Source organism: Dryobates pubescens, chromosome 1 (genome assembly GCF_014839835.1).
Source record: "Dryobates pubescens isolate bDryPub1 chromosome 1, bDryPub1.pri, whole genome shotgun sequence".
NCBI lineage: Eukaryota > Metazoa > Chordata > Aves > Piciformes > Picidae > Dryobates > Dryobates pubescens.
The window spans coordinates 46,086,933-46,617,684 of NC_071612.1; the positions used below are offsets into that span (position 1 = coordinate 46,086,933).

The 530,752-nt window shown below is 44.4% G+C and overlaps 15 protein-coding genes across 20 annotated transcripts; 9 read left to right on the forward strand and 6 right to left on the reverse strand.

Moving 5' to 3' along the window:
* Positions 1-5,730: 5,730 nt before the first annotated feature.
* GPRIN3 (GPRIN family member 3) lies at positions 5,731-33,581 on the forward strand. Of its 2 annotated transcripts, none has more exons than XM_054164925.1 (2): positions 5,731-6,008; positions 29,571-33,581. In XM_054164925.1, the coding sequence occupies exon 2, from the start codon at positions 29,676-29,678 to the stop codon at positions 32,043-32,045; it is 2,370 nt and encodes a 789-aa protein (XP_054020900.1). In that variant the 5' UTR covers positions 5,731-6,008; positions 29,571-29,675; the 3' UTR covers positions 32,046-33,581. The 2 variants fall into 2 exon arrangements, with proteins under 2 accessions (XP_054020900.1, XP_054020899.1); XM_054164924.1 differs by lacking the exon at positions 5,731-6,008 and adding an exon at positions 6,362-6,466.
* Positions 33,582-72,256: 38,675 nt separating this feature from the next.
* FAM13A (family with sequence similarity 13 member A) lies at positions 72,257-193,844 on the forward strand. The gene is made up of 23 exons (XM_054164930.1): positions 72,257-72,530; positions 75,285-75,474; positions 78,612-78,821; positions 88,157-88,337; positions 96,399-96,558; positions 121,470-121,642; positions 147,936-147,977; positions 155,480-155,524; positions 157,061-157,240; positions 160,033-160,219; positions 163,239-163,315; positions 164,023-164,065; positions 169,165-169,315; positions 176,767-176,980; positions 177,362-177,500; positions 178,495-178,576; positions 178,716-178,936; positions 180,313-180,396; positions 184,917-185,012; positions 186,530-186,613; positions 190,446-190,642; positions 191,310-191,411; positions 192,350-193,844. The coding sequence occupies exons 1-23, from the start codon at positions 72,504-72,506 to the stop codon at positions 192,474-192,476; spliced, it is 3,012 nt and encodes a 1,003-aa protein (XP_054020905.1). The 5' UTR covers positions 72,257-72,503; the 3' UTR covers positions 192,477-193,844.
* Positions 193,845-199,599: 5,755 nt separating this feature from the next.
* LOC104298056 (probable E3 ubiquitin-protein ligase HERC3) lies at positions 199,600-251,034 on the reverse strand. Its single transcript, XM_054164943.1, has 25 exons — positions 250,970-251,034; positions 245,730-245,987; positions 230,119-230,278; positions 228,655-228,731; positions 227,833-228,054; positions 226,409-226,500; positions 225,330-225,460; positions 224,551-224,711; positions 223,957-224,033; positions 223,570-223,694; positions 222,971-223,030; positions 220,039-220,150; positions 219,131-219,320; positions 217,038-217,201; positions 216,344-216,457; positions 215,067-215,090; positions 214,889-214,978; positions 212,461-212,631; positions 211,742-211,885; positions 210,284-210,450; positions 209,082-209,148; positions 207,002-207,084; positions 203,427-203,610; positions 202,622-202,724; positions 199,600-200,629 (listed from the first exon to the last, which is right to left on the reverse strand). Exons 2-25 carry the CDS (start codon positions 245,953-245,955, stop codon positions 200,421-200,423), a joined length of 3,153 nt encoding a protein of 1,050 aa, XP_054020918.1. The 5' UTR covers positions 245,956-245,987; positions 250,970-251,034; the 3' UTR covers positions 199,600-200,420.
* Positions 251,035-255,115: 4,081 nt separating this feature from the next.
* Positions 255,116-275,946, reverse strand: LOC104298581 (probable E3 ubiquitin-protein ligase HERC3). The gene is made up of 22 exons (XM_054175042.1): positions 275,825-275,946; positions 274,178-274,324; positions 272,458-272,534; positions 271,683-271,904; positions 270,838-270,929; positions 270,131-270,261; positions 269,048-269,193; positions 268,675-268,751; positions 268,277-268,362; positions 267,032-267,091; positions 266,369-266,471; positions 266,021-266,204; positions 265,599-265,777; positions 264,377-264,475; positions 262,627-262,857; positions 260,032-260,172; positions 259,773-259,939; positions 258,712-258,778; positions 258,447-258,526; positions 257,281-257,464; positions 256,442-256,541; positions 255,116-256,304 (listed from the first exon to the last, which is right to left on the reverse strand). The coding sequence occupies exons 1-22, from the start codon at positions 275,944-275,946 to the stop codon at positions 256,090-256,092; spliced, it is 2,910 nt and encodes a 969-aa protein (XP_054031017.1). The 3' UTR covers positions 255,116-256,089.
* Positions 260,320-260,802, forward strand: PYURF (PIGY upstream open reading frame). The gene is made up of 2 exons (XM_054165064.1): positions 260,320-260,486; positions 260,661-260,802. Exons 1-2 carry the CDS (start codon positions 260,335-260,337, stop codon positions 260,800-260,802), a joined length of 294 nt encoding a protein of 97 aa, XP_054021039.1. The 5' UTR covers positions 260,320-260,334.
* Positions 260,837-261,426, forward strand: PIGY (phosphatidylinositol glycan anchor biosynthesis class Y). Its single transcript, XM_009898105.2, has one exon. The coding sequence runs from the start codon at positions 260,837-260,839 to the stop codon at positions 261,065-261,067; it is 231 nt and encodes a 76-aa protein (XP_009896407.1). The 3' UTR covers positions 261,068-261,426.
* A 3,539-nt stretch (positions 275,947-279,485) lies between the features above and the next one.
* IGFBP7 (insulin like growth factor binding protein 7) lies at positions 279,486-418,690 on the forward strand. 2 transcript variants are annotated; one of them, XM_054165017.1, is made up of 6 exons: positions 279,486-280,027; positions 291,998-292,107; positions 293,657-293,773; positions 294,533-294,659; positions 295,909-295,933; positions 418,680-418,690. In XM_054165017.1, the coding sequence occupies exons 1-5, from the start codon at positions 279,544-279,546 to the stop codon at positions 295,926-295,928; spliced, it is 858 nt and encodes a 285-aa protein (XP_054020992.1). In that variant the 5' UTR covers positions 279,486-279,543; the 3' UTR covers positions 295,929-295,933; positions 418,680-418,690. The 2 variants fall into 2 exon arrangements, with proteins under 2 accessions (XP_054020992.1, XP_054020984.1); XM_054165009.1 differs by lacking the exon at positions 418,680-418,690 and having other exon boundaries at positions 295,909-296,154.
* On the reverse strand, positions 296,234-314,690 carry POLR2B (RNA polymerase II subunit B). Its single transcript, XM_054164955.1, has 25 exons — positions 314,597-314,690; positions 314,240-314,312; positions 312,347-312,497; positions 310,398-310,510; positions 309,906-310,125; positions 308,874-309,032; positions 307,683-307,847; positions 306,957-307,153; positions 306,165-306,284; positions 305,764-305,950; positions 304,525-304,668; positions 304,114-304,253; positions 303,883-303,994; positions 303,292-303,446; positions 302,884-303,082; positions 302,608-302,776; positions 302,071-302,167; positions 300,566-300,660; positions 300,042-300,292; positions 299,866-299,955; positions 299,482-299,589; positions 298,943-299,056; positions 298,689-298,849; positions 297,203-297,398; positions 296,234-296,345 (listed from the first exon to the last, which is right to left on the reverse strand). The coding sequence occupies exons 1-25, from the start codon at positions 314,613-314,615 to the stop codon at positions 296,256-296,258; spliced, it is 3,525 nt and encodes a 1,174-aa protein (XP_054020930.1). The 5' UTR covers positions 314,616-314,690; the 3' UTR covers positions 296,234-296,255.
* On the forward strand, positions 314,822-320,852 carry NOA1 (nitric oxide associated 1). The gene is made up of 7 exons (XM_009898693.2): positions 314,822-315,746; positions 316,433-316,597; positions 317,479-317,675; positions 318,515-318,646; positions 319,016-319,132; positions 319,944-320,061; positions 320,609-320,852. Exons 1-7 carry the CDS (start codon positions 314,822-314,824, stop codon positions 320,812-320,814), a joined length of 1,860 nt encoding a protein of 619 aa, XP_009896995.2. The 3' UTR covers positions 320,815-320,852.
* Positions 330,439-343,686, reverse strand: REST (RE1 silencing transcription factor). Its single transcript, XM_054164966.1, has 4 exons — positions 343,601-343,686; positions 341,420-342,330; positions 335,894-335,977; positions 330,439-332,876 (listed from the first exon to the last, which is right to left on the reverse strand). The coding sequence occupies exons 2-4, from the start codon at positions 342,318-342,320 to the stop codon at positions 331,192-331,194; spliced, it is 2,670 nt and encodes an 889-aa protein (XP_054020941.1). The 5' UTR covers positions 342,321-342,330; positions 343,601-343,686; the 3' UTR covers positions 330,439-331,191.
* SARAF (store-operated calcium entry associated regulatory factor) lies at positions 357,041-366,429 on the reverse strand. 2 transcript variants are annotated; one of them, XM_054165003.1, is made up of 6 exons: positions 366,295-366,429; positions 365,684-365,859; positions 364,244-364,634; positions 359,789-359,894; positions 358,159-358,277; positions 357,041-357,654 (listed from the first exon to the last, which is right to left on the reverse strand). In XM_054165003.1, exons 1-6 carry the CDS (start codon positions 366,374-366,376, stop codon positions 357,629-357,631), a joined length of 900 nt encoding a protein of 299 aa, XP_054020978.1. In that variant the 5' UTR covers positions 366,377-366,429; the 3' UTR covers positions 357,041-357,628. The 2 variants fall into 2 exon arrangements, with proteins under 2 accessions (XP_054020978.1, XP_009897005.1); XM_009898703.2 differs by having other exon boundaries at positions 359,789-359,897; positions 366,295-366,427.
* On the forward strand, positions 366,602-370,601 carry LEPROTL1 (leptin receptor overlapping transcript like 1). Its single transcript, XM_009898137.2, has 4 exons — positions 366,602-366,750; positions 367,202-367,277; positions 368,481-368,667; positions 369,692-370,601. The coding sequence occupies exons 1-4, from the start codon at positions 366,735-366,737 to the stop codon at positions 369,806-369,808; spliced, it is 396 nt and encodes a 131-aa protein (XP_009896439.1). The 5' UTR covers positions 366,602-366,734; the 3' UTR covers positions 369,809-370,601.
* On the forward strand, positions 373,115-387,292 carry SRP72 (signal recognition particle 72). The gene is made up of 19 exons (XM_054164976.1): positions 373,115-373,247; positions 374,601-374,721; positions 376,451-376,574; positions 377,067-377,210; positions 377,933-378,044; positions 379,288-379,319; positions 379,893-380,017; positions 380,105-380,162; positions 380,332-380,463; positions 380,824-380,952; positions 381,435-381,507; positions 382,063-382,127; positions 383,078-383,173; positions 383,567-383,670; positions 384,286-384,363; positions 384,967-385,104; positions 385,341-385,378; positions 385,680-385,839; positions 386,857-387,292. The coding sequence occupies exons 1-19, from the start codon at positions 373,139-373,141 to the stop codon at positions 387,029-387,031; spliced, it is 2,013 nt and encodes a 670-aa protein (XP_054020951.1). The 5' UTR covers positions 373,115-373,138; the 3' UTR covers positions 387,032-387,292.
* ARL9 (ADP ribosylation factor like GTPase 9) lies at positions 388,490-394,233 on the forward strand. Of its 3 annotated transcripts, none has more exons than XM_054165028.1 (4): positions 388,490-388,720; positions 389,196-389,364; positions 392,123-392,298; positions 393,413-394,233. In XM_054165028.1, exons 1-4 carry the CDS (start codon positions 388,565-388,567, stop codon positions 393,590-393,592), a joined length of 681 nt encoding a protein of 226 aa, XP_054021003.1. In that variant the 5' UTR covers positions 388,490-388,564; the 3' UTR covers positions 393,593-394,233. The 3 variants fall into 3 exon arrangements, with proteins under 3 accessions (XP_054021003.1, XP_054021011.1, XP_054021017.1); XM_054165036.1 differs by lacking the exon at positions 388,490-388,720 and adding an exon at positions 390,430-390,504 and having other exon boundaries at positions 389,265-389,364; XM_054165042.1 differs by lacking the exons at positions 388,490-388,720; positions 389,196-389,364 and adding an exon at positions 391,470-391,538.
* HOPX (HOP homeobox) lies at positions 404,840-408,425 on the reverse strand. The gene is made up of 3 exons (XM_009898148.2): positions 408,381-408,425; positions 407,950-408,125; positions 404,840-405,516 (listed from the first exon to the last, which is right to left on the reverse strand). The coding sequence occupies exons 2-3, from the start codon at positions 408,091-408,093 to the stop codon at positions 405,439-405,441; spliced, it is 222 nt and encodes a 73-aa protein (XP_009896450.1). The 5' UTR covers positions 408,094-408,125; positions 408,381-408,425; the 3' UTR covers positions 404,840-405,438.
* Positions 418,691-530,752: the final 112,062 nt, after the last annotated feature.

The following is a 530,752-nucleotide window of genomic DNA, read 5'->3' on the forward strand; positions in this document are numbered from 1 at the left end:
TAACCTTTGTAGTGGTCTGGGGAATGATTCTTTGGTAGCATGAAGAGAAGTTCCCATCTCATGCAAAAAAATGTGAAAGCATGGAAGCTGCCCTGCCAAAGGATGTTTCCCTCTGGAATAACACTTCACACACCAAGGAAGCAGGCAAAATTAGATTCTCAAGTAGAACAAACAGCTTCTTAAACTTGGTGCAAAGGTACAAGCTGTAGAGTGGTCGCACGTCACAGAAACGTATTAGGAGAGTATTTCATTTACATTTACCTTCAGCACTCACAACCACTCCCTAAAAGAAACCCTGAGGGATTCTTGTTTTCCCCCCTGTAGTTCTAAGGCTGTCAAAAGGCTTTGGATATATACATTTGGTATAATTTAGGTACAGACAGGGCTCTGAATCCAGAGCCCCCGTGTGTTTGATAGTCCATTAGCCTAATTTACTGCTCACAGTAGGCAGTGGTTGTCGGAGCAGAGAGCTTTTCCAGTCGTATGATTTGACATCATTACAATTGAACATGCACCAGAATACCATGTGGTGAGTACGTAATAAATCAACTCATTATGCCTATAATCATTATGACTCTGTGTTGTTCCAGATCTCGGTTTTGTTGACATAAAAGGAGGTAAACAGTATAAATTACTGACTCATCGAAAGGTTTGTTTCCACTTGCCGAGAAGGGGGAAGGTTATTTTTTTGCGTGGCCTGTTTCACGTGCAGAATCACAATAATGAATATATAGAATGGGTGTTAAATGGGAACAGCAGAATGTGAAATGAATCGTGCTCAAATGTCCTGCTTAGACACTAAGGGTGGAAAAGTGTCACAACACATTGACCAAAGGTTGCCATCATACCAAAGAAATCTCAGACTGCTAGAGGTTGGAGAGGACTTCTGGAGGTTATCTGGATTGATTTCCCTACTCAAGCATGGACACCTAGAGCAGGCTGTCTGGGACCATATCCAGGTAGATTTTGAATACCTGCAAGGCTCTCTGGGGCACTGTGCCTGTGCACAGTCACCCTCACATCATAGCTGCCTTCCAGACAGTTAGCCCCAACGTGTACTGGTGCCTGGGGTTACTAGTCCCTAGCCACAGGGCTTTGCTTAATGATTTAGGTTCCCGTTTGCCTATTTCTCCAGCCTGTTGAGGTCCCTCTAAATAGTAGCACAATGAGCTGGTGTATTGGCCACTCCTACCAGCTCCAGCTCAGATTTGCTGAGGGTACACTCTGCCCCATCATCCAGATCATAAATGAGAATGTTTATTAACCCAGTCTTCAACCCTGTGGTATACCACCAGTTACTGGCCTACAATCAGATTTCCTGCCACTGATCACCAGCTTCTGGATGTCGGTGTTCAGCCACTATTCAGTCCACCTCACTGTTCATCCGGTCCATACTTCATCAGCTTCTCTATGAAGCTCTCAGGCAAGTCACTGTTGAAAGCCTTCCTGAAGTCTAGGTAAACAATAATTACTGCTCTCCTCATCCACCAATCCAGTCATTTCACCATAGATGTTTACCAAGCTGGTCAAGCACAGTTTCCCTTTGATGAAGCCATGTTGGCTACTTCTGATGACTTTCTGATCCTTCATGTGCCCAGAGATGGAAGGTGCTCCATCACCTTCCAAGGACTGAGGAGAGGCTGACTGGCCTGGCTCCTTCTTCCTGCCCTTCTTGGAGACAGGAGTGACATTTGTTTTCCTCCAGTTTTCAGGTACTTTTAGTTTCCATGAACATTTGGAAATTGAGAGTAGCCTTGCAATAATGTCAGCCACCTTCCCTAGCAGTTCTGGGTGCATTCCATTTAGGGAGTGTATGTCCAATATTCTCCAATCTGATCCTTGTCCACCAGTACTATGTCCTCCTTGCTCCAGTCCTCTCCTGGTCTCTGGGACCCAGGATTTGTGAGGAACAATCTTGCTAGTGAAGAGTGAGATGAAGGCATTCTTATAGCCTTTTCCATGTCCTGTGCAACCAGGTTCCCCATCTCATTCAGCAATGAGCCTACATTTTCCCTGGTTTTCTTTTTGTTACCTACATACCCTTACAAGCCCTTCTTGTTGTCTTTGACATCCCTAGCCAGATTCAGTTCCAGTTGGGCTTTAGCTATCTTAATTGGTTGCCCTGACAATATGACTATATTCCTGACAGGTTACCCTTCCTTGCTTCCTCCTTCTGTACACTTCCTTTTTGTCCAAGCTTGGTCAGGAGCTCCTTTTTCATCCACACAGGCTTCCTGGCATTTTGCCTGACTTCCTCCTCATTGAGATGGCTGATTTTAGAGCTTAGAGGAAGTGATACTTGAATCTTAACCAGCTTTCATGGGCCTCTCTTCCACCCAATGCCTTTTGCCATGGAACTCCACCAACTAGGTTTCTGATAATGCCAAATTCTGCTCTCCTGATGTCCAGGGCTGATGCTTGTTACCATCCTACTCCCTCCCACCATCTCATTGTCACTGCAGGTAGGGCTGCCTTTAACCTTTACATCCCCAGTAAGCCCCTACTTGTTGGTGAGTAAGAGGTCTTGTGAGTACCTCTCCTCAGTGCCTCCGCTGTCACTTGGGTGAAGATGATGCACTCCAAGAACCTTCAGAAATGTGTTAGCCCTGCTGTGCTGTCAATCCTGTATATATTGGGGTGGTTGAAGTTCTCCATGAGGACCTTCATAGCACAGTCATAAGCAAAACACTGTCAAGAGGTGCATGGTAAGGGCCACAGACATTTTCACAACCCTGGAGAAATTCACATCCTTACATATTTTCAACTGAAACTTGACATAGCTGCCTGAGGTACAACAACTAGCATATGGAGTCATAGTGATTTAGAACTGCTGTGAAACAGATACCCCAAATACTGAGTTCTCTCACAATGGCATACAATTTGTTCCATGCAGTTTTCATTGTATCTTCCCCCCCCCCCCCCCAAATGAAACATTCTTAAAGTAACTATGACCAACAAAACCTATTCTTTCTGGTCATAAACTGTGTTAACAGTCCCAGTCTAATGATCCAGGAATGTCATTACTGTGGCTGAAGAGTGCATCCATTTGTGAGATGCCCAGTACAGCTCATTAGGTATGTGAGTGGTAAAGGGAGAGCGAGAGGCTGTGTAACATATGGAATGAATATTTGCTCTGCTCTGTTGGCTCTACAGAAAGTGCATGATCACAACTCACAAGCATCACCTCACCTCATGTATCGTTTTCTTCCTCGATAGATCTGTCTCTAAAGGTACAGCTGCTGGCTGCAGCTATCATATCAGCTATCACTCAGCTCAGCTCCCAGGCCCAAATGAACATGTCCATCCATTCATTCACTTGGGATTTTGTATTAATGAGAAGCAAAAGTCTAAGTGTCTTCACAAAACTTTAAATGTTAAACGACTGTATTCACAAGTGTGATCTTCATTGCTCTCTCCAACCCAACCTTCAGCTGGAGTATTGCCTGCAAAAAGTTTTGCTTTGATTTACTTTTGGAAGTATTTGTAACTCCTTTTTCTAAAGCCATGAAAGATGCTACCTTTAATAAAAAGTCTTCTACAGAATTGCATTTGGCATCAGCATCATCAAAACTGAAAACATCTGGAGAAATATGGTAGAAGCAGTCTATTATTTCTTCAGCTACAGTAAAGAACTTTCTTTTAGCCAGATGGTGATAGAGCTTGAAGATGAGATTTTAAAATGTTCTACAAGAGTCTTCAAAGGCCCTGCAGAAGTGTGGCTGCCATTTCTGGTGACTAACTGTAATTCTGGCAGCTCCTTCAAAATCCAGGCTCCTGTTGCCCAAAGCTCTGCCCTAATACATATCAAAAGAAAATCCCTTCTACAGTTAAATTTATGCTTTCACTCTGGTCAGTCTTAGCAAGTTTAATTCTTTATTATTCTTTATATTATTGAGACCTGTGCACATACTTAATTTTAAGCATGATCCATTGACTTTAGTCATGGAGCTAAACATGTTTAAAGCTAAGCAGCCATCTACATGCTCCCCTAAGCATGAATGCTGAGGCAGGTTATTTCCTCCAGGGCAGGGAAGGCTGTTGTGGAAGGGAACAGTGTTAATGTTTTTCAGTGACTTGGATATGGGGAGAAGAAACGAAACGCAGAAACGAAAAGATGACAGTGAGTGTTAAAGCTACATTGAAGAAGTCTGACTATCACAACTAGGTAACTACTTAACTGAGTGCCAAACCTGTGACTTTTGTATCTCAGACTAAAGGGGTTTACTCACAGAGAGAGTCTTTCTTTAAAATCCTGGTAAAGAATTTTCTGTTTAGGAAAATTTAGGAAAACTAAACTAATCATAACTGTCCCTTGCTGAACAGACCCTGGTGAAGCAGGTCTGCTGAAGTCCTTACAGCAGCAAAGTCTATAACTGCCTACAGCTAACTCTTCATAAATGAAAAGTACAATTGCTGACAAAAGGAAATTGCCTCATCCAGCCTTCCTTCTTCAACGAAATAGGGGAAGTTTTACTGTGGTAATGTTACTGGCAGCAGGATTAATTCTAGGAAGACTGGCAGTGTTTCTTTAAAAATACATAATTTAGCAGAATAAAAGGAGCTGAACTCTCTTTGCCAACCTGACCTTGTATTCCTGACTCATGCTGTATGGAGTCCAGTCCTCATCCTGCCCTCCAGAGCACCACATAAAGTTGCAAGAGAATGAAGTAGAGAAGAGCTACCAGGAATCCCTGGCTGCACTAGTGCTGTAAATCTTTTCCTTTCCCTGATAGTTTGATGTTCTCTTCACTCTCCCTGCCCCTCCAGTGAGGTTCTCTTGTGCTTGGTATGTTCAGGATCTTTAGAGTACTTCCAGTTTGGTTTTGGCACATGTGAAAAAGTGGATATTGTCAGTATTTAAAATAGGTATTATTTTTCCTGTGGCTAAATAACTGCCATAAAGCCATATTCAGGAACGGTTATTATATATGTGTTGATCTTGGTGGCCATTGCTGGAGAAGAAAGTATATATGCAACAGTAGAAAATGTAAGACTTTTTCACGACCACTTAAACCTTGAGTCAAAGAGATTTCGGATCAATAACTGAGCCTGACAGTATTTTTTAGAGGAGTGAACAAAATATGGGTCTATTCATATGGATCAAGAGAAAATGATTCATTAATACTTATGATGATTAGAGAGTTTGGTGTTTTGTTGGGATTGGTTGGTTGGTTTTTAGGTCCTTTCTTCCATATTGCAACAGAGTCCTCCTCACAGCTTCTCCTATAGCTTTGGAAATTCTGCTCCTATTTACCCCTGGCAGGATGTAGAAGAGTTAAAATCTCAGTTGAAAACCTGTGCTTAACTTGTGCACTGCAGAACCATTTCCTGTGATTGCAGCAGAGAGAGAGATAAAATTCCCCAGTGGTGGGAATAAACCGAAATTAGATTAAAGATTTCCAGACAATTAGGAGTCCTGACCCAAAAAGTCTTTTGCTACTATTATTTTTGCTTGGATCTGGGTTTTCTTTGCTTACATCTGGGCTTTTTTTTTTTTCCGCCTTTTTTTTTTTTTTCCAGGCAAAAAGGGCAGCGCTTCATACAGGAAGCCAAATTTGCCTATCGAAAACAACAATCCAAACTGAAGGCACTACAAGAGCTGATCCGCATTTGCGTACACTGCAATTCCCCGAGCAAATCTGTACGAGCCTGCAGCCAAACGGCTCATCAGGTGCCTCGAGAGCTGTTTGCAGGCAGCTTCCTCAGCTGGCACAAGCGGAACTAGCAAAGGTGGTCGGAATCTGCAGCTGGGATGTGCTGTTCTGGGTCTTCTGCTGTGCAGAAGCTTAGTGTGTAGTTGTTTTAAGAGCAGGAAAGAACCGGCTGGTGGAGGAGGCAACGCAGAGCAAACCGCGACTCACTGTCCGGGCTCTGGCACAGCTGCTGAGGGGCCCTTGCTCAGCCCCGTGCGGCTGATGGAGGGCAGGAGCCTCCCGTTCCCGGGCTATAAAACCCGGGCGCGGCCCGAGGTGTGGCTGGCGTGAGCGGGGGAAGCTCCCTGGACCCAGGTAGGTGCTCGCACCCTGCATTTGGGAGGGCTGGCGGCGGGGTGGGGGCTGAGCGCCGAAGGTGGGTGCGTCGCGCCCTCCCGGCCGGCAGCTGCCCCGTTCTGCCCACGGCCGCCGGGGGGAGCTCGGCCCCCGGCCCCACGCCGCAGCCCCTGCGCTCCCCGCCTCCCGCGCCAGCCGCCGCCGCAGCTGTGAGTGGCCGTTCGGCTCGGCTTCGCGGGCGGTGGCTGGCCGGGGCCTGTCTGCCGGAGCCTCCAGCTGCCGCTGTCTTTTCGTAGTCGGGAGGAATCGCTGCCCTCCGCTGCGGCAGTGGGGGGCCTCCTTTCTCCCTCCCTCCTCCCGCCGCTGCACACCCCGAGGAAGGACTTGTTTTCCTGCCTGGATGATGAATTTCTCCGCAAGGTCATCCCTGCCCACGGCAGCGGCGTGCCCGCGGCTCCCCGGGCGCTGCCGCGGAGGTAAGGGGCGGGGTGAGCGGAGGGGGTAATAGTGACCACCTCCACACCCTGACCCCAGGAAGCCGGAGGGGAGCGAGGTCGGTGCGTGGACGGGCACCCGGGACACAGCGGGGTGGTGAGGCGGGGGACTGCCTAGTTCTGGCGGCCTTTCCCGGTGCGGGAGTGCCGGGCGGGCAGCGCTGTGCCAAGGAAGCGTGCTCAGGGGAGCCGTTCCCTCTTCCGCGGCAGGTGGGGACTGAGGCCGCTCGCCAAGCGGGCACCTGGACGTGGGGGACGGCCGGGTCAGGCCAACCCCGAGGGGGGCTTCCAACCTTCTGCTGTGTTTTACCGGCTCTTGGAAGCAGCTTTGTCTTCCGGAGAGCGTGGAAAACTTAAACACAAAAAAAAAAAAATCCCAAACGAACAAAAGAAAATAAGGTGTCCCACCACCACGCCGCACCGGGGGGCTGCAGCGGGCCGGGACGGGGGGATGCGCGGCGCAGTCGCCACGGCAGCGGTGCGGTCGCCACGGCAACGTGCCGGCGGCCGCGGTGTCGCAGCGCGAAGGTGCCCCGGCGGCCGCCGCCGCGGGGGGCAGCCCTGGTCCCCGCCTGCCCCCATCCCGACAGGGGGTTCATGGCGAAGGGGCTTCCGACAAGGGCCCCTCCGCCCCGGGGACGAAGTCGGGCGAGAATAGACGTGCGAATGTTCCCATGTATTCCGGGACGGGTGTCTCCCGACACCTGAGGCTCTGGGGGGTGCTGGGCTAGGAGTCGGACAGTGGTCCTTGCGGGCTGCGGGCTAGGGCGTTGCAGTCAGGTCACGGCTCGCCTGCTGACGGTCACCCAGTGACGGTCACTGTGTCTGCCTGGCGCCGGCAGCTCACTACCGGCACGCTGAGCAGCCCTGCGCGGGGCTGTGCGGCCGGCCTCGGATTACTGGCGGGGCTTGGCTGTAGCCTGCTGAATGAAGGCAGTGACAGAACTACGTGTGAGCTTGTTCAAAACCTGCGAGGTCCACAGATCAGCATATATTTTGTGTTCTATACACGAAGTATGGCTTCGTTCATGCTTTTCTCCTTCACCCTTCTTGTTCTCTTAAGAGAAGGTAGCAGTGCTGTTGGTAGATTTATTAGAGTCATAGGACATTATTATTATGCTCCCATAGTCCAACACTTTCCATGGTATAAAGTATATACTATTCCTTAATGAGTCTGAGGTCTGGCCCACCGTCCTCTCCAAACAATCTTGATTGCAGAGTGATTTCCAGCTGTGTGGAATTGACTAAATTCCTAGATAACTGTCTCTGATTGTTAATCTCATTGTTAAATGATTGCCTTTTTTTTCTCTCCCTCTTCACTTTGAACTTTTCTGACTTTGTCTTCTGGCTACTGGATCTTGTAATGTCTTTGTCAGGTTAGATAGCTTTCTAGTTTCAGATCATCTCTCTCTGCTCAGGTATTTAAGGGCATTAATTAGATAGTCACTTAGCATTGTCTCTGATGACATAAAGAGATTGGCTCCTTTGATCTCTTCCTGGAAGGCAGGAGCTGCCCAGGAGGAGCGGCTTGGCCACTGTTCTCCAAAGCTCCCACCGCTGTCTTCACTGGCTAGTCTTGCAGCATGGTAGATTCCAGGAAGGCTCTTGTTAATGTCACGTCTCGATAGTAACCTCCTGCTCAGTATTCCCCTGTCTGTTCACCCAATGGGATGAACTTTTCTTTCCCACGACTGCACAGTGGGAACTTCTGTTCTGTTGGTTACATGCAGTGATCTCTGCGTTCCTTTGCGAGCTAGGGTTTTCTCAGAAGCTGTCTGTCCTGTAAAGGGCATTTAAATTAAATGTTCCTATGTGCATAACTTTAGATCTGCTTATATTAAATGGATTTTCCCTTCCTTCACTTCCAGGGAGCCTGCAGCTCAGGAATGATGATAGAGTGTTTCTTCTAGAATTCAGCTGTGTTTTATTCCAGAGAACTCCATGCTAAAACTGTTTTCTTGACAGCATTTGATAGTTATTTGATATTTATTGTGAGGGAAGTTACAAACTGCAAGCTGGAAATGCCTATTACATTGAATTTGTTTAGAAACTGCTTTCCTTCAGCTGTGCTTCCCAAGTGTTGGTGAAAGAAAGATTTGCTTTCCCATCTTGCAGAACTGTAAACCCCAGTGCTGGGTATGATGTCTAGGCTGGAATTGTATTGTCACTATGTTGCAGATCTTCAAATTGAATTTGTGAGTTTTACTTACTCTGAAGCGTGCTTAAGCCCGGAATTAACAGCTCTCTTTAGAAAGCACAGCGTCTGGGAGAATGGGCCAGAGGTGGGTGGTTTTGACAGGATATTGGTAAGTTTCCCAGTAGCATGTAGCAACTCGAAGGGGCAGAAAGGATGAGATTGAATAGTCTGAAGGCACCTGCTGTGGGAGAAGGAACAAAATAACAATAATGAATTTCTTTGAAGTGGGTTTTCTTGATATTGTTTGTTTTGGTGGCGTTTTTTGTTTGTTTGTTTTTGAGAAGGGGTGGTGTCGAGTGTTAAGTGTGCTTTGAAGGAGGGTTATGCAAGAAAGGTCCAAAAATTAAAGACCTTACATATAATGCAGACCATTCCATAAAGTAAGGTGATTATCCCTGTGAGTAAGGTTTGCATGTGTCAATGAAGATAGGTTTCAGCCTTTAGAGCGACCCGAATGTCTTCAAAGTGTTACAAAAAAGTATGATCTGATTGTGTAATGACTTGCCAGGACTATGAGCTTTCTTGAAATTTCACAGGGATTGTCTGTTTTTCTTTTCAAGTCCCTGACGATGTCTGTACAAAAGATTGCAGTATGTATAGACAGTGATGTGTGCTAAGTATAAAGAGTGACGGACCTGTCAAAGGACTGTAAACCATTACTGAACTCAGGTATCACATCTGATTGAATACAGTAACCCTGTGGGCTCTAGAATTGTGGTGAATTTTTAGTGTATTTCTCCCTCATCCCAGTGGTGATATTTTACTACCTGGGAAGTATTTTCTCCCATACATTCCAACTCAGCTTCTCTCCCCCAGATTTGTCTCTGAGTTTTTTCAGCATAGGCTTTCACTTCTCAAGGTTACACCTTCCCTTCAACTCCTTTTGCAGTCAGAAGAGCATGCATATGTTTCCCTAGGGTGACTGGTCCTAAAACTTACACATTCTTCAGTCACAATGCCTGTCCACAATCAGCTCAGCATGAAGAGCAGTGGCTGTTAATTATTCCTACAAGGCCAAAGATAATGTTTTTATGAGTCTCAAACATAGTGCTAGCTGAAGATTGTCCAGCCAAAGCTAAGAATGTGATTATATTAAGAGCAACATCCTGCCTCTGATTTCTTGGTGAACTTGTCACTGATGTAGAAGTAAAAGCAGACTGCTGGTAGTCTTACAGCTACAGAAAGCAAAATGTTGTGACTTGTCACTGTACGTCTAGCAGCCTGTCACTTCTTAATTTATAACTTTCACATTAAAGGTAGGTGCAGGTTGACTCTCTTGTATTTCCAGGACTGCTCTCAAATCCAGATTAAGGGCTGATACTATGTAACAGAATGTAACAACCTCATAGCTGATAAACCTTTTATACCTGCTTTACTGGATTATGAACTGGTTCAATTTGTGCAAAATTCCTTGAAATTCTGTTGTTACTGGAAATGCTTTGATGTTGTTGTGGAAGATTAGAAATGGAGCAAGCAACCCAGGATTGTCTCTGTATTAATCTTGGATAAAATTGGGTGCCCTACTTGTAAGCCTGGATGCTATATGACGAGATGTGTAAACTGATCCCATACTTGGTTTTATGCCTTGGATCATCGCCGCCTTTGTAAACATCACTTCCATGAGAGTCAGAACAAAACAAAGATTGATAGTTTTTACAGGGGTGAAAACAACTTGGGATGTGTTCTGAATGAAATTAAATTACCTCCTAGTAAGGAAGAGCTTTGAGGGCCTATCTGAGCATGATTACTTTTGCAAATAGCAAAAAAGAGGGCTACCTGTATGTCTTATTATATATACATAGACTTTGAACTCAGTAACAATTCTATAGAAACAAAGACTTGTACTGATTAAATATTTAATCACAGGTGATCAATTACTGAGCAAAGTTGAGTGATACATTTCTTGGAGTCCATAGCTAAGATTTCATCTTTGTAATTTGGAAGCAGATCCAAAAGGGCAGAACTGTCAGCATGCTGCTGAGTAACCAGGGAGAAAATATAAAGCCAACACTTGCAACTCCATATGGAGTATGTGGGGAGAGAGGCAAAAGGAAAGATGGAGACCAAGACGCTGAGGAAGTAATGACTGGGAATCAATAGTAATTTTATTATTTTTTTCCCCCACCAATTTGTTCTCTGTCAGCAATGGACATTGTCCTGGTTTGAGGCCAGGAAGATCCTTTGTTGCCCCTGAAAGGGGGAAAAGAATGACACTCGCACAAATGGATTGCAGAAGTGATGGAAAGTTTAAATGGAAAGCAGTAAATGTTTTACAGAAGCTACAAGCACAGTGAGAAAAGAATCCCAAAGCATAGAGTCCCCTATAGCACACCCAAAAACCTCCCAACACTTCCCTTCTCACCACCTGAGGGTATACCCAAAACCCCCAGGGCTCTTTCTTTCCTCCCTACTGCTAGGCTAGTCTCAGCTGACCAGGTCTGAGACTGCCCGAACCCCTTCTCCTCCTGGCATTAGGTCTAGCCAGGTCTAAGAGGCCCTTAGATAAGTCCCTCACTGTTACCTGATAGGGAGCATCTCTCTCACGGGAGCAGAGAGGGAAGAAAGAGGAAGAGATGGGTTTATAGGGTGGATGAATTGCAGATGGATTTATAGGGTGCAGAATATTATGGGTATGAAATACGCAGCTTCCTGTGTCCACCCACTGGGCTGGACACTCGGGACACCGGAGGTGTAGCTTGTGTGGCAGGAACAGGAGGCACCCAGCCTAAACTGCCACAGACCTGTACCTGGGGAAGATAAGTGGGGGAAGAATGGCAACAATTGCAAATTTTACAATGAATTGCTATAAGATCTTTTATCAGGGTGCTCTAGGCATGTCCACAGAGCACAGGCTGAATTCCTTTTTCCCTCCATCTCTAACTCCATGATCCTGTGCTATAAAACTTATTGCCAGGTATGGAAACTATTACCACATCTGATGCCAAACAGACATCCAGAGATCCTTTTATTGTTTTGAATGATCCAGGAACTAGAGTCTGTGTCTATCTGTGGTTGTAATTATTAGCAACACAAATAGCTGTTACTGTTCACTTTCCTGTATTTATTATACATTAGTAAAACATGATGATAGCAATTGTTTGCTCGCTTTCTTTTCTGCTTTCCTCCCTTTGGAAGTAGTTCTCTTAGAAGGGCAAGGAGCTAATGGAGAAGAACGCAGACACCACAGTGCTTTGTTAAACTATTAGTATCTCTACGTATTCTTAGTACCTGTATCTAACTGAGTGGAGATCAGCTCTGAGCTGAGGCTTGAAGCTTATATCACCTGTCAAGGAACAGCTTGGAAAATGACTTGTTAAATTGCATCGCTGCCATCTAGCTTTGGAGATTAAAATATTCTGCTGAGGGAGTAGAGATGGGGGGTTTTTGGAATAGAATCATAAGAATGTATTCTGAGCTGAGATATTTCTAATCTACCTCATCAGCCCTCTCAGTCACTGCTAAGGAAAAAATTTCAACTATCATAAAATAGGTGTGAAGCACATTCCTAGACAGGAGTCTTCACTGCAGTCTGGTGAACTTAGGACTCAGGAAGCAGCAGCAGTAAGTTTAAAATCATTCATATCATCTATGGGTTTGATTGTAGTTACATAGTAATAATGCACACACTCTCGTTTGTGTGCCTGTACATTAATGCACACATAAATAGGGGGGAAGAGTAGCATTTTTTCAAGGGCTGGTGGTCTGGCAAGGGCTAATAAAGGTACTTCAGTTATAATAAAGGTAGTTATGATAAAGGTAGTTCAGTTATAGCTACAGCTCTGTATCTGTTCAACTGAAGCATAGATTAGGACTGAAGTAACTGGAAGGTTTGTTTGAAAAGAGCCTGCAATCAGAAGTAATGTATTATTGTCTGAAAAAAACAACATACCAGTCATAGGTAGGAAGTAGTGACCAAGAATTCAGCTTTGAAAAGCCAGGTCTTATTATTTGCCCCTTTTTTTTCTGACTATTTGTTTTTTCTGTTAAATGGAGTAGGTGTTTTTACAAATGCTGAAATAATCAGTGTTTGCTTCAATTCTGTCTGCAACTTCCATGTCTTAAGATTCTGCTGAAGCTGTCAGTGATGGTAATTAACATTGTCAACTCTTCAGAGTCATCATGCAGTTATCACCAGTTGGTATTTTGTCCTGAAGAACAGGTTGGCTTTCTATATGCATATGTGGTTTTCTGTTCCTTTTGAAGAAAGTTGAACAAATATTGATTGCTGTGTTTGGGACTGTAGATTGCATTCCGGTGGTGAAATTCTTTCCCAGTGACTCTAAAGTGCAAACAAAGTTCAGTTTTTAAAAGGGAAGTTAAAAAAAAAAAAAGAGGGGGAGGGGCAAAATTAATTACAGAATTGTTTCACTTGGAAAAGACCTCTGAGATCATGAAGTCCCACTGTTGAGCTAACACCACTATGGCCATTAAACTGTATCTTGGAGTGCCATGTCTACATGTGTTGTGAACACCTCCAGGGACAGTGACTCTACCCCTTCTCTGGGCAGCCTGTTCTAGTACCTGGCCACTCTCAGTAAATAAATTTTTCCTAATACACAATCTTAGCCTCCTCTGGTGCAATTTGAGGCCATTTTCTCTCATTCTGTCACTTGATACTAAGGAGAAGAGGCTGACCCCAACCTTACTATAACGCCTATGAGGTAGTTGTGGGGAGCAGAGGTCTTCTCCAGACTAAACAATCCCAGTTCCCTCAGCTGTTCCAGACTTCAGGGCCCTTCAGCTTTATTGCCCTTCTCTGGATGTCCTCCAGCAATTCAAATGTCATTTTGTAGTGAAGAGCCCAAAACTGAACACAGTATTCAAGTACAGGGGCACAATCAATTCCCTGCTCCTGATAAACACACTATTCCTGATGCAGGCTAGGATGCTGTTTACCTTGGCCACCTGGGCACACTGCTGGTTCATGCTCAGCCAGCTGTCAACCAGCTCCCCCAAGTCCTTCACTACTAGGCAGCTTTCCAGCCACTCTTCCCCAAGCCTATAGCCTTGCATGGGGTTTTTGTGACCCAGTTGCAGGACCTGGCATTGGACTTTTTAAGCCTCATACTACTGACCTCAGCCCATTGATCCAGCCTGTCCAGATCCCTTTGTAGAGTCTTCCTACCTTCAGGCAGATCACACTTCTACCCAATTTGATGTCATCTGCAAACTTACTGAGGATGCACTGAATCTCCAGATCATTGCTACAGATATTAAATGAGACTGGCCCCAAAACTGAGCCCTGGGGAACACCACTTGTGACTGGCTGCCAGCTGGATTTAATTCCATTCAACACCACTCTGGGCTTGCCTGTCCACCCAGTTTTTTTACCCAGCAAAGTACCCACCCATCCAAGCCATGTGCAGCCAGTTTCTCCTGGAGGATACTGTGGGAGGCAGTGTCAAAGACTTTACTAAATTCCAGGTAAACAATATCTACAGCCTTTCTCTTATCCACTAAGCAGCTCACCTGGTCATGGAAGGGCATCAGAAAGGTGCTGCACAGTAACTTTTAGTACTTTTCATATGGAAAGACAGGAAATTCAATCAGAGGACATGAGTACTGTACTACATTATGAGTAATCTTAAAAGGCTACTATAAAAAGCAAATGATGACAGTGATGACAGTGATGTTAGTGAAGATTCAAGTCAGAAATTCTCCACTGGTTCCAAGACCCCTTTTTATCACAGTATCACCAAGGTTGGAAGAGACCCCAAGGATCATCAAGTCCAACCTGTCCCAACAGACCCCACAACTAGACCATGGCACCAAGTGCCACGTCCAATCTCCCCTTGAACACCTCCAGGGACGGTGACTCCACCACCTCCCTGGGCAGCCCATTCCAATGACGAACGACTCGCTCAGTGAAGAACTTTTTCCGCACCTCGAGTCTAAACCTCCCCTGGCACAGCTTGAGACTGTGTCCCCTTATTCTGGTGCTGGTTGACACGCAGCCAGCACCAGTGGTGCTGGTTTACACGCAAGACTAGACCTGCTGCCCCACGGAAAACCCACTAGAAATCTGAGAAAATCAGTCAAGGTGTTATCATGGAAACAGAAATTTCCAGTGCAAGATAACAAAGGATCCAATGTAACTTTAAATTTGCACAAATAGGAGCCAATTCATTAACATTTGTGTGCAAAACAAAAACAGTTATGTGGCTGGACATAAGTTTCAAATGGATGGATTTTTCCTGTCCTGGTGAGACAGAAAAGGAAAAAAATAGTGGTCTGGTTGCTAATCTGATTTTAGGTGGTTTGGGGAAGAGAATAGCATTCCTGTTGGCAGAGGGTAGAGATGGTGTATGGTGTCACTGGTGCCAGGAAAACTTTGTCTGTCAGCTCAGCTTAGGGGTGAGCAGAGCCCTAAACAAAAGACAGACTGGCTGAAAGTGATCGTCTATGCTTGGGCTGTCCTTTTGCTGTAGGAAGAAACTGTAAAATATTTTTAAATCCAGGAGCTGGTGCTTTATCTCTGCTGTGTTGCCAGTGGGATCTTACTCCAAAAAGTAACATGTCACCCAACTGCTCACAGACAGTCCCTTCTCCCCTTCCATAGGCCCCCAGAACTCTGACCATGGAATATTTCCAAAGACAAGTTTGAACAGTAGAATAAATCTGGAAAGACAGAGTAATGGACTAGGTAGAAAATCCAGCAAAGCAGATGTGGACAGAGCATTGCTGCATTTTAGCAAGTCCCCATTTTCTTAGACTACTGGAGCTACCAGTCAGAGCAGCTCTTAGGATGTCCTTTGGGCACTGAGGTATGAACTAGATATCATCAGATCGCAACTTCAAAAAGCAGAGAGGTATGAAAGTCCTACAAATCTTCCTAGCTCAGCTCTTCAAGAAGCAGCCTGGCTGCTGAAGAGTTAGCTAGCCCTTAGGCTAGAAAATGTTGAAGCCTTTAGTATTTAAGGATGTAAAGGGTCACAATCATTAATGTCACTCTGCCTCCTTCAGAGCATCAGTTTCATTAAACACTTTGCACAGTTGAGAGCCTTAACTTTAGAAATGAGTCATTAGGAAAATGATAAAATATAATAAGCATTGCTGGGGGGGTGTAGGAAGGAGTAGAATTAATGTGATAAAATATTTGTTAGAAAGATGATACTGGAGAAGAGCTGTATGGAAAAAAGATGACAGAATTATTCCACCCTGAAAGACTGGTATTTCACAACACCCCATGGCATCTCCATATTTATCAAAAGAAAATGTTAATCTTGCCCTTGAGGTTAATAATTAGGCAGTATCTGTTAAAAGCTGGTAAACAGGCTCTGAAGGTCTCTGTAAGTTTGAGAATGTAGATTTCTCCTTGAGCTAAGCCTTTCAAAATCCCCTGTTTGAGCTTCCATCCAGTCTTTAGGAACAGGTGTCCTAATTACAAATGCAGCTGTGGTAACATTTGCCAATCCTTAGTTGCAGCACTAAAACTATGACTGAGGAATGAAAGCTGTCGTTTGTTTCCTGAGAATTCAAGCCAGCCCCATCAGGAGATGCAGAGGAAAGTTTTAACAAGTTGATACTGCAAAAGGATTAACTTCAGTAATGTTGTTGCTTCTGCTTTTGGCACTTAGGAATTAATCTAGTCTTTATTGGTTGTTGAAGTCTTGATTAGCTTGGTGCCTGGGAAATGGAAGGAACAAGCAGTTTCCTCCAGCATATAGCAGGCACAGAAACAGAGAGATGGTCTTCCCTTTAGTGAGGAGAGGGGTCTTTACTACCTGGCTGGGGTCAGTGTTCACCTCAACTTAAAGGGAACAATTCAAACTTACAGAGAAAAAGTAAAACCTCAAGTCACAGAATTACTTCACACCATCCACAGTGCAATGAAAGTAGATAGTATCCTATCATAAGGCCTGGGAGCCTTCCCTCACACGTACTCTTGTATTAAATGGTCTGCTTTTAGAGTTGCTTCCAGCTGGGCCATGCTTGGCCATTATTGTAGAAACATGCAGTTGATATTGGGAAATAATGGAACAGTATTTATCCAGTCCAAAAGGTGCTCTTAATGTGAAGGGCCTCAGGGGCACATTGCTTGGAAAATGGTTGGGGGTTTTTTTGTAATGGCATGACCTATTTTAGAGTTAACAGTTTTCCATGCTGGAGGAAGCAGGAAGGTGGCAGGAGCCTTCACAAAGAGATGGACAATAAGCATGCTCATACTTGCTCCTGAACAAGAAGATGAGTGGGCTAAATAATAAGATTGCACATGGGTGGTTTTCAGCTAGGGATTCCTGCATGCAGGCTATTTGTATGTGTCTGCTATATCCAAATCAACATGCCTGCAGGAATGTGAGCAGACGTTCCTATCAGCAGCCAACCCAAACATGCAGATGACAGAGAGAGAGCCCACACAATGTCTAAGCTGCTCCTCAAAAAGCCTTAGGAGAGAAAAATAAAGCAAAAGGAGAACACAGCTAATAATAGTTTTGTTAAGTATCTACCAAGAAAGCAAGCTTCAATTACATTACACATTCCAATACTATGATCCCACGTAGTGAGCTGTGTAACAAGTGCTATTTGCGGTTACTCATCAGTTCCATCTGGACGAATGCTCAAAGTCAGCCCATGTGTTATTGCTTCTCCAGTAGCAGAACCTGCCTTCTGGTGACTAATAAATCCCACCTACTCAGCCTCAGTTTGCCTCATATTTTCTCTGTTGACTGTCTTTCTTGTTTTTCAATGTTATTTATAACCTAACTTCAGCAATTAAGTTAGTCTTTAACCACGACATGAGTGCAGCTTAGCTGGCAATCAAAGCCACACTTGTTACTGTGAAATCACATCAGAGTCAGTAGCTAGCATCCTCCTCAGAAAAAAAGCTTTAATTAGATGGGTGAAATTTGACCCGGCAGTTAAAGGCTGTAATTCCTTTGATACAACCCCCATTAATGGAGCTCTTTATATGAGTTATGAATTTGGCCTTTTACTAGAGGTATCTAATGAGGTACTCGATACGACATTATGCCAAACACCATAGCTGCCATTCTGACGTGAAGCCAAACAACATCATGCTTTCAGTCATCCTGTCTTAAGCAGCTGATTCAGAATTAATTTAGAGTCATAGAATAATTTCAGTTGGAAAAGACCTATAAAGATCATAGGGTCCAAATATTATCTAACCCTGCCATGTCTGGTGCTAAGCCATGTCCCTTAGCACCACATTTATGTGTCTTTTAAGTACTTCTAGGGGTAAGGATTCAACCACCTCCCTGGGGAGCCTAATCCAGTGTTTGATAACCTGTTCAGTGAAGAATTTTCCTCTAACATCTAATCTAAACCTCCCCGGTGTAACTGAGGCCATTTCCTGTTATCCTAATTTAGGGCAGAGGAGCTAGAGATGAATGGACAGAATATTTAGCAATGGTATACCACCACTGGTATTCTTCCATCTCCTCTTCCCCCTCTTCAAGCCTGACTTTGTGTGTTGCATGTGGGATTTTATCCATTGCAATGACCAGAATAAATCTCCTGTAGTCACCTAGTCTTGATTTGAAATTCATCACTGCTGTTGGTTGAAATGGTTAATCAGTCATACACACCTAGTGACTCATTCTGCCTTTCTTGTGAGAGGGCTTCCTGTTTGACTGAAAAGAGGCTTGCCCCTTCTGCACATAGGCATTTTTTTGGTAAGTCTATTTGCGTTCCCTTTTTTGCTTCTTATGTCTCTTTACATAGAAAAAACTTTCTGCATGGTCACAGAGCAGCTTTCAGAATAGTGTTTGCTATTAGTCACCCATTGAAAGAAAGAGACCCAAGCAATTACTGGGGGGGGGGGGGGGGGGGGAAGAGAGTAAAAAAAAAAAAATCAGGAAATTGGAAAAGGTACCCAGGGCAGGCTTAGAAAGATAAAGCAATGCCTATGACGTTCAAGTTGAGCATGCAACGTGAGGCAGCAAAATCTGTAAATGTGGTCACAAGCATATAAGCAATGTTAAAACTGTCTTTGAAAGTGATTCTGTATCATGGTGCAAAGCATAATTTAAAAACATCCAGTTCTTGTGAACAGTTTCCTGGCCTTGAGCTGTATAAAGCTGTGAAATGGTCTGGCAAGGAGTGCACATTAAGAGACAGATGAGGGATCAGTGCTGGAAGAGCATTCAAGCCTAGGTCCGTGAGGCAGAAGGCCTGTATCACATGGACCAACCAACCAACTAACTTTCTCCTGCATATGTTGTTTTTAAAAAACAAACAAACAACAAAACAGTTCTTCCCTTCACCTTTCACCTCCTCCTGCCTTTTTACCCAGCCAGAGTTTTAGAGACAGGTCAACCTCCTAAGTGGAATAAAGTTGTTGAGTCCACGTGAATAAAGGCTGGTGTTCCTGGAATCAGTGTTCAGCCTTATTCTCCAATTTTGTGGCAAAAAATGAGAACTGAGGTAAGCTAACCTTGAAATTCAACAGCTGAGCAACTTGAGCTAGTTGCTGCCCAGAGAGATGACTGGGGGGTAACGAATTTCCAGGGGTTGCAGCATTTCCATTAAAATAAGGGGCAAAGCCCTACTCATCAGGGGCAAAAGAACACATTTTCCAACCTCCTGGGAAAGGAAAAGGGTGAGAGTTCTCAAGTGGTGATGGGGATTTCCCAGTCCATCTGCAGTGCTAACCAAATACGTCTTTGTCAAACTAAATCTTTTGGCAGTCTGTATTTGCAAAAATGTTTTTCTTCTGTTGACTTAGAGTATAGCAAACCAAACAGTTTTCCTGTGGCTAGCCATGCCTGTGGTTTAGAATTGTTAAGAAGCAGATGAGGGAGCAAAGTGGACAGAGCTGAATTAGGGAGGATCAAGCTGTAGTAATGACCTGGACTGTGCTGACCAGCAGCTGGATGGAGGGAAAGATGCAGACTCCTCACCTTAGTGACAGCCAAATTTCTTGAAGTGAAGCCTTGAGTTCTTGATAATATGGTCTTACAAAGAATACCTGATAAATTCTTCTTTTCCCAGCTCTATAGCCTAGGCTTAATTGATCTTCTGACTCAGTCTGCTTCTCTGTCCACATACTTCTTCCATTCATTCTTGGTCCACTCTGAGTCCCCTTACTCAAGCGTGCAGGCTGCAGGTCTACAGGAAGGGTTGATCAGAATAAATTGTCAGTTCTCTCTGTTGTCAGATGTTCAGACTCCATCCAGTCTCATGTCATGCTTGAGCTTTATCAAGAGCATAAACAGATACTTTTCCAAAAGTGCCTACCTCCTTGTATGAACACTTAGAGATCTGAAATCCTTGCAAGTACTTGTCTTGGGTGGATGGCCTTCCTAGGTCAGTAACATCCTTTGCTTGTTCCGCTTTAAGGTGATGCTTTTTGGGGTTTCATGTTTTGCTTTGGGTTTTTTATTCACAAATGCCAGCAGCAGCAAGTTATATACACTTGCTTATTTTCCTAGCTTGCCTTAACAGAGGTCCAGTCTGCTTCACCCCTTTATTATAGATTCAGGGTTTGCATTATGGCAGTAATGCAGCAAGGGCAGGCAGCACTTTGAATATTTTTTTGGTAGTATTTCAGAGGTGGATCTGTAAAGCCAAATTCCTATGCACAGGATTGCAGAGACTTGTTAGCAGTAGATGATGAGATGTAGGAGAATGATGTTCTGTAGTTAAATCACGGGTGTTAGACACCGACTGTTGCATAGTTTTCACCGTGATCTTCAGCTGTGTTAGCTTGTAAATAGGAGGCAGAAAAAGTACCTGTTCCTATCTTTGCTCTCTAGCTTGCCTGCTTAACCTGTGAATGTTTGGTATCTTTGTGGTCACCTGTGGCACCCAGGGAAATGGCAGAATATGCTCAAGCCTTCTGGCATGTCTTGGATAAGAACAGGAGCAAAATTAATTGTATTTAGAAAAATATTGCGTAGTCCACTGACTTTACTGTTACTTCTGGCTGCTCAGCACTTCTGAGAGTCAGACTTCTTTGATTTCAGTGTTTAAGCATTCAGATTGGGTTAGACAGCCATCTTTATGTTGGCATGTATCAAATTGTGTGTGTGTGTGTGTGTGTGTATGCCTGTCTGTCTGCAGTCTCATATGTATGCATAGTTTGTGGTAATAAAAATGTATGGATACAATGGGATGTCAATGAAAATAAACTGGTAGGAAACCTACCATGCATGCACAGCTGTCAGAAGCTTGGTTGAAGTATCTAGTGCTTGTCTTCAAGGAGATCCTGTGTGGAAATAACACATTTTGTCTGAATTTTCATACTGGCTCAAAGGTTGCCATGTGTTTTCTCTCTCCTTTGTGCATGAAGTCTCTATGTTCAATGGGAGTCCAGTAATTAAGCACTAAGCTGTGGATGATCCTTTTTCACGCCCTGCCAGCTTCCACTCCAGCTGACTTACAAACAAGGACAAAGCTGTCTCACAGCCCTGCTCACTCACAGCTGTGCTCTAGCAAGGGACAGCCTGACCTCAGCTCACTTCTAAGATATGCTGGTGAAATATGCTGTCAGGTTGAGCAAGGGCAGCTAAAACTGCTCTGAAGAGGAGTAAAAAGGAACACAGCTGAGGAGCTGGGTGGGGGTTGTTTGTTTGTTTGTTTGGGTTTGTTGTTTTGGTTTGGGTTTTTTGTCTGACTGCTTAGGGGCGTGTTTTGCTCTTATACCACGAAGCAGCTGCATGTAGCTTGAGAAGCTTCTAGCTTCACCACATGTGAAGGTCAGCTGAAGGGATAACTGCCACAATGAGTGCCAGTCACACTACCTGTGGAGCAGTCTGGTTTGGGCTTGGCCAGGGGGTCAAGGCAACCAGCTTCAGTAAACCTGTGACTTTGGTAAACCCAGATGTGATATCTTGTTTGAGTAGACACTTTAATGACTGATAATTATACACATTAACCAATTTGGCAATCATTGTGAGGCAGAGTGATTTAAGTCAATGTCTTTTACCAGTGCCTCCATGACAAGCGTTCATTGCTTCAGTCCCCTGGTAAATGGAAATATGCTTGGCTTAAATGCAGAAGAAATGAGGAGATGTGGTATGCCCAGCTTTAGATTCAATAACCTCAAACTCTAGCCTTGGAAGACCACAGCCCTTGATAGGAGTAGGCATGTCTCAGCAGCTGGTATAAGCCATCATGGCCTTGCAGAGGTCCAGGGTATGGAGATACAGCGGTGCCATATTGCAGCAGGCAAAGCTTTGGCTTATGATTACTCCAGTAATCAACCGGGTTTAATGCTAGCATTGCTGTCTCTTAATACATGTACTTTTTATTAAGTATTTCTAGTTCCAGTTTGGTTCTGACACAGATGAGGCTCCCCAAGCCTCAGATACTGCATAAGGATTTGTCTTATGAGCATTGTGATTATTAAGAATTCAGAAGCAGAGAATGTAATTCTCTGTGAAAATCCATATTTAAAACGTAGTGTAAAAAGCTGCAGGTTTGGGTACCTTAGTCCTCCTTGTTGGGGCTGGAAGCACATTGAATTTAAGCCTAAAAATACATGTTTTGAATAAACCATTGTTAGGAGACAATTCTAATAGAAGGTTCGTGCAGTTGTTAGCATGAGAGATTTTTACGCCCCTGGGCTGCCTGCAAAGAGCAGCTCGGAAAAGCTGTTACCATCAGACACCCGTGGGACAGACTGCAGATGAGAGGTTGTTCCTAAAACAAGCACAGCTTTTGGTGCTTTTCTTTGCTGCAGGAAGGTGGAGGTGTTGAGAGTGACAGGGACTGTGTTGGCTTCCTCACCTAGGGAAAGCACTGCGCTTTGTTCAAGCGGCTCCATGTGGTGGATGGAGAAGACCTAAGAGCCTCTCTTTGTCATGAAGAGCTCTCTGACTATGTGGTGGATTTCAGGATTCAAAGTTAGTGAGGTAAGGTTTGGGGGCTGTTTTTTACCAATGCTGAGTTGGTATCAACCCCAGTACCTCTTTTTCTCAAGCCAAGAGCCAGAACAGTAAGGTTTTCTGAATTTTACCTGATCAGGTCTGCCACAGTGGCAGTTGCTGACATCTGGGAGATTTCTCAGATGTCTTTTTCAACACCTTCTGTCAGGTCTGGGTAGAGAGTGAAAAGATATGGTGTGGTTTATAGGTGTAGTATTTTACCAATATTCCTATCTAGCGTTTGGTTTCGTTAGGGTCAAGTGGCTGGAAGCTCTCACAAGGCTGCAGTGTGGTGTACACAGTTAGACTCCTTCTTCATTTCTGAGTATGGAGAACAATGGTGTTGCTGGCTAGCTGCAGTAAGTGACAAGTGTCAATTTTTTCTGGCTTTGTAAGGTGTCATTTAGGATGTGTCATCCTGCCCCTGCTTGGTTAGGACATCCTGCTTTTCCTGTGTCCCACATGCTGTGCTTCATGCATGAAAAAAAGTAGTAATAAGCAAGGCACTGGTCTCTAGTTTGATCCATTTCCACCAGGGTCAGCATTCAACAAAATATAATGTGTAGCTTCAAGTAAAGACAAAGAAGAGTCTGAGACAGAGATGACGGCTTTTCATGTGACAGTCCCACTGAAATAATTTCGTAAGCTTGCATGACTGAGGTGAGCAGGTTAGAGTCCTTAGCTGGATGTACAGGTTTGAGTCATTGCCCTCAAAAGAGCATTTACCAGCGTTGTAAAGATACCACAGAAATTGCTCTGATTTTATCTCTGAACACCGAAGGCTTCCAGCCTGCAACCATTTGGTTTCCTGCAGAGCCTCAATACATCAGATAAAAAGTGGCCCAGCACATGGTGCTTCCTCTCGCATTTTATTGAGAGGGTTTTTGCAGGAGGCAGTTTACTAAGGAGATTATTTTGTTCTTTTTACTGCTCTTCTTGTCAATGACAGACAACAGCAGAGTGGAGCAAGAATGTGAAGAAACAGGAAGCAACTGCTGAGATGGTGGCAGGAAGAAGGCTTAGATATTTTTGACTTGTTGTTTGGGTTTCAGGTTTTTTTAAACCCAAAAAGCTGTGGTGAAAGCTGTTTCAGCTGCCAGCTTCTTTGTTCACATTAGTTGTATTTCTGATAGCCAGGAGGCAAGAGCAGACATGGTGAGATCATCACCATGCCTTTCTTAGGTTAATCACATGCTATGGCAAATTTCTCTAACAGTAATGACTGGCTGGGCTTTGCATCCTTCTTCTCTAATTACACATCATTTGGGGTAGTCCTTTTCTGCTAGGAAAATGACAGTGGATATGTACTTTGCCAGGTGCCTTTTAACTATAGATCTATTGCCTCTTCTAATACTGAGATTGTATCTATTATATCAGAAAAATATCATATAGGAGAACTTGATTTTTCACATGGTGTGTGAGAATTAAACATTATAGTTGGATTTTACCTTGTGCAGAAGGCTTTTCTTCTCCTATCAACTCTTCCAAGATAAAAGTTCCTTACTTGCAAGGTTGGTTATAAAAAAGGTGGTGCTGCAAGGCTCTTCTCTGGGCACTGATGATATGGTTACCAGCAGCAAATCAGGCCTAATTATCTAGGGTGCCACCACCACCACTACTACTACTGATGAGCATTTGTATTCAGTGCACTGAGGAAATCTTAAGGGGAAGGTCATCAGGAAATTCAGGAAATTTGCTTTTGAGGATCTGAAAGGATGTTAGTAGATAACATCCTTTGGCTCATAGAGCCAAAGGCTCATAACACACCTACTCAGCAGTAGTTATGCTTTTCTTACCACACAAAATGTGATTTTTGGTCTTTGTCCAGCTCCTAACAGGTGGATGTCCACATAAGCCTCACCATCCTAGCTGCTGCTAGTTGACTGGGGGTCTTAGAGAAAGACTTGCATGGGCACTTCTCAGAGTCAAAGCCTGTATCTGGCAGAGAGATGCAAGATGGGAGGAATCAACAACTAGAAAAATGCACATTTTTTTGAGGTTGTACAAAATACTGCTAGCTACATCTTCAATAGCTGTCAGACTTGTTGGTAAAAATGGTAGTGCATCTTGCCCTTGTCCTTTTTTTTTTTTTTCTCCACCCAGTTTTCCTTGGGAGAAAGCAAATTTTTCACAAACAGTCTGGCAAACACCCTTTGACACTATCAAGAGGAAGTCATAGCTTTTGCAGAGGAGAGCAACTTCATGAACTAGAAAAAATTCCCACTGGGTGCAGAATGGGAGGCATGTATGTTTAAAATAGAGAGAAATGTCCATCACATTCTATATATATATGCAGTGCTCTGATACAAAGTAGAGGTTGCTGTTGTCTTTTCCTCAGCTCAAGAAACAAGAAGGGAGGCTGAATTCCCAATTCCGCAGATGTTTGTCTGTGTCCTTAACCCACGCAGCTGAATGATTTTTGTGATGCTCTGAGAGATGAAATGATGAGATTAGACCTGTTAAGAGCAAATGTTCAGTTCTTCCATTTGTAGGGAAAAGGGTGAAGAGGAGACTTAAAGAATGGAAAGCTGATGAGAATCCAGGATTGGGGAAGGTTTTTGATTGGGGAGCTGCTTTTTTGGGGGTTTATTTGTTTTTAAGTGGAGGGTAGATGGAGATGCTGGCAGTCTTATTTGTGCTTTTACATATTTTCATATTCCTGAAGAAGGAATGGGAGGCACAATCTAATGCTGGAATTGCCTGGAAATTTCTTGGTTTATTAAACATGCAGCCTTTCTGGTTTTGTTGCCGTTCTCATAAGCAGCAAGATGAGAATCTGTAGTGTTGTTTTATTGGGGGATGGGTATTACTGAAATAAACAGGAGTTGCTTGACATGGTCAGCATTGAATTGCCTGGAAACTTTTTGAGATTTTGAGGTTTATTTTTGTTTTGTTTTTAAAGCACATCAAGAACTACTCAGTGACAAGATCCATGAAAGTCTGTTGGCCATGCAAGGACACTTTCAGACCGTATAATCCAAGCATAGACTTTGTCAAAGTTGGAAACTTTGTTGGAAAGGTCCAGAAAAAAGAATCTGTGTTGAGATGGGATTGACACAGTCAGGCAGACTGGTTTGATCTGAAAGAATAGATGGTCATATATGATATGACAGAATATATGGTGGGGTCAGTGTCCCTGGAGGCATTTAAGAAAAGACTGGATGGTCTAGTTGATTAATTAGGGTTGGGTGATTGGTTGGACTTGATGATCTTGGAGGTGTCTTCCAACCTGATTGATTCTGTGATTCTGTAATAAAGAGAAGGAGAACTATGTTGATGTAGAAAATCTGTTCTTATTACTAAGAGTTGGTTTTGACCTTGGTGAAGATACTTATCATTTCCTAATAAAAGAAAAAAAAAAGGATGATTGCTTCAGGTTAGGCATAGAACACTTCAAAAATTAATTTGTAATCTTGATTTGTTTTGACATGGTTTTTTTTGTCTGCTACTGAGTTACATATTTCTGTTTGTTTCAGGCATTTCCCTATAGTCAGTGTTGTTTCTTGATTGAAACCTCACAGTTGAATAGCGTTGCCCATGGGTCCCAGTGTTCTTCACTCCTGTATAACAGCACTCCAATAACAAAAATGAGACAGTCTTACATAAGATTCTGAGAATAAAAATGCTTTTCCAATTCTGTAATTAGTTGGGTTTGCTTGCTTTTCTCTTGTGGAAGACTTACATTTCATTCTGGTCTTTATTAATTCTTAATCCAGCAGCTCAACATCTTTCCTAAACTGAGGGGCCCAGAACTGGACACAGTACTCAAGGTGTGGCCTAACCAGTGCTGAGTACAGGGCAGAAGGACTTCCCTGCTCCTGCTGGCCACACTGTTCCTGATACAGGCCAGGATGCCATTGGCCTTCTTAGCCACCTGGGCACACTGCTGGCTCATGTTCAGCTTACTATCAACCAGTACCCCCAGGTCTCTTTCTGCCTGGCTGCTCTCCAGCCACTCTGACCCCAGCCTGCAGCTCTGCATGGGGTTGTTGTGGCCAATGTGCAGAACCCAGCACTTAGATGTGTTAAATCTCATGCCGTTGGACTCTGCCCATCTGTCCAGAGGAGGGCAACAAAGCTGGTGAGGGGTTTGGAGCACAAGCCCTATGAGGAAAGGCTGAGGGAGCTGGGGTTGCTTAGCCTGGAGAAGAGGAGGCTCAGGGGAGACCCTATTGCCGTCTACAACTACCTGAAGGGAGGTTGTAGCCAGGTGGGGGTTGGTCTCTTCTCCCAGGCAACCAGCACCAGAACAAGAGGGCACAGTCTCAAGCTGTGCCAGGGCAGGTTTAGGCTGGAGGTTAGGAGGAAGTTCTTCATAGAGAGAGTGATTGTCCATTGGAATGGGCTGCCCAGGGAGGTGGTGAAGTCACCATCACTGGGAGTGTTTAAAAAGAGACTGGATGAGGCACTTAGTGCCATGGTTTAGTTGATTAGATGGTGTTGGGTGATAGGTTGTACATGATGATCTCAAAGGTCTTTTCCAACCTGGTTAATTCTGTTCTTTCAGAGTCATCACAGGCAGTAGAATGACCCAGCCCCCCAGCCTGTATTCAAAGCAAAATGGCTGGGTTATGGTCTGTTGTCCCACACCAGAGAATAGGTGCAGTTTGGGGAACTCCATTTCCTCTGTCAGTATTATATGACAAGGGCGCAGTAGCAGAATCACTTTTAATTAGCACATGTGGCAGTCATTTAAAATGTATGTTTCTAGTAATCTGGTGAAGAGCCACAAAACAGATGGGGAGAATTCATGTGGGTGTTTAGATCAGAGATAATTCACTTAACTGCAAAATTAGGAATTGTTCCCCTGTGGGTGGGTATGAGTTAAAGGCAGTGCAGGTTGCCTTTCCCATCATGAAGAGAAACAGATTTGCTCTGCTGTTGTTACTTCTTCTGAAGCTGTTTACTGGGGAGTACTTCTCTTCCTAAAACCAGGGATTGGGTTTGTTCCATTATGTTTTAATTGTTCTTAGATAAACTCTGGATTAAAAAAGAAAAAAAAAAAGGAAACAAAAGTGCCCTGCCCAGTTGTATGTACTGGTTTGGATCAATACTTGGAAAAGGAAAGAGGTGAGTAGCACAGTTTAGCCAAACAGATGTCCAAAGCCATCTGCTCCTCTCCTCACGGTCATTAAACCTTTATACTACAACAGCGTGAGTTTGTTACAGCTCTTCTTTCCTTCAGGACCATGTTGGCTGGCTTTAAAGTGAGCACAAAACAAAGTGAAGACATCTTGTAGGTGGACACTAACTTCCACCTATTTTTAGCCTGGTTTGTATAAGCTCAGTGCTCAAATCTTAGTCATCTTTAGCCTTGCTGGAAAGCCATTTTGGAGTGATGCAGAGCTGCTGTCACAGATTGCAGATGAGAAACTAGGGATCTTTGAAGGGGCAGGATCACAGTTTTCCAGGGCTTACTTAACCCAGCAGACTGTGTACATCTGTGGTTTGGGCAGAGCCCCAAGAGACAGTATAAAAATTATTTGTGTTTAAAAGACATATACCTTAATTAATAAGTAATTAGACAACATTTTCCTTTGCTTAGAAAAACAGACTTACTGCATTTGTTTTAATTTTCCTTTCACTGAGCATTCTCCTGATGCTCTTTCAAGGTACCCTAAGGTGCTGAAATTTAAAATTAAGTTTACAGAAACTAGTGAAGCTATACTGCTGCCATTCAGACAGAGAGAGGAGCGTAGGGATGTTTTCTGGAAAGGACCTTTGCTGATTTTGTTGATGGGTAGGAAGGGTCTGGAACAGCTAAGTGATTGCACAGCTCTTTCCAGCAGCATCTCCCAAGTAACATAGCAAAGAAAACCCTTCTGTGTGCCTGCAGAGACATGGGCACTCAGAGGTACAGTAATTTTCCCCAAGTCTCCCAAGTCTTGCACCTGTGTTTTGCTGCCAGCATTAATCTGGGAAAAACCTTTTAAACCAGCATAGGCTGAGGTGGGATTTTATCACTGGCCATCGCCACTGTGCTGACACTGACAGGGATCTAGCCCTTGAGTTCTGGCAGGGTCCAAGTTGGACAGTGCTAAGTCCTTTTGAAAACTCAGCCAACAAGCATATTTGAAGATCATCTCCTGTTTGAAGTGATGGTTTCTCTGCAGTTCTGGCTGGATTGCAACCTGAATAACTCTGCTCTGGTTGTTTAAAATCCCTTCTTGGTGTTCTGCTGGGTATGGCATGGGCCCCTCCTGTTCTGCAGTGCCACGACATTCCTCTTCTAGTTTCATACCACCTGTGTGTAAATGGATTTCTAGATCATTTGTGTGTAAATGGATTTCTAGATCATTTGTGCCCCTATTTATTCATTGAGCTGGCTTTCTCATAGTTACTTCAAAGGATCTGATTGTGAAAGCAGCATGTACCAGCCCCAGTGCAGGATGGTGCAGTAGCTTCTTCTGGTGATTATTTGTACCACCCAGCAAGTTGTCATCCCTCCGTATTACTTCTACAAGTGAGGTTTGGGTTCGTCCATATTAGTCTGAATTGATCTGTTGTCCCTGTGAGCACATCTTTGTTGGTAGTGGAGTTAGAGAAGGGCTTTCTGTGAGAAGGGGGAACCGGTGCTCAGCAAAGGTGTGAGATCTTCTCAAGTCACACTGCACGCATCAAGTCTGCTCTTCATGTAGGCGCAGCAGGTAGGACAGCACCTGTCCTTCCACGGGTGTCTTGCTGGAGGATTCTATCACAGTGAGTTTATTTTGTGACCTCAAACTTCCACATGGAGTCTGCTCCCCTTCCATTCACCCCTGCTTTCACTTCATAATTCTCAGGGGTTTGACTGCCCCTTGGCATGTCATTACATTTTCATTAATGTACCAACAGCAGGGCAGCTGTTGTTGCTTTGTCTCTAGTATTGCCTTTTCTGTCTGGACCTTGGAATTGGGAGATGCTTGAAATCTCTGTCTTTTATGTGACTTCTGGGCTAAATCAGGTGCTCCACTTTCCCTTTTGCCTGCAAGTACTTATCTCCAAGCTGTAAAGTCAATCTGTTCTGGGAACTTTTTCCTCTTAAATCTGTCTCCTGCTAACACTATGTTTCTTTCATTAACAGATTAGCTTTGCAGGAAACCTGTCACCAACAGCTTGTCACATTGTACCTACCACCGAGAAAGCTCCAAGGAGAAGCTGAGGGCAAACAACATCTTGAAGAAAGTCCATGGGGACTGTACCTGATCCTCTGAGATCTGCCAAGCTTTCCCTGGTCACAGCTTCTGAGAAGGAGGACTGCCTGGGAGACTTGCAGTCTGCTAAGCACCAGCCCAAACTACCCAGTGAAGAGAGGGCCAGCAATGGCTTCCCATTTATCCCACCTGACTCTGCTGGAGTTTGCTTGTTTGACCTGAAACATACAGCGGCTGCCAGTGTGCCAAGGTGTGTCTACAAGGACAATGCTAGCCACCAGGAAGCCTTTCCTCCTGGGCTCAGCAGCAAAGCTTCTGAGGAGTGTTCTGCAGCTGTAGATTCTGCTGATTCCTCCTGCCCAGCAGGCAGCGAAGGACTAGCAGCACCAGCCCTAACCACAGTAGGAGCTCCCTTGGGGGGGCAGGGGCCAGAGATGATGCCAGCCCCACAGAGCTCCCAGCAGTTTGTGCAAGGCAGCCAGGCAAAAACAGGCTCCCTGACACAAATGGATGACTCTGCCTTGAAACCTCAGGGGACTGATGATCAGCCGGCACTTGAGGTGTTAAATTATTCTTCCCTGGGCCACCCTATCAGGGGTAATGAGTCCTGTTGTACTTCTCAGGCAAACCTTCTGCAAAGAGGGGAAAAAGACAGGGGAACAGCAACTGGTTCTGCTGTGTGTCAGACTGCCTCGCCAGCAAGGCACACCAAAGCTGACCTGGGAAGAGACCCACAAACCACTCTGGAGGCAATAAGTGGGGCTGCAGATACTGCACAGATGCATCTCACAGATAAAACTGAAGTGGTGCAGGGCAGCAAGGCACCAGTCCAATCTAGCCATGGGAGTCCACATCCCATAGACAACACAGTCACTGAGCCAGGAAGTCCAGGCCCCACTCAGCTCTCCAAATACAGAGAAATGGGTACAATGACAGTTCAGCCAGAGAGCAACTTTTTAACTGAGGAAGCAGTAAGCAGGACTTGGCGAGATGCTGAGGTTCAGGCTGTGGCTACCGTGGAGAGCAAATCGGCCTCCACCAGTCCCAGCATCCTTGCAGCCTTCTTAAAAGGGAATCCACCTCCAGAAGAGAAGGAAGAACTGCACATAATTTACCATGGAGGAACAGGGCTGAGCCAATCTGCAATTACTGACAGTTTATCCTCAAAACAAAAGTCCCCATGTTCTCCTGGTATCGTGTCAGAATCAGCTGTTGTGGTGGCTGTGACTGCTCCAGCCCAAACTCAGCCTGTGCAACTGCCTGGTTTCCTATCTGATGTGGTGCCTCCAGCATCAGCAGTTAATGCAAAACTTGTTCCCTCCTCCTCCTCTGCAGCCCTTATCTCCCAAGGGACATCAGTGTGTGATGCTGAAATAGTTGGTACAGCCTGTGGTGGCAAGGATGCTGCTCAGCTGCCAATGGATGCTCAAGTCCCCCCAAAGCCCATCCCTGAGAAGCTTGCAGTTGGCTCCAATAATCAAACTCCAGCACAAACTGAGTCTGGCACTGGTGAACCAAGCACCACTTCTGCTGCCACTGTCCCAGGAACGAAGAACAACTTGCGAGATCTTGTCCATGACACGGGAAGCAGCTGCTTACCTTTACGCAATAGCACAGACAGTGAGGTCAAGCAGAAGGAGGTCCTGGGCAGTTCTGATCAAAAGCCTGCACAAAGTAAGGGTACAAGTCAAGGGGAGACCATTCCTAACACATCTGTGGTGAAACCAAAGGAAGAAAATTCTGTGGTGCTTGATGCTAAAGGAGGGATGAGTGCTAGCTACCCTGTCACTGTCTGCATAGAGGCATGCTCGGAGGATGCAGGTGAAAAGGAGAGCAGAGGCCAGGGAGACACTGGCCAGGCTCAGATGGCCAGAGGCCAGAGCCTGCAGGCAGGACTAATGCCTGAGTTGAGGTTGAGTTCTGCACGTCTCACCCCTCCCTTGGAGGCATCAGCAGCTCCCCAGCAGCAAGGCCTCCAGGCCAAGGAGTCCAGACGTGAGCTCCAGACAGCAGTTCTTCCTACTTCAGCTCAGGCTTTGCCAAACGTGGGGGAAAACAAAAAGGTCCCCACCCCAGCCATGGAGGCAAAAGTGCAGATGAAGCAGTCCAAACACGTCAGGGATGTTATTTGGGACGAGCAGGGCATGACATGGGAGGTTTATGGTGCTTCCCTTGATCCAGAATCCCTGGGAATTGCCATCCAGAACCACTTACAGAGACAAATACGGGAACATGAGAAACTGATTCGGGCCCAGAACAGTCAGTCCCGGAAATCCATTTCCTCAGACACGTCCTCAAACAAAAAACTGAAAGGCAGGCAGCACAACATGTTCCAGGCCATGCTGCAGAACCTCAGGCGGCCAAATTGCTGCGTCCGACCCGCTCCCTCTTCTGTGTTAGACTGACATGGTTTGCAGGGGTGTGTAGATGTCTGTGCTGGTAGAGAGAATCCCTCCCCTCAAGTCTTGAGTCCTGCTGTTCAGTTGTGTTATTGGGGTTGTGATGCAGCAACAGTGGAAAATTATTCCCCTTTGTTTTCCGAGTAGCCACACGCTCCATTGCGCAGTTATTATTGCCACAGCTGGTGTATTTCCACATGCTGACCCCATCCCCACTACTGTCCAGATGAAAAGCTAGGTACTTAGCAAAAGCACAAATTGAAATTACCACCTTGCTGCAAGGGAGAGCAGCACCTTCTGACAAATCAAGAAGCAGAGAAATTGTCAGAATTATTATGGGAAATCATTTGTGTGCATCACAAGGTCTTGCACAAAGGGGCAGGCTAGAGGAAGAGGGGTGAGGTGAAACTAAGATTCTACAGCTATAAAGACCTAACACAAGACAAGTGACCTAGTGTGTAAATTGCCCAACAGAGAGACAAGTCTGTGTAAAGAATACAGGCAGTGATAACTGAGCAGTCCAACTTCTGCTGATCCTTTGGGGAGCTGTTGTCACGCAAGCCCCAGAGATCCAGGTCTTCTCCCACTGAAATGGAGAATCAGAGAAAGCGTGAGGATGAAGGCTGAAGGATGCTCTCTCTGGGAGAAGTTAAGTCATTGGCTAGAAGGGAGGGTGAGAAAGGGATGCATTCTGTGGGCTTTTTCTCCCCTGCATCAGCCACACTTAAGGTATAAGCAGGCAATGAACGAAGGGCAGGTGAGGCACGTGAGAGCACATTGGTAGATGTAACTGCAGCCAGCAGGATGGTGCCCTCACCCGTGGTGTGGCATTCCAGCCAAGTCTTTCAAAAGCAGCGAGCTGTCTAGCTCCTCCTCAGCCAGGGTGGGCAGCCCATGCTCCCAGCCTCCCACAGCACTGAGCACCTCTCCTCTATATCACTCTTTAAAGTGATGTGAATCATTTTTCTCTCTCCAGAGATGCACAGCAATGTGTTCCCGTAGGAGCAGACTATCCTGTGCACCTGGGTCCGTGAGCCCAGATGACTGCTGTCTTACACTGATGTTTCCCTTCAAAGTCCTTAGCCAGCTCTACTTTTTTGCAGTATTTTGGTGCTTTTCCTGCTGCCTTTCAGAAACGACTACCATTTATTTAGCCTGTGTGTATTTTGTTCCACTTAATGCTCTCTATATAACAAACCATTCAGTTGTTAACTTGAAACATTTATTTTACCGAAGCACTGAAATCTTGAGACAATCTTTGCTGTATTTCTAATGTTAGAAAAGTTGTAGAAACTGCTAATAAAGGGTAGCTTAGTGACTGTTTCTCCAGAAGTGTGATATACAATAATGTCTTAAATGTATGTTGGTCACATTTCTCATCTTAATAATATTTTTCAACCTGGGAGATGAGTTTCCCACTGTCTGTTTACTAGAGCTCATGATGGGAGGCTGAAGAACTGCAGCTTGTAGAAAATTCAGTTTTCAGTCCTGTGGAGCACTGAGGATTTGGGTGTTGTCATCCTGCAGAGTACTAGAGTTACGTATGGGTTATTTTTATTCCATTAAAGATTTTTCATGAATCATGATGCTAGTTCAGTTCTGCCTCTAGTAGCACACCTGGCTTATTCTGTAGTTCTTGTTATTGCAACTTAAGTCTGTGAATCTGACAGATTTGCACAGTGTAAATGAGGTGGGTTTTTTTCCTCTTTATTCTTTTTTCCTGTGAAGCAGACCAGAGGCAGTCCCCTTTTATTTAGGAGGCCAGGCTTTTTGACTACATCAGCTGTCAAGCCTTCAGTGCAGGTTTTGAGGGGCATTTGTTCCCCAGCAGAGAGGTAAAATGCTGTAAGATACAATGTTTTAACCCAGTTCAATGAAAGGTGTTGCCCCTAGGCCTAGTACTGAACTCCTAGTTTTCCTCTGGTGTATATTTGGGAGCTCTATGGCACATCCTTGTTCCATTTCTGTACGTTATTTCATGTCCTCTCCTGCTTGATGCTGAATCGCTAATTCTGAAATACTACATGAGTGTCTTCCCACCTCTGCCTACCAGGAGAAAAGTCTCCTTCCTTTTCTCTCTTAGTACTGTTGTTTCCATCCCCCTTCCAGCAGTGTCTGAGATGTGAGTTTCATGTTAAATTTTGTGTGAGATTAATACTGGCAGTATCATTAGGTCAGGTTAGTTGACAAGTTTGTTGTTTCTTCCCATGTTATATCCTTGTCAGCCCTGAAGGGATTTCCCAAGTTGTCCATGGTGTTTGCTATGTCCTGTCCAGGTCCAAGGCTTGTGATGCTCCTTTTGCCTCCCTTCTGCCCCCTCCCTCACTAGCTGCTGCCCAGACTGTCTTGCTGTGAAATGGTGTCCCTTGGCTCAGCTCATGTCCTTCTCTCCACTGTCTCCCTTGCCAGCATTGCCAGCATTGTGTGTCCCCCTTGCTTGCATTGTGAGCCAGCATACTCTGAACTGTCTCTTTAGAAATATGCTCAGTCTGAATATTTAAATGGATTGTTTGGGGTTTTTTTTTTCAGAGGAGAATAAATGGCTATAGTGCATTCATTGATTTCCATGAACTTTATCCTTTAGCTTAAGCTCTCCAAAATATTCCTAGCATATGAGTTGCTTTTTTGAGACCAAACTGAGCTTGGCAATGAATGAGTAGTGTGCTAGGGCAGCACTCAAATTAAGTCTTTGTCATGAGGAATAGGAGGTCTCTCCAAGTTCCCTGCAGCGCCTTCCAGCTATGAGTTTTCACCAGCTGGTCCATCCATACCTCCCTCCCCAAACAACCTTTCTTTCGGGAAAATGTCACCAATACATGTGCACCACAAAATGCCAACAGGCAGGTTACTAAGCAGATGCATCTGAACAACTGCACAGGCATAACTGGAACAACCACAGTGGTCAGCAGAGCACTGTGCTTTTGTGTTCTGGGAGAGCACAAGTGAAAGACAAAATGCAAAGTATCAGTGATGCTGCCTGATGGGCACAGAAGTACTGCAGGTGTGTGTTTGAAGCCAAGCAATAACATGCCAAAAACCAACACACAAAGATGAGTCAATAATCACCAGCACATCTCATGGAAAGTATTTTAGGTTTTTAGTTTGCCTTGCTAGGGCAGACTGTAGGCATCCTGCTAATTTAACACTGGTAATTTGTGCTTTCTTCTGTGTACAATGTCGAGGTAACAATGTGAATCCTTGTAGGGATGATGCATCTTTCACCAGCAGAAAACAAAACCAGTTAGCAACTATTATGCATGTGAGTGGTCTTGCAGCAGCCAAGAAAGACTGTTTGTGTCACATCAGCATTGAAAATCAAAGTGTGCTTGGAGTAGTAGTGTGGCAGAGGGTAGGAGGAGGTGATCTGTGTGCCACCAGCCTGCTCTTTTTCTCTGCCCAATGACTCAGAATCACATTGCATTGGTTGGATTGTTAACTCTGCCTAGTGACTCAGAATCTCATTGCATTGATTGGATGGTTAGCCACCAAGGAAATCCATTTAAGCTAATAAAAAGAGGAGTCAAACTAGAAAGTACTTTGTCATTCCAAGAGTAAATCTGTACGGAGGAAAAAACCAATAGAAGACCTGTATTGCAACCTAGCCAGCTGAAGTGACTCTTAAATTCAGTTTGTTGCAAGATGAGAAAATTTTAGGAACAAGCTAATTGTAAGGAAGCTCTTTCCTGGAGGTTCTGTCTTCTGTGAAGGTTGACCTGGCCAGAAGTGAATGAGAATGGAAGATTTTGTATCAATTCAGAAGCTATGCACCAGGAAAGATGAGAACAAACATGTTGCAATGTTGTCCTGCAAAGCTTGAGCTGAATGAGAATCTCCTTGCAGGCAATTTGCAATATAGTACTGGATTTGATGTGGGGCTGTGACAGCACCCACCACTGTCTGTGTGTACTTGGTTGGTGTCTACCAGCTTTGCACTGTCTTGTGCTTTTGGAAAAAAGAGTGCTTTTGGAAGTGCTTTTGGAAAAAGAGTGGGGAAGGAGCTGAAGGGACAAAGAGGAATAGCATAGCATAGCATAGCATAGCATAGCATAGCATAGCATAGCATAGCATAGCATAGCATAGCATAGAATAGAATAGACCAGGTTGGAGATCGGCATCTTCTCAATTGAGAGGAAGAAAACCTTATTTTGAATATGAAGAAGGAATTCTTGATAAACATAGTAGGGAAGGGACAAAAAGAGAAGTAAAGCAACGTTGATGTAGGTGCTTCACAAGGAATTCCCATTCCTATGTCTGTAAAGGCAATGGTTTGCTTAAGCTTTGTCTATTTGTTCATTCTGAGCTCACACTTCTTCTGTTTGTTGGTGTGCCATTGCTTTCAGGAAAATTAACATTTCTGAAGGCTGTATGTTTTGCTACTGCATACAGATATATCCCATATTAAACAAACCACTAGGCAAGCAACCTGTTTATAACTGCTGCTGCCACCTCAGGGCTTGTAGAACACACCATTTGGAGAAGTATATTCAAGGGATTCAGAAAAGGTTCTAAAGGTTCAGAAAAGGCTCTAAAGATGGCACTAGCTTTTATCTTGAATTTCAATACTATGTTGAAGTGTTAAATTTAGAAGTGGAAATCCAAATTAAAATCAGTGTTGAAGCTCATGGAAAATTCAAGTTGGCTGCCACTCTAGAAACTTGATGGAATCTACCACAGCAGTGTTTCATTACTTAGCTCAGTATATGTAAGGTTTGCACAAAAGGCTCTGTGGTCTAAGGAAGTTAAGGGCTACAGTCTGAAGGATTCTCTCCCCTCTTGCTTTTTGTTTTGTTTGTTTGCTTTGGTTTGGTTTGGTTTAATTTGTTGGTTTTTTTCTTCCCTGTGTAGCATCTCAACTTCTGCTGGTTTGTTTGTGGGTGACTGTGATGTCTGTGTGTTATCTGTTTTCAGTCATTGTGGAAGTATGTGCATAGATCCTTACCCAAATGCTGCACACTACCAAGTGTCTCTGGAGTCACAGGCTGCTGCAGTGGTCCATGGGCCTGGAGGCCAGGTCCTGTACATTGGAAAGGTTGCAGTGTTCTCTTAGGATCCTAAATTATCCCATTTGAGTCAGTGTAGACATTTAATAGAAAGAATGAAGTATTACAACTGAATTGAGCCAAACTGGAATTAGTATCACCTTTTTTCTTTTTTTCCCCTTTATTCTCTTGTTGATCCTCTCAGATTTATTGGATTTTGTGCTTTCCTTAGCAGCTCTTCTTCCCAGAGGTTATAATGTGGACTTTGCATCAAACCTGGCAAGGAAGATTTTGTAACGTGAAATGATTCTTTCATTATTCAGGATCTTTAAAGAAAAGGATGATGTTATTACTGAGCCAGATCATAGAGACAGGAAATATTATTTCCTCTAGGAAATATTTGCTGTAGGTAAACGTGTGTGTGTGTGTGTGTGCAGGTCTCATGCATTACTCATACTCTAAGATGATCTTTGCCCTTGTGATTGAACGCCGGAGGCTTAGCATTTTCTGCAGTTCTGAGACAAGTCTAGATTACTCTGCAATGCAGAAAGAGGGATTTTCTCATTATCTAGTGTCCAAAACAATTTCCACAGATATCTCTGGCCAACCTGTTTCTAGACTGTCAACAGAATTGCGGTGGCTGAGGCATGCAGAAGTGCACACTGGGCTTTGTAGAAATCCACACTGGTGCGTGCATTCTGTTTTCTACACAATGGCTATGGGTGACAGCAAGCATCTGAGTTTAGCAAGCACAGAATCACAACAACCAAGTCCCATGTGAAATACTACTGGTCCTTAAGTTTTTGTTAGCTTACTGTTTAGACTGACACTCTATGGAGTGGAAGTAAATGACAGTTCTGCCAGCAAAGTCTCCATCAGTTGTCTGCTGCAGAATATGAGTCTATTAAATGTTTCTCAGCAGCTGTACTGCAACAGGTGACCCTTCAGATGGAGGGTTCTCTTGACAACACTTCCCTTAGTCCAGTTCATAATATTTTCAAGTATGTCAAATGCAAGTTTAGACAATGCCCTGAGGAACTTCAGTAAAATGGAAGAGAGAGAACCATGCTTTCATGGTACATGAAATTATGTCTGAAGTAAGGTCTCAGTTGAATACTAAAAAGCACTCTAACCACAGTTAAAAGGAAAGAGAGTGAGGTGAGCTTTCCATTCCTGGCTGCTGCAAGCACCACAAAATGATGGTCATCAGTCAGTCAGCAGCAGAAGAAAACCAACTTGGAGGCTTCTAATGACAACTAATGTTATTGTGGCTTTATTTTTTTTTATAGCTACATGACTGAACATAATGTACTGTACAAAGTAAAGCTAGTATTAGGCTTCCAGGTGTACTGTGGCATTTGAGACATACCATCAGAAGTTTGCATGTGAAGAAGTCTTATAGTGATACTAAAGCAATGTTTCCCACTTGATTGAGTCCACTAGGAATTTAATGTTTTGCTGTTTTACATCTCCTGGTTTTCATGCTGACTACAATAAAATGAACACTGTCTTAATTATTCTGGGTCTCTGTGTATAGGCTGACATGGGAAAAGAAAGAACTTTTCAGCATGGCCATTCTGGCTAAATCTGTGAATGTCTGTAAGACAGAGAAGCTACAAAGGGCTTTCTGAATTCAGGCCTGAGACCTGGCACCTTGCGAAGCTCCATGTGGTGGAAGCCACCATACACTGTCCCTGCTGAAGAGGAGACCCGTCTGCTTCCTTCTGTGTAAGTGCCATTGCCTTTTCACAGCTGTTCCTGAGTGCAGGCTTTTCTGCAGCCGCTGCTCTGCCCTTCTGCATGAATTCACTCAGCCTTTCAGCAGCCAGTTGCCACACAGCAACACATTATTCATCCAGTTCAGCAACCCAGGAGTTGAGGTGGAAAGGACAGCGGTGTCACTGCTGTAGCAAATTGTCACTGCCAGCATGTCTGCACACCGTGCACGAAGCTGAGAGCATCAGCATCAGAGTAACCTGAACCATTTTTGTCCCCCAAAAGAAACAAACTTTTATCTCATAGTACAAAAGAACATAAATAATGGATGATGGCAATGAAGTATTTTGATCCAGTAGTGTTACAGGAATAGTATTTCCATGTGCCTGTCTACTACTGGAGGGCGTGGAGGACTCCACCTCAAGTCCTTAAACAGTGTGGCGGCATAACACCTCTGCTACCAGAGGCTTTCTGGCTGCTCACTCCAAGCTGGAGCCCTCTTCCCAAAAATGGTTGTGTCCTTTGCTGTCTCTATACTTGTATCTTCTAGTGTTCAGGCTGCTTCAATTAACTGCCCAGTGCTTTGGGCCAACACACAGGGTATTTTACTAATGAGTTTTGCAGCATTCTTTGTCATATGGTTCAGGTTCCTGTGTGCCGGTGGCTGCCAAAGATTAGTCCCTCCCCAAAGGTGTTTCCCTCCAGTAGCTGGGTTCATTCAGCTCTGTGACTCAGTCGGGAAGCTGTCTTTGTAGGCACTAAATCTGAGATCCCTCTTTCCGGCTTCATCTCTGTAGACTTGTTGCAGTAGGGAAAAAGCCTAGGGATCACCTGCCCCAGGGGGCTGAGCCAGCAGAAAAAGGAACTGTGCAGAAAACATGCTAGCACCCTATCTAACCAATAATCAGCAGTGTACATTTTTCATCTGTTTCAGATTTTATATAACATAGCAGTTTCAGGGAGATAGGAGTTCATGCATTCCAGCTTCTTGTTCATGCATCAGCTGATTTAACTGTGGCTGTGAGCTTTTCAACCAGCAGCACTACACCCCAGGGTATCTGCTGCACTTCTTTCCCCCACTAAAGAAATCACCATGCCTTTAGGTATTCAAATCCCACAGAAACCACTCTGTGGCAGGTGACGGTATTGTGAGTGGAAAACTTGAGAGTTTCTCATCAAATTTCAGATTACTCCTTTGAGAACCAGAAATGGTTAGGTTTAGTAGCCAATGTTTTAACAAGTAGAAGCTTACACCTGCAACTATTTTGATAAATCTGGCCTCATGTGAGAGCAGTGTGGGGTGCTCTTAGCTCCTGTTGAGGTCAGGTCATGGAGAACTGTGGATACTTGGTGTCTCAACAGAGAAAGCCACTGTTAATGAAACACCTTTACCCAACATGATAGTAGGTAACTCACAGAAGGCAGCTCAGAGTAGTGAGGACAGTCTGCACGTCTGGACCAACAGAAGGTTGTAAGTACAGCTTAGGAAATGGTAACATATGGCCCATTGCTGTTCATATTTCACCTGTGTTTGTAGGAGTGAGGGGACTGATACTTTCATCACAGAGCACCCTGCTTCCTAAAGCATCCTTTGCTCTTACAAAAGTCAGATTAAAGGGGATCACAGCAGCTTGGTGTTGCTGTAATGGCTGATGGCCAAAGCAACAAAAACATACACTCATGGCAAGCAGAGTACAAAGATGAAGACCCCGTTTATTCCAGCAAAGCAACACGTATTTGTGTGTATGTTGTGTTAGTGTGGCTGCATGTGATAGGTTAACAAACTTTTCTCAAGATTCTTACTGGTTAGTGATAGTGTTGCTATAGTTGCCTTTTAAACTAGCCCAGGTGGCTCCTCCAGCTCAAACTTGCAGTTTCTCATCCTCAAACAAACTACACATTCAGTCCAGGGACTTCCCAGAGACTCAAGGGCACAATACTCTCATGGGAATACAGTGATGTTTTTGAGGTCAATCTCTTCCTGGCTCATCAAAGGGTATCACAGTATCACAGTATAACTAAGGTTGGAAGAGACCCCAAGGATCATCGGGTCCAACCTGTCTCCACAGACCTCACGACTAGACCTCACGACTAGGGTCTGCAGATTCATTACAGTTTCCCACATTTGGGAGAGAGGGTGCCAGCCTCCAAAGGAATTTGTCTTTGCTGTGCCATGTTAGCAATGAATTAACTTTTTTTTTTCCTTTTAGTGTTTTCTAATAGCTTGTTGTGGACTGCAGCACAAGGAAGGGATTTGGGTCATTCATGCTGAGGCTCTGCCTTAATTCAATAATTCTGTTTATTTATTCTCCTAATTAGAAACCTGCTCATGGCAGTGCTTTTTCTCTAAGTCCACTTATATAACATCAGAAAGACAAGAAAGCTGAGCAGTTAAGGATGTGTTTCTCACAGCCTGCTGAAAAATACCCTGGCAGCTAAAACACAAAGGCTCAGCACCTTCTTTTTTCCTCTGGAAGATGGCTGGTGTATAGGAATGGCTGCTGGGTTCTGCAAAGCCCCCACATCTGCACTGAGGATTGCTGGGCTGTGGAAGGAGGAGAGACAAACAAGGTCTGTCCTGGAACTGGCAGAGGTGAGGCCATCCACAAAGCTGCTCTCCTGTGATTTGGGAACACCTCACGGTTTTTGTCTGTTCCTTTTATAAGGACATTTACTGAGTTATTAATTTGTAAGACTAATTGCTAAGGTTTAGTAAGTCTTAAGCTAAGGGAAAAGCCTCTGGCAAGATCCTGGCTCCATGCATTTGGGTTACTCACCCTTCCGAAATGTCTGCACTCCCAATGGTTTTTGGATGCTTTGAGCACCTCTTTGTAGGCAGAAGCTGGTGGACAAGCTTCCCTGTTTTTTACTGGCTCCAGGAGAGATGGAATGGGGAATAAATAGAGCTGACACTCACTTCAGTCACATCCAGATGTGTCCCCTCACTTTGTGTGACTATATCTTTATGTATGCCAGCTATTTAAAAGAGAATTGCTGGCTAAGAAAGCTGAGAGCTAAACATGCAGTCTAGGGAAGATACTGTAATCAGGTGAGTCCTACAAACTATCTGAGGCAAATGCAAATAAAGTATATGGCCCAATTTTGGTTGATGATGAGAAATATTCTTTGTTACAGGTTCATCTCTTTGCCTATACTGACATGGCTCTGCATGCTTATATATTTATCTTCTGGGACACAGTAGTATTCACCCTAACTTCCCTGCTGCACAACTTTTCTACAGCAGGCTATGCCTCCTATGCATCCTAAGCAGTGCTTTCTCCTCCCACTTGCCCACCTTGGCTGGCTGAATGGTGAAGGACTGTTTGGAAGAGTGAAGTGGTTGGTTGTTCACTCTCATCTGCTCTTCAATTTTTGGATGTTGCCACGAGTGATGCTAGTAACTGTCTTGCATTTATTAATGTGAGTTCCTGTGCTTTGAGGACATATCCTGAGATTATCACACTGAGAGCAAACAACACAGCCTGCTCCCTGGGGCAGAAGTGAGTGAGTGCTTTCTTCCCTATCTGCCACTCATCTTTCACATCTCCCTCATCCATTGCAAAGCCACAGCCAGGTTCTCTGGCCTTGCCTTGTGGCAGCCCAGGTGGAACAGAAAGCAGTCATATTTTCTCCAGTGCATAATTCCCTGAGATATACTTCCCACAGGCACAGAGCTGCAGTGACCATCTCATAATGTCCACTCCTTTGCTTGCAGGGAGAAAATCTGGCCCGTTTCTTCTTGTGCATTTTCTTTCTAGCCTGGCTCATATACAGACTGAAATAGCTCCTGCAAACAAATTGACAGCACTGACAAGAGAGACTACAAAATTGAGGGCAGTCCCTAAACTATCCTAATTGCTGCTGAAACAGAAGCTGGAGCTTTTGTAGAACCTGCTGCTGGGGAAAAAAAGGGAAAGGGGGGGAAAAAAAAAGCTATGTGATATAGCTTATAGCTTGTTTTTTTTATGGCTACACACATGAAGCTTGTGTCCAGCTTCAGAACAGCTGGTCTTTTTTGCCCCCAGTGCAGGTTAAAAAAGAAAGAGAAAAAAATACTTTGAAGCCTCCCTCTACTGCGGCACACTGTGCTCTTCTGTTCATCTAAGCACAACGATGCATTGCACTTTTCCTGGCATCTGCTCTGATCACTCACTTTTCTACCACTGCAAGGCATCCAATACTACCTCCAGAAGAGCTTTCATACTTCTTTAATTTGTTTGGCAAGTTTTGTTTGACTAAACTATTTGGGATCTTTCAGTGCTGTGTCTTATACCCTTGAAAGTTCCTATGCCTAAACAAAGCAAACAATCAAATAAACCCCAAACAATTATATTTCCAGATGTCAGAAAGGCGTACAAAACCCTGTAAGGCCATGGTTTCTCCCAGAGGTTTTATTGTTTCCTTTTCTTTATCTTGCTAAGAGACAGAGGAACTGCAAAAAGTAAATATGAAGTTCCTGGCAGATCGTTTAACTTAATTTTGCTTTGGTTTTAGTGGGAGAAAAATGTGTAGGCTGTTTTTTGATAAATAGGATAGGCAGATGTTGATTGATTTAAGAACCTCCCAGCATGCTAGAGAAACGTGACACAAAGGCTTTTAAATATATTAAAAGGTACTGTCAGCAGACTCTTTAGTATTAAGACCCTAATTGAAGAATGAAAAGGTACTGTCGTATTGTGGATGTTCTGGCAAGTTATATATGATTGCCACCTACCTTAAATGAGATCTCTTTTAAATGGAGCTACATTATTTAGTCCTCTGTCTTGTAACTCTCACCCTAGCTCTGCCTGCCTTGTTTGCCAGAAACCAAGCATTGCCTGCAGATATACACAGCACACATTGATTTTAAGGTCACACTAACACATTGCATGCAAACACCACAACAGTACTTGGGAGCAGCACCAACCATAGTATCACATGGATATTTAACTCTTTCTCACCTGTGCCTTTGGGAGTTGGGGCCTGAAGTAGACCTACCCTGTTTCTGTTTGGGGCAAAGAAAAGGATAAAACCAAACACCATAAACCTGAGGTTTAGCTCTCCAAGCTGCACAGATTACCTTGAAATTGTCTTCAGCATAATCGATGCAGCTCTGTGCCTTAAACCTGCAGGCAGCCCTAAATTATTTCTTGCAGTGCGAATTAACATCTGACTGAAGAATTGATTTTTGGCAATAATTGTACGTGGAATTTGGTCCTCCCTGCTGTTAGCTATGTCATAAGCATAGACAAGCTGGGAAGAGTGAAAGTCCTCTTCTTCTTTGAGCAAAAGACTAAAACTCCTTGCTTTGCTTCTAAGCAAAACACATCAAATGTTTTTCCCTCTTAGCTCTTAACAAGCTGTCAAATCTTGACAGAAACCAAGAGGACGTACGTGATCATTGAAGAACTCTTGCACTTGCAAAGCTTAACTGTCCCCTCTAGAGAGACTGGCTCTCCTTGGGTTTGTACAACTATGCAATGCATGATGTCCAAGTTTACATCCTCCTTGATAAACTCTGGCAAATGTGCTTTTTTTAGCAAAGGAAATACCTTCAGCTTTCTGAGTACCTGCTGCCATGGCTTAGGGCTGGCACACTCACTGTCTAACCTCCCCCTCCTTTTCAGATGACCTTTCAGAAGAATTTTGCAAATGGACCACTGAAACCTAAAGGGCACATCTACCACACATAGCTTAAGTCACGGTCACATAGTGTTTGCATACAGCCCCACAAGAGCAACAGATCTGCAGTAAGGAGGGCAAATGTGTTGACCCAGGGTTTAGTTTTCGCATGGCCCACTCAGGTGAGTAACAGCCCTCCAGCAGTGCTCCTTTTGCTTACTGAACCAGCAAGGGAGTGATTAGTCTCAGGACTCTGTCACTTTGTATAAATTGCCATCAAAATGGCCAACCTGGCAATTGCAGAGGTAATTTTGATTCTTAGACACCATTTTCATTGTAAGCTTTCCTAAAGACGTTATGCAACAGGGAATATTCATCACTGCTGTGTAGGCAGGTTTCATCTGGTGATCTAGACACCCTAGCACTGGTCTTCTAAGCCCTGGCATTAATGTCCAAGAGAAGCAAGCTCTTTAATCTTCTAATTATCTGCCATATTTGGAAAAAGTCTTTCTTCCTGTGTCACTTGAACAAATGCCTTCACCCTCTGTTGCCTCCAGTCTAAGAGAAAGTTTTTCACTAGGATGCATTAATAGCAGGGGAATCAGAAAATCCTGCAGTCACACTGCAGGACATTTTACAGCTTCTGTACTGAGCCCAAGCATCTTATCCCTATTGTCTTCAATATGCAGAGTGTTCAGATACAGTTTGGGTTGTGGTTTATTTGGAGCCATTCGGCTGTTGAACAGCTCATGGCGTGGACAAGGTGCAGCAGATGGAGGCCACAGTGAGGCAACACTGGCTGGCAAGTATTGAATAGTGTCATTGCCAGACTCTAGGAACATGGTCCAGCTAAATCACTCGGGAATGCTTCAAGCAAGATCAGTAAGCTCCAGCTCAGTCATATGAGTGCAGAAGTTAGTTCTCTGGCATGTCTTAGACAGACAATCTCTTCAGGTGACTGGGAGGGTTCCTTATAGTGATGAGACCTGCTCTTGACTGGGGTCTTCCATGTCACAAAGGACATAATGTTGCTAAGAAGCCAAAACAAGCAGGGGACCCCTGCTACTTAAATACACTGAATAATGCTGCAGCCTGGAAGAATTTATAAATCAATGGTCATGTGTTGAACTGCCCAAGCATTGGTACCTTCCAGTCAAGTCTGCAGCAGCATGACTAACAGACCTGTCATGCATCTCAGTGCTGCCTGTTGCACCTATCTCGGATATTGTCATATAGGGACACCTTACAGCATGCCCTCTGAAAAGGAGCAAATAAGGCACAGCATCTGCACTGTCCAAGTGGCCCTCAACCAGTACATAGCTTCAAGGTCATCTCTACAATCTTGTAGTCAGTATTTACAGCCTTACCTGGATCACTAGGAAAGGAAGCTGCCAAGGCTTTTCTTGAGGGAAGGCAAGGTTGTAGGAAGCCCACTGGAGTTAATCTCCTGTTGCCTGTATATTGGCCTTTGGGCCAAACTCTCCTTGTGAAAGATCAACACAGCCTGGCTGCTGGCCAGCAATCAGCTCTGCCTGGCACCTTCACCTTGCCCAAGAAGCTTTAGCCCCCTCCTGACCAGGCCATGTGGGATGTTATGTTAATTCTGTCCTCCTTCTAGGATGACATTCAGGGGTTTTAGAGAATGAATTTCCTTTTGGCTTAATCCCATCTCTACTTCATGTTTTCAGTAAGACTCTTCTCTGGAAGTTTTTCACTCTTTCTGTTCCCTGACCCTAAGTGTTGGTCATATTAAAGGAATTCCTGAACTGTGGGAACTCAAGCTTGACCTAGGCACCACAGCAGAGCACCATTGCTCAGTGGGATAATCCTTACCAGGAAACAAGATGAAGAGCTTTAATATCCTTCTGAAAGTCCTAAGGAATCTGTGTCTACCTATTCCCCAGCACCCTATCCAGCCTTTTGTTTCAGCCAGCCGCTGGACCGCAATCCCCAGCACTCTAGGCATTGCAGTCGACTCTGATGACTGCCCTGGAATGTAATGAGACTGCAGCATATCAAGAATAATACACCTCAGCTGCACTGCCTTGGTTTTATATCTAAGGACAGGGCCTCTGGTTTGTGTAGCTTCCTCTAAAGAGACATTTTGGGTCAGACTGATGTTAGATTTGAAAATCATTTTTAAAACCCCACATCCCACAGCTGTTAAACATACATGGAAAAATCACCTTTCTTCTTGGTCTAATTGATGGGCTGTCCACAAATGCATCTGCAGCTTCTTGTATTGGTGTTTAGTTTATTAAAGATTTGTCTGAATCAAACCCCAAGGGCCAGATTATCAGCTGGAGTTAATGAACATAGCACAATCGATTGCAACAAAGCTATCAAGTCACTTTATAGCAGCTGATGAATTGACTTTGATTCTGAACAACTCCATACACAAGAGCACCTAGGACCTGAATTTGACTTGCACAGCCACTGTCCTGTAGAAAGTGAGACTGAGCTTTGAAGGTTTGGGGGGAGGTTAGGTGCACTGCATTGTTACATTTTGGGATTGGATTTAACTGAGTCCTTGCCAGAAATTCAGGGTTCAGAGTTGACATAACCCTATTTATTGACTATTTTTTTAACTTCTGAGCCCTCACTCATTTTGTTTCACTGTTCTGTTTTGTCTCAGCCTTCAAGAACTGGGACTGCAGACCCAGTGGGGTAGAGAAACCAGCCCTGCCTCAAGCTCTACAGCGCCTGATGCGAAGGGGCTCTGCCTCCTCTATGCCCTTGTTGCTATTGTTACTGCTGTTCATGGAGTTACCGAGTATTTGTGAGAAGCTGGATGCTATTAGTGCTACCGGTATGGGCATTTGGTCTCTTCACCAAAGTGCCCTTGATTTAATTACTTATTCACTTGTCACTTCGGAGTGATTAGGGAGGAGGAAGTGAGAGGGGGAGAAGGGAGGAGATTTGGGTTGGTGCTGCTTGTTTGTTGTAGCCGTTTCCACATCTGGATGCAACCACAGCCAGCAGAGACAGAGCCTGGTCCCTGAGTTCCCTGTGATCCCTGAAGCCTCCTGGGAGTTTCCTTCCTTTCCAGATGCAGGGCCTAAAAATATTGCTGAGGCCATGCCACACAGATCTGTTGCTTCCTCTCTGTATTGGGAAAGGCTTCAGCCTTACCTGTAAGCCTGACTGCAGCTTTGTGCCTGTTTAACACGTGCCCTTCTTTACCCAGCCCCTGGTCCCTGCAGGAAGCAACAGAAGCGACCATACACTGGGTTGCTAAAAACACTAAACAGAAGGTTTGAGGTGTTGCTGATCACCATCAAATAACCCTTTAATCTTGATTCCATGGATGTCTGTTGGGTTAATTTTTCAGCTGGCAGTGCACAGCTGTGGATAAGCATATTGTATCTCCAGCAGTGCTGCAAAGGCAGCTCCTTCTGTTCACCAGATGTCATCAAGGGCTTTATGAACACTGCTGTAGTGAAAATCAGTGGTAAAGGGCATTTGGTATGCCAGATTTTATGGGTCTGTTCAAGCAGAAATTGGGGGGGGGGGGCGGGGGGGGGGGGGTGTAAGGGGAGAGCAGTGCAAAGAGCAGCTGCAAATTCAAGCTTCTCTCTGCAGATATGTCTGCAAGATAATGATGATCAGTAATAGCTAATAACAGCCTGTGGCAGCTGGCCTGACAAGAAAAAGCCCAGTTGTGGAGGTGGAGCTGGCATAGTCTGAATTGTCACTTGAAACAGGGGAGTGGGGGAAATACTAGGTTTACACCAGTGTGTCTTTTGTCTCTGTGGAAGCAGTGCAATCAGGAGGTGCTAAAGCTCAAATCTTTTCACCTGAGTACGTTTTACACCCAACTTAAGTGATAGGGAATCACAGGGTCTAATAGCAACCTTATGTGGATGAGAGCTCAAGGTCTGGGTGCTTAAGCAGTCAGAGGAGCTGTGCATGTGGAAGCAAGAGGTAGTAAAGAACTCAACATCAGGTGAAGTCACCCTCATTCCAAAGGCAAGTGTTTCTTCAGCAATTCTTTTGGTATCTCCTACCTTCTATCTCCAATGCACTGATTTCTAAAGCTCTCTGTTTTATTGAGAGTCTTCAGCTTGTTTTGGAGGAAGTGGCTATGGTCTGTGATGGCATGTGGGGGAGTGTTTTGTGAGTGAATTGTATCACCACTCTGCAGCAAACATAACTTGATCTTCAATGTCCTTTTTTGCCTCTATAAGGAGGAAAAAGTGCACTGCTGCCTTAGCTCTAGGCAGTGTCTTCAATAATCCTTAAATCTACTGGCTAACTGCCTCTTCTGCTACTCAAGGGAATGTAGAAATAATTTGATGAGTGACCATATGTTGGCTTATGGCATTAATAACATATCTTTAACACCTCAGATGTATCCTGATTCAGGAAAAAAAATATGAGAACAGCAGGGTATTCAGTGAGCCTTGACAGGTCATTGTTATACACTATTTTTTTCTCTCTCTCTCTCTTTTTTCGTCTTTTAATGGACAAGCTGAGACTGCCTGTTTAGTGTTATTACTGATGGGCTTAAAGCATAAGCTATGAAGGTCTTCTCTGCACCCTTCCCTGCAGCGAATTAATGAAATTATCCCAGGGATTTAACACCTAGCCAGACACTCATTTGCTGAAGCTTTGTAAGGAATAAGTGTCTTGCAGTGAAACTGTACTATTAAAGTAGTCACTTTAGGAAGGGCTAAAGCAACTGCAAGCATATCATTTTCACTAGGCAGTATTTCAGTGTGTTAAAACCAAAGGCTGAGACAGCTGCATTTAGATTAATTTATAATAGTGTTCTTTTTGATAGGTGGAGCCTGGAAAGGTCAGAGATGGTTACAAGAAGGATGATCCAAAATTGTTGCTCAGTATTTATATTTATCCACTCAGATCAGTGAAAATTCCTGGCCTTTTTGGAGTCAATGGCAGGAATTCCACTGATATTGGAAGATTTTTTGTTTTTTAACCCTTGGGGAGTATGTTGCCTTTCCCTCTAAATTCCAACAGAAAAAGAAGTCAGAAACCAGTTCATGCCAGCTTATATCCCAGCTGAAAACCTTGTGAGTGGCTTCCTACAAGGACAGTTTTCAGGTGCCTGTCCCACTGTGTAAGTAAGATGAGCTGGTGGGCAGTGACAGATCTGGGTAACCTGTTCCATTAGCAACAGGCTAGCCTGCAAGAAGCTCGAGTTCAGAACAACACTGGGGATCCAGAGCAATCACTGCAATCCTTGAGGAGCCCTTGGATAACTCTGCATCCAACATGGAGCTCAGAGCGGTATCACAACACTGACCAATACCTAAGGAGTTAGTCTGGTGGCTAATTCATGTTATGATGCGTGTCATCCACACATCTCTTGCTGCTGGGACAGTAGGGACATTGTTGATTCAGGAAGGGTATCCGCTGTTCATTCCATCCTTTTTCACTTCAATGCCCAGGACAGCACCTGGCAAGTCCCCAGGGAATTTTTCCTCTTAGTGTTCATTTCTTTTAAAATGTCAATAGACCATTAGGTTTATAGCTGCAACTTTTCATCCATTGTTTATACCAAAGTGAATGCATGTCACCATGTAAAAACTGCATGGCTAAGGTAACTAGGACAATATTTATGTATTAGCCCTAACTTCAGCTTTGCCTCCCACACCTTCCCAGACAGACATACCTGTGTACATCATTTCAGAGGGAAAAGAATCCCTTGGGTCATACAGGCCTCCTTCCAGTTTGGATAAAGCTTCTACAGAGCAGTGGAAGAAGCTGTGTCTAGAGGATATAAATAGACAGCCTTTCTGAATGAAAACAAGTCTGTCATTTTTAAAACAACGGTGAGAAACAGACCAGGGATGTGTGTGACAGATGCCCTGCAATCGATACCATGTATCAGCACTGCCTGTCCACTGTTGTAACTGGGGTGTCTCTGAAACTAGGCAAAACACTTTAACAGAGGGACCCAGAGCAAAATTTAAAATCTCTAGAGATTTGAATCAGATGTGTTTTCATTACAAACAGAGCTCAGACCTTATCTCACAATCACCAGATCTGACCCTTCACTCCTTTCTGACAGCTTAGGCTGGTTTTCTGTTGTTTCCCTAAATTTTCCCGTAAGTTTCCAAGTCTGATCCATGCAGGGTTTTTAGGAATGCTTAGCTCTACTGCCAAGGCATGCAGGACTTGGAAATCCTGCTAATTCCACTTGAACTAGACCATATATGCTAGCAATAGTATCTCTTACATCAACCAAGTATACAACAGCTCCTAGATCTCTTACTGGAAGAAGCACAATTTGGCTACAGAATGCAAATGCTACTAAACAAGTGAGCCCAGAAAAATGATCAGCAGTTTGTGTTTAAAAACTCTTCTTTCTAGACAGAGGCAAAGGAGTTACAGAAACAAGATGTCAAGAACTGCTAAAATTGTGTACCAGTGTATCTTTGTGGTGCTTCAGTTTTATGCCCACCCCAGAAACATCAGTTTTAATATTCCAGTGACAGTTGGAGGCAGCCTTTTCACTTCATTAAATACTGTAACTTTTTGCCTGCATATTCTAAGCACTTCTGTGCTGAGCCTTTTCCTACTGACCCTGCCACAGAGACACTGACTGCAATGGGCTGGGAGTGTAAACAAGTTTCATTTATGGTTTGCAGACATTTGGCATTTAACATTTTTAAGTGGTTAATGCAAAAGTTCTCCAAGGTTAAAGAGGCTTTGCTTCCTTCTCAAGTGTTAACTGTTGGGATTTTTTAAGTTACACCAGTACCTGAGGGCAGCTGTGGGACACCAGTGTCATCCAAAACTTAACATGGCTCTGGAAGAAGCAAAAATTACTGTGGTTTAATGTTTGGTGCATATGCTCTGGATGGCAAATTTTGTGATGAATCAGCACTGGTAAGAAGGAATAGAATAGAATAGAATAGACCAGGCTGGAAGAGACCTTCAAGGTCATCGCATCCAACCTATCATCCAACACCATCTAATCAACTAAACCATGGCACAAAACACTCCATCAAGTCTCCTCCTAAACACCTCCAGTGATGGCAACTCCACCACCTCCCTGGGCAGCCCATTCCAATGGGCAATCACTCTTTCTATGAAGAATTTCTTCCTAACATCCACAGTATCACAGTATCACAGTAACTAAGGTTGGAAGAGACCCCAAGGATCATCAAGTCCAACCTGTTCCAACAGACCTCACAACTAGATCATAGCACCAAGTGCCACGTCCAATTTCCCCCTGAACACCTCCAGGGACGGCGACTCCACCACCTCCCTGGGCAGCCCATTCCAATGACGAACGACTCGCTCAGTGAAGAACTTTTTCCTCACCTCGAGTCTAAACCTCCCCTGACATAACTTGAGACTGTGTCCTCTTGTTCTGGTGCTGGTTGCCTGGGAGAAGAGACCAACCCCCACCTGTCTACAACCCCCCTTCAGGTAGTTGTAGACATCAATAAGGTCTCCTCTGAGCCTCCTCTTCTCCAGGCTAAGCAACCCCAGCTCCCTCAGCCTCTCCTCACAGGGCTTGTGCTCCAAACCCTTCCCCAACTTTGTTGCCCTTCTCTGGACACCTTCCAGCAAGTCAACATCCTTCCTAAACTGAGGGGCCCAGAGCTGGACACAGGACTCAAGGTGTGGCCTGACCAGGGCAGAGTACAGGCCACAATGACCTCCCTGCTCCTGCTGGCCACACTGTTCCTGATACAGGCCAGGATGCCATTGGCCTTCTTGGCCACCTGGGCACACTGCAGGCTCATGTTCAGCCTACTGTGCAGAGATCAACTTCATAGTTCAGTGAAAAGTGTTGTCTAATGGGTATAAATGTAATAATCTTCACTGTTCCTATATTCTTTTCCATTTAGTTACTTCGTGTCAGTGCTGTCTACCCCACACATTTAACATACCATCAGAAAATTATTGCCTCTTCATGAGGACACATATAAACTATTTATCTCTGTCTTCTAATTTTTATACCTCTAGGATTTTTGCCCATAGATAAGCGATCTAGAAATTTGTAAATAGGAGGTGATTAAAATACTGTGTGTAACAGCAAATTAACTTTCAACCCTTCAAATACTGTCAAATAATGGTCCATGTTCTGTAAAGGGGTGATGTGCGTACTATGTAATGTTTCTCTAAGTCCTCTTTCATTCAGTGTTGCAATCTTTGGCCCTATTCTTCTTTCTACAGAAACTACCCCCTGAAAATGAAACTGAAAAACCCTAAACCAAATTAACAAGGCGGGGGTGGGGGCGGGAAATCCCAGTGTGGTTATTTTCATAATGCACAGGACTTGTCCTGGTTTCCTATCCTGAGCCTCAGTGGTGCTACATTCATTTAGTGCCTGGCAGGTTAGTCTGTTCAGACCGCTAACTTGTGGCACAGAGATTGAAAATAGGTTTTGTCTTTCTGGACAGACTCCACAAATGTCTGCTACATCAAACCCAGGTTCAGCTGTGAGGAAGTTCCTGATCTGTGTTGTCAGCAGTCAGGCTACAATGCATTTGGTTAATAAGCATGTTTGTGTGCTAATTGCAAGCATGATTTGAGTGAGGCTCAGCCCAGCTCTTCCTTTTGCTCTGGTTTGTTTCTATCACTGAGAATGTAAAAGAAGGGGGAAGTAAAGATGGGGGTGGGAGGGTGGGGAGAGACATAAAATGTCCCTAATTTTCACCTCTCTCTTGAACTAAGTGTTCCACAGTGTTCACAACTATAAATATCTTCTAAATTGAAGTATGGCTTAAAACTACATCTCAGATTTTGGCCTCTTAATTTTCTTAGGCCCTGAAGTTTACTGACTCACATCTCAACAGTGGTTGAGATTCCAGACAAGGAATCCATGCTGCTCGTAAAGATGTGCTTATTGTAGGTCATCTACAGGGTGTATGAGAGTTGCTGTTTGCAACACCTAGATTCTGTGGTTATAGTATAGCAAATCCATGACCAACTCTGCAGTATCTGTTAGCAACGTTTCTTATTCTCCCTTTGCCTGCAAAAGATCTTTTGGGTTCTTAGAGCAGTAAATGTTGATTCAAGTCACTTGTTGCTAATACAGGGTTTGCCTGCAGACTCGTTTGATGCTTCTGCTATTGGGAAGGTCTGCTGCAAGCTTCAGCACTTGTGACAATAGCATTTGTGTGCGCTTAGTGTAACTATAGATCATGGAATCATTAGATCCATAGAATCATAGGGTCCAATTGTAAACCTAACATTGCCAAGTCTATCACTGAACCATGAAGATGTTAGAAACTATGACTTGTCAGGCTGAGAAGATTTTGAGGATAGTCATCTGCCAAACACTGATATTCATTTCTTTCCCATATAAAGTTTCCTTGCTTTCTCTCTTGCAATTCTGGGTGGCTTCTTGAGTTTAACACTTGCCTGCATAGTGAGGGAGGCAAGCAAATCTAGGTCTGTAAAAAGTTGGTTGCTATTCAGACCTGGAAAAATTTGTCATTGATTCATCAAGAGTGACAACATTTCTGAGAGTGTTTCAGGCTTCCCAGCATCTTGGTGCTAATATGACTCAGCCTTTGTTAGAGGAACAGGAGTTCAACTGGCATTTCCTGCAAATTTAAAATGCATTTGCTGCTGACGAAAGAAGAAACTACAGAGCAACCTTTAGTGTAATTGGCAACAGAAAGGACTTTTACATAAGAGAAGGTGTGCTTTTAAAGTGCTCCTATAACCTTGCAGGTAGAAGGTAAAAGAAGAAAGGCAGCTGGCTGCAACTCTCCTGTTAGGCTGTAACTTTCCTTTTGACATATTAAACCTGTCTGTATCCAAAGTGAAAATAAATGTTGTCCATTCAGAGTGTATTGCAAACAGCAGCACTGGCAGATATGGAGAAAATATAGTAAAGGCATAGCTAAAAGCTTAGCTCTGCAAAACCTGCCACTTGTGGGATAATTGGCTGTTAGGGCCCTCAGCTTGGGTATATGGCAATTTCCATTATTTCATGGCTGAACTGAACAAGGTAGCTGTATTGTTATACTTTAAAAGCTATATTTTACTCACCAGGAAAAGTAATATGAAAAAGCTTAATGTAAATCTGAATTCAGCATGGGAGCTGCGGTGGCTGTTGGAACAACTGTTAAGTATAAATGGTACTAAACAGTCCTGGTCAAAACAATGATTTATCACAAGGCAAATGTTCAAAGTCAGTTTGCATTCCAAAGATTTATGTTTAGGATCTGTCTTTTACCCCACCAAAGCCAAAAAAAACCAACACAAAATAGGAATGACAGAGTTGTTTCTCCTTTTTTTATGTGATTAAGAATGAACTTCAGAAATATTAGAGGCTGATGAAACTAGACAGGTATTTCTTGCTGCCCCTCACTTTTACAAATTGCTCAGTCAATCACAATCAGATACTTTTCCCAGTTTTGTTAAAGCCTCCTGTTCATACTCAGTGAGGATTTTTTTCTTTCCTTTATACACAGTTCACACAATCATACACTGTTTGGAGCTGGAAGGTTACACTGAAGATCATTTAGTCCAACTGCACAGCCAGCTAGAGGAGGTTTCTCAGGGCCATGTCTGGTCAGGTTTTGAGTATCACCAATGATGGAGACCTGTGCCAGTGTTTGATTACCCTCACAGGAAGGGGGAGGAAACAGTTTGATTTTATGTTTAAGTTATATTTACTGTACTTTCATTTGTGCCTGTTGCCTCTTGTCCTGTCACTGGTTAGCACAGAGAACAACTGGGCTCCATTTTCTCTATCCCTTCCCATTAAATATTTTCCCACATTGATGAGAACTTCCTGAAGCTGTTTATCTGTCTAGATAACTATTTAGAGGTCACCATCATTGGAGGTGTTTAGGAGAAGACTTGATAGGGTGCTTGGTTGCGTGGTTTAGTTGATTAGGTGGGTTGGATAATAGGTTGGACGTGATGACACTACTGACACCATTGTGTTTTTTGAATGTCTTCTTTGGCATCACTTGCTGAGTAGCATGTCTTGCTGCTTCCTTGTGATTGCCCCACCAGTGTCCTATGCATCTTCTTACACTTAGATTGTAAACTTTTATGTTGTTTGGGATCTATTTTCACAGCACTTAACAAAATATGCTACATTTAAATTAGGTTACACATGAAAAAGCTGGTTGCATCCCAGCTCTGTGACCCTTTATCTTTCCTTCCCCAAATAATCCTCTGTGCAGTGACAAACAAACAAAAGCACTAACAAAACAGCAGAGCAGGATGTCATGGAAGGCTGCAAGAGCCAGAATTTAGGCAATAAATGTGAAGGACCCCTTTGCTTTCCCATGCTTAAGAGGGAGTTTAAGCCTATCCCTGTTGCCCGTGATTCGTAACTTCTCGTGCTTGTGCAGTGTATGATAAAAACTGTGAGCAGAGCAGTAAGCAATGTGTGTGCAGCAACAAAACTGAGACCACTGTGAAACAAGAGACAATAACAAAATCACCCACATGGAACAGTTCTTCATGTGGGCTGTGGTGCAGCCCTTGGAGGTATGAGAACTGTGACAGAAGGAGAGGACACAGTCTTAAGCTGTGCCAGGGGAGGTTTAGGCTGCATGTGAGAAAGAAATTCTTCACAGAAAGAGAGATTGGCCATTGGGATGTGCTGCCCAGGGAGGTGGTGGAGTCACCATCCCTGGAGGTGTTTCGGAAGAGCCTGGATGAGGCACTTGGTGCCATGGTTGAGTTGCTTAGATGGTGTTGGGTGATAGGTTGGACTCGATGATCTCTGAGGTCTTTTCCAACCTGGTTGATTATGTATTCTGTAAGGTTAAGCCCTACCCTAATTAGAAGCAGTTCAGGAGAAGAATGTAGTCAATATAAAAATAATGAAAGATCTTGCAGGTCTTTTCCAACCTGATCTGGTCTACTCTGTTCTATCTGTGAGGCTGTAGAATCCCATCTCTCTGTGTTTCTCCTTGTATGACTGATGGTCCAGTCCCTTAATCATCTTGTGACCCATTCTCTGGACTCATTGTAGTAAATCCTTATCTTCCTTGTACGTGAAGCCCAGGGCTGAACTTAGCACTCCATTTGTCTCTCTCCAGTGCTGGAGAAAGGATCAGTTCCTTTGACCTGATGGCAATGCTGGTGGCCTTCCTTGTCTCAAGGGTACACTGCTGGCTTATGGTCAACTTGATGTCCACCAGGACCCTCAGCTACTACTCTCTAAAGCTGGTTTACAACCACATGGCCCCCAGCAGGTACTGGTGTATGGTATTGTTCCTCCCTAGGTGCAGGATCTTGTTGAACTGCATGAGGTTCCTGTCAGCCCATTTTCCAGCCTGTTGAGGTCCTCTGGATGGCAGCACAACCCTATGGCATCTCAGTCACTCTTCTCAATTTTGTGTCATTTGCAAACTGTCTGATGGTAGACTCTGCCCCATCATACAGATCCTTGATGAAGATGTTGAACAGTATTGACCTGGGATGCACCACAAGTGACTAGCCTTCAGCTGGGCTTCATGCCACAATTACAACTCTCTGAATCTGGCAGTTCAGAAAGTTTTCAACTGGCTGACTGTTTATCTAACCTGTACTTCATCATCTTGTCCAAGGATATTATGAGAAACAGAACTGAAAGCCTGCTGAAGCCTACTCAACAAATAAACAACACCCACTACTTTCCCCTTATCTACCAAGTGAGTCACCACATCATTATCAGGTTGGTAGGCATGCTTGTCTCTTTATACATGACTGCTCCTTAATCTTGTCATTCATGTGTTCAGAAATGGTTCCAAGTATATTTCCTCCATCACCTTCCCATGGATTGAAGTAAGGGAGACCAACTTGTATCCCCTCAGATAATATTTCTTGCCCTTCTTGAAGACAACAATGACATTTTCTTTTCTCCTATCCTCAGAAACCTCCTTGGAGGACCACAACCTTTCAATGATTAGCAGGAGTGGCCCCACAATGCTACCTGTTGCCTCCCTTAGCCATTATGGGTGTATTGCACCAGACCCATCAACTTAATTTATGCTTAAGTGTTCCCTGACCTGATCCTCTTCCACCAAGTATAAGTATTCCTTGCTCCAGAGATTCCCACTGGTGTCAGGGGCCTGGGATTGATTAAAGGTGGTCTTCCTGCTAAAGAATGGGACAAAGAAGACTTTGGCCTTTTCTGTGTCCTTTGCACTGGGTCTCCTACCCTTTGTTCCCAAGTGATTTCCCTCCTTCAGTTTTATTTTTAAGAGAACATGTTGAGTAGCCCTATGAATGTCACTCAGGCAATCTGCATTGTCTGTACAGCTGTTGGGCAGCAGTACAACAAAGCACATGAATTATCCCTTTGCTGTCAATAGCATTACTCATGTGCCCAAAGTTAAGCACATATTTAAAAGCTTTGGGAAACGAGCCTTTAATTTCCATCAATGTGAAATGCTCGAAACACATTCTGCTACTATTTAAATTGTCTGAAACATCTACAGAGTACAAAATTGTACATGTTTAAAGATCAATTTAAAGAATTGCTGCTAGCAAAGGAAAATTACAGAAAATAAGAGAACAGCTAAGAGTGGTGATTTTAAGGAGGACTAGGAGCTGGACCAGACTGATGTTCTTACGCCTGCTACACCTTTTGCGAAGCTGAATGTTTATTTGGATGCACTTGGAAAAGGGTTGTGTAAAGCTTGAAACATTAATCTTAAAACACAGACAACTTAAGATATGCAGAAGAAATTAAACTCATCTCAACTCTGAGCACCTCTTCCCCTCAGATAAAATAGTTGCCTTTCCTACACTCCCTGACATTTGCAGCTACAAAAGTTTGAGTCTTGGTTTTATGGGCCCTCAGATGTTTTCTTCCAGCCCTGTAACACAGAGCACACCGAGTATCTTTCTGAGTGTGCCTGCCCAGCATTCTCAGGGATATTTATCTGACTGTATTTTGGCTCATTCCCTCTTTACCCTCTCTGCTAAGATGCAGGGATCTTGATTGTAAAGACAACTTTGTACAGAGTAGAAAAAGGAGTCTAGCTGGTTGCTGCAAACATGACTTATCAGGAAGTCAGAAATGAATGGTTTGGCTTTGTGATACTGATGATGTCATTTAATTTCTTGAGGTGGAGAAATGTTGACTTTGTTTCCGGCAAGAGCTGTGTCTGCGCTGTCTCTGCCCCTCTGGGATCCACAGCTTTTGCCTAATCTGCTGCTTTGAGAGTAGTACCAGTCAATTATTGTAATAGGACCAAGATCACAAGCCCCTGTTGTGAAAAGCAGTAGAGTGGCTACTATGTGCCTGCAGAGTAATCAGTGCTAGCTTTTGAAATTAGATTCTAGAGATGACAGCTTGACCTCAAATGGTTGAGGATTCTTTTATAAAACAGAGAGAGTAGTACAACTGAGATTAGCCCTGCCAGATTCTGACCTAGCTGTTTGCATTCTTCTTCCTGAAATTTGAACTCTTGGTGAGATTTGATACAGCAGGGCTCTTTCCTACTTAGCATTGGTCTGCTACCTTCTCCCCTCTTCTCTCTGCAGCAGATCTGTAGAGACACATAGAAAAGTGGCTGCACTGAGATCGAACATGAGCTGACACAAAACTCAGGATTTCAATTTGTCCAAGTGTCCTGAGGTTCCTCAAGATGAAAAATATGAGGAAAATAGAAGCATCCAGGTTCAGTTTTACTTAACATATACATTAATAGGGCTATCAATAGCACCATCTGCTGCCCGTGGGGTAGCAAGACACAAGTTCTGCATTGTAATAGAAGAGAGAAATAATTCAGTAAGAGGGCATCTAAAGAGACTACTCTCCCTACCTCCTGACTTTAAGCATATCCAGGGACCAGCATCATCACCACTGCCAACCCATGGTGTTTGCCTCACTGCAAGGCCATCACAACATTATTTCCTTTCTCCCTTCCCCAAGACACAAGATGTGAATGTTCCCAAACCTTTGTTTGAAGACTGACTAAAACAGGTAAGGGAATATGGATGAATAAACAAAGGTATGGCTGACCCAAATGAAAATCATGAGCTGATACAAGCCATTGTGGATTTTATTAATTAATGCAATGTACACATTTATGTAGGAGCCTATAACACAGCACACAGCCTGAACAGCTGCCTGAGCATCAGAGGATGATGCAGTCCCCATCCTTTGTATAGGTCAGATTAATGGTAATCTGCATTCAGTACAATCCTTAATTTCTTTCCTCCTTGCTGGATCCCATAAGACCTTGGACCTCTTGGCTCTACAGTGGCATAATCCTTTATCTAGTTTGTGAAGGGAGGGCTTTAGCCCAAGTTGAGTGTTACAATGGTTTCTGGATACTCCAACCTCATCCCTGGGATTTGTTTATGGAAAGCAACCACCTTTACTATTCACTCCGGATTTAACCTCTTGTCAACAGAAACAACGTCTCGTTCTTTTGCTGTTGTTGTTGTTCCAGAACAGGCTGTCTCACTTAGAATTTTTTTTTTTTAAATTCTTTTATTATTATTATTATTTAAAAAAGATGAATTCAATTTCTCCTACTCCACCAGTTGCTCACAAAGCCACTGCTCTGGGGGAACTGAAAGTAAAACAAATAAATGAGCAAACGAAAAAACATGGGCAAGGAAACAGAAAAATCAGAGGTGAAATGGCCAGCATTGACATGGGAAGGAGGAATAACAGGGGGGAAAATAGTTATTGCTAGTACTGCAGAGCCAAGGACACCTGGGATATGGACATGAATTTTCAGGGAGAGTCTGTGGTGTCTGCAAAGGGGCAAGCCTACATGCCTGTCAACCCCACAGAAGGTACAAAAAAATCTCTCTTTCCCCTTAATTGGCCAGTTGTAGGACCTAATGTCTCTGGAGTACCTAATCATTTCAGTCTCTGACAGAAACCAGTCTGAGTTCAGCAGTGACTGTGGTTAGGGTTAAGGTCCAGGATGGGACAAACTGAGAGATTATTCCCTTGCACTCCTCTGACTGAATCTTCTGCAGCAGTCTAATAGCCCAACATAAGGCTCAGGGTCAGACATTCAGCAACAAAAATGAGAACATTCCTCAGAGTAAATTACTATAGGATTCTCTGGGGAAGAAAATATTGTGTGAACATGTCATTCAGAGCTGTAATTCATTCAGGGATTCATAGAATACCAGATTGGAAGGGACCTCAAGGATCAGCTACTCCAACCTTTCAGGGTAAGAATATAGTTTGAATTAGATGGCCCAGCACCCTGTCAAGATGGCCCTTGGAACTGTTTAATGCAGGGGAATACAGCAACTCCCTGGGAATTTGTTCCAATGTTTAATAGTTCAGATGGTGAAATAAGTTTTCTGGCATCCAGTCCAAATCTCCCCAGTAGCAACTTGTCCCCATTAACCCTTGTCTTTACCATGGAACACTTTGTAAAAAGGGAGTCTCCCTTCTCATGATAGCTCCCCTTCATGTACTTGTACCTGTTATGAGGTATCTCTAAGCCTTCTCTTCTCAAGGCTGAACAAGCCCAGTTCTCTCATCATTCCTTCATATGGCAGGTCTTCCAGTCCTCTGATCATTATTGTGGCCCTTCTCTGCTCCCTTTCCATCCTGTCCACATCCTTCTTGCATAGTGGGGACCAAACCTGTACACAGTGTTCAAGGTGCAGCCTGACCAGCACTGAGCAGAGTTGGCTTTCTTTGCACTGCAGCAAACCGTTCACTCATGTTGAGCCTTTTGCCTGCCAAGACCCCCAGGTCCCTCTCCACAGTGCTGCTCTCAAGCCAAGTGGCCCCCAACCTGAGCTGCATTCCTGGGTTATGTGTTCCAAACTGCAAAACCCTACACTTGGCCTCATTAAACTTCACACAGCTGCTTCTTGCCCACTCAACCAGCCTGTCAAAATCTTCCTGGAGAGTGGCTTTCCCTGATGGGGTGTTAACTTCCCCACTTATTTTTGTATCATCAGCAGATTTAATCAGGGTGCTCTTCATTCCAATATCTAAATCATTAATGAAGATATTAAACAGCATTGGGCCCAATATTGATCCCTGGGGGGACCCCACTAGTGACAGGTTGCCAGTCTGAAAAAGAGCTATTTATTACCACCCTCTGGGTATGGCCTGTCAGCCAATTCCATACCCACCACACAGCCCCCTTGTCTAGGTCACAGCATGTGAGTTTCTCAAGGAGGAGGCTATGAGACCTTTGGGGTCAAGTTAAAGCTATATAGACAGGCCTCTTCAGTTCTGAGTGTTTGGTTATGCAGATTAAATGGTGGCATTTTGCTGCAGAATTTAGGGGTGTTGTATAAATTTATGCTATGAGAAAGTCCATAAGTGGCAGCAGTTTCAGGATCTGCTCAAGAGAAAAGTAAAAATAAGAAGTTAATCTGAGCACAGCACCCCAGACAGTTGAAGAACACAGTCCTCTCTGGATTTAAACATTAGCTAGCTTCATAGCTAATATCAAGCAGGAACTAAAAAATTCAAGTGCTCACAAGACACTCAGCACCATGTCTAAATATTAGTTATGAAGGTGACTTAAAAACTGAGATGCTTCTATTGGCTTATTTGTACTAATGGTCTGATGGGGCAGCAGTATTGCTGCAAACAAGTACCTTAGTAGTCCTTGGGAAGGATCCTACTTGTAGTAGTCAATTAATTGGCTTACTTATAATCTGATGTTGCTAAAACATGCATAAGTGCATGTGGAGTATTTCAGCACTGCTAATAATCACTGGAGCACTTGGGCATTCACTGCAGGCAACAGGAGGCAATTTTACCATTGAGTAGCTCCAGAGCTTGGAAAGACTTCACCTCCCCTGTTTCCCCATGCTGCACTTCACTTTCCTCCCCATCAGCATACACAGTGTATTTTTCATTTCATTGCCTTTCTCCAGCTCCCCTGCTGCTGTCTTGCCAAGCTATTAATCACAAATGCATCTAATTGGAATTCTTCTGGGGCCTGTTAGCCTTCATGCCATTAATTTTGTTGCCTATGACTCAGACTGGCTTGAAAAAAGAATTTTTATATTATTCCAGCCCCTGCTATGGCCTTGAGCTGGCAGCTAGAACCCTGACATCCTTTTCAGGAGAGGGTTTGCTTTCAGTGCCCCAATGGGTGCATGTTTCTGTCCATTGTCAACCACTGTAAAAAGCAATTGATAGCAAAGATTAGCCTGGTCACCACAAGGCAAACTCCAGGCCCCTTCTTTGTACTTCTGGACAGGTGAAAATATCTTCAGCTCATTGGCAATGGCCTGTACACTTTCTCTGAGACTCCCTGTGAGGGGAGATCTCTTTTGTCACCCTGCTCTGAATAATGAGAAATTAAGAAGTTTCTTAGGAAGGGAGAGAACAGGGAGCAGGTTGGGCAAACCCATGGGTTTCAATAGATGAGGACATGTGCCTTGATCTGCTGTGTTCTGTAATCCAGCATGAAAACAATTATTAGCAAGTGCTCACAGCAAACAACGAGCCACAGAGATCCATGAAAATGATCTTGTTTCTGCTTTATCCTCTTCTAAATTTTGTTTTAAGGGGACTCATGAAGACAGATCCCAAGGAGCTGAGAGCATAGTGAGGTCCTGGAGTGAGCAGTGCGCATCAGTGCTGCATCCTGTGATGATCACCATGTACCTCTGTATGCTGCATTCACTATTTAGTGTTGATTTATCATAGTGACAGAGCTGTTGTGTTGTATGCATCTGTAAGGTGTTTGAATTCATACTTTTGGGAGCTGAATTCTTTGGAGAGTCTAAACTCCACCACAATTCCACCACTCCTTTTGAATTTTCTTCTAATACCACCAGCAGTGGGTACCCCTTGCTAACTCAGAGTGCTGAGTCAAAAGATCAGAAAGGTATTTGTGTACCTGTCTCACTGTGGTCATTGCTTTGGGTATTCACAGGGTGTACTCTTTCCCTGCTGTACTGTTAAATGGGAATTGTGTTCCTTTCCTGTCGTGGTGAATACAAGTATTCAATGAAAGCATGTCCAGCAGGTCTGGGGAGGTTCTTCTCCCCTCTGCTCTGCCCTGTGAGACCATACCTGGAATACTGTGTCCAGTTTTGGGCTCCCCAATTTAAGTAAGACAGGAATCTGCTGGAGAGAATCCAGTGAAGAGCTATGGGGATGATTAAGGCATTTGAACATCTTTCCTATGAGAGAACGGAGACTGTTCAGTCTGGAGAAGACTGAGAGATCTTTTTAATGTTATAAATATCTGAGGGGTGGGTGTCAAGAGGAAGGGGCTAGGCTCTTTTCAGTGGCACTTAGTAACAGGACAAGGAAGTTCCACCTCAACATGGGGAGAAACTTCTTTACTGTGACAGAGCACTGGAATAGGCTGCCCAGAGAGGCTGTGGAGTCTCCTTCATTGGAGACTTTCCAAGCCAACTTGGACATATTTCTGTGTGGCCTGCTCTAGGTGACCCTGCTTTGGCAGTGGGGTTGGTCCCAATGATCTCTGGAGGTCCCTTACAGCCCTTAACATTCTGTGATTATGAAGTGCAGTACCTGAGGTGACAGTTGTTTCATCTACATTCTAGCTACACTGCTTCCACTGACCTTGTCTGGTGCCTATATGACCCTCCATACACCTGTGGACTGTGAAACATGAACAGAATTATCTGGAGGGAGACTTTACAGTCTCCACTGAGAGCAGGCATAGCAAGTGGCAGCAATCCCCACTGCTTTGAGTTCTCTCTTACAGCAAGAGTGTTTCAACTCCAAATCATTAGGCACTCTGTGGGAGAAATACAGCAGAAATGACCTTGCAGCCTCTTTGAGCCAGCACAGACACTAAATCAGTTGGCAGCCACAGCGGGAAAAGAAGGCTGGGGGGGGGGGGGAACAAAAAAGACAGTAAATTGGAGCAGTCAATCACATCTGTGTCAGATCTGTGCATCTCCTTTTTTGCTCAGCCGGGCTCTGACAAGTGAGCACTCACTGGAGAAGAGCTGCTGTCTCCCCTGCTTTCCACAGAAGCTCCCAGACAGGGAAATTCCTCTCGCTTTCTGCAGCAGGAATCACACTGTGTGTGCATGTGCACGCAGGGGGGGTTGGTTGGTTTGTTTGGGGGTGGGTGTTGTTGTATTTTTTGACTAGCTGACATTGCAAAGAAACTGTCTTGCAACTCAAGATCCTGGATCATTCTTGGAAGAAACCATGAGCTGTGGGCAGTATGAAATCATGACATGAATCTGAAATCTGTGGCTGAGCACCCCCTGCACATCTTGCTGATAATCAAGCTTTTAAAAAGCTGAGTGAAAGTGCTCAGCTAAATTCTGTGCTAACTCAGGCCTGGCAAACTACATTTCCCAAGATACTTGTAGGTGGCAAAAATGTGCAAGAGCTGTAGGAGGACTTCTCCAGGAAGAACAATTGTTATTCTAGATGCATAAGACAAATAGAGCCCTGTGTGACTCAGAGATGAGTGAGCAGGCAAGTAGGAGAAAAGAGTTCTGCTGAAGTTTTGTGATGGAATAATTGAAAAACAGTCTCTTCAATCCCTTTTTGTTTTGGATTGGTTTGGGTTTTTTGCTCTTGGAACAGAATTACTGTTCAAACAATCATATGCTTTTTACCGTAGACTGTATCCTGTGTTCCTGAAACACCTTCTGTTTCATTCAACACAATCCTTGGCTGATTTATTGAAAAGAATGATTTGGTTTTATTTATTATTTTACCCTTTCATTCAGCATTACTCCATTAAGAATTTGTGCATTGTGAAGTCATGTTTGGTCTTTCTGTGGTCAGGAACTCGCTGCTCCAGCCTGGTGGCTGTCCAAGTGCATTGGGGTCAGTTGCTGCTGTCTCCTCTCACAGACAGACCATGGAAAGGCAAACTGGCAGAAGCTGGATGGACTCTGCTTCCCTCACCTGGTCATCCTTTATTTGTCTGTCTCGCCAAGGATCTTTGGCACTCGAGAAAGAAGGAGATGAGGCCATTGCCCAAGGAGTTTACAGTCCAAGCAGATGTTAGGGCTTGGGCTCCTTGAAAATGTCCAGACTCAGTGGAAAACAGCTTCTTGACTAAATGAGCATGTTTGTGGAACATGTCTGCTTTCCCCTCTTTTGCTGAAAAAGGGAAAGTCCCAAAGTAAAAAAAAAATCTATGTGGCAACTCAGTTCCCATAAAACACGGTGACCTAGGGTGCCATGTGATGTGTCTTTCCCTATCAAGCCTCCCCTTGGACCATGGACAGGAAAAAAAGTTGCAGGATCCCCAGGGATGCTTCCTGCTGCAAAAGCACCCTCATCACAGACTAGTTAGGTTTCTTACCTTCATTGCTCAATCCAAAGGGCTACTCTAGAATGATACTAGGCTTTGAGTATTTTTATTATTTCCACCCTAAAATTATTCACCAATTGCATATGCCAGTTTGACTTTTTGCTAATGTTCCATACCGGGGTTCATCTCTGCTTTGTTGTGACAGTAGGCAGCCATTTGTTTTCACTCTTCATTTTGCAGCATCAAACTGAACTGTAATCCAGCTGGTACTTTTCTGGACTTCTCTTCATTTAAATTAATATTTCATGAAGCAGAACTGAATACATTACTGCAAATGAGCTTATGCCCATGCCTTAAGCAGCAGAATTGGCATTTCTTTGATTCAGCTGGAAACACTTCACAGATCCAGGGTGCACTATCATACCACGGGTCTTGGAGTTTCAGCTAAAACAAAGGATAGGAGCAGAGGAGTCAGCTGGCCAGAATGTCAATGAGATGTGGAGATGAGATGGAGGGAATTTCAGAGCTGAAATAATTGATTTTTCACCCAAAATGGTGTGTACCCACATTTTACATGAAAAATATACTTTTAAAAAATCAAATGCTTGTTCTGAACAGCTCTGCTTGGCTTCACACCTCACCTTGGCACTAATTTTCAGGGCATTGAACAAAACCAGTAAAGAAGTTTGTAAAAGGTGGACAAAACAAAATTTGCAGAGTTTGCCTCTGGTGAGACTCATTTTGCTTGTCTGTAGGATGCATGATTTCCAACCAGAACAGATAATCAAGGGGTTTGTTATGAATATCTCTTGAAGGCCATTTGAGGGGGCTTCAGCTAGGATGCTGACTTCTACATTAAATCAACTTGTCAAGAGCCATTCATTGTTAAAGTGCCTGGTTTACACACTTGGTAGAAGTCTGATAGAAACAGAATTTAAAACTACTCACAGGGCAATGACAAGATCTTTTTTCTAATCCCTATCAGAACAGCTGCATAGCCACACTAAGTCCTCAGAGCTTTACCATGAAGGTTGACTTTTGCTTCCTTGTGGGCAATGACAAACTCCTTATAGACCAGAGATTCCTAAAACAAGATCAGATTTAATGCAAGTGTTATATGGTTGCATCACAAAGCCTAGGAGATTGGCTATCACATGGTAGTGAGGCAGCTCCCACACTCACCTTGTTCCATGGGTATCCTATATATCTTTAAGCATGCTGCAGTTCTGCCAGCTGCTGCCTGGATCCACCTGTCTTTAAAACCCAAGAGCAGGTTTAGGACCACGTATTTCACTACAGGGTAGCAATGCCATTGTCCTAAGGTTGACTAGCAACCTCAGTTCAGGGCTGAGGTGGGGAGAGAACATTGCTTATCTGTGAAGCTTGTCATTATGCTCACAGGGCTTCCAGTGAAGTCCTATTATTCTGATGTAGGTTTGGTGGGGGTTGGGTCACTCTGGCCTTCCCAAGCCTCTCTATTTCAATTATTTCCACTACTTTTGAGTTCTTTATAAAATGTCCCAGCAGCTAATGTTGGGTAAAACACACAAGTTTGGGACACAACACACTACATTTCTACCTCCAAAATAATACTGGATGCTTTTGAGATATAATGAAAATGTTAACTAATCACCAGTGACAGCTCTTACCAGAAACTGGCTTAGAAGACAAGCAGTGTGCATGCAAACTCCGTAACAACTTTGTCTGTACAGCCTGAGCATGCAAAACCCAGCCAAGAAGGCTTTGCTATGCCAACATAGGACTAGTCTCTAAAGGAAGTGCCTTCTGGGAAATGGATCTATTCCCTGTTCTGATCTTCACTGCAGCCCATGCTTCTTACCTCCTGTTTTACTTACAGCCCTAAACCAAAACTTAACAGCAGTCTGTAAAAGTCATGGACTTAAGCTCATGTTTGCCCTGCTAAGGTAGGCTTGAGAAGAGGATGGTGATCCTAAAGCACTGACAGCAGATTTCCTACACAGAGCTGGACTGGAGATCCTTTCCACACTAACCAAAAGAAAGCAGTTACTGAGCCAAGAAGATGTGCCCTATGCATCCCAGCCGGTGGGTTGGTTGTGAAACCCTGGTTACCCCAAGCCAAATAGTGTCTTTTTTTGTCTTGCAACTGTTCTCTTTTGCCACAAGATGGCGATGCAAGCACAGGTTTAGGCTTCTTCCACGCAGGAACGAAACTCCATGATCCTTGCCATTCCTGGACCCTGTTTGGTTGCTATTTTTTTGGAGCATGCACACTGACAAGATACATTAATTCACAAATAATAGTTGTCTGCTTTGATGTTATTGCAGGACGCTTGGGTCAGAAACAGTTCTGTTTCTTACATTTGTTGAAACTAAAACACCTTTGTGATCTAGTTAGCCATAAACCATTTGAACTCCTTGCAACTCCACATCACATTTTAAATAACTGCAGCAATAGTAAGAGGCAAACCTCTCTAAAAATACCAACATGAATCTATGTCACTAAGTAGAGATTAGTGAGCTAATAATTAGTCAGGTAATAGCTGGCTATTGATTTAGTCAGCTAAATCAATTCTAAACTTACATAAGCTGCTTTATTTTCTGTGTTCAACCTCAAGAGTCATCAAATACCCACAAATGTTCTGTCTCAAGTGGCTAAGGGAAGAAATCTAGGCTGAAGTGTGGCTGGAGCAGGCCCTTGCCCTGCAGATCTTTTGGTGTTTCTCCATTTAGAAAACACAATGAAGTGAAAACGAGCTAGTCCCCTTCACTTTCTGTTTTTCATACAGAAGTACAAGGTAGCCACATATTTGTTCACAAAAGCAAACACACACACCCATCCCCACCCCCTAGCCCATTTCCATTAGTTTTAGATATTTAAGATGCTTAATCTGTTTAGAAGAAAAATATCTTTGGAAAATTCATTCTTTTTTTTACTCTGAAACCCAGTGTATTTTGGTCTAGTGTTACTGAAGAGCAGGCACCATCCTTAACAAGCAAAGCTACACAGAAAGCTGATCAAATTTGAGCCAGCAGGCAGCATTTTGCTTGGCTGCTTGGAGCAGCGAATTTGTTTGTATTTATTTGTATCCTCCAGCACTTGGACACAGGGGAGCCCTGACTGCTGGCAGGCTGAGCCTAAGAGCTGGTGCCATCACCAGCCTCTGCACATCTTTCTTTGTAACACAGGCCTGGGCTGTGTAACTGCAGAGTAAAATCCTCAGAAGTCTGGCTGTGGGGCAGCTTGTGTGGTATTTAGGTAGATATTGTGTAACATGATTTGTGCTTTTAGCCTCCCACATGTATTTAAAAGCTACAGTGATTTTTAGTATAACTTCATGCAGGCATAGCCATTTGCCTGGACAAAGGTGAATTGCTGTGATACAGTTTTGTTTTGGGGCATTGTGGTGACATTTCTGTGTTGTGCTACAAGCCAGGAGCTGAGATGGCAGCAGCAGCAGCAGCAGCAGCAGCACTCCTTCTCCTAGTACTCTACTGCTGTTTTGAAAATAGAGCTTTCCTTGGATCGTACCCTAAATTATAACAGCTCTGCAGTAGTACTGTTCATAAATAAGATCTAAGTAGATCACCAAATCCTTGGCTATCAAACAGCTTTGCACAGACACATTTCACCTTGTAACTAGGTAAGTTTGAAGAAGTCTGGTATTATCTTAAACAATTTTGTAATTAGCATGTCTGCCTCCATCTCATAGATTCAGTAGGCTGCTAACCCTGTTGCTTAACTGTACATTAATTTTGCACTCTGCTATTTGGTAACTATTTGTTTTTTTCTGTGTTCCTTATGCTTATGGTTGTATTTTACCAAGCCAAATCAGTTCAGTAGTATTTCAATACTTCACATAGATGGCTTGATCAAAATGAATCATATGCTTTTTATAGCTTGTTTTGTTTCAAGGAAGGGTGTCTTACTTTGCTTTTTGGATGAGAAGTTCTTAGTTACACAATAGCGGAAAAAACTGTCAGCCAGACATGTTGGTTTGGCAGTTTTCAGCTGCTCTTTCATGCTTCTTGATTTCTCTCCTCTCACTTGCAGCTGCCAGGTCTTACACCATGCAGGTCACTGGAGTATGCTGATGTTTAGTTGGACTAGCCTTCTCATGAGTGTTCTGGAAGGTCACAGCAAGTGTCCTGCAGCCAGCTACTTGGACTAGCTGAGAGAACAGAGTAATGTTCAAGGATGTCAGAGCTGGCAGTAGACATTTGTTTCACAGTAGCCTGCTTTTATGCAGGCTGTTGTGAAATTAGTGCTGAAATCTGATCTCACAGTGGAAATGATGAATAATAGTCAGGTTAAAGCAACATATTGCATAGCAGAGATAATGGGATTATTCACCAAGTGGCATGAGGAATTTCCTTTGAACTTCTAACACAACCCTCAGCTGTTTTTCCCTCTGGGGATGTTGTTTCAGTAACCAAGGTTAAATACCTTATTTGTAAACAAGTACATTTTCTTTCCTTTCTTGATTCATCACATGGTTTTATTAGCCTGTCCTGTGCAGCATTTTTGCATTAGCTTTTTGCTGTTATGTGGAATTAGAGAGTAGATGATGGAGGTGGGATCTCAGGCAGAGAGTATGTTATTGATCTCCATTAGAAGACAGGCATGTTAAAAAATGATGGAGCACTTCTTGCATACAGATGGTAACAGTGTAGCTGAGAACTATAGGAAACATATACTGTGTGACCAAAGACAGACATGGGATGTGTTAAACACTTAAGGAAACCCTTGGGTTTCACAGACTTTTCCTCAGTCTTTCACAGTGTGCTTCCTCAGATTTGAGCTCTCGGGTGTCTAGATGTTTTTATGACAAGCTGCATAAATACTCATCCTGTGGTCATAGCTGTTGTTGGGTTTGGGGAGTTCTTTGATTCTCCATGATAGGTGTGGCCACTTCTAATTTATTTTTTTCTTCCCCCTAAGGATTTCTCTGAATTGCTTACAGGAAAATAGTGAAGGTTTCTTGAGTAGGAGGAATACCACAGCACATCTTGGCTGATTTCTGTGGTGCCAGAAATACTACTGGTGCTCCCCATCTGTTACACCTTTCCTTTGAACTGTCATCCTGAAGGGTGGTGGTTCAGTGAAGGGACAGGAGGAAGATCAGGATATACAGAAACAAGTCTCTGTGGGAGGGATGGAAGGTGTAGGAAGGAGTCCACTTACTTCTGGGCTAGAGTGACAGGAAATTTCAGGAAAATCTTACTATGCCTACACAGGATGAAGGCATTGAGGAAGTTTCAGACTGGTTTCCATTCTTCTGCCACATGGGAGAAAAAAAAAATGCAAGGCTTCAGCTCTTTCAAGACACTAAGCAAGTACAGAAGTGTCTTTATCAACTCAGAGAGAAGTTACCAGCATGTCACAGCCCCAAGTGCTTCAGTGACTTAACAGAAGTGTGATTTTCCTGGCTCTGCTAAACAGCTATGGTGGAAAAATACTCTAGCCAGAGAACTGGGTCTGGGACTGCTGCTGTTAGTGCTTGCCTCCTGGTATTGCTTTTTAAAGAATAAGAATGTATCTGCTGCCTCTCAACACAGATTTATAAAAGTCATAATGCCGTGGTTGCTGTTCAGAGTGGGTTCATGTTTGAACTCTTCGCATCCAAATTCTCCAGGGAGCAATAGTTTCTCATTGTTCACCCTCCAGATTCTAATTTGAAGTATGCATTGGCTTTTACTGTGAAGCTGCAATTAAGACTAGGAAGAAAAGAGCTGTGTGTAATTTATGTGAAGAGCATGTTAGAGGCTTACAGTAGAGTGGGATAATGGAGGAGGAGTATGTTACATTAGCTCACATTAGCTCGCTTTGAGAGTCCCGTAGTGGACTTAAAAGGAAACACATCAGTCTAAATTTGTGTTGTAAACTCACAAACTGGGAAAGCTAAGCCTGGCTTAGAGAGAAAAACTGAGTATAAGAGATTCTAATTGCAGTACTTTTTATTCACAATTTATTTTTTACAACCTCAGATTTCCAGGTAGTACTTTCCCTCTGATGGAGAGCTCAATCATGAAATGCTCATTTTTTCTGTACTTGGACACCCATTCTTTTGTCCCTGTACCAAAGGCAAGTATTTCTGAGAGGCACCTTCCAAAGATTTTTGCTCCCACCCCTATGCTAAGGCCCTGCTATTCAGTGCTTGCATCTGAGCAGATACAGAAATGAGCATCTGTGCACGCCCTTCCACAAAAGAGGATCAAATATTTGAAACACCGCACGAGTCCACAGTTCTCTTCTGAAACATGCTTTAATTTTCAGGCCAAACGCTGCTTCCAGCCTGCGGTGGCCAGCAGCAGGGCACTGGGGGACAAATTCCTCCTTCCCCTGCCATGACGTGACTGCTGGCAGTCAATAGGTGTGTGCGGGGGTGCCCTCCTCCCTCCCCATTTCGAGTTAACCTTTCTCTTATTTCAACAACATATCCTCAGATGGAAAATCACGGGGGGCTTGTTTACACCGCCTCACATTTTATACATCCACGCCAAATACTGCACTGGGTTGCGCGCTTGGCCCTGGCAAGCCTGCTTATGCCATGAGGAGGCTTCCTTGGCACAGGGGCTCGTTTTGCCTCCACGCCACGCTGGCCGACTCTCTGCTACCCTTTAGGCGGGCGAAGACAAGAGATGCTGGCGGCTTTCAGCACAGCACGGCGATGCTGCCCGGCTGAACGCGGGTTCCGCGGGGTCACCTCCAGCGGCAGCCCGGTTCTGGCCGAGCCCAGGCGCTCACACAAGCGCGGTGTCTCCTCTTCCCGCTCGGCACCGCGCGGCTGGCTGACATGCGGTCGCGGTGCTGCCGGGGTCGGGGTCTCCCGGGGCAGCCACGGGGCGTGCCCCTTCGTCCGCCATGACCTGTGGTGCCTCCCAGAGAAAGGGCAGCACCCCCCGCCCCGAGCCGTCCCGGCGGCTCCCGCGGGAGGGGCAGGGGGCAGGCCCCGTTTCCCCTACAGGCGGCGGAGGCGGGCCGGCAGGGTGGGAGGCACCCTGGAGTCAGGCCTCCCGCCTTGAAGGGGCCGCCGGGCCCAGTGAAAGCGGGCGGGCTGCGGGAGCCGGCTCAGCTGCCGGTCGGCATGGGGGCCGGGGCGCTGGCCATACGCGTGAGTAGGCGCTGGGCGGCCGGGCCGGGGTCGGCGTTGCCGAGCGAGCGGCTGCGGAGCGTGGCCAGGCCTAGGGGAGTGGGGAGCGACTGGCTGCTGCCTCTCTCCCGCTCTCCCCCGAGATCCCTAGTGGGGCGGGGCAGGGCGAGAGATGGGCCTGGGCCGGGTGCCTTCTCTTCGTTCCCAGTTTTCTCCATGTACGCCCTCGGCAGCTACCGCTCGTCTGGGGAATCTGAAGATTAATAAAGTAGATTCCGGGCTTTCCTTTTTCTCTTTCTTTTTGCTTTCCTCAAGCAATTGTGCTGCATCGTTCCCTGTGTAATGTTGTTGGACGAGCTGGGAAAAGTGTGTCTCTGTGGCATATAAATAGCATTTCTCAACTCCAGCCATGCCTAGCTGGCACTTTGAGTCAGTATCGTGCAGAGATGATTAAATTGCTTTTTCCAGTCATGGTTTCTCTGTGTAACAGCAGATCTTCCACCTATAAGATCATACAACATTGAACTCTTTGTTTCAGAGCTGTTTTGAGAGGATGGTTTAATTTTGGTCTTGGTTAGATGTGTATTTGGATAACTGTGCGTAATTTTTTGTTGCTAGTTAGTGCATCCTCTCCAGATCCCGAAACAAGCTCAAGAATGTCCTCTGCTGTTTCTATGGACATGGGAAATTTCTCTTGTTTCTGCAAGTAGATCCAGCTCCATGACGCAGGTTTTTGAGTGCTTGAAATGGGAGCAGGCTGGAAACCTGTAGCTGAGCAAGACTGTAAGGCTGACTAGAGGCCCTTGTTGGAGAAGCTCTGTGACCATAGGAGCTGCTCAGAAACTGCTCATGATTTTTGCTAGCTTTTGAACTTAACCCAAGCTACGCGATTTTTGCCCCGGCCTGTGTCTGCCTGGAGTGAAAAGTCATATATTAATTTAATCCTGAGTGGGAACACCTTGTTTGACAAGAGATGTGATGTTTTAATGTCAGATTCTCATTCAAACACTGATGCACTGTTTATCATAATATTAGGTCGTAATAATGCTGGTTTTATTTATATATTACAGTTTTGCTTCATAAGGAGTAAAAATGTTTTGGTTTATAAAAAAATGTATGTATATATGTAAGAACCTCTAATTAGCAACATCTTTTCTAAAGATCAGATAAGTGTTACGTAGTACCTGGGACTGTAGAACACACATGTGCTCCAAATAGCTGTGTTTAATGGGGAAAAACATAAAGTGAGTAAAATGAACTGCTAGATCATTTTGTGTCTGAAGGAAGGGCAGTCAGTAGCAGCATCGGTGCAGATGTATGGGTTCTTCACGGATTGCAATATGAATTCTGTTTCACACATAAAGAGATTTCAAGGGTTTCCTTAAAATAGAAGATGTATGCCTCACTGAAATCTTAGTGCAGTCAAGAAGCAAGACCTAGGCAAGACTCTGAACACTACTTCGTGTTACTGTCAAATATTGTTGATGTTTAATTGTTTCTACTACTTGTTCATTAATACAACACAGTAGGAATAAGTTAATTTTAAAGCATCACACCCATGGTGGACTTCTTAAAAAAAAAACAGATTTAACTCATGGCAGCAGTGGTTCCTACTTACTGCAGCATGATGTCAGAAATGTTGGGAAATTCATCAACAGCAAAACACACGTTTGTTTGTTTGTTTTGAATGAAATTTGCTGAGTTGTACTGTGCCTGTCCCTATTAGCAAAATAATGCTTAGGTATGTATGGGTTAGCCATTGGAATGGGCTGCCCAGGGAGGTGGTGGAGTCACCATCCCAGGAGGTGTTCAAGAGGGGATTGGACGTGGCACTTGGTGCCATGGTTTAGTCATGAGTTCTGTGGTGACAGGTTGGACTTGATGATCTTTGAGGTCTCTTCCAACCTTGGTGATTCTGTGATTCTGTGAAATTGCAGCTGTGGTAGGTAATGCTGCTGCTCTGTCTTGAGCTGTCTTTTCAAACATGCAACACTGCACTTATTTACATTTATGCCTATTACTGATCTTATAAATACATTATGTTATCGCCTTGGGTTTTATTAGCTATGTTCTCGTGTTTTCTCTGGCACTGCAACTCAAAACTTTTGAGAATGTTGTGCTTCCAAAAGAAGCTATGGAATGTATTGTGAAGTGGTTTGTTTTCCCACCCCTTTTATTATGTGTGATTAGTTTACACAGTCACTCTCTAACCTTAAAACCTCAGTAATCAAAATTCAGGCTTAGCAGATACTAAACATAACAAAATCCTTCATAAGGATCTATCTCATCTGACAGTGGCCAACATTAATTCCTAGGGAATTAAGAAGGGTGCAGTGAACCTTCCCGAGAGTATTCTCCCACATGACAGGCATCCTGGAGACAATCTGCACTAATGGTGGTGTATTGGGATTTTTTGTGGCCATGTTTGTCTAGTTGCTTTTGTAACCCATGTGAACTGAGGGTTAAAAAAGCAGTCCCCTGTGATTCCCAGTTAGTTATTTCTCTAGTAACAAACTTTCGTACAAAGGTGTGTGTTTCTGCCTTAACTACACAATACTTAGATTCTTTTACTGTTAGTTACTCTTCTATTTTTTTTTTAATGCTCATTTAAACTTTCCTACTTCAGAGACTTTCTTGTAGATGAAAAGAAAATAAGACCAAAACTTTATTGTGGAGCGCAGAAGCTGGTTTTGATGGACGTGTTTATGTTGTGACTATGCAACTTTCATCGGCAAATGTGATTAATGCACTCTTGGTTTCTTCTGCTCTTTTAAGCAAAGCAAATCAGCTGTGAGATTGAAGGAGGACATGAAAAAAATAGCTGCATTTCCACTGAGCAAGCAGAAGGACACAACCTGTCCAAAGGTGTTTGGTGTGAGTCTTCTGGAGCTCCAGCAGCAGGGACTGAGCAAGAACGGCATCCCAATAGTTGTATGGAATATAGTTGAGTACCTCACTCAGCATGGTAAGCCTAATGTGGAGTCACTTGTGCTTAGCAGGACTCTTTGTGTTACTCTCTTTTGTGGTGCAGGGGCTAAACAAGGTTGTAATGCTAACCACAGGCAAAGAATATTGCTGTGGGTGGTTTGCTGCTTTTTTTTCCCCCCTACCTTGAAGCTGAACTTTTTTAATAGGTAAACTACAGAACATTCTCATAAACAAGTCATTCAGTTCATAACTGGAATGTATTGCACTTGTGAAAGTTTGTGCCATTTACTAGTTGCAAAATGTTTGTCTTTAGCACTCCCTGACAGTGAGAAGATGTGAGTACCTATACAGGGATATTCACAGAAGTACAGAACGTTAGGGGTTGGAAGGGACCTCCAGAGATCCTTGGGTCCGTTCCCCTTGCCAAAGCAGGATCACCTAGGGCAGGTTACACATGAAGGCATCCAGATGGGTTTCGAAAGTCTCCAGAGGAGGAGACTACATAGCCTCTCTGGGCAGGCTATTTCATTGCTCCATGACCCATGACCCTCTCTCTTGAATTGGGGATCTGAAAACTGGATACAGTATTCCAGGTGTGAGACATTACTGACAGGTTTTCAGATAGATTCCAGTTACTATTAATTGCCACAAAGAAGTAGGTGTCCAGTTCTTATCACAGAATCACCAAGGTTGGAAGAGACCTCAAAGATCATCAAGTCCAACCTGTCACCACAGACCTCATGACTAAACCATGGCACGTGTATCTTCTCTTTGCTTTTATTTAATGAGACTTTGGTTCCCATTGTTGAAATATCTTTTTATCCTGTTGTTGAAATGCCTTTGCAGAAATCTAGAGCACCATTTGTGCACAGATGTATTCTGTGGCAGTTGTTCAGCAATGAAAAATATTTTATGGAGGTAATTTCATCTTGTAAGAAGCTGCATCAGGTTCTACCCTAAGGTTTTTCTTCTAGCTACTTGGTAATGATAATCCAATTCAAAGCCTTAGCTTCCATGTCTGTATCTTGATCAACCCTCAGAAGCTGACAGATGCAAACATGGCTTGGGAGTTAGCTTGGATTAAGGTACAGTGCAGATTTAAAATGTGATCACAGCAGTATCTGCCTTGGTCTACTTTAGCTTGCCTTTAAGTGGTCTTCTAGAACAGTGAAAGAGCAAGAATGGAAAAAGTGTTTGCGTCATTTAGGGTTTAATCAAAACCAGAAACTGACAAACACTCCTGCCTGCAAATTGTGGGCTGTGCTCTGTATTCCATAAAAAGATCTAAATCCCACACAACTGTGTCCCAAACATGAACTAAACAAGCCAAGTTCTGCAGCATGATTAACTATGCCTCTGAATACCGAGATGATTATCATCCAGTCCCAATAAAGATATAACGCATTCTCTCACTCAGAAGTGCAAGCAAAATCCCAAAGATGCCATCTTACATGGGAAGTTCTTCAAATGTGTGTCTTGTGCTTGCTTAAGGTTTGTTTTGTGAGTTAATGGTGATGTTAACTGTGAAGACATTTTAAACAGAGTCCCAGGTAGGAATTTGAACTGTTAGGAGGCAAAGTGCATAATGGTTACTGTTTGTTCTGTATTGTCTTAGAACTCCCATTTTGCAAAGATGCTGTAATGGACGTTGTAAGGCTTTTTATAGCCAGACCATTTCAGTCTCTCTTCTAGCTCTGGGGGAACTGGTTAGCCATTTGAAAAAGCTGAGCTGACAGGCAGCTACGTATTTGAACTAGAACTGCATTAAGATGCCTATTTTAAAAATTATGGGTGAAGCCAAGTTTTCCTATGCTGAGTTCAGTAGTATCTAATTACTGTTAGCACCATGTTTTAGCCTTCCTTTATTTCTGTGAATGACACTGGAAGAAGAAAGAAAATTTTGTCTGCATGGGGACTGTCTCCTTTGCTCACTAAGATGCGGTGTTTTCTGCTGCCCCCAAGATGGCAGTACAGCATGCCACATAAGAAAGTGTTTTGTTATGAATACAGGAACATGGGATTTCTGAGCAGGATCTTATATAAGTCAAGTAAAATGCTCGAGTGCTTGCCTTTCTCTCAAATAACTCTGCTGTACCAGTATTAGTTTCTTGGACTGGAAGCATTCTATCAGACTGCTGTTTCGTAGTGTCTACTCTGAACTAATGAAAACCATGTGTGTTTTTGTTCTTTCACTGCCAGGCTTCTGAAGAAAAATAAGCAGGTCTGGAGACACAGTATTAGAAAAGACAGAATTTTTGTGGTGAAAGTATTCTAGGGAAAAATTGAATGAGTTCATTTTTAGGCACTTTACTGAAGGTTTTGAATCTCAGCATGTGCCTCTACAACTATCTGAAGGGAGGTTGTAGACGGGTGGAGGCTGGTCTGTTCTCCCAGGCAACCAGCACCAGAACAAGAGGACACAGTCTCAAGCTGCACCAGGGGAGGTTTAGACTGGATGTTAGGAAGAAATTCTTCATAGCGAGAGTGATTGCCCATTGCAATGGGCTGCCTGGGGAGGTGGTGGAGTCACCATCACTGGAGGTGTTTAGGAGGAGACTTGATGGGGTGCTTGGTTGCATGGTTTAGTTGATTAGGTGGTGTTGGATGTGATGATCTTGAAGGTCTCTTCCAACCTGGTCTTTTCTATTCTATTCTATTCTAGGTGTCTGACATAGTGTGATTCAACTGTCTTCCTCCATGGAAGCGTCCTTCTTTCTTCATTGCCTTCACTGGGTGGGAGATGAAGTGATTGGTAGCTTTTCTTCTTCATTGTGAATATTTTGGGCTTTGTGGTGTCCAAAATACACGTTTACTCACTAAGATTTATCATAAGGTTGCAGTGCTCTTTATGGAGTTGCTGCTACAATCAGCATACGTTCAGATGGTTTTGTTTCATGATGGTCACAGGAAAGAAGCTGTTGCTCTGAAACATGAAGCTAGAAGTAGTGATGTGTGTCAATTTGGTGAAGTCTCACTGAAGATGGCATGCTGCTTGCTAAACCAAAGCAACAGGTCTGTTTTGTAGAATATGGACTCTTTTCTTTTTAATCTGTGTTGTATTAATAGCCCTTCTTTGTAGTACTACAAGTGTGTTGATCATACTGGAATGTCTGTTTCATCATGTGACTATGATTCTTAGTTCAGATCGATCTATAATGCGATGTATAACTACAGGTATGACACAGGAAGGCCTCTTCAGGGTAAACGGCAGCATGAAAATGGTGGAACAGTTGCGTCTGCAGTACGAGCGTGGAGAAGAGGTGGAGCTTGGTAAAGATGGGGACGTGTACTCAGCAGCCAGTCTTTTGAAACTATTTTTGAGAGAGTTGCCAGATGGGATTATCACCTCTGCCTTACATCCCAGGTTCATTCAGCTTTACCAGGGTAAGTAAGAGGTAATGCACTTTCTTTCTGGATAACTAATTATGCTATGAGCATAACTGATAGTCTCTGGTTATCTTATTTACCTACTTCGTTCTTCATTTCCTTTGACTGCTCCCTAAGTGCTCACAGATGTGCAATTCTGTTGTTAAGAGACAGACAATTGTTTCTTATGTGTTTGGTAAAGTTTAGACTGTCTGTGACTTTTCAAACTAATTATATCTTGCTGAAGATAAACTGAAATGGTCAGCTAGTTTCTGTGATCAAATTTGTAGACAATAGATGCAGTCTCTTTAGGACATTTAGGATACCTTTGCTTCTGTTTGGCTAGGGTGACTTCTGGCAATTTCATTCAAAAGGACTCTAAAATGTTATAACAAGTTCATCTGCAAATTAAACTGAATATCCATTGGGCCCAAAGCATAACTTGTCTAAGTTTCTGCTTCTGACTAAGTACTGTGATTGCCCATCAAAAAAGTAACAGTAGACTTTTATTCCACCTCATATCACACAACCTCACTATTTTTTCCCTTTTATTTGGAAAATGGATCAACCATAAGAAAGAAAATAATTTTTGGTTTGGAATGTTGAAACTTGCATGACTGTCAATTTCTTAATGTCATTCATCTGTATCAGACAGGCTGTGATGTTGTTACATGGAATGAGTGGTTGGCTTTGTTCCTTGACTGTGTGGGTCATTGGCAGTGGTTTTCTCCTCCTGCAAGTGCATGTTGCATCTTCTTGCTGTTATTCTAAGTAGCTGCAAAGTGAGTGAATAAATGTTACTATAGATGTGCTTTTTGCAGTAAAGCAGGCAAATGTGACGCATGATGCAGAGGAGGAACGCACACTCTGACATGCATCCCTGGTGGAAGGTGGTACAAAGTTCTCAAACTCTTATCCTGAGGTCTCCCTTCTGCTTTTCTTGCATACAATGGAGATGAAGTTTAGCCATTGCCTGGACAAGGGAGAATATAACCTGTTTGGGGCCATCCAAACTGTTGAGCTCTGGAGAAGAGCTCTGTGCCTTCCCTTGAGTGCAAGCCTTTCAGCTGTAATCAGATTGTGTGTGGATTGTATAAAACACCTTCCTCATTTAGTAAAGGTGTTTGAGGCCTAAGGATAGGGTTTAGGAAGCATTGTGTAAAAAGGTGGCTTTGTTGCAAAGTGTCCCATTTTTTGGATGATCACTGTGCTTTTAGATGTCAACAGAACTGACTTGGGAGCTGTATTTAATTGTGTTCTTTCTCATAAAGCATTGTTTCAGTGGAGATTTGAAGTTGCACCTTTGCTGTTGTACATGCGTGTTCCTCCAAAGGTCAGTACTGGAGTATTGCACCAGGAGCTGCTGATGTGAACAGTGCTGTTTGTGGAACGTTGAATTTGTTCCCGCTTCCTACAGGAAATGCAAAATTCCCCCCAAACACTTTCTGTGGAAACAAGATGGTTTTTCTTACTTAGCAGATTTACTTAACGAGCTTTCATGTCTTAAAAGTTACTGGTATAACTCATGAGGCCAGTTCTGCAAAAATCATCTGACTGTGGCATGCCTTCATAGCTAAATTTGCCTGTATTGCAAAATAAGCTCCAGATATAATCTCATTATAATTTTGATTAGGGGGAAAAAAAATACTATTTGAAAAATGCCAGATTGGCTGTTATGACAAGAGGAAGGCTTTTGTGAAGTTTCAAGAAAACTGAGGGCTCTTTTTTCATGCCGTAGAAAGTACAGCATAAACGAGTTGCTACAAAGGGCATTGGTGGCTTTCATGGGGTTTGGATTAGCCTAGGTGGTAGAGGGACCTTTGGTAACAGTTAAATGATCAACCAGCTATGCATGCTTGGAGGCGTTATCTGCTCACTTATCAAAGCATTGTGGTGGTTTAAGCCTTAACTGGGAGTTAAGAGCTCAGATGGGGGCAAGGCTGAGAATCTCTCCCCCACTCCTCCCTTCTCCCTTCCAACAGAGAGGGGGAAAAAAAGGAAAGAGCAAATCCACCAAGCAATAATTTGGAGTTGGAGTTGGCTTGGAAGTAGAGAGGTAAAGAGTTTTCTTTAAACAATACATATATAACAATAACAGATAAGGTTCACAAGGGCATGGAACAAGGATGGATGGGAGGGGGACAAAGAAGAATAATACAAAACCAGTCTCTTTCTGAAGAGGCACAGAGGCAGCAGGGAGAAGGATCAGGCCCGACCACGTGGCAGAGGAGCAGGAAAGCAGCCACAGTAGCTCTCATCCAGGAGAAGCAGGAGCCAAAAGCAGAGCTAATAGCTGCAATGCCCTGCTTTTTATACCCTAGCTGGGCAGGGAGTAGGGAGTGGAACAGACTCAGCGTCCCAGGGGGAAAACGCCCTGCAGGGAGGGCAAAGCACTCGCAAGCCCTCCCCACTTTGTTTTCAGAATGGGTGTTAACCCATGACAAGTATGTACATGGGTGTTCATGGGTTTTCCTTGCAAAATGAGGTACCAAGAGAGTGTGTGCATGGCTGTTCTTTTTGTAAACTATGAAGAAAGCAGGTCAAGCTGTTTCTGATCCAACAGGTAATGAAAAAAAATTTTGAATCTGGAGCCACTTTGCTGCACGTTCACAGTGAAGGCAATTGCAAGCTTTATTGCACCCTCATATTCCCTCCTGTTGAAGCTTTGCATAGGAAATGTTTTTTGGGGAATATGTTAGAGTCCCTTTGAAATATTTTCAGGGGGTTGTATCAGCATTTTTAAAACCAGCTGAGATCTTGGCCTGAGAATAATGTGCAATTACTTTACTTCCTATAAAAATTGTTAAGGAATTGTTAAGGATTCTTCTAGTTAAAAATATAGCTTGACTGAAAATGACAAATTTTACCTGTAGCTGTAATCCTTTTTAATTCTGAGTGTAGCTGTCATTACCAAATCAAAGAGTAAATCATCTGCCCTTTTATGAAAAAGAGAGAATGTCACCCGTTGGTGGTTCAGGACACTGCACAGCTGTTTGGCTGTCTGCAGCCCATGCCATGTGCGGTGAAACTGAGCTCTGTGTGCTGCCCCAGAGTCCTGATGCATTGCTATGTAACACCAAGACTGCAGTTCCAAAAAACACCATGTAGCATATCCTAAGGGACGTTAGGTGTGCCCTAACATCCTCTCTCTGCCCTTGGAGAAGGGGCAGTGGTGGTGGGAGCTGAGAAGGGCCTCCCTATATAAAAGATGTTGATCAGAAATGTGTGTAGCAAGTGCAGGCCAGGAACATAGTGATCTTTGTCTTGGCTTGTCTCCTCAGAGACCCTGACAAATATGAAAGCTGCTCCTTGCAGGGTGTCCTAGGGTAAAAAATATTCATCATGATTTTTGCTGTGACTGAGTGCTCACTGCAGAGCAGAGCTGTGCCTGCCCATGCGAAAGAGGCTGTGCTTACAGAGCAGTGGTTTCCTTCAGAAACCTCAGCTGGAAGAAATCAGCAGCTCCCATATATAAATCCCTGCTTGAGCTTGTTTATTCCTTTTGGTTTTTCATTCCTTATCTTTTAATCATAATCACTGAGTCTTAAGACATTTGTACACACTGGGAACTGTATGCACAGCTCTTATACCCTTTCACAGGTCACTTGCTTTCATCAGGACGTGTTGCTATTGTACTTTTCCTTTTTGGCATACAGAAAGCTTTTCTTTATGTCAGTTTCTTTTTTCTTTGTTGCACTCCTCCTCCAGTGACTATACAGAGCGATGTGGGCCCCTGTCTTCCTTTGGTACTCAGTCTAATAAAGTTCAGTGCCATTTGATCACTGGCTTCTTGGCATTGCTCTGTCATAGAGAAATTTTATTTTGCAGTGAGCAGCAGCTAGATATGAGTTCTGTTGTGCATACCTTTTGCTCACAACCTGCCATGGCTGACAAGGTTCTGCCTGGTGTCTGTGAGCAGCCCTCCTAGTTTCAGGGAGAAGGATGGGAGGTGATGGAAGGGAAGAAACAGTTCCTTTCTGCATCAGCAGGTCAGTTGAGAGAACACTTAGTAGCCAGCAGTTGTTTGAGTTACATAAGCAAGCAGAACCAAAAATTTATGCTTTAGAGGTCAAAAATGTGGATTTTAGAGGTCAAATTTCAACCTGAACAGTGACTGTGGAAAATGACTAGATAAGAACTGACTCGTTAATAACAACTGCAGCAATGTACAAATCGGATTCACTAAGATGTCTGTCATTCTTCGGGCTCTTAAAACATCATTTTAACCTTTTCATTTGCCTTTTATTGTCATTTTGGTTCTGTCTGGACTGGTGCCAAACTAGAGAAATAACTTCTGTTTCCTACATGCAGAAGATGTTTGTTATGCAGTAAAAACACTTGGAACTGGATTTCTTATGTGGGTGATGACACTCAGTGGAACTGCAAAAGAAATGAGAGTGCTGTGCTCCCAATATATAATATATTATCCCAATATATCCCAATATATTGGGATAAAGCATAAATGCAGCTCTGAAAAAGTGTCATAATGATGCAGAGTGAGGGGTGTTAAGTTGGATTGTGATGACAGCCTTCTTTTGATGAGGACTCCCAGCATTTCTGCTACTGATGGCAACAAGGTGTGATTTATTACTTTTTTTTCCCCCCTCTGAGGCAGGATCGTGTCTAAAGCAGATTGCTTCTTGGAAGAGAGAAACTGGAGTCCCACTTCCTGTAGATTGTGGAGGTGGAAAGAAATGCTTTGATTCCTCCCAGCAGCTCAGTGGATGTAGTGGTACTGCACTGTACAACCTGCTGCCTGTATGCCAAAGATTAATTTCCTAGGGCATGTTGATAGCTACAGACAGATGCAAGCTTTTCTCTCTGCTCTTCAAGCTGGTAGAATGCAAGGTAGCTGAAAGCTAAGCAGACATGGTAGCATGACACTGAGCCTTAGACTCTCTTCCTTGCCTCACAACAGAGATAATTAAGGGTATGGCACTGTGCTGTTGTGGTCTCTTGTACTTTCAGCTTGGAGTTGTTTGGGGTCAGACTATTTGAGACATGAGCAAAGCAGCTGCACGTGTGTCTGCAGGCATCCATACCTTCAGTGATGTTCAGACAGCATGCATTGCAGCAGGAGAAGCAGCATGAAAAAAGATGGATTGGGGAATTTCAGATTATGCCTGTAGCATATCACAGAAACTCAGTATGTTCAGAAATTTGATGAACCATTGGAAAATATGTCCCTCTTGTTGTGATCTGTGGGTGTATACTGAAATTAAATAAGACTGAAACCGCCCTTGCAAATATGTCTGTGCCTCCTACACTGTTGAGGCTCCTGTTTCTAGTTAATGAACGTTTTTAGAGTGGCTGCCTATCCTTTTTCAGTTGTCTCCTTGATTTGTCCCTCAGTAGTGAGTCCCTAGCTCAGGTCTGAGGTGCCACACTTGCCCTTACTGGCTTCCTTGGTCTTCTGCCTGTGTCACACTGTGCTCTGTGTTCAGCAAACATACAGACATGGCACTTTGTGACATGGTTTAATAGGCATGGTGGTGTTAGGACTTGATGATCTAGGAATTGACCTCTGTGATCCTGTGATTCTATGGCTGCTGAGCCTAGATGTGACCTGAGGCTGCTGGTTTTGTTCCATTCCTCAGCCTGTAAATCATCATCCCATCCCTGGTTTCAAACCCTTCCTGGCTGCTCATCTAGCTAGGCTTCTCTTGCAGGCTTTTGCTGAGGTGTTGTCTGCTTCACAGAGCTTCTGGTAGGCTCCCAAAATGAAAAACCCAATGCCTGTGACTGCCTTAGGAGCATTCTTCCCTCAACCTTCATTTTTCCTCCTTCTCTCATGGTTTAGTGCAAGGCCTAAACTCCCCCACTCCTCCCACTCCCTGTCCCATCTCCTCTCTCCTTACCAGGAGATAAGAAGGGCGGGGGGGGAAAGCAGAAGGAGAGTTTTCACTTGATTTACCCAGAATATTTTATTCCTCTGCTACAAAGAGATTACACCAGTATGTGTAGAGAACAGATGGAAAAGGGAAAAGAATACTTGTCCCAATCCTGTGACAGGCAAAAACTCAGCTGCCCACTCCAGGACTGGAAAAGCCAGAGAGAGGTCCTCCTCTCCAGGGCTGTGATGACACACAGCCTGAAATGCTGTAGTCATAAATTCATGATGCTGATAGTGGGGAATATTATGTGGTTGAAACCACTACACTAGTATTGGGCAAGATTTTCTAAAGACCTTCATGTGCTGTGATTGAAAATTACATATTTTCATATATGACTGAATTACCTATGAAAATCTGACACTCTTCAGTTTCCATCATTGACAAGCTTGTTTGTCTTGTCTAAGGATGCTGCAGAGACTGAAGCACATGCTGACCTTCGTGCCACTCTCTGTAATCTGGCTGGATAAGTAAAACTGCACTTGGTAGTATTGACTTCCACCTTGCACTTCACAAGATTAAGCATGTACATAAACTTAATGCTTTGGTATATTTGATGTTTGTCTCCATGGCAGCACAAACAGTTCTGGTGCTCTAGTGTTTCTCTGATGGTCAGTACCAGCTGAGCAAGCCTTAGTGACTGCCTTGGAAGCAAATTGAAAAATTGTCTGGCAGGTGGAAAAAAGGGGGAGGAATGCTCCAGGCAATTGATTGTCATGACTCAAGCCTATTTCTGCTCTGTAATAAGTTGAAAGGCTGGGGTTTTCTTGAAGTAATGTAGTTATGAATAGCAGAGGTAAAAAAATGTACAAAGTGCATGGAATACTGTCTATGCATGTCACTTCTGAAATTTACCACAAATTGCAATTGTAACTTGTAAAATTAAGCAGAATTCCATTAAATAAGTGTCAGCAATGGGAGAATTAACAAATTAGTTTTGGTTTTTTGATTATACTGGGAGGAAGGCTTGAATTCTTTCCCTTGTTTTTTCACTGGAAAAGGAGGAGAGAGGAAGGCCATTATTTTCTTTCTCCTGTTTCACAAGGACAAGTAATTTTATGACTGAGTAAATGGGATTTGCTGCCTCATGTTGTTCAGTGTCTCTGTATCCTTCAGTTGGGATAATTTCTCAAGATCTTATGATCTGATACCTGTCTCTGTTGTTGAATGTACAGTAATTAACAAAGGTTTGGCTGTGCCCAGCGATAAGCATCTCTGATGTTGATCCACACCATGTAATATATCATGGTTAATGAACAGGGACATCTTCCCCACCAACTACAGCTGATGCCATGAGGCCAATAGCTTTGCTTGTTGTCAGAGTGCAAACCTATGTTCAGAATGTTCCTTGGCAGTTATTAGCATCTTTCTAGTTTGGAAGGGTTGGAAAACCCTTCAGTTGAAAAAGTACCTGTCAATCTAAAGCCCCAGGGGAGGCTCAGAGAGGCAGTTAGTTCTCAAGGGCATTCTCTAATTGGATTGTGGGGTGCTGGTGGCAGAAGAGGTGATTTTTTTTTTCTTAGAGGTGACTTTGGCTTTCCTTATCATAACTGCAAGCAATTTATGTTAGAAAACACTATGTACTAGTTGTTTTGTTATCTCAAGTCTGTTAGGAGGCAAATGTTAATGTTCTCACAACGCAGAAATTAGTTGTGTTTTGGTTTTTCTTAAGCTTCATGAAAACATAATTAGCAATCAAGTCAGAGACTGTCTGTTCCACTTTGATCAGTGCAAATACAAATCCAATTAAATTTCCTATTGTTATTCCATTTAATACAGCCTTCAAAAGCATCCTGAAATTTGCTGCAGAAATAAAAACTTACAGTTACCAAGCTAACTCATAGTAGTGAGGTCATGATTGGTTGTATTCTGCATAGCTCTAAAAAGTTTTGCAATAAATGCACAAATGAGTTGTTTTTTTTCTCATCTTCTTCGTGCATGTTTGATATTTGGCTTTTCTTCAGGAGCTTATTTCTTAGGTGTAGAGTAAAAGGATGTTATTAATCAGTTGCTTGAAATGTTTGGTCTTGCAATTTGGCTGGCATTTTAAAGTTTGACCTCTTGCTGGAAAAGAATTCATATTATGTCTGTGGTACCTAACAGATGCATAAAAAAATAATTCTATGTAAATATAAAACTTAAAATGTCTTCTCTCACCGTGTGCTGTATTATACCTGTCATGTAAGGCAGGAAACCTAAGCTTGGAAGCAGATGAAATACCACAAGTTCATCTGTATGAAGTGGCAAATACATACATACGAATCCTATTTGTTTCCCAAAGTATGTGTGGGGATGTCTGTTTATAAAACAGAAATCATATTGCAACTTAATGGTTGAGTTCTCAGGTATCATTTTAAGATAGTTTTATATAGGCTGCTAATTTACACAGCTAACCACTTTTCAAAGCACTCAACCCCTGGAATACTGGGCAATATGGCCCTGGAATGTTTCTGGGAAATGAAAAGTAAAAACAGAGATTAAACGTCTGAAGCTTTTGTACATGACTTACACTGTGTTTAGAGTTTTTGCTTTGTTTCTCATTTGTTCTTCACAATAGTGTTGGGAAATGTAAAATGTTCTTTTCTCTGCAGCACAAGTCAAGAGATGTTTTCCTGCCAGTCTTCTCCTCTGTGTGCTGTTACCAGGGTGTACAGCATAGTCAGGAACTAGTTGCTGAACTGTTTCAGATACAGCCTATTTTATTATATCTTCTTGACTAAAAATGAATCATGAAGATTGAGCAAGGTTTGTTGTGACTGAATGCTGAGTGAATCTCCTTTCTAGGGTTCATAATATCCTCTGAATGAAAAAATACCTTGTTACCTTGAGCATGAGGAGGATGTCTGTATTCCCATGGTAAGCCATCAGCTACACTCTGACAAGGCAGTCTGTTACAGAGAACACAGAGGGTTAGCATTTAGTGTGAGTTCACTTTGGCTTTCTGGAGTAAAGACATCCCTCTAACCAGTAGAGCTGTTTTTAAAACTGTAAGTGCACCTCTAGGGGAAAATTAATTACCCAACAGCAGTCATGCAGCATTACCACCATCAATCTCTAAGGCTGATAAATAAATAAAAAAGCACTATAAATGCACAGCTGCCCTCATGCTAATGGTTACTGCTTATGATTAGATCAGTGAGGAAAACCTTTAGAGCCTGATGTCTTGTGCCTGAAAATGCCATTGCAGAAACCCCCAAGAACTCTGCACATGCCAGAGTTTCAGTGAAATTTCATTTTGATGGGGAATAGATACTAACATTTCCAAGTGTTAAGGCATCCTGTTTTGGCATAAGGGAAGTAAATACTGAGTTGGTTTTGAATTTTGGCTTTTAACATCTAAACCCAAGATTTTTGTTGGTACAATTACGTTTTTATTTTAAGTACTCCCTTACCCATGTAAATAAATTAGCAGCAATGTAGAAAACCATATATATATGTTCTTTCTTCTCTCGTTTTTCCTAGACACTAGAAACGACATGCAGAAGGAAAGTAACTTGAAAGAACTCCTTCAAGAACTGCCTGATGCTCATTACTGTCTGCTGAAGTATCTGTGCCAGTTCCTGATAAAGGTTGCTGAACATCATGTGGAGAACAGGATGAACCTTTGCAATCTTGCCACTGTATTTGGACCAAACTGCTTTCAGTGAGTTGGGGTTTTCGCTTTTCCCCATGTGTTGGCAGAAGGTGTAATGGAGCAGATGGCCAGAAATACAGCTCAGAACACTCATTTGTCATGGTGATTAAATGGAAAAAATGATTGAAGCTTTGTGATAAATTTTAGTGCCAAAGTTGTTGTTTGAGCTCAGTGGGGTTTGAGTTGTTCTTCCACCTCTTGCTTTTTTGCTAAATGGTCAGTTTTCTGTTGACAGCAGAGCAGGAGTGTAACAATAAAAGGCCTTCAGACTGTCTAAGTGCAAGGAGGCTTGTGTTCTTACAGCTTTCTTCCTTTGCCATCAGACAATATGGATAGTTCTCTGCAGAGGGCTTTGAGAAAGGCTGTCTGGGGGAAAAGGACTCCTCTGCCGCTCCTAGTGCGGTATAATTTCTAGAGATGGATGCTCTCTCCACAGATTTGTCCTTGTGATCTGGTATCTGTTGTCAAGACGCTGATGATTTTGGGCTCTTTATCCTTCTGGTATATTCTGAAACTGGTCTGGATGTTGCGAGGTTCCACTGGTCTCTTAAGACTTCTTTCTGAACTCACTAGTTCCTTGGTGCTTGTGGTGAAGACGACATGTTGTACATGCTAGTGGAGCTTGCAGCAGTAGCAGGAATAGTTATTTTCAGGTGCAAGAACACACATGAATGAGAATGGTTCTGCTGAGTCACTCCTGTGCATGAAGAGCATCTTAACCCCAGACTTGTCTGCGGAACACTTGCTGGCTGGCATTCAGGAGCAAAGACATGAAAGACACATAGGGAGTTTAGTTCAGTCATCAGATGCACGATACCAGTGAAAAAGAGCCATGTGAGTTCCTTGTAGCAAATGTCAGAGAGTTTTACTCCAGAGCACAATTTTACTAAAATCAGTACTACTGAGTTGCCTAAAGCAACTTAGATTAGATTAGTTGCCTGATTACTTGCTTCCTCTGTAGCCAATGGAAGGAAGTGGACTTCTTGAAGAGAGAAAACAGCAATTATGTTCCTTTTAATGTATTTGTTGTAGTGTGATGGTTTAACTCACCGACATCAACAAAAAGCTCAGCTGAGCCCAGCCGGAGAAGCGAATGAAGCTCTATTCTACAAGCAATAATGGAGTGCAATGAATATATACAAAATACACAGTATTTACAACATTATACAAGAATTTACAGGAAAGAAACAACAGAAAAGTCCTCCATCTTGGGTTCCCCCCAACCTCTCTCTCCCTCCCCTTTCCCTCTAGTTAATTACAAGGAATATAATTTCTGTTTTCTCTGTCACAGTATTAAGACACTTCCACATACCTGGTCTAGATGCTGTGTGCTGCCTTTTTAAAAGAGCATGTAATTTCCCATTGTTTAGGGAGAGAACATACAGAGATGAGACATTTAATTGCTGCCTCATCTTAAGATGTTGCTTATAGATGATGAACGTGTCAAAATTTAAACATGTGTTGTGTTAGTACAAAAAAGATAAAGCATATTTTGAAAACAATTGTCTTCCCTTCCTAAAGAAAGAAGAGTCAAAAGACAGCAGTATGTGCACAAATGCATGAATACAAGAGTTAGTGAAGGCACAATGCTGCAAAATTATGACAGGGGAGAGCAAAACAATTTTTTAGAGATTTCATTTGTATGGGCAGTTTGGGAATTTCTGTCTAAATGTATTAATGGAGTTAAGAACAAAGAAAATCAATGAGAAGAGTCTGAGTCTAATGGTTAAATCTCTATGACTCAAACTCCCAAGTGACTATTAGAATAATTTTTAGTTTACTCACCACTTCATTCAGGAAAGTTGAAAAATGAGCTCTGCATACTTCTTGGTTTAGAATGCAGAGAGTTGTAGTTTGGAATTACAATTGTCATTCCTAAGATTAAACCAAAGCATACTTCTGAAAAGCTGATCTCTGCTCTTAAAGTGGCCTAGGAAGAGCATAACAGTTTTTGTAAGGTACAGGGCCTATGTGTAAGCAAGATGGAAATGCATCGTTCCATTGCAGAAGACTGAGAAAGCAGAGTTCACTGGAGGTGAAAATATAGGGGCTCTTGTATATGAATGCAGTCAGCCCTGCAGTTGTGGTATGCATTGAAATAAATGCTCAGGTAGCAAAAGAGGCAGTGAAAGCAAGGTTGGCCACTTAACAAATTACTAGTGTGGTGTGTTTCTTGAATGCCCAAAATATGTGAGCATTATGGATGTAGATTTTTATTGAAGTTTCACTGTCTGGTGATTCAGCTATGTGTTTCACCAGGCACTAAGATTGTGAGCAACAGTTCAAATATGCTTTTCTCCTTTGTTAATGCATGCAGTCTCAAATTGCTGCAGCTGTGATCATCTGTATCAACAAAGATTCAGAGCTGTGGCGCAGCCTGAAGCCTGCTTGGCAAGAGCTGTCTTACTGCTGGCTACAAGCAGCCCCTAGGGACACTGGCTGCAGAAATGAACTATCCGTAGGTGGTTGAAGGAAATGCTCTTTGCTTTGAATTGTTTGTTCAAAGCTGTGTTTCTCTGGGACGAGGAATGAAGGCTTAGCAGCCAGCTTGTCAGCAATTACGCTGCTAAAGCAGGAAGATCTGAGATTTTTCTGGCAGAAATTTGTATGCATGTCCAAAATCAACGTTGGAAACTGTGTAGTTAATGCACAGAGTCAAAGAACATAAAGCCCCTCTGCTGATAGTGAAGGATTACTTTATAGAAGGAATTTTCAGTGAAATTTCAGCTATTTAAACATATTATCTCTTACTCCATAAACCAAGCCATTTAACAGTTGAATAAAACTCACTGTTGGGCCGCTTTCCAGGCATTTAACTTCATTATAGTTCTCTTAATCTCATTCTGGTTTCCTGTGTCATGTACTCTGTAATTTATCTCATCTCCTAAACTCTCAGCTGTTATTATTTTTGTCTCATCCACTTTATTACTTTTATCTCATCCCTGCTTCCTTACCTGCACTTTAATAAACTGAATTGGTGCTTTTTTAATGAAAGATTATTTTATGCTTTCTCTATCTCTAACAGATAGAAGAAAGGAGAAAATGGCTATTTACATTCCTTGTAAATAAATGTAAGGTATAGGAAAATATAAAGGGCAAGGTCCAACAGCTCAAAAAAAGGGAAAATAAAATAGTTTGTGATTTAGTGCACTGTTTTCTTCCAACTTGGATTGTCCAGATTTATTGTGATGGAAGTCAAAGGTCAAGAATAGAGAGAAATACAGCCCTTGAGGAACAATGAACATGAACATACAGGGACATAAATAGTTTTATTTTCTGTCAGTGGGCTAATCTGTGTGGAGTATTAACACTTCCAGCATAGTCCATTGACTTGAATTTCAGCTCCTATAGAGCCATAGGCTTAGGTATGGCGTGCTGTGTGTCCCTGCTTGACTCTCACAGCTTGTGCTGGAAGAGCAAGGAGAGGACCAGCTCAGTTTTCATTCCCTCTGTCTGCTCTCTTGGAGCTGAGTATCAGAGTAGCTGCTATACTCATCCTGTCCTTGGTTGGAATGGTAGGAGATGTGAGGTCTACCAGTTACAGAGTAAGCAGAGGATCTGTTTGCACCCTTTTTTTTTGCAGCTTTCTCTCAAAGAATGATCTGGCCTCCACCTTTCAAACACTCACTTCAATCCGTTCCATTCCAACTGAGATTAAGCCTGTTGTGAGAGACTGCTCCACCCCACCCCTAAAGTGGCTGGAAAATGCAGGTATTCAGTTAAACTGCTAGGATTAGATGCAGTTATTTCTGTGTCACAGAAGTTACCTGAAGGGTTGTACAGGAAAGTATTAGGTGTAGAGAAAAGGTAGATTGTCATTATGAATGGAGAAAATGTAGGTCATCTGCAGGGTAGCTGAAGGAATTTCAGGGATTCAAAAAGATTTCCAATGTGTTGCTGAATCTATACAAAGTAAAATCTGATCTGACGTTCTGCATGAATGTCTTATATGGCTTTCTAGCAGCCTGGGAGCCTACACAGATTGAGTATATAAAGCTGGAGTGAGAGCAAAGGGAATGATGTAGAACTCCTCAGTCAGTAGTACTGACCTTTGAAACATTATACAAATGGACTTTGTTTTCAGGCAGTGCAGACCCAATCCTGCATCAGTCTTGAAAACAAATGTCCACCTAGGATTGGGCTCAAGGTGAGTATTGTGGGAGCATGCAACATAACCTTTCTTACAGAGTTCATGTAGATTTAAAATACTGCATTTGCCAGCAGGGTAAAGGAGCTGTTTATCATTAGAATTCAGTATGCTATGCCCTATGATGCAAATTTAAAGCATGAATATAATCTAGGAAGACTATAATTGTCTTCATTTATAATAATATTAAATACTCTTGAATGCTTGTCTGCTCTTTGGGAAGTTGATGAGGGTAATTGCTAGCCTCTTCTGTGATAGATTTTTATGTGTTCTTTTTCTGTGTCTTTTCTGTTATGTCCTCAGTTTTGTCATTTGGATTCCATCAAATGGCCTAATATGTAAAATAAATAGAGAATTGCTAAAGATACATTGCTGTCTCCATAAATGGAGGGCTGTGCTTAGCCAAATTCCATCTTAAGTCTTTCATTCTCCTAGTGAATATTCACCCTTACAGTTTCAGTTGAGAAACGTGCTTAATCTAAATCTACTGCCTTTCATTTTAAAACTGTTAGCTCTTCTGCTATCACTGAAGCATTTATAGCCATGGATGTACAAACTACTTCAGTAGCAGCACCAGAAACAGCAGCAGAACATCAGCTTCACCACCAGAAACATAATTTTCTAGGAGTGACACTAGAGTATTTGCTTCTGTCCATGTCTGTACTCCTGTGCTATGTATCTGTTCATGATTTTGCAGGCTACTTTGAGAACTGTGGGAGTTTTCCAGCTCAAATCTCTAAGATAGACCTAAACCCATCAACATTCTTTTCTTCTGGAAATGACCACAAAAATTACAGGTTTATGGCTTCTAGAAAATATGTTTCTGGCAGTGAAGCTGATGTTCTGCTACTGTTTCTGGTGCTGTTACTGAAGTAGTTTGTACATCCATGGCTATAAGGGGATCAAGTCCCACCATTGAGAATTTTGTAACTGGAGTAAGATGTGCATCTAACTCTAAAAGGAACACAATTATAATGTCTAATTAACATGCACATTAGATGTAAAGAAACCATGGCTATGAACACAGCTTCACTGTAATGTTTTAACAAGGTCTTCACAAAGGAATATGCAGAGTTTCCAAGGAGTGTGAATCTTAGAAGTGAGGGAATACTTCCTCCTAGGACTGGGATTTTCTAGTGAGTTGAAGTGAAATGTGTAGATATCACGACTTTCAGACTAAGAAAAGCTGAAGTGGGATAATCTTTATTTGCACACTTTTTCAGGAAAGTCTAGTCAGGCTGTCAGATCACGTACTGTAGCAACAGATGGGGTTTAACTTGTATAAGTATGGAAGGAGGTGCGTGATCATAATCTAAATGTCTTACATATGCTGAGCTGAAGCTCTCTTGCAAGGAAAAGGTCACCATGGATAGATCAAAAACTCAGTAGTCCTTACTGTGATAGAGTTCCAATACTAGCAATTAAAGGGAAAAACGGAAAACTTGTAAAATTTACCTGTTTAAATGGCAGAAAGATGGCAGCAGATAAAGTAAGTTACTCTGCTGTCGAAATAGAACAATTCGTGCTAATCTGCGTAGTTACATTCAGAGAGCAGTTATTAGAAGACAAAACCTATGAGCTTTATCCTTGTGTACTGCCTATGCTTTGTGGAAATCTTATAGTCTGGACTGTTATTCAACCTGGGGGTGGGGCTTGTGGTTTGTGTTAGTTGGTGCCAGGAGGTATTGACTGAAGTTCCCAGAAGATGTGTTTTAGGTTCTGCTCTAAAACTCATAGAATCTATCTTGAGTCTTTGTTTTGACTCAAACTTGCCGTAGTACGTTTCCAGTCCATGTCCTAGGAATGAGGCTCATAGGGGTGCCAGGCTTATTTAAGTGGTACCCTCTTTTGGAGAAACAAATCAGGAAGGTAGCAGTCAGGACTTCCACAAACTACCAAGCAAGATCTGTCCCATGCTAATTCTGGGGCACGTCACTTAGTGTGGGAAGAGGAGTTTCTTAAATCAAAATGTTACATGGGCCTATTGCGTACATACAGTTATTGTCTTTTAGTGAATATGTGACATTCTTTAAAGTGAATTGACAACATAAATTGTCCCATTTTTTTCTTTATTTGATTTGAGGCTAGGTTCCACACTAATGAAATCAATTAGCTGAGGCTGACTCATTTTACAGTTGGCAATTTTATACTGTCTAATGTCTTCATAAGTGATCTGAATGAGGGGATCAAGTGTAGCATGATGAAGTACCCTGTACTTCCCCCTGAAACTGAGTGGGGAAGTAGACACTTTGTAAGGGGAAGCCACCCTGCAGGAAGACCTGGATAGACTGGAAGAGTGGGGTAACAAGACCCTTATGAAGTTCAAGTTCAGCTTTGACTCTAGCAGTAAGCATTCTCTTCTGGAGCTTGCAAAGATGCATTCTATTGCACTGGAATCCTCTCCCTATTGAGAAGGATCAATAGCATGCAACCTCTACAAGAAGGCAGGTTTTGATGGCAAATATCTAGGAATATGTGCTTGCAGAGTTGTCTTCTTGAAACGCACATCTGACCCAAATAAACTACAGTTACAGTTTTACAGTAGATAGTTGTTTGTAAAATTTAGTTTGCTGTTTATAGTAAACAGTGGTTTACATTTAGGTTACATCCCTGTGAAATAGCTCAGTTTATTGAACTTTTGGGGTTTGGTTTGTTTTTCCTCTGGTACAACCAGTAGTTGTCCTCAGCCACAAAACAGCTGAAACTTTTTGTTTGTGGTTTTTTCTCCCCTGATTCTTTGCTTTAACTCTTTCCTTTGTTTTGTGTAGCACCTGATCTGCAATCTCTTTAGTAAGGTCTTTTAGAAAATTCACATCAGTGCAGCCGCTATGTGGATTATTGAGAGAGGAGTGTGTGTACTGGAAATATTGTACAGTGGGAAACGCTGGATAATTGAAGAAGTAATTTAAATGCCAAAGAAGATTCTTCAGAGATCTCACTTTTGCATTACAACAGGATTTAAGTCCGTTTGGGGCACTAAAGTCCAATAAAGCGTGCAGAAAGCCTGCATTCCAGCAGACGATCATTAGATTCGTCAATGAGTTGTGTGCTCTGTTGTGAATAATACACATTTTTTACCACATGAAAGATTTGTGTGAAACACATAAGGAGGCAAAAAAGCATAGATTGAAACGTAACACTTCTTCCAAGCTGGTATCTTGCCTTTTTGTCTGTATGTGTCTGTTTAAAGTGTGAGGCAAGCAACTCCTGGCTCCATAGGAGTCTGTTTCAAAAGAGCAAGCTGCTGCTTCTGCAGTGAAATAGTTGATTATTCTTCTAGAAAGTGGAGGTTAGGAGCCTCTTTTTACGTGAATCTTTTAGGCTGTTCAGCAGAAGACAGTCTTCATGTCCATGTTTTAAAAGCCCTGTGAGCTCTAAGGCTATTTTCAAAAGAAATGACAGCTCAAAAAATAGATTAAGAAATCTGCTGTACTGCATGGGGTCAATCTGAAGCTGTGAAAATCTTGCTTCTAGTGCCCGTCATGTGGATTTTCTTAATTTTTTGACTCATTCTTCTTTTATACCTTTGAGGTTCTCGGAAACCGTTTTTGCAGTAACCTGGCCCTTTCCATTAATAGTTCAGAGCATTTAAATGTCTCCTGCTGACTGTGTTGCAGCAGTGAATCCAACTCTTAGCAAAGTTGGTGGTATCTCATTTGGTGGTTGTCACAATTTGATCTCTACATAGACTCTGTGAAGTAGATAGTTTGACCATCAGATATGGTATTTAATACCAGTAAGAAAAGAGGCATACGAACTGTGCTATTTGTTATCACCATGGACACAATCTTCCTTTGAAAGACAAAATCTCCTGTGCCTGCTATCCAGCTTGTATCCACAACTGAAATGTTAAAAGTTCTGTGCAGGAACTTTTGTGTGTTGAGTATCTGTAACATCATGCTTTGTGTTCTGTCCAATTTTAGTGTGCCCTCTGGATTTGAAGGTATAAAAGAACAGGAGATCTGCAACAAGATAATGACCAAAATGTTGGAAAATTACAATACCTTGTTTGAATTTGAAGGTTTGAAGAAGGATGAAGAAAAGCCTGTATGTGAAGAGCTAGCAAGAATTATTTTAGTAAAAGTGAGTATCTGTAATATTTCATTTTCTTTGTAGCCAATCAATAATGTAGACTTATTGCAGGCTTCAATTCAGAAATCTAGGTAAGTGTAGTAATGTTTTGTGCTACTGATTTGTCTGCAGTTTACAAATCAGTTCTGTATGCTGCATTGCAAAATTATGTCTGCATTTTCTTATCTCTTTTTCTTGACTTCAGAGTCTTAATTTGATAGTGAAACCTGAACTGGAAAAACAGGAACTTAGCTTTAGTGTCTAAAGGTGTACTGCAAGAGTATTAGTTCTCCTTGCAGTCTTCAATGATGCTTGAGAATGCTTAGGTGCCTGTTGTTTCCTATTATCCACTCATAAGTATCTTTTTGAAATTGACATCAGCCCATAATCATTCCATGGCTCATGCCATTTCATGCCAATATGGAGATGTACATCCTCTTATGTGCTTGGTCGTGTTTACCATCTTGCGTGACTCCTGATGCTTCATGGTCTGGATATCTGAAAACTTTCCCACACTTTGGTCATCAAATCAGTGGATTTTTAAAAGCAGGCAGCACTGCTCTGTTACAATGATAACAAGAATATGTGGATCATTCAGATGAAGTCATGAAAGCATCAAGCTTCTCTTTGAGCAGTGTATTGGAAGGGAAAAGCAGTTCAAGTGGAACAAGTTACATCTTGCCTAGCATGTTGGTCCTAGCTAGGGAAAATCACAATGCTACAGACTTCCAGAAGGTGTAAGGACCTCTCAGTCCGGTACAGATTGTGGCAGCTTAAAGGAAATCTGTTTTAAGGAAGCCAAAATTTAATACATTTTAGAGATGAGAAAAAGATATGATTCTGTAGGGCTGTTGGTATTTGAATTACCATTCCTGCTGCATGTATGCACAGAGGAGGGACAGGAGCACTGCCTTCTCAGTTGTACTTATTCTTTCAAAGATTGCTCAGTCTTTGGGAAAGACAAGTTGTACCAGGTAAAAGGATTTCTTAGCTTGCTGCCTCAGTGGGTCATAATTCAGAATGTAAGGGAGCTAAAAATCTCTGCAAGTTGCATTCCGGTCCCTGCTTTGTTGCCAGGACTGTAAAACCTCTGCTCAGGCATACTTAGCAACGGTGGGGAGTTTTTCTTTGAAAACCTCTGTGTTAAAAAGAAGTGGAATTTTCACAAAACAGAAAATGCATCTTAGAATAGTTTCACTGGGAAATTGAACTGTCAGGTTCCTGATGCCTTGTCTGGAAGGACTTCATGAGTTGCTCGCTCCACCTTGTAGAGTAAGATCCATATAATGTTCCAGGCAAGTGGCCAGCAGGTGGAAGTATAACATGTTCTTTCTTCAGAAATATATATTTCTGAATTCTTTTCCCATAAAAGAGCTACAGGGTTTAATGTTTGGGTTTTGCTTTTCTGTTTCATTCCAAAATAAATTGGAGTTTGTTGGGGTTTACAGGTCTTGTTTGGAGCCAACTATTATTACAATCCTTTAGACATTTTATGCAAGCTTCAGTTTGATTTCCTAACCCAGTAAAAGTCTGGTAGAATCTCAACCTGTTGATCAATGGGTTTTACCAGTTTGGGGAGAAATGGGTTGAGTGTTCCTAGTTTAACTATTTACTCTATATTCAGATTTTTGGACTCTTAAATAACTATTATTTTGGTTGGGCAGCATTACTTGGGAACAAGGAATTCTCTGACAGTGTATTGGCACTGCTGTGTATTTATCACATTGTAAGTGTCAGGGTATGATAGTGAAATGTTGTTTATTTTGCTTTGGAACAGAATTCATAGTGTATAGGGATATTGTCCAGATTGATTTTTGTGGCATTAAACTCAGTGATAATTCATGCAATGAAATATTTGTGCAGGCAAACTACTGTGAGACTCACTCTTGCAAAATTTCTGGAATTACCCTTTTCACTGGTTTCAGATGAAACATCTTGAGTAGTATGATGTTTTTTGGCTCAGTGTTGTCTTCAAATAAAACATACAACCTAGTCATGCAGGGTTGCAAGACTTTTTTATTCTCCCTTTAATATTTTTTTTTATCTTCACTTTTTCCCCTCTAATGCCTTTTTGATGGAGCACTTCTAGCTTTAAGAACCAGTCAGCTCAGAGCACATAAATATTTGCTCTGGAACACAAGCACTGGCATGATGAGGATATAATGATCTTCCTGGCTTGTTTACGTATTTGGGACAGGAATGCAAAATGCTCTCCCCTTTCTACCCCCCAGTGCAGAAAGAATATGTAGCTGTGTTAATTTGATGGAGAAGGGAAAGCAAATCACCTTATAAAATAAAATTACAATATTAAACTAAAAATTAAAGTTACAAAGTCAATAAAAATCACAAGTGTGCAATTTCAACGTTGCAAATGTCGTGCAGGTGAGTTCTGATGACCTCTCAAATGGCAGATTTCACTCCCTGAAAAGAAATTGGTCCCTGCTGGTTTCTGCAAAAAATATTAGTTTAAAAACAACCCTTTTAATTTAGATGCACTTAACTTCTTGCATTTTTGTTCTGTTTGTTTCCAGTCTTCTCTCATTGGGAAGAATTAGTTGGCAAGGTCATTCTTTGTACTTAAAATGGTGGCAAAAATGCAGGCACTGTGTTCTGCAAGCCTGCTGTTAGATTTCTAAAGAGGCAAGCAGTCCAACACGTGTAGCTGCATCTGTTAGTGCTTGGTGTGTGCAAAGTGTGTAGTGCACAAACCAACCAGGCAAGCCCCTACAAGCACTTTTTATGTCAGGGAGAGTGCTCCAGCAGCACTATTATGAAGTGGTATGCTTGTTTGCTGCTTCCAGTCGAGCACTCAGATCATCATTCAGTCCCTGGCAGGATTTGAGCCCTTCATCCCTGAGAAGAGGCAAGATGTTCAAAAAGTTCTCCATCCCTGTTTGGCTCTGCTCCCCTCGCAGAAATCTGCATCTCCACTGAAGGCCACAGTGTTTCAGATTATTTCCCCAGATGAGTAAAACAAGGTTTTCACTAATAAATATTTATTTCCTTTTCTCAGCTGCTTGCACTTAAATACCTTAGCATGAGAATCTAATTCCTTGACAAGATCCAAAAGAGGCTGCCTGTTTTATTATGCTGCCGAAAACTCTCCAACTCCATGTTTGAGTGGCTTCCCTTTGAATAAGTCACCCTTCCCTGCCACCTCAGTGTTCTGGTCCTGTAGTTTTACCTTCACAGACATGAAAACAGTCCCTCATTTATGTTAGGAAAAAAGACACCCACTTCTAATCCACATTGCCCTGCCCTGCCTAAGCCTAAAGAGTGTAGATAGTTTCCTTCATCCTCCCTTCATGTCTGGGACTATTTTAGCATCATGGTAGTGGTCAGCTTTCAATACTGGATTAAGTCTTTCCCATCAGGAGGCAGTGGGAACTGATCTCCTTTGAAAATCCTTTCTGTGGATGTCAACAAGTGTTTCCATTTCATTCAGTAACCCCTTTTTTGCGTAGGTCACAAGAGTTTTCTCTTGTCTGGGCTAGAGAGCCCCCGACAGCAGGAGTGGGTTCAATGGGAGATGAGAAGATGGGTGGAAAGTGCATGAGGAGAAGGAGCACCTGTGGAAATCTGTCTCCAGTTTTCTGTTTAGTATTTCTTCAGCTAGAATTCACTGCACAGTTGTCCACTGGTGAGCAGATGGGCATGTTTATAGTAAGGTTATATAGTGATGATTCAGCCTGAATGACATTTTAAGATGCAAGCTGACAGGAAATGAGCGATACAAGATTTGTAGGGGAAAGTTGATAAGCCCTTAAACCCTTCACCTATAGCAGATTCAGCCTGAAATAAGGAGGATGGTTTTGTTTAAGCTGTGATTCAGAGATGCAAGCAAAAAACCAGATGATCCCCAAACAAAACCTTGAATAATTTTGAAATGGCTTTTCAGGAACTTTGCTTTTACTCTCTCACAATCTTTTCTTTAAAGAAATGCCAGCAGTATTATCATTGCCCCACAGTAATACCATGTAGCCAAAATGTAGAGAGTAAGAACCATGTGTGTCCCAGCCTGTATTTGTAGTTGTTTTACTTAAAATGTTTTTTTCATTCATTGTCTGTTGTTTCATTTAGGTTTGGTGTGGGTTATTGTTTTCCTCTGGAGGGGTGACACTGTAATTTAGCACTTGGGAGCAGTGCACTCAGTCAGTGAAACATCTTCTGAAAGGGAAGTATCAAAGTCAGCAGCAAGAAACAAGATATAGTGAAATAAGTATGTGAGCCCCTGCTCTAGCCAGCTGGTTCTCAGCAGCCTTGCTGTTCTCATGGGGGAAAAAAAAAGAGTTGGAAGATGAGAATTTTTCTGCTAAGACAAATCTCTGACTTTCTCCTGTTGAGATTCCCCAATGTTTATTCTGTCTCTCATTGATTAGTCATTCAGTTAATCAGGTTACACAAAATAAGCAGCATTATGCACTCTGTTTAAATTGCCAGTGCTGTCTTTGTGACAAGGACATGTTGCAGGCAGAACAGATTCAAAATGAAGAAGTGAAAAACATTTTTCAGCCCATGGGGGTTTAATTCTCAATGACTTCCGCCATTACTTAATCTGTAGTACTTTCAAGGTGGGAGCACTGCTGCATGACTTGGCGCTGAATGAATTCTTTTTCCTGTTAAAAGACTAGTGAAATGTTCATTAACTTCAGTATAGTCCTATGAGTTTTTGAAAAGCCCTCTTTTGAGTACTCTCAAGATTACAGTTTGGCCAGTAGAAGCTGGTGAGCATGCAGCATCACTGCTGTGCAGTGCCCCAAGACTTAAGTGTCTTGGGCTCAGGACAGTCTTGAGAGCAGCAGGAGTATGTGATGCAAGGGACACAAGGGGCCAGACGCTCTGTATGTGTCTGAATATGTACGTTCCTGAAAATCTGATCTATCCAGCAGATCCCAGCAGCACTTAACCTTAATTGCCAGCAGTCAGCATCTCAGTTTCACTGTTAAGAAGCAGTTGTGTTCTCTGTATGCTGGAAATCTTACACTAATAACTAGAACAATACAGCAACACTCCCTAATTTACTGCAACATCAGATACTCCTTTTAAAAATAACAGTGCTGAATTCCATGTGTGAGAAACATTTCTTCCCCCTTGTGTTTTGATTTTTAGCTCAGAAATGCCATTTGGCTCTTCCGAGGCTGATTTTAAGCAACTGTAACATGAGATGCAGGTCTGGAGAGGCTGGGTTTGGAGAGGCTGGGTTTCTCCCATAGCTAGGTCATGTTTTTCTTTTAGATCATACCTTTCCTGTTTATGAATAACATTACAGTAAATAGATAAATCAGACTCCAGTTTTCAAAACTGCAAGGCAGAATAAAATGTTCCCCTGGAACTGATCTGAGCTCTGTTGTTCTTGAACACACACACACACATGCTGGGTACACCCAGCAAGAAGGCAGTGTGGTTGTGTCACTTTGTAAATGTTTGGGTTGGTTTTTTAATCTCAAATTCTGCTGCAGGCTCCTCATGTGTATCTCCGCTGTGAGAAGCTGAGTTGAGGTCATTAACCTGTGGCATGACACCTTAACCCTGCCAGCTAACATGTGACAGGCACATACGAATTGTGGGGATGGGCAAGGAAGAAGAATGTTTTCACTCAGTGAAGTCTTTGTAACCTTTTACAAGTTCTGGAACTCTATTTGATCCCAGCATTGCCAGTTTAACTTTTTGCAGCGTTCAGTAAGCAGTGCACCTGGACAGATGGGGACACATTTTTCTTTTCCTCAACCACCACGACATTCCACAGATGTAGTTGCGAGCACTGAGGTGTATCACGGGGTTATTGCTGTTTGTCATTTCCTTTCCTGTATTGCAGCCCTCTCTAAAAATAATGGATTTCCACGTCTCTCTCTCGCTTTACTGTCACAATTCATGACCTTTGTACATGTTCCATGGAAATAATTGCCGTAGGTTGAGGTTGTACTGAAGCGAAACAGAGTAACCTTTAGCTATTTATTAAGAGATATGGTCTCAGGTAAAAGGTTATGTATATAAATAGTCTTGGGAGAACAAAAGGAAATAGAAGGGGAACTGAATAGGGTATTAGTTTCATATTGAAAACCAGTGATGTGTGTTTTGCCAGACCATGAGATTTTGCTTTTTATTACTTTTGTCTGAAACAGCTTTGCTGAATTTTGGTTATTAAAGTATAGTGTAAATAAGAGCAAGGTAGAACAACAGATAGATACCAAGTCAGCTTTGCTTTTCTTCCTAGGTGCCAATAGCAACCAAGGTAAAATTCCCATATATAAAAATTGACTGTCCCAGTCTTTGTCCTGTGGTTTGTTTAGATAAGAGAATGTTTAACAGCTCTGCTAAAGTTGTTCCCCTTCTAACAAGGATGCTGTTGTCACTTTCTGAGTACAAAATGGTAAGAGAATCCATTGCAATGATGGGAAAATGCATTGCAAAGATGTGTTTTGGTTTGGATTGTTTGGGGTTTTGGGCTTTTTTGGTTGGTTGAGGTTTTTCTACTGTTCATGTCAAATAATTATCTTTATGTTTCCTGAAGGAAGTGTCACTGAATGATGACTCTGAATTGACATATGAATAAAAATTAGTTCATGAAAACACCTGCAATGGCATGAATTGGAAAATGCCTTTGAAAGTCCCCTAGCCATAAACCACACAATTTTAGTCTTAAAAATGCAGATAATTTGACACTTTCAGTGTCTTACAGATCCATAAACTATTTTCATGATGACAGAGCAGGAGGGTTTCCATGTGGTCTTCATCTGATGAATAGCAGAAAGGGCAGCTCTCTTAATTCCTATGGCCTTATTATTTCTGTTTTGGCAGCTTCGACAGCACTGCTGTGTGTCACATCTGCACTGCTGTGCTTCAGGGAACTTTGTGCAGGGAACATCAATGTTTTGGTTAATATTTACCACTCCATCAAATGAAGGGGGAATCAGGAACTCTGAAATCCAGTTTCTTGTGTGCTGATGCATGGACAATACTGTTAGGCACCTTCATTGCAGCCTAGGGAAAAATCACAGATGTGACCCCACTGACACCTACCTGGAGCAAAGGCTGCATTGCCCATTTACATGGGGTGCTGCTGAGAGAAACAGAATATTCCTTCCTTTGTGGTATACAGCTGCTGACCCAGTAAAGAGTCAGCTGTTGCAGGTTGTACCACTGCAATCAGGTAATGCATCATTTCTTCAATCATTCACAGCATTGAATTCGCTGAATAATCCTCTTAATGGTTGTTCATCCTGCATAAGAGTGGCTGTACTGCCTCAGACTTTGTCTCCATCTAGCTTTGTGCCCTGCCTTCCACATAGGCCATAAGCAGATGTCCAGGGAGGAATGGGAACAGGGCGGCAAGGTGTTTCCTTCTGTTATTCTACCAATTCATGATTATTCTCAGAGGCTTTCCTGGTCATGATTGTGTTTGTGTGTTTAGTCATTGTCTTGTGTGCCCTTTGAGCACATGTAAGCTTTTGCTTCCAACATGTCACTTGGAAAAGAGAGCCACAACTTTCTTCCTCTTCCATGAAGATATGACCTCTTTGTTTGTAAAGATGGCTTTTATTAGTGTTATTTGAAGGTCACTTTTTTTTTCCCCTTGACTTTTTTTTTTTTTAATAAAGAAGATAGTGAACATGACTCTTTGTATCTCTGTCAGATTCTCTTTACAAGCTACCATGGCTAATGAAAAATTAGTACTGACATTTGCAGCCTTAATCACTGCCCTGACACATTGTTTTTACTTTCAAGGTCCCTGCAAAGAGTCAGTAAGCCAACAGTCATGTACCTTAGCTGCACCTTCCTTATAGCAGAAGGTAATCTGACTCCATGTTTCTGTAAAACAAACCCTAATCTGTGCTTTAGTTAAGAAAAAGTTTCACATTGAAAAAGTTAAAATTTGTTTTAATTAAGATCATCTTCTAGGTACTAATAGCTGGCAAAGTAGATCTGATGGTTTCTAGCAGCACTTAAAACTTGAAAGTCCCACAGGCTGGTTTCCTCTGATACGCAGTTTGTGAGGCCAACAAGAGATTAAGTACTGAACTAAGTAGGAAACAGAGGGTGAGCACAGCAGTAATAGCGAGGTTGTAAACAAAGATGTCTTAGAATACCAAATTATCAACAAATAAGTTTGTCCTTATCATTAAAATAGAGCACAGTGTATAACTGTGGTTTCCCCTAACTTTTTTTTCCTATTTCCTTCCAGAGACAGTTGTAATCAGGTGCATTTAGACTCTTGTGTTACAGTGTGGTATTGTGCTGAAAAAAACAAGGGATTGTAAATTCACTGGGCAGCTCAAGATCTTTGAGCCTGCAGTCGACTGGTGCTGAAATGTAGCAACTTTTATGCCCATTCAACATTTGTTGAAACGGATAAAAATATTCTGTTCAGTTTGAACTTTGCATCCCAGCCATATAACAGTGCGGGATGCAAGCAGGCTGTATGAACCTCTCTTACTTAGTAATGGCAATGGATGAAGGAACCTGTACAGTTTGTTTGAAGAAAAGGTACAATTTCCATCTAAAGCTGAACTACTGTAGGAAGTATTTTCTCATTCCACTGAAATGTACCAAAAGTCTCCCAAAGTTCTCATCTGGAGTCGGTAGTGCAAATTACTCAGGGTGTGGGAGATGAGGTCTTTTTGTGCCAGGCACTTTGTCGGTCTTTTCTGCTGATGTTAGTCATCTCCCTAAAATTAATTCAAGTACATGATTGAAAATAAATATGTAACTGAACACTCTCACCTTTCCAGCAGTAATCCCTGTTGGTCTGTCTGTCCAAAGAGACAAACATAAGTGCAGGAAGAGTAAATGAACAAGAGACGTTGCTAAGTATCTTATATCCTCCCCGTAATTTAGTCTCTCCTTTAAGGATGCCCTTGACCTATTGTGTTTCTTCATTCATGTGGGAGGAAACTAGGAGCTGGACTGCCTAACCACCTGTCTTCATTAGCGTCAGCACTTCTTGACATGAAAGGATTATTCTCTTGAAGATTAAGTAGGTTAAAGAGTATTCTAGGTATGTTCTAATCTTTCCTAATCGTTGAGGTCTCCATAGTTAATTGGTTTAACACTTTTGTTGAGGTGGAGTCTCATACGTTGTAACATCTGCATTTCGTATGAGATGCAAGACGCAGAGAATCAGGCAGAGAGAGAAAAGTTATCAGCGGAGTAGCCTTCCAAAGGAAGAGGACCTTTTCCTTGGGCCTGTATAATTCATCCAATCTAGACGTAAGAACACTTGGCTGGCATTTGAATGAAGTGAGTTATTTTCTGCTTTGGGGGCTGTGGACAAGTCTGTAGTAGTTTTTGATAATTCTTAGTGTTTGCAGAGAATCCTCTAGATCTGCTACATTCACAGAGGGAGATGGCTAGAAGCTTTGCTTTATGCTGACATGCTTCTAACTGGACCATTTACCACTAAATATTGCCTATCAAAATTAGGAAATTAAATTAATAGTCTCTGGCTTTCCCCTTGATCTCCTCAAGTCCTGCTTAGAAATCATTAAATAAACTTAACTCAAAACCTGAGTTTTGTCAATATCCTGTGCAGATGCTGACAATTTACTCTTGCCCAGGTTCTCTTGATGGTAGAAAACTGCCCTTAGTGACAGTAGTAGGGCTTGATGGTGGGACTGCGATGCATGATGATCAGATACTCTAAACCTTTGGACAAGGTTTGGAGAGGCTCTGCTGCATCAGAGTTGATATATCAGAGGTGGCAGTTTTTCCAGGTGCCATTGTCCTTTGGGGTGTGCTGGCAGCTATTAACAGTAAGCAGAACTTGGGTAATGTTTCAGATGTAAACAGGTTAAGCTGATCCTTGAGCACACACAGCTGAGCAAAACAAAGCTTGAGTTTGTTTTGTATCCAGTGTGCTGCACTGGAATGTGTTTTTTTTCTTCATATGAGAATGGAAAGCATGCAATTGCTGATAAGCCTTACTTCTCACCACATAATGGTTTAGAGGAGTGATGCTCAGGTAGCACTTGTACATAGGGTGCATACTAGTCATTTTATGGCTCCAAGTTGATTTATTCCAGCTCTGTGGTAGCCATGTCATTGTTTTTAAAAGAAATCAGTCTTCAAAGCACAACAGATTTTGTCCCACAGTTTCACAAATTTCACAAGCAACACTGAATATGAATGAATAGAAATCTCAAGTAATTCTCAAGCTTCCGTAATTTGGAGTGATACAGAAATGCATATAGGTAACTACATAATAATTAATTTATTTTTTTCCCTCTACAACTACCTGAAAGGTGGTTGTAGCCAGGAAGGGGTTGGTCTCTTCTCCCAGGCAACCAGCACCAGAACAAGGGGACACAGTCTCAAGCTGTGCCAGGGGAGGTTTAGACTCAAAGTGAGGAGAAAGTTCTTCACTGAGTGAGTTGTTCATCATTGGAATGGGCTGCCCAGGGAGATGGTGGAGTCACCGTCCCTGGAGGTGTTCAATAGGAGATTGGATGTGGCACTTGGTGCCATGGTCTAGTCATGAGGTCTGTGGAGACAGGTTGGACTTGATGATCCTTGGGGTCTCTTCCAACCTTAGTTATACTGTGATACTGTGATCTTTCTTAGCAGAAGCACAGACCGATATCTGCTCTTTAAGTCTTTGCAAAGGTGACTTGACTAAGTTTTGACATTTTTAATACTCCATGTAGAATGCAGGTACCTGATTTGAAAACTCACATTTGAAAATGATGACATTTTTATTTTTTAATCCAAATCCCCTGGCATTCTGAGATTGCTAGGGTCACATCTGTGAAGAAGTACAGTCACAAGCTCTGTTAGCTACAGCTAAGTCTGCTGGCAGAGTTAGGAACCAGTGTAATTGTAGTCAAAAATATCTTAAATTACTTCATTTTTTTAAGTTGCAAATTCACAAGATGTTTAAAGAAAATAAAAATCCAAGCTATGCTTAGTGATTGAAGTGTGCACATAGTCTTTCTGCTTTCTGGATTTTAAAGAGCAAGACCAAAAGAATACTATTAGTCCTTCAGGAGCTAATACGTAAGAATAAAACGTTGACAACAGTGGATTCTCAGTTTGAGCTGTGTTTGAGGTTCTGGTCTTGCATTGCTTGCTTGTAAGTTTCCCAAGTAGCTTAGGAACCTATGGCAGCGTGAAAATGTATCTGTTAGACCTGCTTGGTACCTTCTAGTAGTTTTGTCTTTCGACTTACATCTTTTCTTTTCATGGTGGTGAATTCTTCCCCTTGTCTTAATTAACATGAAGATATGCTTTAAAGTAAGAGAAAACAGCCAGTTTGTAGGAAGAATACTATGATCTTGTGCTAGTGGTGCCTTGCAAAATCCAGCAGGGACTGGAGGACAATAGAAGGGACAGTACTGCCCAGCACAAATAAGATCACTTGTCCCAGCCTACACTGAGCTTGTGGAGGTTAATATTTAAGAGCTAGAGCTGCTTGCTGTTTTTTTTTTTAGTGTATCTCTTGTTCCCTTGGAAGTACTATGTTGTGTAAACTGAATGCATTCTTATACTGAAACACACCAATCTACAAATGCTGTTAGAGAATCTGTGACAGAGCAGTTAACAGTGTTCTGTTGAAGGGTTTTCTACTTTTAGTTCACATACTGCTGTTCTTATTTTTCATCTCAATTCAGCATGATGAAAGCAATTACTGTGGTGCATGATTCCTGCAGTCACTGCCTGTTGCATGTTAATTTTAACAGTACTCAGTCAGTGGCAAGCCTGGTCCTATGCTAACTGTAGGAATGTTACTTTCTAACTTTTGCTAGTAAGCAGCAGAAGAATCTGATCTAACACACCTACGTGACTCACTTGAGTCATTTGTCTGCAATGACTTGTACTTAAAATTAGAGGTAGGCTCATAGTGAAGATACAATGCCATGAAAATGGGAGGTGGAAAAAACCTATGAGATCACCTTGAAGATCCTGTTATAGTACAGAATGTATTCCTTGATTCTTTTTCTGGGTCAGAGGTGAATGCTCCAAGAAACAGGAAGTTAATAACCTTCTTTTGCCAAATTATTACATAGTCTAGTGCAATTTCTAGTGGAGTCTCAACATGTCTGTATTACCCAGTGTTGATTCAAAGGGCCATAAACAAACATACTAGTTTTGCTCAGGTACGCCTCGTGGCAGTTATTGGGACACTTGACAGTGCTGTTCCCCCCTCTCTTCAAAATCTCTAAGACCTGAAGCTGGTGGTTTGTTTGTTGTTGGTTGTTTGTTTTTAAATAGAGTTCATAAACAGCATTTTTTATTGCTGAGAAGAAAAAGTGACTGAAGGGATCTCTGGAGGTCCCTTCCAAACTCTAACATTCTGTGATGCTGTTGTAGTGCTGTGGGGAGCTGGAGTGAACCTTTGCAGTTGACATTTCAGTTCTTCAAGTTCCATTGTTAATGAGTGGGCTATACAGTATTGCAGAGCAGGAGAAATACAGAAATAAAACTAATTTATTTTCCTTGAAGGGCCTGTCTGCACTTTATGGGATGTAGTACAGTTCAGGGCAGTGCCAACAATGTCTTTTAGGCAGCAAATTCTTTCACTACTGTGTAATTCCTTGCCATACTGTGAATGAGAGAAGTACCGTACATGGAGAAAGACAGGTTTCTTAGCAGTGTGTTTGAGACTTTCCAACCTACTTACATGGACTTCAGTGGAGCAGCTCTGAGTTTTGGCAGAGCTTCACGCTTTTGTAATGCAGAAATCCTTTGGCTAACACTTACTTGTTTACACCTTAGAGAGTTAACCCACGGGAAGGATGGAGGAAAGTGATGAGTGCAGTACTGATTTCCCTCTGTTCCCTAGCTTCTGATGGTCTCATTAACATTTGCCCTTTAACAGCATGGCTGATATTTACAGAGCATTTACTTTACAATTCCTTCACTGGAGGCAGCATATTTATTGTAAGCATATATTGAAATATCAAATGATACCCATTGTAACTGCAGTAACTTACCATTATTTTTGTTGCTCTCCCTCTTGTTCTGAACAGGTAGCTGGACACAGACATGAGCACAAAATCTGCTCTGTGGGAAAATGAAAACAGAAATTGTCACCATAGTCAGCTTTCTAAGTTCATTACTACATCTCTCCTCTGATTGTGATCACCTGGCCATATTTGTGCTTCATACTCATGATGTATTTCCTGTTCAAGCTAGGGGTGTCTAAAGAAACCAAGTGAATGAAAGGCAGGAGGTATTCCCAGAGGACTAGTGTCTCTCTAGTCAGACAAGAACTCTAAGATTTAGATAAAAATACTTATGCTATGCTTGCTGTCTGTGGGGATTTTGTGATTCCATGTAGAATATCAACTGAGGCTTAATTTTTGTCTTTGACACACAGACAGTGTACCAAACTGTTAGCAGATAGAAATCTCTAGGAGAGAGTGCAAGACAGGATTCTTTCATAAGAAGTTGATTATTACTTCAAGGAGGAGGAGGTATTGTGGTTATTGCATATTTTTTCCTTTATGTTACTTTTAAACTAGGCAATATATCTCCCTGGTGTGAAAACAGGCATGCATGCTGGTTTCGCTTTTGAGCTACTGGGAGCTTTTTTAGCACATTAGGAAGTGCTCAACATGCCCTTCTCTGAGATTCCTCATTGATGAGTGCAGTTGCCAAATCAGAGACTTAAATATTTCATTTCAATTTAGATTAGAATAGAATTAATCAGGTTGTAAAAGACCTTTGAGATCATCGAGTCCAACCTATCATCCAGCACTATCTAATCAACTAAACCATGGCACCAAGTGCCCCATCCAGTCTCTTCTTAAACATCACCAGTGATGGTGACTCCACCACCTCCCCGGGCAGCACATTCCAATGGCCAATCACTCTTTCTATGAAGAGCTTCTTCCTAACATCCAGCCTAAATTTGCAGTCAACTGTTTGTGTGCTCAGCTAGAGGCCGCTATTCTCTGCTGCACCTGCAGACCCCTGACTTGCATTCTCAACATCAATCCCACTCCTTCCTCTTTGCTTGGAGAGAGTTCTCTCCAGCCCTGTTCAGAACATTGTCCATGCTAGCTTTCCTTCTGCAAAGAGATGCCATGCAGTAGTTGGTGATTGCTGGGAACTTGTTGTATCTCCTGGCTTGATGCCCACAGATGTTTTTTGGCCTTCATTCCAGGCATGCCACACACTTGCAGCATTTTGACAAAGCTGCTTGTAGAGCTGCACAAGGTAGGAAGCTGAAGAGATTCTCTTAGACAAATACACTTGGCCTTCTGCAGAGAAAGGGCCTTAAGGTGGTGGTTGTTCACTCCAGCAACCTGCTGTTGTGTACCATGGAGAGTCCCAGGTTTGAAGATAATCCTGCTTCAATTTTAATTATTTTGGACAAAATAATTTTAGGTTCAAATTACATCTTTCTGGAGTGTACAGTTTTTATGTTTGGCCTTCAGGGAGAATTTAGAATTTGTTCACTGAGTCTGCCCCAGCAGAAGTGTCTCCAGCATTATTTGTTCACTGTTCATCCAGACCTTACTTGAGTACTGGAGTGTCAGTCATTGTTGATAAAGTGCTTAATCAATGACACTAATGTTTGAAATTGCCAGTTGTACAAGGAAAACAGGCAAATTTTGCTTTCCTGAAATACCTGTGCTCTGAGTGTTGTCTCAGGTAATAAATGGCCACTTTGGAATCAAAGTGTTTTATATTAAGTGTATTTTTCCATCATATCATTCAGCAGCATGTTTACAGTAAAGCCATTTTCAGTGAGTTGCATGATTTATCTTGGAGCGTTACAGCTAATGGGGTGAAAATATTGAGTCAGTATTGAAGTCTTCTAAGGAGCTTCTTGTCATCATGTCTGGTCTTCTTAGTCATATGGACAGTTCAAGCTACTGCCTAAGTAACTAAGTATGGGAACATGCAGCATGTGTAAATACTGGGAAGTGAAGACATGGTGAACACGTGCATGGGACTTCTCCCTTCTGTGTTTTCTGGCTAGGGCAGACTGGGTAGAGAGCAACTGGGAATTTGGTCTGGGAAGAAGACAAATTTAACCAAATGTTTTCCAGCTAATGTAGCTGGAGGCTGATATAACAGCCTAGGTACCTTTGACAGTCCTGTTCATTGGTGCCTTAAATTTAGTGCAAGGATTTGAATTATGTAGCCCAAGTGTGCAGATTTTGGGAAGCCCCACTTATGTAGGCTTGTTTAAAGATGAGAGTAGCTGGAACTGGTTCCTCTGTGCATCTCCTTTTAATCTTGCTAGTGCCAAGGACAGTGTGTAGCAAGCTCAAATACGTTTGTGGAGACATCAAGCTGAAGAGGTCCAGTAAAGTACAGGTGCAGCCTCCTGGAGTGGTTTCATGTGGCCTTAGACCAGAATCAGCTATATTGTATGGATTTCTTTTCCTTCAGACTTTTCTGTCAGGAGCATTTCTAAACGTTCAAGAAATGTGTTTTGGTAGAGAAGTAACTGGAAATGAATCTATATTCAGAATAGTGTCTGTTAACTTTATTAAGTAAAACAAGTGTCTGCTGCTCTTCATTTAGATTAGCTCTGTGGATCTGGTGCAGTTAGAGACAGTGAGTAATTTGGATATCTGCAACACCCTTAGCAATTAACTTTTTATAACATTCATTTAAAACTTCACTGAAGGCAGGCAAAATTCAGTACAGCAGTTACAAACAAGAGAATGGTCCTGAGTCTGACACAATTAATCCCTGTACAATTTGAAGGCCTAACTTTGAGAAAGTTTACTGAAGCAAAATAATGGAATTCACAGCCAGTGACAAGGGGACTAACTGAAGCTAGAAATGTGGTATCTGCATACTGTACCTGAGTTCCATAGGTTTTCTGAGAGCATTTGCTAGCTGCCTACCTCTGGAATCATGCAGTCTTAGCAAAGTTTTTACATGTGTGTTTACATTCAAGCATTTAGGTAGGTCTGCCATTTTGAGTGGCTTCTGTCAAACATGGAGGCTGTGATGAGTGTGGTTTAAAGGGAGATAATACTTGGCTCTTTGAATCTAAAGGGTCTTGCTCTCATTAAGACACAGGAATTTGCATGAAACATCAGAACTTGGTTGAACTTTAAGCTTCATGGACTTGGGGATTGCATCAAATGTACAACTTTTGATATCTGAGTAGGGCGGAGTACACAGGAGGTGTTTTAATTGATCCAGTGCCTAAAAATATAAGTAGAGTAAGAGAAATCCAAATTTGGCTGTGGCAGCTGCAGAGATTGTAAGGATGACTGCATTCATCGTGACTTTATGAATTCAGCGTGGTGGTTCATCAAGAAAGCATTTGAGACTTGGTTCTGAGTATGGAACAGAGCTGGTAACTGAGTTCTGCAAGTATGTGTTTATTGCTTATGTTACATGTTCTGTCTCTCTGCTATATCTGGTAAGAATTATAGAGCTATCGATTATTGTTTGCCAGTATCAGTATTTTAGGATGGTTAGGTGTTTCTTTGAGAAGAACTTGTCAGCAGTATGCCTATATGGGTTTAAAATCAGTATTGTAGGTGGTAGGTGAAGTGGCAAATCAAAATGGTTTTTAGTTACTTTTATACATTTTATTACTTTCTGAACTGCACCTATGCTTCATCAAACATTTGGGCGCAGCAGTCTTACTAAAGACAGCTGTTCTTTTGCTTTAAGGTCATATAGGCTTAAGGACTTAGAATCATAGAATAGTATGAGTTCAAATGGACCTTTAAAGGTCATCTAGTTCAACCCTCCTGCCATGGGTAGGGTCATCTTCAACTACATCAGATTGCTCAGAGCCCCAGACAACCCAACCTTGAATGTTTCCAGGGATAGGGCATCCACTACCTTTCTGGGCAACCTTGGACAGTGTTTCACCACCCTCATCATAAAAAAAATTCTTGTATCTAGTCTGAAGTTATGTTTTGCCCTATCACAACAGGCCATACTAAAAAAAGTCTCTTCTCAACTTTATTAGTGGCCTACTTTGAGTATTGAAAGGCTGCAATACAGTCTCCTCAAAGCCTTCTCTTCTCCAGGCTAAACAACCCCAATTCTCTCAGTCTTTCTTCATAGCAGAAGTGTTCCAGCCCTTTGATAATTTTCTGTGGCCCTCTTATGGACTCGGTCCAACAGGTTCATGTCTTTCCTACGCTGAGGACTGCAGAGCTGGACACATTACTCCAGGTGAGCTCTCACCTAGAGAGGAGCAGAGTGGCAGGATCACCTCCATTAACTTGCTGGCCATGCTTCTTTTGATGCAGCCCAGGATGTGATTGGCCTTCTGGTCTGCAAGCGTACATTACTCATGTCCAACTTTTCATCTACCAGTACCCTCGTGCCCTTCTCCGCAGAACTCAATCCCTTCATCTCCCAGCCTCTATTGATACTGGGGATTGCACTGACCTTGCATTTGGCCTTGTTGAACCTCATCAAGTTCACATTGCCCACTTCCTGAGCTTATCCAGAGAGGTATCAGTGGCCAAACACAAAGCCCAAATAACTTTGCCAGGTGGTTTGTTCCCTGGTTATTTAATTGGACAGAACTGTTTGAACCAGGTCGGTTAGCTGTCAGGTGAGAGGTGCATCTGGCTAATGGTCACCCTTTCTCAGTTGCTCATGAAGCAGAGGTGACACTGATGAATGGATAGATTGATATGTAAGGTGTGTGCTGATAGCTAGCCAAACAGACTAGAGTGAGAAACAAAACAACATTCTAATTTTCTCTGCATTGTGCGGCCGTACCCAGGTTTTTGCAAAGCAATACACCTTTGTCTGTCCTGCAGAATATTTGTATTGATATACACAACTTGCAAGCTGAAAGAGCTCTGGCTGACAAAATATGAAACCTTTCAACAGGTGGTTTGAACCTCTTTATTTTGATAGACAAAAAATAGATAGACCTCTTTTGATAGACCTCTTTATTTTGATTCTAGGAATATAATTTTTTTCTTGTTATTATTCAGGATTTTTTTTTTTTGAGTGAGGCTTCTTTCTTGTCTAGAAGAGTGCTATGTTCATGCAGTGTTAAGTAACAATAATGTGCTGTATATGTTTTAAATACCCAGCTGTATTTTTGATGGTAACATTATGGAAACTTCTTCATCATCTTTCTAGTTATCATGTGTGGATATAAACTCATAGCTAGCTTCTTCAAAAAGGTCTACATTTAGACTTGATAAGTACTTACTCACATATGTATGAAATGCCCTAATTATTTACATGTTCATGCATAGCTTGGGATATTGGAAGCTTTTCTTTTTCTTCCTTGAGAAAATGCGTGAGGTAGTCAGAAAAGCAGGATGACTTGTGCTGAGGATCTGTATCTATACTCTTATGTTGATGCATTGTGACTGTTTGAGGTCTCTACCCACCACATGCATACACACACATTGTTCTCCAGACTCACCTTGATGTGGAGCATTTTCTGCAAGATAGAAGGATTAGAATCACCATACAACTTCAGATCTTTGGAATATATGGCATATTTATCTTTGGTCTTTGAACTCAGGAACTTCTGACATCTCACAGGAAATGAAACATCTCGATGGTGCACCTAGTCAGTTACGAAGAATCTTGGCAGTGATATGTGTGGGATGACGCCACCTTGACTGGTCAGATTGTGCCTATAGGGGAAAGGTTTTCTTGCATTTTCTTCAGCTCCCATGATGATTTATGTTTATGCTGCTCATAAAACCTCTCTGGTCTCTAAAATTGCAGATGCAGTTCCTTGCATCTGAACTTTCTGAGACAGCAAATTTGAAAGCCAAATGTGTGTGTGGTGTAATTGTCTGTTCTTTGGTGCTTATTGGAATGGTCCCATTGATTGTCAGTAGCATCTGGTTCTCTTTTATTTGTATTTAGCTGAGAATGAAGGAGTATTTTAAATCAGAGTAGCAGACGTTAGCATAGCCAAATGCTTTCAGCAGCCACAGCCTATAACTATTACATAACAACCCACAACATACCTGATTCAGGCTTACTGATCTTGGTCAAATGGAATCTGAGGTTAAGCTTTCACCAGATGAAAACTATTTCAGGAGACAAATATCAAATAATTTGGTCTTCAACCAAAACATCCCTGTTCTTGGGAATCCATGTATTTCTTGATGTTGTCTTCTAAAGTGAAGCTTTTTATGTACTTACAAAGATTCATACATTTCTCTTTGTCAGAACTGTATCAGTTAGACTTCTCCTGGGACAAAATACTCCTTTAACACATGCATTGGCACATTAGTCATCTCTGTATGCTCTGTATGTTCATATGTTCAGTTCATTTGCTGGAGAGATGAGAATGTCAAAGGGGAAAGTGCAAAAATCACACAGTGATTAAGGTTGAAGGGACCTTTTAGGGTCATCTTGTCCAACCCCTCTGCTCAGGCAGGATCACCTAGAGCCAGTTGCACAGGACTATGTCCAGATGACTTTTTACTCTCTCCGTGGATGGAGATGCCAAAACCTTCTTGGGCATCCTGTGGCAATGCTTGGTTGGTCTCACAGTGAAAAAGTGTTTCTTCATGTTTCAGATAGAACCTTCTGTGTTTCAGTTTGTGTTCATTGCCTTCAGTCCTCTCTCTGGGTACCACTGAAAAGAGCCTGACTCAATCTTCTTTACACCCTCCCTTCAGGTACTTGTACACTTCGATAAGAATGCATCTGAGCCTTCCCTTCTCCAGGCTGAACTGTCCCAGCTCTCTTAGCCTTTCCTGAGAGGAGAAATGCACAAGCCCCTGTATCATCTTCATTGCCCTTCATTAGACTCTACCCAGGATGTATAGATGCTGGGGAGCCCAGAAGTGGTCCCAGTACTACAGATGTATCTTCATCAGTGGCCACATCACTCTTCCTAATGCAGCATGGGACACTGTTGGCCTTCAGCAAGGACAAATGTACTGACTTGGGGTCAATTTGTTTTCCACTGGGACTCTCAAGTCCTCTGCCAAGCTGCTTTCCAGCTGGGTAGTCCCCAGGATGTACTCATTGTTCCTCCCAAGGTACAGCAGTTTGCACTTCCCCTGTTGAACTGCATGAGGCTCTTGTCAGCCACCTTCTACAGCCTGTTGAGGTCCCTCTGAATGGCAGCACAAGCTCTGGCACCTCAGTCACTCCTCCCGGTTTTGTGTCGTTTGAAAGCTTGCTGATCAGCCCCATCATCCAGATCATTAAGGCTAGTAAGTTGCCTCCAAGTAGACTTGATAAGAGCGATCAAACAGAGAAGCAATGAAGTCAGGCTAATCTTTGCTTGGTGATGTGAAAACTGATGGGGAAAAAACAAACAAACAAAAACACACAAAAAATTCCCAGCCCACCCAACTAAAAGCAGCATAAAACCCAGTGAGAAGGACTGTGAGCTAGAACACAACGCATGTTACTGTGTCCAGACGTCTCCTTGAGAGAAGAAAAACAGCCAGTGTACAAGATGGAAGCTGAATAAATAGGCAGTGGGTTTCTCTTCTGTTTGTTAATGTTTTTAAGAACATCATGAGCTGAAAACTACTGCCTTGTGGTTAAAGGTAGTCCTTACCTGGGGAATAGGGGGATTCTTCCACTCATGACTTTTAAAAACTTCACACGAGTCTTTCTGTTGTTGGGTGGTTGCCTGCTCCGGAAGCAGAATGCAAATTAAGTGTCCCACAGAAGTACCTACAAACCTCCTACTATACTTGTTACAGTGTTATAAGATGCAGCCTGTAGAAAGGTGTTGCAACATGCAACAGGTTTCCTAGGGGCTTTTTTTGTTTGCTTATTTGTTTCTTTTTAAACTAGTGCATGAACTTCCTACAGATTCATTGTGTGCCTTTGTCATAGCCCTCCTGGGGGTTTCACTGGCTATCCTCCACATCCTCCCTAAGGATGGGGTTGCACATCAGGCTGATGGCAAAAAGGGAGAGAATTAGAATACCCTCTGCAAAGTGTTTGTCTCCAGTATTCTTAATAGTGAATAACCTATAGCACTGCTGTTGCAGGGTATCTTCCTCACTTTGTGAGGTCTTGACCTCTCAAACTTCACTGCATGAAACATAAGGATTTATATGAATAAAGATTCTGCCAAAATTTTTTCTCACAAGAGCTCTGCCACCCAAAAAGAACTTAAGCTGTCCCTTTCCATAGGTAACCTGATACATTGTGTTTGGCAAATGCTGCATGTTTCTGAGCACTTCTTGTTGGGTAAGGGGCAGATTCTACAGATGCAGTATCTGGTAGCAAAATTATTTAGCTTTATTTATTTTGTTCTTAAAATCAGGACACACAAGTATGGTAGGGCTGGAAAGCCTGGCCTCCTACTGTTCCTGCTCTGATTGCTGGTGTGTGTGGTATATCAGAAGCTGCCTATTTTGCTTAAACCCAGAGGTGCTTCTGTAAAGTGATCATAGAACAGTGTAGGAACTGTTTCAGTGTAGAGGTTTGTGCCTCTGTAGAGTCACTATTTCTGGTTACTCTGATAGAGAGTTTTTCTGGTGTGCATGGCATCAGCTCTAGCAGGTAATGGTGACGTAGCTGACAGTTGTCCCCGTGCAGATACTGAAGGCAATAGTCTCCTCTCTCTGCAGAAAAGCTCAATGAGCAGCTGCAAGTTGTCAGTGGGGAAGAAAGATTTAACAGCCATTCCAGCAGAGTGGTACCACCAGATCCCAGGCCCTGCTGCTTTCTGTTGCGATTCTTTCCTGTAATGCTGATGATGTGTACCTCCTTGCCTTGCCTCCTTCCTGCAGACACAGTCTTCCCCTTTTCCTCCCAGGCAGCCTTTCTTCTCCCAGGCAGCCAGTACTAGAACAAGAGGACACAGTCTCAGGCTGCACCAGGGGAGGTTTAGGTTGGCTGTTAGGAAGAAGTTCTATACAGAGAGAGTGATTGCCCATTGAAGGTGTTCAGGAGGAGACTTGATGGGGTGCTTGGTGCCATGGGTTAGTTGTTTAGGTGGTGTTGGATTGGTTGAGGGGTTGGACGCGATGATCTTGAAGGTCTCTTCCAACCTGGTGTATTCTATGTATTTAAATCACAGCACTATTGCCATTTTGTAGCATGCTGTGTGCCCAGGTCCTGTGGTGTCAGTGGGCTGGAGAGTGTTGCTGGAAGCCAACAGTAGTCCAAAGGTGAGCTCTTGACTCTAGGCAAAATGCATGTTGACACCAGTGAAGGCAGGATCTCACCGAGAGCATCTGGGCCAGAGGCTGCAGTGGGGAAGCTCTCTCAATACATCTCTCTGATTTCTCTTTGTCTCTGACACATTCTGTTTTTCAGTTTATTCTCTTCAGAGCTCAGTAAGAAGCAACCTTCTGTCCCATGAAACCTTTCAACACAGAGAAAGCATTAGTGAACAAATGCAAGCTAAACAAAGTGTTACAAAACAGAGATTAACCCAAGAATTTTACAAACAATCCTAGGGTAGGCCAGGTAGGAAAAGAGTTCTGACTTACTGTCTAGATTTGTAGCAACTATACCAGGCAGCAGAATTAATAAACAGATGAATAATGAGAGTCATTAGGTGGCACCAGCATTACCTCTTTAGACAGCAAGTTGTCTAGCCAGTGAGCATGTGCATAGGTATAGTCAAGGTAATACACTTGAATTTTCTAAAGGCCTTGATAGGATTATCAAAGGGTTTTAAAAAAGCAGGTGTCTTGTGATTGGGAGGAAAGACTTTTTATGGATTAGTGACTAGAAAGCAATAAAAATATGTGGTTGTCTTATCAGATGTTTCCTGTGAAGTTCCTCAGTGATCTTTGATATAATCTGTGCTATTCAACCACTTCAATCATGACCCAGAAAGGCTGAATATGCTGCTAATAGAAAACCATTAAACCTTGACAGGCTGGAGAGGTGGGCCTATGCCAACCTCATGAAATTCAACAAGGCAAAGTGCAAGGTCCTGTACCTGTGTCAGGGCTATCCCAAGAACAAATACAAGTTTCATGACAAGTGGATTGAGAGCACCCTGGCAGAGAAGGACTTGAGGGTTCTGGTTGTTGAGGCATTTGGCATGAGTCAGAAATTTGTGCTAGCAGCTCAGCTGTGTTCTGGACTGCATCAAAAGATGCATGGCTGGCATGTCAAGGGAGGTGATTCTGCTGTCCTATTCTGCCCTTCTGAGACTTAACCTGTGAGTGTCCAGTTGTGTCCAGCTTTGAAGCCCCAACACAAGAAGGACATGAATCTCTTGGAGAAGTCCCAGGGGAGGGTGAGAAGGATGATCAGAGGGCTGGAGAGCACCTCTCCTACAAGGACGGTCTGAGGAAGTTGGGGTTGTTGGAGAAAAGAAGGCTCCAGGGAGACCTTATAGCAGCCTTCCAGTACTTGAAGGTGGCCTACAGGAGAGCTGGAGAGAGACTGTTTATAAGGGTTTGTGCTGGTAAGACAAGAGCCAATGGTGGTAAGTAGAGCAGGGTAGATTTAGATTAGACATTAGGAAGAAGTTCTTTACTATAAGTGTAGCAAGACACTGGAATGGTTTGCCCAGAGGAGTTGTGGATGACTTATCCCCGGAAGTGTTTAAGACAGGTTGGATGAGGCTTTGAGCAACCTTGTCTAATGGGAGGTGGATCTGCCCATGGCAGGGGGGCTGGAACTAGATGATCTTTAAGGTCTGTTCCAACTGAAGCCATTCTGTGATTCTATGAAATGTGGGGAAAAGTCAAAGTGGCTTACAGAAAGCTTCTAATTTACTCTGTATTGGATGAAAAATTGATTAGTTGAATTTCTGTCACTTTATGCTAACTAATGTCCACAAAACCCCACAAATTTAAAAAATGTGTGTAGTGATGAGCTCCAAATTAGCTATTTTTTTTCAGAAAAGAGATCTTGATATTGCAGAAGTGTCACAAAACTGTCAGCCCAGTAAGCAACCAAGAAAGCAACAAAAAAGGTGGATTTTGATAAGAAGCCACCACTAAACCTGTCTGTAAATGTAATGCTGCTTACACTTCCAGCTACATTTCAAAAATGACTTAGTAAAAGGTGTAGAAAAAATCAGGGGGGAAAAAGGGATCAAACACAGCAGCAGAATGACTTCTTTAAAATGAGAGATTATGCACTCAGATGCTTCTGTCTGATTAGAAACTACAAATATAAAGTCTACAAATATAAAGTCTAGAGTGTGTGTGGGGAAGGTGGGGAAAGGATAATTATTTTCTAATTCTTGTAATTCAAAGGCAAGGGAAAGATTATCTGTCACCATATCTAAATGAAAGTACCTTTTTTTTCCTTTTTTGGTTTAGTCAATGTGTAACAACAATGTTGTGAAACTCCAAGCCATTGGATCTTGCAAAGGCTAAAGATAGAACTGAACGCAGGAGAAAACAAAACATAATCACAAAGGTTAGGTTCAATGTTTGCAGTTAAACACAGTGAACTTGGTGCAACCTCCAAGTCAAAAAAAAAAAAAAGTCCTAAACAACAGGCTGCCAAAAGCTGGAGCAGTGAATGTGAGGGGCCGACCTCCACACTTGCTCTCCTTCCCCCTCAGCGTCCTTTATCTGCCACTGGTGATGGACACCTATCTGATGCAGCACTGTCTCTTATGAGTGCTTTTGCTGAAAGGTCTGGGCAAGAGCTCTGGCATTCTTGTACGTGGGTTCCATGGTATTTGGAAACTTGGTTTTGGATTTAGGGTGCCCAGCTTCCAACTCTGTGTCCTGGGTACCTTGGCAACCAATGCCAATCCAACATGGCCTGAGAAATTTCCTTCTGGGGCACCTGTTGACATCAGTTGCTATTAAAAAGGAGGGGAGGGAGGTTGAGAAGAGGTGTAAAACTTTCTGTTTATTTTGCTTACCTTTTAAAAAATCTCCCTCTTGCTTCTGTTCTTCCAATAGGCACATCTTTGTTTTTCTTTAAATAGTCTTTATCAAGCAGAACGTTTTCTTTTTTATCATTATTTTGCACCTTGTCACATTCTTTGCTGTTTGTACACTGGTATGGAATGCCTTTCCATTGCAGATTACCTCAAAGTGCTGCTCTGCTCTTTCTTCCTTTCATGTTTCATTTTTCTCTCTCTCTTTGTCATTCTGTAGATGACAAAGTCCACCGTGGAAGGATCTGGCCAAACGTGCTTAGTGCCACAACCACGCCTGTCAGATGGAATACCGCAGGTCAGCCTCCGGTTAACAGATGGCAGTTCATGTTGGAAGGAGATGGATTTAGCAGATGAAATCTCCTTCATTAACAGTGATACCTTTTTCTCCAGGTCAGTGCTCCTTTTTTTGTCTTTGGTTGTTTTCTACCTGTACCTTTAGCTCTGAGCACGTTGATCACATTTTTCCTCATCAGTGCTTAAACAGTCAAGTTTGCTGGAGTATAAGGCAAATGAATGTGTGTATCCCCGTTTGAAGCCACACATAGCATCAGATTCCTTACAGAGGCAGCTGTGTGCCTTTCCAATACAAAGTTTCAAGCATTTGAAGGTGGTCTGCTTGGTGAAGGAGTTCAGATGGACAGGACTCCTTTGAGATCAGGCACTTGAAATCACACTGAGCATAAAATGCAACTGAAATAGGTAGTGTCTCTCCTGAGTAATGAGATCTATCCAGTTTGTCTTAACAAATGGCTGACAAAAGTGAAGGACCTTTTGAGAGGCTTTATCCTGGCAGGAGCAATGGTAGTGGTAGTGTTCAGACAAGGCAGTATAGAAAAGTATCTATTGAGTACCTGTGAGAGTATCTATCTGAATTTGTTTGCAAGATTCTATCTGAATGAGTATGTTGAGTTTTGAATGCTGACACTTTGTCACTGAGGTGAACAGGTAATGAGTAATGTGGTTTCCTATGAAGTCCTATCCTGAGCTTTGGACTGAACCAGTATTTTTTCACTGTTTTTAGGCTACTGAATTGAGTCTGTCATTCCTGTTCCTCTTCTGTCTAGTGCAGCACATGAAGGCTTCAGGTTACTGTGGGAAATTGCTGTGTGCTACTGAAATACAGGTTGGCCTAATGTGGGAAATAGCGCTAGTTACATGTCATGAAACACGACACCGCAGCGTCCCTGCATACCAGCGCAGAACACAAAGCGGAGGCAGTGCTGCCAGACACGTAACTGAGTGACTTCACTGTGTAAGCAGGAGACTGCTGCTATTCTCAGCACCAGCACAGACAGACAGCACTCAGCTTAGGAGACAAGTCAGCAAATTATGCACTGACACCACATTTTGGTTCATAATGGTAGTGGAAATTACGGACAAAATCTGAGACCAGATTTTGAATGGCAGAGGTGGTGGTGAAGAATAGATGTCAAATCTGTTTGTAGCCCTTGCAGACACACGTGCTTCTTAACTTCTGGCTGTGTCAGCTGTGTAGTTTACTGTCCCCAAGCCTGTCCCTAAAACTGCAGCCAGAAGACATCAGGTCCATTTTCACATCTTCATTAATCCAGCTCCTTTTGACTGAGGTAAGTTAGGAAACAATTACCAATTGGCAAAACTGAGAAGGCAGCACACTTCTACCAGCTAGATGGAGCTAAGCATGTGGGGCTGAGTCAGAAGTTAATGGCCTCTTGCATAGGTGTCCTGGAGCATGGCAGAAAATGTGCCTCCTCCCATACTCCACTACATGTTGCAAGGTATAAAGGGAAATTAAGTGTTTGAGAGTTGAAACAAAGGACTGCTGAGTGTCATGTCTGGGATGGTATGAGTGACTGACGTACTTCATGAGGTGTCCCAAAATTTTTTTTCTGTTAGGACAGAATTCCCCAAAAGATATAATTATTTGCTGTAGGAGTTCATACTTTCCTGTCCCTGTGTTAATTCCCTAGAAGAGTGCTGTTGGAAGTATGGGACAGTTGGGCCAGTACTGACACAGGACATTAATCACCAAATGAGATGTGTTTGTAATTAGGCAGAAGCCTAATGTCCATGCTCAGGCCTTGAGAAAATAGATGTCTACATCTCCATTTTTATTTGAGAAATTAGTAAATTATAGAAATAAATTTTCATGTAATCCTATTTGTCCAAGAATTACCTAGTTTTCTGTTCTGTATCACACTTCTGTACATATTTACCTAACTGGGTTGAGTATCTGCACTGCTGTTCACTTCTGGTACCTTTCTGTGAGTGACCTGCTGTTGCTGAAGGAGCAAGTAATACTCATTGTATTCTCCCTAGCTTCAGGATGGCAGTTTGTCGTGCAGGATAAGATGGAAAGGAGGTCATAGGCCAACCCTAAGAGAAAGAGAGGAGAGAGGTCTCTAGCAGAGAACATACTTTGGGAACAACTGTCTGTGCAACAGTCAGAAACCCTGATTCCCTAAAATTAAGGTAGTGCTCTGATAATATCAGGAGTGGTCTTACACATGCTTTTGGCAGGCTTGTGTCATGCCTGTGTAGTGCAAGATCACAGTGAGGTGCTTACTCCCTAGTATGATCTCCATGCAAGGCTACACTAGGAGTTTTCACCTTTTTCAGGACAAAGATTCTGGCATCACATCTAGGTTATAAAGTGCTTTGCAAACATGCTGCTGTTCTTGTTGGGGGGGGGTGTGTCACAAAGTACAAAGAGTTCTTAAAGAAATGTTATCATTAATTGTACATAATTATCAGATACGTTATGACTGTGTCTTGGCTATCGTATGATCTTTGTTAGAAAAGAATAAAGGTTGTTCTTGGCAGTGATAATACTTTGCTGTTTCATGAAAACACTTGTGGTTTGTTCCCTTTCCATGCTCAGACACCGTGATATGGATGCATTAGAAGAGAAAGAAGGGCTGCACAGAATGTTAGATGCAAAATTCCACCTTTAGCAGGCTCACAGGTTTAAAAGTGAAGAAGTAACCACACGCACTAAGCCTGTAAGCCTCCCACCCCAGTAAGGACTGTAGTCTTTAATACATTTTCAAGCACTTTCATTCGACCCTGGAGCAGAGGTCTTTAGGAGGAAAATGGGAGAGTTCTGGTTGATTAGTCATTTTGGTACCATTTAAAATACCTCTCAGTATGTGTCTTCATACAGTTGACCTTAAAATGAAGATCTACATATTAAGTTGAATGGCTTACTGGGGTTTTTTAATATAGGAAGATGTGTTATGCCTCTTTACAGGTATGAAAAACTTCACTGCAGGAATTTTTTGAAGGTGCTGCGATTTCAAATATGTGAAGTATCAGTTGCAATGAAAATATTACAGAGCACAAAATAGGTATCACCTTCTGTTCATAACTGTTATCTTAAGAAAATGGTATTTGTGAAGTTGATACGTTCTTTTCTTCTGACTAAGAGAGGTGGATTAACTGTATGTACCCATAATCCTCACTAGCACATCATGTATATGTGCTCTTTAAAATTGCCTCATTATTATAGCTGTGTGCCCAGGGCAAATTGCTAATCATGCAGTAAGAGAAAACATGCCTATAATACAGTGTCCCATTAAACCCCAAAATGCTGAAGGAAGGAAGAGTGAACGAAAGGGATAGGTGTGGTGGGTTGAAAAGACTGGCCCTCTGAAAGAAGGATCAAAGACTGCAGGCAATATGCAGCCTGTTGCATATTTTTATGATACTGCCTCATTTTTGCATGAGCTTCTGTGCAGAGCTCCAGAGCAGGGCAGCCTAACTTCCAGACTCTGGGAGCCACACACATGCTTTATCTTCACCTGGTTGAGAGCCACAAAATCCACACCGCAGACCACAGGAGCTGGGGGAAGCAGCAGCTTTGGGACTAGGGTGTAGGTGGGAGGGAACAGGGTTCCTTGGGGTCTACCCAGTGGCTAGGGTGGACTTCAGCTCTGTGAAGCTAACAGTCTCTTTCTTTCTACTGTCTAGAATAAAAAAGTCTGCACAGGGCTCTGCTTTGGGAGGGGTATGCAAAACCACAGTAGGAAATGGAGTGATTTTATATGTAGCTAGAGGTGCTAAAATTTGGGTGCTTCAAATAACAGATTCAAATAGATTTCACATCAGGGATAGGATATATTAAGGCAAGGGGGAAAATGCTACCCACAGCCAGAATGTGAGACAAGGGATTGTTGATGGTGAACAGAAATGTCTTACATGATGCTGGCTCGGAAGTGCATGCTGCCTGCAGGCTTTTGTTATCATTCTGGATCTTTTGCCTGGGAAAGGGCACTGAAATAGGCATTGCTGATAGATATGACTGTTCTAGCACTTGCTGGAACTGCATCTCTTTGCAGTCCTGGTACTGTTTCAAAAGAGGCTCCCTCAATGGGAGGGCACTCTGCTGCTTTTGGTGTTTGTAGGCTCTGTGTTCCCTATGTGGAAATATCAATCAAAGGGGTGTGACAGGTGCTGGGGAATGGGTGTCTGTATGACAGCTAAACTGTGTGAAAATATATTGTGTAGTGCCTGAGAGTCAAAGCTTAGAGCAACTACAGCAGTCTTCTCCAGTACTTTCTAGCCATGCCTTTGTGTGCCAAAGATCATAAATTCCTGTTTGTGGCTGCTCTCACAGCTGCAGTGAGATTTGCCTGCACAGATACCCCATGCTGGCTTTGTAACGTGTGTGTTCTCAAAAAGATTTGTTAGATTTGTTTATTTCAACTTTTTGTTCACAAAGATCCTTATGTCTGGCCTGTGTTCTGCAAATAAAGGAATCACATGTTGTAGTAACCTCCCTGAAATACAGGGTGATTTAATGTACCCTGCTGCACCCTGTTCTAAATGACACTGCATGTTCTTGCTGTTAATTGTTGAGTTATGAAAACACATGTATTTGTACACTGAGAAGTTTGTGCTTACTATAAACACTTTCTCTGTTTCTTGGCTTTCCTTTTAGCCACTGTGGTTTAAAACTGGGGCAAGCCAAAACTTACCATTATTCTCTGGCATGAGATAAGAACTCAGGTGACTATTGTTGCCAGAAAAAAATTGAATAGGGGGGCTTCTGTTGTTTGCTTAGGTGACTATTTTTGTTTAGGTTTGGGTCTTTGTTGTTTGTGAAGTCTGTCATACTAGTACATTCAGTCCCTAGCCAAAGTAGTAATTTGCCTTATCACTCAGGAGCCTTGCTGTCAGGTTTACATAAGGGATTGCAGGCAGGCAGCCGACAGGGCTGCCCTCTGACAGCATTGGATTCTTCGAGAAAACTAGTCAGAAAAGGAGCAAAGGTCTGGAATGAGGTGGACTGGGAGGTGATGAGGGTAGCTGCCTTCTGCGTTGTTCGGCAGCACCCTAAGGTGGGTCCTCCTCTGAGCCCTCATAGAGGACTTTCTATGTAAGGTGGTGTTGCTCTTTGTCACCTTCTGTCTTTAGTTTGTGTTGAGTTAGTTTTTTCCGAGCTGACTCATTTAACTTTGAGAGTACATTTGCCTCCACCCTCCTAGGCAATCAATTCCCTTCTTCTTGCATTGTGAGATGCTGGCAATAGGAACTGCCTTACATAATGAGTTGTTAAGAAAAGCATTCCAATTTTCCAAAAACACAGCCACAAAGACATATGATTTATGTGTGTCTCCAAGGTAAGTGACTGTGAGTAGCAAGTCAGGGTGTGGTCTCAGCTCTTCCAGGTTCTTCTCCCTTGTCTGTAGCCAAGATGTAATGACAGTCACAGAAACGTGTAATTATGTGGATTTTTTTCCATGCAAGTTACCTGGGTGGATTTCAGTTTGCTTTTCAAAGTGTTTGCCCTCTTTCTTCCACCCTGCACAGGTTACTCCTTTAGATTATGTTTTGTCTATTACTCTAGTCTAACCTTCCTATTTACCTCTAGTCATCTTATCTTTGCCACTCTATACAAAATTTACCTGATGACAAATTATGGCTTTTGGGATGGAGAACATTTTGAATCTGACGCCTTAAGCTGTGCCTCAGAAGTGGAGGTTTGTCCTGGTAGCAGCAAGTATTGTAAATGAAACAAGGATCTGACAAGTGTTAGATGTAGAAAGCAGCACTTTAATGCCATAACATGCACATGGAAAGAAAAGTTCTTTCAGTCCATGAGCCAAGTATGTTAGCTTTTCCTGTTTCCTGAGACAGCATTCAGCAGCCTTAGAAACCAGGAAGGGACTGCAGTAATTGAGTAACTGCAATTGAGTAACAAAACTGAAAAAAAAAAGGATTCCCTTTCTATAATTCAGGCATTGCCCTCTCATCTAAAACAATTTAGTCTGGAGAAGAGGAGGCTCAGGGGTGACCTCATTGCCCTCTACAACTACCTGAAAGGTGGTTGTAGCCAGGAAGGGGTTGGTCTCTTCTCCCAGGCCACCAGCACCAGAACAAGGGGACACAGTCTCAAGCTGTGCCAGGGGAAGTTTAGGCTTGAGGTGAGGAGAAAGTTCTTCACCGAGAGAGTCATTAGTCATTGGAATGGGCTGCCCAGGGAGGTGGTGGAATCGCCATCCCTCGAGGTCTTCAAGAGGAGATTGGACGTGGTGCTTGGTGCCATGGTCTAGTCATGGGGTTTGTGGTGTCAGGTTGGACTTGATGATCCTCATGGTCTCTTCCAACCTTGGCGATACTGTGATACTGTAATTCTTTATTTTGCTGGTTTGGTTTGGGGTTTTTTGTATCTGCTTTTGCTACGAGGAGAAGTTCTTTTCGATTCATGAGGCTGGTGGCTTTCTGATTCCAATAGTGTCAGATAATATTTTTTGCTGTAGAAAATAAGGTGCAAACATCTGTGATAATTTTAAAGTGTGCCTTGTTTCCGGTAGCTTTGCAGAGCAAGCAGTTCCCTACCACTTGAAGCTGTGAGGTACTCCTTCCTGTGCAGCTTCCCAGAGGGGACCCAGGCAGTCTGCAGGAAAATCAGCGGGCACAGGTCACTGAGTTCTCAGCCAGGCTTGTTTGCTGCTGCAATTTCCCGGTTCAGCTGGAAGAACTGTGCATTTGGACGTTGTGTTCAGCACGTTGCAGTGTAGGCTGATGGAGTTTAGCTGTGACTTCCCATGACTTGTGCGTTTTTTAATCAAAGTGGTCAGCTGGCTGTCTAATAAGAAAAGGCTGGGGGTAGCAGTACAGGGCTGTCACTCCCTGCTCTTGTCACTTTACTTGCATCTCTTTGTCACTGAGGTTTTTCAGTGTTGTAAAAAATCCTCCCTTGTTGTGGTCAGTGGTCATGAGAGATTTCCTCTCATTTCATCTGTTGTAAGGAAAGAGGTTCCAAGCTGACTGTTGTGTAGAAATCGCACTTTCTCGCATTGGCTCAGTGCTTTCCTCCTGGTCTAAGAGGGTTTCAGTTAGGAAGTGTGAAGATAGATCAATTTCTGTACAAAGCTTTCCTTTTCTTTCTCCACCTGCTGCAAGAATTATATTTGCACTAGAGGTGGCTGCAAAGAGAGGCTGCTAGATAATTGCAAAGAAATTACTAAAGGCCACTTGGATGTTAATGACTTCCAGTCATTAAGGCTTTGACAGGACTCCTGGAAACAAGATATTCTGCCACCAGTTCCTCAAGGCCTTTCATAGTTTCCAAGCTCTCTGCATTCAGAAAGTTTGAGTCAGGCAGGGAGGGATTAATATCTAATAAAACAACATTTTTATTGTCTTGCATTATGGTTAGGAACCACCTAACCACCACAAAATGACTATTCCCTTGGGAGCACTGCTAACAGTGCACCATGTTTTGTAAAATCAGTAGATGTTTTCTTCTACCCCAAAAATACACAGTGTCAAACTGCAAGAAAATCAAGTGATCACCATTCTGAGAAGGCTACTGGTCATCAGAGAAAATAAGTTTTCCTCTGAACTCTCACAACTTTTTCTGGATTTATGCTTCTTGAGTAGAAAAAAATGGGATTTTTCCCAGGAGTGTGGGGGGGAGTTGCAAAGTTGCAAGCTTAGACCTTTCTTTTGTTGTTCTAAGTGCTCCTGAAAATTAAATGTAGGCTTATGCTGGGCTTTTGTGTCTGTTGTGCTACTGCTAACATTGCTCAGACTGGCCTGCAGCAGGATGGGAGCATGTTCACATAGCCTGGACACATAGAGAGTGTTTAGACTCAAAGCTGATTTTGCAAATGAAGGGCACAGCAGTGAACTGCACTGATTGAGCTCAGCGTTGTTGTATCTGGCTGTGCAGAAAAAATAATCTGTATTTCTTGATGTATGCACAGCTTAGTGCAGGAAGAAGCCCTGTGACTTGCCAGAGCGTGCTCTGGTCAAGTACAGGTAGGTTTTAGTGGATCTGGTCAGAGTTGTCCTTTAGCCAGGATCTACCTTGGTTCCGTGACAGATGCATCTTTCAGCTCTATGCAGAGAGATGGAGTTACCATCTCTTAGCTCACTCCTGTCTGCGTGCCTCCCAGCTGGAGCCCGTCTCTCACACCAAGTCATCTATTCCCACCACTTCTCCTGGAAGCCAGGCGAGCCTCTGGGACACTTGTGGAGAGGGAAGTCTCATTTCAGTCATATCATTAGCTGAAGAAGAGGAGCTATTTCTAGAGGGTTTTTCTGGAGGGTAACTCTGCCAGACTGCCTCCCTTGCCAGCACAGATGGCAGTTTATCTTTCAGTGGAGTAGAAAAGCTGCATTCACCCAACATGAATGTTGTGGTCTGCCCCTCTGCTTTGCTCACTCCCTTCTGATACAGTTGTTATTTTTGTAAGGCTAAGGGTGAACTGCAGGCATTTCACTTGGAGATGCTTTAGAAAGGAAACATGGTGGATTCAGAGACACAGAGTTCAAAGGGTAGTAATTTTGTAGAGGATTGGAAGGGTGGTTTTGGAAGGTGGGAAAGTGCAGAGCCAGTGACATTTTTGGTAGAGAAATGCAAATAGTGCAGGGAGTACCAAAGGCTTATTTAAAAATGTTTGGAATCTTTTTGCTGACAAATGAATGTTTTTTTCTTCAGTGTTTTCTATGGCAAACATTTAATTGGTCAGAAAGAGATGAATTTTTAAAGGGTCTTTGTGCAGGCTGTTTTATAAAAATAACAGTTTAAAGGAGTGGGAGAAATGTCATTGGACATTAGTATTTAGGAATGTCACTAGATTAGCAGAGCTTTGGAAAAAGCCTACTTTGAAAATAACTCGTATATGACTGGACTCCTGCTTGTTTGCTTGCGCTCCCATGCTCTGGCACTTGAACTAACTAGTGCAAATGAAGAGCCTACTGACCTGTTGCACAGCATGCTTCACTCTGTTCCCACAGCAGATTAGCTGGCACAGCCATTCATTACTTGATGCTTTCCCAGAAAACCCTTTAGGAACCTACTCCCAGTCCTCCCCCTTCTCCAGGACAGAGGCCAAGAAATCATTTCTGGGCTATCCCATGGGGCAAGAGTCCTTTGGAACAAGTTAAAGCAGCTGACAAGCGGGTGTGGCAGTGCTTGCGAAGGACACTGCTGCTTAGTGAAGAGCCTCCACAGCAGCTATTCCAGGTCTCTTGGTAGCTTGAGGTGTCCCTCTCAATGGGAAATGTGCATGCATGCTTATCTGTTGGCTGAGATCAAGAACTCTGAGAAGCTTTCAGCTTGGTGTTTACTTTGTTCCTGTCCGAGCAAGTTTAAGGAACAATTCTGGAATATGTTTCCTCCGTAACAGATTTTAACTAGCTTTGTTTAAAAGGTAATTTGGCCTCCAAGCTGCGGGAGAGAACAGAAGAGCTATGGTGCAAACACCCAGCATATTCCCCACAGATATGCCAGCAATACTTGCATTTCTGTGCCGGCACTCTTGGGAGTACTAAGTCAAACATTCGTATTTCCTGCATGAATAGGCAATTCTCTTTGAAAAACACTAAATGTGTGGGGTTTAGTTCTTCATGGGTTGCCTCTGAACACTCTTCAATTTTTCACAAGTTGCTTGAGAATGGGAATTCCTGAACTTCTCAGAGTCATCTGTAGCAACCACCCCAGTAGGAAATACAGACATAGTATGCCTTTCCCACACAATATCTATGCGGATGCCTCCAAGGATGATCTTAATTTCTTTAGCCACACAGCCTCTCAGGGCTCACGTATAAGTGCAGATCTGGCATGACATTGTATCCCCCAGTAACATCCAGGATCTTGGATATAGGTCCCGTATTAGACTCTTCTATGGCTGTACTAAGATTTCTAATGGTGGCTTGCACACACCATGCAAAAAGAACCGCCAGTATTATTTTACATTTCCTTTCAGATCTTTGATAAGGTGTTACTTGACACAGGGCTGAGTGCCAGTCTTGGAAAGCTACTGTTAATGCTTACCCCATTTCTGAAGATTGCCCTTTTAATAGCTCTACATTTTTGAAGTATTAGTTACTCTTTTGGACAGGGCCTATTGAATGGAATATCTGCTTTGTTTGGACACGAAGGGCTACAGTTTCCAAATATGTTTTCTGTTTACATATGGCTTGCTTATTTCACGTGTGCACACAAATCTGCTGGCCTGCAGGAGGTTTTCTGGGGTATTAATCATTTGTAATTGCAGATGTTTGTATGCATGGATACTCTAAAGAAAAAACTGCCTTTATGTGTACATAAATAATGGCATTTAAATTTTTTTATTGGTGGTATTTTGAAAAGCACATTCTCTAATTTTCACTCTGATGGTATCTTTGCTTTGCATTTCATGTTTCTGCCAGGGGGAAGTTATTGTGTAACTTTGTAAACACTGTGGGAATACACTGATGGTATTGAGCGGAACTCCAGCATCTTAAAAACCCTTAGATATTATCAGATATATTTTTCTCTCTCTCTCTTTTTAAAATTATTATCTAATTTGTGTATGGCTGTGGAGTGAAGCAAGGGATAACCGCTGTTCGGGAGGCAGACTCAGACACATCCTCTTAAAATCCATTATCTAGATCACTTGTATCTCATGTCCTCTGGTGCTGTTCACAGGTCCTCTTGTTGCTTTATATGCTGAGAAAATTATTCTGTGTGCAGCTAAGTATGAAAACAAAAGAAAGGGAAGAATGCACTTCTGAATGATGATTGACAGGAGACTTCCATTCCAAGCATGTATTCATTCTTTAAACAGTGGTGGTGTTGGAGGAAAGTGATTATTCATATTTAGTTCCAGCTAATGTCTTCTTTCTTTTGTTGAATTTCAGTAAGAAATTTGCAAATCTAGTTTGAACCCAGGTCGTGCCTTGGCATAGCTGCTGAAGTGTGGTGGTGTGTGGTGGTATTTTAGGGGGCTTTATAATTTTTATTATGTGTTCTCTGTTTTCCTGAAGTATTCATAATACACTAAGGAGTGTACAGGCAGTGGAGAGGATGCTGTGCTGGTCTTGAAAGAAGGGAGTTTCCCCCCATCTTCTGTATGTATGTGTGATGGTACCATAGCCACTGTGGTAGAATGTTGCTGCTGACAGATGAGTTTGGCCTTTCTGAGCAGTAGGAATGCAAGAATTGTATGAAATTTGCAGAAGAGGTTTTGTTTTTCATGTCTAACATCAGAGAACAAATTCAACAAGTACAAACAAATCCAAACCAAAATATTGTACAGTCCCAGGATTTACATGTGAATCATGCAAGTTAAAAAGGGTATTGGAGAGGAGAGTAGGAAGAGGGTAGGAATTCCCACCTCTGTTGTGTAGCAAAATGGTTTCAATGTGAGAAGGAAGTAGAATTATTTGGAGATAAGACCACATTTTTCTGGCAGCTTTGTTCTGCCTGCTTTAAGTTACAAGTGCATTACTTGTGGTCTGTACCCATGAACAGGAGAGTTGAAGAATGAGAGAGTTGTGTACTTGTTTAGCAGAGGGAGAGATTTGAAGGGCCCATTGAGATGATGCTAACTGAATTGAGGTGCACTGTAGGGTGATCTCCCACTGTTTGAGTAGCAGGTACTGCTGCTCGTACTGATGGCTGGCTACTGTCCCCCAAAGTACTTGTTAAATTTCACATTCTCTGACATTTCTCCATGTTATTGCAGTATCTGCTGCTGCTCCAGAAATATTTAAAACCTTGGTCAACCAGCAGTGCTAGCTGAAGTCCACCAGCTGCATTTTCTTCATCTTTGATCTCCTTTAATGGATGTCTAAGTTGCCTGCCAGTGGGTGCACAGGGAAATATGAGCTGGGGTACCTCTTCTTAGTCATGGTGGTTTTGGCAATGCTAAAGAGGTAGACAGGGAAGAAGACAAGAAAACCGATACCCCATTTAGGGGAGTCCAACAAAAAAAGAGAGCAGAAACAGAAGGTGGATCTGAAGGTACATGACAGCACAGGGAGTCCTAGGCAACATTAATGTTCTCTCAAGGTATGTGGTTGATTTCATAATGATGCCATGCAATACCCCTCTTCACTGATGCAAAGTCATAATTCTTGGTGGTTATTACAGCATCACTTTTTGCTAGTGAATTCTTTGTTGAGGATCTTAGTACTTTTAAGCTCATTAATATGGACAAGTCCCTTGGAAGTTATAACAAAATAGCTAAAGTATAAATTCAGAGTACAGCAGCTATTTGAGTCCATTTCTGTTTATTCAGCAAACTACTCTGGAGAACTCTGACTCCTTCCCTGTGTAGATGGCTCCTTAGTTAAATGTGGAAAACTTGGGTTTTTTATTTGCATCCCAATGGTAACACTCAGTTTATAGAAGTGGAATAGACTATGAATAATTGTGTGTATATAAAAGAAGACTGGCCAAGAAAAGCCAATTTGATTTAGGTTGCATTGTGAAACAGTACAAGGTACTTTTGCTTTATACTGGAGTAGTTTTATGTATCAGAGGAAAACCTTTTATGTTTTAAGTTGCTTAAAAGTACATATGGCATATTTGACTTAACAGGAAGTCATCAAGATATTCATTTAATTGGCACAGATAAGAGCAGCCCAAGTCTGTGATGGCAGAGTGCTTTATCAGCATTGCTAGCTTTCCTAAAAAGGGGCCCTGCGCTGTGCCTGGCATGACTGGTGCAGCAGAACTGGCCTGTGCTGAGATGACGGGCAGAAGCACCACTAATGTGCTTCTTCCAGTCAGCCTGCTGATAGGAGCCAATGTTAAACAGTCCAGTGTACTGAAGCAGAGCCTCTTCTCCATTGACCTCTGCATCTCTACTCCATGCAACACCTTTCTGAGGCTGCAGCTGCCCTGCTGCTCTTGGTTTTGATGGAATATGTGCCTGCCTTCTACTGAAAAGATCTGTTAGGCATCCCCATGAAATGTCTGATAGTCTTCTGCTGACCTGTGAGTGTCATCAGCTTCTCCAGAAAGCTGATGTGGCTCTTGCGTAATTCACATGACCTACATCTGTATGAAGTCTTAAACGCACATGTGCTAAGCTCTTGCTGCAGCTTTCTCCCAAACTAGTGCCAGTCCTGACTGGGTTCAAAGGTGACAGTGCTTTTAACATTGACTTAAATTTTTGAAGATTGGCGTGTCTGGCTGCACCAGAGTTAGCCATTAGGCTTTTACCACCCAAAATGTTGAAAGGATCCAGTCTCTTACGCTCCTCTATCAGTTTCAGATTGTCCTGTTTCTCATCGCGTGGAGTGTGCAGTGTAATAAGATTGTTCACAGGTGGAGCAGCAGCAGCAGTGTTTCTCTCCGGTTGAGGGAAGTTAGAGGTAATTCCTTAGATGTTCTGGGAAGAAGTAGTGCAAAGGTGAAAAATAAAACTTTGTGTATGCGCCTTCAGCAGCCATCAAATGTTTCAGTGCAAGATCATCTTGGGGATTTTGTACTGTTAATTTTCCAAAAGCAAAGGTGGCAAATCCATGGTGTGGGGCTCTTGTTGCTGCTTTTCCCATATTTGTGGTTTCAGAGCACTATTTGACCAGCAGCCACAGATGTAAATGTGTTTGAGGGTGGCCCACTGGGAACATCAGTAAAAATGTTTGGTTTCTGCAACCCTTACCTCTTCATTTCAGATGTTAAGGGAAGAGTACTCCTATGCTCCTGTTTGCTGTGTGTTAGGGTCAGTTGGCACAAGCCCTGAACCCTAGTACTGCAACACAAAGGAATGAGAAGTCCAGGGGTCCAGTTGTGTGAGCCCCCACAGACACCTGCATATGGTGCGGGCGTGTGTGTGCAGGCAGGGATTTGCAGAGGGGGATTAGCCAGGTGAGGGTATGGTAGAGCTTTGGGGGGGTTGTGGGTGATTACATTGCACCCTGGGTGACACTTGGGAAGAAGTGGGCTGGGTTGCAGTTACTAGAACGGATAGGAAAGACCTCGTGGTGTCTTTGTGTTAAAGGATACTCTGTAATAGTTAGCCCACAGCTTGTGGGATTTCTTGCAGGTCCGGGACCTCGTACACTTCTTTCGGTTAACCGATGTTTGCCGAGGCAGGGCCGCGGCAGGGTTGGCTGCTCTCGCAGCCTGCCTGCAGCGAGAGCGGGACGGGGCCCTGGCCTGCGGGGCGGGGCGGGTCGCCGTCAGCCGCCAACGCGGGGCCGGCGGACCTCGGGCCCCTCCCCGGGGGTGGGCCGCGCCGCCGGCTCTTAGTGGCAAGGTGCTGCTCGCTACGGGCGCGGCGAGACGAGACGAGAGGTTGGGCGGGTGGCGGTCCCATGGCCAGCATGGCTTGCGAAGTCATGCCCCTGCAGAGGTACGTGGCCAACCGCGGCAGCCCCCTGTCCAGGCGGGCGGGGAGCGGGGCTTGTGTCGCACTGCCCCGCTCGGGGCACGGGGGAAGCTGGGACTCCGGCCCCGCTGGGAAGGGCAGAGCCAGGACGGTGTAACAGGTTGATTTGTTAACGGGAGAGATCTAGAGAGGGGGCGCTCCATGTAGCGCCCCGAAATCCACGCAGCCCCCTCCTTGCGGGAGCCTGTCGCGGGCAGGGAGCAGCTCAGAGGTTTGTAGGGTTCTAGGTGCTCGGCGGCCATACCCTTCCGGCGAGTGGTCGTGGGCTGACGGTTTTCTGCGCCCGAGCAAACCTGAGTCCGCCGCCTCAGCTCATCAGGGGCTGTATTGCGGTAAGGGAGCCCCGCGCAGCCCAGCTGGGTTTGCCCCACCGAGGGACCTCTGCGTACGCACTCGGCGTGGTTCGCCTTGGCAGCAGCATGGGCGAGAGGCTTGGTTTTCGGAGGAAAAGGCCTGTTTTGTTTGCAGGGTAGCGAGACAAACCTCCCCTTCAGCACCAGCTGTGAGCACGTACCTGTGCTCCTGCCACAGCACGGCAGGGATAGCTGCAGTCAGGCGTTTGAAATGGCGGGGTGCACACCCACTACGGGGGCCAGAGCAACTGAACACAACCCCTTGACCACGTCCTTCATTTTAATTTTGGGGATTTTATTGCTGTTTCGGTTCTCAAAATTAAGCAGTCCGTACCTCCTCTAGGCATAATCGAACAGGCTGAATATCAATCTTTATGTAATCTCCAAAGCAGTAAATCAGTGATTCAGTGTGTCATTTCAGCACTGGGCTGCCGCTGTTTCAGCAGAAGCTGCGGAATTGCTGCTTGCTTGGGCATGATAGTGTAGTAACAAAAATTGCTGCCCAAACTGTCGTTCTCTTGATGAAGCAGAGGGTCCTCTGTGCAGATAAATATGGACGAACTCTTTTGCAGTAATGCAGTTGCAGAGTTCCATGTTGATGACTGCAGAGAAACAGATATGTGGCTTGAACGTCTTAAAGAAATATTCATACTGCAGCATTCCTGTTTGAAGGACCAGTCTCATGTTGTATTTTTATCCTTTTTGTGTTCTGGAAGATCTGTCATAGCAGTGGTCAGAACAAGTGGTTGTTACTGTGCTCTTGGCTGTTGACCCCAGGGGAAGATAGGTTTCGAAGTGTAGCTTTAATTAGAGTGTCTGGGTTTTTTGTTGTCAAGGATTTGCTCTCAATCAGTTAGAAATGCACTCTGTGCCTCAGAAATGAAGATTTTTCTTCAAACTTCTATTAAGTCTTGAGCATGATAAAGAGTTGTTTGAGCTTTGCAGTTAAAATGAGATAAAAACTATTCACTAAGTTACGGTTTCTTTTCCTTGGTCTACTTTTGCCATGTGTACACTGTACTTGCAGCACCTCATTTTCTTTGGTCCTAAGCGCAGACAAGCAGAGACTCCCAGATCTTTTTGCTAGAATCATAGAATTGTTTGGTTTGGAAGAGACCTTTAAGATCATCGAGTCAAAGCATTGTCTAATTATACCAAGTCTGGTGCTAAACCATGTTCCATAGCACCACATCTATGCATGTTATAAACATCTCCAGGGATGGTGATTTGACCACTTCTCTGAGAAGCCTATTCCAGTGTTTGATAATTCTTCCAGTGAAGAAGTTCCAGGCAGTTCTAGAGAGCAATAAGGTCTTCTCTCAGCCTCCCTTTCTCCAGACTAAACATCTCCAGTTCCCTCAGGCACGCCTTGTAAGATTTATTCTCCAGGCCTTCACCGACTTTGTTGCCCTTCTCTGGACCCATTCCAGCATCTCAATGTCTTTCTTGTGGTCAGGGGCCCAAAACTGAACATAGTACAGCTTCACCGGTGCTGAATACAGGGGGACACTCACCTCTCTAGTTCTGCTGGCCACACTATATCTGATGCAGGCCAGAATGCTGTTGTCCTTCTTGGCCACCTGAGCACATTGCTGGCTCATATTCAGCCAGCTGTTGACCAGCACCCCCAGGTCCTTTTCCACCAGGCAATCTTCCAGCCACTCTGCCCCAAGCCTGTAGCCTTGCATGGTGGTGTGACAGAAGTGCAGGGCCTGACACTTGGCTGTGTTAAACCTCATACAGTCAGCCTCAGCCTGTCGATTCAGCTTGTCCAGGTCACTCTGTAAAGCCTTCCTACCCTCAAGCAGATCAAGACTCCCGCCCAGCTTAATGTTATCTGCAAACTTACTGAAGGTGGACTCGATTCCCTCATCCAGATCATTGATAAAGATGTTAAGTAGAAGTGGCTCTGATACTGAGCCAAAGGGAACACCACTTGTGCCTGGCTGCCAACTGGATTTAACTCCATTTGCCAGTACTCTTTGGGCCTGGGTCTCCTGACAACATTTTACCCAGCACAGCAGGGTAAAACAGTGCCATTTCCCAGGTTGCATCTTTATTTTTCTATTCTTCTTTATGGAATATTCTCTCCATTTGTTGCAGAGGAAAGTCTTGCAGGCTTCAATACCTGGTAGTGGTTAGTAGCAACATTGGTAGCAGTATACTCATGGTCCCTGTCCACTTGGCTGGCTGATGCAGCTGTTCCAACTGAGGGTATGAACAACTTGCACTGGATGATTGCTGTTACAGGGTCTGAAGCCTACTAGTGGCAACCTCCACATGCCGTGGCTCTGGTAACTTCACAAGCTGAAAGCATCCATCTTCCTGTATCAAGAAAGGGAATGAGCTGCCAGCAGTTACTATGCTTGGTACCCTTTGTGGCTGGGAAAACTCCCTCCTGCCCATCTCCTGCAGCTGTCCTACTCTGTGCTCTCCTTAGGCCATAAGCCTCCTGTGCTGCAGCTGTATGAATGCATCTCTATGTGGCTAGCATGTAAAACTTGGGAAAGGGAGAGTCTGCTTAATAACCTCAGGTGTTTAAATGGCATATATCACTAGAATGCAAAGTATTGTATCTACCAAAGTATCTGTAAGCTGTGAGTCTGTCTTCCCCAAAACCATATAATGTGCCTGCTTAGAGCCATATGTATTTGCCTTTTTTTCTATATATAGATGTCTATGGAATGACACAAGATAGAGTATGTTGGCCTGCTGCAAGGAAGTGACAATGGGGACATCAGGGTTATGTTTCATTGTGTGCGAAGAGATGTAAGGCAAATATATTGAAGCCTCCACTGCAAGTGGTACTGTATTGCCCTAGCACTGCAGAAGGCACCTGTGAGTGTCTCACAGGTTACATTACTGATATTTCCAACAACCTGTCCACCATAAAGGGGACACAGTCTCAAGCTGTGCCAGGGGAGGTTTAGACTCGAGGTGAGGAAAAAGTTCTTCACTGAGCGAGTCATTCGTCATTGGAATGGGCTGCCCAGGGAGGTGGTGGAGTCGCTGTCCCTGGAGGTGTTCAAGGGGAGACTGGACGTGGCACTTGGTGCCATGGTCTAGTTGTGAGGTCTGTTGGAACAGGTTGGACTTGATGATCCTTGGGGTCTCTTCCAACCTTGGTTATACTGTGATACTGTGTGATACTGTGATAATTGTCTCTTTTATTGCCAATAGCCTAAAATGTTTTCTGACTAGCATTGACTTACTTGAACACTCTAGATTCCTAGTTAGAGCATTACTAATGCTGCTATGTATGTTTTAATTAATTTATCCTAGCTCGGTCTATTGCAGATTTAACAAAGGCTGTGCAAACCTGAAACTCATGGTGGCCACTTTTGCCAGTTGCATCTGCTGGCTTCTGAGCAAGATAAGAAAGACAGGTACATGCTCAGGCCTTGTTTGTGATCAGTGGCCTCTTTCACTTTGCTGGAACAAATCAAAGCAGAGTGAAGCCATTCACACATGCATTTAGAAAGTGCATCTGCTAGAAGTAGCGGGTGTGACTGATCTGTTTCTTACCTATGCTACAGCAGTTGTCTGCAGGAGCAGTCTCACAGTCATCATCATCGGGGCTGGGTGATTTACCTTGCTGGTTTGTTTACTTGGGGTCCTTCACAAACACCCAGGATTTTAGTCTGAGAACACTGTTCGTACCCCAGGGAGAACTTCTTTTTTTTTCTCCTGAATGGCTGCTGTGTTCTCTTAGACTGGTGAAAGTTTGTGTGTTAAAGTATCCAAAATAAGTCTGATCCTTTGGACTTTGTTATCACTTGCTATCCAAGGTACTTGGGAGTGCTTGACAAACCCTAGTGAAGCGTGTTCTGGAATACGTGTGTGAAGTATGTTCTCTGAGGGCAGAGAGAACTTGTATCTGATTTTTTGTTGATTTGTTGTGCTTTGCTTTGTTTTCCTGGTGGAAGAATGGAGAGAAATTCAATCCTGTGGTTCTCATTTTCCTTGAGTCATAGTCATAGCCTATTACAAAATGCTGTGTGAATGTTTTGCTTTCCAGACTCACATTTGACCCACAGCTGGGTACCGTGTCTTGTCTAAGATGTGACACGATGAGTGTAGGAGCTTGTAGAAGCTTTTCCTGCGTACCAGTGAGTGTGTGTGGGCTCTGATTAAAAGGGGAAATTGATGTGGAAATTTTCTGCAGTGTTTGCCTCCAGGGTGTCCACCTGGTTAAGCAAGAAATTATGAATATTTACGTAAAAACTCGGGTCACAGATACCTTTGTTTGAAGTGTGCAAGCTTTTAACAAACAATCCTGAAATCGAAATTGCTGGTTACCTGGTAACAGTTATTCACCATTACCATGCAACAGGTATGCCTGTGCATTATGCAACCTCACACTGTTCAAATCTGAGAAGAGGTGAGACTTTGGCTGTACATTCATTCCGCCTCTTTCTGACCCATTTTCTGGTTTTATCCTAGGGAGCACTATTGCCAAACCACAAGCAGAAATAAAAACACTGCCCTGTCTTTCATAATAAGCCCCGACTAGTTTAAGAAGTAAAACAACAAAAGCAAGCTGTTTAACATTGACGTCATTTTATACAAGATAAACATATTTGCAATCCAGGAGGATAGTGAGTAGAAAATAATTATACAAAATTATTCTGCCAGAGGTTCCAGTGGATTCAGATATGTTAATATCAATGGAAAATCAGCCTCTTGCTCACAGTGGCAATTAATCAGCTAGTTCTGCTCATTTCAGCTTGCCAGGTTGCTAGCCTGTACTTCCCTGAAGTTGCTTTGATGTGGGAGGAGGTATGCAAAAGGGCTTCAGTTTTGTTTTGGTTTTTTTTCTGTTGAGGCAATGTGCCTCAGTCTCAGTGCCCCTCACACATAGCTTGTGCAGATATGCCCATGGATAATGCTGTGTGTTCTCAGTGCATACAGCTGCACTGTGCGTGTCTCTTTCTACAGCTCTGTGATGTCACAGGCTTAAGAGGTAATTTAATTGAGAGACTTTTGGGAAAAGCAGAAGAAATGGCTGTGGGGAAGATGGCAAGATTTTAGCCTGGAGAAGAGGAGGCTCAGGGGTGACCTCATTGCCCTCTACAACTACCTGAAAGGTGGTTGTAGCCAGGAAGGGGTTGGTCTCTTCTCCCAGGCAACCAGCACCAGAACAAGGGGACACAGTCTCAAGCTGCGCCAGGGGAGGTTTAGACTCAAGATGAGAAGAAAGTTCTTCACTGAGCGAGTCGTTCGTCATTGGAATGGGCTGCCCAGGGAGGTGGTGGAGTCACCATCCTGGAGGTGTTCAAGAGGAGATTGGACGTGGCACTTGGTGCCATGGTCTAGTCATGAGGTCTGTGGTGCCAGGTTGGACTCGATGATCCTTGGGGTCTCTTCCAACCTTAGTGATACTGTGATCTTTTGGAGAGTAATTGTTTAAACCAATACCAATCCATCCCTGCCCAAGTTATTGGAGATGTTTTGCGGAGTATGTGAGTTCAGAATAAAGAAGCTGGATTGTCTACCTAGTATTTTGACATGTGGCTCATTTGTTGAGTAGCTTATGCAGGTAGTAAAGCATAAGCTTAACTTGATTTCAGTGGTAAGCATGATTAGATATACCTGTTGTGAAGACTGGAGATAAAGACCTGAAATGACATGTTATGATTATGACTATAATAGTTACTCTTCAGGGAAAATAACTCTCAGAGAAATAGCTGTTAAGCATTTGTTTCTTGGGCAAGTGCTATACACTGCATTCCTCCATCCCCTCCCTCTGATTAAGGGTATAGAGCAAGGGTGGCATTGCTCAACAATTGGTGATAAACACTGATTTTTAATGGTGACCATTGTATCACCACAATGTTTTCATTAGATTAAATTTATTGTTTATCTTGGTATTATATGATCTTTTTCTTTTGCATAACACACCTCAGTATTTATTTGAAGAACATTTATTTTGAAGGCTTTATTTGAAGGAACAAGCTTTTATTGTCTGCTGTTTCTCATTTGCAAAAACAGTACCTTTTACCCACTGACATGAAGCAGAGACTGTGAGTAAATCACTCTATTGAGAAAATAAATATTTTAGAGCAGTTCCAATCTTGCATTTGTGGCAAGCTTGAAATAACTGTTATGGGAAAATGACTTGGAGGGAGGAGGGGAGGGGGAAAGAGCTGCTGAAAAATTTGTGAAGACGACATTCAGGAAAAAAAAGCATTACTGTGGCTTCAGAATTGAGGCTTCCTTGAAGTGATTTTTAGCATTGTTGATGTTGGATTTTAGAATAAGTAAATGAACAATATTGTCAAAATCCTCTGCAATTGCAAAAATGGCATGCTTGTAATCCAAGGTGGCACAGTGGTTCTGAATGATAGGGAGATAACTAAGTCCAAACAGTCACCCAAGTTTAGACTTCCTTCTCCTCCTCCCAAAATCTGCATTAACTTTTGATATTAATAATTTGATGCCACTGAATTTTCAATGCCTTTTTGTTTGGTCACATTAAAACTGGAAGCAGCAGTTCCATTGCCTGAGAAAAAGTATTCTCACTAAAAAATAATTGATTTCTTTTGGAGTCCAAAGTATCTGTGGTGGAATAGAAAGTAAGCCATTTCTTTATCTGAACTGTTGAGGTCAAAACAAATAGAGCCTATGGCAAGGCATTAAGAAGGCATGACCTTGGCTGAGCAGCATGACCCTGCCAGTATCTAGGCCTCTCATATCTGGTGCTAAATGTTGACACTTGAGTCAAAGTACATTTTCATAACTGATTTTTTTTTTTTTTTTAATTTAATCAGCTACATGTCCCATTTAACTTTTTGCAAGAGATGTGGAGTAGGAAAGCAGCAGTAGCTTTACAATAGAAGTTTCAGTGCCAGCAAGCCAGGACGGAAGAATTACTGATAATCAAGTGCAAATATAAAAAGAAGGAGGGGGTCTGAGCCACCCTCTGACCTGGAATGAGAGCTCATGCCAGCAAGGGGTCTGGGACAGGGATGTCCTATATGCATACCAACAAATTGGGTGTTTTACAGTTTCAGTTCTGAGACAGGCTCAGTAGCTCCCTTATTCTTTCTGAAGGGCAAGATGAGACATCAGGAGGAGGAAGAAGAAAGCTCAGGATCATCATCCTCATTGTGCATATAAGAATGTCATGGGTGACTTTCCTGTTTAACATTCCTGTTGCAAAAGGGGGAGGCTAAAAAGGTAGCTGTGGTTCTGTAGTGGAAATGTATGGTTTAACACTTAGACTTCATGTAAGCTTTCCTGTTTCCTCCTTTAGAGACAGAACGGATGGATTGTGTAAATGCTGTAAAATGCACGTACCTGAAAATCCCAACAAGTGCTAATCTAACTGGTGGGTGATATTGGCATTCTTTCCAGTCTAACAGACTTTTTTTGTTAGCTCAGAGGAGGTCACAAACATAACAATATTACTTCTTCAGCTGTAAAATGAAGAGAACTTCTCCCCACCCCCATCCTCCCAGTTTGGCAAGAAGGAAGTGATCAGATATATAGGTATCCTTCAGGAGTGTGATAAATTGCTCTCCCAAGTGTTGCATGAAAGAGCAATCAATTTATGCTTAATCTCTTGGTTTAGGGGAGCTACATATATGTCTAAGAAGGAAGAGACTGCTGTATTTTGCAATGCTTGGCCACATAATCAGTGATAACTGAATAAATAGCTGCACTTTTTTCAGTGGCTTCTGGCCATAAGGCATGTGTTGAGCTGGGTGAAAATTTAAAAACACAACCCAAAACACCTGATTTACTACTAAACCTGCTTGTCTAGGGGAAAAAAAAATTCTTTGCTGGGAAAAGTAGTTTAAACTATGTAAGAGATGCACATCGGAATTACTTGTCCCCTGCGTCCTGTGAACGGCTGACTTGGTTTGCAAGGTCAGTGTGCCGGGTATTAAGGTTTCCTTTCTTTCTGGACAAAAGGAATTATGCACTCCAGGTACAGTGAAGTTAAATGTTAATGCTAGAAGTCATTAAGTTATGTTTTTCTTTTGAAAGGATACATAGTAGAGCAGGCTTCTAGCAGTGCTAATAAATCCTTTAGGGCAAGGTATTTTAAAACAGGGATGGTAGTTGTTGTTTAATCAGCATAGAGTGGTAATGACAAAGAATCCTGTGTGGAAGGTTTTGAACCAATTTTTCAGCCTGCTTATTGTGTAATATCAACTAGTGATCATTTATGATTCATGTCTTGTACATTTTTGCTTGCTTACCTGTCTTTCATCTATCCAAACCCATGAGGTTTTAAACCTCTTAGACACAGATTTAATTCTTTCCATTAAACTAATCTGTGTTTGTGTGCAAAATATAGCACTGGAGTTTGTTACCTTGCAACACAAATAATTCATTATTTCATAAAATATTTCAAATCAAGACAGAATCCTTGTGTAGTAAGTGATTGCAGTAGGGTGTGGTAGTTTCAGGTCTAACTTCAGGGATTGTGTATTACGTGGAATATATGGTTTAAATCTGTTTGTACTTTACACAGCTCATGTCTTCCAGCTTGAACAGATGAGTTGACTAAGGTGCAGGAAGTTAGGTAAAGATATTTGGGATATGTTGTTCTTAACGGTTTGGGGTGGAATGGATAATGTGCTTTACTTGAACACAGGAGGTATATTTTAAATTAAAATGTTTTTCTAAAAGTCTAGATGTCATGCTAGTTAGCTTGGAGCTCTTCATCCCAGATGCAGCTACTGATCAGTGCTGCACCTGTAAAAGTATAAAGCACCATTGGATAAGAGAATTTTTGCACAGCTACAATTATTATTAACCATGTGAAATGTTGAAACTGGTATTTTGTTTCTGACTTAGAGCTTCTTTCTCCCACAGTCCCAGCTAATGTTCTCAAAATATTTGTTCCTCCTCAGTTACTTCGTGTGAGTGGATATTTTGTACAGTTACAAAACTTGCTTAAACTCATGGAGCAGCCCTTAGGGTACTTGCTGTGGAAGAAAAAGAAGGAAATTCAAGAGGTTTCAGAGTCCCTGCTGAATGCTACTTTTCCATCTGATCTGTTGAAACGACTAGTGAGAGTATGAATATAAGAAAGTTATTTGAGCCTTTTCGGTGTCATTGTGCTTCTGGGACTTGGAAGTTAGTTACAAACCCTGAGATGAGGAAGGGCTTTTGTGATGGAAAAGAAAGCAAGTTTGGTGTGACATTGACTACTGCTACACAAGGCAGCATTCAGTGTTGTCATTTGAATTTGCATTGATGCACAGAAATCTTGATGGAGCTGTGAACTTTTTGCTACATGAGAAAATATTTTTCATGTTCTGTATCCTCCACTGGGATTTGTTTGCATTGAGATTCTAAGTACAGCCATTAATATAATGAGCTGAACATAGCAAAAATCTTTACCAGCAGCTTTGTGAGTTTGTAGTAGCTTCTTTAAACTTTTTAAAAAAAAAAAAGTCTATTCCATAAATGCTAAATAAAGACATAACTTATTCATGCAAGCTGGGAGATGTGCATGCTGAGGTCTCTTCCAGCCTTGGTGATTCTGTGTGATTCTGTCACAGAAGAGAGCCTGTACCTGGCAGAGGTTCTTAACTGTGTCTTTGTTGCAGGGTGCCTCCTGCAAAGAGTAATGCTGAGCTTCTATGTTTCCCTCCACTTTTTCTAGGTGGTTTCAAAGCCATAGCAGTTTCTAGCAAGGGCCTTTCCAGTGAGGTTTGCCTCAGTTCAGTGTTACCTTGCAGGCAGGCACTGTGCGATACTGCATGTGCTGGCTGGATCTGAGAGGAGGACAGCAGTGTTTATTGCTTTTACATCTGTGACAGAATGTAACTTGCTCAAGCTGCTGAAAATGAGCCTGTGGAAGTGACAGCAAAGTTTACACTAGTAGCTCTGTTCCCAGTCTTCTTGGGGAGCTGCTGAAAACTGCCCAGTTACTGTTGGGTGCTGCAGAAATGATTCAGGTTTTGACTGACCATGCTGGTTTTGGAAGCATCTTTCCTTCTTTCTGGTTAGTGGCAGTTAGTGTTACATTTGAATCCATATTTTGTGCTTCCCATGTGACATGTTGGAAGGTCTTTTCCCTAGATGCCCTTAGTTATCTCTATGAATCTCTGTGTGCTATAGTGGGATGGTCAAAATGATGCAGAGTTAAATCCCTGTGATTTGTTTGTTTGTGTTGCACTGGCTTGATCATCTGTCTGTCAGCCTTCCTGGTCTTTCCAGCTCCTGCGCATCCTGTCTTCTCCCTCGTGCTCCTGCCTCTCTGATGAATTGAGCATGCATATTTGTGGATTTGTTATAACATTGGTTGGGTTTGAAATATGCCAGGGTGAAATCTGCCTCTGGCTATGTACAGTGGGAAAGCATGGTGCTTACCTGGCTGCAGGCCAGTTTCAGCTGTCTTGCTGAGGAAGCTTCCTGCTGGCTCCAGTAGAAGCTGCAAAAGGTACCTGTTTGATCTCCTAGCTACAAAACCCTTGGAGATGTTTCTTTCCCCTTTATTCTGTGATTAGAGAAGCTTTTATAAATTGATAAATAAAATCCTTCAAAATTCAAGATGTTCATGGACTAAGGTTGGCTTTGCTAAAATTGATCTACTTTGTATCCTTGTTGAAGTTGGTTGGGATATCAGGACTGAGCTCACCTTACCTAGAGTATTAATCTGTATTCTTGCATCCTGTGAACAACCTTGAAGGAGCTGGATGCTCTCACAGTGTAGTACTACCCCAGGACCTGTGGCTGAGTACCTGTGGCAAACGGCTGAGTACTGCTGTGGTCCGAGGCTGCTGAAACAGTGGGGGGAGCAGCAGGGAAAAGCTTGGTTTCCAGTGCCTCTGAGATATGTTACTTTCTGCTTTTGTTTAGTTTGTTCAGCTTCCTTTCTTTCCTGCCTTTCTGCCAAGCTCGCTATGCTCTTCAATTACAAGTCCTCTGGGGACAAAGTGACCTTGGTGGCATTTCCTGTGAGCTTGGAGGAAGACCCTGCAAGGCCAGCCATTTATCTGGTTGGAATGACTAAGTGAAATTTGCTTGAGCCCCTTCTTACAGTTGCATGGTTTTATACTCACTTAAAACAGCAGTCCATCACAGCTTTAAGCCTCAGCATCCCAGCAGCTCATTCTTACCCTTCTGCTGGCACAGACGTGATGAGCAAGATCAGAAAACTGGTTGGCCACTATCTGTAGTTACATTTGCACCAGGTCAGTTGACCCCTGAAGCACTATTTTGTCAGGGTAGCTCCACACCAGCTGATGGTAGCCTCTGATCTCAAGTTTAGGGAGATTTCAGTACCATCAAATCAGCTTTATGATGGCGTAATAAACCTGGGGAATTCCTAGCCTCACGCATTTACACATGCCTGTTTCTTTAGTCTCTCAAGATATCATTTGTTTGGGTTTTTTTCTTAAATTTTATTTTAATAGGCACATTGCTTAGTTCTGCAACAGCAGACAGCAAAAGGCTCTGGTGGGTTTGGTGGTAAAATGCTTTATTATTGCTGTGGGAGTAGTTGTACTGCTGCAGAGCCAGAGTGACTTCTGGCTATCTAGCAGATCTGTTGCACCACATTTATGGACAGTGAGAAATGAGTTGGATTCTTAGGATTTAAGGCATGTAACTTAAAACTTTCTTCCATGAGTACAAGAGGAGGACAAAGAGGTCATGTCACTTCTGTGACAGGTACATTATTTGTTATGTCTGCTTTTTAAGAGTGAGTATCTTGAACTGCAAATACAAGAGCACTGCATGCTAACTTTAAAATCTCTGTTTTGGTTTTAGCTCCCAAGAAGATGAGCGACCTATGTCACCCTTCTATGTGAGGTATTTACTCAATTGTTTTAATTTATTTTTCTATGTGGGATTCACTTGTCATTGCAATTAAATGTGAGAAATGATGCCAGAAATGCAAAACAGACTGTAATCAAACTGAAGATTAATGTTAAGTTCATAACTGTTGCTGTACTGGTGGGATGAATGAGTCTTTGGAGATACAAATTGTTGCAGATGTTTTGTATTTAGAGAGCAGGCTCAGGTTTTAGTGCCAGTCTTATAAATTCTTAATTAGAAGATGGACATTTGTTTCCTCTTTTCTTCAGTTCATTATGTAGCTTAGATGCTCATCACAAGTATCTTAGAATCTGTGGGCACAGGAGAGATTTTTGCCACAAGCTTTGAGGAACTGGCAGCGTGTGCTGCACAGAAAGCACTGAGGAACCAGATGGTGAGTTAGCAGCCCATACAGCAGCTGTTTCTCTGCTGCAGTCCAGAAAAGCAGCAGTGTCTGGGTCCCCAGTGTGCCTGCCTGGAGGGAATGGTGCTCACACTGCATTTGAACAAATTGAGTTTCTTGTTTAGCCAACTGGAGGGCAAAGTCACTGCTTGTAAAAGTGGCCTAATTCTGTTGACATCAGTGCAAGTTTGCTCTGCTTGTTTCACTTGCAGGCTCATTTCCAGTGCTTTCATTTATACTTAGCGGAAGAACAGGAGCCAGGGCAACTAATAGCAAAGGGCTGCAGTGTAGGAAGGGCCAGATATTATAATTGGGTTCTTTGATCTCTGCAGAGTTTAAACAAATGCAAAGAAATCCCTGTGGCGTTCTCTGAGAGCAGTGATATTTTGAATTCTTACAGTGATTTATTAAATTTGATGATTCTCTTGCATATATCCTGTTTATCTTTGGAGCTTGTTTGTTTGTTGTCTTGAATTTTTCTAATGTGAACTACAGGTGTGCATTTCATGCATATTCTTAATATGGAGACTTCCATTAAAAGTGTGCAGAAATGTGGGTCAGTCAGTAGAACAGTTACTTGTCACCTAGCCTGGTTGCATGGTCTTCTCTTCTGCAGTGTCTTTGTGCAGATGTTACCTGGCCTATGCTTCAAAAACTTGCAACTGTCTGAGGAGGTTCTGCCTTTTCCTTTGGGAGATTATTTCACAGCTGCATATGTTCCCTGACACATGTTTTCCCCAGTTTAAATCCCCATCTTGTCTTTCTGATGAAAGTAGTACCCCTCTTTCTTCTACTTTCTGGCTCAATGTGACATTTAAATGATTGTAGTCTTTCATTACACTTCCATCTGTCTTACTGCTCAGAACTGTCCTTCTAAGCTCTTCCCTGGATCATGGAAAAATGATCCAGGAAGGAGATTCTCTTCAGCTGACCTTACTGAGATTGCTAAGGAGATGGGGAGACAGGAGAGCACCTGAGGAAACTGATGTGAAAGCAAGGACATTTCTGGGAGAGAGGGTGCAGGTTTGCAAATTTTAAGTAGAGATGTGGGCATATTAGGATGTGGAATGAAAAAATGAGTGTGTCCTTTGGAATGAAGGGATGTTTTCTGTGGGAATATATCTTTCAATTAGGAAGGGAAAAGTCAGGAATAAACATGTTTGGAAAGTAAAGAAAAGGCTAGTAGGAGCAGAGAAGGAGCAGTACACCTTGCTACGTAAGGCTTTATTGCAAGCTTGTGCCTTTTGTAACATTGCTGAGACATGATTCCCTGTAAATAATGCAACAGCTTGTTAGTCTTGCTGCTATTTATCACGCATCAGAAGTGTGTACTCCTGAGGTTGGTTGCCAAGTGCAGTTAATTTGGCAGGAGAGCTGGTGCTGCCTAGGCACTTCATAGTGCTCCAACAACTGAGAACTTGAGTGGGTAGCCAGTTTTTTCCATGCAGCTTTGAATGTTCTAATTGTTGCCCCAGAGCTGCAGATGACATGTAGGAATTGCATTTTGCACCATGGAAAAGGAAGGGGAGACTGTCACATTTAGCTGTCTGATGGTTAAATCTATTTGTATTGCCACCAGTTATAGTTCCATAGTTTGAAATACTGTTCCAGCAATCCTTCAAGTGAATCATGAGAGCAGAGAGCAGTCACTGCTGCATTTTTACAGTAGTTCCATACATGTAATTGTGGAACAAGAGTTTTCTAGCTTCCAGACACTGCATAGTACTTGTCCTTTGCCAAACTGAAGAAGTATCATGTCCCTATATATACCAGTTTCACTAGGATCAAACCAGAGACTTGATTCTAGTGCTGCATCATATCAGCTAGCAATGGAGATGTCTCCCTGGATGCTACTTTTAACCATAAGGCAATGCTCAAGGTGTTAACTTTCAAGTCAGAACTGTCAGAATGCCCCCAATACACTATTTCTTACAACGGCACGGAGTTGGGGTTGTGGATTTGTTAGCATTTTTTTCTAGACATTGGGGAAGTGATGACCAAGTGTAGCATTAATCACCACTGCTGTTCTGTCATTAATGGTACAAGAGTAAGTGGTAAACAAGGTCAAATGTAGCAAAGGTTCATCAGGAGAGGCAACACCAGTACAAGCAATTTTTTTGTTGTTTTTGTAAGGCTTTCTAGAGAGGGGAAGAAAAGGAGCATACCTAATCCAGTTGATGTCAGCAAAATAGGTTCTCTCATGCTGCCAGTGTGGAGAAGGTGAGCATTAGTACTTAGAGCTTAAAGATGGGTAGGGAGGTGAGTCCTTAGAAGGATTGCTAGTAGGAAAAGGAGGAGGATTGCTAGCAGAGCTCCTGTCATTTTTTACTTTTTGTTTTACCTTAACAGCCACTGGCATAATAAAATGGAACCTTGCTCCTGAATTGGGCAGATAGCAAAAATTCAGGAGGAGTGAATGGAATGGAGTGAGGTGTGATAAGATATAGGATGATTGAGATAGATAGATCTATAAAGATAGGCATTAAATACAAGATACAGGATGAATAATAGCATAGGTAATAGTCATACACCTCAGGGATAGTAATGCAAATCTGTGGGGGGAGTTCCTCGCATTGGAAATGCTGGGGAAGAAAAGGACATGGGCATACTTGTTAGTGGGGGATGGAAGGGAAGAATGGAATCAGTATTCAACTTGAAGTAATCATATGACAGTGGATGTATGAAGTAGTCTAGTAGGTCTGATGACTAATTTACTAGTGATCTAGTAGGAGGGAGGTTTCCCTGCCCATGGCAGGGAGATTGGAACTGGATGATCTTTAAGATCCCTTCCAACTCAAACCATTTTATGAGTCTGTGATTTTCAATATATTTAGAGGAAGTATGGATGCCCTTGTAGCAGTCAGTACAGTTTCAATAACTTGTGTTCAAATGGCATTAGGTTTGTAAAGATGATTAAAGAACCAAGCAGACTTACAAGATGGAGAAGAGAGTGAGGAGAGGAACTGGAGTACACATATTTCCTCTGAATTTTAGACAGAGGAGAGATTTTTCACTTTAAGTAACAAAACTGATGCAAAAGAAAATGTGTATAAACAGGCTATGAATAAATTTGGGCAGAAAATTTAGACATATTGCAGCTGGACTCCTCTTTTGTTGAGCATTTCAAGGATGAGGATCAGTTGTGAGATTTGAATTCACTCACCTGCTGGTGACCAGGGTTATCCTCTCCCTCCCTGTACTCCTTAGTAAGACAATTTGTTGACTCAGCTGCGCTTAATACCAGGCAAAGAGATTTCTGCAATGTTAAAAGAGGAAAACCTTGCTCGTTGAACGATTGCTCCAGGAAGTCGTGCCTGAAGGGCATTTGTGTTCCAGCGTCTTTTGTAACAAAACCTTGCAGTAGAGGGACTTGAAATTGTTAAAAAGTGTGGCACTGCTCCTTATATAATTCTGTAGTCAGACTGTGAATGCCAGCTGTGCTGTGTAATTAGTACTGAGAAACAGTGTGCAGTGTCAGGTAATGAAGCAGCATCTGGCAACAGCTCACGTAGATTCAACTTGTGCAATGAATTTTTAGAAGACTGGGAATCTGCAGTGGTGCTTTATGCTGGTGTATGCCTTAGATTTAGTCACATATATGGTTTCAGAGGAATTTCCTCATGAGTGCATTCTGAGATGAACCAGAGTGATATTATGGGGCAGGGGGAAGGCAAAAGCTTTGTAGTGTGGAGCTTCCTTGTTAATGTGCAGAATGTTAGCCTGAAATTAGTATGAGAGCTGACACCACAAGCGGTGCCAGAAGTTGCCCATCAGCATAGGGCAAGGTGTTGGAGAATTTCACCTGGTTTAGTACTTCTTGAAGTACAGATATCCTGCTGGCAGTATTCAGTGCAGCTGACCATTTTCTCCTTTCAACAGTTGTTATTTGAGACAACTCCTATTACATAATAGAATTCCTATATTCTTGGCCCATAGTGTATTGGGTAAGATGTTTTAACTGTTTCCTCAGGTTAATTTTCTGAAGAAACTGAAAAATCTTATTCTAGATTTTGAGCCTGCTCAGAAATTTGCTAGGCTGCCTTTCCACATTGAACCTCATGCTGGATGGGACATGCCATAAGAGCTCCTGAGGCCCATAGAAGTGCTGGGTCCTTTTACAAGTCGTGATTACACTGTGTGATGTACATTAATGTCCTGCATCACATCAGCACTGGTAGAAAATAATCCCCATACTGCTGGATGCCCTGCCCACAGTGTCCATCCATGATGCAGGCCTGAGACCCCCAAGGAGTACTTCCCTTCTGTATAGACCAACCTGCACAGATAGCCCATCCTTATTCACTGCTACAAATCAGGTAGTGGCTAAGAATCCACTTCAGAGTTGTCTCTGTGCCAAGCAGTAGGTGTCAGTGTGCACCCAGCATGCAGAGTGATCCCAGTGCAAGGAAAAAGCAGGAACCCTGAAGAACACAAGCCAATTGCTTTTAGTGAGGTTAGTTTTCTATGTGGTGAGAAGGCAGGGTCAAATATAATGTGCCACATTTAACAGGATAATTTGATCTCAGCTTCTGAAAGTGTGAAGGTGCTGAGAAAGCATTTAAAGTATGTGCTCTGTGTGATGGGACATCCCAGTAATTAAGAGTACATATCTTTATTTTTAAATTCACTGTTTTCATATTTTATGTGCTATGTTCATATTTTATGTATCCTTCTCTTTGGGGATTGTGTTAAATTAAGTAGCTGTCAAAAGAGATCCCACATAAAGCTGTGCTACTGCATGTCACAGCATGAAACAGTTGTGGAGAGTGAACAGTGTTTAGATTATATAAATTCCAGTGAAAAAGGAATTTCCTAGGTCATGGGCTCAAGTAATACATTCAGGAGGACTTCAGAAATTTCCCACCTTAAGTGTCAAAGCCATCTAAACATCCTCTTGTTTTGCTGAAGTGGCAAAATGGTAAGAAGGTTTTGCATTCATTGAGGCTTACTTATTGTTGTGCTTGGCTTAAAAAAACCAAACCGACCAAAACCAAACAGCAACAAAACAAGGGGGGAAAAAACTGTGCTTCCAGAATCAAGGAGATTAATTGTAAATAAATCTCAGCAATGAGTAGCCTTAGTTCCAGGTTGCTCCTATACAGGCCATTAAGCATCGTCAGGAATTAATTTATTGACTTCTTAAATCACAACCCAGTCTGGGAAAATATTATGCCAGTAAGTCAGTTCACACTGGTTGATGTTTTTACTTTGCCTTTTTAATACCTGGATGCTAATACATTTTAATCAATAGTGCCTTGAGTGAAAAGAACAGGAGAGAGGTATTGATTTCCATCTCAGTTATTTGTCTGCTGTCACAAGGTGACATCTATCCAGACCAAACAGTGCAGGTATTATGCGCTCTGATCTTTTAAGCCTAGAGAGTATTAATTAGGAGTGGAAGGGAGAGTAAATACGCTGAAAGATGAAAATATCACTTTCTTACACATGAGATTGAAACAGAATGGGAGAAGAGGCCATGCAGGAAGAGTTTACCTTGCATGCAAAGCAAGATATTATCCAGAGCTGATGCAGCACCTCAGAAAGTGAGCAAAAGAATTCAGTAAACAAGTTTGACAACACTGGGAAGTGCTAGAGGTCAGACTTCTCAAAAGGAAAAGTATGGGGGGTTATAAGAAGCCAATTCAGAAGTTTATGGTGCTTCACATAGCTGAAAGTAAAAGTCCCCAGCACTGGGAGACTTTCCAGTTACTTTCTGTCACCCAAGGAGAACCTTTCATTTCTGTCAAAAGTTGCATGCTCTGCAGCAGCTGTATAATTTAATAAAGATAATCAAGCTTTGGAGATAATTGACCATATGTATTAGTGAAATGAAGCAGACATGAGGAGAAAATAATTAACCAAAGCAGAACATGAGTTCTCATTGTCCAGATGATTTACTGACTAAAGCAGCCCTTCTAAGGCAGCTACCTGCACAGATGGGCATGCCAAGAGGGCTCTTCTGGGCATGGTTCTAGTCACCTGCTCAGTGAAGCATAAATCCAGAGGCAAAGTGACTTTTGCCACCCAGTAAGTTTGAAAAGCCCTGCATAATACACTGTCTGGTTGCTCTTCTGGACTGTGAAATCGTAGAATGGTCTGGCTTGGAAGGGACCTCTGAAGGTCATCAGTGCATGAATTGTATCTTATAACATGGTTTTGTCTACCACACTAGTATCTTCCTTGCTAATCTGTCTCCCATGGGAGGTGAGATCTTAAAAAATAGTTTCAGGCTGGAAAGAGATTAAATAGGTTTATTGGGATATATCAGCTACTTGTACTGCAAATTCCTGTACTGATAAGGTGATGAGTGGAAATGAAACTCCTAGGCTTGTAATGTATTTAGCAAAGATCACAGGAGGGATGAATAGGCAGAAAGCATCACCTTATCTGCAGAGCTGAGCCAGCATGGAGGAAGAGGAGGCAGGGTGGGACTCAGCTTGGCAGAGGAAGGAAAGCTGTGCAAGGTGGCACATCAACTTAAAGGCATTTAAACCGCAAGCACCGACACCTACAGTCTCATCAGCTCTTCCTGAGCCCGAAAACCAACAGAGGGAAAAGGGAATGATAGCATACATTTTTGAAAAAGAAAAAAGGAAAGCTAAGAACATGAATGTCAGAGAGTGGCAGGAGAGCTGTGCAGAGCCTGTATTTTGCTTTTGTCCTCATTGATATTTAAAGATTCTTAAATATTAAGTCCCCTTTCACAGTATGCATTTTCAAGTTGGCCTCAAAAGGGGGGAACTTTTGTGACAGAGCTAAAACAACCTGCAGCAACATAAAGCCCCAAAGAGAGCAAAAAGTTCTGCAAGATGCTGAGATCTAACTTCCTATTAGACCTTGGCCTACTGCAAGGGAATGACAGGGAAACTTATTCTTGAGGACGTTGGCATTGTCAAAATGTGCCGTGTCACCGTGTGAGTGAAAATTCTTTAGTGGGAAAACTTGTGCCATATGCATGCAATTGTTGCTGAGAGGGCTCAGAGCTTTAAATCTGAGTGCTGCAAATAGCAAGGGGGTTTAAGACCTTATCATGATAATTAAATCTAACTTTCTCTTTGTTTTTGTTTTGTTTTGTTTTTTCTCTTTTACACAGTACCCACATGTCACAAGTCAGTAGTAACATTCCTGCTACAGGAGAGTAAGTGTCTCTTTTACGGTTTTGTAGCTGCCTTCTTTGTATAGTGGAGCTTTTTAAAGTATCTCCAGTTTTCCTTCGGTTTCTCTTCAAGGGTTCTTAGACAAGCAAAATAAAGACAGTGTTTCCCAAATCATAACATCTGCAATGATAGATCGCTTCTTCTGAAGAATTTTCAGGCTCTTGGTTCTTTCCTCACAGTGTGCTTACAATGTTTGGGTTAGGCAAGACTTGCACACGTAAAGAAACCATTCACTCTGTGTCATCCTTCTGCTCTTGATTGCTCCTTTTTGTATCCCAGCAGAGGACAGGGCTTGACCTCACTACCATGCCTTGGAGTAGCAGAGCTAATGAGTTGGCTGCCTTACCAGAGCTGGAAATTCCCAGTGAGTGATGGTTTTGCAGAACTGATCCTTCAAATATGTGAAACTCAGCCATACTTACTTAGTTAAACCATGTGGGGCTTTGCAGTTACTAAAATCTTTTGACTTTTCTGGGAACTGCAGTCTCAACAGACTTAGAGCTCTAGCAACTTAGCAATAACTTTTGTAAATTCTATGCAGAAGTAAGCCCAGGTACAGGTTCCCATGCTCACAGCTGCTCAGTTGAAAATTAACCAGCAAATTCTGCAACTAACTTTTTAATTAAGGAAAAAGCACTAGAAGCTATGAATGGACTTTGGACAGGCGTCTTTGAAAAACACATTCTTCAGCACACTACTTAACACATTGCAGGAAACAGGGATGAACATAAATATGTTTCCAAATGGTCTTTTCATTAATAAAAAATACTTGGGTTTTGCCCATTAAAAAATCCTATTGTGAAGGAAGGAAATATTACAAGAAAATATCAGTATTGTAATGAAGATTTGATAGTGTTGAAAGTTCAAGTAGTCTCACATCTTCAACTGACGCAACTGCAGAGGGTCCCTTACTGTGGCTTGTGTGGAAACACTCTTACTGCAAGTGGGCATGATGATGATCTCACACCAGAGTAAGTTATGGCCAACTGTGGATGCATTCGTAGCACAAGAACAGTGTGGAACGAGCGTGAACTAAGAACCAAATCCATGCTTGGTCACCTGGTTAAAGTATATGAGGAGCTTATATTGAGGTACTGTTTGCCTGTTCTCATCCCTCAGTGATCCTTTGCCTTACCAAGCTTGGACTGCACAAGAGACCTGACTGGTGTGAGCATGGCAGGGTATCAAATACAATTTGAATACAATTTGAGGGTGAAAGTTAGGCACCAATGTCTATATATGAAGTAAGGAAAAATGTCTGATTTACTGAAGGTTCAAACATCCCTAAAATTAAAAAAGAGCAAGATGAATTGTGAAGGCTCAGCTCTTCTGAGGGACCTCAACATCAAAGTGATGATTTGGGATTAGCTTTTTGCAGTGTCACAGCCACAGGACATGTCATACTGCCTTGCCATCATAAAACAGAATCCTCAGATACCCTTGCTTTATTTAATGTTGCAGAGAGGGAGCTCCACAGAGTCTTTGAGCTCAATTGACCTTATTTTTCGGCTTGACAGGTATTTAGAGAAGACAATCCGCTCAGCCGTGGAGCAGCATCTCTTTGATGTTCATGGCTCAGGCGGCCAGAGTTCAGAGGACTCTGAATCGGGAACATCTTCAGCCTCTTCTAATGTGTCTGCCAGGCAGAGGAGGCGACATCACAAAGAGCAGGAGGAAGCCCGGAGAAACAGAGACATGTACGAGCCTGACTTCTTTGTTTTGGAAAGTATATTTGATTAAGCGTGCCCTAGCCGTGCCCTTTTATCAAGGCAATGCTTAGCTCTGTTACAAAGTTCACTGCCCCTTGCCCTGAGCTGAAAGTGCAGAGTGGGTTGCAGTACCCGTGCAGCATCCATTGCATCAGCCAGAGCTGGGAAACATGGAGTTTATTATAGGTCATGGAGTGGGACAGTGTGATAAGAATCTGGGTTTTTTATGCAGTACAGTAGAATTTTTACTTAGAGTATTTGGAATGGTTTGATTTCTTGCAGTAGTGGACATTCCCAAGCAGTTGATCTTGTTGCTTGTAACTTTCTTTAGATAAAAACATTGGGTTTAGCTGTTTTTCTGAATTCAGGACATCTTGAAAAATAAGATCAAGTTCCCCTTTTATATGTGGAGGCACAGCTTACGTTTAGGTTTATTAAGATTTGGGAGTTTGTCTGAAAGCAGGAAAATCTTCCTACTGTTCAATCAGCATTTCAAGAAATTCTGTCCACCCTTTTACACAAAGTTTAAATATGATGTAGTGGTGAATTTTGTTAAATGTCCATCAAAGAGTAAAAATAATACCTATTTTTCCTTTCATATTCCTCTACTTGTGGCATACACTGTGCAGTACAAAGGTATCACCACCACAGCTGTAAATGCTTAACCAAGGCATCTTTGAGGAACTGTAGCTACAGACGTTGCAAGGCTATGATCAGTGCTTACACAGCTTTAACACAGCACTAGTTCTCGTAAAGCATGTGTATACTTGACTATAGTATTGGATTGCTGGGATTTCAAGTCAGAATCCAGAATAAATGTGTCTCTGTTTTTTTCTGGGTGCTGCATTCCCCAAGTCCTTTTGGATCTGCACCTTTTTATACAAAGCCACTTTTATACAGGTACATAACTATCAGTACCTTGTGTTACTATCACACCTATGCTGTTTCCCAAAATGTGTCAATGCTACTGTTGTAAAAAAGCCATAGTTACCAAATGAGAAGCCATTCCCGGACTGAATGAAACTATGCTCTGAAAATGGATGGGGAAATTAGCACTTGCAAGTCACCAAATACCTGGCAGAAACTCTGAAGTAGTTTTTCTTGTTCAGTAACCCTGCTGACAGGCTTCTCAGGTAAGTAGGTCAGAGACTGGCTAGTGTACGTGTTGGGAAGCATACAGCACTGCAGGGCTTTTTTTACCAACATTGTGTTACAGAGCTTCCTTTAGACGTGGCTGACACGGTTGCTCAGGTTCAGTCTGCAGGCTGGAACCAAGGATTGAAAGCACATCAGAAATTTTCAGTGCTGGCTGGGGCTCAAATGGTCTTCTTGGTTGTCTTAGGTTAGACTACTGGACCGCCTTTGGGTGAATTATCAAAATCCAAAACCTCTTTCTGTTGTTGTGAGTGACTTCATCTCCTCGCCTCGTGATGGGTCACAAGAGGATTTGTAATGTCACAAGATGGGACTTTAGATAGGAAGGGCATTTATCATCAAAATACATATATGAGCTGCCAGGCTTTGCAGATTACGTGATCTGCAGGCTATGAAGGTGTAATTGATCTTCTTAGGGGTTTTTAAAAGCTTCCACAAAGGTAAATGTGTTATCTTACAAGTTTAATCATAGATTTGTAATACCTCTTTGTATCTCTCTTCTACCAACAAATCCTAGAGATTCGTGGTCTAGAAAATCACCAAAACTTTCTGGGTTTGTTTCTGATCTCAACACTTGGTCATTCTGGCACTGTCCAGATGCTGCAGCATAACTGTGTTGTTGCTTTTTGGTTTTGTTTTTTTTTGTCACATCAGTGCAGTCTAGATAAATTCTCCCACTCTTTGTGAGAGCAGGCTTTGGAATTGCACAGCAATGTGTAAGACAGTTGCACATACAACAGTTAGCAAACATTGTAGTTTCAATGTCAAGTGTAAGCAGCCTGCCTTTAGCCTCCAGCACGGTCAGATGTTGAAGAATGGAGTATATTCTCCGGTTTCCATAATGTAGTGAAGTATTGTGTATGTTCATCTTCATTATTGCACAAATTAGAGGTAAGAATACTAAACAGATTGTGAAGGGAAAACTGCATGCTGAAGATCTAGCAGTCTAACTGCAGGGCAAGATAAGCCATACACCAGGCACCTGGAAAACATATGTGAACCCTGCTAGCCTGGAGTCCCAGCTAGTGCATCACGTGCTGACAGAGCTGAACAGTCCTAACAGCTGTGTTGCCTCTGCAAAGGTGCATTCCCTTTTCTGTTTTGTGTCATTCCCAAACAGGGGTCAAACATCTGGCTAAAGCCGCAGTCCTGCTCTTGCATTTGAGAATTTGAGTAAGAGGGCAAATTATACAGGGTCATGTGCCAAAGGAGATCCTTGGACTGCAGCTGTGAATCACTTTTCTAAATTAAAAGCATGTGTCTCAAAGGAAAATATGTTGCCTATTCTGTATAAAAATACCACAGCCAGCTAGGAGCTAGTCCAGCTTCCATGTGAAGTCACTGGGATTACCAGTGTTTGCCTTAGTGGGAAGTTAATCAAGTCGCAAAGGTTGATCCTCACAGCTTTCTCACCTGAAGTATATACACCTGGCTTTCACTCTTCAGTGGGCTTTAGCATGGCAGAGCATGTGTTACTGCTGCAGTAGGAAGAACCAGAGATACAGGTACTGTATCTGGATGTTTCTGGATCTGCAGCAGTCATTATGATGCATTTCTCTGTTGCCACCATAAATGTAGCAGGTGAGCATTGTAAACACCTTGTTGTGATGTGCCTTTATTTTTAGGGAAGTCGTCAACAAAGAAAACATTCCATCTGGATTTGGCAATCTTGAAGACTGTATTCTAGCTGCTCAAGAAGTAGAAAAAATGCAAGAAAACAGCTCTGGATACCTTAGTGAAAGGAATAAACCAAAACGGCAGAAATCCAGCACCAAGCTCTCAGAGCTTAATGACAACCAGGACAGTCCTGTGGTAAGCTGGCCCGCTGTACTGTACCATGCCTAGTGGGAAAAAGTCTTTTTTATTTCTGTGCACATTTGGTTCCCTTGAGTAGCCGTTTTTTGCCTACAACACAAGCATAAGTGACTGTTTGGAACTGTAGGGAACACTGGAACACACACTGGTAATCTTTGTGATGGAGGAGATTGAATACTGAGAAGTCATATTTCTGTTATGACCCTCTTATTCCATCTAGTAATTTTCTTCTTCCACAACTTTTTGCCTCTTTTTTTTTTTATTTTTTCCTCTGAATACAGTGAAGCATTTTGGAAAGACAAAAAGGAAGTCTTTTTTCCCAGTTTTTCAAAAAATTTTGCATATAGGTTTACTTGTTTAGGGCAAGTTTATTTTTTCATATTCCTGCTAAGCTCTGAAAACAGATCACAAGTGACTTCTTGGTAATGAGATGTCAAAGGTGTGTTATGCTTTTTTTTCCCCTAAAGGCTGTAGTGGTACTGTGGCTTTGGCAGTTTGCAAAACACATTTGGAGTGTGCTGGTCAAAAAGACAATCCATCTAGCTACCTTTTATTTATAAATGGCACTGATACAATGTCCTGAATATCTGGAATGCTGTTCACTTTGTCCAGCATATTCTTGTGTGATCTTCCCAGTAGAAGACAGTTGGCCAGCTTTTACAAGCTGTAGAATAAAACTGATGCACCCTCCTTCCCTCTCAAGCAAACCAGACACCAGATATAGTGTCAGCAATTAAGAAACTGTACTGTGCTTTGGCTCAGGGTCTGCAGACAGTGTCAAAAGTGCTGCGCATCCCAGCACCTGGCACCAGGCATGCATTACACAGCTACTACTAACAGTGAAAACTGTCTGAAAAGACTGTCCTTCCAACCTGTGGAACATTTCCTTCAGCTGCACTTGATTAAATTTTAGAGCCTGCGATGAGGGAGTTCTTTAATGCGGCACTGTGTTGGGATTCGTTTTGTTCCGGTCACAAAATAGGAACAGTTATAGGTTGCGCTTGGTTTTAGTGCTCAGTATCAGTAACCTGCTTATATGATAGACACACTCTCACTTTGGGTCTTTGCTTACAGGAGTGGACTTTAACATAGGCAAAAGTCAAGTATCACAGTACATTAGAGGTTTGAAAGGACCTCAAAAGATCACCAGGTCCAGGCCTCCTGCCAAAGCAGGATCACTTAGAGTAGTCCACACAGGAATGCCTCCAGACCGGTTTTGGATGTGTCCAGAGAAGGACACATTCACACAACCGCTCTGGGCAGCCTGTTCCAGTGCTCCATCAACCTCACTGTAAAGAAGTTTCTCCTCATGGCAAGGTGAAATCTTCTACATTCAAGCTTGAACCTGTTGTTTCTTGTCTTTTATTACTGTGCACCATCCCAAAGAGCTTGGCCCCCTCCACTTCTACTCTTTTCTGCACCTCTTCTCTGTGCCTGTGGAGTGTAAAAGTCATTTAAATGTAAATTAGAATTTGAGTGGGGATTTGGGTAAAGAAAGACTGACAAAAGTGCAGACCTGAAAAATGTATGTGAAGTCTTAAAATGTCCTCAATCTTACCTGTGTCCGTTGCACTTTGCCCTGCCCCTCATTTTTGGGTCTCTTGAGAGACAAATGCTGAAAGAAACATAAAATGGAGTAACCTTGCACAAAACCCACTTTGTCCAAGATGACTGTGTAGTTTTTGCTTGGTTTGCTAGAGCAAGTGTTACAGTGGCTGTGTTAACTGGGACTATCGTTATGAAACAGCTTGCACAGAGCACAGCCTTTCTGAAGGGTAAAGGCTGCTTTTTAAGTTTTCATGAGTGCACTTTTTCATACTTGCACTTCAGAGATTGCCAGCAGGATGTGTGATTGTTTAGCTTTCTTTTGGCTGCATCTTTACACTTCAAATAACCGAAGTTAAGCTACCTGCTTGGAGTATCAAAGGACATACCCTGCACCTTAACATTTACTAATAGACCTTCATCACGTAAACAGGTTTGTGATGTTGCATCTTCTTAGTCACCATTTTCTGAGCCTTCCTGCTTTTCAAAGCCTACAAGAATATGTAGGACAGTGTGTGGAAGCTCTCCTCTTAGCTGTCCAATTGCATCTGACTCAAAAGCATAAGTCAGCAGTGGAAAGTGTCAGTTCCACTTACTCTCCTGAGCAAGCCAACCACGAAGCATTAAAACCTTATAACTGCATTTCAGATACATGATAGCCAGGTACCAGTCTGACTTGATGAATCGTAGTATGCAAGGTTGAAAGACTGCACAGTATGCAAGGCTGCAAGACCTTATGGGGCTGGAGGGAGAGGGTTGTGCCTGCCCCAAGAAGTCTGTGCACGCTGTTCACAGGGCCAAAGCAGAACCCACGTGCCATTTTACTGACTGACTTCCTCCTACTTAAGAGGGACTTGCCTAAAAACCAGGGTAGAGAACGTCCTGGACACATGGCAACGTGGCTTATCTTCACAATTCTTTCTCAAAATCTTAAAGGACACCAGTGCTAATGTTCCTAATTGTAGCCAAGACAAATTTCAGAACAAGTTGTCACAATCGAGTGGATTTCTTGCTCTACATTCACATTAGTGCAACCTTAACATTACCTCTGTGCATGTGGTAGTGTCTTTGCATACTTCTGCCTGCTTAAGAAAAAACTAAGCATGGATTTGGCTGAGAAGGGGAGTATTTTCTTAAGATAAGCATAAGGAGTTTTGCTGGTAAGATGATGATGCTCTCAAGCTCAGCCTGTCTGTCAGTCTGTAAAATGGGAACTGGTGCAGCATTATTCTGTTAGACATTTTGAGGTCGACTAATGAAACAGATAAAGCAGTGAGCAGCTGGGGGGTTTTGCAGGTTGTGGACAATAAAGTGTGGGGGGTTGATTTGTTATAAATGTGCAGCAGGCAGTGGTCTGATTGTTTGGGGTTTTTTATAAGTTCTGATGGATATTGGTGTATCTGATCTGTTTAACGGCCTGCAGCTTGAATCTGTTTCTCTTATGTATCTCACTGCTTTAACCGTATTACAGAGTATGGAAAGCTTTAGCTCATCCAGGCCTATAGACAGAACAGGACCTGATGACATGGAAATTTTATCTGAAGAAAGGTAATTTTGATTTTTTAAATTTTTTTTAAAATATATTGTATGGGGTTTTGTTCCCCTGTTGTTGTAGTACAGCCTAAGAGATTTTGTACTGCAGGCTGTGAGGATGACATTTAGTTGTGCTGCAAAACAGTGCCACCCACCATGATAGCGTCAAAGTAGAACTGTATTGGAGGCCCTCTGTATGTTTCATGGGCTCTGCCCAGCAGCACATGCCATGAGGACTCTTCTCCCTGCCTCTTAGGAATGGCACTGCAGATGTTGATGGTGCAGAATTCAAAAGAAGTCAGCTGTGATGCACCTGAAGCAACACTCTCCACACAGGGGACAGCAGGGCCTGTCTCACCTGCCCTCTGGATTAGGAGTTTTGATTGGGTTTTGATTGGGAGTTTTTACTCTTTTGCAAGAGCTGTGCTCTGCTTGCTTCAGACGACAGTTTCTCACCACAGTTAAGTTTATTGTGAAGGTTGCATTGATTTGAAATAAATTACATGACACTTTTCACAAATAGCTCCTGAGAGAATGCAGAAATACATATTTTAGCAGCCTGAGACACTGCAGCCCAGTGTCCCTTCATTCACTGAATGATTTAGTAAGCGTGAAGCAGTGGCAAGAACCTAAAAAGCTGTACGTGCAGAAGTCTTGCTTGGTTTTGTTACAAGTCTGGTTTTGTGTTTGTAATGTTGGCTTTGTTTTTGTTCTCTTTATAGCAAAGAAAGTGAAAACGACGAGGTTTTCTTCACACACCCTCAGGTTGGTATTTTTTGGGTTTTGTGTTTCGGTTTTGTGGTCTCTAAATGGGCTTTTTAATTAATATAAGCAAGTAGTTAGGCATATAGTTCTGTGAAATTCTGTTTCTCCCAGAGAAATGGAGTTAGCATTTGCTCTTTCTTCCCCTTCCCCCTGCTTTGTATTCACATAATTTAGGGAGCCTCTCCACCAATGAGAAGCTTGGAAGCACCTGCTTCAGTCCCTTTGATCCCTTGCCAAAAAGGGAAGCATCGGTAAAATCAGCTCTTAAAGCAAAGTGACACCAAGTTCCCTTATTAATCATTGCAAACACAGTGTGTTATCTCCCAGAGCAGTAAGATTCTCTTGTCCCTAAAATAATTTGGTCTTTTTATTTATTTATTTATTTTCCCGATGGGGCCTGTTGCCTTTGAACAAAGGTGTCTGTGATCCATTTGTCTTAGAAAACTGGATTGTCTCCTGCTTCTGAGGGTTGGTGGTTGGGATAAGATTTCAGAAGGGAAAATGTGATGTTCATGGCAACACTTTTTTCATCAGCTTTCCATTTCTGCTCAGCAATCATCTGCATTTGCTTTCTGATGTTTGTTATCTAACTGTTCGGCAAAGCAAAGGTCAGGGTTGGGTTAGATGAGCACCTTTGCAGTCGTCAGTTCATTTGGGTTTGCTAGAAACAGCTCCAGACAGCCTAGTATTTAAAATACCTCTCCTTCAGTTTGCCACTCGTTATAGAGGAGCACAGTAAAACGGCTGTGGACAATGTCTGGTTTCTTTGGCCATCTGGAATTAGCTGAGAACTGAGAGAATTTTATGCTAGCTCTTTCTTGGGGTCTTGTTTTGTGGTGGGGTTTTCGTTGGTTTCTTTTGTTGTTTTTTGGGGGAAATTGGGGTTGGGGGTTTTGGGGGTTTGAGGCTTTTTGGTTGGCTTTTTAACTAAAAGCCACTATGCATTTGTTGCCTTTGAACAACTTTTTTTCTGGTAGATATTATTTTCACCTAGCAGGAAAGGTAGAAGAGATTATTTGCTAACAGAAGGGCTCTGCCCAGCTGTGTTGTTGGGACAACGAAACATGTAATCTGTGCAAGCGGTGTTTGGTGCAGCCTTTCATCACTGCTCTGACTGGGTTTAGATGGATCTCCTACTTTGTTCCCAGAGGGTCAGTAATCCCCAGTGATCCTGCCCTTGCTTGTGAGTTGTGTTTTCCTGACTGTGGATTTTGCAGCACCTCGTGCCTCACGTACCCACTTGCACCTGGAGAAGGTGCTGTCACTGCCTTGCCACACAATACTCCCATTAAGCTTTTAAATTCTTCTGGGGAGGTATATTTCAATATGAAATCATAATCTTAAAATCTCCTGTAGGAAGAATCTTAAAATTTAGAAATTTAACTGCAGTAGAAGACACAGCTTTAACCCACAGATTGTATAATACAGGAATTACAAGGTCAAGAAAATGCTACATTCCTGTAGGGTAGTTTTACATTCCTTGTCCCTTATAAGCATTTTACTTTGGGCAGCTTAAAGACATGCCCTTTGTAACAAACAACTCATTCAGGATGAGGAAGGGGCAGGGTGTTACTTACTCTTTTCTCTTTATCACTCTGTTTGCAGTCTTGAAGATACTTGAGTAAGGTTATTTGGAGTTTGCCATAGCTGCCAGTTGTGCAAACTCAGGTCTCCATGAAGCATTGAAAAATACCTTGAAACATGTCCCAGATGAATTCTCAGTGCTTTTGTAGCCTTCATAATCTGCTCTTTGAAGTAGCTAAGCTCCAGGATGTAGACTGTGGTTTGAAAAACACAGGTTTCTGGTACCCAGATTTTGATAAGGGAGGGGTGTTTGGAATTCGTACCAACACAGCAACAAGTGTAGAGGGGGATTGGCGTGACTCAGGAGTAAGGCAGCAGAATGGCTGCATTCTTGTACGAGATTGTATTGCCAAGAGGTGCTTAGGGTTGCTTCCTGCTTGTGCTTGTGATGGATAATCAGGTATAGGGGAAGTAAGCCTTTCAAATAAAATGGATTTGAATCTACATGTAATTGAACAGAGCACAAGTTTCTGATCAGAATTCAGAGTTTTCTCTTGCCATTCATTTCTAGGTGCTTGAGATACTCTTTAGGCTGAATCTCCTTCAGAGCAGGGAGAATGAAAGCAGCTGATGTATCTCTAACTTATTTAGCTCTGAAGTTGCTGTACCTGCAAACTATGGCTGCAGAAGCAGCTTCCAAAAAAGCAGAACTCAAGTGCCTAGTTTGAAGATCGTTGTTGTGGTCATGTGTGTATACCCACAGTGCACTGTGACTGCCAGCTGCTACTGCAATAATCAACTTGCTGCCCCTTTGGTTGTAAGAAGTTGTGGCATGTCCACACCTAAAGCACAAGTGTTCTGCCTTATTTCGTTCTTGTCCTGGAGATTGACAACTGGTTGCATTAGGAAATCAAATAGGAAAATAAGCAATGGGAATAATGAATTAGCTACCACTCTGTGGGTTTGGAGTGTTAATGCAAGGAAGGTTAAGCATCTACTTCCTTGAGTCTCCTGGGTTTCAGATTGCCTAATGATTTATTCATTGTATTAAAGCAAAGAGAGGAGAGTAATTGGCTGTGGGCACAGCACAGGCCTGTTTTTAAATAGATTTAAAATACTTCCAACAACTGAAGTGACTTTAGAAGTAAGAAGACATTGCTATGACCTTTCTAATATATCTATAATGGAAATGTTTACCCATCCTAGGAAGTACTTATATTTGCCAAAGATGTCTTTTAAGAGTCTTAGTAAGCAGGAGATTGTGTGCTTCACAGAAAGATGTTGAACTCTCTAAATAGTATCAGCAGTGGTGACAAGATGGTATTTTCAGGTTCCTCCCTTTGAAATTGCTAAAATCTAGATCAATTCCACTCTTCATGCTTCCTGATGTTACTAAGAGCAACACCTGTTTTGAAACTCAGTGCTTTATTTCCTTCAGCCATAAAATACTATGCTGCCAATTTAAATGCAGTTTATCAATTGGCACAGTTTGTTCTTTAGTGAACGTAGAAGACTGCCTGTTTCTGGCCACAGTCTTTCTGTTTGTAATGTACACTCACTGTTTAGGTCCTGGCACAAAATTTGTTACTGGACCTTAAAGAAATACGTGAGTCCTCCCCACCTGGAAGCAGCTTGAGAAGATATTGAGGGGTGTATTAGCATTTTTCCATGGACAGCTCTCACAATAAACATTTTTGTAATCAGATTTAGTGTCAAGCTGTATGAGTTATTAGTGCTTGGCAAACTGTGCTGTCATGTTTCCTTTTGTTAAAATGTTTCAGAAAGGCAACTTATTGAAATGAAAAGGAAATGAAAACCATATACAAATGCAACGCAGAACATGCCTTACAAACACCGAGGTGTTCATCACCCAGGGTTTTAGAACCATAGAATACCTCAGGTTGGAACTGACCTCAAAAGATCACCTGGTCCAACCTTTCATGGGAAAGGGTGTCTAGATGAGATTATCTATCACCCTGTCCATTTGCAAGGATTGATGGGATTGACGCCAGAAGAAAATGTTTATTTACATGATTTGTCTGCTGGGCAGGTTTTTTCCATCTGTGCATGAGGCTAACTTGTTTTCCTCTGCCCATGGCGGGGGGAGGGGGGAACAACAACAAAAAACCCACAACCAAAACATACACATACAAAAAACCCCATCATTAGCTTTATGCAGATGAAAAAAGTCAACTTAAGTGTGCCTTACTGGTATAGACTAACAATATCGAGTTAGTACATTTTGCCCATGCTTCTGGGTTCACAGGTAAAATACATCCAAGTGTACCAGTTATTTTCTGCATATGCAGAAGTGCTAACTAGATTATCAAAATACCTGGGGGGGGGAATTTGCATGTTGACTACCTTCTAGCCTGTATTTGAGAGAATTATGCTTAAGCCATTCTTACCGAGATCAAATAGTTCATGTAGTAATGTAATGCTGTCTGTTTGGATAGCTGTATGTTTGTCGGTGGATGTACACATAGCACACTACGTGTTTATGTACATGCTTTACGCTTCCTTTTCCCTACTGCCCTCTGTGATGCATTACAGCTAATTTATTTGAGAGTGACAAGAATGCTCATGTCATCAGGCACTGTTACAGGCAGCACACACTGTGTCTGGATTGTGGGAATGGCAGTGATTTCTGCATAAGTGCACACGATGTGTGGTATGTGCAGAGGTGAACAGTGGTGAGACAAACAGCAGTTGCTTCTGAGTAGTGCTAAATGAATCATTTACTTGACAGGATTCTGCCTTCTTTTTTTTTTTTTCCTTCTTCCCCCCCCCCCCCCCCCAAGTCATTGGATGCTTGTGTGGATTTTTTGGCTTTTTCCCAGAGTCCACACTGCTTCCAGCTGAGATGCCAAACCCCACTGCCGTTTGGATTTGCGCAACACTGCTTTAATACCCAGAGCTCCTCCATAAATAGTTCTGCTCTCCCCACGCCCAGCTAGAAAACAACGACAGGAAATCGGGGAATGTGCAGCCAGCACAGCTTAGCTGGCACTAATTGATCTGAGCCAGCACAGCCTGCATGAGAGCATTCATGTACGTAGCCTGCACTGCTTGCTGTCTGCGGCTGCTACCTCAGGAGCTGCGGTGCCTGCGTTTAGAAGACACCATATTGCTGCAGCCTTACAACAGCAGCAGCTTTTTTGTTGTTGCTCCAAGGAGTTACACTCCTGTAGGACGAGTAGGCAGCCATCCCCTCTCTCTCCCCCTTTCTCCCTGCCTTCCTCCCTCCCTCTTCATCCCAGTCGATTACTGGAGGCTTTTTCAACTGTATGCAGTTGTCAGGGCAGGCAGTCTCGGGAACATACAGTGGCTTTCTAAAGGAGGAAAAATCCAAGGAAGGCAGATGGACAGATGTTTTTGCTGGTGTGAGTGAGCAATTAGTACATAGGGGTCACTGAGCAGGGGATTTGGAACTGGAAGCATCAGAGCCTATTTGTTTGGACGTTTTTAGCTAAAGGTGTGAGCTTGCTGCTGTGACTGCAGAGGTGTTTTTTCCCTCTTCTGCCTCCTCAATTTTTTTTTTCTTCTCTCATTTCTGTGGGTGTATGGGAATATAGCTGACTTCAAGTATGAAGATTCAAGAGCATCCAAACATTCCTGAAAACAAGTTGCAAAGAAATCAAGATGCTGATGACCAGGAAAACAGCTTTGTGTCAGAAGTGCCTCGGCTGGATTTGACAGCACTGTGTGATGACAACAACTGGGAAGGTAGGATTGTGTGATGGCTGGTCATAGGAGTGAAATGAGAGAGAGAAACCTGAGTGGGCTGAGTATATCTTTGTGATCATCATGTTCCTTTGCCAAAAACAACAGGAAGTCAATTTTGTCCTGAATATGGAACTGAAAGTCTGGAGAAACTGAAAGTCATATACTAGAATAGGCATTAATTCTCATTGTCACTTAGGGAAAGAGAATTAATTTGATTTATTCTCAAAGTTACTTTCATGTACTATTGAGTCCCTGTGTGTTTCAGGTTAGCTTCTTTCTTAGGTGGCTGCTCACTTGAGTTTAAGATAATGCCCTGCATGTCAAAGAAATTTGGTATTTCATAGTCTAAAAGGAACTTCCTTCTTTCTCCCTTTTCTTCCACTTCAGTTACTGCTTGGAAATAATTATTAGGATCTGAAAAGCACAACTGGGAAAAAAAAACAAAAGACTTTCTCTCTGCTACTCTGTTTTTTGGTGGCTCTCCTCTCCAGAGTGTGCATGCTTGGTTGGTCGTTTGTACTGAGTCACGTAGGAGTGGGAAATCTGGGTGAGCTTTGCAGGTGCTGCAGACTTTGATTTCATTTGAAATTTTGATGAATTGAAGGTGACCAGCATCTAGGATCAAACCCTTCTCCAGTTACTGACTATGTCTCTGTGTACAAACAAGAATTCTTCTGTTAGTTTGTGCCTTAGGAGTGAAAGAAGGAAAATGTATTGTATTTTAACAATTCAAGAGAGGGAAAATGTTACTCTAAAGAAACAATCTCTGAAGAACACTGAGAAGTTGACTTCTCTGCTTCTGCCTCCACAGCATACATGACCTAGTATATTTTGCCTTTCCCTGTAAAAGGAGAGTAGTTATGAAACTTCAGATGTGAGTAAAGAAAACCTGCAGCTGTGGCTGCCTTTGATTCAACCTGACAAGTAGTCACCATGGACAGGAGAGAATTTCTCCACTTGCTTGCTAGGCAGGGATTCCCTGGGTGGCGCCTGGCTGATCAGAATGCCATGGAAGGGCTTCCAGGAGGCTGTGGCCACCTTGTGTTTGCTGAGATGCAAATTAGCACTGCCCTGAGGAGTCTCAGGCCAGGGTGTGCACATCTGTGTTTTCAGAGGCTATGTGTGACCATCACCTGAGCTTCTGAAAACAATGACTGTTTTTTTCTGTCTGGGTTACTAATGGGCGTCATATGAACACAGGAAGAGGAGAATACAGCTTCCTTCTGTCTGCCAATGGCTTTCCCATCATATGAAATAAGTTCTACCGTTTGGTACATCTCCTTCCTCCTAGACATGCTCTTATGTTTGGATTTGAGCTCTCATGCCCTGCAAATACAAAACAGGATTATGAGCGCGTGTGACTCTGCTTGAATAGTGCTTCTCTCTGATTCTTCCTTCCTCCGTTCTGTTCATAAGTGTTTCACAAGAGGGGGTGGACAGTTGCAGAATAATCAGCTGTTGGGGGTGAGAGAGATGTCATCTTTTAGAGTACGTGCCTTCCAGAATCCCCATTTTGTTGGTGCAGATGGAAGAGCAGCAAAATGGTGCCTTCTGTGTCTCATCGAGAAGATACTGAGTCTTTCCTAGCTGTGGATGTGAAAGCAAGCTTACAGCAGCCACAAAGATGTTAATGCCAACACTCAGACTGCTTCTGCACTTAAAGCAGAATCTGTTGCTGAGACTGGCTTTACAAGGCAGGGTTGTACCACCTGTCCATGGATCTAGCAGCCAGGGCATCCTCCTTTCCCCTGCCAGGTGGCCTGTGTCACTCAGACCTTCTGTAGAATGCGTGCTGAAGCTCTGGTTGCATCCCCGGTGAAAAGGGAAAGGACTGTGCATCCCAATGCAGTCAACACTGACTTATTTATTGCTCTGCTCTAGCAAATTTGGTAGGTCCTTCTCTCAGAAAATTACCTGTTCCTCCAGGCTATAGTTGAGCTGGTCCTCTGTGTCATACTTCAGGAGATACAGAGCATCTAGTGACCAGGGCCACTGCCAGGCTTTCCACAAGTGGCTTGCGAGAACAATTACACATTGAGGGGCTGCCTTCAGCTGTAGCTTTCACTGCATCCAGTCAAATGTTAGGACAGAGCCTTGAAGAGTGGCACAAAATTACATGAGACAGTCTTGTCCATTGACTGGATTTTATTTGTCACTCAAATTCTTCATTGCATTGAGACCACAGCTGCCTTAAATGTTCTCATTCAGTAGCACAGAACTGTGGTAACTACGGCCAGGTGAGCAGGCTGGGACCTCTGCTTTTTATGTTGTGCTAGATGTAATTTTTACCAGTTTGAGGGGTTTTTCTGTTTGCTTGGGGTGTTTTTTTTGACATTCATCACATAGCCAAATCTGTGCACAAGAGCAGAGATTTGCTATACTTCTCCAGGCCATGGTCATTTTGCCTAAAACTGAACAAAGAGATGACAGAGAAATTTGTTTCACAATGCATAGGCTCAGACTCTGCCATGTGCCCACCTTCTGCATCAATCTTGTCTGCTGCATATGGAGGCATATGTGTAGTAATTGTCAGGCTTTAGATATAGTATGCTGGGAGTGAGCAGTGCCCCAGCCAAATGCAAATGCTGAACACTTAGCCTAGGTGCACTTCCGTGGTCCAAGAGAAGTATTTAACTAGTGTGTGTTTGGCAGATGCAAATAAAATAGTTTTATTCTCAAACTGGATGTGAAGCAAGCTGTCTCTGTGAACTGGGATGTCTGATTGGTAGGCTTGCCTGCTAAGCCAGTCAGTGGGTGCCAGCTGAGAGGGCTTGTGAGCAAGCATTTCGGAGCTGCTTCCATAGCAAAGGTTTGTAACTGCTGTGGATTACATTTTAGCTGAGTGCCATGAGCGGGGAGAACAGAGTGTTCCCGCATAGCCCAGCACTGTTGTGCCGATTTCTTACCAAATGTTTCTAATTCAAGCCCAGAACTTGCTATCCTGCCCTCCAGGCAGATCTGGAAGTGTGTAGTGCTGCAGAACGGCGGCTGGCCCTCCCGGCAGCCTGCAGCTGAACAGGCAGTTCAGTCAGTCAGTGCCATGCATGTGATCGCTGCCCACGCCGCCCGATTACCAGCAGCGTACTAAAAGGTCTGTAGGTGAGATTTCAAGTGAAGTTTGCAGGAACATGCACTTGCAAAACAGTCTGTGGACAGTATTCTGCAAACTTTAAAGCTTAAAAAAAACCCAAGTAAGCAAACAAAAAAAAACCAACAGAAGTCTAAACCACAATTTAAACACAGGTATTGCAGCACTGAGACCCTGAAATCCATCTACAAATAGCATTGACACTGATTTAATCAATACCTTCAATGGGGGGGGAAAAACCTAACTAACAAAACACAGAGTAATGCAAAAAAAGTCCAAAGAGTATGGCGACAGGGAAGCTGGATTTCAGTTTATTTGTTTCTATACTGTGGACTTACACACATCACTGTATTTGAGTGTAATGCTCCTTAGCATAAGGGATCAATAGATGATGAACTGCACTGCATTTTTATTACTATATGCAGAAAAGAATAATTGCATTGATTAACGATTTTATCTTGTATTTTTGTTGTTGATTATGACATACTAAAATGAAAATACAAAGCTGACTTGCAAGCTGAGAGATGCTGTCATCTCAGTAACTGACAAGGTGTGGTAGCACTTCGTTTGGGCCATTCTTTTTTTGATCTGCATAGGAAGAATACCTCCTCATATTCGGACAAGGTTGTTATTAATAAGTGACATAGGTTGTTAAACTGAGCTCACGAATGTTTTGGGGGTTTAAACTGCTTTATTCACTTCATTATGAGAGGTTTTCCTGGAGCCTTTCCAGTGGGATTTAATACCAGGACCTCAGGTGTTGTAATTAGTTTAGGGTTTTTAATCTCTTCAGACGTGCTGTAGCAGCAGCTAAGGTTTGGCCTCCTTTGTCTGTCAGAGGCGTGTGTGTACAAGCAGTGTTAGGAGCATGTATCATCTGAGTGACTGCAGAGAGGGAAACAGGAGATGCTTGTGGCATTTTGCTGGCTGTATCTTGGGTGGGATGTGTGTGTGGGCACCCCATTGTTGGCCCTGCAGCCCTCGGTAACCCTCTAGTAAATATATAGTATGAATGATGAAAAAACAGTGAATTTAGTCAGTGAGATAGCTTGGAGCTCACCAATCACACACCAATTTGATACAATTGATCTTCCTCCTTGCATTATACAGGTTTATTAACATCTCCATCCCTGTATGTGGCAGGTTGGCAAAGAAGTTTTTATCACCATAGGCGTATGTGTGGCCACAGAGCTCTGCAGAACAACACCTGGCAGATGGCTGACAGCTTTGTTGAAAGATTAGCTGGTTGTGGGATTTTGAGAGGGAGTGCAGCACTTCTGAAGGACTGCAGGCTCAATACCAGCATATTTCACCACTTCTGCCCCAAGGTAGAAAAGGCTACCTGAAAGAAACCTGCTGACCAAGAAACTGCATATTTTTTCACCCTTTCTGTGCACCGTTACAACCACAGCAGTTAAATATTCCCAAGTGTTCTGTGGTTTGTTTTTTTCTTTTTTTCATGAAAGCTTGTCATTATAGAAAATGAGGGGGGGATAGTACATGGGAAGAATGTGGAGATGAGTAGAAAACTGAGTTTCCCCTGAGCAAGAGAGATCTGTTCGAGACAGACGATGAATAAGGGAACTGCTCTGCCAAGTCAGTTTTCAAAGAAAAGGTGAAACTCTTACGTTCTTTACTGAGATTTTACTCTTCAGTTAGCAGAAAGGGGAAAGGGTGACAGCATTAATCCTGATAGCAGATACTTCAAACTTGAACCATTCAGTCCAGGAATTTAGCAGCCTTCAGAAAAGGCTAACACTTGGATAAATGAATAACAAAAGGTGTGTAGGAACTGATTGATTATGCACTGTCAGAAAAAGCAACAGCTTACCATCAGCAGCCTCCTGTGCATTCCTGCAATCCAGCAATTCCACTGCTCCCAACTGAAGTGCCTGGCACCTGGCCCACTATGAGATAGAAGACAGTTGGTCTACACTTTGGTTTACTTTGTGATCTGATGTCGAGAAAAATCCACAATTCTGCATACCAAAATATGTTCCTTTAATTAATTGCTGTATTGCATTGGGGCGGGTGGGGGTGGCCGTAACCATTTCATATTGATTTTTTTTTTTCTTCTAAACAGTTAAGACATCAAGGGAATTAAGTTACCTGTAGAGTAAGGATTAAAACCAGCTGATGTTCTCTGTCAAATCTCAGACTTGTTCCTTTTAAGACTTTTTTCCCTTCTTAATGCTTTGTATTGTGAGTTTCTGTCTGGGGGCAGTATTTTGAAATCAACAAACCAGAAAGTATACATTCTTCTGTCTGTGCCAGCTTGCATAAAGTGTTTTGCTGTCTTTTGAGGTTTGATCAGAGGCTCTTTGAGCTGTTAAAATTCCCTGAGTGTCACATGCTATCTGGTATATAAATCCACCTTGGGACAAACTCACATGCATCATGCAAAATTAATAGTGGCTTTGTTAGCTGGTGTGATAGGAGTTTCCTTTGGTTATTGTTAAGCATGCTGCTGATTTCTCCTAAGTTTATTCCATCTATGTAAATCCCATGGAGGTGCAATTTAACAATTGCCAAGGGAAAATTCTGTTTAGAGATGAGGTTGTATTCCAAAAATTAGAGGTGAGAGATGTCTGGAAGGGTCACATGCATCACTTCGGCTCGTTCCTGCTAGTCAGATGTTATCAGATTTGTTCCTTTTGTGTTACTAGCCATTATTTTGCTGAAAGATATCTTGTGAGTCCCTTCCTGAAATTATGAGATTCCGGGAACTGAGTGACACCAAAGTGCTGCAGTTTGGCTGAAGGATTTGTCCTTTGTTTCACCTTCCTTCTTATCAGATTCCTTGAGCAAAGTATTTCAGGTATTAGGAACTGCCAAGGTTGAACACAGCTTAGAAAATACTCTTGTTCCAGGAATTAACTGAGAAAAGTGCAGGCTGCATAAGCCTTCCAATCCATGGCAAAACAGCCTACGTAGACTTGGGACTTGCTTACTTCATCAAAATGGCCTCTGCAGCCCAGGCTTGTATGTGCTTCGCTTACCACAGCACCTGTGAGAGGATCTTACATAGAGACTTCCAGCCATGCCTCTTGGAGGAAGGCATCACTTTGCATGCAGCACCAGCCTCTAAGCAGAGGTGTGCCATTTATATTCCTGTTCTAAGGAAGAAAGGAAGAGGAGGCTGCGATCATTTGACACTGTGTACAGGCCAAATGCTTCCGAGCCTGTCATTACCGAATTGTGGACGATCTTGCGCTGTCCAAGTTGTCCATGAGGAGGAATAACAAACAGTGGGGAGATTCCGTAAGGAAATCCTCGTGCAATCCATTCTGAACTACGAAAATGTTTGCCAAAATTAAAGACTGCTTTTTATTCAAAACCTGAGAACTTCAAAAGTCCTTTCTCTTCCTGGAAGAACAGACACAGGAAATAACAAGTCCATAGCTCTGCAGCTGTTCTGGGAGCTTTCTATAGGGTTTTTGTTTTGTTACTTGACTCTGGAACTATTTGTTAGATTTTTAAGTTCAAAGCCTGGCTCTTAAACTGTCTAATCCTGTGGTGCTAAGTAGGAGCATGCAAATCAGCTTAGTAAACTATCTGAACACAAAATGTTAGACTCCTTATGGCATCTGGAGGGAGTGATCACAAGATTGAGGCGATTGCTTCACTGTAGGCTCTGCTATGCTAATCAGCATGTGAAGTTGGGTTTCCCCATCTCTCTCCTCCATCTCTCTATGGAATGTTGCTTTTATTTGCAGCTGGTTAGATCGTTCAGAGGACCAAATGTTTTCTTACCTTTCTATCATGCTGTTAAGCAGCAGGATTACATGTGAAAGACAAAAAGGGGGGAAATTCAGACTATATTACCATCATTGTTAATTTACAGGCTAGACACCCCATAGAACAAGTAGTGATGCAAGACAGTTTTTCCTTGCAGACTAGGAGCTATACTTACCTTAGTCTTTAAATTTCCAGTTGCAGGCAGCAGGGTTGTATTGTAGTGCTGGAGGCTGAGGGATGACAATTAATGTGCTATTCATTTACAGTATTTGTACATCCTGAAAAAGTCCTCCTGTAATCCAGCTGCCTCCATTATACCTCCATGTGCCAGTAATTCTCTCTTGGACAGCATAACCTTTTCCTCAAAGGTGCTGGCTGGCAATAGCCTTGTTTGGTGTCAGTCTGGGGTAATTGCTGGCTGAGCTTTCAGGAGATTATTTATGCTTGTGTAGAGTACCCACTGTGGCCAGGCAATGCTTTGCGTGGCTTCACACGCTGAACAGATGTCAGTAATGACAAGGAATCACACTCCAGTACAATCAGGGGTCCTTAGAAGAGTTGCCTGGAGTCTGTCCTACGTTTCAAACAAAAACGATAAAACCAGCCTTTGTCTTACTGTTCCCAGAGCCCATCCCCGCTCTTTCCTCATGGCAGCGAGACGGCTTAGACTCAGATGAGGCTCGCCTTTCCCCGCAGGCCGGTCGCTTAATTCGCCAGCTTCTGGATGAGGACAGCGATCCTATGCCGTCTCCTCGCTTCTATGCCTATGGACAGAGCCAACAGTACTTGGATGACACAGAAGTGCCTCCTTCCCCTCCCAATTCTCATTCCTTCATGAGGTGGGTTGTGATTTGCCTGTGCTGACTCTTGCACCCAGCTGTAAAGTTTGCACAGTTGAATCAAGGAGCATCTCTTTGTGTTGTGTATGCTGGATAGCTGTGCTGTGTTAGGTTTCTCTTCCTGCTGACAGGAAGCTGATGTTTTTAGAAGATTTTTTGGTAACTAATTTCAGGGTTTATGGATTAATATCTAGGCAGTTGCCATTGCTCAAAGAGGCTGTTCACAGCATCTTTTGCTATCTGTCATTATGGAGTAGCAGCATAGCTTGCTTTCTTCTGTGGGATTTGCCTTATTTATGCAATGGTTAACTGGCCTTCTCTGCATGAAGATGTACTGTGGCTGTTTGGATAAGTTCTTCCTGCAATGTCTGCTATTCCTAGGAGGCGAAGCTCATCTTTGGGGTCATACGAAGATGACAGAGAGGACCTTACCCCTGCACAACTTACCCGGAGGATTCAGGGACTGAAGAAAAAGATTCGGAGATTTGAGGACAAATTCGAAGAGGAAAGAAAATACAGAGTGAGTCTCTAGTAGTTAAGTATTTGTAGGGAGAGGTGTGCACTAGCAACAAAGAGAAGGGACCTCAGGGAATTCTGTCAGAGGGCTTGAAAGCTTTTATTAAAAAAATAATAGAAGGGGGGAAAAAACTGTTGCTCAAAAAAAAAGTACATAATGCAAATCATCGGTGCAGGACAAGACACTGTGCCAAAAGCGCACCACTCAGTGTGTGGGAATAGCTATGTTAAACCTCTGCTTGCATATTTATTCAAGTTCAGCTAATGGGAAGCACAGTTGCAAGTTTCATTTGTATGATGGTAATCCCAGGACACCAGTGCATTGCAGAGGAGAGAGCAGCAGCCTTTACTCCTGAGCAGGGAATGACAGTTGAGCACTGCTGAGCAGTAGCAGTGTACTGTACTCTAATTATTCATGACGTGCCCTTCCGATGCACAGAAAGCCTTTTAAGGAACTAAAGCTTGAGTCTTTTTTGTTGATCTAAACCACAAAGGATTGTACTAAAAGGATCTTGCCTGTAGTACAAAAGATTGGAAGAAACGCTCAGAGCTTGCTCTAGGCTAGCAGTTGGGTAATTTAGGTGTCTTTAAGAGTAAGGCAGCCTTTGTTGTGGAGACTTGCATCCTGACACTTCTAGGGAAGTTCATGTTAGCCTTCCTCTCTTTTGGAGGTGCCCTCTTGTTAGGAAACAATAGGCACAAGGATTCCAACGTGCATCTGGCCCTCTGAGCTTCTCCTACAACTTAACATTTGCTACTAAAAGTTTTGTTTTCTGAAAATAAAATCAATCTCATGATGTCCCTAAAAGACAGTATTGTGACTGGCAGGAGCAAATACAGCAAGGTGTGAAATGAGCTGCTCAGAGGTACCAGTCAGAAGCCAGTGCTGTATGTTGGGTCCAAATCCTGCTGACCTCATTTTTGTGACACACGCTCTTTTTAGTGGGTCTTTCCCACTGGTTTCACACGGATTCAGCGTGACTTCTCTTTCCTCTCAGCCTTCCCACAGTGACAAAGCAGCCAACCCTGAAGTGCTCAAATGGACAAATGATTTGGCCAAGTTCCGAAAGCAACTTAAAGGTGAGCAGCCACTACTGGTGCACCACTGGGGGGCACTTGGACTCTGCCTCATTTAAATATGATGCTAGGCAGTGGTTCTGTCACTGTTGTATGCTCAAAAAGGAAAATTATTCATCCTTCCCCAAACATCCCTGTTTAGAGTCAAAACTGAAGCTATCCGAGGAAGACCTTGGCCCTGTTGTGCGTCAGCGCAGCAACACGCTCCCCAAAAGCTTTGGCTCTCAGCTTGAAAAGGACGATGACAAGAAGCAAGACCTGTCAGATAAATCTGCCAAACCTGCTGTGGAAGCAACCCTTGATTCCATCCAGAAGAAGCTTCAGGAAAAACGAACAGAGACAAACCGACCTGAAGATATTAAGGTACCATGCAGGCAGATCAGATTTAGGCCTAAGTAGCTAACGTGGCTACACAGTCACTTGTGAAGGCTCTGTGGTCTGCTACATTCTGTCACAAAGTTTACAACCTTTACTCCTGGCATACTTGTTTTGGTTGCTTTTTCTCTGCCTTTAGTATCTTGGGGGTTTTTTGTTGTTTTTTTTTCCCCTCCCAGAGCTTGGTTTCTACTGAAAGTCATTGAGTGTTCCTTTTCTGATCCTTGTGTATTCCCAGTCATGATTCTGAATGACTGCAATAGTTCCTGCCCTGCGTTTGGCTACTTCTGGGTTTAGGCCCAAAGGCTTTGGCAAATTCTGAGTCTTCCAGGGATTCTGGAGATTGGGTCATCTGTTTAGTTCTCCTTCATTGCAAAGCTTGAATGCTCTTCTCTTGGGACATTTTATCACCACTTTTGAGAGTTTTGCATTGAACTCCGTTAGATGCAGTAATCTCTGAGGGTTATCAGCAGGGAGGTCTTTGTGTCTGATGTTTCTTATTCCTGAGGTTTGGGCAGCCTTGTAAGTGAAGTCCTTGAGTCTGCTGACATGTAAATTGTGCAGTGCTTTGCAAGAGGGGGGCAGACAGCATTATCTTTGTTTACTGGGTCTGCAGAAGATGACTATACACACAGCATGTATTTGGCTGTTTTCTCGAGGTAGCAAGAATCCCCAGCCTGGCTGTTTAAAGAGGGCCTGTGGGAGCGTTTGGTGCTGTGACTGCAGAGAAGGCTTAGTGTTGGGCAAGTTCCGTGGGGAAACTCTGGCAAACCTAAGAAAGTCTTCCTCAACTGCCTGCCCCTTTTTTGTTGGCTTGATCCCCTCTGCATGTCTGCCAGAGCTTTTCATTCCATAACAGGATTGGCAGAAGGAGACCGTCTGACTGCACTTCAGTTCTTGGTAAAATGTGTTTGCGACAGGCAAAGCAAAGATGGCAAACTTTGCAAGAAGTACTGGAGTGTGTCTCAGATTTGGAGCCGGGGGGGGAAAAGAAAGAAAATGTGTTTTATTGTGGAATGTACACTTTGGATCTCAACTGAAAAAGAGCTACCATCATTAAAAGTTGCATAGCTTTGTTTTTTCAAAGCCCACTGATAAGGAGTAAATCTATCTTCTGTTTATAAAATAGCTGTGTATGCAAAGGTTATGTGGCTTTAATATACCTGCATTGTGCATAGGCTGCCACTCACATTAAGCCTTTTTGACAATATAGCCAGGAAAAGAGGACTGGAAGGCAGAGATGAGTCTTCAAAACGCTACTGACAAAATGATACAACTTTGTTTAGGCTACAGATCAGTATTGTTTGAGTCCAGCAATCTGACTTTTTTTCCTCCCTGTTCTCTCTCTGTGCCACTTTTCATAGGACATGACAAGAGACCAGATAGCAGCTGAAAAAGTGGCTCTTCAGAAAGCTTTGCTGTATTATGAAAGCATTCATGGCAGACCGGTATGTACAGGTTTGGGTTTTTTCAAATGTCAGTGTCTTTGTCTAGAGTAAATGATCCTCCTAAAGCTCCTTTGATGTCACAGTTACTAGAACCTCTTGCTGTTCAAACCACATGTGCTCCCTCTAATCCACCTCCCTGATCCTTCACTCCCACTGCCACTTTGGAGTCTGTTCTCAGCAGGGTGACATCTGCACGCAGCACTGGGCTTGGCAGATACCTGCAGGAGTGAGCCCGCAGGCTGAATGTTCGTGGTTTTGGCCTCATGCTCACCAGGGCCCACAGCTCCAGTTTGGGGCCCAGCAAACTCACCAGCTTTGCCAGGGTACAGTCTGCATGGAAATAGTGGGGGGTGGTCCCCCATCCAACTGGTAATTTTGCTGTTTGCTGGTATCAATGGCTAACTGGGAGGGCAGGTGTGTCTGCGTTGCTCCTTTTTAGGGGCACTATAGCATGTTTCCTGTGGCAGTCTGCAGAGGGGCACCTGCACCTGGCTATTTGCACAGTCCTTGTGTGCCAGAGGACGCGTGAAACGAGCTGTCTCCTGAGCATCACAGCATAAATTGGGAGGAGATTCTTCCCAATAAATTGATGGGTTTTCCCATGTGCCAGTGGAAGCAAAGGGCCTGAGGTTTCTCAAACGTTTGATCTTAATTCTCTGTCTTCACGAATTACTTTCCTTCATTAAGTGTTGGGTCCTGTTGATCCCTGCCACGGCAGAAACACGCTGGCTTCCAGGCCACTGAGCTGGCTTTGTATGAATTCCTCCTCTTTCACTGATGACATTATATTCTTTAGCTACCAGCTGTATAGGTAAATTAACTTAATTTCAGTGGTGCTAATCCCTTGAGCAGTGGCTTGGGAGCAGCAAATTACTGCTTAAAAGGAGCACTCGTTTAGTGCAGCTGACAAATCTGTCATTCTGCCACTGCATGGGATTCTTGATCCCTTCCTTCTTTTTGATCCTGAATAATTTTCTCCTTTGTCCTTAAAATAGACCTTTTTTTTGTTTTTTAAACTTTAAGCTCCTTAGTTTAGCTCTTCAGTTTAGGAAGGATGTTGACTTGCTGGAACGTGTCCAGAGAAGGGCAACAAAGTTGGTGGGGGGTTTGGAGCACAAGCCCTATGAGGAGAGGCTGAGGGAGCTGGGATTGCTTAGCCTGGAGAAGAGGAGGCTCAGGGGAGACCTTACTGCTGTCTACAACTACCTGAAGGGAGGTTGTAGCCAGGAGGGGGTTGGTCTCTTCTCCCAGGCAACCAGCACCAGAACAAGAGGACACAGTCTCAAGCTGTGCCAGGGGAGGTTTAGGCTGGAGGTTAGGAAGAAATTCTACAGCAAGAGAGTGATTGTCCATTGGAATGGGCTGCCCAGGGAGGTGGTGGAGTCACCATCACTGGAAATGTTTAGGAGGAGACTGGATGGGGTGCTTGGTGCCATGGTTTAGCTGATTAGATGGTGTTGGATAATAGGTTGGACACGATGATCTTGAAGGTCTCTTCCAATCTGGTTTATTCTATTTCTATTTATTGAGTGCTAATATTGTACAGTCACACATAGCATCAACTGAAAACAGGGCAGTTGTATCATGCAGGATTTTTTGTGTAGAATTGCAAAAGACCAGCACAAGGGAATCCACTTAACCTCCCCTTTGTTCTCCATAAGACTGAGTCTGCTGCTTTTACAATGATGAAAGTCAACAGGTGGCATCTCACTGAAGTGAACTCACTTAAATTGTTTCAAAAGAGAGCAAGCCCAGAGCCTAGCTTGTTAGTGTACCTCCTTCCTCCCCCCATTCTGATGCTTTTTTTATACAACTGCTTTTTAATTCCTTTAGTTTTAAGTAAACAGTTTATACCTAGCAACACTGAACTGCACAGCAAGGAAGACTGCATCTCATCAGCTTTTGCTGTTCCCAGCTCCTGGCACTACAGCAGTGGAAAAGTACTGAGAGCTTGAGGAGAATGGGGATAGTTCAGCCAAGTATTTGTTTTTTTCTTAAAGAAATTTAACTAAACAAGAAAACAATGGAGCTCAGTTTTATTGTGTGGCTGGGTCTTTCTGCACCGGTGATAGATGAATTTGTAAAGGTGGGACTGAAGTGTTTTCTTTAAGAAGAGACTGGATGGGGTGCTTGGTGCCATGGTTTAGTTGATTAGATAGTGTTGGGTGATAGGTTGGACTCGATGATCTTGAAGGTCTTTTCCGAGGTGGTTAATTCTGTTCTCTTCGGTTTAGTTAAGCCACAAGGTCTATTTCTGCAGAAACTCTCATGATGCTCTAACAATGTAAGCAATGGTCTGTTCCTCAGCTGCTGCTCTTTTGTCATGTTGAATGTGCCCCAGAGTTGTGTCAAAGGCTCCACTATTCAAAATGTCTGTTTGAATGTTCTCCCAAAATACACTCCGGTTTTGCTGGTGTTACTTACGTTTACCTAGTGGTTTTGCACACAGCTTTGCCTATGTGCTAAGCATTTTTCTATGAATGTTACTTATTTTTTCCATTCTTTAACAAACTTAAGCCTTGGAATGGACAAAAAATCCTTATGTTCTGTTTTGTTTGTTCCTGTACAAAACAATGCTATTATCAGCTTTGAAATTCTTTAGATTGAAGGTTTGCTTCGCAGTTTCTGTTGCTTAAAAAACCCACTACATGGCTACACTGAGGTTATCTAAGCCAACAGTAGTGATGTGCCTCCTGTTCTACTAAGTGCTAGGTACTAATGATACAGATACAGATAAAGCTAAGAAAGCTACCTACTTCCTCTGGGTAGCTAGATAGGGATAATATTAATTTTATATGTATCTACGTGTAGGCTACCCAGTTGTATGTTTGATTTGGGTGCAAAGAAACCAAAGTTGGAGGCAATTTGCTAGCCAGTGCACTTGAATGCAGACATACCAACACAAAACTCTACACAGAGAGGGCTGAGTGACTCATTTGATGCTGTTCACATCTCTCTAATCCGTTTGATTTGCCTACTCAGCAAACAGCCAGCTTGAGGCTGCTGGGTATTGGAGCCCAGCTGTGCTTCAGAAGTGTGGGACATGCGTGCCCTAGAACTCGGACTGTACATCTGTGGGCCCCTTACCAGGCTTGGGGATGTTTGCATTGAACTCAGGAATAAAAAGATCTTCCTCCTCCTTTTTCCCTAGTCATCATCAGATAGCAGGCTTGGTAATCAGGGATGAAAGCAAAGAATCTTCCTCCTGTCAGTCCCTTTCCTGGCAGTACTTAAAGCTTTTCTGCCCCTTGCAAATCAACACCCTCACCTGCTCTGGAGGGAGGACGTAAAGGCTTTGGATGTAAAGGCTTTACTCCAGTGAGAGTCAGCTGCAGACAAAATAAGACCATTCATTTCAACATTTCCTCCTGTCTCAAGGTGTATTACTGTGCCTCCTATTTCTGTTGTAGAGACTGTACAAAGCTCCCTAGGGGCTGACATTGATTTTTTTTATGTGGAAGCTGTTCACATGCTCTGGTGATTAGCAGCAGTAAAAAAATGTAAAATATCTTGAAGAAATAGGCATGACATCAGAGTCAGTTAAAGCTTCCCCTCTTAAGAGCTGTATAATCTAAAGTTAGACAAAAGATCTACTGGAAGGACAGTCACAGGATATGGGTCTGACAGTGCTGAATACAAACCTGATGGTAAGGTTGGTTCTGCTGAGTATTCTGTGTTTGTTTTCTAATCCTGCTGTAGCAAAACATTGAAAAAATAAAAACTCATAACTAGTACTTAGTTGGACAGACTTCCACTCGCCCATACTAGCTACTGTGTGCTAGGTATTCCCCTTTCCTTTCCTGTCAGTACTACTAAGATTTTTGGCCTGGCTTGAATCCAAAAGAAACCCAGAAATCACAGAATTGTCAGGGTTGGAAGGGACCCCAAGGATCATCTAGTTCCAAATGAACACTTGGGAGCTGGTAACACACTCGAGCTAAGAAGGGAATGCAATATGCAGCTAGGAAGAGTGGAGTTAAGGACAGAGCAATATAAGACAGGCTTGGGGTAGGCATCACAGAATTATTCTGTCTTTTCTATGTCACACAGCCCTGGCACCTTCCTCCTTTCACAGTTCTATGATAACTTCTCCCCAGCAGTGGAGGAGGGGTGGAGCACAGGGTTATGGGGTTAAAAAGATGAAGAACTGCTGCCTTGGAAAGGAGAAACAGCAAAGACAGAAGGTTAGCTTTAGTGAAACCTGCAGTTTAACCTTCCCCGGGAAAGTCTCCTTACACTGCAGTATCCAGTCACTGCAGCTCCTTTCTCTTTCCACGGGTCACAAACACAGCCTCTGACATCCCAGCCACAAAGGTGAGGCCTTGTAACAGTAGACACGATTACAAGCACAGACAGCTGCCTCTGGGTCATTTTGTGCTGTGGACATATGATACCTAGGTTGGTCATTTAAGCCACCTGTCTTGTACACCCACATTACAAGGATGCCCCACGGGCACGTGCGTTACAGAGTGGAGTGTCTGCTGCAGGCTTCATGGATCTCACTGCTCTTTCTTTCTCAGGTTACCAAAAATGAACGGCAGGTGATGAAGCCATTGTATGACAGGTACCGCTTGGTCAAGCAGATCCTCTCCAGAGCCAACACCATCCCCATCATTGTGAGTAGAGCATTCTTTTGGGGGCTGTTTCTTTGGTTTCAAGCTGAGGAAAAAGGAATCGCCACACTTTTGCATACAACACAATAACCAAGGCCAAGTCCCAGCCTCCCGTATCGCTCAAAGACCAAGCAAAGGAGTGAATCGGTGACGCACCGTATACTGAAGTTGGGCAAAGTTGGTCAAGGGACTTCAGTGACCACCAATGAGGCACACCTCACCTTGTGTTATTTCTCCTTTTTCCTTTGGGCTGCCACTGTTACTTCGTCATCTTGTGTTTGGCTATAGCCTCACTTCCGTATTCTTACCAATCCACTCTCAGTTGTAGATCTTCTGTGCTGCTTGGTTACACAGGATTGTATGTCAGGAACACAGACTAGTGTGGGTCTCACAGGAGATGGCAGTCTCCATGGTTGAGAGAAAGGGCTAACAATCTCCTAGCTCTTCATTTTTTGTTGAAGAGATCCCAGGAGTGGTGGATATTCCCTTGGTCGAGGCGATGCTTTGGCAAAGAGGGCAGTGCCACTGGCGAGGAGTTCGGTGCACCCCTCTGTGGAGCAAACACACCATCTCTAATGTCAGACTACTTGTGTCAGACACTTTTTAAATATTATTTGATCTAAAAATACACACAGAATACTTGTAGCCTGTCTACAGAAAGAGAAGTGGTTTATCATGGTTGCTGCTTACTCTGTGCTGTCAGGTGCGATCCTTTTTTGCTGTTCCTAAGCAGCACTCATGTCTTGGTTGCTTTTTGTAGATGGCCAGTGAAGTGAGTGGACTGGCACAGCACTATTCAGTGCAGTAACACTGAGAAGCCAGGGGGCTTTTCTGCTAATAGTGGGAGGTGGTCCTGCATTTAAAACAAAACAAAAAGTAGCTCCTTGACTATGCAAAGTATTCCCTAAAAGCTGTGCTATGAAGATGGTGCTGGCGATCAAGAAGGAAGAGACGTGTAGCTGTGTATGCACAGTTTAACACCAAGCTCTCAAAAGAGAGCCCAGGTCCTGTTTAGACACAAAACTGAAATTGCACAGCAGCTAGCTGAGAAGAGACAAGACTGGCGTTTCCAAGCCCCTCGAGTGAGAACAGTAAGAAGCTCATGCAGAGCCAAGATACATTTGAAAATCCATCTCTCTGTCACTAGCTGCTTCAGTGGGAAATCAGGCTCCTGCAGAGTCTAGCTGGGCTTGCACTGCAGCTCTGGAGAGCAAAACAAATGGGGGGTGTGCATGGGCCTTGGGAAGTAAATTGTTTTCTTGCAGCCCAGCTAGTGTTCTAGTGTCCAAGCTTTTTTCTTAAAGTGTTTGGCAGTGATGTCTCTTGCTTGAACAACATCCTGAGAGAAAACTTCCCAAGGTTCAGGGGGTCTGCCAGGCATGTTTTCCTTCTAGAAATAGATTTCTCCTGATGGTGCAGCCATGAGCTGAGAGTGAATGTGTGGGTGAGAATGAGCTGAGAGCAGGTGGTGAAGGAGAAAGGGGTTCATAATGTAACATACTTGTTAACACCTGTCACAGGGTTCCCCCTCCAGCAAGCGGAGAAGCCCTTTGCTGCAGCCAATTATCGAGGGCGAAACAGCTTCCTTCTTCAAGGAGATAAAGGTGAAGACCTCCAGCTGCTAACTAAGTGCTCAGTTTGCATCAGTTTTCCCCTTACACCAATGAAAGAGAATGATTGTTTGATTATTTTTTTTTCACTGCTGATTTTTTTTGCAGTGTCCTCCTGAAAAATCAGTAGCTGCTTTAAGCCTCACCAGTTCTGATCAAATTCCTCCCTTGTCGTAGATAAGACTACAGTATTTCCTTGGCTTTGCATTCTTTCCCGTCCTTCTCCTTCCCCCTACACTTGCCCATAATCTGTTTGATTTTGCTTTTAAAAAAAAAATCAAATCACAGTTACCTTTGTGTGTTGCTTTTTTCCACGCTTTCCTCCTCTCTTTTTAATGGAGCTAACTTGTTTTGTGGTGATTTCTCTCACTCCAAAGCTCTGTGGCTTGCTCACGGCACTGCAGCAGGAATGAGCTCTCACAAAACTAACACTGCCACGTGGAGCCAGCCTGGGGCACTTAGGGGATCCATGCCTGCTCCTGTTCACATGCTTGTTTTATCCAGGGCTCTTTGTCACCACCTCATGAAGGGTATTTCTAACTAAGTCACATGAGGATGAATGTTAGAATGAAATGGTTCCGCTAGGTAATGCTTGGTCAGATTTGGATGGCAAGCTTGTTGTGTTCCTTTCTTGTGCTGCTGTGGGGTAGTAATTCTTTGGTGGTGAAGACTGCTACCATACTGGGCAGCACCCAGCATGGAGCTGGGCCCTGGCTTGCTTCTGTCACCCTTGCAACGTAACAGGGAAAAAGAGTGCTTTGGCACTCGGTGGTTTCTCTTTTGGTCATTTTCTAGCCAGAGTTTGGTTCATGGTGTAAGTACTGCAGCTCTACACATCCAACACATCCAAGGTGATTTGGCATTAGGCAGTGAAAGTACATTACAGTACATTAATGAACTATTCAAGCCATGTATTCCTTAAAACCAGGTTGCAGACTGAAGATGTTACACTGTCATTTGGAGGCTGGTCTATCATCACTGAGCTCTCAGCATTTCCTAGATAACTGCTGGATCAGATCTGCAATAGTGGTCTGGAGGTGGAGGCTTCTGGCTGGGTTTGTTGGTTTTGGTTTAGTGTCTTTGGTTTCCACCTGTGCTTGCACAGAGTCCAAACCTAGAGTTATCAGATAGGGTGATCTCTCATGACCAGTATGGCTGCTGTGCCCAGGCAGCATCACACCAGCTGGACAGTGTTCTGCAGGGAATGCAAACCCTGAACTGTGAAGGTGGCAGCCTTAAGCTCATTAACACTTAACATGCCTATTAACGCGTTAGTGGGGCTCTGTGAAGCTGAACTTGGAACATGGCAGCTTTGCATTGAACTACACCCAGAACTAAAGAGAGGAAATTGCCAAAAGGCCCCAAACCTTGCCCCCTGTAAGGTCCACTGTCAACATTGTGGTGCCTACCCTGATGGTCCCTGGGACACTGTCAGTTTGGGGGTTTTGTTTTGGGTGGGGTTTTTTGGTGGGGCTTTTTCAAGTGTTTGAGAGAGTTGGATAAAAGCTTGAAAGGTAGTCTGAGGTGAAGCCTTACCAAACAGTATCTTGACTATTGTCTAATTTGAAAAAATCCTTGGGAAGCTTACTTGGTGGGAGTGTTGATGATGGGATACTCTGGAGGTTATATTTTTATAACTGTGGAAAATTCAAATGCCTCATGATTGCCTAAAGGTCCCAGCAGGTGCAAGCCAAATGGATCTCATCAATGAAGGTCATTCTGATTCAAGGTGTAAATGCCAGCACAGTGAGGCTTCTGTACAGTGAAGGCCTGGAATGGAAATGGTCATCTAAGTTATTGCTAAGAATCCTTTTAATTCACACCTTCACAGCAGAAGGCTTTAAGAGGTTTCATGACAGCCAGATGTAGTGGTTTTGGCACTGAGGTCTGAACAAGTGAAACTTCCACGCTTTCTTTTCCTCCCATGGGGCTTCTCTTGGCAGGAGGCTCACTCCTGAGCTCTGGTGCCCTGGAGTGAGGCAAGAAGGATGGGCTCATGGACATCTATGGGGAAGACAGCCTGCATCTGTCCACAGGAGCAGTTTGAGCAGTTTGTCAACACTGCTTATGAAAATTGTCCCTTTCCTTTCACTCCAAAAGGGAATCCAGAAGCAACTTGCTCTTCCAGGAAAGGTCATGGAAGCTCCTCCTTTGGTGCCAGCGATATTCCTCTCCAACAAAACTTAAGTGTTTTTAATGCACAGATTGACTTGGCAAATCCTCCTCCATGCCACAGCAGGATCTGTGTTCTGCTTCAGTCCTAGTTGCCCTTACCAGGCAGGGCAGGACAACATGCTTGGGGACTGGTAAATGACAGTGAGCAGTGGTGCCACCTCCCCAGCCCAGCCTGAAGTTGTTTGCAGGGTTTTATACCTTCTGTTTACATCTGCAGAAATGATCTTAAGTACACAGTTTAATCATAAGCTAAATCTTGCTTTAACTTTGACAAGTTTGCTACAGAATTTTCTGAGATGTGTGCAAACTTCTCTGCAGCTGTTATTATGATTTTTAATATTTTTATTTATTATTATGATTACTACTACTACTCAAAAGCTCTCTCCAGAAAGATGTTTTTCATCTCCAAGCCTTCACGTTGGCTGTAATTCTCGGCCTGTGGTTTTGCATTGCATTTTCATAGCCTAGAGCTTTAACTTAAAAACAAAACCCTGGGCAGATTCTGATTCCATGTAAGTGCATGCATTTTTAAACCATTGACTTTGTAGCACTGCAACCTGGCATTGTCCCACTAAATCCAATTTTTGCTTGAATTACAGGAACACTCTCTTAGAAATAATTGAACAAGGAATTGCATGGGGGGGGGAGGCAAAGACAATCGCTTCTTTCAATTCCAGGGCAAGAATGTATTTTTGCATACACTTGGAGACTTCAGTGATAGTAGCCCTCAAAAGCTTTTAGAAATATTCATGTTCTTAGATGCTCCCTGGCAAGAGTTCCATGGTTATAAAACAAATCTATATACACATATATAAGGGACTTGCTGTCCATGCTGGCATTTATTGCCTTCCTGTAATGCTCGTGCCTCATTCATTATGTACGGTTGCAGGTTGCCTTCTAGAAAGTCTCTGTAAATGAAAATTTTGGTCCCTGGTAATGCAAAGGAGTTTGCAACAGTGTGGCAGGTGGAGCCCTACATTTGCAAGCACTATGAATTAGCAAGGAGGCGGTGCAGCGGACTGGCAGATCTTGTGCCCCTATCCATTTTGCAACAAAGTCTGAACACAACCGATTCATCCGTGTACCTTGGGGAAATGGCACTGGGCAGTGTTTCCACTCGAGCTCTTAGTGTATTCCAACCAAATGGTGCAGAGCTGATGTTGGAAACACATTAGCAACAGGAGTCCTTTTAAAGTTGGTCATTCCCCACCCACATCTGGACCACTGAAAGACTGACCCGAGCTGAGCTCCCTGCAGGAGTATTTGAGGTCTTGAATTCAGCCTATAGAGAGAGCTGTTGCGCTGCATCCATTGAGAGACTATTTCACATGTAAAGCTAAGTGGTTCCTCTGTGTGCCAGGTGTAGGGAGGTGATGCTTTAGACAGTTTGCATAATGACTCTCTTGATTAACATCAGAATGCATAAGAACCCTACGTATTGTTCGGTTGCCCTTCTGAGTTGGTGCTTTGGTCGTAGGATGTCTTACTGGTGGTTTTCTGGTGTCCTGTATTGCTTAGCAATTGAAGCGCTTGCTCTGCCTATCCACTCTTCAAACCTGTCCCCCAGTGCATGTGGTGAAAGGAGATACCTCTTTCTGAGAAGGGAACAATGACCTGTTCCGTTGTGGGGGTGTTCTGTCCCTGTCTGTAGGAGGAAGAGGAGGGATCTGAGGAGGACAGCAATGTGAAGCCAGGTTTCACAATTACAATGAAAACTGATTTCAACGTGTGTAGCTTCTTGGATCAACTTGAAGATGATGCTGACGGCTTTGTTTCCCCAGTGGATGATAAGATGCCACCTAGGAGCAATCAGGATATGGGGCTTTCAAATCTCCATGAAGCATCCATGTATGTTGAATTCACAGGCAACTTCAAAGCTATTTCTGGCTAAGTTAGCTACTTTTTGGACAGGAGAAAAAAAAAGAGCTAGATTATTTGTATTTTTTTTTTCCCATTTGTGAACGGAGTCAGAATTTTGTGTGCTTTACTTTAAAACACAATAGGGTTTGGAAAGAAAGTACCCTGACTTGATACAGACATTAGACTTCTGCACTACATAGTAGCTCCCCCTCACCAGTGGCAAACCTTTATCATGAAAACAAGCCTGTGCTCTACAGGGCTTTTCATGTTTTGGAGAAGTAAAGCCGAACCGGCTGTGCTGGTTCCAAGCACCTAGATCTGATGCAAATACACACGGGCTGTAGCCTGAAGTTGTGACCACTGGATCTTGATCCTGTGAAAGTTGCCAAAATCAGGCCCATCTTCAGGCAGACAGCTTCACAGAAGTTAGTGTTGAATTGTGTAATGCACACTTGACCTCCTTAGTTCAGCAAAACAATCCCACGCTGAAGCTGAAGCCTCTGTGTGGAGAGCTTCTCCTTGCAAGTAACATCAGGCTGCCAGCGCTGCCTGCGGGAGCAGTGCCGTTGCCTGACATAGAGTTGTAGATTTACTGGATGTCTCCTGCTACAGTTGTATCTGTATGTATAATCTTGTTCATATTTAAACCCAACAGCCCTGAACTCTTAGAGCAGCTCCAAGAAGTCAGGGAAGAGAAGAAGCGCATCAGAAAGAAGTTGAGAGACTTTGAAGATAACTTTTTCCGACAAAATGGAAGGTAATGATTTCTCATCTGTCTCTGTCCTTCAGCTGCTTTTGATCTGTTTGGCATCTACAGAGACCTGCAAATATGGAAAGCTACCTGAATTGACTGTTATGTAATTAAGTCCTTTCTGCCTTGCCCACCCCTCACCATCACCCCGCAAGAATCTCAGGGATCACAACTTCTTTGAGGGCATTGTCTTAGGGCAGGCAGTGAGAATCACAACTACAAGTTGTGACAATCCGCCTGCCTCTAGCATAGCTGGCAGGAATGATGGAAGCATTTCTCAGTGACAGAATAACTGGCTTTTTCCTAATGATGTATGTTTAGGCTTCTGTCCTGTTCTTGCTTGTTTGTGAGGTATTGAGACAGTACTTGAAGTACTACTGCTTTAGTGTAGCAGGCTTTTTTGTTTTCAGAAAATGTCTTTCATTAATGAGCTGATAGGATAATTTAAGAGTATATGAAAGCATTCTGTTAGGTCTCCTGCCACCAGCCATCATCTATAGAGCTGCTTGTAAAATCACTGAAAAGTTAGCTTATATGAAACTTCTAAGAGAAATCTCATCAGCTGTCATCTTCATTTTTCACAATGGTGCCTGTCCATGCAAATGATGTGATGCCAAGCCAGGAGAAACTCTATTCTATTGTGCTGTGCTAGCAGGCTGACATTCAGGTGTCTCCTGAAATGGTTTTCAACCATTGTGTATAGGCTGGAAGCTTCAGAGAAGCTGGGTGGGCTACAAGTAAGGTTTTGCATTTGGAGCCATGGGATACTGTGTTCAGCCTCAATATGAGTGGTTTTTTTCCCACATAAAGGATAAAACGTTTGGGATTGTTCCCCGATGGGGAGGAGGAGAGGAGCTTCTTTGTAGGTCTTGCTGAGGGTTGGAGGGCAACTATTGAGATGTCTTGTTACAGAAATCCTCATGATCTGCTTGCACTCCCCCTAGGAATGTGCAGAAGGAGGACCGCACTCCTATGGCTGAAGAATACAATGAATACAAGCAGATTAAGGCCAAGCTGAGGCTGCTGGAGGTCCTGATCAGTAAAAGAGATACTAGCTCCAAGGTCATGTAAAAGAGGAGATTGGTTTTGCCATTAAACAAAGAAGAGTGCAAATGGACAAATGGATGAAGCGGATGCAGTGGGAGCCTGGCTGGGGAGAGCTGAGCTGCTCCCTGGGAACTGAAGGGCCATTCCCACAGCTGGCAGGGCGGGCAAAAAGGTAGCTTTCCATCACTCTCAGCACTTGATGTTGCCCACTCTTTCTCCAGGCCTGATGCCCACAACGGAGTTTGCCAGTATAGGAGACATGATGCTGTGCTTAGTGACTTCACTGAAGGGATCCTTCTGTTTTGATTTGCTTACAGATCCTGTAACATTTAGAATATCCAAGCCAGCCACGCTATTATTCTTTCCCCCGGGATATCATAGCAAGAGGCCAAGTAGAATGAATAGTGATTAAATCATCAAATAGCTTCTCCTTTCATTTAACAGACAAGTGCCCTGGCTGCTCCCGCATGAAGGCACAGGTCAGATGATAGCACCAGGACTGTTCTCTTACAGCCAGAGTGAAGATTTGCTCAGACTTTAGACCTGACTGGAGTCCAGCATCCTCTGTTGCTCTAGATGAATGCTGTAAGAATGTCCTGGTCACCACTCAAGAGGGTTTAAAAGCTTTTTTCCCTCTCAGTTTCCTAACAGTTGCGGTGTTACAGTAACACCTTCCAAGCAGAAGGAGCCAGCAAGAATTTTGCTGCATGGCTTATTTGCTTCCTATCCCAAACAGATGCAAGTAATGTCTTCATTTTAAAGGCCAGTTCAAGGTGGGAAGGAAACCAAACTGAGGCCTAGGCAAAATCCAACACAGCAGCTCTAACTCGGAAACCCTTGAGATTTCGTTAGCTGATCAGCTAAATGCTTGGTGTCAGGTATCTGGAAGACATCTGGAAGATCCCCTCACTAGTCCATGTGTGTCATCATCTGACACAGACCTAAGAGTTCAAGCTGGACAGTCCGTGGGGGCATCATACATACTCACTGGCCTGAATTTTGCTTTTTTGTGTACACCATCAGTCAGACTGTGTGGGCAATGACACTCTGCTGGTGGCGACAGAGGATGGACGTTTCTTCCGGGCATGTATGGTGGTATACCAGCACAGAGGATGCTGCAGGGAACTGAAACCGTGGAGCTCTGCCTGTTGAAGATTTTGAGGATTCAGCATTTTTCAAATTTGTTCGTGACTTTCAGAAAAGCAAGTCCTGGGATGCCTGAATCAGCTGCTCACATCACACAGATGCTGCCCGAAGGAGTGAAAAGCAGCAAACTGAGAAACTCACCGAGGAGCTGAGGGCTTGCAGTTCTGCAGTCCCATCTGGGCTTGCTCTCCCACTCCAGAGGCTTGTGTGCATGAACTCACTCTGCCTTGAGCCAGAGCTCACCCCGGATGTTCCAAAGAGAGCATTTCTGTCATGCCTGCTTTTGTGTTGATCCCCTGTGGAGCTCAGGTGCAGAAACCAAATGCAGTGCCAATCGTCCCAGCCAGGCCTCATGTAAGTCACACCAGAGGAGGCAGAAGGACCCCAGAACAACCTCTCCCCCTTCCTTCTTTCATATGGGCAAGTGTTCTCACAAATTGGTGTATTTGGAAGATTAAGTCTAAGCACCACGACCCACTTGCTGTATGTGTTAATGTAATTCTTGCCAAAAACTGGTGCTGAGGAGTTTTTGGGCTCTTCAGCATCCTCAGATAAGCACTTCAAAAGGCAGCCTTCTCCCAGTGGGTTTGACAATTCCTGTTAGTAGTTTGGATGGGCAAGGCAGTGATGTGCATTAGTTAGTGCAAGCACTTCAGAGGGGAACTGCCAGGCGGGAAACAAATTCAGTCTTCACCAGTTGTGGGGGTTTTTCACGGAATGCTGAAGTGCCTGTTCCACGTCCAAAGAGTCCAGAAGACTCTTGTGCTGACCTGGAGCTTAGCTTTTCAGCCATGCCCAGTTTCCATCAGTTCAGATGTGAGGCTCAGCCTCTGCAAAACTGATGCTTTGAGTGCATTAACTGGGCTGACACATGAGGTCAAAAGCTGCTTGTGAAGATGTTTGTTGGAGCTCTATCTGAACACGGGGCAGCCCAGAAGAACAGAGCTGTGCCTTTGTCCTTCAGCCTGCTCTTGCAGTCTGCTCCTTTGAGAGTCCATAATTGGCTCTGCTTAGTCATTTCAGATAAAGCAGCTGATCCGGACTGCCTGCAGTGTCACTCTGCTAGTGGAAGTGAGGGGTGAGAAAGGATGTTTGGCTAGGAAAAAATCCTTAGCAGTGGCTGTTTTGTATTGTTCAGGCCCAGTTCACCAAAGCAAAAACCCTGCAGGGTGAGCAGGTGTCTCAGGCTGGCCTGCATTTGGGATTTTGCTGAATTGTGATGAAGTGCAGCTTGGGCACTTGGGGCTGGGCATCTTCATGTGGACAAGAGAAGCAGATTCAGCAGTTTCTGCTCTTTCTTCATAGGCATACCTTTTTCCAGTGGGCCAAGGCTTCCCAGGAGTAAGCATGTTTTCTCTGCCTATTTTTAAAAAGCCTGTTTGCACTGTGTACTGATAATTACCTGTTCTGCTGGGGTTTGCCCCTGACAAGTCTTGATAAATGATATGTAGGGAACAGTCTGTTTTATTTTTGAACCAAGGAGACTGTAGCATTTTCTGATGCTTAGTTACTGCTGTTTACATGGCATATTGCTAGAACTTCAGATAGTTTATATGAAATGTAAGTACAATTATGCACTTTAGAGAGTTTCTATTTTTTGACCTTTGACAGCTGAAAGTAACAAAACCTGTTAACAGATTGTACATGAAAAGAACAGTTTAAAAACAGATGTCTGGGTGTGGTATTCTTTTTTTTCTTTCCAAGTGGTCCCCTGTGGCAAAAGAAACCTGATCAGAGCGTGGTCAGCCCCCTGGTGAAGCTAACTGCTGGGAAGGGCTGGGGCAGAGAAGGGAATTTTCAAATTCCAGTCCTGGAAAGACACTGCACAAATGTTCAGTGTTCTGTCCTGGGGTAGCAGATGCTGTGTCTCCCCCCTCCCCAAAGACTGCACAGTAGGGCTCCAAAGCCTGTGCACTAAAATGTTGTGATTAGTGGGAAGTCAAATCATCTGTGGGAGACACAAAGACAAGGAGCCGGAAATGCTTTGCCCTGCCATGCTCCTTAAAGGCACGCCGAGCAATGTGTTGTATTCCATGTTCTCCAGGCAACAGATTGTCTGATGTTGGCATAGAAAAAGGATCAAGACTGTGTGTTTAAAAGGTATGAAGTACTGTACAACAGTGTACTATGTTCTAATGACCTGCAAACAGGTTGTCTTCAATGAAACAGCTTATTTGTATCATCACAAACTGTGCTGTAGGAGGGCAGCGCTGGGCTTTCCATCCACTGTGGTAACAGACATGAATCTGGAACAGCCCCACAATGGTAGAACAACTCTTGCAACCTTACTTTGTCCACAGCCTGTTCATCATCATCATTTAAATCATTGTGGTTTACATAAAAACAGAGGAAAAACTTGTTCTTACAAGCTGCATTTGATTTTAGGTGGTTTACCGCTGAGTGACCAGTCAAAAGCAGGGGAATTAATGAATGTTTGTGGTTGATTGTTATTTATCTTTCAGAATGCTTTATTTTAAGACAGTTGTTATTCCTGGCATGTGCAGATTTTGGAGACAAAGGGCTGCCAGATATCCTCCAGCCTGAGGTGCTTCCTGAGTCCTCTTTGGCTGCAGCAGCTTCTTTCAATAGTTGCAGGCATCTCCAGAGAGCCAGGCTGTAGCCTGCAACTGTCCCCACCACGCCTGGAGTCAAAGCTTGCCCTGTTCATGGGGTAGTGCCAGCTGCTGGTCCAGTGCTGGGGTTGAAGGGGTGGCTGGTCAGCAGTGGCTGCTACCAGTAGTCCTCACCAATGAGTGGCAGATGCACAGCTGCCAGAGGCTGGGCACATGTCATGGGTTTTGCCTGAAGCCCAGCTGGTGCTTGGTGGACAAAGCAGGCAGACCTGTTCATCAGCTTGTACTTCCACTTACTTTGGTTTTAGTATTTGTTCTCCATCCCTCAGAAAAGTAAGTGAGATGAGGATTGAGGGAGGTAGTTTGAGTCCAGGCTCCTTTCTCTTGGCTAACAAGCAGAAGGTACAGGAGAGGATGTTGCTTGCGTGGCTGCAGCTGGATAAGTTAAAGTCCAGTCTAAAGTTTTCAAACTGCAAAATTTGCTGGGAAACCTTTTTCCCAGGAGGAGTGATCAGGCATTGGAATGGGCTGCCCAGGGAGGTGGTGGAGTCACCAACCCTGGAGGTGTTTAAAGGTTTAGGGGTGACCCTTGTAGAGTAGGGTTCTTGGTTGGACTTGGTGAGCCTGAGGGTCTTTTCAAACCACCATGTTTGTGTGAGTCTGAAGTGAGGCATGCATTCACTGACCCTCTCCTCTGGCATAACTTGGTGGCAAGGGTAGCTCACTTCCTGTTTCTGGATGCTGCTATATTCCTGAAGGGCATATTCCGTATCCCAATGGGTGCACTTGCAAAGTGCCTTCTGGTTTGTCAGCAGATGTGGATTCCAGCAATATCCCCTTTGCTGCACTTGCTCCTGGTGCTGACAGCACTTTTTGTAACATCAGCAGAACCTGGGCTGTGGGCCTGGTCCATGCCTCAGGATCTGGGCTGCTTTCATGGTTGGGTCCTAGGAAGTAATGTTCATCTGCCCTTGGTAAACACTCCAATGGTTCATGTGCAGAGCTTGACACACTGTGTGCCACTCTGCCAGGTTAACAGCCATGATGGGTTTTGCTCCCTGCTACCTCAAAACCAAGTGAATTGTGTGTGGAGGTGCATCTGTGTGCTAGTGTACAGCTGCCCACACAGACCTCAGATTCCCCAGCCACCACCACCTTCTCATGCCATGGCTGACAGCTGCTAGTGGAAAAATAATGTGTACATACACCGAGAATCACAGAATGTATGTGGCTGGAAGAGACCTCAAAGATCATCCAGTCCAACCTTCAACCCAGCACTGAAGGGTCAACACTAAACCACGTCCCTAAGCACCAGCTCCGCACACTGCTTGAACACCTCCAGGGACTCTGACTCTACCACTGCCCTGGGCAGACCAAGACCATTCTGGTGTTCAAGAACACACTTTGTGAAGAAGTATTTCCAGCATCCAGCCTGAACCTCCCCTGGTGCAGCTTGTAACCATTCTCCTGTTGCTTGCCACCACAGAGAAGAGGCTGGACCCCTCCTCTCTCCACCCTCCTCTGGGGAAGTTGTAGAGAGCGATGAGGTCTCCCCTCAGCCTCCTCCTCTCCAGACTGAACAGCCCTGGCTGGCATCCATATATTACACTTACAGATGCAAGGTTACAATATACAGGTAAGTGTGCTATACACACACCAGGGGAGTACAGGCAATACCCTACACACACCATTCACAATTGCACAAAGATACATTCTGTACTTGCTGTTACACAGAGTGTAAGGTCTCCAGAGGATTGTACACAAATTTTACAGTGTGTTTAAGCAGAGTATATAGGAGCATGTGCATACACCTATCTGTCTATATGGATTCATCCTTGTATCACAGAATCACAAAATGGCTCAGAGTGGAAGGGAAGAGATCATCTCCTCCAACCTCCCTACCATGGGCAAGGATAGCTCTCAACTAGACTCAGCTGCTCAAGGCCTCAGCCAACCTGGCTTTCAACACCCCCAGGCAGGAAGCAATCTGCAGCTTCCCTGGGCAAAACAGCTTGAGGTTAGTCCAATACAGCGGAAGAGCACCAGGTTCTGCAAAGCTGCCACAGCCTTGCCGCTTCCAGCACTAAGCTGGGACCCATGACCCTCAGGAGGTACAGCCCACAGGGGACCTGGGGACATTGCAAGACCTGTCTACACCTGCACAGCTCTGTGATCAGGCAGGAGAGGCCACAGGCTGGAACAGACTTGGTGCTCTTAAGCACCATTAGGACTGACACTGCTGCACAGCCTTCTGCCTGTGGGGATGAAGGGATAGGGGTAGATAGATTCATGTCTGGTATCCCTGGCCAGCTCTTCCATTGAAGACTTACCAGACTGGGGGGGAGCCAAGACACATAGGTAGACCTCCTGCTCTGTGGAAACAGCAAGTCCCCTGAGGCTGCCTCCTGCCTTGAGTGAGAAAGGAGAAGCAGCATTTGATTGAAGCAAGCAAGAAGGGGATCAGCTGGGATGCTCACCAGGGCCAAGGCAGAGGAAAGCAGGACTCTGCTTCCACATGCTCAGAGGTAGGAGAGCAGTAGGAGAGGCAGAGCTGGCGCCTGGGGCAGCCCTTCCTTTGTGTCAGGAGGCAAAGGCAGCCACGCAGTCTGAATTAAACATCAAATTTATTGCATAATACTGGACTATGTACACACACATTGAAAATAAACATTTGATAGAATTGTAATCTGTTTTCAATGCTGCATTAGAAAGAGGCTGGAGGGCTCCCACTGTAGCCCACAGCTTATCTTAAAAAACCCAGAAGCCTAAAACCTTTTATTACGAGGTGCAAAGTTCAATACTGTATATTGAACGTGGTGCATAAATACTATGTCCTAACAACGAGTCCATGTCAAAACCACCCTAGGCTTAAAATGAGATTTACAGCAAGACCTGAAGGGGGGGCACAGAAATCATTCAAAACTCATTAAATCAGGGGTGGGGGGAGGTGTGGTGGTAGTAAAACTAGGGAAAGAGGATTAAGGCTCTCCAATGCTACAGGACAGAGTTAAGTAATGATTTTGCCTACTTAAGTCCCAGTGTGCACTTCCAGTCTAATTTGCACAGTCTTTTAGGGCCCCCCAGCAAAACAGCTGTCAAGTGAAAGGGCTCCTCTCAGCAAGCAGGGGGAAAAAAGTCACCATAACTGCAAAAATAAACCAGTCCCCAAGCAGGCCTGAGATCCACATCTGAGTGGTAACTCCCTACTTCTTTGATCTGATGGGAGTAGAGTTAATAGGTACCTCACCAACTCTCGCCCTCCACACACACTCACACAGGACACACGACATTCACACACACGTGGTTCCTCTGGAGAAAGGTGGCAGTGGCAAGAACAGCCATCTCACCTTCTACTGGAGGAAGAGCTCTGCCCACATGGCCAGTCAACAGTTTAGATGGGTGGGCTCTGCTGCACCCTGTTTTTTTTAAAAGGCAGAAACACAAAGAAGCCTCAGACTCCGCTGGAGCGGAGTTTGTGTTAAGATTTGTCTTCCCACAAGCCTGAACACCGAGAGAGATGCAATTTGAGAAACCCATTAGGATAGGTAGGAAGACACTGCTTGAAAAATGTTTGTCCTCCCATCCTTTCAAACCTTGTCTGGAATTTTAAGTCCATCTGCATGAGACAGCCTGGTACAAAAAGACAGCATCACCAATACACGGTACTGGGCTGGGATGTCGTTTGCGACCCCTAGGACAATCTGCCAAAGACCAAAGGGGAGAGGAGATCATTCCATTCAAAGCAAGCAAGAACCAGCTTGCATTTTAAAAAGGGAGGGAACACAGGGTGTGGGGGAAATCACAGCTTTTCAAAAAAGGAAAGTCTCCTGTGAGCCTTTCAAAAGGCAGATCCTCAATTTCCACCACAGCCTAAATGCAAGGGACATTGAAATATTTAAACCAGAGTAAAAGTAGAGGTAAGTGTGTGTGCAGGGGTGATAAAAGCAAACTACAAGGAAATGCCAGGAGGGCAGTGACATCAAGTTGAAGGGGAAACAACAAAAGCACCCCTGACCTGACCTTGCTCAGTAGATGAGAATACTGAAAGCAACATCCGCTCCCTGTTGATGCAGTTTCAGCCTGATGCTGCCAGCGTTTCGTGGGGGCTTAAAGCAAAACCAAACCAGATTGAGATGGAGGATATAATTACAATAATAATAAAAGTTCTGAACCGTTCCCTTACAAAAATAAAGCTGAGCCCAACATTTTCTTCGTCCGTACCCAAGTGTTTGTGCCTCTCCCACACCAGTCAGGCTAAGCTGAAGCCCTCGTAGTGGTCAATGGCTTGCACCAGCCGGGCGCTGAGGATCTCCTTGCTGCTGTACTTGGGCAGGTCCAGGAGATTGTAGCAGGTGTGTGCCACAGGCAGGTACTGCTCGCCGCTGGCCGTGGACTGGATGACGATGCGCAGGCTGGACATGCCGTAGATGGGAATGCGGTCGCTGCCCGTCAGGAACACTAGGGAGAAGCAGAGGGGAGGTTGGAAAGGGAGGGCAGGTGACCTCACACTGCAGGCTGCACCTGAAGGCAGATCCCACCTCCATCCACATGGCAGGACTCTGTCTGGAAGGGCCAAAACACTGACTGAACTCCATGCAGGCCATGGCTGTCCTCACAGAGGAGGTGAGCGGTGGAGAGCGGACACTGGGAACTGACCAGCTGGCATTGCAAACAGAAGGACACTGCACTCCCCTGTGAGGCTGCATGGGATTTTGTACTGCAGATATCCTGAGTTACCTGCTAGGCAGATGGGACAGTTTAGACACCCAATAGTGACTTATCTTTAATGTAAGTAAGGTCCTTCTCTCTCCAATGGGATTGCTTAGAATTATTTTCCTTTTTTCACAGATCTTGAACAGAAAAGTAGTAAAAAATGGCTGTAACAAAACAATTTCTCCTCTCTTCTTGCTTCTGCACCCTGGGAGAGATACTAACTTGTTTCTGCTTGGCCTTGGCTGCACTGTTTTGATATTAACTTCTCTGCCTCTGTCTCTTCCCCGCCTTACCCTCCTGTACAAAAGGGAGAAGAAAAAAGGGGAAGCTACTAGCTTTGACCTAGGGAGTCCTTGTACTGTTGATAGTAGGCTGAACATCAGCCAGCAGTGTGCCCAGGTGGCCAAGAAGGCCAATGGCATCCTGACCTGTATCAGGAACAGTGTGGCCAGCAGGAGCAGAGAGGTCATTCTGCCCCTGTACTCAGCACTGGTTAGGCCACACCTTGAGTCCTGTGTCCAGCTCTGGGCCCCTCAGTTTAGGAAGGATGTTGACTTGCTGGAACGTGTCCAGAAAAGGGCAACAAAGCTGGTGAGGGGTTTGGAACACAAGCCCTATGGGGAGAGGCTGAGGGAGCTGGGGTTGCTTAGCCTGGAGAAGAGGAGGCTCAGGGGAGACCTTATGGCTCTCTACAACTACCTGAAGGGAGGTTGTAGCCAGGAGGAGGTTGGTCTCTTGTCCTGGGCAGCCAGCACCAGAACAAGAGGACACAGTCTCAATAGAACAGACCAGGTTGGAAGAGACCTTCAAAATCATCATGTCCAACCTATCATCCAACACCACCCAACCAACTAAACCATGGCACCAAGCACCCCATCAAGTCTCCTCCTGAACACCCCCAGCGATGGCGACTCCACCACCTCCTCGGGCAGCCCATTCCAATGGGCAATCACTCTCTCTGTGTAAAACTTCCTCCTAACCTCCAGCCTAAACCTCCCCTGGTGCAGCCTGAGACTGTGTCCTCTTGTTCTGGTGCTGGTTGCCTGGGAGAAAAGACCAACCTCTGCCTGTCTACAAGCCCCCTTCAGGTAGTTGTAGAGAGCAGTAAGGTCACCCCTGAGCCTCCTCTTCTCCAGGCTAAGCAACCCAGCTCCCTCAAGCTGCACCAGGGGAGGTTTAGGCTGGATGTTAGGAAGAAGTTCTTCATAGAGAGAGTGATTGCCCATTGGAATGGGCTGCCCAGGGAGGTGGTGGAGTCACCATCACTGGAGGGGTTTAGGAGGAGACTAGATGGGGTGCTTGGTGCCGTGGTTTAGTTGATTAGATGGTGTTGGATGATAGGTTGGACTCTATCTCAAAGGTCTCTTCCAACCTGGTTAATTCTATTCCACAGTATTTACAATATTTAAAATATTTCATTTTGTACACATTCATTGCATTCCACTGTAGATTGTAGTCCTGCTTGTACATACAGCTTTCATTTGCTTCCAGCTGAGCTGGTCTGGCAAATCTAATGTTGGGGTGGAAATTTCAACCCACCCCAGCAGATAATCTGTTTTTTCTGTTTCCTCCCTCTGTCCCTTTTGTGTTCAAAAATCTCTGAATGACAACTCAGCCATTCGTGCTGGATCGTTTTCTAGCATTTAGTGCAACATGCCATAACCCTGGAGCTCTCCAGACACTCCCATCTGAGTCCTCACGTTCAGGAGACACTGCACACCACTGTAAGATACTTACAGAGAAATTTCTTCTTCTTTTCCAAGGGGAATGCATGAAAGGTTTCCCAAAACATTCTCACAGTGGGGTGTGTGGCAGTGTAGTCTCCCTTATAGACAGCACTCTGTTAAAAAGCAGAAAGTCACATCACTTCACCTGGCACCAGAACACGAAGGCTCAGCACAACTCAGACCTGATCTCTGATCTGATGTTAGATACCAGAAATGCCCAACAAGTACAGAATGGAGCACAGGACAGGTTGTGGGCAGTTGCATGGCTCAAAGACCCAGCAAAAGGCAGGCATTAGGCTTCCAGTCATCCAGCTAACTGCATGTGCCACGAGGAATCCTGGAGTGCCTGTTCACCAGCTGGACTCATGACCAGGATCGTGTGTTCTGCATTGCAAAGCCACTTTCACTGCTGAGGCAGAGCTCATCTATGCATTTTTAGAAGACTGTGCAACTTCTAAAGGGGTGTCCAGTCTCCCCCTTGAACCCTTGGCTGACTACTTCTTGCCCCTGTGCAGTGAACTGGCCCAGCTTTGTCTCTTCCCTTCAGTCTGAGGACAGGTGAGAAGGAGTTCCGTCTGTTATCCTTCTGGGATGAAACCTTTTTCATCCTGAATTTCCTCACTGAGCTTTATCGGTAGCAAGACAGCCCAGTAAGAATCTTCTCATGTGTACAAGGAGCAAGGTGCACAAGGAGCATTTAAAAGAAAAGATCAAAAAGCCCATCAGTGGCTTATCACAATCTCACATCCACCTCCTGCAAGTGTGCAGTCCTGGCGCTTGCAAAAAAGAACAACAACACAAGAGGGAAGCTTTACCTCCTCCAATTCCTCCCAGTTGTAGTTACTGTTTCCAACTATCATGGCCCTGAGCTCTGTGGGCTGGAAGAGTTCCAGGACTTTCCCACCACACACTTTCAGGAAGCCAGTGGAAAAGGCTGTGTACCACTCATGGATGGAGAAGTTGAAGATGTAATTTACGTAGGCTTCAACAAATTCTTTCCTAGTGCAGTGAGAGAGAGAGCAGGCAAAGGAAAGCAGTTTTAATTATATGCCTGAGCAGCAGCACTGCTAAATTCTCCTCTTTCTGCCTGTAATGTGTTTTGCAGATGTCTCCAACAGCTTCAGCCCACTGGCCTCCTCTCTGTAAGCCAAATCACTAGAACATGGACAGTATTAGGCAGCAAGTACCACCATGCACCTGCTTATTCCCCAGCAGTAGCAGCATGAGAGGTCCCCTAGCAGCCCAGGCTCTATTCTACCAGTAAACCCACCCAGTGGCCTTGCATCCAGTCACCTGTGGGGCTGGGAGGGAGCCAAAGTGCCAACAAACACTTCCCTACAGAACCCATGGCCTGCACAGAGAATGTGTTAAGCAAATACCAGGATTCAGTCATCAGAGGAACATTCCACCACAGCACACCTCCTGCAACCCTATGCTCAGGAAGTCCAGGAAATAACCTTCAGTTCCTCTCAGTCCACAGGTGCCCAGGGTTCACAGATGCATAGAATGGTTTAGATTGGAAAGGAACTTGAAGATCATCTACTTCTAAGCCCCCTACCATGGGCAGGGATACCTCCCACTAGAGCAGGTTGCCCAAGGCCTCATCCAACCTGGCCTTGAACACTTCCAGGGAGAGGGCATCCACAACCTCCCTGGGCAACCTGTTCCAGGGTCTCCCCACCTTCACTGGAAAGAGTTTTGTCCTAATCTCCAGTCCCAATCTGCTCTCCTCAAGTGTCAAGCCCTTGTCCAAAGTCCTTCCCCTGCTTTCTTCTAGGCCCCCTTTGGGTACTGGAAGACTGCTCTAAGCTCTCCCTAGAGACTTCACTTCTCCAGGCCAATGGGGGCCAGGAGGGAAGGGATTTGCCCTGCAGTTTCAGATCAAGTCTTTGCAGAGCAGGATTTCCTCAAAGAGAAAGCCATCGAAAGAAGTCAAGAAACATCCCTTACTACAGAGCAAGAAAACAGTCTTAACAGCACAGAGGCCTCCTCGTCCACCTTCACACTGTGCCTCGTACTCCAAGCACACAAGTCCTGTGTTTAACCAAAGGATGACTCCCCTCAGAATGCCAACACTCTTTTGCTTCAAAGGTTCCCAAGAACACAATGTTCTCTAATCTTTGGCAAAGAAGCTTGTGGCAGACTCTGGTGAGATCCTGTCTTGGGGGTGTTTTAGGTGGCTAAGCATCTTTACTCTACTCTCTGTCCTGTTCTCAAAGCACCACAAAGGGAGTGCAAATGCAGCCCCAGAACTGTATCAGGGGCAATATTTCAAATGATTGCACTGACTTTTTGTTCAGCTGGTTTATTTGGGGTCACTTGGGGCTTTCCTTGTCAGGGCTTTTCCTGGCGTTTTGGTTTGGGTTTTTTGTTTTCCTTTGGTTGGTTGGTTTGGTTTTGGTTTTGCCAGTGTGGCAGACTGGGACATGAAACTACTCTGTGGGTGGAGGTATTTTTGCCTGACATTTAAGAACAGCTCCCAGTTGCACTTTCAGATACCAGATTCCATGGTGTTCCCTGATCTGCTTATTTTCTATCCCTAGCTGAGAACACCACAACCAAAAGAAGCATTTTAGGCTTGTGGCAGAGAAATTCTCAATGTATATGCCATATAAAAGCAGCAAGGGATGAGTGAGAAAGAAAAAGAAGGAAGCAGACTGACAAATATTTGCTGTGTTCTTATAAAAAGCTGGAAAAGAAGGGAGGGGACGTGTGCTATTTTCCAGTGCATTTGTTTTATTGCCATTTTCCTGAGAGTCACCTGAGCATTAAGGAAAATCAAGCCGATTAAGCACTTAACTGTTGCTTAGTACCTCTATGGCTGTTACAGTGATAGTAGCTCTATCAAGAACATTTTGTGTTGTGACACCCAGTATGAACTCCAAAGGAGAAAAGGAAAATGCAGGCATTTCCTACTTGGTGATTGTGAGTCAAAGCAATTCCGTGCTTTCTTCGGTTCCCAGTGACCTTCCTCAAGCAGGAAAGGCATCAAAGATGTACACAGGAAACTATTCAGGCCAGGAGGGCAGCAAATTGGTCCCTGGCCTCTAAACATAAGGGTGGAGGAAGTCATTAGGCACCATAAGGTAGATGAATTGACAGCCATGTCTAGACTTGGATTTAGAGGTTAGCTTGAGTTCAAAACTCTGGTCCAGTTGAAGCAATTGCATTTTGCAATGTGTTAAGCTGGTTGAGCTACACACTAGCCTTTCTGCTTAAGGATATTCTTGTTACCTATCCTGACTTAATAAACATTTGCAGGAGCTAACCTGGGTGCTCCTAGGGTAAAATCCCTGTCCCTCCCCTGAGGCCAGTATGTTACACAGTGTAAAAAAGGTTGTTTTAAATTTGAATGTACTTGCCCAGCCTAGAAACCTAAAAGATAGAATCACTAAGCATTTTCATCTTTACTTCACTGCAGCAAGTGTACATTAAGCTCTCCTCTATTTACCTGAAGCCTATCCTATCCTTGCAGGGTGACAGACACACTGCTCCACCTCCTCGTGGATTTTTCATGGAGGCAGCAGTTTAGCTGTAAAATTCCACCCTTTTAGGCAGTATTAAAGTAAGAAAGAGGGTAATACAGACAAAGCTTTTGTGACAGCAATGGCTTTAGACACAATCAGAACTCTTTTCCTGTTAATTTGATAACTTAAATGACTTCATCTCCAGGCTTGCCAGGAATCCTAGCACAAGCCCATAACCATGCTGCTGACTAGTCACTGGATCACACTGTTTTGCCAGCAAAGAAGAATTTGAACACTGCTTCAAGTAATAAAGGCATTGGTAGAAATCCAATTACAGGATTATGAGAAGAAAATAGTTTAGCTGCCTTCAAAAAAAAGGGGGGATGGGGGTGGAGAGAAGGGTAGCTGTGCTAGTAGTAACTCAGGTGTTCAAACAGAAACAGAATCTGTATACAGCAGGGTCTTACAGCTCTCATGAGGGGTGGTAGTCCACTATTAGGAATACTCAAGGAAAGTGTTTCTGGCTGCATAATTACAATTACAGACCAGTATGTTTGCCAGGCTCAGCTGTCTTAGTCACATAATTTCTCTCCAAACCATCAGAAAGCTTTATCATTCAAAGGCCAAAGCCATGTTGCAATCTTGATTTGCCAGGAAAAAACCCACCAAGGGACTAGATGGATGCCTTTTATAGGGAAGATATCCACCCAGAAGGGTGTGGGACATTTGCCAAGCATTGGTGGAAAGACGATGTAAACTTGCCTTCAGTCCCAAGTGCCACTGGCACCCAGTAACGTCTGCACAACCAGTCCTACCATTTGCAGCAACTTCTAATTCTCTCCCACACTCCAGCTCAAATTTTCTGTGGCATTACACCTGACCATCACAAGCATTAGTCAACCCCCCATACATTCCCCACTTACCTATTGTCCTTCTGTACCAAAATTTTGTCTCCATCTTCAATGAGGTTCTTCTGCTCTGTCACACCATAGCTTTCCCTACAGATCTACACAAAACCAGAGAACTGATTATACCAGAAGTGCTCTTTAGGTCATGCACCCACACCAAGACAGAGTTCTCTTTCACAGATCATGACCAGAACAAGAGCACACAGGCTCAAGCTGTGCCAGAGGAGGTTTAGGCTGGATGTTAGGAAGAAGTTCTTCATAGAGAGAGTGATTGGCCATTGGAATAGGCTGCCCAGGGAGGTGGTGGAGTCACCATCATTGGAGGTGTTTAGGAAGAGACTTGATGGGGTGCTTGGTGCCATGGTTTAGTTGATTAGATGGTGTTGGGTGATGGGTTGGACTCGATCTCAAAGGTCTCTTCCAACCTGGTTAATTCCAGTCTATTCTATTGGCATGGGAAGGGCAAGTCAGGGAAAAAGATATAGGCTCAACATTTTTTCCTCTGCTCCAAATGCCCTGCATGCTTTGTCACCTTCCATCATTCACATTTGCTGTAGGACTACTATTAAATCTAAACACAAACTTAGAAGGAAAAAAAAGAATGAGGTAAATTTCATGTGGAAAAAAACCCCAAGAAATTGGTAACTAAACCCCTGTGTATTTAAGTAGGCCCACACGCTCTGGCAATAAAAAGGATTCTTCTTTTTGTAACATAAGCTCAGTAGGTTAATTCTTCTGCTCTCACTACAAGATGGAATGACCACAGACAGCTTCCTGTGTTGGCCTGAGCTAGGAGAGTGCCAATACAAACATGGATTCCGTACATACAAAACTGGCTACGTGGGAAAAAATGCAAAAGGGTCCATTCTCAGGTTGCCACATGCAAAAGCAGCTCAGATCTTGACATGCAAGATGAATTATTAGTAAATAACTGATATCCCAAACCTTGAAACTAACAAGTTTTAGCAGATTAATCTGCATAATGTATGAAGACAAAGACATTAGTGCAAGACAGGGAAAGTAAGACTGTCCTTTAGCATACAAAAAGCACTTAGAGAAGTATCTTTCATATTACATCAAAGGTATTCTTTTTTCACACAGTCTGCATTGCTATCATTACAGCTTCATTACCTCATCCTGAGCTGCAACTCTGGCCTGCATGAGAAACAGTCAGAGCCAGGTCTGACCCAATCCAGAGTTAACTTTGATCTAACAGACTTTCTCTGCTTCCTCATTTACAAAACAAGAAAATGGACAACACTTTCCTAGCTCAGTAAGGATTTTCTTCACAGTCTGTAGCAGAGTTTCCTCTCTACTAGGCAGACCCAGACAGAGAGTCAAGGACACAGATCAAGATTAAGATGAACCCATCACTCAGACCTGATAGAGCACCAGGAATATAAAGCAAAGACCCTGAAGCACAGAAGCCCTCACACTACCCGAGTTGGAGGAAAACATAGACACAACATCGTTACTCTCCAAGCTCTTTGTGAGTTCTAAACGTTTGCACATGTTGAGGGCCACACTCTATATTCCAATGTACACCAAGGCAAAACTCTCCATTTGGGGGAATCTCCTCTGTATAATAGAAACTATTGCATCTAGGTTATTAGCTAGGGGGAAAAAATGAATTCTTTTACTGTTGTAGTAGCACAGGGAAGCATTCCTCAGCACATCTCCTAGTAATAGCCTCCAGCATTTTGCTTCTAAGACAGTCTGATCAAGTACACTCACTGTAAATTTTTAAGATAAAAAGTATTAATATTGTAACAGCAGCAAGGAAAATTCCAAGTTGTGTTAGGATTTCAAGCATCAAGCTAGCGATGGCAATGTACTCTCTAGCGCGAGAAGCTGGTCACTGGCATTTAAGTCATGTCACGGTGACAAAGCTATATTGAAAACTACTCTGCTTAATCTCCTTACTAACTCAGTTTTCATGGCCACATACAAAAGAACAAAGGAGTTGAAAGCAAATAATTTTAACATCAACATTGAGTACAGGCATAGTTTAGACTAAATCATAATACACATGAATAAGTAGATGGGCTTCAACTCTACTGTAACAATCAGAACTGATGTGTTAGAGTTGTCTTACCGTAAAATTCAAGCAGAATGTCTCTTCTACATCTTCCCCAGGATAATCTAAAAGTTGCTGAAGACTCCTGTGTAACAGGTAGGGAATGAATTGGGGGGGAATCAGAAAGTCAAAAAGCTATACATCTGAAGAGCAAAAGAAATTCAGCAAAAGTAATCTGCATCATACATCTTGGTAATAGGACTGCAACAATCTGAGTCACCTGAATTTCTTTATTACCAATAAAGAAATACACCTGGAAAAGAGATGCTTTGTTAGAAGTAGGATAAATGTCAACTCACACAAATTATCAATGTAAGACATGCCTACCTAGTACACAAATCCCATTTAATGATCCTAGCCTTAGAAGAACACTACATTTTCCTTTTTAAGGGCTGCTAGGTATTTATGCCATCACTACACAAAGGTCTAAGGGAATAGAGTAAGAGGCTTAAAGTGTACATTATACATGTATTCTCATCATGTAGAAAATACTCTTTTCATGTCCCTTAAAACCTTGCTCTTGCCTTCCTGGCATTTTGCCTCATTATTGATAAATGCAGCTGACTTTGCCTGGACAGATCAGACAGCAACTCAGAAGAAAAAAAAACAACAGCAGTCGAGCAGTGCAATCTGAAACTTTCAGTGTCAGGGGGAACCAATAATCTCAGGCAATTAGGCAGAACATATTCAATGCACCATTTAGAAAAAAGTAATTCATTAACTCCATTCAACTTCCTTCTCTCCAGCATAGGAGCAGGCCAGAGTTACACTGGCTCAGAAATGGGACAGTTCACGTCCTATGCACAGCTTCCATCCTGAGCTATATGTCATGAGACACAGTGCTTGCTGATCCAAGCCTGGCTTAAGGGGGAGGCTGAAGCTAGGATCTGGGATGACTACATGCAGCCACACAGTGGAGGGACAGGCCCCACCCCTGTTTTCCAAGGAGTCTGGTAGGTGTCGATATACAGTTTCTGGGGGTTGGGAAGGTGGGTACAGAGGTTAGAGCTTAAGTAGATGGATTTCATAGTCTGTGAGAGAGGAGACATCTTACGTGACATTAGGCCTTGTGTACTTTGCTAGGATAACAGCTCTCCAAATTAATCAGTCACTTAGAATGATCAGGACGTGTTTTATTCATCAGCTTCTACCAGCCTGGCGTTTTTTGTTCTCAGTTGGATGGCCTCCCATCCCAGAAAGGCTGCACATGTTTTTCATACCTTCCTTCCGTAGGGGATAGCTCCTTCAAATCCTCTAGGCAGGGCTTCACATTCAAGAGTTTTTTGTACAGAGCCAATGGAAAGTGAAGGTCTACCACTGTGAAGTTGTATATTGCAAGACCACATATGATGCCAATCAAGTGAAACCAGTTGTGTTCTACAAAACACTGCAAAACCACACAAATCCAGATGAGAGGCAGTCACTGATGCAACGCACCGTCCCCTTTCCCCTGTGCACCAAGAAGAGCAGCTCAGGTTTTTCCAACTGGGACCAAAAAAAATTAAATAGTAAAAATAAAATAAAAATCAGAGAGCTCTCATCAGGTCCCAGTTTGGTTGCAAATTCCTTGCTGGAACGTGGCACAGAAATAAAGACTCAGAAACTTTGGTAACCCATGAGCAGCTGTGGAAACAGAAACTGCTGCTCCCTACCTGCTTCTTGCTTCCTTTCTACATACCTTTGCATTTAGAGATCAATGCTTTGATGTTTGCTGTCTATGTACTGCAAGAAAACGTTAATGATTCTCTCCCTGTCACCCATTTGATGTTCTATTAAAAGCTTATGCATAACCATCATGCCACACACCAACCTGGGTGCTGGCATACTGGCCTTCATTCACTCACATCTATACTCCCACGGTGGTTATGTCAGTTCCCCTGTATTTGTTAAATGCTGTAAATATGGGAATCGTTTTCAGTACTTACACTGTCATTGCTTTTGGTGACACAAGATATTTTTACAGCATTAACATGAGGAGTAACTACTCTGTAACAGCATTTACAAGTGAAAAAAGGTACTATGTCATTTCCTTCCTTGTAAAATGTAGTAAGTAAAACAAGAAAAAACCAACCCCACCAGGGCAGCTGCACCTTAAGGCAAAACTGACACCACCATTACCCATCTTGCTACCTAGGAAGGTGATGAAAGAAAGGACCTCAGTCACCACAGCTGGCACAATTGTCTGACAGGTGCAGAACTTGCACTCCATACTCTTCCAAACCCAACCAACTTTCACCACAAACCACATCTCTTGCCATTTAAGAGCTTCCTTACATAAAACATTAACAAGTTTAGGCCCTGAAGGTGACAGTGAAGCATGACTAAGTGACTTAGCTGTAACAGCAAGGGAAGCACAGTATGCTAATGCCCTGAGGACCTAACGCTCTGTAAACAGCATGTGATTATCACATTCATGAAAAGAATTCTGTTAACTATCCTTAAACCAAGGGGTTTTAGGGCATAAGAATAAAGAGGCAACTTCTTAACAGGCACACCCATCACTGTTCCACTAAAGTTAATGGACCTATGCTAATTTGTGCTGACTGAAAAGAGAGCTGCGTTGTGTCACAGGTGGAAAATGAGAGGATGATCAACTCACACAGTTTGCCTCTAACACTCTTGTCATTCAAATGCAACATATTACTTCCAACTTACACAAACAGGGGGCAAGGTCTTACCGTGTCTGAAAACCACAGCAGGTTTGACTCTGGGTAGTAAGTGAACATGCCATAGATGGGGTTGAGAAGTTCTTTTAACAACAGGAGGAAAAATTCTTTTGTCACTCCTCCAGCATCAACAGCTTCCTCACCATCAAAGATGACCTGTGGAAAAAGAAGGTCAATAACAGGGATGCAGAGCTGAGACAGAGTGAATCAGGCGTCTTTCTAATTGGGAACCACACACAGCAATCTCTCTTAACATGCCCAGAACCCCTGCGACCCATGAGCATGTTTCTGTTTGCAGGGAGGGAAAGGGAGCAGGAGGTGGCAAATCCACTCCTCATGTAAATTGTAAGTAACCACCTGTCCTCCCAACCACCCAACATGACAGCAGCTGAAGAATTTTGTAGCAACCTCTCAAACTACATCCCATTTTAAGAGGTCTGCTCCTGCAGAAAAGCAAAACAGAGACTGCATATTACAGAAATGGTCCCTGCCCTGTCACTTATGCACATCTGGAAGATATTAAACTCCCTGCTTGCCTTCTTGTGAACTGCTCCCTGACAAAACACTCCAGGAGTCAGAGGAGAAAGACCCTCACACTGACTGGATCAAATGTCCCTGTGTGCTACACCTACAGAGAAGCCACTCACTGGTGAAGTGGTAATGTGAACAGCTGAAAGCCTGCAGAAATGTTGGCTGGATGAGAGTGTGCTAAAGGCATGGGGAAAACTTACTTTAAGAGGCTTCTTCAAATCAATGTCTGAATGGATGCTCAGCTCCCTCAAAGCATCACCAACTAAGTTACTCCTTCGAACATGAAGTACCAGGAAGGGGCTTCTGGCCAGCAGAGGCTCCAGGGTGAGAAGCATAAAGACATTCTGCAAATTTGCACCATTTATTGCAACCTGTAAATAAGACAGGGGTGAAAAAAACAGCCACTGCTCAGCTCCTTTCTTCCTATAGAAGAAAACTGATTAAAAACTACATGCCTGATAACTCTTCCTTTAGCTTAGTCTCCCCAGGGCGCCAGGGTTATGTGTTCACCCTGTACAAACATGTGTGCCTGCATGCCTACCTGTCATGTCACACCTCCCATTTGCCACATCAACACTTTTTGAATCTGATGATTGATTCACCAAATGCAAGCAACAGAAAGATCAAGTTTCTAAACATTTTTTAACACAGAACTGGTGGGTGGGGGAGAGGCTTTATTCATGCTCTTACCGAGTCAAGAAACTCATCATGAACACAGTCTGGTAAGTCAGAGTCCACAAGGGAAAGCAGGTTACCACCATGACAAGTAAGGAGTCAGCTGACAACTGCTCCTGGCAAGGCACCAGGGAACCTATCACACACAATTCAAAGTATACACCTACATGGATTTTCTGGAGTCAGTTAGGGCAAGAAGTCCAGTGAAAGCTTTGATCACAAACAGTATATTCATCCTGAACAGCATAGTCATTCTGTCCATAGTAAACAGCAAATTCATCTTTGTAAACAGTTTAAGAGTCAGTTAAACCTGAGGCAGAAACCCACTAGAAAGCAGGCTTCCTCCATTCCAGCACTCACAGCAATACTGGTTTCTCTGGCCTCTAAGTGGTTGTCTTCATAAAGATCCTGTCTCTCAGGGTAACAAAACCCTTACCAGTCTGCTGTCCTGACAGCAGTGCACTGCTCACAAATGGGACAGTTGAAAATACATGCAAGGTGACAAACTGAAAGCAAGAGGATGCAACTCCAGCTTCTGAGGGTCAGCCAAGCCTCCTGTGCCTTGCTGTGGGCTGCGAGTTCAAGTGAACATAGAAAAGCTAAGAGAAGAATATTACATGGAACTAGCACCATGGCCATGAATAACTGTGGTGACTGTTGTCCACCCTGAAGGAAATTGATAACCAAAGATCTCAGAAAAATAATTTCATAGAGGATGGGACTAGTCCCAGACCCCAGCCACACTGGATGAAGGATCAGTATCCAATGCTTTGTCCCTATCAAGGGCCACCTACCTGAGAAATGCCTGGCACTGGGAGGTTTGCACAGGCACAGAGGCCATTTGTCCTTGTCACAGCCTGGCTAGGAGCTGGCTTGGCAGCTACCTACAGAGTAAGGGTGCTGGGTCTGAACACCTGATGTGAACACACTCCTGGAAAGCTTTGGGTCTGCACCCCTCACTGCATTTGGGAAGGTCAGTTGCTGACAGCAGCTGCTGACTGCAAACATGAACAGTGTCAGGAGTTGGTTTTGAGCCCTCACTTCCAACAACTGGTCCTCCTGCACCAGGCAGAAACCTGGAATGAGTGACCACTTACGTGAAAGCTCATTTACTCTTCCAGCCCTACAGCTCTTCTCTCCTTATCCTTGGACTGTCGTAAGCACAGGAGTACTCCTTCCCCATACAGCCTAAATTCCCACCACATGCACATCTGGCAGTTCTGATGTTACCAAACATTTGAAATGAAAGACATCAAGTGCTGCCTCTGCAACATCCAAGGCAAAGAGCTTCTCCACCTACTCTGCTCTTCCATACGTGGAAAGAAAGTGCTGCACACGCTACTGCCCTTCCCTGCAGGCATCAATATCATTCTCCCCCTGTACACCGCACTGGTTAGGCCCCACCTTGAGTACTGTGTCCAGTTCTGGGCCCCTCAATTTAGGAAAGATGTTGACTTGCTGGAACATGTCCAGAGAAGGGCAACAAAGCTGGGGAGCACAAGCCCTGTGAGGAGAGGCTGAGGGAGCTGGGGTTGCTTAGCTGGAGAAGAGAAGGCTCAGGGGAGACCTTATTGCTGTCTACAACTACCTGAAGGGAGGTTATAAACAGGTGGAGGCTGGTCTCTTCTCCCAGGCAACCAGCACCAGAACAAGAGGACACAGTCTCAAGCTGCACCAGGGGAGGTTTAGATTGGATGTTAGGAAGAAGTTCTTCATAGAGAGAGTGATTGGCCATTGGAATGCACTGCCCAGGGAGGTGGTGGAGTCACCATCACTGGAAATGTTTAAGAGGAGACTGGATGGGGTGCTTGGTGCCATGGTTTAGTTGATTAGATGGTGTTGGATGATAGGTTGGACTCGATGATCTCAAAGGTCTCTTCCAACCTGGTTTATTCTATTCTATTCTAAAGGCAGACAAAAGAAGTGGGGCAGGAAAAGAGAGAGGAGGATTACCTGCATTTGTAGTTCTGCATCTGTCTGTAACATTTTAGTCTTAGCCTGAGCATCAAAGATGAAAGGGTAAGAACAGAGTGTCACAGCATCCTGTAAGAAAGGTAGGCAGGTTGGTTCCTATCTACAGCTTCCAAAGCACTTCTTTAAATGAAACTCATGAAAAAAAAAATCATCTTACCTGCATGATAGATGGTCTTACTTTCTGTGAAATAAAAAAAGAAGGAAAAAAGAAAAAGAAGGATGAGAATCTTTTACTCTTGATTTTGTCTCCTGTATCTTTTTTTTTTTGGACAGTCTAGTTCAAAGGTGACCCAAAGAAAGTTTTTCTCCTCTGGGAGCAACAATCTAGGGTCTTTTTTTCTTCTTCAACAAAAAGCATGAGAACTTCCTACTCAAAAAAAAAAAAAGAAAAAAAGCACAAATCCTATTTAAAACTTGACATCAAAAGTCACCAAGAGGACTAAACAGCATAAAAGTCTGTGATAGCCTGCCATAGGTAAAACAAGGAAACTACCCCCAAGACAGGCATCACGCGGAACGGGAGAGACCATAAGACCACAATATGACTATAAAACCACCCCTGCAAATTCCTCCTTTCATTAGCCATATCAAATACAACTGCCACATAAATCTGAGACAGTATTTTGTTGTTTTGTTCACTAAAAATAAGCACAGACCACCACTATTTAAATGATAGAAAGCAGGGGACGGGGGACACAGCACACAATATTTAGGAAGTCCATGAAAACACACACAAAGATTCTTGCTACAATGAGGGTTTACTCTTGCAACATTCCTTGGAGGATGTTTTTTTGGTGTTTTCTTACACTTGGGATTCCTTTCTTTGCCATAATTAAATTAATCTGACTGGTTTCCTACACAGCATATTCCAGCCCTCGGCTTAGTTACTTCCTTTATTACAAATGGGAAAGTGAGGCATAAAAGAGGTGAAGGGTCTTACCCAAGATCACCCAGCAGGTTACTGGAAGAGCCAGGAATAGAACCCACATCTCTTGAGGCTTGGTTCAGTCCCCTAGCCAGAACGCCACACTGCCTCCTCTTACAGAGCAACATTTTAAGATCACTGGCTACATTATTCACAATACCTGCCTAAACAGCAGAAGTAAAGGGTAAAAATTATAATTTTAGAATACAGGATTTGGCTCCTGAGGTCTCTGATGACTGAATTAATCCCCAAGGACCGAAAGAAATTCACATGAGTAATCACAGAGATTGTTGCAAGTATTAATTAAATATTGTGAGCTCCAGCTCTTCTGACAGCCTTGTTTTAAGTCAACTTTGGCACATCACCAAGTGCCCAAAACTGAGTTTTAACATACAGGTGCTCCTATACTGGATACATTACACTCTCATTAAGGATGTTAAGAATACAGATCTACAAACAGAGACACAAACATAGACAGCTATTTCATGACTGTACATAAAACCTCTTACCATTCCAGCCTGATGTAAGAACCACATGAGATAATCCTCCTGAATATCCACCAAGCTGGAGATCTCAGGGATATAAAACTTATCATATTCTACATGTTTAACCTTCTGATTTACCTAGAGAATAAAACAGCTTTTTGAATATGGACATACTCAGCATTTTTCTTACAAGAGGCAGTTACAGCAGCTTGCAACAATAGAGCCCAGACTGTCTTGCAAAAAGATGGGTCTCTTCTGCTAAGAATGAAAATACATCTCTGGGTTATTCAGTTGCCTCTCCTCCTCACCCAGACTACCCAGCACCGCCACAGTGGGAGCAGAAAGCATCAACTCCCCATTCACTGCAAGTGGGTTTGACTAGATGACCTTTAGAAGTCGCTTCCAACCCAAAACATTCTACGATTCTGTGATCAAGGGACAAGTATTTGTGATACCACTGCTCATACAGTCTGGTGGCTCAGCAGCAACATTCTAGTGTTTGAGACAGGTCTGTATCTTCAGGGTACCATGAATTCAGGGGTGGGGGGGCACAAAAACGAAACAAAAGCCACCAAACCACAAACATTTACATCTTCCCCATGTTGTGTGTTGGTGGACAGTGACACAATTCACAAGCCAGGGCCATGACCATTCTGCCCCAGTCAATTAGTCCCTGTCTGAATCTGTGGGCCAACAGGAATCCCAGTTTTTCTCTTACCTTGTGCAGTTTTTCCAGAAGTCTGAGAGCAGCTGTAATGTAGCTACTGAACAAGACTGGGATCAACAGTGTCTTTCTTCCGCTGAGGAGGTAAACCACTGCCCCTTTATAGAGGTCCACTAGCCTGAGGAAATATCTTGGGCACACTTGAGACCACCAGTTATCTGGAAAGCAGAGGAACATCAACAGAAGTCCAGAATTAAAGGACAGAGCAAACCCTACATAAAGGGTTACAGCTGAAAATTGGGAAGCACACCTAAAGATCAAATCAAAACTTCCCTGTTTCTCTAACTGTAGCGACAGGAAAGTGAGCAGAGTCAGATAGGTATCAGAAATTTAAAAGCTCTTCCCTCTACACTCTCATACAACCACCCCAGTCATTACCCAGCCCCACTCCCTGATCAGTGAGAGAGCCTGAATTCAAAGTTTTTCAGTCTTCAAGGTACTGTTTCAAGTATCTTTTGACCAAGACACTGTCACCTTGCAGGCAAACCATTGCCTTTCATGAGTGATTAAGAAAGCAGTTGCCTGGGCACTTCTCTGTAGTACCACATACTTTTCTAGAAGGTGTCAGACCATGTCTCCTGGCACACCTCCACTACAGATCTGAACTCACCCTCTTCAGAGCAGCTCATTTCTTTCTTGCCAAGGACACATAACCCTTTTCTCTCCTCTGAAGGGACCCTGACTATTGGCTTCTTTGCCAACCAACCCCGCCCTGCAAAGCAGAAGCTGAAGCCTGGGATCATAACAAGTATTAGAAACAAACATCAAAGTATCCTCAAGTGGCAGCAGAACAAGAGATTCCAGCAGGCAAAAAGTATGAGAATCCTTTACATTTCTGTATGCTAGCAATCAGTGGACTACTGTGAGTAGAGGAGGGACATTGTTCAGAAGCTTCTTTGAGTAGAGTAAAAGTAAAATGACTAAACTTCACTGGAGGTTTGAATGCATTACAAGCATTGTACACAATAATAAGAGATTTGGTATAAGACAAACTTAAGAAAGAGTAAGATAACAAGAAAAAGAGTATCTCAGCAAACATGAGTAACAATCATTAACCAGTATCTGTTCTGCTCAGCTTAAAATGACCTCGCATGAAATAATATTAGCAGGAATTAGAACACCCAGCAGTGGGAGAAGAGCTGGGGTGTTCAGCTTGGTCTCAGATGAGTCAATCGGTTTTTCTGCACCTAGAACTCTGTATTATATTTTTCTGTTCACCTTGTACAGAAAGGATGTTTGTTCTAATGTAGATAAAACTGACTGAGTTTAAGAGAATAAGGTTATTTAACCTTCTTGATATATAAAAATCTATGTTCACAAAGGCAAGCAAATTTATTTGGACCTGAGTCACTAAATGTAGGCAAACTAGATAAAGTAAATTAGATAAACCTCCCTAAAAAGTGTTCTTTGAAATTATCTTTTTGGTTTTTGTATTGTTGTAATGAACTTCCATATCTCACCTGAATGGCACATTCATCATTACCTCATAGTTTATAGGGGAAGGGGGCAGGATTCCTTGAGTCCTTTTGGTTCACAGCTACTTTTTAGAGGCGACTGCTTCATAACAAGACCCAATATGACAAATAACACCCAATTAACATTGCAGCTGCTGTTAACAGAATAGAACAACTAAAGGTCTAGGGAGGTTCTTCTCTCCCTCTACTCTGCCCTGGTAAGACCACATCTGGAATACTGTGTCAAGTTTTGGGCTCCCCCTCTCAAGAAAGACAGAGACCTGCTGGAGAAAATCCAGTGAAGAGCCACGAGGATGATTAGGGGACTTGAGCACCTCCCCTAAGAAGAGAGACTGAGAGACTGGTGGCTGTTTAGTCTGGAGAAGAGAATACTGAGAGGGGATGTGATCAATGTCTGTCAATACCTGAGGGGTGGGTGTAAGTGGAGGGGGCCAAACTCTTTACGGTGGTGCACAATAAAACAAGGAACAACAGATACAAACTTGAACATAGAAGATTTCACCTCAAAATGAGAAGAAACTTTTTTACAGCGAGGGTGACAGAGCACTGGAACTGAATGCAACACTTTGGGCCCCAGGTGGACAACAGGCATCTGAAATGCTGGCTTCTTACCAAGAACTTTGCTGGGGTTGGTATCTAGGCGCAGGATAGCCATTGCAAGAGGAAGCGTTAAGGTGATGTAATACTTGGAATCCTGAAAGGGTGGGAATTCAGGGAGAATCAGATAGATCCTCATTGCCTCCACATCTGGTGGTGAGCTGGACAGCTGTGGAATCAAAAAACTTTCAAAGCTCTTCAGTATCTAGAAGAAAAGACGACAAAAGAAGATAACTTACCATAGGTGATGGAGCTTCTCCAATGCAAATGATGTGTAAGAACAGAAGAACTGGACCACACTCAGAATGTGCAGACTTAACAGCTTTTTGCTGATGATCTTGTAAAAACACTCCATCAGAGGACTAAAGTCCCAATTTCTCCAAAATGCATGAACTTTTGGATAGATCTTTGCAGGGCTGACTAAAGGTTAATTAACCTCTCCTGTTAAGGTCACACTCTTCTTTTAAAAGTAGAAGTCAGAGTCAAGGTAAAGCTGTAACAATTGTAGCTAAAAAATGGCATGTGGAACATACATGATTTTATCCCAGAGCTCTGCACTCAGGAAAGAAACCTCAGTCAGAGTAAGTTATACAACCATAAAGCACTCAACTGCTGACAGGCAATATATAAGAACATAGTCATCATTTACAAGTATAACGTATGTGGAATTCATTTCAGCAGCCACTTGAAGTATTAAACACCATGAGACAAAACTTTAAAAACAAGCCCTAGACACACATTTTGAGAAGGTAACAATCAGCCCAGGTCAATAGAGATGTATCCATTGATCCATTCATGGGAATGATCTGGCCTGCAGATTTGCAATACAGCCATTCCCAATACAGCTGCTGGTACTTGCATGTTACAGAAGAATAAAGTCTGTATTTCCCCTCTGAATACCCAAAACCCCAGAAGTGCAATACCTGGTCTAGGAGAATGGAGTGCTGAGAGTTCATCAGCTTCTCAAACAGCACTCTGGTGGAGTCCAGATCAATCCCTGGGATCTTTGGACTGGTTTTAAAATGTTCATCGATTCTTTAAAAAAATCCCAGACAGACAGGCATAAGTTTCAGGAAGAGACACCACTACCTGTGCATTGGCATGGCCCAAGGGCAAGCACGGGGGAAATCACCTCTAAGGAATTAACCCGTCTAGAAAGAAAGAAGAAGTTGGAATTTTCTTGCTAAAGACAAGATGGACAGCTCTACCTTTTGAACTCCTCTGGGCTTCACCTAGGGTTGGGATTCTTGCAGAGAAACACTTTGTCAGCCTTTGATTTCCCCAGGATCCCTTTGCAGACTGAAGAACCTGCCTAGACAATATGTGCCTATCATATGTCTTCATACACACTACTTTTATAGCAAAATCCGTTTTCTAAAGCAAAACAATGACCACAAACACAACTCAGCACCGCTGAGAACATCTTCAGGCTTCACACGGTATTCAGCTATAACAAAGATGCACCATCGTTTCTGCTGTGCTTGAAAGGTTGCCATTTATTCAGGCTATCTGTGTAAGAGGGACAGTGAAGACTATTGCTGTATGCAGGCTTGCCTTAGCAGTGTGATAACCCAATCCCCTACTGCCTCAAAACAATGCATGTTGCAGGACAGGGCTTGTGGCCCTTAATGAGTCTATTGTCTCAAACAAGGCGTGACAATACCTGGTCTCTAATAGACAGGGTGGTGGCCTTAATAGCTCTGGGAGCAAACTGCAGTTTGGCCAAATGACTTGAAACTTAAGACATAATTTCCCCGGAGGCACAAATTCCCTCTTTAAAACCACTGCAACAGCGCCGCCGAAAGGCCAATGGCACCCTTCTGTGACACCTCACTCATGCACACCTCTCTTTGTGACTTGGAGAGACCACCTGCAGGGTCCAGGCGTTGCATCTGCTACAGACGACCCTGACGGAATGCACACCAAGAACTCCAACTATGCCCATGAGACCTCGTGGAAATCAAGGGTGGTGATACCTCTTTCTCTTACTTCGTGTCAGTCTCTATTTCTTTCTCTCTCTCTCTCTCTCTCCTTTTCCCCACTTCTTTTTCTTCCGATTTTTCCCTCTGCTCCAGTCCATTACCAGGAGTTTCCACTGGCTCTAATAAACTTAACTCATTGACGTTTGCCATCAGTCACTTTTTCTCACTCCAGGGGAATTTTTTGAATCTTAGCACAACCTCCCACACTGCTGCCCAAGGTTGGCTTGGGATACAGGGTCATGACAAGCAGCCACATCTAGCAACAGCGAATGTCTAAGTCCACATCTGGAGCATGATCAGCACTTGCAGCAAAGGCTCTCGGCACCAATGCCAGCAGTAAAGCTGCACATAAAATCTTGCAGCTAGTAAAAGAAGTCATTGCTACAATTCCACTGACATCAAGGATCTCCCAAATCTGTAACCGCTCATCCAAGACTGTGCTGTATCAGACACTCTGAAGGAAAAGGTAGTTACTAAAGATGGGATGCATTTGTCACTTTGCTGGTGTGACTAACAACATGAGAAGCTAAGCATAGCCTGCTGTAGTAGAATGACTATTTCCCTAACAGAGGCACCGAGCTGGAAATGCATTCTCAGTCATACTGTGGCACACAGTGCTTGAGGCTATAGCCTGCAGAAGTATTATTGGAGTCTGCCCAGTCACAGAGTCATGGAAAAGCTGCTTTTCCATCTAACTCTGTGTACCACAATGCTGCACTGCAAACAGGTCCATGTGGCATTAGAATACTGGAGGAATATACTAGGGTATTTCTATCCAATCCACCCTGACATAAGGCTTCACATATAAAGGTACATGGTTAAATGCAGACCCACTTTACTGTATGGTGGCATCTAATTTTATCATTCCTTTGGTCAAAGATTTTTGTGTAAAATTAACTTTTACTTTTTTTCCTGCAAATTTAACTTTTCACTTCAGGTCCTGCACTAGCCAAGGTATCGCTAAGTGGAAGTCAAACTCCACTCATTTCCACGTTTATAGAAGAAGTGGAACTATTTCCACTGACTCCATTTCGACACCCCAACAAACATTTCAAACCAACATGACAGCTCTCTTGGATGCAGTAGCATGCTGCCTTGTCTCAACACCAAAGAAGAAACCATTGGACAAGCAGAAAAACGCAAGAACAATGAGTAAATTGTCTCCAAGCTGCCCTTGGAAAATATTACTCAAAGATTACTCAGAGTAGCTAAGCTTTTCTTCACCTAATTACAGGTCATTTACTCATCACACTATCAGAAAAAAATTCACCTCCTCTTCATCTTATGCTATTACCTCCCCAACATTTACAGACACAACCAACCCAATCCTTCCCAACCCACAGCCTTTGACTCAGCTACACATATTACAGCTTTGTCACCACTTACTGTTGGTTACACCCATCTGAAACTCCTGCTTTTGTAAGCAGGAAGACAGAACTTTCCACAACTGAGGTCACCTAAAAGGAATGTGCTTCCATGCTTCCTTAAATGTATTTTTCAAGATCAGCTTGTGTTGAAGTGTACCTCCATACACATCACAGCCCATCAGCTAGCTCAGCTGGGTGAGAGACTATTCATATACCTGACATCATTCATTTCCCTTTCTGTCTGATTCCTAGCCCTCTCCATTTCATAAGCACAAAAACCAGTTGTGACAACTCCAAGGAATCTGTGCCACTTACAGTACCCTCACCATGTACTTGCTTAGACCATTTGCTTTCCTTATCCAGCTCTGACCACCCACTTCTTTAGTAGACACTCTCTGCCCCCATCTCCTCCCTGATCAGAAAAATCAAATCCCACTGCAACAGTGAGTGAAGGGATTCCAGGCTGCCTGAAGGGAAAGCCACACTTCTGTAAGATTGCCACTTACTTCTTCTCCAAGAAGCTTCCATTCCAGCAGGCAGCTGAAGACAGTATCTGAACAACATTGCTGTTTGCAGCAGGAAGACAAAAGAAAAGAGACACGGTGGTTATGAACCGATGTCCCAACAAACCTCTTCAAGTCTCATCCTTCTTTCTATGGGAAATAACATCAGGATCACCCCTTCCAAGGCACAGAGGGTAAACAGTTCATTCAGGATCACGTTAATGACCCTCTCTAACAGGACTGCCAGCAGTGCCTCCCACCTATTCTGTCCTACTCATGGCAGGCACACAGGGGAAAGAATTGAATGGCTCTGTTCACAAGTTCTTGCTGTTTCTCATGAACTCTAAGCACAGAGTGATGGACTAAAATCCATTTCCCACCCATCATTTGCAATATTCTGTGGTAGCCTCATATCCCTCTGGTTTTGCTCTGAAGTTCTAACCTGGTGGCCTTGTGACTGGTAACTGTGCTCCCCTTGGAAACGACCGAGAACCACACTTGAAAAAGCTGCTGAATTTCAAGCGAAAGCATGGCACGGAAGCCAAGGAAACGATTTAAAGAACATTTTCAGAAAAAGGCTTGTCCAGTGCCATGATACCTACTTGACAGAATTAGAACTGTTCTTTTCTAAAAGCTTTTGCCTCCAGACATCTATAGTTTCATCATTTATTAAACAGGTGTAACGTGTTTCATTTATGGTCCGGAAATCATCAGCAGGCAAGGAATTCTGTGAGAAGATACAGATTTCAGCAAAGACAAGGCTAACAGAACAATTCCTTCTTATCCACAATCTCTGGGTTTGAAACGTAACTGATAGCTTCATTAGTGTGGTGGTCTCTGAACAGGTTTGGTTAAGAAGCTGTGGCATTACTGGGAAGTCCAAAAGAAAAGGCATGGCAAGCTCTGGAAGCTTATTACCAAAACCAAAAGATGCATTGTGTAGTCTGAGACAGGGGAGGAGACCTGAAAAGCTACTTCATTCATTTTACCTCATACTTGGAGCAAAGCACAAACGTTTGGTCTCCTCCAGAGAAGATATGTTTAACAATGTGATATTTGCAGGCATCTGTTGAAGAAAGACACAGTCGTGTTAGAGGTTGATGAATGCAAGTTCCTACTGCCACATTTGCACTGCCAGTGTCTCAGGTTTTACACTACAAGGAGCACCTGGATCCCTTGAAGTTCAGATTGAAGTCAGTTGGAAGTCAAGCACTGTAGCGCTCCCCTGAGAGAGAGACAAGGCCTGGCAGGAGGGAAAAGTTGTAATTTTAAAATTGTAATGGGAGTTTTAGTGAGAAACCAAAGCCCACAGAAATTAGTATTAGAACAGTTTCATAAAGGCTCAAGATCACCAGACGCTGAGCTCTGCCATGAAAAGAAAAAGGTAGAGGGCACACATCAACAGAGAAAGCAAGAGGTCATCCAGTCACACCTACACTACTTTTAGGACAGGAGGATGGGTTACTTTTGCTATTTCAAGAACTTTTGCAGAGCAATGCCAAGATGTTTTTAGACATCCATTGGTGAAACAAAATGAAATTATTTATGTCCATTTGCACCTCTAAATTGCACAGAGTACATACCAGGCTTCCCTGAGAGTTGCCCATTGTGAGCTGCCCAGTGACCCTTGACAGGAGAGGGGCACTTAACATTGCAAGTATGCCCTGTTCCCAGCTGGCCTCTTGTTCCACAGCCAAATGCATAGATCATTCCTGAAGAAGGCACAAAGGCTAATGTGTGATGTCTGTAACAGAGATGGGTACAAAGTTCGAGCCTTGTTTAACAATTAAATGAGGGGAAAAAAGAAAAGAAAAATAAAAACCAGACTGAATCTTATTCTTGGTTCCCCTAGGCCAGCAGCTGGTGTAAAGCAGCATATCTGCACTAGCATCAATGCTCATCTTTTGCCACCTGATGGCACCAGTTTATGTGATGGAGCCCTGGAGCTCTTTAGGTAGACGTGACAAAGAGCAGCTTGTGCCAGCATAGGGCTGGTATCAGGCTCACAGACAGAATTAGCTTAGTCATTTGCTGCTCCTGTACATGTCGAAAGGCAACAACACAGCACCAGTGTTACTAACCCTCTTCAAGAAAGAGGCTGGAAACTTGCAGCCAAAGATGTCTAAATTTTGGTTGAATTAAGATGGAAAGGTACCTTTTACCAGGTTACAGTGCAGGGAACAACTCCAATTCCAAACAACCTATTTTAGAGTGCCTTAAAATTCTTATGGGAAATGAAATTTAAATTAACTTAATTTTAACATGTAAGATGCAGAAGCAAAACTTCTACCTCCTATTTACAAGGCTGTGTGTCAGCATTAACCTCCACCATAGAAAATTTCTGACTGGACACAGGACTCACCTGCCACAAGCAATCTGGGATACTTCACTGCCCATTAGCTCAAGAACTCTTCGGGGGTTCACTTCGTCATTCATGGAGTCATGTCCCAGTTGCCCACAGGAACCTGCACCGAACGTGAACACCCCTCCACTCTGTTAGCAAATCAAATAGCATATGCTCCATTTAGGGACCCATATCCCAGCAGGACCTGTTTCCAGTTTCAATACAAGCCCAAGCTTTGGCAGAGGTTGCTGGGGATTTCCAAAGATTTCAGAAAAACTTGGGTTCTGATAATGCAACTTCCAAAGAGCTACCTTGCCACCCAACAGAGACTAAAAGAATTATCTTTAGGTATGTCTACATTAGACAAGCTTCCTCCACCCAACCAGGTAAGTCTGAAATCCCAGCAGGTTTAAAAATGGCTGAGTAACACCTGTATCTCCATGGTACTTTACATCCAACTCTGTCAGGTGCTGATCAAAAAGACTGCGACCTTTTCCTTTGAAAAGGAACTTCCACAGAACTAATCTTCTACAGTGGTGTTTTCCCCACAGCAATTCCAAAGACAGCTGTTTCATTAATTTTACAGTGGAAAACACCAAATCACAAAAAAAAAAGGATGCAATACCTAGGAAGTGGCAGGAAGAAGCAAGAACCAAGCAGTGATCTTCCAAATCCAAGCCCCATTCTCAGTCTGCTAAAGTATACTTGAGAACAGCAGGTTTGGAGATGGACATCTCTTGTAAATGCCGCGAGTGACTGATAATGTTTCATTTAAACACCCAGTCATTTTCACTTGCATTTTATTCTGATGCACAATATCACTCTTTCTAATCTTCCAACAAAATGCTATAATCATGCCTTTGAATGTATGCTTGTAAGGTTTTTTTCCTTAAAAGCTAATTTCTTTGAGTGATTCACCTGAGTCTCACTGTTTATCATAATGGATTACTAATATCTTCAAATCTCAGAGTAAGCACTAAGATACATTTTCCACTTACATTCTTTCAATGTGGTTGGATGGAATACCACTACCCAGGAAACTAATGTGACACCATCAGGCAGGACAGCAGCCAGAGTTCTCAGGTTAGCATTTTTACCTTTGTCAGAACTGCTGTGTGATCCTCTCCACAGCTGATGTAAACAACCTTCTGAGATCGCAACAGCTTCACATGACAAGGGGATTCTCGGTCTGCATTGGAGACAAAGGAAATAAAGATGGTGTTTCACAAACACAAACTGAAGTGTCTGTCTACTGGCAGTCTAATTTTCAGATAGGGTCTACAGGCACAATGGAAGCTTTAACAATGTCCCCAAGTACTTTGCTGCTGTTTACCTTCTTCAATTCTTGAAACATTTGTTCCAGCTCAAAGAAAACTGTTGCAGTGTGCAAATGTTGAGAATCCTCTATAAACTCAACATGCACTTGCAGTTTGGGAAGTATGATGAGCACAGCCAAGCTACATCCACCTTCAGCCTCATGCTCCATTCTGCTCTCTTCACTGTTGACTGCAAACATTTGTTTCCAAAATCCTGCTTAGACATTTTCCATACAGTACAATCCTGACATGTGGAAGACACTAGCACGACACACGACAAGCTAAATCCCAAGGTATATTTAAATGCCTGGCCTTCCCTCTGGTGTCATCCTTTAAGATGATGATCCTCCTACTTGCAAAGACTAATCACTGCCAATCACTACACAATGCTCTTCTCCTTCACTCTGCAGCTGTCCCTTCTTTAAGACTCACACCCAAGGATCTGACATCCATGGATTTTGAAATCAGAGCACATTTTTCATTAACTTTGTTCTGTATTTTAGCACTCTGATCTTCATTTTGACAGGAATGACAATTCTTACCTCTAGAGCATAACTGGTTTAGTAACACTGCTGCAGAATACTCATGTTTGTCGACTTTGTCACTCATGTTCACTAAGTAAAACTCACTCTGTCTTACCATGATTCACTTACCATAAATATTGTGTATTTACTATAGTGCCATGTACTGGGGATGAGCAGAGTATGATCCCTGGCCAACACAGCCCCACACCCAGATACCTCTTATATGCTCATTTAAGATTAGCCCCATGTCAAAGCAAGCTTCTCATATATTACATAGGTTTTGGCCAGGATAATTTTCCTCACAGTAGCTAGTGTGGGGCTGCATCTTGGATTTGTGCTGTAAACACTGAGCAAATGCTTACACACACACACATGGCCTTTTCTGCTTCTCACCCCACTTCACAAGTGAGAAGACTGGGGGTGCACTCAAAGGTAAGATAGGATGCAGCTGAGACAGTTGACATCAACTGACCAAAGGTATATTCCATACCATGTGACATCACACTCAGCATACAAAGCTGCATAAAGAGAGACTGCTCCTCTGTGCTCTTCTTGAGTTGCTCAAGGGTTACATAAACACTCAGTAAAAATAGTCAATGCAAAATGAAAACAGTAATTGCAAAATGAGACACTAGGTCAAAAAGTCCACCCTTCTTTCATCTAGGAGCATCATTTCAATACCTCGTTCATCACTTAGGCCCAGTTGTCCTGAGCTGTTCTTCCCCCAGCCAAACACAGCTCCGGAGAGGGAGAGGGCAAAACTGTGGGCTCCACCTGCAGCAACCTGCGCCAAAGGGATCCCATCGAGAGACTTGACACGTTGCGGGCTGGCTTGGGAGGGACATTCTTTTCCCAAGCCCAGCTGACCATAGCTGTTCTGTCCCCATGAGAAGAACTGACCATCTGAAACAAGGACAGAAACAGAGCAGCAAGAAAACGCTAGTCAACAGAAAAGTCAGTTTGTCAAAACGAACAGCAACTGGTGCTAGGCATTTCACTTCCACCCAAGCCTCAGGATGGCAAAAAAATTTAAATAAAAAATCAAGTAGGATGTTCTTCACCAAAACAAAAGCACAGTCTGAAGCCACTGGCAAAATAAACAGGCATGCAACTAAGAGCGAAACACAACAGACTGCCGTAATTTAAACGGCATAACAAAGAACGGCTCACATTGCATACAGAAGAGTAACAGCCAAGGATCATTTCAATACAAAAATTAATTACACACATTTTACTACATCAAGATGGAAAGCTGTTAAGTGCTCCTGTCATCATTCAATAGTAAGACAGTGGGTGGCCTGTGTGCAAGCTTTTTTTCTTGACGGTATTGGCAAAGCTCTTCTTCAATATTCATGGTATCTGATCCATTTTACAGCCTTCCATTTGGCCTGAAAGCAGTTGGGATAGGGATGTCCTTGGTTTGTTATGCAGAAATATGCAATCTTGGACACTGTGCAAGATAACAGCACAAATCTGGGGAATAAATAATTAACGTTACAGTACCTGCTGCCAAAGCCAGGCAATGCCAATTTCCACAGGAAACCTGCAGTATTGTCTGTTGGTTCAGTTTCTTTATCAACCTAAAGACAACATCACCGTTTCAGAATAAGTGTCTGCCAATACACCTAGGTCAAAGTTACAGTTTCCATTCAGGTATTTGTTCTATACATAGCCTGTAGTTTTGAGACTGAGCAAAAGGGTGGTACAGATCCTTAAGTAACAGATGCAAATTTGCGGAGACCTTCAGACCCTTCACTACTGACTCCAATTACATTTCCTGCTATAACACTGAATCCACCCTTCTGGAAATGGTGAAAATGTCTGGTTCTTGGTGTGTTTCTATTGCTTTTTCACATTTTTGCTGATGTCAGGGGCCTAGCAGTCCCTACAAGTTACAGCATCAAAACCTCTTCAGTGTGTTGTACAGAGAATAACATGTGAAAGGCTCAAGTTATTTCACAATAGTGTTCTTCTTCCAATGGCACTATCACATTGACATGTGAGCCTGCATCAGAGCCACCCACAAGTTAAGGAACAGCTTTCCCCAGAGCCCTTCAGATCAAACCTTAATGTTTTGTGACTGAAACTCTTCCTTTAAATACTGTTTCAACAATTAAGCCACTCCAAACAGCTGTCACAAACTTCTGCACTGGCAGTGGCAGACCAAATAAGGGATAGACTACATCTGTTATTAATGTAACATCATAGAACACCAGGAAGTAGAAACAAAGCACCTATCTTTATTATGGTGACAAGCTGAGACCTATCATCTCTGAATTGCCTTGGACAGAGGAGTCTGGGTGCTTGCCAGCAGCAGCATTGACATGTCCTTGCACTTAACCCTGTCAGTGCTCAGACACAGGTTAAGACACATTAAATAAGTAAATGACGAAAACTGAGCACTACCCTGAGTTTCTGAGCAGCATTCACAACTCAGAACTGCAGTAAGCTGGTTTAGTAGCTTTGCTGCTAACAGGCAACACTGCAAAAGAGTTTCAGAGCTCAACTGCCAGTTCATGCAGTCATAGATTTTTCTTCCCATTCTTGAAGGGTACCTCTGACCTCAGAAGACTTCCTAGGGACCAGAATAGAGACAGGTATCACACACAGCATTTCTATTTTTGGGTCTCCCCTTGTGCACCTCCTTGTGCTGTACAAAACACGGTGGCATTTTTCATTGAGGAAGTCAAGAACACACTGATTTTCTTTTCCATGCTCCAAGTATCCATGAGCAGAAAGAATGCCTGCCCTGCCCTAAATCTCCTGAGGACTAGTCTGAGTACCAGAGGTGCTCAGGGAGCACCAGCACAGTATGGAAAAGGAGGCGGAATCAGCCTGATGTCCCAATTACTGCCCTTGTGAGAGAAAACAGTGCTCCCACCAACACCAGGCTGGAAGTCAAGCAACCCTTGCTGCATCACCTCCACAAAGCTGCCGTAAGGAAACTCAAACCCATTAAGAATTTACCTTGGTACCATCACTGCATCTTCTATGGTGGTGAGGCCCAACTGTCCATCACTGCCAGCACCCCAGGAGAAAAGCTGGCCCTGGTCACTGAGCGCCACGCTGTGAGACTCTCCACAGGCCACGTGCACAATGTGCTGCCCAGCCAGGGCTTCAATTTGTTCTGGGGAAAACAGAAAACCACACTGGTCACAGGATTAATCTCATGGTGACATGCAGACACCAGGTCTGGGCAAATCTATATGCAAAGATGTTCAGATGAGTGCCCCGATCCCCAGGTTTTGTTTTAAAATACTTCCCTTCCTACAAGAAGAAAGTGTCCAGTTTTACTGAAAATTGCTGTAGTCGCTCAGCTCTTCTGAAAGCCTGGACTGCAAATCACAGGAGAAAGACAGGTACACAGCCACCAAGCAGAGTGACACACAGCCTCACAGACACAGGGGAAATCAGGTTATTTAGGAACAACCACGCTTTCCAGATTTGAGCTTTGCTCGGTTTTGATGTGGGGATCAGCCAGGACCCAGAAACTGACAGACCCCTTAAAACATATTTGACCTTCCACAGCTCTCATGCCCAATGAGGATGAGCCATTCACAAAACTAATCAAGCCATTTGCCCCTCACTTTATCGCTGGATGTGTGACAGCATACGTATTACAACATCCCTTGTGCAAAACTTGGAACACATTCGAACCTATTAACCTACTACTACCACTGCCAAACGCTCATTAAAAAGTCTCACAAAAGGAAAGCAAAGCAAGAAAATAAGACAATTTTATGGAGGAATAAAAGGGGGGGGGGGGGGGAGGGAAGGGGGGGAAAAAAGATGACAACACACACCAAAGGGAAAAATAACAAATACATAAAACCACTCAATCCTCTGGAAGATAACCACGACCCACAGTTGTCTTGTTATTATCACATCAGGTGAGGAAACTGAAGTAGGTTTTACAACTGTTCTTACCACAACACATTTTTTTCATGCTCATTTGTAAAAACTGTAAAAATAAGTTTTGTTTTGCTAGCAAACTTTGAAAATGCCACCCATCTGATGGGAAAGCTCCCCACAAGCCAGAGATGACAAAATTTTTTTCCTTCCCTGAACAGATACAAAATATTTCAGGTGAACGAAGAAAGATTTCACCTTGTAAGCTACGAGGCAGCTTACTGAAGCCCCACTTGCCTGCAACATGAGAAGGAAGGATAGTTAGATGTCATTCTGTGAAAATGATACCCACAACAAGGGCATCCAGAAATCATTAACATACTTAGCAACAAAAGCTTCATACTGATCAATCTATATGTCTAAAACTAATTTAAGAGGAAGGCATCCCTAGGAAGGCTTGCCTTCCAAGCGTGGGAGTTCAAAAGTCAGAAGAATCCCTAATGGACGTTATGAAAGAGAAAGCTGACAATTGTTTAAGTGTGTATTCTAACAGTAAAATGGTACCCAGACATCTATTTCCTTTCACTTAAAGTAATTAATGGCAATGGAGGGGCAGCTCACAGTAACAAGCCTACTGTCTGGCTATCCTTTAGTCCTGTCATCTAACAATGTCCTCTGCCCTGCAGCTCTTCCCAGCAGGACTGCTTTCACTCAGTCCCACCGCCAGCCCTACTCAAAGACAGCTTTTGAGGGCAAGCACCCCATTCACACATGCAGTTCCACACTTGGCCCCATCAGCATCCAACTGTAGCACTGCTTGGCAGCCTGTGGGCCCTTAACAACCAGCAGCTGTACAGGCTGTTCAAGGTCTATCACAAACAACAGAGAAGGTATCTCAACAGCACAATGGCTATGGTCTCTTCGTCTCAGCCAGCCAGCAAGATGAAAAATACCCATGGCAATGTCCCTGACATACCATCAAGTTTAACCAAGCTCTTGCTGGAGAGGATTCCACCATCAGAAGAAGAGGGATGTCTCCACAGGAAATGTCTTTGATTCACAAACCCATCACTTTGCTGCAAGATTGCTGTCCAGAGTGCACTAAGACTGCCTATCCTCCAGAGCACCTGATCTCTTAAAACTGGTTACAAACTCACCGACCTGTCCTTCCTCCAAAGCTGGTCCCCAAACACTCCAGGGAATAACACAAGTCTGACAAAAGGACAATATAAGTTAGGGCATCCATAACAGAGACTGTCTTGCTACCTGCAAACATGACTGAGCTAAATTCTCCCCTGGGAAAGCAGTATTTGCCACAAAGCGTGTGTGCCTCTCTTGCTACGGAAGGACTACTGTAAGCTGGCCCTGAGCCACCAGAGCACCTTGGGGAGGTGACAGAAGACTCCAGTGACCAAAGATCAGCTACAGCTGGGGAGGAGGGGAAGTATCCTGGGGCACCAGGAGGCTGTGGGCAAGGACTACTAGCAAGGGCTTTACAGACTGGGAAATAGGGAAGACATCCAAAAGGTTTGCAAATTCAGAATGGTTGCCCCATAGACTCCATCTTAAGTTTAGTTTGGCAACACAAACCTGACCTTGCTGTATGTGCCATCCCAGGGGACTAATAAATACCAGCTTATTTTCAAATGCTGCCATGTCACTGAAAGCCTTCAGTAACTGCCCTGCTTACCCAAGAACCAGAACACAGCCCCACCGGCTGACCACAGACTGCAAACACATGCCTGCCTTGGAGCTGAAGATTTCTGCCTGAGGAAATGCATGCATATGGTCCATCTCACCACAGCACATTCATAACACACTGTCAATCGCAGCTTGCCGGCAAAGTCACGAAGAAATGCAAATGACAAACAGTTTAGGTTCTACATGCTCACATACACCTCTTTCCAGAGCTGGAAAAAAGCCACCCTTCCCCTGGAGGCACAGACTGCCCCTGCAGTCCAACAGGGTCCCAGTTCACTGTCAGGCTTGCCAAGACACCGAATGTACTCTCTCTGCTAACACATGGGTAGTATTCTCAAAAACATCTGACAATCTTTTCTTTGTTAACTTCACACACCTTCCTCACATCAAGCTACAAGGTGTTTTAGTGATTGGTATATGCTTATTTTCATTTCCAGAGCACCACAACACCACTATTCCCTCCTTAGAAAAGGTGCATCACTGCACTGAGATGAAGAGTGCAAAGGGTGAAGTCTATTCTTAGTATTATGTCTTTAGTAACTGATGAATACCAAATGGAGCTTGATAGGCACAATTATATACAAAGCTAAGCAGAACAAAACCCTGAAAGCAAGAGGGAAGGGCTGAGGGAGTTAGGCAATAGTGTTTCAATGTGTCATAAAACTTTCAAAAAAGCAAACAAAACAGATTCCAAGAAGTACACCCTGACCTGACCCAATCTTTTCGTTCTGAAGCCACCAACTGTCTCAAAAAAGCACCAATGCTTGGAAGTCATTTGTCAGTTCTCATGGAGTTCAAATTTTCATTTATGTCTACTTTAACTCATGGATCTCAACATAAACAGATATCACAGTATCACAGTATAACTAAGGTTGGAAGAGACCCCAAGGATCATCAAGTCCAACCTGTCCCAACAGACCTCACGACTAGACCATGGCACCAAGTGCCACGTCCAATCTCCCCTTGAACACCTCCAGGGACGGCGACTCCACCACCTCCCTGGGCAGCCCATTCCAATGACGAATGACTCGCTCCGTGAAGAACTTTTTCCTCACCTCGAGTCTAAACCTTCCCTGGCACAGCTTGAGACTGTGTCCCCTAAATATATTAAGGTTTGCCTTCTTTTGGGCTTAATCTTGTTAAATATTCCCATAAAACACACATTAGAGCAAAGAATGAGGTCAAATCAAAATGCCTTCAGGACAGCCCTTCTCTGAATGGTGACAGGTCTGGTTCCCAGGACTGCTCTTGTGTTTTCTTGCCTGTGTGTGGTTCACAGGGACACTCCAGCAGAAGCTCAGGACAGGAACTGTTTCTGTACCTCAGCTTGCTGACCATCAGTGCCTCCAGCTTAAAGATTTGGAAAAGGCAGTAAAGCTGGGCCATGAGTGGAAATCCCTGAAAAGCCCACCTTCAGTCCACAGATTCACTACTTATACAGCAAGGCTTACACTTTGTCCCCACACTGCTGGAAAGCTATACAACAGCTTCAGTAGCTGCAACTGCTGGAAACACAAAGCACCCAGCTGTACTGCACTGATAAGGTGCACAGGCAATGAACAATTAATTAGCTTTCCTACTCCTAGTAAGTTTGTCAGAGTTGGTACACCCTTTCTGTGTACAGCTTCCAGTTGCTCACAATACAGGCTTTTGCTACAGAATCCTACACCCATATTTGTACCAGGATGTACATGAACAGTACCAAATGATCCCTACTGTCTGAAAATGGCGTAGAGAAATGATTGGCCCTGAGGTTACACCTTCAGTGGTAAAATCTCATTTTACTCACTGGTAAGAAGCTGTGGTTTGGAAGAGCCTTAAGCTGTCTCAGTCTGCTTGCACACCTAGCCAAAACAGCTCATTGCCTCCCCAGCTTAACAGTAAGTAACTCACAAGCATTTGCTCATCTTGATTGCTGCTGTCTGCTAGGAAAGTAGTCACAGACTCTTCAAGATAGATGCCTTACCAGCTTGTTTGGATAAGAAAGAGATGGTGGTAGAAACACAGGAAAAGGAAAAACAATTGTTGGCAAGAAATTCCTCTATGTTAAGTGCTAGCAGCTGGAAAATCTGAGAACAGATGTGTCAATTTCTTTGCATTGCCATGCCTGTTAATACAGCCCACATCCACCATGAAGATGCCTGAGTACTGCACAACCAAGATCTAAAAATCTTAAGATGCAACATTTTAATGCACAAAGCAGCTGAATATTTAACCAGACACCAACAGCAACCTAAAACTTCACCATATGGTCTTTCTGTTCCATGTACTGAAAAGCCTTAATTCTTTCCAGAAAGGAGACAAGATCTCTCCTTTTGAAGATGAATTACACCATCACATTAACAAGATCACACTAAAAGCACTTGCAGAAGCCTAATCCAGCAGTCAAAAACTTGCTACTGTCTTCAACTGGTATTATAAGAAAATGAGAAAAACACTATGGCCCAAACTTACCAGTCATCAGCATTTCATTAAAGCACAGTACAAAAAGCAAGGAAAAGACAGCAGATCACTAAGCTCCCTAGCAAGATTTTTTACACATTAAGCAGGAAACTTCAGCTGACTAGGTTGCCCAGCCTCCATCAGCACATCTTGGAGATGTGTCTGCATACAGAACTGCTGGCTGTATTTCCAGGCTGCAATGAGCTTCAAGATTTCAGTCAGTGTTTGACAGAACAGAAAGTGGAAAAGAGATAAATGAAGTGCAGCAACTGAAGTACTTGCAATGCAAAGTGCACTAAGAGAGAAATACACTCAAGATTTCTCCAACCACTTAACAAGGTTCCTCCCTATTTGTCAGTGTAACTTCAACAATGTCTTAGCCATTCAGTATTATACCAGTATTAGCAGGAAGAGTACATTCACCAGCTTTTCCAGGAAACATCAGCCCCAGTGGAAGTGATTCTGCCACTTGGAAGCTTCTTTCCACATAGTTCCATCTCCAATCACCTAGGCATATTGCACTTAGAGCTGCTGCAGACCACATCTGGAGGCTGCGAGTGGAAGAAATCATATTCTATAAACCACTTAAGCAATATGAAGCTATCAAGTGCTCTTGAAAACAAGACCTAACCCTGACAGCTAAAACTGCTCCTGTGGCTTCACACAGATCACCTCTGCAGGCTGTTTTGTCAGAAGCAACACAGAGGAAGGCTCACAGGGAGGAGGTGAGGGCTGAAGAACAGTTTCAGGAACACACCTTCATGATTGCAGACTCTGGCACGGACAAGCTTCTGACACGCACAACACGTAGGCAGCTGGAATCACCCTGCCTGACACAAGCCCCGCAGTTTCACCACTGATACCTTCCTTCTCCTTGCCAAGTCTCTCTGAGAAGGTATTAGAATAGAATAAACCAGGTTGGAAGAGACCTTCAAGATCATCACGTCCAACCCATCATTCAACACCACCTAATCAACTAAACCATGGCACCAAGCACCCTATCAAGTCTCCTCCTAAACACCTCCAATGATGGTGACTCCACCACCTCCCCAGGCAGCCCATTCCAATGGGAAATCACTCTCTCTGTGTAGAATTTCTTCCTAACCTCCAGCCTAAACCTCCCCTAGTGCAGCTTGAGACTGTGTCATACTTTACATGCTTGTTTTGTCTGTGCTCAGCCTGTGTGAGACTACCACACACAAGGATGTGGGAAACACCGTGCTCTGCACCTGTACAGCGCAAGACTGCAAGAGCAAACCCCACAGGGAAATCACAGCCCACTGTACAACACCTACTCTTACTTTCTGCTGCTCCCACTCATGTATGGCAGCCCACCTCATTTTCAAATTTCTCTCAACATGGGGCAAAAGCTTTGAAGCATTGAGCAAGCAAACATTTACATCAACGTGCAATCACCTTTGAATTTCTGCAGGTTACTGTATCCACAGAGGAAGTTCCAAATTGCAAATCTTGAGGTCTTTTATGAACGTTGTCAACTGCTGCTACACATGCAGCAGGAAGTGGAGCAGTACCATAACCAGCCTGAGCAGAGAGACTGAAGCAGCATTGAAGCTGTTAAGGCTCTGGTAATTTGGTTGCAACCAAATTACCAGAGCTTTAATAGCTCCAAGTAACAGAGACAACAGTTCTTCACGAATGACACTTATTGAGATGGCTTCCCTGCCATGTACAATACAACTCATTAATTTATTTAGCATAGCTACTTACAGGCTTAAATCCAAGAAGGGCTGGTTTAGTTATTTAGCACTGCCATCACTTCATAGAGCTGCCTGTGGTCATGTCAAGGCAGAAATCTAAGAGTACGAAATGAGAGGGCACCAATACACCTCACTTTGTATGTACTTTGCCAGCTACTCCCTCTCACAGCTGTGAGAGCAGACATCTACTCTTGAGAAAGTAAAACCCTTCATCACACATAGCCATAGAAAGCCTGTGACTTCCTCAAATCACTGCCTTTTGTCTAGTGGACATAGCTTCTCTGAGCAACTCTGAGGAGCCACAGGCAGACTGGCACAGGCATAGTCAGCAATCTTCAGACCCTGGAAGAAAACAAGGGCAGGCAGCTCTTTCAAAAAGGAAAGGCACTAACACTTGTGAAAGGAACACTGGAAAAATACATGTTCTCTTCAGGTCACTGCAAAGCTGTCAAGGTGGTCACTCAACCAGGCTTGCTGGCCACTGGCAGCACAGAAGACATGAGTGAGCCATGACTGCTGAGGAACAACCAGTGTCCACTATGCACACCCTGGCAAATGCTATGGCTCCAGGGCAGCAACTCTGGCATGGGCAGGATGCGCTACACCTGATTGACAGTCTGAAGATGGACATCAGAAGCAGAAGGAGGAATTAGATGCATGGGTAGAGATACTGGATTTGATGTGCTGGTACCTCAGTGTAAAGCTGTATTCATGCCTAAGAGATTCCAAGAAAAGCCACAGCAATCTTGAGAGCAAGCAGGGACAGTGTATTAGGGAAAAGGAAGAATAAGCCCTTCACTACAGTCCATTATAGATGCATGGATAAGTCCTACGGCAACTACTGATCCAACCTTGTAAATGTGAAAAGGCAGCCAGCTTAGAACTGATAGCTCCACTTAAGCAAATCCACCTTCCAGCACTGCAAGAGATCTGTTTGTTTCTTTCCTGCAGTACTCTCCCAAATACAGCACTGCTCCCTTCCCACCTGCCTCAACACAGCCCCTTCCTGCATACATACTGCCAAATCTCTACTGATTTAAGGCTCAAAGATCCAGGAATATCTACAACCTGTAGATGTGACAGGGGCTCAAAGTGAAGCACCTCCAAGTCCCTGAAAGACAGACACCAATGCTATATGCCATACAAACTGTAAACGAGCCACAAGGGATTAAACTCCACTTTTTGCTGCTGGAAATGTGCTGTTTTGACATCTTTCCACATTATTGGAGCAGTTTTGCAAAACAGAAAGCATTTAGCCTTCACATGGGCATTCAGTATTTTCTTCTAGAAGAAGGGCATGCATTTTCTAGGTGGCTGTGCTTGGCAGAGTCACTTAGGGCAGCCTTAGGCTTTGACGAAGCAGCATGTGATTTTCACAAGCACTCGGTGTGCTCCTCGCTGTTCCCATTTATTTTGTTCCTGCAGTTATCTGCATGACAGAGCCACACATTTCTCAAAAGCCACACCTGCACACTGCAGACTCAGTACAGCACCCCTGCCCTTGCTTTCAATGACATCCCAGTCACCATGCTTCTTTGCAGTAACATTTTCAACCAGTATTTGTGAAGCTGATGGGGGAAGGGAGGTAATTAATGCAGTCCTAGTAAACATTTACATACGTTTATTAATTTTCTCTACTGTAAGATCTGAGGAGCTTTCTAACAGAAGGAAGTAAGAGCATCTGCACATTCCCTTATGGTGAGGTTATATGGACAGGCAGCTGTTTGGAAGGCATGTCAGGTGTTGAGAGAGTGAGCATAGGCACAGCTGTTTTCCGCTAACAGCCTGAAGTGTCAAAAATATTTTATTTCTGAGAAGAGAAAGGAGTTTCACAAAGATCTTTGATATTAATTCTTCTTTCCAATATAACCTAAAGAAGAGTATCAGGCTGTTTAATATTGCCTGAGTCAAACCTAAAATCTTTATCACAGAGAGTGATGCATCTTCTGGAAGATTTGATGACTACAGACAGACCAAGAACAGGCATCTTTGACGAGCCAGAATCAGATGCAGTCTTTCCATACACTAGTCACACACTGAAAAACAAGCCAACACCTTTTCTCTTAGGCTAGGGGTCATTCATCCTGAAGACCCTACACACTTTGGTAAGCCTTCAAGATTAAATCAAACAGAATGCTTTACATTCACCTTTACCAAACTCAGGCTTTGCTACTTCAAAGCACATACCTGCACACAAAGGATATTAAGGCAAGGGAAAAGTCATCCTTACTGAGGAAAAGCACCTGGGCTGCTACATCAGGAGTAAGAATATAATTTTTTGAGTTAGTGAAGAGAGGTTTCTTTATTTCAGATGTCCATTCATAGACCCCCACCTATAAAAAAGTTGCCCAATATCTACATATCATTGTCTGCAGCTGTATCACAACACATCTTCAAGAATGATGAACTTCCAGCTGGCATCAGGAGCAAAACTACTGAAATCTCTCCTAGAAGTGGGGACTCTCAGCCCTACTTAGGCATTCAGCTTACCAAAGTCATTGTTTTTGTCCAGCACAGACAACCATGCTGAGTAAGAGAACATTGGAGCATTCATAAAACTTGCATTTATTACCTCCAGTTTCTTTCCTGCCCTGTCCCTTTACCTCAACACACACACACAGCTGCCCACCCCTTTTATCCCAAGATGATCTTTCAGCATCAGTACAGTTGCAGGAGGTGACAGTCATTAGTGCCACACACCATGCCAACAGCAGGGTTTCACACTTCTTCCAAGCCAGGCATACAGAGAGTCTCTATTTTTATTGCACTTTCAGAAAGCCCCCGAATACTACACAATGCAGGAATAACAAATACGACCACAACAAATGCAACTTCAGCTTGCTAAACTGACCTACAAATCCACAATTAAAGGACAAAAAGATGGTCATCCCTACTGCAGCTCTGTCTTTTGAGACACTAAAACGGTCCCTCAAATCCTCAGTAAAATAGGCTGTACTCATGCCAAGAAAAAACAAACAGTATCTTGCTTCCCTGGCCTCACTCATGTTTTCACCTCTCAAAGTGAAATCAGGAGAGAAACCTGGTAGTTTCAACAACACGTGTTTTGAGAGACAGCACTTTGGAGTTACATTACAGCTATTTCAGGCTCAGACTATAAATTTCTTTACTGACAAGAAACCTGAAACATGATTTCCATTGGTTTGGGGTCTCCTAAAGAACCTCATCTCTCCTCAGTTTTAGATCTCCTAATCCTGAAGCCTCAGAGGATTGGTAGAAGTCAATTCTCAGGATCCAGACTATGCAAGTCTTAAAAACAGTCCACCGTAAATGTACGGCATATTCAGAGCCCTCAGCCAAACACGTCAGTGCAATACACACACAATTAAAACAACTACAGGAAAGCACTTCCTTTGATTTTATTTCTCATCCAATCATATGCACACTGTTACTAAAATGAAGTACTTTTTATATTCAGCCTTCTAAAATTTGAACCCAAAAATCATACCAGTGCCCAAATTCCACTAATTCAGATGAGATGGACACACCATGGCACAAAACCATGATGCTGGATGCTGTTGCAGTCACTAGTCAAGGCATTTCAACCCAATAGCCTGGTCAGCTCCTGAGCAATCAAAGGAAAGAAAGGGATGAGCGCAGGCTCTGTCTGGACCAATGCCTACAAGAAGGGCTGCCATGCCTCTACTCCACCTTTTGCAGCATGTGGCTCTGCTTTCAGGGTGTCAAGAAAGTGTGATGAATGCACAGCAGGACTCTCCCAGATCACAGCACTTGGGAAACGCTGCAACAGCTGTGTGCTGAGCCTCAGCTCCATGCCCAAGGGGAGGACAAACTGTCTCAGATTCTCTGTAAAAAGCCTGCTTAGTGAGGACTCCTGGAGTACTGTGTTGCTTGTTTCACTCCTCATGCAAAAAAAGACAAAAGTAGGGCAACTAACCATTCACCTGCCACTGTTATGCCACCCAGCAGCAGCTTTCAACATTATCTATTAATTGAAGCAGCTATACCTCCTGGTCTGCAACCACACACTTCCACAGCTGCTTCCAAAACAAGCCCTACTACCTCACCTTCTTCTGATCAACCAGGGCCTCTGGGCTGACTTCTTACCCACCAGGAATAGGCTAAAAGAGGAATATCCATACAGACTGTCCTCCCAAGCAGGTCATCTGAATTCTCAGCTGTTAAGGGTTTATGATGAGCGGGCATGCCACAGTGAACACCGAGGTGTCTGGTCACCATAACCCTGTGCTGAAGTTCACCACACATGTATTTATGTTTGAAAAGAAAGGCCACTGAGTGCAGAGAAATCCAGAGGACTGGGATCATGTAGTAGTCTGGTTTGGTGGGGGTTTATTCCTGCTTTTTGAAAGAGATTTAGCATAACAAAGGTGTTCCTAGCTGTGCAGCTATGAGCAGATCAATTCTGCAATGCGTACAGAAGCAATACTACCCTGCACATCTGCACCCATACCAGATGCATGGTTACAAAGAAGAATGTTTCCCTCTGCTGTATGACACCAGAGGGGAAAATCGAGGCAAATGGGACACTACACATTTTTCTGTAACTCTCTACAGACAATAACTACCAAATCCCAAGTTTCCTCACTAGAGTTAAATCAAATCCAAATGACTTGCAGAAGACAAAATCTAGACCAGAAAAATAATTACATATCTCAGACTCAAGCATGGTTTTAGAGACAACTGCCTAACAACCAGCTAGTTATTTCACACTCTTCTATAATTCAGCCCAAACCCTAAAAGGCACCTTTGCCTTAGGTATGGGTCTTTTGTTTCCCAGCATAGCCATGCACATTCAGATAAGCCACACTTAAGCAAGAATCACCACAGAGTCAAAACATTACATCAGAACTGAAGAAAAAAAGAAAAAACAAATCCAAGTGAATTACAGGGCTGAAGAAGTGGAAATTTAGATAGCTACAGAGAATAAATTTGTTTCCTAAAACAACTATAACATAACATACATTCTGTCTATGATGGAAAGCGATAATTTTAACACCAAATGATGCTCAGGAAATTAACATTAAGGCTCGTTTTCCAGAACACACCACAGCTAAGATCACAGAGTTGCTTCTCCTAAGGCATTGTCAGAACCTCTGGGGACTCCAAGTGTCTTAATGCAAGCAAAAATTAGGACAGGTCAGAGAGAAGCTGTACTAACTATAGTCATGGTGAGAGAACACTGAGAAGCCATCTACCCCTCTGCATCCCTGACAAGTGATTGCAGTCTGCAGATTGCAGACTGTGGTTAGGGAGGGGGAACAGGTGAGGAAAAACAACTATTCCAATATTAACAAAGCAGATACCAATCTCTGATAGGGATGGACTCCTCAAGTAGCTTGCTAACCACCATGAATAGAATAGAATAGACCAGACCAGACCAGGTTGGAAGAGACCTTCAAGATCATCACATGCAACCTATCATCCAACAACACCTAATCAACTAAACCATGGCACCAAGCACCCTATCAAGTCTCCTCCTGAGCACCTCTAATGATGGTGACTCCACCACCTCCCCAGGCAGCCCATTGCAATGGCCAATTACGCTCTCTGTGTAGAATTTCTTCCTAATATCCAGTCTGAACTGCCCAGAACTGGACACAGTACTCAAGGTGTGGCCTAACCAGTGCAGTGTACAGGGGCAGAATGACCTCCCTGCTCCTGCTGGCCACACTGTTCCTGATACAGGCCAGGATGCCATTGGCCCTCTTGGCTGCCTGGGCACACTGCAGGCTCATGTTCAGCCTACCATCAAATTCAAAGGAGAAATGAAACAGTAAATAACGTGACAGTGTGGGGGAGACAGCTCTTAATGGAACCCACAGGACTGGCACACTCCAGATCAGCCTAGCCCAGAAGTGGGGAATTGGAGACAATTCTGTTAGCTTTTAGCTGAAAAGAAAATTCATTTAGTTAGGATAAACTTACTAGACATCTTCAAATGCCACATTTACTGACACAATGTAAAATCCAAGGAATGGGCACATCCAGAAAATAATCCTCTGCTGACTCATTCTCTTTCAGTGACACACACTCCCTCAATAATTTACGTTCCCTGGACTGGAGAGGCACAACAATCACTTCACTGGCTTCTTTCCTGTCTTTGTATTACATCCAGAAGCACAGCTGATATGACAGTAAACACAGCTTTTTAATGGTCAAGTTTCTTTCATTTGAAAAGGTGCCCTCTAATACTCCCCTATGAGGAATTGCTGACACAGCTCTGTGCCACTGTGTGACGTTTTTGTGACTAGCGTGAAGGAGAAACAAAATTCAATTCTCCCACTACAGATGTGTAAAGGAGCAGCAGAACATGAGAAAACAGTATTATTTTTGAATACACAGTAAGGGAAGAAAGGGAGGCAAAGTTTTCAAAAGCACTCACTGCAAATACAACAACTTTTCTCACAAAGGTAATCCTCAGTAAAGCTTACAACCTTTGCAAGAACAGGGTTAGACTCATGTTCAGTGCATTGCAAAGTCCCAGGATTATATTCACAAGCAGACACCACCTTGGGCAACAGCCATCTCTGATTAAACAACATGAGCATATATTCTGGAAAAACAAACTGAGGCTTTAGCATGCTGGTAGCGTAAGCCTCACATGCACACAACACAAAGTGAGAGAGAGAAAAAGGCAATTTCCTCTTAGGAGCACTGACCTGGGCAACAGGAAGATTACTGCAGCTCTCTGAAGTCATTTAGCCTTCAAAAGACTCAAGAACCCCTGCACATTTTTGTATCTTGGAAGACACACAGTCAAGAGGTTCTGCAGGCCATGACAAGCATTTCTAAAGTACCAAGAAGCTCTTCAGGAGCTGCATGAGGGGACAATTCGTACTATGTGACAGCCTGCTACAGTAGAAGATGCAGCTCACTTCCAGAGCTGGGCAGCCACTTCTAGCTGCCTCACAGGCTAGGCAGAAGCAATCCACAAAGAGGATCCACAAGAGGCCTCAGCCCACACCACCACCACCAGCCAAAGCAGACCACCACAGAGCAGCATCTGGGGCAGGGCTCCTGCCCAGTTTACTGCTGTTGCTGTAAAGACTGCTCTAACTGTTCACCACAAGGTCAAAAGGGAAGCTATTCCTTGCTTTACAGCACATCCTTCCCATCTGCTCCAGCCAGCAGAAATCCCATTGCAGGCACAGCCAATAGTGCTGTGTCAGTAAAGAATGATGATCACAAGCTTCTCAGAAAGCAGCACTGCAGAACCTTTTCCAGAATAAATGAAACCTGCAGGACAACTGGAAGTTGGTGTCCCACCTTAGTGAAAGTCTCTTCATTTAAGGGGTAGAAGAAGGGCACTTGGGATCAAACCCAAGAACATTTCTATTTCTAAATCTCAGACTGCCCTCCTAGCTAAAGGCAGGATTACCTGGTTGCTAGAGGTCTACACTTCAACATTCAAGATTCATGTGATCCCTCTTTCAGGTCTGATCTTCTACTCACAATGAGGCCTCTGTTTTCATTATTATACTACCCTTCATTTATTTTACAGGTAAACAGCAGGCTAGCCCAAAGATTATTCTCAGACTACATATCTTTACAGCACTCCAAACAGTAATGATTTTCTGGATTCTCTGCCCTATAGTCACGCAGCCAGTCAGGCTGTATGCAGGATAAAGTATCTTTATCAGGTTGGGCAGAATTTTCAATAGGCTTGTCTTCCTTTTACCAAGCATCTCATTTATTCCAGAGCTTAAATTTACAAGTCCTCAGAAGCTGAACAGTGGTTGTGCATAGACAGTACTTAAATAGTCCTGATAACCCTGGCCTCTTCCAGTAACTGTCTGGAAGCCACTTGTAGCAAAAGCAAGAGAGGGCAAATTCAAGGTCAACTGCTCTAATCCAGCACCACAGACATTCACCATCCAACACCTACCACCCCATTTTGAGAAAAAAAGACAAAAGATACACTGACTGAAGAAAGGAGCAGTGGAATCAGTCAGGTTAGATTTACACATACTACACAGGGAACTGTGGCTATTTTGTGCACACCCTTACTGTGCACTAACAAGGTACGCTACAGAAGCCCCAAACCCTGCAGAGGCTAGTCTGCAGTTTGAGGAAAGGTGATGTCTTACTGCTTTAATCACTCACTGAGGGATTTTTGTTATATTATAGGTATAGGTATTGCTGTTTCCATACCACATAGCAAAACCAACAAGATCATGGAGACAATGAATTGGAAGGCGAAGATTCAAAAGACAGTCTGTAAGAAAGGCTTCAGAATTTCTCAAAACAACAATATGCAACTAAACCACTCCCTGGAAAGGAGAAACATTAGTTGTCTGTGGTTCTGGTCATTGGAACACAACGTAGAAACTGCAGTTTTAATCTGGGCCATAATGATCATCTTCTCGATTAAGAAAGCACGACAGGGTAAAGGCACAAGTCAACAAGTGACTTCCATGAGGGGAAAACAAAATCTATTAACCCTCTTGGCCAAAATAAAGTTTGTTCTCTAAAACTACACTCAACAGAGATCCCTTCTTTCTGATGAAAATGACAAAATTCCCAACAATAACTGAATTACAGTAGGCATAAGGACACAGTGCAACTGGAAAGACAAAGGTACTTGTGACTCATGGCACTCTCTTCCCTTTCATAAAAGGGCACCATACTAATAACAAAATCTGCACTCAGCTCTGCTTTGATGTGTTTCCTAGATCTCTCTCCCCACCCATGCTGTTCAGCTTTAGCTTTCTAGAGCCAGCAAATACTATTCAGCATTATTATTGTGCTGTGTGATCTTCACCTTTGCTAGCTTCTGCACCTCCAGAGCAATCAACACAAAGCAGCTTCCATAATCTTCTCAGCCCACTAGCCTTGGGATACTTTAAAGTGAGTAAAAAGCAGACTTACCTGGTTTGCTTCCTTCATAGTCATGCCCCAGCTGGCCTTTGGTGTTCAACCCACAAGTATACACTTCCCCGTCTTCCAACAGGAATACAGAGTGGTTTCCTCCACAAGCCACCTCCTTGACATTTCTGTCATGAATGAATCCATACACCTGTGGTTCAGGAATGATGACCTGGAGGTTGCTACCTATCCCAGGCTGTCCAAAAGATGAGTAACCCCAGCATAGCATTTTCTCTTTTTTCAGCAAGTCATGTATCCCTCCTGGGAAAGAGAAACAGGGGGAGGAATGTGAATAAAGCAAGTACTCACAAGTGATCCGACAGAGATAAACTGCTCAGAGGAGCAGGCAGAACCAACCAAAACCGGCATTTCCTGCATGACTATCAGGCTTGCAGACTGACGGTAAGAGGGATCTCCACCATTACACAAACAAAAGAGTGATCAAGCCAGCTCGGCTCAGGTACTGAGTCAGCACCTCCATACCTCGGCCATCTCCATTTGCAAAGCAGTAGAAGTGTTCTGAAACCCTGCAGATGCAAGCTTTTCAGCAAAAATCACTCTGCTTTGAAAAGAAAAGAAAAAAAAATCCATCAACCAACTCCCCTAACCAACTGTAATGCCTTTTAGGCTAACAGGGCCAAACCTAAACTTTCAGAGTTAATAGTGTTGTATTTGGGCCCATTCCTTAGTGTGAGGGATATATTGCTAAGGTAGTCTCACATCTGACCAATGAAATTCGTTTAGATTTATCTTCCCTTTGTTTTCCCTTTTTTACACCAAAACATTCAGATAGAGAATTCTGCAGCTATCTTTCTTAAAGGCACAGCCTACAACTGTCACGCTTAGTAAAGTGGTCAAACTCATCCTGAACATACCAGCATAGGTATTTGTGGTACAGTGGTCAAAGCAGAACTGTATTATTCCTGATAAATCCAGATTAAGAAGTATTCTCCTCAGCTAAACACATTCTTGCAAACCAAATGTACACACACGTCCCTGCAGTGCAGCAAAAATTTCCACCAAAACGTTCATATGGAGTTGTACACTGATGGTTTGGCCCTGACAGCAGTGGACAGGTAACACTGATGAACCTTGCCAGCAGTCAGGTGTTATCTTTTGTGCTGCACTCAGTGAGAGTCACAGATTTCAGAGTGGGGTAACAGGAGAAACAAAAACATAGCAATACAAAAGGCCCAAGGAATTGCTCAGCTTGCACTTGACAATGACAACAGAATGCCAATGCATAAAAGCTGGGGGCAGGGAAACAGGTTTCATTCCAGAAGCAGCATGTGAATGATTTTAGTAACACTCTCTTGTCACTCCTAATCTCAGGAGGTTTGGGTTATTTGTTAAACATGCCATATTAATAAGACATTGAGAACTCCTCTGCTTGAACCAGAAACCGATTAAAGCTTTTTCTGCAAAGGGATTAAGGAAAGAAAATTAAAGATCCAAGACATCGAGTCTTATGACTCACCATGCCAAGTTTCAAGCTAAGGCAATTTACAGCAGCAGCACTTACTAACCTCACACAGAATAAGAAAGCAAAACGTAACCCTTGAAGCACCTCAAGGAAACAAGATTCCAGATAGGAAAAGTATGCATATGATTTGTTTCCAAAGCCTGGTGCTAATTCAGGCTCTAGGTATTAGCAATAAAGCCTTTCCTAATCTAAGCCCCAAGCAACAGTGTTATCTCTTACCCCACTATCCCTGCCTGTCAGCTGTGGTCCCTTCCACTGAGGCAGGACTGAACTGGATGGGGGAAGGAGAGGGCTGGATTTACCAGTTGTACATCAGTGGTGCAATTTCCTACCACAAACCGTTTACTAGGATCTTTTATTAGGTGCCTTAAAGCATGCTATGAATCCCATTTAACTCTAGCAGCCCTTGCTCTTTTATAGAATAACACAATTCAATCACATCCACACACATGCTTATCACTGGCCAGCTCCAATGGACAGAGGAAAAAGCAGGCTACAAGGCTCTGTCTGGTTAAATCATTTTGTACACTCTGTGCTTGGCTGTCCTCAGCACAAAAAGCCTGATGGAAGATACTCTGTTGACTATATTATTTCTTACACTATGAATAGGAATGCCATGAGATGCAGTAAAACTAAAGTGCATGCATATGCTTTAAATGACACAATTGCTATATTTATAGCAAACTGCATGTTCTGTCTTAAAAAAAAAAAAAAAAAAAGAGAGAGAGGGAAAAGAAAAACAGAAAGAAAAAAAACAGAACAAACAAACCCACCCAGCATTAGCAACACCCTGAAGGTGGCAACACTAAGGCAGGGAGTCATTTCAAAACTGACATCTGAGACAGCAGAAATCAGGGACTGCCATTTCACTCCGCCTGGGGAATTTCCTTCTTACAAGGATATAAGCAGCGTAGCAGCAGCAAACCTGAAGACCCAAAGATCATTCCCTGATAGTATAAGTGGATGTTACCTCTGAGATGAAAAGATCTTCACCACCACACAACCTGAATGACAATGTCATTGTACAGTATGAGCTAAATACTAATTTGGGATACCTTTCTAAAAGTGTTCCTGAACAGTCTGCCCCCCATGGACTAGAGGTACCTTTCCTAGCGCTAATTTCATTTAAAATGCTAAAAATACTTTAATTACTTTCCCTGTGTTCATATTCCATACAAGAAGTTAACGGGCAGTGGAACGCAATGTGGTTGGTGAGAGATGGATTTTCCTCTGAGTAAGACACTATTTAAAACAGAGGAGTTCAAATTCTCAGTAATTCATATGCACACTGGGGTGATATTTCAGAGGAGATCAACCCTCATTCGCGTTAGTGGCCAGATTTTCTGAAGCACCCTCCAGTTTAACAATCCCTAAAAGCAGGCAATGAGGCACGCCAGACCCTTTACAAAATCTGGTCTTAGACTTTTAGGTAGTTGGGTGGGTTTTTTACATCATCCCTTGAATTCCATTCCCATCCTGCAAACATTCTGCGGATAAATCCCTGTGCAACTCTATTCCAAGGTGAGAGAGTACTACTCTGCACTCAGGAGTGAAAACAACATAGCCACTTCCCCTGCCAGCACACAGGCACCGCTAAATATTTTCAAACGGCCTGATAAGCCACATTTTAAATTCACTTATTTTGAAGACATCACACATTTTAAAAACCATGTTTGCTTTATTCTCCTCACAGCAAGTTACTGAAAGTCTTAATACTTCATGTGTTCAAGTGGGAGCTGTGTTCTGAAACACAACAAGGCTTGAAATGACAATTTCATGGTCCATTTCCAATCTGATGAAGGCCATTACTCTTTGAATTAGGGGAGGAAGCAAAAATGCACATTATGCTGCAAACTACCTCTAGAAGCTGCATACCCTCCTCACACTAAATATATAAAAAGTTTCTAGCGTGGGCAGGCACTAACACAAATGTATCTGCACATACAGATACATATATAAAATGAAGATAAGGTTTACTTATCTGAAAGAGTGTCTAATTATTCCTACCACCCAGCTCAATACACTTTCAAAAATAGGAATGTTTATGTGATATTCAGAGAACAAACCCTTAGTGAAGGTGTTTTTCTTTCAATGCATGTTAGGACATGAAAGTTCCCAGTCCCTCTTAAAAATCGAGGGGCAAAACACAACAGCTGCGGTACCCAGCCACATCACCTAGTCCTGTTCTTCACAGATCACAACACAGCCCACATTTTAGCGATAAGAACAGATGCAATGCAGCAAAGCTGGTCATTTGTGGAGATTCCCCATACATAACAACAACAACAAAAATAAAGATGAGGAAGGTATAACATCCTCAAACTCTGACATTCCAGGAATAATTCATCATCAAAACAGTGAAGGGTGTACACAGCGCAGCTAGAGACGGGAAAACCTCATGCTGTGAGGACTATTTTGAGGAAATCTATTGTGGGTAGAAGATCCACACTCTGCTATAATAAGACTCAGCTGGCATACTAAGTATTTATCCTTTGGTGAAAAAGCGGCTCTGGTTTGGTAAAATAACCCTGCATGTAAAGATGATGATGACAAGATGTGTGTCCCCTCTTTTCCCCCCTTTCTTTCTTTTTAATACCTGTCACGACATACAGTCTCTTCACACAAACACATTCTAAAGCCCTAGCTGCAATCACAACTGCACCCTTCCTGGGAAAGTCAGCAAAGTAAATACGGTGCTTGAAACAAGCGACAACCAGGGCTCTCCTAATAAAGAGGTATGCCAGCTGGCAGGGCACAAATAAACAAGGTTTCTTCCTTCCCTGTTATTTGCGAGATTTCACCTAGCAAATGTGCTTCTTTTATTAATATTACCTAATAATGAAAAAATGTACTGCTTTCTGCCGCTAACCCTCCAAGCCCACTTTCTACTTCCTTCTGCCATCGTTTTACTCCAACTAATGTCCAGTGTATACCGGGATATAAAGCAACCGAATGCAAAGTGTTACGAGTGAAGGAGTTAAGGCAGCAAGGGAGCACTTCCATTGTATAACCATAAACGCTAAGCAAAAGGCGCTCGCACAAAATGTCATTTTAAAATAGACAAAATCCTCAAACCGTAACAGACCCACATCACCTCCATTTTGCAATCCCAGTAAGAACACCTCCCAGCCTTCACCCCCAATACAGGCTTCTCGGTTTCCGTGCTTGCTGCTGCATCCCAGCCGCAGACCGCCTCTGCCCGCGATCTCTGCGGTGCCCGGCGGGCTCACCCAACCCCAGGGAACGATGGCAACGGCCTCGGACACCCGCTGCCCCTCCAGCACCGGCACCCCACGGCGGCTCCCCCCTGCTCGCCGTACCAGGTGATGCGGTAGCAGCGCCCACAGGCTCCTGCCGCAGACCCACTGTCGCCCCTGGCTCACCGCACCGGCCCGGGCAGGCTCCGCCCGGGGACGCGCGTCCTGCGCCACGGAAGGCGGCGAGCAGGAGGGGGGCTGCGGGGCTCCGCCATGCCGCCGCGCTACGCCGCGCACCCCCACGCTGCCACCTTTAGCTCTGTCTCCCATACGCACCGCTGCGGTACGGGGACTGGCAGCAGCCCCACCGCGGACCCGACGGGAAGCTGAGTTTTCTCTCCTCGGCACTCGCCTCGCCGGGCCGGCCCAGGCCCGACCCCAGTGCAACGGGCTCAGGTCCACCCCAGGGGAGCTCCGACTGCGCCAACCAGAGCGCCCGCAGCAAGCAGCTACCGCAGACCCGCGCCCCTCCGCCGCCACGACTCCGCTCCGCTGCCACCCACCTGCCGCCGGCCCCGCTGCTGCCGCCACGGCACCGAGGAAGTCCAGCCCCGGGCCGCTGCTGTCACCTCCGGGAGTGACAGCGCTGGACGACCAATGAGGAGCATGGGGCCGGCCTCCCGAGCGCAAACCGACGGCGGGCGCTGCGTGTCGCTCCGCCTTGTGGCTAGTACCGGGCCGGTCGGTAGGTACCTGCGGCGGGTATTGGCGGCTGCTGCGGGCTCCTGCTGCTTCCCCCCGACCCATGGGGCGGGTGCGGATAGGCCCCGAACAGTTCCCGCTGCCGCCAGAGGGCCTGGCGCGATGCAGCGTGACGGGCTGCTTCGCCCTGCCGTCGCCTGCGCGGTCTGCTGCCGTGGCTGGCTCAGGCCGGGCCAGGCCTGGTTGCCGGTGCGGAAGCAGCGAGCGAAAACGAAGGGAGCAGCCGGCAGTACGGGATCTGAGGCCCGCTGGCGCCTGGTCGTGCCCCGGCCTCCTTCACGGAGCGGGAGCGACACTTCTAGGCGTGCTGCGATGCCGTTCCGGCCTCATGCCCCAGGAAGATCCGTTCGGTAAATCCCCTGTCCCTGAAGCCAGAGGGCTGCGTGAGGTCAGAGCTCCCTGCACGTGTCAGCCGCGTGCGCGCGTCCCCGGCGAGGGCGCAGTGTCCCGGGGGAGCTGCGGCTGCTGCCAAGGACCGGGCGCTGGGGGCGGCCATCCTGGGCTGCACGCCACGCCCCGGGCAGCCAGCCTCACAGGCTGAGCAGGTCAAGGGCTGCGCTAAGGACAACAGAAACCAACGGGCGAAGTTAGGCGTTTGCAAATACTCTAGAATTTAAGCTATGCTAAATGAATGTATCAAGGGAAAACTTTGTTTTGTTAATCATGTAATATCACTTATTAATAACAAAAAGCATTTCCTTTACCCTCTCTTCCCCCCCCTTTTCCATTGCCTTTAGGCAAGCTTGTTTGTTTCAGAGCTCGTACATTTTACACAGAGTTTCAACCTCAAGAAAATATTTGTGGTTAAAGTACCTGGAAGAAAGCGGGGAGGGAGGGAAGAGGCCAATAAGCAGGCAATTATGTAACTCCCAAGTACTCCTTTTCAGATTTCAATGCCACCCATTAGAAAAAGACTCCACACCACAAGAGCAATGCACAGGCTGGATCCCGCTCAGTCCATCAAAACGACAGTCAATATTTGAGCAAACCACAAAGAGATCTTTGCAAGAACTCAGGGTGGGGAGAAGAGGTCCCTCAAGCAAGTCTGGTGCCTGCAGTACTCATTTCCCGGACGCTGCATCTCCAGTAGCCTGCAGCATTTGTGCACTTAGCATGCAGTGTGTCACCTATCAGGTAACAACTCACCTGTGTTTGCATAGACCATGCCTGTTTAGCATTAAAAAGAAAAAAAAACCACCTACTCTCTAGTGTAAAATCACACCTGTAATATAATAGCTGTTACTTAACCAGTGTTACAAGTAGCTTCTAGAATTACTGAAAGCATAGAGGAAAAAAATATTTCCTGCTTGTTTTTATTCATCTTCTAAATACCTTTGAAAATTAATCGGCATTACCCTTTGCACTCGGTTTCCTCTCTGACTCAATACTCAAGTGAGGGGAAATAAGATATAAAAACAATTAAAAGAAGTAGATGAGGGAGCAAAGCCTGGGGGTTTGTCCAAGGGAACAGGATTTTCTTGCTTGAGCCATTTTCCAGCTGGCTACATTTCATTTTCATGGAGAACTTTCAAGGCTGCTGCTTCATAAATGGGTAACATTGTAAATGAAGACACCAAAATAAAGCCAGCTGGTGTCTCTGCACTCCAGTGTGCACAGCGCCCTCTGAAGGTTGCTACCACTGCACATTCCCTGGAAAGAGCCCAGGTTTCACAGCACCATGGGTCTTCCTTCCCTGGATGTGGTCAGGCTGGAGTCCACCTCTCCCTGCTGGCTAAGGCCCACCATTTCCTTGATGGGTTAGGTCATTCAGAGATGTCAAAATGTGTAGCTCATCCTGATTTCCAAAGCACCTTCTCTCCCACAGGCAGCTGTCCAGGAAGGCAAGCATGTAGTGAGAACTCCTGAATGTTGTGGTAGAGTAAGTTATTATTCATTAGAGTTATCTCCACAAAAGAAGACAGGGTGGCAGCTTTCACCTGCCCTATGAACCCTCTTCCAGTAGGTGTTTTCTCCCAGAATCCTTCATCAGGTGCCATTGGTAGTGTTCTGCTCCCATGGGCTGTGGCACAAACCTTTCCTGGGGCTGTGCAGTGGTAGTGATGCTTTATGCTTAGCCAGTCCTGCCTGTTGTCAGGACTTCTCACCAATACGGCAGGCTGAAGAGGCGTAGAACACAAGCCGCAGAGCATGCCACCACAGGAGGCTGCTGCTTGGGCCACAAGTCTCTGCTCCAGGCATCTGGGCCAGAAAGCTGTTGAGGGTAGGAAAAAATCCTTTCATGTGGCCAGTGATGTCTCTGTGCTGCTCCAGAAGCAATGAACTCTTCTGTACTTTTTTTTGGCCCTTCCTATGTTAGGGAAGAGCTTTTCACAGGGGCTCAGCTGGGGTTAGCTAGCCAATGCAAGGTCCAGCTGCCTCTCACAGATGCAATATTTCTGTGTGGTGTCCTCTCTGCAGCAAATTTGGCACAAAGCTCACTCCCAACACGTTTCACCAGGCTTTGTTTCTCATGGCTTAGAAGCTGCTGGAGTTTCCTGGTCACCCCAGGCTCACCCTGGTTACATGAGCTGCTCTGCCAGGCTCTTTCACGTCTTCAGAGGTGATGTTCAGATCAGACAAGTGGTCTAAAAAAAAGATTCCTACTGCAGGTTCAACAGACTTTCGCTGCTTGTGTAAATCCTTTAAAACTCCTGGCTGAGCGGGAGGCTCACTCACTCTTCATATTTTATAATGAGCACTGCTTGAGAAAATGTAGACACAGCTTGAAGATCAAGTTCATTTCAGAAGATGACAGAGGAGCACTCAACCCTGTGCACTCCCAAGGTTTTGGCTGTTGTTTTCTTTCATTTTTTAATGAAAGCAGGGCTTATTTGAGGACAAATTAAAAATAGCTTTGAAAGTTACTCTGGGTTTTAAGGTCCCATGTGATGTTGCATCATACATGATGAAAAGGAAATTCTTCCAGGCTCTAAATAAACCTATTATCATTTAATCTCTAAATCAGTTATTTTAAACTCCAAACAGAATATGTATTTTATGTACTTGCACAGCATAGATCACTGTGGATTTACAAGCCCTAACAGAGGCTTAGAAAAGCATAAAAAAGGAAACAAGCAGTCAGGAGCAGGCTGGTGAATCACAGCAGGCTAGGATGTCAAGACAAGAGAGCCGTGATGGTGTGGCAGTATCAACCAGACATGGGATTGGGACACTTAATCTCAACAGGGACAACAGCTATGGGCTTCTGACAGTTCCTTCTTCACAGAAAAACACACCTGCATCAGGGTGGTACCTTTCCCAGAGGAATGCAAGCACCCCTATGGTATCCTGTCTGCCACAGGCAGGTGAGACAGACAGGGGTTAGCTTTGTGCAGGCCATGTGTCCCCCCGCTGCTTTTGGACAGCAGCTGACATCCTCTGAGGCACTAGCTCCCCTCTATTACCACTGCTGTGCCACCTGCTGTCCTCTACTGCCCTGGGGCTTCAAGCGAGTGCTGGAAGTTTTTATTGACTAATTACTATGCTGCAACTTAAAAGAAAGCTTTCCTTTTCTTAATATGTAACAATTCCTTTTTCCTGAGCTGGACATGCATAAATAACACCCCTGTCTTTCCGAGGAAGAATTTACTTTCCTAACTAAAGACACAAAAAGCACTAGGCTAATGCTCCCTTTCAAAGTAAGCTTACATCATTTACTGGCACTTCACAGAGGAAGCCTCGCTGGTGCAACACAAAGTCAAGACAGAACAGGAATTAAAAATTCCTGCCTTCTCACTTGTAATTTTTTACATTCATCTAAAGCAATTCTGCACCAAATGTGAAAGACCTGGACTTGTTTAGCCCATGCAATACTTCTATTTGAAACACAGTTACATCATCCTTTGACTTCTCTTGTGAGTGGCTCCCCACATCAACAAAGACAGAAAACACAGTTACACATAGGCAGCTGCATAATGAGGGAAGAACACAACTACAGGTGTGTGAATTTAATCAATCATTCAATTCAACACAGTAATACATCTCCTTTACATATGTTGGTCCACTGACACATTTAACACACCAAAGAGAAGACTGCTGGAAAATTATTGGGGTTTCTCTCTCTCTTTTACCTACAGCAAAATACACAGAAAAATACACATCCTACCTTTACATTCTGCCTAACACTGTCAATATCCTACCAGTGCTATGCACTGTTTTGACAACCAGCTTCCAGCAGCCCTGCAAGGCTCATGTCCACAGGATTCTGTAGGCAGAGCTGTTCTACAAGCCTAAAATTTTGATTTAATTGGAAAATGTCTCCTTAGAAGATATAAAAGAACCATGACAAATACCACAGTGCTATCACACTAAATTATAAAAAGTCCATTAATGCTTTACAAATACAACTTTTGACAAAGTCTAGAAATGATCAAATCCTCATCTTAAGAACTTCTCTCAGATTAGTCAAAGGTCTTATGAAGATGAGCAGACTGCTCCTTCAATTCAGTTTGCAGGAACACGTCTCCTTAGCGTTAGCTGTGCCCCAAGAGAACCCTTAACTAATATAGATGAAAACTCTAGCCTAGCTTCCTCTTGCAAGCTTAGCATATACTGGCTTTGTGTTTGGTGATGTACAAATTACAAAGGCCCTGCTGCTGAAAGCTCACCAACAAGACTGGCACAGTGCAAACAGGGTATGCATATATGCAAATACACTCCATCACCAGCTTGCTTCTTGGAAGTGTGTTAAATAGGATTCATCTTTCCTAACTTTATAATCTAACAATCAGGTATCTGGTCTAAGCTCATTTTTATAACTAATATAAAGTCTCAGTGAATACACACACCCAAGTGTTTCTGAAGTGCAATGAAAATAAGGCAGGGTAGAAACCAATACATTGGAATTATTAAGAGAACAATATAACAAGTGAAAGAAAGACTTGTTTTCTTATTTTTGCTTTAAAGTTCTCCTGATCAAGAGTCAGGCCAAGCCAAAACTTTCATTATGCTCTATGGCATAGAGCAACTCTTTCTTGAGTATTCTTTTTGTGCTGTATCGGGGGAGGAACAAAATGAGACTGCAGGTATTGGCCTTAATACAGACCTCATCTGGATTTGCTTCTTGAGGATCTTCAATATGAAATGTAAAATTTTCCTGTCCATAGCCAGGGATTCGATCAGATCCTGACAAAAAAGCTGAAGGAAGGAAGAAAAACAAAAAACAAATTAGCAAATTAAAAGAAACAAACCACAAAATAACATTATCAGAGGATGATGTGTGTTGCGAGGGAGGGAAAAGGGCTATGAAATGTTCAGAATGCCTGATACATTACCAAGAAACAACTTCTTTTTTTCTTCTGGGAGTTTGTGAAACACAGTCCAAAAATTCCTGATGGTTTGATCTAACTTTCCATACTGGATGTAGTTCACATTCTGACAAAGAGATAAATCAGGCCAGTTAATACTATTTACTTTTTTATTGAAAGCAACAATATTCTATAAAACAAATTTTATAATCCTGTTCACAGATATTCAAATCCTCTTAACCTTTAGAATCTACTCATTCATTTGTTTTTCAAAGATTCATATGACAATCCTTGAGCTACGACTTGGTTTTTAGTCCCCTTCACTCTTGTACACGATGTAGAACAGAATAGAATAGAACAGAACAGAATAGAATAGACCAGACCAGGTTGGAAGAGACCAACACTATCTAATCAACTAAACCATGGCACCAAGCATCCCATCCAGTCTCTTCCTAAACACCTCCAGTGATTGTGACTCCACCACCTCCCTGGGCAGCACATTCCAATGGGCAATCACTCTTTCTGTGAAGAACTTCTTCCTAAAATCCAGCCTAAACCTCCCCTGGTGCGCTTGAGACTGTGTCCTCTTGTTCTGGTGCTGGTTGCCTGGGAGAAAAGACCAACTCCCACCTGGCTACAACCTCCCTTCAGGTAGTTGTAGAGAGCAATAAGGTCTCCTCTGAGCCTCATCTTTTCCAGGCTAAAAAATGTAGATTAGAAACAGACTCAAAACAACACCACAAAGCAAAATAAGAGAAAGTCCCTTGAGCTTCCATTTTGCTATCCATGACTTGTGCATTCAATAAAAGGTCAGGAGTTTATGCTCAGCAGACATAGCAGAAATACACTGTGGTTGTATCCAATACCTTTTCCAGCAGATGCCAGTCAAATTTTGTGCATCCCTGGAGAACAGTCTGGAGCTCTACAGGGAGAAACATCTTCCACTTTCTGGCTGGGCAGCCTCTTAAAAACCCTTGCATAAAGTCCTCAAATGGCTTCCGTATCGACTCATTGAACACATAATTCATATACAAGTCAACAAATTCTTTCCTGCAAAGATGTTTTGAAATAATTAACCCAACAGATGCATTTTTTAAAAAGATAATTACTGACAACTTTATTCCTTATTCCTTTATTCTGTATGACTTGTGTTAGTCTAGAGTCTTTACTGAGAGCAGGCTTCGGTGGCCATCATTCAGTGAATAAGTTAGGAGGATTACCATACTGGCCAACATGGATTCACTTTGTTAGTACTTCTTGTACTTCATGTCAACACTGCAATGAAATCCTATCAGACACCACATTATTAAGATGGAACCTAGCAGACTGAAATTCAGTCTACATTCAGCAAAACTCCAACTGAATGCCCAAGAATTACCCTGAAATCCAAATAAAAATTTGCATGGCTGCTGATCAGTAGAGATTTTTTAGCGACATTGTACTTGTACAATCAACTTCAATGTAACCTCTATACTTCAAGCCCTTTCATGCATTTTTATGGGTTCTCAGATCATCTGCGTAAGTCAGGCCACAGAATTTTTCTGTGTCCCTTGTGCTGAGGTTAATATTGACACAATACCTTATTGATAGACTGCTCCATCTCTGTTATATACCAGATATATCCCATATAAATAACTAAGCAGGAAATGTTTTGCCCATTAAAAAAAAAAAGCCTCACAGAGGTGTACCTATAGCTGGGTTTCCCACAGAAGTTGTCCGTTTCCCTGAAAATATTGTTCACAGGTATTTTACACATTTATTAGGAATCTCCTTGTTAAGCCCAGGCATCTCTGTATATGCAGATGCCAGGATGTCCATGGATCGATCCCTTTACTCACAGCTTGCACAAACTGCCAATGTCTGGCACATATGCAGCACATACAGCAACAATCGGAAGCAAACAACCTGCTGGACCAAGACTGAGGGCACAATGCTGATGTGCAGTATTTTCTAAGGGTATGTAGTGATGGGTATAGATACAGTATTTCATACACTTGTAACAAGAGAACAGAATAAGAAACAGAAAACTGACCTGTTATGCCTAGTGACAGGAATGTTGGCACCATGTGTTTTAAGTTCAACGGTAACCATGGAATCTCCTTCTTCCATAATCTATGCATATAAATGAAAACACTGGATGTGTGTATCTATATATGACAAGATATATGTGTGCTACATCATTCTTTTTTTCTGCAGGGCCTGACATAACAGTCTTACTAGTTTGAATTTACAGACAAGTTGCATCATTTGCAGCCTTGCCTGAGTATACACGTGTGAATGGCACAATAACGTCTTACCATGAAGTTCATGCTCAGGTTTCCAAAGATCTCATCACATTCTTCATCCAAAATTCCCTGAAGATTCCTTTCAAAAAACAAAGGGGAAAAGAGGGAGAAGAAATGGGACTATTCAATGCACTTGCAAATTCCACCAAAACCTATCCTTTGATATGCAGTATTTAAATGCATATACATAGAGAACACTTAGAGAGAGCCTTCATATATGGCCCTAATCTGACCTACACATTTATGTCCTGCTCCTGCCATGAGCTGAGGGTAAATCCTTCACTTTGAAGGATTGCAGGCAAGTTCATCCCCATACCTTGTGGGGATAACTTTAAACAAAGTTCAGTAGCAAGTGTGCTTGGACCACAGCCTTATTCTTCCAGACATCATCTAGTGAGAAAGTAAGTGTGCACCAGGGGGGATGATCTGGGAAAATTGTTTTGGGATGCATCGCTTCTCAAAGTATTGCAGGCAACCTGTTGTTTCAGTCCACTGAGGACTCATTTGCACCTCAAGGGAGTTACTGGCTTGTGAGAAGGGGTTCTCATCTTCTCAGATGAACTTCAGGGGCCTAGAAGATTTATGTTGATGGCAGCAGCACTTCTCCCTGCCATATCTGCCTGAAATCTCCTTTCACAACATATGTGGCACAACTATAGCATATGGTAATACTGTGTTTATGCATAATAGCATTGTGGAAACTGGTAATTAGTAACATAGCGAAAGAAACAACATTACTAATTGGGTGCTTAGTTTCCATGTCCAAACTACAGCTCAAAGTATTTTCAGCTGTATTCACATCATGGACATAAGATACCATGTGGAGCAAAATCAGACCCCTTCTAAGCTGTGGGGTCTGGCTTTTTACTTTGGTGATGACAGCCGCTGTTTGAGGCCTTGACAAGGCCCACTTCAGGAATGTGTGGCTTCTTTCAGCTCTGCCACGGCAAACGTAGCTGCCACGGGTACCCCACATATGGCCTTGGTAGGTATCTCCATGCACATCCTCAGGCTCCGAGACCCGCCCCAGCCGTATTTTCTCATCAGAAGCTCGGGCCGTGCGTGGTTCATACCGGCCTGCGCCTGGCGACAGCTCTTCCAGGTCCTCCAAGGTGGGCGCCAGGCCCAGCAGCTTTTTGTAGAGAGCGGTGGGGAAGGGGAAGGGAGCCATGCGCCTGTTATACAGGGCCATTCCGCACAGCGTCCCGATCTGGAAAAAGTTCTTCTTTGAACTCGAGGCCTGGTTAAAAACAAACACAGTTTTAAAAGCTATAAGCGCCTTTTTCGGGGAGCAGACTCCCCAGCTCCCCGGCCCCGGGGTCAACCCCTTACCTGGCTGGGGAACCACGCCAGACCAGAGCCGACGCGGCGGAAGGCTCCGGTGTCGGGATGGCAGAGGGTCCTGGCGGCGACGCTGAAGAGCTCCTGGGCCAACCCGCCATGGTCCACTCCTTCCTCGCCCACGAATAACACCTGCGAAACCCGGAACATCCATAACGCCGGGGACACGGACACCGGCACCGCGGCAGAGAGGAGGGGAGCGGAACCACTGTGCGAGCGCGGCGGCGCAGCCCGGGCGGCTGGAAGCGCCCACCGGAAGCGGCGCGGGGCGCGGCGGGCCGTGGGGGAGCGGTCATGCTGCGCGGCGTAGGGGCCGTGTTGCGAAGAGCGGCGAGTGGCGGCGGAGGGCAGACGCCGGGGCAGGGTCCGGAATCAGCGCGGCCGCAGGCGCTGGAACCGTCGCTGCTGGGCTTCCTGGTGTGTCCGCTCTCCAAGCGGCCGCTGAGGTGAGGGCCGGGTGCGGGAGGGAAGGCAGCTCTCGCTGCCCGCCCTGGCTTGCTACTGCCCCGAAGCGAGCGAGGAGGACTAGCAAAGGGCGAACCCTGGGTATTCACTCCTTCTTGGGTTTTGGTTTGTTTGTTTGTCTGTTTTGGGTTTTTGCCCCCGACTTGCCCGGCCAGGTACGAAGAAGCTACCAACGAGCTCGTTAACGACGAGCTAGGCATCGCGTACCCTATCATCGACGGCATTCCGAACATGGTCCCAGAGGCAGCCAGGACGACTAAGAAGAAGCCCCCAGCCGAGGACTCCAAGCAGCCCTGAGTATCTACCAGTCACAGCAGTGACCTGGGAGGAGATGGCTGGAGGAGGCATGCTCCCCTCCCTGCCCACACTGACTGTACTTGTTCCTCTCCTGTCCTTAGCAGGCTTGTTCTACTCAGCCAGTGTTGATGAAACCTTCCCACAGGGCTGCACCAGCACAAACAGCTTATGTTTCTACAGCCTCCTCCTTCCAGTTACGATACCAGTTTATGTATTCTTCCACCTGTGGACCTGGATGGGAATTAAGCTTTTTCGTCACAACTAGTGTGATGCATTCACTAACCTCTGGGCTTGCCTAAAGCAACACAATTTATTTAATCTCATCAGGTGTTGCAGTTGACTTGAGTGTTCCCTTCTGGCACTAGTGACTGTCATTTCCCTGGTAGTATCAGGACCTGTATGAAGTCATCTGCAGCAGCCTGCTCAGGCAGATTAAGAGGAGGAATAACGACAAGTATGTATTCCTTCTAGCATCTCCCTCCAAGAATGCTGTGTGTTTGTAGCGGCACTAATGAAAATCTGTGTGAGGTGATTGTTTTCACGAGGAAGAGCTGTACCCTGTCTGAAGTAACTGATCTTGAATAACAAGTAATGACAAGTCAGCAATATGGAGTTCTCTTTGAACTACAGCCTGTGCTTTTTGTTTTGAACTGATACATCTGTTGAAATGTATTTGTCTCGCTGTCAGAAGAACATCAAATAAATTAGGTTGAAGTGTAATAATAAAGTTTGAGTTAAATGAAGAATTTTACATGTATGGTACCCATGTCTGATTGTCCAGTAGCTGCTTCCTTGCATTCTTCGGTGCTTTTTGGTGGGATACTAATAAAGTAATCAAAGTGATCACACTGCTACTGGGCAAGTAATGCTGTGAAACAGAGTTATATTAAAAGGCTCACTAGCCAAATGCAGCTGTTTGTCAGGGCTCCTTGTACAATCAGTGGAGAGAAGGTTTAGCTCTAGAAGACAATACAGAGCACAAGCCCTATTCTCTCTAAATAAATACCTTTTTTTCAGTTGGTGTAGTAAGGAAGAGGGAATGAAAAGCTTTGACAGCTCCAGCTGGCAAGAAAGCTCAGGCTTACTTGGAAAGAATCAGAACAGGGTAACAGGACAGTGAAGTCAGTATTTACAACAGTACAGGCATGATGCCAGACTTTTGATGGCCCTTGTGTTAGTGACTGATACAACACATGGTCCTTGAGCTGAGGTCTGCTCTGTACAGGTTCTCACATAAGACATCTAATAGCTTTTGCAGGGCAGGGTGATACCTAAAGAAAATACAAAACTTTGGGGTTTGTGTGGGAACCACAGACTAAAGGCACATGGAGACAGCAGCACTACATTGAACTTTCATCTCTTGCTAGCAGTCTCCTTTTCTTTCCCTTCAGACAGCATCTCCACGAGAGGAACAGCTTTCGTGGTTATGTGTCTGGCTGGCCTCAAAGGTTGGCTCCCAGGCACTGGCTTTTTCACATACAGCCAAACTAGCCTAGAGTCTTTAAAAGTCAGTCTAGCAGTAGTAGTAACACTTGGCCAAGTACTAGTTTCCTGAGCAGTCCTATTATGTTACCCTAAAGCAACTACACAGTAAATAGCACTGCCACTTGCATTTAACTTACGCCAACAAAGCTTGATGGCTACCTCACATGAAAGATAGTGCTCTCCAGATTTACTCTGCAGCCCCTGTGGAACTTGTTTTGTAACAATTTGATGAGCAGTTGTTTTGTCGTATGCTCAGTGACTACTGAACCCCTTCAGTAACACTGAGAAACAATGCTGCAACAGTGTAGTCAAAGACAACAATACAGTTTGGTGCCTTACCTTTAATATCTTCTTGAATTGCTGGGTCGATGCATTATTTAAGCAGGTCCAGATGTCTTGCAAAAGGTACTGTCTTCTGACTGGGAAAAGCCAGCATTTCTGCTCTGCAGTCCAGGAAGTACCGACCATTACACAATGGATGGACAAAGCAGTGCATTCTACGTTATGAATGTTGGTCTTGTCTTTCATGTCAAATATGAATGGATATTTGGTCAGCTGCCATTGGGACATCTGAAATGACAAGAAATAAAAAGATTTGCAAAAGCAGAGTTCAGGGGTGCATGTGCAGACCAAAGTGACAGTCTATCCCCTTGTCAAGCTCCTGTATCTCTGAAATATACCTTTGCTGTGCATGTGATGCTGCAAATCCTGATTTAGAATCCTGCCAAACTGTGGCAGAATGAGTGATTTAGGTCACTTAAAGAATCACCACCAAAGGTATTTGGAAGAGTGATTTTAATATGATGTTGTAAACTTGAAACTCAAAGTTTGCTGGCAAGGCTCACTCTTTCCTACTACACAGAAGAAACCTACAAAGGAAAACCAAGTTAGAGTTGAGGTGGAATGATTTGCACAAAGACCAGATATATAAAAAGGGAAACCCTCCTTTTGTGTCACAAGGTTCAGTTGCTTCCCAAACACCTGAAGGAGCTTAGGTGTGGTCATGCCCAATCTCAGACTCAAGCAACATATTGCATCTAATGGAACTAATACAAAGGGTAAGGAAAAACTCTGGCTGAGGGAGCCACCAACAGAGGCACACTTTCTGAATGCAGCTTCTAAACACTTCTGTGAGTAGGAACACACTGACTGAGAGGCATCTGAACTACCTGTGCAGGAAGACACTTTGTGTTACAGTGCCCCAAGAGTAAAATAAAGATAGTGATTTTAATAGCATCTTCGATAATTCACCTACCCAGATTACAGGACACTGTTAGAAATGTTTTATTTATGAACTATAATACCACAAGTAGATATTGATATACAAAGTAATCCAAAGTGTTACATATCCAGTGTGACAAGGCAGCAACTTCAGCTAATGTCCTATTTGGCTTTTGATTTCATAGTGTTTCGCAAACCTCTTCTTCTCTGTTTAATTGATACAAAATTGCTACATTAGCAAACAAAAGCTTATGGAAGAATTGGGCAATTGTCCAGCAAATTCCAGCCAAACTGCAAGAAAACTGCAATTTTTTGCCTAAGGAAGCATCTAGTATCCATGTTTCCATTTCAAGCTGTTTCTTGTGACACTGATTGCATTTTCACTCCTTCATGTCATGAAGAAACAAACCATTTCCCTGACTGTTTTTTGTTACCACGGCTTTAGTTCTAGATGTAAGTAAATCTAAATGCTTCAAAGGGTTTCTACATAAAAGTTCTAAAGAGACTCCACAATATTTCTGTTAAGTAAACATAATAAAATCCAGAGTAACAAGAAGTGTAACAATCATTCTTCATGGTGCTCTTTCACACTGATCACCAGTTCAAAGCAAATAGAGACGCTTAAGATGCTGGAGGACAGCTCTGACTCCCAGAATCAGGGGTCTTCTCAGGAAAGGCACTATTGTAGCTGCTAAAATAGCAGAATGGTAAATGGCTTGCATAATTTGGAACAGCTGGAGGACTAGGGAAAATGCATTGTCTTCAAAATGTACTGGGCTAGAGCCTAGAGTTGAATTCCATATATACAAACTCATTTAAATGAAATAGAAAAGGCCTGGTTTATACTGCTGGTAAGATTTATACTTACATTTTGGGCACTAAAGAGACAATAATATTGTACAAACACTTTCACTTGAGGCACATGGAAGTTGTTTTCTTGTACTCTGAAACCAGTTCTGGAGTTCACCTGCATTGATACAAAATTAAAAGGAGTATCAGCAGATCTCATGAGCTAAGCATCTCTGTGCCAGGACAGGACTAAGTAGTAACCAGGCTTTCTGCAGAAAGAACTCAGATCCTGCACAGAAGTCAAAGGATAGAAGTGCTATGAGTAGCACAGCTCTCAACAGTGTGAAAGCCATGTATAAAATAGCAGAAAAGCAATTTACAATTAATATCCCTTAGCAGGATTCCATCAGGAAAAGTATGCTTCATTTTCAGTCTTTCATGTTGCAGGAGAATCCAAAGTTCTCTATTCAGGTTCATATATGGTGCCTGACAAAGATATGATTTTGAGGGAGGCACCAAACACGTAAATCTCTAAATAGTGTAACATGTAAAGCTCCAAATGATGGTAGAGTAGGCCTGCTGCACTTTTGAGTTTATTTACCAAGATAAATGCAGATTCATAAATAAACTTTAAGGCCCAAATCTGTATTCTCAGCCACAAGGACATTCAATCCTGAACAAAACTTAAGAATTCTCTCTCATTCATACTCATACAAGTGCACGCTGGAGCTCTTGACTTCCCTAAACTTTGAACATCTCAGCAGGAGAAAGCACGTTTGTCAACAAGAATATAGTTATTGCCCTCTTTCTTCCCTTGAAGCTAAAGATGCTCTAATCCTATTGTCCCAGAAGATTTCTCAGGTAACAGGCTCTTATAGCATTGCACAGCATTACTGTGGCAGCCACAATGTGCCAAGAAGGTGGGCTGTTGTTTAAATGCTGTCAGCAGTTACTAGGGTGAGGGATCTCAGCAGCAGCAAGGGGAATGGGCAGGCTTCTGTAATGGCCACTGCATCCACTGCATGTAGTCCTCACACCACTGAAAACAAACCCCCAGTGGCTATAATGTGCCTCAGCTCTTTATTTCTATAGAGTGTCAGCCAGGCGCAACACTAGAGCTGGATTCCTTCAAAGCTGTGCTGGTGTAGAGCCAAAGAGATTCCTAATGGAACATAAAATGACAAAGGCCCCATGTTCCCTTGTAAGAAGGAAACTCAGAAAAATCTACAACTACAAAGGATTTAAATACCCTAACTCATATCAATACATCCTACCCCATCACAATCCAAAGTCTGTATCACCTGGTAAAGGATCTGCAGTGTCTGCAGAATCGCTGTTTCAGGAGGCTCCAGGTCGAAGGGGTTTCTTTGACAACATATGATTTCCTTCAAAAACTGAGACAAGATTTTCTGGGAAACCCTCTGATATAGAATGACCAGCTGCTTGAAAAAGGATGTTTCTAGACTTGACCACAGGCATTCTGTAAAGAAAACAGCTAGTGAAATATTTGTTGCAGGTAACATGCAAATAACTGTAATTTATGAATGAAGCCACATTGTCTCTTTGTCAAATGAATTAGCATCACCCCATCACCTCACCCTCAAAAAACAAAAGCATTTCTTGTGCGCTGAACTCTGGATCAAACTGCATCAGCGATTCCTGCTCTGCAGACAAAAATGACCATGCGCTTAAAGCATTCAGTTCTATTATCATAAAATCCTACCAAGAGTTTGCTGGTCCTTGGGCTGTAGTTTCATGATGGCTTGTGCTAGCAGCCTGAGTGAACGGTAAGAGCTGTCATCCTCTCCCTGCAGAAGGAAAGGCAAGATCAAGTAGACTCTGAAATTTTCAGGTGAGATGGGAGAGGATGACAATGATGGCAGTAACTTCTCAATTTGCTTGAGCACCTGTAGAGTTAAAAAAAACCACAAACAAAACAAGGGTTAAAAACGAAATTACGTTTTGCCAAAATCATCTATGAATTAGGCTGCCCCAAAATTCCCAAGTTTCATTTATGAATCCAGAGCTCCTCAGTATCTGTGCAGCAAGAACCTTTGTATCAGACTCTTACCTCCTGCAACACTTCAGGCATTTTGCTGATCTTCTTATAAAAATCTTGCACTTGTGACATGTCTACACCTGAAACCTCTTTGGAAGTTTTGAAATGTTTGTCTCTATCACAAAGGGAAACAAAAGAACACCAAATTATGTGAGAAGTTGGGGGGGAGGTTTGTTACTAACTGAACAGTGAAGCATCATAACATCAGAAAATTCTTGAAAAGTTCATCTGACTCCAGTGGGTATAATTTCATCTGTTCTATGAAGATACTCCCACTATGGAGTGACTTGATTAATGTCCTGTCCTTTTTGTTTTGTGTAGCTATGCAGGGTTAATGGTAGGCTCCTGTATTTCACCCTAAAACCACTTGCACTTCACTGCTGGGAAGAGTTATTATGGATCCTTCAGGAGCTGTAATATCGCCTAAAGGGATTATCATCATCTGTCAAATGTAACTATGGGATGATCTGCTAGAGTGTGAGCTGCTAAAACAAATTTCAATAGGACTTGGGGGATAAAAAAATCAATTTTAACTTGGGCTTTGAGAAATACAGACTGTATCTTCCAAATTTAGATACAATTAATCTCTTCTTCATGCATGGGCTAAAATAGCACTTTCTTGTCAGTTAACATGCAGCCAATACATTCTATTATGTCTAAGTCGGTGCATACTACCTTTTCTGCAAGAAGCTTCCATTGATGCACGCCTCAGATGAAAAGATTAGTCTAATATTCCTGATAGTAAAAAACAAACCAAAGTCAACATGAGTAGGAACATCAGGATTTTAACTCTGAAGAAAACAAAAACCATGTGTACAAGCGTGTCTGCACTTGACCACACAAAACTTTTCGTGGCACCACCACACCAAGAGCATTGTAGAAGACGACATGGCTGAGGAGTTACTGATCTTTGACAAGCCACCTCTGCTCTCCTGGGCCTTGTGAAAGCACCTCATGCCAGCCTGTACTGCATGCTCTTGGGTGTTAGAATGGAGATGTCTTTTCCTGGTAGGTTGGGACATTAACTGATCTCTTTTGTTGTGGGGAAAAAAAAAAACAAAACAAAACAAACCAACCAACCAAAAAAAAACGAACAACCCACCACTGCAGCATAGGAGGGAAAAGGAACCCCTCTATGGACAGGATCTTTGTGGCACACTGAGGGAAAATTCATCAAGGGATCCATTTACTGCTACACGAAAGCTGTGTTCTCAGTATCTGAAGAGATGTTAGAATTACATTCCTAGTTCTATTCTTATGAAAACAGCTATTGATCAGTTTCCTGTCAGTCCCTTCCTTTTGAGATGGGGAAAGAACACTCTCACCATAACAACAACTGCTTTCCATACAATCCAAACCATACTAGAAGTTGTCAGGGAAATACATAGATCCAAATTAACCAAGATTTTTAAATGCTCAAAATCAGCAGTTGGAGTCAGGCTTGCCCAAAGAAAATAGACTCCCATGTAAGACCTGAAGAAAAAAAGACTACATAATCTGAATTCTCATCCATAAGTGAAAAGCTTCCCACAGTAATACATACTTACTGCTTTTGAAATGGGTAACTAAAGAAGAGATCACTAGTTGTTAAATGCTGACACAAAGCGTTCCAGTCTGGGTTCTGTGAATTGTGATTGTTGCACAAGGCCTGTCTGCGGAGCAAATATTTCACTGATTTAAATAGTGAGCTTTTTATCTACTTAACAACCATTCTGCACAAGAAAACAGGTTTCCAAAGCCAGGCAGTACATCTGCTCTGTTCCTGCAAAAAGGTTATCAAAGGACGGTTGCTGACCAACATCTCTTTTTCCTGTGCAAAACCTAACTAAGAAGTGCTGGTAGAAGACTCTGTTTCAGCTGAGAAGATCATATATTAAGGAAACAAACAAAACAAATAGGCCCAGCAGGATTTTTACTTACGTTTTTATAGTCTCCCTGTGTTGCAAACTAGGATCAGAAAGCCACACGTTCATTTCATCCTGCAGAGTGGCAATTCCATTCAAATTCTAGGTGAAATGCATGAAAATATTGACAAGATTACAGGTCCAGCAGATGAAATTCTGTTTTCAAGGCAATCATTACAAGAAGATTTCAGTGTAGGTATGAAGAAATTAATGGTCACCCAACGTGATCCAGATGCACTAGCCACAGAACAAGTACATAATTGCAATACAAGTTAGTTTCTGGATAAGCACAGAAAGAACTGCAAGAGACATGTATGAACTTGGAGTACTAAAAGCAGGATGGAAAATTCCACTGTTTCCAGCAGTAATGTGAAAAACAGTGAAGTCAGAAGCCATGGTCCAATATGCACACACCTTTCTCTTCTTGTGAAGGACAATAGTTGGGTTTCCTTCAGCAGTAAGTTCAAGCACCTTTTCTGACTTTTTTTCTCCTGTTAAATAATATAAAAAGCGCTCAAATGAATATTTGAAGAGACAACTGGTATCTTCAGAGAGCTCAGTGCACAGATGTGGAATAGTAAACAAGCAAATCCCTCAGATAGGATCAACCTTTAGACAGACAGTAGCTATGTGGCCATTGCCCATAATGATAAATGAAGCGGCTTTGGATGACTAAGCAAGCATGTGACATATTGTTAGCCTCTCCATGTAAATATGAAATCAAGAAAGCAAGCATCTCCTTGGAAGAAACAAATACAGAATGGTACACATCTGCAATGCTCATTACCCTGGCAGCATTTTCCAGTGCTCACTGGTGCATTGACAGGAAGTGGTATCAACTGATTAGTTTTTCTCTTATCTCCCAGATGTCCTTCGTCAGAACCAAAAAAATAGACTTTCTCCAAGGAGGGGACATAGACCAGGGTGTACTGTCTGTGCAGAAAAACAGTCATAATAAGTTAATATCACTGGGCTAATCAGAATACAACGTACAGATACATTTTCAGAGTGGATAGCTGAGGCTTGTCTTTAAGTCCTGATGGTCCAGCTACAGAATCCCTTTAACCAAAGTCTTAGGACCCTTCCTTTAAGGGAGGTCATAGATAGGAAGTCCAGGAAGGCTGTGGATGCCCCATCCCTGGAGGTATTGAAGGCCCGATTTGATGAGGCCTTGAGAACCTGGTCTAGTGGAAGGTGTCCTTGCCCATGGCAGTGGAATTGTAACTAGATGGCCTTTAAGGTCCCCTCCAATCTAAACCATTCTAAGAACGTATAAACATTCAACAATAAAGAAAAAGACAGATGTGAATTTCCTACACTGTCCTGTAATTTACACTCGTTCCACATACAAAATCAGTCTCATGCTTCATAGCTTCACGTTCTTCCATTTTCACAAGTGCAACTTCTGTGCTGCAGAGCCTGATACATAGCCCAGGAAAGTTAACAGGAGACTTTTCTGGTGCAGTTTGAGAAAGGGAAAATGAAACTAGATAATTATCACCACTTTTGGGTTCTTTCTAAGCCCCCACCAGTTTGTCAAAGTGGACAGGAACCCTGCAGCTTTCCCAATTCAGACTTTTAATGGTGTTTGTCCTTCAGAACCCATTACACCTCTCAGTTCTTCAAAAAGAAAAACAACCAACCAACCTACCAAACAAACAAACAAACAAAAAACCCACAAGGGCTTTTAGTATTTTTAGCAGCCCTCTCCCTCTGCGTGGGCTGAGGGTTCTGCTTTCTGTGGCTGTGGCAGGAGAGCAGCTTACACTTGAAGACTGGACAGTATTCTGAGACTGCTGACCTACTAGGACGCAGGGTGTTTCTCCCTAGCACCCTGATCTTAGAAGGCATGTAACTGGTATTTTCCCACCTGCCACAGGCAACCTGCGAAACTCTTGCTCCCCACAGCTCAGCCACCACACGAGGCGTGAGTTCATTCCGGGTGGAGTTGTGACCAAGCTGGCCAGCCCCTCCTGCTCCAAAGGTGCACACCAGCCCCTCCTTGAAGACAAAGAAGGAAACAACAGGATCACGGAAGTATTAACAGTATTCAAACGGCCACCACCAAAAGTGAAAGCCAGCAAGACACACTATGGGACTTGATTCAAAACATCCCTGATTCTAACACAGGTAGAATTCACTGTGTATCAAGCCTAATCATACACTGTAACGTCCAAATCATTTAGCTTCTGAGACAAGCAATTTAACTCCTGAGATAATTCCCTGTTGTTTAAGAATTTTGCTTGTCTGAGTAAACCCTAGTGAACTAGCTATCATTCACTTTTTCTGAAGTCCCTGATATGCTACAAAACCCCAAAATAGCTTCCAAAAGTAGAACTGCAAATCTTTGCTCCAGGTTTCCCATTCACCCATCTCCTTGCAAAAGCTTGCATGCAGGTGATGGGATTGTGAGAAAAGGGCAGTGTCACCAATAGCTCAGTCAGCATTCCTTGGGGATCATCTTCAGGCTTGGACAGAAGCAAGCATTGCCTTCCCAGTTTTCCATGCTGACTCTTAGCAGCATAGCTTTTCTCCCAGGGGGAGGTCTCAGATGTTGACTTTCCATTTCAGACTCACCTTAGAGAGAACTGCAGTATGATCTGCCCCACATGAGAGAAACACAGTCTTCCAGTGCTCTAAGGCTCCAACATATGTTGGGCAGTCCCTGTCTGAAGAGAAAATAATGTTGCTAAGGAGAAGGAGTACCAGAGAGTCTCTCACAAAGAAAGATTTAGAAAATGAAAATAAGGGGACTTAGCACTTTTCTCTCTTATGGAAATTAATGTATTTACTACTTGGTTTAGTATAATGCTATATCACATTATTTTCTCATAATCTTCTCTTTTTCTTAGTACTTTCTTTTCATTTACATTTGATCTGAAACAAAATGCAGTGATTTCACATCTGCCTGCCAAAAGGTACTTGGGTTCAAAATGTCTGATTCTCAAGGGTGTGGACTCATTCAGATCCTGCTGACTTCAGATTCTGTCTGGCTAGGGCAACTCTGCTCTAACCTTCTATGTCTGAAGACAACAGGTGTTTTTAATTCTTCTCTCACCTTTGTTTACAGATAATTAAAGAAGGCAATAATGTACAAAATCAATTTCTTTCATACAAGACTGCCTGGAGAGAGAATGGGAGAGGAAAGAGACCTCTGAGAAGATAAATAGTTTTAAGAGCCCATGATATCCAGCTGGCCACATAAAATAAAGAAGTAAGACCCCTAAATCCCTTGTCCTTGCATGCTTTTCCTGGTCAAGATACTATAGCTCAGAAACAAACAAATTATCCAGGTATACTTTCCTCAAAAGACTTTACTGTCTACTGCTGCTCCAATGGGGTTTGACAGTCCAGAGCTACTCCTATGTCTGCAGTAAGCTCACTGACCACAAAAACATCTTCCTACTGCTGCCCTTTCTTACCGTTTGTGTCTCCAAGTCCCAGCTGTCCAAACTCGTTCTTTCCCCAGGAATATACAGCTCCAGAGAGTGATACAGTGATACTGTGAGATCCTCCAGCAGCAATTTGAGCAAGTGGGATGCCCTGTAGTGTTTTCACCACCTGTGGCTGGGAGCTGAATGGGGTTTGACTCCCCAATCCAAGCTGTCCGTGGGTGTTCTTGCCCCAGGTGAAGATCACACCACCTTCACAGAGCGAACGAAAGAAAACAGCTCAGTCTCACTGCTTCCCTTGAGCCTTTGCACTTTGTCAATGGGACCAACATCGGTGCTGGTTTTAGGGTGCTGCAAGGTGAAACCATCACAAGCAACCAAATCTCCCTCTTTGCTTCAGACCCCTTTTGGTCAGTCTCAGGTTGCCAGTGTGACTCAGCCCAGCAAGAACAAAGGCAGGGTATTTCCATCTCTAAAGCAGTACTTGCAAGAAGTTCTCAACCAGAAAAGTACTTCATCTTAAGAATGGGCAGTTCTGGTGACTGCACCACAGGTGGCCACATCTGCTCTCCACAGCACACCTTTGCAGAGGGGTAGTATTCTGGAACTATAGAGAGACAGAGCTACAGGTGCTGGGAGGAAAGGGCAGTGCTGAGAACCAGCACACTTTGTGTTCCCCACCCATGACTTACTACTGTTTAACAGTGTCACAAGCCACCAGGAGGAGTTCAAACACTCCCTTTTGAAAGCAAGCCTACCATAGTGGGACTGCTTTTGGAGGAGAAATGTGCTTGGAAAAGGCTACCTCTGGACAGTGCCATGGAGTGGTAGTTCCCACATGCTATTTGTACAATATCTTGGTTTTCTAGTTCTTTCACCAGCCTACAAAGATAAGGAAAAAAGTTGAGTCAAAATAGATAGATGCTGTACCATGAGACAAACCAAAGATGATCTGTTTGCCAAGTTCTAGCATATTTAGCAGGAATTGTGATGTAGAAAAACATAGGTCACCTGTAAGTTGATTCACCCTGGTCTCATCATGCTAGCCTGCTGGGCTAGCTCATTTGATTGTGGTTTGCATCACAGCAGGCTGGAAGAGAATCAGGCTCAGCCCGTGGCATAGCTTAACCAGCAGATGTACTTGGGTCTTTCATCTGCAGTTTTTCCAAGCCACCTGTGGTTTGTAAGACATGTGCATTACTCTAATAGGTGGTACCTATCCTTACTAAGTTTGAGAGAAAGCAGTCTCCTGTGCATCCAAAGCAGCTTAGGTCTTGGTATTATCCTCAAAGTCAGTGCATTTCTTGCTGGATTAAAAAAGAAGTCAAAATTTTAGGTACCAGAAACGTATGTGTTCCAGTTCTGCCTCTACAACAGAAACATGCCTTAGTCTTTTGATGTTACCTTTAGGAAAAGCATTTTCTGACTTTTACTGTTAAGAAATAGTAGTTGTTTCACTTAAGCAAGTGTGGTTCAAATAGAATGAATCACTTAAGAGTTATAATGTCTTGTGCTGCAGAATGCTGCTTGCTTAGCTTTACTTAGCCTGAGTAGCTGGATTTGCTGAATCATAGAATCAAAGAATGGCTCACATTGGAAGGGAAGAGATCATCTACTCCAGCCTCTCCACCATGGACAGGGATGCTTCTCAACTAGACTCAGGGTGTTCAAGGCTTCATACAACTTGGCTTTGAACACCCCCAGAGAGAAGGTATCTGCAACCTTCCTGGGCAACCTATTCCAGAGTCTCACCACCCTCATACTGAAGAACTTCTTCCTAAGATCCAGTCTAAACCTACTTTCCCTCAGCTTTAAGCCATTCTCCCTTGTCCTGTCTCTAGACACCCTCATGTAAAGTCCCTCTCCAGCCTTCCTGTAGCATCTCTTCAGGTATTGGAAGGCAGCTCTAAGGGCCCCCTGGAGGCTTCTCTTCTCCAGGCTGATCAACCCCAGCTCCCTCAGCCAATCCTCACAGCAGAGGTGTTCCAGCCTTTGGGTCATCCTTGTGGCCCTCCTCGGGACTCACTCCAACAGCTCTGAACCCTTAGGCTGCAAGCTGTACATTTGCACTAGAGTTTACTGAACTGTACTTACTTAGTCAAAAATAGGGCTTCCAGAATGAGTGCAAATCAAGAGATATGGAGGGCTTCAAGGCTGCAACCATCACCAGTAGCTGCAACTAGTCAAGATAATAGCCTGCAGCTACTGAAGGAATGCAATGAGTCCAAAGGTGTCGGGAGCATCTCAAACCAGAATCACCATTGGACCAAAGGGCACATGAGAGGTGTGTGAAGCCTGCATGAAGGGTGGATGCATAGTCTTTAAGGGTATAAATTCTCAGGCATTTCTTAAGAAAAGGTCCCTCTTGCATGACAACCAGCTCAAGCTAACCCTGCTGCTGTATCATTATATTATTTATTTTTGTGAGATTTTATGCCTGAGACTCTGCTTTGGGAAACCGAGGGTTCAGATTGCACTTCTTTACCAGTTATCATTCATACTTCCACCCCATGAAAGCTTCTTACCTTGTTGTAGACCTGACAGCTGGATCTCTAGTCCAATGTTCAGAAAGCTTCCCATCAGGGAAGAGAACAAGCTTATGTGTTTCACTGTGGTTTGAGCATTGCACCTGATTCCTCTTCAGCTGCGTGTGCCCTGCAGAACAGATACAGCTACACTAAGAAAACAGGCATCTTAACCATCTTGCCCCCTTCCCTAAGATCTCTGTGTGTTAATGCTTTCACCAAGAGCTTCTACTCCTCAGGAAAATGCGTGACAAGTGTGTATGACTTGTTTTCTCAGGAACCTTGGTGTTTCGGTGTCTTACCCACTGCCTGGTTTCACACCAGGTGACTTTCCTGGCTACCACGGAAAGGCATTTCTCCATCTCTTAGGCTGCTGTGCCACCAGCTCCTCAGACAATCAGCAAAATCTCAGCAGAAGCATACTCTGTTACTTTTGCCCAGCTGTGGAGAGTGTCCTGAGGAGATAAAGCACTTCCTGAGGTATCTGACTGCCCCACACAGCTTTGGTGGTGAGATGCCTTAAAGTCAGATGTTTTTACAAGAACTGGAGAAACAATAATTGAAAATGCACACATTGCCTGTTTTCAGTAGAAGGAAGTCCTTTCTTGTCTGCAGCTGAGGGGCTGCAGATGCTTTCCTGACTGTGAGGCACAGATCTGCACATTTACTCACGTGACCCTACTGCACAGCAAAAGTGTCTGAGAGCCAGGATGCCCAAGCATGAAGGGTAGCCATCAGCAAAGCCTTCTCTGATTTAACTAACACCTCTGGACACTCACTGTCCACCCTTCTCACACCTCCCCAGCTTAAGCACAACATGTTATCAGAGAGGAGAATTCTTATCTATTTGCCAGTATAGAATCATATGATGGTTTAGGTTGGAAGGAACCTTGAAGATCATCTAGTTCCACTCCTCACTGCCATGAGCAGGGACACTTCCACTAGACCAGGTTGTTAAAAGTGTGATCCAACTTGGCCTTGAACACTTGAACGTGTCCAGAGAAGGGCAAGGAGGCTGGTGAGAGGCCTTGAGCACAAGCCCTATGAGGAGAGGCTGAGGGAGCTGGGATTGTTTAGCCTGGAGAAGAGGAGGCTCAGGGGTGACCTCATTGCTCTCTACAACTACCTGAAAGGTGGTTGTAGCCAGGAAGGGCTTGGTCTCTTCTCTCTAGCAACCAGCACCAGAACAAGGGGACACAGTCTCAAGCTGTGCCAGGGGAAGTTTAGGCTCGAGGTGAGGAGAAAGTTCTTCACCGAGCGAGTCGTTCGTCATTGGAATGTGCTGCCCAGGGAGGTGGCTGAGTCACTGTCCCTGGAGGTGTTCAAGAGATTGGATGTGGCACTTGGTGCCATGGTCTAGTCATGAGGTCTGTGGAGACAGGTTGGACTCAATGATCTTTGAGGTCTCTTCCAGCCTTGGTGATACTGTGATACTGTGTGATACTTCCAGGGAAGAAGCATCTACAGCTTCTCCAGGAAACCTGTTCCAGTGTCTTACCACCCTCTCAGTAAAGAATTTCTTCCTCGTATCTAACCTAAACCAACCATCTCTCAGTTTAAAACCATTACCCCTTGACCCATCACTGCACTTCTTGATAGTGGCCCTCCCCATTTTTCCTGTAGGCGTCTTAGGTACTGGAAGGCTACTGTAAGGTGTCCCCAAAGCGTTCTCCTTCTAGGCTAAACGACTCCAGTTCTGTCAGCCTGCGCTTATAGAGAAGGTGCCCCAGCTTCGCGGTCCTTCTCCGGACCCATTCCAACGAGTCCATGTCCTGCTTATGCAGGTTCTCCCTCCTTCCAGCCTTTCCGGATGGCAGCACACTGGGACAATTTTAAGCATCTCCTGCAGCGCCTCGCTGTCTCCGAGAGGCAGCGCGGCAACCTGGTACGACTTCGACGGCACCTCCTCCACGGATCTCTGCCCGCCCACGCACGGAGGGTCCCGCAGGGTCTCACCGCCGAGTGAGATGTGCACGGCTCCGGGGGCGGGTCCGCTCTCGAACAGGGGACTCCCATCCCCGGCAGGGCTCTAGCAGCTCCTGCCGCCCTCCCGATTGCTTCACTTCCCCCGGTCAGTACCTTCCGTGCCTCGCTTGCTCTCCTGACCCCGCCGCCGCTGCCGCCGCTGCCGCCGCCGTCCCGCCGCCATTCCCCGCTCGCCGGCCGCTCTACAGCTCGGTAGCAGCTGGGACAACACAAGGGCAGGGCCGGAAAGGCCCCGCCCCGTCGGGGAAACGAAAACCGAAACTTGGCGGGTGCCGCGGCAGCGGGAGTGAGCCCAGGATCCCCGACGTCCGAGAGTCCAACGGTGTCAAACTCTGACCCAGCTGGGTGACGTCAAGCGGCAAGTGAAATGCCCTCTTCGGAAATACATCAACATCCAAGAGCCTTGTGCTTCCATTCTCACACCTCTTTCTCTTCCATCATCTGCTCCACGGACCCTGTCGGCTTCCCCCCAGGAACGGCCACCCACCCTGCCCCTTCTCCCACATTTTCTCACTAGAGGGATGTAATTGCTGTGCAAGTGAAACTGCTCAAGTGAATGCCTAGGTTATAGTGATGCTGTTTAAGTTAAGAGTTAAATATATTACACTGGTCTTCTTTAAGGAGGACCATTGATCGGGGGGGGGGGGGTTATGGTACAAAGCTATTCACTTGGAATAAACAACGCGTGCCTTACTAGGAACCATGTCCTTGAAGAGTAGCCGACAGACTGATGATGCCTAGCCAGTGCTGGAAGTTCACATCAAAGTAAAACAAATTGCTGCAAGAAGACACCAAGGACATCACAGATCATCAAGACATAAAGAAACAAGAACTTCTTGTCAGCCAAAGAAGCTTTTATCAGTAAACTGTGAAGATGTAAACCGGTTGCAACTTATGTTCCCAGAGAGGGAACTTTGCTTGTTAACATGTAAAACTAAAACACACCACCACCACCCCCCTGAGCTGAGAAACCACTTACGGACAAGACCACCCCTCTCAAGAGCATGTGCTCGCAGTTTTGTAGATAGGGTTGCTTTAATTGAATGCAAAGAAGCTGTAACCCAATTAAGTAGTTTGGTGATAAGAAATTGTACATAATGCATGGGTATTTTGGGGAGGGGTGGGCAACCCCTAGCATCCAAACTTGCACAACTTTGTTAATAGATCAGTATCTCAGCTCTGTATGTATACTGGCTGTTGACCGGCGGGTGAAAGAATCCAGGTTTTGGACAACACATGCATGATGATGAAATACGGGATACTGACGGGAAGGATGAAACGGATCAAAACATACAGCAGCATGTTCATCGTATTCCTCCTAGTTTCCACTGATCAGTCAAATTCAACCTGCTTAAGAAAATGTTATGTTCTTGAATACTTAGCATAGATTTTGGTGGGACACTACAGAAGTCCCAAGAAGCACAACACAAATCTCCATTTTATACTGGCATTCACTGAAATGCAGTGGAAATTTTGTTACAGAGGCACTAGGAATATTTAGTGTGACACAGAAAGGCACACAGAGACCCCTGGAGTGAAGAAAAAGTATATGGAGGAGCAGTGGAAGCGAAGGAAAGTGAACTGGAAACATACAGTAATTAACTTCTTTCCAGGGAAGAGCAACCCAGCCTGGCTTTCCCAGCCACTTCCCTAGACATACTATGGGTACCTTATCTTCTACAGTACACAGGAAGGTCTTGGTATAAAGAAATACTGAGCTAGAGCTGTAAGGCCAAAGCATAAACTATGAAGAGACACTAGAGGTCTGTCTGCACCAAAACATGAACCTCCTTGGAAAGAAAACCTGTGCTCCAGGCAGAGGCAAGGGCACTTCCCTGTTTGGCACAGCATGTGGATTCAGTGGAAGGAAATACACTGATGTCCTTCCTTTCAGGGCTACATTTTTCTCTTCTGCTAAGTATATTGCTGACAACCACTTCATGTCAGAAAGGCTTGCTTTGGTAAGCTGCTGCAGGTTCTTTGAACACAAGAGGAATCAAGGCTTGTGACAATCTGACCAAAAGGAATCTGGGGGCCTATGAAGGAGATGGCAACTTGGAGGTAGGATACAAAGATGAAATTGGTTTTCACAGCTAACACAGGTTTTGACAGGTGTGTCAGTCCATACATTGGCCGTTTCACCCCTTTTCATCACTTCTGTAATGACTTACCCTTACAAAAACTCTAACCAAACTAAAAACCTCCATGTATTGAACACTTGGGAGTTTGATGTAGTGCTTGCTAATAAGGGCAGACTTTGTCTCAAGATAACAGAAAGGAGCCACTTCCAGAGTGAGGGAAATGGAGAAATCCAAGGAAATGTATTCAGAGGCCATGATGTCCCAAGAGGAATGTTCCATGGTGGGCCCCAGAGAGTTGAGGAGGCATGTGGTGGTAGTCCATTCTCATAGTGTTGGCATCTGAATGGGCATAAGCAGGTCAATCCTTCCAGAGCAGGTTTGGGGAAGTGGGGAGCTTACAGTCCCTCTGCTGGCCTGACTCATGGCCATGGCTGCTCTATAAGAATGAACATCATCACCTAGGGGCTCAGCTGCTGCTAACCCATGCTGGGCAGTGCTGCATTCCGCAGTTTCACAACATGGGACACACACTACTTACATCCTTCTCCACTCCAGAGTGCCAAAGTCCTTCTCCATCTCACAGCTCCAAAGCAATGCCCACCACACGGGCTTCAGCAGGAGAAGAGCTGAGCAGCATTTGCCCTGGACTACCCTGCACCCTTGCAGAGCACAGCCAGGTGCAAGCGGAGGGAACAAGAGCAAGGGCAGAAAGGAGCACCCTGTGCCACCCCACTGCCCTCTGTCAAGGGTTTTAACAGCACCATTATGCTTTGGGGTGCTGCACTTGCAGGCCATCATCCTGACATACTCAAGCAGCATCACCCAGTTTCTGACCCCACCCTCAGCCCCTCGGGGACCCTTCAGGACCGAGAACGGGGCGGGTACCAGAAGCCAAGATGAAAGAGGTCAGTGGGCAACAGCTTTGGCACAAAGGCCACTCTACAGATCATCTTTTCACTATCGTCTGCACTCCCGCAGGAAACTCACTGTCTCCGGCTCACGAGGCCTCCGCAGACGCTCGCAGCTGATGGCTGTGAGCTGAGCACGGGCAGGAAGCAAGAGGACAGAGCAAGGGGATGCCAAGGCTGAAGGGCAGCCAGGCCAGTACACCGAGCAGGCAAAGCGGGCGATGCGGAGGGTGCCGGCGGCCACGGGAGGGCGGCGACGCCCCGCTGCCGCGGCGGGAGCCGGGGCCGTGGCCAGGGCTGGGCCGGCGTCGCCGGGGAGGGGTTTCCCCCGTCGCGGCTTAAGCGCCTGCCGGGGGCGAGCAGCGCCTTGTCACTTTGCCACCGTGCCGCCATGCAGCCCTCCGCGCTGCTGCTGCTGCGGCTGTTGCTGCCGCTGCTGGCGGCGCTGGCAGTGCCCGCGCCGGCGGCGGCGGCGGTCGGGGGCTGCGGACCCTGCGAGCCGTCGCAGTGCCCGGCGCTGCCGCCTCGGGGCTGCCCGCTGGGCCGAGTGCGGGACGCCTGCGGGTGTTGTTGGCAGTGCGGCCGCGGCGAGGGTGAGGCGTGCGGCGGCAGTGGCGCCACGGGCGGGCGCTGCGCCCCCGGCCTCGAATGCGTGAAGAGTCGCCAGCGCCGCAAGGCCAAGGGTGGCCCAGCCCCTGGACCCCTCTCCGCCGCCGGCCCGCCCGGCGTGTGCCTATGCAAGAGCCGCTACCCAGTGTGCGGTAGCGACGGGCTCACCTACAGCAGCGGCTGCCAGCTCCGCGCCGCCAGCCTGCGCGCCCAGAGCCGCGGCGAGCCCGCAATCAGCCAGCGCAGCAAGGGAGCCTGCGAGCAAGGTGCGGAGCGCCGGCGGGAGGGCGGCGGACGGGGCAGCGGTCGGAGCAGCGCTCACGGTCGGGTGGGGCGGGTCGGCGGCGGGCGCTGCTGCGGAGAGTGAGGTGTCCGGCTGTGCTACCTGACTTCACGGGGGAAAGGCTATTCTCGAGTACGCCTCGTACTGTTTTATCGCATCAGGGCGCGCATTTCTAAAGGCAAAATGACTTCAAAACCACCTTAAATGGACTTGAGAGTCCCAGTTAGATGATGCCGCCTGAACTTGGAGGAAGACTTTAGACCAGCCCCAGAAATACAAGGAAACTGAACCACTGTCTTTTGGCTTCCAGCCGTGCTGGAACAACACGGCCCTGCTTCTCAAGCTTTGCCTGCAGTTTGCAACTTGGGATACTGTGACATGGGACTAAAGGGGAGTGCTGGGCAGAGGGAGATTGCAGACAGAAAAGGAAATGATTAAATGGATGTGAAAGCCACAGAATTTTAGAGCCAAAATCCACAGGCTTGCTTTGGTTGGAAAGGAAAATGATCAGTGACTTCCCTCTGACCTGCAGATAGCAGTTTGCACTTGCAGCATTTACAACGAGGACCTCGTGTCTTCCAAAGCTTTTACTTGGGGATAGTGCCCAAGGAAGAAATTATTTTGTTGTGAAGGCTTTATTAGAAATCCTGGCTTCTGAGAGTGGGTTTCACTGGAAGGAAGGGAGGGGGCCCACGGGACACAGCACACAAGCTATTTACTGAAGGTCTGAAGGACACATTCACTGTGCCAGTGCCGTTTTGGTGGAGGAGTGTTTTCATAAACACAGTATGCATAGGGTCACAACCTCCACCTCCTCCTCCTTTTTCTTCCCATAACTGAGGCCAAGTATGTCTTGCAAAAATGTTTTTGAAACTCCCAAAGAAAGCAGGAAGGTCTGGGTAAGTACTGGGCTAGGCATTTTGGTATTGTCCACTAAATGCCCTTTGTGGCTTTTCACAAACCTTGCGCAAAACATCAGGCTTGTATATTAGCCAGAAACATCATGGTAATGTTAACTCCTGAAGGGAAGGAGCTCCAGCCATCAGGCTAATGTGGGATGAAATGAGAATGGCCTCTGTCCAGGCCTCCATCTAGTATTTAGGAGTCTTTCCTGATGGGGAGGACTCAAGAGCTGGTAACAGTGATTCTGAAAATAGGTGATGCTTCTTACCCCTGCCAGCCCAGAGCAAGTGAGCAGATAGCTGAAAGATGTCTCAGGTCACACTTCAGATGTGTACTTGAGAAGATGGCTGCATTCTTACTTGTCTTGTCCAAGGTCACCTGCAAGTTCATGGCAAAACAAGTATTGATATATCAGAAGTTACTTCCTCAACCCTTGTCTACACAAGCCCTGTGTCTGCCCCAGTCTGAATGCTGGCTTGGCCTGGTGGGGATTCTACAGAGGCAGTTTGATGAGGCCAATGAAAATGTGAGCTGCTAGGCAGGATAGTGGGAGGCCACCAACCTGCTAGCTTCATACAGCTCTTACAAGACTTTCTACATCCTTTGGTCATCATAGTAGCAGCTTTGAAGAGGGTCACAGTGTGGGACAGCTATTTCATGTACAAAATGCATCCCTTCCTTGGAGAAGGTCTTTTTGGGTGTGTAGATGTGCAGCAAGACACCTTTACAAGCTGACACCTCTTACCCAAGAACTTTGCTGGAGCATGTGGTGCTAAGCCACTGGCAAAATGTCCCCTCCTCTGTTGCTCTGGGGACTCACTCTTCTTTTGGCTTCTGCTTCTGGAAGAGCTCTGACCCACTATCTTGGGGAACGGAGCAAGAGGGATATGAGCTACTCAGCAGTGATGTCGCAACTGACTCTTCTGAGATTTCCTTCAGCTGCATGAATCTTCCTTGTGCTGTGGACCTTCTTGTGATATGCATCACTCATAGATGAGGCAGGGACTCAGCCCACACACGAGGTAAACATCTGGAAGCATTCCTATAGCACTCTGGACCTCCTAGTAGTTAGAGCTGTTGGGTGGGGAGGGGAGTTGCAATCTCCACACAGATTTCCAAGCAATTACAAGAGAGGATATCCGTCCCATAAGCCTCGCAGGGTAGAGCCTCTATCAGTATCTTTCCAGATAGGACACAGCACTCTTCTGGGTTTCTAAAAGAACCTAGATTCTGTAGGAATGGAAGTTCTGACTTTTGTCATATCACAAATAGATATGATCTCCTTGAGGAACTGTCTAGGGTGGGATTCTGCACAGAGACTATAGGCAGGATCCTGCCTGCACCAGTCATTTGTGTGACAGCTTTTGCACAGAAAAAAGACCTCAGGGGACTGGGAATATGGGCTTTCTGCTTGTGGTAGATGGGCTCTGAGGTGTCCACATGCACTGCTGTCTTACCAGGATTGCATCCTTTAGGTCCAAGAGCAATTAGTCTTTCAAATCTGATAAAACCATGTTTCCAGCAGTGGGTCCTAACTATGTTGGTGACTTTTAATTTTTTTTTTTTAATTGAGTGGAACTGGAGAGGGAAGGCTTTCTGGTTTTGTACATCCTCTTTGAATGCTGGTGCCCAGGAAAAGGGAAGGTAGAGTGGCAACTGACATTGGTCTTTGCTGTCATGGGCAGGAAGGGCAGCAGCTGGGCATCCATCAGAAGAAGGGCATGCCTCTGGGAACAGCTTATTGGTAGATGCTCCTCACCCACTCTCGCACTACTGCATGCTTGGTGTGGCAGGGCAGGAGACAGGACACAGGCACATGCAAAAGGGCTGACAGTTTGTTTCTCAATCCCTGTCACTGTGCTCATCAAGGCGAGAATGAGGCTTACCACAGTCACCTCTTCTTCTGCCTTGAAATACATGCTTCAGACAGACATCAACCACAAGCAATTAAAGATGGGCTCCTATTCTTTGGTTAACTAGGGCTGCATTTAATAGTCTCTCTATCACGTTGTCTGCCTCTCCACATATACCAAATATTCAAAGGGTCTGGGGAAGGTGTGCTTGCTGGCATAGACAGTCATAGGTAACACTATGTGGGCATGAGTGAAGTCACTTGGAAACAAAGCATTCAGCTGCATAAGGCTTAGCATGCAAAATACTCATTGAGAGACACACCTTTTTCCACCATAGATATATTTCCAAGGAACTAGAGGTTCATTAGAAGTACATTTGACAAAGCTGACCAAATGGATGCCAAGTTGAGCTTTCTGTATTCAGCACAGAGCCTATCCCATGGCTTTGTGTGTAATGCAGTTTTTGCTTGTTAAGAGATACTGCTCAATGACTGGAAAAAAACATGGATGTTTCTTTGCTGTTAAATAGCAAAAGGAAGCAGCCGGTTCTTGGCCCTACATAATTTCCCTTGACCTTGTCCTTGAGTTTCTCATTCTGCTGCTTGTTTCCCAGACCTCTTGGATCTGGTGCCTGTGTTCTTTGTACAAAAATAGTGAAGCCATGCAGAAAAAGATATTTCCGTTGCAGCCAAACTTCCTGCTGGAGCGCAAAAGAAGACATGGTTGAGAAGAGTTTGAGAGGGTGGAAATAACCTTTGCTATACCTGCACCTGGCAGGTGTGGAGATCCAGCCAGTCCTTCCTGGAGTGGGTTGTGCATGGGCAGAACTGTTGGGAACATCTGGAAAGAGGCACTCTGCTTGGTTCCCAACTCCTTGAGGCTGCTTGGCTGCTGTCAGTGTGGTGTCAGCAGGGGGTGGCAAAGCTGCCTGCGTTTGCCCTAGGGGAGCAGGCAGCAATGCCATGGGGCTCCTTTCTAGCTGGGCTTGTGCTGTGCCTATACATCTACACTCACAGCTGGCTCTGGGTTTGCCCTGCTCCCTGCTAGGGAACCACCACTTTCACCCTGTATCTACCCTCATGCCCCAGCAGCCTCTTTGCAGCTCATCTCAGTGCTGAGGCTGTGCAGGAGATAGATGCTATGAAGTTTTCCAGCTGCTTTCCAGCGTTACCTTTAAATGGATGGGCCCTTTGCATTCTGTCTGTGAATATGTGTAGTTATGCTTAGGCCTGTGCCAGCTCTTGCAGGAAAGGGCAGGCCCAGAGACAAAGCAGAAGCCTGACAGGGGGGCAGATACCTGGTCAGGGGTGCCACTTCTGGTGGTCTCCTCAGCTGCCATGACAGCTGCCTTCTGCCACTGCTGTCACCCAGCTGTGCACAGATGTTCAAAAGAGCCTCTTATGGAGCTAGTGGCTTCAGTAATTTAGGCTGAAATTAAATTTGCAATGCATACAAAGGCTGTTTATAGCCAGCTAGGACCTGGGACAGGAGGATGCTGCCATGCAAAGCCAACTGGCATAAAGAATTAGGCTTGTATGGCTCAGCTCAAGCCAGGCAGAACAACTTCAAAGCACCAACCCCCATCAAAAAGCTAGCAGGATTTTTAGCCTGATGAGATCTCTAAGCTGAAAAATACCAGGCACAGGCTTGTCTCACCAGGGCAAGAAGGGACGAATACCTCTGAATCTCTCTTATCTACTAGCAAATATGTGCTTCAGGGCACATGTTGTGGCTGCTGGAAATACTGCTGAAGTTGCTTAGTTGCAGCTCAAAGGCCTTATGGTTTGAAATCCCTGATACTTATTCCATCAGGATTGGGGTCTTCAGGTTGTTTTGCTGTTGTCAGTCAAGGCTTTGTCTAAATTTTATGTTCACCTCTTCCTTGGTGGAAGCCAAGTGCCTGTTCTTGCTTAAATACACTGTACCACAAAGCAGCTCTTGAAAGACTCCAGAGGACAACATCTCACTCTCCTGGCAACTAGTTCTCCATTGTACCTACCTACAAAGACCTCCCAGAGGTAGAAACTCTGGGCCTCTCTGGGTGAAGGGTCGATTTGCTGGCTTGCCGAGCAGCCTGCTTTATTTCTATTTAGCTGAACATGGCTTGAATTTCCATGTCTCCTTGAAAATCTTTTTGCAGCACTGAAAATGTGGAGGGCTTTGCCTTGTGATGATAAGGGCTCAACACCTGGCAGGACTATCCCACTGACTGCAGAGCTTATGAAAAGCATGACCAGGAGAGAGATTCTTTCAAAGCTGACTGCAATCAGCACTATACTTTCCTAACTCTCTCTTTCACCAGCAAAGATATCCCAAACACTGGAGCTGAGTTGTGCCCCCCAGAAGGGTATAATTCTGGCTTTCCAGAAGCCAAGACAGCACCCCTCCTAGACAAACTGTTGCCAAGGTGTCACTTGCCAGCTCTGTTTCTCAGGAAAAGGTGGGTGCAAGGTTTCTTGGCTGTCCACAGGGCTTAAAAAATGGGCTGACAGACATAAGATTGTCACTGCCAGACTGCTGGAGACTAACAACCCCAGTGGCAAGTACAACCCCTGAGCCCTCCTCCCCTCTCCCCAGATTCCTGCCATTTTACTCCAGCAACAATTTTGCTTTGCTTGTGCCTCACCTGCGCTGCAAACAAACAGGTGCCGAGTTCCCACTGGTCAGTTTCAAAACAAGAAACAGAAATTACATCTGCTGGCTCATTCCATGCAAATTCAGCTCTTGAGGCTTTTCCAGAAATATTTTAGTTTAAAGGGTGGTTTGTTTGTTGTGTTTGGTTGGTTGGCTTTGGTTTGGTTTTTGGTTTGGTTTTGTTTTTTATATACACTGCCAGAACAGAGCAGAGATGGGCTTTGAGGGGAAACTTTCTGGGAGATGGCAGACTGCTGTTATCACTCTCATTGCTTCATTGTCTCTCAATCCAGCTGCCTTAAATTCAAAGGCTCCCATCTTTTGTGGGCAAAAGAGAGCATAGTTCCTATCCAATCACATTTTCCAAGAAACTTTTCTGTATTTGTGCTTTTTAGTTGACAACTAACTTAGATTCCTTTAGTTGTTTCCTTCCCTTCTCTGTTGGATTTTAAGGGACTTAAAAGAATATTCACATTTTATGAGTGCTTTCTTATTTGTTTGTGAAAGAAGGATTTAGACAAGTTTTTGCTGATTCATTTGTGGTTGGAAACAAGCTGAATTCCTCAATTCTCCAGGGAAGCTGATTTTGGACTCTCCATCCGCTGGGAGGGAGGGTGTGCAGCAGTGGCCTGCTACCTGCTTTCTCTCACCGTAAAGGAAAGTGTGGCATTTGCAGGTACATTTTGTTCACCTTTTTTGAGCTGTGTCCAGAGAGTCCATGGCAGAGCAGAGCTGTGCAGGTGTGTGGTGGGGTCACACCTGTTGTTTTATACCATGGGTTGCTTATAGGTGGAGCATGGTGTGGGGATGTGGTATTTTTAAGTGTGGTGCTTTTCCAGCACACAGTGCACTGGGATTTTTAGACAGAGTTTCTAGAGCTGAAGCTCTGTGCTGGTATTTTTCAAATTTATCTGTAACTTTGGGGGTTTCCACTGTTGTAGGATGGGTCATAAAATCCTCCTTAAAAAGCATTTAGTTATTTGAAAAGGTTTTGGTTCATTGGAGCTTGAGTTTTTATGGTTGCTGTGCTAAAATCTTATTAGGGAAGCTGTTTAATGTATTACTTGGCAGCTCAGTCTCGAAGAGTCTGCTTGGGCACTGTTCAGACACCTCCACTGCCCAAGAGGATCATATTTTTCACCTGTGTCTTCATTCTCAATCATTATAGCATATCCAAAATCACTAGGAAGGAATGATTATAGATCAGCAAATTCCTCCCCATGTTTGTTTTTTCTGTTGCTGAAAAGGCATGCTGTGTTTAAAAAACTGTGTTTAATCCATTGTGGGGCTGAGGTTGATTGAGGTTCATATTAAACAGGAGATTACCACATAACAAGTCTAATCAGGTCAGACTTTTGAAAGCTTTGCTTGCTTTTCCATGCATAAATGCTGCCATGCCTTGTTTCTGTGCCTCCCACCACAAGCTTTGCACATTCTTTCCAGGCTTTAGCTCCTGGTAGTCTTTGTGCCATAATGAGTTTTCTTAGTGAAACTTAGCCAAGGTCACACAAAGAGGGGGGATGGCAGCTGGGAGGTTTCTTGAGCTGCTTCTCTGGGAGGTCCAAGATAAAAAAAAACCAACCCAAAAACCCCAAAACAACCAAACAACCCAACCAAACCCAAACAAATAAGCATCCAGATATGGCTGGGGAGCAGCAAGCTGTCTGCAGAAAGCTTCTGCCTATTCGACCCTGGGGATGTCATACCTCAGAGTGGTAAAAGAAAAGGGAGGTGAGGAAAAAGGGCAGGACAATGGGAAAAGGCAAGAGAGAGCTTGGTTTGTGGCAGTCCAAAGGCAAGGACAGTGAGGAGAGTTTGCTCTTTTCTTGTTTGGCTGTTTCCAGAGGCATGTGTGGTCATAAACCTGCAGTTGAGCTTCAGAACAGCTCCAGCCACATTTCCCTTTCTATTGGCCCAGCTTTGAAAATCAGATTGTGTTGAGGATGCTGCAGAATGAAGCAGAGCACTGAGCTGGGCACAGGGCATGAAGAGGCACAGCCTCTGCTCTGGTCACAATGCTGGGGCCAGCACAGACCCATTCTGCCTGCTAGGTATGGAAGAAAGGGCTTAGCATCCAGCATCTCCTTTGGTCTGGATGTCTCAGAACTTCCTTTTGTAACTCAGTCTTTTCAAGACCAGGTTAAAGGAGGGGGAGAAATGCCTTCAGAAAGAGGGAAAGAAGGAGGTTTGTAAATCTTCCAGAAAACAGCAGGCAGTCTTGGGAATGAGAAAGGCCAGAAGCTGCTTGTGCTTCCCCTCTGCTGCTTCTTGCAGAGCACTGACCTGGGAGGGAGCAGCTGAGGCCATGCCAGCTAGAATGCTAGGATGCTGCTTACAGAAGATTTTCCCTTCTCCATATAAAGAGATTTTTAAGGGAAATTACTTTCCCAGAAACTTAGGAGACTGGAGTGGGTCTATTTTCAGACTTGCAAGAGCTTGTGAGGGTGAACAATGTCTAGCTTTGGTTTTGATTTGTTGTCTTAGGGGGAATGTTCTCAGTCTGTGTTTCACGCAAGGCTGCTCAGGAGAGCTGGCTGGGAACCAAGCTGACGCCCACGCAAGCTTCAGCATGTGATCCACAGCTTCATGTGCTCCTGGTTGGGACTTCCCGTGCACACCTAAGCATGAGGCCGTGCCCCAGTGCTCAATGTCGAGCTTGGGTTTGGCTCTAGTGACGTACCTGTGGCCCCCTAGATTTTACCAAAGAAGTTGCTCTGCAGGCAGGTGGGCTGGGAGATGTCAGATCTGGAGCTGCCTGATGTAGCTAAGCAGAGAAAAGGTGCCTGGCACAGGATAGGTGTCAGGAACAGATGCCACATGATAGCCTCATCAAAGAAGTCACAGGCTTTGCTGCATGCTGCCGTGGCAGAAAAGAAACTAGATAACAGCTCCTCTCCAGCTGCTGTTTTTGACATGACGTACACTGCCAGCTCCCTGTGATCTGCAGAAAAAACAGTCCCTGTGCTTTAGGCTCCTCTCCTGGGGTGAATGAGCTCACTGGCTCTAGATATAAACCCCTTCCCGGGCCAGGGAGAGCTATTTGTCTTGTGAACAATGGGCAGAGCAGGGAGGAAATGCCTGCAGAGAGCAGCTGATCTCCATCAACAGCCTGTGCTGTCCTCTTGGCCAAGCAGCTCCTGCACCTTCAGGGCAAGTCCAGACACAGAGCATCCAGCACATCCACGGTACCCCAGCTCCTTCCCTGCAGGAGAGTAGAGACTTCTCAGCCACAGTGATGGTGGTGACCATTTTCATCAGCAGGTGCAACCTGCAGCAAGGTCTCTAGGAGTCAGCCAGTAAGATGAGGGCCAGGGGTCTTCATGCTAGCCGAAATCAATTCATCAGCTGTGTACAAAGGACTGCTTTGAGGGACTGTGGGAGAGATCAGGAGAGAACAAAACAGGCAGTAGGCAGGGTGGCTGCCGTGCACCTGGATGTCAACCTGATGCAGCCTGTCGTGATTTGACTTCAAATTTGACTTCCTGGCATTTCTCATTTATTTTCATCATCAGAAGAAGCCCAGCTCTAGAGTTTTGGTTGTCTGGATTTAAGTCAAATATCCCAAGAGACCACACTGACTTTTCCCATGACACTGCTGCATCTCTAGGGATGTGTATTCCCCCTCCCGGCCTCAGGCTGTGCCGGATAGAGGAGGAGGCCTGTGAATGCTCCCAGTTCATTTTGCAGCCAAAGGCAGAGTCTGACATTCCTCCTGGTTAGATCAGAATGTACCTCCCGAGCTCAGCTCAGGGCCGCCTTGCAATGGCCAGGCTCTCACTGTGCCAAGCCAGCTGGAGCTTTGCTGTGAAGCTGTGCAGGCAATTCCCCTTTTCAGGGAAGACAAACAATTTCTCCTTGCCTGGGAGGTGGGTAGAAATTCCCTCTCTTTTACCCTGTCAGCAGAAATAACCTTGTGTGACCTGCTACTGGCAGGGCGAGCAAACATCCACAGGCAGAGAATGTCCTGGCCCTTGACACAAGGGGAAGCTCTGGCAGTCAAGAGACACCTCAGGCAGTGGATTTACCAGTGCGCTGAATGCTGCCAGTTCCCAACTGGGAAAGAATTGATCCAGATCCTGGAAAACTGTAATGGTGCCTTAAAATCCACCTGGCTTTTAATCTAGGAATTGGGATCTCTGCTTTTCTGCAGCAGGAGATGATGGGATATGGTTGTAATTTGAGGGCATCTGTGTTTCTCCTGCCTCATGGAGAAACTCTGTGACCTGTGATAAAGAAGACAGTGTCATGCAGGGGCAAGTGTAGCTCTGCCTCTCAGGGGCAGGCCCCAAGCTCTGCCCTGGGAAGGGCACTTTGCGTGTAGGTTTGCATGGCTGGAGCAGGAGGCAGCGGCAGCAGACTGTGCTGAGTGCACATCTCTTGGAAATCCTTGCAGAGCAGGGGGTGAGCTGAGCTGCCTGGGGACATCCAGAATCCACCAGAGCTGCCAAGCCCCCTATTGTCCCTATTGTTCAAAGGACACCAGAAAAAGAACAGCAGGGCTGTGCAGGAAATGGAACAGCTCTGCTGGGGAAGGGGAGCAGAGTGCATGACCTGAGGTGGCCCCATCATGGGGATGGCAATACCCTGGGCTGGCCACAGCTGCTCAGGGGCTGGGCAGTGCTGTGGGCAGGGAGGCTGAGGTTCATGGATCACCCCACTGTACTATGTTGTGGTTGTACTCGAGGGAACAGCCTCCACAGGGGTGTTGCTGGCAGTGCGGAGTTGGGCATGATCTGGAAGTATGGATCTGCTCTGGGCCACCTAGGAAAAGGATACGTTCAGCACTCTTCCATTTGGGAAAGGGTGCTCTGACTCCAACACACCCCTCTCCTGGCCAGTGCACAGGAATCAATTAATGCAGCACCACAGCTAACAGGGTAAGCCATGTAATGCAACCCCACTTAAATCCTCTTCTCAGCTGAGGGACTCATTTCTGTGCTGCAGATCTGGAGCAACAAGGTTGTGATGCCTGCCAGGACACCAGCCCTGAACCGTTGTCTGGCTTTAAAAACTATCCTGCTTCTTCACAGTGATCTGCTGTTAAAACCAGGATTAAGATATCCCTATAATGGAGAATCTGGATTGCACCCACCCCAGTTTCTTATCAGCTTCCCATCAGCAGGCTGTGTGCAGTCATTCCTAGACAGAGAAGTCTTGGATAAGAAGAGTAAACACTTCCCTGAGATCACATCAGCTGCTCGGGACTGAGGAGCCACCTTGGTATCCCTTGGGGAGCCCAGAGGGATGGCTCATGTCCTCTGGCTGATGATACCAGTGTGGATCTGCCCCAGGTCTCAAGGATGAAAAGAACCACTAGCTTTCTGCTGGAAGATGGTGGTGTAGTGAGATGCACCTGAAACCTGCTTCTGACAGCCTGCAAGAGAGCTGCAGGGCAGAGGTCAGTGCATGTTCAGGACCCCAGGAACATCAAGACCCAAATCTGCCCCTCTTTTATGAGGTAGGAATGAGCCATGCTCTGTGAGCCAGCATACCCAGGGGCTTCAGTCAGGATGGCTCTGGAATCTTGTTTGCATAGTAAATGTCTTCTCCTGGTGGAACCTAATGGGACCTTCAGCTTCCTGTTACTGCCTGCATCTTCAGAGCATTAGGGGAAAAGCTGCTGTGTTCTTCAAGCTATCAATAAGTGGAAATAAACACTATGTGCTCCTTTGGTCTGCACTTCCTATTGTGGGGAATTAATAGCTGCATTCTGCAAAACAACCCAACTAATGGGGGATTGAACAGAAAAGACCATTCTTCCCTTCCTGGGATATGGGTCCTGTCTCCAACATTTCCCAGCCTGAGGGGTAAACATCTCCAGACAGATCTGCAAAATAGCTTCGCTCCCATCTGCCTTTGGAAACAGCTTCTGGTTTAACCAGAGTGGAACTCTCTGGGGAAAAATGGAGTCCTGCATTCACTTGGTCCCTTCCCAGATACCCCCAAGGAGAGACCTGCTGCCCTCCAGCTAGCTGGTTTTGGCTGAGTACTTCACACAGGTAAAACACGAGCAGCGTTACATTGAATTCTGACAGCCAGCTGTCGTGGGCGTTGCTGCAGATTAAAATCGTGCTGGGAAAAAAGGATGCTGCAAGGCTGGCCAAGTTTTCCATGGCATAGGAGCATGAATGGGATCCACCCCGTTTCCTGGGGAGTCCTTTCCTCCATGTGTCAAGTGTCAGCAACACATTTAGTGACAGCATGGTGAGCAGAGACAACAATTAAGTCCTGCTCAGTCCCTGAGATAATAGACCACAAACACAACCTTACCTCTAATCTCAGTCTTCTGAGTAGAAGGATGGATCACCTGAAGTGCTGAACACTTGCGTTTTCATCTGGGGCATGTGCCCATCAGCCTGAACAGCTTAAGGTCAGATGCATGTATAGCCCTGGAGAGGGAAGCACTGTGATGTGGGATCAGTCCAGCTAGCTTTGCTCCAAGCAAGAACACCACCTGCCTCATCCTCAAAACCCATCAGAAGTGATTGGTCCCACTTAAAAAGCCAGGAGGGAGACAGGCTTGCAGTAACTCAGTGCTCAGAAGCATTTCTTTCTCTTTGCAGGACCCTCCATTGTGACCCCTCCTAAGGACATCTGGAATGTGACAGGAGCACAGATCTACCTGAGCTGTGAAGTCATGGGCATCCCAACCCCTGTCCTCATCTGGAACAAGGTAAGGGCCCTTGCAAGGAGCTCTTAGAGCACAGAAAACTTGAGGCAGCCGAGACTGCCTGGTAAGCATCAAGGCCATAGATGATGCCTCCTTAGAAACACATCCTTGATGAGTTCTCCCCTCTGTGCATTTCTGTCCACCCCCAAACATCTGGCTTTGCTTAGTCTAGTCATTGCTTATTCTAAACTCCCTTGATCCTAAGGCAGAAAAGGACTTGTGTTTCTCTTGGTAGTGCCTGGTATTCAGAGCACTCAGGGAATGTCCCTTGACCTGCTGTCACCCTGCTGGCAGCAGTGACTGTGAGGTGGCTGGACATGGCTCACCCATGTCAGGCACAGGAACTACATGAGGCAGTTATCCCCAGTAGCTGTCAGCATGCTGATTTTGGCAGCGTGCTGGTAGCATCTGTCTTAGGGCAGGGGCTAACACTCAGTAGAGAGGATTGAGCCATAGGGCTGAGAGCCACTGCTTGGCCCCTGTACCCTCTTCATGTGCTGCACATCTGGGGACACTTAGGAGGAGTATTAAAATTAAGCTGAAACAATACTGGCTTGACAATACTGCAGAGAACAAAACTAGATAGGCCCAATGTGCTTTGTTCAGAGACAGCAAACTTTCTTCTTAGGAGTCCCAGAGCAGAGTGCTGGGTGAGCAGGCAATGTAGGCGAGTTGACCCAGGCACCACTTTGTGGCTGTTTACAAGCAGACATCATGTTTACTCTGACTGTCCCTGCTGCCCTGCTTTGCTTTTCCTTATGGCTGAGAGTGCTTGACCTGCAAAGGCTGAGCACCACTTATCCCACGCTGTGCTCTGGGCTGGAATACACAGCCCTGGGGAGTGACTGCACTGCTGCTCCCTCGTGGATGCTGGGCCCACCAGGACAGACTCCCTGGTTTGCAGCAGTAGAAATCTGCAGGGCTGTTGCTGAAATCTGGGGCAGAGGATGGGTCATATAAGGAGAATCCACTCCAGGAGCAATATGCGTAGCAATACCAGGGAATTGACTGTCTGCTAAAAAGCCCTATTGTCAGGAAAGTTGTAGGGGAGCCTCTCCAAATGAGGACAACAGCCAGCTCTTGCTGCCCCCCCAAGTCTCAAACCAGAAGGCAGCTCTGCTCCAGCCTGTGGAACTGGATTGATGTATGGCTAGGAGCAGATGCAGGTAGCCATCTGCTCCTTGTTCAGTACAAACATCATTTGATGGGCCAACCACACTACTGGGAACATGCACGTGAGTTCTGTGAGACCATTGGTGCAGGGCACACTTGCCTAGCACCATACACAGCGGAAAGTTGTGCTGCTTTTTATCCATTCCTGCTGAGGCAAGGGAGAAGTGGCCTCAGTGCAGATGCTGAGGTGTTGGGATAGTAGGGCTGCAGTAGACAGAGCATAAGGTGAAACACTGACATCACAAAAAACCCCACAGCTACTGCACAAAACCCATTTGTGTAAAACCATTGTTGATCTTGTCTTTGTGTAGGTATAGTCCTGGCAGATCCAGCATAAGTAAGACCCAAAATTCTTCTATCTTTCTGCCCTTCTATTTAGATAATTCGGGGACAGTATGGTGTCCAGAGGATGGAGCTTCTGCCTGGGGACCGGGAAAACTTGGCTATCCAGACACGAGGGGGCCCTGAGAAACACGAAGTGACTGGCTGGGTGCTCGTAAGTACTTCGTGTGCAGCAGAAGCAGGTGCTGTATGATCAGGGAAGGCAAGACTTAAATAAAAGTTGTCCTTTCTCTATGTCTGTACTTCCTGTTGCCATTAGGAGGAAGGAGACGCTTTCCTGTTTAGGAAAGAATCCGCACAGAGACAGGGTATCCTTAAGACCCACCCACAACTAAGGAGCCCTTGTAGATCTGACAAAAGTACCTTTCCATAGCACCTGCCTGAGAACAGCTCAGAGCAGAAGCCAGAAGCTGTGAGCCAGAAGCTGGCAGCAGTGGAGCACAGCTTAAGGTGTTAGTTCCCACACCACTTGCAGAAGCAGAGGTAGAAAAAATGGGGAGGGAAAGGTTTGAGCTGATGATTTTTCTGAACTGATTACAAAAAGGCTTTCTCCTCCTGCCTCTTTGTCCTTTCCAAGCATGCAAGACTGACACATCTCCAAACTAAGCAAACAGTAAAATAAAAGGAGAGAGTGCATTAGAGCACACAGAGTCTGGCCTAGCAGAGAAGAAAAGCTAGACTGACCCATGGAAGCGTGTGCTTGTCCCAAACCTTAGGGGAGAGAGCCACCACAATCTGAATCAGACTGCTCAGAACAGACAGAGGAAAATCAGTGTGCTTTCCTAAGGTTTAAGTGGCACTCTGTTCATCTGAATACCTCTCAAGCAATTAACAAGTGATGTAAGATACCTTAAAGCAGATTCACTCTACCTATGCATAGGGTACTTACTGGGGGATGTGTTTCTTCCTCTAGATATCTCCTCTGAGTAAAGAGGATGCTGGAGAGTATGAGTGCCATGCATCAAATGCCAAAGGAGAGGCAACAGCTTCTGCAAAAATCCATGTTGTGGAAACTCTGCATGAAATAGCCCTGACCAAAGGTAGGTAGTGTGGCTGAACACTCAGCAGCAGCTCTTTCAGTTCTGTGAGACAGAAGAATCACCTCTCTTTAATGCTCTCTGGGGAAGAAAAAAAGCACAGAAGAAATACCAGTTTAACATGCAGCTTTTACTGGGTTTGGCAAAACAAGCTGGAGAAGTGAGCCCATATGCATCTCATGCAATTCAAGTGCAGGCTGGGGGATGCAGTCCCTGCAAATGGCAAGAGTGCCAACAGCAGGTCTTTGGGCAGTACCTAAAGCCAGCCCTCAACAACTTTTCAAACCCAGGTCCCTTGCCAGGCTACATGCAAACCTGATGGCAAACCAACCACCTCCATTCCAGCTGCATGGAGGATGGCTTAGTATCAAGGTCACATGTGCTTTTCAGTAAATCCAGAGAGCTGGAACAGTAACTGTAACCATGTCAGAGGTAGAAGCACTGGGAACAAAGCATCTACTCAGAGAATACTGTGTTGCTCAAATCTACTTTTGGACATAATCCTGTTTTAAGCCCAGAAGCTTTATCTGAATGGACTAATCTTGATTTTCTGTATCCTTATATTTCTGAATAGCTGAAAGACTTCCTTTTAGGAGAATATTAACAGCACCTGACACTGAAATAAGAGCATAAAATGAATCCCAGTATCACTTACACATAGGAGCCTTGCTAAAGGTTTTAGCCACTCTTTAATCCCTTTTCAAACATCTTATTTATGATGAGAATGAAACTGAATTTTACCAAGTTGTGCCAGGAGCAGCACACTTATGCTCCAGAAAAAGATGTTCCCTCCTCCTCTCACAGTAAGTGCTGCAAGGCTGTAGAACCACATGTATTGCCTCATGTTATTGCTTATACACGTCACACCTCACAGCTGTTTCTTTTCAGCTGTAGGAAAGCTCTCCAGCAAGCATGCTGTAGCTCAGCAACAGCCCAGCAGTCCACAATTACTTAAAGGAAATCGATAATAGAACAAACTGTCAGAACTAACAAGCTTCTCCATAGCTACACACCTCTCAGTCAGGAACTCTGCCTCTGTGTCAAAGTGATCTCAGCAAAGAAAAATGCCATCTATTACCATCCTCTTACTGCTGTAGCCCTGCAGTAGGGAAGGAAGAAAGAAGGAGGGGTCAGGACTGAGCTGCCAGGCCTTGTCCTCAACCACGCCATCAGAAAACTCACTGTGCTACTGCCCAAATTACAGTACCCCTCAGAACAGTATAAAGCATAATGTGTTTTTGTTTCTCCACAGATGATGGTGCAGAGCTGTGATGTGATGTGAGGATTTTCACTTAAGCACAGTTTAAAATTAATACTTTGGAAAGCAGCAACCTCTGCCTTTTTCTAGCTCACTAATCATTGCCTCTTAACTCCCTTATACTTTGATTACCGATTTGCTTGCACACTTCTTTCACAGATACACAAATAAAGAGACTCACAAGTTTGACTACAAATTTTAGTTTTTATTTACAAGAAATAAACATACTTTTGAACAGCACATAGCAGATGAGAAACTATCTTAAATGCAGCGTTCACAAAATGAAACAAAACTCAAGCACTTCAGTCTCACCATGTGTTTTTTAAGAGGCCTTCTACAGGCTAAACACTCATCATACGAGGTGCAATGCTCATAGACATCAGTTCTTGGAAGAGGAGTTTGCAGGCGTAGGGCATTCGAACCAAAGAGATCTGGAAAGAGGTTTCAAAAGGCTGTGATAAGCACTCCTAAAGCATCAACTTCCACCACCCTCTGCACAAATAACTTCTCAAGTTTTTGGCTCAAGAAGTGAAGTTATGCATGAAGGCGTTTAACAAGAATTGCTCACAGACTGTAACAAAGCACAGAGGGAAGCTTGAGACTCGCAGAGGCTACACAGCAGCTACCCAGAACAAGTTTTTAATGTTAAAACCTGCAGCCAAGGGATGTGATCTTTAATAAGTGCCATTTAACAATGGAGCATGTGCACAGCAAAGCGTGCTTGACGTGCAGTAAACGCAGTTAATATTTCCAGTGCACTTCACAATGCCATTGTTGGAGTTTCAGCAGTCAGTCCCTAACACAATACAAGCCTGTTTAAAGCAACTATTTTTATCTCTGCCATCACTCTCCCTTGACATCATTCTGTAACCAAACACTCTAGGGAGCCCTTTTCTACTAAAAAAGTGCAACACAAAAGACCTCCCATGGGTACCCACTTCCGCAAGCAGGAATATCTTCATGGGGATGGTCACAAGGGCGACGGCTCCAAATTCCTGCAATTCTGACTTATAAAAATAAGCTCTCGAGGGTTTAAAGTCTCTGAAAACCCAGCACTGCAAAATACCTGAACAGCATTTCCTGCCAAGCGACAAGCCAACACTATAAAATTAATAAGGAAACATCCAAATGAACTAGGATACTATAAACACTTAAAACAGTTATGAAACTAAAATAGCAATTGTGCTGGTGCTTCTCTAAATATTTACTTCCCTATCCTCCTGTTCACCCAAGTGGCATTTCCTCTTACCCACAAAGAGAAGCACTGGCTGGTGAAAACCACACGTACCTGGGTTTTGTTACGGCATCCCCGGCACTCGTAGGTGTGAGTCCTTGTGTTTGCTATCGCCATGATTCCACAGAGGTTACAGACGTGGACTTGGTAGGGGTCTGAAGCTTCAAACAATCTTTCTCTCAGGAACTGGGCTGCCCCATGAGCAATCTGGCAATCTCGTTCCATCTCTCCAAAACGAAGGCCACCGTCACTGAAAAGAGGGAAGGAAAAACACCTCAGCTTTTGAGTGCATTGGCAAAACACATCTCTTGTTGGCAGAACAAGTAACCTATCAGAAACACAACATCCTTGTCACAAGGCAGGAGAAAGGCTGTGTGTGCATTGTTTATCCTTGAACACCTCAGAATAAAACTGTTGGGGACAATGCAAACACAGCAATTTGCTACTGTTGCTGAGCATTGTTAAAGCAGCATCAGCTAACAGCCACAGCACAACTGTATAGCAAAATGAGCAAAATGAGGTAAACAAATTATCCTCTACTTATCTGTGGTGGATTTAATCTTGGCTGGCTGCCAGATGCCCACCAAGCAGTTCTCTCACTTTTCCATGTTGATAGGACAGGGGAAAAAATAAGTTGGAAAAGCACTTAGGCTGAGATAAAACCAGTGAGATCACTTTACCAATTACCATCACAGGCAAAACAGACTCAGAATGGGAAAAACTAGTTTAATTTATTGCCCATTAAAAATGGAGTAGGATGGTGAAAAACATCTTCTCCCCTACCTTCCACCCAGGCTTAACTTCACTCGATTCACAACTTCTTCCTCTCAGTGGCCACAGGGAGAATGGGGGTAGCAGTCAATGCATAACATTTCCTCTCTGTCATTCTTTGCTCCTCACTTTTTCCCTACTCCAGTGTGGGGTCCCTCCCATGGGATATTCCTTCACCAACTGTGCCTGCATGGGCCCTTCTCATGGGCCACAACTCCTGACAGAAGCCTGCTCCAGTGTGGGTTTTACCCACCTGCAGCCTGTGTATCTCCTTTGCCCTGGTCTTCCCTGGGCTGCAGGAAGACAACATGCTTCACCATGGTTTTCACCATAGGCTGCAGGGGACCTCTGCTGCAGTGCCTGGAGCACCTCCTCCTTCTCTGACCTGGGTGTCTGCTGGGCTGCTCCTTTTGCAGTTTCTCAATCCTCTCTCACAGCTGTTGTGCAGTGTTTTTTTAATCTTTCTTAAATATGTTACCACAGAGGCACCACCAGTGTCATTGTTGTGCTCAGCTCTGGCCAGTGGTACGTCTCCTGGAGCCAGAACAGAGCAAGCCCATGCCCTTTTCTCAGAGTGGCTACCCAACCAGCCTCCTGCTACCAAAACCTTGACACTTGCACCAAAAGCATGATCTTAATTCAAACACAGGAAAATGAGTGGCTAACTGGAGAGCTAACTCAGTCCTAGCTGCATGTGGCAGCCAATTTCTAGGGCTAAAATCTTCAAAGAAAGAGAAAAGACTGTACAGAAACTAATCAACATCCTTACCGAGATCTACCTTCCATGGGCTGTCTGTTAAGGATCTGGATTGGCCCTCTTGCACGAGAATGGATTTTGTCATCTACCATGTGCTTCAACCGCTGATAATATGTAGGACCAATGAAGATCTGTGATGTGATTTTTCGACCAGTGAAGCCATTGTAGAGGACCTGAAGTAGTCAATGCAATCACTGAATCATAAGGCTTACTATCCATCAAATGTATATGAAAAACATCAGAGTGAATTGATACTTTGATTGTACCTCATTTCCTCTTAGATGATAGCCATAATCTGATAGAAGGTTGGAAATCTTCTGCACATTGACAGCATCATTAAAAGGTGTAGCATCACCGATTTCTCCCTTGTTTGCAGACACCTGCAGAGAACAGATTTGCCAAAGTCTGTCAGATTTCTGAAGGACTGGGCAGACAACACTAAACTGTTTCAATTTTAACTCCTAATGCCAGAACTTGAGATTCCATGCCCAAGATAGCACCATCTCTTTCTTTATTTATCACCTACATGATGTTTAGCAAGATTTTAGGAAACACACAGTATTGACAGTTTTGCTGCTCCTTTTTCTAGGGCACTGGAAACTTCTGAAATAAAAGCAACAGAGCACACTGTAGTCTGACAAAAGTCACAGGAAACCTGCTTTTACTATTAAGTAACTGGAGAACAATCCTGATTTTTCAGATTAATGCCTATCATGGAGTAGTATCTTTACAAAGAAAGAAAGAAAACCCAAACAAGCCATTTTCATTCATATTGCTCAGACATGCAGCACAAGATTGTTCTTACCTTCCCCTGAAGACACTCGATCAAGTGACCAATGGTCATGCGGGAAGGGATGGCATGAGGGTTGATAATTATATCAGGTGTGATGCCTTCACAGGTGAAGGGCATATCCTAGAACAAAGAGACAGTCAGTCAGTACTTCCCAGAATATCAGCTTTAAGAAAAAGTGTTGTATGGATTCAATTTAAATCTCTGAAAGCACTTCAAAGGCACTGAAGTACCACGTAAGAAGCAGCTGTGTCCCTTTCTAATAATATTTTAGCTAAACTTAAGTCAATCTATTGTACCTGAGTAGGCATTCCACAGACAACTCACTTAAGGCAGTTGCAATGCTACAAAGATCAGAGATAAAATGTTAAGAAGGAAAAAGAATAAATAAAAAACTACCTCTTGCCTGTACTGGATACCACAGGTTCCTTTCTGACCATGTCTGCTGGCAAATTTATCTCCAATTTGTGGGATTCTTACAGAGCGTACCTGCAAGCCACAGTAAAGCATTTACTTGGTAACTTAAATACAGAACAAAAGTAGTAACAGCAGAAAGCACAGACATCAGTGCTCACCCTGATCTTGCAGAACTTGTATCCTTCCTGGTTAAGGGTTACCATGACCTGATCTACAATACCAGTCTCACTAGTTCGCAGGAAAGTGCTGCAGTCTCTCTTTGTGAAACGTCTGTTCGTGCTCTCCAGTTCGTCTTCGTTTTCTGGCAGCGTTACTGTTTTGCCAATGATGACATCATCTCCAGACACACGTACTCCAGGTGCTATCAAACCATCATCATCAAGTTTGTCATAGATTGCATGTCTCATACCTTGGGGAAAATAAAAGAAAGGAGAAAAGTAGACTCCAATTTTTGAACATATTGACTTTGGAAGTTCATCAAGTATGCTTGCAACTTCAGACTGCTGCTAAAACGTTTAAAGATAAATTTATGCAAACATCTCACGTGATGTATTTTGCTATTAATACAGACACTGCTGCTGTATGGCCCAAAACAAAGACTGAATCAGTTCAGCAACATTAACAACCTTGTCCACAAACATTTCATTCAATAACTCAGTCTGCATACACTCCTCTGTCTCACCTTGGCAAGTTTCACGTGTAGGCTTTTCAAAAACTTCCTCTTGGTCATATCCTTTTTTGGACTCTTGCTCTTTGTAGGAGCGATAGAACACAGATCTGAAACAAAGTTACAAAGCCTTCTCCAGTGAAACCAGCATAATTTTTCCTCATCTGTACCTCTCAATTTCACTATATCCACCCTTTTATCATATATTATAGCTACAGCTACTTATGACAACCGATAGAACACAGATCTGAAACAAAGTTACAAAGCCTTCTCCAGTGAAACCAGCATAATTTTTCCTCATCTGTACCTCTCAATTTCACTATGTCCACCCTTTTATCATATATTATAGCTACAGCTACTTATGACAACCAAAACAAGTAACTGTTGGTATGTGACATAATCTTTCTTCTAAAGTCTTGACCAGCTGACCATCACTGCCAAGAGGAACCCAAAACAGCCAACCAAAATAGTTTTCAAATAGCATTTTGATGCTCATTTTTCAGCTACTGCTGAAGTACCTATAGATAACATGCTAATTTTTATGAATTACAAAGACCTTTGGATGTGCTTGGCATCTCACAAATAGTTACTTTTCCTAAAGGTTATTCACATCAGCAGCATTCGCATATTGCTTTTCTCCTTCCACCTGGCATTTTGTGAACATTTTTAGCCTTCTGCTGCCACACTGCAGTGTCACACTCAGTACAACTGAGCTGTAGTGGAAAACTTCCAATTTATATAGGCTTCTTTCTGGAGGGCTTTGTTTGCTACCTCAGATGACAGCACACCAAAGCCACAGCCTTTCAGATACACAGTATCTACATGTAATTGTGCCCATGTGCACAGGAGGTTCCATAAAAGCTTCACCGGAGTCGTAAGTCCAACTATTCTTCATGGTAAGGCAGTAGATCCAAGAAACCAAGCACACACTTCTTGGGCTCAACTTGGACAGAAGAAAATGAACAAAACTGAAACCCACTGACCAGCTATACAGCTAACCACAGCCAGCTAAAAACCATAATGCACAAAGAAAGTCACATCAGTTGCCAGTTGTCCCAGCAGTTCATGCCAACCTTTGCTGTTAGGAACTCTCATGCTAATAAAGACAAGACCGTATTACAAAACTGCAGTATTGTCATTAAGGAATTCATATAACTGGCAAGAATTGTATACAACAGCAGAGAGTCCAAGTATTTTTTCACATAGCCATCATATAAAGAACAGTAAACATAGTGAAGACCCAAATGAAGAAGCTGGAAAGACAGAGTGGGAAGTCAGGTTACACAAAGGCTCATCCTCTGTATTTTGCTAAGGTAGACATTAACCATTTCTAGTGTGCTGTTCCCTTCACCCTTGTTTAAAAACAAGTTTTAAAAAAAAAAACAAATTACTTCTCAGGGTGGAAAGATTTGGAGAATGGTGTTTTCAAGCCCAGGATAAACTTCCCTCGACCCTCTGCTCAAGTCAGTAGATTTTATTTTCCCCCTAATCAATTAAAAAAAAAATAGGTACAGTCTTACCTGAAAAAGCCTCTGTCAACAGCAGAACGGTTCATGATGACAGAGTCTTCCTGATTATAGCCTGTGTATGATGCAATGGCTACAATGGAGTTGATACCTATAAGACATAGGGCAAATAGTTGGAAAGGATGCTCACATACTATACAGGTTGTTTTTAACTCAAAACAAGCTGTATTCTCTAGTGTGAAGCTGTTCTACCTTTTCTGAAATAAAATCTCCACACACAAAAGCCATGCAGTATCAGCAAATGCAACTTTGGGTAGAAAAGAGTCAAGACTGACCCCTTGTGAATAACCTAGCAAATACCAATACAGAAAAATGCATCTGTCCAGTTAGATTTTAGCAGACTATATGGACAAAGCACTTTCAAATGCAACCAACAATAGCAACATATGTTTTGTGGTCCAGCTGCAAGTCAGCATTTATCCCACAATTAATTTTTAAGTGACATACATTTGCTAAACAGTCAGCTATTCTACACACAGCATTTGCAGTGCAGTAGTACTTGTGCTTAATACACAGTAACTGACAACACACCTGCTGGTAACTCTCTAAATCGCAAGTACTCCATGGAGCGTGTCGTTACCAGGGGCTTCTGAGGGTAATACAAGACATGTGCCAGCGTATCCATACGGACATGGAAGTTGGTGATGTAAACTCCCATAGCCTGCTTACCCATAGCAGACTGGTATGTGTTCCTGGGAGACTAGACAGAGAAGGAAAGACCAGCAGATATGTACATTAAGGTCTACACGTTCACCAGTGGGGTTTCTATCAACTTTAAAAGAAGGATGTCAGAAGTGATGCACTGACCTGGTTGTGATCAGGGAAAGGAATAATGGACGCACATACTCCCAGGATCATAGATGGGTGAATCTCACAGTGTGTGTAGGTTGAACAATATGCCACACCTTTCTCTTGCAAGTCGTCTGGAGTCATTGCCAACATCACAGTCTCTTCCTCCAGTGTATCAATGTACTCTACTACACCACTGGCCACGAGATCCTGCCAACTGAATAAGCAATGTCTGAAATCCTCAACTAACACATAAAATGGGTCTGTTCAGCAGTAACAGGAAAAAGGACTTAACTAATTAAACTACCAGGCAGAGAAAGCATCATGCTGCATACAAAGCTTTAAACATTTCTTTGTCCAATCTGAGTTGCAGCTTCCAAGATGGAAAATAAACACACTCAGATGAATTTCAGAAACCTGGCTCACCTGTAGTTGTTATACTCTCTTTCCTTCAGTTGGTCAATATGCCTTTTCTTCAACAGCAACTTCTGTTTTTCCACAATTAAAAGGGGTCGACAAATTCTGCCTGCATCAGTATAGATGCGGATTTCTCGCTCACGAATATCTCTAATCATTGAGACCTGTACAAGAAACCAGCACCCAGTGACTACAAAGTCAGCCCAGAACCAGAATTACCAATGCAAAACAGGATAACGAGTGCCTTAAAGGAAACACCTTACAGATGCTATCGGTAGCACAGGACTAGCATTAACACTCATACAAACAGAAGCATTTAAAGAGACTATTTCCAGACTGAACCTCTTTAAAAAAAACAAACCAACCATCACCAACAGAAACCACAACCAAACAACACACACATAACATCAAACAAACAAAAAAGCAAAAAGCACCAAACTCCCCAAAAAAACCCCAAACAAAAAACCCCAAAGAAACAAGCAATTAGAAATCTGTTCAGAAAGAGACTTGCAAAGAATGTTACTTAGAGTTTGAAAGTAGTATCAAGGTATTACCCTCTCTCTTCCGAAAGCACCCTAATTCTAGACACAAAATTTGTACCTCTGACACAATGATGTCCATCTGACGACGGAGCTTCCTTAGGGTATTCATGAGCTGCTCTGGGTCTTTGTGTATTCCTACCCAGCAGCCATTAACAAAGATCTTGGTAGCGCTAGAAAGAGGGAAAGAAACAAATAAATGAAAAAAATCCCACAACAAACCCAGCCCAAACCCTTGTTGTGCAGGATAAGAAAGTTAAAAATCTGTTTGGACAGGCTCATTTGCACATACTCAGCTATTGCTGCCGGAGATATTTCTTCCAGGTTTTCCATACTCCACTCTTCCAAGAATTCCAAAATTGGGGATGGCTGAGACCCCACAGAAATGTAAGCCATCAGAGCTAAGTTCTTCACAAGCCCGACTGCATGACCCTAGGAGAAACACAAAGTTAACCTGCATTTCCAAATTGAGAGACTCCCCCAAGAAGATCCAAGAACTTCAAATCCTCCATGAATGAGATGTCAAACATGCTCATTACTACTTCATTTCTACCATTCAACTACAGAGTTAGCCACAAAGCTAAATATTCATGTCAGCATTTAAAAAAAAAAGATGCAAGTGATCATCACAAATGCCATGGCTATTGAAAAAGAGGCAGATGAAAGCAGCTAGACATGAATAAGCAAATACTCCTTTTATTACCTCTGGGGTCTCAGCAGGGCAAACCATTCCCCACAGAGTGTTGTGCAGCTGCCTGGGCTTTGCTAGTTTGCCATCTCGACCGATTGGAGAATTCAGGCGTCTCAGATGGGAAAGCGTAGATGCAAAAGTCAGGCGGTTTAACACCTGCATGTGGTAAGGAATCCAGTGAGTCAAAGCTTCCTAAGTGTGCTGTTGACAGGCATCATGATACATTACAGCAAAGGATCAATGCCATCTAGAAATGAACTAATTTTTGTTAGATAATTACATTGTTTACCCTGAAAATCTCAAGCTCCTAATCATTACTGTGATGGTAGAAGTTTCCAGAGCACACTTATACCATGGCAAAGCCCAGCATAAACATCCAAGCAGGGAGCTGGTTTTGTACTATAGCTTATTTTGATCACGTAACTAGAATGAATGATACTTGTAAAAATAATTTCTAAGATGCACTTTCACCCAGATGGTTTGCTAGTACAATGACACAGAGATATTTTTAAACTGAGTTTGAAAAGCTAAGATGACTTCGTTATTAGAAGCAATCAGCATTCACCATCTTTTCAGTCTGCTCAGAGTCTCAAAAATTTAAGAACATTTACAGTCCAAGATGTGAGGGGTTTTTAAAAAGCAAACAAGCCCATCACACACATACACCAAAACCACACCATCCAGAGACAGCCACCACCTTTGTTCCGCTCCTAACTTTGCTTTCCCCAAATTACAATCTCATCAGGGCTCCAGATGAACAAGCATTTAAAGTATGACTCCTGTTTCCACCTTTGAGAAACAGGCTTAACTCAGCACTGCTCCGGGCTAATAAAGTCAGTGCTGCTCATTATTAGCTGTAGAACAGATAACTGTTATCTCTCAAGGTGTCACTCAAGTTTCTTTAACCACCTGTGAAAGACTGAAAGTACTTTAAAGAAGGAACTCCATTCCCCACTAAAGATTCCTTGGGACTGGGACTTGACCAGACACACAAGCATATGTTCTAACACAAAGTCTTTACGAGAGTTAAGCCAACTCTTTAGCAGTGAACACAACAGCTAAAACCAAAAAACTCCCCAAATCCCACATCAGACTCAACTATTTGGATCTTCATCTGTTTCAGCTAAGGAAATTTCCTTTTTAAAATGCCTCTGTTTAACATGCAACATGCACAGCTCCCAAGCAATGTTAAACTCTTCCCCAATACAGTTTAATGTAAACCTGACAAATGACCTTGCTCAGCTATTGTACCTGAGATACTCCTGCTCTGGCCTGATGAGCTTTCTTCTGGTCACCCCAGTTTCCAGTTGCCAATGAGTACTTCAAACCGTCTGAAATAATTCTTGTTTTAATTGCCAGTTCCAAGTTGAAATCCTTCCCTCTGTCAATAAACTTCTGAGCATATATTCTCACTTCCTTCAGCAAATTCTTAAACATTCTGTAGAAGAAGATGCCAAGAAACATGCTTCAATAGTGTGCTATCAATTCAGCCTCTACTATTTGGAAAAACCATCACTCGCCTCCTGAAAAGATACAGGCTGTGCGGCCCACGACTGGCTATCAGATGCAACTGAAGAGTCTGACATTCACAAGCAAAGAGTTGGCAATGCTTCTATTAATTATCTCTGAAGAAATGTATATATTATAGTTACCCTCTGAACAGGAAAGCTAGCAGTGGCCCAGCAAGATCCAGTCTTTTGTTGCCATAATGATCTCTGTCATCAAGCTCTCTTCTTCCCAGTGCTGCCAGCAACAATCTGTGAACCATATACCTAAGCAAATAAGACAGTTATGTTTTAAATTGACAGCAGACATTCACAAGAAGGATTGCATGCTATCATAGATACATCAGTGAGCTGTTTCCTAAAGGCTGTCCATTCTAGATCATTTTGGTGTCCTTAGAAGTGAATGATTTCATCAATTCAGGTAACTACCGAGAAAAATTAATATTTGTATCACGATGGCAATGTGTCTCCTGCCATATGTCCGTCCTGTACTGTAACACGGGCAACATTTAAGCACACAGAATCCAGTGTAAAATGGTAGGTCTTCTGATGCTACAGTTCATTTGCATACCAAGAAGCAGCGGTAAAAAGGATGTGCTAATTAAACTGTGGGTATATGTCACACACAGCTTATCAGTAGTTATCTGTGCATTAGTTATCAACCTCTCTATGCTGTCCAGGCAGCACAATGTCAAAGAGATTCATTTGTCACTATAATCACAACTAACTTAAGACTCAGAATGTCAGAGGCTTGTTTTGTTTCAATTTTTTTCCCTAATTTATCGACATTTGCACTTTCTCAGCTATGAAAATATAACAGTGCCCTAAAGTTAAAACCAAAATTCTGGTCAGTGCTTTCTTCCAACTTTATACAAATATGTGAATAAAATCTATATTTAGCGTCTATGTGCAGATGTGTGACAGAAAATACTGACATACCCTAGAAAATAGGCTTTCTTGGTTTCACAGAAGTCACTGACACCGACATGCGGGAGCATTTCTTTCTGCAAGACTTCTTTAGCATATTTGATTCTCTTTTCTTTGGTGACACCTGGCTTTGCGCCTCTTGATCCAATGAAGTTTAGAGCAACATTTTGCTCCTGAATGACAAATGCTTCATCCAGAGAAGGTTTGACCTAAGGCACAAAACACAGCAAAATCCTGTAGCATCTGAGGCCTGTTGGGGCTGAAGAAAGCCACACAGTAGTTTGCTAATTATTCTTTTCAGGAACTGCTAATTACTGATTCAGTTCTGGCTTTACTGTAATAGCTTTTTCAAGAGCAGTAGAAAACAGTAACGGAGCACACAGGAAGCACACTAAAAATAGTTAAGACTTCAGAAAATAGTTCAGATTCAAGTACATTCTAGGCCTGTTGCTGTTTCAGGTATTCACTGGGACTTTACAACTGAAGTCAATGACAGCAGGATAAGACCCTACCTCTCCAAACACTTATCAACCCTTTGAAATTTCCGTTGCACTTTGTCACTTTAAACAGTCATTACAATAGGTTTAGGCAGAGAACTTTCAATATTTCTAGTAGACAGCCCACAAAAACAATAAAGTAATAAATTACCACTAGAAAATGAAATTCTGAAGGATGATTAGCCACACCTACACATTACCAAATGCCAAGGCAGAAAATAACTTATTTAACATATATTACCATTTCCATCATTTCTGGATCTTCAAAATCATATATAATGTGCTCCAAGATGTCCCTGTCAGACACAAAGCCTAGTGCACGAAAGACAATGATGATGGGGACTTCTTGTTTGATATATGGTAAAGTTGCTACGATGCGCTGACCAATAGCACTCTTCTTTGCACCCTGAAAAGGTAGGGAAAAACATGTATTAAATGATCTTGCCTTTAAATCAAAGTATCTCTCTGGATTTGGATGATACAGTGTAAGTAGGCTTGCTCAAGCATTACAGGAAACCGTGACTTCTTTGCAAGCCATATAAGGAATTACTTTGAAACCTTACTCCAGAAATGACTTTTTTATTTTAAAAACTTTTCTAACTTTAGAAGTCTGCAAAGCTTGGAAGGTCTTTGCTGATACAAAGGAATTTAAATAACAGTTTGTTCATCCATATGTGTAGTTTCTCTGCCTTTGTGTATTTGCAAAGAACAATGGCATACATCTTCAGCTTTCCTTCTGTCAGCATAAGCCCAGCTTTCCAATTCACTGTGTAAGACTCTCTATTCTTGCAGTTACTCAAGTAGCTGCTCCCTTGTCCCAGAAAGAAACAAACACTATGGGACAAAGAGAGACAACCACTTAAGCATGTCACAGACATCAGGAGTGAGAGTGGTGCAAGGCTTCTAACTAAAGTTACTTTTGGAGCACCTTTGGGAACAGTAAATGAGCACTGAGTGCAATGGTGAACAAGAACTGACACCTGCTGTTATGAACAGCAATTATTTTCCCTTAGAGATGTCACAGTTAGATTAATTCACATGTAATATATGTGATCTGCAAAACACACTTAAACAATAGCTTGGCTGTCAGACAAGCCTGTGCTCCTATTCTTGCCCTTTGTCAAAAGTCAAGGCACAGTTTGTTTGGATTTTCTAAAAACTAATTCATTGATTCTAAAATTATTGTTTAGTCTTGTCCTAAACCCTGACACAAACTGAGTCTTCATTTCAATCCTCAAATTTTTTGTCCCAGAGAAAACCATAGTTTATGATATTTACATTTAATTTTATCTTCATTAAAACTTAGCATCAGAATAAATTTCTTCTCAAAATTGTGAAAGCAAGTGACATGAAGAGACAGGACAGTAACAAAACTCCTAGAACACCTTTTATGGTAAACCCCAGGGCAGGGGTCATTACTGCTTAGGCATACCTGCCCACCTCTGGCCAGCATGCTAACCCATATAGTACTTGTTGGTCGAGAGGAATTTTCGAGACAAGATCTACACTCTCCTGTGTAGGCATATTTTGAATCTTTCTTTGCAAACACATACACTGTGTTTGTAGCCATTTTCTCTTGAGCAATCAGAACCTGTGTTAGAAACAAGAACATGAGTAAATAACCGACAAGTGTATGCTGAAAGTAACAATCAGTATATTTCTACTATTACTTCAGGGGCCTTAAGAGCATTACAGAGCATACAGAGCATTGGATTATACACTATACATTTTAAAAATACATTAAGCAAATCATGTATCTAGTTAAGATAGAATAACCAAAAGAAAATACTCCAAGAACACTGTGTACTAATGATGTACTTACTGCAGCTGCTAGCTATGCTGAGACATTTCTGATAGCTTTAGGCACAGCACTGAAAGAAAATATTTCAGTATCTGCTTCCAAGGCCAAAGCACTAACCAGGCATTTGAATCTAAGCACCAATGATCAAAGCCAGATTTTTTTCCTATTTTCTTCTCCCAAGGAGAACAGCAAAATTCTGTTTCTTCCGCTATGTTTGCCTAGGCGTCAGTTACAAAGAAGCGGCCGTTCTGTTGGTGAGGCAAAAGCATGGAAAAGGCACGATTTGCTAAAGCTGAATCCACAGCACTGGAGTGAAGAATCTGTTCTTATAACAAAATGCACCTATACAAGTGTGAACAAACTGGAGGAGACTCTGAGGAAATAATCACTCATTTTAGAGTGTGTGCTGCTCTGCAATGGAAAGGAAATGATCTACAGTACTTAGTGGCATTCAATGCAGAACAATTTATGAAACTCAAGAAGGGAAACATGCCACAGGGAAGAAAGTCCTAACAGAGGACTAATAGCCCATCTTTCCACAAGATCACAAGCACCCACAGCAACTGGGAGTAAAAGAGCTTAGGCTCCCAGCAAAACACAGGGAAACAAGTAACAGACATTTCAGTGTCTGTAAAGTTGCCTGTGCAAGACACAATCCCTTACCTTTTCTGACCCATTAATGATAAAGTAGCCACCAGGATCGAGCGGGCATTCATTCAGCTCACAAAGATCACGGTCAGTTAAGCCATTCAACAAGCAGTATGTTGAACGCAACATAATAGGAATTTTTCCTATGAAAGTTTTCTGATGCTGTGTTTGTAATTGATCCTCCCCTTCTTTAATAACTGTTTTGGTTATATCCACGTACAAGGGAGCAGAATACCTATAAAATAAATCCACCATTGTGTTACCTGCCAACTATTACTGAAGGTTGTATAGAAAAATAATGAATGCAGTTAACTGAAGCACTCACTGGCAATGTTAAGCATTATTACCAGATCATTAATCATCATCTGATTTAACAACTAGACACAAAAATTTAAATAGAGCAGTAAGTATTAATTTTTCAAGGCACTACTAAGTTGAAAAATACTATCAATTAATAATGCAGAGCCAGTCTCCCCTTGTGTTTGCCCGTTAAGAATTCATTCTTACGTAAGGTTTCTCAGTCTGGCTTCATTGGGCATCATAGGTGATGGTGCTCCATCTCTTTCCCAATGTGTAGGTTTGGAGAGATAGATTTGTTCAAACTTCAGCAGATACCGGGGCTGGAAAACAAGACATTTACCTGTAGTGGAAGAAACACCCACTTTGGTTGTTCAAGAGCAGCCCTAGAGCTTAATACCCAATGATGCCACGTGTCCTTAGCTCAAGATACGGAAATCATCCCTCTTCAGATGACTAGATCAAAAGCAAAACAGCTAAGGAAACTGATGAGTCCAAACCTTTGGTAAGAGAAGAACAAAGCACCCAAATAGTTCTTCTGTAGGAAGAAGACCTAATGAACTCAAAATCTGCCAAGTTATGAATACAGTAACAAACAGAATATACCTTACATATGCCTATTTACATGTTTGTCTACAGAACTTTAGATAAAACTGCTAGTTTTATGATGCAAAAAGGCGAGTCTGCTTTAACACATGAGATAGCTGACACATTGAAAAAGGTGCAAGTTTTTGTAAAGCTCTGCTCCCACACATAAGAAAAATACAACAGCTTTGGTTTAGTACCGCAGAAATCCTTTCATGTGTTACAGTGAAACAATCCTATTGCAACAAGACTTAGAGCCTTCACTGCACTTAAATCAAAAGCTCTGCATTTAAAATAAAGGAGTCAGCATTTTAAAATAATACTCTTATCAAAGTGGAACTGTGCATCTGGTAAGGGGAATCAGACCTTATAAGAAAATATGCAGCTATAGAGCAGTAACTTTAAGTGTTTCAGATGTGTGGTCTCGCAGGCTGAGAAGGAGAAATAAAAATGTCAGGTTAGCCTGGTATCTTCAAATAAGGCAAGAGTTTGCCTGCAAGTGACTCTGAAGGAAAAAGCAAGCTTCCTTTTTTCTCACATCTAGACCTATTCCTAAAACTTAGTAAGTAAAAATAAGAACCTAAAATCTTTGATTTGAGAAAGTGAAATACTAGCTTTTGGGCAAAAAGAAGCTATGTTTGCAATCCAAAGCTTAACCATGTACACACATGTATATATGTGAACATACAGCAACTGCAGAACTGGGCAGCTAGAGGATACTGTAATAATATAGAGAGAATAGCATTAAGGAAAATTACTGTGAGATAAATGTTTATGAAGCATTTGTCTAACAAAGAAACTAAAAGAAATCTGTTATTCTCTCTACAGGATAAGCGTTTGCCTGAAAAAAAATGCAAAGAAATGGTGAAAATTCAATGCTCAGGTATCCTAAAGCAGCTTTAAATCTCTGCAGAGGAGCAACAAGGTAGTAACTGATAGCAGGGGAACAGATCACAGCACATGAGACACAAGGATGAAAGCACAGAAGGTGCACACTCACTGCAGAAGAGCTGTCACACAGCACAGACTCCATTGGAATATGGTGCCAACAGAAGGTGATGAGTAATGGTGCCCTTTGAAAACCAGGACCTAACTTTGGCCAAAGAAAGCTAACAGAGAACTTTTCAGCCATAAACCTTTCTTGCCATAGTAGTTATTGAAAGTCAATATCCCACCAATATATAGGTTGCTTTTGGCTGCCTGACTTGCTCTACTACACCCCTGTCAGTGCAGTTTCATACAGTAATCAACAATATAATCATCAGCAGCCAATTGTTCTTGGTCATTTCTCAATCCAATCAACAATTTGATGAGCAGGAGAGAGTAGCTCTACAGGAGAGGGAAGTTTGGATAACAAAGTTCTTGCATGTTTTTCTAAGCCATATACTTGACTATCTGAAAACTTGGCCACACACCTCATGAACTCCAAGTTCATACTTCTGGCCTACTGACTGCATGAGCAGTGTCAAAACTCAGATGTATTTCTGTCTCTTGAGAGGAGGGCTTAAAAACACCCACCTAAAATAATTTTGCGTTATAAAAACACACCGCTTCTGACAGGAGTCTCCACTTACCGGTTCCTCCACTTCTCCTGTGGCATGCTGAGCTTCAGCTTGCAAATCAATTGGTGGAGCATCTTCAACAATTCTCTGCACAGACATCTGAATAAACTCATCAAAAGAATCCAGCTGTTGCCTGACTAAACCCTTTTCATCAAAATAGGAGCTAAAAAAACAAAGAAAGTGTATTAGTGAATAAGAGATCTTAATTCACCTACTTTATACATCCACAAGCTTAAGATTTATTACAAAACCTTCAAAAGCCTTAAAATACAGTACAGAATCATTCCCAAGGCATAAGTTTCAAACACAAGCACTCAAAAATGCTAATTACTTCTCAGCATTTGAAGGCACAGGTACTACAAAGGGGCAGACGTGTTGTCACCTCTTGTCTAAACTTTGTCTGTATGCAGTCTACCTTAAATTAGAATGGAAACACAACTGAAACCGCTGTGAAAATGGCTTCAGCTGAAGTTTTCAACAATGTATGCAACCTACCTTGGTTTTAACTTATTTTCCAAGCTGAAGTATGCTAAGTGCATGCCTCTAAGTCAACGGTTCTCAGAACTTCTCCTAGCTTGGATTCTCATTGTTCCACACACACCAAGATTCTCAGCTTTGCTCACTCTCCAGATTTCCCCTAGCTTCTGCATTTCCTCATTTCAACCCAGAACAACCCAACTGTTAACAAAAAATAAAATCCTAACTTTTAATGGTATAACGTAAACATGCCTCTGCACAAGCTCCTGCCGGCAAGCTGCTCCACCCCATATTTCTACAGCCATCCAAGGAGCCCACACTACCTCAGCCGCTGCCCCATTGCTGCCAAGGTCTCTAAAGAAAACTCTCAAGAACCTCCTCTACCAATAACCTTGGGTTTCCCCAAGAAAGGGAACACATCCTTGGCTATCATATTGTTGTCATGGTGAATCTTGCCAGCAGAGAACTTCACAGCCATAAACCTTTCTTACCATCTTCCAGGAAGATGGAAAAGGAAAACCTGCATCACAGAATGGTTGAGATTAGAAGGGACCTCTAGAGATCATTTTATCCTATAATCCAGATTAAACAGGGTCACCAAGAGCTGACAGCCTAAGATCATGTCGGGTGACAGGTTGGGCTTGATGATCACTGAGGTCTTTTCCAACCTTATTGATTCTATGATTCTATGTCCTGACATCCTTTGAATACCACCAAGGACAGAGACTCCACAACCTCTCCAGGCAAACTATGGCAGTACTTGATCACCCTCACAGTAAAAATGTGTTTCTTCATAATAATTGAGGTGCAGCTTCAGTTACCATCCATCTGACTGAAGGCACTCTTCACTAGGCTGCAAAAGAAAGGACCTTCTTCTGCCTCCTAAGATTCTCAACTCTACTTTCCATCCAAATGGCGTGTGGGACCGACCACTCTCACAGATCTACTGTTCTGGTTGCAACTCCTGCTCTTGTCCACCAGTTATACCTATTTTCATTAAAGACACAAGTATCAAGAAAACCATTTTTTTACTTAGCTCCTTACAGCATCCCAGTCCTTAACAGTCACAAGAAACTCACATCCTGGACGTTTATGTCTTGCTAGAAAAACATTAATGTAGTGAAGCAGCTATGTAATGATTTCCTAGCATCCAGTACCAGCTGTGAGAATACTGGGCAAGATCATGTGCTTGATATGGTATCACTTCTTACTTCATGCAAAACAGTGTACCCCACTGGGGGTCAGTAAGGCTTTTAAGAGCCTCATGACAACCCTAGTGTTTCTGCTTAAAGCCCTCAAGCTTTAAACAATACATGTATTACAGCCAGGCTTGAAGGCTCCCTCACACACTGCTAGCATGAACTGGGTATCATTGTAAGGCTAAGGGCACATAAGTTGAAGTGTTAAGAGCAAACTTTTAGAAGTCACCTAATAACGATCCAGCAGGCTTCTTGCCACAAGTCGGGGGTGATTTCATCATCGTCTTCATCATATTGCATATCTGCCGGGAAAACACAACAGTTCAGACAGGCTCCAGTCACCTCAGTGTCCCCTCGTCGCCCGCTGAGGGGACGCCGGCACGCGGATAGTTGAGGGACACCCCAGCACGGCCCCTGACTCCCAAGGGCCGCAGGAGCCTGCGGGAGATCCCGCCGCGCCAGGCGCACCCCCACCCTCACCGCCGGTGCCGCCTTCCGCAGGCCCAGCGGCTCTCCTGCCCTCCCGCTCCCGGCCGAACCGACAAAAGGCCCAGCAGAGAACAGCCTGCAGCCGCGGTGTCTTCACCTTCGTCCGCGTCGTACATGATGGCGGAAGGAAGAGCCGCAGGCGGCGGCGACCGAGCAGGGGTCTGTGAGGGCGACTGAGCTCGGCACCGAGCACCCCAGAGCGGCGGCGAGGCGGCGAGGGCGCACGCGCGCTCGGAGCGCGTCACTGCCCAGGAGCCAGCGCGGCGATTGAGAGCGCGTGCGCGGTGCCTTGGCGGCGCTGCCATGCGCTGCCTGCGCTGCCATGCACTGTCTGCGTCCCGCGCTCCTGGCCCGCCTGGCCCGCTCCCGGCCGTGGGCCCCGCTCTTGCGGCGCGGGGCGGCAGCCGGCGGGGAGGAGGAAGAGGAGCGCTTTGTCTTTCCCGAGTATGAACCGGAGCCTAGAAAGGCAGCGGCGCCCCGCCGGGAGCGGGAGCCGGGCAGGGAACGGCGGGAGCGGGGCTCCTTGTCGGCGGCGAGGCGGCCCGATCCCTCGGTGCCGCCGAGCGGCGTGAGCTGCTCGGGTTGCGGGGCCGAGCTGCAGTGCTGTGACAGCGCGGCGCCGGGCTTCATGCCGGCAGAGAAGTACCGGAGCCTGTCAGACGGCCCGGATGGCTTGGCGGGGCTGCGGAACGCCGTTTGCCAGCGGTGCTGGATGCTGTCCCACCACAGCCAGGCGCTGGGGTTGCGGCTGCCGCCCGAGCAGCACCGGCTGGTGGTGAGCGCCGCTCTGCGCCGCCCGCTTCGCCACGGTCGAGGTCCGCTCCTCCTCTACATTCTCGACCTGCTGGAGCTGCCCGACCCAGTGCTGCCTCAGCTGCAGGGGCTGATGAGCCCAGACGTCCCTGCCGCCGGGCTGCTGGTGGTGGGCAATAAAGTGGACTTGCTGCCCGCCGACGCCCCCGGGCACCTGGGGCGGCTGCGGGAGCGGCTGACGGCCGCCTGTGCCCAGGCCGGCCTGCGCGCGTTTCCGCTGGTGGACGTGCGGCTGGTGAGCGCCAAGACGGGCTTCGGCCTGGAGGGGCTGGTCAGCCGGCTGCAGCGGTCCTGGAAGTGTGCCGGCGACGTCTACCTGCTGGGTGCCACCAACTCCGGGAAGTCCACGCTCTTCAACACCCTGCTGCGCTCGGACTACTGCAAGTCCCGTGCTCCTGACATCGTCAACAGAGCCACTGTATCCCCGTGGCCAGGTCAGAGACAGCACTCATCCCATTGCGGTGGAGTCACATGCGGTGTTGGGCATTCTGAGGCCGGCTAGCCTCGGGCCTCCTGCAGGGCAACCCTCAGCCACCCCTGGGACAGGAGGACTTGTCACCAAATCTGCACACTATCTTGATGCCTCCTCATTGTGGGCAATAGGCTTCAGGGCTGTGCCGTTCTTCAAATTGTTACCTTCCTCAGGGTGACAAGGTTGGGTGGCATGCATGGAGAGTACTGCAAGTCTTAAGGGGGCCAATAAACCAGAGCTAGTTTGTGTTCAGTAGGGACAATACCCAATCTGTGCTCTCCCATCTCCCTGTAGGAGGTGCCCTCCTGTTTAGAGAGACCCAGAGGTGGCTGCTGAGCACCTGTAAAACATTTGGAGGGCAAGCCAAGCTGCCTGGAGTGTATTAAGTCAGTCTTAGTACCACTTGACTAGTCGAGACTCAATTCATCAAACTATAGGTGAAAGCAGATCTCAAGCGGGTGGGGTCTGAGTTCCACTACCCTGGCTGGGGGTGTTCGGACTTCAAGGGAGCAGCTGTAGTTCTACCTCCAGCTTTGTGTCACTGGGTTTCACCCTGAAGTTGGAGAACCAATTTTTTATTTTCTTGTGCCTCTGAGCTTAAATGTGCCAGGTAGTCAAAAGCCCAAACGTTCTTTCAATTTTTTCCAGGAACAACACTGAACCTGTTGAAATTTCCAATTATTAATCCTACGTGTGATAGAATATTCCGAAGGCAGGAGAGGCTGAAAGAGGAGGCAACAAAAACAGAAGATCAACTAAGCAGTGAAGAAAGAAAGTACCTTAATCACCTTAAAAAGCACGGTTACTTAGTAGGTGAGTATTGCCTGACTAAAGATATAGCCTATCTGCCATGATGAATTCTGCATTACAGATAGGACTCTAAATTAGTTCGGAGTTTGCTGAAGTTCCCTTAGTTTGCTGTAGAATCCATTTTGGATTTTGCAGTCAATTTCTTCCCACTTTGAAGGCACTCCCTTCATTCAATTATGATAAGAATATGCTATCTGTAATAGCAATAACATATTTCCAAACTTTTTCTCAAGTAATTTTGAACAGTTTTTGTTCCCTGAGTAATGGGTGCAAGACATCTAGCTCCTCTGTAAGTAGCGTCATTAGCATTTCTTCCAAGTAGTTAATTTTTCAGCTGGTGTAGTAGCACTGCAGGAGTTTCCTCTGTGCAGTTCACTTCTCATCAGCACTTGCTAATTTAGTTCATACAGGTTGGTCCTCTACAATGATACTGCATTGTAGGCCATCTCTTGCTGCCAATTAAATAATCACATTTTGGCTGCCAGTCACAATGGTTGTACATCGTTTTAGTATGTATCCAAAAGAGGGGATTGGCAGAAGATAGCTCTGATTTTGAAATAATTCTGTGTTTGACAGTCTAAGGCACTGAAAAAAGAAGGCAGCTAGCGCTTTGCTATGAAACTGAAATAATGTAGTATCTGTGATCTGGATCCTGATAAGGTCTGAGGGTTTGAGGAGTGCTAAGCAAGAATTATAGAAGGTATTTCTTATCATCTTGACTTTTAAACATTAATTTCTAGCCACAAAGCATCTGTATCACCTTTATATTACCATTGTGATATAACCCACCACAGCATCCCTTTTAAGCAAGGGAAAGAGACAGGTGTCCAATCGAGGGAAAGGCTCTTTTAGTAATTACCAGGGAACCTTTCATTTTAATCCAGGAAGAGTTGGAAGAACATTTCAACGTCAGAAGTCTACTACTGTGGTTGACTTTGACCCTGACATGCTCTCCTACAGCATAGATGAAGAGCCTACACAGTCTCCTAAGAAAGGTGAAGAAAAAGAGGAGTTCACATACAACGAAGTGAAGGATGCTCGCTGGTGTTTTGACACACCAGGGATTATAAAGGAAAACTGTGTAGGTACTCTCTGGTGCTGTTTCAGGAGGACTGGGTTTGGGAGGACTGTTTTGGGAGGAGGTTAATCCTCATGGCCAGATTGCTGCAAGCTTGTATTTGCATGATTGTGGCATGCATGGGGGCAGAGTAGGAAGCATTTCTGCTTGGGAAGAAGACACCTTCAACCTACTGTTTCTTTCAAGACACTGCTTTCTGAACTTCTGTGCCTGGACATTGTTTCACAGCTGGGTTTGAACAGTGCTTCTGTAGAAAGTAATTAGACTGCTGTGGCTGCAGCACTGCTGGTTTAAGTAACTGCTTTTTAAGTAGACTTTGGAGTGCATCATTTCACTGAAACAAATAAGTCACTTAAGCCAGGAGATGGAAACAAAGAAAGGGCAGAGGAATTCAGGCATCGGGAGTGTTTGGAAACCTGCACAAAGGGAAGAGCTTGGTTCACTGCTCCGGGTAGAGAGCAGGGTCATCATCCTGCAGTTTGAGTTGTCTCACAGTGTGATCCAGCACTTTTCTCAGTGAAATAGCCTGAAATGGTCTCCAGTGCTGCACATGGCTGTCATTCATGCTAAAACACAGTAAATCTTGGTTGAGCTTGTTCCAGCCAGCCCCAGGATTCCCAAATCCATGGTCAAACCTGCTGCTTGGTTATGGAGCCTGCATCGCCATGGAGAAAAGTGACATCCTTATTTCCTGTTCCTCACTTACTGCAGGGACCAGAGTCAAACGTTTCTTTTAGACATCTTTCATGCTGCTCTACTTGATTTTTTTTTTTCCCTCTATCAGTGTAATGTGCCTGTTGAAATCTCTGAAATGAGTCATGGCAGTACAATTTCTTTTTCAGGTGTTGAATCTCCTGACAGAGAAAGAAGTAAAGCTGGTTTTGCCAACACAGGCCATTGTTCCACGGACCTTCATTCTTAAGCCAGGAATGGTCTTGTTTTTAGCAGCCTTGGGACGTGTAGACTACTTAGAGGTAAGGGAAGCAAGGGTTTGGTGAGCAGCTGCTTCATCTGTTACTATAGTACCAGACACTAAAAGGCTTTCTGGGTAGCTTTCCCAGACCTTTTCTTTGTTGCTTTTGAGATGATGAATCTTAATAAAATGCCACATAAGGTCAAAATACCTTGGGATGGGCAGTGGCAGATGGAAAGTTTGATAGTTGTTACCAGTGTGCAGTAACCCTGGCTGCTCTGCAGTGACAGACAAGGACCCCTTGGACAAGGACAAGACATCAGTCAAAATAGGTTTTCAACATGCAGGAAAGAAATGGAGGAGGAGAGCACAATTCAGGGCTGCTTATTTGTTCCTGGCAGTAACATCCTCCTCTTCTTGTTTATCTCAGGGTAAAAAGCCTGCCTGGTTTACTGTTGTGGCTTCTAACCTCTTGCCAGTCCACATTACTGCCCTGAGTAATGCAGATGCCCTTTACAAGAAACACGCTGGCCAAGATTTACTGAAGGTAAGAGAAGGTGCTGTCTTGGGTTCTTGGTTGCTGATAGGCAGGCTGTCCCACCTGGTGAAGTGTCATGGCTGGGACACAATTGAAAGGGAAAACCCTCATGTGTCAGGACTTCTGCTGTGGAAGAGTGGAGATCTTCAGCGTGGAACAGTCTTGCACAGGCTGCACGGCTGCAGCTGTGCTAGAAGAGAGTACCCAAGATGATGTGTTTTCTATTGAACTTCTGTCTCTAGCATTCAGGCTGGTAAGATTTACAGTGCTCTGCTCTCTGATGCTTGGCTTTTCTTCAACAGCTTTGAAGTGCAGGCAGCAACAAGGATATTTCCCATGGCAAACCTCAGACTGAGCTTTCAGAACAGACTGCAACTGAAAAATGTACTTTCCTTATCCTTTCCCTACTGGATCTTCTGCACATCCCTTCTTCGCTTAGTGGTGTGACTTTTCCTTCGTATTGCCACTGTGTAGCACTTGCAGATTGCTGGGGTACAGGGTGAGCTGTCCTTGCCCTGGCATCTCCATTCCTGTGCACATGGAGCACAAATGATGTCACTTGCATCAAGACGTCTGGCTTGAGCCACTGGCTGGTTCCTGCAGTGAGCGCTCCATCTTTGATCGTCTCTCAACTGCCACTGGATTGCTCTGGATGTCATCCTGATGCAGTTCTTGGCAAACCTGAAATAACTACTATTGGACAATGCAAGCCAGCTCTTGCTTGGCTAGCAGCAGTGTAATGTCTTTATTCCCACTTGTGCCTTGCTTTACAGTTTAGGGTAAGAGTGCTATTATCTTTTTCTCTCTGTTTTGATCTTAGGTTCCCATGGGTGGGGAAGAGCGAATGAAAGAGTTTCCCCATCTTGTTCCTCAGGACATTACACTGAAGGGAATTGGTACCACTGAGGCAGTTGCAGATATCAAGCTTTCCTCTGCAGGTAATTTAATGTTTCTTCATTTGGTTTGCTTTGCAAGGTGTGCATCCTAGAAACATTGGTGGGAAGAGACTTCTGCAGGGATGAAGCCATCATATTTTCTGTTCAGAGCAGAACCCACATGAACCATGTGTCCCTGACAAAATCAGGGCAGCCATGCTTTTGTCCATCTGAGGCATAGCAACCTCTAAGAATGGAGATTGAAAAGCATGCTTATACAGGATGACCGCATTGGAATACTTTATACCCTGTCTGCCATACAAATTCTCCAGCATCAGAAATGGCTGTGACACTGCCAGCTGTCCAGGTGAAAGGGGCATGGATTGAAAAACTTCATCTCACTGAAATTCACCAGGAAAGCTAAGATGTGGCTTTAGGTGCTGCCCTCTACTGGCAACGGGCTGGGTATTACCTTTGAGCTTGGTTTCTCAAGTCACTCCTGGGTAGCTCAGGTTTCTAGCCAACATGGGAGGTGCTGAGTTTATGCCAGAACCCTCGTTCTTATCCTGGTGACTCATCTTGCTGACTGACTGTGTTTCTGGCTGTGCAGGCTGGGTGGCAGTGACAGCTCACGCAGAAGAGGAGGTGCTGCTGCGAGCCTACACTCCCCAGGGCACCGCGCTGGTGGTGCGGGAGCCTCCCCTTTTGCCGTACATCAGTGCCGTCAGAGGGTCCCGGATTGGAGCCAGTGCTGCCTACAGGACCAAAAAGCCTCCCTCACTGGTGGAGAACCTGAAAATCACTGGGAGGAGATAGTACTTGTCATTATGTGAGTAAGGCAGAAGACAGGACAGCCTCTGTTGCTTATTGATACTCAAGAGAGCTTGGACTTCTTTTTAAAGGCAGACAAGGCACATTTTTGAAAGCAGGCCTGGGGGAAACCACAGGTCCACACCTGATCCAGTTTCTGAACTGAAGCCATTTTTAATGAGCTGAGTAGCTGGTACCTTGTTGTGAGAGGTTAAACAGCTTCTCCCTGGCACTTGTATCTACAAGCAAATCCCTTTAGCTGATCCCTCTTGAAATACAGGATGGAGGCTCACCTGCTTGCCCTTGGCTGGCTTTGGTGCTCTCAGAATATGTCTTCTCTTGCAGACGTGCTCTTGCAGGTCAGAAATCATCACCTTGTTCTTGGAAGCTTTCTAAGTGTTTCCAGAGTTGAAAGAGATGGAAGGAATGGGGGGCAGCAGGAAGTGGTCCATTGTGTGTGAGTAGTTCAACAACATAGACCTAAATTGGATACTTTCAGTCCTTCGGCATCTAGGGCAGATAAGAGTGCAATGCTTTGGACACAGAAAGGTGAATTAATGAAAATGAGGTCTGTTTATATACCTGAAGAGGAAACTTGTGCAACTCAATGCTTTGATTTGGGTTTGGTTTTTTTTGTAGCTTGTGTAAAGGTTTCTGAAACTGAGGGTGTAGAATAAAACTTTCAAAAGATACTTACTCCTTTGCATGCTTTTCAAGTCTCTGGCAGAGCACTTGTGTGGCCATAGGCATCTGGCTAACTACAGGAATGCTCAGGCAAGAAGGCTGGTGTTACAGGAAATTGTATCACACAGGTCTGACAGCCAAAGAGGTGAGGCTCTGCTGCAACTCCGTCCTGCCATGAGCAAGGCTGAAGATGTATTCCCAGGGAGCACAGAGCACGCATCCACAGCACATACATACAACAGATACACATACACACAGATACAGCCCTTAATGCAAGCCCTGTCAGCACCACAGCCTATACACACACATGAGCACACACATGCCTGATGGATCTCTCCAGCTGCTGGACTAGGCACTCAGTGACGCTGCTTTCCCAGCTGCTAGCAGCAGGAGTGGCGAGGCTGCAGCTTTACTCCAGTTGCTGGTACAGAGAGTCTCACTCATAGACACACATCTGACCAGAATTCTCCTAAGCTAACCCTGAGAACCCCACACCCAGGCCATTTCATTTGTTGTCCAGCTTGATCAATACTAGTGATAGCACACCTGTCCCAACTTTAGGCACCACACCATGTACACAGCTTCTCCAACCCACAATGTGACTCCAGTTGCTGCCCTCACATTTTCAAATGCACCCACAGATATAAAATGCAGAGCCCTCACCCAGGGAAGTTAGAAAGTAAATTAGTAAGAACACAGGACAGATCATGTTGATCGGGTGTGAGGCAGAGCCAGACAAGTGTATTGACTAGCCAGTTATTTACACCCTTCTAGCCATCTTACCCCCTCACCTCTCTTTCCCACACTTGTTTCCCGAATCTCTTGAATCCCTCCCTTTTTCCACCTTTGTTTCCTCCCTTGAACAAGTCCTGTGCAATCTCAAAACGTTTTTCCCTTGCCTCTCCTTGTGTCCATCACCCCTAGACAGCAATCCTCCTTAGCCCAAAAGGTGACCCAGGTAGCTTCATGACACACAGACTCACAGTATGGTTGAAGTCAAAGTAATTTCTAGAGGTCCTCTGGTCCAAGCCCCTTGCTTAAGCAAGGCCACCTAGAACAAGTTGCCCAGGGCCATGTCCACCTGTGATTTTAATATGTCTAAGGACAGAGGCTCCACAACCCTGGGCAAGCTTTGCCAGTGCTTAATTATCCTCACTGTGAAAAAGTTTCTTCTTTTGTTCAGTTGCCACCTCTTGTGTTTCAGTTTATGTCTCTTGCCCCTGGGCCTGTCACTGGGCACCACTGAAAAGAGCCTGTCTCTCTACTCCTTACATTCTCTCTTCAGTACTGATGAGATTCCCTCCAAGACAACAACTTAGGAAAATAGGTTTCACTCTTGGACAGAGGGGCTGATGGTTTTGCAAACACTGCCCTAAAAAGGGCCCAGACATAGCATGTATTCCTCAAGAGTTCTTCAGCTGGGTTTCTGTCTGCTATTGTGCTGGGGCCACAGCTTTAGGCTTGTGCAGATGGCCCTTTGATGTGCTGATGATGGGCATGGGTTGGACTCCCCCTCCCACCACTGTCTCTGTGTGTGGTCCTTTGTAGGTGCTCAGCTGGGGCTGGAGAAGGTGCTTTAGTTTGGATGATGCTTAAAGATGTGCTGCAGTGACATTCAGACAGCTCAATAGAGCCAGCCTGCAGAAACCCAGCACTAGTTCCGTCTCGCTGCCTAAAATGACATTTCCAGCCAGAGCTAACCACAGGCATCGGTCTTTGCTTGTGCTATCACACAGAAACTCAATCATTCTGGGCCTCGAGGTGAACCTGTTTCATGCTGGTAACATTCTTGGTTTAATAGAGGGGGCGTGGGGAGGTGGAAACAGTGGAAAGCAGAAGCTTGCACCTCCTCATTTGTTGGGGAAATGCAGAACAGTCCTGGGAGAGCAGGCATGGAAAATGGACTGCCCTCTTGGCTAGAGGAGGAGGCAGGAAAAGGGTCTGTCTGCAGTCTGTTCAAACTAGCTTAACAAATCCAAACCAGGCATCCCCTATAACATTCCTCTGCTGCTGTACGTCTGGGATAGACATGGGAAAGGCAAACAGCTCCACATGTGGGGAGAGTAAGTGGAAGACCTGGCTCTGTTACAGCAATGGTGCTCAGCCCAGTGGCTGGATGTGAAAAGTTGCAGGCAGGGGAATTGTCTGGTATGGCAGGTCCCCCAGTTTGTTATCAAAAGAAAAAAGCTTTTTGATAAGGACAGGTGAGCTCAGGGGGTGCTGGAGGTCTAGCCGGGAGGACAGGTTTGCTGCCAACACAGGGATGAATGGGAAGGGGGCATGCACACCTCTCATGCTCCCTTTGTGTCTAAACCCCATGTGCACGTGGTGAACTGGGGCTTGGCACTGGGCAGGTGTTGAAGGGCTTTTGCCAAAGTCATGCTGTGCCATAAGAGCAGCTAGCCACAGCCCTATCTGGGCACAAAAATGGGTGCTCCTGACAGATGCTAAACCACATCATCTAGGAGGTTGTAATGTGGAAGCAATTAGTGCAGCAATGAAAGCACAGGCATGCCTTTTCTGAGCCGTCAGGGCTGAATTACACCCCAGCTGAAGACCTGCTGGAAATGCTTCACAAAGAGAAGGTTCCTGTCTGCTTTATGCCAGAAAGCCTGGAAGGTATGGCAATTTTTACCATGCCTGTGGGCAAATTTCCTCTTAGCACAGGAGCCCAAAACAAAGGTGGGTTTAGTCTGTGCAAAACGGAAGCATCAGGAGAAGGCTGGGACGGTCCAACCCCCTGGGAAGGCTTGCTCTTCATGGGCGCCTCAGGGTGCGCTGGCTGGATGCAGTCATTTACAGGTGCTTCAGGAGAGTGTATTCAGCAGAGACACTTCACTGGAGACCTGCACAAAAGAAAAAACTCAGCTCACGGCTTTGGATGGGGTGGTTAAAATACAGGTAAAATGCAACCGAAGGGCAGATCGCAGTGAGCAACAACTAGAGCTCGCCGGCAGAGCCGGCTGCAGCCCCCAGGGCGTTTGTGTACCTGGCCTTCCCAGCCAGGCGCCGAGATGGGTCAGACGGGCACTGTGCTGTGCAGGGCAGGGCAGGGCTGCGGCTCCCCACCGCCCTGCAAGCAGGGACGTGCCACCGCGCCAGAGCGCCGCGGCTGGTTTGCTTTGGCACGCATCCGATGTAGTGCCAGCTCACCCAAAGAAGAAATAGAAAATGCCTTCCTTTCCCTGCCCGGTGGCTATTCCCTTTTCAGGGCTGCTGAGGCAGGGGACTCGGAGCACAGGAAGATGGCTGCTGCTTTTTATGCGAGAACAGAACAAGTCCCATGTCAAGTATGAATTTTTGCCCATCGTTAACACTTCCAGAGCAGCCTGTGGGGAGAGGTGCATTGGGCTGGGAGCCTAATAGACCAGAAGTTTTGAGCATCTGCTTCCTGCTGATTTTCCTGCGATTCACAGCTTGCAATTGTCCGTGAACTCCCCTCACCAGCGACTGTCTTCGCTGATTTGCAGCTAAACTGCTGCGGATTGCCCAGCGTGCCTGGAGCTGGAACGGCAACTTGATGGTGCACCCGAGCCCTGGTGGTGCATTGATCTGTCCTGGTTCCTCTGGTGGCAGAGGAGACTGGTATTTGTGCAGGTCAGCTAGCAGCGTTCTGAAAGAGCAGGGGGAATTCCTGACGGGCTACTGGTGAGAATGAATTGGTGGTAGCATCCCGTGCCACATACTGGGTGCCACAATGTGACTATGGACATATCTTTGAATTATTCTGTGCCTTGGGTGCCTAGCCCAGCCTCATGAGGCAGCACCAACCTAAGAAAGGGGGGGAGGGGGAAAGATTTAAAAAATCAAACCACCACAGTTATTCTGACCAATTCTGAGCAGGGCCAGGGCTTGGTGCCTCTTGGAACAGCTAGAGCAGTATGTCTGCCCTTTATTAAAACTGACAGCCAGCACAGCTACAGGAAAGGGGCCTAGCTTTCTTCTTGGCCTTCTTTTTAATTTTCTTCCATGATTGCAGGGCTCAGAGATGCTGAACAGAAAGCAGCAAGTACCTGTGCCAGCACATGGGAGTTGATCCTGGCACTTTATAACCACCCAAAGCACTGGCAGTATCACTGTCCCTGGCATCCCAGCTAAGGGAAGAGTTACTATCTGTGGTTTCTTGCCACAACTCTCCTTCGTCTGTTTCTGTTCTCCAGAATGGCCTTAGCTGCAGTTTGAGTGCTCTGACCTATACAGGACTAAAGAAGATCAAGAATAGCTCCTTTGACCAGCCCATGGGCAAGAGACAGGGTCAGCTGCCTGATTTGAGCCTGAAGGTGTCAAAGCACTGCCATGACATTGCCTTGCTTCATGTCTGCTGCTTCCAGTAAAGGAGGTAGATGCAAGCTTACCAAGCTTAAAAATACAACTTGGACAAGAGAAGGGTTTTGACCTTCTAGAATTACATTTTTTTATATGTATAGGTTACACTGTACATGAACAAGCTAAAGCCACTTGTGTTAGCATGGCTAAACTTTAAAAACAAACAGAAAACAGGTTTAATCAACAGGTTTAATCCTGGTTTTCTATCAGGAGAAAACAGATTTTCCACCAAGTTGGTAGGAGGTAGTCAAAGATAAGGATGACCTGACTGCAGGTTTAAGGGGAAATGTTTTCTCAAGTTGTCTACCCTCTTGTTTTCCCACATTTCAGATAGTTTATCCCCAGAACACCTTCCTGGGGGTGGTGGACAGCATTAGCTGGTGGTACAAAGAGCAGGGCCTCCTTTATTGATGCAGTTTGAAATCATTAACTCACGCAGCGCAGGCAAAGAAGCACACAAGTACCCACACCCTGCCGTCTCTGTGCTGTGCTCTTAGCTCACCTCCCTTGCATGGGCAGGCTGGGATACCACTCCTGTTCCCTGTCTGTAAGGGACTGGCTTTACCATAAACTGTCTACAAGACATTAAGGAGAGCAGGCCAAAACCTGCACCTTACTCAGGTGATGACTGCCCTCCACTGCTATGTCCCATGGCAGTGGTGCTTGGCTACTAACTGCATAGCTCAGAAACCCAAATTCCCATTGTCAGACTAAGATGATGCAGGGTGGGGGGACACTGCTTGTGAGAAAAGATTTAATCAGAGAAGGCAAAAGTTCACTAGGAGCATCCCAAATTGTTCAAAGCTGAAGCAGCTGCATGTACAACTACCCTCACAGGTGCATCAAGTATCATTTGCTTTGATCCCTTGGCAAATAGTAATTGTTCTATGTTAGTAAGAGGTAAGAATGACCAAGCTCTAGAAAGCAGCGCTAATCCAGCTCAGGTTTTCTAAGAGGACCAGGCTGGCAGAGAGATGAAAAGTCACCCTTGCAAACTACACCAGGCTCTACAGCTCTCGAGACATTTTCAGGATCTAAATGGACAGTATTATAGACAGGGGATGATATGCAAAATAAATTTTACAAATCTCCTGTTAATTCTTCAAAGGAGACAGCACCAGAGACTCTTCTGGAATGCAGGAAGGATTGCCACCTGCATTCATTTTGAAACTCTAATTTAGATCCCGCAGCTCCCATCAAGATGTATTTCTTCTCATGTGACACCTCTCATGCCCATCAGGCCTGTCCTGCCAACTCTCAAACAGACCCAGCATTAACTCCATATGCATGCACCTCCCACCTTCTGCCCTGCCCTCTGTGGAGCAGGGAGGTAAATGAAGAAAGAATCTTCAAATGGAAAGAGAACCTGTTTCTGGAGCTGTTGTCCCTGCTTCCAGCCAAGGCTCTGTGTGCATGCACATGGCATCCAGGTACTGGCTCCCCCCACACCCTGGCCGATCCGGTCTTGAGGAGCTCTGTCAGTGATGCTTGTTGTGCTCCTCCCTTTAGTTACAGAGGCTTGCATTGCCATCAATAAGTGGGAGATAGAAGCTATAAGTTCCTTAATAAAGTTTATTTAATCATAACTATGCTTAGGAAAATACACTTATAAGGGTTAATATAAGGCAATTTAGTTTAACTTTATACTACATTTTGGACAAAAGACTTCTTATACATGTTTCAGGAAAAAAAAAACAGGATGTATGATCTGGCTTGTTTTACATCTTATTACAAATGTAGAAAAGACTGTCATGCACTACAGTAGAGAGAGCATGAAAAAAATTACCTTTGGTTTAACTCAGAGAATACAAGTATTGCACTGTAAAAGCATCAAACATGGTGCAACTAAACATCACAAATGTTTCCATGCCATCTTACAAAAGTCTGTTAGCTAGTGTAATTTTAGAGGGGGGGAATATATGTACACATAAACCAATTGCATTAGCTATTTGGATTCTGTTAATATTGTATGCACGTCACATCTCTACACAACTGACATTCAAGGAAACCCTTGAAACGGATTTAATACCTTTCAGCTACATTAAATCTGTCGAGATTCAATTAAATCTGTTGAAATCAATGACATTCCTGTACCTTAACAGTCCTGTCAGTTGTTAAATATTCTTCTTTAAATGACTCAAGTTCCAGCCTAGATCATCAAAATCCAGAAATAGCAATTACAATACCATGGATTATTAATGCTTAGCTACCCACTTCTCTAGACCATTTCTCAGGGCAATTACTTTGAGTATATAGACTCATACAGCAAGAGCCCAAAACACCACGGTGCTCAACTGAGGGCTGGCAGTGTAGGGGTATCAGTGTGCTCATTCTTCCAACCACATATTGGAGGCTGAACACTTGTACAGGTACTATTGCCAAGAAACACAAAAATGCTAGCACTGGCAAAACCAACACAAAATAATTTAAGAATAATTAAAGAGAGGGGGAAAAAAAAAAGGGCCATTGTTTAAAGGGAGCTACAGCAATGTATGGCCACCATGTAAGATGGGTTACCTAACCTGCACCCCCCTCAAATACTCAATATTAGCAAAGTCTAATATTTTAGGTATACAATAATGCATTACATCCTTGCCGCTTTACCATAATATACTCCCAAACCTCAGTCTTAGCCAAGCAGAGAATTCCAACACAGTTCTGCACCAACCATAGATATTTCAGGACATTGTTGACAGGTCTCAGATAAAAAGAATCAACTTTTCTTCTTAGTTTGTTAATAATTTATTTTCAGTTTGTAATCTTGTGGTACGAAACGCTGCGTGGTACGAAATGCTGCCAAACAGGAGCTGACTGTCCTCTTCAAAGAGTTCTCGTCAGATCAAGCCTTGAAACCTTGACCACTTCACAGAAATCTGCAGCAGAGTGTCTCAAAGAACCTCATCTTTGTTTTTGTCTCAGAGAGACTTAAAGTCATTACTTTAATTTAAAAATAAAGCAGAAAAATGATCAGGCCAGTCCCCAAGTTTATTTGAACAGAGCTGAAGTCCTCGAAGTCTCTCACAAGATGGCAAAGACTCTTCGCAAGGATATGAAGGGAGCTATAAAACCTCTACACAGTACTGGAATTCCCAGCATCTGCTCATGTCGCTCACAAACGGTGGCAATATTTATATATAAAGGAAACACTATTACGAAGAAAAAAAAATACATCTAAGACTATTACAACTGGTTGTTTAAGAAAACAATTCAACTAGGTTTATTTTCTTAACATTTAACATAAATATAGTTGCAACTTGATCTTCAGTTGACAATGATTGTCACAGCCAAGGTAAGGACTGAACACTATCTAATCAAACAAAAACCTATTATACATTATACAATTTATTTCTGCCACGAGGGATGCCTTCCCTCTCAAATCTTTGGCCTCCTACTACCAATCTCTCCCATAAACAGAAGCAATGTAGCATTGTTGCTCTCTATTCATTCAAGGCAGTGGGTTGGTTTGGAGGAGAAGATGCTGTGGGGACATGCAGAGACAGTGGGGTTTGTTCCAGAGCTTGCATTGATAGTATTTGCCATAAAGTGCTCTGACAAAAACTGTCCAAGCTCCTCAGTTCCACTCTCCAAATAACACCTGCCTCCAAATTTCCTTCTCTGGACTTGACAACCAGAAAGCTGCCCCAAACTCTCCCACTGAAAAGGCAGCTAATGACAGCCTGAAGAGTGCACAGATGGGACTGGAGGGTTTTGCTTTTTCTCTGCTATTTTGTTTACTTTTTGCCACTGGTTAGCCACAGGCACCGAGCATGCAATTGCTCTTGTGTGTGTGTGTGCCGCAAATTAAATCTGCTCACAATTAAAAACTTCTGGTATGACATGTAGACCTGAGATGACAATTTGATCACTTGTGTGTTTCTCTCTGCATGGAAGCAAGAAGATTTTATTAAATTCAACTTCAATAAATAAGTAGCAGGAATTCCTACAGTTTTTAATGCCATGATTGTTGCTTACCATTTGATCTGGATTTTTTTTTTTGGTGAGTGAGACATTAGATTTTGATGAACCGTTCTTACAGGACTGCCACAATTTTAGGTTTTTTAAGCTCATGAAGTTTGACTGCACCAAAAATGAAAAGAGGAGGAGGGGGAAAAAAAAAATCACCTGGACTTGCAGAGTCTGCAGACTATTTCCACTGAGAGTGTGTGTTTTTCTGTCTGGTGATCCCAAATTATAAATTAGAACTTATTACTCTGTACATGTATTCAAAGTATCACAAGTGGCATTTCCATGACAAAACAAATGCTACAAGACAGTGCTTTGAAACTGCACTGGTATCCTTTTGCTCAAGAGCCATACCATTTTAAAGCCAGTCAAAAATATATAGCCAAATAGTTTATAATTTCAGCAGCTTCATGCACAACTAATAATACCCCAGAAAAAACAAGAAAAATCTGCAGTAAAGAGCATCACAGAAAACTGTCCCATGGCAAGCAATGGATCTGAACGTTTCCAAATAAAAAGAACTTACACAGACAAAACCAAACAGGAATATATAAAGTGTACATGTACTGCACAAGCACTATTCCTAAAGGATTACACTGCATAGGTAAAAATCAAAAACAATGTGCAATATTTTAAGCCCTTAAAGCACAAAAAAAAAAAAAAAAAAAAGAGTCAGAAATTAAAAATAACAAACTTGCTCCCCCACAACACAGCCAATTACCTATCATAGTCATTAAGATATTAATCAAGACAGAGGTTCTCCAATCAAAAGTTGGAAAGACAACTCCCAGATTTTGGCTCACCGTTCACGCTTAGGGGATCTGAAATGTATGTTCACAATCAAAATTATCTTAAACAGTTATGTTCATCACTAGCCAACTTTGATTTCTTTTACAAAGTGCTCTTCATGTAATAGAAGCTATCTTCCTGGTAGAAAAAAACATCAAGTAGTTTAACAGTTTAAACATCAAGACACACACAAAAATAAAGGGATGAGGGGAGAGAGAGAAGGAATTGGCTGCTAGAACAAAAATCAGCTAACGCTAATGGCTCTATAAACATCCAACGTGTGTATTATTAGCTACAGTCTTGCTCCTAAAACTCAATTTTTCAGATTGCATAAGCTATGAGACTAGAAGCTTACACTGACTTTGCAGGACACAGCCTCATACACCCTACCTGCCTTCTCTAATGAAGAGATCCAACAGTTACTGAATTCACCATTACACATAAAGTTGTCAAAAATATTTTTGACTTCAAGAAAACACCTCAAAACTAAACCAAAAAACAAACCAATGCAGACACTAAAGCAAACTGTGCTAAAAAAAAAAGAGAAAAAAAATCTACAATATCTGTACATTAGCTGTATAAGATCTTACAAAAGAAGATTTCCCCAAACCACAGCAATTTCTACTCCTGCCCCTTTGTTGCTTTCTCAAGGTAATACACATTGACTAAGTGGCGATTCAGGTGCTTGCTGTACTCCCCTTCCTTTTTAAAGGAGCGGTCACAGAAGATGCACACATAGTTCTCCCTGACCACTGGGGCATCTGCAGCAACTTGGGATGTCTTTGGACTTGTTTCCTCTTGAACGGAGCGAGCACCATTTAACCCCGAGTCATCACTTCCTTCTGATATGTTGTCACTTATGTCGCTGCCTTCATGGCTGTGGATGCCCTCATCCTCATCCATTTCCTGAGACTCGTTCACTGCTGTGTTACCCGGAGATGATAAGGCCAGAGCTACTTTAGAACTTTGCATACACCCTTCTGGGGGTGCAGGTACCAGCACGGCATCTTCTCTTGGTTCCGTCGCTGGCAGGCACGTCTTGGTCAGGTCCATCGGGTCTGAGTTACTCACAGTTTCTCCCACAGAGGTTTCCTCTGACTCCTCAGGCGCCACATCCGCTACCACATCCATGGGCACATCCAAGCTTTTTTCAGAAGACGCTGCATGGGAAGATTCCTCGGAACAGCCATCTTCCCCTCTGTCCGCCTTTCTCTCCTTCTCTTTTTCATTAACAGTGGCTTCACTCTCTCCTGCTACAACAGGTATTTCTTGGTCCTCTACCTCAGCTTCTGCGTTTGCATCCTGAGCTGGCAGACAGTGCTGTTCTGGGTCCTGTATGAGATTGGTGCTCTCCCTCTTGACAGAATGGCCACCATCATTTAACGCCGCTGCGTCGGTGGGATCTTGCTTGTTCTGGTTGCCGATGTCAGTGCCAGGCTTCATGCATCCATCTTCTTCTGTGACAGGACACTCATCTGGCATCTCCTCTTCCTCAATCTTCTCCTGATTGAGCTTACTGCTTTTCTTACCATGTTTATTTTTCAGAGCTTTCTTTTTTCTGTTTTTCTTGAGGCAAGAACTTTGCTTTTTAGGCTCCTCCTCTGATATAGCGTCACTTCTTTGAGCTTCCTGGCAGTCTCTGGGCTTAGCTTCCACTTTCTTTTTCTTTTTTGTTACTGCTGAGGTATCAGTTGCAGGCTCCTCCTTTGACGAAGTTACTTCGGTCTCTGCCTTTCTTTTGACCTTCTTAGTTTTACATGTTTTCTCCGTATTTTTCTCAGTTTTAACATCCACCTGCTTGTTTTCTGAAGCTGATTTCCGACTTCTGGTTGTCACCTGGCCTGCAGAAACATTGCTCGTTGGCTTCTTCTCCTTTGCCAAATGATCTTTTTTCTCCACTTTCACAATTTTCTCAGCTTTCTTCGCAGCCGCATCCCCTTTCATTTGTTCCTTCTCCGCTTTGTCATTAGTGCTCTCAGAGAAGTCAGCTTCGCTCTTTTTAGTCCGTAGCTTCACCTTCGAAACATCCATGGTGATGTCAGAACAATCGGGATGCCTGGATTTGATGTGATACTGCAGGTTGCATTTCTTAGATGCCGCGTAATCGCAAACAGGACAGAGAAACTGGCGCGGGTTGACGTGGAGCTCGACGTGCTTCTTGAAATTGCTGCGGTCAGCCGTTTTGTAGTCACAGTGTGGGCAAGTCAGAGGCTTTGGCCCATTGTGAACCTGCCTTGCGTGACGAGTTACTTCGTGCTGGTTTGAGGCCACGTAGCTGCACTGATCACATTTGAATGGCTTCTCACCTAAGAGGAAGGGTGGAAGGGAATGATGGTGATTATCATGCAGAGGGGGCAATCAATTCCCACTAAATACAGGTACAGAAATATAAAAATCAAAAGAAGAAAAAAAAAATTATCCATGCGCCTTTAAAATTAAATGAAGCCAACATAAGAAATCCACGAGTCACAAACACATTCACAAGACACTGGGAATAAAATACAAAAGAAGAGAAAAGGGGTGAGGGTTGGGAGGAAGGGGATCCAAAATCAAACAGGCAGTAACAACGTCACAGGTTCTGGCTATGCATACATACCGGCAGAGATCTCTCTACAGTATTATTAGCAAATGGAATCCATACCCAACTGGTCCATTGAATGCATTGTAGAAAAATGGAAATGTAACATTTGATGAATAGCAGTTTCACACAAAAGTTTAAAAAAAAAAAAAAAGTTTCAAAAAGTCCAATGTTACACAGATTTATCATACTTCATGTTTGCATTGAATTAGAAATGAGGGGAAAGAAGCTAGCAAAAACCAAAGCATGTGAAAGTGGCACACTAGTTAGGTAATCTTCACCTCTGGTAATTTGTTTTATAGTTATGGTATCTCAAACATGTGATGTTCTGGCTAAAGGCTACTGTTGGCAAGCCAGCCAGATGCAGTCCAAAGCTATCTTGTTCCAATTGAAATCTGTTCAGAGTTGTGCAATGACTCTTGCAGAAGTGGTCCTGAAATGTTGTGCTTAGGGCATACTGCTGCAGCAGAAGTGGCTTTCCTTTTACACATCAAAGCAAATAGGAAAAACACTTCTGGCACAACTCAAGTCCAGTAACAGTTTGAAAACATCTGTGCATGTGCAAATTCAGCTGAGGAATCTGGGACACTCCTGAGCTCTGAACTAATGTGTGCCACTTCCTAAGTGCTGAAAATCTACTCCAGCCCCTTCTGCTCCTGGTACAATAGCACTTCTCCCACCCCTGCAACACACTGCCCCAACACTGCCCATACTCCTGATTGCCACATGGTTGATCCGCATGCGATTCCCTCACAAACTCTATAAAAGGCTCCACTGCTTCCTGGCAGGAAAGATGGGGACATTTGTTTAAGACTCTAGATCATTTCACATCTGCCTGCAGCATCTCTTTAGAATTTAAAGAAGGGTAACTGATTCCCTATCACTTCTTTCCTTACTTCTTGTTTTCCTTCTTTCCTTTCTTTCCTCCTTTTTTCCCTTTCCTTCCACTTCCTGGTGACATTTTCTACAAGCTTAAGCTTGATGTGCTTCACTGCTTTTCCTCCTTGCAGGTATGAACCTTTATCACCTACACATCAAGAAGCAATTCCATGTTACACAGTGAGGGAAAAAACAGCCTCTCACTTACATATACCTTATGAACAAGCTGCTCTAACTGTACAGGTAGTGGCAACAGGGTAACTTAAAGCCTATCTGTGAAGAGTATGTGTCCATCACTTCTACTAAATCCAGGGGTTTTGTTGTACAAGTGGAAAAGTCATGTACCAAGACGACTGAGAACACAGCTGCGAAGTAGCCTCTAAACTGCTGTGGTTCCCTGCCTGACATTTGAAGAAATCTCCAGCAGCAGTTTGCCTTAAAAGGCCAGCCTGTGAACTGGAGAGTCCAGAAATTGCCACAGAAAAGGTCCAGCTGCCTGGGCAATGTGGCAAGACATGCAACAGGAGTTCTAAGAGCTAATAATAACACACCCCGATAGCAAGGGTCCCACATACACTTGCACTTCTGTCAGAACAGCTCACACCCTCCCCCCCAGGCCTTTTTGTCAAGGGCCAAGGGCAGATCCCACTCCACAATCTCCTTCAGACTTGATACTTTCTTGTGCAAATGAGGGGAGAGTAAGATGTTCATTAAATGGTTTCCAGGCTCAGTATTAACCAAACCATTCAAAAATTCACATTTAGTCCTGAGGTTCAGCTAAAAGAGATTTTTGTCTCTGGAAGCAGAAAACTTCATTCACAAAATTTTCAAACCAAGCTACTGAGATGTCATTGTAAGGCTGGCTATTTTTAAAGGGCCCAAATCCCCCTCCACTACAATAAAAATTACCTGCCTTCTGATTTCAATTAAAAGCCTCGTCTATTGAAACTGAAACAACTGTTCAGGAAGCTTTCCCTGTTGTTTGCTAGGATTAGAAATTCAGCTAGGTCTGGTCTATTCAGGTATCAGCAAACCAAAAGCACAGGCAAAGATCTACTTGAACTCCCCCTACAAGGGTCATAAACAACTGTGTTGGTGCCTAGCATGCCTGTGCTGTTAGAACTCACAACAAAAGCTGTTAATTCATTCAAAAACAGAACTGCAAAAGTGAGAACAGATGTTTGTAACACCACAGCTTATGACCAGCCATGAGAAATAAAGGCTTGTGAAAATTACTACTCTGATTTCGAGTGCCACAAGATTGAGCTGCATGTGAACACTCTCTGAGTTTCCTTCTTCTTCCTGCGTCTCCTTGCCATAAGCAGATACTATTATACATCTTTCTGTAACACAAAGCAAAAGCTAAGGGATCCCTCAAGACACCCAGATAAGATGAAATTGCAGACATCACAAAGGAGACTCTCAGCTCCTCTAAATCTTCCCATTTATTGATTCAAACTGAGTAATGGCAGCACGAAACGAGAATCTGCTCCTCTGTCATCACAAGGCTGTATCTGCTACTAGATTACTAGGACTGCTAGAGCAGTCATGTGAGCTTGGGAATACACCTTGGAAAATAAAAGGGAAAGAAAAAACTATACCCCCCTGTTATCACTTTTATTAATGCCACTTAGCATTTCCTTATCAGGTAAAGACAACACTCCCTGTTAAAACAGGAGCTAAAGCTCAAGCCATACTGGATGTGCTGACACCTCACGAAGAACCAGGCAGCCTGCTCTAGGGGGTCATGCTTGAGCAGGGGAGCTGAACCAGATGACCTCCAGAAGTCCCTTCCAGCTTCAGCCATGATGTGATTCTATGAACCACCCCTTTTCCTGAGTCATGCCGCTGCCACCCCTTACCAACCTGAGTGGGTGCGCATGTGTCTGGTCAAATGGGTCTTCTGAGAGCTGGAATAAGGACACATAGCGCATTGATAGGGTCGCTCTCCTGCAAAAACAAACAGCAAATTAGTTACTGAAACACAGCAGATTCCCAGACTTGGCTAGAGTTATACATACGAGGCTTTCGCCAATCTCCAAGTTGCATTTAAGGATACATTGTCTCTCAGAAGAGTGACACAGAGAGAAGCACATGCCTGAGCTAGACCAGTGTAACATGTCATGCCCTAAGAACAAGGGTAGTGAAGGGGTAGAATATGAGAGAGGCACAACCTCATGTCCATCTGGGGTCCAACAGTCACCTCAGGCAAAAGGTGATGAGGACAGCCACCTTTAGGGAAGCCTTAAGCCACCAGAGCTGACTTTCCTACAGTGTCTTCTCTCAGCACTCAGAAGATACACAAAAGATACAGACTGTAAGAAGTCAGGTACGCTCTTGCTTCACGTAACACCTTACCTGAAACCTTTGTGTTTAATTTGGATTAAGATGGGGAAAACCCATCCATTCAGTGTGGGCCTGCATTTGCCAGAACACAAGCACAGATAGAGACCGAGTCTCTACTTCCAAAGTTTTATTAGGAGAGTGAAATTGGCTTGGAGTGTAGAAAAGCCTGATGCCCTGCTCAGTGAAAGTATGCTGCTAACAAAAGCTTAAGTGAGAACAGCAACATTGATTTTGAAGGCTCAAATCCCTCTGCCTGAAGAGTTATTGTTTCTGGGGAGCTAATGGAAACTAACCTGTCATAAATTAGGTCTCCACAACTGGACAGTTAGCTTGTGTAACTATCAGTACAATGATACTTGAAAAGCCTTTTCAAGTGAACACAAGCCTCAAATAAAGGTAGACAGTTGTAGTATTGACATGTTAGGCAGGTCGAGGTAAATAGCAGGGGTGTTGGTCCCAAACTGCTAGCACAGCCAAGGGACCTACACAGCCCTGTCTCCACTACAAGTTGTAAAAATACTTTTTAGTCCTGGATGGGTACCCCAAAAAAAAGAGGGAAGTGAAGTTGGTAAGGGGAAAGTAAGTTACTCCACTGTAGTCAGAATTACACAACAGCATCCTGCTACATCAGTTTAAGCATAAAACCAAAGTGCTCTCCAAACCAATGAGACCAGGACATCAGCAAAAGCCCCCCACACAAACAGTTTGTTCACTTTCAGAGACATAGCTCTGTCTGCAGCAGCGGAGACCTGCGTCTGCCAGTATGTGATGTGAGGCTCCACTGCTGGCCTTTGCCAAAAGAGCAGTAGAAGTGGTCTTTTAAATGCAGACTAATCCCACATTTCTTCCTCCCATCAAACACTTAGACTATCATTCTTGATTAGATCAGCAGTTGAAAGGTCAATTCACCCTGACAACCATAACCCCCCCACCATTACCAGCTAAAACAAGGTAGGAGATTGGTGCAATACACACAATAAGATTAAGTCATGTAGAAGGGAGGGGTAGCCCTTTTGTTATGAAGAAATGGGTTTGTTTTTAAATGACTCCTTACAGACTGCAAATATGTGGCAAAAGGTCCTGGAATATTCAGTCACACCTTCTTCCCACATTACCTGCGATTTTTTTATCTTTAAGTTTAGTTACCTACATTAGAAATGCGGAAAAGAGTTTCTTTCAGCTATTTTATATATGCCACAGCAACAAAATGTACTGAAGTGTCACTAATTTAAAATGTGTTATGACCACTTGAGAATTAAATGCATGACTACATTGTAAGGGCTGTTTTATAAAATGCTATTCCCCAGAGGATTTTTATTATAATTTTACAAGCTCATTATTTGCAAAAGAGCCACCAAAACAAAAACATTCTCCACAGACACTTAAAGAATAAGCCTCTACCTAGTGCATGCTTCAAAAGGCACTTAGCTGCTGCTCCACAAGAACATGCAGACATCAGTGATCAAGTTTAAGATTTATTTCCTGCGATGCCATTAAAAGTTCTGCCTGCTTAAAATGGAACTGTTTTCCTCAAACTTGCAACACAGTGGCAAGCAAGAACGATCCACTGTGACAGACAAAAAAATGTACTGAAATAAGTAACAGTCCCAAACTAGGCACCGAACACTGTGACTGCCTGCAGTAGATGTCGTATTTATAAAGTCCTGCAGATGATTTGCAACTGAGTTTTCTAGAAATTGTTTCTAACAAGTAAATGGAGAAAAAAAAAAAAAAAAGAGAGAACAATGCTGCACTGTCTCACACACACTGGAGTTACAGGATCTGCCATGAGGATAGTTGATGGAGTAAATCAAGTCAAAACTTGGTCTAACGTGTCTAATGAGTACAAACGAGTCCAGGTGCATCTGTTCCCTGCCACAAAGGGACCTTTCTACCCCATCGGCAAAAGGAAGGACAGGCACCCCCCTTGGGCAGCAGACAGACTCTTCCAGATGTAGCCTTTCCAGCTGACAAGCTTATAAGCATCTGTAACATCTTCAAACCACCCTTCTGCCCAAGGTCCCCCATATTTGTCAGCAGCCTGCCACATAAGCACTGTCTGCAAGTACAGAGCAGGTTCATGACACCTGCTTTCCAGCATGGGTGCAAGCAACAGGCAAGCACATAACCTCTGCCTGCCTTCCAGTGGCCCCCAAACATGCAGAGGATAGGTACTTCTCCCTCCATGCAAGGTACTCCTGTGCAGTCCTCTTCCCTGCTCCTGCCTGCGTGCTATGGCATTTGTGTGTTGATTCAGCAGAAAACCACCCAGGAGAAGAGGAATCTTTTACTGCCATTTTAGTGAGCTGAGTCAACCAGTCCCAGGACATTGAGCCTGCAGTTCTCCAGCAACAGTAGCAGCAGCAGTAGCACTCTGGAGAGTCAGTGTTTCAAAAAACTGGAAGGCTCAGACAGAGCACAACCCAATTATCTGCAGGGAGGCATTTTCCCACAGACGAAAAGTCAGGACAAGTGCAAAAAAAACCAGGACAGTAACACAAGTATCTACCCAAAATTATTTAACTTATTAGCAATCATGAAAACAAAGAAACAAACAACTCCAGCTTTCTTTTCAATATTCAGAACCCATGAAATAGGAGAATGTATTTCTCATCTTTTATACAATAAATATTTTTCTTGAGTTTAAATGGAAACTATAATCCAAAGATGTCTTAGTATCACTCAGACAGCTTTTATTAAATTCCGTGCTGTTATGTTAACAGTCTGCAAATACTTTAGACTACAAAATACCTGTGGGTGGGTCTTTTTCTGGGTTATTTGGGGAATTGTTTGAGGGTGTGCATTGTGGGTTTGTTTTTGTTTTAAAGCAATCATCTTAGTATCAGCATATTAGTATCAACAGAAACTTTTAGCTTGGTGTATAAATATACCTGCCAGTAGCTTATTAATTTTTTTAAGACTCTTCCTTTAGCTTTAACACTCTCGCCCACAAAATCAGTGTTACTGGAAACAAGGCACATTATTAAATGTCTCCTAACATATTTGAAAGATTTTTATTAAGTGAGAACTGGCTGAAAGAGCTTAACTTTTTACTTAAGAGCTAGCACAGGAACAACTAACAGGGTGGACTAAAAAAATGTCTAAATCATAATCATCACTCATTTCAGGTTAATTAAATTAATAAAAAGACACGGCAAACCAAACAACCAGAAACCTTGATTGCACCACTTGTTTTTTTAAAGCAGGAAAGAGGAACTTGGCAATATCCTACATAGTTTAACATCCTAGAATTTTTTGGTAAAAAACCCAAACGTATTTAATTGCAAAATTGATCAAATGCAGTGGTAACAGAGCACTTCCTCAGCAAACAATGGTTAGTTCCTGTAAAAATCAACAAGAGCTTTCAGAGATCAGAGAGAGGACTTAATGTCATGTACAAACACAAGCAGGGATGAATTTAAAGTCGAGACAAATGTAAAACGGGCAGGCATCGCAGCATAGGCTCACATTTGGCCATGAGTCCCCCGAATGAGTTATTTAGTTTCTCTCCTATTATGTGGTCATTTTCACCCGGTCTCTTTACTGTTATCTCCCACAATACACACAAAGAAAACAAAGCAGAGGATAAACCACACCATTTTTCTAACACCTCTCACAATCATCTTTGTTTACTTGTTTAGGAAAAAAATATTTAGACAGGATTGATTTTTAAACTGACAGTATCCTCTAAGCAACAGCACGTGGCTATTGTTAAGAGAAGAATATGTCTAAAGCTACTAAAAATCCCAGCAGACCCTCCCAGCCTCGTCAAAGCAGATGCTAAAGCATGCTGACAAACACAAACTTCTGCACATTTGAGCTCAAGCCCAGCCCCGAGGCCGCCTGACTCCAGCCCTCCCCTTCCAGACAGCTGCAGACAACTGAACTAAAGCTTCCAAACCATTCATGTCACTGCTATGACAAAACACGACTTCAAAGGAGAAATCCCCCAGTGTTTTGCTCAGCCAGCACAGCTTACAATAAAGAGGAACCGAGCCAGGTCAGCACGCTAGAAGTTGGCTAGCAAGTCTGCCCTCTCCTCAGGAAGCCTTGACAAGGTGGAATCAAAAGCTTCTGAAAAGCTACGAGAAAGGTCTTAACTGCTCTGCTTCCACAAAAGGGATCAGGAAGCAAAGCAACCGCACCTCACTTCCTGAAAAGGTGAGATGGCTATATAACACCCGCTCCTAGAAAAGTCTGAGTGTGGGCACACTTCAGGACTCCCCAGTCGAGAGCTTGGCATGGCTCTCTGATGCAAAGCAAAGTATGTCTTAAGTCGTGTGCAGCCCCAGCTCACACTGTAGGTCCTCCTGTTTCATTTGGTATAAACCAGAGCAGAAAGGGGCCTCACACTTTTTCTTAAGATCATGAACTGTCATTAGGAGAAGACAGGAAATCGGGTTGAAGACTCCCTGGAGCCCTTTCTATCGGCAAGCAAAAGTATGTGCCTACTTCTGCCTACTGCAGTGTTACAGATCTTAGGAAAACTGAGGCCCTTGTGCATTAAAAAGAATTAATCCACTGGGCACACTACACGGCTCTTATTCTGACTTCATGGATGCTGGAAGGCTCCTTTGCATGTGTACAGCACCTCTTTCACCTCTGCAATTAAAGCTTAGTCAAGTTTCAGCTCAGTCTGAAGATTCCACTTGCAAAACTACCCATGTGATCTAGGCACCTTTTGTGAACCTTCTTGCTTTGTTTTTACAGGCTTTTGCGCTGTTAAGTCTTGACGACCATCACAGGCACATTTTGTCATGCCCTCTTCAAAAACCTGGCTTAAAATTACTGAACAGGAGGTTCTTGATCTCCTTCTGGATGCCTGACATTGGGAGATTTTCTCAGTTCTCTAGAAGTCCAAACTGGAACTCAAACCAAACAAACCAAATCCACACTTCCATGAGCCTGTAATCTTGTAGCACCAAGGGAAGAGAGTACAGTGCTTTATCGTGGTGGAATGAATATTGCAAACAGAAGCCTTTTGCTTCATTCATCACAGTTTCTCAATACTCTTTATCATGCTTAAGTCAAAAAAAGGCTACTCACCTGTATGAGTTCGAATATGTTGAATATAATTGTTCTTCCGGTCTGAAAAATAGGAGCATTGTGAGCAGGTATACACTTTCCTGGGAAAATGATTTCTTAGGTGTTTCTTCCAGTGATATTCACTGACGGTAGTGTAAGTACATATGGTACACTTGTAGACTCTCTCATTTTCCCCTGCTTTGTTGTGGTGCTTCAAGTGAGCCAGATAGTGATCATATCTGTTAGTGTTATAGCCACAACGATCACAACGAATTGGGCCCTTAGAGAAATCCACCTCTTCTGCAGTGCAGGAATCAGAATCCTTCACTTGGGCTTGCTTTTCCGCATTTTCTTCCACAAAGAACTTCTTCGCACTGTGAACCCTGATATGATGCACAAACTCCTCTTCAGACTCCGCCTCATACTGGCAAGGCTTACAACGAAACGGCTTGCTCTTCAAGCTCTTAGACTTGTCCTCTGTGCTTTCTGGAGTACCTGGTGCTTCCAGTGATGCATCTTTGTCTACACTGGGAGTCTTAGGAGGGGTGCAAGCAGCTGCATCTTGAGTTTCCACACTAGGAACTTCAAGAGAGCTTAATTCTGCATTTTCAGGCGCCTCATGGTCACTGTCAGCAGCTTGGGTTTCTTCCATACCCTCTCCATCACTGTCTGAGAAGTTGCTGTCTCCCACTGTTGTCAGTTCAGCCATTTGCCTCTCCTCTCCAACCAGGTAATCACAACAGTTGCCATTGACTTCTCCTGTCAAGGCCACATTTGCCAACATAATAAGCTGAGGAGCTGCAAGCTCAGCTTTAGAAAGGTCGTGTAAGTCATACATGTCATTGGACAATGCCATACCAATATTAGCACTGCCAGGAAAGAGGCTGTTCCCACCAGACTGTCCCAGCACTTGAGTTGCCATAGCAGTAATTCTGTTGGAAGAGAAAATGTACACCTGTGAGCACGCGAGTTATGGAAAAGCCTCCTCTGCTTTTGTTCAAGCAACCCTCCAGCTGATACAGAAAACTAAACTGCGGCACCAGGAGGCAGAACCCTGAGTAAGGGCTTCCCTGCTACCACAGACCATGCTCGGCCTCGGCGGGGGTCCCATTCCTCTCACAAAAAGGGCTGTTTGGGTCTGCCCTATGCGTGGAGACCAGGTGGGGGTCTGTGACAGCAGGGACTTTCGTACCTGCTCCCGCAGGGCCTGGGAGGTACTCTGGGTCGGCTTGTGTCCCATCGCCAGGCCGTGCTGGACCGCAGCGGTGCCCGCTCCCACGGGGGCCGCCGGGACCCCGCAGATCCCGGAGGCCCGCCATGTCAGACATGGGTGGGTGCTGAGGCCGTCGGGCCCCGCAGAAGGCCCACACCCGGCTACCGACCGCTGAAGGGATCCCACCGGACCCAAGGTCGACAACAAAAGGGGGTGGCCCGGCCGCCGGCGGCCCCCCCTCGCGCCGCAGCCCGGCGCACATCCGCCGAGGGAGGCGGCCGGGGGAGCCGTGCCGTGCCCCCGCCGCCGCCCTCCCTCCCTGCCAGGCATGCGGCCATTTTCTGCCTGCCCACACAAAGCGGCCCTCCCCGCGCCGCCCACCGCCGACCCCGGCCCGCTCGCTACCGCCGGGGGGGTCCGGCCGGGCACGGTCGCCCCGCTGCTCCCCCTGCGGCCGGCCCGGGGGGACAGGAGGGGAGGCAAGGTCTCAGCTTCCTCCTTCCCCCCCCCGCGACGGGCAAGGCAGGGCAGGGAAGCGGCCTCTGTGCGGGGTCTCAGGATAAGAGAAGCGGCTCGGTACCGGCAAGGTCACGGCGGCCGCGCCCACCCGATGCCCGGCGTCGAGAGGGCGAACGGCGCCCCAGGCCTCCGCCCGGGCCCACAACCTGGGGCTGTGCCCGGCCCGACCCGACTCAGCCCGGCCCGCGGCGGCATCGCCTTCCGGCGGCGGCGAGGCCCGGCGAGCGCCCCCGCGTCCGGCGGGGCACAGGCGGCGGCTGCGGCTCCTTAGCCGTGGTGCTGATCCCCCCGCGCGGCCCGGCCCTCCCCGCCGGGCCCGGCCGTCCCCGCCGGCCGCAGATCAGCCCTGGACAGCGCCTTTCGCCTGGCCCGGAACGGCCCGGCCCGACCCGGCTCCTCAGGCCCCCGCTTCCCCCTTCGCCCCCGCCTCCCCCCCGGGTCCAGGTCCCGCCGGGTCTCCCCGCACTTACCGGCGGCGCGAGGCCGCCCGGCCGCGCGGCTGCTGCGGGGCGCGGGGCGGTGCGCGCGGGGCCGGGCGCGCGCAAGGCGGGGAGGCGCTGGCGGCGGCGGCAGGAGGCGCGGCGCATTCCAGCACACAGCGCGCAGCGGCGGCACCGCCCCGCCCCGCCCCCGGCCCGGGCAGCGGCCTTGGCGGAGCGCGGGGCCTGGCGCCGCGGGGGTCGGCCGGCCGCAGAGGGGTGGCCGGGGAAGCGGGGTGCCAGGGTTGCGCAGCCGAGCGGGTCACGCGGCGCAAGGGGTCTCGGCAGGGTGGAGCCATCCCGGCGGTGGCGTTGTCGGCCTCCACCTGAGGAGAAGGTTTGTCCTCTGGGACGAGGCAGTTTGTACGTGCAGGCTCCGGTGCCGCACTCAGCTTTGTCCCGCTCAGGGACGATGCAGCTCAGCAGACCACTGCCACAGGTTTGCCCGTGGCGTCGCCTTCACTGTGCTGCGCCCTGTCATGGGCCGGGCCAGGCAACCAACCACTACCCCACATTGTCCTGAAAATGTAAAGTGCCTCAAGCGCTCATAGGACCCCACACCTCCACAGCGATTCCTCTTTGTTCCAAAACTAGGGAAAAACACCAACCTGCTGCCGCGGCAGAGACGCCCGTGTGAAATGGGGAGCACAAGAGCAGCAGTCAGTCCTGGTCAGGCCAGCAGTAAATTCCACTCCCAAAGGAGGAACCCAGACATCAAAGTGGCTCGCTCTTCTCTGAGGCACTTGTATTGCTTCTCAAAATGGATATTTGAAGAGTCATTTGGGGCCTAAAACTCACCAGGTTGAGTGGATTTGTAAGTCTCAAGCTGTTGAGAGGGAGCCCAGTGCCTAGTGAGCTGACATCACTGCACATCTCTGCTTCATCCAGCCAAATTCAGAGCAAGCTTTGCTGCACTACTGGGCAGAGAGTGTGCAGACGGGGGCACCTCCCCAGCTGGCAAAGTGGGAACTTCTCCAAAACCAGGGAAAGCGAATGGAGATTCTCCTTGATACAGAAATCATGGGAGTTGTTGAGGGAGAGTAAAGATACTTTGTGGATATTTAAATGGGGTATTGAACTAGCCTACCTGATCCATTCCTGCTTAGTCCATCCCCTACCAGGAACTGCAACCCAGCTGAGCCCCGTTTGTGCCCATCCTCCTGTGCCACACATCAAGCTGTGGAATGTTTTGAAGCTTCTCTTCCAGCTGGCTGAGGAATTTCATATGGGGTTCTCTTCTCAGAGAAGGGTCTGATTAAATCAGTCCCCCAAAGGCTTTGGAGCAGGGTTGGTGAGTTTTGCTTGGGAGAGACTGTGCTGTATTCAGTTTAACTGAGCAGGGCAGGTGCTGGTGTCAGGCCACGAGTGCCAGAGCATGGGGTGCAGGATGCAGAAGCACTGGTATCAGTGCCTGTCAGCATCCAAGCCTGCGTAACTGCTCCAATTGCTACTCCCACAGGCACTGAGATTTTAGGACTCACCCCAGAGTGTGATGAATACAGTAGCAAATGGTGAACAATAACTTCCAGCTCAGAGAGCAGAGGCTGGGGGGCTGCACTGGGCATGTCTTGTCACCTTCCTTGGTTCCACTGGCAACAATGTGCCTGCACCAGGCATGCGCCATTACCCTTCAGTTTAAAACACCACCACAGTTTGGTAACCAGTCAATTCTTGACATCTTTTTTCAGCACCTGATGCACACTCGTGGTGCTTTAGGTTTTACAATGGAGGGTTTGGACTCTCGTACTGCTTCAGTGTTTTTTTTTAACTGTAACATTGCACTTCTGGCTTTCAGAAAGCTTCTGTTAAAAATTTAGCAAAGCATATAAATTACCCAAGAACCTGTCTTTCAAAAAGGCTTCATTTTCTAGGTATTTAAAAAGGAGTTTTGATGTTTTCCACTTATGTAAAAAAAAAAAAAAAAAGTAAATGCCTTTTATGATTTACATTTCTAGAAAAGTTTCTTCATTGTACAATTCTATTAAAAAACAAAACAAAACAAAACCCCCCTCATTTGTTAGTATTTACAGAAATGCCAGCCATGCTTGCAGATCTTCCCAAACAGCCCTACTTCTACTTATGTATTTCTTGTTCTCAAGGGCAAGTTTGTTTCTCCGACTTCTATATATACCTGTGTTTTCTTCACCTGGAATAGAACCTCTGTCACACAGGTGTGTTATGTTAGAGGTTTATGTGTATTTATGTATATAATGTCATGAACTCATTTGAAAGAAGTTGCCCTAAAACCTTAAGATGAGAAACTGGGGCCCCTTTCCAAAGCACTGTGCTCTTGCAACCTCTGTCTTACCCCCTGTTGCACTGCTCTCAGGATAATTTCCCCTGTTTTGGAGTGGGGTGCTTGGGCCACAGCTGTGCTCTGGTATTAACAGAGGCTACAGCTCTGAGCTGCTGGAAACTTGAGTGCATGGGAGGACAGACTCACATCAAAGCTTTTCAAAACGTATGGATGTGACTGGGTCAGACTACTGAAAAATCTAACTAAAATTTCAGTCCAGCTTCCTTAAGTGGTTTCAGCATTGCCGTTGCCCTGATCCTGAAGAACTTGCTTTATTTGCAGACAGTTCCATGCTCAATGCTCTCCTTATCCCAGCTCCACACAAAAGATGTATTCCCGGTGAAAAGCTCCATTGAGCTATAAGCTGAACATTGCCCCTGCGTTAAGTCTGTGCTATTCACAAACACCCTTAACTGTAGTGGCTGCCCCATCAGATTTATAGGTGAAAACTCAAGTTAACCACCCCTTAGCTGTGCCAGCAGTCAAGTGCTGCTAGTTATCCAAGGATTTAAAAATAAAATCCCACATGTGAATCCCAAGAAATCTTAGCTGCAAATGGAAGTGGCTACAGTAATTATGTTGTGGTCAGGGTGCACCTGAGCAGCTTGAATACAGATAATTCTGTAATGAATATGTATCCTGAAAGAAATGATCTACATCAAAGCCTGTAACACCGAGGGGGGGGGTGGGGTGGGGGGTGGGGAAGGCAATAATAAATGAAAACTTCTACCAAAACAAGAAACTTGACATTAAGGCTAATAAAATTGATTGTTTCCATTCTGGATCAGCTGGGGAGCAGGGAGTTGAAACTGGGTTTGTAAAAGAAAGGAAACTTCAATATTAATGCCCATTGGTTATAAAAATAAAGGCACTGCATTTAGAACTGTAAAAGCATTTTAGACAACTCGAGGTTCCTAATGGAACTTAGGTTCTTTCCTTTGTGATCTAAGTGCCTTTTTAGGTTTATTCCCTAAAAGCAGGCTGGTTTTTTTTTTCACTGCATGGTTTCCCTCATATGTTCGGGGTTTTTTTTGAGTGACCAGATTGCTTAAGCTTGTTTGAAAGCACCACTATTAATGTTATCTTAATAGCATTTTAATGTTTATCACTTCAACAGAGATCTCTCAGAAACCAGTCTGACCAGATTTCTCAACTTCTGTATTCTGCAAGTACGCCAATTTGCTTTGTTAATGTTATAAAAATGGTTTATGGTGCCAGTGTTCCTAAAAAACTTAAATATCAATTGCTTTGCTGCCAGGAAAATAGACCCTAAAACCACTTGCTTTAAAAATACAATGTAGGCTCTACTGAACTTCTAAAAAACTGTTCAGAGCATTGCACAATATATATATTTTGTAGCATGGTGCTCTGAAAGGACTCTTTTTTTTTTTTCCCCTGCTAGTAGGAAGAAAGCATTGCTGCCTGTATTAAAAAAAGGCCTCAGTTAATTTTGTTTCGTGTTATTTACTACTTATAACACATTTCACGTCTGAAGGTGAGAATGGGACAAAATTTCAAGCCCTATGCAGCATCACTTGCATTTTAGGAATTCTGGCTTTAATGAAAAAGCACTTTCTTTAATGAAAAAGCTTTCAGAAATATGTAGGTCTCATGATGACAGGAATCTAATAATTATCTGTTTTGTTTTGTTTTGTTTTAATAGTAAAATGGTCTGACTTGCAGCCATTCCACCAGGGCATCTCCTCTCTTCTTCCAGCATGAAGGTTTCTGTCTCTGTGTGGTGAATGAGGTCAGTAAAACCTACCTAGTAAAACCACCTCTCCAAAAATTTCTACCACTGGCTTATCTCACTTTGCAAGGTCAGTAGAAATGCTACACTAGCTCTTCTGCCTAAAAATGAGTGTAGTGAAGGGTCAGTTTGTGGGAATAACAGTTTACAGATGGTTAACCAGGCTTAGGTACTCATTCTTGCCTCTCTCAGAAAAGCACACAGGATTGATTTAATATGTTATGGCATTGGTACTTCTTGATTGCAGCTGATATTGTGAAGGGGCAGACTTTGGTAAAGCCATCTTTTCATACACTATGAAATATCATGCTTAAAAAAAGGCAGATAAATACCTACTGAAAGTAATTTTTCTTACAGGGCATTTCTCTACAAGCAATCAGGCTTAATATTTCTACCTATTAGCATATAGAAACAGATTGTATGGTCCTGCTCTGGCAGGGGGTTGGACTTGATCTCTTTGGATCCTGTCCAACCCCTGAGATCCTGTGATATGTATGCAAAATGTCTTTTGGCTCCTAAGGCATGGCAGTTACCAGCTGCTGTGGCTGAGATTTTACCAGGCGGTAGATCTAGTGTTCAGGCTGCCTCTGCCGGACACAGCTCTCCTCACCCATCTGACTCAAAGGATAAACCTGGCATACACACATCCTGTGGAGTCCTGTCTGTTTCAAGAAGTTCTGAATGGCTCATTTTATGCCATCAGACCTTGCACAGCTCCCATTTATGTGGCTGGGTGTCCAAATGATTTCAGGTTGTGGAACAGAAAGCCAGTAGGTACCGAGTGCTGTGAAAAGCCTGCTCTCAATTTTGCAGCTGGAAGCCATGCAGTCGAGCATCAGGTCTAGGCACATAGAACCTAATCCTCTGCAGGCATTCCTGGCTTCTAAACCAGACAACCAGACAGCTGCTTGAGTAACTGTTTGGAGGGGAGCAATGTTGTACTCAGAGTTACACTGCTACAGCCTAGACAGAGGTGCAGCTGCAACATGTAAAACTGGTTTCAAAAGCTTTTCTTATATAGGAGCAGAGGAGAGTGCTCTGCTGTAGGGAACCGTGTGCCTGGTGTTTGACAACAGCTCTCGGGGTAAGAGTTGTTTCTTAAGCAACAGCTCCCTGCTCTTTGCCACTGGCTGATTGACAGCAACAGGAATCAGGCAGGGAGGAGAGAGGATATAATGGGCAATTACTAAGTAAGAGAAAGAATAAGGGATGAGGAAGGCCCTATTTAGAAAGAACATGGGGTTGTGTGGTGAGGCTCAGCTGTTCTGACTACTGTACCATCCTGTCCTGTCCTGCCCTGTCCTGTCCCGTGGTTTCTCCTTCATTCTCAGTGAGTCAAACTACACACTGCACGTTTGCTCTCAATAACTCTCCTGCTGGGAGGGATCTGGTTTAGGGGAAATGAAAACGCAGCCTAGATAAACATAAAAACGCCATGTGCTTTCCACTTCACCTCCAGTAATTGTTCAGTCAACAGAAACATCGTTTCACCAGCCTGAAATAATCCCCAGGAATCATTGGAGTGTATGAGCATTTTCCCAAGCACACTCTCTGCGCTTCCCTGGAGGTTTACAGGCTTTTCCAGACCCTCAGCTCTCGGCGGAGCTGTGGCTGCCAGCGCTCGGAGAGTCGCACAGGGCAGGACACCCAGGTAGCGGCTAGAGGAGGCCCGAGGGGGTGTTTTCTGCCTTTTGCTTCCATCTAAGTTGCGGGGTTGCAGCATTTTCAAAAGAGGTTTCACTGATACACCCACACCAGTACAATACTGTCAGACGCCCAGATTTAACGAGGCTTAGCATTTATTTTAAATACGGATAATTCAGTACTCTGTGCAGAAGAATGGTGATTACTTTTTTCCCCTGAATGGGCAACTAGAAAAAACCAAAACAGAGCAAGACAACACCAAGCAAATTGATAGCTCTGCTAACAGCTGCCGCTTCGCTGATTGACCTAGATGGGCAGTTCATCTTCAAACCCCACTTACAAATGTCTCCCTTTTCAATCTTTTCTTTCGAGTATCTTTGCAGCTCATCTCGGACTAACAAAACTCTGCCCACAAGGCAAAGGAACCGGAAAAACCGCATCCCACACACCCTGCAGGGTGATCCCTGCCCCTAGCCTTTTGTCTGAGAGCCCAGCAGGACTGGAGATTATGTGCTACTGGGGGGATACAGTGGCCAGTACTATCGGTTTCCTCTCTCAGGCTGGGCTGGGGCCCTGAGGTACTACTGCACCATAGGAAAATCACGCCAGTCATGTTAACTCTCGCCTAGCCAGCCAGCCACCCTGCCTGCCTGCCTGCTCGGAGACCTCCTCTGGGACAGGTGCAGTTGTCATCTGAACTCTGTGTGCTTCAGTAGCATGTTAAACTGTCAAGGCAAAAGATGAAAAGATTAATTGAAGAAAAACCAAAATGCAATCTTGTTAGGCTGATAAAACGTATTTAGCTTCCCTAGAGTTCTCACCTGGCTTATAAAAGTAAACTGCTATGGCTAGAAGAAGCTCCTGCAACATCCCTGTCTCAGGTGGAAAAGTGGGCAAGTGCATCAAGATCTTACTTGCCAAGGTATATGAGTTTTGTTACATTCATGAGAGCTTAAAATTTACCTATCTTCTTTAATATAGCACATGTTGTAACATAGCACAGGCTACAGCTCCATCTCTTGGAACACAAATTAAGTATTTAATAATTGGCTTTTTTGTTTATTTAGGATGTTCAAACAATGTTGTCCAACATGTTGTCTCTGCCTTTTCTCCTGATTTCAGTGGGAAATTAAACCACTTGCAGAGATGGAAGAGTGTGGATTTTATTTCATCATCCAAATTGTAACATTTAATGCACAAAGTTTCCTGGAAGACATTTAATAACATTACCTGTCCTCCTTTGCACTTTGAAAAATTAGCACTTGTTAAGCAGTCTTTTCTGCAAAGTGTGAAAGTGTCTGAATGCAGTCAGGGCAACTGCTTATTCAAATCATTGGTGTCACGGAAATGCTGAGTAAAGAGGTGCCAACTATTGTAACATTATTATTATTGTTGTTGTTACTATTACTGGTTTAAGTTTTCTGCCAATAATTTACATTGGGACCAGAATGCAAAATACCCATGCTCTTCTCTCCTTCCATCTGTGCCAGCAAAAGCTCTTGTGCAATGACAGGTATGCTGTTTGCAGAATTTCAGTCAGCTGTACTGGGAATAGCACATTTCAGCTAGCATTATCTTTCTGTACTAGGAGAGTTGTCCTGGTACATAAGGATGTAAGAGCTGTCTCATACTGTCCAGGAAGAAAGCTCTGCCCAGTTCAGTATTCTGACTGACAGAGGCCATTAACACCTTCTGCTTCTGGAATTCAAGATCTAAGGATTTCTGAGCCAGAACTCACATAACTGCTCAGTCATGGATGTGTTTACTTTTTGATAAATTGCCTAATCCTTTCCATCTCATCTTTGGCTTTGGACCCAAAAAAATACTGTGGTAAGAAGTTTTGTAAATGAGAAGGTCTGTATTTTGAGGTGTCAAGATTCTAAAACTACGGTTAGGCCATACATTTGAGAGAAAGGAAGAGAACATCAGGAGTAGCCTGAGCCAGCAGCTGGATGCAGACAGTCTCTCAAAAGCCAAATGTGGAGTGAGGGACACAGATCCTTTAGTGTGCTGCAGCCACAGAGCACAGGACACCTTCCAGTATGTCATCTGGCTTCACCAGAGCCTCCTACATTGTTTTTCAAAGGTCTCTGTTGCTGAAAGAGAGCCCTTGCCTTGCCTTTCCTGCCCTTGCTTCATTTGTCATTCCAGAGCATGAAACATTCCTGTAGTTCAGCTGTCTTCCCGGGCCTCTTCTGACATGCTGTCCAAAGGTCATCAAATACAATCTTCCCTTGCCTACAGCCTCTTGGCTTGGAAGTCTGCCAAGCTGAGGCTAAGTGGTAGCACTCCTGGCTCCGGGAGGCCTCTCAGGTGCTTGAGCAAACAGACTGGAGAGGAACAGATGCCTAGGTAGCACGTTCAGGCTAGAAACACTCAGCAGCTCCTGTCTGGGACTCTGCTCTCCCCTGGTCCTCTCAGAATGAATGCCGTTGCAAATTGTTCACATTATGTTTCTCTCTCAGCTGCTGCAGGATGTTCTGTTTCTGTTATGCTCAAAGCAGCTTTGCAACGTAAAAGTCACTATCTGTCCAAACATTGTCTTTAGCAGCTTCATCAGTTGAAGAGAATGTATTAGTACCTTGGGTGAAACTAGATTACCTGAGTCAAGCATAGTCTTCTCTCATCAGTTGTTTGCAGTGTTTCAGCTTTAAACACATTCACTTCTCAACAGCCTAATCCCCAGCTTTTTGTTAAAAAGGAAGTAAATCCTTCCACCTATTATGAAAGAGAGCACATAGAATTAACCAATCAAGCTTGCCCAGAAAGAATCACACTGTGCTGTGACCCTGGAGGCCTGGCTGTTTTTCTAAGTCAGGATAAGGACACAGGATTTGCCTACATAAGGAAAAGAACATTGCTGACAGTAGGTGTCAGCAGCAGATGACAATTTGTGCTGAACAGGATCTTGAATAAAAAAGCAAAGAAAGGAGCAACTTTCTGAGCCGTTTCAGCCTACTTTAAGCTTAATTTTTACCACAGATTCAGAAACAGCACAGGCCAGTTTGTTTCTGCCTATGCTACAGCTGCATGAATCTTTGCATTGATCTATTTAACTTCTTACCGATACCAATTCTTTGCAAACTGTATCAAAGTACAAAGAGCCCAAACAGGTCTGACTTTATCAAACACCAAACCTGTTGCAGCTCTAAGTCTCCCACCCTTGTTGGAATGGTGTTGAAAGCACTGGTGCTATTATTCAAACCCACAGCAATAAAGCACTTGTCCTCCTCCTGGAAAAAGAATGTTAATGAAGTATTCCCAGCATGAAGGTCAGTTCTACAAGGTTGTTCCACCTCAACATTTTATCTACATTAATTTTGCTTTTCTTTTTCCCTCAACTGTAATTGTTTTCTGTCCCTTAAAGCAGATGTGATGCATTTACAGCTGCTTAATGACATTAAAATGACTACAGGAGTTGACTGGAAGATTAATAACTCCTGTTACTCAGAACCAGCAAAATGTATTTTGAATTCCTGGTAATTCCATCAATAAATACAGCTCCACATACTGATTACAAGGGCACAGGAGGCCTACAGATGATGGCCCACAGAGGCCATGATCTTAGGGGTATAATCGTGAGGCCAGCTCTGAGAGTCAAAACAAATCCAGTAAACAAGCAAAAAACAATCATGCATAGGTAACTCAGAGAACCTGGTCTTTAAGCATACTGTGATTTGTCTCCAACAAACTTCACAGTGGATAGTTTGAAGACCAAATTGGACTTGGATCAGATGGTCCCTAGAGCGTAACTGACCTTCTCTAGGGATGGATACAATTTTTCAAACCCAGTAAAATAATCCTGATAAATTGCTATTATGGCTGCCCAGTATTTCCTGCTGTGTGTGAAAAGTGAGCAGACAGGGGCAAAGGCTCCACCTGCAAAGCTCAGCTTTGGTAGTGCACGTGTAAACATGCTATCCTTCATCCTGCTGCTCTTTCTGGCCTTCTGGGTCCATTCCAAGATACACAGCAGTAGGAAAGAAACATGGATGCAGGGCCAAGACCCCTTTCCTGTGCTTGGCAGTAGCATTGTGGCATTTCCATAAGCATCTGATAACTTCAAACATACATCTACCTACAGGATTTGCAATGGCATGCCTGTGGAGTGGCTGAGCCAGCACATGCTAGGCCAGCTTCCTGGTTATACAAGCCTTAGTCATTCCTGAAGCAGGATGGAGAGAATGTTTTTAGGTCTTTTCCATGCTGCCTGTTCATCAGTTCTTATTCTGTCTGCTCCAGCCACTAGCTGCTAGTACTGCACCCTTGACAAAAATGCTGCTCTGACAAATGGCTAAAAAAAGTCCTTTTCATAGCCATACTGCCCACAAAGGTCAATTTGCAGTCTGACTGTTTGTTCCCCTGACTTCATCTCAATCTACTGTGGCCATACCCAGAATGGAGGGAACTAGAAGATAGTGGGAGAGAAGATACACACGCTACATAAAGGGAGTTTGGTGATTATTTTCATTAGCACTGGCAAAACACATCTGCACTAGAAGGAGAGATGCTGGAAAGTGGAAACTACTTTATTCAGACAAAGGAGTGGGAAAGCAAGAGAACTGCCTGCAGAGAGAGGTTTCACCAAAATATGCTAAGGGGCATGGAGCCTCTCCCATGCAGCACTTAATCCTGTACTGCTCCAAAAGCCATGGAAAGTGAACAAGGGATCTGATGAGGCTTCGTTACACACAGGACAACAGCACTGTTAGTACAGACTGCATCCCTGTGGGATTTTTTTTCCCCCAATTATTTAATTTTGTGGGTTTCTTTTCCCATATCCTTTAGTTTGGAGGCAGATGAGCAATTTCTGTGCCAGAACCAGATAAATACTCTGGAAATTAGAAAGAACACTAATTTGCTTTACAAAGCAGGGAAAAAAACATAACAGTTGTAATCATTGCTAAGTGGACAACAGTGTTCATATGAGTACTATATTTTCAGCTTTTAGATGGCTGTACAGGCAGGCACTGCTTGCTACTTTATTCCAGCAGTCAATCTCTGCTGCAACTCTTAGTATGGGCAATTGTGGCACCTGGCTTAATTTTTTTTTTTCCTGGAACTTTGTAATGTAAACTGATGATATGGAAGACATCTATTAAAAAACCCCACCAAACAAAACAGCCAAACATACCATCTTGCCTTGCTCGTAGGTCTTAACACACACCCTGCACCCAGAGAAAGAGCGAGTTGCATAGCGTGACAGCCTGCACAACTGGCCAAGATCTGACCTGAGAGATGAATCACAAGACAGAGTGGCATAGAGAAAGCTTATCTCTGTGCATCTTTTTTTCTTTCATCACATGCTTCAGGGGAAGTCAGCTGTAAACCCAGGAGTTTCATTCCTGTAATGAGCTTCAGCTTTGTGTGAGGAAGTAAACCATGTCAATGTATGAACAGAACTCGTCCCAGGTGCCAAGTGGAACTGCAATTATCTTCCAACAGCATTTAACAGTTTAAGCATTTACATATGCCTCACAACTATGAAGTTGCTGCCAAAACCCTGTCCAGGAACTGAAGGAAGTCTAAGACCTTCCAGATCAGACATTCAGGAAGGAAGCTCAAAGCCACTCACAAGTATGAGCTCAAAGCAGCCTTCCACAAGTTCTTTTTATTCTGGAGCTTTACCAACATTCTTGCTCTCTGATCAAGGAAACTTTGCTATTTGAATCTGCAGGCCTTCATTTAACCCTGCTTTACTTCACTGCCAAGAAGCTGAACTGCCTCTCTCTGTAGGCCATGTCTCTGTTCAGTGAGGACACACTGTCAGTACAAGAAGCAGATCTGTCAGCTGCTGTCCCAAGGTAGCGTTCTGCCATACCCACAACCAGGAACAGCAGCAGCAATCAAAAGTTCTTTTGCAAGGTTCAGCTAGTCACCTTATAAAAGCAGGAACATGTTGACATAACGGAGCTTTTCTGCAGATGCAGATGTGAAACCTGGATTTATAAGAAATCCTTAATTTCCTTACATGGTCCAGTATTTTGTTATTGAAAATTCAATCAATAGGATGGCTTTATTCCCAGTATTGTTTTATTTTGTTGAAACAATATACAGCTTGAAAGCTCTGTGTCTGAGGTAAAGGATGTTATTACACCACCTGAGAGTGGAGATGAGATGCAGCCAACCCTGAAAAACAGCGTTCTCATGCAGGCCTCAAGATAGTACTCTGAAGAAAAAAACCCAACTCATTATTCACTTACTTCATTGTTTTACCAAAGGGAAGGGTAAAGCCTTCCTACAGACAGGTTCAGAAACTGTGGGAATTCATCAGGTTTATGCATCAAATCATACTTCATGTACAAACACAAAACACAAACAAAAACTTTGTCTAAAACATTTCATAACACATCCTACTATGAGAGTGAACTGCAGCTTCAAAGTACCCAGTTAGCAAAAATCCAGTTTCATTGTTCTGTAATTAGCTGACAAAGAGAGTATTAACTATGACAAGCTTCAGCCTGAATGCACTACAGGGTAAGTAAAAACTCCACATTTAAAATACATTATTTTTCTCTGTTTGTTACAAAAGGTTTATCATATACTTTCCCTCATAAACTTTAACAGACCAGCAGTAAGGTCTTTGCCATTTCCCTTTCTAGGTTGACAGACCAGCCTGTTAATGAAGGTATTTTCCCCCAGTCCTCTAGCAGCTCTGAGGAGCAAACCACTGTTTTATCCTCAAGTTACCAATTACGATTCCTACATTTTCAGGACAAGCTCTACACTTTTTCATAGCTTCTGTTGACTAATTCTTAAAGATTTCCATGGTGTTAGTTTGGGGGGGATTTTTTTTTTCTTCTTTTCTTATTTTTGTGGGTTTTGTTTTTTCATTGATTAAGCCAGATACTGAACTCAGGCATTGTAATCTGAGCCAATTATTTCTATATTCATGAAAGAACACAGTTGCTTTTTGATGAGTAATGCTGAAGTCACTTTCCTAGACTAACCATACCAGCTACACCTCCTTGTGGAGATGCACGTTGTAACAGCAGAATAGTTCTTGGCTTTTGCTGTTAATAGTTTCTATCAACTTCCAGACACAGTATTTTCAGAAGGATAAAATCTATGCTTCTCAGACTGCAGCCAACATAGGAAAGCTGTGCACACACACGCTTCTAAGCTGTATTAGGACAGCCTCTGAAGAAGCCCTGGTGGGTCAAGCAGCCTACTATTCACTCTTCCCTTGCTAGTCCTGAGAACTTTCATCAATGCCTCCCCCAGGACACAGTCAGTCACACAAGAACTGTATGTCACTTTTCAGGGTCCCAATACCATCACAGAACAAAGCAAGGTCTCTCTGCTTCCCACTCTTTGACAGCACTGTTTTTAAGAAGTACATTTACCAAAGTTTACATCCCATTAGACATTCAATTTCCTTTCTTTGCTTAGTCTCAAGGCCTGGTATGTTCCAGAGATACCATCAGTGTTGGACTGAGAATGCTCCCTTCCCTTCTGCAATGAGCATCTTTGTCTTACTGTGCTCTGAAGAGATTTATCTGGTAGCACAGACTGTTCACATCAGAAGTTTTCACAGCATTGCTAACATCCACCTTAAAATGAAGAGCCTGGACCTTCAGTATGGGCAAAGACTGGGGAAGATCATCTTGCCTCTTCTCAGTTTATTTAGTACTTTTCAAATAATTTATAAACAAACTCCCTAGGTTCGTCCAGCCACCTGGATAGTTTATCCTAAAACACAGAATCCTCAGCCTGCAGATTTTGTCTCCAATAGTCACAGACACATACATTACATTAATGTTAGCCTCTCTATTTCTGCTCTTTTCCGCTAAGGAAAACCCTAACACAAATCTGAGCAGCTGACTGCACTTACAGTAATGTTCACATGAATTTCACAAAGACAAAGGTAGCTTCAAAGAGCAGCACCCCTTAGATAGCAGGTGGATTCTACACTAGGCCTTTCAGATTCTGGATTTCCAAGAAAAAGAAAAACTCTGGAATTCTGGATTAACTGAAATTAAAGCCAGAATATAAGTAAACTACTTGTTTTGAAAATCAGGTAAAGCTACCACTACCATAATTCTTCAACTACAGACATGCTGTAACATCATCATCCTTAACTTGGGCGAGCATTTTCTATCGTATGAGAAGCTGCTGTTTTGAAAAAGTGGGTATTGCAGTAACTGTAATACCCTAAACAGAGTCCACATTTCCACAGGGAAAAAGATTAATTCTTTGCCCAGTCCTTCACTCCTCATATTAATTTCTGAAGCCTGCTACTAATAAGAAACATGTATTAGTAACCAGAAATATTTAGTTTAATCACTCTGAGGCAATAACATCAAGGATTTAATCACAGAATCCATCTTCATCTTCGTTTTGTGCCCCCAAAGCCTGCAAAGGAAAAAAGAACGTGTCAGGTTCACTACAGCCTTTCCACTGGGCTGTCTAATTCTAGAAAGGCTAAAGGTGGCAAGCAAGATGAGTTAAACATTCACATGAAGTAGAACAGCAAGCAATTGTGGGGTGACTGGCCTGAAAAAATATATTCTTGCAGATCAGACAACCTGCTTCTTACAAAGAAATCATATTTGTACATGTTTGCTAGAGAAGGGCATGTGTAGCACACATCCAAGGGAAAGCCTTAAACTAATGCACCTTGCAGATGAAGACAAAACCAATACTGGTGGTACCAAGCCCAGGCCTGTGGTGAGTTTCATGCCCCACGGTGCTACCCTACTTCACAGGGAAGAGAAATAAGGAACACTGTACATGCCCATTGATACCAGTCAATAAAATAAATCAAAGACTGCTCATGGAACCTCAGCTAACATCTGTGCATTTTTGACAGGTCAGAGTCTCTTGAGCTTCAGGAGATAAAAATTACTTTTGCCTTACCAGAAGCAGTTCTTGTTCCTGAACTGCTGCCTTGTGTGGAATTGTTTGGTGGCCCATTCATTGGAGGTGCAGCTGTGGGATCTGTCCACATACCATAATACGGGGAACGTGGCTGTGCTCTGATGATGAAGAATAGAAGAAAAGCTTCGTTAGTGACCTTATAAAAAATGAAGTTACCATTCCAAACAATCTCTGGATCTCTGAGGGAAAACTGTATGCAAGCAGTTTTTTCAAAACTGGAAGTCTCCACAGTTAATAAAATGAACCAGCTGGGAAAAAGTATAGCCAGTGCTGTCAAAATAACAAACCTAGACTTTCAAACAGAAATTCAACCTAATTCTTCAGGATAAACAATTCCAACAATTGTAGATTAGGACATTTTTCTCTCTGAGATTCTGACCTTAGATTCTGTCAGACAAGAGAGCAGATTTGACATCTGAATCTTAAATGCAATTTGGTAACACCTATGTCCTGGCCATGCAAGATAAAAGAAAACAGTCCTCTGTTAACTATTTTGAAAGACTAACAAATCATGACCTTTGACTCACTGATTTAAATTACATGTTTCTATGGATATAGAACTTCCTGCTGTTGAAATTTACCAATAGCTGTCTCACTTTCTGACACTAGCATTTTCTGCCACATCATTTCAGACAACTGACAAAAAAGCAAAATAGTGGACCAAAGACTGTTTAAAGCATTGGATACTCCAGAAACTCTCTTATATTACAAGTTTTTACTTTCTTAATAAATGGGCAGTCCTGAGAAGGTTTCTGTCATTTACCAAAAAACCCTCTACAATGGGGGAAAGTGCTGCAACACACTCCTGTCCACATGACCTTACTCCCAAACTTTCAATATAAAGCCCACATATGTGGTTACATTTAATCTCTTACATTACTGCATTCCTACAGGATTAAACTTGATGCAAATGCAGTTATCTGATAAGCAGAGAAAACTGCTTGGGCTCTGAAGATTTCCTGCAAGAGCTGCAAATTGTTCTCCAGTGAAGCTTAAAATAGCAGTAATTGCTCCCTTTAAACTGTTTATCTAAAAATGCTGCATTTGAAATGTTTTAAAGTGTTTAGCCAGTATGACCAGCGGATGTTTACTCCAGCACTGAAACTGCTTTTGAATGCTGCTTGTCTTACATTTTTCCAAAACACAACTTACATATGACCTACAAGTCCTTTGGAAAACCATGCCTCTTGGAATTCCATGCACAGGACATTAGTAGACAGTTGATTAAGGGCTCTTTAATCTGATCACACTGTCACAGAACAGCTGCCACATACACTGACAGTAGGAGATGCTTCATATTATCCGTGCTCTAATGCAGTCAAAATGGATTGTTTAAATGTTCATCTTACATTTATAGGCCAATATGCCAGGTCAGAGTAATCAGCTAAAGTAGAATGGAGTACCTGGGTCCTCACAATTCTTTTTCCTCATAAATACATCTTAGAAGTCCCTCCTGATGAAGCTATAGATTGCTTCTCAAAATTGTTCTAGGAGTATGGTTTTAAAGCTTGAACAATACAGGCATGAAATCTTAGAAACCATGTAAACAGTATATGGCATACCCACTGAAAGCTTAAATACTTAAAACCTGATAGCATGCATAGTTTACCTGTGACTGCCAGCCAAGTAGCCCAGCAAGCCTCCTGCTCCTAATCCAGTCCAAAATCCTGGTCCTGAACTGGATCCATGACTGGAATGAGTCCCAAAGCTGTTACCTTCTTAAACAAAATGTAAAATGCATCAGTTAGTGGCACCTAATCCTCAGGCCAGCTGTTGCAACAAGACTCTCCTCTAATTAAAGATAATGGAAAATGGAGGATATCTACCCCCTGATTTCAGTAGATTTGAGGGGCCTCAGTTCAGAAAGCAGGAAAAAGCACAGAAATGAATACTAATGTAAAGAGCTTTATGCTAAAAATCAGCTTCCACTCGATCTCCACAGCCCTGACATTTGCAACACAACCACCTGCATATTTACAGACAAATTAGATTAAAAACTGAAAATAAAATGAAGAATAATCTGCTCAAGGTCACAACAAGCCAGAAGCAGATGCAGGAAGAGAATTCAAGTAGGCAAGACCAAACAATGAACTAAGCGCTAAGACACAAAACTTCTAACCTCATTCAGAACACCTGCACTGTTTTGAGTAACAGCGGCTCAGTCTAATGGCCAACATTACTTTGTATTGTTTCTGCTAATCCTAGTCCGGCATTTGTTATCAAAAGACATGCTAACTGCAATCACATCGCAACGTTTTTATTATGCATGAGTCACCAAGCCTGACAAATACCTTGATGAAACTGTGGATTGTGGGGCAAGGCCAGAGTCACAGATTTTTCACATGTGACCTGCCTAGCACGAGGTTCTGACTCAGAACCAGATGTCTTCTAGTTAGAAATAAAAAGAGAAAATGCAAATCCTAAGCAGAATAATTTTCTAGTCTAGAGAAAAACATAGATGTAAGAATAAGCTCAACCAGAGGTTTAACACACAGGGAAGTAGAAAAGGCAGGGACTGAAAGTAGTATTATGGTCTCCCTGAAGTATGCTGACCTAAACAAGTGGACTAGAGATTTTGGATGTGAAAGTTTTACAGGGCCCAGTTTGTCTTCAAACTGGTGTGGACTGTTTTAGGTCATGGGAGGAAAAAAAATAAATTACTTTAGGTCTACATAGGATTTGATGTTGAATTTAATTTTTGAATGCTTTGGGAGAAAGATAAAGTCTGACAGGGATGATATATAGCCATTAAACTATGCTGATTTGGAACAAAAAAGCCCAATAAAAACCTACTATTTAATTTACTATAAAGACCGTGTTAATCGGGGAAGATGAACCAACTCATTTGTTCAAAAGCACCATGGCTGAATGTTGACTCAGAAAAGAGTAATTTTTTGTTGAAATATCTAGAGTAAACATTAAGGGTCATGTCAAACCACTAACAGAGAAAAAGTAGAATTTAATTAAGATAGGCTAGCTAAACAAGTTTCACAGGACGCAATCTGCATGCTAAGGCAATTTAAAATGAGGCAAATTAAATATTAATAGCAATAAGTGAACGGCACTGCTTCTCCTTACTGTCCAGGCTGCCAAAGACCAATACATGCCTCGAACACAAGGATACACACAAACTCAAGAAACATGCTTTTGCCCCCCTGCCAAAATGTAAGGAAGACACTAAATGCATGAAGTACCGTAACAGTTAATATCTTTAGGCTGGCCCCATATTCAGAAGGTCTTTCCTCCTTACTCTGTTTGAAATGTAAGGAGCAATCATTTATGCTGTAAATTAAGCATTATATGGCTCCCAATGTGCATTTCAAGTGTTTCAATTTTCAGTAATAATCATGAAAATTTATTTTTCAAGGTCCTACCCTTGCTAGATTACTATAATCACAGAATCATAGAACGTTAGGGGGTGGAAGAGACCTGGAAAGACCATTGAGTCCAACCCCACTGCCAGAGCAGGATCACCTAGGGCAGGTCACACAGGAACACACTCAGATGGGTTTTGAATGTCTCCATAGAAGGAGACTCCACAACCTCTCTGGGCAGCCTGTTCCAGGGCTCTGTCACCCTCACAGTGAAAAAGTTTCCCATGGAATCACCTCTGCTCCAGCTTGCACCCATTGCCCCTTATCCTATCACTGAACATCACTGAGCAGAGCCTGGCTCCATCCTCCTGACACTGCCCTTCACATTTTATTAACGTGAATGTGGCTGCCCCTCAGTCTCCTTTTCTCCAAGCTAAAGAGACACAGATCTCTCAGCCTTTCCTTGTAAGGAAGATGTTCCACTCCCTTAATCATCTTTGTGGCTCTGCGCTGGACTCTTTCAAGAAGCATCTTGAGGTCCTTTTTAAACTGAGGGGCCCAGAACTAGACACAATATTCCAGATGTGGCCTCATCAGGGCACAGTAGAGGGAGGAGGAGAACCTCTCTACTAATCACACCCCTTCTAATCCACCCCAGGATGCCCTTGGCCTTCTTGGCCACAAGGACACATTGCTGGCTCATGATCATCCTTCTGTCCACCAAGGACCCCCAGGTCTCTCCCCTCTGTGCTGCTCTCCAACAGGTCAGTCCCCAACCTATACTGGTCCACGAGGCTGTTCTTTCTCAGATGCAAAACTCTACACTTGTCCTTGTTGTATTTCATTAAACTTCTCTGTGCCCAACTCTCCAGCCTAAGTCTGGCTAAATGGCAGCACAACCCTTTGGTGTATCAGCCACTCTGCCCAGTTTTGTGTCATCAGCAAACCTGCTGACAGTGCTCTCTGTTCCCTCATCCAGGTTGTTGATAAACAGCACTGGTCCCAGTAAGGACCCATGAGGGAACCCACCAGATATAGGCCTCCAACTAGACTCTTATTGACCACAACTCTCACTTCTTTCCTTCAACCAGTTTACAATCCACCTCACTCCCTGATTATCCTGACCACAGTTCCTCAGTTTAGCTGCAAGAATGCTGTAGGAGATGGTGTCAAATACTTTACTGAAATCAAGATAAACCACATACACTGCTCTACCATCATCTATCCATCTGGTTATATCCTCATAAAAGGCTATGAGGTTGGTCAAACACGAATTCCCATCATAAAACCATGTTGACTGCTCCTAATGACACTCTTACTCTTGATATGGCTTGAGACAGTGCCAAGCATAAGTTATTCCATTGCCTTTCCAGGGATAGAGGTGAGGCTGGACGGTCTACAGTTACCAGGGTCGTCCTTCTTGTCCTTTTTAAAGACAGGAGCAACTTCTTTCCTCCAGTCTCCAGGCATGACAAATGCATTGGTGCAATTAATTGACAAGGAACTCTTTCCTTTGTTTTGCCTGTGCCTAGTATGATAGAGCCCTGTTTTATGACCAGGGCTCTTAGTAGATACCATAAGAATGCCAGTAGCCCACACAAGGTCATGGATGCACATACAGTATGGACAAGACTGTCTGAAGTCTGAAATAACTACATGGAAAACAATTTCCAAAGCCACCAGTAATAGAGCAGAAACCCTTTAATTTTCTGCTGCAGATACACAGGAAAGTTTCTGCTGCACATGCCCTGTACAGGAGTATCCAAAAGAGTTGTAATAGCACCCTCTATTGGCCAAGAGGCTTGAGCCAACGTGGAAGAGCGCGTTACTGAAAGACATGCCTTTAAGTAAATGTAATTAATCGTTGCTATTTATTTACTTGACAGAATCCTTTTTCCATCTCAGGAAAAAAAAAAAACAACACAAAAATGGAAAAAGGAAAAATAAAAGAAAGTGATGCATCTTGTAAAAACACAATTTGAGCTCCAGGGTTCCAGGGCTGTGAGCATCTCACAGGTTCAGAGGGTTAAATGACCTGTTCAGACACCAGATGAATGATGTTTATTTCCCTTACACATTAAGGGCAGGCCATTTATTAAAGGACAAAAGTCATCAGTTTTCTGGAAAAATAAAAAGTGCATCTCTTCCTGTCAGCAGCCTTGTCACTGCTTATACAATTTCCAGTTTCAGAAGAAAGGTACAACATGAGATGCATGCACTACACCACTAATGATAGTTCACAGACACTGTTCTCTGCTCTGGGAACCAAATCTTTCAACCACTGGGACTACACTGAAGCACTTATTAAACAGAGGACTGGTACATGATACTCAACTCCAACTTTTGTGAATAGACTCAGGGGTCAGGTAGGCCAACAGCTGAAAGACCCTTCTGTGAAGTTTCAAATAGTTCCTGCTTGTGTGAGAATGCTCTCTTTTCCAGATTACTTAAGAGAATTATTCTTCCCTGTCTCAATCCTCCTATTTCACAGAGTATGACAAAAACATGTGCAGAGCATGGGAAGACAGATTTTCAAAGGTTCAAAGGGCAGCTTGCTGCACAACCTGCTCTGAAAGCCTGTGTGAAACCATGTTCTTACTTCCACTTTTGAGCAAAGATCAGAATGCAAAGCTGGCTGCAGGCTCTGCAACCAATTCAGCAGTCAATTGCCAACACTCTGTTTTTAAGTTTGTCCCACAGTACCATCCCGCTTGCTCTTTTGAATATTTATAAATGGCTTAGAGCCCTACCTGTGAAGCCGTACTTAAAACCAGGAGGAGGAGGTGCCTGCTGACTCTGCCAGGAAGGCCTTGTGAATCCATCACCATCACTGAAACTCTGCTGTGGCTGCTCGTTACTGAGGAAGAGCTTGTATACTCCAAAAGCAAGAACTAGAAGAACAATTATAATGATCGCTCCACCAACAGAATCAGAAGAATCCTTCCTTGACTGGTAATAGCTAGAGCCAAAGCTTCCAGAGTTCTTCACTTTCCTTTCACCTTCCTCAGTCAGCTCTAGCCTGAAGAGCAAACTGCAGGAGCCTCTTAAGATGTAAGGATCATCTGGATAATCGTAGCCTTCACAGCTCACTTCGATTTGTCCAAAACGGTAGGTCCTTTCTAAGTCTGCCTTACACTGCCACTGAAAAAATAAACCAAATACAAAGTAAATCCTCCCATACCAGAGATGAAAAGACCTGCCTCCCCTAAATACGCTCTCAATTAAAGGTGTAACTACTGACAAATCATCTAAAATGCCACATGGTAAGAAATGCTGGGGGGAGGAAAGGAAAGAAAGGCGGTGGGGGGGAAGAAAGGAAGCGGGGGGCAGGAAATTGAAAATCCAGATAGCAATACCAAAGAATAGCACCTTCTGGGGGTTCACAAGAATTCAATTTTACAAACACGAGCAGCATTTTAATTAAAACCAATAAAGCCTGGTTTTTATATTAGAGCCTTCAGGCACAATTCAAAGATATACCTACAGTAGTTTTGGAAATTCCATCCCCCAAAAGTATTAGGTTACGTTTGATTTGTTGAAGCTCCTCTAGCATCCTGGTTTCAGAAGAATAAAGTTAATTTTTTTCCTAGCTGATACAGTGATGTGTTTGGGGTTTACTGAGAGAATAATGTTGATAACACAATGATGTTTTAGTTGTTGCTAAGTCGTATTTATATTTAGTCAAAGACTTTTCAGCTTTTCATATTGCTCTGCTAGCTGAGGCTGGCAATGGGATGGGGCATAGCAAGGACAGCTGATTTAAATGAGTCAAAGTGGCCAATGCCAATTCCATACAAAATAACCTCATTAACAGTGTATAAACTGGGGGGAGTTGGCCAGGGTATGCCACAGGTCATGGACTGGCTGGGCAGCAGACAGTGCGTGGCGAGTCATTGTATTGTGCATCACTTGTTTTGTATATTCTCTTATTGCTATGATTATTTTCCCTTCCTTTCTGTCCTATTAAATCACCCTTCTCTCAACCCACGAGCTTCAGATTTTTCTTGATTCTCTCCCTCATCACACTGGAAGGTATTGAGCAAATGCCCGTGTGGTATTTAATTGCTGAGGGGACTTAAACCATGACAAAAAGCAAACTGACTCGACACCCTAGCTCATTGCTGTTTCATCCTTCAGAAGTTACCAAGTCTGGGAGAAAATTAAACGTTTAACAAATTTTAAGCAGTTACCTGTACATCATAGCCGTCCCAACCTTTGTTGTAACACTGAACAACCTCAGGGACATGGGAACATCCAGCAGTGCCTCCTGTGCACTGTAACTGAGGGACTGCAGGTGTTCGTCGAGATGTAGTGTACTGACCTCTGTGGAGAGTAAGCGCCTGTACCTCCCTCAGCAGAAGCCTCCCTGAAACAGGTAGCAAAAAGGTCAATGCTTGTGCAGACGCGTTTTTCCCTTTGCCACAAGGGCCCCCTTTAGGAAAAAGTCAGTAACACCAAAACCGCAATAACGCGCTTCTTCAAGACATGAAGCTCTAAGAATCAGCAGACGGGCGAGTCTCCCCACTTCTGTGTTATTCCCTCTTAGAGCGTACAACCACCCCTGACCACATAGTGCGATTATTACTGCGGTAGAAAACGACTTAAAAGAAGCTCAAACAAAAACACCCTCCTGACGCAACCCCCGGCAAGGCCAGGCCGCCGCTAACCCTGCAACGCCGCGCCTGCGCCCTGCCGCCATAGTGACGAGAATGGCAAAAGGATCATCTGAGGGGCTCCAGGCTCTTTCAGGCGGGAGAACCTCATAGAGACACAGAGACAGACCCAGCCCTACAGATCTCACCCGGCTGATCCCAACACAGCACAGGACCGGAGACAGCGCAGAAGAGGAACAGGAAAAACGCGGACCCCATAACAACCGCCATAACAGCCTTAAGCTGAGTCACCTCCCTGCGCCGGGCAAGGCGTCTCTCATTGGCTAATCATACCGGAAAGGGCGGAAGGCCCCGGGCCCCGGTGCTGTCAGAGTTAAAGGGCCGGGCGCTTCGCTCTGAGTGGGGCGCAGCGCGTTCCCGCGCTCCGGGGTTGGGGCGGAGTTGGCACAATAGCTCCTGCGCGCACGCGTCGCACTGCAAGCGTCATGTGGCCGAAGTGGGAAGGGAGAGTGGGCGGGTTGCGTTCTGCGCCCGTGCGCTGCCCACACGGAAGGGGCTCTTGGCCGCGCCACTTCCGCTTCCCGGCGCGAGATCCTCCGCTTGTGCGGCTCGCGGGACGGGCGGCGCCATGGCCGGTATCAAAGGTGCGCAGAGGGGCAGCATTTCTTTCTCTGCTGCCCCCAGTGCGGCATGCTGTGCTAAGCGAGGGCGGGGAGGGGTGGGGGTGGGCGTTCGGGATGGCCCGGCGGCCCCTGCGTGCGCGGGGGTAACCCTGTGAGGGAGCGGGGAGGAAAGGACTGTGCGGTTCATCTCGGGGTGGGGGGGAGGGCGTCACGGCAGCCTCCGCGGGAGCTGGCGAGCTCCACTCTTCCGGGAGTCCGGGGCTGCCGCGAGACAGAGGAGCTTCTCGAAGGGCTGCCTGCCCTGTCGCCCCGGGCCCGAGGGGGTGGTAGTTCTGTCTCGGTGAGGAGAAAGCCCCAGCCTGGGCGCTGCTATGGCAGCGCTGCAGCCGCGCTATTGGAGGGCTGTTGAGATAGGTGTTTCTTGCAGTGTACAGAACCCTTCATCTGCTGTCGGCTTGTGTTCTCATTGTAGCCTTGATTAGCCTGTCCTTTGGCGGAGCAGTCGGACTGATGTTCTTGATGCTTGGATGTGCCCTTCCCCAATACAAGTAACGTGCACTTTCTTCCTATCAATTTTTTTGCGTGTCTGTAACTCTAGAATAATGTGGGTTTCATAATTATGGACTGATAAATGTGTAAGAAGTTTTTGTTTGTTTTGTTTTGATTGGTTTATTTTTGCTATAAAAGACGGGGATTGGGGAAAAAAACATCCAGGAATTAATACACCATAAAATTGAAGACAACAAGAGCCAGGCCTGGCTTCAGACTGTTAAAGAATTCATCACCCTAATATCTCCAGTGTTGTCCTTCTGTGACTGATAAGCAGATAACATCTCCTGAAGTAGATAGCAAGTGTGCATTATTAGGGAAACATTAGCATTTTCTCAGGCTACTTTGTGTTAGCTGGGCTATTGGTGATTGTCAGGTGGACCCTATCAGGTGGACCCTTGGCTGTGTACCACACTTGGTAGTGTAGCATTTGGAATAATTGCAGCTACTATCTGTCCTTTCCATCTGTTGATTCCTATTTCCTGGTTTTTGGGAGTAGCAGACCAAAATTCAGAGTTAGGCCTGTGGATTTGACCCATTGAAAGACTTTACAAAAAGTCTTGTAAACTGACATACTTAATGTTAAACAAATAGCAAATATGCCACTAATAGTCTCATTAGTGATTGTGAATTGTAGCTCTCTACATACATGATTTTCTTATGCCATTTTTTTTTTGCAGTAGAAAAAGGAGGAGAAGATTATGCTATCACCCTTCAAATAATGCAGTAAAGATTTTCTGAAATGTTGTCTCAGAAATCTAGTCTGGCAAGGTGCATGCAAGAAAATGTTGCCAAATGTGAGGCTGTTCATTTTTCCAGGTTTTTGTTGGTTGCGTTCCGATAAAACAAATACCACCCCCTACTCCCCTTGCCAACTAAGCAAAAAACACAGAAAAAAACAACCAAACAAAACCCTTGGTGCCCCCAAGATTTGCTTAGTGAAATCTTGGTTTATGAGTACCCTGTTAGCATGTGTTAGCGTGCTCTTTGCTGATGCCATTGAGGTCAGCTGAAGCTGCTTACAAACATGATCTGTTGGATTAATGTCAACTTGTTCCAAAGTGAAGGATTTGCTCTCTCTGGGCTCATGTCTGTCTTTCCTGAATGTCTTTGCTGGATGTGGAAAATGCCTTGCATTGATTTCAGGAGGAACAGGAAGTAAATCAAGTTGAAGTTAACTTTTCTTTTCCTTTCTTTTTCAGCCAGTACTGGCCACTGTTTGTTCTGTTTTTTTACATCCTTTCTCCTATCCCGTACTGCATAGCAAGAAGATTAGTAGATGACACAGATGCTACAAGTAATGCCTGCAAGGAGCTAGCAATATTTCTTACAACAGGCATTGTTGTCTCAGCATTTGGGCTACCGATAGTATTTGCAAGAGCACAACTGGTTAGTAATATTTTTGTCTATGATTTTTAATACTTTTTTTTTAAAAGATTTTGTTCTTTGCAATTTTTTTTTACTGAAGATGAAGCTCTCATGCACTAAACAGCTTTTCTAAGTATGCATATAAGATGCTTGCAGTGGGAACAATAAGTTCTTTTGACAAGAGAAACTAATACTAAAACCAGAAGTGTGGCAGAATGTCATGATTGCCAATTGCTTCACAAAGTCATGGAATAAACCCTAACAGCCTATATGCAGTGCAAAGGAAATGGGATAGAGAATAGTGTGAAAACTTAACAGGTAACTAACCAAATACAAAAAAGCATAGAATACTTTGAAGGCAATTTGTGGAATAGCTGGGCTAAAGAAACATGAATAAACAATGTCTTTTGCAAATTATATTGGTAGTATTCTTTAAACTTCTGAGTTGAAGTCTTTCCCACTGTATGGCTTTTTAGTAAAATCCTTTAAAAGTTGACTTTGTGTGAATTTCAGAGAGCAGTGCTAAGTCAAAAAACATGGCATGCACTTTAATATCTTTTGGCAAGAACAGCTCAAGATGGTCAGTTTGAATGCCTCACACCCTTTGACTAAACCACTTCTTGGAAAACAGCCACCTCCTTTTTTGTTACTGGGATATCTGCAGGCATATTGAACCTCTGCATCCTTAAATGTTGGTTTAAAAAACACAGCATAGTTAACAAGTATAACTGGGCTGCAGATGTGTTTGATAATGTTGCCTATCTGTACTTCACTATTTTTTGATGCTACAGCAAACAGCAATGCCTGTTATCTGGCACTTTGAATGCGGCCAGAAGAAACTTGCAGTGCTGCTTGACTAACTGAACTGTTGATTTTTGGAGGGCAAACCTAGCCTTCTCAGTGTATCCACAAGTAATTAGATATCACCTTCTTGCATCATAGACCTGTTGCTCGGTTTTGTCTAGAATGTGACATTTGAACATTACCTTTTGTCTCATTGGTATTGGGTTCAAAATGTCTCTAATTTAATTCCCCTTGTTCACAGATTTACTGGGGCGCATGTGCACTTGTTCTTACGGGGAACACAGTCATCTTTGCCACAATCCTAGGATTTTTCTTGGTCTTTGGCAGCAATGACGACTTCAGCTGGCAGCAGTGGTGAAAGGAAGATAAGAGAACTATCACAGGCATCTTGTCATGCCATCTTGCCATGCCATCCATACAAATGAGAGAATGGGCAATAAAGAGAAGTAGCATAGCAAGCCTCTTGAATATCCTAGATGATCCTTTTCACCTTATTTGTTCTGAGTGTACTACTGTTGCTGACAGGGTTCCTACATTTTTATGGAGTGGAGAGATGACTGGTTTTATTTTTACCTATGGTATGTTTTTAGGTGCTCTCCATTTAAACCTGTCACATTTTGTGTTGTTTATGTGAAGCTTTTAATTTGGAACAAGGAACATTTAAACAGTTCCCAAGCAGTTTCAAAGTGGAGGATATTTTTTTGTTTTGTTACTCTAAGTGAATCATTAATAGTATGTTTCAAACCAACTTTTTTTATATAGGGATTACAAGTTGAATGGAGGTAGGAGATTGCACCACCACTGTCAATTAAACTGGATGAATAGATTGTTGCTACATTTTAGTAGAGGCAAGGTGGGGTGGGGAGTACCAGTTATAGAATATTTATTTATTTATATATTTCCTCCTTCTGCCCATACCTCAGAGTGGGTGATGAATGTTGATAGCCTTCATTTCAGGAGAAGGCTGAGGAGCAGGTACAGTTATTTGGGAGAAGTCCTAAATTTTAACGTGGCTAGCATTTTTACTTGTGTTGTTACCAGTTCTTGTGTGGATGTGACATTCGAATAATCTGTAAATGTACTGATGCTATGACATACAAAATTCAAGTGTATTGTAGGGGAAAGGAGAATGATGTTTAAACTCTGTTTAAAGAAAACAAACAAACAACTATCTTTTGATAGTGTAGTATGGCTTTGAACTTTTAAGTTAACTTTTTACCACAAAGATGGTAAAAAGTTCACATACGGAACTACTGGTCTGTATTAATTTGAAGCATATACAAAGCTATTTCATCCTTCCCCTTTTTAATTTATTTTATACATAGTATATATATATAATAAAGCAGCTTTTCAAATGTAGATTAAAACTTTGTGTTAAACTTGCCTAAGATTGATTTTTATTCCTTCTCTCCTCCCGTCACCCCCCAGTGCAGCTGAGCCATGACTTTTTTTGGAAGTCACTGGCTGAACTGATTTCACTGACTGTTTTTAAGTTCTTATGCACTGTTGGTTAGTAAGATTTAATGTTATGCCTGTAACTGTGTCTTGTGTTCTGTAAGATTGCACATGTAGCTTCAAATATTTCAGGCAAGTTTTTTGCATACCTCTCAGATTGTCTGGATTTTTTAAGAAATCTGCCATTGGACATTCCATCATGAGACAGTTGAGTGCCAGTTAACCAGTTTTGACTTGTAAATTGCATTTTTGTTCAATTCTTTAAACAAAAGTCTAGGAAACTTACTTTACATAATTGAACCCTGATGATTGCTTTGGTTTTGTTTAACAGTGGGGCAGTATGAAAAGGCAAGCAATTGCAGGTCTTGGCTGTAGTATTTGTGGGCAAATGTAGCAAAGTATAAAGCTTGACTATTTGAAGTCTGATAGCAATGGTATTTACTTACATGATACAGTCATGGACTGATGCAGGTAGGGGCAGCAGGGCTGTAACTACGTGCACACATTTTTTTGTTAATGTTGATCTATCTACAAAATAAGCTCAGTTTTATCTGTGCCAGTAGAGGCCCCAAGACCTAGTGCAGAAGCCAGTCCATAGCAGATGGGCTTTCAGCCATAAGTGCGTGCTTTACTGCCCTGGCTGCAATGAGACGCAAGGAGGCTGTAGAATCGCTCATTTTCATCACCTTTTTTTAGTGAGACTTCTGTATTCCTGTTCCCAGCACAATGGATGTTTCAGAAAATCTTCCAAACCAGTGGCTAGATTTACAGTCCTCTGCAGCTCTTGTGAAGGAGGAACATATAGGGCTTGTACAAATCTCCTGAATCCGTTACCAGCTCCTTTTTTGTGTGGTATGTGTTTGGTGGTGGGTTTTTTTGTTTGGTTGTGGGTTGGGGTTTTTTTTGTGTTCAGGAACTGTTTTCTCTTTCCTATTCCTGTGCTGCTGTGCTTGCTTCTCCATGTGATGCTAGTCTCTGGACCACTGGCCATAAAGCTGACTGTATATGTGTTGGCAACACAGTCTTTGTATGTTAATTGCATTACTGCTTTACCTTTTTTGCTTACACACTTCATACATGCAGTATAGCTCTAATTTATGAGCTACACACTTGAGAGGTATGATCCTTCTATATAATATGCACTGAGGTAGTTACCATCCTTCCAGAGGGGAAAAACTTTGAATGATAATTTTAAATAGCAATCTTTAGTTCTGTCTGTTTAATAAAAAATACTCTAATAAAAGAGTATTTTGTTTAAAGTATGAATTGTTCTGTTATTTTTTTGATGTGGTTGGCATTCCTTTTGAAGAGGTTTTACCAGATTACTCAATAGTCCTTCAGAATCGGGTCGTTTACCATGGACTACTCTATAAAAAGAGGCTCGTTCATCCAGGACTGTCCTAGCTGCAATCAGCTGGCTCTGCTGGTCGTATATCACATCTGCAGTTGATCTTCAGGTTTGTTTGAAGTCCAAATGCTGGTTTGTTGGTATTATGCAAAGTGATAACCACCTTTGCCCTCTGATATATTGGTATCTTTATCCTTTTTATTTAAAAAAAAACCCAAAAACCAGCCTTTTTCAGTATTTGTAAACATTCATGAAGTTTCTTAAATTTGAAAACCAGTGGCTGGGGGCAGGCTTTTAGTGGAAGGAAATAATAGGAATTGGAAAATCCTTTGGTGGAGGGGCACTTGTCCCATCTCCACATGCACTCACTTTGGTCATATCTCTTCACATTATTTTAGCTTATGCTGAGAGGGGAAGACCCTGATTAAAATAATACCAACAAAAAAGTCCTTAAGTTGCAACATTGGGAGAGAAGTGGAGCCGCGTAATGAGACCAAAGTAAACTCACAGTGCCGCACGTAACAGTAAGTCTGAAGGTTGTGAAGAAAAATCACAATGCATCGTCTCACCAGGTGGATCCCCCGTGCCCACAGTGGCGCTTCTTAGGGAGAAGGCCGGAAAATGGCGGCGTGAGGCAGCGGGGAGCAGGAGGGGGCTTCGGGCAGGGATGAGGGGGCCAGGGGGCGGAACAAGGGAGCCCCATGCAGGGATGGCGGCGGCGTGAAAGGGCCAGGCCCACGGAAGAGGCGGGCGGGGGGAGGCCGAGGGGCGGACCCCCACTCAGCCTTTCGCGACGTGGCGCCGCCGCAAAAGACCTTTCCGCTTCCGGGGCAGCCAGTGCCCACCCCTGCGCCTCCCCGACGTGTTTCTCCTCCCGGTTCCAAGATGGCGGCGGCGGCGGGCGGCGCGGGGGCCGCGGCGGCTCTGTGGAGCGAGGTGAACCGCTGCGGCCAGAACGGCGACTTCGCCCGCGCGCTCAAGTCGGTTAACAAGAGTGAGTGAGCGCGCGCCGCCTCCCGCTCGCGCCGGGCCCTGCTGTCGCGCCGGGCCCTTCCCGGCGTCTGCGCTGCCCCCTCCGCCTCACATCTCTTCCTGGCCGGGTCGCTCCCTCTGGCCTCTGCCTGGGCAGGCTTGCTCTTGTGACACATCACTGCGACAGGGGCACGTCCGTGGGTTTCCGTCGCGGTTTCCGTCGGTAGGCTTCGTACCGGGTTTCGGGAGCAGGCCTGCGGGAAAGGGCGCCCAGCGGCGCTCCGGTACCTTCTGGAGGTTTTGCTGTGCTATAGGGAGTGGCAAAAGAGGTCGGGGATGCCGAGCGAGGAGACATCTAGGTCCTGCTGTTGCACTGCTACCATCGGCAGCTTCTGTTGCATCACGGTGCCCATGCTGTGGGCCGAGCCTTTCGAGTTACTCGTGGGCTTTCCTTCAGGTTTGATCGTGGGAGGGGAGGGCTTTTCTCCCTGGGAACTGAGGGAATGCTGTTGTGCATAGGGACCTTGGGAGTGTGAACTCCTGTCTAGATACGTTGTTTTCATAGTTCGGCGTCCAAAATGGGATTGCAATATAAGGCATGTTATGGCTTAAAATTCTCTTTGCTGTTTGTAGGGAGTGAGGGCTCCACTCCTGTTGTAGAATCATTTAGGTTGGAAAAGACATCTAAGGTCATCAAGTTCAACCACCAACCCATCAGCTGCTATGCCCACTAAACCATTCCTTGAAGTGCCATGTCTGCATGTGTTTTGAACACCTTCAGGGACAGTGACTCCACCACCATCCTAAGCAGCCTGTTCTAATGCCTGACCACTCTTTCAGTAAAGAAATTTTTTCCTGATATCCTGTCTAAATATCTTGACAGTTGGAATCATATGAAAAAATAAAATACTAAACCCTATTTATCTTAGCCTACTTCTCCCTCACTGTCTTCTACTGGCAGAGGGTGAAAGCATATGAAGTGCTATGTCAAGAGCTGTGCTGTTCTACGTAAGGTGCTTTCCTTCCTGTAACACTTTACGTGGCACTCAGGTGTTGGCACTGTGTCCTTTGCCTGTAAGTGAAATGGCAATTAAATGTTTGTCCAGGTGTGTACAGCGCCCTTGGTGCAGCTCTGTTCCAGGCATGTTAGCACAGTGGTCATTTAGGGCCACTAAGTTTAGCATTTATACCGGATTCTTTATGCTGATGGGATTTGTTTTGTGATCTGAGCCAAAGCAAGCTATGCTGGGACCCTTTTAAATGGATGTGGCTGCTCTCTGTGATGTTTTTTTGCAGCTGCAGCAACATATGGTGTCTGTAAGGTCTTAATGTATCTGTTACTAAGTTACTGTGTTAACACTGATTTCTCCTTCAGTCCTGCAGATCAGCAAAGACGATGTGACTGCACTTCAGTGTAAAGTAGTGTGTCTTATCCAGAATGGGAACTTCAAGGAAGCCCTCAGTGTAATCAATACCCACACTAAAGTGTTAACCAGGTGAGTTGTGTTTTACTATCCTCTACAAAATATGAAACTGCCAGTCCTTGAGAAGCTTCTGCAGCTTCAATGGAGAGGAATAATAGGCGGTAAAATAAAAAGCAGGAGATGCTCAGAGCTGTTGTGCTTCTCAGTGAAGCACATATTTATTCTGGGTGTGAGAGGTGATGTGGGTGAGTTTGAGATGCTGTAACATCTTGCTCTTACTGTGTAAGGGATTGTTCCTGGTCTAGTTTTCAGCCACCTCCATGAGCTGATGCGGGTGAGCACCACAGCTGGTACTAGAGAAGAGGACAGATCTTATAGGGAGAGAAGGGAGAAGCCCTTGCCCAGTGGCAGCAAGCTGTTAGTTTCCCATGCCTTTCTTATCATATTGCTCATCGAGGTCCTTTGCCAGCCTGAAGGTACTGCTTCAGCTTTTGGTGTGGTACAAGGCCTTTGTGAATGTTTTCAAGATTAGGACCTTGGAGATAACTTGTGTTTGAGAACAAGTCAAGCTTCCCGTTTGTGTCATTAAGCAGACTCTAAATTTCTTCCTAACAAAGATGCTCTTTGTGCAACAACTAGGATAAAACTTGCCACCCAAGAACTGCTTGGTAGCAACTTTTGTATTTCAGGTACTGCTCTTACTAAGGAACTTCCCAGAAAAGTGTGTTGTAGTATCAGTGTGATGAAACATTTCCTTGTCTATGTTGACATCTGAGTAAAACATAATTATCTTGCTCACAAATTCTTTCTTTCCTTGGACAGACAAGGTTTAACTGAAGTTTTTTTGTCTATTAGTGTTTTTAGTATATGATGAGGAGGGGTAGTAATTTCTCTAAATTCAACTGACTTCATAGTTATCCCTACAATTTCTTTAGCTTGACTCTACTGTGTCTTTCTCTCTCTATCCTGCAGTGGTGGTTCTTGCTGTCTTGAAATTGTCCTTCCAGCACTTAGGCTTTCCCATGACTTTGCTTTAATTCTTAATGCCATTTGTTTGTTTCCAGACCCCCTTAATACTCATCTGGACAAAATAGGTACCACTGATGACCTAAGGGAATCGCTCATTAATTGTCCTTTGGCTTAAGTGTTAATGCAAGGGGTGGGCAGAATGTAGCATTCAAGGCGCTGCCTGTTGGATAATGCTTTGTTGCTGGTGTGAGCTTGCTTTGAAGCCAATTTTACATGACCATTAGCAAACACTTCTGCTGCAGTTCTGCTGCACTGATATTTAAAAATAGGTTAATATTGTCATTGGCTTAGTAGCAGATTGTAAGAGGGACTGTATTTTGTACCATTGCCTTTCTCTCTCTGAGTGGATTGTCTTTGGAAGTTTGCAGTAACAAGCTGTAATGATATGAGTTCTCCTTAATAAGGAGTCACATAATTAAGTTTGATGTTGTTTTTACCTTTAAGCATTTGGTTTGCATAATCGGTAGGAGGCCAAGGGGAGGGGGATTTGAAATGCCTTGTGTCTGGAAACACCAGAAAAAAGAAACTCTTCTTTTAGGTGAAGTTTTGATGTTCATTCTCTGTTGAGCACAAAGTAGGTTTAACATACTTTAGGCACTCTGCAGGTACATAATTCAGTAACCTGGGGTCACATGCCTCTGATGTTCGGCTCCTGGGGAATATAGCAGTCGTGACTAATTTTAGGGCTGCTTAAACAAGTGTGTTCAGGTTGGTGAATGCTGTTGAATGAAGACTACAGTGCATGCTATCAGCCTTTATTTTGTCTTTGCAGTGATGTTATTGCCTTTGAGAAGGCCTACTGTGAATACAGGTTGAATCGTATTGAAAATGCTCTCAAGACCATTCAGAGTGCCAGTCAGCAGACAGACAAACTGAAGGAGCTTTATGGACAAGTGGTAACGACTCCCTTTCCCTGCCTGGATTTGGTCTGATAATAGCTGTCTGGCTAAGGGGAAGGGGGATGGAAAAGAGCTGATGATATTTATTGGTAGTTGAGCTATCTCTTTGCATTAGATACTTTTCAGGTGTGGACCTGACACCTTGAGCATTAGAAATGAAGCAGAAAAGAAGCTGTGTTTTTTCTCTATTTTCTCTATGATTGATCAGAACAGTTTTGTAAAGACCTGGCTCTCTTGTCTCAGCTGCATGAAAGACCATTCATTTAGTCTGTCTTGTAGGGAGGTGATCTAATCTGGAAAAAGGCTTTTTGAGAACAAAACTGCATAAATTGCTTTTAAAGAATGTGGTTTAGGAATAAGAACTGCACCCTTTGTGTGCAGGTATCTCAAGTCCTTGCAAATGTAATCTGTAGAGTGCATGGGAAGGGAGGAAGGCGGGAGGTGTTAGTTACTAGCATGCACAAGGAAATGCTAATTCCTTCCTCTCAGTTATACAGGTTGGAGCGTTACGATGATTGTTTGGCTGCATACAGGGATCTCATCCGCAATTCCCAGGATGAGTATGAGGAAGAGAGAAAAACCAACCTCTCTGCTGTTGTGGCAGCACAAAGCACATGGGAGAAAGTGATGCCAGTAAGTAAGTGTGTATGTGTATGTCGTTAAGAGTGAGAGACAGAGAGTAAAGCATATGGAATCACAGATATTTCACAGGATAGAAATGTCTTCCTGTCTCCCAATGACTTCCGAGTGATTTGAAGGTCACCTAGTGGTTTCCTCTCTACTGTTCATGAGTTACACTTCACCTTTGATCTTTAGGAGACTCATATTAGTAGGTATCACAGCAGAACAGGAAGTTATCTCTCTGACCCTGCATTAGGCAGAACACCCATGGTGGCTAGCACTTTCTTCTATCTCTTTTTCCTCTTGGCCAGGAAAAGCTGTCTGCTTTACCTAGCCATGCTTGGGAATATCTTTCTTAATGAGCAGTAGTAGTGTTGTCATTGTTTCAGAAATCTTTGTCCTTGGAGGTGTGCAGGGCATGCTTAGCTTTCTGTTAGAGTTGTGGATCCACTTTCTAGTTCTTGAGAGCAGTATTTCTTACCTGCTCTCTAGGTAGTCCCCAAGTTCAGGCTGGAGTTTTGTTGCTGCCCTGTCAATTGCCTCTGACTTTGTGCAGCGCGAGGGAAGACCATTTGCACTGTGACTTATGTGCCAGGTGTTTGCCCTTTTAAAATTGTCTTGTTTTGCAAGGAACAGTTTGAATGTATGTGAAAACTGTGGTTTGTATCCATTGTCTGTCTAATCTCTATAGATCAGTTGGTGTTTATGCAGTTTACTTTTGCTTTTCATGCCAGGAGGATTTGGGCCTTCGAGAAGCTACCTATGAGCTGTGTTATAACAGTGCGTGTGCATTGATTGGGCAAGGAAAGTTGAATGAGGCCATGAAAAAACTACAGAAAGCAGAAGGTAAAAACATGGTGAGGTGAGAAGGAAGCTTTGTATGATAAAAGTAGTTCCTTGTTCTCTAAACTTAATCAGAGAGAAAGGGTTTTTGAAAATTTAAAAACTGACCAGCAGCAGGATTTGTTGTAAGTTTTCAGATGGTTTCTGACAGAACTGGTACTTTTGTAGAAGAGTTCCTCTGCAGCTCTTTTTCAAAGCCTTGTGGTGTCTACCATCTCCCAGCTGTCTTACAGCCTCCTAATTGGTTTTCAATGCCCTTGAGAGGTTTTTGAAGTAGAAAGTAGACATGAGTGTTATCTCATAAGCACGAGATGTTTCATCTATTCTGACTCCTGGTTCTGTTAGTATATATGTAAACATATACTATAAAAAGTAAAAATATTTTGTGGTCTGAATTAGGTGTGAAATTGGTATAAGCCAGTCAATGAGCTTTTCTCTGTGAAGAGGACTTTGTTCTATGAAGCGGAAGGGGGATTTTGTGTGTGTGTGTTAATAAAAATAAAAAGGCAGTGCACAAATCCCAACAAAACAACAGTGAAAGAACCCAAACAAAACAAGAAACCCCCACCTCCTAAAAACCCACAGGCTGAGAGGGGAGAATTAGGAAGAATAGTTTCTTTCTGATATAACTGCCTTTGCAGCTAATTAGGTCAGTTTTGGCTCAATTGTGATGACAAAATAGCAGCTCTTCCACACGGTTTATTGAGTATGTGTAATTTGAGGCTGTGTGTTGTCGTAGTCCTTTGGAGAGCAAAAAAACCTAATGTTCTGGTGAGGTGTATGAGAAAGTGACTGGTATCTGTACTCAAAATTGATGTAATTGATGTAATTGCTGCCCCATAAAGGGTGGTGTAATTGGAATGTTGCAGGCTTGAAGCACTTAAAATAACTTCCAAGATGGTGAGCAGTTGCAGCTGAGTGATCCCTATGGAAAAGATAAGGAACTAGGTTTAAGGAAGTTGCTCAGGAGAGAAAAATGAGTGTGTGGCTCTGCTCTCAGAAGGTAACTCTGAGAGGGACAGTATCTCCTGTATATTTGATACTTCTTCTGCATCATCTGGTTTTCTCCCTCATCCTCAGTCCCGTCCATTGCCAGACTTGTAGTCTGATGTGCCCTTGGAATGCTGCAGAAATTTCAGGGCTGTATGCAGGAAGTATGCGTTCCCCTGTGCCTCTAGGCTATTTTTTTCCTCCTAAAGCCTTCTAAATGGTGTTCTTCAATTTTAATTTTTTTTTTGCCTTGTAGAGCTGTGTCGCCAGTCGCTATCGGAAGACTCTGTAAGTTCTTGACGCTGTTCTGGCAAAAGTTTGCTTTACACCAGCGTGAATGAGGGTGCAGCCAAAAAGTGTGCTGCTGATAGCCAAAGCACAGCCAAAGCTGCTGTGCAGTATTGCTCAGCAAGACCTGCACTGCTGATGGTACCTGCTTCTGAGCAGTCATGGTTGTCTACTGCTGTGCGCCTTGTACAGTTGCCTGTGGGTGGGATAGTACAAGTTGTTTGAAACCTCCCTGTGAGCCACCCCTGCTGTAAATGAACACACTGAGTGAGTGGTGGGAAACAGGAAATCTGTATTCGCTATCCTTGTTTCAAGCAGAGGGGCAGACTCAGCCAACAAGTTAAGGGTATCTTCACATTTGTGCAAGAGCAGGTGAAGCTTTCTTGTCTCCTTGTTTAACCCAGGTATGCTTGTTTTTGTGCTGTAGCTACAACTTTCACCTGTAGTAGCTGGGGTATTTTTCTGCTAGTACTGCCCGAGAGAGCCCATAGACTCTTGCCAGGAGAATAATGAAGCCCTGGAAGGAGAGGTGAGAAGGCAGCTTTTTTCTTTCTTGCTTCTATTTTCCTTTAGGATGTGACAGAGGAAGATATTGAGGGTGAACTGGCCATTATTCATGGTCAGATGGCGTATATCATGCAACTGCAAGGTCGTACAGAGGATGCTCTGCAGCTCTACAATCAAATAATCAAGCTGAAGTAAGGGGTTTTCTAAAACAAATGCTCAGTCTTCCCCCTGTAGAGAGACCACTGTTTAATAATTGTGCTTTCTCTTTTCATCTGCAGGCCAACCGATGTAGGACTACTTGCTGTCATTGCAAATAACATTATCACAATTAACAAGGTATAGAATTACTTTGCTGCTTTCAATGCAGTTATGCATTGCTGCTTCTGTGGAGAAAAGGGAGATAAATGGGAAAGATATTCCTAAATAGCAGTTAAATTAGAGACTTGGAGACCTTTTCTCCTTCATGGAATGTAGTGAAATCTTCTCATGATGTGTGATTTCCCAGGACCAAAATGTCTTTGACTCAAAGAAAAAGGTGAAGCTGACCAATGCAGAAGGTGTTGAACATAAACTCTCGAAGAAACAGCTCCAGGCAATTGAATTCAACAAAGCTTTGCTGGCAATGTACACTAACCAGGTAGTGGCAACTGATCTGCAGTAAGTAGTTACAGATTTACTTCACAGGAGTTCTACTAGGCAAAAATGGATATGCAGCAGTGCTGTGCAAGAAGATATGGCCGCCTGGTTTAGAACACATAAGTGAAAAGCCAGTTATGTAGTGACTTGAGTGCTGCTGTAGAGGGGACAGTGTGGGGATGACTAGGACACAGAAGGGAATGTCTGGGGTTATTACATGCTAAGGGGACTTGGTTTGGGTCTGTGTATGCATTTCAGGAAAGCCATCACTAGTGTCTTCTCTTAGATACAAGTGGTGTGCTAGCCTTGCTAGGTGCTTGCAGAAGTCGAGAAAGCTGTATTCTCCCTTCCTCATTCTCAGGCAGATCAGTGCCGCAAGCTGTCAGCAAGCCTGCAGTCGCAGAGCCCGGAGCACCTGCTGCCTGTGCTTATCCAGGCAGCACAGCTGTGTCGTGAGAAGCAGCACGCAAAGGCGGTAGCGCTTCTGCAGGTAGGTTAAGAGAAAGTATTCCTTTGGCCAAGCTCCATTTAAACCTATGCTTTTTCTTCTGTGCTGTTTCCTTTGGCTTTTCTTGTCTGGTTTAAATTTCCAGGGCTACCTGCTAATTTTGGTTTGGTTTAATTCAGCTGAACCATGCTGCCTTTAAAGGGAAAGAGTTCCCTTGCACCTTTGATTTTTATGCTTATGAAGCTGTAGTAGACTTCGTTCTAGGCTAAGCAGTGGGTCCTGCTTGTAAGCAGTTTGCAGCAGACTTTTTTGGAGGGGGTAAGTGGCCTGGGATGGAAATCTGAGAGGGCAATGGGCCACTGGCACACTTTGGGGCCCTCCTCTGCTGTATGCTGAATGCTGCCTGTGCTGGGAAACTTCCTTTGGCTCTTTGCAGCTTGCTGTGACTGAACATGAGATGATTCACCAGAGCAGCAGCCTGGTGCCCACACATATGCTGAATTGTTCTTTCCTCTGGTTCTCAGGACTTTGCAGACCAGCATCCTGCCAATGCAGCTGAGATCAAGCTTACCATGGCCCAGCTCAAAATTGCTCAAGGTATCCAGTGTTCTCCTTTGTTGAGAAGTGTCTGCACATAAGAGTACAAGGGATGAGAGGAACAGACAATTTTTGCTGCAGTCACTGTTGTGATGGGGTGCAGAGCAGAGATGCTTTCATTCAGGTACTCTATATATGTGACTGTGGCAGGATAAGGCTCATAGCCTGGATGTCCAGGCTCCACAGATCCCTGGCAGAGACGGCCACAGGCTTTATGAATCATGGGGTTAAATCTGTTCTTGGGTAGGAGGGTCTTGGGAGCAGTGTGGGACTCCCTGATGCAACTATACAGTTGGGCAGTGCAGAGTTGCTCCTGGAAGAGGAGACTGCTTAGAAAAGCTTGTTACAGAAAAGCTTGTGGCAAAGGCAGAAAGGTCCCTTGTTGTGAGCCCTGTCCTTTATTCCTGAAAACAGGGGAGATGTTCTGAAAACAGGGGAGATGTTCTGAGAAGGAAATTGTTATGTCACCATTGTTTACCCTTGCCTGGAAGTTCACAGTCAGGTGGAGGTGTCGCTGTGCCATTCAGAGTATGTTCCTCTCTCTCTCTCTTCTAGGCAGCGTCACCAAAGCCTGCATGATCTTGAGGAGCATAGAAGAACTGCAGCACAAGCCTGGTATGGTAAGCAAAACTCAAACTGAACTTTGTGAAGTTTTTTCCCTTGTAGCACCACTTAGTGCTGCCTGCTCACTCTTGCCTCTTCCCTGTAGTAGTTTTCACTTGACCCAAGCATCTGCAGGGAATTTGAGCCATTCTTCCTTGTCTTGGATAAAGGTGGGATTATAACTTGCATCAGGAGGCCTGAATTTAGCCACAGAAGTACTCTCTGGCTGTCAGCAGATATGCTCTCTGCTTGTGTTCCCACTCTTGTAATCCCTCAGACCTGTGTGTTGACTGGATTTACTTGTATAGCATGACTAGAGCAGGTGCTTCCCTGGTATGTACCACTGGAAAGCAGTATTAAGAAATATTTAGGTACTGGAGAGAAAGTGCGATGTGTTCCATCCCCACAGCATCATCTGGGTCTGCAACATTGTCCATATCTGGTATTCAGAAAGCCTCATAAAGTGAAAATGCTGAAGTGTACAGTGTAAGCATCTTGAGCAGCAGTGGACAATTGTAGGTCTGTTCCAATTGCAAATGAGAATGATAAAAGTAATTTGTGGTGGCAGTCAGAAGTACCATCTCCTTGCCCTGGGTATAGACAAACAGATGGTGTCTGTGTCATCTCCAGTACTAATTTCTTTTTTTATGTTCCTTGGGATAGAGAATGGGGTTTCTGAAGAACCTGTGGCAAGTGGCAAGAAAAGAAAGTGCCAGGACAAGAAGGTTCTTTCTATGAATGCAGTCTTAAGCATGTACTATAGGAGAAAGATGGGTGAGGTTATTTCTTTGGGCAGGACCTAGGTAGGAAGGTCTTACCTGGGTATCCTGCCTCTTACCATAGTTTTTTAGACAGTAGAAAGCTCCCATCAACTCAGGATGTATGAAATCCCATAATTTAACTGCTAACTCTGCCTATAGACAGCTTGTGTGAAGATCTGCTATAAGCTGGTTTTGAACGTTTGCAGGTGTCTGCGTTGGTGACAATGTACAGTCATGAAGAGGACATTGACAGTGCAATTGAAGTCTTCACACAGGCTATCCAGTGGTACCAGCAATTCCAGGCAAGTCAGACCAGAGGAGCTAATGTGCAAAGTCTCAGTCTTTTCTATCTAGTTTGACTCAGTTTTTCCTGTTGATGCATAACCCAAGCAGCTCATCTGGTTGGGAGATTTGAAGATCTGTTTTGTTGAGCATTCATTTTATTGCCACTTCATTATTTTAGATGTGTTGCAAACAGGGAGCAGCAGCTCCTGTCATATTAGGAGAGTGCCCAAATATAACAATCACTTTCTCACTGATTAGAAAAGGAGGCATTGTGGAGCAGCAAGCTGCCTCATCCCATTCAGTTCTGCCTCACATCCTGCATGACAGAGTGCTAACTTAGTTCTCCTTGGCCAGAGCTGGAATCCATGCTGTGATAATGAGGAACTAATTAGGGCTGCTGTGTCTTTCAGCCAAAGTCTCCTGTCCATTTATCACTGATAAGAGAAGCTGCCAACTTCAAGCTAAAGCATGGCAGGAAGAAGGAAGCAGTAAGCGACTTGGAGGAGCTCTGGAAGTGAGTTGGGTGATTGCTGAGCAAGAGATCTCCACCCAGTGACCTCTGCAAGCTGTCTGGTGCCAGACAGTGTCTGGCAATGTTGGCTGACTGGTGGCCATCCCGTAGAGTTGTTTTTGCACAGGGGCTCCAGTGCAAAGCCATATTTTGGAAGGAGTGGGGGTAATTAATTTCACTTGTAGCTGATACGTACTTGAAAACCTGGTTGACTTGTCCCAGTGAAGGTTGCTTTGGGAATTGGGATGCATAATTTTTTCTAGTGCTACATAAATCATGGATGTCAGGTTTCTAGTTTTTGTTAAGCACTTGGTAGATTTTTTTTTTTTTTTAGGAGACTGTTAACTTGTCTTGGACCTGCTGCTGGGACCTGAGGAAGGTGTTTTGGGTTTTTTTAATTGCTTGTTTCATGATACTGTGGAGATGTTTGCACCTCCCTTTGTCCATACCAGTGGTCTTTGGTGATGTACTCTGGAAGAGACCACAGACTGACATGCCTATCCCCACAGATAGCAGTTATGGTGTAGCAGCAAGCACTGCATGGTGGTATCAGTCTTTGGAATGAGCATGTACCCTGCTAACTTGAATTTTTTTCTTTTTCTTTTTTCCCCTACAAAGGCAAAACCCAAAAGATGTGCATACTCTGGCACAGCTCATCTCTGCCTACTCCCTGGTGGATCCTGAAAAAGCTAAAGTGTATCCTTTTTATGGTAGTCAGAACAAAAAAGGATGTGTTTGGGCATTGCTTCCTTGGATTTCGTCTGTGTGGGGAATTTAGACACACTCTCACCTGATGAAAGGCAACGAACATCTCCAGAAGAGTTATATATCCAGGTCAAGTTGCTTGGAGCTGCATTATTTCCCTAATTGATTTGACTGTGGGATCCCAGGACTCTTTGGCCTCCATGTGTCTGAGAATTGATAACTTTAATATTGGGTAGAACCAAAAATAGGAGCTCTTTAATGCTCTGGTAGCCAGACTCTGCCCAATAAAATACGGCTAAGCTCTCACTGACCCAAAATACCTGATTCACTTGCAGCTTTTGCTACCCTGAGCAACTTCCAGAAGTTGTTGCTTCTGTCCTCATGTCAAAGAAGGGAAAAATGAGACAGATAGTGATTAAACAGCTCATCCTAGCTTGAGTAGGAGGCTGGTAAGAGAGCTAGAATTAGCCCTATAGACCTGTCTGGTGTCTGCTGCTTACAGGCCAGATTTGTTTAAGCCAGAGTTGCCTGGACAAACCTGGGTGTGTTATTTTTCTGCTTGCTGGTTTGCATCCCTGAACTCTTGCTTTGCAGTCTTAGCAAACACTTGCCTTCCTCGGACACCATGTCACTGAAAGTAGATGTTGATGCGCTGGAGAACTCCCATGGAGCAACCTATGTTCGGAAGAAAGCTGGAAAGCTCACTGGAGACAACCAGCAGAAGGAGCAAGGGTAAAGCAGGCTGCTGTAGGTCTGAAGTTGTCATTCTGTGGGATGGCACAAGAATCACACCTGGTATACTGGGAGCATTGCTGTAGAAGGCAGGCTGGTGGAAAGGGAGCCTGTTTAATTGCAAAGAACTTCAGGTAGCAGCAGACCCAAGTTTTGAGAGACATGGAAATGGTTTAAGAGTCTTCCAGAGCTAGTTTTTAACTGACTTGTCTGCTGTTTCTCTTCTTGCTTTTTAGACAAGGGGATGTGAAGAAGAAGAAGAAAAAAAAGAAGGGTAAGTTGCATTTCCTAGCTGTTGACACACACAGGTCCAGAGAGAACACAAGATTTTTTTTCTTCAAATAGCCATCTTTCAGCTCCCCAGGAGCTCCCCCTTTGCTGGTACTGGGTCCCTGTGAAGTCAGATGTTCACGATGGGGCATCTTTTTGTGGAAGTGAGAACAACACCCTGACAGCATGATGTGAATTGTTGGGCTCTTTGTGCTTCCTGGCTACTGACATGCCATGTGTATCCCTTGATGATGCCTCCAAGTATGTTGACTCAAATCTCGTTCCTGGCGCTGGATATTCTGCAGGAAAGCTGCCTAAGAACTATGACCCCAAAGTGACTCCTGACCCTGAGCGGTGGCTTCCGATGCGAGAGCGTTCCTACTATCGTGGACGGAAGAAGGGCAAGAAGAAGGATCAGGTTGGCAAGGGGACTCAGGGTTCAACCACAGCTGGCTCCTCTGAACTGTGAGTACCAATGAGTGCAGGGCTTGGTATGGAGAATCGCTCCTGGGCAGATGGGAGGGCTGGGTTTGTGCTGCCTTTCTGTGGCTGTGTCACTACACTAACTGCAGATAGCACAAGTGGAGCTGTACTTTGCCACTTGAACCTTCTACCAGCAGCTCTTCTCAAAGATCCTTATAGGTTGCTGAAGACCAAAATGATGTGATAGACATGCTTGAAGGTGGCAGGGTGCAAACAAAATTCTCATAGCCTTTTCATGTGCTTTTCTTATCTTTGACAATGAGATGATTTTTGCATGCTTTTTCTTAAGCTATTTGCTTTGCTGTCTTTTGACAGCTGGAGAACCGTTAGCTATGGTTTAGGATTAAATGCTGTACTTCTTTCTAAGTTGACACTGGTTTTTTGAGCTGAATTGGGGTTTAGCATTGTTGTATGAGACCTGACAGCTGGATGGTGGCTTACCAGCATCTGAGAGAAGTAAGTGCCTCTAAAATAATAGCATTGCAGGGAATGGCCAGTGCTGTCTGATAGTTTCTCCTTGCACAGCTGTCTTAAGATATAAGCATGAAGAGCTTTTTCTGGCACTGTTGGCTTGAACATTGTTTGCTAGGAGAACTGGCACAAAGATACCTTTGTAGTTAAGGAGAGAGAAAGGATGTTGGGTTTGTACTGCTTAAGTGTGGGGGCCTGAAAGGCGTCTTGTGTGTTGCATAAGCTGTCACTGTCTATTCAGAAGTTAGCCTTGCTTTCATTGTTGAGGACTTAGACTACATAGTGAATATCTGTTAGAAGATGATTGCTGACTGCCCACCCTTTGAGACATGTTCCTGTCACCCATCAGCCCTTCTGTGTATGTCAAAGCTTGTTTGAATCTCCTTGTATGAGTTCCCTCTTACACATAATGCTACCTAATGCTGTCCTATGGGGCAGCTGCTGTTCGTTGACTTCCTGTAGTAATGCCACATCTTGTAGGTGGTTGTGAACCCATGTGGTGTCTTTTTGTCTTGTCTTCCCCTGCAGGGATGCCAGTAGGACTGCCAGTAGCCCACCTACCTCCCCTCGGCCTGGCAGCGTTGCAGCTGTGTCGGCCACAAGTAACGTCATCCCTCCAAGGCACCAAAAACCTGCTGGTGCTCCGGCCACCAAGAAGAAGCAGCAACAGAAGAAGAAGAAAGGGGCTAAAGGAGGGTGGTAAAAACCAAGATGTGTAACCTCCCTCCCTCAGTAGGTGATTCTGGTTGCAGAATAAAAGTCAAAAGCAAGTGCTGGTTAAAGACTTTTGGCATCCAGATCTCTGTTCTGCCTGTCAGTGGTCTGAGGGTAGATGGTCTTATATAGGCACTGTGATGTGTCTGCTTACCAAGTTGCCCTCACTGTCCTCACATTTGCCCCCACTGTGACTTAAGCTGTTGCCATCAAAACCAAATGCAGCTGTTAATAAACTTGTCTGTGTTGACAAACATTTAAAAGATGTGGAACAATCAAGAACTTGAACTATAATCTATATATATGTAGATTATATATGCTTCTCCTGCATATGTTAGTTAAGGCCTTTAACAGATTTATCTGATGTGTCTGTGTGCAATGCAAGCACTTGCTTCTCATCCCAGTCAGTCACTGACCACCACATAGCGCAAGTACGAAGAGTCTTGGAAAACAACATATGGGCTAGATTATACAGGAGATTATCTGAAGGGGGTTGAATGATGTTGTTTGGAGAAACATAGCTAAGTGTGTGGCAGCTGACTCTCTGTCCCCTTTTCTGCAAGCCAGCTGCTTAGCAAAACAAGTGATAACACCAAGTGCCTAGTTGTGGTGTTGGGCTGCACTGAAGATAACTTGAGTGCTTCTCTGAGGGGAAGATGGTGTCTGCTTTCCTAGCAACCCACCAGGTAGCCCTCAAGCATCTCAAACTTCTGGTTTGATCTGAGTATTGGAAAACCATTTTTCCATACATGGACTTTCAACAGGTAGAAACAGCACCTTGGGGATGTCAGCCCCAAAAACCAAAGACTTTTGTCCTGGAAGAATTTAAAGCAAATGCCTGAAAAGGTGGGGAGCAAAGAAAATTTTGTTGTGGCTTAAAAACCCCAAACACCCCAGTCACCATGGAGTAGAAATCTAAGTAGAATCCCATCTTTATTGCCTTAGCTGTACACCAGGAACATCTGGAAAAGGGGGCTGAACGTGTGCTGAGCCCTGAGCGAGAGTCAAGAAGAGCAAAGCATAGAGAAAACGGCTTTGAGTGGCTGGCAGAGTCTTGCTGCCAAATGAGTGCTGCATAGAAAGGATTGTTCTAAGTGACTTGCCTGGTGAGCCTCTGTGTAGCCAGCAGCTGGTGACTGTAGGAGAGAGATCACACTGTCTCAGTTTCTGGAGAGTGATTTGGAAGGGAGATACTGGAGGAGATGGCAACTGTTCTCTAGGTGCCTTCTCTGGTCGAACCTGGCTGAAATGATGAGATGGCACTGCTGCAATGCTCACCAGGCTGCCTGGGCAGTGCCTGCACTGTTTTCCCCGGAGATGAGGTACCCAGGCAGAAGCAAGCTGGGAGCAAATCCCATTGCGAAGGGGAGGGCGGCCGCAGCTATGGCAAAGCCGACTTCCTCTAACGGCGCAGAGCCACCTGACGGGCGCTCAGCCGCAAGGGGAGGGAGTCGGGCGTTCAGGGCTGCAGGGGGAGCTCTGTGCGCGTCCGGCTCTGCCTGTGTCCTGCAGCTGCTCGGCCATGGGCACTCGCCTGCGGCTTGCCGCGCTCGGGGGGACGGCGCTGGCCGTGGCGGGCGGCGCGGTCGTGGCGGCCTGGGCCTGGGCCCGCCTGCGGAGACGAGCAGCGCCGCTCGCCGCCCGCCCTGCCGCTGTCGTCGTCGCCGCCGCCGATCAGGTACCGGGACCGCGTCGGGGATGCAGGCGAGGCCGCTGGGTCGGGGGCCGCAAACGGAGTCACCCTGGGCTTTTCAGCGGGGTCACGCCGACCCCTCTTGCCTCGGTGCGACCTGGCCCCGCCGCGCCCCTCGCGTTTCACGGAAGCCCCGGAGGGCGGCTGTGCTTTAGGCCGGGGGAGGCGGCGGGGCCTGAGCCGGCGACGGGGCGGGGCGGATAGGCCGGGTCCGCTGTCTCCGCTGTTCTCCCGGGCTGCGGGTGGTCTCGCCGGGCGGGCTGGGGCTGCGGGTGTCCCTGGTTTCCCATCGCCCGACCTGCGCGGCGGCTGGCAGCTCTGCCTGCACCGACCCCCTCTTGACTGTGAGGTGGCTTTGGCTGTTTCTTCCAGACCACTTGTTATCACTCCTTTCCCCCCTCAGTCCGGCTTCACACAAGCCCCGGCTGCCTGGCTGAGTGTGCTGCCCCTCTCTTTGCAGGGTAGAGGACACAGCAAGCAGATACTGGTGCTGGGCCTGGATGGGGCTGGGAAGACCAGCGTTCTCCACTCCCTGGCAACTAACCATGTGAAGCGCAGTGTGGCTCCCACCGAGGGCTTCAATGCCATCTGCATCAACACTGAGGAGTCCCAGCTGGAATTCCTGGAGAGTGAGTGAGCGAGCCTGTGTTACTATGGAATGTAAAATAAGTTCCTATCCTGTGCTTCATGTTTTCCTTGTACCTGCTCTCTTTGGGGATTCTGCTTTCCCATCCTGCTTCTTGAAGGAGGTGAGGAAGTCTGTGTTCATTCAGTCCAGTCCTCTAGGGAGTTGTTCCTGGAGAGAGTAGGGCAACAAGGCTGATGGTGTGAAACCAGCTCAGGGTCCCCATTGAGTCTTGTGTTATGGTCCACAGCCATCATGTGTTGTACGTCTTTTTGATGCTTATGCCTGGCAAATGACAAGAATGGAGAAGGAATAAAAATAAAATGGTTAAAAGAAGAGAGGAGGAAATGAAAAGCTTTGTACCCTTTTTGTTCAAAAGCCTCCTTGTGGTGTTTTGTAGTCTTTAATGGCTTTTGAATGTCTGTAATTTTTTTTGCTAAACATTGTGATGTCCTTAGCACTGATTTTTGGGTATTGCCTGTGCCTGCAGAAAACATCTTCTGTGGTGGTTTCGGAGTGTCACAGCTGTTCTAGGTGCAGCTAGCTGACAGGGAAGGTAGAGGCTGTGAGGCTGTGGAGTGAGGTCAATCCCTGGTACAGAGAGGCTGCTATCCTAACCTCATCAGTGCCCACCTTCTGTGGAGGCAGAAGCTGCTCTTCCTGCTGTTTCTGCATTGTGCTGTACCAGTGCTCAACTGGCTTAGCTGGCAACTAGCCCATAGATACCTCCCTACCTTTGTCAGCAAGCCTAAAGGAGTTGTGCTGTTCCAAGGTAAGTCTTTGGGATGTGTGGGTGAGGCTGCCAAAGCAGAGTTTTATTCCCAATCCTACTGCCAGAGGAGTCTCTGGTGTGTCTTGGGGAAATCATCTTTCCAGAGATATTTTGTTTGTGCTCATCTCCTAGTAGGTAAGAGTTACCTGTGTTTCTATCTGGGAGATGCTTTGTGTAGCTGAGCCAAGAGAAACCCACAGTATCTCTGCTCCTGCCTGGGGATGGCCTAGGCCCAGCTCTGTGCACCCCACAGCAGAACCTTGTTGTTTCTGAGTCATCCTTCCCTCTTTGGTCCAGGTTGATAGTGACTGAGATGTGATGGCTGCGATCTCACCCATGGGAAATGAAATGTCTCAGGCCAGTTTCAGCCAGGTAAATCCATGCATGGCTCTCTAATCTGGTTACTTATCCAGTCTGTACCATTGCCTAGTCCAGGGGTTAGCAGCCTGTGCTGTGATCACATGGCACAAGATGATCAGCTGACAGCAGGGTTTTTATTTTGCTGTCTTAAACTGAAAACGTCTTTTTGTTTGTACCCTCAGGTGAGTGAGTGGTATCTTGCTTGTGCAAAGGATAGGAGCTCCAGGTTTCTGCTGAGTTCCTACTGGTTTATAGAAAAAACAAAATAACAAAAATCTTGTCTGTGAGGTTGCTGACCCCTGGGTTATGCTATGCATGAATGCACTTAACAGAGGGAACAGTGTTGAGCCCCCAAAATCAGTACAGAATCAGAGGCATCTATCCCAAGAACAATGTGTCAGTCAGCCTTTTGGCTTCTTTCCACAGTGGCAGAGTTGAGGTTCTGCCTGCAGATACACTGGGGCTCTTGAAGAAGAGGCAAGTAAGCCCTAGCAGAGACGTTGCTCCCTTTTCTGTGTTATTTAAATTACTGAATAGAAAGCAAAGTTGCTTTGAAACAGAGCAGCCACTAAGGGCAGTAAAAGGTGTCTGACTAGCAAACCAGTGTTGAAAAGAGCTCCTATGTAAGGCAGGAGACAATTAAGGGGAAGCCCAGATGAATTGCCTTGAAAACTTGCTACTTCTGGGAGACTTGCTAATGCTTTTTGAGTACCTCGCTGCTCTTGAGTAAGTGGTTCTGCAGTGTACCTAGGGGAAGACTCAGCTGAAGACACATCTGAAATATTTCTACTGCTATTAAATTCAACAAACTACCCAACTCTTTTTGTCCCTACATGGGAAGAACAGTCTCAAGCAACTTGCTGCATATTGTTTCACTATGGAACTGTTGTAAGGCTTGGTTTTGAAGGTAGACTTCTTTCTCTGTATGCAGGAGAGAAGAGCTTAGTTAGAAACGGATCCTTGACAAATGTGTCTCCCAGGAACAACCTGAAGTGTCTGCTGGGGCTTGATTTTTCTCTCTTTCTAAGCACCTCTGGTTATTGATGGTATGAAAGCTGTAGGAGTTTTGAACTAGATGCTAGTGTCATACAAATCTGATGAGAGAGTTCTCCCTACCTCAGTGCAAAATTTCTTTGGGAATTGTAGACCTGCTTTATCTTAAGGTAGAGATGGGCATGTAGAGATAGGTTATGTGAGGAGACTCTTGCATGGTGTTTATGGACACAGAACCTCCTTCTGCTCTTCTTCCTTACTTGAAATCAACACCCAGCAAGGCAGAAAGCAGCCATAAAAAAAACCCTGAACCCAGAATCCTCCCAAAATAAGAGCTTAAAATGGAAAAGTTGGTGTTTTTTTTGTTTGGTTGGGGTTTTTTTTGTTGGTTTTGTTTATTTTTTTTGTTTGGGTTGGTTTGTTGTTTTCTTCATAGAGCATATGTATATGCCTGCATGGGGCTTGACTGGGGAAAACAAAGCTATTTCCAGTCTCTCATACTGTAGCCCAAATACTTTGATTTTTTTGGTATCGCAAATACCTTGCGTTTTCAGCCCAGGGCCTGCTGTCTGGCACCTCTGGGAGCGGTGCTGCTTGGATTACTTGGTGAATCATGTGCTGTTGTCTTCTCTTCCAGTTGGGGGCGGTGAGTCTCTGCGTTCCTACTGGAAGATGTATCTCCCCAAAGTGCTGCTGTTAGTCTATGTTGTGGACTCGGCTGATCATGCCCGACTGCCTATGGCGAAACAGCTGCTTCATCAACTGATCCAGAACAACTCCACCCTGCCGGTGGTGGTTCTAGCCAACAAGCAGGTAAGAGTTCCCTGCTGCTAGCTGAGCTTGGGCTGGCAGCAGCTCTGAAAACAGCAACAAAGCCTTTCAAAGGAGGCTTCATGCCTTTGTGAAAGCTACGTTGCTGGGGGATGAGGGTCTTTCTGGGACACCTGTGGAGCTTGAAAGAAAAGCTGAGGTTGTGTTTTGGATCTTCAAGACGCAGGTCCTGTGCTCAGAGACAGTTTAATCAGAGCTGTGGGTGGACATGATGCTAAAAGCTAATTGCAGAGTTGGAATGTTTGAGAGCTACAAGGGAGACCCCAGTTTGACGTGAAGTTAGGTTTCGGTTCTGAATGTCTGTCTAGAAGTATCACCTAGCAGCAGCTGCAAATTTAAGCACCATTATTTGCCTTCAGATTGTCTGGTTGGTTGCTAAGGTTGCTGCTGAAGCATGAGAGGACAGCAGCTTTCCTCAGAAGGCAGTGCTGTTTCCTAAGATCTTTGTGAAAGTGTAAATGACTGGTGCTATACTTGGCATAGAACTGTGCCTTTGGTGCAGTCAGGTGATACCAGGGTTTGTAAGCCCAGATTTTCTTTTATGAGGGCTGTGTGCTAAATTTGTTCTGTGTTGTTACTTCCTAAATTTCTAGTAACTTAAGTATGTTATTAGTAGTCATTTATGTTACTCTTGAATGCAAGTGGAGGCTTTGGCTTCTTCAAATACAGGTGCTACTACTCAGTCTCTAGGTCCTGGAGTCAAAAACACTGATGGCTTGGGAGGTACGCAGGGAATGACTCTTGTAGGTTTGCCCTGTTCTTGTAACTCTGTGCTGGGTGCCCAGAGTCTTAGACCTGCAAGACTTTTTTCTGCCTGTTATCAATGGTCTGATGTTATTACCAGACTCACTGGAATTAGAAGAAACAGAACTGTATCCTTATTTCTTTGGGAAGAATTAGATTAAGGTTAAACTTTTTTTTTTCCCCCCTAAAGCATTTTAGGGCACGGCAACTTGATCTCACAGAAGGAGCATAAGAATAGTGTCCCCAGAGCCTTTGAGACCCCACCCCTCCCTGTACAAAGTCAGCAGCTCAAAGCAGGAATGGTTCTGCAACCTCTTGCAACTAACAAGCTTGTTCTGTTTTTGTGTATCAGGACCTTGAAGGAGCCTATTGCATCACCGATATCCACGATGCTCTGGCACTGTCTGATATTGGGGATGAGAGGAAGATGTTCTTGATTGGTACCCATGTGGCAGAAGATGGCTCTGAGATCTCCTCCAGTATGAAGGATGCCAAGGAGCTGATAGCACAGCTGGTTTTGGAATCACAGTGACAGCACTTTTCCTGCAATGTGGCACTGTTAGTTGAGGGAGAGGAGGTGTTAGTGTATGGTCAGTTTGCTCTGTGGCAACTGAAATGTAGAGGTATCTTTTCCTTGTGGGTGTGAAATTCCTCTGAAAATGATATGTAGCTGGTGAGAAAATCTAATTTATAGTGGTTTGAAAGTACATTTGAAAAGTAGTCTATTTTTTAGTGTATTTGTAGGGGAAAGTTAATCTCTTGGACAGCAGAGTTAAGGGGATATATAGCTTAGGTGGGTGGTGATAGCTTCTTGTCAGGTGGAAATCAGTCTTGTCAGGACTTTAGTGAACACAACTGTATCCAGTGAATTTAACCTGGCTTGATGTCTCAGGATTAAATGGAAATGTTTATTTCACGAGTTTTACAGAACGCTCTTAACAGTGTTGTTCTGTTAAAGATGAGACCTCACTTCTTGATGATGTCAGAAACCTGAGGTGCTGCTTGTGACTAGTATTTTTGACAGTGACAATTTTTGTTGTTGCTTTATCAGAGGCAGCTTTCCAGAGAGTGGCAAACTGACCTCTGGAAATTGGGTTTGTTACTGCTGCTTAAGTGGGTAAGAACAAGACAATGAAAGCAGTAAGACATTATTTCTGTGTCTACAGAGGAAAACCAAAACAGTGCAATTTAAACTAGTGAATGGAAGTATTTAAGCTGAATTAGCACCAAAGAAGGGAGATGCCCCCATCATGCTCAGCAGTTTATGTGGGTTTATTCCAGGTTGTCCTCCAGAAAGTAATCTTGCATGCGAAAAGAATGTTGTTTTTAAAGAGATGTCTATTAGCACAGCAGCAGGTGAGGAAGATGAGTTGCATCACCCTCCCAGTGTCTTTGTAATTACACTCCAACAATGTGATCCAGAAGCAGCGATGTGAAGGACCTGCTCTGTGGCCGCGGTCATTGTACGCAGCGTTGGGGGTTTTGTCCCTTGGAAAAGACACATAAAGCAGACGCTGTTACCCTGCCTGCCGTCCGGGCCTCATTTACTCGCACGGGGCGCGCTGCAGGAGGCCGCTTCGGGCAGCCGCTAGTTACGCGCATCTCGCCCGGCCGGGCTGCCTGCCTCTGGCAGGGGCCAGCCCTGCCACCCCGGGGTCCGGCAAGGAACGGCCTGGCAGGGAGCGTTGCCGTGGCGACAGGAGCGCGTGCCTTGGCGGCGGGCGGGCGGCGCGCCGGTGTGTGTGGAGGGGGCGGCGAAGCCGTTGCCCTGGCACCGCGGCGCCGAGAGGTTCCCCGAAATGGCGCCTGCCCTCCCCGTAGTGCCGGTGCGGTCACATCTCTGTCCCCTTCCTCTCTTTTAAAAGCCAGCGAGCTGGTTTGTTCGGCCCCAAAGTCCCAGTTTCATACAGCCACCGTTGCTCCGTGGCCCTTGAAACGTCTCTTTGAGGTTGCTGAAGGCAATGGCAACGGGTAGCTGCCCGAGCAAGATCTGCAGTGGCTGCAGGTGCTCCTCCCGGGAGGAGCACGCTGGTGAGGGGACGAGGTGCTGCATACCCGCAAGTGCACTGCTGTGCTGCTGCATCGGGAAGGTACCGGTGAAAACCAGTATAAGTGACTGCCAAGCGCTTGTATCCCAAAAAGATGCAAAAGGTTCATCTCATTTGTGCTCATTTTCCAATGAAGAGCAGGCAGCCCAGCCTGCAAGTGTTACTGAGGTTCTAAGTTCATCTCTGCTTCACTCTGGAGTTCCCTGTTGCTTGCCTGCATACTCGTGTGACCGGTAAGAAAACCTCCCAGCCCCGGCCTCCTGGCTGAGTGTCCAGGCCATGCCCCACATCTCTTTGGGAGGGCTTGGTCATGGATTTACACAGAGCAGCATGTTGATGTATTGAATGGCACTGTGATAAACAGAGGAAATGATGCCTGGGTTTGTCCTTCCTGCTTCTCTTGATAAAGAACATCTGACTGTCCTGCCCCTTCACAACAGAACCCTTTTCTTTACAAGGAGTTGATCTCAAAGGGAGTTGACACCCCACCCCCTCGCCCCCCCCTTAAGCAATGGGTCTGTGTGAGCTCAGCACAGGGGAGGTGTCTCTGTGTCCAGCTGCAGCAAGGCCTCTGCTGAGAAGCATGAATGGGATCAAATACAAAGGTTCTCCCGGGCCTATCCCTTTGTCAATGAAGTGGCTTAACTCCAACCTGCAGAGCTCCTGCAGGTGCATCCTGTGGGTGTGCCTGTCTAGTTTTTGCCATGATAAATGAGTAGAAAGTAATCTTTTGTAATTGGAAAAACCCAAACAACTTAATGCTTGTCAAGTAAGTTGAGTGACTTGATTTGGACATACATTCATACATCCTGATTCATTGCTTGGCTGGATAGTGATGCAAGCTTTGCATAGCAGTGTCCCAGCCAGTGGTGTGGGGCTACAGGGCCACGTATACTTTGTGCTAGATTTGGCTGTGACTATGTGGTGGATCCATGCCAGTGGTGGAGGAAAAGCAACAAGCCTGTCTGCAGGGAGAGGGTGCCACCTCTGCGATATAGCTAGGCTGAGGGGACACCTCCATGTGCTAATCCTTCACCTCCTTGCACCTTCACAAGGAGAAGCCTCTGAGGAGCTGCTTGACAATGAACAGCTGAAACTGGTTTTTTGGCTTACAAAATGATGGCTGACTTCCAGAACATGTCCCATCTTGAAGTGGTAGCAGGAGGCCAGTGTCCCACAGGCAGTTCCCTCAGTGGGAGCTGTGTATTTGCAGTGTTGTGACCCGTGGTTAGGAGCAAATGGGGAGATAAATCAGCAGTCATCTTACAGGGAGTGTTTGGTGAGGATGCTCTAAGAGCAGCCTGCCATTCCAAAGGTGTTTGTGGTGCTGAGCTCTCTGGCAAGCTTTTGGTAGGGCTCAACATCTCATTAGATGTATCAGCCCCATCAGAGAAACCACAGGTGTGTCTCCAAAGCAGAGACCGTTTTATGTCAGCAAATACCTCTTTCTTGGTGTCCTAGCTCCCCTCTAGGGTGGCACTACCTTATTACTGGGGATACTAAGCAGAGAAGCAGTGCCCCAAGTATGCACCTTCTGTGCCTTTTCCATGGCTGGCCACTTCCATGGCTGCCTGCATTGTATGGTGGTTTCCCAGCTGTGAGGAACACAGCAATCCCAGTGTGTGGTATGGGCTTGGTCCGTGACACCAGGGAGTTCTGCAACACACTTGTGACACTGGCATCATCTTGTTCTCTTCTTTGTGCTCCGGCTCACAAAGCACAAGCGCTTCCCGCCCACTGGGATTTTGGGCCTGGGACATTTGAGCAGCAGGAGCAAACAGCAGTGTCTGATCTTCCTGAAAGGTTTTGGTCTGATGAATAGTCAGTAAAAAACATTTCACTGCTGCTACTGGTGCACAGACCTGGCATATTCCTGTGTTTTCTTAGCTCCTAAGACCTCTGTACTAAACAGACTGAAACAAAATGATAAACAGAAAAACATGTCTTCACCTGTGATCCTAAAGCCATGTGGGAGCAATACTGTCTCCATGGTGCCTTTTTAGGAAACCACAAGGATGTTAATAACAGGTGTTTCTGTTCGTTTGGTCTTCTGTAGGCTAGGAGATCAGCTATCTTCTACCTTCTGGGGTTGCATGGCGTGTTACTAACCAGAAAAGTACCTTCCCCCACTCCCTGCCTTGTCCCAAAGGGACCCTGCAGTGTGGGCAGAATTGCACATTCATATCTCTGCAATCCAAGAGATAGCACAAAAATCTGTGGGCTGAGTTCACCAGATTAAATGGATGGAAAGTTACTTGGAGAGAGAGATCCCTTAAATGTGCTCATAAGGGATGCCTTGCAAAAGAATGGGTGTTGAAGAGTGTGTTATGGCTTGGAGGACAGCAGTAGCTTGTTTATCCTTTGTTGGTTTAACAGCGTGTTTGTATTTTGTGCAGTTTTGACAGGATTAAAAACCTTGCAAAACCCAAGAAAGCTGCTTGTGCACATGACCCCAGGTAAGGAGATGGCCGGATGCTCTTCGCTTAAGGGCTGGGGACTGATGGGGCCTAAACTGGTGGAGGCCCTTTGTCTTTGTTTTTGCTACTACTTTCCTCTCAAGAGCAGAAGTGGTGTGTGAAGAGCTCTCTTCAAGTTGCATTTTCATATTTTCAATCTGAAGACTGGGCTTGACCCAAGTCTTGCCTTAGATGCCCCATAGGGATGTTGTGGGACAGGATGGTGCTGTGGTACAATTAGGCTGGACCTCACTGGAGCTGCAGGCTGCTGTGCACTGCAGGACACAGTTCAGTTTTAGGAACAGAGTTGCTGTCTGTATTATAGGGTCAAGCTATGGCTTGACAAGACAGGGCAACAATCTCTTGAAAATGTCTTTTCTCTGCTGTCTGGATGGGTGTCACTGTACTTGAAAAAGGCTTCACAGGTCCATCATCCTGCTATTCCGTGTCCTGACTACTCCAGTATCCTCCCCCACCACAGCTTCTCTCTCAGTGGCGGATAAGCAACTCCAAATTTGCTTTGGACACAGAAGAGTAACCACTAACATGCTGTAAAACCTCACCCACTTTCCATGGCGCACCTTGACCCTGATTTTTTTTTTCTGTCATACCTGTGGTATAGTTAGGTGGTAATGGTGAGGCAAGAAAAATGCCATCATGAAACTGCCCCAGGCCTTTCAGAGATGTAATGAAATGACCCTTCCTGCACACCCACTGGTAACTGTAATACTAAATTCATCACTTGCAGTCTCTTTTCATTTTGAATTGACAACAACCACCTGGACAGAGTTAGGAAATTCGGTTCCAGAGACGATGAGGGATCAGGGGATCTCAACAGTGCTTTACATCTGCAGCAAGCCATAGGGACTGTGTGTGCCACGTTCTAGGCAGAGAAGGGTAAACCCCAGGAAGCACATTTCACACATGCATGGTTCTAAAATTTCATACCCTTGCTGTTATTGCTAGGCTTGTGTGGGGCAACCAAGAGACAATCTGGCCCCTCTCACGAGGTGCTGTGTCAGCTCGACTATTCCCAAGAACAGCAGCACTGGCCAAGCCCAAGAAAGATTTTAGCAAGAACCAGTGCAGGTCAGTGATGTGGTAGCTCATCCTGGGGCAGCTGAGGTAGCTCAGAGGATGCTCTCTAATCAGGGAATCCCCCTGGCTCCCTGGGGAAGGGGAGATGCTATCTCCTTTCATGCTACTGCTGCTCCACAGGGAGTTCCATGCCACTGAGACCCACCAGGCTGTACTGGTGCTTGGAACAGGCCATCTGTAGCAGAGATGGCTGTGGGAGGGCCTTTTGCAACATGTGGTGGTTGTTGTTCTGATAAGAGCTCTGGGTTTGGATCAGCTGCCATAGGAGTCAGTCTTGATCTCAGTATGTAAGCATGTGGGACTGTGTTCCTCTGATGTGACCAAAAAACCCCACCTAACAGCTTTGTTTGGGAAACAGAGACATCATGTACATGCATGCTTTGACAGAAACATGTATGTGTCACATCTGTGCATACAGAAGGACTGTCTGTCCCTAGGGTTTTCCCTGTCTGTAATGGGAATACTGATGCTGATGCTGTGATGCTGATGCGGTAATGCTGATGCAGCCCAGCCAAGCACCTTGACACAATTAGTGGTCCCCTGCATCCTCTTGGAACCTGGCCTAAATCTTGAGGATGAAGGTTAGGACGTGCTACGAACAGAAAAATCTTGCAGCATCCTGCTGGCTGGAAAGAATCCAAGTCTCTTGCCTTGAGTTAAAACTCTGCTATCACAACATGGTGGAAAAACTAGCCTGTATTTGGGAATAGGAGTGAAAAATTACGTAAAAAATGTAAACGTCAGTGGCATTGGATGCTGCTGCATTACTTGATGCAACTCATCTGTAGCTCTGTGGGAGGGGTTGAAGCTTCTTCATAGCCAGGATGGTGTTTGCTTGTCTGTACTAAGTCCTAGCAATAAGAATGGAGATGAAACAGTCTTGCCCTCTTGGCTTTCCTCTTCCTGAAGGGATGTCAAGACAACACATTTATTGTTTTTTCTCCTCTGCTACTGTCATCTGTTCAGAGGCTCTCATTCTCCTGAGACCTTCTGCCTCTGACTAACAGTATCTATCAGACAGCTCTTTTTGCCTTTCTGCTCATCCCTGCTCATCCTTTCCCTGGTGATGACAGGCATCTTCCAACAGTTGTGGCTGATGGGAAGCTAGATGAATGTGCGCTAGGGGTGATCCTAGGACGAAAGGATCTGTGAGAGCACAAGGTGATATTAAGCCATGGAGACAAAGAGATTGCTAAATTGGCAGAGTTGAACAACAGAGGTGCTGCCAAGATTATGTTGTGGAGTGGCTTCTTGAAATGGTGAATTTGAAAACAATGCACAAAGCATGCTTAAAAGAGGACTCTGCATATATAAATGTAATTTACTTTTAAAGTCAGGACATCTCAAGTATAAATGCCCACTTGTTCGTGGCTTTTCCCGGTGCACTGATGTCAGCTTTTGTACATGCAGCAGACATGGATGTTTAACTGGACTTAGCAGACCATCTGCCAGGATCACATTCTCTGTCATTTGCCTTTTACTAACTCCTTTGTCCTGTTCCTTAAGACCCCTCTTTGTGTACAGCTGTGGACGGGAATCAACGATCTGGGAGCGGCCCCCAGTAGCGGATTTTGGCTTCCTTTCTGATCGGCTGCGGAAGTTGTCTGAACCTAAAAAATGCCAAGCTGCTTACCTGCAGCAAAGGTGAGAGCCCAAAAAGTCTGTAGGGTGCTCCAGGTAGGGTCTTGGGTCCTATAGCATCCTATAACAGCTTTAAAGTCATAAATACAGCAACAGAAGATGGAGATAACAGGGTGTAAAATGCAAAGCAGGAACTCTGCATAGGGAATAGGATCTCTGAATTCTCTTACTGGTTTAGTAGGTTCTACTCTAGAAATGGCCACAAGACAAGGCTGCCTTTTACTGCAACAAACATAAGTCTTAAACATCCCAGCTGCAGCCTGGTTTAACCAGTGGGTGGGGATATCTGAGTAATGGTACCACAACTCCCTGCTTCCAGACCTCGCCAATCCCCTGAGTGGCTCGTGTCACCAGCTGCACGGGGGTATAAGGCCTCCCCACGGATCCTGGAGCTTGCTCTGCCTAAGGTGCTGCACCCAGAGTTCCTGCCAGCCAGAGAGGTGAGGAGGTGGTTGAGTAAGATTTGGAGGAGACAGTGATGCAGCAAACTGTCTGGAGTTTTTGCACCCTGTTTCCTGCCCCTTGATGTGCCCAGTGTATGCAATGAAGAGAAGCTATCTGGTTCTGCTGGAGTTCATGGTACTGAGAGAAACTGCTTTTTCAGAGCAAGAGGCTGTCTTTGGAGATCTTTCTGCTGAGAGGCAGAAAACAGTCAGACTGCAGCAGCCTAGAATAGCAAGAGAGCCAAGGGGAGCATCTGGGCTGCATCCCTTGATAAAGCACCCTGGGAAAGTGGAGAAACCTGATGGGAATGACATGTTTAGCTCCTAGGGAGTATAGTCATGTTTGTAGTTGGGCAGCTGTGCTCCTATTTATGTATCCAGGGAGCATGAGTCTGCAGACACCATGTATATTTTAACAGTGTTTTACCAGAAGCCTAATGTAGTGGTGAATTTGTTAATCTGTTCCTTTTAGGCAGGTTCTTGCATTGGCTGAGGTGAAAGGGCTTGGGGCAATCTCAGATTGCTCTCATTTCTGTGGCAAAAGTGAGGTTTTCTGGCTGCGGTCTCTGGGCTGGGCAATAAGGGAGGCTGTGCTGGAGCAAGCCTTGGCATCAGTCACCCTGTGAAAAATAGGGGAAGAAGTCCTAGGCAGGAGCAGTAACCACTTTTGCTGTAGGAATGCAGTTAACTGCACCAACATTTTTACTCAAATCTGAACATCCTTGATTAGCAGGGAGATTATTTGATTCAGCCAGGAATATGAATATGAAAACACTACTCTGCACTTTTACTTTGCTACATAGGCTCTCATTATAGACATTTATCTCCTGGCTGAGTGGGTGACAACTGGGCAAAAAAATAATATTGGCTAGGATCTACCCCAATAGCATCAAAATTATCTTATAGGACAGGTGAAAAAAAACCAAACAGGTGCTGGGAAACGTGACCATGTATGCAGAGGAAGGATGCTGGGGGCTCACCCCTTTGAGGGGGAGTGTGTCCCTGTGGGCTGCTGTGGTTGAGTTCTGTGTCTGGACATCTCTTCCCCCGTTCTGAACCCATGCAGGTGCCAACACAGGTTACAAATGCTGCAGCCTTAGCCAAAGCATCCTCACGTTTACGGCTTCTTGCAAAGCCCCGGGTCAGGGAGGTGAACTGCTGCTATGAGAACATCTGTCCTGAATCTGTCATTCGTCCGGTAAGGCAGCATCACCCAGGACCACACCGTGGTAGGGCTGTCAGGACACAGGTGCTCAGTTGGTGGTGTCTCTGTTCATGGCAGCCCTGAATGTGCTGCTGTCTGTGGAGCTGGTGTAGCTGCTTCCTGGGTTGCAGACCAGCACTTGTCTTCCTTTTGGAGCATGCACTGACTCCCAGCAGATATCCCCAGAGAAGAGCAGACCCATGCCTAGCCTTCAACTATGGGCATGGGGAGAGAGTGACAAGTATCTAATTGGTATCTCCAGTGCTGGGGGATGTGTTAGAGAAAGGGCTATGGATAAGATGAGGCTGGGAGGCAGGTTATGTGACTGGCCACACAATGATTTCTCCTTCCACAGCTTGTGTGGTGCCTGATATGGCTGTGGACAGGATTGTGTCCCATCTGTGTGAGGTCAGTGACTGTGAGCCTGGATACACTAAGTTGCAGGGTAGTCATCCTTGAATGCCAAGAGAACCTGTGAGGATCTTCACATTTTTCCACAGGTTTCCAAGTTTTCTCTGGAGGCAATTGCAAGTCCTCGGATCCTGGAGCTGGCTAGGGCAAAAGGATTGCATCCTAACTACGTGCCCCTGCGGGATGTTGAGTGGCCAGTGACAAAGGCTGCAAAGCATGCAGTGGCCACACCAAGGCTGGTGGAGCTGGCCCAGCCTTGCAAAAGGTAGGTGCTACTTTCCTGCTACAGGGAAATGATCACCGGCAGCCCAGTTGATGCATGTGTGGCACCTTGCTAATTAGCATTTGGCCAGTGTGATTAAGTCACTGCTCATCCACTTCCAAATGCATAAACTGTATATGGCTGAATGTACTAATTCTGCACGGATTATGTGTTGCCCAGCATGCCAGTGGCCTCATCCTGAGCTGTGTGAAGTGCTGGGTAGGATGTTTACAGAGACTAAGGGCATGCCTGGCCATGGTGGCTGTGGCAGCTTCAGTGAGAGATGATCAATCCATCTCACTAGCATCCTGGTGACAGCAGTGGAGACATGACTGCTTTTGTCCTTCCTTGAGAGTGAAGAGCAGGGTTCAGGTGGAGGTGTGTCAGCTGGCAGGCAGTTTTGAGAATTGGCCCTGCTCCAATCAGAAACGACCAACACTGTCCTCACTTCCCTAGGCCTTCTATGAGCTCAGCTCAGTTCAACCCAGATGCATTCACAGTGAAGGAGGCTGCTAAGAAGGCAACTTGTTCTGCTCGGATCCAAGAGCTGGCTCGTCCAATACAGCGCTGATCTCCCTAAGAAACACAACCTGCTGCTTGTGCCAGCTGTCTCCATCACTCCTTGGAACATCACCCTTTTTGAGCTGTGCTGGAAAACCTATTTGAACATGGTGCAGAGGCAGCACCCAGCAGGAACATTTTCTTATGAGCAGCCACTTTTACTGGGCTTATCAAGGGAGTTAAATAAAATGGTTGTTCCTTGAACAAAATAGTCACCAGGGGAAATGAACAGAATTTGGCTTAATGTGGGAAGCCTTGGGTTATATCTCGAGTTTATCACTCTGCTTATTTTTTGCTGTGATAGTTAAGCAATGAAACAACTGCTGGAGGAAGACACCACAGGAACTGTTCTTACTCATAAGTAAGTGTGGAGAACCAAAGCCAATGACATGCAGTAGATTGATGTAACACAGCACCTGACCTCGGGTTTCAAAATCTTTGCTGAAGTTTAGTTATGTGCTTGTGACAGAAGCAGAAGCATGAAAGGCTGCAAAATTTCAGATTCATGACTGAGTTGATAAGGTGCAAAGCTTTAGTAATGCTTTATTAAGGTGCAAACTGTAGAAATGCTGGGGTGGCATGTGCGTTGGAATTGGGCTTGGATTTGTGGCCCATTTTCTGAAGTGCCTGGAGAACGGGCAGATCCAGCCTTTCGCTTTGCAGGCATCTTTGGTACAAGTTATAGAGCCTGTGTGGCTCAGATACTTAGTTGTGTGACCCTGGGCAAAATAATAGTGCTCTGCATTGTGGTTTTTGGAGCCTAACTCAAAAAAGCACAGTTCCCCTCAGTCTAAGGAAGAAGGCATATTGCAAAGACCTTAGTCTTGAAGAAAATATATTGGTGCCAGACTCTGCAGGGCAAACTCAGCTCCAGGCAGGTCTTGGGGTGAATCAGTTTGGCAACTGAATTGCAGGAGAATGGCACAGCTTGTGTGGGACGTGGCACAGGGAGATTGCTTTTATCTGATTCCTAGGAGTTCAGTGTGCTTTGCACTGGCAGCCTGGCCACTGGTGAAGATAGTGAGGCCAGAGAAATACTCTGCAGCAAGGGACAAAAGCCATAAATGAAAGCATGTGGCAGTTTCAGTGCCAAGGTATCTTAATCTTCCCTGTGTTAAGCTGATTCTCCTTCCAAAGGAGTAGAAGCAGGTGACCACAAATCAGAAGAGGATTAATCAGAGGATTCACTAATTGATTCAGTAATCCACTAAGAAGGGGATTTTTGAACCCTTTTGAACAAGGTTAGGCCACTGGACAATGGGTTTGATTATTTGCTAGCTTAGGCATTGTCCTGTACCAGAATGGATGAGAGCCTGGGTTTTGTGCACGAGCCCCAGTGCAAGTGCATCCCTCAGGATTGAGAATGGCCAAGGCGGCAGCTGAGGTCTGACCCCGCTCACTGCAGAGAAACCCCAGAACCATCATCCTTTGCCAGCCTGGGGGGTATGCACCAGGGCTGTGTGAGCTGCCATGGATGGACCCATGGATGCCCTAGAAAAGGAAGGTTGCCTCTGTGTGTGGGCTATGCCTGTGGTGAGAGGGAAAACCCATGATGCCCACTAATATGACCTTTGAGAAGTGTTGCTCTTCTGGAGGAAGGAGTCTGCCTCCTGCCATCAAGGCAGGAAGCACAAGCAGGACCGTAACACAGTTCCTCTCATCAAAAAACTTTGGTTTTTATTAATCCATTGGGGAAAAAGAAAAGGCCAGTTCTTTCTTGTAACAGAAATGTGAGAAGTGCATTCAAGGGGAGCTTGGCTTGGTGTAATTATGGTGTAGGCACTTGGTTTGCCCATATCCAGAGCAGACAGTCTCGAACTAACCATGATCACCTGAACAGTACGTCCTGTTTTCCAGGTGACCTCCTCTCTGGATGATCTGTATGCTAAAGCTAGTACATGTACTTTGCCTCTGGCTAGCACAAGGAAAACAAAACTTTTCTCCTCCTTTCTACCTTTAAACCTTTCATGGCAGCTTTTCTGCAAGCCTGGAACAAGGGCATGAGACTGCCTTGCCCTGTGTAACCACTGTTAAGGGATGGGAGTCACTAGGTCGGTTCTGCAGCCATCAGAAGCTGTATACACACATAGACAATATTTTTTTCCTGGTTATATACATTTTAAATAAAACATGTTAAATAGCAGGGTATTACTTTGTATCTCAAAACCTATTGCAACAAAAGAACCCCAAGGAAATGCACTCTGAAGAGCTTCATCATCATTTATAGCAGGCAGGGGGATCGGAGCAGCATCCTCTAGTCCCTGACAGACCCACTTTCTGAGGGCAGCCCTTCAGACTTCCTCCACTCTGCCAGGCGCTGCATGAACCATCTCTGGGGAAAAAAACACACACAAGAAACTGAGTGCACTGGGCTGAGCAAACACTCCAAATACCCTTACTAAAGGTGCAGATGTGGTCATTATGTGGGGCCTCCTAATGGAAACTCGTGGTGCAGCCATCTTGTAGCAAGGCACTGCACTGCTCCCAGGCAGTGCCAGCTGCAGAACAGCTGTTCTTGACCAGTCTTGTTACCTGTGCACCTCTTTCAAAGTGATTTTTCTTGCTCACTTCAGACCTTGACAGCACGGGTGAGTCCTCATTTTATTGCTGTGAGTCTGGATTTTTCTTGCAAACAGAGAGGTTGGCTAAGAGGCTGCAAGATTATGTCTGTTTAGATGGCTAGAGCAGTGAAACAATTGCTGCACATCAAAAATTATAGGAATCAAAAGCTGACCTGCTTCAGAAAGGATGGGAGGGACAACACAGTGGCTCTCAACAAATTCAAGTACAAATGGATTTTAGAAATGCATTAAAAATTACCTTAGTCTTCAGCATGTCTAAGATAAGTCTCAGAGCTGCAGGTGCCACTTCACAGCTGCAGTGTCAAAGGTTAGGTAAAATGCATCTGGATAAAGCCTCACTCCCTCTGTAAGAAGAGAGCTCTAACTCATCTGTGCCGGAAGCACAGCTCGGCCTTTTGTTTGGGAATGTGCCTTTGATTTGCTTTGTTGCTGCTCATTTTGTTGCTATATTTGTTCATGGCTATTTGTGAAGCTATTGTGGTCCATAATGGTCTAAGTACGATGCTCTCTGCAAGTCACTCCTGCACTAGCACAGTCTTGGACCACATCCAGTCACATGATTGCCTGCTTAGCCTCCTCCCCAGAATTTTGCTTCCTGTCCTAAACCATCATCTCCTGTTGACTCAGGACATCTTTGCATCTCATTTTTACTTTTTTTTTTTTTTTTTTTAATATGAAAGTGGCTGCTCTGTCTAGCCTATAAAGCACTCCAGATGTCAGGAGCAATGATTCTCTGTTGCATGCAATACAGGCACTTTGCAGCACATCATCCCAGCTCAATCCTGTCCCTAACATGACCTTCATCTCCAGATCTCTAGGAGCCCCCTGGACTCATGGAAAAAGATAGCTATCAGGCAAGAATTTAAGACATCACCAGAGGTGGCCTGTGTTTATAAATTGGTTTAGGAAAAAAAGAAAAAGAGCAGTGTCATTTCTATGAAGGTGGAGTTATTTCAAGGGTATTGTCTCCTTAGTGCCTCAAACAAGCAGTAGACCCTACCTGTCACCAAAGCACAGTAGAGGAAGGCTCTCCTTTTCCACTTGACTGTCTGTGCAGTGGATGTTATACCAGCATCCTTTCCTGAAACAAGCTGAGTGCTGGCATTGCCTTTTTGGCGCTCTTATATCCCTTTGGCCTTGTCACTGAAAGCCAGGCTTGGCAGCTCTTTGGAAACTGCTGCTAACTTTTCAGAGGGTTGGATTTCTTTTTTATACTCAAAGTTGCTATGGGTCTAGCAGCTTCTAAAACACCTGCATCCAAAATGGCTGCACCACAACTTGAAGGAATTAGGAAGGAGTTGTTTGCTTCTGAGTCCAGTGTAGCCTGCAGGTAGCCTGATGGACCACAGGTCTTGATGGAAGGCTCTGACAGTGGCAGCCTGTCCTGTGGAGGGATACTTGGAGGCCTCTTTATCTCCTGGAGGTGCTGACAGACTTGCCTGTTGTCTGGGCTTGGGGATGCTGAGGCAGCTAATTGGAATGAGGGGGAGTGTGTGCAGACTGTACATGTCCCACCACACATCCTGCAGGAGTTGTGTCTATCCTGTATCTGTTTTAGAATGGCTGCGGTTTCTTCAGACCACAAAGCCTGTAGTGGTTTGGACAGCTGAAACTATCAGGAACGGGTTGGAAGGGCAGCATGCATGCGTTTTATATTCAGGGCTTCCCAGCCAGCCACTCTCAGGCTGTGCCCTTGTTCTGGCTGCACAAAACACTAGCCTGATCTCCAAGCCTGGGCTGGGACTGGGGCTCCAGGGCAGAGGGAGTGCAAGGATCCCTGTGGGGCACTGAGCTACTGGGCAGGAAATCATGGCTGTGGGACAAAGGGGCTACAATTACAGAGGAAGGGGCTTTGAGGATGGAGGGGCAGGAACATGTGGGGTGCAGGGAGATGCAGTGGTGCAGCAGAGCTCTCTGAGTACAGTGTAGGGTCGGGGGTGCACTGGGGGCTGCACAGGAGACAGTAGGGTACAATATGTATGTGGGGCAAGGAGCGCAAGAAGGGAGCATAGAGGACACAGATGAGTGGCAAGTACAGTAGGAAGTATGTGGAGGGACAGAAGGGTGCAGGGAGTAGTATGATAGAGAGCTGGGGACAGGCAGGAAATGTGTGGGGAGCATGTGGGGCGCAGAGACATGCAGGAGGAGCAGGGTTCATGCCAAGACCAGGGTTGCATGCTTACCAGAGTCTGCTCCTCAGAAAGCCCGGTCTCAGCTGCAATGAGGCACAGCATGGTGGGGTCAGGATGCTTGTTCACCTTGCAGAAGTTGTACTCCAGGATCTCCAGCTGCTCCTCAGTGGGAGTCACTGACTTCTCCGTGGCCATCTCCTCCTGGGGCAAGGCTATGGGGCCAAGCACTGCAGAAAGGGGCTGGTGTCATTGCCCAAGCTGGGAGTGGCCAGTGGGGCCACACCTGCAGAGTCCGAGATTCACCGTCCCCGTACCCAACAGCTTCCCCCTCCCCAGTGGCCTCTGTCTGCAGTAGGGTGCAATTCCCTTCCCAATGGCGTGCTAGGGATCTCAGCTAGGAACCCCAGCCCCCCAGCAACTCTTGCTTTAGTTTCAGCACTGTGGCAACTGCACCGCAGCGGCACCCAGCTGAGCTGTCTCACCATCCTTAGCTGGCAGGAAACTGCAGCCTGTTCTCTGTCCCAGCACTCCCCTAGTGCAGTATTTATAGCCAGTCTGAGTCCCGTGGGGACGATTCCTGTTTACAACCGTATTTAGGCTTGGGCGTCGCTTGGGAGTGATGTCACAGCAACGGGCATGTTCAGGGGGTTAATTTTAAAATGTTTATTAAAAACCAATATTTATCCTCTACATAAGAGGGCAGTATCTTATATTCAGATGTTTTGTTTTATTTTATCTTCTCTCCAGTGACCAGGCAAATTTGTGCAGGGTAGTCACAAACCAGAGGATGCAGGGTCTTTTGGGAGCATGGGCTTGGACCCAGCAATCACTCAGTTTTCCCTCCTGATCAGTTTCCTGGTCCTCCTCTCAGCACCATGGCCAGACATCACACATGAGCAGATGAGATGCTTTGTTTTTACTGATATTTAATGGTGCCTTTCATGGGCATAGACATTCGTTTGTGTTATTGCTGAACTGTTTGTCTGGGTTTTGGTGTATAACCTAAGAGTCAGTCCTCAGAGGACTGTACCCCATGCTTGTTGTTGCCCAAGCACTCACTGCCTTTGGCTATGGTCAGTGCCAGTTGCTCTGCAATGGCAGAGGCATAGAGCCCACATTCTCTTCAGAGTAACATTTGTGCTTTGCACAAATCTCTACAGACCGGGCACAAAAGCACAAGCAAAACAGCTACTAACACCTTGGGTATGAGAGGTCTCACACCTCTCTTCTGCAGGGCTCCATGTTTTCTCCCATATGGCAAAGGGTCAAGCCTGTCAGTTCAGCCTAGCAAAACACAAGGTGTTGCCCCACAAAGCATGCAGAAGTCCCTTGACACTGAATCATTTTGGTGTTTCTGAAACCTATCTGTGGGGTGTTGGTGGGGGAGGAGCTCGATGCAAAAATGTGGCCTTTCTTGATCTGCCCTCTTGCTGTCCGAGTTGCCCGGCCCGTTTCTGTTGGGTTAGGCTGGTTGGTGTTGCTGTCTCTCTAGTGCTGCCAGGAGCCCTTGGCCTGCACTGGAACTCCTCTGTTCTGTCTGCTGCAGACCTGCCCTGCCCCAATTCTGCAGTCCAACTTCTTCCCTTTGTCTCTGGGATGTAACCCAGGCACCTCTATCATGCTACACCCCTACTGCATTGCTTTAAACCCAAATGCTTTCCTGGTTAACAAGTAACTTGTTTTAACCCACTTGGTGCCCTCGGGTGTACTGAATGCCCTAGGGCTCTCACTTTCTGACATCACTGCAGGATGGGGCTCAGTTCAAAAATTGTCTTGCAGCTTACATAGAGCCAGCTCTCCTATTCATGAGAGAGCTGGAGAGATCCTCTTCGAGGATCCTCTTTGAGGATGCCACAAAAGGCAGAGACTGTTCTGTCTGCAGGAGGTGCTCTGTATAATGAAAGGATCCTTTGGCATTTGAGTAGGGGCTTATAAATAGACCAGGGCTGGTTGTGAAACAGCCCACTCTGCTTGAGTCACTTGGTAAAAACATATTGTAACACAGTGGTTGCATAAGGCTGGGGCACCTCTAAGTGTGATGGAGTGTGCTGGTGGTAGATGGCATCATTCACCACCCCTCAATGGACTGGGCAAAGGCCATTGTTAACTGTGGATTCTACTGGCCTTGTCTGCAGAGTGTTGTGGCCACGGGTATATGGCAGCAGCTGCCTGGACTTTCTTGTGGTCAGCTCCACTCATAGATGTCCATATAGGAAGGGGGTAAACAAAATTCAGTACCTCATGTGTGTGAGTTGTTGGGGGTCAGGTGAATGCAGTTCATCTGTCTTGGGCATTTGGAGACCTCTGGAAAAGTAGCAGGAGGGGAAGGAGATCCCCAGGACTTGAAGTGTTGCTCTCTAGCACTGTGGCTGCCAGGCTCTCCATGAAGTCAAAGGGCAGATAAGGCTAAGTTCAGGCCACAAGTCATTCCTCTCCTCCTTGATTAGCACTGCTTCTTCTAGAAAGCCTAGTCACCACAGGGCTCCTCATCACCTCTGGCTGATGCATCTAGCCTGGGCCACCAGCAGCAACATGTCCTGGCAATTCATAAATTATCATTTGCAGCCTGCTGCATTAATGTACCTTAACGTGTGTGCATTGATTTACATAGGGAATGCGTGCTTCAGAGTTAGTGTTTCATCTATACAGCTGTTTCTGATAATCTCTATGTTCCTGAGGCATTTCCCTGCAGGACATAGTATCTTCTACCTGCTGGCAGCTCAGGGTGCCACACCATGCAGGATGTGATGCCTGGTGGTTTTTCCTTGACTCCCCTCTATGCCTACTCTGGAGAGAGAACAGTTCCTACCTCTGAAGGCTCTGAGGTGGCTTTCAGAAAAATGTCAAACTCCTGTTGGTGGTCCTCAAGGGCTCTGCAGGTCTCCCCACATTGCTACCCTGTCCCTTGGAGGTTTTCAGAACTCATGCAGGCCTGTGCAGCATGTGGCACCCAGCACATAGAACTTCTTGGGTGCTAAAAGTTGGACATATATGATAGGACATGAGGGTACCAGGAATCTCTCAATATATGGTCCATTTCTCACCTATCTGCTATTTAAATGGAGCTCCATTTAAGCCCAGGTCTGAAGCCTGGCTTTCAGGCCACACAGAACCTCTCCCCCTGTGCAGAAGGATGATTTTCTTGCTTACATTTCCTTAAGGCTAGCAGGAATATGGAGACTCATAACTGTTTTTCTTAGCTGCTGAAAAGCACCACCGCTCACTGCTGTGGGGCTGTGGCTGTCATTCAGCTCTGTGAGCGGTCCCATGCTGACTTCTCTCTCTCTCTGTCTGGGCAGCACAGGGATGAGAGTTTGGTGGCTACTAACCCAGGTAGAAATGACAGTTTCAGATGTACTGCCACAATGAAACCACAGCACCGCTGACATTTGCTCTGTCCTATGTGTCAAGCTGAAGAGCCCTGGGGAAATCGTGCTTGGTTCTGACTAATTGTCTTGGGTTTAGGTGGAGCAATGTGAGAGCAGCCACCAGCTGAAGCCTGCAAGGGGTTCATGGGTTGCCTGGGATGTGCAGGCAGTACCTGGTGCCTTTAGTGTGGCTGATGGAGCATTTAAATACACCTCCAGAGCCATTTTGTCATGAGAGGACAAAAGGCAATGGCTGATGGGCACAAGTTACAGCAGAGAAAGTCTTAATAGATATTGTGGAAAAAAGTCTTCATAGTGCGTGGAGGGGCCCACCATGGGCACAAGGACCAGAGAAGCAGGAGCACTTCCATTATTTGTGATATCTAAATATTTGCTGGACAAGGCTCTGAGTAACCTGACCTAGATATGTGGTAGGAGCAGGGTGTGGAGAGAGACCTCCCTGCTCAATTCTATGGTGTCCTGTGGGTGCACCCAGCTCCCCAGAGATACCCTGGGGTTACTAGCAGAGCTTCCAGCAATGGCCTGAGACAGGAGAGGACATCCCCCTGTCTCTCAACATGCCTGCCCAGCACTGCTAGTGCAGTCCACATTTACTATCCTAGCAGAAAACATCTACTTTTCCAGAAAAAAACATGATCTCTGTTTGCTCAGCTTTGCTTTTTTGAACAGCAGACACAATAGCTGGCTGGCTGTGCAGCTTTCCAAGGATTTACTGCACCCAAAACCCCTGGAAAATGTTCTGAGCAGTAGCTCTTGCCCAACAGATGGGGCCTCATAGACCCTGCTGGGTTTCTTGACCCCATCCCAGGTGCTTTCCCCACTGTCAGGACTGGGGTGCAACTGGAGGTATCTGCATCTGGTTTTAGCTTGTTGCTATTTCCTGCCACTGCAGAGATCAAAATAGCAGTTCTCAATGCAAAAGAGCCCTCCTGTTCTCCTCTGCTCTGCTGCAGAGCCATGTCCTGTCCCCAGCTTTGCTTGACCTCCTGCTGTGGGGTGGTTGCGGATAAGATCAGCCAGCATGGTGCACAGGATAAGGTGGGACAGTGGCCTTAAAAATAAAACAGACCCAGCCATAAATAAGGAAAAGCCACCTGTCACGCATCCTGTAAACTACCCGTTCAGAGTTTCAAAAGCTAACATCGGATGTGAACAAGGAAACAAGAGCACTGCAGCTGCTGAAGCAGAGGCAGGTCCCTGTAGTACCCCCAGCCTGGGGTGCCTGCCTGCCTGAGTGTCCCTCTCCCTGTCCCAGGCATGAAGCTTTCCCACCGCAGCTCTGCTGGATGCTGCTCCAACCACTTTAGCATCAATAAACGCAGGTCAGCTCCTCCTTCCACTCCCCCCGCCATCCCCAACTGCAAAGCCACCCCAGCACCCCCAGCTCAACGCCTGCACTTACCTGTAGCTGGCCAGGGAGCAGAAGTGCGTAAAACACGAACCCCGCAGGTCCTTGGGTGATTGCTTAAATATCTGCGTGTGTGTGTGACAGGCGGGGACCTGAAAAACCTGCCGCGAATCGCAGGAGCTGCCGGGATCCACAGCCACTCTCTGGGCTGGTAATTCAGGTTTGGCACCCACTCTCCTTGGCAGGGCTCAACGCATGGTTGTAGGCGCTGCGGGGCTCTCCGGACGGGTGGCACAGGAGCCGTCGGGACTCGTCCCGCCACGCTCGGGGCTGGGGATGTATCCTGTCACCGCGTGCGGGGACCGCTGGGGCTCTTCCCTGCGGAGGTACAAGAAGGGTGAAGGCAGGATGCGAGGAACCTGCCCTCAGCTGTTCATCTTCACTCCAGCCCAGCCTGCCTGCTCCTCTGGAGGCCCTAGGGTCCCCAGTGCTGCCCTTTGGCCAGGCTGCCACCAGCTCCCCTGCCGTGGGGACCCGTTGCTCCTAGCTTTGCTGATGGAGTAGCAGCGGTCGCTGCTGTGCAGAGTTTGCTTCTCATCTCTCTTTAGCCCCTTGCAAATGATTTGTGCAAGCCTAAGGTTCCTGACTTTGTTGTCACCTTAGGCAGCCCTGTGATCCTGCAAGGCTGGATATAGGGGCAGGTCTGGGTCTTAGATCTGACCTGCTGCTGCAGTTCCAGTGGCACAGGGCAAGAGCCTGGCTGGGGACTGGATTGAGAGCAAAGCATCCTCTTCTGCCAAAGACTCTTCTCGATAAGTGCCCAGGAACTGCAATTCACAATAGGGTGGGGTGGGCTGGAAGCATTAGACAGCAGCTTCACAGGCATCTTGAGGGGTGGGGTGCAGTGGGGAGGAGCTGATTTTCTCTCAGCTTACAAATAGCTGGAAGGGGACGCTGGAAAATCAGAGGGGTTAGAGAAAGGACTCATAAGCAACTGACTATGGCTGAAATTATCTGCCCGAGCAAGAGGAAAACTGGCACTGAATGCAGAAAGCTGTTGAGCTGGCTGGAGCCAGAGCCAGAGACCTGCCTCTGGGGAGAAGTGGCTGGAGAAACCCAGGCAAGAAACCTGCCATATGTTTAGCAATGAGCCAAAACTGTCCTGAAATTTGAGTGGTTTTGTAATGTGGGGGAAAATGGACCAAGGCAGAGGGACTGCAAAGAGACCTGTGCCAATTTTCCTAGCAGGATGATGTTGATCAAGCAACAGTGCTTTTGCTACAAGGATAGCCTTAGTGCCTGATAAACCAAGTGATGCTCTTCAGTGGCTGCCAGAGGAGGTTTTTGGGAGAAGACTTGATTCTCCATGCCTTGGGGAAACACCTGGTTAAGGGGATATGTCCTGTTTCTCACTGCTGCTAAGCAACAAGAACATGGAAGAGGTGCCCAATGGAGTGGCTCCAGCAGCTGTGGCTGGGAAGATCAAGATGAGTTCAAGGCAGCTGGAACAGACCCTTACAGCAGGACACATCCCTGGATTTTGAACCTGTTGTGGAAGGTCCAGGCAGAGGCTGTGAACTGCATACTGCCATGTGCTTGAGGGAGCTCTGGTGGGTACTGCTACTTAGCTGCTCCGTGCCTATGTTCTGCTTTAGTACCTGCTCTTTGCCACCTTTGGAGACAGGACATATGGGAGGATACTCTGGCTCAGAAAGAGTTTCTTATGTTTGTACACTGTCTTTGATTTTCTTACATCCATGTGCCCCAAGCATTGCAAAATGTGAGTAATGTGGCCTGCAGGAACAGGATCAGCTTCTCTTCCCTTGTTTATTACTGTCAACAGCAAGAAAGTCTTTTATGTGGAAAAAAACTTTCTCCTGTAGCCTGTGAATGCAGCCCAGACTTGCACTGGGAGTGCTGGCAGTGATGTGTTTCAGGCTGAAACACGCCATTGAAATGGATTCAGAGGCACTGGGAGTCCTGCAGTGACAGTGTGAAAGTCACGTCACAAATCTGTCTGTGTTTACCTGGGAAGTGCTCATGTGTCCTGCAATCTTGTAGGCCACGTTTCTCTTCCTGAGAGAGGGTCAAAGTACTGCTGGAGTTTATGCCTCACCTGGTGTAAGTCGATTCTGGCCTCAGAAGAAAGATGTCCCTTTGTCAGAAGGGTTAGATTAAATTGAAACAAAATGCAGGGTTCATCCAGGTCCATAAGAGAGTGTTCCTCCCTACAGAGGAAGAAATTCAGCTGTTGGGATGTGCATGTGACAACTGTGGATGATACTGTGGCATTGCAGTGAGGAGCTGGCAGCTGCAGCCTACGTTCAGCATCCTACTCCTCCAGATTCTTCTTGCAGAGGCTTGAGTATCATCCAGGGGTTGCCCTCCGGCAACGTGTTGGCTTCAATTACTTTGTGGGGGGCATTTGACACATAGCTCATAACCATCCTGGCCCAAATGTTGTCCCTCTACTGCTGTATATAAACAGGGTGGAAAAAAAGATGGAGGGGGGCAAAGACTGTCAGAGAGCAAAACCTTCTCTTCTCTGAACACACCAATGCAAAGGAGAATCACAAAAGCTGTCTTCTGTTTTGTTTTCCAATTCTTTTTTTTTTCCCCTGATGTGTTGGAGTTTTCTGTCTACTAACCCCAAAAATGTGTCTGGAAACAAGGCTTTAGAATTTTTTTGGCTTCCATTCAGCTAGAAAAGAGTTTTCTAACCAGTCAGTACTGACTCACAGGACAAATCTCGCAGCTAATCAAATAAGATTTCTACCTGCAAAAGCCACTTGCCCCTGAACAGCATAAGAGATCAGCTGCTCTGCAGGGTGCAGCTATCAATTGCTTTTGTTGGATACCCCAAAATTTAAGAACTGGACTAATTTAAGAACTGGACTATATTGTTGATCTTTTGATCAGTTTTACCCTGGGAGAGAATCAACACTAGCTGCAGCCCAAGAGCCAGCAGCACACAGTACTTTCTCAGATCATGCCCCAGGCCATTAAAAGAGCAGGAGGTGGGCACAGGTAACTTGTTGCTGCCCTTGTTGCTGGAGCAAGGCTGCTTACTGCCCACTTGGGCTTAGCAACTGCCTCAGCTGCACTATCCTTCATACATTTTGCTTTTGCTTTAATGGGCAAGGTTCAGCCTGTCTTTCCACAGCATCAGATATGAATCAGATGTGATTTCCAATAAGATTCCTGCATTTTCCTTGTCTGTGGGATACAGCCATATGGATGGAAACTGTGGTGTTTTATTACTCCTTCAGTTGTTCCAAAAGTTCTCAGAGAAAAGTGTCATCTCATTGGTATTTCCATGTGCAATCTCTGCCTGGGGTACAGTCTTCCTCCCTCCTCTCCTTACTAACCAGATTGTTTTGAAGTGACTAAACCAGGCACTGATACGTGCAGTTCCTTGCCAGAAGGCTTTTCAGCAGTGCTGCCATTGCTTGTAAGCAGAGCATGCCCTAGCATGCGGAGAGAGCTGGCAGTGCATCTCACATGAGGGAGCTGCCCACTGTGCCCAGCCCAGGAAAACATGGGCATCAGCACTGGCGAGAAGCAGGGAAGAGGCTAGAGGAGACATGCCGATCTGCTCTCTGCTCCTAGAGTGCCAAAAGGATGTGAAGTGGAGCGAGTGCCCTTCTAGAGATTTGGATGGCCATATATTTTCTAGGGAACAAGTCAGGGAAGCAGGGGGCTGGAAAACACCTGCTGAAATCTGTCCTGGTCAGAAACTCTAGGCTGAAACTGCCAGCTTTCAGAAGTTCTGACTCATATACTTGTATACATGTCAATGAAGTGACTTTATTCCTCCCTAGAGCAGGGATAGACTCTACCAGACCACTAGCATACCACCATCATGACCCTCTCAGCTGCAGCAGGCATGCTGTCCCAAGGCCCTACCCTGAGGAAGACAAGGGGCCTTAGTGGGGTGAGCATGGGTGCAGACCAACCTGTAGCCCTGCCATTGGGGCCAGCAGCTTTCCTCAGCCTTCACTGTGAGGGACAAGGACCACATTTTCCCTTGTGCTGCACCAGGGTGGGCAGCCTATGGGTTCTGCTCACTGCAAGTGCCAGCGAGGGTGCCTCTGGTTTGGGAGGTGCCTGGCCCCTGTGCCTGCCTTGTGGCACTAGCAACATACAGCTGGCAGTGGTCCTTGTGGTTTCTGCTGAACCAGTTTGGGCAGGCGGTGTGGGGCCATGGTTGGCACCCGCTGAGAGCTGACCCAGACACTGCCAGCTGCTGAGGCACCACCAGAGGCCCTGGGACTCTGAGCAGGATGGTTATCTCCATGCAACACACACCACAGCCCCCAGAGCAGCTGCAGAGCTCCTGTGGCACTGGCAGATGACCAAGATGGCTTGCAGGGTGACAGTTAACAAGGAGGGGACATACAATAGACAATGACCCTATGCTCAGTCTGCCAGGTGTTGGGGAGCAGCTTCAGGGACCCTGTGTAATTCACTTATAAATATTTTTCCCTTTAGCAGCCTGGGTTTTATGGCTCTTGGAAACCTGGCACTGATATTCCTGAGTGCTAGTTGTCAACAATCTTTGTTGCACAGCTGGCCATGGGGACAGCTGGGTGAGCAAAACAGAGGTGCTCACAGCTGGCTCCCTCATTGCTCTGACAGCCTCAGGGAGTGGGTCATCCACAGCAGGACATCCCTTGCTTCTAGGAGCTTCCCAGTGTAGTTACTCTGCTGTCAAAAGGTCAGCATGACTGATAGAGAGGCCCTAGGCTGGAGGAAGATACTCCTTGCCATCTCTTTCAAGTTCGAGTGTTCAGGATGGGGGTACTTTCCAGGAAGGAGCAGTGGCAGCTCCAGTGGCAAGTGCCAGAGAGTGCTCAATCCATGGGAGAGCCGAGCAGGCTCAAACAAGCACACACACCCTTACAAACTTGAGCTAAAGAAGCTGTACCTGCACCATGGCTTAAGGAAGTCCCACTTGCCTGTGGCATGTGTTTTCACTCCTTGTCCTGCTGGAGGGAAGTGGTTTCAGGGACACAAAGAGGCTAAGGGTGCCATTTCCCATCCGCAATGAGGTCAGGTCCTGGGGGCTTGCTGCCAATGCTGTTTGAAGCTGTTAGAAGCAGAAGGAGGACTTCTGGTGTTGGCAAGGGATTGCCTCCCCAGATCTTTACGTTGGCTGATCCAGGCAGACAATTGAGGGGGGTGTTGGTCTCTTTTCCTAAGTAGCAAGTGACAGGACAAGAAAAAATGGCCTCAAGTTGCACCAGGGAAGATCGGCCATCAGGAAATATTTCTTCACCGAAAGGGCTGTTAATCATCAGGACAGGCTGCCTGGGGAAGTGGTAGAGTCAACATCCTGGGAGGTCTTTAGAAGACTGTAGACATGGTGCTTAGGGACATGGTTTAGTGGTGGAATTGGCAATATTAGGTTTATGGTTGAACTTGATGGTCTTTAAGGTCTTTTGTAGCCTAAATGGTTCTATGATTCTTACAAGATAAACTTAATCATTGATGTGACTTCCTATTCACAATAATTTCATCACCATTGTCCATTCTAGTTTTATTTATGTTTCCTAGCATAAGTTTAGGGAAGACAGGAACATTGTGGGGCAAACATTTCCATAAATTTACATAACACTACTTACTCCATGGGAAAAATGCAAACAACCACCACCAACAGCAAAACACCCCAAACCATAACAACCAACCCCAAAAAACAACAACAAAAAAAACAAACCAGAAAGTCCCTGAATCCCATGTAAATCTAAAACTGATTATTTAGAAATTCACAGAGAGAAACAAGCTACTTGGAGTTTCCCAGTGCTTACCAGAAGGCAACAGCAGCAGATAGCTATTGCAGAGAAGGCCCAGGCTTCATAAAGGACCTACTCCCTAACTTCTGCAGATGCTCTTCAGAGACAAAGAGAGAAGGCTTGCTTCAGGTGTCCACTTATGGACATCTGAAGCTTGCTGGGTATGCAAGATATTTGAGGGGGACTGGCAGATAAGGAAGGGACTTTGAGGAAGCCCAGGACCTTCCACGGAAGCAGCCAGAGGCTTGCACTGGACTTTCACTAGACAAGTTCAACATCTCAGTTCCAGCTCTATTCTCTGCTCCAGAGAGCCTCATGGTAGGATTTCACAGCCTCTTTGCCTCTGTCACTGGGGAAGCTGGAACAGACCGGCTGAAGTAGGAACAGTTTCAGGTCAACTCTAAAAACTTTTGCATCTAATGTCAGGAAGAAGTGTTCACATCTGTGAAATAATCCAAGTGTTCCAGAATCTTATCTAACTTCTCACCTGTTGACAACCCCCACTTAATTTAAAAAAGAGACTCAGTCACAGAGGAAAATGACTTTTTTTTTCTGAAGCGGTGTAGTTCTGAATGCTCTGTTCAGTGACTTATGCTGTGTCTATAAACATTTAGTAACTACTATGTGACCAGCTGGAAAACTGTAAAGCTAAGACAAAACCCAATACAATCCTATGCAAGGCAATGAATGCTACAGGTCCATCGAGAAGACATCTACCTGTGGAATAAGATTTTCACAAAATGGTGTGCTCTAGAGTCTCTTGCAGCAAACCTACTTGGATTCAATGATCAGGGAAGAAAGCAAGTCTAGTTTGCCAAGTAAATGAGATTTGCTGTGTCTCAATGACACTAATTATGCAGCTTCTAACAGAAGGCGAATGCAATGTATACAAACGGCAATTACTAATGAAAAGCCTTTTCCGGTACTGCTGCCCAGAGCACAAAACCATCTTTAAAACAAAAGCTGCCACCTAGTGAGCAAGGTGGAAATGCGCAAGTTCAATAAGTTAAAATATTCTCCAACCGTCTGAGCGGAGTCAAAAAGAGATCCTTTCATATCTTGTTTCACAATCATGCCTTTAAGCTGCTATAACCCCTTGATCGCCTCGTGCAGATGTGATAAACTAACGAGAACGCTTAGCATAAGGTTTGTTGATGTCTAAAGTTTACGGTGGCATCCTCTGTGTTACTGATTTTAGCTAGCTTGTAGATGCTACACTGTACTCTGAGCAATCTGAGTAGTCAAAGTGTGGATTTTAATGCTTCTGATAAATCAGACATAGTGGTCACCAAACACTGGTGAGTAGTCCCATATCAGTCAGTTTATCATTTCAAGGAGGCTATGATTTTACCAATTCCTGTCAGAATAATTCCTCTCAGGCATGGCATGGCTCAGGACTGAGGTGCCAGGAGTGAAACCACTCCTGCAGCCAAGGAATATGGCTGACAATTTTGGGAACAACTAGGCTGTTGTCTAAATTTTGGGCAACTAGAGCACGTGGAATCATCAGTGCTGACCTACTGTAGCCAGTGACACAAAACCCGCAGTCTGTCTTTCCCTTTTTGTTGCTTTATTTTACTACTCTACCATTCTGTCATCTAGACAACTTCCTACCTCATTTATATGTAAAATGGACCTCCAACAGGATCACTCAAAGCAATCAGATTAAACCACAAGAGTAAGGGCTCTCTATACCAGGAAGCCACAGAGTCCTACTCCAGAACCATGACAGTCCTACTCCTCCTGTGAATAAAGCCAGCATTGGCCTGAAGGTAATGTACCATTTAAACTTTAAACAAAACCCAAGCCCTTCATACTGAAAATCACCAGCTTTTTGAGCTATAAAGCTTCATAAGCACCCAACTGAAATACATGACTTTATTTTTTTTTCTTTTCTGAGTTTGAGAGAGGATTTTTTTTGGGTAAAAGCTAGAAGATTAAATGTTTCCAGCACTGTCCCACATGCACTACAAAATTTTGGTTTAAAACAAAGTTTAAGTCCGCCACATTGAAATTCTGAGACAGTAATTGTTTTGCTCTAGGAAAGTTCATAAATGCCATATTGAAGTACAACTCTCATTTGTTTTGAGGTGGGTTTTCTTCCTTCTTCTTTTTTTTTAATTTTCTTTTTCTTTTTTTTTTTTTTGGCTTTCTTTTTCTCCCCAAGCTTGGGAAAGATACAAATTCTGTTTTACGTTTAGCTCTGGAAGGATCCAGTTGACAGCACTGTGTTCTATTTTTCTGCATTTTAGTTTTTGTCCTTGCAAAGCACTCCAAGAAGATGGCACTACATAAAGCAAGAATACAACTCCTTAACCAAATACACTATAAGAAATGTTCAAGCATCACTTTAAAATGTATAAAATGGCCATCAAAATTATTTCAGACCATGATATGGAAACTTCTCTTCTTACATAGGAATCCTTCTACCTTAGTCTTTGTGGACATTAGGGCAGAAGTTACTGCAAAGTGGTGGGCCCAAAGGTTCTAACGTGTTCCAGACATTCCCAAGCAGAGGAACTGTTCTACCCACCTACTCTGTAGTTCTCTGCTGAGTAAGAGTATCTTGTGTTGGGTAATAGGAGAAATAAATAGGATCTGTGGCATACATGGGCAATTCTTCACAAATCTTGCTGTCAAAAGTTACCTGTGAGAATTGCCAGAACTTTGCAGTGTACAAAAAACAAAGTACAGGTCTCAAGGGCAGATCTGGTAATAACATGCAATGCTGAATTCACTGCTTTTCAAATACGCAGAAAAATAGGATGATTTAAAGTCAGCTCTAAGGTTACATCGTAAGCATTTGTATGCTGGGAGGAGTGCTGTCATGTGATTATAGTTGTCAGTCTATATGCTGTTCTATGTTGGAATTTGTTTCATTTAGTGGTGTTTATAAAACCACATATTTTTTCCTCAGCATTGCAAAACCAGTGCAATGCTCTGCACACTTTTGTCAATTACTGACAGAATGTTTCTACAACTAACAAGTCTGGAGTGTTAAATTTCCCTTATAAGCACAAGTAGTTATCAAAATAGAATCATAGAATCCTACAATTGTTAGGGTTGGAAAGGACCTCAAGGATCATCTAGTTCCAACCCCCCCTGCCATGGGCAGGGACACCTCACACTAGATCAGGTTGCCCAGAACCACATCCAACCTGGCCTTAAAAACCTCCAGGGACGGGGCCTCCAACACCTGCCTGGGCAACCTGTGCCAGTGCCTCACCACCCTCATGGAGAAGAGTTTCTTCCTAACATCCAATCTGAATCTATCCATTTCTATATTTTTTCCATTCCCCCTAGTCTTATCACTACCTGACACCCTAAACAGTCCCTCCCCAGCTTTCTTGTAGACCCCCTTAAGATACTGGAAGGTCACAATTAGGTCTCCTCAGAGCCTTCTCTTCTCCAGACTAAATAGCCCCAACTCCTCAGTCTGTCCTCATAGGAGAGGTGCTCCAGCCATCTAATCATCCTGGTGAGCCTTCTCTGGACACATTCCAGCACGTCCAGATCCTTCCTGTAATAGGGGCTCCAGAACTGGATGCAGTACTCCAGGTGGGGTCTCACCAGAGTGGAGTAGAGGAGGAGAATCATCTCCCTCGACCTGCTGGCTATGCTTCTCTTGATGCAGTCCAGGATGTGATTGGCTTTCTGGGCTGCAAGTGCACACTGGTGGCTTGGTTGAGCTTCTCATCCACCAGCACCCCCAAGTCCTTTTCTTCAGGGCTGCTCTCAATTGGTGCCCAGCCTATATCAGTGTCTGGGATTGCCCTGACCCAGATGCAGGACCTTGCACTTGGTCTTGTTGAACCTCATCAGGTTGTCAATACAAACAAGAAATACAAAGATGAACAGCTTCTCAGTTCCATTCCACCCACTCGTTCATTTGTAGCGTAGCACACATCTGCTTTGGCATTTGGTACGATTTGAAAAAATGACAGTTTCTGGATCTGAGCATGGAAACAACAGCTGGCAGCACACAGGAACTTTCTCAAATGGATTTACCAACAACAGCGAAATTGATTCTCCATCCACACCTGATACCTTGTTGGGAGGCACTGACTATCTTTGTTTTCCATGTATATATTCATGTCTCCACACGACTGCTTTATCCTAAGCTTCCAGCCCTCTAGTTGTGCCACACCTGATATCCCTCTTTCTGTGACTAGTCTTTGCAATATGGAAATGAAGGCAGCCATGTGCTGGAAGAGAAGGATAGGTTTGACCCTTTAAAAGAACTATAAGACAAAAGAGCTATTGTTTTTTTCAAAACCAAAGTCACTGACCTGTGAATGTCCATTAGGCATGAAGTGTGCTGCACATCTCTGCCTGCACTACTGCTCCCATCAAAGCCTGACAAAGCCATTGTCTGAGGCTAGGTCTAGAGCCAGCGCCACTTGGCTTGGATCAAAAATAGAAGCCATCTGTGCATTTACTAATGCATTGTTAAGACAACCCAAATACAATTCATTTAACATGCAGAAAACAGAGGCATTTAGCAGAACAAAAAGCAAGAAACATGAGAAAGGCTTTGTGCCCATGTGCAGAATTGCAAGGAAAAGACAGAACCCCATTTCCTGCACACCCTCCCTGGAGGAAGGGTTGCCAGACCCACTTTGGAGTGCACCCTTTTATGCAAGTCTTGAGTTTTCTAATTTCACCTTGATGTTTACTGTGGGAAGTGTCTCTTGGGTGCCATACCAGGATGGTGACAGGAATGCCCCAGGATTGAGGGGTCATGGCTGCCCTGGCTGTGCTGCAGGGTGAAAAGCCCAGAAGGCTGAGAGCCTGGGTGGCAATTTGTACTCCCTGTCTGCATCTCCTGTGGTCCCTAGCAGCCCTTAATTGGGGCAGGAGAAAAGACAGGGCAGATGGCAGGCCACTGTCACCAGTTTGGTAGCCACCACAGGAAAGCCCTCTGGTGGCTCCCCACAGGTCCTTGGCACCTGCAGGCTCGGATCTCCACAAAACAATAAGCAGCTGCTGCTGCCACCATTGCTGGCTGAAAAGATGCTGGGGCCTCCTTGGTCTCAGGCAGTGCTGTGGGAATGGCACTGGGTACCTGTTTGTTTCCTTCTCCAAACCACTGACCTAGTGGTATACAGTCAGGACATCTCTTTCTTACCCTATGACCTGTCTTGCATGTGCAAATAAATCAGACTTCAGGTTATAAGTGCACTATGGCTATATTATAAACACTGAGTTTAACATGGTAACAATATCTTTTTTAAACAGGCAGATTTATTTATTAAGACAGGCTGCATAGAAAGTGCATTTAAGGCATTTTCTCCATTTGGAATGTCTATGTCCCTCAGATTTTCTTGAAAAGTAGCCATCTGTCATATCAGCATCTTCCCATCTTGGAGATTTGGACATACTTGTTATTTTCTCTGCAAGCAGAAGAAAAATATTTTAGAAAGAGGCATTACATTTGAACAGAGCTGTTTTACAAAGTGGACTCCCTTGTGGGTTTTTTATGTGGTCAGTTAAATGCAGTGATGCATTTAATTGTATCACTCACCGCAAACATTACCACAAAGTAATAGGGATGCAAAGATTTGTGAATCACACAAAAGTGTGTGCAAGTAACTCACCAGAGACACCCTCACTCAGGCTTTGTTACCTATACAAACCTGATAAAACCACCTGCAAGTCTAAGAAATATCAAACCACAAAACAAATTTTATCATGAGGTGAATGTGTCCAGTGCTAATGAAAGTCAAACTTCAGTCCCTAAAGTGGGAGCCAGTTCTAGTATGTACAAAATTTCCCCCTTTGATATGGAATGTCAGTGGGAAGAATGTGCATCCTCACGCATCCTCTGCATCCCAGGCTATACTAAAATATGAATGTGTGTTTCTCTGAAAATTGGAATCTTCCTTAAAGAAACTTTAGCTAAGTCTCCCTTAGTGTGAGGAAATGAGATTTTTAAATTATTTTTTTTAAATCCCATACATGGTATTTTGGAGAGCTCCATTTGCAAATGTCATCTGACTACGGAAATACATATACAAAAAGAAAATGTCAGAATCCAGACTGATGCAGATCTTCCATTCACTGCCCTATCTTAATAGAACCAAGTTGGTTTACTCCTCAAGAAATTCAAAAGATTTATGATTACCCAAAAGCAGGAACAGTCTGCACTAGTACTGAGGATCTTTTAACTGGAAGGTAGTGGAGCAGATTAGAAACACGAAAGGAAAAACCAAGCCTAGGGAATGTAACAGAGATGTAAAGATGTAAGGAAAAGTTCTGGCTGAAGAATAGCTCTTATACCACGCCTGTGTGATATCCCAGTACATCTGTTTCTACATCACCACACTATGCTATTTATCTCATCAGCTACTGGTCATGAAACTTAAGAAGGGCAGAAAGATCATTTTGTTCTCCTCTCCTAAGGAGAGCTGTGGCCTGTACCTTTGACTCTTTGAAGTGAAATGACTGTAACTTATGACTATGAACCATTTTTCAATGCTGAAATTCTTCCAGTAAAACAAAGTGGTTTATCCTTATTGCATTTGTGCCAAGTCAAGCACTTCAGAACAACAACTCCAGATTGAACTAGAAAGCCATTGAGCATGCCAACAATTGAACTACTAAAGAAAAAGAATCAGGATCATATCTGATCACCCTGTGCCCCTTTGGGCCAAAATACATGTTTCTGAGTATGTAAGATGCCAGCATAAAAAAAAAGAAAAAAAGAAAAGAGGTGATTAAAATAAAAATCTATCTTGTGTGTGCAACTGGATTTAATCCCATGCTTCACATAAAACATGCACATTACATTTCATACTAATGAGATATAAGCCCCATCATAAATTATTTAAGGAACTGAGTTGTTTTGATACTCAGTTCTTTACAGAAGTGCTAAATTCTGTGCTACATCTAGAGGAAGTCCCACTTAATATTTCTTTCCGGTTTGACCAGAACAAGAGAACACAGTCTCAAGCTGCACCAGGGGAAATTGAGGCTCGAGGTGAGGAGAAAGTTCTTCACTGAGAGAGTCATTCATCATTGGAATGGGCTGCCCAGGAAGGTGGTGGAGTCACCATCCCTGGAGGTGTTCAAGAGGGGATTGGACGTGGCACTTGGTGCCATGGTTTAGTCATGAGGTCTGTGGTGACAGGTTGGACTTGATGATCTTTGAGGTCTCTTCCAACCAGTGATTCTGTGAAAATGCTGATTGCTGTTTGCAAACTACAGCATTTCGAACTGCTATAACTTCATCCTTTAACAATTTGAAACAAATTTGTTTGCTTACATGAATATCAAGTGGAGCTACATAAAACGCCTTATTAATGTAATGAAGCAACACTTTTGTTTCCTCCTACTCCACTATTCCATCTATCTTGACAAAAATCTAAATCTTGCAGAATGGATGGGTTATTTCTGACAAATCTGTATCAGTTTTGCTTCTTCTCTTTTTTACCTTTGGTTGTCTGCAAGTCAATCACTTGGTAACTTACTCCAATGTTCTAGTCAGTGAAGATGTGTAGGCTGCTAATATATAACATGGCAGCACCTTGTTTCTTCCTTTTCACAGATTGTACTGTGTGTGCCCTTTGATTCCTTTCTTTTTTTTTTCCCCTATTGCTTTTTTCTCCCCCCATATTGTAGGTTTACCAATTCTCTTTGCAATTTGTCATAGTCTGTGATGTACTCTGGTGAAAATATTGCCAAATTCTGCATATCTGCAGATCTTTAAATATACTTCAAAACACTTCAGCACTTTCTTTAAAATATTATTTCCTTAAGTGTCCTTTGACACCTTTAACACTTTCCTTATTCTGGTCTATATTCCATCTATCTTGGTAGTTTGAATTCTGTGTATTATCCGATTGTGATTAATCTTTCCCCCACCCGAAAGTCAGAAATGTCTTTCAGTCTTCCCTTTCTTGAGATCTGTCTATGTGTAATTCTGTAAATGCCCATCACTGCTGTTTTGCTGCTCTCAGTTTCTCCCTCTCCTGGAAACAGAAATTCTGTTATTTGTATAAATTTCTTTCACCATCTAAGCAATTCCTCTCAGCTTCTACAGAGAGGATTTTCTATAAAGGGTTCTAGTCAATCATAATGGGGAATAACAATGCTCATTTTTGTGTTTTCAATTGGCTTAGAAAAATAATGAAATTAATAAAATGCTCTCAAATATTAGGAGATCTTTTTCTTGATTTTTAAACAATCTGGAAGGCAAAATAGTATTTTCTCCCAACATTTGGCATTCTTGCTCTTCTCTGTGAAAGGAGGTACAGGAGACTGGATTTTGAAAATACACAATTTGCAGTAAAAATGGCATTTTGGGTGGGATCTTTCATGTTTTCTGATGGAGAGTATGGGAAGAGCCTGGTGTTGTATATAATGGTAATGTGGCACCATATGAACGTGACAAGCAATCTCACTCTGAGGTACTCCTCCTTAACAATTGCAAAGATGGATATTCAATACTCCCAGCTAACTGAATCTAATATAAGCCATTTACAGGTATCACAATAAAAGTCATTGCAAAAGATTGACAGTTGAGAGGACATAGCAGTCTGTTACAGAGTATGAATGATCCAAAGCTAATAACCTATTAGTTAACTGGGATGCCATAGAGAATATTTTGCTTACATACAGGGAAGGGAAGGTTAGGATGTCAATTTAGTGACTACCTGTTTGAAAGGCAGAGCACACACTCATTTGCGTAAGTCTTTCCATCAGTCCCACAAACTGGATTGTAGTCCCTTGGACATCCGGGCACGCCATATATGTGGCAGGCAGGCTAGGGAAGACAGGTACATAGGAAGTCTAAGACACACCTTTGGAAATGGGTCTCTGGTCAGCTTCTGATTTGAGAGCTTCTAAAGAATACTGGCACATTCAGTACTGGCACAAGAGTTGGCACAGCATTATCAAGTGCCACATTATCTTTCCTGCTCTTAAGGGAATATACCGCGTAATGCATGGCTTCTATGGCCTGGCATGGCTTGAACTGTGGTGCTAGGACATACACGTGCTACAAAATCCAGCCCCAGCCAACACTTTAACGTCAGTGTGACAAACTGACAGCAAGTCCCCTTGAGGGGCAGCTGCAGATGGAGCAGGCAGGAGAATCACCACAGCGTATGTGTGGCAGCCCTTAGCAGGTGGGTGCTTGGCTTCCCAGGTCCCTCCCGGGCTCCGGAGCCAGGGCCAGGCGCTCCTGCCGGGTGTCAGGTCTGGGGTTCAGGGGAAGGGGCCACCCTGCCCCGGGAGGCCCGTCTGGCGACAAGGAGGGCACGTGCGATAGTCCTTCCCGGGCACTCACCGGGTAGCTGGCAGCGGCGCCGGGACACGAGAGAAGTCCTAAGGAGAGCAATTAGCGTTAACGGCGCCTGGTCCCGCCCCGTGCCCCTTATCGGTCCCAAACCCGAGCAGACAGTGTCTGTTACCGGTCCCATCCCCGAGCAGGCAGTGTCCGTTACCGGTCCCGCCCCTGACCAGCCAGTGTCCTGTCCTGGCATCCCCCGATCAGCCCGTATTCGGCACCACCCTCTGCCGATTATTTCCCCCAGCCCCTGATAATTGATGCCCGCTACTGGCTTAGATTCTGTGGCCACCACCCCAAGCCAGCCGGTGCCCGGTACCCATTTAGGTTTCTCCTCCCTGGGACGGTACCGGCCGTGGCACGGAACCGGCCCGCTTCCCCAGGATTGGCTCGTTCTCCTCGACCACCACTGCCCCGGCGCTGTGCCCCCAGTACCGGCGAGAAGGGTGGACAGCAGCACCAGCACCGGCAGCTGCATGTCGGCGAACGGAACAAGGGCGGCGAGTGTGTCGGAACAGGACGGGACGGGACGCGACGGCGCGACGGTTGCGGGACCGCGCTGGGCGGGCACGGTCCGGAGCCCCGCGCGCTGGGCGGGCACGGGCGGGCACGGTCCGGAGCCCCGCGCGCTGGGCGGGCACGGGCGGGCACGGTCCGGAGCCTCGCGCACTAGGCGGGCACGGGCCGGAGCCCCGCGCGCTGGGCGGGACTGGGCAGCACTTCACGCCACGGCAGGAACCAGGGCTGAGGGCCCTTGAGGCTGCAGACACAGGGCTGTACCGGAGGGACAGGGACTGAGGACTCACCAAGGGGCTGGAGGAGCCGGGAGAGGTGGGGAGGGGTGCGCTGTCGTTTCACTGTGAGCTTGGGGTGCGGACAAGCACCTCCAGAGTCACCTTGCTGGGGGAGAGGGGACAGGGACCGTCCCTTGGGGTGCTGGGGGAATGTGGGGTCAAGGCGCCCCAATGCTGTCTGTCAAGCAAGTCTATGCCTACCCTGCCAGGAGGTCCTCATGGGGTTGTTCATCCTTGCCATTTTCACGGGGACCCCCCCAAATACCAGCAACCAACCAGCTGGTTGCTGCTGCGGTACACAAAGTGGTGCAGAAACCTTCCAGGGCCGTGCGTAGAGGATGAAAAGCTTCAGCACCATGGCTATGCAGGAGGGCAGCAAAGCTAATGGTAGGCACCAGGCTGTAATTTCAGCATTCCCCAGGCTTCCCACCTTGACTTCACTTCATCTGATTGCAGAGTGCCTTGGGCAATGCAAAGAAGTTGGAATTACACTTGAAGTGCCATGTGGCATTTAAGGTCATAGCCCTTGTCTCTTCATAAAGTGGCATGAGATGGCTTGTGCTGATCTGTGAGTGCATTCCTGCCAAGAGGAAAGCAAAAGCAATAGAGCCCCAGCAATAAGGCCAACCTGCCTGCACCTGAAGTCCTGGGAATCCAGGCCAGTGCAGGCTGGAAAGGCTTGGCAAACAGCCTTGTTGGCACAAATAGATGTGGGGCAGTGCAGATCTCCAGGGGGTCTCATCTGTTAGTTGCTGATAAGAGTGGTTATCTTTGCAGAGCCCAGTGATTAGCTTTACACAGAGCCTGGCTCTGGAACTGTTCTTATGTAGTTTCCTAAAATCTAGGGTATGGACTTCTTGTAATATAGCCTGTTCTTGTGCATATCAACTGAGGTTTACACCCATCAAGTGTTTTGATATGTACTATATACGTACAAACACGGGCATCACACACATCCTTATGTCTCTGTCAGCCTCTGAATTCTATTAAGCATGGCTTTTCTTGTCCTATGTGTTTCTGACAGTGTGCCCTGCCTGGATGGCATCATAGGGAGGTTATTTTATTATCTGCTGCACTCTCCAGGTAACCTGCAAAGTGATGGTAGTGTGGGATTTCCATTCGTTGCACACCTTTGAAATTACTACCCATCACACAGGATGTTTAATGCAAAAGCTTCTGGATTGGATATTTTAAGCAAGATGCCTAATCGAAGCATTTCATGGATAGTGAGGCATGTAGAGGGGTGCTTCTCTCTGATCTTCTTTAGCTTTGCTCAAGCTTTTGCCCCAGTTTTGCTTGTTAAGCCATTTGAAAAGAAATTGTTTTTCTGATACCTTTCTGTTATTGATGAAGTGGTGTCTGGATTTACAAACCTTCTCCTTGGGAGAAGGAGTAATGGAGAGTTGGACTGGGATGGGTTTCTCTGCTTCTTGAAGGTGGGATTTTTCAAAGGAAAAAGTGCCTGCTGATGGTGAAGAAAGCAAAACCAAGGGTAGGAGTTCTCTCAAGTTGTTCATGTCATGGAACAGTTAAATGCAAAGCTGTTGCACAAAGCTGTGTTTTTGAAGGAAACAACCCAAAATTGACAAACCAAACAGGAGCTCAATGTTCCAGGTGTTGGTAGCCCAGATGGGCTTTCTCCTCAACAACTTCAGCACAGCAAGCACAAGACAGATGTATACTGTCATGGTATTATCCAAGAGAATAGCTGCCTGCCCCACCCCAAACATTCCCCACACTAATGTATTTTCCAATGAGTTAATGGCTTGCTCATCAACTTGTTGCACTCAAATCAGATAAAAAGGGTGAATGGGACCATTTTGGTTTAACATTACTTCAGTTGTCTCTCTGTGACAACAGCATGAACTCATTCACAGCCATGTGTTCTGTCCCCCATGCTTCCCCTTGGTATTGCAGAGAAAATAGGGGAAGTAATCTGCAGGTGCTTTGTTAACTCTCAATGTGACATTCATTTTAACTTGGTGCCAGTCCAGCCTTCTCAGGGCTGAAAACATTTTGTTTCACTTTCTTAAATTCTTTCCACCAACAGTGTTAACTTTGTCTATTTGAAAAAGCCTGAGAAACAGGTCTTTAGAGAAATGAAAATTATTGAGACTCTAAACAGAAGAGAAGATAACTTACACAACTTTTCTTCTGGCAAGATGGAGTATTTATTAAAAAACACCCATTTTCTTCAATAAATTATTAAGAACTGGAGGCAAGGAAGAGGGTAATTTCACAAAGGCCTTCTTAATAGCCTTTGTATCCTGTTAACACTTTACGGATATGAATGCTGAGTCACTGGAAAAGAAACTTGCAGAATTATTTGCATATCTCCTGGAAGTTATCTTCTTGTTAACATCAGGTAGCTGATTAATAAACATGGAAGATAATAATGATGCTGGTGTACGGGCTGCAGGGAGAAATATGTAATAAGAAGTTAAGTCCCTACAGAGAAGGTCTGTTTCTGCTTTATGCTAGTTGAACATCAGACTATATGGCTCCCTTAACAAAAAAAGTTCCTTTAGTGAATTTATATGTACTTTATACTCTTCCGTGATTCTGTGTCTTCTGTGATTCTGCTGCCCAGCAGTTAGGTACTATCAAGTTTGTGACCCAAGACAGAGACATTTTGTGACTGAAAGATGTTAAGAGCAGCAGAACTAAGGGCAGCTTTCACACCAGAAATATTTGCCTGTGTATGGTAGTTTAACCCCAGCCAGTAACTAAACACCACACAGCTGCTTGCTCACTCCTCCCTGCTCCCAGTGGGATAGGGAGAAGTGAAAACTCATGGGTTGAGAAGAACAGTTTAATGACTTTTCTTTCTTTCTCTTTCTTTCTTTCTTTCTTTCTTTCTTTCTTTCTTTCTTTCTTTCTTTCTTTCTTTCTTTCTTTCTTTCTTTCTTTCTTTCTTTCTTTCTTTCTTTCTTTCTTTCTTTCTTTCTTTCTTTCTTTCTTTCTTTCTTTCTTTCTTTTCTTTCTTTTCTTTCTTTCTTTTCTTTCTTTCTTTCTTTCTTTCTTTCTTTCTTTCTTTCTTTCTTTCTTTCTTTCTTTCTTTCTTTCTTTCTTTCTTTCTTTCTTTCTTTCTTTTCTTTCTTTCTTTTCTTTCTTCTTTTCTTTCTTTCTTTCTTTCTTTCTTTCTTTCTTTCTTTCTTTTCTTTCTTTTCTTTCTTTCTTTCTTTTCTTTCTTTGTTTCTTTCTTTGTTTCTTTCTTTCTTTCTTTCTTTTCTTTCTTTCTTTTCTTTCTTCTTTTCTTTCTTTCTTTCTTTCTTCTTTTCTTTCTTTCTTTCTTTCTTTTCTTTCTTTCTTCTTTTCTTTCTTTCTTTCTTTCTTTCTTTCTTTCTTTCTTTCTTTCTTTCTTTCTTTCTTTCTCTTTCTCTCTCTTTCTTTCTTTCCCTTTTTCTCTCTCTCTTTCTTTCTTCCTTTCCTTCTTTCTTTCTTCTTTTTTTTTTCTTTTTAGGTAATGAAAAGCAATATAATGACAAGAGAGAGAGAGAAAACCCAAGAAAAGGACAAGTGATGCACAATGCAATTGCTCACCACCTACTGACTGATGCCTGAGGGATGATCCATGCCTCTCAGCCAACTCCCCAGTTTATATCCTGAGCATGATGTTCTATGGAAGGGATCATCCCTTTGGCTAGATAGGGTCAGCTGTCCTCACTGTGCTCCCTCCCAGCTTGTTGTACATCTGCTCACTGACCGAGCATGGGAAACTGAGAAGCTAAGATAAGCGCTACTTGGGAACAACTGAAACATCAGTATATTATCAATGTTATTCTCTCATGAAATCTAAAACACAGTACTGTACCAGCTACTAGGGAGAAAATTAAGTCTGTCCCAGCTGAAACCAGGACACTGTGTCCTTTCTTTTACTCTCTGGAATAAAGAAGTGTCGTGTGAAAGTCTGTGTTTGGACTGGAGAAAAAATGGCGTAATTCAGTCTCAGGTTCACCTAAGGAGAAAGTGATCATATAGGAAGGAGTTACTGAATATTTCTCACTGCTTCCAGCAGAGATGGCCTGTACTCTGTCTGCATTTTGGAAGAAACAAAATAAAACAAGTTGCTGAGCAAAACCTTTGGGGTTGAAAGCCTTGTGGTGCTCCATGGCCTTGCTGCTGCTCCAGTGAGTGCTAGCCAGGTGCTTCTGAGATGTATCTTCTGTAAAGATTTGCCACTGATTGTGACCTAGTGATGCTGACAGGAAGATCCTTTCATGACTCCACCTATACAGTTTATCTTCAATCACTCCTGACTACCTTGACTTCTGGAGATGCTCAACTACTTGGGCCTCCCATGGGAAGTTTTCCTCTCTAAAATCTGTATAAATCAGCTAGGTGTGCAAAGATCTACTGCTAAAATTCCCCAGGTACACCAGCCACACTGGACTGAAGTGGCAACCTCTGGCACAAGGTCATGGTGTGGGTAGCTCCAGTTTATTCCAGGATGAGAAAATTTGTTCCCTATCTCCTCAAACTATGCCAAGAAAATAAAAACAGGAATAGCTTTTATATATAATCAGTAATGAATAGGTCTTAAATATCCCACAATTAATGTGGAGATCTGCAAACTGAAGCAAAAAGAATTGGATTGAATTTAGAATGGATTCAACATCATGAAAAACTGAACTTGCCCCACTCCTGGTGTTCCTTGGAAAGAAAATGTGTTGAAGATTTGTGGACTCTATAATCTTCATCCTTGGGGATTTACAGTACTCAGTTAAACAACTTCACTGATCTACTGTTGGCAGTAATCATGTTCAGAGTGGGAGCTTGGGGAAGAGACTACAGAGTTCCCTGCCAGCCATTACTGCTATGACTCTGTATCCCTGTTCCTGGAATCCATTCAGAGATTTCATCTCTTGATACATGCTACCTTTACTCATGTCACCCATCTTCCTGAAATCAACAGGCATCAGGCGGTGGAAGGATGGAGACTTCCAGTAAGAGACAGCCCAGAACTCATGCCTATCCCAGGAACTTTTACCAATATAATTTTGCAACATTTCAAGACTAACACAGGTAACAAAAATGTGTTTGGTGGTGCCATTTATTCCTGTTATTTGAAATGGTATCACCTTTGTTGGGAAAGGTGGTTTGGCTGGCATGCCCGTGTCAGGATGGAAGTTGAAGGGAAAACGTGTTGTTATTTGTTGGGTACTCAGGAGTATATCAGTGAGATGCAGGCAATTTCCAAGAACACTGAAATTTCTGCATTGCAGTAGAAAGGTCTTCAATAAGTTTCTTACTCTTTTACCACCTGGAAAAACTGGGTGCAGATCTGGGTTATAAATCTTAGAAGTGTTCTCTGTTATTCTCTGATTCATGGAAATCATTGAATTAGTGCATTAATATCTAGTTTGGGCCTCTCCTAGCACCTCTGACAGTAAGGCCACTGAGCCTAATAAACCCTCACATTATTTCATGAGGATGTGCCCAGTGGAAAGCTGTTTTGCACTGTTTACTGAAATGTGGCCTCTTTGAAAACAGTCAGGCTGCTTATAGCTTCCCTCAAGAAAAAGAGTAGCATGGGCTTAGGTGGCAGGGCAAACTGGGAACAAGATAGGAGAAACCAGTTCTCAGTATAAAAGCAGTTCACAATGTCTGAAGAAGGATTATCTATCTATCTATCTATCTACTCAAAACAGATATAGGGAGATGTCTTTAGACTACTGTAGTACTGGGAGAATTGGAACTATGGTGCTAAATTGCCTGCTATATTAGATTGGAGGATTCAGTAGTGTGGTGGGGAGTATCCTTTTTGCCACAAGTGGTTGAAGCTAAAAGTCTAAGATTAAGAGAATAAAATGTAGTCGTAGAGCAAGAAACCATAAGTGGCCTTAATAGTGTGAAAATTCCCACTTGAACAAGTTCCTGCACCTTCTGTAGGCAAGATGGTGACATAGGAGAAGCCTGGGTATATGCTTTTGCTCCATTTTTTTCTTGGCCACCACTGCTGGGCTTTCTTGGAGAGCTGAGGCTGGTGAGAAGGATGCTACAGTAATACATAACCTGCAGTTAATGTCCTTTTGAAGCCCTTGGTTGTATGGGAAAGGAACCACTGAAGCAGAGGCATGGTGCAACTGGCTTCCCCACGCTGTTTCAGGCAGTCTGGCAGGGCATAGTGCTTGGGCAGGGCACAGCTGTGCTTTTGTCTTGCATATTAGTCTCTTGCTCTTCGTACAGGAGCTTGTATTGCCACCTATGTAATTACCGGGGTGAAAGCAAGCAACGCCCTTGAAGGAGTATAGTATGAGACAATCAAAAGTGCTTCTGAGCTGCTTTTCAGTGTATCAGCCTGGAGTGGTATGGATGAAAACCTCTGCCCTAAGGTACTGGAGGGCCCCTGATTCTAGTGAGACTGGGAACACCCTAGAAATGATTTGGCACTTGCAAAGTGGCTGTTTCTGCCAGCTTGAGCCTGGCGCAGCAGCAAAGTGGAGAAGGACAGAGGAGAAAGAGATAATTTCCTAACATTATAGTCTCCCTGACAATGATTCCTGCTGGGAAGAAGTCAGCAGCACCAAGCAGACTAATAAGCTTTTGGTGTAGATCTGGGTTTGTTGTGTAAGGGAGATTGGTTCCAGTTGACAAGCTGCCTTCCTGGACAGGTCCCAGGAGCTAAGCTGTGGCATCACCTCTAATTTTGGTAGACTCTTCCAGGCTGTTTTCATAAAGTTCAAAGGTTCATGGAAAGATGTGGAGGAAGCTCCTTATCTCATCCCATTCCCTCACCATCCTGTCAGTGGCATTCCCACCCCCACACCAATAAGAGATTTCTGTGGATGTCCTATCTGTCACATAGAGACCATGAATCATTCACTTCAGCTGTGCTCCTACATTTGCAATCCCACACAGCCCAAAAGACATGCTCCAGGCCTCAAGGATTCAATTATATACACACTGCTCAGTCTCTCCTTCCTTGATTCCCCCATGGCCATTCATTTTGCTCCATCCTGTGATATTCTCCGCTGTATCAGTCACAGATGGGTAATTTATCCTCTCCTGTTTCCCACTTTAACCCCATCATGTGCCTGCCTTTGATATTAATTTACTCACTGGCCAACTGCCTGCTATGTGTCCCTGGCTCCCTCCCATCTGTGTGTAACATGAAGGGTGCTGCCTGCAGAAGCAGTGAGAATCTCCAGGTGACTGTGACCCTAGGGAGTGTTGCTGACCTGTGGGTAGTGCTGCTGGACAGGACTGCTGCATGTCCTGTGGGACACTGAAGAAAAGAGCTGCTGTGAGTCACCCATATGCTCCTGGAGGATCTGCTCATGCTGTCAATTACCATCACAGCACAAACCAGTCTTCTGCCTGAATGAGAAATATATGTGGATTACTGTGATACTCATTCTTGAGCAAAGGCTTTAGTAGTCCCTTGGAGCCTCCAGAAAACTCCCGAAGGGGTGTCCTGATGTACAGTATTTAATATAGTTTTAATTTTCTTTCTTCTGCAGAAGTTTCTTCCTGCTGTTGTTTTCAACTTGGCTAAGCTCATCTATCTACTTGGTCTGTCATGGACAGATTTACAAATGCTGGCTTTGTCTTCTGTTGTCTGTGTACTACTTCAAATGGTGCATGGCAGTGTAGGAAAGGGAAAATGCACTTCATCTTGGTGGTTTGCCCTGGGATCATAACCACTTTGGAGAGAGATAGCTGGTCCCAGTGGCATTTCTATGTCAAAAATTTTCTCAAAGACCAGAAACTTTGAAGACAGGCTGTAAAAGCATCTTCTAACTGCTGAAGCTGTTATGACATAAGGTTATAAGGTTCGGGGAGCCTGTCTAGAAGGCTGCTCACAGTTTTCTGGATGCTAAAGCCCCATAGATAACCTGCAGCTGCCCAGCAACAGACAGGCTAGTGGCTCGGGAGTCTGTTTTCAGCTATGCAAGGGCAGAGATTGTCCACGGGGTGGCAGCAAAGATGCTACTGAACCGGTGCAGTGCTTGAAAGCTAATTGAGCCAACAATGCTCTTCTGATTTCCATATGGGAAGACGTTCCGAAAACTCAAAGACATCTTCTTTAATGGCCACATATTTCTCATAAAGTGAATAGGTTCAGCCAGAGCATTGTCCATCCAAAGCTGCTTTCAGAGACAGCCTCACTCCCTTTTCTGTCTCTTCACTGCAGGAAAAGATTTTGAGTGGACTTGTCATCTGAGAAATGCCTAATTCAGGCAAAGTCTGTGTTTCCCATCTCTGTTTCAGCAGAGCTTCTGTCCAGTGCCTTTGGACTGCATTTGTGGGACAAGGGCACTATATCTGATCAGTGCTAGAGGGAAAGAGTTGCTGGTAGCTGTCACCATGGCAGAGGAGGGCAGGTGAAAAGAACAGGCAGTCTTTGCTGTGTTTATGCAGTACTATGCCCTGAGCATCTTTCATAACAATGTGTACTGAAGCTCTCTCTGACTCTGAAAGTGAAGGTATTCTCATCCTGGGAAAGCCTGGGAAAATACTGTATAGTCTCCAGGAGTGAAGATGACCTGAAAATAAGGCTTTCAGAGCTGGCCAGCATATCACAGTGTTAGTTAGGCTTTGATGCCTGACTGCCTCTGTTTTACTAGGGTCTGGTGGTTTCTTTGCAAGATACCATAATAACTTGAAAGGGAGGGAAGGGTGTTAGAGCAACAATTCCTGACCAAATTAATTGATCAGGCAGAGCCATCAGGATTTGGCCATACCTGGTTAATGAAGTCAGGGCTGGTTGGAGATGGGAGGAAGTTATTCCCCACTCCTGCTCTAGCGGAGGTGTTTGCAGGCTTCTTCTTGTACCATGTGGTGGCAGCCTTGCTCACAAAACGTGCTTTGTGTTGCCTAATTGCAGGACTGCCTTTGTTAGCAACGTTTTTTCTCGAGTGAAGAGCTCAAAGAGCCGTATATGCTGTGAGTGGATAATATTGTACTCTAATGTGGTGTTTTAATCCCCACAGCATCAGCAATGCACAACTGCTTCCTTTCCTTGCTGTGCTGGAACATCTACAGTTCGGCATGAAAGAGCTCATCCTGCTGGTGCGCCAATATACATTGTCAGGGCAGCAGTGACAGGGCTATGTAGGTGTGAGGATGTAAGGATATTTTGGGCAAGTGAGACCTGAGCCAGCCTTTCACATCCCTGCCTGACAGTTGCAGAGGCAACCAGGAGCTGTGAGGTCTGGTAGTAGGCAGCAAGTGCCATTCCTAGCTGAGTCCCTTCCACTTTTCCCTGCTAATTCATGCAGGATTTGTCTGCTCCATACAGTGTCTCACTCTGAGCCCCATTTTGGAGGGCTGGGGTCTTTGCCTGTGCTGGTGCTTGAGAGGAAAGAAGAGACAAGTGATATTCATTACTTATTAATGTATTGATTGAGATACATTGTTGTGTTTGGTGGGGCTTTCCAGCAGCAAGGTTGTGGGCATGCTTGGGATTGAGTCACCAAGCAGCAGTGACAGTAGGAAGGGGAAAAGATAAATGTTTCAACTGCTGCTCAGCTTTTCCTGATGAGAACCAGACACAGGAACAAAGTTTGCTTGGAGTGGCAGAAGGCATCTAAACCAAAAGGTCACCTGAGGTGATCTGGGGACATAGCTCAGCTGTGGTCTCTGTCTTGAATCTTCATGTGTCCCTGTCTCCAGGTGATGTGGAGACGTCCTGGCAGATGCATATGATGTTGACAGGAGAATTTTCTACCCGTCAGCTTCTCTAGCTGCCAAGAATCTCATCAGCTGATGTGGCTGTCCTAAGGCAAGTTAGCTTTAGTGCAAGCAGGCCTTACTAGAAAACACCCAAACACCTCATAATTAAACAGAGAAGTGCTTCCTGCTGTAATAAAAGCACCTGCATGGAGAGTGCAGTGTGCTGCAAATGCTTTACTCTTCACTGAGCCCTAGCAGAAAGGATGTGTGTAATTTGCAGTATTGGGTTTTCCCCCTTATTTTTGGCTTTCACTGTTGTTTCTAATCAGAGATGCATGTATGGAATGGTAATTAGTTAGGAATTATATCTTTGACTTCATTTTGGCAAATGCAAGAAAACTGCTGCTGTTTTCCCTTTGTGATATATGCTGGCCAGGTGGCCTAAGTGAGGGAGTTCTGTTCCCTCCATGTTTGTTATGCTTCTGCTATCTGTGCCACACTGAGGACTGGTAGCCTGTGGGCACATTGCCATTACTGTGGGATCCTGCATATCCTAGTTTTCCTACATTCAGAAACCCTGTTGCTTGCAGGTGCTAACTTCATGCTAATGACTATACCATAAATATCTGCAAAGAATATGGCAGGGAGGAAAGTAGATAAAAGTTGATCCCACAGCATTTTTCTAAATATACATTTATGTTTTTTCACGAAATGAGCCTGGGCTGGTGTTTCTTTTTCAGCTTACTGCACAGAAGGGATCCTTTGCAGCATATCTACTTAGTATAGGTGGCTTTGAGTTTCAAATGAAGGGCTTGGAGCTGTGAGATCAGTTGGTGGTTGGACCAAATTCAGTGCAGTAACTAATGACAGGATAATATTAATGAACTGGGGAGTGAACTACAATTGCTGATGGCAGCATCTCTATGTGCAAAGGATGAAGAAGTTGTGGCTTCTTACTTGTGGACTTGTGATTAAGTGAGTGGCACTGTGCAAACTCCTCACCCAGCTGTATTGGTGCAGGAGGAGAAGCTTCCTGTTTTACTGTGATTCTCGGCAGTGCCTTGCACATTGCTAGGTAATTACTTGCACACTACCAGACTTTGTAAGCAAACTGATGACTAATGCTGATGTCACCCTTGAGGACCACGACTATACTACCTGCAGAAGAGGCAAGGGGTGACCTGTCCTGTGGAATGGCACCTTTGAGTGCATTCAGGATGTGGGAAAACTTTTTTGTGAGTGGGTGTGTGGAGAGATTCTGGACTGGCACCAAGGCCTTTAGACTACACCCTTCCACAAGTATAGTGCTCTGACCTTCAACCTTACCTCAGGTTTACCGTGTTTGAGATGATCAGGGTTACTGACATTCCCTTCAAATGCTGGGCTTTTGGGAATGGCAATGTTAGAGAAACATGGCTGAGGGGTACCTCTAAAAGTGACAATGGAAAGTCATCAGGGATATGCCCTAATTACTCATCTCTGGCTTTCTTTGGTTGCTCCCAGATTTGAGTCTAAGCAATTGGTGACCAGTGGCTGCAAAGTCTCAGCTACCGCAAAGAGACCCAAGAAGAGGGGAGGGAAGTCCCGAGGTCTGCTATATTGGGGAAGAAAGGCCTCTTGTCTGTGCATCTCAGAGTAATCCGTGTGGGTGAACAGGACATCCAGCAATCCTCAAAGGTGAAATGATGTTCTATTTACCTTAGTTGTCTCTTGAGTTCCTTCTTTTGTATTCTGCATGCCCAATCCCATGGTCATCATAGACACTCTGCAGTCTCTAGGAGATATCAGCAAGCCTCTTTCACAGGTAGCTGGGGACAAGACATGTAGCAGAAAGTGCTGGGATTGGGCCAGCTGTTCAGAGCAGCTTATGTATTGGTTTGAGTCTCCCAAAACTCAGTAAGGGCTGGAAGGGGGATGCCTATGCTCTGTGTTCAATCTAAAGCATGCACCCAACCAAAAGCATTGCTGAGAATTAGAGCTTTGCCCAGTTTTGTAAAAATTGAAAGTTTTCATTCTGAAGTGCTTTGTGGATAGTGGAGCTTCTAGTTGCTGCCATCAAAGCAGAGAGGACAGACTGACTGTGCATCTCCTCTGTGGAGTTGCAAAGCTTACCAGCACTAAAGTCTATGCTCACCAGAAGCCTATCCTCCAAATCCTATCAACACCAGAAGACAAAGAAATTGCTTTGGAAACTGTGATGAAGTTGAAGCTGAAGCTGCAGGGAGCCATGGCAGGCTAACTAGAATGGCAATGTAGATACCATTCCCGATGCTGGTATCAGGCAGAACTCTTCAATCCTGGGAATCCTCCTTTAAAGGTGAATATTAGAAAGGGTGTAGTAGGTGGTGTAGTAGGATGCTGTGCAGCCTTTCAGTTGCAGGTCTGCCCACCTTGGGGAGCACAAAGAGAGGCACAGTTTGTATCAGACTACTTTCTCTCCAGGGAAAGAGTGATGTGAGTGCCTGTTCCTTGGTTATGTTATTTTCTTAGAAAGATAAATGAGCAAAGCAGGAATATTTGCAGCAGTGGAGGAATGGGATTCTGCATGGAGGGGGAAAGGAGATGGACTGGAAGACCAAGGAGCAGATTATTTGCCTAAGGGACAAAGAGAATGGAGCAGGTTACTCTTTTTTTTTTTTTTTTTTTAAACACATGGCTAGGACTAATTAAGGAATTGATGCAATGCTGGAAATCTCTGAATGCTTAATGGAAAAGCAGCTAATTAATTACCATTACAAATCATAACCATTAAGGAATTAATCTTTCATAAACTTAATTAGGAATGGTGAGTGAATGGGTACATTGGAGGATGACTTTTGGAATACGAATTATGGCTGTTTCTTTCAAATCACTGCTAGTTAATGAAGGCACAGAGCAATATTACTGAGCAAACAGGGCAAAAGGGAACAGACAGTGTGATGATCCCAGCTAGGGGTGGTAATTGATTTGTTTATTGGGAAGGCTCACAAATTGAAAATGGCATTTGGCATGATTGTTCTGTTGCTAGGGATGACCATTTGCTTATGGTAATAAAGGACTAAATTGTCCTTGACTGTCTTCCTGGAAGGCAAAACTTTTGACTATGGCTGAGCCTTTGCATCCAGTTCCCAGGGTTATTTGTAGTCATTGCCCGTAGACCTCAGGGTTTCTCTCATCACAAGCTAGTATGATGTAGATGAGAAACACAGTTTTCAAAAAAGGGAAATGGCTACATAGTGCTGTGTGAGGGAGATTAAAAAGCCTGAGGGGACTGCAGTGGTCTGGACCATGGGACTTCCTTACTTGTGATTTTCCTAAGGGGGGTGTTTTGGCTCAGCCTGGATTTAAAAACTCCAAGTAATGCCTCCCAGGGTGCAAAGATCCACCTGTGGATTAACAGACTTTTCCAAATGTTTCTTTCATTTTGTGCCTGCATTAGGAATCAGCACCCCAGCAGAGCTCCTTTCTGCACCACGGTGCTGTGAATGTGTCGAGGCTTCTCTCGGTGGTGCAAGGCAGCGCTCTGAGCAAGCAGAAAACCCTGGCTGTGGTTTGCAGAGCTTTCTGCCTTGCTCTGTTTCCTGTTCAGTGATCATTTGGGGGGTCATTCTGATAATAATTGTTCTTTAATTCAGCAGTTTAACAGACAGACAATTGAGTGAGGCTGAGGACTCATTTGCATGGGGGAAGAGGCATATCTTCCTGGAATTTATCTTGGGGAACATGTGCCAATGAAGTTACACTAATCGAAAAAGGAGAGAACATTGGTTTCATTTCTGTGTTTATTTCTGGCATAGATGTCTAGTGCCAGGTCCCCCCAGGGACCAGAAAGCTACAAATTGGAAGAAAAGTTAAGGAACACTATTTTTTCTTGAAATATGACTTGAACTACCTGGTTAGATAAATATTGCTATGAAAATACAGACCTGCAGGCAGCAATTGGCAGATTTGTCTTTCATAAAAGCAGCTTCTTAAGACCTTATTCTCTCTCTCCTTTTTTTTTTCTTTTTTAATTTTCAAAAGCAACCTATGTGAGAGGCTAACACAGTCAAAGAATAAAGAATGCTTACAACTATTATTCTTCACTGAACATTTATTTCTGATGCTGTGTACTTGGAGTTAATCTGCATGTCTGCATAGACATCTGCTTGCATTCTTCTCTTCCTGCAGAGTAAAGAAGTGTGTTTTTCAGGTGGAAGTAGTAGGAGGCACAGGATCTTTTCAGGACTTTGCTGTTCCATCTCTCTTTGGAGTTCCTTGTTCATTCTGTGAATAAACGACAGTCCTAGCCAGTTCCCAGGCTTTGGAATGTAGAGTCTTGTTACATAGTACTCGTGCAAGACACAAGAAAGAGGTATGGGAACCAATCTTTTAGTTAATGGATGGTGAAGTGGAAAGAAGCCAAGCTAGTCATGGACCTTGCTTACCAGAAGTTGCTTTGATTTGGTGCAGAAAGTCTGGCATAGACAAAAGAACAACTTCTCACAGTTTGAGGATTAGAGATCTTTCAGACTGAGCTTTATTTACTCTGAGAATGAGCTCACCTATAAATTTCAGACTCACTTCTGGAATGAGTGTGTGGACTGTTACCCCACAGAACCAACTAGCATGTGCCTTTGGAGAGTGTGCAGATGGTCCTTGGCACTATTTTGTGCATGATGATCTTTATGTTGGCTGGGAACCAAAGAGATGCCAACACAACTAACCTACATGCAGGAGTTATGTGCAGAATGAAGCAGCACTAATTTTTTTTTCCATGCTAGGCTCACTGGATCTTCAGCAACAGAAGACTTCCCACTCTTGCAGGGAAAAAAAAAGGCTGAAAAATGCATTGATTAATTTAAATAAATAATCAAAATAAGAAATAAATAAGAACAGATTCTATTAATATGGATTTTAGGCACCTAGATGCCTTTGTTAATTTGGATATTAAATAGATTATTTAGATATTAGGTAGGATCAAATGTTCATGACTCACATCATCACTTGAAGGGATAGACCACCCCCATGTATTCTTTATGGGTTTTACTAAAAGAAAAAAGTGAGCAAGTATGCACTTATCAAGCATATTATTAGACTAATTTACTACAGCTTCATGAAGCTAATTAAAGAGGAACAAGACAAGGATGAAAATAAGATCATAATTAAGACTGAATCAATAAATCACTGGATTCAGCAATTTCATACAGCAAGTAATTGAACTGAATTATGAGTTTGGCATCAGAAATAATTACTTTTTCTGTAAATCCTGTCAGGGGAAGATAAAGAAGTTTCAGCTCTGTAACAGTACAGCTCATTTCCTCATGGGTTAGTGCATTGGCTTTGCCTAGGGGAACATGAGAATTTGATCTATCATAGGTAGAAGTCTCTGTAGGATCTAGGCACCAGGTCCTGTCTTAGCCCCTCATAAGGTTGCTCAATGCAGGCTGCTCTTTGCCCAGCAAGCCTCCTAAGGAAGAAAGCCACATGAGTGTCCAGAGCAGCTCCACCTTAACAGACTGTCCTTGCATATTTCTGTGCTTACATAGTTTTATCTTGGTCCTTATTTCCCTCTTCCAAGTTTATGCAAATATAGAAAGGCATTTTCACACCCTTCATAAAACAGCAATCACCAAATCAAGCTGAACAGCAGTTTTAAGCAACAACCAGAGTTCTAAGATCCTCAACTCAGAGATATCCAGAGTTTTTTCATTTCATCTTACAATCCACTACCCTGACACTAAAAATGAAGTCCTCCAGGGCTGATAGCTAATCTTTCAATATTTTCACTGTGGTTTATTTTCTCCTGGGCTGTTCTGAAGTGCTAACACACTTGCCTATGAGATGTCAACTATTTGAAAAATAGCTTATATGTATCTTTAGCTATTTGACTCTGTCGTAGCATTGGCTTCTGTCAGCTGCCTCTGTCCTGGACAAGTCTAGCGTCACTGGTGGGGCTTACTGCCCCTTCAGACATTTCTGGGCTTGCTGCTGCTTCTGCCACTCTCTCTTCTCTCATTGCATTAATCAAACTTCATGTGGGAAAGATAATATCTTAACAGTAATAAAGTCCTGATGAACCAGCCAATTTCTCTAGTAGCCAAGTGTTAAATTTATGTGTCTCTCTTCATTAACAGGTCTTCAAGAACTGCAGCGCTGTAGATTATTGTTACAGAACACTTGATATTACACCCTTGCAGCAAATTTCGTGATGAAATGAGGGACAATGGAGTACTTATATATACTGGCAACTATTAATAGTTACTTCCTACTTGTAGTGACCCAGTCCAGTAGGACTCCTCTTGATTTATCATTCCCAGTTTGACATTATATTGGAAGGTTGTCATTGCTCTGGCTGTAGACAATGAGATTGTGAGGTTAGGAGCCTTTTTGGTGCTGGCATCTGTGAAGCATGGGAAGAACATGCACTACCAAAAAGAACTGGAAACTCAATTTTGTTGCTAGGCCAGCATTATTCAGCAATCTGTTTGCAGCTCACTCACCTTAAAAGATTATTTTTGTCCCAGCAGAAAACCAGCTATTGCATGAAATTTTCATCTGAGATATCTAAATGCTATCAAAGAAAAAACTCTGACCACCTCCTGGGTTGTTTCTTTTTTACCCGAATCATGCAGTTCTCCCCACTTGTGATTGCAGCATCAGTACAACTGAGACTTGCACTACCATCCTTATTTGAGTCCATCCCCACAGCTTGCTGTCAGGCTGGGTTTGTCTTCTTCATCTCATTCCTCTGGTTTCTACCCTGAGAATATAATTCACTTGTTCCTAGTGATCACCCACATGTAGAATAGAATAGAATAGAATAGAATAGACCAGACCAGGTTGGAAGAGACCTTCAAGATCATTGCATCCAACCCATCATCCAACACCACCTAATCAACTAAACCATGCAACCAAGCACCCCATCGAGTCTCCTAAACACCTCCAACGATGGTGACTCCACCACCTCCCCAGGCAGGACATTCCAATGGGCAATCACTTCCTCTGTGAAGAATTTCTTTCTAACATCCAGTTTGAACCTCCCCTGGTGCAGCTTGAGACTGTGTCCTCTTGTTCTAGTGCTGGTTGCCTGGGAGAAGAGACCAGCCCCCACCTGTCTACAACCTCCCTTCAGGTAGTTGTAGAGAGTCAGAAGGTCTCCCCTGAGCCTCCTCCTCTCCAGGCTAATCAACCCCAGCTCCCTCAGCTGCTCTTCATAGAGCTCATGTTCCAAACCCCTCAACAAGTAACTACAATTTCCCTAATGAGCAGGCAGCAGCATATTGTTCAGGACAGCTCTTGCTATCTGACATCCCTTGCTATCTTGTGAATGAGGGGTCCTTTGCTTTTAGTCTCCAGAGTATTTTCCTGGACATGAAGGAGGTGAATGTAGGTAGCAGGACTCTGTCAGAGTGTAGTTTCAGCAAGGCTTTAACCCCATGTGCCCCCTCTTTAGTCAGTGTAGTGAGGTTACCAAAACTAATGCTTCTAATTGGTGCAGGGGCATGATTTTTAATGGAGCTCCTCTCAGAAGAAATTTAAAATCAATTCATCAACAAGGTAGAATTTGGGGAAAGAATAAGAAGCTTTGTTGTTTGGGGTTTTTTTGGCCCCAAAGTATTGAAAAAGAAGTTTGAAGCATGTTCATCAGGCTCGTAAAGTTAGTGGGCTTTTCAATGTAGCTGATATTGATGCCACTGCTCCTAAAATGATTGCTTTCAAGGAGTCAGCGCAGAATCACAGAATCACCAAGGCAGTGGTGATTTACTGATTGGCAGCAACTCAGAGAATTTGTTTGGTGTTGCTAAGTGCCCAGCCAAGTTTCAGAGATGTGAAATCATCTAGGAAATTTTGAAGCTACCTAAAATAATTTGTTATTAATTGTCTCTTACTGTTGGATGTCTCAGACCTCTTTCTAACTCCATTGGATTGAAATGGGGGGGACGACGACCCTGAAGGAAAGCTAAAGGACAAATTAAGGCTCCAAGATCTGATGCTGTATGAAAAATGTCACTCTTGGGTGAATTGAAAGTGTCTGCAAACCTGTCCAGGAGCGCTGGTACACACAACTGGTATTGCATTAGGTGGATGCTGATCTCAGCAGCAGCCCTTCAATTATCAGTAGCTCTTCTGGTTTCAGCAGAGATACTGAGGATTATTCTAGTTATAAATGATATCATAGACACTTATATATCTTATTATGTCACTTATGTATCTTATTAGTACAAGGCAGATCTCCAAAATAACATGACCCTGAAGAAGAAATATCCAAAACAATTGTTTGTTCCCATTTATTCTCTCTTGCAGACAAGAATATTAATAAGACAGAAATAAATGCAGAGAATGAGTTACAGGTAAGTGCCATGGTAATGCATCAGAACAGAGTACTTGCTCTTATGTGTAGGTTTTTGGAGGACAAAAATAGCTGCCAACTAATCTATCAGTCAAACTCACTTTAATTAGGTTCTGTGTGCAGGCAGGGGTCTTTCCTTTTAAGCAGAATGATGGCAGTCCCTTGCTCTTATAAATCATACTCCTGAAGAGCTCGTGAAGGAAGATGGCATCATGGTGCTGTTCTACAAATGGGAATGTAGATGCAGAGGGAGAAGTGAGATTTAGACAAGTACAGATACTGATGCAGCACAAAGGAGTGTGTGGCTTTTTTCCCGTGGTCCTCTTGACTGACAGGCTGCAAAAATATGTGTAGCTTTCTGACCAGTTATTCAGCTGTTACCTGTGGAGGGAGCCTAGGCATTGCTTTAGGTTAAAAAGGAGAGCAAGAGAAACGTGGGGAAAATGCTTGTGAATTTTCCAGGAGAGTCACACAAATTGTAGCTGGTTTTGAAGCCCCAGTTCCTGGAGTCCCTTGATTGTGCTAGGGCACATTCAGGTTTTGAAACAGTGGAGGAAAAACTAAACACAGAAAGGTGTAAGAATTCTTATTTCAGAATGCTAATAAACACAGTTTGTATGTTTTCTGGTGGGAAGTACTTAGCAAAACTAAGAAGTAAGTGACAAAGAGAACAAAATCAGGCATATTGCTAGAGAATCCCCAAGAGCTGGCATGATTTTTTAATAACTCCTCTTCCTCTGTTCACCATTCATATAATGTAGGCCAGGATGTAGTTTTCAAGGAAAGTGTCCAGGTCCTTCAGCTTTGTGTCCATTACCGCCCTCAGGGCTTTTCCACCCAGGGCTGCCTGTGGTCTCAGAGGGCTCAAAGCTTCCGAGTGGTGTGAAAGGTAATTTTCTCCCCTTACCCCTCTGTTGGGCACAGCTGCCTCTGATTTGCAGCCAACAGCTATCCAAGGAGCCCTCTTCCTGTTGGCATGAGTTCCAGTTTGCCAGCTCATCAGCAGTAAGTATCATCCATGGTTAAATCTCTGCCCTGTGGGAATCACTGTGCCAGTTGGAGAGATGAAGGACAGTGCACCAACAAAGATTCCTGTAAGGAATCAAAGCTTTTGCTTGATGTGAAAGCAAGGTGCTGGGACTCCTCTGATATATATGTGTGCTGACAGATGGTCTGACTTGAAATACTCTCTCCAAATTCCATTAAGCCCTAGGACGGGAGCGGGCAGCTAGCAGTCGTGAGGAAGTAAGTGGTTTCTTATTAGCCATCCCTTCTGCTTCCTAACCCCTGCTAACAGCAGCTGGTGGAGTGTCTTTTCCGGATGTCAGTTATCTGTCCATCTGGCAGATACTTTCAAGCCTGCCAAGATGTGTATAAATAGAAAGGCTTTTAGGGAAAAAATGGCAGACCTCTGTTACAGATCCTGTATTAACTGGGTTGTAACAGGTCCTGGTGGTTCTTGCTTCAAAGCAGTGTTTTGCTGTGGATGTTTTAATTTTGGCATGGGTGAAAACGTTTTATTTTGATTAAAAAAAATAAATCTACTTTTTCCAAGAGAAGATTTTTCTGCTGCTGCTGCTTGCCTCATTTTTGAATGTTGTAAAGAATGAGCCCGGAAGCTGGGCAAAAAGTGTCTTCTGATTTCCCATCCCCCCCCCTCCCCCTGCCCCGAGAAACAAAGAAATAAAGGTTTGGTGGTGCCAGACTAGAATCAGAGTGACTAAGTTGTTTGCATTTAGAACCTCAAAAAGAAGTTTAAAGGAAATTGATTTTAGATTTTATGGGATGTGAGCAATGTTGCAATCAGACTTTTGTACAAGCACCATCAGTGTACAGTACTAACAGGAGAGAGGTGGCCTGATAGAGACACTTTTAGTGCTCTCCTCTGCCCACATTTTTCCAGACATCATCTGGAAGAGAAACTCATTTTGAGATGTGGATATGGTCTTGAACAGACAATGCTCAGATTTAGTTGTAGTGCTCTTGTTAGGCTGAGTGTTGGAAAGGGAGTTAAATGCCCATAGGGCAAGAAAGATACTGACTAGAGATCTTGCGTGCTAAGTGTGGATTTGGGCATTTAATTTCCACCTAAGCATTGTAGTGTATGCCTAAATCCATTGCTCAGTGTAACTGTTAGTGTCTTTGTTAGGATTCATCTGTCCAGGTATCTCCAGTGTCATGCTCTGTTTCTGTGCTAGCGGTCTGAATTCCCTCCTATAAACTGTGGAGAGCTGAGCACCTTGGCTCATTTTATCTACAGCCTAGACCAGATATTGTCACATCCCACTAGCCAGCAGGGGAATGCAGCCATGTTCTGCTGAAATCAGGGGTGTTTCATGTTTGTTTGCCCTGCCAGCACCATCTTGTCCAAAATACAATGTAGACTCTGCTCTTGGCACTGCTGAAAATTGAAACCTCAAACCCAAGCTCTTCAAAAACAGAAGAAAGTAGAAATGGCGTTCCTCAGCAGCTGATGCAAGACATACCAAAAATCCCTGAGACTCAGGTTTAGGGGGTGACTTTTAGCTTGATTCTGGATATATTGTGTTGACCTGAATGGGAGCTCTCTGTAGCGCAGAAAATAATCTGTCTACATCTATCCAGCCTGTATTTGTTCTTTCTGCCTATCTCTGTGAAAGGAGAGGTGCTGGAAGATGGCTTTCCCCCCACAATCTGGATCTTAGGCTATGATGTAAATATATGTTTCATAGTGCATACAGGATGTGATGCCCCAGGAGGTAGTCATAGTCATGATCCAGACTACTCTTTTTCTCTGTAGCTGTGCTCCTGAAGTACCAGACAAATAAAGATTAGCCAATATGATCTCAGAGACAATTCAGGATGGATGATGTCTTAGTGTTTCACATGAGCACACACCATTTTTGCCTGGTATACTTAACTGTGTTCCTATATTTAACCATTGGCTACGGCCAACTTGGAGCTCATGGGGAAAATAGGAATAAGGATGTTTTATCAGAACAGGCCTCTCCAAGTATAGAGGTCCATCAGATTCCCATCCATACTCACTGATTTCATAGGTGTTATGTTGTTAGGGAGGAAACCTGGGTGCTTCTAGAAGGAAAACATCTTTCAACAGACATCTGAAACTACTGACAAGAGGGGCTTATTTCTCTCTGTTGATTATAAAGGTAGTGTGGATGATCAGTTCAGATGGAAGTGTGCTTGTTTAAAGGTGCAGAAAACAAACCCCACCACTTCTGCCTTGATGTCCAGGATGGTCAGTATGATGTACAGTGGATTCTCTACAATGTATGGTGATTTTTACTGTGGTGGCAGTTCTAGGGTGCAAGCTAATCCTGTGGGCTGAGATTAAGGTGAATGGGGTGCATATCCTTCTGATTTCTCCCAGCTGCTGTGAAAATATTTGGCAGATTAATTAGTGTTTTCTAAAGTGGGTGAAACTGGCGTGTAAACAGCAAGTGCTGAAAAAGGGTATGCCTTGCAGTACAGAAGTTTGTGTACTTCTACATATTTCAATCAAATATGACTGTAAAATGCCCTGTCTTTGTGGTCAGCATAAATCATGTCCAGGTCCACAAAGCCCGAGGGTCTTTGTGGAGCAAGTAACACCACCAGGGTGATGAGTTTTCATTTCTTGCGGTATCATAGAGCATTTTGTCATCCCATGAGGAAAGGTAAAGCATATGACTTGATGCTCACCAAAACGTCATAGTATTTTTTGCTTTATGTATCTCATCTACAGTATTTTGTTTATCCTGTTCTGTACAGAATATCCTTCATCATCTCAGATCTCCTGGTACATAGAGCATCTCTAGACCTCACTGTGATTATCAGGAGCTCTTTTTCCACTTGGGATGCCCATGCAGCTATTATGGTGCTGTCTGCTGAGTGAAAGAGAAATTCTTCAGCTAGAGAAGGCAAATCAGTAGCTCATTTGCTTATTTTCTGTATCATCTTCTGGAGGCTGAAGGCATAGCAGAGAGAGCTAGCTCTGCAGACTGCTTTTGAATGCTGCCTGTGCTGGTGGCAGGAGGCCAGCTGGGTTGCCCTTTGGCAGTGTGGGACTGTAAGATGGATTGGATGGCATGCGGTCTCTATGCTCGAGTGCCCGGGGAGCTGGCTTGAAGGATGAATGGAGCACACTCCCAGGCACGTGCTCTCCTTCCATTGATTCAGCAAGCTGTTCTCTCCTGTCTGTCAGAGCTCACAAGCTTCTCCAGGCTGCACACACAGCCCCTGGCAGGGCAGGATGAATGAATCTCTGGTAATTACTACAGCATGACTTCACTAGAACCATATTGGTAGGGTTCAGCAGCAGCTCATTAATTAAATAGTTGCCATGGTGACGGTTGCCTGGTAGCATGAAATCCTTTCCCCTCCTTTCCCCCCTCCTCCTCTCCACTTCACAGGGTTTCTCATTCATATTCTCCTGTTTTACATGAATGAAGCCAGAGTGAATCACAGGGCTAGGTGAAGAGGTACTTCAGGAAAGATGATGTCCATTTCCTCACTCCAGCTGTCACCTTATAGACCTGAATGATCACTCAGCCCTGTCCTTATTTTTTGCCTTCCTTGGGTACATGAAGTCTGCCTCATATCCATCCTATTTGTTTTCCATGGTTGCTTACAGATCTAATCCTGATTATCCTGAGTGCCTGTGTTATTCTGGATTCTGGGACCAGCTTCTCTGATTACCAATGGTGCAAGTGAAGGACTGGGCACTTCGTTTGCAGCTAACTGCAGAGAATTGACTGTCTTCCAGAACCGAGCCTTTGCTCATGGGGGTTTTCTGTGCTTGACTGAATCACAATATTTCCTCTGGCTCTGAAGCCAGAAAGGACCATCAGCTCTCCTAGGCTGTCCACCTGCACAGTGCACATCAGTGACTCCCACCTCTTGTTTCGTGCTTGAAAGCTTCTGGCTGAGCTGTGATTTCCTTGTCAGAAGGTGTCTCATCTTTGTATAAACACTGATAGTGATAGAGAATAGTGTGCCCTGTGGCAATCTGTCCAGGTGTTTAAGCACCCCTTGCTGCTAAGAATCTGCCTCCCCAGCATGTATGGTGACTCTTGTCTGGCATTACTTCTCCCTTTCCTGGATTTTGATTGCTTTCTCACAGCATCTAGCAACTTTCTTCTTCACACAGAATTGGGATACTTTGTAGTGCCCATGGATGCAGATAGATGGTTGATGATTTGCCCTGAGTTCACCATTCCACCCATGTTTCACTGTAGATATTCAGAGAAGAAATACATATTCAGTGTGTAGCAAGACATGCCTGTATTCATTTTGTGTGAATGTTTTTCTAGTTCAAAGTATTCAAAATAACAACAGGGATGTGTTTCAGTATCCAAGAACAATGTTTTCATAGTATGAAATTGAATGCAGTATGCAGGGCTATGAGGAAGTATACCTGCTGGGACAGTGTCAAAGGCACACAGAGGGTCACAAAACCCTGACTGACCTTGCCTATATTGCTGTTGGTAGTGGTCTCTTCTGTGTGCAGTCCTTTGAGCCCTGTGCAGGGAAAAGATGCAGTTGATATGGATCAAAGTCATACCTTGTAGTCTGGACAATCAGGGTTCTTGAATTCGTCTTTCTCCCTGGATCTGTTCTATGTAACAGTCTAGACATTGCATTAGAAGTGCATAAAATTTAGTCCATCGGGTGGACTATCCCTTGCCTGCCTGCTACCAGAGTTCACCCAACTTTATCTGAAGTGTCCAGCAATGGCAATGCTCTGAAGGAGATCATGGGAGCAGATGGAGTTAGAGGTCTGAGCAATTTTGAAAATTCACACGTTCCTGACTTGGCCCTACCTAGTAATGTGAAAAGTTGCCAGGTCTATAACATCAGCTCTGTTTTCTCCAGATGATGATACTTTCTGGCTGACTGCCTACCCTTTCAGAAGTGCATAAAACTCTTGTGAAGGTGCCATGAGAACTGGGACACCTGGCAAAGAATGGGACCTGCCTTCCTGGTAGCTCACAGCTGCCACGTGTGACTCTGTGTCAGTAGAATAGAATAGAATAGAATAGAATAGAATAGAATAGAATAGAATAGAATAGAATAGAATAGAATAGACCAGGTTGGAAGAGACCTTCAAGATCATCTTGTCCAACCTATCATCCAACACCACCTAATCAACTAAACCATGCAACCAAGCATCCTGTCAAGCCTCGCCCTGAACACCCCCAGTCACAGCGACCCCACCACCTCCTCGGGCAGCCCATTCCAATGGGCAATCACTTTCTCTGTGTACAGTGTTGCTGTAAAGCTTATTGAGCACAAATGCAAGCACAAGCAGGGCCAGAGCAAATTCCCATTGTATTCTGTTGCCAAAATACTTTCATACCATCTGAGAGTAAAGAAGGACTCCAGTTGTATCACTACCTCGAAGTTACTGTGTGAACAACTAGGAAATGCATGTGGAAAAACTTCTTTTACTAGTCTGGAGAGGAGAAGGCTCTGAGGTGACCTAATTGTGGCCTTCCAGTATCTGAAGGGGGCCTACAAGAAGGCTGGGGAGGGACTTCTCAGGATATCAGGTGGTGATAGGACTAGGGGGAATGGAATGAAGCTGGTGGTGGGGAGATTCAGGCTGGATGTGAGGAGGAAGTTCTTCACCATGAGAGTGGTGAAGCCCTGGAATGGGTTGTCCAGGGAGGTGGTTGGGGCGCCATCCCCGGAGGTGTTTAAGACCAGGCTGGACGAGGCTCTGGCCAGCCTGATCTAGCGTGGGGTGTCCCTGCCCATGGCAGGGGGGTTGGAACTAGATGATCCTTGTGGTCCCTTCCAACCCTGACTGATACTATGATACTATGATAGATGGGAAAACTGACACTGCTTTGGCCTATCCTTCTGTGCGTTGTTACTTGGTTTCTCACTGTGATATTCCTTCCTCTTGAGTTTTCTGCACTAATTCTGTAATAACAGTTAGTGCTGTATTTCATAACACAGACATACAACATGCAATTAGAAACTGTTTTGTGTGAAATAAAGTAGCTGTGAGTCATATCCAGGCAAGTGAATTATCTGTGACTGTTCAGCCAAGAAGGAAGGCAGTGGTAAGCAGAGGAATGTGCACACCAAGGGCTACACATCTTTATTAGCATTTTTGCATTATTTGGAAGCATAGGGAGAAAAGCAAAGCCATACACCATGGCAGAGTTTGGCTTATTGGGATGCCTGTATATAAATGTACGTGTGATCAAGCCCTCATGGGGAGGAATGGACAATCTTTCTCTGGTCCTGAGACTTGCACATCCAAAGGATGGGGCAGCAACCTTGCTATATCTCTTTCAGTTTGTGAAAAAAGAAAAAAAAAGTTCTGCAGTTATATGAAGCAAATATTGTGTAGGAGGACTTAGCCTAAAGCTAAGGCTTCTTCAAGGGAAGACAGAAAAAAACAGATTTCCAGCACTGTCTTTCTTTGCTGTGCCTAGTGGATCTGCTTCTTCTCACCCCCTCTGTCATGTTAGGAAGGGGCCCTTGGCTGTGCAAGAAACAGCTGGGAAACCTCTGGAGGTGAAAAGTCCCCAGTTCTGTGAAAAAACATGGTTCCTACAGTGGCCTCCCAGTGCATTTGTTGTTTACTGCCAGATAGACAACTCAGAGGGTGCAAGTCAGGGGAGCACAGGCAGTTTGCATTTCCTGAGTCGCAGTTAATCAGCCAGCCAGAGAGACAGTGACAGCATGGGGATAATGTAGGCAGGCAGCATGCAGGCTGCAGGCTGCCTGCTTTGCACATCTGTCATGGGAAGGGGAGAAGGTGCTTTTTTTTATTATTATTATTTTTTTTATTAAGGTGTATAGTGAAACTAGAAGTCCTTCTGCAGGGTGAGTTATGTACAGGGAGAAGGCTGACAGCATTTGCTACAGAGCATCTTCACAGTCCTCAATGCGTTGCTTCAGCTGCCCAGAGAAGATTGTTTTCCATCCATTGCAGAGAATCAGTTGATCCTTCCTCAGCCAGTCACAAATGCCTCCATCTGTAAAATGACAGTGAGAAATGCTTAATCTTCCAAGATGAATCTAACAGATGCTTCTCCCAGGAAATGAACTAAAGGTTGCAGCTTTGCTTGAGCGATTGTGAGTCAGGTATGAGTCATTTCTGCCTTGAAGGGCATCTGGATGTGCTTTGCTGATAAACACATGAAGAGCACAAAGCCTGGGGTGAAAGGTTATCACAGGAAGGAGAAACTGAAAAAAAAACCTACCACAAAACTCCTCTGAGATATACCAGTGTACCCTGAACTCTCTTCTGTGGTCCACAGAATGCATTATCTGAAAGTTTTAAGGACATTGTGTCTCAACTTCCACTACACACTAACTTGTAAAAAGCAGAAAAGAGCCTTCTGTTTTAATGGATTTTAGATAGTTGTATCATATCTGTTGTTTCTGTTCCTTCTGATTGCTGCAGGTAGCTTAAGCCCAGAGAACTGGGAGTTGTGGATAAAGTAAAACTTCAGCTGGTTTTCCATGCTAATGCAAAGTGGTTTGACTATAGATTAAAATCAGAGCCACTGAGTGTGCTAATACAAAGTATTTGACACCTCAGTAATTGATTTGTGTGTACAAAAAAGTAATTTTCAGGGAATAGGTTAGTACTGGGTGGCTTTCCAAAGCAATCATAATGAAATTAGTGCAGAAACTACTAGCCAAAATTACCTGGCCTTGTACTATGCAGATCAGAATAAGGGATCACAGTAATTCTGCTTTGCTTTGAAAGAATAACAAAAAAAGGCACTGAACTATAAAGAATTGGGTGCAATGCTTGTTTCCAGAAGTAGATCACAACTGTTTTTAGACAATCCTGTTAGCTCGGTGGTAATCCCTGCCCCCATAGGACGTCAGAGGTAGGAAGTCTGGCTGCGGCAGTGACAAATTATCATTAATTGTGCTTCATCTGATGAGGCTAATCCTAGCCAAGTGCAACCAGACACCGATTTTCATATTCTGCCCATTTTACTATCAAGCTGTTTCTTAGTCATGTACATTTATTCATGGCAAGAGGCCTACAAAAAGCAGCCTAGCATCCTGCATTAGGAAGCCAGTGGAGCATGGTTTGTAGGAAGAGCTCATATGTTTTACCAGGCTGACAGATACATCAGGGAAGAGACAGACATAGTTGCTAGCGCACAAGGTCAGGAATGGAAGCTGCTTCTTCCCAAGCAGAGGCACCTCAGGTGCAATTACTCTGGGTTCAATTTTAAGTATGCTAATCAATCAAGCAATTAGAGGGATAAGAATGGCTGACTTGCAGAAGTGAGGTAGCTAGCCTTTCTGGGGAAAGAGAGGCTAGTAATTAGATTAGTTTGGGCTGGAAGAAGAAAATGTGGCAGGGAAGATTGAAATAGAAAATCTCTATATCTATAGCTTTAGATGCCTGGGATGGGTTGTGATTTTTAGATTTGGAGTTCATCAAGAACTTACACTTTGCCCTAATGCTATTTTTCTTGGCTTCTGCCTGCTCTAATCTGATGCTGGCAGATGCACAGAGTACCAGTGTCCCTCATTTCTATTTATTTCTATGTTTTGCAGAAGACCCTTTCCCTGTTCCCATGCTGAGATAGAAAACTCTATCTCATTCTCTGGAATCAACCTGGCTCTGGTTTTGGGCATGGGTGTTTTCACATTTGTCATCATAGCAACTAGAACAACGTATACGGTTTGCACCATCTCATATCCAAACTGTTGTGCATATTCATGGCTTGTGCAAGCACATTAGCTCCTGCCTCAGCTATTCACAAACTGCCTTTCACCCATGGCTTTGTGCTTGGTGCAACCATGTGCTCCAGACTGGTCAGAAAATGAGAACCAGAATGTGACCAAGATTGGGAAGTTACCTTTTGTAGCCCTGTGCCATGGCAGAGGTGAGAGGTGCAAGCCCTTTGAGGGTGCTAAATCTGCATAGCCAGGATGAAGGAATAGCACAGAGTCTGTTCTGGCTCAAACATCTCTTCCAAAATGAACCTTGACTTGAATCTTACTCTGCTCTTTGAAAGTGATTTAAACCACGTCAGTTACCTTGGCTGAAAAACTCAAGGTGAGAGAGAGCATATCCTGCCTAAAGCAATAGCTGTCACTGGATAAAGGACATGTTTTTGGTCCTTCCTCAGGTTTGAAATAGAAGCAGCAAACTTGAAGGTAAATCCAGGGTGCTTGGTATTGACTTAGATGTGTACCAGTGAGGTCAAATCTGAAAGAAAAGGTATTTGATACCCTTGAAATTGAGAAGGGAACAGAGAAGTGGAAGCAAGTGTCTCTGAAGGAGATTTCAGTGTGTCCTGATAAGGAGGGTTGTAGTGGCAGCAGCTTTTCCTGCCTGGAAAGGAAAAGCATCTGCAGGCCAGGCCAGCAGGGATAACGTGTTGGCCTGCTGCTTTCTCCTTCAGACCTTGCTGTCACAGACTGGCTTTGACAAAACAGCAGCAAGGCAGGCTGGAAGACTTCCTCGGAAATAGAAAAGTCAAGAAGTATTCTACTCAAAAAACAGCTTCCCAAGGCTGGTGACGTACTTCAAGATGGTGAATAATCGACCTCAACAGCAGAAGGGAAAACAGCACTAACAGCACTATATGCTCTTCCCCCTGGCAGGCTCCAGTGCCTTGGGAGATGGCTCCGCTGACTCATTCAGAAAGCAGTTTTCAAAACACGACTCCCTCACTTGGATCTAGACAGTTCCTTTCTCTGGGAATGGCAGCTCACCTGCCCTGATCAGCAAAGACAGAGTGGGAAACCTGTCCTCCTCCTGCTTCAGGGCTCTTGCTTGGTTGCTAGCTCAGCTCTTTTGGTACAGGCATCCATCACTCCTTAGGCTATGCTATTTTTTTCTCAAAAGCCCAACTGCAAAAAAAGCTGGGATCTAATTTTTGGGAGTTGTTCAAATGTGATGTTCATCTCTCATGCTCTGTGGTGGCAAGCCTTAGTAGATAGAGAATATCAAAACACCAGAAACATGAAATTGAAGAGGTTGCTGATTCAGTTCTTTCTTGCTAAACTTTTAGTTTCTAATATATGAAGACTGGAGCACAGCGCAATGTAAATATAACTTCCTGCTCTAAACATTCAAATTCTATCCCAGAATGTCCCTAAGGCAATACATAAAAGTAGAGAAGTAGCTTTGTGCTTGTCCCATTGCATGCTCTGCATGTGCAGATGCACTGCTGGCTGCTGTGGGAGGCAGTGTGTTGGCAGCATGGCACACTGGGTGGCCCTTTTTGTGTGAGTTAATTAGAAGTCCTTTACCTAATTCCTAGGACACCACTGTGTCTATCATGCAGGTGTTGAGGAGTTTTTTTGCTTATGCATAGATCAGGGAGAGCTACAGAGACAGAGTAGCAAGTGGGCTGTGTTGGAGAACAGTCCAAACATCTACTTCAGGAGCTCACTCTTTCCACAGGGGACTTTTAGTGCTACCACCATTGCAACCTTCCCCTCAACCATAATCATGGTGGTGGGAAAACACCTAGGTGCAGGAAAAGAATTTTATTTACATAGCTTTTGGTGGAGTTTACTCCTCAAGGTTTTCTTAACAAATTGTCATCACTTTGGTATGACTGGAGTCAAGCTAGCAGAAGCATCTCTCCTGAGCAACCTCATGTCAACAGTGAAACCAAGAGCTCCCTGTGAGAGCTACTGTGTTACAGTTCAGGTGGAAGGGGACACACACCAGTTGTCTGTTCTGTAGTGGTGGCAAACAGGTTCTTGGACCTCAGTTCTCAGCGTGAACAAATGCACAAAGCATTTTATCCCTTGTCTCATCCCAGGAAGTCAACTGTACTTCCTCCCTTTGCAGGAGGCAAGTACCTCTTGCAATTTCTGCAGACTAACAAGGGTCTGGGGAGCAAAGAGGAACTGGGGCCTGGATATCTGTTTCATGGGAGATTGGGTGAGATCTGTAAGGCTGGGACTGGCTCATCTGCCTTCCTGGCTGATGACAGCTGACAGCTGTGGAAAACAGAGGGAGAGGGAGAGACAGGCTTATGTGAAAAGAAAGGGAGCTGGGATTGCAAAAACACACTGATGATGGTTTTCCTAGTAGAATTCCAATTCCAAATCTACATGTGATGAATTAAAATCTGAAATGGTGTTTAGCAAACGCTTCTTGCCAGGCCAAATTAGCAGCCTCATTTATTGCCAGTGGCATCTCTTTAAAACTCTTAAGAGAGGGGCTCCTTTTAAAATGTGGCATAAATAGGATGTTTTCTCAACAGTAGCATTTCCTTGCTGGAGCATTGCAGTAATTTTTGTACCCTTTGGTCTCCCACAGCTGGTATACCAAAAGAAAATGACAGCACAAAACCCAGCCAAGCTCCTTGGAAATGTAAATAGACCGGAACCGCTGGTGTCCTCTTAACAGAGCATCAATCACTGCTGGGTGCTAGAAGTGGCAGCATGTTTGTTATGGTCCAGGCAACCATCTCAGGCAGCAGATGGAAAAGGTTTAAGATCTAGTAGCACTGTTTTGGAGATATGCATAATTCTCTGCAGAAAATGGAGCACAGATGGGATCTGCTTTGACCTGCTAGCTCAGTAACTGCAAAATCCCTGTGTTTTCAGACCGGCTCTGTATTTATCGTGAGGCTCTGTGGCAGTTTGGAAACCTTACACATACTTCCTACTCATGCTGATTTCTGTTGGCTGTTAGCTAAGCTTCTTGTGGATTTGCAGCAAAGCAATAGACAGTTAGCCATGGCAGGTCCTTCTCTTCTTGTGGGCTCTTCTCAAAAGAAATTAACCTGTTTACCTTCTCCAAGCAGTCTATGTTTCCAGATATAATTGACTTTGGAGACAGTTGCTGGAGGTGAACCATTGCAACTGGTGCATCTATTGGCCACAAGAGCAGAATCAGATCCATCTGTCTTGGAGGCTTCCCATGCCACAGACTTCTTCCTGAAGACAGGGAGACCTTAGAAAGCATGGCGTGGGGGGAAATGGCATGCTGGGGTCTCTGTTGAAATGGCAGTGGTATGAGACAGTGACCCGGTGATGAAGTGTAGGTTGGCTTTACCAACCAAAGGGTAAGGTGAAGTCTACTGCTGATTTAAAGGCAGAAAGAGCAAATATTAAAAGGAATAAAGTGCTAAATAGAAGGAATAGTGTGTTGTGCTCTGGTTTACCTTGCAGGACATCTGTCATTAGGACAGAAGTGCAGATATGAGTTCTTGGGTGTGACATATCTGTGGAGAACAAGCACCAGTCACTCTCCAGGGAATGGACTTAGACCTGGCTTGTTTCAGAGGAGCTATCTTTTACCACCTCTTCTTTGTTACTGACTTATCAAGGGAGCCAAAGAAGTTTCTGTTACAGGTGTCTGAAACAATGAAAGATAAATCCCACATGTAGAGACCTTATCATATGTCCTAGCCTGGTGAGCTTCTGTGTCTTCAGCTGTAACTGTGAGGACGAAGTGAGTTGCTGCTTCTATTTCTCCTTGTGTATTTGGAGGCTTCAGTGATGGATCTGTAGCTGAAGGACATGTTCAACAGAAATTATTAACCCAGTTAACACATTAATTCACACATCAGTAAATTCCAGTTCTTTTATGTAGTATGTCACTAACCTAAATAGACCTTGGGGCAGAACATCTTTCTTCCTTCTTGTCCTTTGAGTCCTGATTGTCCTGTGCACACAGACAGACTGTTGTAAGAATTTCACAGGAGGCACTGAGATCTGTAATTCTGGATTTCTCATGGCCAGGTTTGTATGAAACATACCTGACAGCATTCCTCTGTTGGGTAGATATTATATGCTCCTGATGGACACAGGAGGCCAGAACAAGACTGTTTTGAAGGTTGTGTTGCAACTGTAGTTATTCCAGCCACATAGCTTTCAGAGTTTGTTTCATTTGAGTAGCTGTTCTGGGTTAACACAGCCTGCTCTGACAAGTCCCCCACTCTATGCATAGATGGGAGGGAAAGTAACACAAAAAAAAATCTGGCTTGGAGCAGAAACCCTATGAGGAGAGATTGAGGGAGCTGGGGTTGCTTAGTCTGGAGAGGAGGAGACTCAGGGGTGACCTTATTGCTCTCTACAACTACCTGAAGGGGGGTTGTAGTGAGGCGGAGGTTGGTCTCTTCTCCCAGGCAACCAGTACCAGAACAAGAGGACACAGTCTCAGGCTGCGTCAGGGGAGGTTTAGGCTGGAGGTTAGGAGGAAGTTTTACACAGAGAGAGTGATTGCCCACTGGAATGGGCTGCCTGAGGAGGTGGTGGGGTCGCTGTCACTGGGGGTGTTCAGGGCGAGGCTTGACAGGATGCTTGGTTCCATGGTTTAGTTGATTGGGTAGTGTTGGATGATAGGTTGGACACAATGATCTCGAAGGACTCTTCCAACCTGGTTTATTCTATTCTAAAGAGAGCTTAATGAGATGATAAGATGCACATTACCTTAGCCTATTTTTCAGAAAAGGGCAGCAAAATGCAGAAGCAGTAGCAGAAGCCAGCAACCTCCCTCACCCCCGACCCGCAGCCGGCCCAGCCGAAAAGCCCAACACCCCGAACCTGGAAACAGAAAGCAACAGAACAGGAAGCCTCTCAAGTTACAATCTCAACTCTAAGCCCCATGATACTTTGCTCCAGCCAGCACTTTAATTTGGAAGCTAGCATGATGGCAGCATGGTGTTGAATATCAGCATCGGATTCAACTCAACCCATGATGGTAGCTCTAGGGATGAGTTTGGGCTGTGCTCAGAAGGGTAACACATTGTTGTATTATCCTGAGTGCCTCATGTAGGAGCATGCCAATTCTTGGATGTCCTTGTGGGATGTTTGTTTCTCAGCCAATTTCTGTTTCAAAACTTGCTTTTTCCAAGAATGCCAGGTGGTTACATCAGTCACTGCTTTTCATGTTACTGTCTCTGTCATGCCATGGAGCAGCAGGGGGTATGTGATGCAGCTGCCAGAGGAACTGCTGAGAATCTGTAGTCACTGAGGGCTAGTACATACTAGAAGTAACTAATAGCTATGCTGAAGGATCAATCCAGGCTGCATGAAACTGCAGCTTAGAGCAATGAAATGTTTCTTGCCAGTGTAGGAGGATATTCACACCACCTCTGTCTTTTAAGATACTTAGCATATCTTGCCTCCAGGGAAGGAAGTTGGAAGCCAGAGCCCAGTTTCAGAGCTGTTACACATCCTTTCCTCCTCCTTTAGTTACAGGTGGAGATGGGGCACCATTTTCTGACTTAGGGAATAATTTGACAAATCTTGCCACCTGAAGTGTCATAGATTACCCTCAATGTGTCCCCCTGGTTCTCTCTATCTCCTTGAGATCAGCCATTGTCTGGGTAACTGATCCACTTAAAGTTTATTTTTCTCTTTCCCTTCCCCCTTGCAATATTACTTCCCTACTTTGTCCCACAAACTTTGGGGTTGATGCAATGAAAATGGTGGGCAGGACTAGATGTCTTGTGGCAGCAGCTACCATTGTTAAAAGAAGGCATGAGAATCCCAAAATGTTATGAGACAGATTGGGATGGAAGGGAAGATGCTGCCTCAACTATTGCCCTGAAAATGAGGAAGGATCATAGTGAAAAAAGGGGTATACTTGCAGGATCCTTATCTGAGTCCTTAGAAAGGATAGCAATTGCTCTACATCAGTGTGTGGCATCACATTGAAAACTGTCTGGTGTGAGCCCTGTGAGGTTCTGGCATGTCTTACACTGCTTTAAAACCTAGCACCAACAGCATGAGAACAATGAGTGAATGCTGCTTCTGCAAGAATGAATAAGCTTCTTCTTAAATAAGAAACAATCTCAGTCAGTTTAAAACAGATGAGGGCATTCCCCTCTCCATGTTCTACAAGATGGTCCCCAGGGAGGCATGCCTTCAGTATCCTTTCTATGGCTTCCTGTGTGTGTGAATTTGGCCCCACTGGTAGGCATCCAGCAATACTGGAGAGGCTGTTTGCTTCCACCTGGCCTACAATTAAAGAAAACAAGGCATGTCCTTTGTGATAGATAATTTCATTCCACCAGCAAAGCAGAGCCAGGAAGTTACAGCTGTGTGCAGGACACTGTCCTTGCCACTCAGTTAGCAGGAGGGAAGGTGACAATGCCAACAACCAGAGAAACAAACACATGCTTCATCACCTGAACATTCTGGGCAGGTTGGATGCACCCTCAGGTCAGGCTGCTCTAGCCACTGGTTTCTGTCAGTTCCGCTTTTCCCAGACATTGCAGCTGGTACTGTCATCAATTTCATATTAATCCAGCTGAATCCAAAGAGGTCCCTCATGGTGTCAGGGTGTTTCACAGACTCTTGCTTGGGGTATCCTGACAAAGTGCTGCATGGTATGCAGAAGGCAGTAGTTTCATGGATTAGTGGGCATGGTGGTGTTGGGTTGATGGTTGGACTTAATGATCTTAGGGGTCTTTTCTAACCTTAGTGATTCCATGATTCTATGCCCTTCAGGGATTAACAACCCATGGTAGAGCCTGAGCTGGATTTGCTACAGATGCACCCTCTGCCCCTCTCCATTTCAGTATTTCTATGCCAAGCAAGGGTGGTTGCTGCAGCTTGGCAGCTGCTTCTTCACAGGGCAGATGCCCTGCAGATCTCCTTTCTTAGAGACCAGTATGTTTCTCCCAGGTGCAGTGTGGGAGCCAGACAGGAAGCAGAACCTGGCTGGAGATACAATTGGTTGCAAAGGATGCAAACCAAACACTGTTTACTTTCTGCCCAGGGTGGACAATACACCCTCTAACCTTTCCCTTCCCATGCAGTGCCACAGCCAGGGCTATTGTATTTATTATGACAGGATTTCATTGTTGTTATTTTTAATCTCCTAGCTCTGGCTCTTTAGGATGCTACCTACCAACCCTCTGTTTTGATTCAACTCATACCTTGTTCCTGGTATCATTCACATCACAGTGACAAGCCTGCTCCTGGAAACAACAATGGTGCATTATGCAGACTTCTCAGCTGATGGGAGATAAAATTATAAAGAGGGGTAGTTGAATCATCTGCTCTGAAGCACTGACAAATACACACCAGGCTTTCAGGTGGCAGCACTGTGTGGTATGATGAGTGAGTGGAGAAAGGGGAAAAATAAGAGATTCAGACAAGCCCAGGGAAGCCAAACGACCGTATGTGTGGGTGGGAGGGTGCATTCTGCCACGCTCCCGCTGGACTCCCCTGGCAGAACTGGAGCACTGCAATAGTGCTTTCAGCCTTGCTTGTTTTTTTTAATGCTGTCTTGTGCTGAATTCAGTGAGAAAAGGCTGGGTGTGGCATGGGGACGGTGACCCTTGTCTTGCTAGGTGATCACTGTCACCCAGGCCTTGTTCACTGCATCGCAGATTGGGTGAATAAATAGTCAAGGGTGACTCAAGAGAGGAATATGAGAGGAATTCTGAGTATATCAAGGCATGTACAACTTGGGGGAGGGATCAAAATAATGGAGATTCATAACCCATAAAATTTTCTTATATTTTAAGGAGATAGGGAGGATTCTCCTTTTTCTCCACCAACTCTTTGCTTTGCTTTTCTCACCTCACAAGCCAAGGAAATGTGCTTGCTTGGAGATCTTTTCTTAAGTTTGAAAAACTGAGAGGGTGGAAAGCTCTCTTTTGCTTTATTTTACTTCACTTGGAGGACCTGGAAAAGTCAAAAGAAGGTACTGCTTTGAATGTTCATTCGTGTTCTGTTACTGTCCTTCAAGATACGTCCTTCAAGCTTTGTGAGCAAGCTTTCTGAATTGTTATGGAAGAAACAGCATTCAGAAAACAAATCTACAGTTTTCTGAGTAGCAGATATTATCTATGAGCCACAAATCCTGGGTAATATCAGGAACTCCTTTAGCACTAAACCAGTACTGAATCTACCCAATTAAGTGAGAAGTCCAGGAGGTAAACTGAGCATGGTATCTCCATGTGTTGTCAAAGATCATGCCAGAGGGCTCCTTCAGTTGATGGTGTCAGGTCCAATAAAAAAATGGACATTGAAAAATAATGATGGCAAATAAAGCTTGCAGATTGTTTAATGGGGTGAGTGGTGAACCACTGGCCCGAGAAGAGAGGGAGACATCTTTCTGGTCTAAATCAGTTCCCCTAAGCTTCCCAAAATTTTTATTACACAGTATGAAGTAGGGAGAGAGGGAACAAGCATTGACTTTGTGCTGACATCAGTTTTTTGCATCAAGGTGGAAGCACTTGCTGTGGAAGAAGGGTCTGCAAACTGATGCGGAGACTAAGCTGCTCATTCATATGTATATAAGTAAAACATTGTGAAAGAAATGAATGCACCAGAAGTTTTTCTGTCCTTTGCAGAAAAGTAAAGACAAACAACATGAGTGATCTTCTTCCAGATGTAAAACATGTATAACAAGGTGTGAAGGTTTTCCCCTTTCCATTGAAAGCAGACACAGGGCAATGGATGTAGTTTCCTTCAGAGCTGTTGTGCTCTGCCCATGCTGTACAGAGAGCTGTATTTCTGCTGGGTGACAGGGGCTTGCAGTGCCCTTCTCTGTGGCACTGTCTTTCCTCAGTAATTCAATAACTCATATTTATTGCATAACTGTTATTCATATCTCATTGGATTTTGGGGGGTGAGGTGTGAATGTGCAGCAATAAGCAATATACGTTGTCATGGTTCACTAAGCTCTTGTGACACTTGACAACTGAGAGGAAATTGCATTTTTCGCTGCTGTAAAGCAGCTACAGAGATGGAAGGTATGAAATTAGTCAGCCTTAACATGCATTAATCAAGGAAAGGAACTTGAAGATGCCCTTGGAGAAAGACAGACTGAAAGGCTGGTCCCAGAGCCTGGGGCTGGTTTTTTTCTTTTCTTTTTTTGCTGATAGCACATGCTAGAGAGACAGCTGGATATGACCTCTTGGCTGGGCAAGACAGCCAAGTAGCCAGCCTGGAGGTACCATGCTATTGTGAAAACAGCTGAGACCAAGAGGCTGGGGAGGATTTCAGTACTGGGAGCAGGAGGAAGGGAAATCTGGAAACAGCAGGTCTAAGGAAGGCTTTCCTGAGCCACCTGGGACTTGAGTCTTCAGGTTGTTCCCACTGGGAGAGGTTCCATGTGAACATGGAAAGGAATATAGCTGTCTCTGCATCTTCTCTGCTCTGATACTGTCTCTGCAGGTGGAGCAGGTGACTGGTCTGCACAGTGTGTGTTCCCTGGCAGTGTGGATCTACAGTTACCAGACTGCTGGGAAACCTGCTCTGCACAGGACAACAACACATCTTCATCCTTTGCAAGCACTGTTGTGCTTTCCTCTGGGTTAGCTGTGACACTGAGACAGAGAGGCATTCTGTGTATGTCACTGGGCAGGAGCAGGAAGAAACAGGAGAGAGGCTTGTGTCTGCTTCTTCTGAGAAAGGCTGGGAAATCCCAGGCTGGCCTGAGGTTTAGTGCTTCTAGAATACCAATGACGATGTTGGAAGCACAGGAAGATGAGGCAAGCACAAACCAGCGTATAGACAGCCATAAGCACTGTCCTCCATGCACAGCCAGAAAGCTGCTCTTCGCTGTAACTCAGCCTGCAGAATCACTGAGAGATAACAAAGAAGGCCCTTTCATCCTTGCAGGCTTTTTATTCAGTGTGTTAGCCTTCAACCCTGCCTTAGTGTTGTGCTTGTTTTCTCCTGCATTCAAAGGTTGTGTGTTTGAGATCCCTGGTTGGAAGATAATTGTGTTTGGTGCTGATACAGCCTTTTGGGATTGATGCATGAAACTTGAGGTGAATTCTTAGCTCTGGCAATAAGAAATGGGAATACAGCTCACCTTGCAGATGGTTGACTAGAATATTAAACAATGATTCACCATTATTCACTATCTCACCAGCTCATGAATTTAAAATAACTCCCTTTTCTATATATTTTCTTTAATTTAAGGAAAAAGAAAAGAAGTGAAGCTATAGTTTGCATAACTATGCTAAACTGACCTTATGGAGACATAGTTGTCATGAGGTATTAGGTATTGGGTCATAGGTTGGACTTGGTGATCTCTGAGGTCTTTTCCAACCTGGTTGATTCTATGGTTCTATGATCTGCTAATAAACATTTTACTGGCTTCTGCCTCTTTATATTAGTTGAGAGCTGCAGCAATGGGAGAGGGAAGAAATCTTGCATTTCTGTGTTTATAGAGAAAATAGGAATCATGACATCTTTGGCAAAATAAGGGAGTAGAAATGTAAATTAAATTGTCCTTTATACCACTTAGGCAGATAAAAATGATAGCTAGACACTGTAATCACAGGGAAGAGAAAATACAAAACTGCTGTCATGGTGTTTCTGGGCATCTGTTAACTGTTATTAGCCATTGCTGAAATCTGTAACTGCTGAAATCCTTAGTAAAATGTTCTCATAGATTTCCACCTGTAAACCAAAAAGGTTCTTTCCTCCAGCAAGCCTCTGTCCCCCAGGCTGGCTACCCACTGCTTCTCTGGACATTGGGAGAGCTCCAGCACGTCTGCACCAGCTCTGCTTGTTTTCTTGTCCTTTTCTTGCCTTTTGGAATGCCCATGCAGTACTCTGCTTGCAAACTCCTGTTTCTGTAATTGGGGAAGCTGGGTTGTAAATGGAAAAGCAGAGGTGACACAGGATACAGTGTCTCTGGGACTGAGGAGATGGTGATGGGCTGATCTTTCTTCTTTGATCAATGCAACAAGCTCTGAAGTCTTGTTCTTGTCAGGAAACAGTGAATTTAATCCAAATGCTGTGGAAACACAAAGCCAAAGATTTGGGTTTTCCTATTTGGTTTTGGTCTGCAGTAAGTTGTAATGGCTCCATGGTCAGAGTGCTAGGGGTTGTAAATATGCAGAGTCTGAAGCTGTCCTTGCCCAAAGTTTATGTGGCCAAAGAAGAGAACAAGACTACCAAAGTGAGTGGCAGACCTAGAAACCTGCACTTTTGGTTGCCAAGCCAGGACTCCCTCTGCATAGACCAGGCTGCTTAATTAACTTCCCTTGAAAGGGGGATAATCCCTGTCCCACTCCAAATTTTAGCTGCGCTTGGATCCAGCCTAGAACATGGGGTACTAGAAGTTACTGAGGACTGCAATGGTTGAATTTGTGCCTGATACAAGCCACCTCCCAGCCACAGCCACGGCAGGTCGGAAGGCATGTCGCTTATGTGTTTGTGCCTGCTGAGACCTGTGCGGTGGCTGCCCATGGTTGGACCAGTCCACACACCACTTTGTGTGTCTGCCTGCCTGGGGAAGAAAAGTTGCTGAAGGACATTTGCAACACTTATGCTAACAGCAAAACTCAGTGATTTTTCTGTCCTCTATCATCTCTCATCAGTTTTCTGTGGCTATAGCACTTGATTTTTACCATTAAGCAGAATTCTAGTCCTGTTATTTTGCTTCTGTGAGTGAAAGCTGTTGAGACCATAAAGCATCTCTGGGCTGCCAAAAATGTTGCTTGCTCTCTCCTTTGGCTAAATGAAAGCAGAGAGAGCCAGCCCAAGAAAGCAGCATGCTCTGAGCCCTTTCAGTGATCAGCAAACACTTCTGGGGGAAAAAAAAGAATGACGGCAGAAAAGTGCTGGCACGAACAGTTTTGAATACTGGGAGTGAGACAAACAGACTAAAATCAGAGGTCCTCTCTTTTGTGGTAAAGGAGAGAGAGCTCCCAGCTTGCAACCATTCTAGAGCCTTTGTGGCACACGTTCCTGTCTCAGGCAGGAGTGAAGCCAGAATGTATCCGGAGAAGATACTCTGGCCCACCAGGTTTCTCAAGGGTTATGATACTATGCCACGAGACAGTTGTCCTCACCGTGTTATGTCTTAGTTGATGTCTTGTAATAAGTCTCACCTGTAAGTCGAGTATTGCCATAGAGCCCCGATGTTGCCTGTTAACCTCATCATGCCAAGCCCTGTGCTCATTCTTCAGCATGGGATAAGCATGCCTGGTGCCTTTGCAAAGGATGGATGGGAATGGACCCCTGGCCTTCCTGTGAGGCAGGATTTGACTCACACTGCAGAATCCTCTTTGTGCAGCCTGGGCTTTGCAGTAAGCTTGATGTGTGGACGTTGGAGAAGGAGAAAACCACCACAGGCCTGAGGCCCACGCTCTGCAGGGCTTACATTCCTAGCTTTGCAATGGAAGACAGCCTTTAATATCACTGTTGACTCTGCCCTCAGCTCTTCTTTGCAGACCATTACTGTGCTAGCCCTGGGGTATGTCTGAATGAGGAAGGATTGCCACAGAGTACCAGAGATGATGTCATGCTTTTGTGCTCACATCAGCTGATGTGGCTTTGCTGATGGTGCCTTTTCTTGTTTGAGGTGCTGGTCACCTGCAAGCTGCCCAGGAATCAGGGAGTTCAGGTGTTGAAAAGCAGGAGCAGAAGAGGGCAGGCAGTGGTAGTGCAAGGCTGCCCACTTCTGTTTTGCAACAAGGTTCAAGCTACCCACAGGATGGCATAGGTAGGAGTTTTAGAGCCATTGCAGATATTGCCTGAGGGAAAACTACCTGGAGAGTGACTTATTTACCACTTGGATACTACATATGAAAGGAAAAGCAAACAATCCTCTCTTTGCACTTTTGCCCCTGCCCTTAGACATTGTGGCAGCCTGTGAACAGTCTGGCTTTATTGCCGTGTCTTAGCCTCTCTTGTCGTGATCAAAGGTAGGCCCTGTCCAACCTTGCTGTGCCTTCAGGGTTCCTGTGAAGATTTCCTGCTTTCTTCTTTAAAGGGGAGCCTAAAATGCTTAAGGAAATGACAGTTTCCCCAGCAACCACACTCATCAATTTCATCAATTAATCAGGAGGAAAATAAGGAAGAGAATGGGAAGCAGATGCTCCGAGAAGGATGAGGCTATGAATGATTGATGCCATCTAAGAGATAGGCAGAATTTACGCCAGGAGACTCCAGCCCTGGGGCTGAGGCAACTTCCTATGAATGGGCTCATTACTGCAAAATGATGGCAGGGAGCCAGGAATTTCTTTCTAGGTGAATGTCCAGTCCAGTATACAGAAAACTATGAGGCACACTGCAAAAGTTTAGCTAGGTTAGCTTAGAAAGGCACAGGAGGACTCAAGGGGCAAGGAGCAGGAGTTATGTGCTGGTTTTCCCTACCACACATGACAATTCTCCCACCACGCCTAATAAAAATGGGGGTTTGATACTCCCTAGTCAACATTATGGGTAGATGTTATCTCTTCAAGACATTAATTTCCTGCTGTATTTGTGATCATGGCTGTTGGCTGACCTAACCTGTATGTTGTAGTCCATAAGACATATTTAACAACCAGTATTGCCTTAAAGTACCACCTGCATATGCAAGGCAGCTAAGACAGTTACTGGATTTCTTCTGGAAGTCTATGACTGTATTGAAGGCTGTAGAGGTTTTAACAAAATGTATCAGTGCTCTTGTTCAAGCCATGCTGTGAATGGCAATGGCAAGGGAATCACAGAGTCACAGAATGTTGGGTGTTGGAAGGGGCCTCTAGAGACCATCTAGTCCAACCCCCCTGCCAAACGGGGTCACCTAGGTCATGCCACACAGGAATGCATACAGATAGGTTTTGAAAATCTCCAGAGAAGGAGACTCCACAACCTTTCTGGACAAGAACACGAGGCAAAGATTCTCCAGGCTTTGGTGTTTTTCTGCAGCTTGATAAAAATGAAAATGAAAAAGACTTGGAAGATTTTCCAGAGACAACAAAGTGAAAAATGTCTTGACATGACAGAAGTTTATAACAATAACTTTGAATCATTTCTCTTTTTCTGTGCTCCTGCAACATCTTTTAAGCTTCATTATTTTTCTTCATAAGTTTTAATTCCTTCCATTTCTTTCCAGATGTGACAGTCCAACTTTTATCTCTGTTGGAAGTAACTAACTGGACCAAATGATGAAGACAGCATTGTGAGTACCCTTTCTTCTATGTGCTGCATAGCTTTTCTCTATATGAATTCATTTGACAGTGTATTCTTCCTTAACACTTTCATTTAAGTGAGCCCTGGAACAAAGCTTTTGCATAAACAAGTGAAAAATACCCAAATCATCTCTTGCTGTAACCATTTGCTGGGTAATAAATCCTTCTTAGGAATGACATCTGATATAATTTATCAGTTGATCATTGAATGCACATTACAGTACTGTATTTAATGTACCTGGAGTGAATCTTTTGATTAAAGGAGACCTCAGCTTTCTGTTTGTAAAGCAAATGAGAAGATGCCCTCAATGGCAATGGTGAAATCAGTGTTAATTGCATTATAAAATCAGTAACTAAAAGAGCAAATTTCACAGAATCAAAGCATTCATAAGGAGAAAAGACAATTGGAAATGTTAGAACCAGATTATATACGTTGTCTTTAGTAGGATGGTTTTACTGCCTTTAATGATATCAGCCCTCAGGCTTTTCCATTTCTGATGCATTCGAAACCCATTCAATTTGTGTTATGGGTACGTGAAATATGAGACATTCCAGTCTTTGATTTCCTTTAGATAATTCACTTTAGGCCTTTCCTTTGTAAAGGAGTGGGAGAAATTTCACACCAAACAAACTGGTTTAAACAGCTTTTCCAAAGCAAGTAAGACCTTTTGGTCCTTCCAGGTGCAATTTTCTGTCAGGTGTTTAGGATGAGCAAGGACATGCATCTTTCTGCATGTATTGGGTTGGACTGGTGGTCCATGATGGTTCAACATTGCATGTATGTCAAGTCTTGTGTTAGGAAGAGGGACGAAATGTCAGGGACTCAGCCAGGTCTGCTGGCAGCATTGCACTCCCCAGGTGCTTCGCAGTGCCACAGCTCTCCTGCCCCAGGATGTTCTCAGAGGAAACTCTTGTCATTTTAGCATAAGTTTGAAGCACCTCTGGGCCAAAAATGGACTCAGCTGAATTAACCCTGATGTAATCAAGGCCAGGAACACATCAGAGGAATGAACCTGTGCACACACAATCTGTATGACAAGGAATACTACCAGGGAGCTCCAAAATGGCTGAACTAAATAAACTTAGAGAATCTCTTTGATTTCCTGAGAAAAGTGACAAGTATTTAGTTTTGGTGCTGTTGCTCAATGGGAGCATGAAAGTATGGACTCATTTGTTGTGATCAGATGATAAAAAAAGCCATTGCTTTTTAAATTAAGGAACAGTGGTACTGGTCAGGCTTCTTTTCTTCTTTCTTTTTTTTTTTTTTTAAAATCAGAGGGCCTGGCCCTTGAGATGCATTAGGTGCTGCTCACTTCTGAAAAGCCAGAAAAAGCAAGCACAAGAGAACAATTACAGTGGCTTCATGGATGTGTACTGCCAGTTGGGAAAGCCTCTGCTGCGGCTCTGCACAGTGTTAATTAGCTGGCCAGCAGTTTGGCTTTCTTCCCTGAAAGAGATGCACTGGTCCAGGTGCAGAAAGATGTGTAGAGGTTTCCTTGATGCTTTCATTTAAAAGGGAGAATAGATCTCCAGGCAAAAAAAAGAAAAGATTCACTCCATCAACAGTGTCCTTGGTGCCTGCCTGGTGATGGCTCTGCTCAGCTCAGGTCACAGGTGCTCTTTGTTAGCTGGGCATCTGGTGCTAACAAGAGTTGGACCAGGTTAGAAAAGCAGTTAAACATGAGCACTCTTTATCTCAGCTTTCCTAATTAGATCTAGTTTATGACCTCAGTTGTGAGACCATCCACATCTCTCTCTTGCGGCTCTGACTGTCCCAGTTTTCAGCAGTGTCAGCTTTAGGTGAAACAACAGGACAGGGAATACTCCCAGGATATATATAGAGTTGTATGGATGTGAGCTCTGCTGTGTTGCTTGCTCTCTAGACCAGACAGTGAGCCTTGACCTTTGATATTTGCCAGTTGAGGAAAAGCTACTGGGACTTCAGCCCATGATCAAAACCTAATGGAGAACTGATGCCTTTGAGTCACACTGCAGAGTCAGCACAGCATCACCTCTACCGAGACAGAAGCAGCATTACCAGAACACTGGAGGTTATGAGGAGGGAACTTTGACAGCTGAGACGTGGAGAGTTGTGCATCCTAGTGCACACTCCTATGTGCCATCCTCTGGAGGCCCACCTCATTATTTGAGTCAGGATGACTCCTTTTCTCTTCTTTTCCTTTCTGAGTCACTGTCACAGCCTATTTCTGGGTTGTTCTTTAGTAAGAATGAGTTGACGAGAATGCGTTAAAGAGGTCATGACTGGTACCAAGGGGTACATTCCAAGACATTTTCCATGACCGGATTAGTGCAGATGGGCTATACATGGTGGCATTTTTGTATACACTGCTGAGAAGCAGGTTGAGGCAGAAGTCCAACACTGTCTGGGTTCACTGAGCCACCAGTGGGAGAGCTTTTTCAGGTCTCCTGGTACCCTGCCCTGACACAGTTCCAGAGCCTAGCCTTAGCTTGGAGAAAAGTTCATCCGCTACTCTCTTGCCAGAAAATTACTCTGGAAAGGCTGGATTGACAACTATTAGGTCACTCCCTCATAGTAGCCTGCACCTTACTGCAAGAGTGCACAGACACATTTTGGTTCAAATACCTCATCTCCTAGATGGGTTCAGTTCTTCCCTTCTGGATGTTGGGCAGGGAGCAAGACTCTCTGCCCAGAAATTCCTGGCTCTGTTCAGGAACTTCACAATACTGAGCTTGAAGGAGATGGCCAAAATCAGGTGAGAAGTCTCCCAGCCACCCTAGCTTATGAGGTGGCAGCTGTGTGATTCAACACTGCGATCCAACTGCACCAAAAGTCCTGGGCAAAAGGGGGTTTCTGGGATCCAGCCTTTAGGGGAGCAGGCTACAGACTTTCTAGAGTCTGGCACTGAGGCAACACAGGGCTAAACAAATCAGGAGGAATGGTCAGAAGTCTCAAGATATGTCTCAGGTTTTCCTCTTGAGCGCTATCAGATGCAGAAGCTGGTGGTACTGGCTGCTTTCCAGGTGGCTGCTTTGTGGAAACTGAAAAGATAAAGCTGCAGCAATTGAGGATGATGGCCACAGGTTACAAGAACCATGACAGGACCAAGGTTGTTGGCAGACCTATACTTGTGATGATATGAGTCCTGGTGATACGAAGTGTTACAGTGTTTGAATGCAGGCTGATGGCTGTCATAACCTGCCTGAGCACAGACTCCATTAAAAATGGCATTGAGAATAAATGCCCAGCAGTGGAAGACCTCTGCCTACTCAGGGAATGAGAAATTGCTTGTGATAAAGATATAACTTAATGTAGTGGCCAGTGCAAGCTTCAAAATAGTGGTCATTGTAGCTTCCACTCTTCTCTTTTGGGAGGTCAAAAATGAGAGGCATGGAAGCAATTAATCTTTTTAAAATAAAGTCATCTCTCCTCAGTTCGGAAAGAGGCTTACAAAGTAGTATACCATCTATAATAAGAACAGAAACCAGCCCTGAGAGAGGCAAACCTCTGAATGGGCTCTGCTAATGCTCTATGGCAGTGTACGCCATGGCCTCAGTGTTCAGTGTCAGCAGAGTCCTCCCAGTGTGTTGCTACCCCATATTCACTCCAGAACAACCATTTCCGCCCTGCATTTTAATTTGCATGACCTGGATTTGCTGCCTTCCCAAGAAAGAGGCCTGAAATTGGTGTTAATTGGGCTGTAGAAGTAATGAAAGAAGGCAGATGAAGGATATGAAAGATATATAGAGCAGGCAGAGATAGAAAACATCAGGGAAGGCTTAAGGTGAGGTGACTGATACGCCATGGCTAAATTGAAATGAAAACACCTCCTGACCCACACAGGAGAAGGTTCTGAAAAAGACATCTTTAATTTATTAGCTATCAGAAATTATTTTCTCTAATTGTAGTGCAGCATTGCTGTCTGCACATGATGAATGTTCCTGCCTGGCAGTGCACTGAAACACAGGGAAGCAGGTTCTTGCCAAAGGGTAGCATTCAGGTGACAGGGTGTTCCTAGGCTTCCCACTGGGGCTTCACACCTCATCAGGCTTCACTGTGTCCTGGCCACTTTGTCCTGAAGTGGACTCCAGGAATGGTGCAGGCTTAAAACATCCTTCCTGTCAAGAAAGAAAGGGAGAAGCAGGGCTGAGCGTTTCGATAGTGCGTCTCCACCACATTAAGGGAGTACACTGGGATTTCTGCCTTGTAGGACCAGTCAGGCATTGGTTTTACTGAAACAAGAATTGACATTAGGACAAAGGAAAAACATTTACAGTCAGTGTCAAAAGCATGCAACAGAAACACAACATGGCAAGACTTCCGTCCCCAGTGCAATATATATCTCCTCTTAATTAAATCTCCTGCAGCCTGAAAGCTCCATACAGTCCCAGCAGTAAGCTGCAGATGGATGTATGAGATGAGCCATCCTAACCCACCCACTCCACACATCTCTGCTTGCTCTGTGCTGGTGAGCTGCTCAAGATAATAGCAAAACCAGATGCAGGGAGAAATACAGAAGAAACTGGTCCCCCCACTGGTAAAAAAAAAAAGATACATTTACAATATTGTTTTAGATCTGCTCCCTCCCTGCCACATTGTGTTTGCTAAACATGGGAAAGATTTCTTAGTCCACCCAGGTCTTTCCATCTTGGAAGCATTGAGCATGAAGAGTTTAAACCCACCAGGAAGTTTAGGAATGTACCCCACTGGGTGCGTACCACTTTTGGTTTTACTTTCTTTATTCTGACTCAGGTCTTCACCATTCAGATCTTGGGGAAGATCTGTGTTTCACAACAAGTTTCAAGAAAGGAGAGACAGCTTATGTGCTGTGGGTCAGGAAAAGGTCTCTCAGCCAGCCACCTTCTCTGGAGCTTCCCACTAGTCAGAGAGAGCAAGGTCTTCACTTGCCAGTTACCTTACATTTTAAAGCACCAAGGGCATGCCACAGCACATGCAAGGACAGATAATCTGCCCTGAAGTTTTGAAGCAACATCATGGTTTAGAAACCACTCCTTTCATTTCAATGAGGTGCATTGTTGTTTCTGAGCAGGACAGAGCATCCTGTATCCTGGAGGAGAAGCCTGGAAACAAGTGAAACCTCTTCTCACCAGTACTCCACCCAAGAAATTAAATTCCTTTTTCAAGAGTCAAATTATCCATGGGTCTGGCCCCTTGCTGTTTTCTCTGGATCTTTATGCAGTTTCTCCTGCCTCTTTCACACACACACACACACACACACACACACACACACACAGCCTTTGCAACAAATACCTCTGTGCCATGCTGGTCATATTTTTCAATAAGCTCACACATATACAGGTTTTGGATGAAAACTCCAGCCTGTGGTTCAGCTTGCACCAAGCTTGTGCCTCTACTGGAACGCATCTAGGTGCAGTCCAGGAACACTTTGCAGTACCAGACAGTCTAACTCAACCTGCAATAATGATCACATTAATGTTTATAAATATGTAAAGGGTGAGTGCCAAGAGGATGGAGTCAGGCTCTTCTCAGTGATGCCCAATGACAGAACAAGGGGCATTGGGTGGAAGTTGAGCACAGGAAGTTCTATGGAAACATGAAGAATTTTTTTCATTGTGAGGGTGACAGAACACTGAAACAGGCTACCCTGGGGGGTGTGCAGTCTCCCTATCGAGATATTCAAAACCCGCCTGGATACATTCCTATGTGATCTGGTATAGGGGATCCTGCTCTGGCAGGGCGGCTGGATTAGATGATCTCTTGAGCTCTTTTCCAGCTCTAACATTCTGTGATTTTGTGATGTTGAATGATAATAAACTTCTAATCACCCCCATTTGCTGCCATTCTTAGGATCAAAGCTCCTGTACTCACCTGAAAGCCGTGCTACTCTGAAATTCTGATTGTGAGCGGATGTGTTTTGCAGGGTGGTTTCAATAGGAATAGGTGAAAGATCTTAAGCTTTCTGAAGTCTGTGGGTGAGTCTTTGCAGATATTCATTCATCTTCTTTAGTCCATTCCTAATGGAAATCTGCTTCTCAGAGGATGTAAACAGCATGCCAGATGTTTCTGCGAAGTTAAAGCAAAGTTAATTAATTGAACCAACCACTCTTGACGCCCAAGCAATTTAAGGTAGTTCTTTGCTTTTGTAAGCACCTATTATTTCCTTGGTGAAGCAAAAAGATTGTTTTTCTCTGTGAGAGTAAAGGGGAAAAAAGGAGACTGCTACTCAGAGAAAGGTTTAGGGAAAGAAGATGAAAATAAAATGGTCTGAAAAGCTACCCTTGCTTGGCTTCCTTTTTGGGTAACTCCACTGAAATGAAATCTTTTTCTGCCACTGGCATTTTTTACCACTTACATTAAAATTTCCTTTGTTCATCCACTTTGTGAGTGGCAGAAGGAAGACAGTGTATCACACCTACATTTATTTGCTGTTAGCGGCTCAGTTCCAGATTTTGAGATTCATTGCAATGAGGCATTATTGTTTTCGTACTTGCTTCTTTAAAGCAGTTGCTGATAAATAGCAAAGCACATTTCTGAAGACTCTAAAGACTAATACCTGCAGAGAATGAATCATTTGCTCAGTTCATACACCCACCCTGGAATGAGTTGAAACCCATCTGGAAATAGCTACACCGGCTCACTCAGTTTGGATGCACACATGTCAGATGATCCATCAGACATGAGGGAAAGGGTTCATAAGCAGATATAATGTTACACTTACACTGGCACAGCAGTCTAGGCTTTGATTATCCTGTTTTCTTTTCATTTTTGAAGACTGCACCAGCTGTAAATGTGGATTTCACTGGTTGGAGAAAAACAAATCACAAAATCATTTTGGTTGGAAAATACCTTAAAGAGCATTGCCAACCATTATCTAACTCAACCAAGTCTGGTGCTAAACCATGTCCCTTAGCACCACATCTCTGCATCTTCTAAACACCTTCACAGATGGGGGGTCAAAGAGCTCCCTGGTGACCCTAGCTCAGTGTTTGATAACACTTTCAGTGAAGAAGTTTCTTCTAATATCCAGTCTAAACCTTTTGTGGTGCAACTTGAGGCTATTTTCTCTCATACTATTGCTTGTTAACCAGGGAGGAGACCAACACCCACCTTGTTATACTCTCCTTTCAGGTAGTTGTGAAGATCACCAAATTCCTGTATTTATTGACTTTCAATATTCAAATTGGACTGACTTTATAGGTCCCTGTGGATCCCGGTGCAGCTGGAAGGCTGCAAAGCCATTTGAGTCATTCCAGGGTAAACCGGTCCTCCTGCGAGTTCAGCGGAAGGACAAGATAAATTGTTATTGATTTTTTGCTTATTCAGTAATTGCAGAAAAATACAGGACACTGAAAATGCGTTAATGAGCAGTACTGGAAGAGTTGGTGCGTATGCTTTTTTCTTTGGAGAGCAGACTATACGTTCTGAGAGGCCTGTGTTGGCTGTTAGAGGCTAAAAAGACCTGTGCCAAAAGAGGAGGCCTGGAAAAATTAATGGTACTCTGCCACCCTTTGTGTGGTTTTCAGCAGGAAGTATCATAGCATCATAAAGAGTCTTAGGTGGAAAAGAACTTCTGGAGCGTCTCCAAACCCCTGCACCAAGCAAGGCCACCCTTACAGGTAGATCTGGTTGTTTAGGACAGTTTGAAGTAGAGAAACTCATCTCTTCCATCCTCTGGATTTATGGAACAGATCTGCGGGTCAGAGCTCAGAAAGGAGATGACTCCAAAGTGCCATCAGTAATTAACCTGATTTCAGCATGCTTTGGTATATTTGTTGCCCAGGGCAGTGCTGGAGTCACTGTCCATGGAGGTGTTCAAGCAGCGTGTGGACCTGGTGCTTAGGGACATGGATTAGTGCTGACTCTTCAGTGCTGGGTTGAAGGTTGGACAGGATGATGAGGTCTCTTCCAACTGGATATTTTCTGTGGTTCTGTCATTTTCTGAAAAGCCAATTCCATTGCTAGACCTTATTCATAATGCATCTTAAGTCTGGTTCATGCTTATTTGTGATTCATGTTCTCAGGAAAACCTCTTCCATTCCTTTTCTTTTCATGATCCACATCACATGACTTAAGAGATTCAGCCTTCTCTCACATGCCAGTCATATGCCCTGGGAGGGCTCTGCAGCAGCACATAGGATCTTTGGACCACACCTGCTTTCCTGTGCCTGCTTGGGACATCAGCTCATGCCTGCTTGTGCTGTGGTCTGTGCATTCCTTTACTGGCCTCCTGGGCTCTGAGTCACTGTGCCCTCTCTTAAGCATAGAGTGAGAGCAAAACCAGTGGTGAATAATCAGAGTTAATAATAATGCTTGCCTAAGGTACTTGGTGCACTTTGCTCCCAAATATCTGTTGAATGAAAGCACCCTGTCTGCTAGGGACATGCAAAGGCTGTGCAGTGTTGTGAGATTTAACAACATCTGACAACAGCCAGCCCTGCTGGCAGGCTGTGGATTTCACCCAGCCATTGCTGAGCCCCTTTATTTCTGTGAAAGGACTGAAAGTCAGCTCAGTAATGTTCTTTCAGTGAATTAATTCCCCCAGCGGCATGCAGACAAGAGTGGAACCATTCCCTGTGTGCTTACCCAGGAAGTCACTGGCAGCTTGCAGGCAGAGGTCGATCCCATTACCAGGGTTTTGTAACACTTTGTTGGAAAAAATAATCTGGTGCCTTAGGACTGGAACTGACCTTGAATGAACAAGAAGGAAAAGCCATCGTGTGTGGAGCTTGTGTCTTTTTGGACTGAAATGTACTCCTGTTGAGATGCTAATTATGGAGACGGCATTTAGAGGAAGAAGGCAAGGTGGGAACAATGTTTTGGAGGTGGAACAATTTTTTTATCAATGTCTTGATTGCCCTTAAAGAAAGGCATTTCTGTGACTCCTTGTGCCTTCTGCAGTATGACTGAAAGACTTCTGGAAATGGATCTAAGGCCTCACTCATAGGTGCAATGATCTCTGTGCAAGATGCTCTGGCTGTGAGCAAGTAGCAGTCAGCTGCACACATGGACAGTCTCCATGTCCCTGCTGGCAGATAGCTTTTATTTCAAAGCTTTTCCTTTAGGGGTAGGGTGAGTCCTTTTCATGAATGGTAAGTAGATTTTTTTTTTCTTTTCCTCACCAGTAGATCCTGAGTAGATGACAATTACTCAGATGAAAACAGTAGATCCAAAAGAAATCAGGTAAGGTATCCAGCCAGGTACATGAACTGCAGATGAATCCATGCTCCTTCTCATTTGAATTTTCTAGGTTTAGTTTTCAGAGTACAAGTGCTGGGCACTGGAGGTGGTTGTGAAGAGGGGGGAAGGTTAGGACATCTCTTGCTGTGCATCCATTTGCCTTTTCTGTGCTTTGAATGGATCAGGAGGAGCTCCAGCCCAGACAGCTACATGATGTGCAAGGGGATTTGAAGAAAGAAACATGCTGTAGTTGCCACTCACACAGCTTTTGAGTTGGCTTCTGGTGTCACTAGATCCTTTCTCATCCAGATCCGGACTTCTTCTGTTCTGCCTAGCAGGCTCTTTGTGATGGCCTCTATTAGATGAGTCAAAGCATGCCATTCACTTTGATGCAATAACACAAGTGTAAACTGCTTCCTGCTTAATGTGGGTCCATTTGCTTCATTTATGATGAGTTAATATTTTTCTCCTGTGCTGTGAATGGTAGCACTAAGCATACAGCAGGTAGCTGCTAATTTTGTCACCAAAGCTGGTTAGAGAAGGAGATACAAGGGGAAATAATGAATCATTGAAGAGAATACCTGGCTTAGACACTGCCATGTTATCATCAAGACTGCACAACAGTGTCTGTGTCCATTCACCAGCCTGGCATGAGGTCCATTTGAGCCCTCAGAGACACACTGAAGAATGAAACTCTTTCCTTTAAGCTTCCCAGCAAGCTCTGGGCTCAAATAAGCTGGAAAAGAGTTAGCTCAGTCATGATCTCCAGTCACTGGGAACCCTCATAATGTCCCTGACAGCCAAGCACTGCTTGATCCAGTGTTCAGAGACACATGTACTGTCTGGAACCAGGTGTGAAACAGCTTAAGACAGGAGTTACCTGGAAAGAAAATTGAATCCTGGGGCAGCTCATTCAGTGCATCTCCAAAGTCCATGCACTAAGACCAGGTATCACTTTCTACATGACCCCATCAGACAAGATTTTCTTGAAGTGACACACTGTTGTGTGTGAGGTTTGGGCTGCTGGCAAAAATGGGGAGAAAATTAAATACTACTTGGTGGTTCTGAATCACCAAAGACCTTTGTAATATGAAGGTGAATAAGCTGTAGTAAGAGTCATCTCATTTGACCTTAGCATTTCCTAGTGCTGCTATAGTTGCATCCTCCTGGCTCCTCAAATTGCTGTTAGACTTTTAAGATTTCATAGTGGTGTCAACATGTTGCTATAGCTTTGATTGATTAAAATTGTCTTTGACACGAAGAAAAGGGTTTGTTCTGGGACAAACAAACCCTTCAACTCATCAGAACCATTCAGAGACAACCACACAACTTTGCTCTTATGTACAACAGCAGATAACATTTGATACCCTCTCAGGTCCAAGTCCAGCACTTACAAGATCATCTGAAAACCACCTTGCATTGATGCAGAAGTGCAGTGTTTTTTTAGTTTTTGATTACACAGCAGAGAAAGTCTTCCTTTTCTTCATTTCCCCTCCCCCTTCTCATTCACCAGTGAAAAAAATCAAGGAGGATAAAAAGAGCATCCTAAGGGGGAGTGTTACCACATGCTGTTCTCAGTGTTAGGAAAACAATACTGAGTCACACAAATAATTTTAGATGCTTCTAAATACACTGTGGTCTCAGCAGGCAGTCTTTCCAGCTATAGTCTTGCCTGCTGCCCCTAATTCTGAGCACATGGTACACTCCACTTCCTTCCTTGTTGCAGATGAGTCACGATTTCTCTCCATCACTCACCTGAGCCAGAAGGAATTCACCAGTTCAGTGGCTGAACACCAATACACATTTAGAGTATGTATTCCCTCTCCCTGTAAAAAGCACCCTCACAAGCTAAAACAAAAAATGCAAGGTACAGTTGTGATTCCCCACTGCAATGTTGTGGCTGGAGAACAGTTTGGCTCTGTTAGTGTGGCAGGATGGGAGAGCTGGCTGGTGACAAAAGAAGAAAGAATAGAAGGAGACAGGACATAGAAAGAGGAGACATCTCTCTTCGGTGTCACCCAAAGAAACCATGGAAGCTCAACAGATGGCTCAGCAGTGCTTCCTGTGGATAATCTGTCGAGCTCTTTCATGGGCTTCTTTTTGGTATTTCCCTCAACCCTTTGTATTTTCTTCTATATTAACAATAATGCAGTTTGGAAGTTTGAGAGGAAAATCTTCATTTAGGAGATGAATTGAGACTTCTCCTGTAAAGCAAGTTCCAGCATTCTCTTGGAGTATTAGTCTGAGTCTTGTTCTTGAAGTCTGTTTTCAAGGCATGTGATGGAGGAAATCTTAGCTGTCCTTTTTGGTTAAAAAAAAAAAAAAAAGTAATATTTTAAAGGAAATTAGAAATATTCTGGCACTCCCAACATGGAACAGACAAAGAGGCAAAATGCAGTCTTACATGAAGTGATACTGTTGCCCAATGCTGTATTTTTATCAAAATAACTTAATTTTGCTTTGGTTTTGTTTATAGAAGTTGGCTAAGTGAAAGCACTCCCAGAGTTTGCTTTCATTTGCTGTTCCTCTTTCCTTGTCTATACATCACATGGTATATAATCTTGTCCACTTCTTCCAGTTGTTTAACCTAGATGAATCTTTGAGGTTATCTATATTTGCCCATTTCTGTGTTTGGTATACACCTAAAAGAAAACCAATAAAAAGTTAATTAGAAAAAAAAATTCTTATCTAAAAAGCTGTTGTAGGTTTTATTGTCTTTGTTTTTCAAGGGCAAAAGAAAAGGTAGTGCCAGAAGTAAAGACTTTGAGTGAAAATCAAGGAATGAAATGGAGAGCACACACACACAAAAGAGTGCAAACAAGAAAAGAGTAATACTGAGAAGCTATGGGGAAAAGCAGTCTCTGGTAGTAGTGAGCACTCTCCAGAAGAGTAATAGGATGATGACTCAAGGGCTGTTCTGTCGTCAAATGTGGACCAATCAAATGGCAAGAGGGCAAGTGAACATTAAGCCATTTTAATGCACAGAAAGAGCAAGAGGTCACCAAAGGAGATGGAAGTGCCTCCAAGGGATATCAAAACCAATTTATTATCAAAAAGATGTTGAACTTACTTAAAAACCCAACAACATTAAATGAAATGTTGTCCAAGTGTACTCAGGGGAAGGAGAAGGACAGATGGCAGACAGACCAAATAGCTCCCCCAGGAAGGCTGGAAATTGCTGATGGAAATGGCAATGACGAAAGAGCAGGTGATGAAAAAGCAGTGGATCTGAAGACAGACTGAACTCCATGAGCAGATGGGACACTGGGCACCTGCTGGCAGAGGCTGAAGACACACCTTCAGCAACTGTTTCTCAATTAAATTGGATCAGATCTTGCCCACGTTGTTGGGAGAGTAAACAGGGAATGTCCCTATGGTGCCTGCAAGTTCTGTGGTCCTGTCAGGGAAGCAGTGGCCACCTTGAGCTCCAAATGCAGTGTGAGGGTTTCATGGCCAGTCTTGGTCATGGAGAGCTCCCTCTCACTAAATTGCCACTTTGGAAAAGGTAAGAACAAATGACTGGAAAAATACTTTACATTTTTTCAAAGAAAAAGGATACCAACAGCCCTCCAAAAGAGTTTTTCCTAAAATATTAAAGACAACCCCCCCCTAAAAGTTAGAGGCAAGAGCTGACATTCTTTTGACCACCTCAAATGCATGACAAGGGTGTGGGAGGAACAGGTGTGATCTGGATTCTTCATATACTTAGTGGCTTATATGGGAAAGTACTCAATGCCAGTCCCACTCTTCTACTAACTGATGTCTGAGTTTTCCCATTGCCATACAAACTGTGACACGAGGATAAAGGGCTTTATAAGGAGCAGCTCCAGGGACCCTTTCAGCATCTCCCACCCTACAGGGCTTACTCTGAAGGTAAAGTCCCCTATAAGCACAGGTTCTCCTCCCAGCCATACAGCCCTCTGTAGCCAGGGCACGATTGCTCATTCTTTCTGTGACTCAGCCCCTTTGTAAACCTGCTCTTATCTGCTCATGAACGTCTTTGTGCACTGCAAACCCCTTCCTCTTCCCTTCTAGGTACCCATGGAGGCAGAAATTTTCCCCAAAACAGATGTGTCAGTACACAGAGGAAGGTAGGCATTAGTGGCTAAGCTGAAAAGATTCTATCTAGTCCAATGGGTGTCTAGATTTTTCTGATGCATGTTCAGAAGGGATTGTGGAGGACAAAAGAGGTATTTTAGCTCCCACACAACTAAATAGGTATTTTTGGAAGTACTTTCATTTAAAAATGCATTCCCATAACTGAACCCCACTCTGGGTTGTTGCCTAAAAGTCCCAGTGCATTGTCCTTCAGGCTAAGGCTGGGTTTCACTAAACCCATCCTGGCATTACTCTGAATGGAAACAACTCAGGAGAGAGGCATGAGACTGCCGGGAAGCAGGAGCTGCTACTTAAGGCCATCTCCCACATCAGGCATGCAAAGGTTTTGAGGCAGAGCATGAAATAACATCAGGCAAGTGCTGTGGCTAAAAGCCACCGAGGTGGAACAGATTTCCTGCTTTCACAGTGACATGGTGGTCAGAGAATAACTACTGTGTCTCCCTTAGAGAGACAGGGTTAAGGCTGCTTTTGGAACACAGTAAACTCCTCCTGTCTGTATTTTGTGTGCTGTGGTTCCTCTTTAGGTCAGATGATGCAGCTCTACCCTGTGTTGATTTGTTTTGTTTAGATTCTGGAAATCGCTCCAGCTAGATAAAGGCTTTGATTCTGACTTACCAGTGAGCTGACAAGCTCATTGCCCACAGCCACTCTGGAAGAGCAAACTATATGGGCATTGATTGTATTACAGCTGTAGTATAGGCTGCACTGATTGCAGTTTCTCTGATTGTCCGATGCTTCTCATAAGAACCAATTTTGCCTGCATTTAATTCAGTCAGAATGTCACAAGTTAAATTCTCAGTGTCATACTTTGCCTTAGTCTCTTTTCTTTTCTTTTTTTTTTTGGTTGAAATGACCTTAGCTGTTTCTGAAAATGGGGCTGGGGAAAAAATCTTTCTCTTGGCCCAGCTAAACGCCAACCAACCAACCAAAAAACTTTCCAGGTTTGTGCTGCAATTTGTGCTTTCTCTGGAAGGTCGTGAAAAAAACATCCAAAACATGGCAGATGTGTAAACTGCTGGCTGAGACACCGCAGTGCTCAAATGTTCAGAAAGACCTTCACTCACCTAGTCTCCATGTAGGACTGGCTGACAAACTTTCTCCTATTTTCAACAGCACTGTGAGCTGTGGCAGGCACAGGTCATGTGGTGGATGAAAGTATGACCTGGTGAGTGGCTGTCATTTTCACAAGAGAGTCTAGAAAGTTGTTACACTGGCCAATGGCTTGATTTGTCTTTAGCTTTGTTCATGCTAACAACTGAACCAGTTGCCATGAAGACTTTGAAAGAGGGTATCTGGTAGGAAAAATGGCAACCCAACATCTGAGAAAGATCTAAGCAGTAGCTGTTTTCAGGTAGTTGTGGTAGTGTGAAGGTTTAATCCTCCCACCACATCAAGCACAGCTAGACTCAGTCAGAGAAGCAAATGGAAAGCTGTATTTTACAAGCAATAATGAAATGCAATGAACATATACAAAATATACAGTATTTACAATATATACAAAATTCACTGGAAAAAACACAACACAGAGAAACCCTGCCAAGGGGAATTTGCCCCCCTGGGTTCACCTCAAGACCCTTCTTTCTCTCCCCCATTTCCTGTCCAAAGTTAATTAAACAAAAAAGGAGGGGAAAAAAAAGAGCAATGGGTATTAAGGGAAATTTCATTAGCTCAAAGCAGTTGTTAAGTAAGTTAGTTTTCTTATCTCATCAGTCCAAGCTCAGCAGCATGCACTCCTGCTGAGAAAAAAAGAAGAAAAGCAGAACTGAAGACAGACTGTAAGTTCTTAAAGCTACATTCTACTGATCTACCAATGAAATTAGTTTAGAATTATCTTTATTTTCCTTTTTACACCTAAACATTCAGGTAGAGTATTCTGTAGCTTGTCTTTTCCTAAAGGCACAGCCTAAAACCGTCACAGTAGTTCATAGAATCATAGAATTGTTAGGGTTGGAAAGGACCTCAAGGATCATCTAGTTCCAACCCCCCCTGCCATGGGCAGGGACACCTCACACTAGATCAGGTTGCCCAGAGCCACATCCAGCCTGGCCTTAAAAACCTCCAGGGACGGGGTCTCCAACACCAACCTGGGCAACCTGTTCCAGTGCCTCACCACCCTCATGAGGAAGAACTTCTTCCTGACATCCAATCTGAATCTACACATTTCTATATTTTTTCCATTCCCCCTAGTCCTATCACTACCTGACACTCTAAACAGTCCCTCCCCAGCTTTCTTGTAGGCCCCCTTAAGATACTGGAAGGCCACAATTAGGTCTCCTCAGAGCCTTCTCTTCTCCAGACTGAATAGCCCCAACTCCTTCAGTCTGTCCTCATAGGAAAGGTGCTCCAGCCATCTAATCATCCTGGTGAGCCTTCTCTGGACACATTCCAGCACATCCAGATCCTTCCTGTAATAGGGGCTCCAGAACTGGATGCAGTATTCCCTGTGGGATCTCACCAGAGTGGAGTAGAGGGGGGAGAATCACCTCCCTCGACCTGCTGGCTATGCTTCTCTTGATGCAGCCCAGTTCCCTTCTTCTTTCTCTTTGAGACTTGGACATCAAATTGAATCAAGCTGGAATTACTTTCCTTTTAGTGAAGTGCATGCTAACAGCTTCCCAAACCTCCCTGAATCTGGCAGAAAATGGAAAAAGTTAGTTCACAGAATAGGACTGGAAAACACTTCCCTGCATGCTTTAAATAATATCACAAAAATGGAAAACATTTACAATTTTATTTTCTGAGAAGTGCTTGTCGGTGTGATTTATGCTTCTGTGTTGGAGTGGTTTTGTGTGTTATCAGGGTAGCATCACTCACTAACAGGAATCAAGAATTAGAAAGATAGGAATTATTCCCATTTGTAATGGGAAAAAAAAAAAGGTTTTCCCCTTTAAATGGTGCTGTACAAGAAAATATCCAAGGTACATTTTCTTTTTTCAGGTGTATTTTTTTTGTGGGTTTTGATCATAGAATCATAGCATCATAGAATGCTTTAGGTTGGAAGGGACCTTTAAAGGTCATCTAGTCCCACCCTGGACATGGTCAGAATCAAAATCTGTGCTTCCACCAAAGCATTTACTGGGAAACATCCTGGTTATCAACAGCCATCAACAGCAAATGTCAAATGAAACCAAACTCGTGGAAACACTTCAGTGCTGCCAATACCTTTGTAGCTGGTGTGGGATGTTATATCAAGTGAAGAAAATTTTCTCCTACGGAAGGTCAGCTGATCTTAAAATCAGTGCAGATCATGAGTGTGATATGCCTTGACAGAGAATGTTTTGAGGTTGCCCCAGGTGACAGTCCCAGGATCAAGTCAGGAATTATAGCACAGTTTAAACTCTTGTTAAAAATACAGCACAACATAGCACAGCACAGCATAGCATAGCATAGCATAGCATAGAATAGAATAGAATAGAATGGAACAGAAAAGTTCAGTCTGAAGGGACCTACAATGTTCACCTAGTCTAATTGCCTGACTACTTTTGGGCTGATCAAAACTAAAAGCATGTTATAAGAGCATTGTCCAAATGCCTCTTAAACACTGGCAGGCTTGGGACATTGATTGTCCCTTGAGAAAGACTGTTTCAGTGTTCAGCCACCCTCTTGGTAAAGAAATGCTTCCTAATGTCCTGTCTGAATTTCTTCTGATGCAGCATTAAGCCATTGATACACATCCTATCACTGGATACAAGGGAGAAGAGATCAGCAGCTCCCTCTCCATTTTCCCTCTGCAGCAAGCCTCAGAGAGCAAGACAAATTAGACAAACTCAGTCCTCAGCCACTCCTCATCGGACAATGCCTTCCTTATGCATCCTTGTTAAGAAAAGAAGAAAAAGAATAGTTACTGTCAAACTGGAAAGGCTTTACAGATCCACCTTCAAGTGTTGCATCTCAGTCTAGTTGCTATTTCAAGCTTCTGTTAATAATTTGGACAAAGGACCAGAGGGCATGCTGTTTAATTTGTGAGGGCAGATCACAAGAACTTTGACAGCAAGGATTAGAAGTTCAGCATAATCTGTCAAACTGGAGAGAAGGTCTGAAATCGGTGAGACACAATTTGATCAAAGACAGGTGTAGCACTTTGCACTTCAGAAGAAGTTAAATTCCCAATGCCATGCTTGCTGGATGGAATTAAAGACCTTGTGAACTTGTGAGCTATGATTTTTTTATGAATGGAAAATAACTGTCTGAGCAGTATTTCAGAAAAGCATCTGGGGGTTGCAGAAGAGCCCAGACCAAATGTGTGCTGTCCATGTGATCCTGCTGTAAAAAAAATAAGGGAGGGCTCAGAGGTGCAATAACAGAATTGTTTGTCTTGTACTCAGAGTTCTTGAAGATGCAAAGGAAAAAGAAAAAGAAACTGATTCAGGAGGAAGAATGTAATATGCTGCCTGGAAAATTTGTCCTCTTTTCTCCATTAAATATAAAATCTCCCTCCTCCCAAGATCAGATGATGAGATTTCTTTGGCTAACAGAGTTTGGACTACATAAACTAAGGATATCATCACATCTCTCCAATCCTGTGAAATAAAAATCACTAGAAATCCTATGAAGTAAATAACGTGCACAATACAAATAAATGCAAGCCTGCATCTTTAGCAGCAGAACAGCACACTGATACAGTTTGAAGGACACTTTGCCATGTGGACTTCTTGAATCAAGACCAAACAGTCCTTATCTTCAGCTCCAGCTGAAGATTCTGGTCTTCCTGCAGGAATTTCTATCCTATGCAAAACTTCATGCTAACTGAACAGAAAATGCTCCGTTCTCTCTTCAGAATTGAGTGCAGGGATAACAGCTTGTGTTGTGTGCACCTTTCCTGGCAGATCAAACTGTCCTGTGTTGGAAAGGGCAGGTCTGTGGTGTTTCAGTTGCAAGAGTATTTTTTTGATCATCCTTTTTTTTTTTTTATCTGGATCACAGTGCTGAAGAAAATGTTTTTCTCAACTGGCATTGCATAGCTACAGCAATGAGATGGAGCAGGAATTGCTGTAATACTCGGGCATTTTGGACTAAAGGTGAGCTGCACGCCCACTGCCTTCTGGTTTATTTGCCTGGCCATCGATAGCTTACCTCTTTTGATGGCAGTAATAACCCTTAACACCACCACCACCACCCCTCCTTTGTACAAGCTGCAGAAGAACAAGGTGTAGACTTGTGTTCTGGAGTGGCAGGAGAAATAGGAGTTGACAACTCCCCTGAAAATCAGACCAGAGAGGATCTTAAGCATGGTGTAGGAGCAGTAGGATGCTATCAATGACATCACCTGACATCCTTGTTTGATATTACTCTGGTAACAGCTCCAGGACCCATATTATCTTGGTCTCACTAGAGTCTTGGGTTTGGTTTTTCGCCTGAGATATGGTCTACCATATCTATAGTAGGGTCTGGGTGAAAATTTGGGGTGAAGTTTAGGTTAACCTCTGTTTGAAGTAAACTTTGAGTCCTGGTTAGCTATTGTCACACATAGACCAACCTAGAAATGCATCCAATCCATATTGAGCAAATTAGGCACCTCTGTTAAAATTTATGAGCCACTTTAGGCTCCCAGTCCATTCAAAATTACTCCACTTTTCTGATGTGAAGCCATGAAAAGACATTGACAGCATCAGCTGGAACTTCTCCCCTGGCAAACTGAGAAAAGGACAGCACCAAATATTCAAAACAGAAGGCTGTTTTAGGTCACAACAGCCAATCTGTGGTGAAAATATTTCTGCTCCAACCAAGCAGAAATGTACCTGCTGAGGTCAGTTCTGAGTCATGGGATGGCAAAATCCATCCAGGGCACCTCCCCAAATCCTTGTCTTTCAGGGAGGCAAGGAACTTTACTTGCCTCTTCCTCATTGCCACAAGAGGGCTCTGGGAGAGCAGCCCAGTAGCCCTCAACATGCGAGTATGTCCTCCAGTTTGGATCTTTGAGGTACACAACTGCAAAAGTCTATAGAAAGGCAGCTGAAATGAGGTGGTAAGGAGCAATATGTTGTCAATTTTAAATCTTCTATGTGGCCAAGTAGCTGTATTGGTTTGTTGTGGTTGGGTTTGGTGGGTGGGGTTTTTTTGGGGTTGGTTTTTTTTTTTCCGGTTGGTTTGGTTTTTATTTGGTCAGGACAGCAGAAGAATCAGAGCAGCTTGAATCAGACAGGAGAAGCAGAGGTATTGGTGATTATAAACAGGGGTGTTGCACAGGAAACCTAGGAAAAACCACCCAGAGTGAGGATCCTGCCTTTTTAGGCCTGATGCTACCACATCTCCACTTCCACACCTGAGCCATGGCTTGGAAATTTTATGTTTACAGCCTGGAGAGCAAGATCACTGCTGGGCTTTAATGATTCTTATGCCTTTTCTGCTAGAGCAGCCAACGCACAGACTGATATCTGGCTGAACTTCACTTCCTCATCACTGCAGGACAATATGCTGAATTGTGACTTACCCATGGAGAAGAAGCTTACCCTGTGGTGACAGTAGGATGGGCCAGGGCAGGAGGAGAAACGTACAGCAGATGCCATTTTAGCAGTACTTGCTTGGGAGAGAAAAATGCATCTTTTATTTCCCAATCTTCCCACTCCACACTTACAAGAAGGTTTGAGTAGATAAGTGGTTTAAAGCATAGGGATGTCCCTCTTCTTCCTGTTTCTTGAACACACCAGAAGATGTGATAAGGTAGTAAATTTGGTACTTAGGTGGAGTATTGACATCAAATACAGTAAGGCCATTTTCTCTCTTCTCTCCATTATAATTTAGTTCAACTCACTTATTCTGTAGTAATTTAAGTGAATGGCTGTAGAATTATGAGCTCTTCGCTGCACACCATGTTGCAATGATGAATTAATTAAACCTTTTCTTAAATGTCACAGATGGTTACAAATGCAAGCCCAGAATGAGGTGGACCCACTTACTAGAGACATAGGCTTGGGGGGATATGAGGAATTCCCTTCACAGTTCATCTTCAATCAGTAGACTTAAATTATTCTTAAACTCTGAAGCAGATGTATTTGGAGGTAATGCCAACCAAACAGGATGATGTGACCAAAGATAACTGGATACACAGCTGTGTAAGAAAAGCTATCTTGTCATGTCCCAAACTAGTGGGGACAAACTCCTCCAGCCATGGGAGGGAGGTGGGGCAGAAGAAGGAAGGAGTCTTGCACACAAGACATACTGTTGTTCAGATCTGGATCTTAAGATATTGGAAAGTGTCTGAGGCAGCAGAGAGACAGATAATGTCTCAGGAGCCACATCTCGTGAATATCAGCAGCAGTATGAGGGCTCTTTCAATTGCTGTGGAAGCTGATGGGAAGCGTTTTGTTCTGTTGTTGTTGTATGTTGAATAAAACCTGCAATGTGGAAGGAACCCAGACTCATGACTCAGAAAAACTAACCCCCAAATCACCATCTGTCCTGGAGCTGGGACCTTCCTTCCTCTTCAGAGGGATGGCCTCTGGTATGCTTTGTTAAGGGGTGGGTTGTTGAGAAGGGACAGATTGAACTCTTCAGCATTTCAGCACCCTGTGTCACTCTGAGAGCTGTTAAATTACCCCCTTCTCTCATCTCTGAGGTTTTCCTGTGGCTAATTAATTACAGAGAGAATTCAGAGGCCTTTGTGGGCAGTTTGTCAACTTTGTGTTATGAGTCAAGAGGAGTGCACCTTAGCAAGGTCTGGAATGTGGGCTGGGCTCCATGAGGCATTCCCAAATTTGGTAGTTTATCTGGATTTGGCTGGGACACTTTGCATCCTCTCTGTACAGACAGTCCATCTTGCTGTTGAGGCAGCACATGGCATGGAGCATGCAGCAAGCAAAGAGAGTGATAGAAGCCATCACAGAGTCACAAAACCCTTAGTTGTTTCCATATTCACATGTTTTGCGTCTGTGTATTGTGTCTCAGGCTCTTGGCACCACTGCTGTGGAAATTTAAAACAGTCAGTGTTCAACTGCAGAGGTTTGATCATAACTTGCCAAGTGTCCCCTGGGGAGAGGTTGGCTTATTTGAAGAACCTTAGGTCTGTGGGCAAGCTCAGGTTGTTTCAGCAGGAACTGGTCTTATTTGTGGTTTGTTATTATGCAGTGATCTGTAAGAAATGACAGGTGACTTCAGTGACTAGTCATACAGCCTGAATAACAAATGCAGTGACACTCAGATGAAGCTGAGGGTCTGCTGGATGATACACATCCAGCAGACACTGGACTGGAGAAGGAAAAAAAAAAAAAGGTTTGAAGGTAACTCACAATCAGTAAAATGGTGAAATTCCACCAGAAAGAATTCAACAATTCCCATTCTTCATCTCCCTGATTACCTGGTGTGGTCGTTTGAGGCTGTGCCTTTAAGAACAAACACTGCTGGAACACACTGGCTAATGTTTTCGGTACTAGAACCAAAACATTCTGATATTCTAAACGAATTTCATTGGTTGATAAACAAAAATGCAGCTTTAGATTGTGAAGCAGTTGGAATTTTTTTTTTTTCCTCAGTTCAGTTTGGTTTGGGAGTTGGGGGAGTTGGAGTTTCAGCCTGTTCTCCCTGCCTGCTTCTTCTGCAAACTGCTGGAGTTGGCCTTCAGATAAGCAAACACTAATCCTGCATGGGCTTTTGAAGCTTACTAACAACTCTTTTCCTTAGTAACTTGCCTTTCTCTCTCTCTAACCCCTTTTTGGGGAAAAAGGGAGGTGTGGGGGGGGAGAGGGGGTTCCAAGGAGGGGATCCCTCCCTCGGGGAGGGATTTTTGTTGTGTTATTTCTCTTTGCTGTGTATTTCTGTGTATATATTGTAAATACCTGTATATATTGTGTTATATATAACCTGCTTTCCATATATGCTTGTAAATATATAGCTTTTGCTCTTCGACTGAGTTAGCTGTGGTTTCTTACTCTGTGGAGGAGAGAGAGCTAAGCCCTCTCTCAACCTACCACACCTGGACAGAGCAGTCTCTGTTACATGTGTTTTATTCCTGCCCTTCTTAAATGCATAAATTCAGCTAAGTAAAATAGCTAAGTAAAATGGAAGGAAGGTAAAAGATTAATAGGAAATGCAAATGTAATAGTCTGTGTGTGAAGGAAAGAAGGATGTCAGAGGATCAATATTACATCACAGGAGTATTTGTCATTTGTGGGCTTCTGTGTTTTGATGCCATCTATTGCAGTCTTCTTATCTGTGAGCTTTTTGGATGTGTTCCCATGTTACAATTGTTGGTCTTAGATCTCAAAATCACAAACTGGAAAAAGATGTAATAACAGAAGGACCTTAATAACCACAGGCTCAAAACAAGAAAGAAATTTGGTTTGTTTGTACCAGCTGTCAGCTTCCAGGCTATCAGAGTCACATGGATTTAGCCAAACTGTGACCTGATCTGAGCAGACTTCAGTTGACAATCACAGCTGATTTGAGCTAAATGTGGCTGTACTGCTGGCACACAGCAGGGCTCACACAAAATCCCAGTTCTCTCTACCCTCTTGGCTGCCCTTTCACCATGACTGAGCCTTCTCAGTGGAAGGCAGAACTTCTCCATCTTTTCCAGACTTCACAGAATCGCAGAATGGTTTGGGCTGGAAATGACATTTAAAAGTCATTTAGTCCAACGCCTTTGCAATGAGCAGGAACATCTTCAACTAGAGCTGGCTGCTCAGAGCCCTGTCAAACCTGACTGAATGTTTCCAGGGATGGGGCATCTACCGCCTCTCTGGGCAACCTGTTCCAGTGTTTTTCCACCCTCATTACAAAAAATAACTTCTTTTTATCTGGTTTCAAGCTAAACTCTTTTAGCTTAAGACCATCACTCTTTGTCCTGCTGCTACAGGGTCTATGAAAAAGTCTGCCCTCATCTTCCTTATAGGTCCCCTTCAAGTACTGAAAGGCCACCATTGGGTCCCCCCCAGCTTTCTCTTCTCCAAGATGAACAGTCCCAGCTCTCCCAGCCTGTCCTCACAGCAGAGGTGATCCAGCTCTCTGATCACTTCTGTGGCCTCCTCTGGACCCGCTCCAACAGGTCTGCATCTTTCCTGTAGTCAGATACCCCAGAAGTGAAAGCAGTACTCCAGGTGAGATTTCACTTGACTTATGGCAGAATCCTGATGTATGTGAGACAGATGCCTGGAATTTCTTACTTGAAAGTGCAAGTGTGACAGTTACTGGGGAAACAGGAACATGAGACTTGGGTTAAAACATCAGCAAGAGCTGGTGACACTGGTGTGCACAGAATGGTGGATTTTGTTTGAATCAGAGTACAGATGCTTATGGCTGAACCTTGAACCTACCACCCATTTTCCTTTCAAGGATGATTTTCAAAAGGCTTTGAATTGAATGGCATTATCAGAGAGCCATTTCAGCAATGTGGCCTCATAATTTCAGGTGCTTTTCCTAAGCCGCCAAGAAGATGGGATGGGAACTTGAATGTGTAAACAACTCATACGTTAGGGGAAGGCTGTGAACATGTGTTGGGCTTACTTTCCTGGGGCATAATTATTACAGATACTTAAGTAGCAGAGTGGTTGCACAATACCTTAATTACTGTGTTTAGATGAAGCCTGTTCATTGTAGGAGTCATACTCTGTGGCTCTACTTTCTCTTCAAGGTGTAATTTGAACAGTTGTTGTCGAGTGTGTGAGTGTGGCCAGAACGAACTATAGTTTTTTTGTATTGTTCACACAGTTCATAAACAGTTTTTCTTCACTCTGCTCTTCAAGGTGCAGCACTTTGTGAGCCTGTGGCCTGTTGTGCCAGTCCTTTGAAGAAAGAAGGCAGATCAAGATACCTGTGTAATGGGGGACATGGCAATTCCTCTTACAGGCAATTTCTGGTTGTTTCCTCTTTGTATCTGAAACATATCTGTGTCTGCACATGCTTATACTACCAGATATGATTGGTATCCAAATTGTTAGGGTAGCAGAAGGAAATTTTTAGATAAATTTGAGCAAGATTCTGGAACAATGCATTACAAATGCATCTGGGACACCTGAGTCCACTGTTCTTCCTTTGAAAGTCTGAATGAAAGGAAAATGAAAGAAAGAAAGAAGCAAACACCACCCCCCAAAAAAAACCAAACAAACCCAAAACAAAAAAAAACCAACAACCCACAAAAAAAAAAAAAAAGGAGGGAGAAAACCAAAACACATGGCTTTAGATTCACACAAACCCCATGATCCAGGAGAGGAGCTTATTCTACCTGGCTTCAGAGGTCTGTAATCTAAAGTTGCTGCTTAGTCTCAACACAGCTAGTACTGAGAAGCTGGCATTGTGGGAAGTTGTATCTGTATACTTCTTCCCTCTGTTCAAGTACTTGTCTTACCTCAACAGCAACTATGTTGGTAAGGAAGAATTTTATAGTCCTTGTCTTTTCTCACCATAGTATTTGGTAAAAAGTATAAACCAAGGAACCACATCCTCATTTCACCCCCTAACTCAGCACTAGGGGTGCAGAAACAGCTGAGGATACTGGAAGAGGATGCCTGAAAATGGAAGATTGTCAGGTGGTTTCTCACTTTTCAACTTTGGAGAGCAACTGGACAGAGCTGTGTCATATGGGATAAGGAATCTGAGCAGGGGAATCACTAAATCAAAAAGCATGGAAATGACTTATGGACAGCACTTCCTAATAGAGGCACCAATGACTGGAGTACCTGCACTGGATTTCAAGGACTTATCCCAGCTTCTCTCAGCCTCATCAGTGCTATCAGCCACAAGCAGACTTATTCAGCCATCTCTTAGGCTAATTCAGAGGAACTCAATACCTCCTCTGGAGTCAGTCCATGTTCTGTATCCAAAATGGGCCATTTCTTAGACCACAAATAGGTTAATTAGGGGTGCTTCTCTTTGGGGTCCCTCATGGGAAGATGTCTTCTGGATCCCGCTGCTTGGCATATGCATTAGTGTCTCACTTCTTCTGATGCTGTTTGTTCAGCTGGCTCTTCCTCCAGATTTCCACCCCCCCACCCCCCCCAGCTGGACAGATAAACAAAGCCACCCAATTTAAATGCTGTGTTATAATTTTTATCTGAGCAAGGGAACATTTCCCAGTAGCTGTAGCCACGTGCACAAGAGCAAGGACCTGTGACAATTAGCAAGTGTGGGGAGAGAATATTGGGTCATGTTGAGGCAGGTTTTTCAGTAATTGTATAGGGGCAACAATTAGAAGAGGCAGGAGACTCATTAGATACACTAATCCCCCAGAGTAGGCAGTGGATTGCAGAACAGCCAAACAGTCCAAATGATTGCTCATAGCTCATGGTGTGCCTGAAGAACAGTGAAAACATCTCACCCTCTTCTAAGAGGCAACTCATATGGGTGCAAGTCAGTAATGGGACTGGGAGAGGCAAAGTGGATTCTCTTCCTTTTCTAGTCATAGTCCTCAGCTTCTGCGATGCAGAGACCCTGATGAAGACTCTTTTATCCCTAGATCATCCTCTAGTGCCCAGCTCTTTGCCCTAGGGTGACATTCACAAACTGCAGTGCTGGCAGCTCTCACAAGCAGGGCAGATGCAGTCAGCTGGGATATGAAGAGAAGCACATGATGTACAAGGAGGTTCTGAGGGAGCTGGGCATGGTCAGTCTGGAGTAGAGAAAGATCTAGGTGTAGGGAGAGAATCTAGTTGTCGTTTGCCTCGGCTGAATGGGGGATTACAAGGAAGATAGAGTCAGATGGTTCTGCATACCTAACAAGGACAAGTCTTTCAGCTTCTTTCCTCATATTCCATGTACTCCTGGCCCTGCCTGTCTTGGTGGCTTCTGCCACACTTGCTCCAGTTTATTGATATTTCTCTTGCACTGAAGGGACTCAAAACTGGACAAAACCCTTCAGATGCAACCTCTTCAGTGTGAAGCAGAGGAATAATAATGTCTCTCATTGTTCTGGCTGTGCTTTTGCCAGAGTTAACAGATGCAGTAGAGCTTTGTCATTGTGAAGGCACACTGCTAACTCTTGTTCAACTACTTGTCCACCAGGACCCTCAGACCTTCCCCACAGAGTCAATGAATTCCCAGCCTATCCTGGTGCAAGGTTCACTGCATCCAAGGTGCAGGGGGCTGCCCTTGTCTTGGTTAAACTTCTTAAGATTGTTGCTGGCACAGTACTCTAGCCCACTGCAGTCCTCCTGAGTCACAGCCTGCTCTGCCTGTCAGCATATTAGCTGGACGCCCAGTTTGGTGTCAACCTTGAAATTGCAGAGAATATGCTTAGTCTCATAAATCCAGATAATGAACAAGATGGTTTACTTATTGCCATCCCCTAAAAACTCACAGAAGCTAAAAGATAATAAATTCCTTTAAAACAAACTCAAGATTTTCCACAAAGTGAGAAACACATGTCTGTCTTCTGGGCTCTTCTCAGAGATCCTGGGCCTCAGGGTTTCAGAAGTTGCAGGAAATACCAAGAGACCTCATTACATGTTAACATTTAAGCTTATGGTTTAACTACGTGACTGTTGGTGTTTTGTAGTTTTACAGACCCTTGTTCTTTGTGGAATTTCTATATATCCCTAATACGTTGCACATGGACTACAGAGATGTGCAGGAGGGTCACAGGAAGGTGAAAGTTGTTTACTACGCCTCTGCCCTGCCCAGAACTGGTTCCTGTGATTTTCACAGGATGGGCTGTTGTTTGTTCTCCAAAGAAAAGCTCTCTGCGAAGAGTGCTGCTGTTTTGAAGCTCCAGTTCTCTGGTATCTTTGGTCTTTCTTTTTGTACTGAAAGAGGCTAATAATAGCAATGGGCTTGTTCATATCCCTTTGCAAGAGCAAGGTGTCGGTTCATCATGAAGCCAGTGAGGGATATACTGCCAAGGACATTTCAAAAGCAATTGTCTTTGCACATCCTGAGATAGACTTGTCAGTGCCTGAGGCAGTGGCCACAATTAGGACAACCACATGAAGAAGGCAAGCAGAAATAGTGACTAAAAGAAAGAAGTGAAACACACCTTGCTTGAACATTGGAGACTGACCACAGTAAACTACAGAGGATGACGCTGCATCTATGGATGATAGTGAGCTTTCCAAGTGCCTGACTGGTGTGTCTTACCCAGAGTTAAACAGGCTATCAAATCTGGAGGCAGGAAGTAATTTCAGGTCAAATTAGCTAACAAAAGCGGGTTTGGGTTAGTTGTTATTTTGCTTTCTGTTACAAGGATGTGATCTACTTACTAGGCACACATGGGAATTTCCCTTATTAAATTCCTCTCCCTTGCAGGCACCAAGGACATTGCCACGAACCTTTAGCTCTCTTGTCTTCCTCAAGTGGGAATTTTTGTTACTTTTGGGGTAGTTTAAGCTTTTGTAAGATCATTAGAGGTGTTATATGGCTCATGGAGTGCAACCCTGTATTATTGTCAGGACTGAGTGACTATTCAGTGGCTGCCTCTAACTGCAGGAAGATGAATTAGACAACCTGAGAGCTCCTGTTGTATGTTCTCAAGCCAAGCAGAGCATATCACGCTCCTCTACAGTGGACAAGTGCTGGTCATCTGAATCAAGTTCCATCAGGAAAAGTTGTGTCCTGTGAAGTCCTCAGCACCAAGCTCCCAAGATCCACTGACCAACCATTGCTGAATTGCTGTAACAGGAACAAGCAGTACTGTTTGCTCTCTCTTTACAGGCATATAACCTTTTAGCGGTTTTGTCCTAAGCTCTAAGACCATTTCCCATCTGTTTGCTGATCTGATTGGACTGAAAATTTTGATGGCTTCTAGAACAGATCTTCTCACAGATTTGGTCCAGATGGAGAAAAAATGTGCTGGAGCATGTGTAAGCTTCCTGTGTATCAGAAGAGAAGCAGGTATTCTACCAAGCTGACAGAACGACTATTCTTAGGCTGTCTACATATCCTTGTTGCCACAGAAAAAGCCCAGATGCTTCTTTGAAAGGCAAGCAGGTATGTGGCAGACTTGATCTTGTGTAATACCTAATAGAAAGTCTCAGCCACTTCCCAAAAGATGAGTGTCATGTCTCCCCACCTTTGATAAAACATTGTTGACAAATAGCAGGTTTGCTGTAATTAGAAGCATAATAACTAGGAAGTGCAGCTCAGAACCAATTGAGGCATCTAACTCTCTCCAGCTGCTATTAAAGCTGATGTCTCAGGCAATCAGCTGCTAATGGGTATTATTTTCTAATTGAATCCACATCTCTCTACATGTGAGATGTGAATGAGTGAGGTAAACACACGTGCAGCCAGCGAAACTCACAGCTGGCTGTTATCCCTTCAGTGCCACTAACATGGCCCTCATTCATCCCAGAAGCTGTGGGGATCTTGCTACAGTTTTCCAGAGGCCTCAGGGTCCAACACAGTTAGCTAGAGAAATTGCATCTACTTTGTTTCTGGTTTGATTAAGGCCCTGCTTAAAAGAAGCATAGATACTCTGCATGAACAGGGGACCTTCCAACACACACCCAGGTGACTATCTGCAAGCCTTGCAAAAGGGCTGGGCTGTATGAAATAGCTCTTCCAGCATGATAAATTACTCCACTTGCTTTATCTGGTCTTGGCTCCAGCCTTCGTTCTAGTGGAGGTTGTCCTGTCTTGCCAAAACCCTGTCAGAAAAGACCTTGCAAGAGACATCACAGTGTTAAAGTCTGCAGGCATATTAGCAGAGCCAGCCTGGCCTTTCCTGGTTGGAGTGCTCCAGACATAACCCCACAAGAAATTTGCCAGTGCATTCTGTGCTTGTGAATGCATAGCAGTGTTTTACTTCTTCACTCCTGGTTGCAATGCCCGCATGGAGTCGGGGCTATAAGATTAATGTTCCCTGATTCTTGCAAGTGCCTCTTCCCTTCTGGGAGTGTTTCAAAGCAAAGATATCACATCTCTGGCACCCATCAGCACAATACAGTAATGTTTGACTAGAACATAAAGAAGGACAGAGATTTCATTAGAAGCATGTGGAAGGGCTGCTTCTGAGAAGATTTCATATATAGTGTGCCTTTCTTCCTTCCATGACAAGTACTTGCTTGAGGTGCTAAATGAGGGAGGACTCTCCATAGTCCCCAGGTACTTTGCAACCCAGGTAAGAAAGCATTTGGCTTTGCTTTCAGCTTGCATGTCTGGTATCCATCTCCAGCTTTTAGATTATATTTTGTGTTTGCCTACAAATTAGAAAACTCAGCTGTCAGAAACCTTCCCTTCATATGGATGCATGTAGAAGCATGAGGTCTCTTTCTAATCTAAACAGATAAGCTTCATTCATCTCCTGCTGTAAGGGAGGCTTTCCAGCCTGCATCCCTGCCTTTTTTTCACCTGAATGCTTTCTGTGAGTCAGCAAGCACTGTGTGACTCAATGAATGTACACATAAGGCAAAACAGCCATGAACTAAATTCATTGCTTGCTAAAGAATGTGTAGCTGTTATTCTGGGCATCAACAGACCTTCAAACACTGGATGGATTCTGGCCAGAAAGGTGTGCTGTGCTGAAGGAAGGTGGGAGGAGGGCCTGCGAGCAATACAGCAGGATTTGCAAAGAAGAGCTGGCTTCACAGAGGGCAAGTTCACAGGACTCACAGCAGATCAACAAGAAGAGCTACTAGAGAAGGACTGAGCCTGTGAGTAATCCTAAATGGGGTAGCTGCCCCAAACAATACAGCAACTTGTTCCTTGGAGCTGTCCTCTCCAGTTCACATGTGAGGTGCTACCATTGCTCTGAAATGGTCAGAGATACCTAAAGGCAGACTAGCTACCATAGGGCCTGGCAACTTGTTACAGCCAGAGCACAAGGTGCCCCACATGCAGGGAGACAGCTTGAGAAATCCTCATGAAAACCCTCTTCATTTTAAGAGAAGCAGGTCAAGGTAAAGAAAAACTTACTGAAATGGCTGGGATGGTGAGATACTGATGCAAAGGACCTGATGCAATCACCTTAGCATGGCTCCTGTTCCTCCTGGCTTGTGTTTCCTCAGTGCATGAGACATACATTCAGAGGGTGACACCACTCTTTTCTCTACCCTTCCCATGCCCAGGAGCACTTCTGACCGTGAGAAAGTTCTGACATGCAAAGAAGACTCTTGTAACAACGCCTCGCTTGCTGTCATCTGCAAGCAAGTGACACCCTCTCTAATGACTGGTTTCAGAAATAAAGCAAATACACAAGGATTCACTCACCTGGCCCAGGTGATCACTGCTGCCTCCCATCCGTGGAACTGCTGGGGCTTTTCAGCACATGTGTTACTAGCTGTATAACCAAGGAGAGGACATATTCTAGCTGGGGGATTAGAGGGGCCTTAGCGACCTTCATCCTGGCACATGCCGCTCTGAATATTGTGCATCTGGACGCTGCTTGTGTAATGCAGGGGTATTTGCTGGAGACTCCTCAGTTCTTTGGTATAAAGACACAAAATCCTTTCAAGATCATTCCCCAGTGGGAGATAAGAGCAAAATGTAGCTCTAAAGCTTTCTTTCTCTCTATTTTTGTGGGTTGCTGCCCCACAGGCTAGAGCTAATGCATATATTGAAGGACCCTAATGCCGCCTTTGCTTTCTATCCCTCCCTGTACTTGGCAAATTGCCCATGGGAGCCTCTGGCTGGCAGAAGGCAAGAGAGCCATACTGCACATGTGAGGGTGGTTTGAGAGCCTGGCTCAGTGTCCAGAGGGAGTGTCTGCCACCATCAACACCATTACCAAAGAAAGGAGCCAAATCCACCCACATGGGTCACGGAGACTGTGTCTTTCTGCCACACACCTTCCCTCTTGCCCAGCCCTGGCAGGGCCCTAACATTCCTCACGTGTTACCTTGCATGATGAGGAGACTTGCCAATGCCTGCCAGGCTCTATGGCACATGGATCTGGTTTCAGATTGAAAACATCTGTACAATCCAGGCATTTTGAGGGAAGGCTAGTATTTGGTTTGATGGGAGGAGTGGGAATTGTAAAGTCACTCAGAAATCTATAGCTCTCCAGAATGTGATCAAGAGGATTTATTAAAAAAGCCCCAACCAACCAACAGGAATATGTAGGCTTGTGGTTCATGGAAAATACAAAATAGAAGGGCTTGCTGGTCTAATTGTATGATTTTATTTTCCATTCTCCAGACTTCCCATGTTTGCTTTCCCCATGGCTACAGCTTTGTGATTCTCTGCAGAAGTAAAATATCATTATTTCAGCATCCCCTCCAGATGTGTTAGACTTTGCTGCAGTCTCAGAGGCAAGTAGATATGGAGAGAGCCCAGAGTGAATCCTGAGCAACTGAAATCCAATGTTTAGTCATAATGTCAAAACCTGAGGCTTTTTGAGAGATCTTCCTTTAGCTTCCTTCATGGACAGCTGCTCCTCCAGGGATCCCCATGTAGCTTCTCTTACTTTGGGTGTGAGCTTGAAACATTTCTTTTAGGCAGGATGTATGTGCTTTTGAAGCTAAATTAATAATTACCTTAAATGTTTAAAGTACTGGTCTTCTTTCTGCACAGGGAGCCACACATGCGTACAGATGCAGGAGTGTTGGCAGGAATAGGGACACCTAGAAGGGGCCAGGAGAAGCAGGAGGATTGCTCACAGCAGCAAGCATTCTCTCAGAAATTTAGATACAGATCCAGCAATGTCCTTAACTGCATGTTTAAATTTAGGTATCTGGATGAATTAAAAACAAGCCCATGTCCTAAGGAGCTGCAAAATGTGGCCCAAGCAGAGCTTGGAGTGGCATGTTGTACACTGCTCTCTGCCTTCCAGAGAAGGCAGCACATAGGGCAAGAAAATCCTGAACACCAGAGTACAAAACTGCATAAGATCTCAGCAGCCCCATTTCTTGGCTCAATTTGTTTGAGGAAATATGAGTAAAGAGGTGAGGAACTGTTGGACATGAGGTCCAGGGCTTTTGCCTGTCCAGTGCTTCCCCCATCTTTGGTGCATCTACCATCAAGACAACTGGGAGCCGTTCCTCAAGACTGGAAGAAAGCAAGTGCCACTTCTGCCTTCAGGAAGATTAAAAAGAAAGATATGAGGAACTACAAGCCTCGCCTCAACTAATCCTGGAAATCATTTCCAGACTCATGAAAGACAAGAAGGTGATGAGGAATAGTCATCACAGACATACAAAGAGGGAATTGTGCATAACCAACCTGATAACCTTCTGCAATGAACTGCATGCCAGAGTGAGGTGCCATGCCAGCTGTAAGCCATGCCACTTTTTTCATGATTTGTGCATCTTTGTGTGGCAGAGGATGCAGTACTGGGAGTAGCTAACGGTAGATCTCAGGATGAAATTGGAGAGGCTGGAATTCTGAGCAACTGCTCCAAAAGGGCTGGGCCTTTTAACTGATGAGCACCTTCTCAGAAGACTTCCAAGATGGCTAGGAAGCTCACAAGTCAGCTCTCAACAGCTGTTTGTCCGCATGTCATAAGTGAATTCTCCAGCTGCTGTATCTCAGTGGTTTTGGTGCTTCCATTGCAGTCTTTCCTTCCTTTTCCTTTAAACACCTTCTCTTCACCCAGTGGCTTTCCTGAAAAGATGACAGGTTTTCCATCGCTAGGGCAGGGGAGAGAGAGAGCATGATACAGAACCCAGGTTTCCTCTGCTATCTCCTTCCCAGACTGTGAGGAGAATCTCAAACATGCACAGTGAGTTTCTGATACCAGCTTGTCCTTTTGTGTTTGGAGAGAAGGAAGTGGAACAAAACACCAGTCTTGGGTTTAGCCTTCTTGCTGGGGACAGAAAAACTTGTTTTGCAGGTGAGGGAGTGATTTTCCGTCTGTTCATTTGCATTTGCATTCAAAACCTAGAAGCCCTCCTGTTATCCCGTATGAAGCAATCACCTCCTGGTGTCCAGGGTTCATCACCCTGCACTTCTGCTGATGTGTGAGACAATGCTTTGGAGCTGAACTAAGGGCTCTGGTGCTGTTCTGTCAGCAGCACGGTGGCACTGAGCAGTGCTTGCCCACAGATTCAATGGACACGGATGGCACTTCTTTTCCTTTCCTTTTTTTCCCTGTCTTTCAGTTGCCTGAACCTAGCCAAACTAAGGATGCTGTTACCTGTCCTAAGTGTTGTGCTGGCCTAGCATCTCTCAGCTTCCTTTAGAGAACATGGTCTAGCAGTGGTTGTGGCAGAGAAAAAACAGGATGAGAGACAACTTTTGTAAAACAGCCTGTGACCCACATTGCAGCCTTCTACAGAGGCGGAAGATATCCAGCACCAGCATGGTTAGGATCAGATTTCTGCCTTTTCCTTCACAGACACACTGCTGCACACACAGAAACTCATCATGCAGGAAGTGATGTCCCTGGCATTCTCAGACCTGCCTCCATTGCCAAATGACAACACTTACGGTCTCTCCCCCACTCCCACCCCAATCTCATGCAGGTAATTCCACTAAAAACCCCAACCCAAACCAACCAACCAACCAAACCCACAAAAAACAACCCACCAAAACCAAACCAACCAACCATCAAAAAAACCCCAAACCAACCCAAAAAACAGTGGGAAGGAAATGATGCTTCAGCTGAATTGCCAGAGATATTTCAGACAGAAAGAGGGGTATTTTGCAGCTTGGTAGAATTATCCCATGGAAAAGCCACCAGTTTTGACAGAACACCCTCACCTTATTACCTTATTTTGACGGAAAAAGGGACAATGGAGGCCATGCTGAACAATGCAGTTAGCTGGTACTAAATTTCTCAGCAAGCAGCATTATTTCCAGTCATGGACTTTGTTTTAAAGAATTTAGCCAGGTCAGAGGATGCTGCAGGTGACACCCCTGGATAAATTAAAGAGGTGGCTGTACACCCCTGTGTAGACAGCCACTACTGAAAAATGGCAGTGGAAAGAAGGAAGCACTTCTAATGCTGTGTCTTTGTAGTTGCCTTGTGGCAACTAGTCTAGCTCAAAGATGGGCTTAGAAATAAAATCCACTGACACATCTGAGGATGGTGCTGCACTTGGATTTCAAGTAAAATGGCTATGACTTCTTTTAATTTGCTTGTACCCAGAAGGGGGTACATGCAAGTGTAATATTCTAAGGATTCATAAAGTGCAGATCTTTCCATGACAAGTTTCTCAGCTGCAGTCAACCAAGTGAAAATAAAGATATGAAGCTCAGCCAAGAGCCCTTTAAAAATACCTTGTTAAAACCCATTCTTCCTGGTTGCTGCACATCACTGACTGCTCATCCATCTCCTTGTTCCAGCACTGATTTGGTCTGCGTTGACCAAATCATGTGCAAAATTTTAAGTCAGATTTGCCTTTTGTTTCTCATCTCCTCCTGTTCCCTGATTGCTTTGAGCTGAACCCTGGTTTTGAGCACCTGTTGTTCATAACACAACCCAGCTGTTTGTCCAGGTGCCTCAATTAACTGAACCTTTTAAAACAAAAGGGAAACCAGCTTGGTTAATGAGAAGACATGCCATATTTTAGTTAAGACTTTCATGTAGCACCAACATTTACTGCTGGAAATCACCCCCCCACCATATCCATCTTCTTTATTGATGTTGAATCCTGTCAGGAGAGCAATTTGTGACAAAAATCTCAATAGATGGGTGACAGAGAATTTCACTGGAGTCTTACTGAAAAGAAACAAACAGCAAGGCATCGTGTTCAGAGGAAGCATCACTCTTCTGTCAGGTAATGAATCAGAGCAAATAATTTCTTCTTTTTTTTTTTTTTTTTCCCTTTTAATTTCCTGATTTTTCCTTTTAACTGTTCCTTGCCTTCCCTGCAGTATTTCTTTTGTGAATGTCTCTCCCAAAGGCGGAGCTGCTAAGGATTTCAGTCATATGCTAACCCAGTTTTGTATTTGGTGTAACTTCCATGAACCAACTGTCTCAGATTTCTCAGTGAATACATATTTTTTAAAGAAGCAGAGCAGCCTTCTACACATACCTTCATCAGCACACACAAACACACCCATGCACACTGATAATGCACAGGTACTCATACAGTACTCATTAGAGAGAGCTATTTTCAGATGCACAGAGGTTTATTATGAACAGTGGAAAATAAAATAAACAACTATTAAGAGCAATCTGGTAGAGCTCTATTAAGTCTGCAGGAAATATTTGTCCTTTCTGACAGAATGATAGGTTTATGCTCATGCTTAAGCCAGTCTGCTAATACAGTAATTTTGTTTCCACAGCTCATTTCCATGATAGTTTTAAGGCCAAAGTTTTGCTGCTTAGATTTCATTTTCTGGTGCACTCAACCCCATCCCTTGGGATAGGTGTGGACAGCTCATAGATTTGTAAGTTACAGAAGGTTTTAGATGAGAAGGGTGATCTGTGCCCCTCCTCTCCCTGCCATCATCGCAACCAGGTCAAGTCTGATGGTGTATCCTCCTGAAGGATGAAAATACCACCATGCCTTGGAGCACTGATCCAGAATACCCTGCTCTCCTGGGGCAGATTTGTTTTCTCCTACTTTGTTAGTATTTGCCTTACTTCATGTCTTTGCCCTGATCTTAGCCAGCCTTTAGAACATGGGCTCTTCCCTTCTCATCTGGATTGAACAGCTCCAGCTGAGCTTTCACCTCCTTTCTTGTGACTTTCAGGAGAACTATGGTCTTGTACTAACACAAGGTACATTGCAGTCCACATTTAATGTGAAAAGAAGCAAGGAATGACATCTGGTCAGTAGTGTGACAATATGAACCCAAGATGCATTATATCTTCCACTGGTACCTGAGTGTGCTCTATTTTCCCATTTGGACAGCTCTGTATATAGCCTGACTTTTCTGATGTGTGAATCACCTAGGTATGCTTGTTAAAAATTAGGTCATTCAATTGAAATGCTAAATATGGCCTAAGATTCAATTTCTATTTTTGCCATGTCTGTGTTTAGGACAAATAATATTTTTCCCTCACTTGATGGTGAGCGGAAGGCTGCTCAGGACATATTGCATGGGAGTTTTTCTATCACTTCACAGAGCAAGCACTGACAGAAAATCCACCACTCCATTTTTGTGTAAACTTCTTCATTACTGCACTGGGTTTTAACACTTCAAGCCCAGGTTTCACTTTTGACTATAAAAGAAATGAAACTGTATTAATAAACCAAAAACCCATACAAAAACCCAACCCAAACCAAAACAGAAACAATGGCAAAAAAACAACACAGGAGAGCAACTGAGACTGCATATAGTTGTGTACACTCAGAGCTGCCTGCCTGACTGGACAGACCATATCTGGCAAATGGTGACCGAGAAGTCTGTGAAACCTGTGTTGGGAAAGGAAGCAGGGTGACTATTTTATGTGACACCTCTGTTGCTCACTGACTGAAAACACAATGTCCTCTTGATGCCTTGCTGTCAGAAATGGGTGTACATTGCTTATGTTGTACAGATGGGCTCTGTGCCCAGGGAGGAGTGGATATCAGCTGGGCCAGTGTCAAATGTGCTGGCTGGCTGGGTGGGACAAATACTGTTGACTCTTAAAGAACAAACAAAAGATTGGTAAAAGTGACAGACATCTAACCTAGCACACAAGACATACGGAGAGGGAGGGATATAATTTCCAGCCCATTCAGGCCCCCCCAGGGCTGAACATTTCCAGCCCAGATCCTTAGCACTTTACTGAGACCTTTGGGATCTCTCTAGATCACTGGCTGGAGCAAGACTCTGCCATAGCAGCTGCCAAAGAGGAGATGGTCAACAGGATCTTGATGTCCTCAGATACAGACATAGTTTTGCATTTAGCAGCAGGAGAGTCTTAAATTCAGTGAAGGCCAAACCCAGACAGCTCACCTGGACTATGGTATTGGAGGAATCACAGGCCAAATGTTGAAGAGGGGCTTGCATAAAACTTAGGGTCTGGAGCATGTACAACTTGCTCCTGCACCTGAATATTCTGAAATCAAACCAATCTCTGTTAGTCAGATCAAGCCAGAGCATCTCATCTACTTGTTTCTATATGTCAGAGTGCAGATGGACAATGATAGGAGTATGAGAGAATGTGGCCTTCTCTCCTCTCCCTAGGTCTGCAGAGCTGCTTCCTTTTATCCAGACTAGATCTCTCTGCTCTTCTCAACAGAGATCTCTCAGATAAAGGTGTTTAAGAAAAAATGCTAATAGAAGAAACTGCTTGAATGGATAGAAAGATCAAAAGACCAAAATGTTGGAAATGTCTTCCCAAATTCTAAAAACGATGCATGGACACCCAAGCTCATCATAACAAACCTGATCTCTTGCATAGGAGCCATAACAAACCCTCTTTCTCAGGGAAAAAAGAGCCACTAGAGCTTTGGATCGTGGTGCATTTCTCCTCATTCTCTTCTACACTGCCTATTTACCCCTTATCTATACACATACATAGGTAGATAAGATATTTGTGATCACAGGCATCTGCAAATGTACAGATGCAGATGAACAGCAAATCCAGCCCTGCTGCAGGTAACAGGAATTTCCACCCTAGCAACAGCAACTTTATTAATTTGCCAAAGCACATTGGCTCGGGATTAATTACGCAAACCATGATAGTGCACATGGGCTCTGTGAGCTTGTTAATGATTCATGGGCATTTTAGCCTCTGGGAAGAAAAAATCAACAAGGAGGCAGGGATGGTGCCTTCAAATAAGACAGGCAGTTCAGGCAAAATGGTGTAGTTTTCTTATCTGCCTCCTAACACTAGCAATAGACCTTCCTCCTGGGGACTTCTCCGCAGGGCTCACACATATGCTCCAAGATAAAAACAAAACGTGTCTTTGGTGGGTGGGTGGGGGTTTTTTTGTGTTGTGTTGTGTTTTGTTTTGTTTTGTTTGAGTAGTTTTGTTTTTAATCTAACAACATTGCTTCTTGGAGTAGGAGGGAAAATTCTTCAGAGGCAGGAGTCCTGCGTAGGTTTGTGATATTCCCAGGTCAATATCCCACATCCATATGCTGACATGAGACCAGCACTGCTCAATCCATCCATCCTCTCTCTACTAATGGCCAGGAAAAATAAGAAGTAAAAGCATGGGGCTAGTGTGGTCTGATACTTACCCAGGGTACTGTCCTGGCCACCAGCTGTGTAGAACTGAGAAAATTCCTGAAGCAGAGACTCTGTCTTTGCAATTAATAGCCCTTGCTGCATTTTTCTGTCATGAATTTATCTAATTGCTCTTTGAACTTGTGTGAGCTTTTAGCATGCACAACATCCTGTGGTTTAGTGTGTCCATGCTTTAACTATGCACTGTGCAAAGATGTCCCTTCTTTGGAAACTGTCACCTAAGGTCATTTACTTCTCCCAGCTTCTCTACCATCCTGGCTCATCAACATGTGAGCCAAGTAGCACAGCTGCAGGTGTACTTCCCTCTGTGACCTTCCTCCTGCCTACTCTCCTTTAAGGAATTAGCCACAAGCACACAGAAAAGACACTTTACTGGATCCAAGCTGAATTTTAAATGGCAGGGAAAATCAGTATATTTTTAAGACAACGGATCAATTTTGTCATCTTGGAGATGGACTTCACTGTGGGTGTGATTCATCCAAGTCCTACGAGTGAGCATAGCTCTGAGTCTAAAAGTTTTCCTTTTGTAGTCCTACTGTCTAATTCAACTTTTGCAATAGCAACCAACTTGTGGAATGAGTGTGTCCAGGATAGGATCACCAAAATATTTCTAGCTACTAGAAGACACAATCTTTGAGCCAGGAAGAAAACTGAATAGCAATGAACCATTTTATTAAAAACAACCTCTTCTGAAGGAAGCCCAACTCCTGGAACATAGGCCTGGGATGATACAGAGAGTCTGGGTATGAAACTGCACTTAAAACTGCATGCATAACGTCAGTCAGAGACCTCACATCCATGATTTGCTGATAGCAGATTGAAAAGGTGTATGGTAGGTGATTTGGAATCACTGATAAGGATAATGATTGTGGCTTAATCCTCTCTTTTAAGACTAAACCTCACACCTTCTTGGTACCATCAGCCACAAGCAACCCCTGGACTCTAGCTGCAATGCACTGTGTGGTAGCAACGTGCCAAGTGCAAAGCTGAGCTGCTGCAATACTCTGTGCTTTCCTCACCAGGATAGGAGTAGGATCAGGCAAAGGGAAAGACTTGCCTTAGGAGGAGGTTGGTCAACAAGCCTAAATATCCATCTTCTTTGGAAAGGTGATTTTCTGGTGTAGTTAAAACAATCAGCTTAGCTGAAGGTGATTTTATTTTTCTGTTTCACAAGTAGCCTTCATTACATTGATGTCCCCCATGTCTCCAGCTTCCTCCCTACACAGTTTCTATGTCCTTTCATTATCTTATAAGCTGGCTTTGCAGAAAACTTGTTCTAAGTCCTACTCCATTTGCACAATTCAGGAGGCTTCACCGTGTCTCTGAATGTGATTCATTCATCAAATGAGCTTTGGGGCTTTCTGGGGACACCTTCAAGGGCTCTGTTGACCTGCATTTTTTTAATTTCTCTTGTAAAGGAAAGAATGGACCATTACTGCTGAATGTGTCCACAGTAGTTCCCAAGATGAATTTCTTAATTAAAGTGACAAAAACTTCTGTGATTTTTTTCTAACTGGTTGCATTATGTATGTGGCAACTTCTCCGCACTTTGTCCATATCCTGCATGGCTGATCTGGCCTGCCCATTAAATCTCCCCACCTTATCCTGAGTGCCTGCCTAACTCCTTGGAGGTTTAAAAGCAGAATTTTGAAAAGTGTGCTTACTAGGACCAGGGCCAAGGAGAGGTGAGAACAATGCTCAGCCTCTATGCATTTCTGAAGTTGGAGCAGTTACTCTTACTGGAGAGAGGGGGCAAGTCAGGTAAAGAATCAGGGTCTGACTTATCTGAAATCACCCAACAAGCCATATTGTTGTCCTCAAAGAAGACAAGACTTCTTATTTCAGTCAGCTTTGCTTATTTACATTGTGTCTGACACAGTGCAATATAGGCCAATGGTAGAGTTACCCCAGCTGCAGCCAGAGAAGTCAATTTGATTAATAATAAACCTTCAAAGACAAACATACGTGGAAAGCAAACTGTTGTCTATTTGGGTGAGTTTTCTGCTGAAATATGCTAAAATTAGCCATCACTTCCTTTTTGTCTTCCCTGGCAGATCAGTGTGGCTTGTAACTTGCATAACACCTCCAGCCCGATTCCTATCCACAATACAAGTCTCTTTGACTGAAGTGTGGTGGTGCTTAACTGTGGTATGCTAAAGGCTAGTCTTCAGTTAGACTGTTTTAATATCGTAAGTCCACTGTCCCAGCCCAGGGCTCAACATCCTTATGCTGATGTGAAGGTCTGTGTGGAAGGTCATGTTCCAGTAGCTCATTAGATGCTTAGTAAGTCTGGGCCTGATCTTGCTAAAGGTCTCCCATGAGATGGGTAATACCAAACAGCCAATGTCTCAAAGCAGGACAGCCACACTTCTCTTGTGGCTGATGCAGAGGAGCAGATATCTGCAGCAGATGATTCATCTGAACTGTCTTAGGATGAATCACTGGCTGGCAGTGGCTGGGTCTCTCCCCTGCCTGTGACATGTGAAATGGTGATCTCAGCCTGGACCTTCAATGTCCCCCATGTCTGCAGATGGACTTCCACTGGCCTCCTGGAACACAGTGTGAACTACCAGTGCTTTGCTGTCGTGGGAGATAGCAGCAGCCTACAGGTCCCACTATTACTTATTTTTGGGTACTGACTTGAGGAGATATCCACCCATGCTGGGTTTTCCATCATGAGGTACAGGGACATAGCACACCCCAGGGTCTGAAGGGAAAGAAGGATAAAATCATATAGAAAGTGACCCCTGGGCCAACAGCTCATAGGATTGAGTGTGCTCTCTATCTTGCAGAGCCTTTACCCAAGCATGCATTTGTCTAGACATGACTAGCAGTCTTACCATCACATGCCAGTGACTCCTCTGCCTCACTGGGGGAACAGGAGGGATCCTGAATGACCTGAACAGAGGATGTTCTTCATAAAGTATAGATTGCTTGCCAGTGATGGGTATTGTCTAGCAACAGCTGACATTTATATCAAGGCTGAGCCATTGCCTGCCTGGGAAGCATGGAGCTGAGCTCCTGCCAGGTGGTGCTGGTTCTCTCAATTTCATATTTTTTTTTTAACAAAGTAATTAATAAGTCTCCACTGTCTTTTTTTGCTGATGTCTAAATTAGCTATCTGCATGTATGTAAAAAGAATGTCCTGTCTGATTCTGATGAATGGCTGGATGCAGGGCAACTGTTGATAGGAGCCCTGTCACAGTATCACAGTACATTAGAGTTTGGAAGGGACTTCAAGAGATCATTTGGTCTAACCTCCCTGACAAAGCAGGATCACTTAGGGTAATCCACACAGGAATGGGATCCAGATGGGATTTGAATGTGTCCGGAGAAGGAGACTCCACAACCTCTCTGCGCAGCCTATTCAAGTGCTCCGTCACCCTCACTGTAAAGTTTCTCCTCATGTTGAGGTGAAATCTTCTATGTCCAAGCTTGTACCTGCTGTTCCTTGTCTTACTCTCATGCACCACTGAAGAGAAATTGGCCCCTTCCACCTGACACCCACCGCTCAGATATTTATACACATTGATCAGATCCCCTCTCAATCTTCTCAAGACTAAACTGGTCTCTCAGTCTCTCTTCACAGGGGAGGTGCTCAAATCCCCTAATCATCCTGGTGGCTCTTCATTGGATTCTCTCCAGCAGGCCCCTGTCTCTCTTGAACTGGGGACAGTATTACAGGCGTGGTCTCACCAGGGCAAAGTAGAGGGAGAGAAGAACCTCCCTAGACATGTCCTTTCACTCATTTCACTTTGAGTTGAGGCAGTGGCAGGGACTGACTGTGCCTGTGCATGGCTGAATCAGCTGATTTTATTTTTCTTCATCACCTCCTTTTTCCTTTATCTTCCATCTTTCTTCTTAGTTTCACAGCTCCTCTGTAACAAGCCGTGCGTAGCTGTGTGAATCCATGCTGCATAAGGAGCTGGCAGTTGCAGTCCTGGTTCATTCTCCCCATTATCTCATTACAGGTTTCTCTTATGATCTTCATGTCTTGAAGTGCTCCAATCATTTTGATGTGACAGTATTCCATTAACTGGCATACCAGTATCTGGGCAGGAACAGTTGTGGCAGTGAAGACCTCTGAAGGCTGTTTCCTCCCTGTGCACACATTTCTGTGCACATCTTGCCTAGTCATATAGGTGCATGAGAGCCTCATCTTCTGCATACCGGCCTGGTGGTGGCATGTTCAAAGAACTTGTGAAGGCATGCCTGCAGCCAGTAACTCTGGTGGCTTAGACAACATGTGCTCTGAGGTCTTGGTGCTTGCTGAAGGCTGTGATGAGGCAAAGTCAAAGGAAAATTACACTTCTGTATCATTCAGCAGAGCAGGGAGATGAATCACACAGAAAGCCAGGTTAAATAGTATGGCACCTGGGAAAGGTCCCTGTTTCATATTTCAAGTGACTCCTGAATAACATTACCAATACATCAGCACAAAGGAAACTAAAAGCCACATCCAAGGAGTGGTGATATGTTTGTACTGTCTCGTGACAGCAGTGCAGAATACAGACCTGCAACACTCTCTAAACCCAGATTTGCCCCATCTCTCTGCTGCAGTTCCTTGAGGTGGATTGATTTGAAGGATGATTTAACTCAGTGTTCTTCTGCATGTAAAAAGCACATCTTGGGTCAGAACAGCCCCCTGTGTGTTGATGGCCAAGGTGTCAAGGTGACAAAGATGTCTTGTGTATCAAGACAAAGATGGGGCAGGATGTATCCATCTAACTTCAAAATAGGATTTACTGTTAAGGGGAAGTGCCATGTTACCTCTTTGAAGGGTTCAGTACACAAGGACACAGTATTGTGGAGGAGCATGAACACTGTTTAGCTCCTCTCAATTCTCCCCTCTTCCCAGCACCTTTGCATCGGTTACACATATCAATTAAGTACAGCTCACACACCCTATGAGGCAACTAAGTGCTATTTTACTTATTTTATTACAAATGGGGAAACAAACATGTAGAAAGGCTTACTGACACATGGCTTCAAAGCCTCTGGCAGAAGAGAGTTTGTCCATCTTTGCTGTATCCCCTGGCTTGTCCTCCTCCCCCACTGCTTTTCCAGGTGAGATGGGCTCCCTCCAGCACCTTCCCACTGCAAAAATGCCTGGTCTCTGGAAAGTGCTCCAGGTCCTTCTTACATGGCCCTGGCTTTGCTAAGGGCATGTCCCACAGGCTCTCAGTCACCCACATGTAGTCCAGGTGGCAGCCTGTGTTAATGCAACTGTGAGTGGTGGCATTGGTAGGGGCAGAATAATTGGTTGTTCTGGGCCTAGTGGGGGTCACATATTAACAATAATCTGGAAATGCCAACAGGGCCCTGTGCATGCTTGATCGATGCAGCATGATTTAATTAGCTCAGGCTTACATCTGAGCATTGCCTATTAGCAACTGGTATTAAAAACTCACTGAACTGTCTCAGCTTAGCAGCTACCTTAAGGAAGCCACTTGACATCTATTCAGGAGATTTAATTGTGCCATTATGTGCCTGTGTATGGTGCTGAGTGCCATTTAACCATTGTCCTTGCTAGCTGATTTATTACTAGGCCTGAGTAAGTGTGGGAGCTCACTACGTGTTTCTTCATGGCTCAAGCAGAGACAATACCACTTTCAAGACTAATGCCAACGTGGTTGTGGCCTGAAATTGATAAGCTTGGATCTGCAGCCAAAACCTGTTTGTTTCACTGGAGAGACAGAAAGTATTAGGAACTAGCATGAGCCAGATATGAGCAGTGCATGAGGTAAGCCAAGATGCTTTCCAGCTCCAGGGCTTTTTGAAGAAAGAGGCCAGCACTTAAAATAGCTAATGCAAATGAATTTCAACACCAACAGACTATCCCCAAGGAGGGGGAACATTTTAAACAACATACTATGGGTGCCTGTGAGCCTAGACTGGCAGGATGTCTCTTCCCCCTTTGCTTTCTAGTCCTTGGCTCCCAGGGTGAATGAGATGGGTCCATTCAGTGGCCACTGCTGGGTCTGAAGATGGTGTAAGGGACAGCCCACCTGGAGACTCAGGTAGAGACTCAGTGAGCACAGGCATGGCAGAGGGGCCCTCCAGCCTGCGAGGTGGGTGCTTTGCTGCTAAGACTGTTATTTCTGCAGGCAGTCCCCCTCTCTCTGCTTCACCCCCAAGCAATGTATCTGTAGGAGTCTGTTGAGGCAGCAGCCTCTGCCGGTCCCAGCATTACCAGCTGACACTCACTGTGGCAGAACAGGCTCCAAACATCCCTCCCAAACGTGAGCAAATCCTGCCCCAGGCACGTGCAGGAGCCCAGGTGTCTGCACAGGCTGTGGGTGACAGGTGGGAGTGGGGTGCAGTGCCTTGGGGCTGGGGCCAGCTGTGAAGGTGCTGGATAGTGCTGGCAACCTCCCACTTTGGGTATCTGACCCAGCACCTAATGAAGCAGCACAGGCTGAAACTGGTGTGGGCTCCTGCAAAAGCAGGTATACACGTGTCTCTGCTGGGCTGGACACCACCCCACATGCATTCAACTTTTCTCCTCTGATAACATTACCCCTCTTTTAATTTTCCTGGAAGAGAAAAACACCAAAAAAGTTAAAAAGACAGCAATTTGGCAGGTCACAAGAGAGCCCGGCATCTCAGCCTTCAGCAGCTCGTTTCCGGTGGCAGTTTGATCAGGTTTCTATATTCATCACTGCATTTCCTGAGGGGGCATTTCTGATAAGCTTTGCATTTCACATCCTGTGGTCCCCCTCTTGCCTCTTGTGCTCACAGGATGTTCACTGCGCTATGAGCAACCTGGGGCTGCTAAATTGCTTGCCAAAAATAAGTAATGGCTGGGTGTTGTGAGCATTGTCCCAAGGATGGGGTGAGTGGAGTGAGCTGAGACACTGGCAGGCAGGGTAGGCTCCAGGACCTGGGGTCTGGAGGTTGTGCCAAGGAAGTGCTGGGTATTTAACAACTATGTCCTATAGACTGAGGAGAGCCCTGGGAGATAGTGACTTCAGACCAAATTTTGTTCAGTCCTTTCTGAATGTCCCTTTGGCTTGTCTCTGTGGTGGCATCCCACTCCTCCTGAAACCGAGGAAGTGCTGAGCTGAAGGTTTCAGTGCGGACGATTAATGTATAGAGAAAAGAGGCACAGGAGTCCAGGAAATGGAGAAATAACGCAAAGAGAATTATGACTACATTTTCAGATGAACCCCATTCTTTCCTGACAGGTCCATTTATCAGTGAATACCACTGATTTCCTCTCCTTGCAATTCGAGCAGTGATATTTAACACTGCTGGAATTGCAATGAAGCTACAAGTCATCTCCAAAGGGAGATTTAGGGAATTATTGTGATTCCCAAATTGAAGACTGGGGAAAAGCATACTACTTGCTCACTTAATTGACTTTCAGAACAAATGTTTATTCCTTACCAGTGAAAAACCATCCTCTTTCTTTGACACCTATTAACATTTTCATGGGATTTCCTTGACTTCCTTTTTCAATCAAAGCCTGAATTTTGTTCTGTTGTGCCAGTGTAAACCCAGGCCAGCTTCATTACTGCTCCCAGACTAGGCTCAGTGCAGTGGCTTGTATGGCAGTGACTCTAGGCATGTCTACACCCACCCATGAATACTTTGCTATGTACCTACCACACTGAGGAGGGGAGTTCATGTTTTTTGTGAGTTGCCTGGGAAGGGGTTTTCCAGATGGGGACCTCTGCAATGGGGCAGGGTAAGGCTGTGGCTGGGAACAAAACCCAACCAGGACCTTAGGTGCCCTGATCTGAACTATTAAGGAGCTTAATAGGATGGATGTGACTGGACTCTGCCATAGGCTGCTCTCAGGGGCAGAGGAAAGGTCATGAAAAGGACCTGATACTTTTTTGTTTCATGAGGCTACAGGTAACTGAAATTTATCATAGATACTACAGTTATGGGCTCATGTGAGAAAAGTCATGTCAGCAGCTGTCACTTTCTTGAGGAAGAAAAGCCTCATTAAACAGCTTCTCATTTGTCAGAGGAGATCATGGGAAGAGTCAAATAAACAACCCTCGATTTCCAAACAAATGCAGTCTCCCACTTTTCCAGGGTGTAGCAAATAGCTGTCACACCATCCAAACTCTTGGCGCAGAGAGTCAGTGACTTAGCAAGTGCCAAATATTGTAAGCATTTGTGGAGGAGTGCATCTTGGCCAAGGGAGCCACCTCTTCTGATGGAAGCCAGGGTGTGTCTGACTGCAGCATCACAGCTCCAGCTGAGAGGGCTTAGCCACAACCCTGCCTTGATCAGTACATTTCTAGCATAGGCAAACTGCCCAAACCTGCCCAAAGGCTAGGAGTTGGAGCCTGGCGTAAGCCTCATGATGATTCTAGGTGGGTTCCTGCTGAGCAGCATGGCCCTGTTGCATGGGGTGTTGGACATGACTGGGTACAGTCAGAGGCTGGATGCCTCACACACGTGGAGAATGGGTACCTCACTGTCCTGCCAGTCCTTACCAGCACTCTGGGCTGGGTCCCACATTCTGGGCAGGTGTGCCCAGCCTCACCTCCTGGCTTGCCCGCAGAGCATGGATTAGTGCACAGACACCAATAATTAGGGCCATGTGCACTGAAAACATAAACAGGCCATTGCATCAGCACCCAGCCCCCTGCCCTCACTCTGCTCAGATGTTGGGGAAATCACTCACTGAGATGTGTAGCCTCCTTCCCCCACATTTTACAGCCTGTGGGTAGGAACCACATTATTTCTTTGCTGGCTCAGTGGCTTGCAGGGTTTGCTAGGCACTGTGGAGAGCCCAAAGGAGGTGACACTTTTTATTTGCCCTGCTGCAGGGGACTGTGAGCATGTGTGAAATATTGGCAGTGCATTGTCTTGGGCCTTTTGTAGCTGTTGGCAGCTGTCTAGGGGAGACTTTTAAGGCCAACACTAAGTGTCCTCCATTCAGTGTGAGTGGAGCTGGAGTTGGGTCTAGACATTGCCCTGCATGGAAAAGGTACAGAGCCACAGTGGGCACTCACAGCCCTAAATAGCCTTTGTACCTTTATCAGCTAAATAAGCACAACCTTCCCCTTTGCAGCTCCTCTTTAGTGAATTTCTCCTGAGAGTCTCACTCAAGGTAGACTTGGGCTTTTTGCTGAGCTACAAATCTGAGCTACAATCTGAATCTGAGCTACAAAGGCCATAGCCATTAGCTTGAGATGTTGAGGCACTTACCTCAATTTGGGATCTTAAGTGAGAGGCTGCAACAAATCATGGTGAGAGGCAAGCAAGCCAGGGACTGGCTGCAGGGAGGAGGACAGGCAAGAGTTCTTTCAGGCAGTCACAGAGATACTGCACCAGAAGCCAGAGAGGAAGACAGGCTAGCAATTATAGCTAGGACAGAGAAACAAGCCCTGCCTGACTGGCCAGCAAAAGAGGTGAAAGCCAGGCCTGATCTGGTTGTAAGGCAAGTCCCCTGCAACATCCTTCAAGATGTAGTGGCTAAGCAAATAGGAAGTACAATGAATTGGACATGGAAAATGCAATTGTGATGGACACTTCACCCCTGGGAATTTCCCTTGGGCAGTGGAAAAAACCTCCTGACACCACCATGCAGAACAGAGCAAGAGCATGTCTATTTATACTGCTGCCCAAGGCTGTTCCTGTGCCTGGGATGCCATTTCTACTTTCTGCCACTAATCTCTGCCTCAGCTAACCATTTCAACTGTGCTTCAAAACAGTGCTGCTCCTGGTTTTGGAAAGGGAGAGGTCCATGCCATCACAGCACTGAGGAGGCAAACAGGTACTTGGTGGGCATAGCCATCTGAGTACCTCCGAGAGATGCTTTTCCTTCAGCTGCATAAACGTCCTGACTCTGACAGCACCTCTCTACAGACAGGAGTGATGCAAATTAGGAGCAGCCTGCTGAAACCCATTAGCAGGCAAGCAGAAGGAGCTGTTCCATCTGCTGTTTATTCCTTTCTGCTTCCTCAGGGGGAAACCTAAGCACGGGGTAACAGCTTCTCAGCCCTCAACCCCCAGGCTCAGCTTGGAGCTGCTAGGGGCTCAAACCTCCCTGCAGCAGCTGCACAGAGTTCATGCGAGGCCCCCAGGACCTTCCCACCGGAGCCCGGATGTCAGTGGCCTGGGATGGTCATCACTTCGTGCCTCCAAGGGAAGCCCAGGGCTTGCTTTCTTCCAGGTTATTTCACTCAGGACAAACCCAAAGCATGACAGCTCCATGGCTGTGCATATGTGCATCCTAGAAACAAAAGCTCTGCAGTCAGCCCTGACAAGCCAAAAGTGGGTCAGGTGGAAATGCGGGAGACCAATGACTCATCTTGTGGTTGACTGGGCAATTTGGGAGGAGGAAAAAGCAGCTGCCTCTAGGAAATGGAGCACATTTCCAGCCCTTTCTTTCCTCTGCCCCTAATCCTAACATCTCTTCTTCCAACAAAATGATAATGCTAGAGGGTCAGCCCTTAACACCCTGACCCTGAGAGGGAGCATCTAAGGGCCCAAATATGCCATCAAGGCTGAATATCTTTTTGATTGGAAGGGTCTGGGCCCCTTCTTCCACCTACTTGAGTGTGATGAGCATTAAATTGTTCTGAGTGGGTGGGTGTCTGGCCTTAATGCAGTTACACCATCACATGCTTGGCAGGCGACATGAGAAGCCATGCATTAAGTAAAATGGATGGTCTGGCCTGGTGGTTGCAGTGCCAAAGAAAGGGGCCATGCTAGCTGGTGCATCTTCAAAGCACATCTCTGCTGGTCCTTGGGTTGGAAGCACACAGGGTGTCAAAGGAGGGCTATGCCTGCCCTGACACCCTAACATTGCTTCTGTGCACAGAATGGGGGAGGGTGCAAGGCCAGAAGATTACAGCTGCTTGTTAGCAATATTTATGCTGACCAAGCAGTGGTCAGTCATTCATGTGCCTGGGCAGCCTTCCCTGATGGGACTTTGTGTCTCATGACTAGTGGCCACAGCAGCTGCCCAGTCTCGCTGTCAGCATCCGTGGTGCTGAAAACCAGAGAACTTCCTGCTGTGCAACAGGCAATGCAGGATGTCATAGCTTCTGGGGGAAAAGGGACAAAGAGGACATTTTGACTTCCAGGAATTTCAAACTAAGGAAGGGATGGTGTAGCAAGGTGAGCATGCAGCCAGCATTGCTGGGCAGTGAGGAGCTGTCTGTGCTGCTGTGATGGTTAGCAAGGAATGAAGAGGGTGTGTTGCAGACAGGCATGACCCTTGGCTGTGTGATGGCAAGTTACAAGGTGAATCTGACATGTTTTGAGTGGAGGTGCTATGGTGGAAGGGGAGCCCTCTGTTCCCTCGCTTCCAGCCCTGGGGCACCCTTCACCAGGGACAGTCTTCAGAGAAGGGGATATGGCCATCACCCACTTCACCCTTTCCAAGTGGGTAGGGAATAATGCTTATGCAAGACAAATTTCTCCTGTGCCAGGGAAAAGGAAATGGACTAACACAAAGCAAATCCATGCTGGCTAATCATGCCTTTGCTCCACATGCAACAGGCAATGGCAATGCTTATGCAGGTGTGTGCCCCAAAATGCTCACTATTGAACTGGTAAGGCTGTGGCAAAAATTCCTGTGTGCAGTTAATATCACCAGCTCACCCCAGTCCCTTTCCCCAGGAGACCCTCACACCATGGGCACATGTGTGTCAGCTCTTGCCATATGCCCTAGTCTCACATTCCTAAGGAGGAAGGATGCTCTGCCCACAGCAGTAGTGTTTCCAGGGGTTTTACAGTCCCTAGTGCTTTGACATAGAATATTTTTTCCCAACAGGCACACTCAAGGATGTTCAGAAAAATCCTGAAAACATGGTATAAGAAATAGACTTTTCCCCCATCACCCTTTCCTGATGGATAGGACATAGGGTAGGATGATATAGGACCTTTCAGGGATGCAGGCTGGGTTTCCTCAGCTGTCCAGCAGCAAAGCTGATGTGTAATGAAGGGAGAGAAGGGTTTTCACAAGCATTAGAAAGTTCAGCTTTGTCCCAAGACCTTTGGAATTTTTCCCTAGTGCACAGAAGGAGGGAGGCCAGCCCTTCATGTAAGGAAGCTGGAGCACATGCCTGATAATGCGCACTCTAAATACAGGGAGGGAAAGTCAGGAAGGTTTGTGCTTCGCCCAAGAGGTCTGCAGGAGATATATTATTGTCCCCCACAAAATTTTTCTGCAAAGCAGTTATGTGGCCACAGTTACAGAAATGTTCCTTGCAGGAATAGTTTTGGGTAGAACTGAAAGCAGCGTAGTCCAAGGGAGGCACAGGAACTGTCATGGGTTGCAATTGCACCTCTGGCTTCTTCATCAGGAGATCCCAGATGCTGACTCTGATTAACAAGGTTGCTTTAATGTGGTGGTAACCCTGTTGAGGTCCTGGCTTGAAGGTAAACTGTCTCAGTTTTCTTTCTTCTAACAAAGCCTCCTGGCAGCTGATGCTGGCAGATGGGCCCACCCCTCCCTGTCCCCCCAAAATTCCTGTGAGCTTCTGTTTCTACTGGGACAGTCTCAAGACTCCTTCTGTTCTAAAGTGTCTGGCCATCTTTATAAGGCAACATTTGAAATGATACTTCAGATGAACTTCTCTGAGAAGTCCATTCAGACCTGGGGCAGATCCACCAGTTGGGCATTCCTCTATTCAGGAGAGCCCCAAGGAAGTTTGAGGATGCTCTAAAGCCAGCAGCTAGGGCTAGCTTTCACAGAAGGGGTGCTGGGTTGCTTGTGTGCATGAGGAAGCCTAGTAGATACTGGGGAGGAAGTGGCCATCCTCAGGGAACCCCTGTGATTACAGGAAACTCCTTGAAGCAGAGTGTGTGGGATCAGCACCAGACAGATGAGATTCACATTTTTAAGGGCAGAGCCTCCCAAAAAGGCTCGTGAAGGTGGCACAAAAGAACTGGAGCAGGCATCTGTCAGGCTCCCAGTCACCAACTGGCTGACATTGCTGGATAATTCACTCTGGGGACTTGGCCTTGTGCACTGTCCCCAGTGGAGGGCTGGAAGTTTCCTGTTTCTCACTTTTGCTTCCTCTTTTGTGTACTTTGTCAACATTGCAGTGTCTGCATCCCTTACTCCTCCTCAATGCATTTTCCTACGTCAGTCTTTCCTCACACTGAGCACTGTTACTCACCATGATCTCCCTCAGCCAGTGAGTAATGGTCACACCAGGGGAGAAAGAAGGAGAGAGGAAAATCCTTCATTTTTCAAAAGAAAAGGGAGAGCAGCTCTATTGTAGCTTCTCCCTGCTAAAATGCAGTGCTGAAAAGAGATGTTGCTGGGGATTTCCCCTGCCCCAGGACCTCGCTATCTTGCAGCACAAGAGGGCTATGGTGTGAGGCTGGGAGAACTCAGTGCCATGGTGCTCAGGCATCCTGTGCCTCCAACCTGGGCATTGGGTGGCTTTCATCTGGCATGGCTGAAATTGTGTTTCTTACCAAGTTTGTCTCCAAAGCAGACAGTCTATTCACGTTGGCCTCTACTACCTGCCAGCTGTCATGATAAAACAGATGGCTTTGTCACTGGAGCTGTGTGCTGGGGACTTAAAGCAGTGATGCTGAAACCAGGCGAGAATAAGCCCCAGACCCGATGTACCAATCTCTGTGCATACATGACTTGTCTCACCCATGTTTTGCCTCAAATGCAGAGCTTGCTGGAGACTATCTATTCACTCCTGTTGGCCTTCAGAGGTGATTGTTTGACCACTTCTCCCATTATTGTCAGCCACCAGCGAGCTCGTGCTGGCAGCACAGAGCAGCACAGAGCAGCACAGAGCAGCACAGACGCGTGTGGGCTCTTGTGTCATGACAAATTGCAAAAACACAGCTTCCTCTCTGCTAATCATATTACAGACCACGAGCTCACCAAACTGAAGCTCAGAGCCCAGAATGATAGGGCTCGAATGACCAGCAACCTGGGGAGCCCTTGCCTCATAGAAAGACTCTTAATACATCATTTCCATCCTCTGAAAAGAACATACTGCTACACAGCACCGCCCTTAGAAGGTGATGTTCCAACAAAATAATTTAATGAGTCTTGATGGTGAAGAGCAGTCTATGCACCAGGGGAGGTTTAGGCTGGATGTTAGGAAGAACTTCTTCATAGAAAGAGTGATTGGCCATTAGGATGGCTGCCCAGGGAGGTGGTGGAGTCACCATCACTGGAGGTGTTTAGGAAGAGACTGGATGGGGTGCTTGGTGCCATGCTTTAGTTGATTAGATGGTGTTGGGTGATAGGTTGGTCTTTTCCAACCTGGTTAACTCCTATCCTATCCTATCCTATCCTATCCTATCCTATCCTATCCTATCCTATCCTATCCATGCTGGAACCTGTCTATAGATCCTTCATGTGACAAAGCAAATGAGCTGCATATTGGGCAGTATCTTCCTGAATTAGTTGAGCAGAATGACACTTTGCTCCTCTTAGTTAATCCAGGGGAACACTGTTAGGTCCCCAAACAAAGTAGCAAGTAAGATGCCATTTCTTCTGCTCCCATAGATGAAGGGAGATGGGTTTGAAATGAATGTCTCTTCCAAGACAGAAATGAAGAGGAGCAGCAAACCAAGGATGTGGCAGGTTCAAAGTATGACAAGGAAGCGGCTGTGGCATAATGAAGAAGTGTAACTCCTTGTTGTAGGATGCATGAGTTCATAAAGCACCTGGGCCTATTCATGGTGGAAAAAATCTATTAAGGGTTATTAGAGGCACAGATCCCAGCACTGGCTCAGGAAGTCTCCTGGACTCATTGCACGAGATGGGAAGAGCTGCCTGGGAAGCATTAGCTCACTCCCTCTGTTCCATGCTGTTTCTGAGGTGTCTGAAGTAGATCAGCTGCACTTGCAGCCAGGTCACTGCTCCATCTGAATTTTTTTACCTCTCCATATTACAGCTGCAGCAGAAACAGCTTTTGAGTGCTCCCAGTGTTGTTGGACTGGCTGGGACATCTACTAAATGCATCCATTTAGCACATAGTCCCATGGTTTCTGCTGCTGCTTCTGCTGTTCTGCTGTTCCCTGTTTCTGTTGGGGTTTTTCCTGATTTCTGTTCAGCCAACACCGCTGGTGCACAGCACCATTACTGAGGTTAAGTCCTCTGGAATGAGGGTGAATGCTCAGAGTCACCAGGTCAGTGATGGCCTCTGTCTGGTATAGACATCAAGGAGTCTGTCAGTGTCTCCTATTCTGATAGGTGTTGTCTTTTCCCTTTAATGAAGTCATTGGTCACAGCAGAGAGCAGAAAGAGTGAGCTACTGGGAGAGATTTTCAAGGGCATAAATCCTTGCCAGCCAGGCTGTGGCATGTGCCTATCCATCTGCGTGTCAACTGCTGCAGAAGTTGATTTCAGTCATGAGAGCATCTTTTTGGCAGCAGCCTAAAAGCCTGAGGTCTCTGCTGTGTCCCTCCGAGGGCTTTGTCATGATCACGAAGGATCAGGTCCTTTTTTGGTGAGAGATACCTCACACTGACACAAGAAATCACTGAGAAGAAAATTGCAGGAAGATGGAGTTTCATGTTCCTGTGTATGGCCAGACCATCATCAGCAAAGGTCTCCCGTGTGCCTCCCCCTCTGCAAAAAGGCCCAGCTTCAAAGTTCAGTGGGGTGCTTGAGGCAAGGTCCATGAAACCCTTCATGGATACAACCATCTGACGCATTTTGATTGTGAGTCAATGCCTGATGCACCAAGACAGGAGGTGAATCAGTCACAGGGCTCTGCTGGGGGTGTCTAGACAGCTGTGGTTACTTTTGACCCCCTTGGCCATCCACATTTGACCCTGTGGCTGCTCCATCTCTGCTAGGGAAGAGCAGGGCATGACAAGCCAAGGCCATGTGTACCTGCTGGATTTGTGTGATCAAGTCACACTGGGAGCTTGGATCATCTGTGCAGCAGGGAAGAAAGATTAGCTAGAGGTACAAAGATGCTCCAGAGGGATTTCAGACTTTCTCCTCTTGCCATAGCCGCCCATGGATGGCTGTGATGCTCAGGTCCTTGGGGTCCATGGCTGCTGACACAGGGACCCTGGGAGGACTTGTGATGTGCAATTGTTTGTCATGAGACACCACTCAGGGCAAAGCCCAGACTGGGAGGCAATGTGGAAGGCAAAGACTGACTTTAAACTTGAACCTGATTTGGGGTTTTCTCTTGTCACAATTACAATGACTGAGTCTCTGTGTCTCAGGAGTAATTTCTGGGTTTATAGATTCTCTTGGGTTTTTATAGATCCCAGGCTGGCATCAGGCTTGCCAGCCAAGTTAGACCCACACAGCTAAGGCTGCATTAGCCTAAGTGTGGCCATTTTGGTTCAAACTACTCTGCTAAGTGGTTTTACACTGAGCAGCACTGATACTAGGAACAGGTACATGGAAACAGGGCAAGTGCATGCCATAAGGACTTCTGCTACAATTTGGAACACTTCTGTCTTGGCAATCTCCCTATGTTTAGTAATCCCCAATGAGCTTTACTTCCAGGAATGTATCCTTTTGGCTTTGAAACCCTTTAAACCCTGAGCATGCAGAGAGTCCTGCAGCAAGAAGGGCAACAAAGTTGGTGAGGGGTTTGGAACACAAGCCCTGTGAGGAGAGACTGAGGGAGCTGGGGTTGCTTAGCCTGGAGACGAGGAGACTCAGGGGTGACCTTATTGCTGTCTACAACTACCTGAAGGCAGGGTTGTAGTCAGGCAGAGGTTGGTCTCTTCTCCCAGGCAACCAGTACCAGAACAAGAGGACACAGTCTCAGGCTGCACCAGGGGAGGTTCAGGCTGGAGGTTAGGAGGAAGTTTTACACAGAGAGAGTGATTGCCCACTGGAATGGGCTGCCCGAGGAGGTGGTGGAGTCGCTGTCGCTGGGGGTGTTCAGGAGGAGACTTGACAGGATGCTTGGTTGCAGGGTTTAGTTGATTAGGTGGTGTTGGATGACAGGTTGGACATGATGATCTTGAAGGTCTCCTCCAACCTGGTTTATTCTATTCTATTCTATTCTAAGGTGTTCCCCTGGTTAAAACTCTGTATGAGCTGGAGCTCCTTATGTCAGTTCAGCCTTGCTAGCTGACTCTTTAGGTTCCTATGCCCTGATACCTGGGCACTCACCATCTCCTTGCCTCATTACAGGGCACAGGCCTGGTCAAGGAGCCTCCAAGGAGCCTAGTTCCTTCCTGGCCCACTGCTTGAGGGACAGGAGCACATGTATGTTCCAGGAAAGGCAGTGGGTTTCCATTCCCCTGCTGACTGCTGTCTGGGCCCTGGGATCAGGAATGGGTGGATGGTGGCTGCCTGGAGCCAAGGAGTATAAGAAGTGGTAGACAGAAGTCACCCCTCTCTCAGTATAATTTGGAGGGGATTCTCAGTTACTGGTGACATAGGACAACACACATTTCCATTGCTGTTTCAAAACACAAATAGGTACCACTGTTCTATTAATAGAAATTAGTGGGAGATTTGTCATTCATAGCCTGATTGTATGAGTCTGACACTACAGATAAAGAGGTTATAGTCATACTTATATAACACTGTCTTATTTATGATCTTAAGCCTAAGGGAGGAATGTCTTTTCCCCAGCCCTTTTTTCCTAGCGAAAAACAGCATTCAAAGCTTGGCTTCAATCCCACCACTGAGGCTGGATTCTTAACCAAACACTGGGAAATTCAAGTGAAGCATTTCTCTTTCAACTTGCAAACAGTGATGTCCCCACAGAAGGCAGCTGCTAGGCTCTGCATGCCTGCAATTAAGTCCTGCACTGAGGTTGGATAGTTTTCAGGAGTCACCTCTGCCTTCACAGCCATGTGGGATGCAAAGTGTCTTAAAGACAAAATGTCACAGGTCATGTTAAAGGTTAAAATGCTGCATCCCTTACTGGCTTCAATCTAGTTTCTAAAGCTGATCTCTTATACCGAGTCTGTCTCACAGCAAATTGAGAGGAGGTCAGCTTGCTTCCAGAAATTCACTGTTCTGGCTCTGCTACATTCCCAAATCCTGCAGCCAAAGATATTAGTCTAATTCCCACACCGCTTGAAATTTTGGGATTAAGGGACCCATGTGCTTGCTTTATTAGCTTCATTTATACATCTGCTTTACAGTCTGTGATTGGAGTAATATGATCACAGACCATGTGTGTCCTTACACCTGGAAACTTCAGGACTTTTGGAGAAAGCAGGAAAACAAAAGGGATGGGCACAGGGTCTCACAGCTGGCCCAGCAGCACAGTTGTAACACAGATGATAAGGATGGCTTATGCAGATTCTTATGTCTGGAACCAGCTTAGTGATGTGGATTGCCTGTGACTGCCAAGAAATGTGCAGCAATGATCCTGCATCCAACCAGCCACCACACACTGGATGAAGCTTTACTCAGGGGACAGCCAGATTGGCTCCACACTCTGTATCAGCACTAGGTTTTAAGTCCTGGTGATATTGAGGGGCAAGTTTACCACATCTGTGGGACCACTGGGGTCCTAAGTCCTTTGGAGCTGGAGTGATGCATTGGATCTGTGGGCCCTTACCCACCATCCAGTCCTCAGGAATGCTGCCAGCAGCTAGCTTGCAAACCCTGCATCTTGTGTCCCCTCACACCTTCCCTGATAACCAGTCAGGTCAAAAAGCAAAGCATGAGAATTTCAGGAGGGAGTCTCCCTCTTTCCACAGGTGACATTTAGTCCTGTTGTGGAACACCCCACTTCATAACACCAGCCCTAATTAATCACCTGAGCTAACCATCTAGCAGAAGCCATCAGTCTTCTTAAAATCTTGCTCCTCACTGGCTTGCCTGGAGCAGACCTTGCATTTCTCACCCAGCATGGTTGGAGCCACATTGCCTTTTACAGGTGGAGATGAGGCAGTGGCAAAAGGCAGGGGGATGAGAGAGAGAGGAAAACAGACCTGCAGCAGAAAGTGGCTTGGGCCACTTTGCATCCTGCTAATTTGGGTGGCTCCTGCCCTGAGACTATTTGCATGGGCATGAATCAGCTGCAGCTATTGGGGTACATAGAACACCCCATCACTGTTCTGAAGAAGGGCTGCTTTGTTTTCAGGAATAAAGGCTGCTTTTTCCATCTCCTAATCTAAATCAGATCTGGGGCCCAGCAATTAGCCTCCTGTCTAGTGGTTTACAGCCGATTTCCCCATGACTATAAACCTTCACTCTATCTGCTATTGCTGGGCAAAAGCAACAGATTATTTGTCCTTCTTGAGATAAAATCTGTAGGGCAGTGCTCTGGAGTGGGGACTATAAACAGAGGCCTCAGCAGAGGGAGGAGGAAGCAGACAAAGCTCCTGGCATTTTTCATGTACTGTCAGAGGCTTTCAGGCTGGCATGTGGGGCTTTGGGGTTTGAGGCAACAGAGATTATGGCAGGGTTCAAGCATGTGCTGAGGCTACCTGCAACTTGGTGAGAAGAAGCAGGGAAGGCAAAGGGATGCACCCAGCTCAGCTTGGGTCAAATGCCCCTTGCAATAAGGCAGGAGGAATGCAGGTGGGTCTGAATAGCCACCTGCACCCAGGTGCTCACTTCACTTCCAGGTGTCCCATGCTTGGGCAGCTCAGGCTGCTTACACGCTTTTGCAGCTGAGGGGTTAGAAATTGCTGGAAATGTTCAGTTTCTCCCCTCCTCCACCTTCTCAGCCAACCTTGCATAATTTTCCCTTTAGCCTCCCTAGACAGGTTCGTTACAATTCCCCTCCATTAATATGCAAATATGCCCTAAAGGAAAAGAGAGCTAGAATTTATTAACATGAATGTGTTAACTCTTTCACTGCTGCACTGCCCTTTGCAGACAGGAGGAAGAATTTCCCAGCCCAGAAAGCTGTGAGAGATGCCATGAAAGGAGAATCATAAGGTGCTTCACGAGGACAGAAGGGCACAATGACCCCGTGGCACTCTGGGAAGGCCAGGTTTTGTGTGTGAGTGCAGACTTGCAAGTTGTCAAGACTTTGATTCTGCCTTTCACTTCTGCCAAAGGCTTCCTGCTCATGCCAGGGCAAATGACTCACTCTCCAGCTAACCACTGGAAAAGTGGCAGCATCCTTACACTGCAACCTCTGCCAGGGTATCGCTCTACACTTTGTCCATCTGCAGCCATACAGCCACTGACTGACCAGAAGGATGGAGGGGATCAAACTGTTGGGAAGACTCCAGCATAACAAAATCCTAGCCTGTGTTTCAGCCCAGGTGACACAGAGGCAGGCACCTCTCTGCTGGGTACCTGCGACCCATGGTCAGATGCAGCATGCCAGGACCCCACAGGTGGGTGCTGGGGCCAGGAGCTGCTGGGAGCAGAGCCTGGAGGAGCCCAGAGGGCTTGCTTAGTTCAGCACCTTATCAGCTGCCCATGGCAGCCATTGTCCACTGATGGGGACCCATGCTTCAGCATTTCTCTGGGCAGGAAAAGCCTTTTAGATAGCCAAACAAATGGGTATCTATTGGCTGGCAAATTTACAGCTTGGCTCTAATTTGGTTTTCACTGCCACAGTGAGATGAGGTGCAAATTCCTACTCACTAATTCAAGGTACATATTGAAATTTAATCACCCAAATATGCACTTCCTTTGACAATTCATTTCCTTCCAGCCTCCTCCTACAATTGCCTGTTCTGGCCCAGGCGCTATAAGAGATGATTCTTTGACTGCGTGGCAGAGGAGATTAATGTCTCTTGCTCTTCTCTCTTTTCTTTTGGTTGGTTGTTTCCCAGCAGGATGTATTTCAGTTTGTGCCATAGAGATGCCGCTTGACAGGAATATTAGCTTCCATGCTTCTTCAGGTTTGCAAAGTCAGGACATGAAGCCCTATGGCTTTCTCCCATCTCCACCCCCCACCCCCCCGTGCTTTTTGTACCCCTTGTACCTCCACCTCAGGTAACTGTGTTGCTCCTTTTGTCTAGTGGCTTCAGCCTTGCAAGTATTTTGGTGGCTCCTGGGTGACCCATGACAACACTTTCACAGACAAAGTTAACTAGATTTCCTTTTGAGCTAACTGCAGTGAGGAAGATCCTTCCTCAGTGGTGGATCCCAGCTGGGTGGCACTGACTTGGTCTGGTCTGCATACTTTTGCCTTTGGGTTCAACTTTTCAACTGTGAGCCCCTTTTTTCCCCCCCCCCCCCCTCCCCGAATCAGTTCTAGCTGTGACCAGTCAGAAGCACAGCCATGAGAATAGCTGGTGTGGGTTTGCAATGTCATTGCCATCAGCTTGGCTGGGTGCAGAGCCAAGAACTCACCATTGCCACACTGAGAACAAGAAGCAACGCACAACAGGGAGAGGAGGGTTCAGGCACATGGAAACAATTGGGCCACCAGATGAACATGAACATACACACACATCCATCCACGCTCATCAATGCTCATGCAAACAGCTAGGGACAGCAGCTGAAATCCCCCCACCTACACCCATGCCAATGCTGCCTTCCTCTCTCATCTCAGACCAGCTTGGCCTAGTCATATGCTGGACTAAAAAGGCAAAAATTAAGATGTTCTTTGTCTTTGCTTACCCAATTTTGGTGTAAGAACTGTAGTGCAGGAAGCATTGAAGACAGCGGGCTAGCTCATCACATGGGAGTGGCCAACAACTCCTGCTGAAGAGGAGCAAAAAGCCCAGCATATTTTGTCATCAGCTCTTGAGCAAAACTTCCTAAGAGATTTTTGCTGGTCCAACAGGAGTTCAAATTCTGTTGTTACAAGACCATAATGATTAATTAGTTTGAAATAAAATTCTCAGTTTGAGCTTTTTGGTCTCTGACAGCATTATCTAAAAGAAATCAAGTCGCTGGCCAGCCAGTGTCTGCTCTACTTCAGTATAAATAGATTTCTTCTTTGTTTGTGCCTGATGCAGGTTGGAAAGGGAAAAAATTAGCCTTCCTCACTGTTGTATTAGGCAACAGGCCCAAAGACATTCATGGAGTGAGGAAACAAATGGCAGCTGTGTTTCCCCTGCAGCTATCTGATTTGGCTTCTCTGGTGAATGATTGGCACAGCACATAAAAAAGCCAGGGGTGCAAAGATCAGGCTGACGTGGATGTTGGGGAGAATCTGGCAGCAGAATGCAGCAGTGTCACACCAGATGTAGGCCTCAAACATGAGTGGTAGGCTGGATTCCTCCCAGGTAGGCATGCACAGCAAGGTATTACCCTGCCTTACCCAAATAAACTGCTCCTGGGCATACAGGCGAGGCCAAGCTGCTTGTCCAAATGCTGCTCTCTGTGGAAAGTGGGCAGATAGGCTTGGATAACCATTGACCCCTGGATCTTAATCCATGTCCAGGCTTACACTGGGGTAACTGTGTGCATTTAGGTCTCTAAAGCAGACTCACCTGGGACTGAGCAGAGCCGACAGGAAATGTCCTGAGCACAGCTGCTGGTGTTGGGGTTTGCAGCATTGCTTTAGCTTGAAAGCAGTCAAAAGGACACTTCTGGATGAAATG

Coding starts and splice junctions, on each gene's coding strand:
- SARAF (XM_009898703.2), bottom strand. CDS start 366,376: ATGGCGGTTGTTATGGGGTCCGCGTTTTTCCTGTTCCTCTTCTGCGCT. Junction 364,635..365,683: donor GGGACGGCTATGATGTACAG/GTAACTGCTTAA, acceptor TTATTTTTTCAG/TGGCAGTGTAAGGCAGACTT. Junction 357,655..358,158: donor AGGAACAAGAACTGCTTCTG/GTAAGGCAAAAG, acceptor TTTCCTTTGCAG/GCTTTGGGGGCACAAAACGA.
- LOC104298056 (XM_054164943.1), bottom strand. CDS start 245,955: ATGCTATGCTGGGGTTACTCATCTTTTGGACAGCCTGGGATAGGTAGC. Junction 214,979..215,066: donor TAAGACCATCTATCATGCAG/GTAAGATGATTT, acceptor CCTTTCTTACAG/GATGCTGTGACACTCTGTTC. Junction 203,611..207,001: donor TTGGTACAGAAGGACAATAG/GTAAGTGGGGAA, acceptor TCACTGCACTAG/GAAAGAATTTGTTGAAGCCT.
- POLR2B (XM_054164955.1), bottom strand. Junction 312,498..314,239: donor GCCTGCTGGATCGTTATTAG/GTGACTTCTAAA, acceptor TTGTTTTTTTAG/CTCCTATTTTGATGAAAAGG. Junction 296,346..297,202: donor GATGCCGTAACAAAACCCAG/GTACGTGTGGTT, acceptor ACCTCTTTCCAG/ATCTCTTTGGTTCGAATGCC.
- ARL9 (XM_054165028.1), top strand. CDS start 388,565: ATGGGCACTCGCCTGCGGCTTGCCGCGCTCGGGGGGACGGCGCTGGCC. Junction 388,721..389,195: donor TCGTCGCCGCCGCCGATCAG/GTACCGGGACCG, acceptor CTCTCTTTGCAG/GGTAGAGGACACAGCAAGCA. Junction 389,365..392,122: donor CCAGCTGGAATTCCTGGAGA/GTGAGTGAGCGA, acceptor CTTCTCTTCCAG/TTGGGGGCGGTGAGTCTCTG.
- LEPROTL1 (XM_009898137.2), top strand. Junction 367,278..368,480: donor TGTGCCCTTCCCCAATACAA/GTAACGTGCACT, acceptor TTTCTTTTTCAG/CCAGTACTGGCCACTGTTTG. Junction 368,668..369,691: donor TATTTGCAAGAGCACAACTG/GTTAGTAATATT, acceptor CCTTGTTCACAG/ATTTACTGGGGCGCATGTGC.
- FAM13A (XM_054164930.1), top strand. CDS start 72,504: ATGGGGGCCGGGGCGCTGGCCATACGC. Junction 178,577..178,715: donor GTTCCGAAAGCAACTTAAAG/GTGAGCAGCCAC, acceptor ATCCCTGTTTAG/AGTCAAAACTGAAGCTATCC. Junction 190,643..191,309: donor AATCTCCATGAAGCATCCAT/GTATGTTGAATT, acceptor TAAACCCAACAG/CCCTGAACTCTTAGAGCAGC.
- LOC104298581 (XM_054175042.1), bottom strand. CDS start 275,946: ATGGACTCGTTGGAATGGGTCCGGAGAAGGACCGCGAAGCTGGGGCAC. Junction 262,858..264,376: donor GTCTCTTTAGTGCCCAAAAT/GTAAGTATAAAT, acceptor TTGTCATTTCAG/ATGTCCCAATGGCAGCTGAC. Junction 258,527..258,711: donor ACCTGAGCATGAACTTCATG/GTAAGACGTTAT, acceptor TTATATGCATAG/ATTATGGAAGAAGGAGATTC.
- HOPX (XM_009898148.2), bottom strand. CDS start 408,093: ATGGCCACGGAGAAGTCAGTGACTCCCACTGAGGAGCAGCTGGAGATC. Junction 405,517..407,949: donor TTTCTGAGGAGCAGACTCTG/GTAAGCATGCAA, acceptor TTTTTTCCCCAG/AGATGGTTCATGCAGCGCCT.
- IGFBP7 (XM_054165017.1), top strand. CDS start 279,544: ATGCAGCCCTCCGCGCTGCTGCTGCTGCGGCTGTTGCTGCCGCTGCTG. Junction 280,028..291,997: donor CAAGGGAGCCTGCGAGCAAG/GTGCGGAGCGCC, acceptor TTCTCTTTGCAG/GACCCTCCATTGTGACCCCT. Junction 294,660..295,908: donor TGAAATAGCCCTGACCAAAG/GTAGGTAGTGTG, acceptor GTTTCTCCACAG/ATGATGGTGCAGAGCTGTGA.
- REST (XM_054164966.1), bottom strand. CDS start 342,320: ATGGCAACTCAAGTGCTGGGACAGTCTGGTGGGAACAGCCTCTTTCCT. Junction 335,978..341,419: donor ACATATTCGAACTCATACAG/GTGAGTAGCCTT, acceptor TTGTTTTTGCAG/GAGAGCGACCCTATCAATGC. Junction 332,877..335,893: donor ACACATGCGCACCCACTCAG/GTTGGTAAGGGG, acceptor CCTTCCTCTTAG/GTGAGAAGCCATTCAAATGT.
- PIGY (XM_009898105.2), top strand. CDS start 260,837: ATGGCTGGAGGAGGCATGCTCCCCTCCCTGCCCACACTGACTGTACTT.
- PYURF (XM_054165064.1), top strand. CDS start 260,335: ATGCTGCGCGGCGTAGGGGCCGTGTTGCGAAGAGCGGCGAGTGGCGGC. Junction 260,487..260,660: donor CTCTCCAAGCGGCCGCTGAG/GTGAGGGCCGGG, acceptor TTGCCCGGCCAG/GTACGAAGAAGCTACCAACG.
- NOA1 (XM_009898693.2), top strand. CDS start 314,822: ATGCACTGTCTGCGTCCCGCGCTCCTGGCCCGCCTGGCCCGCTCCCGG. Junction 315,747..316,432: donor CACTGTATCCCCGTGGCCAG/GTCAGAGACAGC, acceptor AATTTTTTCCAG/GAACAACACTGAACCTGTTG. Junction 320,062..320,608: donor TATCAAGCTTTCCTCTGCAG/GTAATTTAATGT, acceptor CTGGCTGTGCAG/GCTGGGTGGCAGTGACAGCT.
- SRP72 (XM_054164976.1), top strand. CDS start 373,139: ATGGCGGCGGCGGCGGGCGGCGCGGGGGCCGCGGCGGCTCTGTGGAGC. Junction 380,163..380,331: donor ACATTATCACAATTAACAAG/GTATAGAATTAC, acceptor GTGATTTCCCAG/GACCAAAATGTCTTTGACTC. Junction 383,174..383,566: donor AGTGGTACCAGCAATTCCAG/GCAAGTCAGACC, acceptor TGTGTCTTTCAG/CCAAAGTCTCCTGTCCATTT.
- GPRIN3 (XM_054164925.1), top strand. CDS start 29,676: ATGGGGACTGTACCTGATCCTCTGAGATCTGCCAAGCTTTCCCTGGTC.